The sequence below is a fragment of the Carassius gibelio genome, chromosome B8 (assembly GCF_023724105.1).
Source record: "Carassius gibelio isolate Cgi1373 ecotype wild population from Czech Republic chromosome B8, carGib1.2-hapl.c, whole genome shotgun sequence".
Classification (NCBI taxonomy): domain Eukaryota; kingdom Metazoa; phylum Chordata; class Actinopteri; order Cypriniformes; family Cyprinidae; genus Carassius; species Carassius gibelio.
The window spans coordinates 21,922,316-22,443,525 of record NC_068403.1 but is presented as its reverse complement, the minus strand read 5'-3'; the positions used below and the strand labels follow the sequence as shown (position 1 = coordinate 22,443,525).

Sequence of the window (521,210 nt, the reverse complement as noted above, 5' to 3'; positions counted from 1 at the left end):
AATGAAAATGGAATATACTCTGCCTAAGTAACTAATTTCAACATAAATGGTTATCATTACTATCTTAAGATTAAACATTTATGTTGTGCAGATTCATTAGATTTTGTATTGTTTTTCTAAATCATCATGCAAAGTAAGTCATCTCTTCTCAGCCTTTCCAGATATTTTAGATTAAATATGTTAAACCCGGTTATAAATCTATGAAAATGCTTGTGACTCTTGCTGATACTATTTCTCTTTTGTTACACTGACTTTTTTATGATTTATAATTAAGAAAGTATTTTTCCTGGCACAATTCTGAATGTCACACCAAATTATATAGTGTCACGCTATATGATGAACAGCGCCACTCCACATTTGTCAACGCAAAAAACTGTATTTTATTTGCATTCAATAAATTCAATTCAGTTAACATTAATAAGACAAAAAAAACAAAAACATACTAACATTGTCTTAAAACTTTTAAATGATAAGAAACTCAGAAATATGAGTAAATCAAACGCCATCTAATTTCAATAACATTCAACATGAATAATTTAAAATTAGAGGAGAGTGTGTGTTGTAACAACAATTCTAATTGTTCAACAATAAAAAAACGAATCAATTTATGATTAGTTGAATGTTTTAGATTGCAAAATTCATAGATATTAGTAAAAAAACTTTTTTAATTAGTATCATTTCCCTATGAATTATATAATGAGTCTTGAGACCTCCTCTCTCCTTGCATGGTCAGCATTGCGTCTTTCCCTGTATTTTTTTTTTTTTTTTTGTCCTCTCTTTACCTGAGATTTCTGCCTGACAGACAAAACATTGCATCTTTTAATAGACAAAGCATTGCAAATATGGTAAAACATGGTTAAATTAAGTATAAAATTGAAAATAAATACATTAATTGTACCATCTGAATGTCTCAACAGAAATCGAGACTCATCAGACAAGGCAACATTTTTCCAGTCTTCAACTGTCCAATTTTGGTGAGCTCGTGCAAATTTTAGCCTCTTTTTCCTATTTGTAGTGGAGATGAGTGGTACCCGGGGGGGGGGGGGGGGGGGGGTCTTCTGCTGTTGTAGGCCATCCGCCTCAAGGTTGCTCAAAGTTGCTCTTCTATCAGCTTGAATCAGTCGGCCCATTTTCCTCTGACCTCTAGCATTAACAAGGCATTTTCACCCACGGGACTGCCACATACTGGATGTTTTTCACTTTTCACACCATTCTTTGTAAACCCTAGAAATGGTTGTGCGTGGAAATCCCAGTAATTGAGCAGATTGTGAAATAATCAGACCGGCCCGTCTGGCACCAACAACCATGCCACGCTCAAAATTGCTTAAATCACCTTTCTTTCCCATTCTGACATTCAGTTTGGAGTTCAGGAGATAGTCTTGACCAGGACCACACCCATAAGTACATTGAAGCAACTGCCTTGTGATTGGTTGATTAGATAACTTGCATTAATGAGAAATTGAACAGGTGTACCTAATAATCCTTTGGGTGAGTGTAGATTGTTTACAAGTGTCAAAGGCTTCTATATCTGGTGAATCATTATCATTGAAAAGGGACTCTCTGTGCCATGTCAAATCACGGTCAGTTCAATCTGAAGGAGTTACAAGAAGATGCTCCTTCTTGTTTCCCAATCAGTGTTTTCTGTGACAAAGCAAAATCCAAGTTCAAGGGCAAGACTGAAGAGCTTACAAAGTTTCAAAGTTGGAAACACAAGTAACAAGCCTGGAAAGTTATTGAACCTAGGACACAAAGAAAGAGGCTCTTTATCGCAAGGTGCAGGGCAAGGACCTTTTTGCAATGGAAGCTAAGTATTATCCATCATCCAGAAACAACTTCAACACAGAGTACCAAACCCATGAGCGAGGAAGTGAGAGAGTAGAAAAGGCAGCAGACAACACTGACAGCCTGCAGGCCCAGAAGATAGCAGCACATAACAAGTCATATTGTGTGGTAAATGATTACATTCTTAGGAATGTGATTGAATGCAAAGAGGTTGTCCAGCTAAGATCCAGACTGAACACAGCGCACACTCCTCACAGCTACACCCATCCCGCAAGACACCGAACAGTCGCCCTGGTCTCCTGCCTGCCACCTACACAACCATTTCATCAGTTAAGACCCCCCCACTCTAGTAATATAATATAATAGAAATCAATTGGTTTTGATTGAAGACACTAGGCATTAAAGCTGCGGTAGGGAACTTTTGATGCTCTAGCGGTTAATAAACAGAACTGTTTGCGTCTTGCGGAAGAACATTGAAGCCGGAACTACTTCTCTCTGTTTATGTCTATGAAGAATCACAAAGGTACTGGGTTACTCCGCCGCGGTATCCCCAAAGCAATCTAAAATAGTCCGAATATAAACACTTATTATAGGTGCACCCTAGTGATTCAGGACAAGCCAAAAACACGGTTTGGAAAATGGATTCATGGTGTACTCGCTTATTATATAAATTTTTCTACATTTTGAACACAAACAAAGTTACGGACCGCAGCTCTGATTGGTTGTTTTTTACCGGGAGCGATGGAGTTTCTGCAAGTGGCAATAGGACCACTGGGAGGAGCCAGAGGAGCTTGATTTTTTTCACAGATTATCTGTCTCATATTCTACTGTCAGGACATAATGACAGGTTTAACAAATATGTAAAAAATATTTTTTTACAAAAGTTCCCTACAGCACCTTTAAGTGGCAATGGAAATTAAGAAGTGACCCAACCAGGGTTCTTTTTATTAACTAAAAAAAACATTTTCATTACTTGAAATAAAATAAACATAGGGCTTATTTTATTTCAGCTAGTTTCTACTTTAATTTATCTTTTTCATTTAGTTTAAAGTACTGAAATAACTACAATTAAATAAACTAAAATCTAAATGAAAACTGAAAAGGTAAAAATAAAATCCAAAATTATTAACAGAAACTATAATAGAATATTAAGTATATTAACAACACTAGTCCCAACATTGTAGCTAATATGTTTGCTGTAAAAAATAAATTGTCTCAAATTAACAAAACGGGAAATTGAACAACAGTCTCCTAAACAATTAATTTTACTAATTTTTAGCAAATGTTTTCTAAATCAAACTTTCATGGGACCTTAAGATGACTTTCACAATTATTAAAAATGAGTAAAAAAAAATTAAAAGTAGCTTTAAAGTAAGCTCAAACAGTTAACAATCATGATATAAACTCACATTGACATTGTTTTATTTTAAATTGCAAATTTTGTTTGAACCTGGAAAAGTCATGGAAATTCAAAACAAATCCTAAGAAATAATAAAAATCTCATAATTATGTCAAGCTCTAAATATGAAAAAGGATATTTTAATATTACTGTATGCATAATTTTAGATTATGGTTAGTTGCACTTTATTATTTGCTATTAGTACTGATTCTTAGTCTGATGTCTGTTAATCAATCAGGGTTGCGTTTCCCAAAAGCAACTATTGTCTGTCGTTACTAATAGAGTTCAATGGAGCTAACTATGCATTTGGGAAATGCACACCAGAGCAGGCCTTTTTGCTATTTTTCAGCTTATTAAACCATGACAAATTCTTCCAAGTGTAACGGGGATTATATTTTCAGCATTCCAAGCAGCCTAGTAAAATGTGTGCAATACTATGACTTACTCTGAACTAGGATGGAACGAAGATATACTGAGAATACTGAAATCTGTTCAGTAATGTTTGACAGCTTTACCTGGCTGGACAGGCTTATTACACTCCACCACCTCTGAAGGTCTGGCCACAGACTGACAAGCAGATTCTCCCACCACCAGATCCCTGTTTCCGTCTGCTGCCTCCATCCTCTGGGAACAGTACAGGACTCTCTTTGCTACACCACCTCCACAAGACACACTGCACAATCGGTGCTGAATGAACCTCTCTTTGGGAATCCCAGTCGACAGGACAAACGTCCACCACACAGGGAATGCGTTCTGGGGGTTTGGGTTCAGAGCACAGATTTTGGTTGACCTCAGAATCAGATCCATGATGGGAGCAAATGCACAACACACAGCCGAACATTCGCCAGGCTCAGACACCTGCCATCTACAATACACACAGAAACACACTGTCACTCTCGCACCTGGGGTTGTTGCACTGTCTCCTGCAGTAAGTGATTCCTCTTCCACATGTTCGTGAGCAGCGAGAGAATTCAGACCATGAAGACCAAGAGCTGAGAACCATGATGGAGGAACCCAAAGCAGAAGGAGACAAACACCGGCCCTTCAAACACCACTACAACAAAACCGAAAGATAATGGAAAATACATTTTTCAATAAGTATCTAATACATTTAATATTTGAAGAGTACAAGTATCTTTCTAGTAATCTCAAACATCTTCCAAATAACCAGAAAATATTTCAAGAATGTACAGCGCTCAATGAAAGTATAAGAACACTTTGAAAACACTTCAGATGAGGAGTTGGACTGCCTTTGCAACCTCCAGTGAATGCTTTTCAATAGCAGTCTTTCACCTGACTGGGCCCACACTCTGTCCCGTCCAAGAGAGGAACAAGAAGACGAGTGCATGAGGGCTGATATGGCAGGACAAAACATGACAGGTCTCCTTGATCACAACAGAGAGAAAAAAATCCCCACAATAAAGCTGAATGAGATATTAAGTGACAAAAAAAAAACAATTACAATCAAATACCTACAGTAATAAAAACTAAATTAAAATGATTTGTAAAATGTTTTATGTTATATCAATTTGTTTTAAAATACAATAATATTGCAAAATATTACTAAAATGTAAAATTAAATTTGTTTTTGATTTTAATATATTTTTAAATGTAATTTATTCCTGTGATGTAAAAAGGCAGTACTTTTCAATATGTTACGCCCCAAAACTACTGTATCAACAAAAAACAGAGAATTATGTTGGTCAAGTGTTTTGAGGTCTTTAAAGTGTAAGCATTGCGGTCAGCTCTTTAATAATTTATACTGTCTTCTGAGGCTCATTCTTATTCACCATATCACCATTAGTGAAAGAGCAAGCAGTATTTGAATCCGACTCATTACATTTTATGCGAATCGGTTCTTTCAGTTCAAATAACTGGGAAATGATTCAGTGATTCTTTTACATCATCACGACGCCACTAAATGTATATGTATGAACATATTGTTGTTTATATACCGGTTTTATCTGTTGATGTGGTATCCTAGTCAAAGTTACCAGCATTGTGCCAGTGCAGCCATGGTTCAGCTAATAAAACATAACATCGTTTAGCATCTAAATATAATGTACATTTAAATTAAGACAAAACCCATTAGATCTAAATTATTTTACAGATCCTGTAATTAATAAAAATAAAATAGAGAAATGTTAATCAGAAACATTTTCTGTTGGTCTGTACTGTATATCTAATTTACGTGTATCCATAACCTAGTAGTAGATGCTATGCGAAAACGGCCAGGACCTTTAATTTAGAAATGTTTTTGGGGGGGCTTTTATATTGAAAAGCGGTTTGTCTGTTGTCGCGTGCTTCGCGCCGCTGTATGAGGAGGCGCGTGCGGTCAGTGGGCGGGTAAAAACACACAGCGTTGAGGGAGCGGAGAGGGTATGTCTGTGATGCAGAAAGACTGAAAACAAAGCCATTACCGTCGACTTGTAAAAAGAGCGTATGTTTCTATCTGGCCAATGATTAAATGTTGACTTTGCTCGATTTCGACACATTGTAAGCGGCAGATGAGTTGTGGTCTTATGACGGTTGTACGTAGCATTAGCAGCGGCGCGGCGCGGCGTGGTGCAGACCAAACAGTTAGCCGAGCGTGTTAGCATCTGCTTGTTTTTACTCCCGTCGAATCCAACTCTATCCGAAACTGACAGTAAATACGTGAATATGACGCAATTATATATTTCCACTTGAGCTAAAATGATATAATAACTCGTTTGAGTTTGTGTGACTGTTGGTACGGGCCATTTCACGGTTCTGTGTGTTTTTAGTTCGTCACGACGGTTGATATAACATGACGGTCGCAGCGAATTGAAACCGTTACCGCGGTTATTTTTATTCCGCTCTTAACTAAATTTTCCGTTGTTTAAAACGCATCGTGTTCCCTAACGTTACCTAGACAGCGTTTTTTGGCCGGACCGTACCCTCAGAATAACAAACTATGCGATCTAAGTAACGTTAGACGACTCAATAGTTTTTGAGTCTAAGCCCTTAAAGGAATGGACATTAAAATGCGGTTTGTTACTCCAATATCGTTTCCAGCATTTCTTTTTCACTGTCTTTTATTATTCCGTGAGCTGGCCCTTTAAGATCAGTGAGCTGTTTATATGTTGTTGCAGGCGTGTTTTTTTCTTCTTAATAGAAGAGGGGTTTGGGTGGGTGTGTAAGTGGACACTAGTCCAGACTATGTTTGCATGGCTATATTTAAGTGCTGGACAGATAGGGGGGTGATAGTTTTACATGAGAAGTACAGTGCTGAGAGTTAAATCAGCCACAGGCCTGCTGCACCTGTCACCAAACCCGTAGTGCACAAATGTCTAGGGAATATTTTTTTATAGTCTTGTGTGCGTGTGTAATAATTTGATTCTGTTTCTTCTCTTCCAGATTTTCTATTTTGTACATACATTATTTTGTATATACTGTTTATGATGACTTCAGTGGTCACTGATGCTGCCAGGGGCAATCGAGACAAAGCCCAAACCACACACACCTCACAGCCACAGAAACAGATACAGGTGAGACGTACACACACTCTTCATCAGTAAGTGTGCCATATGCATAAGCCGGAGGACCAGCGTATAATTGTGTGTTCTGAATATGGATTTGTAACCGTGTCATCGTTCTCTAGGCCACAGCCGAACAGATCCGACTCGCCCAGATGATTTACGACAAAAACGATGCAGATTTTGAGGGCAAAGTCCAGCAGGTGAGCAGAAGACAGCAACATTCAGTACTGAGAATGGAATTACAGAAGACAATATCAAATAATACATTTACTGTATAACACGTAATTTTACAGGTTTTGGCAAAATTTGGATGAATAAATCAAAAGTGGGGCTGTATTCATAATCAAATCGCAATATTTTGGTTTAAATTAACTTTAAAACTGTACCTATTTTATATATAATGTGTGATTGAGTATGTGTAGTAGACAAAACTAAAGGTTTATGCATTCAATTGATTACCATCATTTTTAATAATACATTTGTTAAATCATAAAACAATCCATTTAAATTAAAACAGACACAGAATGTAAGAAAAAAAAAAATCTATTGGATGCTTTTGTTAAATCGAATCAATTAAGCCGCTTTCACACTGCACGTCGGACCCGAAATATTTCCGGAACATTGTCGGGTCGCCTTCTGTGTGAAAGCAACCACGTCCCGGAATTGATTACCGAATTGAACCCGTGTCGGGGACCTAGTAACATTGGGGGGTTCGACCTGGGACGAGCGCTGTGTGAACAAAAGCCAGATCTAATTCCGTGTCGAAGTGATGACGCGCGTTATCACGCGACTCTCTTACCGGCTGTTCGATAACCTAATTTCCTTTAAATGAATCAGCAAAAAAAAAAGGTTAAGAATTTGTCTGTACACTTTTCTTTATTTTAAATCAGTTTAATGACTCTTAATGAATACATCAGAGTGGTTCTTCATTAACAGCAGTTGCTTTAATATTTTTTCAGTTAATCAATGTTATTTTTGTTTATTTTAGTTTCCCACAAATCCGTATAATTCCTGTCTGGTAGTCTTGACATCTGATCTAATTAGTCTTATGACTCGTTCTCAATAAATCACGTCTCATTCAATGAATCAAGGTTTTTGTGTTGTGTGCTTCATTCAGATTAATCCGTATAATCTCTGTCTGATGGATACATATTGAGAGCGAGTTTTGTTGTAATAAATTGTAGGCTTCTTGAATAAAATCATCAAAATGTTACAGAAGTACATTTTACCTTAAAATATAATAGAGCAATTTTGAATTTTGTTGTATCTTCAAGAGTTTGATTGCATTTGGTTGTGTTTGCGTCCCAGCTCATGGAGGTTACAGGCAAAAATCAGGACGAGTGTATGGTGGCACTTCATGACTGCAATGGGGACGTCATCAGGGCTATCAACTTCCTGCTGGAGGAGGTCACTGTCAAGGTACATGCTTGCTACCTAGTTGATCCTGTTTGACTCGTTTCTGATTCAGTGTCTTTTGTAATTGCATTAATTATGCAAGAAGAACTAGACTGAGTTGAAATAATGTTATGGAGCTTTTCCAGCTTTGCCAGCCTGCCAAACTAGTTATTAAGCTGCTAGAGGTATTTGAGGATAATATACCCATGATTCTGATTCTGTTGAATTATTCTCATGCTTGCACAGGACTCATGGGAGACAGTTGGCAAGAAGAAAAGTGTTGGAAAAGAAGGGACCGCTCCAGAGAGCAGGGAGAAGAGAGGAGAAAGGGAAGGCAGAGGCCGCGGGGGTCCAAACAGACGTGGCCGAGGGGCTAGCCACAACCAGGAAGGTGCGTCTTTCTGTGCGTTTGTGTGTACATGTCCTAACTTGCATGTATAGATTGTGTTTTTGTCTGAGGCAAGGTGTCCAGTTAGACAGCATAGTAATGTTCTCATGGTGATTGGGATCAAGTGAATAGGCATTCACATTTTTTTATTTTTTAGGGAGGTCGGAAGAGAACGGGTTTGATTCAGCTCCAGGAGAGAGAGGAGGAGACCGTGGGCGCAGAGGAAGAGGGAGAGGTCAGCGCATTATATGCACTCCAAGACATTACTGCTTACTAATACACTGCTGCCTCCAGAAGTGGTTTTTATGTTGGTTATCTGCATAAAAATGAGCAGTCCATTATTAAAAAAAAACACGTGGAAAACTAACACTACTGTTCAAAAGTTTGGGATTGGTAAGAGATTTGTGTGCTTGTGTTTTTGAAAGGTGTCTGTTGTGCTCACCCAAGGCTGCATTTATTTGACCAAACTACAGTAAAACAGTAAATATTGGGAAAAATTAATACAGTTATAAAGTAAATATTTTCTAGGTTAAATATATTTGAAAGCTGTATATTCAGCATCATTACTCCAGTCTTCAGTGTCACATGATCCTTCAGAAATCATTCTAACATGCTGATTTGCTGCTCAAGAAACATTTCTTGTTATCAGTGTTTTTACCCCCGATTGTTTTTTTTTTTTGAATGATTGCTTGATGAATAGAAAGTTTTAAAGAACAATATTCAAAAAATCTTCTTTAACAGTATAATAGTCTTTTCTGACACTTGTTTACATTCTCTCTTTTATTATTATTATTATTAATTCACTATCAAGATTCAATGATCAATTCATCATAAAAAGTGCCCCACATGACTCCAAGGGGTTAATAAACGCCTGAAGCGAAGCGATGCATTTGTGTGTAAAATATCCACATTTAAAACTTCTGCTAACTGTCGTATGTAATCGCGTACACTCTTGTTAGAATACGCTAGTCTCGTGAGAACCCAAGTTTTGTTTACAGCAAAGGAGAACCACGTAAAGAAGTGGATTGTTGTATAAAATTAGTTTAAGAACTGTTAATTGACAGGTTATTTGGGGAACCCAAAATGGTTCTTCTATTGCATTTTATTGGATATTTTTTGAAGCTTGATACAAGTTCTGCTATCTCAGACTGGGCAGGATGGGGCCTGTTCCTGTGCTGCTATTTGTGTCACTCTGAGCAATGTTTGTAGGGCATTAAATGTGACGAATGCGTTTAAAGTAGCTGCAACTCGAGAGGGGAAGCTGGGGAGGGAGGGAGCAAGAATAGGACCGGGAAGAGTCATCAGAAGGGCCTGTCTTCTGTCATATGGCTCTTAAAGAGGACATCACTTCCAGTTTTTAAATGAAGTTTAGTCGATTACAACTACATTTAATTTCATATGCAAGAACTTTGCTAATCGTAATTAAGGATATTTGCACAAAGCTGTCTTAAAGGTTCTGGAGAAAAAAGGTCAGGGAGAGGGAGTGAACTGGTCTAAGTGGCATGTCAAGATTATGAAATCTTGGAAAGGAAACCAATGAAAAGGCACAAGGAGTAGTAAATATTCATTTTTGGCTGAACCTCTCCTTTGTTTTCACTCGTTCTGATTGGTATTTATGCTGGTGTGTCGTCTCAGGTGTAGGAAGCCGAGGAAGAGGCAGAGGAGCTGGAATGAGCAGGTTCTCTCAGGGAATAGGGTAAGTGTTCACGCTTTTTTTCTTTCTAAACCATTCCAAAAAAAGAAGGTTCTTGGTCATTATTCTTACTTGGCCTCCATTGGTTTCTCTTTGACCAGTAGGACGTTTAACCCTGCTGACTGCACCGGCTCTGCTGAGGCAGGGGAGGCTGGAAATGAGACTACTGAAGGAGCAGGTGAGTGCTGTTTATTGATCCAGATCCTGATTTCTTTAATAGAGCAGAATCTGCTTCTCTAATACTTTTTACTTAATCATATCTGAAGCCATTTTCAGTGTAGTATAGATGTCAGATGAGCTGGTTTTCTGTAGTATTGATTTCATTCATGCGGCAGGCTCTGTATGGATGGAAACCCGAAATGCACTGATCCGATTTATGTAGTGCAGGTCATCCTCAAAACAAAAAGCACAGTGCAAAATCACTAACCAGCGATTATGCATTTCTTAATTTAGCCCTCTGCAAAAAAAAAAAGAAATTATTTCTCATGTGTTTTCAGGAGCCTGGAAGGACAGTGTGGATGATTGGGCGGCTGAAGACTGGAATGAAGATGTGAGTGACTTCATGAATGTTAAAATCAGTCTGGAAAACATGATCAAGAGATGTCAGTGTGTAACACTCGCTTCTCTATTTATCAGCTATCTGAGACCAAAGTGTTCACTGCTTCTTATGCGCTTGGCTCCAGGAACCTCGCGCAGCCTGGACAGGGGTGAGTGCTTCCTGTGCTTCAGCACTTTGCAGAACAGAGCTTAAAAATAAAGAAATTCAAAGAAGAATTTATTAATTAAAAGTAATTTCCTTAGAAATTTAACTTTAAAATAAATTTTACTGTGGCTTAAAATTCACAACTATAATAATAGTAAAATGTTTAACAAGTAAAATTGATCATTTGAAAAAAAATTTTTACTTTTAACTTGATTTAACATCAATTTATAATATTTAACTGCATTAACAGTTTGAAAAGTGTTTTTATTTTGTCGTAGTACATTACGTTTTTTCGTTTTTAAGTGGCACACCTAGGATTACAGTGGAATTACTTATCACTCTGTCAGACATATGTTATTACTTGTAAAACTTGTTTATAGTATTTTTAGATTGGTACCTTTCATATGAATTTCTTTCGAAGAGTTGTAAGTAGCTATTGACAACTCCTGATTTGTAAAGTTAGTCAACTATGAAACACATTAGTTACAGCTATATACAGTTCTAGAGAGCACGATGGTGTCATGTAGCTCAAGTCAGTGCGTTTTTTGCTTCATCATAAATGAATATAATTCAGCTATTAGGCTGCTCTACATTTAACAAAAGTGTCGTTCAGCTCATTTCAGTTTTTATCCAATATTGTCAGTATTGCAAGCTAGTGATTAAACTGCTCTGTATTACATCTTCAGCAAGCAGTGAAGAGCATGTTTAGACAGATCTGTCTACCTGAGTGCTCCAAAATATTTGGCATGCATTCAGGTATGATTCCCCTCCCTGCCTTGTTAATGTTTGACTCATGTTTAGCAATTGAAGTCAAAAAACAAACAGCCTTACAACTGCAGAGACAGATTAGCAGGCATATGTAGGTGCACTCCTGGAACATCCTCACTTCATGCTTCCTGTGTTGTGGAAGCAATAGGGCAGAACTTCATCAAAAATGTATTTGATGTTTTGCATCCTAGAGCAAAGACCTCTTGTAGTGGTCTGAAAGTGTATCTCTGTTCCTCAGGATGGATCTGGGCTCTCTGTTGCCTAAGGTGGCTGAGGGCGACTCTGAGCTTGCCGGATTGGAGCCGTCATGCCCTGATACTCTCACCCAGAGCCTGGTGTTCACCAACTCTCAGCAGCACACCACCCGAACACACACACACAGCTACGCATCTGCTGCTGCTGGCACTTATGCACATGCCGCATCGGTGAGAAGCACACACATACTGGCACTGAGTACCTCAGCACTGGACTCTGCACCCAGATTTATAGAGCCAGATTCACTTTCAGTTTCTTATTTTTTTTCTTAATTTTATGAGTACCTTTTATTCAACAAGGTTGCCTTAAATTGCTAAAAAGTGAAATTCCTTTTAACTGATAAAGGTGACAGTGATAATTGACTATTTATAAATCGATTTCTAATAAAAGCTGTCCATTTGAATCTTCTATTTAAAAAAAAAAATAATTGTATATAATGATATTTTTTTCCAAAGCCTTGGTGAGCATAAGAGACTTCATTCCAACACCAAACTTTTACAAAAAAATTGACACAAGCTGTCACTGTCCCTTTAAATGAGCTTTGTGACATTGTAAACCGATAACTTCAAATTAGAGGATAAAGTTAAATATGCAATTTTAGCTAATAAACTACAGAAACTACTAATAAATCATACAGTCTGCATCACTTACTACATAGCATTCCAGTTACTGTATAGTTTTTATGAAATGTCAAAAGTACCTGTACTTGGGTACAAAGATGGCACTTAAGTCTCAAACTTGATAAAACAAATACACTTTTGCTGTTATATAAAATTGGTATCGTGAGTCATATAATTTACTAACACTACAGTTGAGTACTAACAAGTTGGAATCGTGACAACCCTGTTTTCCTTCTAGTCCATGCTGGGATCCAGGCTTCCCCAGAACGATGTACAGAAGATGGAGCCAATCAGCACACCCCGAATCGCCCCTTTGTCCAATCAGTTTTCAGGTGCACTGGGTAATGGCACTGCATCTGTTGAATTTACTGCTCCGGTGCCTGTCGAAACTACCCCTGTGACCCTGAATGAACCCAAGGAGACCCCTGTTACAACATCTCTCTGTAAGTACTATGCATGCACACTGGGGTACGTTTCCCAAAAGCAACTATAGTCACAAGTTCCATCGTTGCCAATAAAATTCCGTTGCGCTAACAACCATAGTTAGCTAACGATGCTTTTGGGGAACGTGAAGTGCACATGCAACTGGAGGTCATTGGCCATTGCATCATGTCTTATAATCAGTGTGGTTTAACACGTCCCCAGCACACACTTTTACATTTTGAACCAGGTTTGACAGAGACTCGTTAGTATATGTCTTTTCTGTCTTTAGTGGACCTGAAGCCTCAGCCTGACCCGTCCCCCATCCTCGGTCGTCTGACCCAACATCAGAATGCAGCACTCCAGTCGGACCTGCCGGCTCAGGCCCGAGACCCTGCTCCACTTCCCCCATACGATGGGCCTTCTCCGACACTGAAACACCTCTGTGAGCCGGTCATCACCACGACAGAGCCGCCACATCCCAGAACCATCAGACCACAGAGACGGAGAGCGCCACCTCCCTCTAAGGTGATAAAATCCCCTATAGCCCCTTTTATTGTTACTCCGTGAGTTCTGTTGTGAATGTATGCAAGCATATTCATATTCACTAAATGCAATAAAAAAATGAGTATTGAATCCAGAATCGAATCGCATTTTGTGTAGTGACAGACACCACAATTTTGGTTGTTTGTTTTAAATCATAAAACACAAAATCGAGAAATTTAAACTGTCAAAACCGCTGTGGGATATGTACAAAAGACATTTAGTAGTTTTGTTAAAATTGTAGGAAATTATTAAAGCGTTATTATAAGTTATTATACTTATTATACTTTTTAAGTTATTAAAATGTAATTAAACCATTAAAAAACTAAATCCAGAAAAATTAAAACCCTGTATAATTGGGGAAAACTAAAACTAGTTTCATAACGACCTGCTTTCCTCAGTTGTATTAGTCTAATTACTTTTTGATCTTAATTTACAAATAAATATGTGTTTGGTTTGCCAGATCCCCTCTTCAGCAGTAGAGATGCCCGGCTCTGCTGACGTGTCCGGGCTGAATGTGCAGTTTGGTGCACTGGATTTTGGATCTGAATCCACTGTGGAGAATCTCAACCAATCAGAAAGTAGATATCAGGAGCCTGCGGCTGCTGCTCAAACCCAGAGCAGCCTGTACTCCAAATCCACTGCCATCAGGTCTGTCTGTCCACCTGGTTGTCTTTCCTTTATACAGCTTTACAAGATCTTTATAGGGATATTTCACCCAAAAATAAAAACTATTTGCTCACGTTGATCCAAATGTTTTCTGAAGAGACATGACTGCGTTATATAATTTAAAAAAGATTTAATTTAGGCCTTTATTCACATATAAACATTAATCAGCGTGCACACGCTTACAAGGCCTACACTTGCAGGCTTGATTAGGTTTGGGTATCGAGAACCGGGGATTTGATAAGACCCGTGCTTTTCAAGATTCCTGCATTCACAATTTAATGGGGTTTTTAAAACATTAAAGAGCAAGAAGGGAAAGAACTTAAGTGCCGTTTCTCGTGCCGTGCACACATCTGGCGCACGAGCACAGAGAATCATGATCCCAGTGCAGTTTTCAGGCCTATGTCCGTTCTCGAACCGTTCTGTGCACTTCCACAACAGAAAAGGACTTCTCTTTTTTACATCTCGCGACCAATGTGCACAAAACTACTGAAATATTCTACTCATAAACGTAGCTGTTTTTATATTTTTGAGTAAATTTTTTTTTTGGAGGAATATATTCCTTTACGTTATGTAAATACATTATTTTGTTTGAAATCAACATTGGCACAAATCCTACTGCTAAAACTCAGGACATTCCACAAACATATAACTTTAATGTATTTCTTATCTTATTTTTCTTGTTTTAGTGAGTCTCTAGGTGGCTTGCCTCAAGCAGTAATGGAGTCCAGTTACCCATCAGCCTCTCTTGTTTTACCGAGCACTACTGCCCCTCCTGTCTTGGCTCCACCCTCAGCTAGCAGAGCGGATTCATCTGCGACCTCCACTCTCAGTGTAAGACCAAAATTCATCACATTTACCATTTCAAAGGGGAAAATGTCCTCATGATCAGTTACTTAGTTGCAGATTTTGCTCATTGTCAAGTTGGCTACTTTGACCAATAGTAAGCAGCTTGCTCTGTAAGTGATATCTGTGTGAGTGGTGCTTCATGCATACTGAAGCTCTTAACGCTGACCCTTTTTCACCTGCACCTTAATTAGGTTAGCTTGGTCCAAACTATCGGGAAAACAGAGCTGAACTGATTTTGTTCAGGGTTCCTGTTTAGAATTTTGATATTTTTCATCTTTGGGTATTCTTGCCAATACTGATTATTTTCTTTTATTATAAATTTATGATTTTTATTTTATTTTTATTTTTTTATTTTTAAATCCTTTTTGTAAATATTTTATGATTCAAGTAAACTGAAACCAAAAGAAATAAAATTGATTTGGAAAAATATATATATTTTTTTTATTTCACCTAGTTGACAAGGCATTTGTCACTTTAATTTAGTGTACCTTGATGTACTAAATAACTAAAACTAATATAAAGATTAAAGGGGTAATATGATGTGATTTCAGTTTGTCCTTTCTCTTTGGAGTGTTCTCCAATCTATTGCTGCATGAAGTAGATCTGTAAAGTTGCAAAGACTAAAGTCTCAGATCCAAAGAGATATTCTTTATCGAAGTTAAGACTCTGCCACGCCCCCTAAAAACAGCTCATTCAAACACGCCCCACATTACTACGTCACTATGTGGAAATATTTGCATAATGCTGCCCAAATATTCACACAAAGAAGGCGTTTCAGTAACCGCAGTTAGTGTTTAAGTCACGTCAGGGAGATGCTGTGTGTATCTACACAAAAGCAAAATCACTTTATTTGGCCTTCAGAAAGTAGATGCATTTAGGAATCTTTAAGGTTACTTACAACAGAACAGCAACAGATTTTATGGACGACCTTTTCGTGAATCTAGGAGAGGAGGTCATTCTGACTTTGTTACAACAATCTGGTGCTTCTGAATCCGCTACTGTAAATGTTTTATTAGTTTAAATATTTGCTATTCACTGTTCATGTGTATGCGAGAGAGAGAGCGAGAGAGGGTCATACAGCAGAGTCAGCTGTCTTAACCGTCTGTGGCTTGTGTACTTCAAACACATTCAATCTTCATCACTGTGTCTGTCACGTGACTCTGTTCCTCTTTCAAGCTTGAACTGATGGTAAATCTAAGGACATTATTAACTGTGCCAATCACAATGCACTTGTTCTCTTGGCCAATCAGAGCAGACTGCACTTGTCAGAAGGAGGGACTTTGTAGAAAACAATGTGTTTGAGAGAGGTGGGCATAGAGGACCTACAATAATGTAAAGTATTTGAAAGATATGTTTTTTAACATTAAAGCATGTCAACATTGTTACACCAAATAATGTTTTTTTTTTTTTTAAAGCCTCATATGACCCCTTTAATAAAACCAATATAAGCATGTATATAAAAAAACAAACTTTAAAATGGAAACAAGAGCTAAATAAAAAAACTTATTCAAAATATTAATAAGAACTATAATGGTATCTCGGTGATCCTAGCATAAAATGATATTTTTCATCCCTATAACTTCATTGGTATGATACAGTCAAATATTAGTTTAGCTAATAGCTGAATCTGTTTATTTTTTCCCCACAGAATGGATTCAGTGAAATGAGGGTGTCCAGCGCACAGGAAGGTAAATGAGTTCTGTTTTAACAGGCTTGCCATTTATACCTGAACTTTCTTTGCTAGGTGAATTTGTAGCATAGGCCACACGTTACATTTTTTGTTGTGCTGTATCTGCAGCTGCTCCGTCCAGCACCCCTCAGCCCGTATCCACCGCCCTGTCCACAGAGAACAGCTTGTCATCTTCCTCCTCTTCAACAGCAGCGCCTGTCCTGAGCACAGCTCTTCCATCACTTAGCAGGTACCACTGACCACAGCTTTCCAATTTCAGTCTCATTACATATTCATGAGAAGCAGACAGTCTCCTTACGGTCTTATCGATGCTTGTTTTCTCTCAGTCACGTGAGCAGCGTTAACTCTCCTGGATCTTCTGCACCCACCAGCTCTTCCCTGAGCGTAAGTGTCCTGTGAGGCTCCTCCCATTTCCAGTTTCTCTTCTCCGCTTCCTCACTTTAGTATTTCACTCTTTGCCTGAGCTTCTCTATTTGAGAGCTTTATAACATGGATAAGTGGGACTGGATCAGGGTTAAGTTGAATTGAAATGCTTCTCTCAGACACAGATGGGTGCTGACTTGAGCATGAGCCTGTCCACGTACTCTGGCTCTGTGTCCAGCTCGACGGTCAACTCCAGCGGCCTGAGCGCTGTAACCCAGAGCCTGGCCGCTAACGGCGCATCCGCTCCCTCTGCTGTCCGTTCTGCACCGCTGCAGACCAACATCACACCCTCCAACACCTCTGGTCAGTCGCAAAAACACCCACTGCGTGATTATAGTGATGCAGCAGAGTTGGACCGATTTTTACTATAACTGTCCATCTGTAAATAGCATTTTCTTGTTTCCAATGATTTATTTTTTTCTATATCTTCAGGTAAAGCTCCTCCTAACCTAGCTCAAGGAGTACCGCCGCTGCTGGCCAGTCAGTATATCATGGGTCCTGGTGGCCTCCTTCCTGCTTATCCGGTTAGTGAATGGATGATCTGCTCTCAGATAGAGGAAGCCAAATTTATAAATATATATACACTCACATTATTATTTAGTTTTTGTACACATTTTTGATCTTTCTATGTCTTCTCCTCCCTAAAGCCAATCTATGGATATGAGGATCTTCAGATGATGCAGTCCCGCCTGCCCATGGTAACCATTTCTTAGTCAACAGCTTGTTTTCACACACTTTTGACAGGCTGCAGATTTTAGGGAATAAAAACACAATTGCTGCTTTTCTTGATTTAAGATATAATATATATTTTTTTTTAACCTCCAAGATCACTGTGCTTGTTTGCGGTACACAATTTGGGCAAAAATGTTTTTTTTTATATCTATATGACTAATAAAATTGTTATTTTTATGTAACATTTACTATTTAGATATTTTGCTGTAAAAAAAAAGTATTTGAAGAAATGTTTCTCTGTTTTTACAGTATAGCTGTAAAATTGTCTATTGATTTTTAAGCCTTAAACTTTTATGGCAGAATCTGCAACGAGCCGTTAAAGCTTCTCTTTGGTTGACCGTGTCTGTTTTGAAAGTACTTTTTTATTATAAGTACGGGAAGATGATGCATGTTCTGTTCCCTAAAGCATATTTATAACTCAAGCGCATGCAGAGATTTGATGCGGAGGAGCTTTTACCGCTATGTTAATATAATATATTGACTAAATGATGTCAGTGTTTATTTTTGGATGACATGTCCCTTAATATTTATTTCTCATATATTAATTGAATTATTTCTGGGTGACATTTCTCTGTAGGATTATTATGGCATGGCTTTCCCTGGTACAGCGCTAGCTGGCAGAGATGGAGGATTAGCAAACAATCCTTACTCCGGTAAGCAGCCATCATTGTTGTTGTTGTTATTAAAGCACAAAGATTGTTACGCTTGTGCAAATAGGACAATCCAGTATCATTCAGTCTAAAAGACTGTTCTGTATTGTCTTGCTTGTACAGGTGAGCCTACCAAATTTGGCCGCAGCGACTCAAACTCCCCAGCCCCTGCCACCAGTCTCTCCTCAGTGCCCCCCTCACAGTCTCAACAAAGTGCTGTCCCCCCTCATAATCAAGGGCCGCAGAACCCAGGTCAAGCCCAGCAGGGTCAGACCCAGGCCTTCCTCAACCCCCCTCTGCCTCCAGGTTATGGCTACACCAGCCTGCCCTACTACCCCGGGGTGCCGGGAATGCCCAGTGCCTTCCAGTACGGCCCCGCTGTCTTCATGCCTCCAGCGTCCACAAAGCAGCACAACATGGGCCCGTCCAGCCAGTACCAACACCAGACCGGATACAGCCAGCACACGTATGGCGCAGGTACATAAAATGCATAGAAAACTTCAGTTGCCATTTGACGATTTTTAAATGCAAAGCTTTGTTTATTTTTTATTTATTTTGTTTAATTTGGACGGCAAAATGTATAATGCAATACAATGATGATTAAAAGATAAACATTCCTAAAAAGCCTTACGGATCAGGTACTGTACCCAGTGGAAAACCCCCCCAAAAGTGAACCGTTCCACACAGTGGAAAAACGCCAATATTTGATTTTGAGTGTCCTGAAGTGTTAATCGTTGGGGCTATAAAATGGACTTTTTTTTATTTGAAATCTCTTCTGTCCTAAGGTTATGATGAGTTGTCCCAGGCTCATGCTGGAGGAGATTATGGGAAAGGAGGATATGGAGGAAGCTCCCAGTCCCAGGCCAAAGCAGTCACCAACAGCTCGGGAAAAGGTAGATTTTGCGCTCACGATTTATGCACAGATGTTGTTGCTTTTAGGGTTGCAACTAGCAATTACTGCTTTGAAGTGGCGTGACTCCTGATTGTTTTCCATGCACAGTGTGGAAATGTAATTGATACATTTTTCATCATCAGCTTTGATTAGTTTGATTCAGTAGGATATGGAGTGCTGTTGAAATAAGTCTTGAAACCTGGAAAGAAGCATTTTTTTTTCCTCTCCTTTGGTGGTGTTTGGTTATAGTATAAGAAGCGTTTTATTACTTTGGGTTGTATTTAGGCTCCAAATTCGTAGGTTTTTAATTTGTGTACTAAATTATAATAGATATTAATCACAGAGCTTATTTTATGCAGTAAACCCAATATGATTTTCCACTGGCTTTTGGGTTTTGTTGAGGGAACTGGGGTCATGCTAACTTCTGGTTTAGCCTCAAGTCATCTCTGCAGTGCTCTGGAAAAGCTTCCTAATCAGACTAATAACTGTAGAGAGCTTGCAGATGTGTTGAATAAAGTCAAATTTAAGATGTCTTCATTTGAACCCTTTTCTTAGTACCAGGACTGTCTGGATCTGCGAGTTCAGAGCTCACTGGAACGGTGTACAGCAAGAGCCAGGTGAGCGTCACGTTTCTGCTCAGTCATCACAATACATCTATGCTATGTATTCATCTCATTTCTCTTCTCTGACCCTTCCAGTCGTTTGACAAGCAGGGTTTCCCCACGGCAGGCGGCCCTGCGTTCAGCCTGCCCTCAGCTCTGGGAGGAACCGGGCCGCTTAACCCCGCAGGTGCCCCCGGATACGCCCCCGCACCCTTCCTTCACATCCTGCCCCATCAGCAGCCCCCCTCACAGTTACTGCACCACCACATGGCTCAAGACACACAGGTACATCACGTCTACAACAATTCACACATCATTCTTAATTACAATAGGTTCCTTATTAGTTAAGGTTTCTCAGCTAAATGTTTGATTGTTAATGATTTGCATATTGAATAATAGGATCTAGCGGGCTTTATAGGGTTAATGCTGAATCTTTTTGTCATCTGCAGGGCCAACGCAGTCAGTCCAACAGCATGCAGAAGAGTCAGGGCAAATCCAACTACAGCAGCTCTCCATACTGGGCTAACTGAACACACCGGGTCTACAGTTACCCACATAAACACCCCAATCTGTGTCCACACTGTCCCGCCTCCAACATGAATGCACACTCGCACAAACACACGCCGTATCAGTTCTCCCCCGTCCCCCTCCTCCAACATCCTCCTCTGCTTTTTTCCTTCTCTGAATTAGGTTTTTCATGTAAGATATTTATGTAAGTATTTATATATACTGTAAATGTTAAGAAGCCGAACAAAAGATGTGGTCGCTCCATTTTATTTTTTTGAAGGACTTTTTTTTTTTTTGATTTACTTTTTAAAAACTGCAGAGATGTAGCAAAAAAATTAAAAGGAAAAGCATTTTGAGGAAAACTACGGAGACACTGCAGTGAGACCTAGAGCACTGATGGTGGAGGAGGGTGAACGTCTCGAGGGGCTTCACAAGCATCGAGCGCACCATTCCTGACTCTTCCTATGGATTGTTCTCCCATACAATGGTTCCGAAATTGATTTCTGTCGCCTGAAAGAAAGGAAAAACAGCCCATACGTTTTATATTTTACTCTTGTTGCCCTCTGAATAAAGGTTCTGAGCTATTCACCATGTTGTGTGTCTTTTATTTGCTGTGCTGCTGGTGACAGTTTTTAGATTCATTAAAATGTTAGTGGAGTTTTTAAGTATCGAATTGCTTGGTTTTACCAAAATTCCATTTTAAGTTACGTTTTACCATTGTTTGTCATTTTATATGAAATGTAGTTTTCTACATTTGAAAATATTTACTTGAAATATGCTGTTTGATTGCAAGTTCGAACTTGAAATAATTTTTGCCATTTTAGTATCCAGAAAAGCTGTTTTCAAATATTTATTTTAAATATAATTTGTGCGTCTTTTAAAAGTTATTTATAATAATCCATGAAAAAAAAGAACAAAGGTAAAATTCTATATTGTTTCGAATTTGCTAATGTATTATAGAATTTTAGAATTTTATTTTTACTTTGTTCTTTTTTTAACTGCTTTTATAATGGGGGTATACTCTTATTTCTGTCCAATTGTTTATTTTATTTTTTTAAAGTCTAATGTAGGACTTTTCATTGTCTAAGTCATTGTTTTGTGTCCTGGGTTGTGAAAAGATCAAACGGGCATCAAGGTTAAACTAAATAAGTACATCTCACCAACATCTCCTTAATGGATTTACAGTTGCTGTTTTTTTTTTCTGTAATTATGACAATGCTGATTATTTGTTATTAGTAGAAAGTGGACGTGTTGATTCATTAAACATATAAGTACATCTTTAAAAAAAAAAAAAGTTTAATCGAAACATGACTACAGATGTGTGTTTCAGCAGAGTGCTGTTAGTGTCCGTCACCGCAGTGCTCGTAATATGGTTCTGAACACTAGAGGGCGCCAGCAGCAGTGTTAGTGTTCTGAAGCGGTGAGCTGTAACCTAGTTTTCACTCTGCTTAATGTTTAGTGTGAGATGGCAACATATTGTAGTAAAATATGTATAACTATGTAAACACAATATGTTCACAAAGTTTAGAAAGGGCACATAATTAAGCGATATGTGTGCAGCGGACTGACTATAATAACAATAAATTAAAGCCTTGTGCTTTCTTACAAAACATTTACTGCATAATAAAAAATTTTACACAAATGTGACCCTGGACCACAAAACCATTGATAATGGTCATCTATTTTTTTTTTTTTTTTTTTTTTTTTTTTACTGAGGTTTATGCATCATCTGAAAGTTGAATAAATAAGCTTTCCATTGATGTAGGGCTATGGTTTGTTAGGATAGGACAGCTTTTGGCTGAGATGCAACTATTTGAACATTTGGAATCTGAGGGTGTGAAAAAAATACAAATCTAAATATAGAGGAAATCACGTTTAAAGTTTCCAAATGAGGGCCTTGGTAATGCATATTGCTAATCGAAATTAAGTTTTGATATTTATGATAGGAAATTTACAAAATATCTTAATGAAACATGATCTTTGCTTAATATCCTCATGATTTTTGGCATGAAAGAAAATGTTATAATTTTGACCCATACAATGTATTTTTGCCTATTGCTACAAATATGCTCTTGCTAGCCTACTTATGACTGGTTTTGTGGTCCAGGGTCACAAATGATCATTTAAGCATTATTTTTAAGCAAATTAATTACATGGAATCCTACCAATAGCTTACAGGCTTATCCTTGAAATAACAGAACTTTGTGAAGAAATAAACCATTGACAGTCATGTCATAGATGTTACTTTACTGGAACACTGTTCTGACCAATCAGAAACCAGGAATGGAACTACATTACACATTTCTGTAAACATACGTTACTTTTTAGATTGTTAGCCAAGAGTTAGTAAATTATTTGATAAATCTTTTTTTTTGAGTAACTGTCCCTTTAAATTCTATATGATTGTTTTAAAAGAGTAGCAGCAATGAATTGATTTTCTTCATCATACAATGACCTTCTGAAGATAATGCAGTCTTCATGGCACACACATCTACATATATAGGGCCGGCCTGCAGTGTTAATTACTCTGATGCAGTGAGGCTTTGCATTAATTGATGTAGTGTTTGCATTAATTTACTTTGCTATAGCATGAGATTGTCTGTCAGCTGAATAGCTGGCTGGCTCCAAATAATAGTTTCTCTGTGTGTGTGTGTGTGTGCGTGCATATAGAGGGAAAATGTTACTAAGAATGAAGTTGTGTGTCATCCATGCTCTGATTTGCTGAGAATAACAATGCTCTCCTGCCAGTGAGATCAGTGAGGGGCTCCCACATTGCCATCAGGGCCACAGAGCCCTTTTTGTGTTGCTGCTGCGTGTTTTCTGGCTGCCTGTCTCTCTCACATATGCAGGTCAATGGGCCCAGCCTGTGTGATGTTTGACTACTGTCTCTTTCATTTCCATCAGCATTTAGCACGTAAAATCCTCCCTGCCAAAAATGTAATTTAGAGAAGCTATCAAGTAATATAGTCTTGCCTGCATCAACCAGTCAAATCATTTTACATGCTGCCGCCCTACTTCTCTTATTGCATTTGGTGAGCAAGTGCACAAATGAATAAATGGGCTTTATGCATTAGCCATTGAACTCTTTGTTAGGTGGTCTGAGGAGCTACATGGTGTCCGACCATGTGAAAATTTTTCAGTGACATTAAAGAGGGCTTATGGGAAGAATTCAATTCTTAGCATTTTCAAATTCGCTGAATTCGCTGCCAGTGTTGACAGGTCTGTGGATTTGCCATGAAGTGGGACACTTTTACACTGTTGCGTGCACTGTTTTTCATGTCATGGGTTAAAGCAACTCCCATAACATGATATTTAGCCACTGTAATGCAAATTTTACCAGGGGAGTCCCACCAAAGATATGTGTATTTTACCCCTCAGAACAATTTTTTTTTACTGTTACAGGACTTTTGAACAGATTTTGAAACACTCATATTCTTGAGAGAAAACTAGGAATCATACTAAACTGATTACCACACACTAATGGTGTGTGTACACCAAAAGCGAATCTTAATATTTCGTAAGTAGATTAGTACACACAAAGTCAATACAAAGACATGGAAAAAAGCAAATGTGCCAGGCGACGTTAATGATGTGAATTGGGTAACGCGTTTGCCTCGAACATGCAATATTATTCACCTCAATTGAATCTTAAGTGCAAGTTGAAATTTTTTTACTCAAATGGAAAATTTGTATGAAGCGTTGTCAAGACAATCAGAAAAGAGATTATTGACACTGATCGATTGCATCAGAAAAACGTATCAAAGAGGCTAAAACTATATTATTTTTGAGCGAAAAACATTGCGTGAGTAATTTAAAGCAAGTAACGCGATGCAAATCATCACTTTGCATTTGGTGGCACACCCCTAAGGCCACATGTACACCTAAACGCTAGTGTATTTTTTCAATTGTTTTCAATCGGAGCGGCAATTTGTTTAAAACGAAGAGGTGACGAGGCACTGAGCTTCTATTTTATGCGTTAATCGTTTTTTTCTCAGCGCTGAGAACTGAAGAATGTTCAACTGTGGTTAAAACACAGCACTAAGCACACTTTTTACTTAATTAACCAATCACAGTGGAGGAGGGGCAGGACTAATACTTCACCAACCGTCACTACCTGCTTGTAGAAGTTAATATTGCTTGTCTCCGAGTATTCATATCTTCACCAGTTGGAAATTCCCAGACTACCACAATATTGTTATGAAAATAATGCTTTTAAACATTTATTTCACAATGGGCCTGCCATGCTACTTTAGCAATATTCCAAATCATAGCAAGCAAAGCAGAAGGGATCACAGCTATCTGTTTTCAGCAAAGTGCCTGGCATTTTTAGCTGGCCATTGTATGTGTGCAAGACTGCAAGTGCACATGAAGTATGCTATTGGGGACAGGGCCTATACACTATATATGTGTACTCAATATGTGCACTATATGTGTGCAGTAGTGTATGAATTGTATCAATTATGTAATTGATAGATCAGTGGCGTGAATGCACTACTTGCAGCACTATTGATACAAAATGGCATAGAATAGTATGCAAACTAGGACACACCTTATGTGTCTAAAATAGTCCCAAAATATCAAGCACACTTGATGACCTCTTACTTGATTGAAGCTATAAGTCTATGCCCGGTAATCTTTATGCAATTTTCTGCTAAATTTGTCAACTGAAACCTGGACACTGGCTCTTGGCAACGTAGATACACCCAGATTGCAAATCAAGGGAAAATCTTGCACAAAAGTTGTATTGTGCATCCCCGCATTGACTTTTGCTTACTTTGTTTTACTGAAACGTTGTTTGAAAATGCAGCTTTATTCTGTCTTCTTAGACCCCCCATTTTTATTTTGACTGGCTCTTTGGGTTCAAGCCTTAATTAGGGAGGTCAGACACCTCAAACCCCCATAATTCGCACCCTGGGTTAATAATTATCCAGTGATTTCCGCACATTACGTTTGTTTACTCAGCTCTGAAAGGCTTAATTGCAGCAGAAGGAATGCACGCTGGTAACTGTTCTCAGAGAGAGACACTTGAAGGGGGGCGACTCGGGCTCGCAGGGTAATGGCTGTCAAGCGGAATTTGCGGCCCCCGGTAGAGAAGCGACGCTCTGAATGGGGTTGTCCGCTACCTCCGTGAGCTGGGTACATGATTGCGCTCTCAAATCTCCGCATGTTCCCTTCTTTATTCCTCCTCCCTCGGTGCTTTAAATTGCAATCCTGCTCTCGCACTCAATGGGTGTTCACGGGGTGTTTTCGCCCCCTTTCATCTCGTTTATAAGGACCGTGAGATATTCTTGTCCCTCGTCTGTTGTCGGATTTGACAGCGGCTCCATTCACGGAGAAATTGGCCGTAATTAGTGCAATTATGCTGATTCGCACTTGTACTGCAAACGGAACAGAGCGCGAGGGATAACCAAAACAAAGATCAATCAATCATGACGTGAATGAGAGCGACGCGTAACGCTCGCCACATAATGATGCCATCAAAAGTATGTCTGGTGACGAGCCGATGCGACTGTGAGAGGAATAATTATAAGCAGCCTTAGACCTAGAAGTCACAAGTTTATGAACAAATGGACTCGAGGTACACAAAAAGCCACACAAGGTGTTTCTTCAAGAACAAGTTGGTTCCAGAAGCACAGAAAAAGTTTTTATTCCTTTAAATGACTGATGCTGATTCAGCTGTCATGCTGATATTCTGTAGACCTAAATGTGTTGTTGCTTTAAATATATAGTTTATGCATATAATATTACTATAAGTGTGCTTCAGCTATGTTGTGTGCTGTTTTAAATGGGTGGATTACATTTGGTGGTCAATGTTTTTGACCACCAAATGCTCGAAAAAAAAAATCATTGTGAAAGTGATTCCAATTATTTTATTCATCTGTGTCGTTATGGTTAAATCTGGTGTGGACTTTCCTATTCTCGTAGAATTATAACGATTATTAATACTTTGTAGTTATCATCTTGGGTACAAATAAATATAGCTAGGCCTATAATGATAACTATTAGCATCTAAACAATAAAATTATTTTCTTTTTTACACACGCACTGCAGTGCTTTTGTCATTTTAAATGCCCTTCTTTAAAAGGGTAATATGATGCGATTTCAAGTTTTCCTTTCTCTTTGGAGTGTTACAAGCTCTTGGTGCATAAAGAAGATCTGTAAAGTTGCAAAGACTAAAGTCTCAAATCCAAATCCAAATCCATTTTTTCAAAGTTACGCGTCAACCATTACCTAAAATGGTTCATTCTAACACGCCCCCAACATGTCTATGTCATGATGTGGGAAGATTTGCATAACGCCTCCCAGATGAAAAAAGGCATAACTTTTATTCTATCTGTTGCCGCCGCCACAATCTTGTGGAGATTCTGTATGTTTCCTTGTGAGAGCGAAACTATAGACCCCTTAATCGCCTACGTCACTGTGACGTCACCGCTCTAGCTGGAGGCAAAACATAAGGCAGAACTCATAGCAGGTGCGCTAAAAGTGTGAGGTTTTGACTTTAAAATGTCTTCTTGTTGGGTTTTTGGCTGACAGAATAGAAGGAACAGCACTTTTGTTTCAAAACTAAAGTTTTACCGGATCCCGGCAGACATTCCTTCACAGAAATCAAGAAGACAATTGTGGTTGAATGTACAGACTGGACGGAGATGATCATAAATAATGCTCATGTTTGCAGTGACTGTACATATTCGGACAGTTCCGAACCTTCTTCTGCATCGATGTTTAATAAATCCCTCCTAAAACGTGCAAGCTTACGCTTGTCAGCATTGCGTCCGCGCCTCTTTTTGATGTTGAATAGAAATTACACCTTCAGTCTTCGTGTGAAGATGTGGGCGGCGTTAAGCAAATCTTCCCACATCATGACATAGAGATGTGGGGGCGTGTTAGAATGAGCCATTTTAGGTAGCTAGTGGTAGACTCCTAACTTTGATAAAAAATATCTCTTTGGATTTGAGATTTCAGTCTTTGCAACTTTACAGATCTTCTTTATGCACCAAGAGCTTGTAACACTCCAAAGAGAAAGGAAAAATTGAAATCGCATCATATGTTTCCTTTAAAGGTACAATTTGTAAGATATTTGCAGTAAAATATACAAAAACCACTAGGCTAGTGTTATATATTTTGTCCAGCTGATTACTAACAATATCTCAAATGTTTTCAACTACTTGTAAATCATGAGAAAATTCCCATTCTGAAATGCAGTCGCTTGTCAATGACGTTAGTTATCCTTTGTTACCGCCTTTACTGACGTAGAAACCACATGACAAAAGTTTCATGGACAAATGCGGAAGAAGGTTTGTGACAAACTTCGACTAGAAAGAGATGCTGATCTCGCTTGTGGTTTACTAGACAGGTGAGTTGTTTTGATTTGTATCTTTACAGAAAATGTATGCTATTATAACGATCCACAAGATCAATATTATGTGGCATACACACCAAACGCGGGGTATTGCATCTCTAAACCCACGCGAGGACCTGTCTGATCGCGTCTTTGCATTGACTTTGTATGTAGCCTAATCTACTCGCGCAAATCGTTGAACTCGCGTTAAATCCATTATTTATCTTTGCCTCTGTTTGATGGCTGTCAGCGATTGGGTAGAAGACAACAAATCCCATCATTCCAGGCTCCTTCTTAGCGTCATCAAAACAAGCTATTGTTATTGTTTTGATAGTGCGCCCTCTTGTGGCAGGTCCTACAACCTGTACCTTTAATTCTCACAGTTCAGATGTTTTTTCTTTTCAGAATTTTGAGTTCACATCTCACAGTTCTGACTGTTTCCCTCAGAATTCTCTGATCATGGAGATAAAACAAATAATGAAATATCTAGTGCTGTTATATTAAAAATAAGCAGTCTATGGCCAATCAAATTTGAGGACGACAACAAACTACGGTTTATGGTACTTGACTGGCTACCACTGTTAATACTGACTACATAATTATATCCAAATATATAAAACAGAACAGTATACTTTGTCAAGCTTATTCTTCACAGAAGGCTCTGGGAATCTCATGGTTGTGTTGAATGTGACAAACGCAGCCTGATCTGTGCTGAAGGAACGCGGTGTGTGTTTAAGACCCTGCGGAGCCCCGGTAACCCCACACGGCTCGTTGTCCGTACTCTCCAGACTCTCTCTGTAGTTATTTGAGGGAGGCGCTAGAGCCATATCTCCACTTTACAAAAAAAGAAAAAAAAAAGGGAAGAAGTAACGGCACTGTTTTGAGATACCAAATCAAGCCAAAGCTGTGCAGACCGACTCTCGCGTCTCTGTCCCCGTGGCGTGTCTCTCTCCGCGGCCGATGCGCTGCAGGCTGAAGCGTTCCGAGGCTCGTATCCCGTTTAGACCCTGCGCTCTCCCTCTGTTCATGTGGAGCTCAAGCGACACTTCTATGAGAAACCCCGCTGAACGGCGAGACGAAGTTTGGTTGTTTTCCTAAACCGGGGGAGCTGCGGAGAGTCAAGGCGAGACAGAGATAGCGAAAGATGGGTTTGAACAGCCTCTCGTGCGTCTTAGGTTGGCTGTGCTTGGTGTTTTTCTCGTCTTCTCCGTGCAAAGCTCGGATTTACACCAACCACTGGGCTGTTCGGATAGCCGGCGGACCTGAGCAAGCGGACCATATCGCTAGTAAATATGGGTATAGAAACCTGGGCCAGGTACGTGAGTCCTGCACAAACATGTTTTTGATGTTATTTCATAGTATTTGAAGTCCAGTGCTCGTTTCCCTCAGTCCAAGTGTGCTATCGCTTTGATTGAACTTCAGGCGTCAAGGCTGAAAGCTTTACACAAGTTTCACAGAGTTGTCTTTTATAGTTCAGACGGATAAATTCACGTTTCCAAGACTTTAATCTTCACTAATCTGCACTAAGACTCGTTTTAAGCGCGAGAATATCCAGTTTTCAGAGTAAAACCCAGTGAACAAACAGCTCTCTGCTGACTCCCAACAACAACAACAGGTGTTTTTGAAACTTGACTGCGTGTTGGTTGGTGAATATATCTGCTGTATTTTATTTTATTTTTTTATAGTTATGAATGTTGGCAAATAACTTTTAGGTGTACTTCTGTATTATAAAGTAATAACTTAGAAACTGAAGTCATGAATTGCATTCTTCAGCAGGATTCATGACATGTAACATTCACTGTAAAATGCTAAAAAACATTACACGGGCTTAAAGGGTTACATCATTCACATTCCCTGTGTTCAAATTAAGTGCTTAGAATACTTGATATTAAAATTACATACAATGCAATTTTTAATTTGTTAACCCAAGCTTTGCAGAACTAAAGACCTGCATTTTAAAACATAAACTGCTTCTGTCTCAGTTTCATATTCCTCCTGGGAGCAAGAAAGAGATTTATAATAATTAAGTTTAATCTTATGTTTTGTTATCCACTTAGTGCTTTGGTGGAAAAAATGCTGGTGCATTTAGCAATGCAACGCTCCACTTCAGCAAGCCTCAGATCTGCCATGTGGCTAGAGATTCAGTGTCTGATTTCACAATGTGCTGTCTTATCGCTCATCTGTGCTTACTGTGCCAGTGAAGAGGTCCTTCCTCAACCCTGAGGTTGTCACCTCCGAAGTCCCTATTCATGAAAGTTGAAGTACATACTCCTGAACTTTGCAACTCATCAGACTCGTGTCCTCCTGTGGGAATCTGCAACAGGATCCAGGAATGTGAGATTGCCTTAGGAGCCAGTTGTAGACCATGTGTTTGTGCAAGATGCTCTTCACGAGCCCAAAAGTTTCCTACATCAAGTTAAATCCAAAGCAGTTGCTTTTAAAATCAATATAAGCCCATTTGATTGACTGTTTACTGGCCAAGCTTATCAATGACTTCAGGAGTCATTGTTTTTTAGGGCAGACCTATGCATCCCCATGGAGTACAGTAGTCTGTGGAGAATGTGTCATGGCGGCCTGGTGTTATTGCACTTGGAAAGTGATACAGCCTCATGAGTAACCAATCTTCCAGTCAATGACATCCTAAATAATAAATGATTTCCCGTTTCAACATGCCTGCGGTGAAAGTTGCTGTCGCTCTTTCCTATGTATTCATAGCAATATTGTTACATATAAGACTTGCATGCCCCGATATGCTTTTTTTAGTTCCTTAGTATAACAGCGTGGTTGGATTCATGTTTTGCAACCTGTTATTTTGTGATTTGCTGGTGCAATGTAGTAATTCTGATACAGTAAATACAGTAAATTTGTGTGTTGTTCCTGTAGATCGGGGATCTGAAGGACTACTACCATTTCTTCCACAGCCGGACGATAAAAAGGTCGGCGCTTTTCAGCAGAGGCACACACAGCTTCATCTCCATGGAGCCAAAGGTCAGGCCATCACTATGACAACCCCACACCTGTTGTTCACTATGGTCCATATGGACTCCTGGTCTTTATCATCAATGACTAGAATGTAATCGAAACAACTGTTGCGCAATGCATGAACAGAAAGTAAACCGTTCTGTTCATGAAAAATGCTTTGTGTGTTCGACAATTACCTAATCAATAATTACAATTATGCAGTCTTTAAATCACAGTATCAATTATAACATTTGGTTGTCTGTCTTATGTGGAACGCAAAAAGAGATATTTGGCAGAATGTTCACGCTGCTTTTTTTCCCCATTCAACTAAACTGAATGGTGACCAGTGGCTGTCAGTCTGTAAAAATTACAAAAAAAAGCACTTTTATAAACTAAAAACTGAGAATGAGAATATTTTTTTCCCACTGTAGCTTAGCCTTCAAATCTCATTCATATTTCGTATTTAGAAATCTGGTATCTCAAGATGTATCTTCTAGTTTGACAGCAGTGATGCCAAAAACTACTGGTCTCTGGTAACCGTTTGCGTGTTTTTTATTCGGTGGAGGACAGAAAATCATACAGGTCTGAAAAGACATTAGGGTGAATAAATAATGACATAATATTAATTCCTGCCTCAGTGAATTATTCTTTAAAAACTGAAATAGCCAGTTCATGGATTTCTTTTAAGCATATAATATAAGTCTGTGAGCTCCATGAATAAAGCCATGTATATTTCATCCTAATATTAAAAGAAAAATTAAGGTATGATATTGTGCATGAGGATGCGTTAATTTAATACTATATCTTATTACAAATTGTCCCATAGTGACATTACCTTCTTTATAATTGAGCATATTTTCCTCCATATTTCTCATTACCAAAAAATTTGTTGCCATCATTCTCACTATTGTATTACTACAGAGAAAGATATTTTAAAATGCACAGTATGTGTACATCATCATAGAGTTTATGGCTTTTAGTTCATGTTGATTTTTATCCATTATTGTGTTCCAGTAGCCATGATTCATTTAATTGGATGAATGTTAAAGAAAATAAATGTCATGAAACAATGTTGGTGTTTGTCTCCTTCTTCCTCAGGTGGAGTGGGTGCAACAGCAGGTGGTGAAGAGGAGAATCAAGCGAGATTATAAACCCTCGTACCCTGGTCCTGTACAGTACAGTACGGCCCAGTCCAGCTCCATTTACTTCAATGATGCTAAATGGAGCAGTATGTGGTACATAGTGAGTATTCTTAATCGACATGCTGTATATCGTTCTTTTGCATTGCCAACATTGAAAAACAAAAAAATTGTTTGCATCATTTCCTACTGCAAAGAAACTTCTGAGCAGTCCTTAAACAACGTCTAACAGTAAATGAATCCTCAAACACATCTTATTCTGAAAGGCAAAAAGTTATGTTTGTTTTCTGTCATGAAAATGTATTTTCTTTCTCCTCCGAAATAACTTATTTTTTGCTGATGTTAGCAAAGCCACCCAGACAAAAGAGTAAATGACTCCATTCAGTTTATTTGTTTTCATATCTCACGAGAGCCGATGGTGTGGTACATCAGCATGGAAGGAATGTGAAGACATCCTTGCACTTTTTTTTTTATTTTTAAATATGTTTTTACACTGTAAACGGCTATCTAGATTTGCCAGAATGTATGAAAGGATACACTTTGGCTGTGGCTAAAAGCTTGAGTCATAGCACACATAGCAATTGTTGTCATCACTTTCTGTCTACGATCGTATTTATAGCTTCAACCGAAGCGGTGAGAGTGAACTAAGCACTTGTTCTTTAATGGGTTGTTCCAGCTCTGTCAATGGTTAATATGGTTTAGATAACATTAATACTTTGACCTGAATGCATCCATTTGGCTCAGGTTTCTCTTGTTGACCTGTGAGTTGTACTTCGGAAGCAAATAAACTTGACTTTCCAGGACGGGGTCTAGTTCCAACTCTAGGCTCAATGAAAGTGTACATTTGGTTCCATGTGACGCATGTAATAACAGTGTCTGAGAAACGACATGAGGAAAGATGCAGTAATTTACGAAGATATGCTTTTAAAATAATGGTAGCTACTTACCACATGCTAGGGATTTTAAAGGCACCAGAAATAGCCAGGATTTTACTCGGGCCTTGTGTTCAGCATTCATGTTGCAGACACATTGAGCTGTGGTAATCGTGGGAGATGTGGGATTGAATCCACATCTGTATCTGTCTTTTTTTATTTTTATTTTTTTATAATAACCAGAAGACCCAAATTTTCTTTGTATTTGCACACATAGACACTAAATGTATTTATGATAATCCTTCAAAATGTACATTTCTCTTCAAAGGTTTTTAACGTTTTTGAAAGAAGTCTCTTATGTTCATCAAAGCTGCATTTATTTAAAAATAACCATTTTCTATTGTAATATATTTTAAAATGTAATTTATTCCTGTCATGCAATGCTGCATTTTCAGCATCATTACTCCAGTCTTCAGACGGTCACATGATCCTCCAGAAAGCATTCTATTATGCTGATTGATTTCCTGCTTACTTTGAAGTTTGGATATTTTGTAACATCATAAATGTCTTTACTGTCACTTTTAATCAATGTAATGCATCCTTAATAAATAAAAGTATTAGTTCTTCACAGTAACAACAAAAAAGTCTTACCAACTGCAAACTTTTGAACAGTAGTGTAAGCATACAGTTTGTTAATCTACACGTCCTCTTTTATCTTTGCAGCACTGTAATGATAACATCCATAACTGTCAGTCTGACATGAATATCGTGGGCGCGTGGAAGAGGGGCTATACGGGGAAGGATGTGGTGGTTACCATTCTGGATGACGGTATTGAGAGGAACCACCCAGATCTAATTCAGAACTATGTAAGTGCATCAGTATGTGTGTGGTTGTGTGTGGTTGTGTGTGTGTGTGTGTGAGACTGTTTTTTAAAACACTCTGCACACTCTGCATTATATAATTATGAGTGGTTACATGTTTAATCAAATTTTGTGTAAAACCAAATTTCCTATTTATGCCAAAATGATTGAATCAGAATCTTGAATTTTTCCCCATTTCCCCAACTTCTTGCACTGCATTCTGGGATACATGTGATTCTGCCTTAGAATTTGGCTGTCAGACTTTAAAGTGATATTTCACCCAAAAAATTAAAACTCATTGTCATTAATTACTCACCCTCATGTCGTTCCAAACCCGTAAGACCTTCGTTCATCTTCAGAACACAAAAGAAGATATTTGATTAAATCTGAGAGTTTCTGACCCTGCATAGACCGCAACACAACTGACATGTTCAAGGCCCAGGAAGGTAGTAAAGACATTGATAAAATCGTTTAACTGTAATTTTATGAAGCTATGAGAACCTCAAGCTACTTTTTGTACGTAAAGACAACAAAAATAGCAACTTATTTTCTTCTCATCCATGTTAGTCTTCAATTCAAGCTCATGACAGTACCACAACTGATGTCACATGGGGACTATTTTAATGAAGTCCGTGCTATGTTTCTCGGCCTTGAACGTTTCAGTTATGTTGCTGTCCATGCATGATCAGAAAACTCTTGGATTTTATCAAAAATATCTTAATTTGTCTTCCAAAGATGAGCAAAGGTCTTACGTGATTGGAACGACATGACACGGTGAGTAAATAATGACAGAGGTTTGGGTAACCTATCCCTTTAAGGTCGAGGTATCAGACATTAATTCAGTACACGGGGAAGGAGACCAGAGACCATATTTTGAATGAATGCCAATGGAGGAGAGGTTTCAGTACGCTCAATGAACAGCTTATCATTCAATAAACTGACAGCATTTCAGCTAATTTTCAACATGTTTGCCATCAAACATTCACTGCCAACCTAAAAACTAGGACTTGAATCCGAGCAAGTGAGTAAAACGAAGACTATTATTATACTGACTGATGTTTTTGTATTTATATAAGTCTTGTCCAAAAAGTAAATGTCCAAATTCACATGCTCACACTATTTTGTTCACTTTTAGCATTTTCTAAGTGTTCTAACTGGCACATTGCCGTAATGGACGGACAGATCCACATTTGACATGTTCTCTTCTCGTGTGTCTTTCTCTTCCTTTGATCTGTATGCAGGATAATGAGGCCAGTTATGATGTGAACGGTAATGATATGGATCCCATGCCCCGATATGATGCCAGTAATGAGAACAAGTAAGAGTGAAGTTCATTACACACGCACGCGCTCAATTCTTTGAGCATAACAGATCATTAAAACCCTGGAAAGGCTTTGTTTATACAGTCCCCTCTGTGGTGTGTGTGTGAATGTGGGTATTTGGCTTATGATCTGTGTGCTAGTAAGAGTGTTTGGCATGTTTTTTTGGTGAAATGTGGGTTTTTGGAGTTTGCTTTCTGTGCGTTTGAGGGTTTCTTAGGTGTATGAGTAAATACAGTGCTTGGCTTGCAATCGGTGTCTGTAGAAGTATGTGTATTAGGCATGTTTGTTTGGCAAAAAAGGGAATTTTGGAATTAGCTTTCTGTGAGAGATTATGCATGTGTGTGGAAATGTTGGCACAAATCAGTGTGTTTGGTGAATGCTGATATTTGGTTTGTTGTGTGTGTGTGTGTGTATATATATGGGTGTGTTTGGTGAGTGGGTGGAGGACCCCATGTGTTTTTGTGGCTGCCACTCTGCCAGTGTGTGTGAGCCTGTGCCAGATGGCTCTGCAGCTTTTTTGGACCGTTCAGACTGAAAGCTTGGCCCGGGCTCTGAGCCTCTGTGCACTTACGTTTCTGCGAGGAGCTCCAGTGCAATGCAATTGTGCAACTGATGAGAGAAAACTGAACCTCATCTGCTTCCTTCATACAGTAAAGCATCCCTGAATGACAGTAATTTACTCCCCTTCATGCCATTCCAGAATTTTTTTTTTTTTTTTTTTTTTTTGTAGAAGGCATAAGGAGAAATCTTTTTTTGAGGATTTGAGGCTGGAATAATTTGTGGATTAGCGCGTACTGAAGACGTGATCTGTTTCAAATGATTCAATTCGATTTGGTGAACTGGTTCGACCGATTCATTAAGAAGATCCGGTTAAATAGAAAGATTTGTTCCCAATCCAGACATCACTAGATGAGACAAAGCCAATTAATCCCACTACAAACGAGGCATTTGTTGCATCCAGTGGGGACATAATTACTGATTATAATGACTTATACTGTCTTTTTACACACTGCGTATCGCGCTGCGTAAATTTAAAAACATGTCTATATTTGTGATCTGAGAATCCACACACAAACCTACTCTACACTGTTCAAAACTCGTGTTTGAATCATCAGTGGCAAATTATTTAAATATAAATAACGTACTTACAAGCTGCAAAGTTCTTGCAAAGTCCAAAACTAGTCCAATCGCGTTTCCAGGAGGTTCCCCGATAAAAATTGCTGTTAAAATATGGAAGCGCGATTAGGCTAGTTTAGGACTAGTTTAGGACTAGTTTTGAGAAGCAACTGGGCAGGATTTGTTGTGAAAACCTGGCAACCCTCATCTGAATGCACGTGCTGGAGATATACTTCTAATTACAGGAGCATCTTTACTGATGAGATGTGCATGAAAATTTTTTGCACAGCCCTATCTCACTGCAGACACTTCATCAGCTTGAGATCATTTTTTTTTTTAGATCTGCCTTTTTAGAGATCAATCATCCCAAAGCGATTATTGGCCGATAGTGATTGGTAGTCGATTAATCTGAGCACCCCTAACTATAAAAAATTGCTTTCAAAATATAAAAAGACGCTATATTTGAAAGCGAATTTTCACAAACTGGTCGCATTTGGTCTTTAAATCAAAACAGAGAAATTATGTATTGTGTAATGTTATTTTAGCAATTTATATACTATAGTTTCTAATAATGTTTTGTATTGGCTTTAATTTTTAAATTTTCATTTTGGTTACATATTAGGAATTTTGTCTTTTATTGAAATGCCATTTTTATATTACTATTAATATTACTACTGCTTCATTTATTATTTGAAATGAGCATTTCTATTTTATTTACTTTTTTCAGCAAATTTTTTATTTCAGATTTTGAAATTCAGTTTTTCATTGTTTTAGTTAAGTATTTACTTTTTTTTTCGCTATTATGGTTTAATATTTTCTTCTAATAGTTCAGTTTTGGTAATAAAATTTAATACAATTTCAGCTTTTAATTCAGCATTTCAATGTTTTTTTTAAGTAATTTTATTTTTAGTTACAAATATTAACCTTGTTTAGTGTAAAATGTTGCTTTTTAAGGACAATACTTATGAGAAAGGCACATTTCTAATCCACCAATTCTCATAACCTTAATGCAGTGGTTCTCAACCTGCGTGCGGCCCGTCACAAATTCAAATGTGGCCCACCATGCTGAATTAATTTTAGTTTTTACATTAACTTAAAAATGTACAAAACCTTTATAAGCTATAGGCCTAATGTTTTTATGTAAAATAATTTTTACATAACAAAACAAGAATATGCTTTAATTGTTTATTGTTTATTAGCAGTGTTAATTGCACTGCTTTAATGTAAAGAAAATGCATATTTTTTTATTAAATTGTATCATATTTATCCCTGAGTCCAACAAGTCTCTATGCACCTTTTCCATTGTCTATAAGATTTTCCCCCTGTATTATTATTTTAGAAAGGTGATAGCACACCTCTCCTCAATCTGTGCATTTTGAGATCTGATCCATGTCCACAGCTCAAATGGTGCAGGACGAGTTATGTGCTGAAATATAATACTTATCCCAAGGAATGAGCAATAGAAGTGTTTTTTGCATTGCCTGTATCAGACACCCATCTGGAGGTTTATGTGAGTGCACGTACACATAAATGTTTTGCTGTCGTGAGCACTATTCCCCCACTTAATTTATACTTTTCAGGAGCCCCATTAGAAGTATTTCCGTGGGAAAGGAAAAGGGGAGTGTTTGACGCTGTCAGTGTTTTCAGGAGGAAGCGTGTGCTGGAGACCGAGAGGGAGTTTTAGGTCTGCATGTATAGACACGCTCTATAGAACACCATACACCTCCTGCTCTGGCTTCTTCTGTCTCTGTCAGCCTTCGAATGCAGACAGTTCAAATGTTCTCACCTCATAAAGGAAGTATAGACAGCTATATGGCAATTAACTCCTTTAAATTGGGCATATCCTGCATTTTTTTGTACCAAGTCTGCTTCTAATGTTAGTTGAGATTATTTGTGATAAACAAAATGTAGTTATTAACGCTTTCCTGCTTCATCTGAGCAGGGAATTAAATAGGCTGATTGTGCTACTGTGTCTTTAAGAGTTGCATATGTAAATGACCTGCTTTATGATTGGCTAACATCTGTACTTGTTATAAATGTATCTAATAAAAGCTTTAAAAAAATCTAATTAAAATAAATACAATTATTCACAATATATTGTGTTTGTGTATAGCTATAATAATAATAATTATTATTACTAATATATATATATTATTATATAAAGTGTAGTGGTGGGCATAGATTAATTTTTTTAATCTAGATTAATCTCACTGTAATCTTGGAATTCATCTAGATTAATCTAGATTAACGGCGATATTTTAATATTAATTCTCCAAGATGACCGCTCTGAGTCTCTCCTGTAGAGCCTGATGAGTTTGGAGAACACCTGACAAGGGATCAGAGATTTTTTTTATTCACAATCTTCCCACATTCTTCAGATTCCCAGCTCCATGTTGGTGCTTCTCCTCTTCAGTTCACCCCACTTGTTTTCTATAGCAGGGGGGGGCAAGTAAATTTGGCATTGGTCCCAAAACATTTGTGCCACTAGATAGTGGGCCAGAACATAGTCAAAAAATAATTTAAATTAATTGATGAAAAATGAAACTAGAATTGCCTGTGACAGACTGTTACTGTGTCTTTTGTAACTGGTAGTGAGCTATTACTCCGTGTTAAATCCTGTAGTAGGACTGTCATTAAAGGGGGGGTGAAATGCTCGTTTTCACTCAATATCATGTTAATCTTGAGTACCTGTAGAGTAGTACTGCATCCTTCATAACTCCAAAAAGTATTTAGTTTTATTATATTCATAAGAGAAAGATAGTCTGTACCGATTTTTCCCGGAAAAACACGAGCGCCTGGAGGCGTGACGTGTGGGCGGAGCTAAAGAATCACGAGCGTCAGTTGCGTTGACAGCGTTTGGAAGCTGTGACAGCTGTGAAGGCTGAAACTGAACGAGAGCAGCGGCAGCAAGGACTCGCTCCGAGCGGGGCTCGAACCCGGGTCTCCGATGGGAGGCGGACGCACTAACAAGGAGGCAGAGATATTTGAAGCAGTTTTACTCACCGCATGTGGTTCCAACACACGATCGTGACCCTTTTTCGTTGGGACTGCATTATCCTTAAGAAATAAACGATGTGCAAATCCGGCGTCAAACTGGACCTTGTTTGTAAAACAAGCATCTTCGAAATGCAGGGAACAAACAAACACACTTGCACAACTCCGTTGATGCTCTGTAAAAATAAACTCCATCCACTGGTCCCTTAATGCTGTTTCTCTTTTGGTAATCTGTGCAGGGTTGTCTTGCCCTGGCAACCAAAAACACACTCCTTTTGTGACATTTCGCTCTCGCTCTGATCAGTGAAGTCTGTTTTGCTCTCAGTGCTCTGCTATACGGGAGCTTGCGCTCTTCCGGCAGAAGTGCCTCAGGACCCATATAAGGAAATTCCGCTCCATCTAACGTCACACAGAGCCATACTCGAAAAAAACTTTCCAAAACTTGTGACAAACCGGAAGTATTTTTTTGGAACAGAAATACTCCTTCAAACGTACAACTTAATTTTTGAAACTTTGTCCATGTTTAGCATGGGAATCCAACTCTTTAACAGTGTAAAAAACTCAGTATGCATGAAATAGCATTTCACCCCCCCTTTAACGTTTAAGCTAGCTTGTGAGAGAAAATGGCACTATCAAAGAGTCTAAAGAGAAACGTTAACAGCGATGTGTTCATCTTACCTAGTTTTGTGAATACAAAGCCGGTGTGTTTTATCTGCAACCAAGTTATCACTGTTTGCAAATAATATAATATTAGGAATGGCGAATTAAAAGCTTTTAAAATAAAAAGTCATCTCAAAATAAACCTATGTTGCAATAAAGACAGAATTAGATTTTTATCTGTTGCTATTTGCTAGAATCCATGATGCTGTGTATCTAAACAAGATGTCCAGGACCTCCAGCAGAAAAATAGGCCGACAACATTAAAGATACAGCAGTATATTTCATTGTACACATGGAGTACTTTTTTTTTTTATCTCTCTGCATTGCTTTAAACCCATCTCATGTGTGCCAAAAAGTAATTTTTTGTTTTGTTTCATCTGTACATAGAACGTCTGTTTGAAGTTTCAGTAGTGTCTTGAGACCCTCCAGCTGTGATACTTGAGCCTTCATACTCCAGCTGTGATACTTGACACGTCGGACCCATCATATTGCCGGAACATTGCCGGGTCGCCTTCTGTGTGAAAGCAACCACCTCCCGGGATTGATTACCGCATTGAACCCGGGTCGGGGACCTAGTAACATTGGCAGATTCAAATCGGGACGCGCGCTGTAAGAACAAAAGCCAGATATAATGCCGTGTCGAAGTGATGACGCGCGTTATCGGCTGTTTTGAAGGAAGATCAACATTCGTGAAGAAAAAATATGTGCAAACTGTAATGAAGCAGAGATCAGTTAGTTCCTCACTTTCTGCGCTGACGCCGAGATTGTTTGCTTGCTTCAGTGAAAGTATAACGTGCCTAATGTTTTCGACTCATACATTACACGTCACGCCCTGATGTCACGTGTCGTTACGGGATCTTCAAGGGTTGTGTGTATTTGCCGGAATGGCAGTGTGAAAGGGGCTTTGGAGAGTCTTTAGCCACACAAACGATCCTCCTCGCCTTGCCTTAAAGGGGTAGTTCACCCAAAAATGTAAATTGCTCACATGATTAACTCAGACTATCCTAGGTGTTACATGAATTTCTTCATTCAAATGAATACAGTCGGAGTGATATAAAAAACATGTCCTGGATTTTGGATTTTGAAGCCCAAACAAGTGCATCAATCCATCATAAAAAGTGCTCCACATGAAAAATATCCATATTTAAAGCTTTCTAAACTGTAATCTGTAAACTGTAATCCACTAATTGTTGTACTGTACATGTGTGCATGTGAGAGTGCCATTTTAGCAGATGATGTAGGCATAGAAAAGGCTCCAGCGATTGGATTATTATTATTAGAAAATGTTTATTATTAGACAAGATTATAATGGTATAACTCATTTTATAGAATTAACTTAGTTACTGAATTTGACTGGAAATATTTTTATATAAGTAAAGAACTTTATTTCTTTAGTCAATTATTAAAGTATTACATGTTTCACTGTATTTGGGATTTTAAGAACAAGTGGAAAATGTTCTGAATGTTTCATTTCATTCAAGTGAAATTAGCAAGCAGTTGAATTTATTTAGCAGTTGAAGTTGAATTAGCTAGCAGACTGAATTTACATTCGTATTAAACGCAGAGCCAGGCGCGAGCTGTCAAAGGTTGCGCACGTGAGTCGAGCCTCATCCATACTGCCAGATGCGCTCATGGAGATTTACGGTGCAGGGATATAACCGAGCATTACGAAACAGGCTGCGTGATTGCGGAAGTGTGAACGACTCGTCCATGATGCGGGATACGCACCGCGTGGGGAAGAGAGGGGCGAGTATGAGAAGCATTCAGAGACACAGGCTGTGGTGTCTGGTCTTCTGAATTGTGAACAGCGAACATGCAATAGGAGGTGCTCTTGATATGCATTGTGACGCACAATGCATTACCTTTTATGTTCGTTGTCTGTCTTTTCAAAGCTTAAGTTACATAACGTTTTTATTTAGTTTTAATTTGCCTAACTATTGACCTGACCCTGTAGACGCCGTAATCCCACTCTGTCTCTCTCCTGCTTTCTGTTTAAAAAAAAAAAATGTTTAATGGTAGCTAGAGCAGAGCTGATTGGGGAGAACGGAGGTGCCCTCACTCTATTGGTTAGTAAGACTGTCACTCAAGGCTGCAGTAATATCGCGTCTAGGGCTGTAGCTATCGAATATTTTAGTAATCGAGTATTCTACCTAAAATTCCATCGATTAATGGGATAAAATTTGTTTTTGCTTAATTATAGTGCAATATTAATTATGCAAGAGAAAATAAGACTCCTGGGTCTCGATTTTTTTTAGACTTTTTAGATTTTTTATTTTATTTATTTTTTAAATGCATAGAATTCAATGCATACATCAAAAATAAGCATTTAATTATTACCCATTGTTTCTGTCTTTACTTGTACTGTGAACAATGACAATAAAGTTGACAGATGAATTAAGTATATTTAAGTGCCATTCAGTTGGGGTTTTAAATAAAGCATTTTCTGAGATGCACATTAAACACATAAAACATTAATTTATCTTTTAATTATTTAAAATTTACTTAACTTTCTGGTAAACAAAGGGGATTTACTATAAAAAATAAAACATGGAAGAAATGTTGTGTGATTAAAACTTTTAAAAAAAGTAAGATTTCTTTTTTTAGTAGTAGGCTATGTACATTCTGCTGAACAACAGTCTTTAACCGGACTTTTATTTTGATGGGTTGGCGTGCCTTTACAGTGTGATGTGACGCTAGTTTTACTCAACTCAAACGGTCAAATGCTCATCAAGTGACTGTCAGAGCAGTTCTGGAGATGTTGTACATGTGTTCACGTCTTATTTAGAGAGATAGCAGACGCTGAATTCACCGCGAGCTTCATGCGCGCTTCAGTGTGTTTAATGAATGAAGACGCGCTTCTGCTCCATTCATTAACAAAGAAACGCAGAACATGCGAGATTCATATTTAAACAGACTATTCCGGCTTAATATTTACAGATATTAGTCCATATCGTGATTTGATGTAAGTGCAATGAGCTATTTTTGATGAATTCATTCAAAATTTGGCAAATTCCTTGCCATTCCGCGTTAAACTGTAAATTCCGTTTTTATGACTGGATTCCGCGATTCCCTCCGCGTTTTCTGCATCGCAGAAATCATAGGGCCCTAGTTGTGGTATGCCAGCTCTATCTTGCAATGGACACACGCCACGACGTTCTCTTTACGTTTGCCCGCGCACTCAAATCAAAACACTGCTGACTCCTTGCAGTATGCGACTTCGGACGCAGAGCTTGTGTCTCCTTTCGCTTTGTGGGTGACGTAAACGCGTTGTCACATTAAAAAAAATCATTGCCAAAGAACCTGATGTGAGATTTAAAATATATTTAAAAGAGGCTTCGAGGCAGAGGAATTTGCCTCGATCATTTTTTGTAATCGAGTTACTCGAGGAATCGTTTCAGCCCTAATCGCGTCCACATCGCAGGCTTTTGCGATGAGCAAATCGGAACGTCTCAAATCGCAATTTCAATTCGATTAATCGCACAGCCCAACCATAAAACTTGGTTCTCGTGTAACTAGCATATTCTCACCGGAGCTTACGCTATGTCTACATCATCCGCTAAAACGCCACTCTATCAAGAATGCGTGTATGACAGTTAGCGGAAGCTAGAGATTTCAGTTCAGAACGTTTTAAATGTGGATATTTTTCTTACACAAACTCATCATTTCGCTTCAGAAGCCCCATCTTCCGGAGCCATGTGATGCACTGTTTATATGATGGATGGATGCACTGAGTCTCAACACCCATTCACTAGACTAGATCAAGGGGCACTTTTCATTTTTGTGTGAACTAGCCCTTTAAGACAAAATAGACACTTCCTCTTCCAGGCAGAATTTTTTCATTTTCTGTTGTTGGGGACTTCTTAATTTTTGCCCTTATGGTGAAAGTGTGGATTTTCAATGCTTTAGCTGCTTGCTTACAGCCAATTTCTATTTTGTGAAGCTCAACAATCTTGTTCATCACATCAGAACTAAATAATTTTTCTCATTGTGATGGATGATCACGGGAATTTGGCCTCTGATCCCTCATATTTATACTCCTGTGAAATAGGAAATCATGGTTGGATAATTACATATTGTGGTGTGGTAAAAATTTAAAAAAAAATTTAAGATTAAAAGGATAAACAATGCAGATATGTTTTCACAGCCTACTTTGCTCAGTTATACCAAGGGTGCTAATAATTCTGACCATGACTTTTTTTGGGGGGGGGGGGGGGGGCAGTTATTGAGTGATTCAGTAAAAGTCTCCCCTGTCTTTTGGCCACTATCCTACACAAGCTGTTGATCTTTTATGTGCTGGAATGTTTTGTGTTGGTTCTTCCGCTGATAGTTTGTGTAATGTGAGTCTTTATTTCCCTGTGGTGGGTTTTGACCGTGAGCTTCACCACCGGGGGTCGTTCTGAGTGACCGAGCAGCTGTACTGTAAATATTGGAAGTTCATATATCTGACAGATGAACATGGGCTTTGCACTAGACTTTCAGTGGAACTGCAGTTTATCGAACCAGTCTGACCTTTAAGCTGCATGTAAAATGTGCAACACAACACCAAGAGTGTCTGGCTGTGGACAGTGTATGTTTTATATGGTAAATGGGTTTATATGATACCTATAATATGAGTATCAGTTGTTTTTAGGGAACGTAAGAAAGGTTTCAATGACTTGTGCGGTTCTGGAAATGCTGAAATACTGGAATGCTCTGTTCAGGTGTGGTTCGTGTTTCTGGTTTTCTCATTGACCTGTATTTTGCCTGCAGATGTGACTTCGTCTCACAGAGGTTTTGACTTGGCATATAGTCAGTTAGACAGGAAAGGACTGTCTGAATGACGTTTAAAATGACCAAACGCTTAGTTTTTATGCCTACGTAATACTTTACACAACTATGTGAAATCTAATGGTACAAGTTCTGCAAGCTCTATTTCATAAAACTTTCTGAAATGTGTCGTTAGGGGTGCGCGATAAATATCGTCCGATAATTAATTCGTATCTCGTCAGTATAGCCGGTTCTCTGATCAGTGATAAATTCCCTTCAGGTGCGTGAATTGCTGTTAGTAAACGGAGCCGTTGTTAACTGACAAGCTGTGCTAATCCACATTCATTATCAGCTTGGATTTGCGCAGCTTGTCAGTTAACAACGACTCCGTGAAGTAACAGCTGCTCTATGTGAATTCACGCAGCTGAAGGGAATTTGCCGCTGTTGTGTACAAATATTTTCATCATGAAAATAGTGAAGCTGCAGGGGCGTTAAAGGGGGGGTGAAATGCTATTTCATGCATACTGAGTTTTTTACACTGTTAAAGAGTTGGATTCCCATGCTAAACATGGACAAAGTTTCAAAAATTAAGTTGTACGTTTGAAGGAGTATTTCTGTTCCAAAAATACTCCTTCCGGTTTGTCACAAGTTTCGGAAAGTTTTTTTTGAGTATGGCTCTGTGTGACGTTAGATGGAGCGGATTTTACTTATATGGGTCCTGAGGGCACGTCAGCCGGAAGAGCGCGCGCTCCCATATAGCAGAGCACTGAGTGAGAGCACAACAGACTTCACTGATCAGAGCGAGAGCGTCGAGAAATGTCACAAAAGGAGTGTGTTTTTGGTTGCCAGGGCAAGACAACCCTGCACAGATTACCAAAGAAAAAACAGCATTAAGGGACCAGTGGATGAGTTTATTTTTACAGAGCATCAACGGAGTTGTGCAAGTGTTTGTGTTTGTTCCCTGCATTTCGAAGATGCTTGTTTTACAAACAAGGCCCAGTTTGACAACGGATTTGCGTATCGTTTATTTCTTAAGGATGATGCAATCCCAACGAAAAAGGGTGAGTAAAACTGCTTAAAATATCTCTGCCTCCTTGTTAGTGCGTCCGCCTCCCATGCCGGAGACCCGGGTTCGAGCCCCGCTCGGAGCGAGTCGTTGCTGCTGCTGCTCTCATTCAGTTTCAGCCTCGGGATCTGATTCTGGATCATAAATAAACGGCTGAATCTGACTGTTAGCCATGGTTTGTTTTGGATGATGGTTTTTTCCTCACGGTAATGTCACAGTTTCCAGATGCTCTCAACGCAAAAGCCTGGTGCTCGTGATTCTTTAGCTCCGCCCACACGTCATGCTTCCAGCCGGTCGTGTTTTTCCCGGAAAAATCGGTACAGACTATCTTTCTCTTATGAATATAATAAAACTAAAGACTTTTTGGAGTTATGAAGGATGCAGTACTACTCTATAGGTACTCAAGATTTACAGGATATTGAGTGAAAACGATAATTTCACCCCCCCTTTAAAATATAAATAGACACCACCAAACAATCAATCTGTGTAGTTTTACATTAATTTTTTTCGGATATTGTGTAATGTCTGATTGAGGTTGATGCATTTTTCACTTTCCCAGTGGGTAAAAATTTTGTTTTCATTTATATTTTGCAAATTGAATGGAAAAACTGCTTGTTCACAATTTGTTTCACAGATAATTTTTTATAATTCCTTAAAACACAGCTGATCATTAACTAGTTTTCCTGACTCACACCCTTAATTTTTAAAGTAACATTATATGGTTTTATAACATTATTATTTTTATTTTTATTTATTTATTTAATTTTTTTGAGCCTTTGGTTTACATGACAGGTATAAACCATGATTTGCTACTTCCTAATGCTAGTCAAAGGCACCGTGGTTAACCAGAAAAATGTAAAATGGCACTTCATGCCCAAAAGGTTGCTGACCCCTGATTTTGATTAAAATCAATGAAAATGTTGGCTCAGAATTTTCTTTTTTCTGAACTCATACAGTACCATTTAAAAGTTTCGGGTCAGCACATTTTTTTTATTTTATTTTTTCACCATGGATGCATTACATATCTGTGTGCTTTTAAAGATTACTTCCAGAATTAAAATTTACTGATAATTTACTCTATTAAATTATCTATTGTCTGATTAATTTAGACCTTCTTATCATCAAAAATGTTCATGTCTTTCTTCAGTCAAAATGAAAGGTTTATGAGGAAAACATTCCAGGATTTTTCTCCTTTATAGTGGACTTCAATGGGGATCAGCGGGTTGAAGGTCTAAATTGCAGTTTCAGGGCAGCTTCAAAGGGCTGAACACGATCCCGGCCAAAGAATATGGGTCTTATCTAGTGGAACAATCTGTCATTTTATAAAAAAAAAAAACGAAAAAAAACAAAAAACCTTTCTATACTTTTAACCACAAATGCTCGTCTTGCACTTTCATGAATGCTTGGATTACGTAATCACGTACACATGACGCAGATGGAAGTACCGACCCAGTGTTTACAATGCAAACGTGCAAAGAAAGTCAAACACCCTTTGAAAAAAAGGTTAAACTGATGTCAGACGATTGTGAAGTTGGAGGAGAAAATTAGATGTTTTCTGCCCTATCCTACCATTTTGAACCAAAGTACACAGACTAAGAAAAAACCATACGTGACGTTTCCAATGTGATTACATAATGCATGAAGAAACACATCGCAGAGCTAGTGCAAGATGAGTATTTGTTGTTAAAGTATATACATTTTATTTTTATTTGAGAAAATGACAGATCATTTCGCACAATAAGACCCTTGTTCCTCGGCTGGGATCATGTAAAAAGTGAAGTGAAAGTGACATGCCATACAGCCAAGTATGGTGACCCATATTCAGAATTCATGCTCTGCATTTAACCCATACAAAGTGCACACACACAGCAGTGAACACACACACACACAAACACTGTGAACACACACCAAGAGCAGTGGGCAGCCATTTATCCTGCGGCGCCCAGGGAGCAGTTGGGGGTTCGGTGCCTTGCTCAAGGGCACTTCAATAGTGGAATTGCTGGCCCAAGACTAAAACTCACAACCTTAGGGTTCGGAGTCAAACTCTCTAACCGCTAGGCCTTGACTTCTCCATGTAGAGCCTTTTAAAGCTGCATAGAAACTGCAATTTGAACCTTCAACCCGTTGACCACCTTTGAAGTCCACTATATGTAGAAAATTCCAGGAATATTTTACTCAAAAAACGTAATTTCTTTGCGACTGAAGAAAAAAAGACATGAACATCTTGGATGACATGGGGGGTGAGTAAATTATCAGGAAATTTCAATTCTGGAAGTGAACTAATCCTTTGAATGTTTCAAAAGTGACAGTAAAGGCAGTTCTTTTGCAGCTTCTGTTCATCAAAGTATGTTGAAAAAGTGACATTTTACCAAAACATTAATCTGCACAACCGTTTTCAACATTATCCATAAGAAATGTTTCTTGAGCAGCAAATCAGCATATTAGCATGATCCCTGAAGGATTTGTTGACACTGAAGACTGGAGGAATGATGCTGAAATTTCATCTTTGCATTTACATTTTATAACATATTCAAATAAGAAAACCGTTATTTCTATAAAAACATTCAAATCTATATAGCCCCAAATCTTTGAACAGTAAAGTAGACTTGAAGTTGCCAGTCTTTTGGATTTTATCGTACATTAATTTTCAATGAAACGTTTCAGTATTGGATAATTGTTGTGATAGTTTTAGTCTGGAGGCATTAGATTGGCACTGGGATCGAGTCCACGGACCACCTGGGAGTTCTTCTGGCCTTTTGACCTTGTAAATGTTTATGGTTGTGACGGCGAGCGAACCCTGGTCTCATCCCGGATCTGCTGCTGCTATGGATCTTTACAATCTTTGTTTCTTTTTCAGTTTATAAATGGCTTAGATTGGAGACGGTGGTTACCATGGTAGCGTGAGTTTTTCTATGCAGCTGTTCACTGCTGGAGGTTCGACAGCTGAATCTCTCTCCATCTGTCTGTCTCTGTCTTTTTTTTTTTGCGGATGATTTGTATTCGATTTATGTGGGTTTAGTTTGGGTCAGGAATCTATCCACGTTGCGTCTGAAGCGGAGGAACCACTCAAATGTTTTCATTCAGTATCTCAAATATTTAGCTGCTGTGTTTTAGCTCTGCTGGCCGTGGAAGCACATGTTTAGTTTCAGCCCAGCTGTTTCTCTCTCTCTCTCTGTTTCCTGTCCACTTCTGCGTTCCTTCTGTAGCGAGTGTGTAATAGGTCAGCAGCAGTGTCTGTGCTTGCGTAAGGGTCTCCAGTCTTGTTTATGCAGTCGGTGAATGTGTGTGTGTGTCAGTACTAACACTATCGTCTGATATGTTGTGTTCAGGCATGGCACGAGGTGCGCTGGTGAAGTAGCAGCGTCTGCCAACAACTCACACTGCACAGTGGGCATCGCTTACAACGCCAAGATTGGGGGTAAGTGTGACTGACTGTCTGATTTAGATCCGCTGCTGTACCTGTGAATCCTGTCTTTTGTTCATATTCATGCACATACAGTGAAAACAGTGCCCCTGTATGCAACCAGTACCTCACAACAGTAAAAAGTCAGAAATAAAACAAATTAGTTATATGAACTCTCGTGACCAAACTGGCTTATATACATGTTCTTGTTAAAGAATTCATACATGGACTCAATTTATTTTTAAATAAAATCTTTCATGGAAAAGGCTTTAGTTCAGAAAGTTAAGAAATCAAAATAAATATTTCAGTTAAGTGTATTTAGACTTTTGTCTGGTAGTAAACACGCTCTTCTATTGTATTGATATTATATATTCTTCTGCATGACTGAAAACCTGCACAGGTGTCTTTTATAGATTATGGAAAATTTTTTGGAAGTCAACAAAATTAATTTAGGTCATTTTAAGTTTTTTACAAGTTGGGAATCGATACACCTAAATTCTGTGTAGCTGTTTATGAATGTAAGGACATATTTTTTATGAGACACATCCAGGTTTTTGGAGGTTTTTAAGGAAATCTCTCATGCATACTCAACAAAACTGCATTTATTTGATCAAAACTACAGTAAAGACAGTAATATTGTGAAATATTGTTGCAATTTAAAGTAACTGTTTCTTTATTTAAATACTTAAATACTTTATACTTAATGTAATTTATTCCTGTGATGCAAAGCTGTATTTTCAGCATCATTCCTCCAGTCTTCAGTGTCAACAGATCCTTAAGAAATCATCCTGATATGCTGATTTGCTGCTCAAGAAACATTGAAAATAGATGTGCAGCTTATTTTTGTAGTAAAAAAAGCACTTTATTCTGGATTCTTTGATTAATAGAACATTTAAAAAACAGCATTTATTTGAAATGTATATATTTTTGTAACATTATGAAAGTCATTACTGTAACTTTTGATCATTTTAATGCAATACAAAAATTCTTACTCTTGAATGGTGGCATATATATATATACACACCCTCTAATACATCCAAGCCTAATTATTCAGGGCTTGCTTAAGATAGATCAGTTGACTAGTAATTTAGACAACAGCCCCCCCCCAGACTAGTTAATCTTGTAAATGTGTAGTTTTGCACATCTGTTGGACTTCACTGGCCATGCATATATTTTCCCTGCTGAGGTTTTCTCTGGGCTTGTCCTGCAGGTGTCCGCATGTTGGACGGAGATGTGACAGACATGGTAGAGGCCAAATCACTGAGTCTACACCCTCAACACATAGATATTTACAGTGCCAGCTGGGGTCCAGATGATGATGGCAAAACCGTGGATGGGCCTGCTTCCCTCGCCAGACAGGCCTTTGAAAACGGCATCAGACAGGTAAGCATCATCTCAGCATGTATGGAAGTTTATATGAAATGTGTGTTACGTTTTTTTTCTGAAACTGAAAGTGTCTTTTTCCATATGATGTGGCATTCATAAATCAGCAAGTGTAATTTTCAGGACATCAGTCACATTTCTCCAGCAGTCTGGTTTCCTTTCCTTCTCACACTCATCACCTGCTACGCCAGTGAACTTTAGAACGGGATTTTAGTAGAGATGTTCCGATACCCTTTTTCTCTTCCCGATACCGATTCCGATACCTGGGCTCAGGGTATCGGCCGATACCGAGTACTGATCCGATACCTGGGTGTGTATCTGTATATACAGCTGTATATACTACTAGCCCTGTGTAAATTGCTAGAATTCTTTTTATGGTGTGCTTCAGACAGATCCCTCAATAAAACATGAACAAATACATGGTGAACTACTGTATTTATTACAGTATTTTTATTATCTAACATGAATTTGACAGTATTATTTATTTTCATATGCAAAAAAGAACTTCAAATGCAGCCAAAAATCTAACACCGCAAACTAAAAAAGGTATTTAAGTTTTACAATATAACTGTATAAAAAAACTGCAACAAATAAGTCTAGGAATATAAAAAAAGATCTATTAATCAGATAATCTCTTTACAACAAAACAAGTAAAAAACAAGCAACCATCTAGGCATAATTATTATTATTATAGAGACGTATTATTATTACTGTAGGCTACAACAGTAGCTTTATATATTGTCAATTTACTCATGTAAACCAAACATTTATTTTAATGGGCTGCCATGAAGATCTTTGAGTGTCTGTGTTTATGATATGACAGTATTCTCAAATGAAACGGTAAATTCTCATGAAGTGACGGTTTATGCGTTCGTGTCCTCATGACACACAGCAGAGACTACAAAACAGCGAGCTCTCGCGCATCTGTGCCAGTCACCCACAGAGATGTAGATTTTGCGGGAGTAATATTTAAATAGTATTTTGCAGTTTAATATTCACAGACACTAGTATATATTCGGCTACTGTCTGGAGCCCTGCGCTTTGACTTACACGGAAGCGACTGAACGCAGCTGCCGGTACTGAATATACTTGAGAGTCTGTAACTACCGGTACTACAGAGACATACTGCTAACCACTGATCTATAATATAGAAGCGGCTTCACTGTCTTTTGGCAGTTTAGAATGTGATGAGTGATCCAGTCATATATAGATCAGGGCTGCTAACGCGTTTTCATTTCTTCTTCGCTGCTCTAAACAGGGGTTGCTTGTGGCAACACAGCACAACTTCCTGTGTTTTCAATGCATTTTGAGCAGCGAAGAAGAACCGTGCAGCAGTTAGGCAAAGCTTGCGGTCATAACTAGGTATTTTTTAAGAAAATGGTATCGGATCGGTATATGGGTTCATGTACTCGCCGATGCCGATGCCAGAATTTGTTGTGGTATCGGAGATATTTCCGATACTAGTATCGGAATCGGAACAACTCTAGATTTTAGTTTGTCTTCCTTGAGTCATGAGTCTCCGTCAGTAATTGGCCTTTATCTTGTGCCAAAGGTGTGTTTGGAGTGGTTTAGGCATGTTTCAGGTATGTGAGACTCATAGACATCAGGTAATACTGGTCTCCTCTCATCAGAAAAGGCTGGAGGATATTAATGCTTGGAAAGTAAATTGTCCTGATGCTGTTAGCTGTCCTGTGTTAAATAAGTGTTTCCGGTCAGTCAGTTAAAAAAGTTTATATTTATTTTTTTGTCGCGTTTATTTGTTTTGTTTTTTTAGAATTGAGACCGATTTCCACTATCGTAATGCATCTGGATGATGTTTGTAAATTATTCTCAATGATTTGCGTTCAATTCTCTTTACTGTAATATGGCAATGAAAACCATCCTGTTTGGAAATGTACTTTTTTAATAGATATATATTTTTAAATTAAGTGAAGTTAATGTAGTTTAACCACCATTGCTGTTAAAACGATAACATTTAAAAGGTATCCATTTAAACTGATTTTATTTCAGTTGGTTGACTAGGCAATATTGTAAGTTTTAAGTTCATTTAAATACTAAAATTACTAAAACTGAAACTGAAATAAATAGAAATATTGCTAAATAGATATATAATAAACGTATAATAATGACTCGGCTACTAACACTTAAGTAAAATTCAAATGAAAACTAAAAATATATTTATTACAAATATATGTATTTGTTCAAATATATGAATTTAAAATACCAGAAATAATTGATATAGAATCTATTTGTTGTTACAGTAATAAGAAGGAAAATGGAGGAAAAAGAATGGGTTTAATATACGTGTTTTTTCTCTTCACAGGGCAGGAAAGGACGGGGCTCAATCTTTGTTTGGGCGTCAGGAAATGGCGGTCGGAGTCGCGATCACTGTTCATGTGATGGCTACACCAACAGCATCTACACGATATCCATCAGCAGCACGGCAGAGAGCGGCCGCAAGCCCTGGTATCTGGAAGAGTGCGCCTCCACCCTCACCACCACCTACAGCAGCGGAGAGAACTACGACCGCAAAATCGTAAGTTACCAAGAAGATGCTAAAACTAGATCTTCAGCACTGAGCAAGCTTGCAAACAGGTCTGCTGCTTAATTGGTTTGAAAACTGTCATAATTTACTCACCCCTAAGTTGTTCCTAACTTGTAAGAGTTTCTTTCTTATTTTAAACACAGAAGATATTTTGGAGAATGTTGGTAACCAAATATTGATGGTGGCCATTGACTTCATACCATTTTCTTCAATATTAGGAAAGTCAATGGCTACTGTCAGCTGTTTGGTTACCAGCATTCTTCAGAACATCTTCTTTTGTGTTTAACAGAAGAAAGAAAGTTTCTTTTGGGGAGGGGGTGGGTTGTAGTCTTAGAATAAGTGCAAGAAAAAATCCAGGCCCCTACATTTCCCCAAATTAGTAGAAAATCTATATTAAAAAAATGAGCTGAAGTTAAACACCGGTTGACTGCACAATATCTTTAAAGTAGAGATGCCTTCACATTATTTTTCCAATTTATTGCTGTTGCATTTTCATTGGTTTCTTTGGCCATGCATGTGTGTTTGATCTGCTTTGCTGGTCACTGTGTCATGAGAGCATCCTAGTGTTAACCTCTGTGGTTTACAGCCCACACACAGTTTTACACACTCCTCTGAGAGTTACAGAGTGACGCTTCTTCCCTGTTTCTCAGCTTGTCTCAGAGCGACGTGCGAAATTCCACACCGGCTTTCAAAGTCTTTTTGCCATACATCTTTACATTCTGAAGCCCAGTGTTACAAACACCAGAACAAAGACATTCTCTTTGTTGTGATCTCCTGCAGTTTTCAGTTAATTCAGCTCAAGAGTACAGTTCACTGAATTTCCAAGTTTTTGCAACATTGTCCATTTACTAGATCACTTATATTTACACAAGTTTATTATGAACCCATCCAGAGTTATTGTCATTAAAGGCAACTATTTCAAAGGTAAATATTAGCAGTGAAAATATTTTAGACAGCTGTAAGGGAAACACATTTTTGGCAAGAATGTTGATTGTGTACTGTTAATATCATAGAAATGTACAGCACAGCATACTCAGAAATCAGCTTTCTATTGGTCAACATGGTGAATTCATGTGAGGAATCTTTCCCTCCCACATGAAACTCTTGTTTGAATATTGAACGACTGGATTATGCTTGCAGAAAAATAGTGAATGTGTCCACACTTAAAAAAAAATAAAATAAATTTATATGATTAAAAACTTGTGCTTTGAGTGAAATCACTGTTGTGTAAACGTACCCTATAACGTTCATGTTGCAAAGGTCCTTGAAGTGCTTGAATGATTATTATTCAGTGTTGACGTAATTTCAACTGAAACAGGAAGTCAGGGCGGGATATATCAAGCAGCTCCGCCCACTTTTTTAAATAGCCAATAGAATTTAATCCATAAAGCATTTTTTATAGAATTCAAATGGGATCCAATATGTTTTGTGGTCTGGACCGACTCGCACATATGATCAGTTCATGTGAAACCATACTTTATTCACCCCTATCGAAAATATATTTACACTGTCTGTACACTATTTCCCCTCACCGTACAGAAAATACAAATTCTGTGAACAAGTGACTGATTTCAGCCTCAGTTTCGGCATCAGGTTGTAGTGTATGGGGGTGGGACGCTTCAGATGCTAGAGAGCATCTGATTGGACAGAAAATCTGATGAGAAGCTGAAGGACAGGGGGATGTCATCAAAATCATTAATCCATTCTGGCGGAAATGAGAGACTGTAAGATTTCAGTCCTTATGTCTTCTAAATGTAAATGTTGTCATTGTTTTGGAGCACACTAAATTATAGATAACCTTCAGACTAACATATTTATACTGAAAACCAAAAAAACTTGATTTTGATTTAATTGGGGCTTTAAAACTTCTGATCTATTTTAAACAAATAAAACATAACTGTCCAATTAGACAAGAAGGGGTGTTGACTTATAGCTCGTTTCCACTTAGCGGTATGATTCGGTAAAGTATGGTGCGGTACGCAATTATTACCGTTTCCACTTTCAGAAGTTGTGAATGGTACCAAAAAAGTTTACTGTACTACTTTTTTGGTACCCTTCCGTTGGTGTACCAGAAAGGTGGAGCTACACTCAGAGCAGAACGTTGATTGATTGGTTGACTAGAATCGTCACTTTTGTGTGATACAAGGGGATTCTCCTTCACTTTTTCTGCTTTGCTTTCCATGAATGTTTAGCTTTTTTACATCAGAGTGCACAAACACAAATATAACTGTGTATTTTATAATTTTAATATTTTCACACAGATAAAAGCCGTTTCTCATCATGCATTCTTGTCTGTTCTTGTGGACTTGTGATGCATCCTCTGTCTCTTAAATGTTCAGCTTGAACCGATATCAGCATGTGCTGTTCAGGTCTCACCTGTGCGCTATATCAGCACCTGGGTGATGACAGAATAAATGCTCATATTCCAATCATGTTCAATTGAGCAAGAGTGAATGGTTTGTCCATCTTTTATTTTCTTTTCTTTTTTCATTAGTGGTGTTGTAATGAATTGGGAAGCCATAATGTGTATCCATCAACAGAATCATATTAGCCGAACCCTGTTTTGTTTTACATGTTATTTATAACAAACCATACTACAGATGCATTTAAGTTGAACCGTGGTCCACGAACCGTTCCACTCCTAAAATTATCCAACCACTGTTTGTTTTTAAATCTGACATTTAGAGCAGAGTAAATCTGAAATCCATCACACAGCTGAAATTAGAGTCTCATTTAGTTGATCCAAATGAATATATTTCCAAGATTTTATTGCATGAATCTCACAATCTTCAAACTGATGCTAACGCAGTATCTGAGTGGATCCATTCCTTGCTACTGAATCACAGATGCATAAAAGTGGTGGTAATTTACTGCTAAGTGTAGCACCATGGCACATTTATAGCACATTTCACTGACAGTAAGTACTCCAGTATGCTGAAGTGCATTTAACAAAAAAAAAAAACTAAAATGTTCTGCAGTATTTCTTTTTGGATTAAGAATAGTGTGTGTGTAATTAAATCAGCAGATGCCACAGTTTGTGGCCCTGTGTGAGACGGGATTAAAATTAATACACTATATAATTAACTACACACTATAAGTAAAGTAATAATTTTCAAAAAAGCAAATTATATATATGTTAACTAAAATGTAACTAATATCAGAAAGAATACAATAAATCAATGCATGTAACTGTCTATCACATACTCGCAATATATGAGAGTGTTGTGTATTATAACAGGAGCGGTCAAGTATGGTTATTTCACATCATGCTACTCATTGGCACTGTCAATACATGTTCACTTAATTCACAGATAAACACATGGAAGCACCATGCACAAGAACAACCTAAATGATTTTTGTCTCTCCTGTTAGATCACGACTGATCTGAGGCAGCGCTGCACAGACAGTCACACTGGAACATCAGCGTCTGCGCCGATGGCGGCAGGGATCATTGCTCTTGCTCTGGAAGCCAAGTAAGTGGAAGCAAACTACTGCATGCTCTCAGTCCTCTAACAGCTGTTTAGTGGAAGTGTCTGCTCCAGGCCACTTCAGTGTAATTAGCAGATTTATCCACTAATCATGAAGGTGTTATGCTATAAACTCCAGTTATTTTTCACTCTCTTACTGACCCTCTGAATTGAAGGGATATTTTTAAGAATGTTGATAACCAAACAGCTGACGTTCGCCATAGTATGTTCCTTTTTGGATGAACTATCCCTTTAATTCAGAGGGTCAGTCCTCATTTATCATCAATCCCTTATTTCAAAAGTGCAAGAAAAATCCAGGCCCCTGTAAAATGCTGGGACTCTAAATGCTTTGTAGCGAGCGGCGTGCTTCCCGTAAGTTTCAACTGTGTCAGATTTCACACAGGAAATTGAGGAAAACCTTGACATATGGCTGCAATGTGATTGTATATTCCCAGCACAATGCAGCGATCCAAACGGAGTTAGATTGTTCCAATATTTCGGGGGGATATTCGGGAACACATGGCATCCATCTCTCTTTGGTTTGATGTTTAATCCCACTGTGCACGGTGAATTATGAGAGTGAATGTTTCAACCAGCCATCCAGGCAATGAGACTTTGTGAACTAAAGCTGATAACTGTGGCCAGTGTGATTGTTTGGCTTATAATAATTGGATTTTACAAAAATCCAGTTTGGAGATATTACTTAGTCACGCACATGGTCACATAGTTGCAAATGTCCAATAATCTTATTTCTGACTCTCTGCTTCAGTCCTTTCTTGACGTGGCGAGACGTGCAACACATAATAGTGAAGACATCTCGTGCTGGCCATCTCAGCGCTCCTGACTGGAAAACCAATGCTGCTGGTTATAACGGTAACAGCCTTTTTAAACTGTTTTTAACAGGCTTTAAATTGCCCAGTCTTGTTTTAACCACTAGATTGGAGGTGATGCTTGTGTGAAAAGCAGCATGCCCAAAATATTAGATGTTACGTTTATTGTATGCTTCAGGGTTTTCCAGTGTAGGGTTGGGCAAAATACAAAAATCTTATATCACAATTTGAGTAATTTTATTTCACATCAATGACATCACAAATAGTTATTTTCAATACCACAAAGAAAGCATATCGTGAAAAAAAAAAAACCTCAAGACAAATAAACAGTCAGTGATAAAATAAGAACAAAGAATCTAATTAGAAGCAATAGGACTTAATACTACAGCAGAACAAGGACACAAATGAAATAGACCTACGTGAAAAACGTAGCAAGAGTTTTTCCCACTTTTGTTGTTTAATTAATGACACAGACAGCTGAAGGTTTATTAGGGTGCTGTCACTTTAAGACTGAATGCACAGATCTAATAAACTGACACGTATGCATTTTCTTTCTTAACTGTTTACGTTCACTTAAGACATAAAGACTGTATTTATGAGGATACTAATCAAAGATGGGCTTTTTGATACATAAGTGGATGTATTTGACCGTTCAAGCCCAAAAAGTCACAAAAATGTCACATGTTCATAACCACAATAAAGATGATCTAAAATCCAAAAGTAATCCAAAGTCCAAAATCTCTACCGGTCATACCTGACTATGCTAAATAACAAATTTTCCAACAGAACCAGGGTTAGGATTAGGATCAGGGTTACGAAGTCATTTTAAACTAAAATTAAAACCATAAAAAACACTAAAAGACACAGCTAAAAATAACTATTGCTCTTAAATGTTTAAGAACTTTTGAACCGCTAATCCTATCTGAATGCTTTAAAAACTGTTGTAAAGCAGAGATTCTCCGGATATCTGCAGATATCGCATTTGTCTTATTTGGATATCCAGAGGCGCCGTAGCGTATGTGATTACGTCATCACATTTTGACAACATTGATTCGTCAGAAGAAACCATATTCAACCAATAAACATAGGTTTTTGGTCTTCTGAACCACCATTTAGGATGTTTCTTTGAATACATTTGATTAAATGCAAAGTGAAAGTAAAGTCTGTCATGTGTGTATGCATTTAAATGAACAAAAAATTAACACATTTGTATGAGAGAGCTCTCTGAAAAAGCACAGAAAAACACATGATTGAGCACTTTGACATAAAACAAACCAAAAACAAGGATGAAACAGTGGTACCTATTGGATAAAGCAATGGGGCGATGTCCCAGTAAAATCTATTCCGATGCAGAGTACAGCCAAAGACTATAGAAATACAAAGACGGTTCCCTCCTGTACTTACAAATGGGAGACACGGCATTTACAATTTACGAATCATTTACACTTTGTATTTTTGGTGCAGAAGACAATTTGTGAATTTTTCACTATTAGCTGCATGGATTGTGTTTGTTGTTGTTCATACTCCGATTGAAAATATATTTATCTGAAAAAAAGTCACTTTTTTTTTTTTTTTTTTACTGTTTTATCATTAAAACCTATAACAGTAATTTGTCTTTAACTTGCCTGGGGAATGATATATGTGGACAACATTTTATTTGGAAGTCTAAAACACCCTGATACAACTTTCTAAAGAAAAAAAAATCCAAACATCAGGAGTAAAAAAAAAACCTTAAGTTGTGTTCTTAAAATTCTGGAAGTTCATACATTCTTAGAGAAAACAAAAATATAAAAATTCTAAAAATGTATATATAATCTAGTTGCCAAGGCATCATTTGTTATTTTCATTCAGTTTAACAATGCCAATGAAACTAAAATAGCACTGATCTGCTGATCATGATTGATGGTCATTTTGGTGTTCATAGTAACTCTAAATCTGTGTGCATATTGTTATTTTTTTGTTGAACAGTTAAGTTGTAAATCTTCTTACAGTCAGTCACCTGTATGGCTTTGGGCTGATGGACGCAGAAGCCATGGTGAAAGAGGCGGAGCGCTGGAAACCGGTTCCCCCGCAGCACATCTGTGTGGAGAATGCTGACAAACAAATCCGGTATATGCAACATCCAACAGCAGGTCACATTTATATTGTTATGCAAGACATAATAAATAAAACCTAATAAATTTGTTTCCGATAGAACCATCCGTCCAGAGCATGTCGTTCGTTCGGTATACAAGGCAACAGGCTGCACGGATAATGCAAACCATCACGTTATTTATCTGGAGCATGTGGTTGTGCGTATAACAATTACGCACCCACGACGAGGAGATCTGTCAATCAACCTAACATCACCATCAGGGACAAAGTCACAGCTGCTCGCCAATAGGTACAACATACACAGACTACACACTTCAGTAAATGGCTATTTTGATAGAATTACTACATTGTGGTTTGTTCTGTCCCCCTGGTGAATTTCAGTGGAAGAATTCACAGATTTCCACTGAATTGGTCCAGTATCTTTAAGTGCATTTTGTGCTGTGATGTAGCATCTGTTTATTGTTACTGCAGACTGTTTGATCACTCAATGGAGGGCTTTAAGAACTGGGAATTCATGACAACTCACTGCTGGGGAGAGAAAGCTGCTGGAGACTGGATACTAGAGATCTATGACTCTCCGTCCCAACTCAGGAGCCAGAAAGCACCAGGTACGTTCTCCAAGCAAAACACACTACCTGTTACTTCAGCTATTCCTTCACCTTCGAAAACACCACATGGTCTTACACAGAGGTGTTTTCCTAAATATATAGAAACTTTTGGGTTGTGCACCGCTATTAACTACCACAGTACCAACATTGACTGCAGTGATTACAATGATTACATTTTTACAGATCCGGTAGTGTGATTAAAGTTAATAAATTTATGTGTGAGATTCCAAGTTGAAACAATTTTTTTGTCAACGATGGCAATCGTCCATTGACAATAATGCAGGCGGAATATCGAAGCTGGATGTTACGTCTGTTTCCCCTGTTGTCAGGTCACATACAAAATATATTGTTTTAACGATGTAATATCTAGTTATAATGGCAAAACCATGTCGCCTTTATGTCATATGCAAGAAAATACATTGTTTTAATGACTCATTTCCTAGTATTTTCTCATAACCCCCCCCCCCCCCCCCCCAAAAAAAAAAAACACAGAGATGCACTGATTGCAATTTTCTTGGCCGATTCCTATTTCTTTTATTTATTTATTTATTTTTGTAGGTGTGACCTGCCAATACTTATTTTTGCCAATTCCTATTTTCTTTCTAAAGAAGCATAATTGACGGCATATACAAACGAAAATCCAGTTTCTTTTTCAGTGCAAGTAAATTTATTTTGCAACATTACAATTCCCCAATCTGGACTAAGTTACAAATGTTTCCTCACTTAAACATCTCTCTATGTGACTGGAAGGAGCTTGAATAAAAATGAACTGAAAATGAGTTACTGTATTTAACAAAACAGATGTCATTTCCCACTATGCTTATAAATGGCCATTTTTCTTCATTAAATGGTTATCTTTCACATCAAATTCTTACATTGTTTCAGTTAATTCAATTTTAATTTGAAACTGTAGAGTTGTTACCATTCTAACGATATCAGTATTAAGTAACTGCATCTTTCCACTGCAGGAAACACAAAAGCTGCATCTGAAGTGGCACAGACTGTTTGATGAAACTGAGGTGCCATAAATGCATTTACACTGCGAAATTGCGAATGCATAAATAATTATAAAAGATTAATGTTTTAAATAAAAAAAAAATTTGAACATGCAAATAAGAAATGTAGTGAAAATGCAATGATACTTTACTTATGAAACCAAACCATCAGTAGGTGGTGACATTAATGGTTTACCGAGTGAGTCGTTTAGTCATTCATTCAACCGATTTATCGAGTCGAGGGAAGTAACTGTCTTTATGAATAGTGTACTGAATCATTGACTCACTCGATTAGTTTAAAAACGTGGATTCATTCAATAACAAAACACGGCTGTGTTGCTGGGAGAAACACAACAGTTCTGCTGTGGCTTTGATTGGAACTATTTTCCTTTGTGAAATTCAGCAAAAACAGTCACTATTGAGTCTAAAATGTTAGTCACTTCTTTAACTTCTTGTTTATCGAACTACTATTGTATAAAATCAGTGTCACATTGTAATCGTGTTAACAGAACAACGTACAGCTGATATTAAGGAATGTAACAGAGCGGTGGCTGATGCACTCAATGATGTGTTGGAGAAACAAAGAGAGATGCAAGTAGAGTTAATTGATTTAGAATCTCGCTCAAGATGGAATAACTGGTAGGCATACGCAGGGATACTGAGGGAACTCAAAACCAAGGCGCTTCGATTACAAACGCCACATTGCAGTTGTTGATATTCGTGGAAACATCTTGGTTGTGTAATGTTGCTTACCTATATCTATATAATATATTATAAAAAATACATTATCAGTCATAAATGTAATAAAAACACAACCGTTCTTGCGTGGAAATATTTGTTGGCCAAGTTTCAGTGCTTCCCTAGTTATTTTTGTTATTGATGTATTATTCAGGCTTATTGTATGATTGGGCAAGTAAAATTCTCTCTCACTTGACGTCAAAACAGACCAGTTCAGAATCGGCCGATCATGCAGAAAAACGACTAATTCCAGACCCCGGCCAGTCGATCAGTGCATCTATAGATTTAATGTGTAGCATCTATATAAAACTAAGGAATTGTATCTGCTGTAATCCTACTTTTGTTTCATCAGTCATTGTTTAGTTTAAGAACTGATACTGGGATACTAGTGAATAACCATTTCCATTTGGCAAGGCTGAGAAATATTAGTTGTATGAATTAGGGTTTAATTTTATTGCACATCATCTGACTTGTGATTCATTCCAGGTAAGCTGAAAGAGTGGTCTCTGGTACTTTATGGCACCTCCGTGCATCCGTACTCGTTCCGCAGTGACAAGCCCCGCTCAGTGGCAGAGCCTCAGCCGGATGACGAGTACAGTGAGGAGTATGTGGGTAAGTACTCTTATTATATTGTGCATCACTGAGTATTGTGATGTTCCATCACTGTGGAAACTGATCAGTTTCTGTTTCCTCACATAAGGCTCATGCCACCCTGAGTGTGGTGAGAACGGCTGTGAGGGTCCAGGGCCCCAGCAGTGCATCACCTGCCTCCACTATTTCCTCAAGTTCAAGAACAACACCAGGTACACAGCTTTACATAAAATCAGTACATCTTAACCATACTCGATTTGTGTGTGTGTGTGTGTTTGTAATTTAAACTACATTTTATAAACTTTTTATATATAACATAATGCCCCTTGTTTTTTTTTGGATGCATTAACTTATAGAAACAAATATTAAAAATGCATCTCATGTTGTAGAACCAATAGAAACAAAAATAAAATATGAAATTTCACACATCCATGCAGATTCTTTGTGCAGAGGTCAGTAGGTGTCTTAAAATATCTGATAGTTAATTCCAAATTTTTATGACATGACAAGGTTAGTTCAGATTGAACTAGAAATTAATTTATTAATTTAATAATGATATTTGTAAGTAATTAAATTGTGTAAAAGAAGTTTTATGCTTAAAATATTCTTAACCTGGAACATATTTAAAAGATGTGTTAAGACATTTTTAATCATTAAATTTGAACTTTGTATGTGAAAATATTTTTTTTGTTAAATATCAACTACTTTTCAAATGTTTCGGGGCAGTACAATTTTTATATTACAATAATACTTTTATTTAGCAAATATGCATTCGATTCATTATAAGTGACTTTTATAATGTTTATAGCATTTTAAATGTTACAAAAGATTTCCTTTTTTCAAAGAAATGCTGTTCTTTTGAATGGTGTTATTGAATTGTATCACTGTTTCCACAAAAATATAAAGCAGCACAACTGTTTTCAACATTGATGATCATAAGAAATCAAATCATCATAAAGCCCAGAGTTCACAAATATCTGTATAATAGAACTATGTTTAATCAGGTCCTGAATTTCAGTGTGTGATTGTGCATAGGCTATATCGTATAGTTTTACTCATTCCAATTGCTTTTGACTTTAAAATGATAGATATTCACACATTTATTCAATAGCCTGTAGAATGTAGGTTAAATGAGTAAATAAGTCCACACAGACTATCAGATCAAATCAGTTATTTGAAAAGAGCGTGCCTGATACAGCTGTACCGTGTCTTCTCTCTTTGACTTTCTCTTAAAACGGTTTCACATCGGTGCATCTCTGCACTAAAGAGCTGCTGCACCCTGCGATACAAGACATTCGATCGTGTTTTAGTACAGTTGACAGAATTGTCACTTGCCTAATAGGTTCATTGTTGCACCTTCACAAAAATGTATTATCTTTTTAAGCCATTTGGTACCCGAGCGCTCCAGAGGCAGTGTGCGGTCACGTCCAAAGCACGCTTGTGTGTATATAAAGCCGCCTTGGGAGTACCAACTTGAGTTTGGTCCCAAGCAAGCTCAGTAGAACCCTGAACGGGCCTCAAACATATCCCCAAGTCCGGCCCTTGTCCAACAGCTTATCAGAATTACCGGCCCGAGTCCAACTGGAGCCAGCGTCTTTTTTTCTCTTTCTCTCTTTTCCATCACACAGCTGCAGTTGTAGCCATTAAAATAGTTCAGTTTAGTTTTTTTAATGGCACAGTGGTTATATTAATTTACGTTTCTTTATTAAAGAGCCACACAGATGGGAAATCAAAAATTACCTGTATTATAGTGTATGATGTAGCTGTCCATCAGTGTAAACAATGTGTAATTAAACCAAAAAGTACACGATTTATAAAGTTATTGGCTTCTAAAGTAAGGAGTCGACTCTGAATCGCTGAAACGAGTCGTTATAGATTTCAAATCTTTGCCCATCTCTATGTACGTCACTAGGAACACTTTGCATAATAATCTCCGCCTACCGTGTTGGGAGAAACAAAACTCTGACCTGCCCCCATCCCCCCCCCCCCCACACACACAGACGCTCTGGTTGGTGTGAGAGCATCATGTCAAGGAGACAGTGTGTTTTTAATTGTAAAGGCAAGTTTGTTTTATTTTCACTGCCAAAGAATGAAGATCAGAAGAACCAATGGCTAAAATTCATTTTTATCACAATAACAGAGCAGTACAACAAATCCCTTTTGTTGTGTTCACAACATTTCACTGATGACTGCTTTTCTAATCTCCGTGAGTACAGCGGGATTTTCAAAGCGTTTGGCCATAAAAGAGGGTTCATTACCAACTTTATTTAGACCAACAAGCATCTCCGAATCACAACGCGAAGTACGATTATGAAGTTATGTGTTTGTTTTCTCCCGAGCATCTTATCAGTTTGTGTGCTGTCTGCAGCCTTTGTCTGCGCTGACCTTCATTTACAAACATGTCATTAAAATGAAGTGTAATAAGTGCTGCTAACAGATATTCTGTGATAAAGTAACGTTAATCGCGCTATTCAGATTCAAACTGAAGCGCGCGGCTTGAATACGCACAAACAGAAGAAAAAGCAGCGAGACTGTTCAAGTTTTTTATTTTACTGTTTGCTTCGCGATGAGAGGAATAAGACATAATTTACCCCAAAAAGATGCTAACGCATTGTTTACCGTGAAGTTGTGTGCGGAACAACCAATCAAAACTATGTTAGTTGACCAATCAGAACACAGTATGCTACTGAAAGGTGGGGTTTAAGGAAACTGAATCATTTGAACAGCTTCGCGCGAACTGTTTGGGGATTTCTGAGAATTGAGGTAATTTTAAAATGATATTTTGACAAAATGACAATGTTTTTTAACCTTGGATGGATTTAAACCTATTGTACAGGACTTATAAACAGTGATAGGAAGCTTAGAATTTTCATCTTACTGGCTCTTTAAGTTAATTTAGAAATATGCTTGGAACATTTATTGTTTGTTAAAGTAGCCCAACGACCAAGTGGCCAGCGGCAGACTTGATCAATTTAGCCTTCACAAATCATCACCACTCGACTAAAATAAAATCTATATATAAAATACTTAAAAAAGCATATCAAAGTGTTAGTTTAAATATTGAACCTATATAAATGTGTCCTATGCATATCCAATCATTTGTACGGAGAGCAGGCGCTAAAGTGCGCTCTGTAGTACTTGGAGTCGCCAGCACAATCACTTGCAATTTTTTGCCGTATAACAGTGGAAACACCAATTAGTTTTGCTCATAAAGTTAAGAGTAATACATCATTCTAGACTGTTAATGGTGCACTTACAATATCAGCATACGTTGTTGGTTTTTTATTTTTTTAGAAAACAAATGGTGCGCTTTCTACTGTCTCGGTCATGAGCAGAAGCGCTTCACAAAAATGAACCGAAACACAGCGAATATACTATTTCCCCTGGCCCCGACACGTTCATCATGGTAATTACTTGCTGGGGTTTTGAAAGCTTTATTGCGTGAGCTTTAACGGGGAACTCTTCCAGCACTCGCTGCTGTTGCTGGACACTTATCAAAGTCGAGCCACTCTTGACAGTTGCGGTAGGTCTTGTTTTGTTTCCACTAGCATGGCAAATCCATTTCATCTCCATAATAATTGATGGATCTCTAAAATAAACAAATAAGGAGGAAGCCTAAACCAAGCCTGATGCCTGGTCTGGTTCTGAGCTTTAACCTGAAAATTTTCCCAAAATCGTAAATAAGTCGGAGCCTGTCGGGCTCGGGCTGAAGTGCAAGGCTCTAAAGCGCAGCTTGTTGCATTGTAAGTGGCAAAAATACACACAAAATGATGTTAAAATGGCCATCCTGGCGGGTATCCTCATAAGCACTGTCTGTTTTTTCTAAAGCGAATGTAAACTGTTGCAAAAGAGTAAAGTTTCCAAAATGAAATTCGAGTTCTTATTCTAACTGAGTTCGATGATAATATTCAGTGATGTGATATGTTTTCTGTGTGGAGTAACATCTGGCGCAGTTGCAGCTGGTACTTATTACTGAAACAAGAATGCAAACAATAGCATTAATAGTCGTTAATTTTAGTTAATCCACTGAGGTCTAAGGGTATTTTTGGGGCCTGGAGAAGTTTTGTCATGCCCTGATATTTGTGCTTTTTTCAGTTGCTTATAAACATCTAAATGGCTAAAGTCTAATCTCACTGTAATCAGCACAAACTGGGCTATAACAATATGTGAGCAGTATGTATATACATGATTGTGTTTTTGAGTAAACAATGTTTATGTGTGGTTAGTAAAAAACTAAAAATGTTTAATCACTTGAATAAGGCAATAAAACACATACAGAACATTGGTTTCCTTTCTAAATTATGTGAAAATCATCTTGTTTACTCAATATAAAACAATATATTGATTTACATTTTCTAAGACACTTTTTGTTGGTAAAAGTCATATGTGAGTAGGCGTCGACTATCATGAATATCATTGTTATTTACACCTGAGAAGACAAAGGCCAGCATAATGAGCTGCATAATGAGCTGCATAATGAGCCTCTCAGTCAGCTGTGTCACTGAGAGGGAGGAGTTACAAGAAAGAATGTGGGGACAAAATAAATGTATATGATTTTATGTTTGTAGTTTATTAAGAATATATATTTAATTATCCCACAAAATAATTTAAAATCTGCTATGATAATTTGAACAGATTTTTATCTTATTGTAAAATAATGGAACATTAGGAGAGCAGCATGAATACATGAGTACATTTCTAAGAGCTTGGTACATTTGTCACTGACCCACATATCTTTGGATTGAAACTCAAACCAGTATTGAATATCCATGTATTCATTTGTCTGGTATGTAACCTTGAATAATGAACTGTGTAATATACAGCCAGGCAGTCATTATTGCAAAATAACCTCTGGGAGTGAAGACCCCAACATGAAGCATTGCATGTATTGCGTAACATAATTAGAGCTTCTAAAGAACTGAGAAAGTTTTTAATGCTTTCACAGAAAGGTTGTATTACTGAAAATATTTTTTTTTGTGTGTGTGTGTGTTATTGTTATTGAAAATAATTTGACTTGTAGTCAAAAGATTAATTTTCTCCTATAAAACACTAAAGCACAGCCGTGTGTCTGTGTGCCCCTGCTAATATCTCATATCTATCCAGACACTCTGTGTGTGTGTGTGTGTGTGTGTGTGTCTGTGTGCACGTGTCATGATAACATTTATAGATTTTGTGTTCTCTGGCATCCCGGTTACACAAGCTGTGCTCAAATCTGGGGCTGATGGCTTTCTCAGACCCTGACTTTTGCCTTTGTTTCCTGGTGAAAGTCTTCCTTCACAGATGTAGATTTTTCTGGTCTCATGTGGCTCTTCCTGTCTGTGTCTGTCTCTCTCCGTTTCTCTTTCCACCTCCGTCCGTCTGTCTCTCAGGATGTGTGTACCTGAGTGTCCGACCGGCTTTTTCCGTGACGATAAGAAGCGCTGTAAGAAGTGCTCTCCGCTGTGCGAGTCTTGCATGGGCAGCCGCAGCGATCAGTGCTCAGCCTGCCGCCCGGGACTGTACCTCGTGGAGGGAGGAAACAACTGCATCAGCTCCTGTCCTGACGGCTTCTACCTGGACCTGGGCAAGTCACACTTCATCTCGCTTCAGAAAACCCCACATACTGATTGTTGTTGAATTTGAGACCTCATGTGGCTGTTCTCTCGCAGACTCCACCATGTGCCGGAAATGCCGAGAGAATTGCAAGAAATGCACGTCTGCAAACATCTGCACAGAATGCCAGACTGGTCTCAGGTAATTCAGCCCATAGCAAGTACGGTATTCCACCTCCTAAAGGTTTTTTTTTGGCCAGTAAGTGAAATGCAGACAGAATCTTGGACTAAAATTACTGATACTTTCCTATATTGGGCTTTCAAAATAAAGCCACGCTGGCTAAATGCTGAATTATCACTGGAAACATCCTGTTACACACGGTGTAGTCGTTGGGTTCAGATGTATGTTGAAATACTGTCTCTAGAGAGCGATTTGGCTTGAGCTTTTCCTACTCCTCTCTGACGTTCGATAAAGAGGTGGAAAAAACAGACAGAGAGAAGAAAAACAGGTCATGGCACAAAATCTGGAGTAATGCGCTGCAGCTGCTCTGTGAATGGCTTTGAAATATTCTCTGAATACACGTAAAGGTTTTTCGCCCACTCATCTGGACTTTTAATCCGTCGTTGTTGATCTTCTTAGACTTGTTTAGACTACAGAAGGTATGAAGGAGAATGGCAAGGCAAAAACGCAGATGAGATGAATTTTTCAGCCTGCAGTTTCTCTCGGTTTAAGGTTGCAATTACAGTCTTTGTTGTTATTCATATGGCTAATCATTCATTGCTGTTTTGGGGAAACTTTATTAGTCTAGATGGTATGAGTTTAGATGGTAGCCCTTTCCTATGGGAAAATGTAATTGTGATTAAAAAACATCTGTACACCAATCATTTTGAGAGGTATTTCCTCAAATATTAAAGCTGCTATTTTAGCAACCATTTATTTTTGAAATGTTGAAACTGGCAACTGAATATGTTCATTTAGTCAAATTAATTAAAATAAAAAAAAATAAAAATTAATAAAAGTCTAACTAAGCCACACTTAAATTCCATAAGGGAAAAAAAAAAAAATCGGTAAAATTATAACTGAATTTTCTTGAGTGTTTACATTTTGACGCCATTTAATTTGCCTGATTGTTCCATTCATTTGCAATTTAAAAGGTTTATTGTTATTATTATATTTTACTCACAAATAGCAGTTTCTACCCAAAATATAATAAAATATTTTTGAGCTTGATTTTTTTTTTTTTTTATTCAAACCTTCCAAATGTCTTCATAAATCAAGGTTCTCCAAGACCTCGGGAATCCTGGTTCTTGAAATGGTGTTTGTAGACGAAATCGAAAATAAAGCCAGTTTACAGTCTTGATTTTTGTTAAGGTTTTATCAAATTTTATTGCTTGTTTTGTCTTATTTAAAGTAATTTTAAGTCATCTTGTCGCCCTCTTGGAGGTTTGCCGAGGCCCCCAGTGGGTCCCAGGTCCCTGGATGAAAGCCAGTGCCTAAATATTTAGTTTTTTTAGCTCCACCTGCTTCCACCATTATTATTATTCTGCACAACCAACAATGATAATGTACATTTTCAGGGGTTTTTACTTTGTAAATTCACAGTTTTTTCCCTTGGTATTCCCTGGCGCCTGTTTTTAATGCACCTCAGTTTTTTCATTGAACCCTATTGAATAATTCCCTCTCCATCTGTCTCTCTCTCTCTCTCTCTCTGTCTTTCTGCTAGTCTACAGGGGAATAAGTGTCAGCTGAGCTGTGAACCTGGCACCTATTATAATGGGCACAGACGAGCATGTGAAAAGTGCCACTCAACTTGTGCCACCTGTGCAGGTAAACACCTGTATTTATGGTACTTTATTTTCCATTTGGGTTTGCATTATGATCTTTTGCTTAAAACCCATTTCTAAAATATAACTTCCAGTAGTTGTTTTCTATATTCTTTTGAAGAGAACACTGTTTGGCTATCCCTTTTTGTATCTTATTTATTCATTTATTTTTATGGTAATGTAAACACACATTTAAGTTTGAAATTTGCATCCAAAAATGAAAAGAGGATATAATCATCCTGGGAACAAAAAAAAAATGCACTGTATAATGTCATTTTGAAGTTCTAGACTTAGCAAGACTGTGAAGTGCCTTCTGAGACTATTACATCAGCATTGTTCTCTCCAGCGTCCAGAAATGGTAGCTAATTACTAAGGCTTTACAGAACAACCAGTGCTTTGCTTCTGAATATAGTTTATCCAGCACAGTTACTGTTGCTAGCTCAGATTCTGTCCCAGATTTTAACCACAGATTTTAAGTCTTTATTGTAACGACTCACTCATAATTGTCAAAGAATCACTGGTCACAAAAAGCTTTTCTGTTCAAGTCACTAGGATGAATTAAAGTTCTTCCTAGATGTGTAATAGTTGGGTAATTAAAGTAATAAACACCATTGTAAATGCCCTTTAGAGTCAACTCTCAATCCAAGGAAGCACATTTTCACCAAATAAGAAAAAAAAGCTCATGTTTTGGTAAAATAAGTCACAATTATGATGCGTTTTGAAATGTAAAGTTATTAAATTTAGGTTAAATTCAAATCTTAAAATTTCCATTTTATTATGACCTTGCATTTGAGTTAGAATGCTAATGCTAATTATTAATGATCATTTATAGGATAATTTATCGAGACATTCTGTTTATTCTTTAATATTATTGTACTCGTTCATTCGGGTGTTTATGTCGGCCGTTAGCATATTTTATGGTCACATTCTTGTCAGTCTTGGTCAGTCTTGGTCAATCTCAAAGATGAATCTAAGAGTAAAAGATGCATACCTGACCTTAGAAAAAAGTGATAGAGTGATGAGACACACAACACACTACAGGCTCTCTGGCTACAGAACCACCCCGATCTTCTTGCAAGATTTCCTTAAGTACTCAGCCCAAGACAAAAATCCCCCGAAATGGAGAAAGGAACTGACAGTTTGAATTTTTATTGATCAAAGTAACACCTTTTAGGACATACAGTAATTTGCATGAAGACAGTGAGACCCTTTACAGTCAAACGACATCAAACACATGAACAGTTGCATTGTTATTAACTCTGATTAAGAACAGTGGTTTCTGTGATCTCTGAAGTGTCCTATGTTTAGATGGAAATTTGGAGAGAGAGGGGGAGAGTGAGTGAGTGAGTGAGTGAGTGAAGGAAGTGGATAGATGAGAAGGACAGTTCTCTCACATCTTCTCTCAGTGAGATGTGGAAACAGATGTCTGTATTTGAAAACACTGTGCGTATTGTCTGTCTCAAAAGATCAAAGCGTCTGAGGCTCTGTAATTCTTACAACGTCATAATTCTGAGATGAAATAATTAATTTAATAAGTTAATAAATCGCCTTGCGTGATTCATTTTAACTCTCTCCTCCCATACATTTTGCGTCTGAAGGGCAAACTCCTACAAATGCATATTGAATAAAGTCCACGCCTTTTCAGCACCAATTCTTCGCTTTATAAAATCCTGACAGTATTATTTTAAGACTGGCGCTGGTGATAGCTGTTATGATATTAACATATTTCTTAATCATTTATGAATTTTTGTCCATTTTGATTTCAGTTTTACCCATCTCTTCTTTTTGTCATACCTTTTGACTTGTCACTTTCAACTTCATCACATAATTGACTTACTTGTGGTCATACTTGTGTTGGGGTATGTCATAGCTTTTGTTATAATTTTGACAATCTATGTTAATTTCAGCTTTATCACATAACCGTGACTTAATGTGTCAATTCTGTCATAATTTTGACTTTTCAGTTATAACTTTATCAAAATTGTGACTCAGTTTTGACTTATACAAACATAAATCAGTATGAGATCTATAGCATATGGCAGAAATGTGCTTCCATATAAACGTCTCAGCTCAGGGAATTAATTCGTTTTAACATTAGCTCCCATCCATAATGATGTGTACCTTTTAAAATTAGTTTCACAACAAGTTATTTGTGTTTTTGTAAACGATACACTCGTGTCAGTGGCTTCCAAGCATTTTCAGAGGAAACCCTTTCCGGAAGAATGTCTCTGTGTGTACATTCCAAAGGTTATTCCAAGTTATTTGTGGTCTGTCTTTTTGGGAACATGATGGTATTCCCTGTGCTCAGGAACTGGCATGGAAGCGTGTAATGTGTGCGCTCTGGGCTATTACTTTGAGGAGTGGCGCTGCGTCTCCAGCTGCAGTGTGGGATATTACTTGGCAGAACAAACAGCAGACAACGGAGATGTCCAGAAGTCCTGTAAAAAGTCAGTATTTCACTACTAAATGTGACATCCGAGAAAGTGTTTACATTTAAAGCTGTAGCGAAGCGTAACGGCTGTGATTGTGCCTGCAGGTGTGATCATAGCTGCTACGCCTGCGCAGGTCCGGGCGAGAGGAACTGCAGCACCTGCGTGAGCGGCTACAACCTGGAAAACGGCGTGTGTGTCATCAGCACCATCTGCAAAGATGGTGAGTACTGTAGAGTCAACCCGGCTAGCTTTGTCTTTAAACCAGTTTCTGATCTGAATCTTAGAAAATATTTAGTTTTTGCATGGGGTTGAATCATGGTCTGTTTGTTTTGTTTCTCTAATGTTGGAAAGATGTGTCCAGATTACATTTCATCCCAAAATAACAAGAAAATTATATTTTGCAAATACTTGATTGGTTTACTTAATGTTTGGGGTCAATGCATATGTTTTTACAAGTCAATTATGCCAATCGTGGCTACATTTATTTGATCAAAAAAGCAGTATAATTAATATTGTAAAAAATAATTACAATTTAAAAGAACAGTTTTCTATTTGAATATATTTTTAAAATCTAAACTTATTACTGAGATGAAAAGCTAAATTTCAGTTCAAGTCTTCATTGTCATATTATACTTCAGAAATGCTGGTTTTCTGCCTTAAGAAAGATTTAATATTGATAATAATAGTAACAATGATGTACAAATTCCTTGTAATATAAAATAAATATAAAAAATGTATGCAAAATATTAATAAATAAAAAAAATAAAAAATAAAAAAAATCTGATTTTGAGGTGAAATGTGTCCAGATATTTCAGGCCGATTTATTCTCTAAATATTAATTTGGGGACCCTTGAGTTCAATATGGACTACATTTTAACAGAAGAGTGCAATGTCTGCTTTTTCTAGCAAATGAAAATAAAGTTACACTGTCAGCCTGTGACACTGTAAAAAAAGGTTTCTTTTGAACGCTTTCTAAATGTTTGTTTTCCTTTTCTTCCCGATGATCTTTCCTTCAAATCTTTTTATCCTGGATTCCAATCACACCTGGATATCCTCCTCCGTCGACCAATCAACTGGATTATAAAAAAATAAACAAACCCAACAAAACAACATTTGCCCGTCATCTCTCACTGTGGCCTGATCTGCATCATTTCCTGTCCGCTGCCCAATCGCGTGCTGTCTCTCTGCTCCTCTCTCCTCTTCCTGCTCTCTGGAAAGCAAATGAAGAATCATGGGCGGAGGGAAGCTTCTGTGTGCTAGTGAAAAAGAACAATCTGTGCCAGAGGAAGGTTCTGCAGCAGCTCTGCTGTAGAACATGTTCTCAAAAGGGCTGAAGGAACTTTTCCGGCCCCACTTGCCACTCACGTTCCGCTAATTTATATTCCAGTTGGGTACCTCGAAAATGGGACTACATCGTGAGGTTTCCCGATGCCAGAACTACAACAAACCTACCTTTATCTCTGTGTGTCTGTATGTGTGTGTGAATGCGAGTGTGTCGACAGAAGCTGTCAGGGTGGTGCGACTGGGATCAGTAATAAACAGCAAATCATACATGTCAGTATTTTGTGACCAAAGCATGGATGCCAAATTTTTTTACCTTTTTCTTCGTTCTGGGTCCAAGAGAAGAATTTGGAGCGACATGCTGAGCGTTGAAGCGGCGGTTCTTTATTTTTCCACAGTTTCACGCATGATGACGACAACAATGATCAAAGCCAGTTTGTGCATATTCTGAAATAAAACGCACTCAGAGAACCTCTGCAAGACCTCTGTGAGCAAAGGGACGAATAAACCATAGCACAGGTTCATCCACTGACCCTCATAACTGCGGTCAAATCAATAGTTGACTCCGGAGTTACAAGGTACAATAAGTACTTCCTGAAGCGATAAGTTTTGTACTAACACTAACGACCTGCCGTTTCGCCGAGCAAATAAGATGAATGCGTCACGTCAGGTGGTCTCACTGTTCAGAAATTCTTCACCTCAGGCTCATATCTCATACCTGTTTTTGTGTGCATGTGTGCGTGACTGTTTTTGTGTTTCATCAACATTGCATAAGTGGAAAAATAGGTTTTCGTCAAACTTAAACATAAATAAGTGATCCCTGAAGAATCGAATAGTTGACTGGGTTGAAGCACAGGTTTTAGTCGTGGTAGCTAAATGAGGTTTGAAACGCGTTTAATTCATTTGATCTCATAAGGCCATCGTTTATTTTTAAAACAAATCCCTAAGCGTGTATTTTTATATCTCGCCATTTCAAAAGACAACTCTACAATATTGAAATTATGCATGTGAAATAAGGAACTTTATTTACAGCCCAGTGTCCATTTCAGCCGCTTTCCTCTGGAACTATTTATATTTTATTGATTCGTCTTGGAAATTAAATGTTAAACTGCTCGACTTTGAAATGGCCATCTAAAATAGTTCTTTATTCCAGGTCCTTGTGAAAGTAACAAGTCTGTGATTCACATACGTAACTGGTGCTATCGACATAATGGAGTTATTAGAGAATGTTTTTGAATTCACATTTCCAACAAATATTTATGAGTTCAAATCGAGTGTCTAGATTTTCGGTTGATCATAATGGCTGTATTTACTGTATGTCCCTATTGCAGTATTTTGGGAAACTGTAAAAATATTTGAGGGGAGTATATTACATTTTAATAAAGGTCAGAAACGAGGTGAAATGTTTAGTTATACTAATAGTACTACACAACACAAATTAGACTTCTACATTCATTAAGGACATGTTTGACCAATCCGCTTTTGCGCAATGTTAAGGGGATTTCTATGTCTTTTATTTATGAATGATGTGGTTTAAGGTGACGTAGCCTTTTATTTATGAAAAAGATTTATAAATGGTTATAGTTCAAGTGAATTGTGTTTTGTGGATGGGATTGTCCAACCACTTCATGCTAATTGTGTTTATTCATGACACAAAAAAAGTTGTAGTATGATTGTACGTTTTCTGCCAACTCAATTCATGCAACGTTACATAACTAATGTTATATAGGATTACGAGAATCAGTCTATGTTCAGATGTGTTACATTTACTCTGTTCTGGCAACGTTTTTTCTTAATGTATATATGTATTTTTATCACTGTTAACCTTAAATATATTTTGCACCCACGTTCAATTGAAATAAGGGGAAAATGGATGATCGAGTTTTCTAAAATTATTTTATATTTCTGTTTTTAGCCAACTGCCATGAACAGTTAGTCTAGATGATGAAGATGTGTTGTAGTTGGGGCCAAGAAAAATGTTTTATCATGTAGAGAAGACTGGACGAAACGAATGGTTTACTGATCTTTTTATTAATGAACTTTAAAATAAAAACAAGACTCAGAGATTAAAAGAGACTACTTTTGTTTACTCGTTTAAAGTCTGGGCTACTTTCTGAGAAGTCAGACTTTGTGGATAATTTGGGTGAAACAATGGCACAGCAGTGACACGACTCATATATAGAGTTCAGAAAGTCCTAGAGCTTTTTTGACTTGGATCCGTATTAGACTTGTGCGGGTTTTCGGTGATGCGATATATCACGGTAATGAATGTGCACAATATTGTTATTGTGGGCACTTCTAAATACCGTGAATAATTATATATTACAAATTATTCAGAATTTGGAATGCATTTTAGGAATACTATTCCCATTTTATTGTAAATTTACATTTAACATTAGGGCTTCATTTTTAACATTAGTTAATTAATTAGGTAACAAACTGCCAATGAACAATTCTTCTGAACATTCATTCATCTTAAGTATTCCAATATTTAATAACACCTTGAGAAAATCTAAAGTTGCTACTATTATTTAATGAGTTAATATGAACTAAAACTTTTATTTTTTAACAAAGATTATTAACTTCTGTAGCAAATGTAGCTATTGCTCACTGTGAATGTTAATGGCGAACTAAAGAGATCTTATTGTAAAGTGATACCTATGGGTCTTTATAGTTCTTTTGCACTTTAATCGGTGCGAAACTTAACTTTATATATTTTTCTGTATTGCTTTATTGTATTTAAATGTTGAGTTATTTTTGTTATAAGAAAAACACTTTTTTAACCTGTTATACTGTATTATGAGCACTTTTTATTAAAACAAAATTTCAATACCGTGATAATACCGTTTACCGTGATTAAAAACATGAGCAATTAATTGCAAGAGGAAATTTCGCTAAATCGCACTCAGAAAATCACACAAAACTAGTGTTTTGGTGGCGAGTTTTACACTGACAAACACCACTCAAATTTTCATCGTAAAAATTTTGTTGTCAAACTGCTCGTTTACTTTGACTTCAAGAAATATTGTTTAGAGTTTAATTCTTCTGGTGAACTGGTGTGAGAGTGATTCAACCTCTCCTTGTTTTCTTTACAAAAGGCCCTTTTGGTTTTAAAGAGAACAATTTAGCATTTGACTGAGAGAAATTCAACTCGAATGCGCAGTGGTCACAATGACTTTAAAAGAGACAATATATAAGCGCAGCCCCTTGTTCTGACCTGTGGCCGTTTCCTTTAGAACGAACATTTCTAAAATATTTGCAGCTCCCACACAACAATTGCTACTTTCCTGCGGTGAATAACATGATAAAGCCATTACTATTGACACATGCTTACGTGTTACAGACCTTGCGATAAATATCAAAGCGATTCTTCAGTGTTTTTGCAGTTTAATGCAAGCAGTTTGAGTGAGAAATCTCATTTAACTGACATTGGCTTTGGAGCCATGTTTGGTCTAGTGATTGACAACTCAATTACGGTCATGTTGGGTCATGAGCGGCTGCTTCAGGACTGTCAGCATTGAGTGAATGGAGTGTATCAGAGCGTAAGCCTGAGGTCATCAGAAAGGTCAGCCAGCTGTAGATGTCCAGCTCACTCTAAAGGAAATCGAACAAATACATTGCTTAGCCTGGGGTTAAAGGTTAGCTCAATGTATTTAGCTTTTCTCACGTTCCCACAGCATCGCTTTGGGATAGTTTTGATCCATTCTGACACCTAGAAAGTGAAAAATATGTTTTGGTCATACTAACAAAGGTGTCAGTTTAACTGTGTATGTGCAATATTTTTTTACTGTGGTCAGTTTTTTGCAACTCACAAAATTAATTATTTTTATTTAGCTTTCAGTTTCTAAGGCCAGCTGATTTTATGAGGGCAATCTTCATAAGCTGTCTTACTTCTTGAGAGTGCTCTGATTTATGAATCCTGCATGTGCATGGCCTTTGAATTGTCTGCAATCATTAACGTCAGCAGGTCAATCCTTCAACCAGGAGCCTTTCCTATTCATGCTAAAGCTCTGAACAGGTAAGCACTTTGGTTTCCCTCTCTTTTTCTATCTATATATGTATTTCTTGGTTTTGTTTAGTTTTTTCTTGTTTGCTTGCTTTTTTGTTATCTTGTTTAAATGTATTTCCTACATGTTTTGTTTGCTTGTTTCCATGTATTTGTTTCATTAGATTGTTGTATTTGCTTGTTTTTTGATTTTGTGTTTATTGTATTTGTTCTGTTTGCTTGTTTCTTTTTTGCTTGTGTGTTTAATCTACTTTGCAATAGTTGTTTTTGTTTGTTTCGTTAGCTTGTTTTATTTGTTTGTTTGCATGTATTTGTTTTTGTTTTGCTTATTTCATTTGCTTGCTTGTTTGTATTTGTGTGGTTTGCTTGATTTGTTAGCATGTTTGATTTTCAAATTTGCTCATTTGTATTTTATTTTTTTATTTTCGATCAGCTTGCTTTTTTTTTTTTTTCTTGTTTTCCCCTACTTTTCTTAAACATGCATTCAGGGAAATGTTAGTTATTTCTGATGCTACCTACATAAATATACTAATATAAGCACTGGATTTATTAAACAAAGCATTTGTTCACCACTGCTAATACAATTTTAGTGTCTACCTACACTAGTAGAAGTGGGATATTCTAGTTAAGCATCTCTGATGTGTTATCTGTAATTTTTTTTATGAGGGGAATATTTAAGTAAACCTGATAAATGTGTAAATGTGTTCCTCATCCTGCTCAAAGTGCACTGGACCTGAGAGTAAAGACTGCATCAGCTGTGAGGTGTGAACAAATCACCACAGAACCACAGTCAAATAAAGTCCCAGTGAGACAAGAGGTGCACTGTGTGGGGACAGATTTCAGTTTTTATTCTTTGGCAGGCTCTTGATAATGGACAATGTGTGATCAGCTGTGTACAAGGGGAGAGACAGTTTCATCTTTGCCACCACACATGCCTCAAATCTACAGACGAGGGGCCTGACAAATGTACTTGCTGTAGAAAAGGTAAACAGTCATGACTGCCTCACAAAATAGAAAAAAATACAAGCTCTTAACATTGTCCTTTCTGTTTGTTTTCACACAGATCGATTTGGAGTGGAGTGGTACCCCTTTGAAGGGGAGTGTCGTGAAACCTGTCCAGAGGGCTATTTATATTCCTCGAAGGGAACATGTGATCCCTGCCCTCCAAACTGCACTGTGTGTACTTCTACAGGCCACTGTCTCCACTGCACCCCCTCTTACTACCCTAAAGAAGGGTACGTGTGCCAAACTGGAGTGTGGACGGGGTCAGTTGCATCATAACTGTTCTTGAATGTTCTCTTTTGCTCGCTTGGCCTTGTCCATTTCTTTTTTGTGATTTTAAGATTCTGGTTACTTTTTTTTGGAATGTGAGTGAGATTTATGAGAAGATTCTTCTGAAAATCAAATTAGTGGTTGAGCTGTAGGCGCAGTGTTGAGAAAACCGTGCCATTGCCAAAATGTTTTTGTATTCGCTTTTTTGCCAGTTTTCACCTTAATTTTCCCAATGGATGAATCTCACAAAACCTGTCAAGAAATTACATACATATTGTATATATGATATATGGTGAATGTGTTTATACATTATGATAGTATATGTTATGCTGCTTGTGTTGTTGTTTGTATTGCTGCTCTATCAGTGAAAATATGGGGGTGGTTAAAAATATTTTAAATGTTTTTGAAAAAGGTATCTTCTGCACACCAAGGCATAAAAATACATAAAAAATTCAGTAAAAACAATATTGCAACATACTGTTTTCTAATTCCTGTGATGTGAAGCTGGTTTTTCAGCATCCTTACTCCAGTTTTCAGTGTCACATTTATTATTTTTTAGCAACGCTGAAACCAATTGTGCGGATTAATATTTTATGGAAGTCGTGAGAATGTTTTTAGGACTTTTTGGTGAATAGAAAGTTTATAAGAAAAGCATTTTTGCATCTTTGCTCAAGAAAAGTATTTAAAAATTAAATCCTACTGACCCCATAATTTTGGCCAGTATTATAAAAAAGACACAGCAATTGTATATAGTGATTAAAAAAAAAAAAAGGAAAAAAAATGTACAGGAAGAAAACACTTTAAAAGGGTATAATGTACTAATGTGACACAAAATGCTAATGGATCTAAAAATACATGCATATATCTTTTGATTTTGCAGTGCTGTTTAACAAAGACATGTTTTCATGAGATTCACCCCACTAGACGGAAGACTTTTCTTTCATTTTGTGTGCTGAGCTAGATCGCTTTAGCCCATGTATGTATATCTGTAAATCTAACTGGATGTTGTTTGGCTTCTCACGACACCCACTGCTGTTTATCTAATCTTTTTCACAAATTGTTATCACGGTCAAAGATGCGCTGAGCATGAGGGAAGAGCTTGTCTGCAGAAGTCAGACTGAAATAGCAGCAGAAATGAGACCGTGGGGGAACAGAAATTCTTATCATTAGTTGCAGACATGTATAAACGGGTCCTGCGCTCTGGCCTCCAGGGCTCCCACACACGCAACCTCTGTCACACGTGCAAATACAGACATTATCTGGTTTTTATCTACATCTGTATTTCCTTTTCCATGTTAGCAAGACTAATTCTTCTGACTCGTGGTGTGACACTTGTATAGATGAAGCAGCTGACTGATCATGAAGACTGTGTAACCTTGTGAGGAGGGCTGTCAGCAATGCCTCACTGGTCAGTATATCATTATTTGGATGGATGTGTGCACAACAAGCATTGCTCATAAAGAACTGAAATGCATCATGTTTTCAGCAACAAAAAAAAAATCATCTTCAGTATAAAAGTCTTGAAAACATCCAATCTAATATTCTGTTTAACATTAGCAGAGAGGACATTTTGAATTAAACCTGGAAATAAATTTTTAGCATTTTAAATATTATTTTAATGCACTATTTTCCATTCTTATGCTATTAACCCTATGAAGCCTAATCTAGCAAATTTTGTTACACAAATGTCTAGGGCCTCTAAATTATCAACTTGATCGAAACTTTACTAAAAACTTGTTGTACACAATCCTCTACATGCCTTCTGTCATCGGACTGATAGTTTACACTTTTTAGGCAAGTAAAGGCATTTTTTAATAATTTTAAAACATTTACTTCTATGCGTGTAGATGTGCACAAATGATAGGGGTTCCAGTATCTCATTCCATCGGTTATTATTCTCAAAATTAGAGTATGTCTGGTGTGTCTCTGAAAATGTGTCAGGTTGTCTGCATCTGCACTTCAAGGCAGCATAATTTGGCATCACGGCTCAGAAAGTCGTGTCCACAGTGATGTGTCAAGATCAAAGTCGTGAAGAAAGACACAGATAAGTGTCTAACACAAGCCCGCAGCTTTTTGGCCCATTTAAATCCGATAAACCGATAAACCGAACAATCTTTCCTTCAACAAAAAAGATTTTAAATACCGTCTGACAGTAGAAACACACAAACCTCGCTTCACCTCAGATCAGATTTGATCGAGCCCTCTGCTGGTCAGTGTAGTATTGCAAGAATAATGCCGTATTCAAACTGAGGAACAATAAAAGAGGTGTCTAAAGCTTTAAAAACGGCGATTTCTCATTTTTAATTTTTATCATCTGGTCATTCGTGCCTGCGTAGATTAATGTCTTTCTCTGCAGCAGCCCAGACAGATAAACAATGGTGTGTCGAACTTTCTCGGCGGTTTTATTTTTTCATTCAGGGCTGAAACGCATTGATAATCAAACCAAAGAAACCTAAATTAGTTGTCTACATTTCTGTATAGAGTTCTTGTTTTGTATTCTGACCTCCAGTAAACCAGACTTGAGTGTGTGAAATGTGTGAGGGAAATACAGCAATGTCGTCCTCTGCTGGTTACCATAAATAAATTAATAAAATCGGCATTTTTAGTCGAAGCTAAGAAATCAGTAGTAATTTCACTACCCACTGAGTGATTTCTGTTTCTATGAAGAGTGTATTAATGGTAAGTATTTTCCCTCAGTGAATCCAGAGCATTGTATATCTTGTTTACTGGACTATTATCAGTCTGTCTCATGTTTTTTGACTTTGTGACTTCATAAGAACAGATGTAAAGTGTAAGAGATGTTGTATTTCTGCAGGCTGAAATTGAGCTGACACAAGATGTGCCCTGAGAGGACTTTGGAGGACAAGTTGTCCACGAGGTGTGCTCGATGTAAGGAAGACTTGTTCCTGTCAGGTGAGATGAGACATGTCTGTCTGCATCATTCACACTTCAGGTTTTGTGTCTGTGCTGTATGTGTGCAACATGCTTTTGAAGGCAACTCTGGAGAAACAGCATAGTATTGGTATTTGTTTTGCTGTCCTTTGATTTCTCTGGTACAGCTGTAGAAAGGCACATGGTTAGATGTCACCTTTTTGGATAATGTTTGAAAGTCAGTTTTTGTATAAATGCATAATTTTTATGATTGCATATCAACATATCACATGTTGCTACATAGAATGAGAGTTAACTGAATAAACATTGAGCCTTTGTGACAACATGCATACATGTTATGTATGCAACATGTAATCTGTCGTTTGCATCTGAGGAGACTCTGAATAGAATCTGGTTTTGACACATGAGCACATACATAGATATTTGTAAACCGAGTTAGAATAGCTTTTAATTTTTATTTTATTTAGCACATTTTTATTTTTAATTCGTTTTTTGTGAGTTCTCACCATATTATTGTTAGTTTTAGGTTTTTAACAGTTTTATTAGTTTCAGTTTTGCAAACATGTTTCACAATAGGCCAAAAAACTCATAAACTAAATTTTAGAGTCTGGAAATTCTGTTCGTTTCAGTTTTATCCCCCGGGCATATTAGTTTTTATTTTTATTTCAGCTAACAGAAAATGTTCTGATTTAGTTTGTTTTAGTCCTGAAATGTATTTTCTTTTTTCCCAGTTGTATTAGTATTTACTTTAAGTTAATGAAAATGATTTAATTTAATATCAGTTTAGATTTTTTTAATATAACGGCATTAACAGCCATTAGCATCCATGCATTAGCTCAGTGGTAAAACAATGAACCCTCCTTTAAGGTGTGTGCACATGCGCACACACACACGTGTGTGTGTGTGTGTGTGCGCATGTGCATGATGACATTTTAGATTTTGTGTGTGCAGGTCAGGGTGAGTGTGAGCAGTGTGATTCCTCCTGAAGGACATGTTCAGGGCATCGGGAAGACCAGTCTGATTCCTGTCGGGAAGGTGAATGATTTCAGTAGTGCCTCCGGTCTACATATTTCTCATATGCAAGTGCAGAAAGATATTATAGATATACTAGTAATCTTTGTCAAATGTCAGGACGCCTTCGGTTCACTCTACCTGCAGGACAGCAAATGTGTTGCTGAGTGTAAAAGGTGAAAAATGTTCTTTCAAAACGCACAAAATGCTACATGTTTAAACGCATGGTCCCGCAGGCTGCGTCCCAGATTGCACTTGTCATTGTCATTTTTAAATATTTGTTTTATTTTATGTTGTATTTATTTTCTTTAATTACATTAAAAAAAAATAACATTCATTCAGTTCATTTTTGGTTCATTCCTCAAAATTGGTGCCTTTTGATTTAATATAACAACCAATTCGTTTGCTATTTAAAAACTTAGCAAATGTATTCTTTCATCAATATTATATTTCATCAGCATTGATGTTGATAAGGGTACGGTTTGTCCCTGTCCCTCACCTATTATTATAATTTATTTCTTTAAATTAGAAGGAATCCCAGTGAAAAGAGAGACTAAAATGCTGCTCATATACAGTATGTGGAAACTATCAATTAGTTCTAGCTCCGGTTCTGTTATAAACTCGCAATTCTAAGAAATGAAGTCAGCATTGTGTGGCATAAACTCGCAATTGTGATTTTTTTTTTTTTTCTCCTTAGAACTGGACTTTATCACTCGCAATTGAAAGTTTAAATCTTACAATTGCGAGGAAAAGTCTGAATTGCGAGTTTGTATCAGGCAATTTTGAGGAAAAAAAGCAACTACTCGCAACTGTGAGAAAAAAGGCAGAATTGCATGATGTAAATATAAAGTCGCAATTACTTTTTTTATTATTTATTTAGTAGCGGAAACGGGCTTCCATAACATTGTGACATTTTTAACTGTGTTGGAAGTGGCCAAATGCTATATTACTACTGTTAATACTAATGGCGCTCTTTTGTCCTTTTTGTCTTTCTTCTAAAATTTGTGAAGCATTTTACCCTCAAAAAGGCCCAAAAGGGACTATACTTTCCTCTGGGTGTATGATCTTAGGTAATAACACAGGAGCGAGAGCATATGGTTGAGGAGCTGCTGTCGGTACAGTCCTGCACTCCTGCCATTGTGCGCTTTAGTAAAGCATGTAATCTGCGTTTGCTGTGGGGTACTGCATCTCTAATTAGTATGCTGTATGTCACTTTGAAAGAAAAGCTCCAGCTAAATGCCAAGTTACTGACATTCCTTCCAATTATGAGATGAAGCACTTTAAAAGGTCAGTGGGTTTGTCCAGAAAGTCTTTTTGCAAGTGGATGGTTTGACATGAAATTTACCCTTTCATCTTTTTCTGCTGCTTTATCTTTTTTTTTTTTTTATTTACATCTATAATGCAATATTAGGGAATCCCCAAAAAAGTATCACAGTTTCTACAAAAAAAAATAAAAAATAATAATATATATACTCAACATAACAAGGATCATATGACACTAAAGACTGGAGTAATGATGCAGTATATTCAGCTTTGCATTACATATATAAATTACATTTAAAAAATAAATATTTTACCTGGGGCATTCTCATTTTTCACAACAGTCAGAAGCTAGGAGTAACACGAGAAACATGTAAATAGCACAATGTTGCCATGGGCAAAGGTCAAAAATATAGCTTAGCAGTAATTGTACAGAAGCATTTTCCACAGTTGACCAATCAGAATCAAGTGTTTCAGAGTGTCGTGTAATATTAATGATAATTGACTTGGTTTTGATGCAACTGATTATTCCAAAATGATGCTTTCCAAAATGACAGCATTGTAAGACACGTCTGTATTTCCCCTGCAGTTCCTCTGTGGACGTCTCCAGCAGATCATGTCAAGAGTGTGACCACACATGTAAGGAATGCTCAGGAAGCAGCCGTTTCTGTCTCAACTGTAGAGATGGATACTCTCTGTTGAGAAAGTTGCAGTACTAGCTCCGTTTAGAATGTTCTTCAATGGGATGAGTGCAGTTCTGTTTATTAACTGCTAGAGCGGTCTTAAATTGTGTTTTCTGAAGATAAAATAAGCTTTTACGGGATTGGAACGACGGGGGGTAAGTTATTCATGACTAAATTTTCATTTTGGAATGGAGTATTCCTTTAATTTTGTTTTGTCACTCCTTTTCTTTAAAAAAGGAAAGTGGATGCATTAAGTCTGTAAATGTTTAAATACTCAGTGTTTCAATAGTACAGCAGTAGTTACTTAGCAATATTAAAAAAATTTAAGTTTGCTGTTAAACAGCTTCATCTTTCTGCTTTGAACGCTTTCAAAAATTGTCCCCATTCACTTCCATTGTAAGTTCTTTTTATCGTAACTTTGAGAAAGTAGTTTTTCATGTTTAAACATTTTAAATCCATGTTAGACAGTCTTTAGTACAATCAGAGTGCAGATGATGTGATTTGTGTACCTCGGCGGGATTTATCTGGTCTGTCATGTGATCGGCAGGCCCTGGTGTGATCTCCTTAACGTCATGTTTTGACAGTTTCAGATGTTTGGAGGAATCTGCTCATCTACGCGTCTAAATGGGGAATATCTCATCCGTGTGGTAAATGTCTCTTTAATACGGTTTTATCAAATCTGTAATATGCTAATCTGACTATATTGTAGTGTTTTTTTAATTATACATTCATTATTTGTGTTTATCTGATTTGCTGATTTGACATTTTTAAGCCATTAGACTACTCTAGACAAATTCCTTATTTGAGATATTTTCTGTTCTTTCTAACGTTTTGTGTTTTGCACAGAATATGTCACATGTGGCCCATGTGACCCATGCTGTAATGAATGTAGAGGTCCGGGACCACACGGCGCCTCACAGAGTAATGACAGCATGCCATCAATGCCTGAACCGGCCATGTAAGGTTCACACAATGCAGTATCTTTCGATAACACTGACTCAAAGCGGGACATGTTACTAAATTATGGTTTATACAGTTTTAAACATTGTACATTTTGAAAATGTGATTTTTTTATTTTTTTTACTTTCAGTGTGAAGCCATTGACTTTTAACCTCTCGTTTCTCAGATGAATGCATTGTTGCACTGAGCTACAGCCTCATCAGCAATGATCCAGTGACTTCAGTTTATCCAGGTCTTTTTGTTTTACCTGTAATATTTGTGCTGGTGAGCTTGTTGCTTGCCATTTTTCTCCTCCTGCATTTTCAGCAGATCACTTTAAAGCACGCCACGGCTCAAATAGAACGGCTACACCAAAATCACCTCTGAGACACCTCAGCGACAGCATGCAGGAAGAGTATTGTCATAAAGACGCAGGCCAAGAGGTACTCTAGGACATTGTGTACATGGGGAGGGACAGGATGGTTGGATGGAGATGAGGAGGTGGAGCTGGAATATGATGATATGTATACTCTCGCATAAAACACAACAAGCCTGTTTATTCTTTGAGATATGCATATCAATACTTTATTTATTATCATTTTGACATGCAGAAACCCACTAATCCTCACCAGTCAACCATTAAAGAAATAGTTCTCCCAAGATATCACAGTTCTGTCATATTTACTCACCGTGATGTTGTTCTAAACCCATATGATTCGATTTCTTCTGTTGAACACAAAAGATGATATTCAGCAAAATGTCCAAGTTGCTCTTTTACATACAATAAATGGTTACCATGAATTTTCATTAAGTATCAATCAAGAATGAATTCAAAAGAGTCATACAGGTTATTGTTTGTATGCTTTCATGGTGCTTTTTTTTTTCTTGACAGACTCTGGTCTCCGTCCACTTCTAATGGAAAAGAGCATCTTTGATGGTGCAAATATAATACTCTTTTGGTAAATAGCTAAATATTAAATACCCCGTATAGCGGTATCATAAGTATTCATGTTTATGTCATGCCTGCTTTATGTTTGTAGAAAAAAAGGAAAATGTCACCCAGAAATGAAAATGTACTCCTCCTCAGGCCATTCAAAATGTAGATGAGTTTGTTTGTTCGCCTAAACATATTTGGTAGAAATTTAATTTTACGTCACTTACTCACCAATGGATCCTCTGCAGTGAATGGGTGCCGTCAGCTGATAAAACTTCACAATAATCCATCAATTAGCATCTAGTAAAACGAAAAAGTGTGTTCTTATAAACAAATATGTTTATTTTAAATATTTATTTGGACTCTCAATCTGACGGCACCCATTCACTGCGGAGGATCCATTGGTGAGCAAGTAATGCTAAATTTCTTCAAATCGGTTTTGATGAAATAACCTCATCTACATCTTTGATGGTCCAAGGGTGATTACATAATCAGCTAATTGTCATTTGGGTGAACTATTCCTTTAAGACCTGTAAATGATTTATAAAGGGGATTGACAGTCCTTTTCAAATGTTTGCTGATTAAACAGTCCGTTATCTTTTAAGGATGATGAATAGGGCCTTATGGCTTCTTGTTGTGTGTTTATCCCAGTTAAGTTTGATTACTTGATTAAATTAACACATGATTAAATCATCACATATATGGTTTTAAACGAGCTGAAGAAAGCTCATGTCACACAGCTCTTCATCAGTTTGTAAAGGTAGGGCCTACTGATACTTGCCTACAAGACAATTCTGCATTCTGCAAGTGAGCGATGCCTAGTGGTGCCATCCCAAAGAGGCACAGCTGGTGGAACGACCGGCCTGTCTCAATCCCAGCAGCTGAATCTGTAGCCATTTTCAAAAAAGTCTCTTTCACCATCACCTGACCAATTAATACTAGCACTTACCCATTCTATTCTATTATAGTGGGGCTCGAAAGTTTAGGCACCCCTTGCAGAATCTGTGAAAATTTTTATAATTTTCAAAAAATAAGAGAGTATACTAAATGCATGTTATTTTTTTATTTAGTACTGTCCTGAGTAAGATATTGTACATTAAAAGATGTTTACATTTAGTCCACAACACAAATTATTAAAATAAATAAAAGTTAAACTGAGAACTGTTCTTCAGGAAAATCCTCCAGCTCCTGCCGATTCTTCAGTTTTCCAGCATCTTTGCATATTTGAACCTTTCACTGACGATCCAAAAGGAAACAAGATGCAGTAAGAGTTGTGGGTTGAAAACTTTTTAACAAGAAGGCCAAATTTTTCTTATTTTGTTGAAATATATATATATATTTTTCCATTTATTACTGGCCTTCGTAAGCAACAAGAAGATACTTGCATGTTTCCTGGAACACAAATCAAGTATAATTTACCTTGATCTTCAAATTCCAAAAGTTTTCACCCCCCAGCTCTTAATGCATCTTTATTTCATTCTGGAGCATCAGTGAATGTTTGAACCATTTTTAATAGTTGTGTTTGAGTCCCTCAAATTTCCTCAGTGTGAAAAGATCCATCTCAAAATCATAGTCACTGCTGGAAAAGGTTCAAATATGCAAAGATGCTGGAAAAGGAGCTGGAGGATTTTTCTGAAGAACACTGCTCAGTTTAACTGTTCGGAACAAACAAGGGACTCATGCACAACCATCACAAAACAAAAAGACAGTCGTGGATCATCAGGTGACCACACACAGTACTAAGAACCAAGGGTTCCCAAACTTTTGAATGGGGTAATTTTAATAATTTCAGCATTTTTTTTTGGCTTGTGGACTAAATTTAAACATTTTATGTACAATATCTTACTCAGTGCTAAATAAAAAATAACATGCATTTAGTGTGATCTCTCTTATTTTTTGAAAATGATCACATTTTCACAGATTCTGCCAGGGGCGCCCAAACTTTCAAAAACCAGAAACACCTTACACCTTGTGCACTGTGCTAGACTAAATGAGACTTGTCAACACTTGTATATTGTTGCTTTGTCATTGGTCTGATTGCTTCAACTTTGGAAGTCACTTGGCTAAAAGCATCTAAATGTAAATGTAAACATGCACTGTAGATCTTCAGACACTGCTGTTGCAAACCAGAATACCAAAGAGAATTATAGGCCAGCCTATATTATACAATGTTTTTTTTTTCTTCTTAACTTCTGGATGAAAGTTTATATACTTAATATTTATTTTATGCATTTAGCACAATAAACTTTAAACCAATTCTTCAAACATAAATGACTTATACACCTGTGTTCAACATTTTGAGTTGAAAAATGTTTAAACATCCCTTTAAATTCAGTGTTCAGGTAGTTCAGCTTCTTAACATTAATTTTATTTGGTCCATTTTTAATAGTTAGGCTATAATCAAAAGATTTTGTTTGTTAAAGTAAAGCCACCAAGTGGCCAATTGCTGACAAGATTATTTATAATGAACAGAGCATTTATTACCACTGATTCAGAACTAGATGTGATTTATTTTCAGTTCTCATTCCCCTTGGCAATTATTTCTGACATGAAAACATAAAAAAAAAAAAAAAAAAAGACAACAGTAAAACATAAGGCATTTTTGTTTAATGCTTACAAGCAGGTGTCAACATTGAAGGAATGCTTGGTTGTGCACTGTATATTTCACATACTTAAGGCACTGCCCTGACCTACAACAAGAAAAAGAAAAAAGAAACCGAAAACATACGCACACAGTACCAAACATCTACAAAAGCACCAGTTCAACAATTAAAGGCCCAGTCTGATGAATATAGGTTGTGAAGATAGCATTAACAAACAGCTTTTAAAGAGTAAAGTTTTACTATTAATTACTATTAATAGTAATAGTACTATTAATTTTACTATTCCTAAATTAAGGTGCGATCCACTGATATATAATAGAGAACGTGTGTGTATATATATATATATAGATAGATAGATAGATAGATCGATCAGTGGTGCGATCACATTTATCGTTCTAAAGCGAATTTTCGCGGGCGAAATCCAAGTCCACGTGATGGGGAATTTCACTTGAGGGCAAACCATTTCCCACACACAGATTAGCCACTCAGACCAGAAAGTGGCGAAAATTTGGTTTAAAACTGATTTCTGTGTAAACATACATCCCTACACTACTAACAATTAATTTATTATTTATGATTTCTTTTGCCCATGAAATTTCGCTAATAACGTCGCGACCGCCCCTGTACAGAAGATTGCTGCAGTTTAACGCTAGACCAGCAGCACGTGTTTCTAGCATCAGTTCAACAAGAACACAACGAGGACAAAGTAAACCTACATGATCTAACCGGACTCTTGAGTGTCTTTACAAATGTAAAACCTGACTCTAAATATATCAGAGTAAAAGAAAATGTTATATTAGATTAAGGTTTAGTAATACATATGTACACATTAGCAAGTGTTTGCTATGCAGAGCTTCTGTACAAATTTAAATATTTAAAAGACCATGTAAATTAATACATTTTATCTTCAGTCACTGTTTGTTCTCCGCCTGCCCAGTTTTGCACTCATATTACAAACAACCTGGGCTTTACTTTAACTCTCTTTATCTCAGCCTTGGACTTCCACCTCTGGGCACGGTTCTCTGAGAACCATAAAAAGCATTCATTTTATCTCAAAGAGGAGGAACGCCAATTTTGACTTGTTTAAACAAAAATGAAATTAAAGTGAAGGTTGAGGAAGAACTCTTCATCTAAAGATTTTATTTCTATTTTTGACACTCCCTGACGCAATCATGGATTCTGGGAAGGGCTCTTTGATCGCAGTGATCATTCACCAGCAAGTAACCTGAATCCTCCTTTTTGCGATAAATATCGAAACAACAGGGCTACGCGGTGATACCGTATGAACAAATACATATTGTGCCTGCACCTGACCAAAGCACCACATGGGGACAGAAATCATTTTAACAAAGAAAACAACAAACTGCATATGTAATAAACAGGCTTTAAATAGGTGATGGTGAAAGAGACCGTTACAGTCGATGACCGTTCAAGATCTGATTGGCTGTTGTCGATACTGACGTCTTGAAGAAATTATGCTCTTTCAGTTTCAAGTGCTCAGGCAGGTCCAGCTTCATCTCGGCCTCCTCAATGTCACTATGAATCGCTGCTATCAGCTCGTCTGTGAGGAAGACACAACCGTGAGTTTGTTACAGAATGAGTGTGTCTGTGTGGGTGAGATCATGTGATGTGGGAGAGAGTTCAGCTCAATGTCTTACCAAGTGATTTGAATCCTCTCTCAGGGCGAATGTAGCCAACCATGGCCACACTCAATATCTGACCATAGAAATCTTCCTTAAAAGTGTGGATCACATGTGTTTCCTGTTAGATAAATGTTTGATATCAGACATGAGACATACAAATCAACTCTAACACTATTAAATAAGACCATTTGATGAATGCAACGATATCAGCTGTTTAGCTTTTAGATGGTTGCACACTAGAAATACAGATATGGACGCACTATGGACTTCTTTGTGTTTTTGTAGTAAGGGTTCCAGCCGATGCTCATCACCATCTTGTGAATATCTCCATTATCCACGCGTGCCCATCCGTAGTAGATTCCTGTGCTAATGTCAGCGGGGAGATTGTCCACAACCGACTCTGGGAAGTTTGCTGGGATGGGAATGGAAAAGAAAACATTAGCTCTACTGGCTTTGTGTTGCTTTCTTTAATCAGAATATATGTGTGTGTGTGTGTGTGTGTTTACATTTGAGACCTGAGCTCTTCAGATGTACAAAAACTTAAAGCAAGAGATAATATACAGCCATTTAGAAGAAGTGCAAGTTCTTGAAAATATACAAAAATGTGATCACGAATACCAGTATCAGTAGAACGATTCAGGCATCACTAGTGTCAATATAAAACATGACACGAGAGACACAGAAGTAGTGTTGCCATGGGCTGTGCTGAAATATCCAATCTGGTGATAAGAGTACAGCAGTTGGCTTCCAGAAGTAAAAACCCCATTCATTATCTCCATAGGGGAACAGATCTAGAACAGTACTGTTCCAGACAGACTATTAGGGTTGCTAATCAATGGTATATATTTTGTTGAAGCTATCAACTGCATTATTAACTGCACATTTCTTGTGGAAAAACTACATTTACAGTGGATTTCTCTGTAGAATAATGGGTAATGAAGTCAGTTTCCCAGCACTCTCAAACTACTTAAATATTTGTACACTTAATATGCATATTTTGCAATAAACCCACAATATATTGTTTATCCCCATCTCTATAAAATGTACATCTTTAAATCTTTTTTTTTTTTAACCGGTCATTTACAATGATTCATTAAAGCGTTTAAGTACAAATCTTTGTACTTTAGCCATTTTGTCAAATTTTCAAGTACCTTTTGCTTCAAATCAAAGTTTGTAATTTTAAGATTCACCTCGTAGCAGGTTAGTATGGTTCACTTCTATAAACTCTCTATGGGAAAAATGAATGGGGAACCAAGGCCACTGAAAAATGGGCGGGCCCTGTTACACGAAGCGTCGTGTCTGGCCAATCAGAATAAAGCAGTTAACAGAAGCATGTAGTAAGACATAGTTATATATTAATTTATCCAGAGCTTCAGTTTAAAGATATCATTCATTACAAGAGTGTGGTGTTTAACTGAATATTAAATTAAAGCGGTTTAATTTCAAGCATGATTCAAACTTCATAATACTTTCCTCGTATGACATCCAAAGGAACTGATCACTTATTGAGTGTAAAGAAAGTCAAATAATTAACAACCTGTTTTAATACTTAAATGATTACTTCGCCCGTGAGGTTAATCAGAATGTAACGTTATCTCAGTCACAGTATAATTTTAATTGGGTCCTTTTATTTAACAAAAGTGAATAATATCTAACGTACTGACACACAGTCATGTCTCTTCCTCTTTCTCTCCCACAGAAAGAAGTTCCAGTAAATGTTCTCAGAACTGGTCTCTGTGGACCAACGCTAGCTATTTCTTTTCTCGGTAGTCTCACCTGTTGGGATGCCCAGGTCTTTGCTTCCACGGCCGAATCCGCGGACCACCTGTCCCCGGCAGAAATACGGTAAACTCCTCATGTCGACGCGTCTCCCGGTGTTTCCCGGACAGTGACCTGCTGATTCTAGACACTTCTCTCGTATCTAATGAGCCCGTTTAAACAGGAAATGGCAGCTTTATAGCGAGGAGCCTTTAGGTTTCGATCCCAGCTGTCGTGACTCTTGGATTGAAACGAAGAGGTGATATAACCGTTCTGTACCGTGACCGGCGGGTCAACTGTGTGTCGAACTCATCATCATCACACAGCAACGGCTCTGGATTTTCCCAACGACCTTCGCTGACGTATTTCCCTTAGCATACATTCAAAATAAAAGTCCTACAATTTTTACTAAAACAAATAGAAAAGCAAATTTAAACCAATCATTCGTATTTTGTGTACAATTTAATAATTCAGCTAGTACGATTTAAGTGAGAAGACAAAAATATAATTCGATTTTTTTGGTCCGTTCGTAAACGATGGAAGGAATAATAAAGTAAAACCCCACAAAGCTTCCCAACTCATGCTGCCTGTCGTCATGTGACAAAAATGTGTATAAAAGGTCAGATGTCGTGATTTTTCAATACATTTATTTACTTTATATTCACGTTCTATTACATTCTATAAAATATTAAATTACCTCACTGTATAAATAGCTTCAGTGTGAATTTAAATGATTAAATAATTGTATGTGAACAGTTTAAAATTGATAAATTATTATGCAAAATCAGTATTTATGACCTCAAATAATAAATAATGTACTTCTGCAATTTCTCAGTGAGTTGCAACTGTCCGAACTGGTTAAATCCATTGTTTTCTATGGGAAAGGCATGGCTTTTAGTCAGTGGCCACAAGGTGTCGCCATTTGTCTTGAGGAGTAGAGAGCGCTGTGCCCTCGATCATTTTGATCCTTTGCGTCTGTGACACCAGACTCTTACACACTCTTTTATAAAGTATTTTATCCTTGCATTAAATTTTAAACTACATTTATTCATTTATCTACTACAAAATTAAAAAACATATTTGCAATCTCAAAACATTTGTTTCTGGAGATGCACAAAACCTGTTATAGCTACATACTTATATTTGAATTAATTAATTAATTCAGTTATATGCAAAAATACGGTTGCAGTTCATTTAGCTTTTTGTTCCAGAGTACTTGGTCCACTTTTAACCAAATTTTGTAAAAAGAAAAAAATATTCTCAGAAGAGATAATGACACAATTGATATCCATCAAAATTAAAATATTGTCACCTGTAAATTATGATTTAACCGATTAAAACCTAAAAAAACCAAACTTTTTTTCTTAACTTCAAAATAAGGCCTATTTCTAATCTCTGTTAGCCATGTTGTATATAACCATATTTTTTTCAAGCTTTAATTAAATAAGACAAAAACATTTTCCTCACAATAAGAATCCTGTAAATGATGTAATTAAGCATTTACACATAACAACAATGATCCAGTATTACATAACACTGTGCTTAACGCTGTAAAAACTATAAATCAATAATACTGTTATCAGCAAGGGCATAAAAAAGGTGGGAAAAAACAAATCAAGTGGATGTAATATGAACAATCTCTTCGTTAAAAAAAATCTAAAGGTTATAGAAAAAAGGAAGAAAAAGAAAAGAACTTCAGAGTATAGTGGAAACAACCCGTATTGTTTTGCTATAACAATTAAAATATTTGAAAAAAAAAAATATTATCGTCGCATGTGACACATTTTATTTAATGTGACAGAAAACACACACACATGCACACACACACACACACACACACACACACACTGAATGACCAGTGACATACATAAAACCAAAGATCCTTATTCTTCAACTGTAATTGTTAGATGAGACTAAATTGGCATACATTTATCAATTAGTGAAAGCAGTTAGTAAAAGAACATAAACATAAACTGATCTTCACTGGTGTTACCCATAAGAAAGCTAACACAAGTGACAATTTTCATGAAAAATGCATTTTACTAAATGTCTGCAGCAAGGTATCATACCACATGTTGTCATCATGGTATACTCACTAAATTAAGTAGTTTCATCCATTTGTGTTCTAGTATTTGACAAAGTAGGTCATACCAGTGACTTCAACTAAAAGCTTCATGAGAAATCAGGAGCTAAATGAGAACATTTCTGATAACTGAAAAAAGACAGTGGACTTATCTTGGGCCATTTTCATAGATCTTTAGGAAATGGGTAGAAGTAGTAGAAATAGTGGTCATCAGCGTGATAATAAAAAAAAATAAATAAAAAATCTAAATAAAAGATTTTTAGTCCAATGGTAACACCACAGTGACACAACTCCAGGGGGGGACCACTACTATCATTATATATTTTAGAAGTTTTAATTGGCATTTTGTTCATATACATCATATATTTAATAGTTATGAATAAATTTTTGTATTTTAAATGGTGGAAAAACCTGTTTTTTGACCTCAAAATAAAACGAGTGTAATATTTCTGTAAAGGCTAGGGACAGAAAAAATTGACATTTCCACTAGCCGGTTCACTCAAAAACTCTGTCATTAATAATCACCCATTCTCATATCGCCTTTCCACACTGCACCAACGAAACTAAAGCAAGTTTCTTAGTACCTCAGAGGAGCAAGCGTCCTGTCAGGGCCGGGTCAATCTGTGAGAGCGACGAACTTCACACATCCACACTCTCCGAGTGTGAGACTCGCTGGCTGTGGCTGCAACACAGCAGTAATGAAGCAGGTAATGCATGCTTAATGAAGCATAAACACATTTAAACACAGCTACACAGGAGAGATTAACAGCTTGTATACTCACATTATACACCCACTCCAACATTATTACACCAGCAGTGCCCCCCATCTCTCCAGCTCTCTCTTAGTTCCCCTCATACACACACACAGACTCCTCAAACACACCTGTGAATAAACCTTCAACTGCTATGACAGTCTCTCACCATCTGTTCGTATCGGCCCCGCTCGCCTCTTACTGCAGCTACAGCACGTCCTCTGTAGATTTCTGTATTGTTTTGACTACATCTCGCCTTGTTTATTCAACAGAGATCATGGAGAGAGCTGGGGAATTGGATCCTGGCAGGTTGCAAGCTGGATTCGAACCTGCATCACCCATGTGAGCACCAGAGCACAACAGAATGTTTTTGTAAAAAAAAAAAAAAAAAAAAAAAAGAGGCGAATAGGGGATTTGTTTCAAGGAACAGATACGATCGTACTTTCCCCAGCTGGTTGATCGCAGTAAATGAAGACAATTGTTTTGTATGGCAAGTTTAAATATGCAAATGAGGTATTATATTTGCATATTTATGTACTGATTTGCATACATTTCCAGAACAGAAAACTGAACATCGGATGAAGCCAAGTTCAAAACCGTTTCATTTTGTGGACACATTAGCGTTGAAGTTTTTTTTCAGGATTTTGGATCTCTCTTTCTTGATGAATATGAAAATACTGTTATATTTTAAGGTATAAAATGTTATAGAAATCACAGATGATTTATGTTGCTGCTAATAGACAGGGCAAATGTTCCTGGTAGACTTGTTTAATGGATAACACTTTAGTTTAGGGATGAATTCTTACTATTAAAGTTATTTATTAGCATACTGTTTATCAAGCACATATTAATGCCTTATTCTGCATGACCATATTGTAGATCCCTTAATCCTACTCCACACCTAAACTTAACTTCTAACTATTAATAAGCAGCAAATTAAACTGAGTTAAAAGTTAGTTAATAGTTAGAATTATTCCCCAAACTATAGTGTGACCGTCTAATCTTTTTGACTACATCTTCTATTGTCTTTTTTAATAGACTGAGAACATGGAGAATGAAAGGACACTGGATCAAGAAAGAAGGCCAGAATCGAACCCGTGTCACCCAAGTGAGCACCACAACTCATGATTACGGCTTTAATGAGACAGTTCTGGAAAAACCAGCCCTGATCAGGACGTAAGCTGTGTAAGTTGTGTGTTTCGTTTGTCTTGCATCATCTGTACATCATGGGTGGTGAATACTGACATTCTGCTCACAAAATACGTCCGTTTATGAACATCTCATGCAATTAAGATACATTGGAGGTCACACACAACTCTCAGGTTGAATACTTGAAGGTAACGTGGAATTCGTGAATATTACCGTTCTTGAAGTACACACGTGAAGAAAGGCATTAAAAGTTGCCCCCTCTCTGTGCAAAGTGTACAAAGTGCGCTAGATGAAAAAGTACGAGTGCCACAGCACAGAGGGGGTACAGAGAGCCAGACTTTTTGATTAATACTCCTCTAAATTAACTGTTTACTCTACAGACTCTTAACATTGCCAGATTATGATAATTTTGTGACAGGCAGAGAGATTGATGTCTGAGAGCTTGTTTTAATTAATGGTTTTGTTTGTCTCTAGAGAATGGATTTTTTTTTTTTGTTCTTCTTCATGGTTGCTTTCGAACACTTTTTTTAAAGAAGCTTTAGAGCGAAGTAATGGGACCCCCGTGTGTGTTTTGAATAGAAGTGAAAAAGTGTCTACAACGATTATTTCGTGTTTGACGGAGAGGCTAATCACACATGCCGTCGTGTTTGCTTTTTTTAACTTTAATGCTGGAGTGTCTATCGCATTTTTATGACTTTTGAAATGATCAGAAACAAAATTTGATTGTTTTTGAACGTGTGTGCGTAGCGCAATTGCTAAAACCTCTTATTTATGTGTTTGTCGTCGAATGTACCATATTCCCTCAAAGTTTTAAGTAACTTTGTTTGAAATGCAGTTAAAGTAACATTATTTCAAATCTTGTTTACGTTCACATAATCATAATGGAGGCTTGTTATGTCATTTCTTTATTAAAAATGCACTTATGTACTCCTATTTTAGGATGAAGACAAGCGTTGTTTATTTTTTAGTCCTATTTTGTTCACTTCAGATTTCGTGGACATTTTGTGGTTTTATATACTTCGGATGCTCAACTAAACACAATAAAAATACCAGCATTCACTGGTGATGAAGGGACGTGAAGATGTTGTCACCTAAATATCTAGAAAAAAATAATTTTTTGTAAGAGTCAGGAAAAATTACAATAGTTTAAAGTTTATTGTGTGGTGAATGACACTCAGAAGTAGCACATTTTACACAGAGAAGCCACAAAAAAAAACGATTTCATTTGTGTATTTAGTTTCGTGTCCTTGTAGGTCATTCCACAGGAACTACTGACAGACACAGATAAATGGAGAGGTTGGTATGAAGGCAGGGAGTTAGGAAGAGAGTGTCTAAAAAAAAAAAGTAAAGCTGACAGGAAAACTGTGTGCATCCATTGCGTTATTACCATCTCTAGGACAGGGTCGTTTTTCACTACAGATACCCTGATGAGAGCTCTGACAATATCTAGTCTTAATACCCCTCTTAGTATCACTCTTCCAAACATGAGCTCTTTAGTAATGATGACACCTAAACGCGGAGCCGTCGTCAGGCAGACGGGGCCCTGTGATGTGGGGGCCCACTATGCATTGGGGCAGAGGGTGAGAGGGGCCACCCTTAAAACTATTTAAATGATAAATCGCCATTAACCGACGAGACTTATGTTTTTGCAAGAGCAAAATATTTTTATTCTGCCTTATAACCTTTCTAAACATGTAATGTTTTGTTTTGTTGTGGTTGTGCGCGCTCTCTCTGCGGGGCCCTCCACAGGTAACGGCTGTTAAACAGTGAATTTCGGCGTCTCCGACCTGCCATCGTTATGTAGAATCGCCTAAGGTCCAAACTCCTGCTCGATAACTCATGCCCCGTGCAAATTCCCATGCAAACACAGTCAATGCAAAACACATTTCCTGCTGTCAACAACATCGCTGGCGAGAATCAATCAACCGTTCATCCATTTACACTCTTTGCATACCCTTATGTCAAAGAAAAAAGCGCTCCGAGACTCCGCAGCTCTTCTGAGGCGATCGTTCCATCGTTCTGAAGAATCCATCAAGCCGGGTTTGATTGATAAGTCTGTCTGCGCTCACAGCAGTACAGCTACAGCAAATGGGGTGGCAAAGCGCGAGCTGACATAATGCAAGTCTGCGCAAGTTTGGGAGACAGACTGAGCGCGTCCGTGGGGGGTAAAAGTTTGATGCGACATGCTACAAGACACACACAGCACTCGTGATGGCACACACAAGCTGCCCCCCTGTCCAACCCCTCCACCAAGACGGAGTTCAGCATGTCTTTGTAAAAGTATTTTAGAGCTTGACACCATTGTGGGTTTTACGTCGAGATTTATTTTCAGCTTTAACGGCGTGTGTTTATCAGTTGTAGTGCAGTTGTTTTTGGAATAAACTTTTGATACATCCAGCTCGTCAAATACTTAAAACATGGATAATTGTAAAAATAAGTCAGGGTGGTTACTGCAGTGCCCCCTTCCATTTTTGGAGTTAGTCATGGCAAAAAAAAAAAGATAATTTATATTTTGCGCAAGCAGTAGGCTATAAAGGCCTGTTTACACCAATAACGATTACTATATTGACTATAACTATTAATAAGTTTGCATAATTCTATGAGAATAGTAGCTCATTTCTGGCGTGGATTAAAGAAAAAACGAACTGTGACATTTTATCTCATAATTCTGACTTTATGAGATAAAGAAAGTCATCGGATTGTGACGCGTTTTTGACTAAGGTGGAAGGTTTTGACCATGGAAACGCAATTTCTGAGCAATTTTGATTTTATTTTTCCCTGGAATTCAGCAGCTAATATAGTTATCGTTATATTTAAATTTTTTTGTGAATCTTCCGTGGAGAAAACATTATTCTCTCTGGTGACTTCTCCAATCATTAAGTCTGATTAAACCCCGGATGATGATAAAATGGATGATAATAGTTAATGTTTAATAGTCAATAGTTAACTTTAATAGTTAACATTATGTGAACGAGCCTTAACCCGATTATCAAAACTAATGACTCACTCGAGCCAGTACATTTAATAAATAGTTTAGATTAGTCTGAAACACCGCCCTGTATAATTTACAAAGCATTAACGCAGAGAGAATTAATTTCTGCAAATTTAGGCAAAGTTTTCACTTTAACTGAAGTACACCCAAATTAATCACTCAATCCAAATCTAATGAGACTGAATTGAATCGGAATCCAGCTGAATCAAAACTATTCACCCTCCCATGAAACTCAAAAAGCTGTTTTTTAATAATAATAATTATTTAAAAATAATGTGGCATTTTAATAATAATGAAAAATGTTAATATTTATCTTTAAGGTTAGGGTTAGGATTAGGGTTTGGCTTAGGGTTACTTGCATGTAATTATGCATAATAGTACATTAAGTACATGTAACATATAACAAGGACACCTTAAAACTAAGTATTGTCTAATGTGACATTTTAATAATAATAATGAAAAAATAATTATTGATCACTGTCTGTCAAGTTCAATTGCATGTTTTACCCTGATTGGCACCACCAAGTCTTCGGATCCGAATAGATTCATCCAGCTAACTTCAGCACTTTATTTTGATTCCTATCAGCAAGACACATCTTAATGACAAAGGTCCTTAAAATAAGGCGATCTTAAGGCCAGCGTAATGGATCTCACACTAGGGGCCAGCTGCACACAAGACAATGCCTGCCCCCCACCTCCGAAAGTGTGGAGAACACCCCCCCACCCTGCATAAAACACATTATTCTTCGGGGTATGTCTAAGCGACACGACCCATTCGCCTGTGGTACCCGAGGGAGGAATATGGTCCCCCTCTTCAATCTGAGTCCCTAGGAGGGCCACCCAGCACCTGCTAACCCAGGGCAGTACTCATCAGAAAAGCATTTAGCGCGCTTGCTAACTCCAGGCCATAATTAGGGTGGGTAATTATTTACAGGCAGCACTGGGCAGAACTGGCCTAGCATAAACAAACAGGCGGCTTGGAGACACACGACAAACATCGTTAGCTCTTCGCTCATTTTCGCCCAAACGGCAAAAACACTAGCAGCATGTAGACTCTCTCCCGGGGAAAAAAATACCCAAAAACTTCTGGTCTGAAAAGCAATCGTTTCCCAAATAGCTAGCACATTTGAGACACACAAGTAGGCTTATTGTAACATCTGTAATGTGCTACACACACACACACACACACACATACACACACACACAAAGAGAGATACAAACCCAGACTCACACGCTCATGAATATGATAACGTGTGAAATGACAGATTTATTTGTGTGTGGCTCCAGGGTTTTATCTCTAGCACAGTTCATCAACTCCTCAGCACGAGGACTGCTAACCAACGCAGCGCCTGCACATGCTAATTACTGGACCATGGTTAGCTTCAAACCTCAGATCTGCTCCCATCATAATATGTGCCCCGCTTTTTGCTTTTATGAGATTTTTATCTATCTGTAAGAATGGGGGAAAAAAAAGAGTAAAGGTTTAAAAGTTTAAATTAGACTGAGACTTTCTGTTGCCTGGAGTGCATGCTACAATGCTAATGATGCTAAATGTCACCAATCTGAATGAGCTCTTTTTGTACACACAAATGTGCTGCTAGCTGTTCATTTACAATCATCAGATTAAAATGAACTTCAATCTTCGTAAAGGTGAATATCTCTCTCTTTTATAAATATTGTAATGAATAGGGATTCAAGCCAACATGCTGTAAACATTTTCTTCAGACAGGAAGGATGACTGTGTACAGGAAAAAAACAAATTGTTGGTTAATCACCCCGTAACGCACTGACGCAATAATCATTTCAAGGATTGGAATAGTTATCAATCGCAGTAGTCCTACATTACGCAGTGTGTGCTGTGTACATAGTGATAGTTTGACTGTAACTAATTAAGCTACGTTGTTTTAGTAGGCCTGGTTGTTTCAAAATCGCTGGCTAATTTTATTTGAGAGTGCAACACTATTCACTAAGCCGTTTCTCTAGAGCATATTTAATTTCACAGGCAGTAAGACGGAGAGAAACGAGAGGGGCTGCGAGTGCTCCAGATGGCTCCAAAGCTCCACAGAGAACTAGGCCTCATTGTTTGATTTTTTTTTCTTAAGTTTTAATTAGCTGCAAGAACAAGAAAGGAAAAACTTGTAGGTTTTCTTTAAAGAGTGGGTGACTGACTGTTGTCAAGTAGAATTTGCGTCTACTGAGTGAAAAGTTAATAAATTAACATGCAGCGAAGATGATCCCGATTGTGTCTTTTAGTTAGGAATACACAGCAGTCCATCAGTATTGGTTGATATTGTACATGCTCATTTACAGTGTTTACATTTAGATTACTTTAGATTTTTAAGCTTAGTGTGCACATTTGCACTTCTGTTTACCATATTTGATGAACTCTATGTATGTGTGCATAGAGGAATGTTTATGTATGAATAAAATCCTAAATTAAATCTGTTCAGAAAGCAGTCATGATGACTTTGGTTCATACCACGCAAATCATAAGGATGACTTGATTATATACTTTCATTGCAGAGTATTAAAAATGAGAGTATTAAAAATGTATTTATTTGTGTTACAAAGATGAACAAAAATTCTTATGGGCTTGGAATGGATTGATGTGAGAGAGAGCATATTAAATTTCATTTTTGGCTGAACTTTTCCTTTAATCTTTAAAAACACTAATAATGCAATGCTAATTCAATCCATTTTTCATACTATAATATTATAATGTTGATGCCCAAAATTCATTTGATGACGATTGGCTTTAATTTTCAGATTATTTTGTCATTTATTTAGACAAAATAGAATTGACCATTGATTGCTTATCAAATGTATTGATTATATTTAATTAGATATGAAAATGTTTAAAGGTAGTATTGGTTTTCCAAAGTGTTCATACATTGATAGAGAAATACTGTCTTAGCTCAGAGTGTTTTAAAGCTTTCTGAAGCACTACGATCTTCCATGGTTATTGTCACACTTGACTGAATAAGTATCATTCTGTCATCTGCACTAACACATACAGTGAACACACACACACACATACACACACACACTTTAATGCACTAATCAAAGCAAGCTTATTTAGTCTTTTGTAAAGCATTTACGGCCTGATCCTAAATGCTGCGCTCGTGGCTTTGTTCTCTTCTCAAACACAATTAGAAGATAATATATAAATATATACATACTGCAAATGACATGCATATGACGGCTTCATTTGAAGCCCGCTCAGGTCATTAGTAACCCAACAGGGCGCTACAGAGCCGCCGGTCCCTTTCTGCCAGTCGACCAGTGGAGATTTATTTGATATTAACTCCCTAATGGCCTAGCTCCTTTTCTGGTAAAATATGCACAAAAGTCCAACGCGAACACTGCCATTCAGTTGAATGCTTATTTATTCACTAAACGAGGATCTAATGTTCAATGTTCCCTGAACGCTAAGGTAGTTCTGGGGGAGGAAGGCTTCCCCCTACAGCTATATACATCATTTATTTTACACATATCCCGGTATCACACACTGGGCAGCGAGGGGAGAAGAACGACTTTATGAAAATCAGAACAGTGAGTGTTACGGGGGACATTAAGAGTTGGAGGGGGAGAGCTGTGAGTGGAAGCAAAAGAGGGGCGAGCGAGAAGATCTGTGGAGAAAGATGATGTCTCTCGCCCACCACCCACAAGCATAGCGGGCAGCGCTCGACACCCCTCTGGTAGGAAGCAGGCTTTCGCTTACCGCATCTATTCAACTCCCAGGCCCTCGCAGCCCGACAAATGGTCGTTACCGTGGAGTTCGGTTTCCACATCCACTTCTTTAAGGCGTTAGGAAGGATGCGTTGTTAAACACACTGTTAATTTAGTCGTAGCACACATGGTCATGAGGCTGGGCTGAGATTGGGTTAAGTTGGCTCTGGTTTTTAATCAATTAAAGTAGCTCTCACCTGTTTTTCACCATCTATACCTAACTCTTTCCATCCACAAATTGGATCACATCCATTTAAAATGTATGACCTATTTATGTTTGGACCTTACTTTCTCAAATAATACCTCAAAATAATTCCCAAATTTTGCTGCTTGGAGTAGTCCCAATGTCATCCATTGAAGCGCCGCAAAAGCTTCAAACACTATTGCTATCACTAATAATTTTTACTGATCATATAATAATTAATAAAAGTTTCAGGTTCACTAAATCACATACAGTACATCCTTACATAAAACAGCCAAATGTAGATTTTTCTTAAATTATAAAACCACAAATAATATCACTTTTCCCTCTTCACCCCATTAAAGCTCCACTCTCTTAATAATAGTACTGCTTGTAATAATAGTAATAAAAGTACTAGGAATAATAATAATATTACTAATATCAATTGTATATATTACATTTTATTAATATATTACAATCTGATGCAATTCATATTAATATTTATTATACATATATAAATATATCATAATTTAATGTGGTACGTCACATATAATCTTATAAGAAACAAAGGTTTTTTTTCTCAAATAATGCCACAAATACTATTAATACTACTTTTCCAAAGCGTTGTTGCTCAGCAGTTCTCATGTCACTTCAAATACTAGTATGTCATTACTAATAACTTTGAATATAATATAATATGAAATAGCATTTTAGTAGTATTGAAAATTATGTTTTTATCCACTTTATCTTCAAATACAAGTTTTATTATAATACTAGTAATATTAACTTTTATTATAATTTACTATGATATAATATTAAATAATTATTATTTAAATAATATGCAATATAATTAATATTAAAAAATATCTTTTTTATCATTATCATCAATGAAATAGATAGAATGAGTGTGAAGAAGGGTTTAATAGACGTACATGACACATGGTGACTGATAACCTGACGGTGTGGAAGACAAAGGTTCACTACGGTGTGTTTAGCTTATAAAGACTAGAGTGGATTTTCGAAGGTCTGTTGGGAATGGATTACAGCAGGTCTGGAAATAGCAGGAATATGTTGATGTAGGTGTGAAATATGCATAGTTAATGAATTGTGGCAGGTAAGGAGTAAGGAAAGGATTGTGGAAGGTAGGAGTAACTGTAGGGAAAGGGCTGTGGTAGGTAAGGGCCACTAACTGTGGGCCCCTGGGTGTGTGTGTGGCGCGGGAGACAGACTCTGCCAACTGCACGATTCACTAGGCTCTCACCAGGGGAGAGAGATAGATCGTTTTAATGCGTATGTGTGAGTGAGAGAGAAGCGAGCAAAAGAGAGGGGGAAAAAATACAAACAGAAAAACCTAAATGTATATTCCATATTAAGTACGAGAATGACTTTTGTACTCAATTGTGTATGTCGGCCTGATCTGCAGGTAGGAAGATGAATGAGTTTGCCTGCATAAATATATAGACCAGAGGCAATGGGAAGGAAGGACAATTATATAAATCTACCTCAAGTGTGCCATCTTGAAGATATCGTCGAAGTGAGTGCATTTATGGACGGATAAAGCCTAATCTTAGGGTTGAACCTTGAAGTATCTCTTATAGAGTTTGACTAGGGATATGTCTGATATAGGCCTAACTGATCCAGACTTCATAAACTTTAAAACGGAGCATTAAAGTGAACTTACGGGAGGACTTCCGTGTCACACTTAACGTGATCATATGTTAATCGCCATCCATAAATCATTGGGTGGCTATGAAGTCCTCTTGCTGGTGCCAAAGACCCATTTCCCAACAGGACCACTCTAATTGATTTAAATGCTTCGTCCTTGCGGCAACGCGACTATGCTCGCTTAGTAAGGGGTCTTTAACGATATTATTATTACTACCGTGATTGCGGGTTTCTCCATTTCCTATTGTACGACTAGAGTCAGAATCTCTCGCCCAAAGCTGAACAAAATAATTATTAGCATCTTGGAACAAACAGACGAGCCCCCCCACCCTCGCCTCGCGGCCCAGAGCCGACCCCCTCCTCGCGCGCTCATCTCCCCGTCTCCGCTTTTGCCACGTTCAACCCTTAATTTATGCAAAATTAATTGATATATCTTTTATAATTGATGTGCTGTAAAATTAATGAGTAATTTATGTAATTAGTCAATTAAGGCTAATTCCAGCATATGTTCAATATGCCCAGAAGGTGCACTTTACAAGTTGTTATTTGTCCAGGAGTTGAATGCAGCGAAAACCGTCTAATTAATTTCCTATGCATATCAGCGTGTTGTCTACTTAACACCGCGCTTTGTGGGAGCAGGTTTAATATTGATCTAAACAACACGGTGAGGAGGAACGCGCGCGCTCCCGCAGCAGCCTCGCAGGGGCCTTCCGGTGCCAAGCGCGCCGCGTGATCCGCGTGTCAAAGGCGCTTCTAAACATTCGGCAGCGGTCTGGCGCTTAAGTTGCATTTCAAAAGACATTAAGCGCGGGACATAATGGCGCTGGGTGTGAAATATGCACGCGCGCGTCTCGTTCGCCGGTGACCCTTTAAACTAGAGAAACACCGGAGCTCTTCAGGAACATAATGAGAAAGATCTGTTGGCTAATTAATTGACACCGTTTTGAATATTCATCGCTAATATAACCACTACGCCTTTAATTATATTGTTGGACATCTCTCTCAGGAAGGTAAATCACTGAAGGCTTAATTAATGTAATGTATTCGCGAGCCGCCGGGAACCGCGTAAAGAGGGCGCCTGGCGGGACCGTGCCGTGACATCTGGCCGCGCAAGAGCGGCGGCGCTTTTGTTGTTCTGTTTACCGGAGAACCTGTTCTCGGGGGTGGCGGTTAAGAAGCGTTTATCCTTGTGAAATACGAGCAAAGTGCAAACAGCTTGACAGGTTGATTCTGACTCCGCTCAGCGCCGGTGAAAAACGGGCGCGCAGACGCGTGCGCTTCTGAACGACCTGTCACTATTATTTCACCTGAAATCACTCAAAAGTTGTGAAATCATATGTAATTGTGGAAGCAATTGTCTATTACTGGGGTCAAGTTCTGACACAAGGTATCCAGTTTATGATGGATCATATTCAGGGAAGAAAAATGATGAATAGATACGTTTATCCTTTTGGGGAAGATGTGGTTGTCCTGGGGTCTTCCCTTTCTCTCCCTCTCATTCTCTGCTGCCTCTCTCCATCTTTCACAACGATCTTTTCATCTTTTATTTTTAGCACAATTTATTTTAGCTTAAGGGGTGAGCAAAAAATGTTGAGCAATAATGAGCTTAAGAAGTTATGTGATCTCTGATCTACAGATCTGTGTCAGAAGACCTTAAAAGTTGGACTTGTGGTTCACAAAACTAAAAGTTAGGCTAAATAAATAAAAAGCCAAATGTATTTCCGAAGCTTCTCATAATATCCTGTATGTTAATATCACGTATTGAATATGTCTTATTTAAAAATATATATAATTGAAATTGAACTGATTTAATAAATAATAGTTAGTGCAATTGTAAGATATAGTCTACTGGAGAAGGTATTGCAAATAAATATTTTCCCCCTAAATGTAAATCCCTGTTGCCTGTTTCATTTGTATTTTAAACATCTAGAACAGAAAATAATGAGAAAACCTCACTGTCAATTGTTTTGTCTCATATATAAAAATTAAATAAATTTTAAATGTAATTTTGTTGACTCTATTTTTCATATTTATAGTTCATAACTATACATTTCCAAATATATTGATAATACAGAAGTGGTATAATGGAAGTTCTTAAAGTTTATCAGCACATGTTAAGCAACTGTGGTGTAATGAGACAGAGGACAGTGCTACTCACACGAACACAAATAACTGTCAGGGTATACAGTCAAATAATGCTAGCAGTAACTAAACAGAATAAAAATCAAACACAAAACAGATTAAAAAACTAACTTTTCATAATATGAATAAATAAATAATTGTGGTCATTTGCACTTGAAATAGAATGTCCTTTTCTTCAGACATATTTATTTAGGTCATACTCTCTTATAGGACTGCTTTATTTACACTATTTTTCATTTTATAAGTTTTACCGTGCATCAAAAATTAAATCACTGTGAACAATACAGGGCAAATATTAACTATATTCCTGTTTGAATAAAGTCTAAACTTCAGAAAAGTTCGATTTTCTGGAATTCGAGACATTTAAAACTATTCCAGTGCACTACAAAAAAAGTGTGCGGATCGTTCACGTTCACGTCATTAGTCTTGCAGTGTGTGTTATCATTATCAGACTCATTAGCGAGCGCGCGGCTCTGTGCTTCTGATTGGTACAGATGAGTAGGACTAAACGCACATGAAGTCAGACCCACCCCCTATTTACCCCTTATTCGTCCTAAAGTCAGTGTCATCATAATAAAACGCAACTAAGCGGGGGGTCTGGACCTCTGCCATTCTTACAAAAGCGTCGCGGATCCTCTGCGAGTCAAAGCCGAGCGCGCGCATCCTCCGAGAGAATTTCCCGCGCTCTGAGAGGAGTAACATTAGACAGGTAACTTTCAAACGGTCCCGTTTTCTTTTACATTCTTGTGGATTTTGAACTTTGTGAGATGTTTTCGTGACTAGCGTCTTATAAAGCAGCTGTAAACATAAAAAACAAACAAACAAGTCAATCAAAATTAGGCTATTAGTGCGCTGAATGACTTTTTAATGTCCACGGACGATATGCTGGCTTGCTTCTGACTGATCCTGAAGAGATTTTTAAAAATGCCTCGGCCAGGCAAGAACTCCTACAGTGACCAGAAGCCTCCATACTCGTACATCTCTCTGACCGCCATGGCTATTCAAAGCTCCTCTGAGAAGATGCTCCCCCTCAGCGACATCTACAAATTCATCATGGACCGTTTCCCGTATTACCGTGAGAACACCCAACGCTGGCAGAACTCGCTCCGGCACAACCTTTCCTTCAACGACTGCTTCATTAAGATCCCCCGGCGGCCCGACCAGCCGGGAAAGGGCAGCTTCTGGGCCCTGCATCCGGACTGTGGAGACATGTTCGAGAACGGCAGCTTCCTGCGCCGCCGCAAGCGCTTCAAGCTCCTCCGGGTGGAGCATTCGGCTTGCAAGAGCGGCCCCGTGCTGCACTCCTACCACTCTCATGCCCAGCATGCCTTGCACCAATCCCACCACCATTCGGGCAAGCTGTCCGTGGGACATCCGGAGTACCTGGGCACCATGGGCCGGCTCTCCCACTTCCAGAGCTACACACTTGGCGGCGGGCAGAGCGGCAGCTTCAAACACCCGTTCGCCATCGAGAGCTTGATTGGCAGAGACTATAAAGGAGTGATGGCCAGTGGGTTGCCCATCGCCTCGGTCATGCATCACCTCGGGTATCCTGTGCCCGCTCAACTGGGCAGCATGGTCAACTCGGTGTGGCCCCATGTGGGCATGCTGTCTGAGCCGGTGTCCTCAGAATACCCACCGTTCAATGTGGCGGTCAAGGGGCTGTACCATCATCACCCAGGAACCCAAAGCATGCCTGCTGTGCCCGTGCCCATCAAACCCACACCAACCCTGGGCGCAGTCCCGTCTTTGACTGGCATGACGCCGGGAGTAACGCAGCTGTGCCCGAGAACAGCAGCACTGATGGAGAGAGACGCAACGGCTCTTGCTGAGGAGAAAAGCGGGTCTCTCCATCCTGCTCTCCTGCAGTCCTGAGCCAAACGCTGAAGCCTGAGACACGAGGGGACATAGAGCATGTTTTGGGGACGGCAGTGGACTGATTTGAGATGCCAGCCTTTTCCGGAAGATGCTTTAAGAACTGTTTTTTTTTTTTTTTTGGCTGTGTGTTAAATTCTGCAGAGTGCAGATTGTCAGAATTGGGCAGTTTTCTGCTTTATGGTATGTGCACATCTTTTAAAAAAACCCTGAACTGTATAAACTGGAAAAAGAAAAACATTGATGTACATTTTGTAAACCCATGAACATTAAGCCTTATAAAAGCTACACAGTCCGTGTGTAATGAATTAAAAACGATGACTTGCATGCTAGTGTGCCACATTCGAAACAGTGGATTGTTGTGCGTCTAGGAGAGAGTCATGAAATAACCCAAAGTGAATTTTTTTGCTAAATTATTGCATTCATGTAACATAGAAAATACCTTTATGTTAAAATGTTGTTATATATCATCATAAATGTTATACATGTAAATAGGTGTAGAATATCATCACTAAACAGCATTTGAATTGCACTTGTGGTATTTGCTAACACAACATTGAAATATTTTACGAAGATGAAACAATCAAATAGACAATTCTCGTGTTTAAAAGCAGCCCTGGTTTAAGTGTGCTGTTTTAAAGTGGCATGTGAGTTAAAAAAAAAAAACAGTATAATTGTGTAAGACTTGTAAATTAAATATTTTTTGAGTAAAATCTCTGTTTGTGTGCAGTGGAATGTCTTTATTTCTTTCTGACTGTCTTTTCTCACTGATTTGTTAATTTGTTTATATTGGAGTAACATTATACCTGTCAGTTCTCGAAGCTGAATTTGCTAATATATACAGTATATGTAAAATTAAAAGCATATATATTTATATATACTATGCATATACTGTATGTGTAAAATTATAGGCAGTTATATGAGAACAATTAATACAAATGAGCATTTTTACGAATAGAAAATAGTTGTTAAATAATCTCTACATTGTGCTTTGACTGAATATTCTACTTTCATTTTTATCTGTTTCCTGACACACAGTGGCTGAACATCCAAAGCGTAAATAGCTTAATAGTTACGCTTTGGCTTCCTCATCTTTTTTGAACATTAAGACAATTGTTGCTCCAAGGCACAGAGACGAAAGACTTGAGTCTATTTGCCAAACTACAAAAAAAACAAAAAAAACATGGCTCTGTCCAGCAGAGCAGCAGTGAGCTAATAATCCAGCCTGTTGTAGACTGCTGCTTTATAAGTTTACTGCTGTTCAGTTCATGTCCAGCCATCAGTTTTTTTATATGTAAGTTTCTAATATAACCAGGAATGTATTTCAAGTGCATTGATGATGCATGCCTGACTTAAAAAAAAAAAAACACATGGAAAAAACATATAAAATGTTCTAGAAAAGTCTTCCGTCATGGATTATATTTACCTGATCTATCATTTAAAGTATGAAAGATGAAACTAAAACTATTTTAGAGAGAAAAAAAAGAGTTCAGTTAAACCAAGTATATTAATTTTCAAGAAGCAAACACATTTGTGTTGTGTAGTTGAAAATGTCTATTCCACTGAAGTGTAATCATGAGGTTGGCTTGTTTTTTTCTCATTTTAATTCCCTGATAAAAGTGACACTTTCGTAACATTTTGCTGATTGCACATGTAGATTTCAGTCAATTTTGTTGATACATGAATAAGGACGACTATAGGATCAATTAAATTATCAACTTAAATATCAGTCTTAAAAAATCAACACATTTAGATTTTTTTTTTTTTTTTTTGTAGTGTGTGTGTGTCTGGGATGCTGTGGTTCACGTGACGCGCCCGTTGAGACAGCCGAATGACTTCAAAAGCAGCCGTCTGATAAAGTTGTTTTGTCCTGCTCGGCTTGACATGAATTTCACCTTTGAAGTTGAGAAGCTGGTCCTCTTCAAAACACAAAAGCTGCCAGTCGGGAGGCCATTGAGAGTGTCACTGTTTAGCATGGCAAAGGCTCTCTTGTACGTCTTGATTTGTGCGCTGCGGCACACGCTCACACCAGGAGTGAGCCGAACCTGCCCTCTGAACAAATAAGATGCACAAGTGGCTGCCTGATGTGAAAACTACACCCACATCGCATCTAGTCAATGAAAAAGATCCATCTCTCTTTCTTGCACTCTCTCTTCATTACTCTCTGGATTCATTACTGTCTGATGGTAGCAATCTCAATTTCTTGGCATCTTAAACGACAAAAAATTTGTCTTTTAACATAAGCAGCTACAGTGTAAATTTCGAACAAAATGTGACATTTTGCATATGTAAGTGCCTGTTGGAAATGAAACATACGGCAAGTGAAAAAAGCAAATATGTGACCATTTCTTATTGCAATTACAATTACGCTGTGACTTTTCAATAAGAAGGATATGCTGATTTCTTTCAGCCCTCGAGCCTTTTAAATATGGATTATCAGGATGAATAGGAATGAGGTCATCGGGAAGTTGCTGGTCTGTGGCTTGTTGAGGGGCAGAATTTGATATGAGATATTATTGTTAATTGCTCTGACTTCAGCAGGGGTGGAGGTGACACATTCATGCCTGTCTTAATGACTGCAAAGACCTCGTCTTCATAATGAAGCGTTTAATTCATGAAGCTTCTTGCCACCATGAGCCCCGGCAACAGCACAGCAACTTAGTGCAACTGTATCATTCTTTATCAATTTTATAATTCTGGCCACTAATTAAGTGTGGATTAGTAATATTATAATAGATACACTGTCTTAATTCTTCATAACACATAATTGAACTGATAGATTCACTGTTTAATCTGTCTTTCTCTTGAAATGTTGATATCAGGGAAGTGTTTGCTGTTACGTATAGCATTAGTATAAAGAGTATGCTCAAATTCTCAAGCGCAAACTCAAATACCAATAGGTTTACATACATTACACTTTTTTGCTTAAAGGTTTGTGGCCAGAAATATATAAAGAAATCAATACTTTAATTCAGCAAGGATGCATGAAATTGATCAAAAGTGATGGTAAAGACATTTCTAATGTTACAAAAGATTTATTTTTCAAATAAATGTTGTTCGTCAAATATTCCTGAGAAAATGTATCACAGTTTTCAAAAATATATGAAGCAGGACACTAATTATTATAAGAAATGTTTCTTAAGGAGTAAATCATCATATTAGAATGATTGAAGACTGGAGAAATGATGCTGAAAATACAGCTTTGATCACAGAAATAAATTACACTTTATTATATTAAATATTTAATTGTATTTTTTTCTTTTTGTGTGCACAAAAGTCATCTTTCAAAAACATTAAAAACTCCTACCAATCCCAGGTCTGTAAACGTACTTGTGTATTTTTCGAGGTGTTTAATTTTGTTAATTATTACAACATTCAATGTTTTTACCTTGAATTATACTGAATTGCTTTAAACTTTCTTGATTTATTTAATCATTTATTTTTGATACTTTTCAGTTTCCTTCATGTATTGAGTTTCTTGTTATTTTAATTTTTTATTTAAATTAAAAGCTTTCAAGTATGAAATATTATAATAAAAACAAACTTTTTCATATTTAATACAAAAAAAACTGAGTGCATAAACTATGTTAGTATTTATTATTTTCTCCTTAAATTTCATCTGTCCCTTAGTTTGAGAACTTATTTCCACTGCAACCAACAATTTTTACACTAATTAAAATATTAATATTAATAAAATATTTTGATCAGTGTTTAAATCTATACAATCTATAGATGCAAGCAACGTGTTAACTGTAATGACAGAGGAAATGACATTCAGATTCAGAAAAAATGACCAAATGACATCTTTCTCTGGCGATGGATGAACATGTATATCCTGGAGATGTTGAAGTTCATCATACAGTAGTGTCTTGCTCCTCAGCTTGTGATTCATGCTGGAGTTCAATGGAAGCACATTGATCTGTTCTTTCAGGGCTGAGCTTCATTACTTGGCGTGTGCCTTCTGCCTTTCCCCTTCAACACACCTCCAGCCATAAGTCAGCAGCTCATAATAAAAAGCTCATCTGCCATGCATTAACAAAAGATGAGTGGAGGTCAGCAGAGCTGTAGTGCTGATCACTAAATCTCTCTTCCTCAGTGATTCACTAAGAACAGACAGCCGTGCTCGGACTGACCCCGAGGGCTAATTGAAATGGTTGGAGGTTGTCCTTTTAACAAGGATTGTTAGATGCAGTCAAGTCCCGTGTTAATGATGCTCAATATAGCAGATTGTCTGTTACTTCCTCTGATTACCTCCATGAATTCTCAAGGCATAGTGTCAGGGTTTCTAAGACCTTTATGAAGTGTTTAAGCTTTTCATAACTTTCAGCTGTCCTAAAAGAACAAGCTGTCGTATTTTTAGTCTAGAGACAGTTTCTTAAGGTGTTTTTGGACACAAAAAAATATTATTCATAATAAATGTTGTAATATTGTTATAATATAATAATAAATAGCAAAACGATATATTAGTAATAAATCAAGTACACTTAACATTTTTTTTTACATTTATTTTAAGGGGATGTTGTTAAGTTAAATAATAATTATTATTAAATATTAATTGATTACATGTAATTTAAGGTTAAGGTTAGCATTCGGCTTAGGTTTACTTGTAATATGCATCATTTACTGTTGATACTATAAGCATGTAACTATGTCACGTTAAAAATAAGGAGTTAGCATAAAAAAAAAAAAAAAATTGAAGTTGTCTTCTCAAAATATGCATGGTTTTACTGTTTTGATTAATCTACAGTACAACTACAGTAAAAAAATGAGGATACTGTATTTGTAGTATTTTTAGTATAGTATTTCACAAAAAAGAGGGTTTTGAACTAGATGCGTGAGGGAGAAAGTAATTGGACCTTTGTTTTAAAACCTATTTTCTGAGATTATAAGCTTTGTGACAACTTGCCCCGGTTGCAGTGTGTTCCTCAGTTTGATGAAATGTTCAGTATGCTTTTATCCAATATACATTTTGTGGATAAACCTGTTCCCAGAAGTGAGATACGAACCACCTTTTTGGGCAGCACCCTAATTTGTAAAAAAAAATGTTCCAGACCTTTATATAACTGAACTCTATATATACAGTATAAAAAACAACAGAAGTCTATGGCATGTCCCCATTTAGATGGCTATGTGAACGTGTGTGTGTGTGTGTGTGTGTGTGACCATGCATGCAGGCTCATTTTTAAGCGAGTGTCTGATGATGAGTGGTGAGATGCACACACTGCTCATCTGGAGTTAATTGGCTGTTGACAGCAGTTAAAGGAAAGGTCCTGCGCTGCCTCCCTGCACATTTATCTTGCTATTAGAGCAGGCACTTGGGTTTTTATTGGACTAATTAGCACTTTCTTTCTATCTGCTTAACACTGGCCTTACAGCGTGCACTCCTGCAACAAGGAGTTCATACACAGCACATCTCTGTTATTATTATGCCAATTAGGCAAACACTTTGGCCTCTGTTGACTGCTCTTCATTCTCCTTCCTGTAAAGTCTCATAGTGCTTGAGAAAGTCAAAACTGAGACCGGAAAGAGCAAACTCGAGCTCGCCCTCTTGTGTTCAGAGATTGTATTGTGTTAATGAAACGAGGAAAACTCTCATACTGATATTAGGACAGATTGTCGCATGGCTTTTAAAGGTGCTGTAGGGAACTTTTGTAAAAACATGTATTTTTTACATATTTATTAAACCTGTCATTATGTCCTGACAGTAGAATATGAGACAGATAATCTGTGAAAAAAATCAAGCTCCTCTGGCTCCTCCCAGTGGTCCTATTGCCATTTGCAGAAAGTCATGCGCTCCCGGTAAAAAATAACCAATCAAAGCTGCGGTCTGTAACTTTGTTTGTGTTCAAAATGTAGAAAAATTAACATAATAAGCGAGTACACCATGAATCCATTTTCCAAACCGTGTTTTTAGCTTGTCCTGAATCACTAGGGTGCACCTATAACAAGTGTTTATATTCGGACTATTTTAGATTGCTTCGGGGATACCGCGGCGGAGTAACCCAGTACCTTTGTGATTCTTCATAGACATAAACAGAGAGAAGTAGTTCTGGCTACGATGTTCTTCCGCAAGACGCAAGCAGTTCTGTTTATTAACCGCTAGAGCGTCAAAAGTTCCCTACCGCAGCTTTAATTTACTACAATTATTTTCTCCAAAATAATCGTTTACCCTTTTTGGTATATTTTCCCCGAAGTGCTTGTTTAGTAATTGTTTGTGTTTTTTTCCACGTTTGTTTTGCTGTTGGTTTACCCGAAAAGTGAAATGCTCATTTTCACTCAATATCCTGTTAATCTTGAGTACCTATAGAGTAGTACTGCATCCTTCGTATCTCCAAAAAGTCTTTAGTTTTATTATATTTATAAGAGAAAAATAGTCTGTGCTGATTTTTTTTTCGGAAAAACACGACCGACTGGAAGCGTGACGTGTGGGCGGAGCTAAAGAATCACGAGCGCGTGTAAGCTTTTGCGTTGAGAGCGATTGGAAGTTGTGACATTACCGTGAGGGAAAAACATCATCCAAAACAAACCATGGCTAAGGCCGGTGACACACTGGATGCGTGGCGCAAGCGTCTCAGCCGCGTGGCGTGTCGGTTTTTAATTCGGCTACCATGTTAACAGGTTAGAGCTTACAGACCGCCTGCGTGAGACGCGCAGAAGATTTTCAAATATTGCACCTGTCAAACATAATCTATTTCGCCGTCAATACTTTTGACGGTGTCCTTTATCAGTAGGCGTAGGTGTAGGTGTGTAAAAAAAAGTATATATTGTTGTAATGAAGACATGAGCCTGGTCTGTCAACGGTCTCCCTCTACAGCAGCAGCGCGCCAGCGCCGCGTCAGGCACACTTCTGGTGTGTAAAGACACAGAATCCGCCACGCTTCTGGGACGCTTCAGACACGCGGCGCTCACGCCACGCAGCCTGTGTGTCACCGGCCTAACAGTCAGATTCAGTGTATATTTATGATCCAGAATCAGATCCAGAGGCTGAAACTGAACGAAAGCAGCAGCAGCAACCAATCGCTCCGAGCGGGGCTCGAACCCGGGTCTATGGGCATGGGAGGCGGACGCACTAACAAGGAGGCAGAGATATTTGAAGCAGTTTTACTCACCGCCTGCGGTTCCAACACACGATCGTGACCCTTTTCATTGGGATTGCATCATCCTTAAGAAATAAACGATATGCAAATCCGTCGTCAAACTGGGCCTTGTTTGTAAAACAAGCATCTTAGAAATGCAGGGAACAAACAAAAACACTTGCACAACTCCGTTGATGCTCTTTAAAAATAAACTCCGTCCACTGGTCCCTTAATGCTGTTTTTTTTTTTTTTGGTAATTTGTGCAGGGTTGTCTTGCCCTCGCAACCAAAAACATACTTATTTTGTGACATTTCGCTCTCGCTCTGATCAGTGGTCTGTTGTGCTCTCAGTGCTCTGCTATACGGGAGCGCGCGCTCTTCCGGCAGACGTGCCCTCAGGACCCATTTAAGGAAATTCCGCTCCATCTAACGTCACACAGACCCATACTCGAAAAAAACTTTCCGAAACTTGTGACAAACCTTGTCCATGTTTAGCATGGGAATCCAACTCTTTAACAGTGTAAAAAACTCAGTATGCATGAAATAGCATTTCACCCCCCCCTTAAATGTTTCTAAGTTTGTAATTGAGTAACCAAAATGATTAGAAATTATTTACTGAAATAAATTAAATGAAATAAATGTAAAATATTAGCTGAAAGGCTAAAAAAACTAAAACTGAAATTAAAACAAATGAAATTAAAAAGTAAAAAATCGAGATAAAAGAAAGAAAATTATAATTAAAATGGCAAAAGTACATACAATTACTCAAATTCAAATGAAAATTAAAACTTGAAAATATAAAAATATAAATACTTTAATTGTTTCTCAAATATAAATATTACTAAAATGACACTGGAGTAAACAACAAAACAACTGTATTTTTTAAAATAATCCAAACAGGCATTCTCTTTTAAATTTGGCCATTTAGAAATTCTATATTATTTCTGTACTTTTTCTGTGTTATCTCTTAAATCCACATTCCGAGAGATTTAAAGTATTATAATATGTCTATTTAAAAGTTTCATAAATGTGAGATGCGTACAGTAAATACTCACAAGTCAATTAAGAACAACACAAGCATCATGATGCTTAATGCTCAGTGATCAGCACGTGTGTAACACTGTGTAACATCTGTGCAGTTCACAAGATCTATTTATTCACAGTTCATTTTTTACTTAATCATTATGGCTGGATGTAGATTGTGTTTAGAAGTCTAATTAAACACTGTCAAACACACAGCTCCGATCATATACAGTAACTGGCATGAAGTTTCAAGCATTGCAAAAATAAAGGAAAATCTGTTTTGAACTGGAACCCCTAGGAGCACATGGTGAAGTAAATATATGGGAAGAAAAATATATTTGTCTTCGCTACTTCTGTGTCAAAACTTTTGTGAGCAAATGCAAAGCTTCTCGGGAGAGTGCAAAGGTTTTGTGTTGGCGAACACAAATTTCTTGGGAGAAATGTAAAAATTGTGTGAAAAAACAAGAATGTAAACATTTTGTTAGTCAACGGAAATTTGAAAAAGAAAAAAAACTTTTTTTTTGAAAAAGCAAAGATTCTCAGGGGGATACAAAAGTGTTGTGAGGGAAATGCAAACGTTTTGTGAGTAAAAACAGTTTATTGGGGATTGCGAAACTTATAACGGAACACATAGATTCTGAGGAGAATGCAAAAGTTTTATGAGCACATGCAAAGTTTATCTGGGCAAAGCAAGACTCGCAAAGTTTCTTGGGGAATGCAGAGTTTGTCATAGCAATGCAAACTTGATTTTCCATCACTCATGTCCCTTTAGGAGCTCCACACTGAACAACCATTTTTACCCAGTCATAAACATGTTTGCAACATCAGTAAACCAGATGCTTTTGGATAATGGCATCAGTACAGTCCTGTGGAAAAAGCCAGCATATGCTGGTTAGGTATGTTTTAAAGCATGACTGCTGGTTTGAGTTGGTTTAAGCTGGTCTTGAGCAGGACTTAGCTGCTCAGGACCAGCACATGACCAGATAAACCAGCAGTCATGCTTCAAAACATAGCTAACCAAGCATATGCTGGCTTTTTCAACAGAGAGCATGGACCTTCCATGGCTCAAAAACACCAACTCTTGCTAATTTAGAACTGCTAACAGAGCATCAGAGCACTAACTTCTTTCATGCTTCACAAAAGAAAAGAAAATCATATAGGGTTGTAATGACATGATGACAGAATTTTCATTTTTAGAACACACATCTCTTTAATGGTAAACTAATACCATATTAAACAAGTGTGAGACATAAGTTGATGAACTATAGACTGTACACATATACGGTTCTAGTATGAAGTTTAGAAAAGCAGTTTGTGATCAATCATCAGAGTGTGATAGCCCTTGTCTTTTAATCCAATAATCCACATTTTTTTTCCCAGTTAAATAAGTGCATCATCTGGTTGCACTTTTCAGTATTAACACAATACACACGCTATTTGTGGCAAATAATAGTGCACAAATAGACAAATTGGGACACACCTATAATAAAAAACAATATATATATTTTATAATATATATATGAAAAACAATATATATATTGTCATGACATTTTACACTGTAATCTATAATCTTTGTTTGAATAAATAACTTTTATCTTGTGCAAGTTATAATGAACTATTAGCATTTATTATGTCAACTTTTGTCCTTGGATGCTGTTTGCTGTTTGGATGATCTGCAGTGGAGATCTGTGAGTTACTCTGTGTGGTCAGTGTGTAGCTTTAATGCTCAGCTCAGGTCAGTCCATCATATATTTCAATGCACAGTGGCCAATCACAGCAGACTTTCTGTCCTAAAGGCCGCCTCTCTCTTTCCTCAGTATGCAGCCTATAGTTCCCTTATCAACTAAAATCCTTGAAATTGATTTCAGAAAAGCTCCTACAATCACAGAGAGCCAGATTGTTCTCAGATCAGATGCACAGAGATAATGAAATATTACTTATTTTTCTTTCACATCACTGGTGCCACTTAAAAAAGATAATTTTGCTTAGAAAACAGTCTGGGCAGGCTCTGTTCTCCGCTTTAGCTTCATGTAGCGGGGTCAGAGGTCCTGCTGAGTCTACTGTCCCCATTAAAGGGTTTTGGTGGGTGGAATTATTCACAATACTGTACTCAGCCTCTTCTCTGGGTATGTTCTGTGTATCTGTTTTTTTTTTTTTTGTAATGGAAGTTTCATGATTTTTGTATGTATTATGTAATAATCATTTATTATTTGCTTTTATTGGTTTTCATCTGATCACATTTTTGCTTACATACATATATATATATATATATATATATATATATATATATATATATATATATATATATATATCAAATATAGGCAGTGACACTGAACACAGTGCTGCAGCACCACCTGGTGTATTGTAATGTAAGTACTTATGCTTTTTTTATTCTAGCTTTTTAGAATTTAAGATAAGGTTTTTTATTTCAGTATCTCGGCAAGGTAGTCTACACGTGGATTATTTAGTTGTTGGCCAGTAGAAAGCGCTTTTGACTCACTGATACTGATCATTAGACAAATAAAAAACGATAGGGTTACAGAATCGATAGTTGTCTCTAATTGGTCCGAAATATAAGAATTTGTATATGTAATTTTTGCTCTGTTTTTTTTTTTTTTTTTTGTTAAATTAAATACCACGTGAGCTTCTCAGTTCTGTAGTAAAGATGTGAGTTATTATTCAACCTGTAGCGGAAGCATCACATTGATAGCGTGATCACACACAATCTGTTACTTTTCTCAGCGCCTCTCAGGATTAACCAATCACGTTCGGTTTTGATTACTGGCTACTTTATGAAATAAGTTTTTAGCGATTTCTAGAGCGAATCTGTACCATTTATACCCATCCTTTGAATCTATGAATATAGCTAAGGGTTATTTTCAGAGTACAAAATTCTCTAGTGAGTCAGAAAACGCCTTGAGATCTGACTGTGTCGCCGCAGCGGATGGTGTTTTCTGAGCTGGGGGCAGACAGTCTGAGTCTGACTCGGATGAAGATTCCCGTGATGTGGTCACAGACTCGCGTCAGCTCGGACGTCACTCGCGACACGCGGATCTTCGTGACAGTCTGCTCTGCCGGTGTGAGGACGCGCCTTCGGCTCCATAATAAGTGTTTCTGTAGATACAGCGGTTCGTGAGCGGCGCGTCTGTGAAATGATCGGTACGACGTTCAACCGATCCCCTGCTCGGTCCGTTCATCAATCAACTGTTAGCTGAAAGATTAAGCAGGCAGAGATTACCAATAAAGTCATGCAGCGGATCAACTTTTGTTTCGAACAGGGATATAATACAAACTGACGTGTAAGTAAGTACTTGATTAATTATTCTTCATAACTGTTACTACTGCAAGGATTTTGTTTAATTGTAGTCAAGTGCTGTTGAACTTCAACTGCATTTCTAAGGAAAGTTTTTGTTTCCTCCTTAGAATGTTATTTAACGAAATCCAATTTATTCTACTTATTTTTATTCAGAACAGTTTATGAAATGCATTTGAATGTAAAATATATAATTGTCATTCTCTTTATTTTAACATGAAGCAAATCATTGTATTCAGATTGTTCCAAATTATTCCCAGTTAATTTACAAGGCAATAAACGGTTTCTCAACTGCATGCCCCTTTTCCCTTCTGCTTTTTAAAGATCATTACTAAGGTCAGGATTTAGAAAAAATAGTGATTTAAGTAGGTTAATTTGCAGAGTTTAGAGCTTCAGATTTACTGAAGTGAAACTGTATCTCCTTTTCAGACAATGTTATTTTAGAAGTAAGTAAGTAAGCTTTATTTCTATAGCACTATATTTCTATAAGTATTAAATAATTATTTAATTTATTTATAGGCTACTATTATATTATTTATTAATTTTGAGGATTATATTTCAGATTTTCTTATTTTATTTTTAGTACAAGTTTTAATAATTTATGTGCTTTTATTTTTATTAGTGTTTTTAATGTTTGTATATAGCTTTTATTTTGTTTTGTTGGTTTTGTTTAGGGGTGCTCCGATCACGATCGGCCGATCGTTATGTGCATCTCGTCAGTAAAGCCGGTTTTCTAATCAGCGGTTAATTCCATCAGGTGTATGATTTCACATAGAGCAGCTGTTACTACACAGAGCCGTTGTTAACTGAGAAGATGCGCCAATAAACGCTGAAAATTAAGTGAATTTGCGCATCTTCTCTATTAACAACGGCTCTGTGTAGTAACAGCTGCTCTATGTGAAATCATACACCTGATGGAATTAACCGCTGATTAGAGAACGTCTCGGTTACGTACGTAACCCTCGTTCCCTGATGGAGGGAACGGAGACGTTATGTCGACCGACAAATGGGGTCTCACTTGGGAGGCCAATCATCTCTGATTTTAAGAGAAAACGCCAATGAAATTGGCAAGTGGATTAACACACCTGAGCCACTCCCCGTGCCAGCGGGTATAAATAGGGCGACAGGTGCATCCACTCATTAGGTTTTACGCTGAGGAGCCGAGAACGTGTCCCGGCAACAGCGAATGGTTCAAGGTTGTGGCATGGGGACATAACGTCTCCGTTCCCTCCATCAGGGAACGAGGGTTACGTACGTAACCGAGACGTTCCCTATCTGTCGGTCACTACGAGTTATGTCGACCGACAAATGGGGTCCTATGGAAAACGCCATAACCTGAACCCCGTCACAACCCTGAGGCGCTGCAATTGTTGACAAGCCTTGGCGTGCCACAAAAGCTACGCTTAAGGTCGTAACCTTCCCAAAGCCCCAGCGCAAATTCACTGACCTTGGTACCGAAGGGGCCAAAGGGTGAGTACATCGCTGCTGGAGAAGGCCATGCTGCTGTTCCGCCCACATAAAGTAAATGGAAGGGATTTCAACCTTCGGTGAAAGACAGCTTCAAATCTTCCCTATTTGTTCTTTCAGCTGGCAAGACAATGGGGAAGCGAGCCTTTAGGAAAGGCCGCTACGGAGACCACATCCTACCTGTAGGGAGGTGACATGTGGATATACCGATATGGACTGACCCAGGGGGCAGTACTACATATGGAAGGGGTCTCTGAGGCAGGTCCTACCTTGGAGTAGGGATGGAACGGCTGCCAGAAGAGACCGACAGAACGGTCTGTCAAGGGAAGACACGGGTTTGCCAAGAGGGAAACCTTACCGTGGAAGAATACACATATGGGATTACCCGTAGGGAACCCAGCCATATGGACACCTAGCCCAGTACAGGGGCTGACCGAACTCCGGGCATGCTAACGCCAGTACTGGGCCTGGCGACAGACTGCTCCGCCAAGTCTGACGCCGAGGGTGCTGGAGGATGCTCGACCAGGGTACGCCAACCGGGGAACTCTACTGGGAGAAGAAGGCGCTCACATCCCCGTGTTAGGGGGAATGGCGCAGCAAGCGAGACACCCAGCCAGCCCTTCCCGCCAATTACCTGTTACCCAACACACGGGAAGAAACTGGCTCTACACGGAGGTTGTAAAACCTCGCAAAAGTGTTAGGTGTCGCCCAGCCCGCAGCTCGACAGATGTCTGCCAGAGAGGCGCCGTGCGCCAATGCATAGGAGGAGGCCACACTCCGTGTGGAGTGGGCCCTCACCCCCAGGGGGCACGGCTCGCCTTGGGAATGGTAAGCCAAGGCGATGGCGTCCACTATCCAGTGGGCCAACCTCTGCTTAGAGACAGCCTTCCCCTTCTGCTGACCTCCAAAGCAGACCAGGAGCTGCTCAGAGCTTCTGAAGCTCTGGGTGCGGTCCACGTATATGCGAAGCGCTCTTACGGGACACAGCAACGACAAGGCTGGATCTGCCTCCTCCAGGGGCAGCGCTTGCAGGTTCACCACCTGGTCTCGGAAGGGAGTGGTGGGAACCTTGGGCACGTATCCAGGCCGGGGTCTCAGGACAACGTGAGAGTAGGCCGGCCCGAACACAAGGCACTCTTCACTTACCGAAAATGCTTGGAGGTCCCCGACCCTCTTGATGGAAGTGAGCGCGATCAGGAGCGCTGTCTTGAGAGACAGGAACTTCAGCTCAACCGAATCCAGCGGCTCAAAGGGACCCCTCTGAAGTCCCGCCAGGACAATAGAGAGGTCCCAGGAGGGAATCAGGGGTGTCCTAGGAGGATGTAACCTTCTGGCACCCCTCAGGAACCTAACGATCAGGTCATGCCTCCCCAGGGACCGGCCGTCCACTGCATCGTGATGTGTTGCAATGGCAGCCACATACACCTTCAGGGTGGAGGGTGACAGCCCACGCTCCAGCCTACCTTGCAGGAAAGAAAGCACGACTCTGACCGGGCATCTCCGGGGGTCTTCTCGGTGAGAAGAACACCAATTCGTGAACAGACTCCACTTCAGAGCATAGGCCTGCCTCGTAGAAGGGGCTCTAGCCTGAGTGATAGTGTCTACCACCGCTGGGGGCAGATCACTTAGGTCTGCCGCGTCCCGTCTAGAAGCCACACGTGGAGGTTCCAGAGATCTGGACGCGGGTGCCAAATGGTGCCAAGCCCCTGAGAGAGAAGGTCTCTCCTCAGGGGGATGCGCCAGGGAGGGGCTGTCACGAGGAGCATGAGTTCCGAAAACCAGGTCCGGGTGGGCCAGTAAGGCGCAACCAACAGGACCTGTTCCTCGTCCTCCCTGACCTTGCACAGTGTCTGTGCGAGCAGGCTCACTGGGGGAAACGCATACTTGCGTAAAGCCCGAGGCCAGCTGTGTGCCAGTGCATCTGTGCCCAGGGGGGCCTGGGACAGGGAATAGTACAGCTGGCAGTGGGAGGACTCGTGGGAAGCAAACAGGTCTACCTGGGCTTCCCCGAATCGACTCCAGATCAGCTGGACCGTCTGGGGATGGAGTCGCCATTCCCCGGGGAAAGTGAGCTGTCGTGAGAGCGCGTCGGCTGCACGATTGAGCTCCCCCGGGATGTGGACAGCGCGCAGCGACTTGAGCCACGTCTGACTCCAGAGGAGGAGATGACGGGCGAGTTGAGACATGCGACGTGATCGTAACCCGCCTTGTCGGTTGATGTACGAAACAGCCGCAGTGTTGTCCGTGCGGACCAACACGTGCTTGTCCAGCACTAGCGGACGAAACCGTCGCAAAGCTAGATGCACTGCCAGCAACTCCAGGCAGTTGATGTGCCAAAGCAGTCGAGGTCCTGTCCAGGACCCTGAGGCTGCCTGCCCGTTGCATGTCGCGCCCCAGCCCGAGTTGGAGGCATCTGTTGTGACAACAACGTGCCGGGACACTTGTTCTAAGGGCACGCCGGCCCGTAGAAAGGCAAGGTCCGACCAAGGGCTGAATAGGCGGCGACACATCAGTGTGATGGTGACACGATGTGTACCGCGGCGCCATGCCCATCTCGGGACTCGGGAGTGTAACCAGTGCTGAAGTGGTCTCATATGAAGCAATCCGAGCGGCGTGACTGCGGCTGCGGATGCCATATGCCCCAGGAGCCTCTGAAAGTGTTTCAGCGGTACCACTGTCCTGCCTCTGAAGGAACTCAGGCAGTTCAGCACTGAGTGGGCACGCTCGCTGGTGAGACGTGCCGTCATACTCACCGAGTCTAACTCCATACCGAGATAAGAGATTCTCTGCACAGGGGAGAGCTTGCTCTTCTCTCGGTTGACCTGAAGCCCCAACTGACTGAGGTGCCGAAGCACGAAGTCCCTGTGATCGCACAACTCTTCTCGGGACCGGGCCATAATGAGCCAGTCGTCGAGATAGTTGAGGATCCTGATGCCCACTTCCCAAAGTGGGGCAAGGGCGCCCTCCGCGACCTTCGTGAAGACACGGGGGGACAGGGAGAGCCCGAAGGGGAGGACCTTGTACTGCCATGCCTGACCCTCGAAAGCAAAGCGCAGGAACGGTCTGTGACGAGGGAGGATAGAGACATGAAAGTACGCGTCTTTCAGGTCGATCGCTGCAAACCAGTCCTGGGGCTGGACGCATTTGATAATGCGTTTCTGCGTCAACATCCTGAACGGGAGCTTGTGTAGGGCCCGATTCAAGACTCGCAGATCCAGGATAGGTCGAAGGCCACCGCTCTTCTTGGGCACGATGAAGTAAGGGCTGTAAAACCCCGTCCTCATCTCGGCTGGAGGGACCGGCTCGATTGCATCCTTCGCCAGGAGGACAGCAATCTCCTCGCGCAAGACAGGGGCGTCCTGGACTGCCACCGAAGTCTCGAGCACGCCATTGAACTTGGGGGGTCGCCGGGCGAATTGAATCGCATAGCCGAGTCGAACCGTCCGGATGAGCCAGCGTGACGGGTTGGGCAGTGCAAGCCACGCTCCCAGATACCGTACAAGTGGCACCAAAGGGACAGTCGACATACCCGCAGTGGTGCAGCGATGGGGAGTCGTGCCGGAAGGCCCAGAAGGCACTGCGTCCTGGGTCATCGCAACCACACTCCTCGTGTTCCTGGAGGAACTGGCCAGAGACGCGTGGAGAGGCGTTGCGTCTCCGAACCGCGACCTCTTGGCCGCTGGCGAAAGGGGGCGTCGTGGGTGAGAGTGAGGAAGCTGTGCGTCGCTCATTGTCAAGCCACGAGCCTTGCAACTCGGAGGAAGGAGAATTTGCTCTTTTATTGAAAATGTGGGTACCACTGGCCGTCCGGCCAGTGGCGGAACAGAACAAAACAGAAACTGAAGATTCTCCGCCCGGCCCTCCTCCGGGGGAAGGAGTGGCGCTGTCTTCGCCATCTCCTGAAGAGCAGTTCTCCGCATCTCCGAGTTGCCCGTGTCAGGGCCGCTTGGTCGACTTCCTCGAGGACTTCGCGGCCGGCGAGCCAGAGAGACCGGGACGGGTGGCGACAGAGGGGTCTGCTGCACTCCCCTTGAGGAGTGAGAGACGCGATCGCAGCGCTGCCATGTTCATACGCCCACAATAGACGCATGAATCATCCACGAGCGCAGCCTCAGCGTGTTGGACGCCCAGACACTGCAGACAACGCTCGTGACCGTCAACCGAAGACAGGAAACGACCGCATCCAGAAGGACACGGACGAAACGGCATCTTGAAAAAGACGCGAATCGTCCGTGATTTGCTCTTTTAGAGAACTGTCTCTTTTAGCCGAAGCGCCCAGGGGAATCGCCGCTCGCAGGGACACCACTGTAACGCGCCGTCACACCGACCAGGAACAGCTCTACCGAAAACAAAGATGAATGGCTTTGTAGTGATCTTCTTCATCGACTACTCGGCTCCGAAGCAAAAATCTAATGAGTGGATGCACCTGTCGCCCTATTTATACCCGCTGGCACGGGGAGTGGCTCAGGTGTGTTAATCCACTTGCCAATTTCATTGGCGTTTTCTCTTAAAATCAGAGATGATTGGCCTCCCAAGTGAGACCCCATTTGTCGGTCGACATAACTCGTAGTGACCGACAGATAGGGAACCGGCTTTACTGACGAGATGCGCATAACGATCTGCCGATCGGAGCACCACTAGTTTTGTTAATTATATTACCTTATTACTTAATTACTTAAACTTATTTTATTTAAAGGTACAGGTTGTAGTACCAGCCACTAGAGGGCACACTATCAAAACAATAACAATCGTGTGGTTTGACTACGCTAAATAGGAGCGTGGAACAGCAAATATAGTTTGACTAAATTATCTAATTAATTGATTACTGTTTAGTCAGATGATAGGACAACGATTACCACTTGTTCAACAAATATATACACTCGTGTACATTCAAACACAATAATTGGGCATACATAGCACATACGAGTTCACCAACGATTTGCGCGAGTATATTAGATTAGACACGATCAGACTATGGATCAGACATGTCCTCGCGCGGGTCTAGAGACGCGATGCCCCGCGTTTGGCATGTATGCCCCATAATACTAATCTTTTTGATCGTTATAATAGCAAACGTTTTCTGTAAAGATGCAAATCAAAACAACTCACCTGTTGAGTAAAACACAAGTGAGATCGGCATCTATTTCTAGTTGAAGTTTGTCGCGAAGCTCTCTCCATCTAGAAAATGCAACTCCGATATTGATCCTCGCTCTTTCTCTCCTCTTGTCCCAAACTCTTCTTGGGTCGTTTGGTTGGCCCGTATGCTTACGTTTACATGAGCTGTCCTTGTCGACAGAACCAGTGGCAGACGGTAAACAGTAATTATGTTTCATAAATAAGTAACACAATCCACCATCAAACATGCAAGAAGAAGTAAATAAGGAACTGCTTGAAGCAAGCTAAACAGTGTCATGGCGCAGTGCAGTCGCCTGTCAATGACGTTAGTTACCCTTTGTTACCGCCTTTACTGACGTAGAACCCACATGACAACAGTGTCGTGGACAAATGCGGAAGTAGTGTCTAGCGTCCAGCAAAGCACTAGATTGCTTCAAGCAGTTCCTTATTTACTTCTTCTTGCATGTTTGATGGTGGATTGTGTTATTGTGCCATTAAAGGAAGAAAATGATGCATTTTCTAGAAACGATCAACAGATGTGCATTTGATCAACACGTCTTCCTCATCCAATCTCATTTCTTATACCTGGCCTCTAAGGCTTTTACGTACACAGAAGCTACCAGGTTTTAGACCAATATAAATGCAAACAGTGCACTCAATATTCAATAGCCTCCCAACTCCATCCACATCTTATCAGATGGCTACAATAATATAAAATTATAAATATGTAAAACCTGTCAGTGTGCTCTGGAAGCACATGAGAAGTTCACACTACTAAGTGCACTACAGAAATGAAAAAAGTATTAAAATGCACCATTTTAGTATTATAGTTTTTTGAACAAGGTACTGTGATGATGCCATGTTTTTTTAACATGTATTATGAGAGTGCCTTAATATTATTTGATAAACCTTAGAATGCCATATAAATACCATTGCACATGAATAAGGATGGACAGTATTGTTATCACACCAGCTATCTAATGATTCTGGTAAACATTAAATGTTTAACGGTTGTTTAATTTTTAATTTTTTGGATTTTAAAACTTAAAATACTTTTTAAAAATGCTAATAATTTAATAATAGTTTAATGTAATATTCTACATATATCATAACAGATACATCCATTTATCTTGCTGTACATTACAGTGGTGTAATGCATACGTTAATTTATCGTATTTAAAACAACTGATTTAATTTGAATAACTAATCATTCAGTCATCGCTCTCACTCCAACCTTCCTGTCAACTCTATGCTATTCATTAAACAAATGCAAGTCAGTCTAAACAACAGCATCTTGAAAGACAGTGCGCCATGTCACTGTTTAGAATGGGGATTTTCTCATGATTTACAAGTAGTTGAAAACATTAGAGATTTTGTTAGTAATCAGCCAGACAAAATATATAACACTAGCCTAGTGGTTTTTGGATATTTTACTGTAAATATCTTACAAACTCTACCTTTAAACTTATTCTAATTTGTTTTATATTAGTTTTATATCAAGTGCTGAAAATAGTTATTAGTAATTTGAGTTAACAATAAAAACAATGGTTTCTTAATGCATGGACAGTATATTTTAGTTTGGTACTTAAAGTAAAAATCAGAATGAGTTGCATTAGTCTCTCCTATCCTGTCCTCTCCTGTCCTCTCCTCTCCTGTCCTCTCCTCTCCAGTCCTGTCCTGTCCTGTCCTGTCCTGTCCTGTCCTGTCCTGTCCTGTCCTGTCCTGTCCTGTCCTCTCCTCTCCTCTCCTCTCCTCTCCTCTCCTCTCCTCTCCTCTCCAGCCCTGTCCTGTCCTCTCCTCTCCTCTCCTCTCCTCTCCTCTCCTCTCCTCTCCAGCCCTGTCCTGTCCTCTCCTCTCCTCTCCTGTCCTGTCCTGTCCTGTCCTGTCCTCTCCTCTCCTCTCCTCTCCTCTCCTCTCCTCTCCAGCCCTGTCCTGTCCTCTCCTCTCCTCTCCAGTCCTCTCCTCTCCTCTCCTCTCCTGTCCTGTCCTGTCTTCTCCTCTCCTCTCCTCTCCTCTCCTCTCCTCTCCTCTCCTCTCCTCTCCAGTCCTGTCCTGTCCTGTCCTGTCCTGTCCTGTCCTGTCTTCTCCTGTCCTCTCCTCTCCTCTCCTCTCCTCTCCAGTCCTGTCCTGTCCTGTCCTGTCCTGTCCTGTCTTCTCCTGTCCTCTCCTCTCCTCTCCTCTCCTCTCCTCTCCTCTCCTCTCCTCTCCTCTCCTCTCCAGTCCTCTCCTCTCCTCTCCTCTCCTCTCCTCTCCTCTCCTCTCCTCTCCTGTCCTGTCCTGTCCTGTCCTGTCCTGTCCTCTCCTCTCCTGTCCTGTCCTGTCCTGTCCTCTCCTGTCCTGTCCAGTCCTCTCCTCTCCTCTCCAGTCCTGTCCTGTCCTGTCCTCTCCTCTCCTCTCCTCTCCTCTCCTCTCCTCTCCTCTCCTCTCCTCTCCTCTCCTCTCCTCTCCTCTCCTCTCCTCTCCTCTCCTCTCCAGTCCTGTCCTGTCCTGTCCTGTCCTGTCCTGTCCTCTCCTCTCCTCTCCTCTCCTCTCCTCTCCTCTCCTCTCCTCTCCTCTCCTGTCCTGTCCTCTCCTCTCCTCTCCTCTCCTCTCCTCTCCTCTCCTCTCCTCTCCTCTCCTCTCCTCTCCAGTCCTTTCCTCTCCTCTCCTCTCCTCTCCTGTCCTGTCCTGTCCTGTCCTCTCCTCTCCTCTCCTCTCCTCTCCTCTCCAGTCCTTTCCTCTCCTGTCCTGTCCTGTCCTGTCCTGTCCTGTCCTGTCCTGTCCTCTCCTCTCCTCTCCAGTCCTCTCCAGTCCTCTCCTCTCCTCTCCTCTCCTCTCCTCTCCTCTCCTCTCCTCTCCTCTCCTCTCCTCTCCTCTCCAGTCCAGTACAGTCCAGTCCTGTCCTCTCCTGTCCTGTAATCTCCTTTCCTGTCCTCTGTCCTGTCCTGTAATCTCCTCTCCTCTCCTCTGTTATGTGAGTGTGTCTCCAACCCCTCTGTACTCATGGGAGCTCTTTGACTCACGTGTCCTTGTTTAAGATCCCAGTGTAGCTCCAGGCCACTCTGTTTGGCTTTGTTATCATCCTTTTGTGTTTACTTTGGTGTGTTCAATCCCTATTGGTTTGATTTGAATAAGCCTGTACTTGAATTTAATTGAACTGTAATCTTTTCCTGTTTGTGTTTCCTCCACATTCTCCAGGTTTCTTTTTTTCAGGGTCCTGAGCGAAGAGCTGTCTAGTTCTGAGCCAACAGTCATTTCAATTGCCAGTGTTGAAGAATATGCATCATTAAATGTGAAGTACTTCGCCTCTGGGCAGTGCCACATGCAGAATGATGTGTTTGCTTCATCCAGTCATGCGCCAATGGAAATGAAAGACTTTATAATGTCACCTGTCTTATTTATGGACCCGTTCCACCTCATGCTCTGGAGACTTTGACCCTAAAAGTGACAGAGAAAGCTGCTTTTGGGGGTGTCCACTTTTTTTTCCTGATTTATTTATTTTCTTCTTAAAAACAAACCACTTTTTCATTTTGTAAAAATGGGCCCTTTTATGTCTCCTTTCAATAATCTGCTGTGCATGCTGTTGGGCATCTCTTTCACTGTCTGGTTTACACTGCTCTTGGTCTTCATCATTGTTCCTGCCATTTTCGGTCTGTCCTTCGGTATTCGCAGCCTCTACATGAAGATGCTGCTCAAGGTGTTTAAGGTGAGTTGAAGGTCATCTTGCTCTCTTTCAGGATGCTGTTGTTTAGACTGTCTTGCATTTGTTTACTGAATAGCATAGAGTTGACAGGAAGGTTGGAGTGAGCGATGACTGAATGATTAGTTATTCAAATTAAATCAGTTGTTTTAAATACGATAAATTAACTTAGGCATCACAACACTGTAATGTACAGTAAGAAAAATGGATGTATCTGTTATGATATTTGTAGAATATTACATTAAACTATTATTAAATGATTAGCATTTTTAAAAAGAATTGTAAGTTTTAAAATCCAAAAGATTAAACATTAAACAACTGTTAAACATTTAATGTTTACCAGAATCATTAGATAGCTGGTGTGATAACAATACTGTTCATCCTTATTCATGTGCAATGGTATTTATATGGCATTCTAAGGTTTATCAAATAATATTAAGGCACTCTCATAATATTATTTGATAAACCTTAGAATGCCATATAAATGAATATTGAATATTGAGTGCACTGTTTGCATTTTTATTGGTCTAAAACCTGTTAGCTTCTGTGTACATAATAGCCTAAGAGGCCAGATATAAGAAATTAGATTGGATGAGGAAGACATGTTGATCAGAGGCACATCTGTTGACCGTTTCTAGAAAAAGCATAATTTTCTTTCTTTAATGGCACTGTTTCTCCCCCATATTATAATCATGGAGTTGAGAGCCAGGAATAGAGGTGGAGTGAAGAGCCGAGGGTCGGCTCCTCTCCAGCTGTGGCTGATTTATTTCACCATGACCTCACATCCGCCTGAAGACGTTATGTAACCATTTGTGCACTCGCACAGCATGAGCAGACATGTATGTGCGACTCTAGTCCTGCTGCCTGAAATTTCTGGAATGAAGTATTTTTCCAACAACAAACAGGAGAATTTTTTTAAATAAAGGAGACATGCTATTTAAACGTTATGTTGTTTGGGTGTTAAACAACATTCAGCTTGGGCAACCTAGTCATGGGGAAGCAATAATAAAGAGGAAGTTTATCTTGTTCCTAAAAATGAGAGTCAAACATAAGTAAAACGCTAAAAAGTGCTATTCCTGACTGCGTGTAGCACCTACGGCTCTGCAGTTTGGATGGAAAGCTTTACTGTACCATAATCTCCTTGGACGAAATTGTGAAAAATATCAAAGAACTGTTATTAAAGATTGGAAGAATTAAAACAAATTAAACAAAAAAATAGGCTCACATTGAGGTATTGAAGTTAAAGCAAAACCTGTGTTAATTTTGCAAGATATCAATAGCAGCCCTTCAGTGTTTTCTGATTCTCAGTGCAGCAAGTTGTTGAGTGCATTGTGTGCTCCACATGCCTGAATTAACATACTGACATTATTCCTTCCTCCCACAGCTTTTCAATAAAGCGCTTGTTGTTCCCTATAGGGGAATATTCAATATGTGTGCTTGTCTGTGTGTGTTTGTGCTACAGTCCACTGCAGTGTGTTTTCAAATCATGAAACAGGCAGTTTTATTTTAAGGTCCATTATGATATAAATCCATTGAGGATGTGTATGAGTTTTATTACATTAGAATTGTAATAGTGTGCTGCAGGGATTAAAATCCTTTCATGATCATTCTTACAATAATAAAACATTACTAGGATGTTGCAGTGGTAATAAGATTGCATTAATTTGAGTTTGTTTTACAGTGGGCCACAGTGAGGATGGAAAGAGGAGCCAAGGAGAAGAACCATCTACTGTACAAGCCTTACAGTCTTAATGGTACGTGTATCAGTGGCTGTGTAAACACTGTGTGCTGTTACACCTGTAGAAAAATGATCTATATTATTCCTGCTGTGTGCTCATCTGCTTGGGGCATTGCTTGTTTTGGTGTTTCCCAAGTGCTCTGTCGATTTCTCTGGATGTTTTTTTTTTCTTTCAGTTGACCTATAAGCAGAAAGATCAGGGAACAATAACTGGCGATGTCTGTTAATTTGGATGCATATTAAAAGTATTTTGATATTGTATTTATTATGTAATCTCAGGCATTATTGCTAAAGAACCTACATCGCTGGAAGAGGAGCTCAAAGAGATTCGGCGAAATGGCAGCAGCCAAGATTTGGATGGCTCCGCCTCCACCACTACAGGCCCCTCCCCTTCCTCATCAGAGTTCGAGATGTCAGACACCTTCTACTTCTGCCGGCGTGGGATTGAAAGCATCGTAGACGACGAGGTTACCAAACGTTTCACGGCAGAGGAGCTTGAGTCGTGGAACCTGCTGACCAGGAGCAACTATAACTTCAATCACATTAGCACCAGACTGACGGTGCTGTGGGGTCTCGGCGTTGTCATCCGTTATGGGTTCCTGCTGCCTCTCAGGTGAGGAAGAAGGAAAATGGAGTCCTAGATTAAACGTAAAACATAAAGTCCCACTTTATGACCAATAACCCATTAATGACTGTTACAATTCTGTACTATTTCGTCTATACAAATAAAATCAGTAATTTTAAATGCTACTAGTGAATGTAGGTGTCACATCATTGTGATGTACAGTATGACATATCGATATTCATTTTGAGATTTGCTGAAGATTACATTTAAATATTTTATAAAATTATTTCACTGATTACTTTAGTGAGCATTTGAAGGTAAAATAAATGTAAAAGTAGGAGTAATGAGCATTGCAATTAAATCCTGAGTTTTAGCAGATATACTTTATCCAATATCAACTGATACCAACATTGTTTTTTGGTAACCACTGATCTATAATAGAGAACTGGATTTCTCATGACGTCATAGTAGTGAAGCCGCCATATTGGTATTCCCATAAATTCTTTTGAATGAATAGGAAATCGTGTAATTTTAATGACTAAACATCACCTAATGAGTCAGCGTTTTTACATCTGAAGAATTAATGCAAATGGTAATTTTGTTTAATGTCGGGCATTTCCTCTCCGTATCAAAAGTTACGTATCGTATTAATTTTCAGTACTAATGAACATGATAAACATCATATGGATAAGATCCTCATCATATACAATTCAAGTGACAAAGTGCTTATGAAATCTGAATAAAGATTTATGCTTTCTGTATATTTGAATTCTCCTTGTAAACTTGATGTTTGTGTAATTGTTGTTTTGTCGTTTTTATCTGTACAGTAGGCCAACTACAAATGTTTAAACAATGATTTCGTTATCAGCCTGCACTTTGAAGCAGTTAATGATTAAAATGCTGGTTAAACTAAAAATTAATATAAATAACATTTTACTTCCATGCAAACTGAAATGGTAGTAAAATGTCATAGAATTTGCGTGATCTTGAAATAGATGTTTCTTCATCAGGACATAAAAAATACACGCATTCAGAGAATAAATACTGACTACATATGGTGCAGACTTAAAGGGATACTCCACCCCAAAATGAAAATTTTGTTATTAATCACTTTATCCCCATGTCGTTCCAAACCCTTAAAAGCTTTGTTCATCTTTGGGACACAATTTAAGATATTTTGGATGAAAACTAATTTACATACACATAACATAAAAACTGATCCCGTGTGACCGATACACTTTAAATCGGGGGATTTTAGGTCAGTGTTTTGGCTGTCAAGAGAGTAAGATGGCCACTTAAACACTTCCAGCGGCTTCACCGCCGAATGACATTTTGGGACACAATGAGCAGTGGTGGTGACGTACTGTATGTGGAAGATTAGAAGAGAAGTATGCTTAAATGAAAAAGAAAAGAAGAAATGAGGCCACTGCTAACAACTAACAAGTGCTAAAATGTATTGTGGTACTACCACAGGTTTGTTTTTGACATAGTAGAACTGAAGTATGCCAGGGTACATTGAAGGGCCTTGACATACAAAGTAACACAACGATATGTAACAAATGTAACAAATTGATGTATGGTTTGTTAGGATAGGACAATATTTGGCAGAGATACAACTATTAGAAAATCTGGAATCTGAGGGTGCAAAACAAAAAAATCAAGATACTGAGAAAATCACCTTTAAAGTTATCCAAATGAAGTTTTTAGCAATGCATTTTACTTATCAAAAATGATATTTTGTTATATTTATGGTAGCAAACTTACAAATTATCTCAATGGAACATGATCTTTATTATATTGTATTATTATTGTAGTATTGACTGATAATTTTGACCCATAAAATGTATTGTTGGCTATTGCTACAAATTGACCCATGCTAGTTATGTCTGGTTTTATGGTATGTGTGGTATAATTGTGGTATAACCTTCTAGGTATTTGTTTTTTCATTGGGGGCATAGTATTCAAGTATTCAAATTAGAAACTGTTGCTTCATGAAGAAAGGAGCAGCAGAGATAACTGCTGTTGCTCTCATTTACATGTCCGTTATAAAACAATCCAGCATACATACAGTACATTGTTCATTGTTGGATACATCTGTAGATTAAATACTCACCCCTTATAATACTTATGGTGACCCCTGTATGTCATATGACAGAGCAGAAAAAAATCAGCTCTTTTAACAGTCAACTTCTAATTAGAGTGTTAAATAAATAATAACTCTTATTTTTGATTGGCTGACATTATAATTTGACATCATTCTCACTGGTCCACCCTGAGACACTTGCTCTGTTCTGGCACAGTCTGAATATAGCGTCTTAAAATACAGGCTAATTCTGACACCCCCTCAGGGCCATATGGAGCTTGTGTAGGATTAATGTCAGTCAGGGCCGTGGCCTTAACCCACATTCTTTAATAGAAACTCCTCACCATCCCGTGTGCACATTTAAGATGAGATAGCTGAGCTCTGTTTAATCAGATGTTCTCACCTGGGTATTGTGGGATTAATTGAATCATGGACAGAAACCTAAAAGCCCAGTGTCATTGCTTACATTTTTCAGCAGCCTACATTGGGTCAGAGCTGTGGTGCGGTGGGGAATGCGTGCTCTTGGAGCTGTGGTGATCATATAGCAATGTAGGTTTATATTTGGCCTGTGACATATTATAGTCTCTCTATTTCATTTCATTTATATCCTGTTCTATCTTTGTATCTCCAGTCAAAGGCTCAAAAGTAAAAATTATATTAAAGGTGCGTTTAGTCATTTATAGCTGACTAAAAAAAATAATAATAATAATAATTTGAAATTGAATGAGGAAATATTAATTGATGAACGTTCATGTGAGATGAATACTCTGAATATTCTATACAGGGTAGGTCATATGTTTCACAAATCCAGAAAAATGCTAACAAAACTTACTGTGCACTTTTAAATTAAAAATAGTTTTAAAGTGTACATTTTGTAACGATTGTTCCAGTGTTTGAGCTGACATGACTTGCTTTTCGTTTATCAGGTTAACATTAGCAATCACAGGAGTGAGCCTATTGGTCGTCTTCACCACCATGATTGGTTTTCTGCCCAATGGGAGGTAAGAAGCTTGGTTAAAAAAAAAAAAAATTTGTGTGTGTTTGTCATTTGTTTTGCTTTTTTAGTGTGCTGAACCAACATATCTGTGAAGCCCTTAATGGATATTAACATGTTGCTGTGTGTGTTTGCAGGGTGAAAAATTTTCTCAGTGAGAAAGTGCACCTGATGTGTTACCGTATCTGTGTGAGAGGACTGACTGCTATCATCACATACCATCACAGGTAAGAAGCGTCACAGCTTACTGGAAATTTCCAAACATCTGAAGCCTTGGCATTTTGGGTCATTGTGCAATCTGAAATTGCTCATTCATAATCACACATAAAAGCTTTCACAATCAGATGCTCACACTCACATTAGCATCCAAAGTCACAGACATAAATGCTCAATTAAAATAATCACAATCAAACACTCGCATTCAAAATCACATGCTCTCAATCACTTTCATGCACACAATCACACAAATACTCTCACAATCAAACATTCACATACAAACCCAATTGCTTGTACACTTTTTTCTACCACATCTTTTCCTTCCCTTCACCTCTCTATTAATGTGCTTGGACACAGAGCTCTGTGAACAGCCAGCCTCTTTTGCTATGATCTTTTGTGTCTTGCCCTACTTGTTCAAGGTGTCAATGGTCGTCTTTTGGACAACTGTCAAGTCAGCAGTCTTCCCCATGATTGTGTCCCTTACAGAACTAGACTGAGAGACCATTTAAAGGCCTTTAAAGGTGTTTTGAGTTAATTAGCTGATTAGAGTGTGGCACCAGGTGTCTTCAATATTTAACCTTTTCACAATATTCTAATTTTCTGAGATACTGAATTTGGGATTTTCCTTAGTTGTCAGTTATAGTCATCAAAATTAAAAGAAATAATCATTTAAAATATATCAGTCTCTGTGTAATGAATGAATATAATAAAAGTTTCACTTTTTGAATGGAATTAGTGAAATCAACTTTTCCAAATTATTCCATTCCTTTTTACTCACAATTTGTACAATGTCCCAATTTTTTTGGAATCGGGTTTGTACATGCACAATCACAAGCATACAATCACAATCAGATGCTCACAATCACACAAAGCTCTAGGAATTCATCAGAAATATCTTAATTTGTGTTCCGAAGATGAATATAAGTCTTACGACAAGAGGGCGAGTAATTCTGGGTAAACTATCCCTTTAACTCTAGTAGGGTCTGTATCAATGGAGCATCGTCACTTTCAGATTCTAATGTTATCTGATAGAGAGAGTGGCATCAGACGTCATAACACCCAATAGGTAACAGTGGCTTGGTTTTTCAGTCAGGTCAGATGAACCATCTCCAACTGATTTTGAACTCCTTCAATGGCATCTTTGTCATTATCTCAGCTTATCATTCCTGCGTCGGCTTAATGTTTTCATGTAGTTCAGGTCACTGTCCTCCTGTGCATTCTCTCTCTATCTAAAGAAAAGATGAAAAGTCTTTCTCTCAGGACCTCTCCCTTGACCAGTCAAACCGGTTCCTTTCACAGGGACAGTCTATGTTTTGTGACAACAAAATAGCGTGAAGAAGACACTACTAAACTGTAGGATGTCAGCACAAACTCTTTCATTAGATTTGGCCTGTTTAGCACAAGCTCACATTGCTCTGCTTCTCCTTCCACTGTATACGCGCCCTGCTCACAGTCTTCTCTCTGTGTCTTTGTCTGGGACAGTGAAAATAAACCCAAGAATGGAGGCATCTGTGTCGCCAACCACACGTCACCCATTGACACCATTATACTGGCCAGTGACGGATGCTATGCAATGGTAAAGTGTGTGTGTGTGTCTGTTTCTCGACTGGAACTGTAGTTGGTGTGTGTGTGAGAGAAGCTCTGAAAGGTTTAATTGCATGTGTGTGTTATAGGTGGGTCAGATCCATGGGGGCCTGATGGGGCTCATTCAGAAGTCTATGGTCAAAGCTTGTCCACACATTTGGTTCGAGCGCTCAGAAGTCAAAGATCGACATCTAGTGGCTAGAAGGTGAGGCAACATCACAGCTTATCTTATTTCTGTGGCTTTTGAACAGAAGTGCTGGATTCCTCTAAAAATATTGCTTGTAACATTATTAGTTCAAATATTTTGCTGAATTGTGTGTTTTTTTTATGACACTCATATGTATTATTGCCATTAATTAAATGAATTTTATTTCAGATTGAGCGATCACGTAAAAGACAAAAGCAAACTACCCATCCTCATATTCCCTGAAGGTGGGTTGAACTCATACTTAGAAATTATTATTAATATGTAATGGAGACTAGAGGAGACCTCCTTCATATCCTTTATTTCATCCATTTCCATTCAAATGTTTGGGGCTTACTTGGTTTGACCTTTTACAGTTTCTCCACTAATTTCTATACGTACAGTATATAAAGTTATGGTAACTAACATGGAACAGGTGTCTTGAACTGGTTTTTAATGCCATATTATGTTTGTTTCATGTGTGTATTATATGGTTTGTCTTCAGGAACCTGCATTAATAATACATCGGTCATGATGTTCAAGAAAGGAAGCTTTGAAATTGGCTCAACTGTGTACCCCGTCGCCATAAAGGTCAGAAATCTCACTTCTCTAATGAATACTCTGGGTAAGGGGTGTCAACAAACCTTGAACATAAGTATGAAATATTGGTGCACAACTTGACTTGTAATGCTCATGCTGTGAGCATAAATAATGCTAAAATGATAAACATTGTAGTCTGAGACCACTAATGGAAATACTGTTTTTTTTATGAATTGCATTATCAGCATAATCATATGAATTAATTGAAATGAATTAAAAAATCTTAGTATGTGTTTGCCCTCTTTTGAAGCTTTCAAGCAGAATGAGTTTTTGTGTCAGTCCTGATGATAATGTTGGATCTGTTTATTGGATATGACCTAAAATATTGCATAAATCTTAAAATAATGAAGAAATATTTGGGGATATCTTGTCAAATTTCTGTTTTACAGATTTCAAGATACTAAAATGTTTAGTAAAAGTTTAAATGAGAGAGAACAATACCAGATTTTTTATGTGGTCTCAGATTTTTGGGTGGATACATGTGGATGAGTACAGTCAAAAACTAAAAAATCCCTTAGATGGAGAGAACTGAGCCATCTCGTGGGACTTGGGGGTGGACTCTTTTGACTTGGTCCAGTAAGCAAGTATCTAGATATCCCAGAACAGCATAGCAACATGCTTAAAACCACCCACAACACCCTGGCATCAAGTCTCTCAAAGTGCAGAAATACTACTACTAAGACCACAGTGTCTTTTTTTGAGTACTTAAAGAGCTTATTTTTTTCTTGCACTGATCATTTACATGTGCAAATACCCTCTGAAACGTGTCTTTTACACTCCAAACCTAATGGACATACTGATTAGTTTTACACTTGTATTAGTAATATTATTAATAATTAGTAATTGTCATTTTTAAGGGGTCAGAAATTGCCTTTTTTATTATTTTGTTCTGTTCTCTGAGGTCGTCTTATTATGTTACCAAGATTTTTACATAATTTAGAAGTAGGCTATTTTAAGAAGTAGGAGATTTAACGTAGAACATTTATTGTGTATAATGCCCAATTACAAGCTTGTTTAAAGTTACTTACAATTGTGTGTTGTGACATTACTGTCAGGTCCAATATAGTCATTTAGTTTCAATCTTTCTGAAAATCCTGCATCAAATTGTTTGTAAACAAATCCAGGGATAAATTGAAGTGAACAAAGGACTAAGTTCTTAATGACGCAGTCTGGAACTTCAGTAAAAAGAAACATTTAGGCCCTAGTACAGCCCAACCCGAAAACAGCTTACGGTTTCCGCTATTAAAGTAGTTCAGTTTTTTTTTTTTTGTAATGGCAAAGTGATTTTATTTTGTTTTGTTTTTATTAAGTCAATAAAAAAAAATTGGAGCTTTTTTTGTCCGTTAAATATGTTTTTTTAAAGTAATGACCAAGCGGACAGCTGCTGACAGTGAGTTGATAATAGCCTGTTTGATACATTTTTCCTTCTCGAATCATCACGACTTGCCTAAAATCAAATCTGTAGAAATAAAACAGTAACAATGTTTAAACGTTAAACCTAGATAAATGTGTGCTGTATACAGTAGATTGTTCATGGGGGTGGAAGCTAATGCGTGCTTTACAGGACATGGAGGTGCCAGCGTGATCACTTGCATTTTTTTCAGTGGAATCAATTTAAAACACACCGTCATTTTTGCTCATAAAGGTAAGAATAATGAATCATTCGGAAACTGTAAAGGGTTTACTTTTATTTGTGTGCACTCACAATATCAACAAAACGTTGTGCTTTTGTAAAATGGAGAAAACAAACATGCTGTGCTTTCTGCATCTCGGCCTTGAACAGGAGCGCTTCACAAAAGTGAATCAAAACTCAGCGAACACATGATAAATATACGCTTTAAATTAACGAGATAAATCGAACAATCAAAAGCAAAATTTTATTATTTTTATTATAGTCATAATCATAATCCGTAAATATGCACTTCTCTCTAACCGATGAGATGCGAGTCAGGATCAGCAACTTCATCCTTGCAACAAAGACTCAGGTCTCGTGTTGTTTCCCCCAGTGCGGCAATTTATTTTCATCACTAATTGATGGATGTCTAATATATAAAATACAGAGAAGCCTATAACAGGCCTGAGGCCTGGTCCGCGTCTAAACTATGACGTGAAAATTGGCCCAAAGCCTGGCCCTAGGGGCGTGAAAAAGTCAGGGCCTGTCAGGCCCGGGCTGAAATGCAGGGCATTGATCTTCTGCAGAGGCAGTGTTTATCCACATTAATATATCATTGAGTGTCACATCCCACAAGCTGTTGTTTTGGCAGACTGCCTTAAATATAAGCTGTTTTTAGTCTTATGGGAAAGTTTTGAGTTTTGAAACTTACATGATTTTTTTTTTTATGGTAAAATGACCTCTTATATCAAAAATAGCGAGGGAGTGCGGATTATTATTTTATTTCAAAATAGCAAGGGAATTTTGGTTTCTCAGTTATGACCCCTTTAACACTGAAGCTGGTAGGCTGAATGGTTTCACTCTTGTTCTGAGCTCTAAAGCTGCTTTCAAAGGTTGAAGTACATCTCTTTCTTTATCAGCTCTTAACTGAAAAATGATGAAGTCATGAATGATGTCCTAATCAGCATTTGTTAGCAGTAACATCTAAACTTCCTTAAAAGAAGATTACTTGAAATGTTAAATTGTAAAAAATATTATTATAATTATAAAATAAAAATAAATAAAGAATTTGTCAGTATTGGGGTGATGGTTGCATTGCATTTAATTTGCATCTGTTCGTGTTTTTCTAGTATGACCCTCGGTTTGGGGATGCCTTCTGGAACAGCAGTAAGTTTGGGATGGTAAATTATCTGCTCAGGATGATGAGTAGCTGGGCCATCGTCTGCAGCGTGTGGTATCTGCCTCCGATGAGCCGTCAGGTAAGGCTCACACACATGCATCCTCTGTGAATACAGTAAAATCTGTGGTATGAATGAGCTGCACTGCCCTTCCCATTTTTGCATTGATGCATTTAATACACAAATAAAGCACAAATGAGCTCGTGTGGGTTTGGAGTTTTGTCCACCCACCACAGATTGGAAATGGACATCTGTGTTTGCATGTGGGCATGCAAATATACAAATAGACCATTGTTTTTTAAGGCATGTAAAAGGCTCCCATCTCAAAAAAAACCCCCAAAATGGTCACCATAGGTAAATCATTGTGCTGGTGTGATCCGCCCCACCTTGAATGATACAGAAGTTCTCTGGAAAATCACTGGAATAATGTTGGAAGTCCTTCCTTTATGTATTTTTAGTTTGTTTTACTACTGTATTTCAGAAAAATAATATCTGTTTCTTCAATTATAAATGAACATGCGGTTAAACTGAAAATGCTGAAAATAAGTATAAAAATTCATTTTAGACACCTAATAAATTTTAAAACCAAAGGTCAAGGTCTTTTGTTAAGGTCTGTTTTGTCTCCTCGCAGGAAGGTGAGGATGCAGTGCAGTTTGCTAACAGAGTAAAGGCAGCCATTGCCAGACAGGGTGGTCTGGTGGACCTGCTGTGGTAAGTCAGCTGTCATATCGGACTCAGCGACTGTGCTTGTACTATTGTATAAAAAAAGAAAGGATCTGTAAAATTTACGGTAAAAAGGCAGCTGTGGTTGCTGGAGCTTTTCCTTAAAAATATGGAAGCAACATTTTAGGATTTACATACTGAATTTACATTTTCACTAAAAACAACAAACACCAATTTTATATGACAATTATATGTTAACTCTTTCCCTGCCATTGACAAAATTTTCTGGCTTTCAGTAGGAGGTATTATTTCACACCTTCTGAAAGACTACTGAATGTCTGGATTAAAACAAGGCGAAGAAGCAGTGAAAAGCATTTGTAAGCTGCATATGTAAAATAACAAGATCATGAAACGTTAAACAACATATATATCAAAACTGCCAAACAATACCGAATGAAAAGAATGATCCAGTAAGTGGTTTAGGACCGTGCAAGCTTTGGATGTGTTGATGGAAGCGATCTATTCCATCTATGTTTTGATCATCATTCTGAATCTGATCCGGACTTGCCTTTTTTTTTTTTTTTACATAATTTTCCAGCTTTGTTTTTCATGAAACTCACCCTTATTCAAGTGTTAATAAAAAAAAGAATGCATGAACCTAAAATAATTTTTTTTTTTAAATGTTTTGCCAGATTGCATGTTTAGATATTTATACATCAAAATATTATGAGGGGAATTAAACTTCTGAAAATTATCAAAAATGCTTGTGGTGGCTGAAAATAAATAAATAAATAAATCTGTCAGGGAAAGAGTTAAGTTACCAGTCTGTGCTGAAATCTGTTTTGTTCCTTCATAATACATTTATAACCACCATAAAACACTGGTGATATAGAGTCAAAGCTCATCACACAAGCTGAAGTATATATTAATATATAGAAGGTGCACAGTGTCATTCATACAAATACAAAACACCAGTATGGTAACACACACAATATTACTTTTACAAGATTAGATGAACCCTAATGTATACTGATAAGTAAAAAAAAAAACATAAAGAGAGAATTAGTTTTTTATAGCATTGCTATATAGCTATATAGCATTATAGCATCTTAATGCTGTTAATTTTACAGTAAAATGCTGTGAAATATGCCATAAGACAGTTTTTTAATGTGTAGAGCATGAGAATTTAATGTTAACCAGTTAACAGGTTTTTTACCATAGCAATTTCCAAGTCTTTTGCCATTAAAATAATGGTCTATTTTTTTTTTTTTACAGTGTAAACATTAATGTTGAGGCCAGTGAAAAGTAATAAAAACACTAATATAAGCTGTAGATTGAGAGATAAGTGACAGCTGTACCAGAAAACAACCAGAAAATGTCTGGTATTAGCTGATCTACCCAAAATCCCTCTAAAACCAGCTCACATGGTTTTGACCAGACTGGGAGACCAGTAAACCAGCGTAGGCATATCAAAGCTGCTTTTCTCAGTAGGTAAATGGCTTTTCGTTTGGTAAAAGAAAATGGATTTGTGTTTTTTTTTTCAGGGACGGTGGGTTGAAACGTGGAAAAGTGAAAGACACTTTCAAAGAGGAGCAACAAAAACTCTACAGCAAGATTTTGGTTGGAACGCAAGAGGACCGCAGTCGTTCTTGAGAAGAGGAAGATTGAATCAGGTGAGGACCTGGATGGAGGCCAAGAGACGATTCTGACACATGGACAACCACGTTATGATTTTGTTTCACATCACGTAGCAAGAACTGTCCTTGTTTAATTGTTCATCTTTTTGAAAGGACCATAGCTTGTCCAGTGTTTGGTCAGATCGTGATCAAAACACAATGAGACATGTTTTGATGCGTAGACCGAAGTCAATGTAGCGTGATTCGGTCTGTAGTGGCCAAGTTACCCTTGAGGAGTCACAAGCAGTTTAATGGTTCCTTTCTCTTTTTTTAATTCGTTATGGTTTCTTTTTCTTTTATTATCATTTGCTCTTAACGTGTCATTAGGACGCAGTAAACTATTAAATTTGATGGCCATGTATGTTTGACGGAAACGCCTCATCAGGCTGCACGTAGGTGTCCGAAGGCATTTCCATCTGTCTGCTACACTTCTGCTGCGTGAACCACTTTAATCCTGGATTTTAACAGGAGAAAACAGCAGAAATATGCATGAAAATCTTGCAGTTTATTTTGAGGACATCAAGTTTATCCTGACCTTTGCAGATTAATAATCTGCATCTATTTTTCTAAATACCTCTGGATAAACAATTAAACCTGTGTGAAGGGTTTGAGAAGAATTTGTTAGATATTAGGTTATTTGTCCATGTCCATTCGGGAGTCAAATCATATGAGTCTTAATGACATTGGTCAAGTGATGGCCAATTGAAAACTCTGTGAAGTGTTGCTCAGGAACTGCACACAGTCAAATTACAACCATTACTTGTGTCCAACAACACTATGCAGCATGTACTGTATATACTGTAAGTAACCAGTGTTTCCTTGGATTATTATTTTTTTTTATATCGATTAACCAACCTAAAACTTGTTAAACAATAACACATTTTTTTCAACGTGTCAGTTACATTTTATTATTATTTAAAAATAAAAATCAATCACAACAAACTCTGAAATTCTCATTTTCAAAAAACTGCAAACAGCACAGTTATGAGTTCTGGGCTCATTTTGAGGTCAAAGATAATATGATACGATTAAATCTGATGATTTTGTCTCTTCAGACCAATGCAAACAAGCTGAATGAGCATTAAAATTCACTCTCTGGTAGTAGATGCCATGTTTTACATGTAAAATGTCAATTGCTTATGTTACAGATGCATCAGTTGCCGTTCATTCAAATGAAAATGTTTATTGCTCTGAATTTTTACACAGAGCCATTAGTCTTAAACTGGATGACAGACCTCAAACTAAAAAATGCATATGTATGCAACTAACTAGCTCTAAAGCGAAAACACTAAAGGGCTCATAATGAAGCAGAATCAAAACATTGTATTTTCACATGCTCTGTAAACAGAATACTGTCTGGAATCACATACTCTCTGAATAGGCACTTATTTTGCATAAGTAATTAATTTGTAACTACTAAAATGTGTTTTACATTGTGTTCTATAGTATGAAAGTGTGTTGTATGAAGGAAATCCAGATTTACTTCATGTATTGTTGTCATTGTCATTTGCACGTCAGTTGCCTTACTGTTCACAAATCCTGTCCCATGGCATTATCTGGATTCTTTTCGCCTACTATTCTGTGAATACTGTGATGTTCTAGTCGAACTGTTTTTCACCTACTATATAGTAAAGAAAGTGTGTACCAAGGGTCTTTCATTTCAAGGCTATGTTTGGTTACAACCACTTACAAACAAGAACAACGTTAGCTTTTTGACTACAAATGTAAGGTTAGTTACTGATGAGACTTAATTTGCAATAACACTCAAGCTGTGTAATTCTTAAAGGGATAGTTCACCCAAAAATAAAAACTGTCATTAATTATTCACCCTCATGTCCTTCCAAACCCATAACACTGTTTCCTAAGTACACGAGACGCAACAAGATTCCGGCGTCAAGCAATTTGTGTGTCCACACCGACACGTGACAATATCACAGAATCAATCAAACCAAAATATCACAGCCAATCAGAAGCGGGCGTGGGCGGGCTCTCTCCAGAAGCACAATCAAATGGATGTTTATAATCTAATTCATAAATATTAAACCTTTTTACCATTTTTAAATGTACATACTAAGTGACTGATACCATCTTTATGGAATACACTTGTTGGTTCGCATTGATTTAATGTACATCTTTGTTTTAATATATTTTTTAGATCTAAGGTAAACTATGTTGTTGTTTTCAGTGTGGCTATAAGGCTACGCAATATGATATTCAAACTCAAACTCATTCAAAACTCTACTTTCATTTAGTTTGTATGCTGTTACTCTGGCTGCGACATCGCGGAAATAAAAAAATGTAAAAATGTGTGCCTATGTCGCAGCTAGACAAAAATTCAGATGATCATGGAAAAGATGCCTTTTATTGCGTGTCTTGTATAGTCTGCGTGACATGGTGTCAGACCTTCGTTCATCTTCAGACCACAAATTATGATATTTTTGATGAATCTAACAGCCATCTGACCATCCATAGACAGCAATGCAACTACTACATGACATCAGTGGTTCAACCATAATTTTATGAAGCTACGAGAATACTATTTTGTCTGCAAAGAGTATAAAAATAACTAAACAAACATTATAGAACAAAATAACACTGTTTTCGCACAAAAAGTATTCTCGTAGCTTAAAATTACAGTTGAACCACTGATGTCACGAAATATTTTATCGATGTCCTTACTACCATCCTGGGCCCTTGAACATTTCAGTTACGTTTAGTGGTCAACCGTTATGTGTTTTTTGACAGCCAATGCTGATATCTTGGAAAGCAGGGGGGGGCGATAGTTGATATAAAGCCGATATGATTTTTAAAATTATTATTATTAAAATTTAAGAAATTTGAAATCATTTGACAATGGATTAAAAAAAATAATGTGTAGAAGGAACATGCTTATACTTTAGATAACAGTATTTTTCACAAATAAATAAATATTTTATACAAATATATTTAAAAAGAAAGTAAACACTTCAACCAACAGGGCACTCAGTATTCTTGGAAGATTTGTGCATTGGGAATCATATTTTTCAAATAAAGCCAGGGTAACCCTCATTGTACATACAGCACACAGTGAAAATATAACATGAATATGACTGGGCAAATGCAAACGCAGCATGAGTTTAAAGCATTCAATTTACACGGACCGACTGTCACACAGACAACACGCGATCATGCTTTATAAAAATGCACACTTCACAAGATCTCACAGCTGGATTTTGCAAGGTTTGTGAAATTAAATGTTCGTTAGTCATTGAAAGACTTGTTTAAATTATATAAATGCATATTTGCTTAATGCTGATGACAAACGATAAAGTATTATAATGTTTGCCTTTCTATTACTAAAAGGCCTAATATAATGTCAGTCATTATAATACTTTCTGTATACATTAATTTCTTTGTTGAACTGTTCGATCTGATTATTAGACAGACTTCTATCCATGTTAGACAGAACTGTTAACGATGATGACAAACGAAGAGTGTGAGCACTGTGTGCGCTCAGGTGCTGCTGCTTTCACAGCATTCAAAACAAAGGTCTGGCATGCCGTCAGAATAAAACTCTCGCCTTGAACACATCGGCCAAGCAGAAAAATTAAAGGCCTATGTCGATATTTGAAAAATGTCCAAAAACAAATATCGACCGATATATCGGCCTTGGTGATATATTGGTTGAACACTAGTTATGTTGATGTCAATGCAGGGTCAGAAAGCTCTCGGATTTCATCAAAAATACCTTCATTTGTGTTCCGAAGGGTGAGTAATTAATGACAACATTTCCATTTTTGGGTGAACAGTCTTTAGTGTACCTTTAATTTAAACCCCTTAAATGGGTGTGTGCAGTCAACTTGCACCAACTTGGATGTTTATTATAAGTATTTTTTTGTAGTGTAGTGTCAGAGCAGCATCGTTTACAGAGCCTGGTCATCAACTCAAGGCATGTACTGTATGATGGAGTTACCCCAATGGTTTTTGATTTAAGAAAGTGTGTATTTAAATATGATTAGACTTCATCTACGTGCTTAAAGGAACACTCCACCGTTTTTTGAAATAGGGCTTATTCACATTATTTCCTACATTTAGATAGGTGGGCAAATGCATTTTTGTGTCAGTGCATGCATTGTTTTAGTTTGACTGGGTCGGCGTTAGCTTAGCTTAGCACAATGACTGGAATCCTTTGTTGCCAGCTAGCATGGCCGGAGTAAAAGTGATCAAAAAAAAAAAAAAAAAAAACCTAATTACTTCTTGTGGCCTGCGTATTCACAACGAGTACAAATAGCGATCCAAATTAACACTAGGCGATTTCCTAGGCAGATATTGACTTGGGACTATATTATGGGGAAGCACAGGCGAAGCACTGCTACTTCGGCGCAGAGAATCACGCAACACATGAAAACATCAACTCTATGTGAATACAGGTATAATATGGGTCGATCTATACATGCGTCATGATTAAAATAATCACTTACTCTGTGGACAGCTGTCCATTTGGTCCATTCGGCGTGGGGCGTTTTTTCCAGTTCACTTTGTCACACCGGAAAAAAAATCGAGTACTGCAGAATGGATCAGCGCCGTGAAATCCTCTGTAGATGTGACACAACTTCGGGCACGCTCATCTTGATCTGACGTGTTGAGCCTGGTCATCAATGGCAAAAACATGTCCCACTCTCTACAGCACAGACACTCTATTTCCGTCGGTTATAGATTGGCATATTCCCCCACATTCACACCACCAGTTCATGTTGGCTCTCATCCTCACGTCCTCAGGCTGTTGAGCGAACGCAACCTCCTCCTCCTGTCGTTCTATTTCCAAAGCACGCAGCTCGTCTTCTGTAAACTCTGGTTCAAATAGGTATGGTTCTGGTTCTTGACTGTCTGAGAAGTCACCCTCTTCGTCTCTCTCAAAATCAGCCATGTTCATCGCCATTCGTGTACTGTAAGGAAAATAGCCAGGCAGCTACTATTCACGCCGGTGTGTTGACGGAAGTCGTGGGATTTCATGTGTTGCGTGATTCTCTGCGCCGAAGTAGCAGTGCTTCGCCTAAGCAGCAGTGCTTCGCCTGTGCTTCCCCATAATATAGTCCCAAGTCAATATCTGCCTAGGAAATCGCCTAGTGTTAATCTGGATCGCTATTTGTACTCGTTGTGAATACGCAGGCCACAGGAAGTAATTAGGTGGTTTTTTTTTTTTTTTTTTGATCACTTTTACTCAGGCCATGCTAGCTGGCAACAAAGGATTCCATTCATTGTGCTAAGCTAAGCTAACGCAGACCCAGTCAAACTAAAACAATGCATGCACTGACACAAAAATGCATTTGCCCACCTATCTAAATGTAGGAAATAATGTGAATAAGCCCTATTTCAAAAAACGGTGGAGTGTTCCTTTAAGATTTGAAATTGAACTGGGCACAAGCAGTGCAGTACTTCACTAATTACAACTTTAAAGACAAGTGAGCCTGTAATAAACAGATCGAATATAATTAAGGTTTAGAACTGAAATAGCATGAATACACACCAGCATGTGAATCAGTTCAGCTGCTGGGCTCAAAACGTGGGAATGACTCTGTACAGTTTTAAACCAGTTACTGAGTGCATATAAATGGCTCTGTGGAAACAGAGAGAGAGGCTGGATAAACATGTCGTCGATCACAATGTATCATATACAGTTGATCAGACCTTCATTTAAGGTCTGATGTAGTTCTCAGCTTTATGAAGGGGTTCAACTAGAGATCAGCATGTGGAGTGAGTCATTAATCATGTAGGACTTCTTCCAGTTCACTGACAGTTCAGCATCCTCCTGGGATCCAGCAGTTCATCTGTAGATAGTATGCATTTACAGTCAAGTCTATACATGTCCTCTTGAAGACTTAAAACTGATCTGTCCATGACAGATTCCTCCCATTGTTTTTAAAAAATGTCTGTTTCACAGAAACATCTACTTTAGCAAAATAAATATTGCATTGAAATTATTTCTTGGTCAAACATCTGTATAGACAAAACAATGGAGCAGTAGAACAGTAGTTTTATTTTAAAACTTCCACTGTTGTTCAAAATGTACAGTAAAAAGCTTTATTCTGTGATCAAAGCTGAATTTTCAGCATCATTACTCCAGTCTTCAGACTCATGATCCTTCAGAAATCATTCTAACATGATGAAACTCAAAATTTCCTAGGATAAAGTTCAAAAGAACAGCATTTATTTGAAATAGAAATATTTTGTAACTTTCTTTAAAAAAAATCTTCTAATAATTTTCAACCGTTTAAAGTGTCCTTGCATTAAATATAAATTATGTATGTGTACATTAACTATTTTTAATGCATGATTCATTTTGTAAGTTGTCAAAAATAGAAATGCATACATCACATCTAGTTGCGCTTTTTTTTGTATTGCAAGTTGCAAAACATCTGCTTCTTGCCTTAATTTTTAATGTAGGTGGGTCCTGATGTCAACAACAAAAGGCATGCAATAAATTATTCTTTTGTTGTTGTTGTTGTTGATTGATTTTTCATTTCATGTCATTGAAAAATGTAAAACATTACAAAATCCTAAAACAAAAAAACACAAAAACAAAAAAACACTTTTTGCTGGCTCTCGGGAGGATGTGTTTGCGTCTATGAAAGACATTGTCTTTGCTACACTAAAAATAAAGGTTCTTAAATGGAATCAATAGTTCCATGAAGAACCTTTAACATCCAGTAAACATTTCTTAACAATGGTCTTTTGAGAACTGTTAACTGAAAGGTTCTTTTGGGAGCATTTGGATGTATGTTTTGACATGATGGGGGTCTATCTGTCATAATGTCACCAGTGATTTGACTGCTGCCACGCTCAGATACAGCACCTTGCCAACACATCCACCCATACATCACTGACTGATATACTGCATTAGTTAAAAATGTTCCAATGCAATACAGTCATATGTACAACCATATGTCATATATGTGAATAAAAGAACTTCAACACAACATTCACTGTCTCAATTTTTCCTGACAGTTACGTTGCTATTATCCGTTAATTTTCCTTGAAGGTTACACCCTGTGCATCACATGTCCCAGGTCATGTGAGAAAAGAGGCCCACCAAGGTACAGTATCTGACTCATCAGGCACAGGACAGATGTGGCCCACCCATAAAAGCCTGTCCTGGGACTGCTGAGGTGGAGCATGCTGTAAAAACAAATGGAAAACTGGACATGGTTATTATACTCTACATTACATTGACGTATGACTGAAGAACTGAGGCTTAGGGACAAGTTGTTCTGCCAGAGTCCTTTCACTTAACATGAATTATAAACATTTATTCAGCCTGTCGCGGCCAGGCTGGAAGTCGGACCTGAGAACCAGAGATTTTCCTTCATGGTGACATTTCATTGAAAAGTGCCAGCTCTTAAGTAACAGCCTTTAGACCAAGAGAGGGATACAATGACTTCAACCTGCAGCCAAAGAGCTGATGGATGGGTCACAACACAAAAAACAGCATGCAGAGTTCACTAGCAAACTGCATGCTCATTGCTTTCATGAGTTAGGATTTAATTTACTGTAGATATTTAGGGGTCTTTAAAAAAAAGCCATAATCAGCCATTGTGTTTGGATCTGTTGAATATCAGTTCTACATCAGATTTGGAGGAACTGAACCCAATTAAGTGTCTGCCAGAGCACACTGAGCATGAGAACATGTGCATCAGTTTAAACAATTACCTTACCTTTACCAGCTCTACATCTTTCAAACTAACTAGATTATCAACTGATCTGTTCATTTATCTTTGGCACTGAGAGAGCACGGAAGCACAACAAACGTCTTTCATCCATTTTTGTTTTTATTTTAGTTTCACAAAATCTTGCCGGCGGGCTTTTTCTTTAATCGCATGATGCAATAAATATTAGATGAGATACTGTAAATACCATTAATAATGTATATGGCATTATTATTAAACAATAATACTTATTGAATTCTAACCTGAGACCCAGCCATTTGTTTTTGTTTGTTGTATTTATTCATTGTAGAGCACATAATAATGTATAACAAAGTCAGTACAATTATAAAATATGAATGTTGTGTATATAAAGCAGAACCGAAACTACATTCATGTATTATTTGTGCCTTTTTTGGTTTTGTTTTTGTAAAAATGTTCCATCTGGATTATTTATTAAATGCCACGATAGGCTAAAATAAAACAGAAGATACTTTGAATAATGTATATAAAAATATTTAACAATTACACATTTTGTAATTTACCAGAAATTCTTTTTTTACATTATTGTCATTTAAGTTTCGGTATAACATACATCCCAAAATGTGTTAATAATAAGTGATAATATATGATATAATGCTAATATATTAATACATAACATTTTAGATTACCAATGTAACAATCTGACTAAAAAGTTGAACTGAGGAATATTTGGTTTGTCTATTTTTTCTATTTTATCTAAGTTTTTGTGAACCCGATGATAATGTTTTCCAGCATGATTGGAGAATGATCCAAAGAGCATCTTGTGCTTTAATGGGTGGAAATCTGCCCTTTTGAACAAAAGAGTTCACATGATCCAGGCCACAAATTTACTCATTGAATTAGAGACCTAAAATCCCCAAAGTCCATAAACATATTTTAATGTGGTCTCAGACTTGTGAACACACATTGACCCATTTGTAAATCAAAATGAACATTACTGAGCAAACAGTTTTTGGTAAGTTATACTCTAAAAAAGTAAGTAATTACCAGCTGCAAATGACATCTTCACTAGTGTTATTAGATGCACTAATAACACTTTTACCAATTTTTATTACCAATTAATTTCTAAATCCTATATCAAACCTGACCAGTAAAATAATACAAAGATAGACATTCCCTTTTAACAACAACAACATTGCCATATTAATGGGCATACAGATGCTCAAATAACTACAGATTTGGAATGTTTCAATTAAATAGTCTTTTCAAAGGAAAAGTAATCTAATGAATTACTTAGCTAATGCCTTACACCCAACACTGTGAGCCAAATAACTTCAGTCTTCTCTGAATTTTCATTTTAAATGTGCATTATTATCATTACATTCATATTGAATATGCATTTGCATGCATGAACAAATAACTACAATACAAGTGTTTTGTTTTAAACCTGAAAACAATTTACGTACGTTTCAAGAGAATATTAAATACAATACTTTTTCAAGGGAAAAGTAATAACCGTAACCTAATGAATTACTCGGTAATGCCAAGTAACACCCAACACCGTGAGCAAAATAACTCCAGTCTTCTCTGAATTTTCTTTTACATTTTAAATGTGCATTATTAGCAATACATTCATACTGACAATGCATTAGCATGCATGACCAAATAACAACAATACAAATCTGGAATGGTATTTCGTTTTAAACTGAAAACAATCTAAGTTTCAAGAGAATATTAAATACAAATACTGCTCTCAGTTTTTCTCTCAAATGTCCATTTTAATGTATTTTATTACCATTACATCAATATTACCAATGCATTTTTTTCAGATGCACAAACAACGACAATACAAATGTTTTAAACATGGAAACAAGAGAATATTAAATAATAATTCAAACTGTATGGCACTATAAATAGCATTATATTGAAAAATTAAGAAATTAAAAATGAAAATAACGTTGTTAAATTGCTATGTTGAAGCATTTCACTGTGTGATTGCGTGGGTGTGTGTGTGAGAGAGAGTACTACACACACTCACACAAACACACACACCTAGGTAGATTTGCGTGGTTTCAGTGTGAGTGACACGGAAACTTTGACGCTGCTCGTTCGTACAGTACAGTAGCTCACAGTACTACATGTGCGGGGCGGAGCTTCGCATGCAACATAACATTGACAGCCCAAGGTTGATTCAGTCTGGCACGACAGGAACTCCGAGGCTACAGATGCGTCGACGCTGGCTTAATTCAGCTTAGAAACCTAGTCCTATTACCATGCAGACAGGAGGAGAAATCCCTCCGTGTTCACCGGCGAGCAACTGAAGACCGTGGAGTGGAGCTCTTTCGTCATGACAGCAGCACTGGAGATGCGCGCGGGGCTCTCGTGCGCTCTGTCTTCAGAGCGAGATAGCTAGACTTTTCTAATCTTATCTGTAAACCTTTTATTATTCCTCCACCAAGGAGCTGCTAGTGGGATTTCCTTCGTCAGATTAGACTTGTCTCCAGCTCGCTTCTTATCATGGAGATGCCGACGGACGTCTTACTAGTGACTGCAAACGTCGGATCACTGTTTGACAATGTAAGTCTCCTCTGTTTAAATCCCTCATCATTTTCCAGCTCAAAATGCGCAGTGTAAAAGAGTCGACGCAGCGAATTATTCTGGCTTTAGTGATTTCACAACTGCTTCTTTCGCAACTGTAACGTACGCGGTTGTTTTACGTTAGTTAACCTGCTGCTGAACGCTACCTGTGTTTCTTAAAAACAGTCGTTACGTGAATAGGCCAAAACACGCTCCTTGAATAGCGGACGCTTTAAACCGCTCCGAAAAGCGCGTTTAATTATTTCAGTCTGTAAATGTCAGCCTATATTATTTTCTAACTCAGCCGTTGTTATATTCTACTTCGCCGTTCATTAGGGACGCCTTCTTACGTCATTCTGCGCTGTTTTATTAAGTAGTCTGCTAGTAAAGTTGTAATTCAAACACACGCTAGATTGACGCCGCTGTTGATATTTCAGCCTTGTGCGTTTCGTAGAAAGTTAAAAGGAGTTCAACTTTTAAAACGCGTCTCCGTTCCGTTACGCTGCGTCTCGCTGTCTTCGAACGCAAGAAGGCGTGCTGCGCGAGCGGCAGTGACGCTTCTCTCTCATCAGTGATGGAGCTGCACCTCCTGGAGCGGTGATAAACCGTGCAGCAGTCAAACACACTTCAGGGATTTTTCACTCCACTGGGCCTTTCTCGCACTCGAGTCCCCCAGCTAGAGTGATCTCGTCTCCCAGTCACGGTGTGCTCTCTGACAGCACCTCCCCAAAGGTCTAAGGACCTATCACACACTGTGCCACCGGCCTCTGTGTGTATTCAAATAAAACAGGAAACTGACAGACAGTTGTGAGGTTTTTCAAAGCGCTCCCGCGAAACTGTGGAGCTGAGCTGCTGCTGCACTATGTAGGGTGCTGCTAGACACCGTCCTGCAGTTATGGGCATCTGAAATTAGACTGGGTAATGCTAGTTTATACTGAAGAGAAAAACAAAAACATGTACAGTATAGCCTACTTGCGAATGGTAGCCTAATGTTGGCAACAGGGTTTTTAGTTACTGGAGCTAAAACCATCAAAAACGGTTTTTGTTATGGGCGTCTAGAATAAGACAGTAAGAGAATGTTAGTCCACTTGGGAGAAAAACAAACATACATGTGCTTGTGAATAGAAGATTAATGTTACTATAAAACCTTCAAAAACTGGTTTACCTAAAAATATGTAAAAAGTTCATTTATTTAGTTTCAATTGTGAGTTAACTAAAATCATAACAAAACTGAATAGGCCTGCTATAAAAAATACAAAAACACAGCCAAATCACTAAACTTTATATATATATATATATATATATATGTTAGAAGTTCATGGCAAGCTGTTTATACATTTTTCAAAATTGCTAGAGCTATTAATTTTTATGTTTCTTGTATTTTTACTAGTATCTTTTTCTGTTTCATTCCTTATTATTTATTATGTAGTCATTTTTATTCTTGTGTAAGTAATGATTAAGTGCTAGTGACTTGTTTCATTAGAGTCCATATACAGTATGTAGACTATTGGAATTTGCATTCTCATGAAACTAGTCAGTGTTAGTTTTCACTAGTCTCTGTTGAATAACTGTCTACATGAGTTGAATTTTAGGGAACCATGATACCTTTAAAACATGAAAACTGCCCACTAACTTAAATGGACAGTGAACATTTTGTTGAAAAAACCTTTATAATGATTATGCTAGCAGCAGGTGACGGTGATATACTGGGAAAACCATACACAGTAGACGGATTTTTTTTCTAATAGTATGTCACACAACAGTTTGAGACTTTTACATTGGATTTAGCTCAGTTTGTTCATCAGTTTTTTTTAACTTGCGTAGGTTGTCCGCTTCTTGTGCTCAAGGCATGCTTGATAACAGAGTACAGGATTGTGCAACATTTCTAAATGTTTGCATTTCCGGATGATAAAACACAAAAAAATTATGCATGTTGACACTGATGGAGGGCACAAGCATTGTCTGAATGCAAGCGAAACTCATACAACACCCTAGAGCACTTTTTTTTTTTCTTTTTTTTTTTTGGACCACTCACATTTTATTCAGAAAATAAAAATCTAGTTAAAATCTTGCTGTGGAGTTAATTCCCCCTCATTCTGTGCATGTTCAGGCCAGATTTTCCAGAGTTGTTGTTTGGTCGTATTTGTTAGAGCACTAGCTTCATTGTGTGTATAGAGAACCGAAGCTACAAGTGGAAATTTGGCCCCGTACCCAGTTTCCTCCGGCCATGTTTGGCTGAGAAAAAGCACATGTCACAGTCCATTGTGACTGTAAACAGATGAATATCTTTTCCCAAAGGACTTCAACCCTTCCTCGCTTCTTTTTTTGAATAGGTCGGTATAAATGCTGTAGAAGACTTCCAAAAATGGTTCTGTTTTTGCTATCCACAAGAAGGACCTGTCAAGCTTTGAAACAGCCTTGAGTTTATAGTGTTTAGCTATGATTCATCATGTTTAATGAGGTGATAACATTTGGGGTGTATCTCACAGAAAATGTTGAAATGTCCTGGCCTGCATTTCCTAAAAGCATAATGAGCCCAGTGCTAATGGTTTCTGTGTACCTCTGAGGCCCGGTGATTCACCCCCAAGTCAAAAATAAAAATAAAAAGAAGAATAATTATATATATATATAATTATAATTAATATATATATTACAATTTCAGTTTCATGGAAATGAAAGCACATTTTTTTGACACTTTTTTTCAGTATATATTACATTTTGTACAGCAAATATTGTCTCAGTGTATACTTAAATGTAATTTTGTAATATAATATTTCAAAATATTTAAATAATATTTTTTACGTACAGTAAAATGATAATGCTACAGTACAAAATAAAAACCCTTCATGTTGCTAAAAATAAGCGTCATTTTGTTAATGCGTAATATAAATCTATAACGTGTTTTGTTGTTTTATTTTATTATTCACACAAAAAATAATCTGCGTATTAGATCTCACAACTATAAAGTTTTCACATTTGGTCTTGAAAATGTATGGCTGCAATTCGTAGGGCACCTAAATAGCTTCTTTCCATAAATGATTTTGTATTTTCTTGTTCTGTCATGGCAAAACAAGTTAAAGACAATACATTTATGACAGCTTTTACTTGAATTGCATTAATTCTGTTTTCGTATTCTTGAGTGAAGTGTGTCTCAGGCCAAAGAGATTTCTGTCAACGCGTTTTTGTAATGCCTCGAATGTTTTTGACAGTGCATGCGTGTTAGATCAAGTCATGCAGTTATAACAGATCGCCCAGGTGCAAGCGTGTCTCATGGGCTCTTTATCAGCGCTTCATCAGAGCTGGTTAAAAATATCGTGTCCCCCGTGACAGTGTCCCCTGTAAGATACAGTGCAGTGCAGTGTTTACCTGCTGTTTAAAAGCATTCCAAGTCAGTTGACTTAGTTCTTGTGTGCTATTTTAAGTCGAATGTTAGCACGGGCTGGAGCTGGAAGCAGGAAATGATGCATTGCAAATTTGGGAAATCCTCTTGAGAGATGAGATGAGATGAGATGAAGGAAGTTTCCATTGACCTCCCCACCCTTCAAATTCACTAGAACTAAGAACACAGAGATAGAAGGCATGTGCGCGACAGTCCATAAAAGGTCTTTACAAGATCAAAGTAACACTGTAAATTGCATAAGATGCAATTCTATTCTAGGCCCTGACAAATTCACTACAAGTCAATGTGATCCTGGGACTCTTTCACTGGCCGTGCAGTCGAATTCTCTTGACCTGGTTTCACCGCTTGCTTGATAGGCTGTGAAGGGAGTGGTCAGTGTTTGCATTTTTAAGTGCTCATAGCATGAAAGAGACACAAAAGAAGCAGAGCAGTACAGCAGTGTTTCAGTTTGCCTGCAGACAGACCGGCAGTGCTCTGCTCTTTATCACAGTTCTACCCTTTACCTTACTGCAGAAGAAGTGAAGTAAATTTCACACTTGTGGTTATAGCAGACCACAGAGGCACACAACTGTGACACTGATAAAGCCGGTCTGTTTTGTAGCAACCAACGTTTTTAGGAAGAGGAGAGAGATATCTTTGAATATGTTGTGTAACATTTAGTCATTTTGTGGTTGATTTTTTTAACTGTTTATTTTATTTTACTAAATGCTATACTTTTCCTTTGAATAGTTATAGTGAAAAGTGTTCATTATTCATGCCCCGCATTATTAATGAATCTGCAGTTTCACACAGAATCGGCAGGTTTTCAGTCGCAAAAATTTCTTATGTATTTATTAAACATTTGGCTATGATACTTTAAACTAGCAATAACGAATGCAGTAACAAAAAAATAATTAATTAATTTCCAAGTTATAAAGTTTTATAGATTTGTACCAAAATAAATGTGGAAAAAGTCCATATTCCGTTTGGAATCCTTGTGAAAAAGAAGTGTGCTAAGTAGTAGTTGTGCACTTGTAGTGTAGTAAAAATAAAAATCTAGTGTTCGTTTTAATGTGGTTTTATTAACAAAGTTCGGGAGAAGCACGATCAGATAATCATCCAATTTAGCACAGGTGCATCTCGTTTAGCTAATCATCTTAAATAGCACGCAAGCATATATATATATATCCAGTCTTCCTACCTCCTGTCCCACGACAGTTTTTTGGCAACCCTCCTCCACCCCAACTCCTCACTTCTAATCTATTTATCCCAAATTAGGGATAGGGGAAGTTATTTGGGTTCGGGCTATGCTCCGGGCCCGGACCCCTCCCCCAGGACAGCACGCCAAAATATGCCTACTATTTGCCTTCAGATTAGATGTAAGGGTGAACTCGTGAAACACACTTAAGTGCACTTTCAAAAAGTTTGAATGTTTTCTCATGGTTTAAAGTGCAAGAAATAATTATTATAAATGAGTAATTAAACATTAGTTCCCCGAATAGCACAAATGTTTGTTTGTATACGGCAGTACCATATTTAAGAAACAATAGAATTACTTATGAAACGTACGTTTAACTAATTTTAGCTGCATTTTATAAAAATTTAAATGGTGATAATACAACATAAGTTTAAATGCATGTTTGCAAAAAAAAAATTGCATTTACACTTCAGTATATAATTTTAAAGTATAATTAATTATAAAGTATAAATATTGTAAAAGCATGTATTTCTTTTCCCCAGGGGACTGCTTGAAAAAGCTGTAAAAGATATCACACATATAGAACATATCATAGAAACTAGTTCTCATTCTCCACCTTACAGCTGAAATATCTAAGCTTGCTGTTTTTTCAGGTCAGTTTTAATTCATTTTGCCGACTCACTCCAATGGCAGGCATTTCAGAAATGCATAACCTACGGTGGCAGGGCACAGATCTTCAGATGCAAATAAACACAAGCACTGCTCCATTCACTGGATACTCCCTCAAACTAATCTCGTATTACATTTTTGAATATCAGCAGAACGTCTGGTCCAGTTTTCATCTCAGTCTGGTCAAGAAACAGAGAGAAAACATTGAAGAAAAAAACTGAAGAAAAAAAGTTATTGCAACTTTTTATCTCATGATTCTGACCTTTTCTGACTTCTCTTCTCAGAATTGTAAGATATAAACTTATCAAGACTTAAAGAGTTATAAAGCCAAATTCTGAGGGAAAAAAAGAGAGCGACAGAATTGGGAGTCAACTAAAACGTCACAATTACCTTGTTTTTTACAATTACCTTGTTGTACCTTGATTTTTTTATTCATCATAGTGGAAACTGCTTCAATATTTTATGTTTGACTTTTTAATAATATCTAAAGTATCGGATGTGACTGTGTTTGAAACCTGTTTCTTCAGATAATGGTATTTCAAACATTTGATCAATGCTTTCCACCACACACATGCACACAGTTTTTCATATATTATTCATTCAGGTTTTTTTATGTTGATTCTTTTCTTTCATATGTTTGTTCATCTTTTCGAACACACATTAGCCTGATTTAAGGATGTAGTTAGACATCTGTTCTGTCATCAGTATATGTTGACTTTATATACTTAGTAATATGTTGGACACTATATACTGTGTAAATCATTTTTTTTTCTCTTGTGTAGTTTGGCACTAGTATAAAAGTAGAAGGATGTACTGTACTTTTATCTCATGGATGGATGACGTTTAGACTCCCCATGATAAATATCACATACAGCTGTTTAATTGTTTTATCATCATTAAAATTCCAACTGTAGAATACAAACTAAATGTGCAAAGTGCAAAACAAACCTCTAGTGTACAGTCTGTGCTGTATAACTATTATTATACTGTGTGCTGTCAATATGTCTGTCTAGTTTAAATAACTTCTTATCCTTTTAAGATGGATGTAATCATGATGGAAGCGCTTGTTATTATTGGGCATATTCAGGATGCCTTTAAACGGTTTGATGCAGACCTACTGTATAGTGGCAAGATAGCCTGTAATGTCACAACTGAAAGCACTCAGAAACCCTTTATCCAGTGAATCTCATCCGCTCTGCAGTTTAAAGCTCACAGCGTGGGTTAATCTGACCATGCTGTTAGTATTATAAAAGTGGCCTAACAGGGAAATCTGGTTGTTGTCTTCAGGTGGGTGATATTGAAGACGACTGGCTGCATGAGTTCTTCATGGTGAGTTTGATGCATTTCACATGTCCTTCATTCAAACACACATCTGATGATGCTCAATGTAGCGTTGTAGAAAAGCTGTTTTTAAACATGCTCTTTACTGTTCTAATGGTCACACAGACATTGTCAGAGATGTCCATCTGTTCAAACCTGCTATATATATACACACACACACCTTTGCAAAGTGAACTTTACTCTGCTAAACGGACACTGTAAACCTAAAGGTGTTTGTCTCATGTATACAACCGGTCTTTTGTGCACCATAAAACCCTGTTATGTTATCTGCTGTTGTCATGTTGTGAGCACACAGAAGTTGAATCACAGATTTGATGATTTTCCTGCAAGATATAATATGTACAGGATCTCTGTAGCCTCTTTTACATTTAATTGCCATCTAAGTTAATTGTATTTGAAGTTCAGCTTGTTCTAAATTGGCATGACACTGTCAAAATACATTGTCCAGGGGCATTTATAGTTTTTCATCAGTACTGAGGCACAGGCCCCCAACAAAAAAAGTGTGCCAATGTTTTGATACACTTTTAAATACTTTATTGGATGTAAACTGATATAAATCATCTTTAGAGTTAATCTCAAGCTGCACACACAGTAAATAACTGCTTCATCAATAGAAGACATTAAAAGCAATATAGAAAACATGATAGAGTTTTGTTTTCTACAGTAGATTGTAGACACATATCCATGTCTAGTTACTGTTTCAGTGTGAGAAACCACTGCAGACAATCCTCTACATGAGTGAACAGTCTGAAAAAATATCAAATTGAACCATGAACAGTTTGAAAGTCATTTCTATAGGAATCAATGCACTTAGGAGTTTCACATCCAGATGACGCTCATGTTTAGGTTGTTCACATTAATTTGCTGCTTTGGGCAGTTGAAAGCGGCTTGGTTTGAATGTGAATTTCATTGCTACAATGTTAACAATGGGCTTTTTTTTTATTTAATTTATCTGAAATATCAATGTCTGTGCTTTTTGTGCTACGTCTTTGAGATTTCTGTACTTGTGATTTGCTTATGGATCCTATTTTTATGCGGATCCATTTTTAAATAACAGACTTTTTGTTAAACTGTGAAAAAAGAGAAAAGAAATTCAGGGTTAAGTGTGTGGTGCAAACTGTTAAGATGAAACTGACATGAACAACGCAGTGTTGACCAGATCTAGCTACCCACAATACTCTAATGGTTAGGAGTGATTATCTTTCTTGCTTCCTTCTACAGACAAGTTTCTGAAGACTGAAAAGGTATCATTGACATCACTGTAAATGTAGAAATGTGGCCATGTGTTGATTCATTTTTCTGATGTCAAAAAATGGGAAATTTTAATAAGTGATGAATTTGAGTTCTGCTAATTACAGTATGTATTTTATTTGAAATCAGTGTACTTATATGATTCTCAGGATATGATCCTTTAATGAATTTCGAGGTGCAACAGTGGATAAACACACTGGAAATAATGGAATTGTCTTATGTAAATCATATCTCCTTAGACGGTGCAAAAGCATAAGCCATGCTTCGTCGCCCTGCACTTTCAGGAAGTTGGTGGAAAGGACTATATGGTGAACATGGGCCACGCAGAGAACTTTTTCCGGTGAGATTTTTGTGAGACATTGCAAATTCTGGCCTACAAACTAGTAACCTTATTAAAACTACTGTACCGTGTCAGTATCTTAAAGAGCAAACCACTGATAACAGTGTTTGTATAACATGAAATTTACATGAATAACATACAGAATGTTTACAAATTACAGTGTTTATTGTTTCTCTATATATGTACAGGTCCTTCTAAAAAGATTAGCATATTGTGATAAAAGTTCATTATTTTCCATAATGTAATGATAAAAATTATACTTTCATATATTTTAGATTCATTACACACCAACTGAAATATTTCAGGTCTTTTATTGTTTAAATACTGATGATTTTGGCATACAGCTCATGAAAACCCAAAATTCCTATCTCAAAAAATTAGCATATCATGAAAAGGTTCTCTAAACGAGCTATTAACCTAATCATCTGAATTAACTAATTAACTCTAAACGCCTGCAAAAGATTTCTGAGGCTTTTAAAAACTCCCAGCCTGGTTAATTACACAAAACCGCAATCATGGGTAAGACTGCCGACCTGACTGCTGTCCAGAAGGTCATCATTGACACCCTCAAGCGAGAGGGTAAGACAAAGAAATAAATTTCTGAACAAATAGGGTGTTCCCAGATTGCTGTATCAAGGCACCTCAGTGGGAAGTTTGTGGGAAGGAAAAAGTGTGGCAAAAAACGCTGCACAACGAGAAGAGGTGACCGGACCCTGAGGAAGATTGTGGAGAAGGACCGATTCCAGACCTTGGGGGAGTCTGGAGTAGAAACATCCAGAGCCACCGTGCACAGGCGTGTGCAGGAAATGGGCTACAGAGAAGCAGCACTGGACTGTTGCTCAGTGGTCCAAAGTACTTTTTTTGGATGAAAGCAAATTTTGCATGTCATTCGGAAATCAAGGTGCCAGAGTCTGGAGGAAGACTGGGGAGAAGGAAATGCCAAAATGCCTGAAGTCCAGTGTCAAGTACCCACAGTCAGTGATGGTCTGGGGTGCCATGTCAGCTGCTGGTGCTGGTCCACTGTATTTTATCAAGGGCAGGGTCAATGCAGCTAGTTATCAGGAGATTTTGGAGCACTTCATGCTTCCATCTGCTGAAAAGCTTTATGAAGATGAAGATTCCGTTTTTACAGCACGACCTGGGACCTGCTCACACTCACAGTGCCAAAACCACTGGTAAATGGTTTACTGACCATGGTATTACTGTGCTCAATTGGCCTGCCAACTCTCCTGACCTGAATCCCCATAGAGAATCTGTGGGATATTGTGAAGGGAAAGTTGAGAAACACAAGACCCAACACTCTGGATGAGCTTAAGGCCGCTATCGAAGCATCCTGGGCCTCCATAACACCTCAGCAGTGCCACAGGCTGATTGCCTCCATGCCACGCTGCATTGAAGCAGTCATTTCTGCAAAAGGATTCCTGACCAAGTATTGAGTGCATAACTGAACATAATTATTTGAAGGTTGACTTTTTTTGTATTAAAAACACTTTTATTTTATTGGAAATATGCTAATTTTTTGAGATAGGAATTTTGGGTTTTCATGAGCTGTATGCCAAAATCATGAGTATTAAAACAATAAAAGACTTGAAATATTTCAGTTGTGTGCAATGAATCTAAAATATATGAAAGTTTAATTTTTATCATTACATTATGGAAAATAATGAATTTTTATCACAATATGCTAATTTTTTTAGAAGGACCTGTATGTCTGTGTATATATGTGTATATATATATATATATATATATATATATGTGTGTGTGTGTGTGTGTGTGTGTGTGTGTGTGTGTGTGTGTGTGTGTGTGTGTGCAAGAATTATATTATTTTTTATCCTTTATCCTTTTTTATAGGACCATAGAGTCCAAACATGAGATGGCTGACTTCGACAGAGTCTGTGTTTATGTAGACAGTAATTTCAAGGATGTTGACAGTTTCACGGTGAGTGATATGGCTGTTTCAGTATCTGGCAAGATGATTTCACTTGGTTACTTAGTGATTTAGCTCATTTGAAACACATCTAACCGTCATGCAGTCAAAGTGTTGACTTCTGCACCAACAGAGCTGTGGTTGCTTTGAATGTCCACTAGGTGGTGCTATACAATCGTTTTGAAATCTACCAGTACACACTTCATTCACCTTCCTGTTATTGTAGTGCAAATTCTAAGTTAAAGAATAGGCCATCCACATAAATTAAAACTTTTTTAAGGTTATTTATTTATTTATTTATTTATTTTTTACTATGTATTTATTTAAATGAATGAGGACATGGACTTTCAATGTCAAAAAAAGAAAGAAAAGACAAAAGAAAGCACAAAAATAGTACCCATGCAAGTTGTGCTCTATTTTTAAAGTCTTCTGAAGCCATGCAATAGTTATGTTTAACAGACTGCAGTTAAATTTGTTTTAAAATATGTATAATTGTTCCAACAGTGAGCTGTTATAGCTGCTGCAATCAGATCATTGTATGAGTGAGATCAATGGATCAGTCCAATTTGTGAACCAATCAAACTCATAATTTCACTACCTTTTAGCTGATTTTAACTGGTCAAAGTGCTACAACAGATCATAAAATATTAAGTTATGCAAAATAAAACATACACTGGGGTCTAATAGTCTGTGAAAGACCATATTGAAAATGAGGATTCAGAATCTAATTTAAACCTGTAAACAGAAAATCTAAAACAACAACAAAAAACTTTCTAAAAGTTAGATATCTCGTTTCTAAACAAAAATACAAAGACCTCTTGAGTAAGTCCATTCTTAGTCAGCTGCTGTCTAACAACAGTGACGGACCAAAGACAGAGCCCTGTGGCACCCCTTTCATTACTCAGAGTAAAATCTGTAAAAAGAGAGAAGTTGCTGGTGTTTGGCAGGGTATTAACCCCCAGCCCACCCAGGTGAGAGGTACTGTGTGTGTGTTTGTACACTATGTGTTACGTCTGTACCTTGATGGACTGGGTTAATGTGCAGGAGTGGCCAGGCAGCGGACCGAGTCAATACGTTTAACTCCAGATTAAAACTATTGATTTGGCCCTCTCATCTGAACATGATAAATAAACTTAAGGTCTGCGTCTGTGAGTGAGTGAGTGTGTATTTGATTTGTTGATGCAGGAGGATCAGTGAGGTTTTTTGTTTTTTGTTTTTTGTATGTGGACCCTTTGCCAAACCAACTTCAGTTTTTGTTAAAAAAAAAAAAAGTACGTAAAAATGTTTCATGTTTCTACATGCCCATTCACATACATACACTAAAATAGAGATCAGTACACTCACAGCTGTACACCTATCTTCATCAATCAGGCCAGTGCAGCATTTAATAAAAAAATATTGACCTAAAAGTGATTTTTTTTATCTAACCACCATTTGTACGATGAGTGTGCCAGACACTCTCTGCATTTACACGCACGCACACACACACACACACACACACACACACACACACACACACACACACACACACACACACACACACACACACACACACACACACACACACACACACACACTCACTCTTCCCAGTCAAGCGATTATTCAGAGCCCTCAGAAAACTAATTACAAATCAATACAGATGATGTGAGACAAATGAGAATGAAGGTGGGTGTTAACACAGACAGTGACTATGTGTGTGTGTGTGTGTGTGTGTTAGAGAGTGTGTGAGTGGGTTCATGCACTGCATTGAGGACCTTCATTATAAAAAGTTGCAAAATTTCAGCAAGATTAGTTTATTTTATGCCATCACAGTAATTTGCTTTAACTATCAAAGAGACAATTTTTTCCCATGCCTCAGTGATATTTTAAATATAATAGGTCCTTGTCAGCAGTATTTAATGATACCTTACTGCAATACAATATATTGGCTATTAGTTCTTTAGCTTCAAACTGTGGAATAATCTAAATCTGGAAGTATGTAATTTGAAGTCAGTTGTCTTTGTTCATACGCTAAAAAAAGGGTCAGTAAGATTTATTAACATTTGAAAGAGTCTGTTTCATTTGATCAAAAATGCATTTTATTTTAATATACTATAAAATGTAATGTATTCTTTTGATGCAAAGCTGAACTTTCTGAAGTCTTCAGTATGATCTTCAGAAATCATTCTAATCATTCTGATTTGCTGCTCAAGAAACATTTCTTATAATTGTCAATGTTAAAAGAAAAGCAATTTTTTGAAATGTAACTTTTTGATGAAAAACAAAACTGCATTGTAATTTTATACTAGAATATAAAATGCTAATTATCCAAACTTTGACCTCTTGTTAAAAAAAGTCAGAATCCAGTCATTTCCCAGTCTCCCTCCCGAGTCATTTCTTGTCTCTCCATAGCCATGGCATTTGGCTAGTGCATGTGCCTGCTGTAATATCCTGTATCTCAAGACTGGTCACCTAGAAAGCATTGTCATATTAAAAAGCATAATTCCTTTCACAAGATTTATATATTTCTCCTGGGATGGGTATTTGGAAGAAAGCATGGCTGTGTGTGTGTGTGTGTGTGTGTTTATGGTGTGGCGTGCTTCATGTCAAAACATCCCTCAACGGCGGGTCATTTTTCTCTGCCATGCATGAGAATAGTGTTGGGCCAACAGCAGGGCTCTGTGTTTAATCCCTGTGTGATTGTTTTAATTTTCTGTCCGTATTGATCTCTGCGGGACTGGATTGATGTGCGCTCACTGGAGCAAGCAGCTAGTACATTAAATCCATTCAGCATGCTGTCAGAAAAGGTTTGTGTGTTTATCGGATTGGCATATCTGGATGTTACCAAAACTAAAAACCATAGGCAAGTCTGTAATGGGATAGTTCAGAAAGATTATTGACTTAATAGTGTCTTGAAAGTCAGGGTTTAAAGATTATGATGTGTGCACATCATCAGCATCTTTCAAAATCAGAACAGCTCTTTAGACATTAGGGATCTCTGTTAACCCCTGCTTGTGCATGACTTTAAGCAGTCAGATCATTAGCCCAGTATCCAATCAGGACATTATTAAAGCTTCAATCAGAAGATCACGTGAAATCATTCATGATTGTTTGTTTGTCTGTTTGACTGATTGATTTATTTGTTTTTAGGCTCTGGGAAGCATGTATTTCATCCACAAGTCTCTGAAAAATATCCAACAATATGACTTCAGTGGTAAGTTTTTAAACTAATATAAGGTGTCATGGTTGATTTTCATTCCAGGTCATACCGTAAAATCAGTATAACGTAATATACAGTCTCAGCCTGATCCCCCTTTTAGGGGTTATTTATAAATAGTCAAAAAATATATAGAATAAAATATTTGTAGAGTGGTCATCTGATCAAGCACTGTAATCTGGATGAGCTGAGATTTATTCAAGAATATATGAAGGCTGAATGATGTAAATAGACAGAATCAGTTTTTATAGAATTCGGATAAATAAACCTATATTTTCTTGACATATTTTAGTATTTTAACATGAAAAATGATGGTACCTTATCTAAATTATCAAGTATCTATACTTATGATTAAAGTACTGTAGTACTGCCTTTAATTTATACTTATGAAAACATAAGTAACAGAAAATGACAGAATTACAGTCTACTGATAAGCACCACTGGATGCGTTAAAGTAATTAGAATTCAAATGTTCAAAATTTAGGTTCATTCATATAATTTAATAAACAGTACTGGTTCTCAAAATTATTTGGCATTTATGTAAATGCTAAATCGAATGTCTGTTTGATGATATGGTCATTTATATACAGAGATTATGTTGTGAAGCGGATTAAAAGTTTCAATATTTCACATGTGAATTATATTTATAAGATACTTGTTTTTTACAAAATCTGTACTTTTAATTTTTTCTAATAAAGTTATGAATTTCAGTGAAATTCACACAAAATCCCACATGTTGAAAACAAAACATTAACTGCCATTAACAGAGAGATCAATTTCCATTCAACACAAAACAAATAAATGTTCTGCTTTGACTCATTAGGTTAGAGTCTCTGATAAAACGGGATTTAACCTCATAAGCTTTTCCACTAGGCTTCATCTGTTCTAGTCACAGCATCTCATGAATAAGCTCTCAAGAAGAGGACTAATAGAAGAGCCATTAAGATCAGCGGACCAATGAATCTGGTCCCTATCAAATCAGTGTCTCATAGATCCGGCGCTCACAGCCTACAGCCACGCGACAGCTCTAACATTAGTATATTGATTTTACATTTGCATGCTTTTCTTACAATATGTCTTGTTTGTTTACCCCTCCTCCTTGTAGAGAAGGAGTTTATAGCTGTATCAGGCCATAACAAGTACATGGTCTCGCTGGAAGAAGTGACTACCATAGAAAAAGAGAAATTCCCTAAGAACTTTTGGCCTGATGTAAGTGTGTGTTTCTTTTTAAACTATTGTACTCAATTTTTATTTAGTTCAGAATCTCTGGTATCACACACTTCTTTTTTTGAATACATTATTAAGGTTTATTTTGCTTGTATTGCTTAAATGTACAATGCACAGAGCATTTGTGTGTTTGCGAACTCTGGTAGCAGAGCAAATAAGTTCCTCTGCACTATTCTTGAAAATTACATTATTACTAAAATACAGTTAATTACGATTCCAAAAAAAAAAGCACTGTTACTCATATTTGGTCTTTAAATCTATATGATTGCATCCTTGGTTTTCATATGCATTTGTGTGTGCATTTAATTACAGTTTAAGTGGTCCAGAAAAGGCTACATGAGGACACGATGGCTGATTAACAACCAGTATGTTTGCGCACACACACACACACTCACACTCACACACACACTTCACCTTTCTATCATGTATGTGTTTTGGGCCTTAAACACTTTGTGTAAGCTGTGTGTTAGTGGAATCGAGTGTCATCAGAAGTGCATTAGTTGCAGACATGTGGCAGCAGCACAATAGAGGAGCACTGGAAGCTGAAGACTGAGTGAACTGTCTGAGAGCCTGTGTACTCCATCCTGTCAGCTAATGTCCTGCATCAGTCACAGAGACTGACAGGATTGATAGACCCCCCCGTCCCCCAAATTAATATGTTATCTCTGTGTGTGTGTGTGTGTGTGTGTACAGGGGTTTAGACCTGGTGAATGTTCACCTGTTTCACGACGCCTCCAATCTCATAGCCTGCAACTCTAGTCCGTCAGTGTATTCTGCAAACCGCAAGGAAGCGCTCAGATACGTCATCAAAAGGTTTGTGCTTTTGAATTATTCCATAAATGCAGAACAAAAAATTTAAATTAGCTGAAAATGTACTCACCTTCGAGCCATCCAAGATGTAGATGACTTTGTTTCTTCGTCAGAACAGATTTTGAGACCTTACATCACTTGCTCACCTGTGGATGCTCTGCAGTGAATGGGTGCCGTCAGAATGAGAGTCCAAACAGATGATAAAAACACCACGATAATACACAAGTAATCCACACCACTCCTGTCCATCATTAACATCTTGTGGAGTGGAAAACTGGATGTTTATAAGAAACAAGATCATATCATTAAGAACCTAACATTAAGAATATGATTAAGTTTGAACTGCCACTTCTGGCCAGAATACAAGTCCATAATTCATAATAATGCTACCTCCATTGAAAAAGTCCATCCTCTGTTGTCCTCTCTCATCAAAATCCACCAACATGATTTTTTACTAACTAACTGTTTTGTCTTGTAAATGATGCTTGATCTGTTTCATATTTCTCACCTGATTCAGACAAATTTTTTCATTGAAGAAAGTAACATTTATAGAGTGAGGACATGGTTTGAAGCAATGGTTTGAAGTTAAAAACATATTAATAGTGGATTTACAAGCCATAGTCATAGCTTGTGGATTATTGTGGTGTTTTTATCAGCTGTTTGGACTCTCATTCTGACGGCACCCATTCACTGCAGAGGATCCACTGGTGAGCAAGTTATGTAATACTACATTTCTCCAAATCTGTTCTGATGAAAATGCAAACTCATCTACATCTTGGATGGTCTGAGCAGATACAATTTTAAGCCAATTTTCACTTTTGAGTGAACTTTTCCTTTAACCACGGACACAGTGGTGGAGAAAATAATATAAAATTATAATTTCATAGTTCACTAGAATTGAGCTCTAGCCAACATTATTTCCAGCTGGAGATGCTCTTACACACAGAAATACATCACAGTTAAATTCTGTGTCTTGTCTTGTCTTGCAGCAGAAAAGACACTGAGTTAAATGAGGTTTTTGGTCCCATTTCTAACTCTTTCTCTTGTCTTGCAGGATATCAGATAGCAGCTCTCTCCCCTTCTTCCTGTTTGGGGATTTCAATTTCCGCCTTGACACATGTAGTCTAGTACAGGTAGGTCTGTCTGATATACTGCATGATATATCTGACCACTGAAGGAATAACACATAAATTATATAAAGATGCATATGGGTATTTGTGTGTGTGCAGAACCTCTGCATGTCGGCCGATATCCAGATGGTAAAAAGAAACAGTAGCAACGAGATCATCTATGAAGAGAAGGACAATGACCACAAGGTGAATATTTATTTTCAAAGTAGTTCATTATATGGATTAAATGCAAGTAAATTAATGTCTTATAATGCACTGCTTTACTGTATTTTTGATCAAATAAATACCTTGTTGTGTATAAGAGACTTACACTCACCAATGTTTGTGTGTGTGTGTGTGTGTATATATATATATACATATTTACAGTATAACAATATAATATTGCAATATAAATAACAGTAATTTTTTTTGTACCTTTTTTTTTATGTTTTATGATTATGTTCTTGCACCAGTCACCAGCAAATATACCATCACATCTGCTTTACTAAGACTTTGTAAACATAAATGTTAAAGGCTCTGACTTTGTGTCCAGGAGATGATTAATATTTTCTTTTTCTGTGCGCTCAGACATATCCAGTGCACTGTCCAGTCAGATTTATGGTTTTTGGAGGGTTGATATTGACTTCTTGCCAGTCCAGAACATGCGAGCTTGCATTTATATCGCTCCTGCAGACGGGTGCTTCATTTTTGTGCCAGCAAAGTCAGAGTTACTCTCTGTTCTTTGCTAGTATTTATATGCCCTGCATTAACATCTGTGTTTCTCTTTCTCTTTTCACCTCTTTGTCTTTCCTGTGTTTATTTTTTCTTTACCCTTGTTTTATTCTATCTCTTTGTCTTTGGTCCCCTTTTTTTAAACACTCTATCACTAGGTCCTCCTTCGTATAGAGCCCAAGATATTTACTTACTTGCACCAGGCCATGTTCAGAGAAAACAACGGAAAAGAGGTCTGAATTTTGTTTTAAGAGATGAGACATAGCGTCTAATCAAAAGAGTCTGTGCTTATGTATTGTTCTGTCTTTCAGCTGCTGAAGTACGATAAGGAGATCTCTGCATTCCATGACGTCATCACAGAGGAGGAGATCCACTTTCCTCCCAGGTGAGCAGCTTGAGGAAGTCTTCTTAAACATTCACAATACACAATATATTCATTAGTGCAAATCAAAGCATAATATTGTTCTCAGCTCCTGAAAGAGATGACCTTTCTGCAAGATAAAACTGTATAATTTTTAACAACATTTTACTAATCCTGAAAAAAATGTATCACAGTTTCCACAAAAATATGAAGAAGTGGAACCATTTTATAGATTGATATTAATAAGAAATATTTCTTAAGCAGCAAATCAGCATTTAATGATGATTTCTGAAGGATTAAGTGACACTGAAGACTAGTAATGATACTTAATATTAAGCTTTGCATCACAGGAATAATTTATAGTTTACAATATATTCAAATAGAAAACAGTTATTGTAAATAATCATTTTTATATGTAACTTTTTTACTTTATTTTTCCATCAAATATCAAGAGATCCCTTATCTTACCAACGCCCAAACGTTTGAAGCAGTGTGTCACATTACTGAATTCAAATTTCTTTAAATAATGTATTGAAACTGCCAGTCCAAAATAGTGTAATTTTCATGTTGTGTATCTTGTTTGAATGTTTTCAGTTATCCATACAGTGAGGACTACACTAAACCTACACAGTACATGAACACGCGATGCCCGGCATGGTGCGACCGCATCCTAATGTCCCACAGCGCCTCAGATATCATCCACCGGGTGAGCTGACATTCATAACTGTATATCTTCTTAGCTATTACAGATCTAAGTGATTGATCAAATGAATTAGCAGCTGATTAATTGTTTGTTGTCTGCAGAGGGAGGAGGGTGAGAGTGGGGTTGTTTATAACACACTGGGCACCGACATCTGCATGGGAGACCACAAGGTGATCAAAATCAAAATCAACAAACAAATGACAAAGATTTATACTTACTATTTGCAATATTAATGTTTATCTTTTATGTCTTCCCTCCAGCCGGTTTTCCTGTTTTTTCCAATGAAGACAATTACACATTGACACAGTACTGGGAGAGTCGGAGGGTGAGGCATGTGATTGTGTTGTTTGCTTTTTTAATTATATATATTTTTTTTTAACAATCTCAGTTTACTAGTTCTAGTTTTGTTCATTTTATATATATATATATATATATATATATATATATATATATATATATATATATATATACACATACACACACACACACTCACCGCTCAAGGGCTCTGTTCTGATCTTCCCCGAGGAGCCGTTAGCAGCCCCTCGACCCTCATTTCCTGTGACTCTGAGGTGAGATGAAGCACCTCAGTGCCGCGTGATTGAAGACGCGTCCCGCCGTCTCTTAAGCGTACGCAAGCAATTCTGTAAAAGCTGCAGTGTTCATTAATTACAGATACACAGGACACAGATCTATCCTGCATCGTTGTCCTCTATTGGCATTTTTAGGGCAATGATTTTGTTTTGCTGCCAGTTTTATGTGTGTTCTATAGGTTTTGCTTGTCTAGGGTTTAGATGGCTTTACGAGTGCTGCTGGTCTGTCATTTAGTCTGCTATTGCTGTTCGATTATAGACATTAATATTCCTAGATACTTAAATCAGAGAATTGGGGTCTAAAAGAGTTAATAAGATTTTTAGTTGTTGTTAATAAGTTATTAAGATTATATATGTGAGACCTTACAATATATATTGTTAAGGTTTTTATTCAGCTAAAATGGAAAACGTACTCTGTTACTAACGTAACCTCGGTTCCCTGAAATACGGGAACGAGTACTGCGTCAAAGACGCATATGGGAAAAACCCCTTTTTTCTCCTGAACTGAAGCCTTATTCAATCACGCAGTGAAACTGCACAGCCATTGGATCGTGCAGTGCTATTAAAACAAACCAATGGCTTGGCAGCAGTGCTGCACGAACCTATGGCAGCGAAGCCCGCCAAAGCCCGCCAATATGGGCGGGGAATCTGGCTATATATTGGCCGCTTCGCCACAGGAATTCAGGTTACTTCGACTGAAGCGACGACTGAGTTGTGCAGCCTTTTTAGCATGGCAAGGAACGCAGTACTCGTTCCCGTATTTCAGGGAACCAAGGTTACGTTAGTAACCAAGTACGTTCCCTTTCAATACTTCACTCGTACTGCGTCGAAGACGCATATGGGAACCCAGTTCAATCACGCCATGCTAAGAAGGGAGGACGACCAACGCAATCAAACTTGATTTGTTAAACCAAGATATGACAATAGCAACTAGGGGCAGAATAAGCTCAATGAGGTTACGTCTGGCCTAGCCTGATCATCCCGTGTTCGTATCGCCTCAGTAGCCAAGGGACCAAGTGCATACGAGTAGAGTTTGAGCCTTGGGCAAGAATGGCCAAGAGCATGCAAATGAGGAACAAGAAAGTACCCTAGCATGAAGCGCCGGGATGTCTAGATTGTAAAATCTAGCAAATGTGGACGGCGAGCTCCAGCCAGCCGCCTCACAAATTTCTGAGATAGTCACACCACTAGACCATGCCCAAGACGAAGACACTGCTCTCGTCGAATGGGCTCTTACTCCAATTGGGCTTTGCAGGCCCAAAGAAGAGTAGGCTAGCTGGATTGCATCAACAATCCACCTTGAAAGTCTTTGCTTAGAGACCGGTAACCCTCTGGTGCGGTTTCCAAAGCATATGAAGAGCTGTTCTGATCGTCTTATTGGCGCAGAACGCTCTATGTAGACTTTTAGAGCCCTCACTGGGCAAAGTAGATTCAGCCCTGGATCCTCCTCTGTGTTTTGTAACGCAGAGAGGGTGACCACTTGTGCTCTAAAGGGTGTGGAGAGCACCTTTGGCACATAGCCATGCCTCGGTTTCAGGACGACCCTCGAGTCGTTAGGCCCAAATTCTAGGCAATTAGGGCTTATCGATAGTGCTTGCAAATCACCCACACGCTTAACAGAGGCTAGTGCCAATAGCAGAGCGGTCTTTAGCGACAGGGCTTTAAGGCCTATGGACTGTAGCGGTTCAAAGGGGGCCCCCTTCAGGGCTCTCAGCACCGTGGGCAGGTCCCAAGAAGGGACGGTGGGAGGGCAAGGCGGATGAAGCCGTCTGGCACCTCTCATAAATCGGACGACTAAGTCGTTTCTGCCCACCGACTGGCCTGCTATAAGGACGTGTGACGCCGCTATAGTTGCTACATAGACCTTAAGCGTGGAGGGGGATCGTCCCTTCTCCAAGAGCTCTTGCAAAAATGACAGTATCACTGATACGTCACAAGAGGTCGGGCTTTCACCATGGTCTGAGCACCATGTGGAGAACACAGACCATTTGGAGGCATAGAGGCATCGTGTAGACGGAGCTCTAGCCTGTGAAATTGTGTCTAGCACACGCTCAGGGAGTCCCGCGGGCTCCCGTCGAGCGACCAAAGGTGCAGAGACCACTTCTCTGGGTGTGGATGCCAAATCGTCCCGTCCGACCTGAGAAAGGAGATCCCGTCACAGGGGAACGGGCCATGGGGCTGCAGTCAGCATCTGCGACAGGTCGGCTATCCAGTGCTGATTTTCCCAGAATGGGGCTACAAGCAGAACCCTGCATCTCTGATCCCTGACCCGCCTGATTACTTGGGGAATCAGAGGGACCGGAGGAAAAGCATAAAGAAGACGGTTGGGCCAGTCCTGGGACAACGCGTCCTTGATCTTGGAAAAACATATTGGGCAATGAGAGTTGTCTTTTGAGGCAAAGAGGTCTATTTCTGCTCTGCCAAAGACCTCCCATATCTTCTGAACCGTCTGTGGGTGGAGTCTCCACTCTTCTGAGGAGACTCCGCTTCTTGACAGCATATCCGCGCCCTTGTTCAGCTTGCCCGGAAGATGCACTGCTCTCAGGGACCCCAAATTGCTTTGGGTCCATTCCAGCAGTCGCGACGTTAGTCTGAAGAGACGCGTCTATGACAGCCCACCTTGGTGATTTATATAAGAGACCACCGTCATGCTGTCCGATCTGACCAGCACGTGGTGGCTCTTTAGGTCTGACAGGAAGCTCTGGCAGGCTCGTTGAACTGCAATCATCTCGAGGCTGTTGATGTGAAGCCTGCTCTCCTCTTTCGACCATTGGCCGAAAGCGGGTTTCCCTTCGCACAGCGCGCCCCAACCCTTGTTGGACGCGTCTGTGGAGATCACTTTCCTTCTGCAAACCATACCAAGTGGAGCACCCCGTTCCATCCATTGCATGTTCCTCCAAGGGGTCAGGGCCGAAATACAGTCCTGACTCACCTTGATATTCAAGCGTCCGTGACGCCATGCATGAGGTGGAACACGTGGTTTCAGCCAATATTGGAGGGGGCGCATACGAAGCAGCCCGAGCTCCAGCACCGGCGATGCCGCCGCCATAAGACCCAGCAGATTCTGGAATGTCTTTAGGGGTAGAGAAGCACCTATTTTGAAAGAGGCCGCAAGTCGCTGTAGAGCTGCAGCGCGCTCCTTCACCATTGTTGCCCTCATCGTCACTGAGTCTAACACTGTTCCCAGAAATGATATCCGTCGGCTGGGGGACAGTGAGCTCTTGACAAAGTTCACCCTGAGCCCCAGGCATTCCAGATGGCTGAGGAGCACAGTTCTGTAACCCAATGCCTCCCCCTCTGACTGAGCTAGAACTAGCCAGTCGTCGAGGTAATTGTGAATGCGGATGCCCTTCTGCCTGAGAGGGGAGAGAGCCGCATCCATGCACTTTGTGAACGTGCGAGGCGCCAGAGACAGCCCAAAGGGGAGGACCTTGTTGTGGCGAGTGGGGCGGGGCCGAGAGGCGTGGGAACGAGGAGTGAGGCCAGGTGTAGTGATTGGAGATGAGCTACACCTGCGCCCCACCGCCAGTATCGAGTCCCACGTAGGAGATGGAAGGATATAAAACTGGAGTGACGACCATGAAGGACGAGAGAGGACCAGGCCTGGGACATATTTTATGTTTTGGATTTTATTTGCGCGCACCAGTCGTCCGCGAGGGGCTGGTGCGCCGTTTTGGTTATTTTTGAATATTAAAATGATGTTTTGATTGTGCGCCGGTTCCCGCCTCCTTCTCCCGGGCTTCGGCACCACTGTAACGATATTACAACTCCATATACTTCGGGAAGAAGGAGGCGGGAACCGGCGCACAAGAGGAAGAGTGGAGCGCCGCGGCTGCTTGCCCTGCCGATGAGTAGGCACGCCCGGCAAGCGCCGACGTCGTACGGCAGGGTTTGGACGGATGGTTGGCCTTGGCTTTCCATCCAATAGCTGCTGGAGGGCAGAGATGCACGGCCACAGACTCGTCCAGCGGCGGCAGCCGTTCGTATCCTCTTTCATCAGCGCCGTCAATTGAGGTGAGGGCGGATGAAGATGAAGTACGCAGGCGCGCTGAGTAGGGGGCGTGCCACGATTTAGTGAGCTCGTCGTGGACCTCCGGGAAGAACGAAGCAGTTCGCTGACGAGGGGCTTGCTGGCGCCCCGGCAGAAACCATTCATCCAGACGGCTACGGGCTGGTTCCTCTGGAGGAGACCAATCCAGACCCAGCTCATCCACTGCCCTGGAGAGAACGCGGATAAGCTCGGCGTCCATCCCGAGTTTCGAGTGGTTTGGTTCAGATAAACATCGAGGGGGCGGGGTCCGGCGAGCCCAAAAGCTCCTCAGCATCTGAAGCGGCTAGAGACATGTTGTCCTCTAGCAGTTCCTCCTCAGTCCCTCCAAACAAAACCAGATCACTCGCGGCAGCAGAGGGACACTGGTCTGGCTGTACAAAGAGGACTGGGGAATCCCCTCTGGGCGAAGAAAACGAGGCACGCGGGGGCTGAGCCGGCGTGAGCTCGCTTTCATCCTGCTGCTTTAATCCTCTTCCCCGCCTTTTCTTCCTCGCCGGCTTGCGGGAGGAAGAAAAAGGGAGGGCGCGAGGAGCGATATCGAAATCGAAATTTGCTCTTTCAATATATCTCACCGGATGGCCGCAGGGAAGCGATGTATCTGCGGTGGGGACCGGCAGTCGCGTTCCAGTGCGAGGCGTGTCAACGGCGAGCAGTTCAGCGGAGATCAGCGGAGATCAGCGGAGATCAGCGAAGCGATGTGACGTCGTCGCTGAAGGAGAAATAATCTGAATTCCTGTGGCAAAGCGGCCAATATATAGCCAGATTCCCCGCCCATATTGGCAGGCTTTGGCGGGCTTCGCTGCCATAGGTTCGTGCAGCACCGCTGCCAAGCCATTGGTTTGTTTTAATAGCACTGCACGATCCAATGGCTGTGCAGTTTCACTGCGTGATTGAATAAGGCTTCAGTTCAGGAGAAAAAAGGGGTTTTTCCCATATGCGTCTTCGACGCAGTACGAGTGAAATATTGAAAGGGAACTTTAATTGCTTTCTTAACATTTTCAGTAAAGTAACATTTAGACCGCTTTTTAATTTAATTACAATAAAATCCAGATGAAACTAACCCTAGTGAATAAATATATTTAATGCTAAATATACTACAAATAAATTTACATATTTATGTGCTTAATAAAAATACACAGCAACTGTACTGTTAGTTTACTACTATTGTGAAACAGAAAGGTTCTTCTAGGTTCTCTATGAAACCATTTAGACAAAAATGTTAGTTAGTTAGTTAGTTAGTTAGTTAGTTTTATTTAGAGTTTGACAAGGCAGGATATTGAAGAACAAAACCCTGAAATGTATCAAACAGAACACATACTCGAAACAACCTTATATACAATTAATAAATAAATTAAACAAAACAGGCTTCAAACAAAAAACAAAACAAACTGTAAATTATTTATAAAACAGTTTTAGAGCACGTGGAATAAAAGAAAGTTCATGTCTTTTTGATTTACTCCTGGGCAAAACAAACTCCCTATGCTGCCGTAATAGGTAGGTAGGTTTGGGAGCCACAGACAGGAAACAATGCAGAGGTGATGAACTGTCCTTGAGTAGTTTTATAAAAGTACGTATAGTGGCCTCGTCGCGCCTCTGACTCAGTAATGGGACAGTAGAAGTTGGAACACCTATTATCCGGCAGCAATGTTTTTGGGCCCTCTCTAGCTCATCAGAGAGACCTTTAGGTAATCCACCCCATACCGGGCTAGCATACTCTAGGACTGGCCGTATAAATGTCAGATATACTTTCATTAAAACATCACTAGGGAGACCAGCGTTTTTAGCAACACAGAGATAGTGTATTCTAGGACGCACCTTCGCTTGTTCTTCTATGGCATCACGAAGCACCTTCATTTTTAAGAGTGTAATACTCATAAATCAAACAAATGAGTTTAAACATCTAATGCCTGTTTTCATATAATTATACTTTATAAGCTCCTAAACACTCTTTCTCTTTTCATCAGGGCTTCCTGCGTTGTTGAAGTGTACCTAGAAGTTATTCTGTGGACATCTCTACGGATCAAGCCAGTACACACACACCGAGACATGAGCAGACCCTAACAACACCCACCCACCGACCGCACGGGACCCCCGAAACCTCCAGCACAACACAGGAAACGTTCCTTTCCAAAAACCATTTTCCCTGGTATCACAATATACGTTTAACTAAGACTTCAAGTATGTTCAGCGTGACTTCAGCGTGAAAACACTTCTCAAAGCTCTCGACTCCTGACTTTTAGGTTTACACTTTGCATAGAGGATGTAAACTTCTGCGGATTACAATGGCAAAGCTTTAAAATTACAACTCCATTGGTGTGCTTTTACAGAACTCATTGTAAGGATGTGAATGCAAGTACAAGTATGCTAAGTATATCCAAACGCAAGCTGCTGCAACGCACAAGCTTTTGTGGCTGTTTGAATCCATAATCCGGAAGCTCTTTGCATTACAGTTCATTCATAGGGTGTAGCAACCATTCTGGTAAAACTTCCTGCATGCATGAGATTCATAAGCGTGCGTTTTTGCATTTTTCACTGGCCTCAGCACTTACGGCTGTCAGCTTCAGTCATTGTCTCTGCGGGGTTGTTAGTCAGACTCTTGGATCAATAGAATATGTACAGGACAGCAAGGGACGAGTTATAAAGCCATTAGCACTTGTGAATTATGGAAATCCCACCCAGAGTGACCTGGCCTGGAAGCCCCCAGACTTTTAATTAGAGCACTAGTGTAATGCGAATGCTAATGTGGAGTGGAGCGCTCCAAGATGATTTTGTTTCTTCAATTGTATCGAATCTTGGGGAACTTGTTTTGTTATAAAGCTCTATAGTTTCTCAATGGTGTTGGTCCAGCGTTAAATCCGTTTAAAGCTAGTCATAATGACCAGTTTTCATATTCTCTGTGGTAATATGGTGGTTTGTAAATTGCTTTAGTCAATGCTTTATGACATTACTTTAAATTGTAAATAGTTATAGTGCTTCTTAACAGTCTACATGAATCACCTTTTAAGTCAATGCAGAGAGTCACAGATGCTTAGAAAGAGAGAAAAATTCACCCAAAATGCCACTTTTGTTATTATGAAATCATTATTTTATGAGCTTCTTACTTGTGCTGAACTCAAAAGAAGATATTCTGAAAAAAGTTGGTAAATAAACAGTTGACGGTTTACAGTAGCCATCGACTTACATTGCGTTTTTTCCATACTATAGAAGTCAATGGCTACCGTCAACTGTTTGGTGACCTACATTGTTCAAAATATCTTCTTTTGTGCTCAACAAAAAACTCAAAAACTCATACAGGTTCAGAACAACCTGATGAGAATGACAGAATTTGCATTTTTGGATGCCCTTTAAGAATGAGACGTTGACACACTTTTATAGTAAAAATGTCCTCAGCAACATGTTCCTCATTTCAAATCCAAATCAAACAATTTATAAACCTCTACAAGTGATAATATCCAGATATGACAGGGCCATGGTTTTGAATTTATTGATTCAGTCGATATAATCTGAACACCCCATGCATAATTTACGCACGAGGGTTAAACCGTACGGCCCACCTGTCAATAATGGACTTGTTGTAGTTGATTCATGGTATGGTCAACATAATTTACTGTTCTCGAGGGCATCGCTTCAAACCCTGGCTCAATAGGAGGCCATGGAGTCGCTCGGCATCAATGTCATTAACATTTGAGATTTTAGAGATCAACACAAACACTACAGTCTTTTGAGATTTATGTGCACTGTTATTAGCATGCTAAGTTAAACGTGTATGTAGCCATTCATGTTTGCACTCGTTTTGGGGAATTATTTTACTTCGCAGTGATGTGAACATTCATAGAACATTTTAAAAGAGTTTTGCTCGTAGCAGTTGTGAAATTAGACACATTGCTTATTTTATGTTAACCTTTTTTAAGTTATTTCTACTTTCTGTCTCTGACTCTCTCCTTTTCTTTTTCATTAAAAAAATGAAACTTGTTTGAGGGATTTTAACAGGATCAGCTGAGAACAGTTGAAAAACATATTCTATATTATTATATAGTGTCTATGCAGATGATGGATGGTGGTGAAAAATTTAAGATAAATGGTGACTGCCGGGCTAAGGGAAACTTGTCGATAAGATCAGGAAATTTGCAATTTGAAATTATAGGTTGTTCATAGGTTTAAACACAGTCATATAACTTACAACAAACAGTCATCTTCATACCGAAAAATTTCAGAAGCTGAAAAAAAGACTCTCTTATGTAATTGACACGCTGTGCCAAATGTTTGTTTATTTCCTCATTTCTTTCCCATTTTGTGACTTGTGACGAACCTTGTTTTTGGTAGATCTGTTGTAACGGATGTGAAATGCAGTAAGATACAGCTGCAGTGCATTTACTTTAGCCGTACCTCACGTGCTGCTGAATGTTGGACCGGCCTGAAACGGTCTAAAGAAAGACCCTCTTACTGTACTGTACCCCTGCAGCACCTATGAATGTTTTTCTTAAATTTCCTAATAAAATGTATATATTCATCAACTAAGAGGTTGTGTTGTTTGTTAGCCTGACAGATGCATTAATACTGTGTGTGTTAAATGAATATTTCATTTGGGTGAAGAAATAGTAACGTCTATTCAAACTCAAATATAGAAATTATTTATTTTAATTGTAAGCCTCTGATGCTCACCAAGGTTTCATTTATTTTGTTAAAAAATACAATAAAAGCAGTAAAAATTTTAAATATTATCACAATTTAAAATAGTTATTTTCTATTTGAATACATTTTGAAATGCAATTTATTCCTGTGATGCAAAGCTGTATTTTCAGCATCATTATCCAGTCTTCAGTGTCACGTCATGATCCTTCAGAAAACCATTCTAATATTCTGATTTGCATATTATACGTATATAGCATTTATTTGAGATATAAAACTCTTGTAAAATTATAAATGTCTTTACTGACATCCTTGCTGAATAAAAGTATGAACTTATTTTAAAAAAATAGAATAACCTACTGGGGTCAAGTAATTGTACTACATAAGAATAATAATTTTATTAAAATAAAAATTGATGATAATGAATCCTGATATATTGAGTTTGCCTTGATATTTTTGACACATTGCAACAGGTGTTAAAATTAGCATCACTGAGAAGATCCATTAATGACTGTTCGGTCACATCGACTTGGTTCACATTAATTGATCAATCCAAACTCATCATCATTATGAGTATATTTAATTGAAGTGTGCCGTTGAGATCCATTGCAGTGTCCATAAAAACACACACACACACACACACCCTCCCACCATCTGCTCTCTGATTCAGATGAAAGGATCTGAGATCTGACTAATGTCTGCCTGTAGACATCTGATCTCAAAGGAGCCATTAGTTAAATGAGATTCATCAAACTGACAAAGACCACTTCATACGGAGCGCCTGCTGATTTGATGAAGAATAATCAGTGTAGGTTTAGCATTCATTGACAGTTCAAACAACCTTTTCAACAGGTTAAGCATGTAACTTCCTATTAATTGTGATAAAGACGATGAAAGCAATGTGAGTTATGGCTTTATTTATTACTGTGAAATGTTATGACATTTATAAACACTATTTTCAAAAGTTTGGGTTTGGTAAGAGTTTTTAAGATTATGTTGAAAGAAATCTCTTATGCTCTCCAAAGCTGCTTTTATTTAATCAATAATACAGTATAATTATTGAGAAAAATTATTACAATTGAAAATAGCTGTTTTCTTTGTTTTTCTTTTCTTTTTTCTCCAAGTTAAGCATTAACTTTTTTTTTTTTTTTTTACTAAAGAAATTGTATGATGCCGAAAATAATTTCAACATAACTGCACAAACTCAAACATTCAAAACAGTATTTTATTGGGCATTTTCATCATAATTCATTTACAGATCATAGATATTATATGCCTTTTAAATGCTAACATTTGACTGTATTTGTATAACTGAATTGATGCTATTATTGGGGGGATATCTATTTACCCTGTCTTCAAGAGTTTTTAAAAATCAATAAATAATATGATCACTTTGCAGTGCTTGTATGGCATAACTGAAAACATGCTGTTTTATTACTTCTGAACCCCTACTTGATTTCTAGACTGAGAGAGCTGCAGGTTAGCTTCACTTAACTCACACAACATGAAATGCTTGTAAATGACAGCTGACTTAATTTGCTAAACGAGACATGCCTGTCTGTGAACTCTGATATTGCTGGCAATCTGAACTGTAAGGACTAACATAAACACATTTCATAATCATCAGTTTTGGAAGAAAGAAAGAAGGAAGAATGTACAAACACAGAGACAAAATGACATAAAGAGAGTGAGAATGCAGTTCATTCACTAATGTATGTATCTGCTTGCATTTACTGAATCTGTTTGTTATTCCTGTAGTTTCATAAACATTTATAATGTAAAACATTGTAAAGTAATGTGTTAGAAAGTAACACTTTCTATGAAGTCTTTAAATAATGCAACTTGAATGTTTCAGAATCTGTTGATTTATATGTTCTTGTAAATGCTGTCACCAGTTTCACTATAATACATTATAAAGGTTCTTTTCAGAGTTTTTTTTTTTTTGTAACACATATTCAATAAAAAGTGTTATTTGTTAAATATTGTAATATTTTACCAAAAGAATCATCATCAATAGTTCAGTATTTTCATTTGTATTACAATGAGCACAATCTATAGAAGGTGGTTTCTCAATTTTTTCAATTTGACAATAAATTTATAGCTTAGAATTTAATTTATTTTGCATAAATGTACTAATATACACTTCCCAAAACATTTTGTGGTTTGTTACCTTTTAAGTTTTAAATGTGCCATTTCATCAACTGATATGTAGGCTAGTTCATTTTTTTACATGACATTTGTTCTAGGTAAAAACATAAAAAATTCAAATTTGACAACATTTTAATATCTTTTTCCTGTGGCAATGGCGTTCAATAGACTTCACAGAAAGTGTTAAGTAATAATTCTATAGTTTTGAATTGGCTCGTGTGTTGTTCTCCTCAGATGTGATGCGGTCCCAGGCGCAGCACTGAGAAAGCTCTGCGGTGTTTGCGCAGTAACTGTCGGATCTTCTCGTCGTCTGTGTCGGGGTCCAGCGGTCGGTTGTACTCCTCGTCCTCCACCTCGTTTTCCGAGCCGTCTCCTCCGCTCTCCCCCCGCGAGGCCTGCGTGGAGCTGGGCTCCGTCGCGCTCTTCTTCCGCCACTTTGTGCGCCGGTTCTGGAACCAAACCTGAGAGGAATCACAATATTGCGTCAGAAACACGCAGCTAGGTGCTGTTTAAACTCATCACAGATCATTAAAAACAAATACATTCTTATAACTAAAGTTTGAAAATGTTAGTATTGTAAACGGAACCTATTTATGTTCAGCTTCCCATCAACTTCAGCAATGTTTTATGCTACACCAACCCTGGTATGTTTTACAGCTATTGAATAATGCACATTTTCAAATCAATTGAAAAACTTTCAATGACTAGTATGTTATCTGACTTTAACTTGTGACTCGGTCATGCCGAGTGAGTATGCCAGTCTGGCTCTCTCTGGTCCTGCCAGGTACTTGGTCTGCTCGAAGGTTTTCTCCAGAGCGAAGATCTGGTGTCCACTGAACGTGGGTCTGGTGTGCTTCTTCTTCCCCACAGTCTCAGTGTGATGCCCGCCGTCTACAGAGAAAACACACGACTGGGTGTCACAGATACACCTGCATCTTCTGACTCAGTTGAAACACCCAGGTGCAAAAACATTTAAGTCTGAGATTTTTCTTTTAAACAAGCAGTTTAATAAGGCTCTTATGAAAATAACATTGGACAAAGGCATTCGGGAAATAACAAATAACCTTTTGATTGCCATTAAAGTGAAATTACATAGGAGCCTGATAAAAATGCTCATTTAAAAGAACAAATCTCAGACGGACTTGGAGGGTTTTGTATCTGAAGTCCTCATTTTATCCCATGTAATTTCTTTTTTTCTATTTTTCAACTTTAAAGCATCAAATTTTAAAATGGATGAAGAACAAATTGGTAAAATGGAAACAAATAAATAAGTAAATAATTGAATTAGCATTTACATAGACATTTACGCTTCCATGTCATGTTAGAAATGCTTTTATAACTGGAACTCATAAATGAAAAAAAAACAATATCTTTAATAAAAATAATAAAAAAACATCTGGGATTATATAGAAGAATTTAAAGTTTTACTTTTAATAGTCAACAAGCTTGGAAAATGTCAATTTGTTTAATTTTATTATGTTATAATTATTTATTATTTTATACACAATTATTTTAGTAATATTTTATTCATATTCTATAAAACTTAAAATAATGAACTGTTCTAAATGGTTGTTTTTTTGCATAAAATTATTGTTTTATTAAATACTTAAATTGTTATATTATACAGTATTATATACACTGTACTGAAAAAAGTAAACTTTTATGTAACTTTACATAATACACCATCAGTTGTATACACATTAATAATATCAGACTGGAGTGATATTCAACCTGACCAACGTTTATCAAGTCAAGCCCTTAAATATAATGTAACTGGAAAACATTTTAATGTTTTTTTTCTCCGGTTTGATATTCTTATTCAAATAATTTACAAAAATATACTAAATAAGTGCGGTGAGTATCACTGTGTCTGTACCTCTTCACATGTAATGCTCCAAATCAAACAGATATTGTTGAGACTTACTGTTGGGACACTGTTGTCTGGCGCCTCTCCACTCGTACCCTCCGTCCACCCAGCAGCCGCTGCCTTTACCCTTCAGACCCGAACATTCGACTCCGGGTTTAGAGAAACTGCTCAGTCCCGATGGAGCATAGTCCCGGTTATAATACACCCCTGGACTGGGCACGGCTGTCCCGAAGCCACTCATGGAGGGGTAGCCGGACAGCAGCGCAGGGGTTCCCGGGCCACCCACCATGGACCGACTCAGGATGTCGCTGATGCCATGCGGCGTGCCGGCCTGGAGCTGAGAGCTGATGTGGGCCGGGCTGAGCTTGTAGAAGGAGTTGGCAATGGAGTACTGGCACACCGGGGCCTTGATGTCTGAGGGAAACTGGTTCAAGCTGTTGTTGAAGAGGAAGGACCCTGAAATATTGGACTCCATGGACACCAGTCTGCACTTCTTCTGCTTCCCAAGACGACGACGATGGCAATTCAAGACTGATTTCTTACTGAGGTCCTGACATCAAGTACTCTGAGGGGTTTAGTACTGTCCACACAACCTGACAACCTCCTGTATTTCCAGTGCTCAGTGTGGTCCTCACATCACCCCGGAAATGTCTCAAAGATCAGGTAAGAGCCCGTATTTTTAACTTACTCTTCTCAACTCTTTAACTAGTCCATAATGGATCTACAAAGTGAACACCAAGCGCCTCTCTCACTTTCACAGACAAATGTCCCACCACTGGCTCTCTGGTTGCAGGTCATAAATAAGATGTACCTTAGATCGCTGTGGCACTTTCTTCATAATGATGGACAGAATTAGAATGGCCTGCGTTGATTGGTTGAGCGCTCGACGTGCCTGGTCGCCTCATTGGTCTGTTCGAAGCAGGACAGCCTTTGATTGGTTGTCAACAGATTAATAGTTTTTTAAAAAGTCTGGGTGAGAATAAGTTGCTTTTTAATGGGGCATATGCCGTGGCTGTGGAGGAGCAGCTAGCAAGCGTAACACAGGGAAATGGGAGTTTGTCATCTTGTGATGGTCGCCGGGAATGTATTACGTTGTCTTCCATTATGATTGCATTTTAGCAGATCTGCTTTGGTGACCATGTCTTACAGGCTTTTTTTCTTTGCCATTTCTTAATACCAGATGCACAAGTGCAAAATCCCCCTTTCTCTTTTTTAATAGCATGATTTTAGCATGAATTTAATTTCATTAGTATAGGTGGCTGTTTTATAAGTACATAACAAGTGCACGAAGGTAATGTAAAGACAGTAGGATGTAATATGTCATGTTAGAAGTGTAAAGGATTGACTCCTTTTTTGAGACCTGACCTTAAACATTGTCCTTGACTTTCTGGACTTAGACTGTTTGATATTCTGTCCAGGACAAGAAGGGTTTTACAATTACTGTTGGGGCTATTGATTATGTCTGGGTTCATGCATGAATTCCTTAATTTCTTGACACAAGCATGGTGTATGTTTTTTTTCTATGAGGTATAAAAAAGGTTTATATGCAAGGGGAAAAAATCATAAAAAGAAAAAAATATATATAATAATAATAATAACAAACATGGTAGTGAAGGTGATATTGTAATTACCATTATTTATATAAATATAAAAAGCTGAAATCTGTTAGTTTTAATGAAAATGTATATATTAGAAACGTATATTTTAGAAAAAATTACACCTTAAGTAAAAATACAATAAAATATAATAATAATAATAAATCTAAAAAAACAACAACAAAAGTTCTTTATACTCACAGTATACTCACCATATTTGATGGTTTCTATAATGCAAGGATTCCCAAACTTTTTAGTCAGCCAAACCCAATTAACTTTTCTTGACATACCGCACTACCCCACTAAAATTGTATATTAATATAATAAAGTATTATTAATTCATAATAATTTATCCACACATGCGCATGTTCATGGTTTTCCAATGTTGTTAAATGGTCACTTGACGTGCAGGAAAACAAAAGATGTATTTTTTTAGAAAGTGTTTTATTTAAATATTATTTATATTTTATATTTTAATAATTTAAGTAATGTTTAGCTTTTCATCAGCTCAAAACCCAAGTTGGGAAAATAATGCATTCAAATTCAATAAAAATGGGAAACCTCTTCTAGCAACGTTTAGGTTTTTATAATGAAAAACATGTCTTGCTGTTTTGTTTCATCACTGCCAGATGCCATATACAAAGATCAGTCCAGTCAATGCTTAAAAAACAACTTCAAATCTGTCATCAGCAGGCAAATCAAGCTGCTGAACTTGCCTCAACCTGAAGTTGGCTTTGTATTTAAGACATTTAATAAAAAGAGATGTAATCGAATCAAGTGAAACCAGCCTCTCTGTTCACTTTGGGGCTTCATATTATAATAATATGTAGTATTACATTAACTTAGGAGCAAAGGGAAGTTTTAGGTCAAACAATTACATTCTTGTTCACACGTGACATATTATATTGATTCATCTGATCACTGGGTTTCGTCATCCCAACACTATCTATCGGGGTTTTCTATGGGTGTTTTTTGTTTTGTAAAGTTGTGGATTTTTGGTGAACCTGCAAAAGCTGTTGCATGTTCCTCAAAGACAAATTTCAATGTAAAGAAGCAAAGTTCTAGCAGAACTTGGATTTGCACATAACTTTTCCATTATTGTGGAGAAATGAGTAAAATAAATGTGTTAAAAGCTGATAATTATACACTTTTTGACATCCTTTGGTGGAGAAGGCAAGGCAAGAATTCAATTTCTATTGAAATCTTTTTTCTGCAGTCACAGTTTCCATGTAAGCTGACACTTGATGACTTTTTTTAAAGTATGCAGTGATAAACCCCTTTCTGCCAAAACGGTATTGTACAGTTTTTGTACGTTTCTTTGCCAGATTATATTTATTTCAGTAAGTGGTTATTATATTTTTTAATATGCAGTTTTGTATAAAAGTATTTTAATGATCGACTGGAAAATAAATAAGTGAAAAACTGTGATAACTCAACATTCGATACATTCATCAAGCTTGGAAGGTCAGAAGCGCAGTGCATTGTGGGTGGTTTTCTGCAGCCTCAGTTTATATATTTAGGGAAATGTCTTCTGGGTATTCCACGTATATTGATATGTAAAAAGTTAAAATACAAAAATAGGTAGTGAGCTTGTCATCTGAATTCTCATCTACAGTCCACAGCAGTTATTGACGTATTAATATATAGTTTGCTGAGCTGATCTGCTGGGTTGACATAAGGTAGATCTCTTTCATTATGTCAGGCCTGTTTCATCATTTACTTGTTCAGTTTCCACAGGTTTCATCGGCCCTTCTGATCATCTGTGAAACACTGCATTGTTCACAGATGAAAGATGAGATGATGTGATAACAATGAAAGCATTTTACAGAACCAAAGCTATACAGAACATTAATTGGTTTCTTATTCATTCATTTCCGTTTTTTTTTTCTTTTCTGGCCAGTGTGTATTAGTGTGTTAAGTGCCCGATTCCTGAATGTAAATGTCTGAAGTTTTAAAAACTAGTCAACAGATGTTGAAAGAAAACAAAAGTGAAGTTCTTTTGAGTTATCATGTAAGATCAGTCATACTCTTCACTTCACATACCTGCCTGAACAGAAAAGAAAACTGGGAGGGGCTCTGGATCTGCAGGAGTTTTTGAAATGACGACTTGCTCTTTATAGGTTTAAGATTTCAGAAAATAAAGAAATGGAAATTGACATGAAAATATTGTGTTTCAGATATTACAGTATAACATTTTGGTAAATGTTTATTTAATAGCTTATAACTACATATTAATACTACATCAAAAAATGATTTAAAAATGATAAAAAGCCACCCGAAAAAATAAGATATTTTATATAATCAAAAATAACTAATCAAATGTGAACATCTGGGAATTAATTTAAACCATTTTAATATTTTACTGTAATAAATGAATTCATACTTTTTACGTATCTTAAATCTTTCACATTTTTACATTATTTTACATTATAATTATTTTCCCTGCATCCCATTTTGATGGGAGGCCTTATATCACAGCATTAGATCCATTTGCATGCTTGAAACCCTCAAACACAGGAGCGGACTGGCCATCTGTGTGATCTGGAGATCACCACCCAACCACTCATCACCGTTTTTCCCCCCCACTAATCTGTTCCACACTCCAGTACTGTAGGTGGCAGCAATGCACCTTTAAGTTGGATGCCAGCTGCACTGGCCGTGGCCGCCAAGTAAAGAGAAGAAGAAGTGGAAGAGTAGGAAGAAACGAACAGCAAAGACGTTAACGTTAGATAAAAGAAACATAGAAACAAACAAACAATATGTATAAAGCGGCCGCGGGTAAAAAACGGAAAGAAAAGGGTGGGGCTGAGAAGGCGAGAGAAAAAAAAATGTGGAATTTAGATACTGAAGCTGCTAAATGTCCCAAACTAACTGAAATATTATCAGCAGCAGCACCTCGCAGTTAAATATTAGCAGCAGTGAAGTGAGCCAGACAGCTATGCAGCAACATGCCACCAGTGATGATGATGAGTGACAGAAAGATGAGCTGGTTCCACAGGCAGATCCAGATCCAAGTATGGAACATGAGAGGAGAAAGAGAGTTATTTTTCTAGGGATGATGTTAGGAAGTGATATTCAGGTTGCTACATTTTTAATGATTACAGTAGTTAAAACAGCTAAACTTCAACATTTTAGCTGTAAAATGTAATATGCAGTAGCTAATATTAAGAAAAATGTGGTGCTTTATACTTTAAAAAATGTTGGTAACTGTGGCGAGTGGGGCGGGTGTAGTGATGGGAGATGAGCTACACCTGCGCCCCACCGCCGGTATCGAGTCCCACGTAGGAGATGGAAGGATATAAAACTCCATATACATCGGGAAGAAGGAGGCGGGAACCGGCGCACAATCAAAACATTTTAATATTCAAAATAAATACAAAACAGCGCACCAGCCCCTCGCGGACGACTGGTGCGCGCAAATAAAAACCAAAACATAAAATAATGTCCCAGGCCTGGTCCTCTCTCGTCCTTCACTATAGTCGCTCCAGTTTTATATCCTTCCATCTCCTACGTGGGACTCGATACCGGCGGTGGGGCGCAGGTGCAGCTCATCTCCAATCACTACACCTGGCCTCACTCCTCGTTCCCACGCCTTTCGGCCCCGCCCCACTCGCCACAGTAACATTACAGTTAATACTTACAAACTTTGAAGATTTTGAATAGAGAAGTGACATTTGTAATGGTGTATTTTCATTTAGATGTGGTATTATTATCTATGCAATAATATTAATTACTGCATAATTTAACATTATAAAGTAATAAATTCATTTTAAGACAGCATGGAATAGATTGTATAATATGCTGTTATAACAGCATATTATATAAACTTTTCCATGCTAGCTTGGAAAAAAACCTGTTTAAAAAAACCTGTTTATTCAGGTTGAACTTAGACCAAGAGCAGAGAGAGACACCCACTCCAGCTCAACATCTAGTCAACATCAGTGCTATTGCTATCATTTGGATGCTATAGTATCATGAGCCACAATTAAAGTCTTGTGACACTCATGCCAGGCGTTATTGTTGTTGTTGTCGGGTTTACAGGCACCGATTGCTTTGGGCCAGGCCTAGTCAAAGTCCAGGGCCATTTTTTTGTCCCAGTCCGTCCCTGCTCAAACATCATATGGATTATACAACAATATATGTTTTAAACCAGTCATAGCACTATATTCGCCATGCACATGCCTTGTCTAATCAGTATCGCAAAGTAATTTTTCTGTAAGCTGTCTATTGTAGATTGATTTAGAAACTAGTTTGCCTCTTTTCAGGACACTGATCTGCAAAACTACAATGATCTCACTAGTTAATCAAAAGCTGCCTGTCTTTGTTGTTCTCCAGCAGGTGCCTTGAAGTATTGCAGTAAATAGCAAAATAGTACATTTTCCAAAGAACTCCTTTAGACCTTTGTTCATTATATAAAAGTTGTAAAAAATCACTGCAATCACCACCTCACTACAAATACCACACACACGCACCCAGGCAGCATCCGGTCCCATTCGCAAAAAGGTCTAACCTGAATGCTTACTCTAAGGAGTAACTATCTCTCTACTTACCTCTCTCCAGCGATCTCCAGAATGTCCAAGTCTTCCTCTTGTGCGTGTGTCCACTACCTCCAGCGTCTTGAACTCCTCACCAACGGATCCCTTCATCACTGCCTCCAGCACCTTTGCCTCACTTTGCACTACCTGCTCTTCTGCTTATGCCTCAATAAAATTTGTTTCTGATACTTTCAGCCTCCTGTCCTGGTATTCCGTAACAGCTGTCCAGTCATGTCAACAATCTGAAACAGATTTTCCTCTAAAGGGTGGAGATTTTGACAGAGGTATGCTAATATGCAAGTCTGTCTACATTTTTTATAGACCGGTAAGAACAACAATGATGAACCAGAGATTAATCCGAGTTGTTTGGTCATAGAGCTTTAAAATAGCCTATTTATACAGTATATTAAAGTGAAAATATATTTATTTTTATATATAAGATTTATAGTAGAGATTTACATATACAATTTACATTTACATTTAAATTTCAAATTTAGATTTCAATCGAATGGGTACCATATTGATATAAAAATGCAAATAAAAAGAAAATATGTTCAATTCTTTGTTATTGACAACTTAAAGTGCATTAAACTTTACATTATATATATATAATGAATTACATCATAAAAACGTAAAATTGTAATAAATATTTTTTTTTCATAACATAAATCAAAATAGAACACAAATATTTCATTTGTTTACCTGCCTGCCAATGTCCGAGAACTGCAAACATGCAAATGTGATGCCTAATTATTAAAATCTTTATTTAAAAATGTATGGGGTACTCATAACTCAAATAAAACGTGTTCATCAGTAGTTGTTTTTGTGTGTGTGAATGTCCACAAAACTGGAAGACTAAGATACTCCACCTAATTTCTCAGGTACATTTCTTAGAAAAAGAAACTCGAACACACAACTTAAAAGACACACTTAATTTGAAACAGGATTGGCATAACATGAATTAAAAACAAAACAAAACTCATCCTGTAATATAATTCGTTGTGTGGACAATCCAGAATCATCAGTCAGTGATTAATTTCCCTCACTCTGCTCCACCTGAGCATAAGCTCATCCCCTTTTTCTTCTTTTAACTTCATTCAGCCAGGGCAACTAGTCAAACAGGCGTTTGTGCTTGCTCTCAGATGTACTTGGAAAAGCGGAAGTAACAATTCAGTTTTAGTTACATTAACCATCTTGAACATCAGGGCCATTACATGAATCAAAGACAAACCAACAATGAGTGAGTATAACACAAAAAGTGTCTGTATATATTGTAATGTTTATTGGTTTGTCAGACTCCCTGTCTGATTAATTTCTATAATTTTAGAGCACGATCGCAAATGTGGCAGTCGATGCCTGGGTCCTATGACTTTCAATAAGGACCTGACAGGCCAATACGTGACCCTCAGACAAAAAGGACAACTCGCGTCCAGAGACACCTCATCCTTTATGAACGGTTTGGCATTTCTCAGCCGCACTGTAGAGGTTGCTGAAAAGCTGTGTATACGTATTGAGAACCGCACCTCATTGTGGGATGGAGCTCTTCATGTGGGTTTCACCAACATCTGCCCACAGAAAAACGGTGTACCACCTGCCTCAGTACCACACCTCAGGGACACACGAGGATACTGTGTTGTGCCAGTACCTGAGGACTTGTGTAGGTGTGGTGTACAGCTTCAGTTCTGGATAAACTATGCAGGCATGGTTATTGTTCAAAAGATAGGTGGGGAGAAATATTACCTCAAAGCAGAAAGACTGAACCTGAATAATCCGCTGTGGGTGTTCATTGATCTGTACGGGAGCACAAGCGCTGTCCGCCTTCTGAGTAAGTGTGAGAAAATAACTTTCAAACTAAATTTCAATTGTTAACTGCTACTTGAATCCATTTAAAATATCAAATCTTTTGTAAAAATGTTGAATGTGCTGTAGGATCAAGGAGGGGCAGTCAAACATCATGCCCGGACCGTCCTGTAGACAGTACATCTGGCATCAACTTGCTAGCGAGAGCGGTTGAGCGACAAACATCAGAGGTACTTTTTTTTTGCAACTCTACCTGCTAGTTGACATTTACTTGACAATGCCAAGCAATTAACCTGTGATTTTTCTTTTTCACAGATGAACACTCACACATTATCACGATCACATTCTCCTCCACCTGTTCCTGCACAACAGAGGCACCGGTTGACTTCAACAAGCAGTATTCTTTCAGATTTAAGCCCAAACTCTTCAATGGTAATACTATTTATGATAATCTAAATATTATTTTATAAATAACATTGATATTGTAGAAAGGCAGCACAAGACATGATTTACTTCTCTTCAACAGGAGGACATGGACTTTATCTCTTTGCTCAGAGAGTTTCAGCACATGCATCTCAGTGGCAGCGAGCACGTTTCAGTATTGGTTTCTCGTAACAAGGTGCTGCAGAGTGCTAAAGATTCTGTTTCCAACTCTAATTTTCCTTGGACCAAAATCCCTCTCGTGACATTTGTTGGTGAGGAAGCCCTTGACTGTGGAGGTCCAAGGAGAGAGTTTTTCAGGTATTCCTCTTACAAACAAGAATAAATATTATTTCACAAGAAGTAAAAGAACAGTTCTCAAACAGTCTCTTTTGTTTGACATCTGTTGTTTCTCCTTTACCTCTGCCTCAGAATCCTGATGATGGAGGTGCAGAGATCGCTGGGCATCTTTGAGGGGCAGCCTGGACACCTTTTCTTCACCTATGACCAGATGGCACTGGAAGAACATAAGTATGAGTTGGCGGGGAAGCTGATTGCGTGGTCGGTGGCTCATGGTGGGCCAGGACTCAAATCTCTTGACCCCTGCCTGTACCAGCTGATGTCCACCCAGGAATGTCAGCTGGTAGACTTTGACTGGCACCTAATACCAGATGCTGACATTCAGGACAAACTACAAAAGGTTTCTGTCCATTCCATTTCCTCAATCCATTGATTTTCGCCCTTCTTCAACTGGAAGATGATTTTATCTTGCTTTTAGATTTCCTCATGCAAAACGAGGGCAGATCTCCAGAGGCTGCAGACAGAGCAGGGTGACTGGATCTGTGAATGTGGTTTCCCTGGAATATACAGACGTGAAACTTCCATTAGAGATGTGCCAAAGATTTACTCCTTTGCAGTTCGGCACTACATATATCTGAGGTATATAAAACTGAAATTAATCATTGATTTGACTATCATTCATTTAAATTAAAAAGTGACTCTATTTTTATAAAGGAACCCTCATTTGACAGTTAGTTCTGCTACTCTGGATGATCTGTGTTGTGTTGCTTAAGTACAAAAATGAACATTTAACAGCCGGTGTTAATTTTTGCAGAACATTAAATATGATTCATCAGTTCACAAAGGGACTGAATGCTTATGGACAGTTCTGGGATATGGTAAGAACTCATTGGGTTGAGTTTCTACCCATCTTTACCAACATGCATGAGCCCCTTTCCAGAGGCACATTTAGAGACCTGTTCCAAATCCACTGGAGTAAATCAGGGACCAAGAAGAGGGAGGCAGAGGAGCAGACTATACACTGCTGGGAACTGGTACTCAAGATGATTGAAGGTAAGTTTCCTAATTATTAAATGAACTGTGAATAATGGTGCATCATTGTGCTTGTAATTGTCAATTGCTTGGGACCTGAGTTTGTAATTTTCCCTGAGCAGATAAAATACCAAAAGCTCCACACAACGAGTTGCATTTTGAGGAGATTTTGGCTTTCATAACTGGAGCGGATGAGGTCCCACCACTTGGGTTTTCCCAGAAGCCCAGCATTCACTTCTATCAACCAGAGCAGCGTGGATGCCGTCTACCGTTTGCCAACACATGCATGATGGGATTGTTCCTGCCCAGGGTTGTAAAAGATGAAGTGCAACTTTACAGGATGATCCTGAGGGCAATTAGGGACTCAGCTGTTTTTGGGAGAACGTAAACATATATAATTAATTATTATAATGTGCACAGTCATATCCGTAATTAATTACATTTATAAGCTTAATTTCATTATTTAAAAAGAAAGCACTTATGCACTTATTACATATAGGCCTAAATGTTTAGCATTCTATGCCAGATATTTTTTATATATATATTTCTACTATAAAAAGACATTATGAATATTTTCATATAGCTGTCAGTCATGTCTTGAATAAAGAAACAATCTGAGTGTTATTTTGGGGAGGAGCAAAGATGGTTTCATACGATGTCAATATTGGTATAATAAAACCATAATAGCCAAACACATCAAAACATATTTTCCTGAATTTCCTTCCTTAATTAACTTTATATATTCCTGGTAACTTTCTTTTAGTTGACTGCATATTAGTCACGTGTTACATTACATTTACGACTGTTTGCAGATCGAAGATAATAGGAATGTAAACCTGTTTAACCTGGCAGACCTACGCAGTAAAACTATGTAGCCTACCATATCGTTTATTGAGCTGTGCTTTGGTTTCGCTTTTTTGTTTTTCAGAGTGGACTAGTTTACAACCTGTTTTTTTTTTTTTTTTTTTTACAACCTTCAATGGCAGAGCCTCAGAGGATGGTTTCTCGACATTCCTATCCACATCAGGCTCAGTAAAGCCAGTCCTACTGTATAGCTCTTGCAATAGGAAAATTACAGGCTGGCAAACTATTTTCTGCTATTTCAAGCGGCTCACGTGATAACGTAAACTAATAAATGAGATATGTCACATGCACATGACTTCTTCGAAATGTCTACACTACAGAGTGATGACATATCGTAAACTTCCAGTAAACTGGTTAGGCTATAGCTCGTTACTACTGTATGCCATGGGATTTATGACATCGATTGATTTAAATTGAATATATATGAAGAGTTTGGTTCCAAAACGCAATAAATCCATTTTGATTAATTTAAATAAAAATGAGTGTGTGTGTGTTTTTAAAGAAAACAGACTGAAAAGATGAAAATAAATTTCACATAGCATATTTAAGTTATAATAACATAGAAAAAAATGTAATCCATGTTTTGATATAAAAAAAATATATATTATAAAATTGTATTACTGTTTTCTCAAATTGCAATAGATCCTTTGAAACAACATGAAAGTAATTTTTCATATTGAAACTGATGAAAATACACAACATAGCCTAGTAAATTGATCCCAGATGACAGCCTTTGAACTTGGTTAATACTAATCTTAGTATTAATCTGGACTAAAAATAGATTCATCAGCGCGTCGCTTTCAAAACGGGTAATAAATTTTCAACGGGTAATAAATTAAATTACAGCAAGAAGATTTCCTCATGAACAAAAACGTGAACAACAATATCACATTAGACCACAGAAATTCCAAAATGACATTTCCGCAACTTCCAAAAGTGCATTCATTCCATGTTACATTCATTTAGTTGACTAGTGCTATGTGCTGTATTAACAAAAACATAAATGGCATTAATAAAAACGCTGACCAGCTACGCAATATCACGTTCATAAGCAAATGCGATTCGCAAATGCGATGAACGCGGTATAATGCAGCTAGTGATCTACGGCTCTGTGTATTAAATGCATCTGAATAATTTCCATCAGAAAGCAAGTGATCTAGATTAACCGGCACTATTAATCACAGAAACGCCTTAACTAATGAGATGCGTATGATAATCACGTGATTTAGTGATATATATAAAGGCTATGTGTGTGTGTGTGTGGGCATGTTTTTGTGACACATCAGGACGCAACTTTGTATAATGACATGGGTATGACACATGGTATTAAAAGGAGAGGGTGACTTATGAGGCCATAACCCATGTCCCCATTTTTCAAAACGTATATAAATCATACAGAATGAGGTTTTTTTTGAGAAAGTAAAAATGCACAAAGCTTCCTGTGAGGGTTAGGGGTAGGGTTGGTGAAGGGCGATAGAATATACAGTTTCTACATTATAAAAACCATTACGCCTACGGGATGTCCCCACTTTTCACAAAAACAAACATGTGTGTGTGTGTGTGTGTGTGTAGGCTAGCCTAACACAAAACGAGTAAAGATTAATTCAGAAATAGGCTACCATAGTAGACATCACATTTTGAAAGAGAATTATAATTCTTTTTCCAAAAGAAAATTCAGAATCCATAAGATTTGCTAACAAATCATTAGCCTAGTAGTCTACTACTGAACTTTTCAGTAAATTTCCAACAGAAGGAAACATCCTTCTTTACAGTTAAGTACTTTGGATCTGCATCCTGTCCAATTCCCAGAATGAGATGAGTCATTTCTAAAACTGTTCACTTACATGGAATATCTTACATGTTTAATTATGGACAGTCATAATTAGTGCAAAAGTTAAAAGTTAAAAAAGTATGAATTGCAAAATTTAAAGGTTCAAAAAGTACAAAATAAGAAAATATTCTGATTGTTTTTTTGCTGCTCACAACTTAATCACTGCAATAATAAAAAGACTTATGCTTAATTAAAAAGGTTAAACAAAATTACTAATTATTTAAAAATGTTTATATTGAGTCTCCTTCAAACAACATGGAATTGCAAATATATATTATATATTAAAACAATCTACTCCTTTGAGTTTTACACTACAGGTATATATTGGCCTATAACTGACATTTTTCTTATTGATTTGCTTTAATTAATAAAAGTTAAAACCAAGTCCAAGGTACTATATATATATAAAATGTAAAGTAACCCTCATTTGACAGTTAGTTCGGGTCCTTTAATCTAGATGATCGGTTGAGCTAATATGCTAATTTGCATTTTGAGGAGATTTTGGCTTTCATAACTGGAGCGGATGAGGTCCCACTACTTGGGTTTTCCCAGAAGCCCCGCATTCACTTCTATCAACCAGAGCAGCGTGGATGCCATCTACCATTTGCCAACACATGCATGATGGGATTGTTCCTGCCCAGGGTTGTAAAAGATGAAGTGCAAATTTACAGGATGATCCTGAGATCAATCAGAGAACATAAATTTAATATACTTTGTCAGAATGGACACTGTCACATCCTTAATAATTACGTATATATTTAGATCTATTTCCTAATTTATTTCATTACTTAATAAGAAAGCACTAATGCACTTTTCTTACAGTTATTTGTATATGATGTATTATATTTGTAGTAATAGTAGTAAATGCCTCTCCTTGAACTGTCACCATATCGTGGTGGAGAGGTTTGAGTACCCGGAAGATCCTGGGAGCAATGTTGTCTGGGGCTATATGCTCCTGGTAGGGTCTCCCAAGGCAAACAGGTCCTTGGTGACGGGCCAGACTAAGAACAGTTCACAAACGCCTTATGTTAACATTCAAATCAAGGACCGTGACGTCGCCTGGCATGGCGCAGCCGGGGCCACCCTGGAGCCAGGCCCGGGGTTGGGGCTCGTATGCGAGTGCCTGGTGGCCGGGCCTTCCCCCATGGGGTCCGGCCGGGCTCAGCCCGAAGGAGTGACGTGGGGCCCCCATCCTGTGGGCTCACCACCTGCAGGAGGGAGCGTAAGGGGCCGGTGTATAGTGGATCGGGCGACAGTCGTAGGCGAGACCCCGACGACCCGATCTCTGGACATGGAATCTGGCTTAAGGGACATGGAATGTCACCTTGTTGGCGGGGAAGGAGGCTGAGCTTGTGCGGGAGGTCGAGAGTTACCGACTAGAGATATTAAGGCTCACCACCGCGCACAGCTTGGGCTCTGGAACCACACTTTTTGAGAGAGGCTGGACTCTCTACTACTCTGGAGTTGCCCATGGTGAGAGGCGGAGGGCTGGAGTGGGTTTGCTTAATGCCCCCCAGCTCAGCCGCCATGTGTTGGAGTTCACCCTGGTGAACGAGAGGGTCGCTTCCCTGCGCCTTCGAGTTGGGGATAGGTCTCTCACTGTCGTTTGTGCCTAGGGGCCGAACGGCAGTGCGGACTACCCGGCCCTCTTGGAGTCTCTGGGAGGGGTGCTGGAAAGTGCTCTGACTGGAGACTCTGTCGTTCTACTGGGGGCTTCAACGCTCACATGGGCAGTGACAGTGACACCTGGAGGGGCGTGATTGGGAGGAACGGCCCCCCTGACCTGAACCTGAGCAGTCTTCTGTTATTGGATTTCTGTGCTAACCACGGTTTGTCCCTAACGAACACCATGTTCAAGCATAAGGGTGTCCATCAGTGCATGTGGCACCAGGACACCCTAGGCCGGAGGTCGATGATTGACTTTGTGGTCGTGTCATCAGACCTTCGCCACATGTCTTGGACACTCGGGTGAAGAGAGGGGCGGAGCTGTCAACTGATCACCACCTGGTGGTGAGTTGGATCCGATGGCGGGGGAGGAAGCTGGACAGACTCGGCAGACCCAAACGTACTGTGAGGGTCTATTGGGAACGTTTGGCCGAGCCCCCTGTCAGAGAGATCTTCAACTCCCACCTCTGGCAGAGCTTCGGCCGGATCCCGAGGGAGTCTGGAGATATTGAGTCCGAGTGGACCATGTTCTCAATCCCACCGACTTGTGTTCCGTTGAGGAAGCAGTGGCTGGGGACTCGGAGGAGCACTCGTCCATCACCTGGGCTGAAGTCATCAAGGTAGTTAAAAAGCTCCTCGGTGGCAATGCACCTGGGGTGGATGTGATCCGCCCCGAGTACCTCAAGTCTCTGGATGTTGTGGGGCTGTCTTGGCTGACACGCCTCTGCAACATCGCATGGCAGTTGGGGACAGTACCTCTGGACTGGCAGACCGGGGTGGTGGTCCCTCTTTTCAAGAAGGGGGACCGGAGAGTGTGTTCCAACTATAAGGGGATCACACTTCTCAGCCTCCCCGGGAAAGTCTATGCCAGGGTACTGGAGAGGAGAATTTGGCTGATAGTGAAACCTCGGATTCAGGAGGAACAGTGTGGTTTTCGTCCTGGTCGTGGAACACTGGACCAGCTCTATACACTTTCTAGGGTGCTGGAGGGTTCATGGGAGTTTGCCCAACCAGTCCACATGTGTTTTGTGGATTTGGAGAAGGCATTCGACCGTGTTCCTCGCGACATCCTGTGGAGGGTGCTCTGGGAGTATGGGGTCGGCGGCCCCCTACTTAGGGCTGTTCGGTCCCTCTACGAGCGGAGCAAGAGCTTGGTTCGCATTGCTGGCAGTAAGTCAGACCTGTTCCCGGTGCATGTTGGACTCCGGCAGGGCTGCCCTTTGTCACCGGTTCTGTTCATAATTTTTATGGACAGAATTTCTAGGCGCAGCCAAGGGCCGGAGAGTGTCTGGATTGGGGACCATAAGATTTCGTCGCTGCTTTTTGCGGATGATGTTGTCCTGTTGGCCTCCTCAGACCAGGACCTTCAGCGTGCACTGGGACGGTTTGCAGCTGAGTGTGAAGCAGCTGGGATGAGAATCAGCACCTCCAAGTCCGAGGCCATGGTTCTCAGTCGGAAAAGGGTGGATTGCCCACTTCAGGTTGGTGGAGAGTTCCTGCCTCAAGTGGAGGAGTTCAGGTATCTTGGGGTCTTGTTCACAAGTGAGGGTAGGATGGAACGTGAGATTGACAGACGGATCGGTGCAGCTTCTGCAGTAATGCGGTCGCTGTACCGGTCTGTCGTGGTGAAGAAGGGGCTGAGCTGTAAGGCACCTATGGTCATGGGCTGTGGGTCATGACCGAAAGGACAAGATCCCGGATACAGGCGGCCGAAATGAGCTTTCTCCGTCGGGTGGCTAGGCGCCCCCTTAGAGAGAGGGTGAGAAGCTCGGTCACTCGGGAGGAGCCCAGAGTAGAGCCGTTGCTCCTCCACATCGAGAGGAGCCAGCTGAGGTGGCTCGGGCATCTATTTCGGATGCCTCCTGGACGCCTTCCCAGGGAGGTGTTCCAGGCACGTCTCACCGGTAGGAGGCCCCAGGGAAGACCTAGGGCACGCTGGAGGGACTATGTCTCCCGGCTGGCCTGGGAACGCCTCGGGGTCCCCCCGGAAGAACTGTAAGAAGTGGCTAGGGAGAGGGAAGTCTGGGCGTCTCTGCTTAGACTGTTGCCCCCGTGACCTGGCCCCGGATAAGCGGAAGATGATGGATGGATGGATGGATAGTGAGAGGTGAGAGGCTGGACTCTCTACTACTCTGGAGTTGCCCATGGTGAGAGGCGGAGGGCTGGAGTGGGTTTGCTTAATGCCCCCCAGCTCAGCCGCCATGTGTTGGAGTTCACCCTGGTGAACGAGAGGGTCGCTTCCCTGCGCCTTCGAGTTGGGGATAGGTCTCTCACTGTCGTTTGTGCCTAGGGGCCGAACGGCAGTGCGGACTACCCGGCCCTCTTGGAGTCTCTGGGAGGGGTGCTGGAAAGTGCTCTGACTGGAGACTCTGTCGTTCTACTGGGGGCTTCAACGCTCACATGGGCAGTGACAGTGACACCTGGAGGGGCGTGATTGGGAGGAACGGCCCCCCTGACCTGAACCTGAGCAGTCTTCTGTTATTGGATTTCTGTGCTAACCACGGTTTGTCCCTAACGAACACCATGTTCAAGCATAAGGGTGTCCATCAGTGCATGTGGCACCAGGACACCCTAGGCCGGAGGTCGATGATTGACTTTGTGGTCGTGTCATCAGACCTTCGCCACATGTCTTGGACACTCGGGTGAAGAGAGGGGCGGAGCTGTCAACTGATCACCACCTGGTGGTGAGTTGGATCCGATGGCGGGGGAGGAAGCTGGACAGACTCGGCAGACCCAAACGTACTGTGAGGGTCTATTGGGAACGTTTGGCCGAGCCCCCTGTCAGAGAGATCTTCAACTCCCACCTCTGGCAGAGCTTCGGCCGGATCCCGAGGGAGTCTGGAGATATTGAGTCCGAGTGGACCATGTTCTCAATCCCACCGACTTGTGTTCCGTTGAGGAAGCAGTGGCTGGGGACTCGGAGGAGCACTCGTCCATCACCTGGGCTGAAGTCATCAAGGTAGTTAAAAAGCTCCTCGGTGGCAATGCACCTGGGGTGGATGTGATCCGCCCCGAGTACCTCAAGTCTCTGGATGTTGTGGGGCTGTCTTGGCTGACACGCCTCTGCAACATCGCATGGCAGTTGGGGACAGTACCTCTGGACTGGCAGACCGGGGTGGTGGTCCCTCTTTTCAAGAAGGGGGACCGGAGAGTGTGTTCCAACTATAAGGGGATCACACTTCTCAGCCTCCCCGGGAAAGTCTATGCCAGGGTACTGGAGAGGAGAATTTGGCCGATAGTGAAACCTCGGATTCAGGAGGAACAGTGTGGTTTTCGTCCTGGTCGTGGAACACTGGACCAGCTCTATACACTTTCTAGGGTGCTGGAGGGTTCATGGGAGTTTGCCCAACCAGTCCACATGTGTTTTGTGGATTTGGAGAAGGCATTCGACCGTGTTCCTCGCGACATCCTGTGGAGGGTGCTCTGGGAGTATGGGGTCGGCGGCCCCCTACTTAGGGCTGTTCGGTCCCTCTACGAGCGGAGCAAGAGCTTGGTTCGCATTGCTGGCAGTAAGTCAGACCTGTTCCCGGTGCATGTTGGACTCCGGCAGGGCTGCCCTTTGTCACCGGTTCTGTTCATAATTTTTATGGACAGAATTTCTAGGCGCAGCCAAGGGCCGGAGAGTGTCTGGATTGGGGACCATAAGATTTCGTCGCTGCTTTTTGCGGATGATGTTGTCCTGTTGGCCTCCTCAGACCAGGACCTTCAGCGTGCACTGGGACGGTTTGCAGCTGAGTGTGAAGCAGCTGGGATGAGAATCAGCACCTCCAAGTCCGAGGCCATGGTTCTCAGTCGGAAAAGGGTGGATTGCCCACTTCAGGTTGGTGGAGAGTTCCTGCCTCAAGTGGAGGAGTTCAGGTATCTTGGGGTCTTGTTCACAAGTGAGGGTAGGATGGAACGTGAGATTGACAGACGGATCGGTGCAGCTTCTGCAGTAATGCGGTCGCTGTACCGGTCTGTCGTGGTGAAGAAGGGGCTGAGCTGTAAGGCACCTATGGTCATGGGCTGTGGGTCATGACCGAAAGGACAAGATCCCGGATACAGGCGGCCGAAATGAGCTTTCTCCGTCGGGTGGCTAGGCGCCCCCTTAGAGAGAGGGTGAGAAGCTCGGTCACTCGGGAGGAGCCCAGAGTAGAGCCGTTGCTCCTCCACATCGAGAGGAGCCAGCTGAGGTGGCTCGGGCATCTATTTCGGATGCCTCCTGGACGCCTTCCCAGGGAGGTGTTCCAGGCACGTCTCACCGGTAGGAGGCCCCAGGGAAGACCTAGGGCACGCTGGAGGGACTATGTCTCCCGGCTGGCCTGGGAACGCCTCGGGGTCCCCCCGGAAGAACTGTAAGAAGTGGCTAGGGAGAGGGAAGTCTGGGCGTCTCTGCTTAGACTGTTGCCCCCGTGACCTGGCCCCGGATAAGCGGAAGATGATGGATGGATGGATGGATAGTAGTAAATATCATTATGTATATTTTAAAGACATGGTTGTATGGTTATAGAATATTTTATAAAATATTTAAAGTAAAACAAAACTAAATGTTCTGTGGAACTGCTAAATATGTATATACAGCCTATACTGTATATCGTCCAGCCTAAAATTGAAATTGGGTAGGAAAAGGTGCACTAGCGACAGGGATGATCACAAGCTTGATAATACTGTCAAGCAAAACTGATTCAAACACATGGGAGAACTTCACAAGGAGTGGACTAAAGCTGGAGTCAGCGCATCAAAAGTCACCACACTCAAGACGTCTTCAGGAAAAGAGCTACAGCTATCACACTCCTAGAACCAAGCCACTGCTGATGAAAAGTAAAATTCAGATGAAAGTAAATTTAGCATTTCATTTGGAAATCAAGGTCTGGAGTCTGGAGGAAGACTGGAGAAGCACAAAATTCAAAGTCCAATGTGAAGTTTTTGAAGTCCAAAGTCAATGCAGCCATCTATTTTGGAGCACTTTAGGCTTCCATCTGCTGACAAGCTTTATGGAGATGCTGATTTCCTTATCCAGCAGGAATTAGCACCTTCCCAAAGTGCCAACATGCCTGACCTGAACCCTTTATGTGAACCTATGGGATGTTTTCAAGAGAAAGATGAGAAACAGTCAATCCGAGCTGAAGACTCGCTTCCATGCCATTCCTTACTGATGCTAGAGTTTGTGCTAAAGGAGCCCCGACCAACAACTGAGTGAATAAATTAACATACTTTTATAACTGTTTATAACAATTCTGTTTAGCTAATCCTTTTTTTATTGATTGATCTTAGGAAATATTCCAATATTTTGAGATACTGGATTTTTGACTTGTAAAACTCTAATAATCAAAAAAAAAAAAAAATTGAAATATTTTACTTAACATGTCAAGTTATAAATAAATAAAAAGTGAGATAAAACAATAGATTTCCCCCCCGCTGAGAACATATATTAAACCAGAGCATTTATAACAGATCTCATGCCAGCCCCTGCAGTTCTAGACTGTTTAAGGATAAGTGTATGCTGATGTTTCAATAAGCCATATTCTCATATGACAATCAGGTTGTAAATTAAAACAATATCCTGTGAATACTGACAAAAAAAAAATACATATGTCTTTCCCCACGTTTATGCTCTGAGCTTCTGTTAGTAATAAACTTAGATGCTCTTCATCTATATGGAACTTATCTAAAGCTTTACAGCTTTTGTGCTTATCTTCTCTTAGCTGCAATAACAGCTTTTATTCTTCAGTAAAGGCTGTAGAGTTTTGAGGCATCATTTAGATATAAGAGCATCAGTGAAGTCTGATTTTGGCAGATGGGGTCTTGGGATCCCAAACCTGTCAGAAAAGGGTGTAGCTGGAATGTTTATTAAAGCTGTGTGTCTACATACTTCTGAGTATTTAATTTATGCGTGGCGATTTAAAAGCTCCTGAGGGAACTGACCCCTCATGATTCACAGTAAAGTTTATTTACCAAGACTGAAAAGCTGCAATCATCTAAGGAGGAACTGCAAACAATAAAGAAGAAAGGCATTATCACTATTAATTATTACACTACTAAACAGTCATTCATTTTATGAGCCCTAATTCTCAGCATCATGGTTTAGTTTCTTTTTGGACTGTTTTTATGTTACCTGCAGTCTGAACTATATTGCTGTGAATAAACAACACTGCAACATACAACTTTAATCCATATCTTATTTATGCTTTACATTAAAGTTTTTTTATTATTATTTTTTTGTGTGTGTTAGTCACTATTTGAGGTATTAGATTTTGCAATGCATTTTGTGCATGAATTCTTGAATAAAACATTTCCATTTCCAGATTTACCCTATTAAATAATTACAAAACATATGAGTGAATGACAGACTGGATGAGCATATTATATCAATAATATAATAACCTTGACTCAAACACTCAAACTGAAAGTGAGCTCTATGAATGTGTCGACTGCTTATCCAGTGGAGACTTTTAAACCCACCAAAACACAAACCAAAATACCAGCAAATATTTTCTACTTTTAGAGCTTGTTGGCTCATTGAAATATGGAAAACGTGAAATTTACACTGAATTTATAGTTAATAGTTTCTTAAATGACAAAAAAAAAAAAAAAAAAAAAAAAAAACAAGGAGCAAACAAAAACAAAAAAGGAAAAGTGAAAGTATTCAACAATAGGCTACAGCCAACAGCATACTGCTAATGGGACACTGTGCGTTCACACGATCAAAAGTGCTCACTGAAACCCCCAACTGCTTTCTTTTGCTTGACCGTTTGTAATCACAAAAACATTTGGTTGACTAAAGAAGTTAAAAAAATCCCAACTGCCGGAATTTTTTTTTTCCTGCCGAGGAATGGAGTCATCCTCAAGGTAACTTTCCAGACTCCGCCCCCAATAGTCCCTCCTCGATCCTCATCCTATGAGGAGAAATGTTTAGCTATAAACCCCAACACGTGCATTTAAAAAGCAACAAATTACCCATCCAACAAGATACAGAAACAAATACTGAAGAAGATACCACGAGCTGGTTGAGAAAACAGGATGACAGAGAAAAAGAAAGGTAAGAAGATGAAATGGGCAAATGGTACTGTTAATATACATTTTTAAAATATCTCTTTAGGAAAAAAAAAATCAAGTTTAAAGATAATTATGTTGGTATATAAAAATTTAACTTAGCAAGTAATGAACTTGTTTTTTGTTTGTTTTAAGAAAGTTAACCAACCAATGAATTTACAGTAATGCAAACCATTACATCGTCAATTAAATGATTTGATAACATTTTATAATATGTGTTAATATGTATTTATGATTCACCGTGCAACGTTGGAGAGTCCGAGCTTCATTATGTCTGTGATGTGATGCACAAGGAAACTCCACGAAACATATTGATGTACTGTATTCAGTGAGCAGCGGCCTCTAGAGGATATAAAGCGAGGACAGGAGTATGGCTACGATCCATGAATCGGTTCGTTCGAACAATCCGTTTTCAAAGAATCAGTTCAACTTATAGAATTAAACATACATTTATTAAATTTATGTTTTTTAATAAGTGTGTAAATTCATGTATCCCAGTTCAGGTGGTTGCAGACATGATTCGTGTTAGTTAGAACATAAATGGAATTTGCACTCACATCAAACAAAAAGTAATTTAAATATTTTGTTTGAGAATCAAACCAACTCTGTTTCATATGTGTGTTTATAAAACTGTCACGTCGTAAATATTCAAGAGTTGTCAATTTTTAATTCAATGAGGATCGACTCGAGAGGCGCTCAGATCAGTCCGATTCTCGAGTCATTTGAACCCAAAGAATGATTCGCGAATCAAACGCACTGGAAAGTCCCGCAGTTGCAAAAGAGACGAGACTTAGGTCTCTGCAGAGCAAAAGTGGGCGTTTATCACCATATGGGTGTTTTGAAACTGCTGGGTGTTTCTGAATCATGCAATCCCAACCCCACCCCTAAACCTAACGTCACTATTACATCAACTAATCAGGTATCATGGTGTAAAAACACCTTGATCTCGTAACTCCCATTACTTTCCTGCAGAGACCTATACTTGCTTAAATGACTCTCTAACGCCCGACTCGTCTTATTTCTCCTCCAGAGGAAGTCAGGTGTGTGTGTCACACCCGGTGGAGCCTGAAAGCGATTTCTTTCCACTCAGACGTGAAGGGTCGTCTGATAACGCTGAGTGACGGCGGGCGTCGGGTTTCCAGGGACGAGTCGTCCTTCTGCCACGGGCTGACGTTCAGCGGGCGACCGGTGAAGCCGGAGGAGAAGCTGCGGCTGCGGGTCGAGCGCTGCGGCGGAGTCTGGCACGGGGCACTGCGGCTCGGATTCGCTCATGTGTGCCCCGAGCAGACACCTCTGCCCCCTCTGGCCATCCCAGACCTGACCAACTCCCCGCTGTACGCCGCGGTCATCGTCCCCGAGCACATCTGTCGCCCCGGCTCAGAGATTGAGTTCATGCTGAAGAAGAACGGCAGTGTGAGGATACGGGGCTCTGATGGCAGAACACACACGGAACAGACCCATCTGAACCCCAAGTGGCCCGTCTGGGCGATGATCGACGTCTACGGGCAGACCACGGCGATCACGATGCTCGGTGAGGCTTCTGTTGTCATATACTGTGCTCCGACTGAATTAAAGGGATAGATCACCCAAAAATGAGAATTCTATCATCGATTACTCACCCTAAAGCTATTCCAAACCTGTATGAGCCCCTTTCTTATGTTGAACACAAAAGAAGATGTTTTGAAGAATATGGGCAACAGTTGACGGCACCCATTGACTTCCTTATCATCTATTCTTCCAGGTTTGAAACAATCTGAGGGCAAGTAAATGATGCCAGAATTTTATTTTTGGATGAACTATCCCTTTAACAAACAAACACACTACACATAATAACAATATAAGTTTTATTTTTGTGGTATGTGTTTTAAGTATTATGTTATATTAAATTATGCTTTATTTTTCAGTAAGAGAAAGAGTCAGGGGTTTTCAAACTTTTTCCCGCCAATATGATGCCTTGAAGTGAAGCCTCTTTTCTAAAATATAAATGCATAATATTATTTAATAACCCATTTATGCAGTGTGCAATATATATATATATATATATATATATATATATATATATATAATCTACCTAAATATATTTTGTTTTATATTGTCGCTGTAAATAAAATTGTTAAAATATTATCTAGAAAACTACTTTTTATTGAATTGTCATAGTATGTGAGATTAACAGAGTAGATTAAAATAATCTTAATTAATCTCATGATTTCTGACCAGTCTTTAGAAAGCATAACATAGTTATAATAATAGTACTGAATTAATGAATAAAATTAAAGATAGAATCATTAATAGTATTATTAATTATTAACAGAGAATAAGATACAAGTAATAATATTGTGAATGTGATTGAAACATTAATAAGTCATGTACAAGAAACAAATTCATTGGTATCTTAAATGTCCCTGTTAACTTTGACAGCTCTAAAAATACATTTAGTAAAATCGTATTTTTTTTCTCCGAGAGATTTAAGGCATCCCAAGTTTGAAGACCCCTGATCTAAGCTACACATTAAGCTACACATGTCATTAGAAATAAAAGCTTGTTTTTTTGACTGGTCCTAACAGTTGATGTGGTCTCTGTTTATAGGCTCCAAAATGAAGCGCTGGATCTTCACCAGTCGCTCCTGTCCTGCTCTCACACACGTCAGACACACTGAAGAGAAAGACACACAGGAGAGGAAGAAACACATGAGTACGCTGGATCAGAGAAACCTGAGAAACCATCATCTTGACACCACAGGTGAGAATCAGACAGGTGCAAGGCAGCTCTGTGATGGCCTAGTTCACATCATTTGACCACCTAAACTCCTCTCTTTCCTTGCTTTAGATCATGACGCTCCAGACTGTGCGGAGTGTGTGGTGTGTTACAGTGATGTGGCAAACTGTTGTCTGAGCTGCGGTCATAAATGCATGTGTACTCCATGTGCCATGAGGGTTCACATGACGTTTGGGACCTGTCCTCTGTGTCGTCAGCCCTTGGGTTCCTTCCATCCCTACGTCCACTAACTTTCGTCCCAGTTCATGAAGTGGCCATACAGTTTGTTGAATGTATATTGAATGTATTTTAAGTTCTTATGTGCTGCTGTAATGTACTAATCTATCATTGCACTGTGCAGATGTTGTATATGTTATTTATTTTTACTCTGTTTTGAATGTCACTTTGGATAAATTCATATTGATTATATATGTCTATATATTTATACATAGGCGGAGATGTTCTAAATCTGTAATGTAAATAATATGATGTAAATATATGTAAATGTGTATATGAATAATGCTTTTTTATTCATTTATTTATTTGTATTTTTTATTAAATACATTTTATGTAAACAGTTTGTTTTGTTTGATTTTTTTATGCTGGTTTTTCACTACTGCACTTTTCCGCCAGGTGTCAGTATTTTACAGGAAAACAAACGCCCAGCAACACACACAAACACACACAAGAACCGTTTGCGAAAGTTTACAGATAGTTATTATTATCCAGATTGTTTTACGAAGTTCATGTTCAACGTTCATCGCATTGCTGCAGTGCTGCAGAGAAAGTCTTAATTGAAACGTGTGAGCTTTCCCCTTTAAAACAGTCCGTTATTTGAAAACAGTCAGGAAGGGTGGAGAAGAGGAATCACGGATTTGGGCGCGAGAAATGCATTGTGTGCTGAGAAGAGAAAGTGCTATATTTGGTTTAGTTTGTTAGTCTCTGGCTTTTTGATGTTGAAATACCATAGATTACTTAAGATTTTAGAGAATATTGAGAAATACAGGGGGAAATGATCTCAGGATTATTCTTATTTTGAAATGGTAGGCCCTAACTTACCTAATACATCTCATTTAAACCAGTCAAAACAGCACAAATAGTTTTCAGATAAAAGTCTACATTTACAAATGTCTGTTTCTGTAGCAGTGTTTTTAAATATTGATTTCAAACATCTAGTTTCTAAAATCAAACATTTTAAAGAACTGAATCTTGCTTATGTAGCTTATGTTCATACTATATCAACTGATAGCCCCACACAAATAACATATTTGGTCTGATCCTAAGGTATCTCAATAAGTACATTTAGAAAATATGATCAATCAAATTAATACAAATGTGAGTTCAGGTTGGAACAGGTTAAATGATTAAATATTAAATGCACAAACGGCTGTGAAATTATGCAAAATACGGACTTATTTTAAGCCTAATGCAGATCTTTGGTGTCGTCCTTTCTTGTATCATTTGTATCTGCAGTGCAGGGCAACATGTCCAATCAGTCGGCAATCAGCATTAAACTATTGTTCCAGTTAAACCCCAGAAACTTATAAGGGTGGGAAAATCATAGAAATAGGGGAGGAGAGAGGTGGAGTGAGTGGGACGTGACCCTTGGTTTCTTGATCACGTTGTCTGACTGTTAAATATTTATTCTGGATGGCAGAACAGAGTCTTAGGAAGGTGAAAAGAAGTGAGAAAGAGGGTTTGCAAAGCCACCGAGTCAATGCAGAGAGACTCAGTACAGAGAGAGGGATAGAGAATGACACACACAGTGAGCTGAAGACTGCCGTTCAGTTTGATGAAGAAAACAGACCTCCTCTTCAACAGCAGACGTGCAGCGCGGTAAGTGTCCCTGGGTCACTATAAAACACTAGCACTAGTGCTTCTGTATGGTCTGTATGTCTTGATGTACAATTCCTTGGAATCACAATGACATGTTTGTTTCTTTGACAGAAAAAAGATGAATTGTGTTGTTTGGTCATTTAAAAAAAAGTGTAAGAAATGCAAGTGTAACCTGCACATTAGTTTTTTTTTTTCATGTTACTGGTTGTCCTAGTTGACTTCAGTAATAACTGATTTGCCATCACAGGTTTACATTTTAATTTGCCAGTTGCAAAATTTGTAATGGCAATTTAGTTAATAATTATCCTATGATATAACAATAATTCTTGAATGGCTCTTTATTTGAATGACAGTCTTTCTGTGACCCATTTAACCATTCAAACGCACGTATTAGTTGTGTTGCTGTCTATGGAGGGTCAGAAAGCTCTCGGATTTCATAAAAAATATCTTAGTATGTGTTCTGAAGATGAACGAAGGTCTTAAGTGTTTGGAACGAAATGAGGGTGAGTACTTAATGACAGAATTTTCATTTTTGGGTGAACTATCCCTTCAAATAGATAACTATTGAGACTATTGAGAGGATGTCTGTTTGTAGTGGTCTCCCAAATCATATTGGGCATTTCTGAGTGCACGCAATCCCATAATGACCCACAATAACAACCAACCAATGAACACTCAACAGCTAGAGAATACCCACAATGCACTAAAAAGTCTTGCCTGAAGAAGGTGCAGCTGAATCATCCATCCATCCATTTTGCAAACCTTAGTTTAATGTAGGTTTATACATGCTAGTTTCCATGACAGAGTTCAAGATAAATATTTTCATTTACATTTAGTCATTTAGAAGCTACATTTATTATAATAATAATAATACGTTTATTTTATATAGCACCTTTCTGCAAACTCAAGGTCACTTTACAACATCAAAACAGATGAACATGACAGCAGAGAAAAAAACTAAACACAGATAAAGATGAAATCCATGGCCTGAATCAGATCATGCAGTCAGAGATCAGAGAAACAAGAAAGGAAAAGAGATGTTTTAAGCTGGGGTTTGAAATCCTGTAATGAAGAACGATCACGGATGTGTTTGGGAACAGAATTCCAAAGTGTGGGGGCAGAGATCATTCCGACAGGAGGGAACACTTCATTAAAAAGTCAACGTCTGATAGATTTGCAAGGCTGTTACATTTTCTAATGATTATTGAACAGCGTGCTTACTTTAAACATTTCTCTCATTCTTGAATCACACATCACCATTTACAAGAAAAACAGGCGGATGTCAAGGCCTTTTCTTTTTGCAGCCATAGACGGTAATTTGAAATGTGCTTTTTAGTTTGATGTCGAGTGCCTCATTTTAGCCGGTCAGCCCACAGTAGTTTAAGTATCCTCTAATTTAATGGACATCAGCGGCCTCGAAACATCATTGCCTGTGGAAAGAGCATGCTGTGTGGCTCAACATAGTGATGTTATTTGATTGACATCTCATGCTCCAGCAGAGGGCACTTCTCCAATTCACTTTTTTGTTACTGATCGTAGACTGAAGGAGGCCCTCGGGTTGGAATCCTGTTCTCTTGTATGCCAAGTAGAGCATGCATGAAGAAATTAGACATAAAGAGAGCATCTATCCTCCAAACAACAATGAACTGATGTATTTGTGGATCAAACAGACCGTCTGTTTGTGCAGGAAGGGAAATGCACTCATTTGTTCTTTTGATTATAACACACAAGTGGGTGTGGGTCCTCAGCCTGCATGGGACTGTCTATTATTTCCAGCTGTGCATGTGTGTGTGTGTGTGTGTGTGAGTATGGGATGGAAACTATTACAGAGCTTTGGACTCGTTAGGCACCGAGAGTTTCATGTATGATCCTGGCTCGTGTATCACACACACACACACACACACACACACACACACACGGACAAAGGCTGAGTCACAGAATCACAGTAAATTGCAAACGCCCTCCCAGCAGAAACAGAACGGGCTGCGATCCTTTCCCTTTCTGCTCATTCCAGGGAACGTCTCCTCACGGTAAATACCCGTCTCGCAGCTCTCCTCTAACTTCATGACTCTCTTTCACTCCGCTGTATGGAGTATGTACTTCTGTTCTTCACTGCTGGTTTTTAAATGTGAAACATCAGCTTTTCTATCTTGCTGTAACATTTGTGGAGATGCATGCTGGAGCTCCGACAGTGAGGATTTACTTGTTTACTTTCAGGGTGTGAAATGTCAGATGCAGGTACTTTGTGTGCAGTGGCTTGTTAAGGTATAAAACATCTTCGATTAATGCTAAAGTTGTCACGGTTGGGTTTGGGAAAACACAAAGAGAGGGTAGATCCAAATGCAGGTAAGGGTTTTTATTTAAACAGAGGGGTAACTACAAAAATAAACAGTCATGAGAGACAAACCAAACAAAAAGGGAACCGGATGAAACGGGGAACTCGGAAGAACGAGAAGGTAGAGGAAGTCTGGGGAAACGAGAGCATGAGACACATAGGGTAAGGACTCCATGAAGACAACAGAGAAAGACAGCTCTATATAGGGAAACTAATGACAGAGTATTGTCAACACCTGTGCGATTCTAATTGGAGTGCAATTACTGTGAAGACACAACCAGACTAGCGGAATTAAAGTGCCTATGGTGAAGTGCCTAAGGGGAAGTGAGCTCATTAGGGAACACCCAGGAAAACAAAGACTGGCAGCGTGACATTACCCCCTCCCTACGGAGCAGCTACCAGATGCTCCACCTAAACCCAGGAAAACCCCAACAGAAAAAGAGGCAGGAGGGAGGTGGAACGGCGGCGGACCAGGGGGAGGGACGGAGGGACAGAAAACAGGGACAGGAGCAACCAGGAGGAATGGAAAGGTGCAACACAAAACAAGGAGTCCAGGAGGGAGGCGGACAGGTGGAGGCTCAGGGGGAGGGAAGGAGGGCCAGACTAAACTAAAAGGAACAGACAGAAACAGAACTCAAAAAACACAAAACATAAGTCCATGAAGGGCATGTTAAGGCGTCCACCAGGACGGAGCAGATGACCACCACATCTTTGTGGTCGAGGCCGGAGTCCACCAGGGCGGAGCGGAAGACCACCACGGCCTTGTGGTCAAAGTCAAAGCCCTCCAGGGCGGAGCGGAAGACCACCACGTCTTTGTGGTCGAGGCCGGAGTCCACCAGGGCGGAGCAGAAAACCACCACGTCCTCATGGTCACCGCCGGAGTCCCCCAGAGCGGAGCGGACGACCACCACGTCCTCGTGGTCACCGCCCGAGTCCCCCAGGGTGGAGCGGACGACCACCACGTCCTCGTGGTCACCGCCTCGGGAACTGTATCAGGCACCGCCTCTGGAACAGCCTCGGGCACCGCCTCGGGAACAGCATCGGGAACTGCATCGGGCACCGCCTCGGGAACCGCATCGGGCACCGCCTCGGGAACTGCATCGGGCACCGCCTCGGGAACAGCATCGGGCACCGCCTCGGGAACAGCATCGGGCACCGCCTCGGGAACAGCATCGGGAACCGCATCGGGCACCGCCTCGGGAACCGCATCGGGCACCGCCTCGGGAACAGCATCGGGCACCGCCTCGGGAACAGCATCGGGCACCGCCTCGGGAACAACATCGGGCACTGCCTCGGGAACAACATCGGGCACCGCCTCGGGAACTGCATCGGGCACCGCCTCGGGAACTGCATCGGGCACCGCCTCGGGAACTGCATCGGGCACCGCCTCGGGAACAGCATCGAGCACCGCCTCGGGAACAGCATCGGGCACCGCCTCGGGAACTGCCTCGGGCACCGCCTCGGGAACTGCCTCGGGCACCGCCTCGGGAACTGCCTCGGGCACCGCCTCGGGAACTGCCTCGGGCACCGCCTCGGGAACTGCCTCGGGCACCGCCTCGGGAACTGCATCGGGCACCGCCTCGGGAACTGCATCGGGCACCGCCTCGGCCTCCGGAGCAGCAACGGGAACCGCATCGGGAACGGCTTCGGTCACCGCCTCGGCCTCCGGAACAGCAGCGGGCACCGCCTCGGCCTCCAGAACAGCAACAGGAACCGCATCGGGAACGGCCTCGGCCACCGCCTCGGCCTCCGGAACAGCAGCGGGTACCGCCTCGGCCTCCAGAACCGCAGCGGGCACCACATCGGGAACAGCATCGGGCATTGCCTCGGCCTCTCGAACCGCATCGAGCACCTTCTCGGGAACAGCCTCGGCCTCGGAAACAGCATCGGGCACCGCCTCGGGAACTGCATCGGGCACCGCCTCGGGAACTGCATCGGGCACCGCCTCGGGAACTGCATCGGGCACCGCCTCGGGAACTGCATCGGGCACCGCCTCGGGAACTGCATCGGGCACCGCCTCGGGAACAGCCTCGGGCACCGCCTCGGGAACAGCCTCGGGCACCGCCTCGGAGACTGCATCGGGCACCGCCTCGGCCTCCGGAACATTAGCGGGCACCGCCTCGGGAACAGCATCGGGCACCGCCTCGGGAACTGCATCGGGCACCGCCTCGGGAACTGCATCGGGCACCGCTTCGGGAACAGCCTCGGCCTCCGGAGCAGCAGTGGGCACCGCATCGGGAACGACCTCGGCCACCGCCCCGGCCTCCGGAACAGCAACGGGAACCGCATCGGGAACGGCTTCGGTCACCGCCTCGGCCTCCGGAACAGCAGCGGGCACCGCCTCGGCCTCCAGAACAGCAACGGGAACCGCATCGGGAACGGCCTCGGCCACCGCCTCGGCCTCCGGAACAGCAGCGGGTACCGCCTCGGCCTCCAGAACCGCAGCGGGCACCACATCGGGAACAGCATCGGGCATTGCCTCGGCCTCTCGAACCGCATCGAGCACCTTTTCGGGAACAGCCTCGGCCTCGGAAACAGCATCGGGCACCGCCTCGGGAACTGCATCGGGCACCGCCTCGGAGACTGCATCGGGCACCGCCTCGGCCTCCGGAACATTAGCGGGCACCGCATCGGGAACGGCCTCGGCCACCGCCTCGGTCTCCGGAACAGCAGCGGGCACCGCATCGGGAACAGCCTCGGCCACCGCCTCCGGAACAGCAGCGGGCATCGCATCGGGAATGGCCTCATGGACGGCAGCCGCCCGCTCGGGAACGTTCTCCGGGTCCTGAGGAACAGTAGCTGCCTGTCTCCTCCTCCGCCCTCTACGATGGAGAGTCGGTGGCGTTGAGTCGGCCATCTTGTGCTGTGGTGCTGGGCTGGCGGCCATCTTGAGCTGTGGCGCTAGGCTGGCGGCCATCTTGGGCTGTGGGGCTGGGCTGGTGGCCATCTTGGGTTGTGGGGCTGAGCTGGCAGCCTTGTCTGGAAACTCTGGTGTGGTTGTTGCATTCCACTGAGCACGATGGTGCAGGTAATTGGTAAACCCCCAAAAGTCCAGGATCTCTAACCCCTTCATCTCCCATTGAGGTAAAGGATCATCCAGGCAATTATTAAACCAATCCTTTAGTGCTGCATCATTGTAACCTAACCCGACTGCCAAAGTCCAAAACAATTGCGCCAGGCCACCCACCTCCCTTCCCTCTTGATGAAGGGTGGTTAAGTTCCGGACTCTCCCCCTCCGTTCCTCCATGGTGGCTGGGGAACCGATTCGAAATCTCACACCGCTGGATCTAGGCATGATGGAGTCCTTCTGTCACGGTTGGGTTTGGGAAAACACAAAGAGAGGGTAGATCCAAATGCAGGTAAGGGTTTTTATTTAAACAGAGGGGTAACTACAAAAATAAACAGTCATGAGAGACAAACCAAACAAAAAGGGAACCGGATGAAACGGGGAACTCGGAAGAACGAGAAGGTAGAGGAAGTCTGGGGAAACGAGAGCATGAGACACATAGGGTAAGGACTCCATGAAGACAACAGAGAAAGACAGCTCTATATAGGGAAACTAATGACAGAGTATTGTCAACACCTGTGCGATTCTAATTGGAGTGCAATTACTGTGAAGACACAACCAGACTAGCGGAATTAAAGTGCCTATGGTGAAGTGCCTAAGGGGAAGTGAGCTCATTAGGGAACACCCAGGAAAACAAAGACTGGCAGCGTGACAAAAGTGGACTAAAAACAGGTCCAAGTCCTCTTTCAGTGACAATGTGAATGCAAAGAGAACATCCAGTGCTCATACAGCTGTCATGATATCATGTGCTGTCAAAGCTAGGGTATGTTGTGAAATGTTGCACCGATAGTAGCTGTTGAGCCTGATCTGCTAGATTCCTGTCGAATAGCGTTTCCCATGTGACTGGTTGATAAACAGCCGTTTATTCATAAAGTATATAGATGCATCAGACAGTAGTATGGGAGCAAATGTATCAGTGTATTTGAGTTCATATGACAAAAAGAAATGTTAAGTATTTATTTATTGACATTTTTTTTTTTTGGAAGCTAAAAACCACTATCAATTCAAGAAAGTCAGTTACAGGATGATAATAGATGCAGGTAGAATCACACATCTTGACATGCGCATGTCAGCAGTTGAGCTGGCTTTTTAAATCGAAAAGATCAAATTAATATACAGTAAATAGATCAATATGTGCCAGAAAACCAGTTCACAGTGGAACCAGTGTAAATTTAACTATTGAACATCATCATTTTCATAAAAAAAGAAAAAACAAATCCTAAACCATATTGGATGGAAAAACTGAAATAAAGTGAGTTACTAAATAAAAAAAAGTAAAAAACCTAAATCAAAGCTGCACTGGAAAATTTAATTTTCTGCCAGGATGTTATCCATTAATATCATAGACATTTCCTTTAACTCTCCAAAAACACAATGCAGTGCAATATACTGGTGAAGCATTTGTTCAAAAATCAATATGGAAAAAACCTTCATATTTATACAGTACAGTGCACCTTTATGGAGTTTTTAGAGTGTAAATAGATTAAAAAAAAACCACACATATCTATAATTTAATATATTCACATTAAGTTCAAATGAAAACTAAAAACATAAAAACAAAGGCACAAAATGAAAATATTAATTATTTACATAAAAGCACAATACAAATTAGCACAGAACTCATTTTTGCCTTTAATTAGGCTGGATGGACAGACTGGACAGAGAATGAAGTGGGAGAGAGCAGGGATTTTAAAAGACCAGAGCTGGGATTTGATCTTTGGCCACAGAAGCACAATCATGTTACATGTCATGTCAGACAACATTTTGGAAATAGACTAGAATCAGATGCATGCGCTGTAGTTGTTTCATTGACAAGCAAGGAGATATCTGAGGCTGCTTGAATCTGATGGGACTTCTTGCTCTTGTGTTTTGTTTCTTGCACATTTTATTCACAGTAGCTCATCTTTGTAACAGAACATTTGAATGTCGTGGTCACAAACTCTGCATCGCTATAAAATCAATTTTTATTGAGTGTTATTTATCAGAGATATAGCAGCATGGTCTGGGTCTTGTCTAGAATAAATATTTACCATTGTGGTGAACCTAGCTTCTTCCTCTTACTCAACACTGAGTCACACCAGTCATGCTGTTATTCAGCAGTGCTGAGCTGTCATTCACAGTATCCCTTGAGCCGCTGGTTACATTTAGATTCAAGGAACATGTTTGTGCTATAATTTAATTTATTTATTTTTTATAATTACTTTGACAAACCATAGCTGTTTCAGACTGTGTTTTCATTAGAGCGATGGATTTCTGCTTGGTTTAAGGCCAGGGTTTACATCCTTTTTGAGGTCAAGTACTCAATTTAGTTGCTCAGAAATGCAGTAATAACAGTAATATTGTGAAATATTTCTATAATTTAAAATAGCTGTTATCTATTTGAATATATTTTAAAATGTCATTTATTTCTGTGACAGCCTTTGGTGTCACATGATTCTTCAGAAATCATTCTAATATGCTGATTGGCTGATCAGAAAACATTTCTTATTATTAGCAGTGTTGAAAACACTTACAGTTTGGTTTGTGGAAACTGGTGAACAGCATTTATTTGAAATATAATTTTGTAAGATTCTAAATGTCTTTGCTCTCATTTTGACCAATCTTTTGGACCCTTTCTAAATAAAAATTAACATTGATTTTTTTTAAATAAAACATTTAAATGGTCGTGTACATGATATTAAACATTGCTAAGCTATTCATATAATCATTATTGATGTACAAAGACATGACCAGCCAGCGACTGTGGAACATTTAGCTAAAACTTAAGCTGAAGTTAATGCATGCATTTTATGCAATATTGAAAATCTTTCACAAAAATGTGTTAAAGATCAAAAACTGGCAACCCTCCGGCAGTAAAGACCCCAGGTTTAAAGAAACCTGTACATTTGATATGCTTTCTCACTCTATATTTGGTTTATCTGTATCTTTAGAACAGAACTGAACCTTGACATAACAGAATAAAAAGAGAAAGATAGAAATAATATAAAGTTTAATGATGTTTCTTTCAGTCCACTAATCATCTTACTGGCAGACTCGCTGCGGGAGACCGACCATTAATAACAGAAGCGAACATGCCTCCTCTCCTAGTTCATCACTCACTCTCGATGATTTATTTCTCTTTTCTCCGTCTCACACGCTCAGTTTTCATAGCAGCGTAAGACCTCTGTTCTGCTCTCCTCTCGTCTGCTCTCACCTCATGCTTTCTCCTGTTTAAACTGTCAGTTGTGAATGTATTTTTCTTCTTTCCTCCTCTGTTTTGCAATAGTCTGGTTGGTGTTTGGCAAAAATGCCTTATTGCACTCTCTCTCTCACAAACACACACACACACACACACACACACACACACACACAAACACACACACACTGTAAGACTATACCATTTAAGACTGGTTTGCCCTACTGAGCCAAACCACTGAATTATTAAGAACGAACTAGCTCCCCAAGATCCAGTGGAAAATAGAGACTTCTGGAAAACAGCACACATGCATAAAAGAGTTCAGGTTATCGAGAAATCCTTCTTTAAAATTCATACATGCCGAGGCAGTTGAAACGTGAATAATTGTGACAAAAAAGGACTTATAAAACATATGTATATGTCAGCTAAAAAACATTATTTATTACTTATTATTATCTCTGGTTGATCATGCAGCATTCTTGCTTGCATAAAACTGAAGTCTTGTCTATCAGATCGTCAGTACTTTGTACTGTACAGTGATAAACTTCAATCACCATCAGCACAGTTCCTAGAACACGTCTGAGTAGTCAATGATAAATCGATTAGGTCAACGGCTGTAAAATATTGGTCATGAGCAACGTTGTTTGATTGTGTTTTATGATTATATTGCTATGTTTATATTCAACTTATTAGTTTCCTAAAATGTTGTATGGTGTATCACAGCTTGTATATTCATGTATAATACAAAAAAATAATAATAGCATTTTTAATATTTATAAGAATTATTTTTCATAATTCAGCAAGGATTAATTTAAAGTTTTAAAAAGTCACAGCAAAGACGTAAAAATGTATCACAATTTTTTAAAGAAATATTAATATTATAAATATTAATATTATTAAAATATTAAGCAACACAATTGTTTTCAATATTGATAATAATATTAATAAATCTTTCTTGTGCAGCAAAGCAGCATATTTGAATTATTTCTGAAGGATCATGTGACACTGAAGACTGGAGTTATTTACAGCTTTGCATCAAATAAATAAATAACATTTTAACATGTATTCAAATAGAAAACTGTTATTTAAAAATGTTAATATTTCACATTATTACTGTCTCTACTGTATTTTTTTTATCAAATAAATGCAACCTAGGTAATCATAAGAGACTTCTTTCAAAAAAAATAAAAATAAAAATAAAAAATCAAACAGACCCCAAACATTTGAACAGTAGAGAATATTAGATATGAACACACCGTAAATCACAGATTTGAAACTTTATTTATTTATTTATTTTTTCACCTACTCTAGTTTTATCGCATGTGAAAGAGTCTTCACAATTCACCTGTTGTGGTCCATAGATGAAAGAAAGTTTGGTTTTGGATCATATGTGAGTAAATGGTTTTTGTGTGAACTCTCCCTTTAAGGATAAACACTTCAGAAGCTTTATGAAATCTCAAAGGCCAGTGGTTTGAGACCCCTGCTCCAAACCGAACACTTTCTTGCCAGATCTCAGAATAGGGCATGTTTCTCAATTCAAGACCTCCGCCTCAGTTTATTTGTCATTGATTTGTTGATAAAGAATTTCTCAAGCCTGAAGTCACTGCTGTCCTCCTCTGCTTGGCCATGTATGGCCAGACACGCATAAGCAGTGGCTCGTAGAAAAACAGCGGGGCGGGAGCGCAGGAAGAACGGTGAAATGAGAGGAGGACCGTCAGGAGGTGGATGTGGTTTAGTCTTTGAATCCACCAGTCTTTAACCCCGTGCTGTGAAATATCACCTTATGGCCACAAAAGGCTGCCTGCCTATTCAAACGCTCTTTAGCAAAGGCAGCCAAAAGTGAGCCAGGCCTCTGCACACAGTCTGTACTTCACCATAGAAACCCTTGTCAACCAGGAAGTCCTGAAGTGGTGGAGCGAGAGAGAGAGAGAGAGAGAGAGAGAGAGAGAGAGAGAGAGAGTGAGAGTGCATGTGTGTCAGTATGTGAGAGGGACTTAACAGAGGTGAAGCAGACAGGAGCATACAGGAAAACAGCGAGAAAGAGAAAGAATTGACCGATTAGGCTGACGGAGAGGCGAAAAACAGCAGGTTGAACCTGAAAGGCTATTTTATACGAAGCAGACCAAGCAGCACTTTGGGAATTGTGTGTTGTCCTGGGAAATCTGTGCGTGGCTGCACTGTCACACACTTACACACCCACACAAACCGGTGAGTTGATCTTCCATCTGACAGCCTGTTAGTGTGAGTTTAACTGTAAAACAGTCAAATGATCATTTACGGCGACTCGTTCATTCATGCAGTTATTCTGTTTGGCAGGGCTGTGTTAAAGCAGTAGCCCACAATACGTCTGAAGTTGATTCCTAACTTTCTTTGAAGGATTAAGGGTCTTTGGTGGGATTTGGGAAGTTTTCAAAGCAGCGGAAAAGAGCAGAAATGCTGCAGAAAAGCCCAAATCTGGAGTCACATATGCTGTTCTGCTTTCATATTTCTACGTGTGTTTAAAACACGTTGGTTTTGAGTGGCTGGATCTTCATTGAAACAGTTAGTTGTTGTTTTGGCTGTACTGAATTTGCCTGTTTAGAGTGGTGTGATTTGTTTGACGTTTGATTATTATAGCCTGGCCTCAAATTAATTTGGTTCAGAGGGTGTTACTTTATGATTTAAGATCCACAGGACAAAAACAAATATTCTAACTGATGATTTAATGTTTTAATTGTATTTATAAGATGTACAAAATAAAAAAAGGTATAATTATGTAATTAAAATTATGATTTAAACAAGTCAACAAAGTGACTGTTGTTGGCACACTTTGTAGACAAGAAAAAATTTAAATAAAAAAAAATGCCTTCACAAAAAAGAGGTCAGAGATGGAGAGAAAGAGTGAAGGGAGGCTACTAAAGTCAGTTTAACATTGTAAACGCTCATTCAAAGCTCCAGCAAGCCAGCAGGTAAATCATCATATAGAATATTTAGTAGTTTGTCCCATTTTAATTCTTGTTATTAAGTATATTTCCCATTATAATCACTTGTCTTGATACTAGTAATCTATAACACATCTTGTTTGATTAAAACCAATTTAATAGTAGGTTATAAATAGTTAAAAATAATATTAATGTTCTAAATTAGTTGTTTGTTAGCATATTATATAGGTTTATGCTATAAGATATTAAATTAAATGTATAATACTTACAGAGGAGAGTGGGTAAGATAAGCCATTTGTTTTTTACTTATCTGGTCCTCAAAATAAGTTAAATTGATGCAGAAGTACAATGAAAGTATCTGTCCTATCCCGTCCTATCCTAATTAAAGTATTCCTATAATTTTAAATGTTAAAAATGTAGTTATGACAAATGTTCTAAAAATATAGCTTCTTATAAAAAAAAGTGTTAACGCTCTTCTGTGTCAGCCGTGCCACAAGGATATGTTTTCTACATGTATTTACACTTTGATTTGAAAGAAAACGAAACATCTGTGTGTGTGCGTGTCACTGTATTTTCTAAATGCATCTTGTTATGAAAGATTAATCTATGCATGCTTCGTTTTTTTTTCTTTTAATTTACCATTTTAAATAAAAATGGCATAACCTGATCTTCTGGTATAACAACTCATAAAAACCTCTCTTCTTTAATCATTTAGTCTGCGTAAACCACCCCTTTCCTTACCACTGACAGCCAGGTCCCATTCAGAGCTCCATTTAAAGGTGCAGTGTGTAATATTTAAGAGAATCTAAATAAAATAAATTCAATATAATACTCACAACTATGTTTTCAGAGGTGTGTAAAAACCTGACGTAATGAACCATTATATTTTTATTACATCAGAATGGGCAAATTTGCATTCCCCTTACATGGAAGTCGCTATTTTGAGAGGGCGTTTCAGCACTTTGTTCATCTTGTGAATAAAACACTGACACGATGAGTTAAGTCATAATAACATATCAGTTTAGTGAATAATTAGGTAAATATAAATCTTTAATTACCTTTCTAAAGAAACCTCATTGCTTGACTGGCTACTTTCTGCTGTCTCAGACTACGACATCTTTGGCCCGTGTCGGCCACCATACAGTAGTTTTTCTATGTGCAATTCGCAACCTCACCACTAGATGCCGCTAAAATGTACTGCACCTGTAAAATGCAGCTCTAATCAACATCTGATGCATAGACGCGAGTCCACACCCTACATTTTTGTATTATATGAAAAACCGCAACACCATGTCACAATATAGAAGGAACGATCTATCGCTACTTTCGTTAAATCGCAAATTTAAGTGAGCGTTAGATGATGTCAATGCTAATCGTACAGTAAAAAATAAGAAATTAACTAAAAAAATGTAATATCCATTATCGGCCGATACCGATAAATGTAAGACATCTTACATAACCTACACACTGTGGTTCCAGTATACTGTGTATGTCTTAGATATGCAACATGATATGATATCAAGATGTCAAGCTAATATCAATACTGAAATAAATATGTATGATGTGACAAGTGGTCAAACACATTTCCATGGTTAGGTTTAGGGTTAGAAGTTTACCCATAGTATTTTTCTTGTCAGTGACTGATGGCTTAATCTAATTGAATATGACCTGCATTTTTACACATCTGTCTGGGTGTTTCCCACCTTTGTAAGGTTAAAGAGAGCAGACTTTAGTGTCAGCCCTCAGCAGCACACACTGATCTCTCTGAGAATATTCTCACATGCTACATGCGTGCGTGAGTGTGTGCACGACTGCTTTAGTCCTCATTACATAAGTATGACATATTATGGCGGCCCTCATGGTATGAAGCATTTCCCAATCTCTGATCTACATATACATATGTATTCTATCAGGAAAACAAATTCCTCGTATGTGTAAACATACCTGGCAATAAAGCTCATTCTGATTCTGATTCATAAGAGTTCAACAAAGGTTCTTTACAGAGAGATGTCGTGCTGATTAGAATAGTCTTCAACAGGTCCATACAGGTGTTTCATGAACTCCACGCTTTGTAGGGTGTTGTTGATTTTGGAAGGTCCGTGTGGAGGAGCCCATTTTGGCTCATAGTTATCAAACTGTTTGTGGGATCCATCCCAACTGAGTCGAACGATGGACGACCATACATGGTGATCAGATGGACCTGCTGCTGATTAATGTGTGTATCATGTAATAACGGGAGATTGTAAACAGACGCATGGCAGAGCCTTGTATGGTGTCTGCTCACATCCATCAAAAGGTACAGAGTAACAGACCTGTAAAAGAGTAAGCAGTGAAACAGATTAGATGGATTTTGAAGGATTAAATGGCCTTTACTTTGTTCTGCTGTTCTTGTTATTTTTCATTTTAAAGTACTTTATTTTATTCCGCTATTACTTGTGTGCAGAGACAGCTATAAGGATGCCATTTGTTGGATGAATTCCCTGAAAAGTGTAAGTTATGAAATCCTTCTCACAATATTGGTGATAGTTATAGTTTATAGTTTATAGTGTGATGTCCAGGTGTTTGTTCTCCATCTGTGGCGTGGGCGGTCTCGGTTTGGTTCAGCAGGGATTGTTTGCTTGGACATATCTGTATCATCTAAACATTGCTGTTTGTTTGAGCATCCGACCAGGGGTGCATTTCCTATGGTTGCGAGTTCCGTCATTGCCAATAGAGTTTAATGGAACTTGTGACTTAACAGTGCTTTTGGGAAAGACACCCCAGCCTGGCACAGCAACAGCTTGACCATGGGAGTGAGTTTGGGGCGGGGCTACCTGTTTGTTCATCCAGTAGCGGAAGGGGGGAGTATTTAGGAAACTAGTTTGAAAACAGTCATTATTTTCATTTGTAAATATCAAATATTTGTCATTGTAATTTTCTCTCTATGTCTCTGTGTTTTTAAAGCCCAAAGTATACTTTAGTTTCGAAACAGCTAAATGTATAGCTTTTAATTTGATAGCCTGTGTGAACACAGCTGGTTGATGTGGGGGATTCTGAAGGACTTGTTATATGTTTGCTTTGATTATTAGTAGGGACTGTTTGTATGGATGTATCTGTATTATCTAAGCATTGCTGTTTGTTTGAACATCTGACCAGTGAGTTTGGGGCGGGGCTACCTATTTGTTCAACCAGTGACAGAAGGGGGAGTTTTCAGGAAACCAGTTTGAAAACAGCCATTATTTTTGCACACACACATACACGCGCGCACACACACGCACGCACGCACACACACACACACACACACACACACACACACACACACACACACACACACACACACACACACACACACACACACACACACACACACACACACACATATATATACACACACATACAAGTATGTAGCCCAATTTGAATGCAGATGAACGCAGAGCCTTTCAAACTATAATTTGATAGTGTGCATGAACACAGGTACTTGACACGTGCACTAGAAATATAAAAAAGATTTGTCCAGTGTCTGTGCTTTTTCTTTCCAGAAGTTATGACCAATAAAATATCTTTGAACCTTTTTAAAGTTGCAGGTCTCTCTTAATGCCCTTACTCAAGCACTTGTCTGTTGTTGCGTCTTCATTGGCATGTTTAGTTGTTGTTCTTTCTCATCTGTTTCTTTTTCGAGTGTGTAACAACAGGCCAGGCCAGTGATGCCACCTTGTTGTAGACAAACTAATTAGGGTAAAAAAAGGGTCAAGATGCGCTTGCTAGTTAAGCGTAAACAGAGTTAGAACAATTTTGACAATTGGGACCAAAGTCTTAGCAGCTTGGCTGTGTACACTTTGACCTAAATGGTGGTGGATGTCACACAGTGTGCCATTGTTTTTACCAGAGATCTCACTGGGATCATATTGCCCAGTCAGACAAGAAAAAAAATGTAAAAGTCTGTAAAAATCATACAGTGTGACCCTCGAGTAAGTGATATGATCTAGACATGATGTCAGATCTCTTGTTTTAATCTTGCCTCATAGGCCTACTATGCTTTGTCTATATACTAACTTTTATCTCTTAAAACACACACACACACCACGCACATGTACATGCACACACACACGCACACACACAACATCTCTTTATGATTTAACAGCACAGAAACAGAAAAGCTCTCTCAGCCATTTACCTTCATTTGATAAACAAAGTGGCACAAGATTAATGTGACTCATTCAGATGTTATCAGACAATGGAGAGGATTGCTGATCAACTATGCATGAGGATTAATACAAAACATTCTATTTTGCATTGATGACATTCAGTATGTAATACACAATTCATGTGTAATTCCAATACAATTCATTGATCATTCAGAAACAATCATATTTGTCTATTTAATATACAGTAGTCAAAACTATATTGATACTTAAGCTACATGTAAAGTGTATGGATTTCATTGCATTACATATCAAATATCATGCAAAATACAATCTGCAAATGGCTTTTAATCTACTGCACTAGTGTTTGCTTATATAATGCAAAGACATTGATGGATATTTAAGTATGTCCTAAGTGTCCGCCCCTGAATATGTGCACAAAAAACTAATTATGTAATGGATGTGAATCTAGTGTAAACATATAAACTGAATTGAGAGGAACAGTTAATTACTCATCTTGAAAGTATATTATACTGTATCTGCTGATATATTTATATAAACCACATGATGGAACGATCATCTTTTCCAGAGCAACAAACAAACGGCCCACGCTCAGGACATTTTCTAAATGCCTTCGTGAAAATGAATGGAGATGCAGGATAGAGTTCATCTCATCACTCACTGGGGGATAGTGTGCAAATGCTCTTATTAGACAGTTGGGATTCACCAGTATGGTCAAAAATGTGGTGAATTTGAGACACAGTTCTCAGCAAAGGTCTGCACATGGTATACAGTGAGTCTGTTAATGATTGAATTGACACTTTCACAGGCTTCTAAGAAGTTATAAATGTCTGCATATTCTGTGTGACTCTCACTTTGGTGTCTTTCCAATAATAATAAAAAAAGGTAATTGTTTGGCTATAGTCACCACACCACCTGAGATTTGAGGTGAAAATGTGACTAGAGAGAGACTATGATTTCTGGAATCTTATCTAGATTAGTTGAGTCATGAATCAAATTAGTAATTTGTGTGTGTATTACCCACATATTTCAGTCATTTTTTTAATTGGAGGGTTTATCACGCTAAAAAATTAACTTATTATTGTTACAAAGGTCAACCAGACCAATTTTTTTAAGTCAGCATTTTCAAGTAAGAAAATCTCAACATCTGTAAAAGATTTTAAGAAGATTTAAGAAGCAAAATTATGCGATATTATATATTTAAAAAATAATCTACACAAGTGCGAACTCAATCTAATGTTTGAAAATACTTAATGGCTTTTTTAAAAGCAGATATACATGTTTGGATATTTTAACTGGAAAACAAAATAAAAGCACATGTTATCTTTTATCAGGATCAGACTCTTTGTTGACCCCTCAAATCTGAAGTATTCTTGGGTAGCTTTAAACACACAGGCCTTGGTCAGGGTAAACAATTGATTTTTTATTACGTATTTATCTTATCAAATGCAATCATGTATACGTGTTCATGTGAGTGCTAAAACAAGCTGTCACTTCACAGCTGTCACGAGCGCTGTTGCTCGAGCAGTTATTATCTTTGAGGAATGATGTGTATCCTACAGTATATTCAGTTCGCACTCCCTAAAAACTCATAATGTCTTGATAACAGACAAATTGACGTATTCAAACACTAACAGTTAAAACATGCCAATTTGTGGCCAAAGAGCTTTTGCAATAACACGTCATACCCAGCATGAAACATGTGACCCGGTATTATGTAAGAGCTGTTCACTTTTGTTTGATTTGTAGTGCACTTCTTCCCTACTGAAGTCACTGGATCTGCTGAGAGGATGGGTGGAGCTCATTCACTAATGTTCCATAGGTCACTCAATCATACCCAAGACTCGGACTTCGTAACTGGTGACGCTGCCCTAAAACAACTCGTTCAACAAGAAATGTCATCATTTACTCATCCTCCTGCTGTTCCTAACCTACAGTATATGGGTTTCTTCAAGGACACAGACATGCAGTTACAATTAATGGCGACTGAAGTTTTCAAAGTTTCCAAAAGCACTCAAAAGCATCGTAAATGTGGCCTATGTAACTCATGTGCTGTATTCCAAGTCAAACTAGGCTATAGTTTTATATGTTATGCACTGATAATCTTGCCCTCAGTGAGCTGTTAACTTTGAGCTGATCCAATTTAAAAGAATGATTTGAGCTTGTGATCGAATCTTATTTATCATGAAACCTTACAGTATATATAACGCATGAGCCATATGAACTACTTTTATGGATTTTTATGGTCATTTTGGAGCTTGACAGACCCCATTCTCATTCACTTTTATAATATTGAAAAAAGTGACCAGGATGTTTGTCAAAAGTCACTTTTTACATTTCACAGAAGAAATAAATAATAACTAATTTTGGAATGGCAAGCTGGTGAGTATATGATGACATAAGCCTTGTTTCTATGTGAACTATCCATATAAAGTTCCCTGTGGGAAACATGATTTCACTTTACTAAATGTCTTGGATTCCCACAGAGTTTGAGCATGTGGATAGTTTTCAGTGCTATTTAAAAAGAATATAAAAGAAAGGCCATAAAAGAAAGGCATAATACTGTGATTCGGCTGGTAAATTGTTATCTCTATATAAAACCACCTGACGGCGGATGGAAACATCAGTGGATGTGAAACAGGAAAAGTTTCAGCGATGATGTCATTGGGAGTATGCCCTAAAAAAAAAAAATGGTAACATCCAAGTTAACTGGTTTTTAAGTCATTGCAATATTTCACATTCAATCTTCAAATTAATGTAGAAACAACATAAAGATATTTTTTTATATTTGTTTAATGGCATCTTTTTTATGACTGAAGGCGAGTTTCACTGATACTAATACTTTTTTTAAAAGAGTTTACAGCCATTAAACTTTACAGTATAATTGAGAACTACCTATTTTAACATTTATTTTTAAAAGTAACAACTTCTTATTGAAGTAAACTTGAAAAAAGATCTTCACATAAACACAAAATAATACATCATATTTACCTGCGCCCTTCAGCAAGTAGCGAATATACAGACATTTTATAAAGTTATCAAACACTAAATTCTAAATTAAATGTAGATGAATCTTTAAAGCTGAGCTGCCACTGCTAAATGCTCAGTATGAACCCAAATGTGTTGTTATTACACAACATAGAATAATCAATATAACACTGTATTTCAGGGCTATTGCTGGTTGTGGGATTAAATAGATCCTATTATTGATGAAACCAATAAGAATGCAATTATACAATGGAGTTTGTGGTTTACAGGGTTTTATTAGAAACAATCTGGCGAAAGCAACACTCGTCTGCATAGAGCATCACTGCAGCCTGATGTATCTTCAACATATGCAAGTGATTTGACTGCAGTAATTAACTTACTGACCCCTGCAGTTTACCAGACATTCATTAAGCAGAATTTGTGTCCTAATCAAACCAGTTACTCATCACAGATGGTATGCGTGTTCACTGCTTGGAGCTAAAGGCCGTAATGCTTAGTAATGTTGCCGGAACTCTTAGTGGCTCATAAAAAGCAGAACCCTGATTAAATGTTAATGATTTTTCATTTAGGTCTTACAGATTTCCTGCATGTCTGTTCCTATAAAATAAGATGAAACACAGATAAGGACTGAATTAAGAGCAGAGGAACAGTGTTTTGACATTTAGGTTGCACTTTTCCCATGAAGCAGGCCAAAGAGCAATGCTTTTTTCTACCTATGTGTAGTAACAGCCTAAAAGACGTATTTAATTAGAATATAATGTTGTTCCAAATCTGTTCATTCTATTGCAGAACAAAAAAGAAGATATTTTGAAGAGTGCTTCAGCTGTTTTTGTTTATACAATTGCAGTCAAAACATAACAGAACGCCATTGAATTTAATTTGGTGGACAAGAAAAAGTCCAGGTTTGGAATGACTTGAGGGTGAATACATTGTTGGGTGAACTATTCCTTCAAATAGACATTCAAAGACTGTTTAAAGTGTATTGTATAGTACAGGCTTTCAAAAATCAAAAGCACCATTCTGAATGGCTGATGTACATTATTTCCTGGAAGTCAGGATGCAAAGGTGTTTCTGTGGTTCTAGGATCCACTTTCCTGTGCATTGCAATATGTCAGCGCTTTATGAGTGGATGATTATTGCGGTTTTATCTGTTTTAAATGGATAAAGGTTTTTGAATGCCAAAACTTTGTTTTAGATCATCCCCAGTAAATACTCTGCAGGTGACAAACACATGGCGCAATGTGGAGCTCAAAGACATTTCCAGATATTGGGGAACAGGCCAGCCGTCCCATCTTGTGCCAGTGACCTCAGAGTTGTGGGATGCGTGTCTGATGTCATTGCCAAGTTCACAGAGTCCTCCGCAGGGACATTCCTCATCCCACTCGTCCACATCATCCCAATAGCTCCCCTTTTATCATACTGGCTCTTCAAGCAAATACATTTCAGAATTGTGTGTTGTATACAAACATACATCGGTAGAACTGTTTCTTGAGCAGCAAATCAGCATATTAGACTGTTTTCTGAAGGATCATGTGATACTGAAGACTGCAATCTAGTAGATATAGACCTATATAACGTCAAATGTAGTTTATGTATACACCCTCCAGCACAGTTCTGTATGTCCCAGATGAAGATAAATGGACAAATCAGGTCTGCTAGCCTGCTGTCAGAAGAATGCAACATTTATGCATTGCAGATGCTTGTTGTTTGAGTTTTGTAATCTGCAAAAATTGCTTGGAGCGCTCAAAACAAACAGCAGTAATGCTGAATGTGTTCTGAGGAAGAATCTGAGCGTATTTCACCAACGGCTCTCTGAGGGAGACGTGACCGTATTAGGTTGTGTTTCAGGAGTCCTGAGAGAATGTGCTCTCTCTTTCTCTCTCACACACTGCTCATTTAGGTAATAATGGTCTGAGGAGCCAACAGCATTGCAGTCCAGTCTACAGTTTCTTCATTCGCTCGTCAAGGCATAAATGTTTTGATTTAGAGATCTTTTGTTTCAGAATGCACCTTTAAGACGGTGGTCTCAAACTGAGTAGTCAGTTGATTGACTGAAAATGAGTCAGGTCACTGGTCTTTAGGAAGCTCTGTGTAATTAGTATGGGTTTGGGTTTACCTGAACCTAACAGGATGGTTTTCTCAGGGGGGACTTAAATTAGACAGGTTCTTTTGTCCAAAAACAACTAGGCTATACCAGTGCTTCTCAAGCAGGGAAAAACTTTGATTTAAATATACACCATTCAGAAATTTGGGATCAGTTTGTTTATTTATTTGTTAATTTAAGAAACCAGTACTTTATTCAGCAAAAATTAATTAAATTGATCAAACGTGAATAGTGCTGTCAATTTTTTTTTAAGTTACATTTATATTTTATGTATATTTATTATTATTTTGGACCTTTCGGATTATTCACGATTAATCGTTTGACAGTAAAGACGATTATAATGTTAGAAAGATATCTATTTCAAATAAATTCTGTTCTTCGAACTGTCTATTTATCAGTGAAACCTGAACAAAAATCATGGTTTATAACACTGATAATAATAAGAAAATAATTGAGCAGCAAATTAGAATGATTTCTAAAAGATTATGTGACACTAATGACTGGAAAATTCAGCTTTGCCATTACATATGAACAGCTCAATTTGGAGAGTCTCTAAAGTCTCTAAATTTAGAGACTTTTGTTCAGCAAGGATGCATTAAAGGGTTAGTTCACCAAACTACAAGTGACAGTAAATCTATTTCAAATGTGAATGTTTCAAATAGACATAAGAAACATATATTGAAATAAAAAAGTACCAAACTTTTGAACGGTATGTATATTGCTTTAAGAGTTGTAGAGTGCAAACTGTCTGAATGTCAAACTAGTCAAACTAGTCAAACTCACTAATGCCCACCATGACCCATCCCTGATTTTGAGTGCTTCAGGATTTAGTCCTCTGACAGGTTCATACAGATGTATAATTACACACACACCCACATACACACGGCTCTCTTTGTCTCCTCCATACAGTACATGTGGAGACAGACAGTACAATAAATCAACTCTCCTTTACTCTTAGTTGTACTATTTCCGAACTGGCTATTGAGTATTATGGGTCTTTCTTTTATTTTGATTAAGTGACTTGTGATATATGACTTCGCAAAGCATGTCAGTCTGCAACAAAGGGATTTCATAATTATAAATTAAAAAACAGGCAAAAGGTTGGTCGTCTTTTTCTTTTTTGTGAAACATATGAATGAATGGCCTTAGTGTTTAATTGAATGCACTGAAATCGTTACCCTTTTACAAACTGAATTCAGTTGACTGCTGAAGAGCAGGAACATGAATGATTTGTTTGTAGCACGCTGACATGTCAAATACAGCTGTGATCCTTGCGTGTGTCACATGACGTCATGAAAAAGAAATAGGATATTTGTGGTTTGCTATTTTGTTTTTATGCTAAATTATGTGGATTTTGAAATGTTTTTGTAATGTTTTGTACACACCCTCACATGCCAAACACACTTTCCTCTTATCGTGTAACACAAAAGATGTTGTTTAGCAGAATGCCCTGGCAGTTAGTACACATACAATGAAAGTGAATGTGGATGGATTCAACCAAACTCCAATGACAAAAAGCACCAGCTTTAGAAAAGTAAAACTTTTTGACTTTTGCTAATGTAACGCTGAGTCAGGGGCGTTATGATCCATAAGCAGCTTTATTTCAATAATCAACAGAGTAAACAGAAACAGATCAATCAGGGGCGTCAGATACAACGTAGACAAATCAGAATCATAAACCTTGACAGAGCGTAGAATCAGGGCTGGTGGCTGGCAGGCAGAGACGAGAGAACAAGGCAGTGGTCGGTAAGGCAGGCGGCAAAGAATCAGAGTCCAATAAGCAGTCCAGGTCATACACGGGAGATCAAACAATGGGAAAACGCTCGGTAATGTCTGCATGGGCAAAACAAGACTTTGCGTTTGAGAGAACAGGGCGAGTTCATTAAATAGGGGATGGAGATGAGCGACACCTGTGCAGGTAATCAGCCCCAGGTATGGGGTGTTATGGGAAATGGAGTTTTGAAAGAGGTTAATACTCGGGCGACGGTTCCCTCTGGTGGTGATCGGAGGGAGCCACAGAGGCTGTGTTTGTGACAGAGCCCTCCCCCTGCGAGCGGCTCCTGACGCGATGAGGTGATCGTCGCCGGGGTCTTCCTCGGGGTCTAGGAGCGGGTCTGTCTGGGTGATCTCGATGGAAGTCCGTGATGAGAGTGGGGTCCAGTATGTCATCAGCATTGACCCAGGACCTTTCCTCCGGACCGTACCCCTCCCAATCGACCAGATACTGTAGGAATCGGCCCCGGCGACGTGAATTCAGGATTTCGTGTACCTGATAGGCCTCCTGGCCATCGATGATGAGGGGAGGCGCTCTCTGGTCACCAGCCTCCTCTAGGTTCTCCGCTCCTCTCGGTCCACCAGCGGGCTTGAGCAAGGAAACATGAAAAGTGGGTGAGATACGGTAATGAGATGGGAAAGATAGTCTAAATGATACTGGGGTGATTTGACGGAGGATTTTGAAAGGGCCCACATACCTGGGACTAAGTTTCTTGGATGGTAGTCTGAGGCGAAGATCCCGTGTGGACAGCCAGACCCATTGTCCGGGCTGGTAATCCGGATGAGCTCTGCGGTGTCGATTGGCCTGATTTCTGGTCCGACGAACTGCTCGGAGAAGGTGAACATGAGCGCTGTCCCAGGTCTCCTCACAGCGTCTCAGCCAAGCATCAACTGCAGGTAATTCGGATGGTTCGCCAGACCATGGGAAGAGAGGAGGTTGAAATCCTAGGATGCACTGGAAGGGAGTCATGCCAGTGGAAGGTTTTTGAAGGGAATTTTGTGCGTACTCGGCCCAGAGAAGGAAGCGGCTCCAATCATTTTGATTCTGGTTGCAGTAGGATCGAAGGAAACGGGAGAGTTCTTGGTTCAGACGTTCGACCTGTCCTTTGGATTGTGGGTGGTAACCTGATGTGAGACTAACATTGATGCCCAACTGTTGGCAGAATGCCGACCATACTCTGGAGGTAAATTGGGGACCCCTATCGGAGACAATGTCCTCCGGGAGGCCATAGAACCGGAACACATTCTCACAAAGTGCCTCTGCTGTTTCGAAGGCAGTCGGGAGTTTGGGTAATGGGATGAAGCGGCAGGCTTTGGAGAAGCGGTCGATCACAGATAGAATTGTGGTTTTGCCCTGCGAGAGAGGCAGATCAGTAACAAAGTCGATGGCTATGTGGGACCAAGGACGTTGAGGAACGGGTAACGGGTGAAGAAGACCAGCGGGTAATTGATGGGATGATTTGTTGGTGTTGCAAGTGATACAGTTTCTAACGTAATTGATGGTGTCTGCTTGCATTGAGGGCCACCAGAAGCGGTTAGATAGGAGCTGGATGGTGGCGGTTATACCGGGGTGTCCTGAGCTTGGGGTAGAGTGGACCTGATGTAGTACTCGTTGTCTCAGTGTTTGAGGGACGAATGTGCGATTCTGGGGAGTCTCAGGAGGTGGAGGTTCGATGCGTTGGGCCTCAATGATCTCAGTCATAATGTCCCATTGGATGGGTCCAAGAACGATCGTGGGAGGAATGATGGGTTCGTGGTCTGGAGTTTGGTTGTTGGTTTCGTAGAGACGAGAGAGTGCATCTGCTTTGGTATTCTGGGAACCCGGACGATAAGTGACTTGAAAATTAAATCTTGTGAAGAAGAGCGACCACCTGGCTTGTCTGTGATTCAAGCGTTTGGCTGACCGGAGGTATTCAAGGTTGCGGTGATCCGTAAGGACTGTGAAGGTGTGTTTAGCCCCCTCTAGCCAGTGCCTCCATTCCTCGAATGCTGCTTTCATAGCGAGGAGCTCGCGATCTCCAACATCATAATTCCTCTCGGCTGCGTTTAGTTTCCGAGAATAAAAGGCACATGGGTATAATTTCGGTGGATCTCCCTGACGTTGTGAGAGTACAGCCCCGAGACCTGAACTTGAAGCGTCTACTTCCACAATGAATTCCTGCTCTGGATCAGGATGATGTAAGATGGGCGCTGTGGTGAATCTATCCTTGAGGGCCTGGAAGGCGTTGAGGGTGGCGGAGGACCAGTGGAGACGCTGAGAGCCCTTCTTAACCATAGAAGTCATTGGTGCTGCGATGGAGCTGAAGTCGCGGATGAACCTTCTATAGAAGTTAGCGAAACCCAGGAAGCGTTGTAGTTCTTTGAGAGTCTGGGGTAGGGGCCAGTTGACTACAGCGCGAACCTTCCCCTCCTCCATGGCTACTCCTCCAGCGCTGATTACATAACCCAGGAAGGAGATAGTCTGCTTGTGGAATTCACATTTCTCCAGTTTAGCATACAGTTAGTGCTGGATTAGGCGTTGGAGGACGGCTTTGACCTGTTTCACATGTTCTGTATACGTTTTGGAGTAGATGAGGATATCGTCTATGTAGACTATGACCCAACGATTCAACATATCCCTGAATACGTCGTTCACAAAGGCTTGGAACACGGAAGGACTGTTGGAAAGGCCGAACGGCATGACCTGGTATTCGTAGTGCCCAGTGGTGGTTGAAAAGGCCGTCTTCCACTCATCCCCTTCTCGAATTCGGATCAGGTTGTAGGCGCTTCGGAGGTCCAACTTCGTGAAGTACTTTGCTCGGCGTAGTTGCTCTAGAGCCGCTGGGACGAGTGGCAAGGGATATCGGTACTTCACCGTAACGTCGTTGAGGCCGCGGTAATCTATACAAGGGCGGAGTCCTCCGTCCTTCTTCTTCACGAAGAAGAATCCTGCAGAAGCTGGTGAAGTTGAAGGTCGAATGAATCCCTTGGCTAATTCCTCCTCGATATACTCCTTCATGGCTGCGGCTTCGGGTTGAGATAACGGAAACACTCTGCCCTTGGGTGGTTGAGCGCCTGGCATCAGCTCAATGGCGCAATCGCCTGGTCGATGAGGAGGTAGTTGCGCAGCCTTGGTTTTACTGAAAGCCTCCTGGAGATCGTCATACTCTTGAGGCAGTTGAGAGGCCGATGAGGAAGTATGAGTGATCGTGGGTCGGGTGCAGGAATGGAGACAATGTTGTTTGCAGTAATCTGACCATTGTGATATCTGTTTCTTGGACCAGGAGATGATTGGATTGTGTTTTTCCAGCCAGGGCAGTCCCAAGATGATGGGGTTATGAGGAGATTGGAAGCTGTAGAGGTGGATCTTTTCAGAATGGAGGGCCCCGACGGTGAGTTCTAACTCCTCTGTGATGGTTTGGATGCGACCGGAGCCCAGCGGTCGCCCATCTAGAGCTGCCACTGCCAAGTGAGAGGTACATGGAATACAAGGGATGTTATGAGTCTCCATGAAAGTGGTATCAATAAAATTTCCCGCAGCTCCGGAATCAATCAATGCCCTCACCTCGATGCTAATTCCCTTAACATATAACATGACTGGTATTTCTAACATAGAAGAAGATCTAGAAGGATAACTCACCGCAGCTGAATGTCGCGGCGGTCGAGTGGGGCATGAAGCCCGTAGATGTCCAGCCAAGCCACAGTATAAACACAAGTTGTGCTGTCGCCTGCGTGACTTTTCCTCCTCGCTTAATCGGGTAACTCCGATTTGCATGGGTTCTGGATCCGGGCTTGAGCTGTTGACTGGGGTGAGTGATGAAGTTCGGTATCGGGGCCGACGTGCCCGAATCAGATTGTCTACCTTGATGGACAGATCGATGAGTTGTTCGAGGGTTTTGCCCTCATCTCGGCAGGCTAGTTCGGTCTGCAGCTCAGCATCCAGTCCCCTCCTGAAGTGCAGGCGTAAAGGGTCGTCTGGCCAGCCAGTTTGTGCAGCTAGGGTGCGGAATGAGAGAGCATAATCTGCGGCCGATCTTCCTCCTTGACGGAGTGCGATAAGCTGTTCGCCAACCTCCTTTCCTCCCGCGGGATGTTCGAAAACCTCTCTGAATCGGAGCAGAAATGCTGAAAAGGTGGTGAAAACTGATCGATCACCGTTCCAGATGGCTGTGGCCCACTCTAGTGCTCTCCCCGTGAGCAAAGAGCACACAAACGAAATTCGGCTGTCCTCTGTGGGATATAACGAGGGCTGCTGGTTAACAAACATCGAACATTGTAATAGGAACCCCTTGCATCTGGCAGGTGATCCATCGAACTTTTCTGGGAACGCCAAGCGCGGGCTTACTGAAGCGGGAGGTGTGGCCACGGCGGCGGCCATTTGCTGTGGTTGAGGTGCTGCTGGAATATTTCCCTCCGGGGTTTGCAGGCGGAGTGATTGGAGGGTTCGGATCATTTCTTCGGTGAGAGAGGTGAGTCGATTCAGCTGCTGCTGATGGGCTGTCAGCGCCGCGGCTTGAGCGGATACTTCTGCCGTGATCTGGAAAAAAGCCGCTGGATCAATATCTGGCAAAGTCTTCTGTAACGCTGAGTCAGGGGCGTTATGATCCATAAGCAGCTTTATTTCAATAATCAACAGAGTAAACAGAAACAGATCAATCAGGGGCGTCAGATACAACGTAGACAAATCAGAATCATAAACCTTGACAGAGCGTAGAATCAGGGCTGGCGGCTGGCAGGCAGAGACGAGAGAACAAGGCAGTGGTCGGTAAGGCAGGCGGCAAAGAATCAGAGTCCAATAAGCAGTCCAGGTCATACACGGGAGATCAAACAATGGGAAAACGCTCGGTAATGTCTGCATGGGCAAAACAAGACTTTGCGTTTGAGAGAACAGGGCGAGTTCATTAAATAGGGGATGGAGATGAGCGACACCTGTGCAGGTAATCAGCCCCAGGTATGGGGTGTTATGGGAAATGGAGTTTTGAAAGAGGTTAATACTCGGGCGACGGTTCCCTCTGGTGGTGATCGGAGGGAGCCACAGAGGCTGTGTTTGTGACAGCTAATCTATGTCTAAGTCATATATTAGCTTTTGTGAGGGACAGACAACATTTTTTGTCAGAGAAAATCTGAATTCACTTGAAAAATATTTGTGTTCCCACAGAAACTTTGCATTTACATGCAAAACTTTTGCATTCACCCAAACAACTGTTCACTTGTAAAACTTCCCAGAAAAACTTTTGTGTTCTCCTTAAAACACTTTGTGTTTAGTCACAAAACTTCTCCATTTCCCAGAGAAACTTTCCCTCAGAATTTTTGCATTCACTTTCATATAATTTGTTGGCTTGCAAAACTTTTGTGTTCTGCAGAGTAATTTTGTTTATTTGCAAATCTTCTGCGTTGCACAGTGAAAATCTTCATTCACTTGCAAAGGTTTTGTGTTCCCTGAAGAAACTTTGCATTTGAAATGACACGTGGGCAAATAACTGACAGAAATGTAATTTTTGAGAGAATTATTCCTTTCATGTTTAGTCCTATTTCACTTCTGTCCCAGCGTTGCACTCCAGCCTAAATACACACGTATTCTCATGAGATAACGTTGCGCACTCTCATTAACAGATACAGTTCAAATCCATATGTGTTAATAAGCAGTGCCACTCATGCACATAAACACCCACGCTGTGGGACCCTCACATACTGAGAGATCATTGTGAAGCACACATACATAAACACACACTCAATTGTTTTCTGTTATGCAATGGAACTCATTCAAGACTGGTGAGTCATCTGGGGCAAGAGAATGAGAGAAGAGAATAACCCAACATATAATCCCCTGTGTGAAAAGCCCAGTGTTCATAGCAGTGGATACAGCATTCAGGAAACTGACGGCAGTCATTATGGTCTCCAGTTCATAGTTAATCATCTCACATGGAAAACACTCTAGGAGTGCTTGCTTCATGGTTGCTCTCTCAGAGCGGGAAACACTGATGTCAAATGGAAAGTTAAAGTCATATGAAACATTTTATGTTGGACAGTTCCCCGGTTGCCATGATGACTGAGTTTTTTTGTGGTTTTTAAACTTTTGTTTTGTAGAGCTATAGGAAAATGTTCGTATGTTTTCCTTGTTTAATCATTTTTTTGGTTCAGTTATATCTAAGGATGATTACAGAAGATATGATTGGTCATCTGTGCTGGTTTTCACACACTTATGACTTGTTGGAAAGTTTGACCGGTGGTCATTGTTTAGTTTTTCAATGCCATGGCAACAAAGCAGTCTTGTGATTTTTTTTGTAGCTGTAGTTGCACTTTCTGGCCTTGCACATTTCATTTTTTATCAAAAAAAGTGTTGAAGCAATCAGAAATGAACTCTGACAAGCCCACTCCACAGATTGAGGTTAAATCATGGTAGAGTACGTTGTTACAGCCACTGAGACCATCCAAGACATGGCCATGGCAATGAGAGAGCAAAACATGCAAAGAACTATGAGATAATGAGAAAAGACCAAACGAAATTGGGAAATACATTTTTTTTTTTTTTTTAGAAATTAAGTTGCATTTGCTTTAAAAGAAATAAATGAAATGGAAATGTATTGTGAAATATTATTGCAATAAAAAAGTATTCTATTTTAAAATACTTTGAAATGTAATGTATTCCTTTAATTTAAAGCTGTATTTTCAGCATCATTACTCCAGTCTTCAGTGTCACATGATCCTTCAGAAATCATTTCTAATATGCTGATTTATAATCAATGTTGAAAACAGTTGTGCTTTCATATTTTTGGGACCTGTGATACATACTTCAGGATTCTTTGATAAATAAAAAGTTAAGCGAACTTAATATCATTGCTTTTTTTTTTATCAATTAGTGTTCTTAAAGATATTGTCACTTAATTTAGCAGTGTGCCATGTTTCAGTCACTTTTTCATTTTTTTTCCTTCTATAGTCGACAGAAAAATACATATATTTAAACGTATTAAACAAATATATACATGAGAAGAGCTTTGTAAGAAATTGAGCTGTAATACAAATATGGAGGCAAAAATGACTGTGATGTCATCAATATGCTAATTATCACATGATGCCATCTGTTGACTTTTTTTGTGCAGGATTTAGTGCTTTCCATTGAAAGTACAGTAGATGTCAAGTGTGGTAGTAGTGATAGAAATAAAAAAGAAAGAAATAACAGTCATTTAAAATGCTGTTTCTTTCAGGCAGTGCGTCTGAGATCTGACTGATTCCTGACCAGGATCCCTGCAGATGACATGCAGTCTCAGGTAAGAGCATCTGAGGAAGTGCAAAGCTTGCTCTCTGTGTTTCTCAATCTGCTAACCCCATGTTGATGTGTGGTGCTTTGCACTTGCACTAACTTATGATCCTTGGCAGCTCCTGGGCCGTTCAGCATCACCTTGAAAGACGCCCTGGAAGCACAGAAAAAAAGAAACGTTACAATCAGCCCTTCACACAATGACAGGAGGAGAGAAAGAGAGAGCTATTTATGGACTAGACTTGGATTTCCATGAAAAAGCCCCAGTCCCTGTTCCCCCAGCTCACAAAGCATCTCCATGATTTAACAAGATACAGTTTCACCATCTGTGAGAACACAGGGATCTTCCCATGACCCCTAGAGTTCACATGGAGAGAGGGAGCATTATTCAGGTCACAGAGAGAGCAGCAAGTGAGGGATGGTGGGGTTCGAGTCAAGAAGAAGAGGAAAGGAGGCCAGGAGGACGTTTCACAATGATGCTAACTTAACCTGTTATTCACGGTGAACTCTTCATGACCCTGTTGGCTGAGAGTCACACCTTAGAGAGTTTGAATGAGGGAGCTCAGTAAAACAGGGCCCTGTAATGAGGTAGTAGTTTCTTCTCTTGTGACCCCTCAAACTACGCCACAAAGAGTCTCTCTCTGTAAGAAGCTGGAACATCCACAATCTAAAACGGACGAGGATGGACAGTTTGTATTTGATACTTTGAGTGAATAACATAATGGAGCTGACCAGAGAGCAGATTTATTATTGCTAAGGTTGCTTCCCGAAGCCCTTTCAAAAAAAGTCAGTGGCAAAAATATAAAACATAATATAATAATGCGTTTTAATATTTATCAATAGCAACGTTTACCAACACCAGAATTGAAATTTTCATTTAGCCAAAGAAATCAGATCTCAGTAGCTAGACTTGGTTTATTGGGAGAACTGAACTCTCTATTCTGTTCAGATGAAAAATTAAACCGGTCATAATAAAGTTATTCAGGAATGAGCTGCGTTTTGGTATGCCATCCCAACTAAATCTACATATTACTATTTTAGCAGTTTTTGTTCACTGCGAAGTGTATCCTTATAAAAAAAAATGTAAAATAGTTTTTATTTGTAATTTATTGTAATAAAGCTGAAATAAAATGTAATATAAAAATTAGATGAAATTAGTACTGCGAATCGATTAATCACATCCAAAATGAAAGTTTTTGTTCACATATTTGAGTGTGTACTGTGTTTATTTATTATGTATATAGAACACACACTGTTACAACTGGGTATTTGCTAACGTAGGAATAAAGCATTCGAGGAGGGTCTTGATCAAATGAGGAGTTTACTGAACCTCGAAGGAGATAACAGACAATATACAACACATTAACATCATTAGGTTAACAAACATCATTAATCACGGACGAGGAAGAACTGGACGGACAGGGTATTTGAGCACACAGGAGGTGATGAGGGGAACTGGAGACAGGTGAGGATCAATCAATTAACTAAACAAGAACAGGAAAAAGACCAAATAAGGAAACAGACAGTCCATGAACGTAACACACACACACACACACACACACAGTTTATATTTTGAAAATATTAACATGTGTATATATATTAATATATTTTATAATATGTATAAATATATTTAATATATAAACATAAAATGTTTTTCTTAAATATATACATGCATGTGTTTGTATTTATATATTTATATATACATAATAAATATACACAGTATATACTCATATATTATGTTAACAAAAACTTTTCTTTTGGATGTGATAAATCGCAATTAATCATTTGACTGCACTAGATGAAATGAAATCAATAACAAGTGAAAATAGAAATATTGCTTTGGCAACGAAAATATAAATGAAATAAGTTGAAGTACTAAAATTAATATATTTAAAACTGAAATGTAAAAATATAAATACAATTGTATTTATAATACAAAAAGAAAAAGAAAAAGAAAAAGAAAAGTTATATATATATTTATTCATTGCTGCTTTGGCCAAATTTGGATGGATTCTGACATTTCAGTGCATCACTAATCTTGTGAAAAAGAGCTATGCTTTAGCAAAAAAAAAAAGTACTTAAGGTATTTAGTACTAAAAGTACTAAATAAATATTTTTCTCTAGGGTAATGGAATAAACCTTAGTTACAGTATAAAACAACTGGGGCTAACTGCTAAAACTAATCTAAACCTTCACTTCCTGTTCTTGAGAACAAGACTGAATGTCTTAGGCATGTTTTCTTTGGAAACTGTGATTCAGCTCAGTGGGTAGCACCGTCACCTCACAGCAGTCCCAGCTGAGCCAGTGGAGTTTGCACGATCTCCTCATCTCTGTGTGGCTTTCCCCCGAAATCCAAAGACATAGGTGACTTGGACACTATAAACAGCCTGGGCCCTGTTGTTTAGGGTGTCTCCCACCTGGCTGTGTCCCAAAACACTGGGATGGTTTCCAGCCCCACGACCCTGTGGAGTATAAAGCAGTATGGAAAATGGTTGAATAGATAGATGGAAACAGTGATTCGAGGTAATACAATATAAAACCTGTGTTTTTCTCTCAGAGAAGAGTGGCGGTGCATGACCATCTCAATGGCTCGCGGATCATTTTCTCGGACGAGGCTCTTCCGGGCAGTGGATCCAGACAGCACTTCATGGCTCCGGATATGACCCAGGAAGTAGTCGTAATCTCTCCTGGTCTTCCTACACCACCCTCAAGTCCTTTCCACATTAGCTCAGCCCCTGCGTCTTCACAGCACAAGGCAAGAGCACAGCCGTAACACATTACTACTGCAGACGTTATTCCACATGTGTGTGGATGACTTTATTAATCATATGCACTGGGGTCCAGAAGTCTAAAACCACACTGAAAATCTAGGATTCAAAATGTAATCTTAACCAGGACACACAGTAAACTGATAAAACAATGTTTAAGAAAAAAATGTTAGGTTCTGCAGCTTTCTATGTCACTATATATATAAAGGATGAATGAACAACACTGCTTTGACTTGGACAGGACTGAATGTGTGCAGAGTAGACACTTAACTTATATTGTTCTGCCCCCTTGTGGCGATATTTACAAAAAAAAATATATAGTTTGCCAATCCTGTTTACAGAAACTTTAATTTTTTTTTTAATTATTTGTAATATTTAAATATAGTGTCCCCAAGTGAAGTATTTAACACTTAATCTACTTTGAATGCGGTTGCATTAGATATCACTCCAACTGGCATGTTTTTGGTACATTTTGTTGTTGTTGTATAACTGATATGTGCTATATACAGTATAACTAACGTTTCCTATTTACCTTATACTCTTTAAGGTCACTATAAGGTCACTCTTTAATTCACTATTAGAATATGATTGTCATATGACTGTGCACTTATGTTTCCAGCAGGTCGCAGAGGTCAATGGAGGTGGATTAACAAGACAGAGTTTCGGATCCTACTATGGGCCGACTCAGACAAATGGTAACTTTTGATAAGTTTTGATGTCACTCGACTAAATTATCATAAGAATTCCTATGTGTATCTTATCTGTGATTATACGTGTATTTAACTATAGGCGTCTCTGCTTGAACTGGAGGAAAATGTAACATTTGAAATTAGAATTGCAAATATTATATGTTCATATATTATATTAATATTTCATGCAATTTGGTCTATGTTAAATTGTCATCTCTCTGTCTTTCAGTTGGATTATCCAATGGTGGGCCACGGACCGGAGGTTCTGCCACGTTGTCCAGGACGTCCAGTACCGGAGAGGAACGCTTAATCAAGTTCTCTGGAATAGGTCCTGTAGATGAGACAGGGATGCCAATCGCATCCCGATCTGTGAGTCTCACTCAACCACTGCAACCACTGCAGTCCCAGAATGCATTGCTGTGTCACACCTTCAGACAGTTAGAAATAACAATGAAACCCATAACTAGTGTTTCTTTTAAATGTAAATTAGCCATGAATACACAGTGTGCTGGTTATCAGCAGAATATTATAGTCAATATAGTCAATATAGTCAATATAGTATATATATATATATACACACTTTATATGCAGTGTATATATTGTATTATTTATTTATCCATTAATATAAGCTATTTTGGCAAGTTTAACTATAACAAAAAATAACAAAAATCAGAAATAAAATTGAATAAATACTGTATATACAATACTAATAAAAATGACTAAAACAACAAAATTACTTAACTAAAATAGCAAAAAATATAACATTAAATACAAAAAGAAAGAAAGAAATTAAACAATTTCTCAAAAAATATTGATAAAAATATGAGAATATCTCAAAACGTATGTATTTGAGAGGAACGATTTGGTAAGGTATATATTAAGAACGTCTCTTGTGTTGATTTTAAACTTTTTTTTTTATTCTGCTGAGATATTTTACTTGTCAACAAGACAAAAATATTGATTACAAATATTTAGTACACCATTTATGCCAGCATGTTTTGTTTTGATTTCAAACAATGCATTTTTCTCTTTCCCAACCCTTTCATCAGAGCGTAAACAAACCCAAGGACTGGTATAGGAGCATGTTTAGACAAATCCACAAGAAACCAGAGGGTATGTGCTCTCCTCCTATCTCTCTCTCGGAAACAATGAGGAAATTCCTCTCCATTATTGTCTGTCACATTCTGCACTGATCCAGAAAGAATAAAGCCAAACTCTGGCTCAGAAATTTTAGCCCTCATTTCGTGAACATTGTTTAACCTTTCAGCACATGTGGAGCTCAATGAGAAAGTGCACAAATGACCCTTTGAAAGTGGAACCAGATAGGCTTTGCTGAGCATGATGGGATTCAGGATACCGAACTGTGCCTTTGCCTCAGAGTTAGAAGATTTCAAAGTCATAAAAATGTAAAGAGCCCAAACTATTATTGTAAACATTGAAACTGGTTTTAGCTGGTTTAGACGCGTGTAGGTTTGTTGTAACACAAACTCCTGCTTTATCACTAACTGCTGTTACCAAACTTCACAGTATCCCTCTGGGATATTTGGCCAGAGTCCTGCGCTTGATTCACGTACAGAAGTTTCCAGTGTAATAACTGGAACAGCAGCTGATGTCGTTGAGTAATTATGAACAACATAAAGCTGCGTTACACATCTTGCTCAGTGTGTTTTCATAGACACCTGGTTTAACTCAGACTTACTGAGAAAGAAGGAAGTTAATAGCTGGCTGTCATGTGATCATCTTACATGGTATGGTCTTTAAATAGTATAGTAAGTGGAGTCATTAAAAATGAAACTTTTATCCAAAGAGACTTACAGTACAATTATTACGCAGTCATTCCTTCTCCCATGATTTTAATGGTGATATAGTTTATGACTGCTCTGTGTTAACCAGAAAAAGCTCTTATTATGATTAAGGACTAAATCACATCAGCTCCTAGATATTGGTGTGGTTTTAGATAACTATACAGATGCAGCCAAACATCTGAGGTTCAGTACAGTTTAATGTATATTTTTAGTTTTAGTTTTATGCATATTTTTATATAGTTTAGTTGTTAATTAATTATAGGTATTTATTAATACTACAATTCTGTCAGGTTGCTTTTTATTTATTTGCTTGTTTTTTTTACTATTTTTTTATTTTTATGGCCAATAACTGATACATTATTATATAATCTACACTCCTCTTCAAATGTTTGGATTTGATATTTAAATTTTTTTTGATAGAAGTCTCTTCTGCTCACTGAAGCTGAATTGATTCAATACAGTATAAAAACACAGACATTGTGAAATACTATTACTATTTTAAAAAATGGTTTTGTATTTAAATATATTTTCAAATGTAATTTGTTCCAGCATCATTACTCAGTGCCATATGATTCCTCAGAAACATTTCTTGTTATTATCAGTTTTGAAGACAGTTTCTTAAAAAGTTTAGTGTGGCTTAATATTTTTATGGAAACTGATACATTTTTCTGGATTTTTTATTGTGTGGTAACCGTTTTAGACAGCTATACACTATTTTGTATAAATATAAAAAAAAATATTCAAACATTCTAAACATCTAATATTTGCCCGTAGTTGATATGGTAGCAATATATCATGCATGCCTGATTAGTTAGTAAAGCTAATATAGGGTCATTTCTTGTAATTTAACTTGTATTTTTTACTCCTGCAGAGTCTGAGCTTGACTGGAGAGAAAGTGAGTAGCTGAATAGTTCACATGAAATCATTAGACTTTTTCTGGGCTCTATATTCTGTGATTCGCAGTCATACAGAAGCCTGAATTGTGCTGCAATTACTGTGTGTGTTTTACACTTGAAATTGTTAAAGCTTGGTATTTGATGTATAGAGATAAAGAAATTATTCTCAGCTTGAATAATAGTGTAAAGTATCTATACGCTCATTAAAATGTCTTTTTTCAATGGCAACAGGGAAGCTGTCATCATCTCCTCCTCCAGATTCTGTCCAGCGGGACTGGCGCTCAGACCCCTTCACCCTCACCCCTCACGGAGCCCTACCCGACTGGTGAGAGAGAGAGAGAGAGAGAGAGAGAGAGAGAGAGAGACAGAGAGAGAGAGAGAGAGAGAGAGAGAGAGAGTTACACAGACACTGGGCAGGTTAGGATCTGTTTCTGCAAGAAACAACGATTGCGTAGTAAAGTGGCCTGTGTGTGTGTGTGTGTGTGTGTGTTACAGGGCTGATCTGGGCGACACAGGGAAGCACCCAGAACCCAAAAGTATTTTTGACTTTGAGCCTGGAAAGGGAGCAGAAGAGGATCGTAGTCGGGTAAGAGACTTTAACCATCACCTCTCCATGCAGCTTAACTAGAAATATTGGAAACTAGAAAAAGACTGGTGCACGGGGTTTGTGTATTATAATATGAAGCTGAGCTGAAAGGCATTCAAATGGCACGCTGTTTTACAAAACACTTTTTTATGTTGCCAGTTGTCTAGAGTTGTCTGTTGAAAGCTTTTGTTGCTGTCTATTGGCATTTTGTAAGTGGGTTGGTTAGTTTGTCACTTTGACTAATGCTTATACTTAGGTTAGGGTTCATGCAAGGTGCTTTAATTTTGAGTTTTGAATTAGGACTCCTGCTTTTTTATTATTTTTATTAACTATTGAGTGAAGAGAAGATGCTTGGAAAACATCTCTGTTCCTTTAGCACCTTTAAGGTACATATATTACATATTTTAAGGTGCATATTTCTGTTTGTGCACATTCGTATGTTAATTAGTGGAAATTGTGCTGGGAAAAGCTTGTGTCTGCGTAGCAGTTATAGTATCGATTTTGTCGAGATTCTGAGAAACTGGCTCGACTTGAAACTCTTCTCTAAAAGTCTCTAAAAGAGGTTTAAAACTACAAGACATTTTAAGCTTTATGTTCTTTATAAATATATGCATTTGAAGTGAATATTCAGACTGAATAACTAACTGGCCATGAAAAGGTGTGGGAACATACTCTTGTATAATGATGCTGTTAGGTGCGATCTACACCCGATTAAGATCAGATGTCCTTTTAAGAACGAGGTGTTTTAGTCTCAAAGCTTTAAAGGGATAGTGGACTGGTGGAATGCCAACACACGGTAACAAAAAGACTTTCAACAGACACTATAATGCTTTGGACAACTGGCAAGTAAAAGAAAAAGTGTGTTAGAACTGCAAAAACATGCCATCTGGATGCTTTTTGGCAACTTTTCCCTCTAAAAATCACATGATACACAGACCCGGTCCCCGGTGCCAGTCCATCTGACTCAAATCATAGCTTTGGTGAGAAAACTTTATTCCTGAAATGTGCTTATTGTGAGACCTGAGCAGTCACATTAGAACGAGATTCACACGTCAGTGCGTTTGACTTATGAAGAGGTGGAGTGAGCACTTTGCTTTCTGGTTTCTACTTGTACACGTTAGTTTGGACTTGACCATCTGGAAATAGGAACAAAAGCTCTGTGACAACAGATTCTGCCGAAAAGGTGTTCAGTTTTATTAGAAATATTAATAATACAGCTCAAATAATCAGAGACATGGTTATGGTAAGGGGCATCTGTATGTCCATATACTGCTGTGCTGGATGTTTATGCTTTCTGTAAAGGTTAATAATCACTTATATCCTCAGTAATTATGAATCAGAATGATTTTCTACTTGGTACTGACATTACAAAGATGTGTTATTGGAGGGCCACGAGAGAATATGAATTAGGATGTTTGTCAGGACCCCTGATTGTTTCTGACTGACATTATGTTTGGCTCAGTGTGAATATGAGAATGAAAGAATCTGTCGTTTTGTCTCCAGTTGTGGAGCTGTGCGAAGGAAGGCAGTCTTGTGATACGTATTAAACCTGTTAACCGCTTGTGTGATTTAAAAGCACCGTAGTTTGAAGAGCTGTCAATAGCTGTTTCTACTTTCATTCTGTTTTCCCTTAATGTGACAGCTGTCACTAAAGACATATCAGAAAGAAGACGTCACTTATCTTATCTTAGTTAGGTAACGGTTCTGGATGTCTGACTTGGCTTCAATAAGATTATTATCTGCCAAGATATGTGAGAGTGAGGAGCTTTTCACATGATCCTACCTGTCTGGAGCGCTTGTAAAACAGCAAATTGTTGAAGTCTGCTCTTTACCTAACAATTAAATCAGGCCAAACACATCAGGTTTATAGTTACATGGCTCCTAAGTTCTTACCTGTGTCTTGTACTTGTAGGTTTTATAAATTTTAATATCACTAAGTGCGTTTACATGCACATTCATAAACTGATTATGCTTAATAAGATGACAACGAGTGTGGTCATGTAAACGGATTAAACCGTTTTCCTTTGGTCATAATCAGCTTATTAAACCAACTGGCACATAGATGCTTACTGTATGTTTTCATATGCTACCACCAGGAAATAACCAGATATTTAATACAAAATTAAAAACGCAGTTTACATGCATTGCCAGATTATTGATTTGCATGTAAACCAATAAATCTAGTAATTTTAATAAACTGATTTTTGGCATAGTTATCAGTGTATTAGGAATGTGCATCTTCATAACTGAGGCTGATACGATGCATTGCTAATGTTACGATGCATTAAAGATATTGTACATATGAAGCAGCTACCAGTGCAATGCAATATGCAATGCGATCCGATTTCGATTTGATCCAACACAATGCGATTCAATTTGCGATTCAGAAATACAATATGGTTATGAATGTGGCTTAATGATGCTGTACTATTGTTGTTTTTCAGTCTCTGAGATCTGGGTCACAGCTGCCTTCATATCACAGCCCAGTGAAACCTCACTCCCAGTCTCCGTCCATTGAGGTGAGTGTCTGACATCCATCTGCACATCTCACTTTCTGACAATCTGTATGTTTCTTTATTTTCCGAATTCTGGACTTTTCTTTTTTATATAATTGCAGTAGCCTACTATTAAAAGTGCATTTGTTTCAGTTTACAATCCAACCCGATCTCACGGCAATTCGTACATTTTTCACAAGGTGGCTTATTCGTACGAATTCGTACGACCACACTCGTACAAATTCATACAATTGTTGCCAAATCGTACGTATTTTACGATTTGCACAATTCGTATAAATTTGTACGAATGATCTACACCTAACCCCGCCCCTAAACCTAACTTTCACTGGGGTCGTATAAAATCGTACGAGTGAGGTCGTACAAATTCGTACGAATAAGCCACCTCGTAAAATATGTACGAATTGGTCATGAGATGGCGTTGGTACAATCACATCATTAACTGAGTAAAAGTCTGTTCAGGTTAAGCCTTCAGTCTGAAGAAGATATTGTAATATATTTACGTAATCAGCATAATCTGAATAAATGAATTCAGATTCTTTTCCCGCTCCGCTCCTATGAAAATACTTTATCACCATTCATTATGCTGTGTTTAAAGAATCTTCAAACTTTCAAAGTTTAGTTTACTTGAAATTGCATGAAGTCCCTGATTGCGTTTGGAGCCGTGAAACCGCACCCACACATCATTTCCAGTGTGTCACCTGGCTGTCATGCTGTTGTGCAGGCGACGCTTGTGTCAGAGCTGAACCGCTTTGAGGCAGAGCTGGACTCAGACATCCGTGGTCTGGAGAGGAGACTGTCCCAGAAGCAGCAGCAGCGGCGAGGCAGGGGTGAGGTACTGACCCTCCCATCTACACATTACACTCACAGTCAAACCCACTGTGACACACCTCCCTGAAACCACACTTGGATCTTTATTCTAACTTTATGATCCAAAAATTAACATTTTAAATAACTATACTGCTTTGCAAGTCTTCCTGTCAATCCAGTTGAAATTCCAGTTTGATTTATTGTGTTTTGTGGCCTGTTCATTTCAAACACATACTCAGAATACTTCAGTTCTGAATTTTGCCCAGCAAATACTAAACAAATACTTTCTTTGAAGTTTTAGAGAGCGAGGGTCAAAGGAAAACAGAGACACAGCAGTTAGATAAGGCAGAGTTTTTTTGTGAAGTATTTGGCGTACTGTATCAGTCGCTCTTTTAAATCTTTTGGACTTCTAGCTAGACTTTAGTCATCCATTAAGGCCTCACTGATTTCTTTAAAATTCCCACACCCTTCAGACAAGGTATTAATCTTAAGCTCTCTTTTGTTGTGCCAAAAAAAGTCCAATGTTATCTTCCTGTCAGTGTGCTTCAGGTTGCTGGATGTTGACAGCTGTGCATGCTGATCCTCTCTGTCACTTCCTGTCATACCGAACAGCCAAAGTCTGCAGCCGCCCACTGCTGAGCTCTCGTTTGAGTCACGCCAACCTGCGCAGTGTCTGCTCTTTATATCCCAGCTCTGTTTATTTGATCCATCTCTCTTTTTGTGATTCTTAAAGGGACAGTTCACCCAAAAATGACCAGTTGCCCTTTATTTCTATAAAATACCAAGGCATTTATTTGATCAAAAATATTCATTCATCCATTCATTGATTAATTAAAAGCTCAAAAAATAGCATTTATTTGAAATATAAATCTTTTGTAATATTATGCCTTTACTGTCTCTTTTGACTGATTTAATGCATCCTTTTTTCGATAAAAGTATTAATTTCTTTCTCAGCTCACTATTCATTTCAAATCTCAGCTTTGCCATCATTAGAATAAATAACATTTTTAAGTATATATTTAATTAGAAAACGGTTATTTTTATAATATATATATATATACTATATAATATATAACATTATATAATATAATTATCAAAGTATATTATATAATAATATAATATACTTTGATAATGATTTAATGTGAGCATATGAAACTTAATTTCAAACTTTAATTTTTATGTCAAACTTTCAAATCTTTTTTCAAACTTTCATTTTGTTCTTTGAAAACAAAATAAGTTCTTATTGCTCTGCTCAATGCTACAGAAATGAAAGGACACTAAATCAGTCACAGCTCCAACAGACTCATACTTTTGATTCATATTCACAAATCTATACTGCTGTTCACTTAAAATCAAACTATCCCTTTAATCTAAAATGAGCTTTTGGCTCAAGGAATTCTGCACCTTTAATTGATTAAGGCTTTATGGCTCTCCCTGTGCTTGTGAATTCTAAACTGTGGAAATCTTAGTTGATTACATCAGCAGTTCCATCTGATTCACATTTACAATGGGAGCTCAATGAAGGAGTTTAGGACCCAGGGGAGCTGTGCAGCTCTCAGTGCAGGAACGGTCACCGCCTCTTGAGATTGCATTCGAGCTGCTCCCAAATGCTCCTGTTTAACTGGTCTTTGAGAGAGTTCATGTGTGTTAGAGCTGAATGAAATTCTGATTTCTATTTACAGGGAGCTAAAACCAACTCAGCAACCAGAAGAACAGAAGAGAACAGACAAGAAAACAGGTAAGCCTACAGTAGTTTACTTAATTATACTTTGAGAACAAATTCTCCTCTAAAAGTTAGCCAAATATGACAAAACTTAGTAAATATACTTTTTAATTTTAATTTTAATTTTTATAAAATGCACTTTAGCGTCAGTTATAGTCTAAAGAAAATTAATTTAATTAATTGTATATATGTTACATAGTTAAGAATGGCTTTTATGTAATTTGTATGGAAGTTATATAATATAATATAATATAATATAATATAATATAATATTTATCCAGCATAATAATCTCTGTATTTGTTTGTTCTTAATTTATATATATATATCATAATATTAAGTTCCTTCATATGAAGCAGGAGGGGCAAAGTAGTTTCTTTAGAGTGTTTTGCAGAAATAACATCTAATAATAAAACGGTGTAATCAATGATGATGACATGTGACACATGCAGTAGAGTCTCTGTTGTTTTCACTTATTAAGGTCATATGACATGCCCGGCCTGTCTCCTCGTCTGATTGGTTAATTGTTGACTCTTTGGCCGGCGGCCCACATACCCGACCCCATGCTGAGCTCTTTTTGCCTGTACATGTGTTTGTGTATTTGTCAGAGTGTGTGTGTGTGTGTGTTTATATCTAAGCGTGTGTGGTCAAATTGAGGATGGCTCTTTACTCACTTGCTTGACCTCATTCATCGTGTTAATAAAGAGGTACAGTATTGGTTCAGTTCTCAGACACTTTGGATGCGTGTGTGTCTGTGGTTTTCTGTCTGCATCGCTGCTTTTCAAGCAGTTATCCCTCTCTTTATGTGCTTTGACACAGCAGCGCTATAAAAGACAAACTTTGTTTTTTTACTTCAGATATTCATGCCCATTCTGACACCTTAAGCTTCAGTATTTGCTCACCAGGGGCCTGTATCTCACTGGATCCGACACATTCTTGAGTTCTGGCTCTGTTTTTCTGTGACATGTCGATGGTTTCTGCCCCCTTCAGCCCCCCGCTGACTCTCTCCCCACCCTCCAAATGCCATAAATGCCCCTGCTGCTACAAAAAGGATACAGAGTGAGGACAGTTTTATAGCTTCCCTCTTTCTGGGACGATTAATAACCCTGAGGCTGGAAACCTGTTAACATAGTAACTGCTTGTTGGGTTCAAGAATCGGTTTGCTGCCTTTTTATCACACATTGCAGTTTTTATGTATAAATATTGTTAAAATAGGGCATTTTTACTACATAAATCATAATGTTTAGGCTTAAAACAAACTTGTGGGATGGAAAGAAAGAGTATTTGGACTAGATTTGTCACATGATCATTTTGTTTTTCTTTCCCAGCTATCCCACAATCCCCTGCTCTGCTGTAAAGGAGGGCACAGCAGTGAACTTCATGCCTGCTGATGGTAAGATATAGTCATCTTCTTATCCCCTCCTCGCCTGTGGTTCCTGTTTCCTTGTACTTTTTGCCACTCTTCTCCTCTCCTCTCATTCCCCCCAATTAATACAAAGTAAACACATTTCTGTGAAACGAGAAAAACAAATGAAGTACATCATTGTTCAGCAGAACAGGAAGTGTGTAACAAGCAGCAGGATGGAGGTCTTGATTGCGATTAGATTTATCCAATTGTTTTTCCTGGAGATAAATGGAGAAAGACTGTGCCATTGTAAACACAATAACGTGTGCAGAGCTGGAGGCCCAGTGAACCAGTATTGAGCCCAAGAACTAAAGATACAACAGAAATTAATTTGATTATTTCTTAAAATCCCTCAATAATATACAAAAGTTTGTGGTTGGTAAGATTTTATTTAAAAAAGGCTGCGTTTATTTGTTCAAATATACAATGAAAATATTATAATATTGTGAAACATTACTGCAAATTAAAGTAATGTGGATATATTTTCAAATGTAATTCATTCAAGCTAATATGCTGCTTAATATTTTACACATAAATAAAAAAACATTTCAGGATTATTTGACAATTTGATAGAACCGATTCTGCTTTTGATTTTGATATATTATGGGCCGATATCTGATTTCCTCTACAGATCACATAATGTCATCAGACATGGATTTCCCACTTAAGAAAGAAGAGAGAAAGGTACAGTATTTGATCATTTTTCTATGCTCTGAGGTTTGAATGGAAAGTAAATATTTCAATTATATATAATTAAACTATTGTTTTGAAAGAACTTATGTTTGTTTACACAGATGAAAGCAGCGCGAGCCAAATTTAATTTCCAAGCACAGTCACCAAAGTAAGTAGAATCAAATGACACAACACAGATTTCATTATTCCTCATCATTTGCAGAATTGGGATCAGTATAGGAAGGATTCGGGAAAGTCTGATACAACACAAAAAGCATTGCAAATGCATGTATGCCTGTTTCCTCCATTGTGACTTCTTTCAATTACCCTTTTATATCACCATCCTTTTTATTATAGTTATAACAATATAAAATTAGAATTGTGTAATGTAAACTTATAAATGTAAGAAAACAATTTTATATTTCACAATTCTGAGAAAAGAAGTCAGAATTGAGAGAAAAAAGTCAGAATTGTAAAATATAAACTTGCAACTGCAAGAAAAAAGTCGGAATAGTAATTTTTTTTATCTTGAAATTCTGACTTTAACTGGCAATTGCTAGTTTACAGTATATCACGCAATTCTAAGAAAAACAACAGAATTGCGAGTTTATACTGTGTAATTCTGACTTTATAACTCACAATTCGGAGAAAAAAAAGTCAGAATTGCAAGAAGTAAACTCTCAATTTCTAAAAAAAAAAAAAAAAAAGTCAGAATCATGAGATGAAAAGTTGCAATTACTTTGTTTTATTTTTTATTCAGTGGTGGAGCTTCCGTATTAATGCCACTGCAATAAAATATAAGTTATTATTACTTTTTGAACCTCTCATCCAAAGGGAGCTGACCTTACAAAAAGGTGATATAGTGTACATACACCGGCAAGTGGATGCCAACTGGTATGAAGGAGAGCATCATGGGAGAGTGGGGATCTTTCCCACCAGTTATGTGGAGGTATATCCATATGCATGCAAAAAATAAATAAATAAAAACACACCACACCATATTCTTTTCATTTACACTAATTCCTATGTTTTTTGTTTTTTTTTCAGGTTATTCCTCCAACAGAGAAGCCCACGCCAATAAAGTCTCCCACCGTCCAGGTGCTGGAGTACGGAGAGGCTGTAGCCCTGTTCAACTTCAATGCAGACCTGCCTGTGGAACTGTCCTTCAGAAAGGTGCCAGATACAATTCACATCTGTACCATATACTACAATGAAATGATTATGTACAGTTGATTTTCATAAGATGTTAGATTCCAAACTAATCTTCTTGATTCTTAATTGAGCTGAGATGGAAGCCTTTTTAATTTGTTGCTGGTTTGAAATTAATATACTTCTTGTGACCTCTTTCATTGACTTAAATGGTGTGCCTGTGTCCACGGTTTGAAGGATTACACTGATCAGTGAAGTAGAGGCCTTCTTTTAGTTTTTCGCTTAAGGGGTAAAAAGTAGTTCGAAATTCCTTAGCAGCGGTTTTACTGTTAGTGAACATCCCAGACAGCGCCGAGAGCGGCGTTTAGATGAATATGTAAATATGTGCTGCATTCTTTCTTCACAGTAACAATATAAAACACAACAAAAATGACAGGAGTGAGAAAACAGCAGTGTTCTGTGTTCATGTTTTCACTCGGATGTCTGACCTCGACGGACTGAACAGAAAAAAAGTACCAGAGCCCCAGAGCCACACCTACTATTTACTGATTACATAATCACCACAGACAGACCAATGGTAGTTTGAAGGTTTTTACTAGTTTGGGCAAATTTTTCCGGAAGGTTTGACTTTGACAAGCCTTTAGTTCTCTTATTGTGCTTCAATAGTGAACAATTTGCCATTTATTTCAAATTATTTGTTCTCGAAAATAATTACAGGTCACCACCTGCTGGAGAAATGATATAACAGAGTCACCAAATCAATTAGGCAATGAATGAATCTTAGTGAGTCTTTCAATCTGAAGGATTTCAAGTCACTGAAATAAATCAAAAGCACATTGCTAGATGTTAAAAGGATAGTTTGTCCAAAATTACTGTCATCATATATTCACCATTATGTCATTGCAAACCAATATGTTTTTTTTTTCTTTCTGTGGACACAGAAGATGGTATTTTGAAGAGAGTTTTACATTCAGGTTACATGGACTTTCAGTATAAAACAAAATAGACATTAAAAACAGAATTAAATTAAAATAAGACAATACAACTAAAAAAAAATCAAGATATTATTTAAACTCACCCCCCTCAAGAACAGCCTTTTTGAAGTATTGCCTCATTATTAAAAAACCCTGCATATGAAATAACCTAATTTAAAAAAAGTTCAACTAGAAAAGTTATTTCATTAATAAAACCTTGTTATATATAAATATTAGTGTATAAAATGTTACATTCTTAAGGGGTCATTAACTGACAAACCAAAATGCCTTTGATGTTTGGTCATAATAGGTCATTGTAAAAATCATCATGTAAGTTTCAGAACTCAAAACTTTCTTGTTAGTCTGAAAACAGTTTATTTCTGCTAAAACAACAGCTTGTGAAATGTGACATTCAATTATGTAATAGTGTTGATAAATACCACCTTCACAGAAAGAGATCAGCACCTGCTTAAACATCACTGCCTGTTTAGCCCCGTCCACCGATTCTACATCACTGCCTGTTTAGTCCTGCCCAATGATTCTACCTCACTACCTGTTGATCTCCTCCCAATAATTCTATATCACAGCTGTTTCTCTCCACCCAATGATTCTACATCACTGCCTGGTTATCTCCACCCACCGATTCTACATCACTGCTTGTTTAGCCCCACCCCTTGTTTTACATCACTGCCTTTTTATCTCCACCCAATGATTCTACATCACTGCCTGTTTATCTTCACCCAATGATTCTACATCACTGCCTGTATATCTCCAACCAATGATTCTACATCTCTGCATGTTTATCTCCACCCACCGATTCTACATCACTGCCTGTTTTTCTCCAACCAATGATTCTACATCTCTGCCTGTTTATCTCCACCCACTGATTCTACATCACTGCTTGTTTAGCCCCACCCCTTGTTTTACATCAGTGCCTTTTTATCTCCGCCCAACGATTCTACATCACTGCCTGTTTTAGCCATGACAAAACCGATTCTACATCATTGCCTATTTATCTCCACCCAATGATTCAACACCACTCCTGTTTATCTCCACCCAATGATTCAACACCACTCCTGTTTATCTCCACCCAATGATTCTATATCACTCCTGTTTATCTCCACCCAATGATTCTACATCACTGCCTGTTTATCTCCACCTACTGATTCTACATCACTGCCTGTTTATCTCCACCCAATGATTCTACATCACTGCCTGTTTATCTCCACCTAATGATTCTACATCACTGCCTGTTTATCTCCACCTAATGATTCTACATCTCTGCCTGTTTATCTCCACCCACCGATTCTACATCACTGGCTGTTTATCTCCACCCACCGATTCTACATCACTGCCTGTTTATCTCCACCCAACGATTCTACATCACAGACTGGTTATCTCCACCCAATGATTCTTCATCTCTGCCTGCTTATCTCCACCCACCGATTCTACATCACTGCCTGTTTATCTCCACCCACCGATTCTACATCTCTGCCTGTTTATCTCCACCCACCGATTCTACATCTCTGCCTGTTTATCTCCACTCACCGATTCTAAATCACTGCCTGTTTATCTCCACCCACCAATTCTACATCTCTGCCTGTTTATCTCCACCCACCGATTCTACATCTCTGCCTGTTTATCTCCACTCACCGATTCTAAATCACTGCCTGTTTATCTCCACCCAATGATTCTACATCTCTGCCTGTTTATCTCCACCCACCGATTCTACACCATTGCCTGTTTATCTCCACCCAATGATTCAACACCACTCCTGTTTATCTCCACCCAATGATTCTACATCACTGCCTGTTTATCTCCAACCAATGATTCTACATCTCTGCCTGTTTATCTCCACCCACCGATTCTACATCACTGCCTGTTTATCTACACCCAAAGATTCTACATCTCTGCCTGTTTATCTCCACCCACCAATTCTTCATCACTGCCTGCTTATCTCCACCCAAAAATTCTACATCACTGCCTGTTTATTACATTTACATTTATTCATTTTAATGAATTTAATCCAAAGCGATTTACAATTGCTATACATGTCAGAGGTTGCACACCTCTGGAGCAACTAGGGGTTAAGTGTCTTGTTCAGGGTCACATTGACAGTGGACTCACAGTGGAATCGAACCCGGGTCTCTCACACCAAAGGCATGTGTCTTATCCACTGCGCCAACACCACGCTCTTTTTGGTTTATCTCCACCCAACGATTCTACATTCTGTTTAGTCCGACCACTGATTCATGCATGTATAGTGCTTACGAGAGAGGTGAATGCAAGTTTATGCAGAAATCATAAAGATGCTCTGAAGACAACAAGATGCTGTGCAGTGCCAAGTTGTGGAAAAAAAGTGTTTGCGTTGGCTTCCTTCTGATCCCAACGTTAGGAAAGAATAAACTTTATCTTTACTCAAGATACAGACTGCGTCATTTAGAACGTAGTCCTTTGTTCACAGTTTACTGCAGATTCGTTTACAAACAAGGCATAATTTGATGCAGGATTTTCAGGAAGATTGGAACTAGACAATGAAAATAGACAATGCTGTGGTGACTATATTGGATCTGACAGTAATGTCCACAAGTGTAAATAACTGTTTTATTACGTGATCAAAATTGCATGGTCTGTTAAACAGATCATTTGATATGTACTGAGTATTTATGTGTTAACAGCATCCATTTGTGAAGGATGTAGGCTGTCAAACATACATAATAATTTCAGTGGGTGTTTACTTAATCAGCCACACCTATTCAAACAGAACGTCTGATGAGGGTCGTTAAAAACAGGACAGAAAATAGACTATTATTTCGAAGTCATGATGTTTTTTAAATGTTACAATTTTGATAACATTATAAGTAGACCTCAGAGAACAGAACAAAATTAAAGCACAGGCAGTTCAAGACCCATTTAAATCCTTATTCTTAATGGACCACTTGAAAAAGTCATGGGGCCTTCGAATATTGTTGCAGACAGAAGGGGGCCTTAGACTCATGAAGCTTCAAAACCACTGCTTTAAGGCTTGAGTTTAGTAATTAGGGCAATGAATCTTAATCATTTCATGCTCAGACATGTACGTAAATCAGCTGTTTTTGGAATCAACTCTCAGCCCTAACTAGTACAAATATGTAGGATAATGGTTGCCTGGAACATTTACAGACTATTACAGCAAATTTTACAGCTTAACATCATTATACACAAATATTCGACCACGGAATGCTGTAATTGACCAATCAGAAGCAAGTATTCCAGAGAACTGTGATATTTGACACCAAACAGCTTTCTTGTCTCTTGTCTTTGTCTCAGGGCGAGGTGATCTCTATCACCAGGCGTGTTGATGATCAGTGGCTGGAGGGGCGTATCGCCGGCACCAGCCGCAGTGGAATCTTTCCCATCAGCTATGTCCAGGTCAACAAAATGCCCCGCACTAAAAGCAGCGATGACTTTCCATCTTCTCCCACTCTTACCCCAGAGCCCCTCAGCCCTGGTCGACCACAGCACTCCCCTCTGTCTCCCTTGTCACGCTCCCCCGAACCCCAGCTTTCACCTCACAAACACTCCCCTCTGTCACACGCAAAACAGCCTTCAAACCACTTCCTGTTTTCACCCACAAACAACCGGACCGGATCTCTGCACGCTCACAGCCCACTGGAAAAGGACACCCGATCACCCATGTCTCCCTCCAATCATGTGCTGACATCTCCACAGGGCCCGGGACTCCCAGCCAACACCAACTCGCACCCTCCGTACATTACACAGGTTTGTGTAGACTAACAACACTACCTACTGTATCTATGTATGTGTATGGCCTATTAATCAGATTAAGATATAATCTAAATAAATAAAACTATAACAATCATGTTTAGGATGGGACCAGAACGCAGTCTCCACAGCCCAGTGCAGAGGTTAAAATTCCTTCTACATCACAGTCTCCTGTGAACAAGGGTTATTCACGACAACCGTGAGTATACAGTACATTGCTCGTTAATGTCGACCTAATTCAGGCAGACATAAAAATATCATTTATTCATTTTATGACTGCTTAGGAGTAGTTAAGTAAACTAAATCGTCTTGTGAAAGTCATAAGGTTTACAACATGAAAGAATGTGACAATATGACAATGTTTATTTTTGTGTGAACTGCCCCTTTAAGAATGTAGAAAATACAAACCCGATTCCAAAAAAGTTGGGACACTGTACAAATTTTGAGTAAAAAAAGGAATGGAATAATTTACAAATCTCATGAACTTATATTTTATTCACAATAGAATATAGATAACATATCAAATGTTGAAAGTGAGACATTTTTAAATGTCATGCAAAATATGGGCTCATTTTGGATTTCATGAGAGCTACACATTCCAAAATAGTAGGGACAGGTAGCAATAAGAGGCCGGAAAAGTTCTATATATAAATATATATATAAGGAACAGCTGGAGGATCAATTTGCAATTTAATAAGTCAATTGGCAACATGATTGGGTAAAAAAAGAGCTTCTCAGAGTGGCAGTGTCTCTCAGAAGTCAAGATGGGCAGAGGATCACCAATTCCCCCAATGCTGCAGCGAAAAATAGTGGAGCAATATCAGAAAGGAGTTTCTCAAAGAAACATTGCAAAGAGTTTGAAGTTATCATCATCTACAGTGCATAATAACATCCAAAGGTAAGGGTCAAGGCCAGAAAACCATACTGGATGCCCGTGATCTTCGGGCACTTAGACGGCACTGCATCACATACAGGAATGATTCTATAATGGAAATCACAACATGGGATCAGGAATACTTCCAGAAAACATTGTCGGTGAACACAATTCACCAAGCCATTCACCGTTGCCAGCTAAAACTCTATAGGTCAAAAAAGAAGCCATATCTAAACATGATCCAGAAGCGCAGGCTTTTTCTCTGGGCCAAGGCTCATTTAAAATGGACTATGATAAAGTGGAAAACTGTTCTGTGGTCAGACAAATCAAAATTTGAAGTTCTTTTTGGAAAACTGGGATACCATGTCATCCGGACTAAAGAGGACAAGGACAACCCAAGTTGTTGTCAGCGCTCAGTTCAGAAGCCTGCATCTCTGATGGTATGGGGTTGCATGAGTGTGTGTGGCATGGGCAGCTTACACATCTGGAAAGGCACCATCAATGCTGAAAGGTATATCCAAGTTCTAGAACAACATATGCTCCCATCCAGACATCGTCTCTTTCAGGAAAGACCTTGCATTTTCCAACATGACAATGCCAGACCACATACTGCATCAATAACAACATCATGGCTGCGTAGAAGAAGGAACCGGGTACTGAAATGATCTTTCATCCATAGAAAACATTTGTCACATCATAAAGAGGAAGATGTGACAAAGAAGACCTAAGACAGTTGAGTAACTAGATGCCTGTATTAGACAAGAATGGGACAACATTCCTATTCCTAAACTTGAGCAACTTGTCTCGTCAGTCTCCAGACGTTTGCAGACTATTATAAAAAGAAGAGGGCATGCCACACAGTTGGGACATGGCCTTGTCCCAACATATTTGAGATGCCATGAAATTTTAAATCAACTTATTTTTTCCTTAAAATTATTAATGTTCACAGTTTAAACATTTGATATGTCATCTATGTTGTATTCTGAATAAAATATTAAAATTTGAAACATCCACATCATTGCATTCTGTTTCTAATCACAATTTGTACAGTGTCCCAACTTTTTTGGAATCGGGTTTGTTCATATATCTAGGGTTGATCCAGTTACATTTTTTCACTCTTGACCATTTGTTATTCTTTTTCATTCACTCTCTCTCTCTCTTGGCATTCAGGTATAAAGCAGTTTACAACTATAAACCCCAGAACAGAGACGAGCTGGAACTGAGAGAAGGAGACATCGTTCAGGTCATAGAGAAGTGTGATGACGGCTGGTTTGTAGGTAATGGCCCTTTATGTTAGCTTCACTTTACTGTACAGCTCATTCTGGCCAAAAACTTATACAGGATAGGTCTGTTTGACTTTGTAAAGAGATCAACCACTGGAATGACTGATATATTGGTATATTGATTATCACCTCGTATTATAATTTCACATTTGGTAATTATATTTTAATTATATTGTTGCAATGGCTAATGTGACTTTTATATGTTAAACTTATATATATACATACATATATATATATATATATATATATATATATATATATATATATATATATATATATATATATATATATATATATATATATATGTAAATATTTTCAGAATATAATGAATGTGTGTATTTACATAATAAACAGAGTTCACACGCATATATTATGTAAACAAAAACTTTTATTTTGGATGCGATTAGCAGCACAAATTTTTTCATGGTTCTTTGAATAGGAAGTTCAAAAGAGCAGCATTTATTTGAATTAAAATCCTTTTGTAACATTAGAAATGTATTTACTGTCACTTTTGTTAATTTAATGAATACAATTTAATGAATAAAAGTAATATTTGATAACATAATATAATATAAGAAAGCTGAAAGATTTAATAGGTTTTAAGTGTGTTCTCAGTGCAAAGCCCTTCTCTGTGCTGCCCTCTGTCGGCCAGTTCTCACATTACAGGACAGTCAGTTGCCATAATCTTTTGTCACACGTTTTTTTGCTTCACTGACGTTATATTCTTCTTTTCCTGCCAGGTACGTCTGAGAGGACCCAAGCTTTTGGAACATTTCCTGGCAACTATGTGGCACCAGTTTGAGAGCTTCCACCAGTTCTTGTTCACTGACACTACAGGCTCAGCCACCAATCAATGCAAAATACAGTCTGTCTGTACTGCCACTGTACACTGCACACAAAACCCCTGCCCTCCTCACCAACACAAATATAAAACCAGAAAAACTCCTTCACATCCTCCACCAAGCATGTGCACTCCTCACCTTACTGCATCTCTCGCAGACGTTGGACACAGTTGGGTTTGACCAGTCACGCACGATGAAGCCACACTGAATTATACTATTGACTTTATCTAAGATGACTTACTCGATTTTAACATCTTTGTAAAGTTTACCTCCATTTTGGTTTCAGATTTGTAGCAACATTGCCAGCACTACATATCCCGAGGATCTGGATGTAAGACATGGTTAAAACCGTCCGTTTTTTTTCTCTTCTTTTTCTGTTTTTCAGACGCTCATCACAGTTGTCATTTATCTGTTGTGTTGGCTTAGCTGATCGCCACATCATATACTGTAATAATCACAGCCGCAGTCTTTGCAATCATTATCAAGTGTCTGTAAGCGCTTAATGCACCTGTTGCCAAGTGTTTAATCTTTCTGTATTAGGTTCATGTTAATTGTGTAACAAACCCAGCGTTTAACATTATCTTCAGCTTTAGGTTTCAAACTCTTTTGTATGATGAAAAGTCTCCTGCTCGGTGAAAAAATCAGTTAAGGTTTGATATGTTGTGGTGGGTTCCAGCCAGACTAGATTAAACATGGTTTTTGACTTTATAAATTTTAGAGAATTTATCTTAACCTAAGTGTATGCTTACAACAAGAACTTAAAATATTACATATCAATCATGAGCTATTCTGAATTTACAAGTTAGAACTGACACCTTAAAATGAAGTCAGCTTGTGTTTATGATGTCGAAGCACATGTGCACAGGTTTTAAGACAGGAGCCGGAGGACTGTTCACTAATGGTTTATGTTGGCTATAAAAATGGTTGTAGAAGATGCAGGCGTTCACTGAATTCCATTATTAACTCGTTTTGTTTTCTGTTTTTAATTATCTGGGAACTGAAGTAGCTGATTGCATTTGGTTGTACAGATTGCCGAATCGTTATCACACAGTTATCAAATAATGGAAAAAAGATAATATATTTTTATTGACACACCGTATGTATTGCAGTATGTAAGGTACTCACAGATTTTGATAATGATCAAATAAATAATGAAAAACATTGGTTTGCTTGTTACTTTCATTATTTGAATCATTCAGTGTCATATAGCCCATAATGCTTAATTTTCCAAATCACAGAAGCAGAACAATATGTATGTATGTATGTATGTGTGTGTGTGTGTGTGTGTGTATATATACATATATATATATATATATATATATATATATATATATATATATATATATATATATTAGTGTGAACTGCATGGGACAGTTTTTGGTAGATTTGTAATATTTTATTTAATATAATAGAGTTTTTTAAAATTTTCTAATAATAATATTATTTGAATTGATCAATATTTTATATTTATTTGCTGCATATATTTTGATCAAAACAGTCAAGCCAGCAGTTCTCAGAATTTTCTTACAATTTACAATTACTTCAGTCACATGATCCTTCAGAAATCATTCTAATATGATGACCTGGTGCTCAAGATTATTATCATCAATGTTAAAAATCAGCTGTGCTGCATTATATTTTTGTAAAAATTGGGATTTTTTTTTCTTTTCGATTCTTTGATGAATACAAAAATCAAAAGAACACATTTTATTTTAAATAGAAATAATTTTCAACATTATAAAAAGCTGTACTGTGGCTTTTGATCAATTTCCACATAAAAGTATTGGTTTATTTAGTTTTAAGGCGATTTTAGAATCTTAAATTTAAACTGCAGAATTAATCAGATTTTCTCATTATTTATCCCCGCCAGCAGATGGCGCATTGGCACAACATGTTATAAACATTTGCTTTTAAAATCATATTTCTCTTTCATCCCACCCCCCTCGACACGCCCCGCGTGCCACCCTCGCGTGCCACCCCCAGACTTTATTTTGACAGCAACACGTGGCATGCGATGCTCCATCATCTCTACAGCGGAAACATTCTCGGGGGGAAAAGTTCGAAAAAAACTGGGCGGTGTGGGAGTTTGGTCACAAGGAGCGCACAGCCTAAAAACTGACACGCTGAAAGTGTTTCAATCAAGTCAAGTGCGTTTGGAAGTGGACAGAGTTTGTGAGTTCTCCGCGCTCGCACTGAACGCGTGCGTGCTTTTGACGTCATCCGCACAGGTGCCAAAGGCAGAGTTGTGATTAAGTTACTCCTAGACGCGCGCCAGCCATTTACCAGGTAAGTGCTTATTTTCCTTAATATTCTAACTAAATATGTACAGTAACCGGGTCGTGTTTGTTTAGAAGGGATGTACTCGTCCTGTGGGTTTGTGTACTTCAGGTGAGGCGTGAGAAACATGGCATCAGTTCAACATCCTTCAGTCTTTCACTGTTACTCCTGCACTGTATCTCTTTTACTGCATCCGGATGCTTTACTGAAAAGCCTGACTATCCTACGCAGAAATTAGAGAAAAACGGAATGTTTCAGTGATGAAAAGGATCTAATGTGTCATTGGAATCAACACAACAGCTGTGACACTGCAGCTTGATTCAGAGGAGTAGTGAGTCTGTAGTTCTCCATCAATCAAAGCTCCTCTTTTCTTTCTTTCTTTCTTTCTTTCTTTCTTTCTTTCTTTCTTTCTTTCTTTCTTTCTTTGAAAGGGCTAAAAGAGTTAAACGTGTTGGAGGTGGAGGTCCTAATAGAGAGTGGGCAACCTTGGGACACACTTACACTTTAAAAATGTGTTCAGAATATAACGAGATGTTTTAAAACATACTACGTTAGAATAAAATCTGAATGGGTAAGAGACCAGATGAAGACAGACCAGAATACAGTGTAATGTACATTTAGAGATTCAGTAACTGGAGACACTTGATTTTGTGTGCTTATGATGATGCTCAAAAACATTGCCTAGGAAGGGCAGATCACTTGGTTTTAAGATGCATACTTCTGCTGGATAGTTGTCTGTAATAAATAGACTGTGATTCATAAGTGCATGCACGCAGTTGTTTTTGATATTTTGAGGGTATTCAATGGATTTTCTTGTATGCTGGTTGGGGTTTTGCTCTGGGAGAGACTGGAACGTTTTGGATTCGGTTATGCAGAATAATGTGAAAAGTTACAGATCCAGGCGTCAACACGGTCCAAACCCACACGGCCAGCCTCAGAAAGGAAGAAATGTCTGACTTAACAGATGTCACATTAAAAATCACCAGTTGCTCCTGTACTTTTGCTGTAGCAGAGCTCTCTGTTGGTTTAGAGTGAGCAGAACACAGTTTTGAGGCTGGGCACTGAATGTGAATGATGACTGAGCAGTACTTTTGAATTGATGGGAAAAAGCCAGACGTGTTTCTGTCCTCGCGTGTCTATGCATTGACCAAACCCATCGAGAGAGCTTTTGTGCCTCTCTATTGTCTCCACCTGTGCAATTCTTCTCATCTCTCGATTTTGGCTTCTCACACACAGTTACTCTGCTTTACCCAGCATCCATCACTCCTAAACACACATACTTATCATTCATGTTTTGTTTTTGTTATGCTTTTTTTTTGTTATATTTATTGGCACTGTAAACAATAGTGTGAATAAGCAAATATTAACAAATTCTTAACAATAGCGGGGTTGTCAAACTTGAAACTTTTTTTTTTTTTTTTTGAAATAAAGCTGAAATAAATAGAAATGGAAAAAAACTAAATGATGACGATGATAATTTGATAGAAAAAAATAATTATGTTAGAAATGTCGCTTTGGCAACAAACTGAAAAAGCATAAGTGTTAAAGCACTAATATTACTAATGGGAAATAAAACTTGAAATCTGAAAACCAAACATTGATAGTAATATAAAAAAAATAAAAATAAAATGTAAATATAAAAACAAGCTAATTCAAAATATCAATAAAAAATATATGAGAACATAAATAATACTAAAATAACACTAACACTGGTTAGTGCAAAATAAAATTAAGACTACAGAGAAAATTTTACACAAAAACTCTTGTGTAGAGGATGTTTTTACCCAGAAATTACCATTGAGCAAGTTTCAAAAACTAAAATATTTTTTTCTTGTAAAATGAACTTTATTTACAACCTATTTACAAAAAATTAAATAATAGTAAATAAATAAAAAAAGAAAAGAAAATGACACAAGAATTCATTTTATTTATATACATTTGATTTGTTGAGCCTGTCTTAGACTTACCTTCTGATCCATTTATGGTATGTTTAGATGTCACTGATGTGCTAAAAACAGAAAAGTTTTTACTTAATGTTTTTCGTGTACAGATTACAACGTTGAAAATAAAATCTGTCTACACAGATCTGGGGAAATGGCTTAAAACGCTGTATTATTCATGCCAGGCCTGTAGTTGGCAATTGTCACTTTGTAAAGAAATACTGTGCAAACACATAATATGCATATACCTGCACTATTTATGCAAAATAATTTTTTTTGTGGTTTACATTTTAGTGGATGAACACACGACCGATTTTCAAAAAGTTGCATTTTCAGTCCCCCAAAAAGACATTACAGTGTAAATAAACTGCCAAAATGCATTTTAGTTGAAAACCGTATCGTGTAAACATCTCCTGAGACTCCTCCTCTCTCTATTCAGATCGGCCCAGAGTGCTAATCGACTGTGGAAGACATAACATCCACAGACATGTCTTATAATTGCGCATGTCTCTGCACTAAAACCATGTCAGCGGTACAATAAATCAGCCGCGTACAGAGACCACCAAGGCAAGTAGTGCAGTACCATTTCTGGTTTTGATAGTCAACTGAACCACAAAATAACATCCCATACAAAGCAACAATTCAATGCCGTTATTTCATAGTGGGCACCAAACTAGAGTTTCTGCTTCGAAAACCACTGTTTTTGGACTCTTTCAGCATGTGCAAAGATTCTAGTCTCTCTTTGGTTTAGCAAGAATTTGCACCACATGCTCAAATGCACAGGAAACTGCCTGCTCTGATATGATCTGTCGTCAGCTGTTGATGATGAAAGAGACTGAGTGTCTCTCTCAATTCATAATTGTGTGGACATCTTTTCTTTTATCTGCAGAAATAGTTCTCAGGCGAAAGAGTCCACAGGAGGTCACGGACATACGTTTTGTTCTGAAGTTAAATAATCTGGATGATACAAAAGTGCATTCACACGTATGCATGAAGCTTTCAAAGAATTTGGCAACAGTCTGTAGGATTTACATTTTATATAATCACAAATAATAAATTCCAAATGTGAAAAAATACCATCTACTTTCCCTTTAAACAAACAGGTCAAAGAGGTAAATACTCTCATTGACTGAGCATCATCTTGCTGTATTTGCAAGTGCATCAGACTTGAACTTTCGAAGGTGAGACACTTCTTTGCATTTGCATTTTAACTTAACTGTGAAGTTAGGTGTGACTGCATCTTTAAAATGGGTTATTAGCATATTACACGCCCTAACCGTCTCCATATAAGGGCAGCATATAGTGTGTCCTACATAAAGATGCATTCTCTCACTGAATGATGGATGATGTAGAGTGGTTGTGTTTCTTTCAGTTGTTTGTGCGCACAATGTGGTATCTTGTTGCTGGATTTCTGTCTCTTACCACATTTCCTGTGTGCTCTCTCTCTGTTTTGTAGCAGTTGAAGGCTGTCTGTGTTCTTATTTAAAGGCTGTAAACAGGATAGTATGGTAGTTGTAATGATGGCATATGTCTGTCTGCACCACAGTTTCTCTGTTCAGGGCAAAATCTACTCCATGTTTTCTGTAATTGAGGCCTAAAACGTATGCCCAGTTGCAGCCATACTTTACCAAAAACTGGGTCTTCTCTAACCACTTCCTTTGCAAAAAGTCACGACAGTGTTTAACCACTGCTTATCATTGCTGTTGAGTCAGTTCAGATGAGTCACTTCTGAATTCATGGCTGTGTTTGCAAATATAGAAAAGTGCAGTCCTGTTTCTATAACCGTGTCTGGAAAGCTCAGTATAGAAGCCTGCACACTGGCTCTGGATTGAAACTTCATCGGTGTTGTGGTGAGCTCGTAACATTTTTCTAAGAGGTTTTAATTGATAACCCTACATATTAAACATTAAAATAAAATGTAAATTTGATTTAAACTTTTTACTTGATTTAAAAGGTAATTTTTAATGTCATTTTAATTTGATTTAAACATAATTTTATATGTAACCTTTTAATGCAATTTGATTTAAATTTAATCTTTAATTTTAATTCATTTTCATTTTGTTTCAACATTTAAAATTTTACTTCGTTTATTTGTATTGTTTAATATTTGATTTAAATTGATAATTTAACTTCTTTTAATTTGAATTAAGTTTAATTTCAAATGTTATTTTTAGTGCAATTGAGTCTTTGGTTTAAATTGAACATTTAACTTAAACCAAGTTACATATATGTGAATCAAAGTACATTTAACATAATGCAATTTAAAATTTAAATGAAATGTTCCGGCATTTTATGCATCCAATGTATTTTTCTGTTCCATTTGAAAATCAAGAAATTTTACTAAAATGTTGCTGTCGTGACAGGTCCACATTATGCTATGGCTTGTAAACCAAAAGACCACCACAGGAGCTTATTAACTAATAATTGTCCTTTTTTTTCCTAAGCTTTTTGTGGCCCGTGGGTAAGAACGTATCATACTTGTCAGAACGTAGAGCTTGTGAATACCTCCTGCTCTTGAGTCATGATCATAATATCTGTTTCTATGACAGCAAAACATATCAAACATAATACCTGAGGAGTGAAACGTCTTATGTAACTAGCGTCATAAAGATATAAATACCAAATATCGAAAACTAACAGCAATTAGCCGCCACTGGAATGCAGAATTGTAATGAATCATTCGGTGAAATTTTCAAATACCAACACATTGTCCATTATTCAGACTGAGCTCATGTCTTCTATTGTTCATCTCCACCCAGCACCCTTTGTGTTACTTTCTTCTGGTTGTACTGCGTGTAGTTTGATGTTGTGGGATGGAAGGTATCAGTGTTGACTCCCTATCATTGAATGTGATAAGAATGTGGGGAATGTTTTTATTCTAGCGTGTTTTAACCAGAACGGGGAGGTGTTGTGTAGCTTTGGCGTGAGTGTGGTGCTGTGCTGTCTGGGTGTGTGTTGGGAAGGTGTGACACTGTTAAGCTCACTCATGGGAGTGGATCATGGGAGAAAAAGCACTGTATGTTCGGTAGGTTTGGGGTGTGCAGCTACACTATAGACTCAGTGTATTGAGTTATTACTTTACGGCTCATACTTTGAATCCTTGTAATTGTAATATTTGGTACTAAATCTTTTCTAAGTCTGTAGCGTGATTTTAAACTCAGAACACACCCTGGTCACATTATATGTGGCTAGGGTTTGTGCAAAAAATTGAATGCGATTTTCATGTGCATTTCGTCGGTAGAGGCGCCCCTGTGATTAGTAGCATATCTAAGTATATAAGTTTTGTTTTGAAAACCTGGCAACCCTGATCTGAATGCACGTGCTGGATACTATTAATCACAGGAGCGCCTTTACTGACAAAATTGCATGAAAAATTGCATAGCAATAGCAATGCCAATGTTCATGAACTGAAGTGTGGTGTACCTTAAGTCAGATAGATTTGGATAAAAGCCTCTGATTGTCTTTTTGAGTTTGATTTTAAAGTCACATATGAGTCATGGTGTTGGGAGGGGAATGTGCGGTTTCAGTTGTCAAAACATTTCACAGTTTTTAATACCAATTTCACTGCCATAGCAAAGACTGATATTACTAAAGACTATGGCTGGCTGATGATGTGGCCAAAAACGTTATCGCAATAATATCAGTCGATAGTTATCTCAATAAATTGTAAATATTTTAAAACCTCTGGTTTCTACAAGTTTCACTTAAAACCTGAAAAATAAAATTTATGTGACCTACAAATGTCACGACTTTCACTTTTCACTTTCATAACCCCAGTTAAAATCAATTAAAAATCAATTAAAATCAAATAAAAATTCTATGTACCAAATTCTCTGAAACATCTTTGGAGACAGCTTATGGTAGAGAAATGAACATTCAATTCATGGGCAACAGCTCTGGTGGTCATTCCTGCAGTCAGCATGCCAATTGAGCGCTCCCTCAAAACTTGTGACGTCTGTGACATTGTGCTGTGTGATAAAACCACATTTTAGAGTGGCCTTTTATTGTGCCCAGCCTAAGACACACCTGTGCAATAATCATGCTGTCTAATCTGCATCTTGATATGCCACACCTGTTTGAGGGGGATCGATTATCTCGGCAAAGGAGAAGTGCTCACTAAAACAGATTTAGACAGATTTGTGAACTAGATTTGATAGAAATAGGCTTTTTGTGTACATAGGAAAAGTCTTAGATATTTGAGTTCACCTCATTAAAAATGGGGGCAAAAACAAAAGTGCGTTTTATAATTTTGTTCAGTGTAAATATCACACATTTCTGCCACAGTACCATGGTGTAAATGATGACAATTTGTAGAATGAAAATGGCACAAAATCATATTGAACATTAATCAAGCTCTTTTTATTGTTATCGTTTCAAAGAATTACATTGTGATAATTATCTTTTTATTGTTTCATAGCTATGCCCTACTCGAAGACTCCCTTATTATGCTAAATTCTGAATTAATCCTGAATTTAACTGCTGAAATTGGACTGAGAAGCAGGTTTGTAATTAAAAACATTTGATTGAAAAACAATTAATATAAAAAAAAAGTTCTTAAATTATCATGTTACAGCAGTGAGTTTTTTTTATTTTTTATCGTCAGTATTTTCCAGTATTAGCCTACTAGAATAAGAAACTGTCCACTTCCTGAGATGGTCTGATTTTTTTTCTCCGTTAAAGGCCAAAATTCATGGAAACTGCTCTCAGAGCCCATAAAATAAACCAAGTTAGTATAAAGGCTAGAGTCAAGTATGTACATGGGTGAAATGAATCTGTGTGCATAATACTCGATTCCTCCGTACTTCAGGAAAACTGAGAGATGGAAAAATCCTGGCTATTTTAGAGCTGTTGGATGACTTTGAGGTGTGTGTGAGTGTATGCTAATATTCCAGGCCACATCATGTTTTGATCATGTCATGTAGTATTGTTGTACCAGAAATTCTTCATTCACATCTTCCATCAGATTTGTTTAGATCTAACCCAAAACAACACCAGCAAGTTTAGGAATATAGACTCACACAGGCACACAAATACTAAAACCTTCGCTATATTCAAAGCTGCTTTGTAACTGCTTCCGATATAATAACTTTCCCACAGATCTGATTCTGAACACTGGAATTCGCATAGTTTCCCAGCTTTTTAGCCCATGATGAGTCACTCAAGGTGTTTACTGTGTGAAAATAAAATAATTATTCAATTTTACCTCAAGGTAAACACATAAAGAATGCACTGCATTCGCCTCGACTAAACACAAGAGTAACTTAACCTACTTGTTTAAACTGGATGTGTTTTGATTTGGGAAATCTTTTTGTTAATAGCATGAGGTGAGAAGTGACACTTTATGCAAAACAGGAGAAGATCCTTCAGTTTGAACCTGGAATGCTTTCTGATTTCTATAGGCTGTGGAGATATTTGAGTGGCTGCAGGAACAGTAATTACTGCACAACCAGACGTTCTGACATTTCTCAGAGCACTTGCTTGCAGTGAATATCTAGGGTTTCAGTATCCTCATTAGCATGCTATTTCAGTCAGATAGCTTCCTGGCTGACCTTACTGTCTGGTCACTCAGTTTTTTACGCTGAAGGAAACAGAATGGGTTTTCTGTAAGCATCTCAGAGAAGCATCTGAAAAGAATGATTGGTGCCAGTGTTGGAAAGAATGAAAAAGCTTGATAGAGCTACTTTACATTCAGGGCAATATTGTACTACAAACAGGAGTAGGTCTGTCGATTAAGCTAAAATATTGTTCAGCTTGACAAATCTCTCAGAATTGATCAAAAACCTGTTGGAGTCTCATTATATCACAAAATGTAGAGGAAAAATAGCATAAAAAAGATAACTAGGCTTTGTGGCATAATTTTCATGACAGTTATGCAAAATGAACAACATTTTGCATCCGTTTCTCATTAATGCAATGCAATGCAAAGATAAATGCATGTGTATATAATTAAATAAATACATAAGTAGGTTGAAAATCTATGTAGGTTGAAAATTTATGTAAAGTGATATATAGCAAATCTCAGCTGTTTGATTATATCATCACAAAATGTAAACTATATTGCCCAGCTCTAATCTGCTAAATGACAAATGCAAAAAAAACAACAAAAAAACTAAACAAATTATTCTGCACACAATTTGATTAAAATTTGATTGATTGTTTTCTGTACAAAGTTTGATTCAAATCAGTTAACTGATTCAATTTAGTATGTTTTTAATTCAGTTAGCCTACATTATTATTCCTTCATCCTGTGTTTGTCGACAGCTTTAATTACTCTGAATGAGAAATTCAGAATGCAAAAGGCCAAACGTATTATTAAATAGACTTTAAATCCTTTCATTTATGTAAAACACACACGCTTCTCTTTTGCTTTCAGTGTGAAAAGTGTGTACCTTTTCACTATCCTGAAACTTACTTTGTAGTGATAGGTGCTAAAACCTTACGTTTGGCATGTCAGGTTTCACTGGCTCTGTAGGCTTTTCTCAGAAATCCTCTGACCTTCTCAAATTTAAACTGAGTGCCAATGTACCATACGAAAAAGGCAGTTTTATGCGTTCTCTCTCTCACACCCTCACTTGGATGTGAAACGGTTGTACTATGCAAATGTTTTTTGACAGTCTCTCAGCCCTGGCCAATTCTTACTCAGAATATTTTGGGTATATGAGTGTAAAATGGGGACATTGGTTGATAGTTGGTTGGGGCTTGAGAATAAATTTGATTTAGGGCGGCACTAAAATTACAACCATTGCAATTTAGGTCAAAATGCAATTTAACTTTAGTATGAAAAGCAAAATGGGATGAAAAGAGTAGCAGTAACAGATCTGATAACAACCAAATGTCTGTTATGTTACGATTATTCTTTAAGTAGGCCTGACTACCTTAAAATGGTGAAAGCTAAATATTTTTTATAAACTTTAACTTTGCTTACATTGACTTTTTGCAATGACTGAAACAGTTTTTATGTATTTTTTTTTATCCAGAATAATGCAGCTCTAGTTTAGGTTTTCATTTGAATTTTCATATTCATTCTAGAACTTATTCCAGTGCATCACTGATTCAACACCCGTTCCATTCAGATCCTGGATTACTGGCTTTTCATCAGAATCTAGTTCCTGTAATCGTTTACATGCCATTCTTACAGTTCTGAGGTATTTTGATTTGTTCTTGTATTATATCAACACTATGCCTCATTTTAAATAATGTCCTGAGACTGTTCACTGTGAAAACATGCAACATGAGGGGAAAGTTGTCCAGTTTAAACCAGTAATACCAGTCCCTGATGGCTCTAACCTGTGAGCTGTGTCATGGACTGATGCTGACCGAAACCAAAAGCTAATAGCTGCATGTCAGGTGTGTTGTTAGGAAACAATCCCCCCGAGCGGACACAGATTCCTTTCAATTGGTTCATAAGAACACCAAGAAGATCAGCTTATCCAGTGTTACTGTGCAGTTAGCATTGCATAGCCATTATTATGTATCTAAATGTGTAAAACCATGTTGACCGGTTTGCCAGTTTTCCGTTCTAACATCTCCTTAAGTTTCCCCTACGCTGAAGCAAAAGAAACTTGAGCTAATGGTGGCAAACGCCAACAAATGTCAACATGGAAACATGGGCTCCCCCAAACCTGCCTTTTATTTTTGAGATGCAAATACTTTAACTTTTCCAGTCAGTTGAACAATGTCTATTTTTATGCAGACCCTCCCTGCCTTTCCTTCCCTTGCTTTATATATATATAAAAAAAAAAAAATTCAGAACCATGTTCATATTATTATTGTTTGTTGTGGGTTAGTGCTTAAATCTTGTCCTGTTGATTAATTAAAATGACTGTCTTGTCCAGTTAAGATTGGTTTGCATGCCATTTGGTAAAAGCTGGCAGAACATTTCCGTTTAATACTGTAAATCTGCTTTGAAACAACCTCTATTGTATACATTTGATTTTTAAATATAAAATTTGATTACCTACTGTTCTGCATTTCTTTGTTTACATACTATATTTTTTGATGATGTTGGGTCAGCTCAGAAATGCACAGTGGTTTAGAAATTTGTAATCTGTAGGATTTAAAAAAAAAAGAATAACATTTACACAAAGGTTGACCAAAAATGCAGTAAAAACAATAATATTGTTAATTTAAATATTATTGCAGTAAAACAAAAGTATTCTCTTTTAATATATTTTAAAATGTAATTTAGTCCTGTGATGCAGATCTGTATTTTCAGCATCATTACTTCAGTCTTCAGTGTCACATGATCCTTCAGAAATCATTCTGATCTGCTGATTTGCTGCTAAAAAAAATTACATTATTATTAATGTTAAAATGGTAATGCTGCCTTAAATATCTTAATTATCACTTTTAATCAATTGAATCCACCCTTGCATAATAAAAGTATTAATTTCTTCCGAAATGTTTTCTTTTCTCTGCTTGTTTATTTAGTTATTAAAATTCCATAGTGAAGTGCAGTTAAGATATAACTGAAATTGATAGCTTCTGTTCTGGAATCTGATTGGTTAAAACAGCATTCCAACGGTCCTAAAACACATAATATACAGCTGTGCTGATTCACTATGAATATACCATCCTAATGGATTGGTTTTATCAAGTAACAAAATGGAACAAGTCATTTAACGACATTGACTCACATTTTTTAGTGCTTAATTACCATATTCAGATCAATATTCAGATCATATTCAGCAGAATTTCTCCTTCATTCAGAGCAAAAGACACTGAAGTGCAGTGATTCTGTGTGAATCTAGTAGTTCTTTTCTGTTCGGCTGATGCTAATGAGAGCAGCCGGGATCCTCGCTAACATGTTGGATTAATTGAGTTTCAGAGGGGACGGAAATGTGGCTGCCGCCTCCTCTGTGATTACATAAAAAACTCAACAACAGTGCAGAGCAGCCAAAGTCTCTAGAGGCCGCAGTAATTAAGAGAGATCCTGAACAGAGGCATCGTTAAGGCTGCTAATTGCCTGGAGACCTAATGGTGGGATAGATTTGCATTCCCTCGGACTCAAACTCAAACCAAGAATGCAGCGACATCCGTAGCCACAACTGCTGGGTCACGCTGGGTAGGAGAGACATGAGAGCGTGCGGGTTTATGTTTGTCCCGTGTATGGAGCCAATTTCAGGCTTTCACACACTTTCTCTTGTTGATCGCAAATTCAGGACAGCGTGACACAGACGCTGACCTATCTACAGTCTTTACAAGGGGCAGATTTCTTAAATTCTTTCTTTAATTACATCATTATCAGGGGTGTATCAGCCATGCAGCCTTTTATAAAAACACAGTTGGTTCTGTATGTGCAGTAAGGCTGAGTGAATGGTGTCAGCTGGTTATGCTAAGATTATGCTAAAATGTTTGTATTTGTGCTATTTTTAGTCATGAATGATTTGCATGTGAGAGGGAGTAAAAATGCAAGTGAGGTGTTTTTCAAATGTTTCAGGAAGTAGTTATACTGTCTTTCAGATTGTGACCAAGTACTATTCGATTTAAGGATATTAATATGATAAAATATTTTCATGACTGATATAAAAATTCTCATACCATTTCATCTAAATTTAAAATTACATTATAATAAATACATACTGTACAAATCAATTTAAGCATAACGTAATAATTAACCGCATGAATATAACAGTGTTATAAACGGTATGAAAAAAGTATTTATATTGGAATTAATTAATATTACAATTCTTTTTAAGCATAGCTTTATAATGTACATTTATTTATTAAAATAATATTTTGTCTAATTTTGTTTTTAAATGAACCAAAATGAGTTTAGATGAAATTCAAATTAGGCAAAACAATGAAAAAATAATATTTAGTGATATTTGCTAAACGTTATATCTACAGTATCAATGTTATAAAATTGTTTGCTATTGGGTTAGCTTTTAATGGGAAATATAGTCTAAATGTTATAATAAGAAATAAGCTTGAATAATTAAATATTAAATATAAAATAATAAATAGTTTTTTCAATAAAAAGATTGTGTAGTTTGTGACTGAAAATAGCTCTGAAAATGAGTCTTTTGATTGGGTGTAAACAGTGGCTTTTTCCCTTCATTGTTGCATAAGTACATTGAAACTATCAAAGGTCAAATCAGGGTAAGCAGACCGACAGGGACAGATAAAGGCTGTAAAACACAGTTCAGTAACGAAGGGAAAGCAAACTGTCCACACCCCAAAACAGTAGTTTTACATCGTATTTCTAAGCTGAGATATTTACAGTCGCTATAAAAATCATCACAGATCACATACCAGAGCCAGAGCCCATGTGCTGACTGACATCTAAGCCGGTTCTCATACGCCACTTGATCCTGCACGCGAACAGTTTTTGTTTTTGAAGTTTCCACCAGAGAGTCCAGGCATGTTTTAACTGTCACGTAAATAGTTCATCAGTTTCTTAGTGGGATCTTGTACAAGACTGCTGCAGACCAAGGCTTCACTTGTGTCTTCTGTATCTTTAAAAAATACAGTACACCCCCCAAAAAGATAAAAGATAAAAGTCTGTTATCATTTAAGCACATATATAATTGATTCAGGCCGCAGATCACTGTCTGCGCTCCCACTGGTAGCCAATGCATTTGCATCTCCTGTTGAATAATGTACCTGTCGCTCTTTTCCATGCGGTTGCAATGAATGATGACTGGAGCTTTTCAGCTTCTAAATGCCTTCGGAAGCCAACAAAATTGTCTATATCCACAAAGCTATTAGTAAGCTATATATTTCAAAAGGCCTGGAACATAACACACAAGTCATATGGATCACTTGTATAAAATTTTTGAGGTTTTTGCATCTCTTATGATGCTTGCAATTTTCAGTGTCCATTTATTGTTATTACATGTTAAAGAGCGACCAGCACAGTCTTGGTTGCACACATAATTAATCTATTTATGTTCCACAGTTGAATAAAAAAATTTGTGCATATTTGGAACAACATGAGGATATATATTTATTATTATTATTATTGTTATTATATTTTTTTGACGTTAGTTCTTGGTAAATCTTGTCTGAAAAACAAGATGTCTTGACTACTATATCTTGTGGTGGTCTTGATCGTGGTTCTGCTTGGTTTTTTTGTGGAGCAGATGTGTCCATAAACCTTAGGGTCTTGTACAGTTGCAGATATCTTAAAATATTTGTTTTATGTTTTAATACATATTTTTGATTTGATTTCTGTGAATTAGTTATTCAAATAAATTTAAATAATCTGTTTAAATTACTAATTCCAAACTGGATTCCAGGTTTTTTTTTATTTTGATGATTTATTTATTTATTTTTTGTCAAAATGGTGGCTCCTTTGTTGAAGAAAACAATCCTTTTAGTAATTTATTTCACTAATTTTCACATATTAGATGATATACATACATTTACTGGAACATAAACAAGGGAAAGAGGGTGAAGAAAAGATGGAAAGGGGGAAAAAAACTAATTATACATACCTCCTAACTTATTATTATTATTATTATTATTGCTACTACTATTAATATTATTACTTATCACCTTCCTCATCCTCCAAGGTTTGTTATTAATGCTATTATTATCATCATTATTATTGTCAACATTATTACTATTATTGTTTTCTACCATTCTTATGTTGTACTTTTCTACATGTTGCTTTGTTATATACCCCCCCCCCACACACACACACACACTGACTGTAAATAGTGTATCTGTTTGAATAAAAAAAAAAAAACAAAAAAAACTTTTTTTGTTAAGAAACTCAAACTGAATCTGAAGTGGTTTGTTGCTCTCCTAATGGGTGCTACAGCTTCAGAAACACACTCCAGGAATGTCAGTCATGTGGCACCTCTCTATGATGCCCGGTTGCTGCAGTGTCTGTGGATTTGAGCTGCAGTCATGTGGAATAGGATGAAAGGTGTTCTGAAGAGCAGGTGAAGGCAATTTACCTTTCAACAGCAGCCAGTGGTTCAGAAATGTGGAAACTATGAGACACATCTGTGGCATTTCAGCCTGATGTCAAATTAAACTTGAACGACGCTCTCTCCATCTGTGGGTTTTTTGCTTCTTCTCACACTCCTCTTTTTTTCCTCTCGCAGCACTTCTGAGAGCATTGGGCAGCAGCCTGTGGTCACATGATGCCATTTACTGTGAACCTGATTGGCCCGTCCCCCTGGGGGTTCAGAATTTCTGGAGGGCGAGACTTCAAGAAGGCCATAACAGTTTCCAAGGTTTGTTTTCATCCCCGTTCACAAAAGTACCAGTCCAAGACATGGTTAATCTCCTTGTTTTTTGCATCAGTGATTAAAGCAATGATGCCTTATACCTAACTTTTCTCATTAAACACTGTGTTGCACTCTGTCTCCCTGACTACTTCAACCAAACAAGACCTGTAGAGTTAAAGTGGAAGCTCCTGCTTATTGTATTGCATTGCAGATGATCAAGCTATTTAATTTCTTTTTTTTTTTACCTCTTTTTCCTTGCAGGTATTCTCCATTCTCTTTTTAGAATAATAGAAAATATGAATATGAACTTAGGCAACCATGGGTAAAAACCAAGCATAACCATGGATCTAACAAGAAAGAAAATATCTCAAACTCATCCAAACAATTATCGCCAACAATATGTAAACATCCGGGAAAGCTTTCCATCATACACCCCAATAAACTTTACAAAATAAATCCTGTGCTTGGTGGAAAGAAACATTGAAAATATATCGGGACCAAATTATCTACACTCCACACCAGAATAATCCGATTCCATACATGAAGATCCTTCTTGAACTCCATTAGGACTCTTTAATTTTCAGGTGACCCTTTTTAAAACCAGTGAAACCAGTTTTAGAATTTTTTATCAAAAATAAAGAAATAAACATCTTATAAAGGTCTATATCTTTCATTGTTTTTCTTTTTTACACCATGGATAATGCTGTGGTAACAGGTATGGCGTTAAACTATAAACAAACAAAACAAAAATGAGTCTGGGGGGTATTCCAGAAAGCAGGTTATGTGACATACCCGGGTATGTTTAAGAGTAAGTAAGCGGATAACCTCAAATTTCGGTTCCAAAAACGGAGGTAACTTTCAGGGTATGTTAGTAGTCATAGCAACTCACTCTCTAAACTTAACCTGCTCCAGAGCAGGTTATGTTCCAGGGTTAGATCACTTCAGCGAGCCTTCAGTGGGCGTGACAGAACATTATATAATATTACAAAACATTATATAATATTACAATATGTAATATAGCCTATTTTATATATATACATATATATATATATATATATATATATATATATATATGATATGTTAATGAGGAGGCGCTAATATAAGTAATAAGTTAATATATTATTCTAATATGATTATTTCTTTTATTGGGATATATAAGAGTTATCTATAAATTATGTATTAAGACGTATGCATAAATTATAAAACACAATGACAAGGTCATGTTTAACTTATATATATTTATATATTTTATTTATTACATGTAATATCTCACACATGGAGTGGTATTTTCTATAATGTCTAAATTCTAAATCAAAATACATATCTGATATGACTTAATGTATAATTAGCATAAAACAAACAATATAATTTACATTCTCAAGGATTAAAGATTAAATGGAAATAAAAATAAAAATGATTGCACATCCATCAATTAGTTGGCGATATGCACTAAGAATGTAAACAACTAATGAACAAAAGAAGAAGAAAGAAACAGCTTGGCGCGCTTTTTCTTAGCGTCCGTTTCTATAGTGACTCGTCGATTCGTCACTCTGTTGAGAATGTCTTGAGTCTTAACCAGGAACATACTCTGAGTTGAATGAACTTACTCCCGTTAGCGTTTTTGGAACCACATACCTCGAGTAAGCAAGGTTTGGGGTTAATCAACCGAGAGTTCAGGGTTTAGTTCACGGTAAGTTAACCCTGCTTTCTGGAATACACCCCTGGTCTCTCAGAACAGTAATCAATTGCTTTTTTTTAAAGTTCAAGCTTTCAGCACTCAGACAGTTGTGGAAGACCTGTTTTTCAGCTGAGAAGTTCAGAATCTGCTATACTTCTGCCACCTAGTCTGGAACCCATTTATTTTTGTTTTTCATGGGCTTTGGGACAATTTTCAAATTGAACCAAAACAGTTTGTCTCAAGTAAAAAACTAAAGTTTATATCATGCAAACAAATTCCATGTTGTGATCCAGATATACACCATAGTGTTTCTAATTAAAGGCAGCTAATGGAACTTTTCCTTTCAGATCCTGGTCACATCTGCTTTGTAACCCAGAATTCCATTGCATTTAAACATAAACCACTTTAGAACACTGAAATTTTCAAATTTATGGCTCTCATTATACTTATTGTTTCCCATTACCACACCGTTTCAAATGCATTATTAAAGAGACAGTTCACTAATAAAATGAAAATCGTAATTTACTCATTCCCATGTTGTTCCAAGCCCATAAGACTAATTTATCCTTGAAACACAGTTGAAGCTAATCGTAATGAAACCTGAGAGATTTCGGTCTCTTCATTGAAAGGTTATGCAGCCAAAACTTTGATGCTTTAAAGAGCACCTATTATGGCATTTAAAATGTTCCAAATATTGTTTTAGAAGTCCTCAACAACAGTTTTGCATGCATGCAATGACAAAAAAGACTTTAGTTTTCTTATAATATGCATTTATTTTTAGCTGTTTTGACAGCGATTCTCAAATGATTAGTTTAGTGATTCACTTTTCAAAACCACGCCTTTACGTGACATTAGCGAGTATAGCCCAGAGTTCATATTGTAAAAGCACAATCAGTCTTTGTTTGCGTTAACTTGATGCATAAACATAACGTTTTTACAAAAAACAAAAAAAAAGCAGTAACGTTACTACGAGGTATTACTCTATTCTTAAGGAAAACTACGAAAACAACGACAAACAATTCACATATCTCAATACAGTTGTCATTAAAGACCTAGAAGCTAAACGGTGCTTACACAACAAACCAAACAATTATTAAGCATGCTACATAAAACATAAAAGCTACAATTATTAATAGCACTTACAGGTTGTGATACGGAGGAGGAAGCTGATGCAAATACACTTGGAATTGAACCTTCCTTCAATATTAGCCGGCTCGCGAATCCAAGTTTGATTGCATTTAAGTTGGTAAAGCAATTGTCTTCAAAATGGCGTGAACAAAACACAAGGCTTGGACTATACTTCTGTGGTACAGTAGTATATATGAATTGTAGCCACTTAGTCTTCAAATGCTCATCCTTGGGCAGATGAAAAAAGTTTGCTTTTGAGTTGCACTTCAGAACACAGCGTCTCGTCGCCATGATGTTTTCTAGTTTTCACTGGCGTCTTGGAGCGCAATAAGTGGGCGTATCGTATTCAAATAACTTGACAAGTTGACGTCATCTAGTCAGAGAAAAAGCTTCGGTCTTCTAACGATTCATAAAAATGACTTGGAGTCGACTCTTACTTTTGAAAGACAATAACTTTATATACGGTGCACATATTTTAAACTTTGCAGGATGTTTTTGTTCACTTAGATCTATGTTACACACTAAATGAAAGGTATATTTCAAAATTCCATGATAGGTGCTCTTTAAAAAGTTCATAAAGACATTGTGAAAGGACTCCAGAACTAATTGCTTTATTTTTATGAAAACATTTGATTAATTATTTTATTCTCACACAAACATTAGTCAGCGCACATATATTTAGTTCATCAAATAGTAAATGCGAGCTCAAATGTGCTTGATGCATTTTTCATGTTCGTTCGAACTACCCTTTAGGGACTTCACTGTCTCAGACTTCTATGTTTGTGTTGTTTCCTCAACAGCTAAAATGTGAGGAAAATTAGTGCTTTTGAGAGAGGTTGTAAGACAAACAAAATAGAACAGCATGGGGTGTTTTTTTAACAGGGCTCCAAAGGGCCACATGGAGAGACAGGCCAGAGTGTAGTAGCAGGAGTTTGCCATTTGCACAAATCTTCCAGATTCTCCTTGATTCCTCTAGCTTTACGTATATGGTTTGACACTGTTGCGCAAGAAAAAACTCAGAAACTATCTACCTAGATATTCCTATAAAAATACCTGACGGCACTGAGAGTGACTGTATGATTCAAATACTGGAGTGAAGTATGTGGGTGTGAAGTGCTCATCTGTCTCTCAGATCTTCACCACTGTCACAGGGGTGGAAGGGGAAGGATAGTCACACTCCACATTAAGCGAGCCGTACTCTGATTACATGAGACACGCTCCAATGTGGGCCTCTGTAGCAACAGTTAATTGGGACTCGAGTAGGTCCTCAGACATGGCACCTCTGCCCCTTCGCTTTCAGCTAACATCAACAACAACAACAACAACAGCTGACTGACTGGCAGTCTGCAGGGCATCTCTGTGCCAGTCAGTTTGTGTGTTTGGAATCGAGTTGAGGTGTTGCTTTCCTCCTTTCCTGCTAATGAGGTTGTGACCTTATTGACTGTTGAGTCTTGAGGGGATGTGAATCTTTGCTCAACTAACAGCAGCCCCTGTCTAGTTGTTTTTAAGATTTCTGCCAACTTTAACACGAAGTAATCCATTGGTGGGTTGATGTTGTAAGAAAAGTCTGTGGTGTTATTAAAACATTGCTCTGTTTGACACAGCAACATTGACTCAACCAAATTTGGGGCAGGACTTTTTAACCAAATGACAGATGAGAAAGTGTTCAGAAAACCTGTTTAGAACCCGTCTAACAGTGGCAGTTAAATCCACACACTGTAAAACAAGTCGGAATATAAATGGAGTAAATATAGGCTATAAACATTTAATAATAATTCAACAGACCATATCTATGTTAGCTACTTGCATAATGTTTCTGTGCAGTTTAAATGAGCAGGACTGGTTGTACAGTGTTCCATTCATCACAGAAAACAAAACTGTATCTTGAAGTAGTTTAAACAAAATGTAGTAATTTGTGTTGTTTTTAAAATTCATTAAACAATACTTGTGTTGACTCAAATTTAATTGGTTTTCTTCTTAATGGTGCACAGACTGTACGAGGCTGAGTTCTGATTGGTTGAATGTTTTTGTCCAAAGGTGAATGCTGGCAGTAAGGCAGCGACGGCCTGTCTTCAGCCTGGTGACATCATCATGGAGATTAATGGACTCGAAACTGGCGAGATGCTCAACGTAGAGGCACAAAACAAAATCAAGAGCTGCACGACTCAGCTGCAACTTCTCGTAGAAAGGTGAGGATGCCTCCGTTTTCTTTGTCTAGTCTACATTGTTTGTTTTTCAGAGATGGATGCAAGTGCATTAGTACTGGTCTAAAGTTTCAATGATGGTCATGAAATACAAGAATTGTGACTTTCTATTTTTACAAATTTCACCAAAATTAAAAACAACTTAAATTTTAAATTAAGTCAGTTCACGTTGTGTCCCTCTAGGCAACCATTTTTGCAAAACCATTTTCTATCTACTAATGGGGAAATGCTGAAATCCCCAAAACTACTTGACAAACTCATATTTGAATAACATATTTCAAGCAAACAATAACATCTGACATATACATTTTCTATTAAATATAGTTTCTTATACTCAAACAAATATATGTATTTCAGGTTGGTAAAGCCAATGCTTCTGTTCATTCCTGAGTGCAGGTCTTGAGACACTAACTGTTTCTATGGCATCCAGAGATTCTCATGATACTTGTGATTACACAATGACTTTACCAAGTGACCCTTCACCGAGAGTTTGATTGACAGATGATCTGACTAATCATAATGCAGAATCTGCCATTTTGTCTGACAAACAAACTAGACAGGAGAGTAGATTAATGTCAGTGGACTTTAACTTGCGTGGGGACATGTGAAGTGTAAGAGACGCATTGCTTGTCAGACATGGCAAAAGTAACTAAAGAAGGTGGGTCTTTGCAAAGGTCATTTGGCAATTGTCTTGGTATGTATAATGTCTGTGTTGAAATTCAGTAACTGCTAAATGTTTAAGGGAGCTAGAAATTTGATCCATGTGAAGTGAAAGTTGAAAAAAACGTGAAGTAGGGTTGTGTATTGATTCAGATGTCCCGATTCGATTACGATTCACACGCTCTCGATTTTTTATAACATTCAGTGAATATAGTTTTAATACAAATGGCATTAAAAAATAAATAAATGTTGAAACAATAATAGGGCCATATAAAATGTTCAGTGGGCAGCCATATTGCTGCAGCGCACAGGGAGCAGTTAATGCCGCTTTGGTCAAGGGTCTCACCTCAGTCATGGTATTGAAGTCATGTTGGAAGAGAGCGCTGTACGTTCACTCCCCCCACCTACAATCCTTGCAAGAGACTCAAACCTGCAACCTTCTTGCTACAAGTCCGACTCTCTATAAATTAGGCCACGACTGCCCCTCTGTAGTTGTGCTGCTCCTACAGTAGGCTTTTTTAATGAAAGAACTCCCTCTAAAAGACCTTGAGGTCTAATGAACCCCAAATCAGTCCAATTATCCAGGATTTAGTTGATTTAGATCAGTTAGTCAAGTACCTGTCCAGTCATCTAACTGGCTAGTTGAAGCCCGTTTTTATGTCAGCACAAGTAAACACCCTGTCCTGGCCAGAACGGTATCTTTGCTCTCTCACACACATGCACTTTGAGTCCTGTGTCCGTGTGAGTACATTTTTCCCTTCTGACCTCATGTCTCTGACCAGGCCAAAAACAACACTAGGCCCACAATGGCACTCTAGCTCTGTGTATCTACGTGTGTCTGTACTGTAGCCCACAGTATTGGAGGAAGAAGGAGAATGTCTTCCATTTTTTAAATTCATATTAGACTAAGACTTATTTAGGTATCCTGCTGTCTACCTGAACCTTTGTTTTCAGGACAATCCTTCTACAAATAGTAGTGCCTACAGTATGTAATAGAGGATTGACGCTGACTTGACTAATTCAGCTTGAAGAATTGTTGGCATTAATGAGACTTTCTTTAAGCTGTTGTGTAAAGTGTTTCATCTTACAAAACGGTAGCAGCCAGATAGTTTATCAAACCTGGGGCCAGTTGCATTAACCTATCCTGTTTGTTAAGAATTTGTCTAAAGGACTAGTGTGACAAACTATTAGTTAGGAATAATTAGGTTTTTTTTTCAAAGTAGACCAGTCTACCTTTTTGTAACTCACTTTAAGAAATTGACCAAACTTAAAGAATCGGTGTTTTGAACAGTTTCGCTAGAGTTAGATTTTCCAGTGCTATATTTAAGAGAAAGACCGTGGAGTGTGTTTGATATATCAGTTTTCTCTGCAGTAAATGCACATGTGCAAATCAGTATGATATTGAAAACTGCTATCTAGTGTTTAGTAATACTACAACAGTATTGCTGGAAAACTTTTTTTATTGCAAATGCTACTGTACACTGTTTGAAAGTTTGAAAATGTAGTTATTGTTGCTAATATTGATTAGTTACTCCCCAACGCTGATCATGAAGTCTTTCAGACTTTTATTGTCCCCAGTAACTCTTGGCTTTGCGTCGAGCATTTATGGCTCCTGTGGGAACTTTCCAGCTTCTGAAAAGCCTTTGATGTGCATCTCATGTGGTTTTATAGTTATTCCTGTTCTTTTCTCATTGTATTTCTAAAAATCTGTAGCATTCTCATATGTGACCCTGGACCACAAAACTTAAGGTGTAAGTTAAAATTTTTCAAAATTGAGATTTATACATCACCTGAATAAATAAGCTTTCCATTGATGTATGGTTTGTTAGGATAGGACAATATTTGGCTGAGATACAACTATTTGGAAATCTGGAATCTGGGGGTGCAAAAAATTCTAAATAATGAGAAAATCACCTTTAAATTTGTCCAAATGAAGTTCTTAGCAATGTATATTACTAATCAAAATCTAAGTTTTAATATATTTACAGTAGGAAATTTACTAAATATCTTCATGGAACATGATATTTACTTAATATCCTACTGATTTTTGGGATAAAATAAAAATCGATAATTTTGACCCATACAACGTTTTTTTGGGGCTATTGCTACAAATATACTCCAGCAACTTAAGACTGGTTTTCTGCTCCAGGGTCACATATAGACCTTGTAAAGATTTAATCTCTAGTGAGTTGAAAATATGGCTGGAATGCCACAGTTCATGTGGTGCATTGAGACGCTCTCATGCAACATCTTCCAAAGAATGAAAGTGTACTGTCATAGGACGAGAAGTCACTCTGGAAATCATGTTGTAATAAGGAAGAAGTTGCAGGGAATTCATGCATTTGCCTTCAAAAGTGAAGAACTTCTCAAAGGAGCATTAGAAGACAAACTACTGCAGTCCTCCTCTGAAATATCACACTAAACCCTCTTGGCAGATGACCTTATTGACGACTAAATGAGGCATACAGCACAATGACGTCAGTTTAGAATAGTTTCACTTTTAAATAGCATTTCCTCAAGTTTTTTTGAGTGAGGTACATTGAGTATTGACCAGAGTGAAAGCCATTTGATCTTATCTGGCAGCTCAACAGTATTGTTTGACAGAGCGATAAGGCTCGTATCACTATATGTATCTGTAGTGTAGATGTGCATCAACAAGTAGAAAGTCTCCTATGCTATTTTTAACACATTATGTCCATGATGTGACCATGGATACTAGTTTAGATGGACCCTGTTGATTTTAACTGAAGCTGGTTTTTTTTTTGTTCAGTCATGCTTCACATACAGTATAAGCTCAGTACGACAACTTCAGTCATGTTTATAATGTATCACTACAACTATCACTTGTTTATTACTTTACAGTGTTACACAAAAATAAATAATCATCAATAATGATTTGGTTTTAAAATAAATAGATAAATATAAATCGATGTTTCTTCACGTCATTTCAGATCTCTGTGTCGAGCACTGGCTGTTGTCAGACTCCTTGGCTTGTGCAAACAAAAATCTTACTGGATTATTATAATTAATAGCAAAATCAATGTTTGGAAATGTAAACCGATATTTCCTACTGACACTCTACAGCAAAAGATAGAAATAACTTACTTAAAACCATTTTTTTGTTTGTTAGTGAAAAAAATACTATTGGCCTAAGACTTTACAGTAGTGTGTGTGTTGTACTAAATATATAATGCCATAGTTGAGCCCAAACAATACTGGGTGGATTCTAGGGGTGACCCCAAATAGTCGACGATTCGATGCTTCGATTCGAGGAGCCTGATTCGACTACCAATCTCACAGTTGAATATTCGCAGGCTGTTATGATTCGGTCTATATGGGGGAGCTCAAATGTTTGATTTCACATAAAACTTGCGGTTTTCTCCCAATAAGTTAATATGCAGCCTATTATGAAAAAGCTGTGAATACGAATCTGAAAAGAAAGAAGCTTCAAATAAATATTTTAAAGTGTGTGAATAAATCCAACCACTCCTTTAGATTTATGTTTCACTTTCCATAATCCGTGACCAACAGAGGAGCATCTTGGCGGCAGGGATTTAAAACTTTACCAAGACTCAAACTGACACAGACAGAGACTGGATTTTTCGAACAGGTAGGGTACAAGTGATTTCAAAACATTTCAGCCGGTTTATATATATATCGTGGATATATTATTTACCTGATATAAAATGCATTTGGTTGAGTAAAGTGCTTCTTTGTAGTATTACGATTATTACCTCTTCAGCGTGCAGCACGAGCAGGACAAACAGCAAAGCAAAATATTAATAACTATGACTGGACTGTCACACCCATACCATTATAATGAAAACACCATTATAATAAGCGCTGTGAATTTTTAGAGTTTAGCTGCCTTGTTTCACTGCATTGTTTTGTGAAGAACGTGTCCACAAAATGAGTTTATTCAGAGAATGAAAAATCCGCATCCACAAAATGCATGTTCAAGTCCTCATATTAACATTGTTGTATAAATAACAAAGCATATTCTACATGGAATTATGAGTTTAATCCCATTGATTAAAAACTTGCTATCAAATGCTCACTCTACTGGTCATCTTCAGCACGCGCAGCTCAAAACAGACATGCAGAACATTAATAAATACTGTCATATAGGCTAACTTTAGGGTTTCGCTGACGTTTAGTGTTAACTATATTTTAATCAAAACATAAAAACATTATTTACCCCGTTTCTATCTGCAAAACATTTGTTACATATTTTCCCTGTGTGTTAACATCAGTAATTATGGCTGTCGAATGTCTGACTTGACTCAATGTTTTTTGTCCCACCCCCAAACATATGATTCGGCTATCAGTCGAATATCAGCAAGATTAGAAAATTCTGATTTAGGGCTGTAGCTATCGAATATTTTAAAATATCATAAAATGTTTTTGCTTAATTAAAGTGCAATATTATGTATGCAAGAGAAAATAAGACTCCTGGGTCTCTTAAAATGAACAACTAAGTTTCCTTTTTTAGAAAAACTAATATTTTTATTTTTTTAAATGCATAGAAGGCAATGCATACATTAAAAATAAACATTTAATTATTACCCATTGTTTCTTTGTCTGTAATGAAGTGCATCTAAGTGCCATTCAGTTGGGGTTTTAAATAAAGCATTTTCTGAGATGAACATTAAACATTAAACACATAAAACATTAATTTAATTTATCTTTTAATTATTGAAAATTAAGCAAACTTAACTTTTTGGTAAACAAAAGGGATTTAATATAAAAAATAAAACATGGAAGAAATGTTGTGTGATTAAACATTAAAAAAATATATGTTTTTTTTATTTTAGTAGTAGGCTATGTACGTTCTGCTGAACAATAGTAATACATCTCTGGCAAATACTTGTTTTTAAAATAAACCGGACTTTTATTTTGACGGGTTGACGTACCTTTACAGTTCTGTGTAAGTGATGTGACGCTAGTTTTACTCAAATCAAACGGTCAAATGCTCATGAAGTGACTGTCAGAGCAGTTCTGGAGATGTTGTTCATGTGTTCACGTGTGATTTGGTGTAAGAGCAATGACCTGTTTTTGATTAATTCATTCAAAATTTGGCAAATTGAAAAAATCATTGCGAAAGAACCTGACGTGAGATTTAAAAGAGGCTCCGAGGCAGTGGAATCATTTTTTGTAATCGAGTTACTCGAGGAATCATTTCAGCCCTATTCTGATTCGACTATGAAAATCCTTAGTTGGGGACACCCCTAGTGGATTCTAGACCCTAAAATCACGTCAGTACTTGTGCAAAAAGCATCAAGTGTCGAAAGCCATTGAACAACTGCTAATTTTCTCATTTATGCCCACTCTGCTATAGCTCCATGTACAGGCAACTTGTTCTCACCTTAAAGGGGGGGTGAAATGCTATTTCATGCATACTGAGTTTTTTACACTGTTAAAGAGTTGGATTCCCATGCTAAACATGGACAAAGTTTCAAAAATTAAGTTGTACGTTTGAAGGAATATTTCTGTTCCAAAAATACCTCTTCCGGTTTGTCACAAGTTTCGGAAAGTTTTTTTCGAGTATGGCTCTGTGTGACGTTAGATGGAGCGGAATTTCCTTATATGTGTCCTGAGGGCACGTCTGCTGGAAGAGCGCACGCTCCCGTATAGCAGAGCACTGAGTGAGAGCACAACAGACTTCACTGATCAGAGCGATTCACTGATCAGAGCGATTCACTGATCAGAGCGAGAGCGTCACGAAAAGTCACAAAAGAAGTGTGCTTTGGTTGCCAGGGCAAGACAACCCTGCACAGATTAAAGAGAAACAGCATTTAGGGACCAGTGGATGGAGTTTATTTTTACAGAGCATCAACGGAGTTTTACAAACAAGGCCCAGTTTGACGCCGGATTTGCACATAGTTTATTTCTTAAGGATAATGCAGTCCCAACGAAAAAGGGTCACGATCGTGTGTTGGAACCACATGCGGTGAGTAAAACTGCTTCAAATATCTCTGTGTTGTTAACTTAGCTATCGGCGCGTAAGCACATCAAGTAAACAACATGCGATGTTGTCATCAAACTGCACTTTCCACATGTACAGCTTAAAAAAAAAACCACATATAGTGGAACTTAGTCATTTTCCAAAACCGCTAAGCAAATATATACAGTTTCAGTACATACCACATAGAGACGTTGTTGCTGCTGCTGCTCTTGTTAAATTTCAGCCTCGGGATCTGATTCTGGATCATAAATAAACGGCTGAATCTGACTGTTAGCCATGTTTTGTTTTGGATGATGTTTTTTCCTCACGGTAATGTCACAGCTTCCAAACGTTCTCAACGCAAAAGCCTACTCACGCTCGTGATTCCGGTCGTGTTTTTCCGGGAAAAATCGGTACAGACTATCTTTCTCTTATGAATTTAATAAAACTAAAGACTTTTTGGAGTTATGAAGGATGCAGTACTACTCTATAGGTGCTCAAGATTAACAGGATATTGAGTGAAAACGAGCATTTCACCCCCCCCCCCCCCTTTTAAATTGAAAAATTTAGTTATTCCCATATTGTAATTCTGTGATAACTTATTTACATTATGTGATAGATTTTTTTTATGTTGTATACATTATGGGATTTATATTTAAATTTTTATCTACACAGTCGAATGGAATGCAAAAACTACCGACATTTGTAACTGCTTTATGCTGACTATACCCCTCTCAAATAGTAGCATTTCTTAATTTGCCATTTTAAATACCATCACTGCAAGCATCAAAATGTTTCTGCATTTAGACTCATCCAAAGCTCATCTCAAGACCTCCTCAGCTTTGAGCCTGAGACGGAAAGATGAAGGGGGGAAACTGAATGTACTATACAGGAAGAAAGTATAAATCAAAGGGAGTATGACGTTGGGATGAAATGGAGTGAAACAAAGTAAGAGAGATAAAACGATTGTGAGCAGAAACTGAAAAAGGTAGAGGGAGTGTGAAAAGAATGTGTCCTCCTGGGCTGTTCATGGCTTGTTTTTACTAGCATTGATGGGAGGATGCTCCGCTTAAGCCTCGCAGTAAAACATCTCATTAACGCCAGTGAAAAAGAGCTTGTTTGGAAAGACTCATCCAGTTCTCAGGCCTGAATCAACTCTCTGATTGTTTAAAGCGCTTTTAATGAAGTGTGTGTTTCAAACATCTACACTGAATTTAGTTTGAAGCGGAAATAGTTCAACAAATAAACCAGATTACATTTATGGCCAGAGTAAACCTGTTGCCTTAATTGGTGAGCGTTCTCTTTTTCTGCACAAATGAACTACTACAAGCACAGTGGGTGTTTATATAAAAGAATATCAAATTAATAATATGATAATGGTTTCCCAAAGAGATCTTGGCTTCCTGAGGAATAAAGGAAAGCCTTCCTAGGGTTGACTTGAGGTATGGTGAAGCCGTAGAGCACCAGCTCTGAATCAGGCCCTTGTGTGGCATTCCTTCCTCATGAAGCTATAAAGAGCTTTCTGTAAGCATATGCCAGGGATTAATTCTAAGATAAATAAACGCTTTCAGACTTGTGCTGCTTCCTGGTCAGGGGTTCTGCTAATGTATTTAAACAAGACTGTGTTGTCTTTTCTCTGTCAGATTTCATCAATTTACATTAACGCTCGGGCAGCCTTCTGCATTTCGTTAAATGTATCACAATCCGCAGTTCCAGCGTAGGAAATAAATGGCAGTATTGAGGGGATTCCAGTCCAGATCTTTCTGCTTGTTCAGTCTGTCAGATTGACTTGGTTGCTGAAAAGTTTAAGGATAATATGAGAATAAAAAAAAAAAAAGTTTTAAGTTTATCCGTGCTACTTTATGAAAGCAACATACTCTATCTGAGCTTCTAAAACATGCTTGCGTCTCCTGGTTTATGCCAGATTTGTCTAATTTATAAAGCCATGCTTAAAGAATGTGCCCAGATTAATGTTGCAGTAAAGTTACAGGAAGATGGATATGATAATATGCATACTCCTAAAATAAAATGTCTTGTGCTAATGTTTGACTTTTTCCACACAGACCTGCTCCTCCCTCTCCGGACCAGACCAATGGAATCACAGAGCAACTGGTCGGCCGCTTCCAGGTCAGTAAAAAATCTCTCTCTCTCTCTCTCACTTTCTTTCTGTCTCTCTCTCTCACTCTCTGTCTATCGTATATGTTTTGTCTTGTTTTCCATTACAAAAATCTAATCATGCTACATTTATTTGAGAATTAAAATCACTTAAGATATTAAGTCTAGTTTTGTGAAGAAAAAAGGAAAGAAAATCTAAATGTTTTTTTTCTTAAAATATCTGATGATGGAGAAAGCAAAATAATCTTGTCCTCCCTTTAAGAATTAATTTACATTTCTTACCCAGTATTTTGTCTTGTTTTAAGCAAATACTAACAAAACTTATACAATAAGGTTATAAACTTATATAACATAAGTATATAAACAATACTTGATACCTAATATGTAACATTGATAATAGTCAATGTGTCTTGAGCAGCAAATCAGAATATTTGAATGATTTGTTAAGGTAATGATTCCCAAAATTCAGCTTTAACATCACAGGAATAAATGACATAAAAAAAAAAAAAAAAAAAAAAAAAAAATATATATATATATAGGGGTGGTGTTGGCGCAGTGGATAAGACTCATGCCTATATATATATATATATATATATATATATATATATAAACAAAAATGGTTTTTTTAAATTGATAATAACACCTCCCAATATTTCAGTTTTGCGGTATTTATGATAAATAAATGCAGCCTTAACAAACTTCTTTCAAATATATTAAAAAGTCTTATTATTAAAGGAACATATTCTCATTTATGAAATGTTGCTGGAAGAAGCAACAAAAGCGCAGTCCATCGCTGTTGCAAGCCTGTGGTGAGTGTGCTGCTCTTCTGAACCACTGGCCCAAGCCGAAGTGATCAGTTCTCTTCTCTGATTTGCAGTCGAGGATGCCTGGTAACCATTAAGAGAAGATGAACCACTATCTGCTTATCAATGATTTATAGTTTGTCAAGTTGGGCTCAAAAGACACTTGAGTCTGCAATTCCCACTTTTTCAATTCTGCACAACAATAATGCTGCATGTCCATATCCATGACATTTGAAAGGAACTTGGGAGTGTTATAAATCAGACAGAGTTCCTGCCTTTTTAAATGCTGAAGAGATGGCTGACGGGTCTCTGTTGTAACAGATACTATGATCGAAAGGATTGTGAGCCCCACAGGTCTCGTAGTCCTTCCAGACAACCATGTGAGAACTTGTGATTAAGGCACAAATTTGGAAAGTTGAAAAGTTAAAAGATTGACATGTACATCTAATGAGAGATTTTGTGTGGCAGGAGAATATATAATATTATACTTATTTATTATTTTATTTTAAAGCTACCTGAAAAACTATGTGCAAGTGCACCAAGCGCAAAACTAGCATTAAAAGCAAAGGATGCTCAAACCAAATGTTGATATAATTTAGTTAATATAAGTTAATTGACAAAGAAAATCTATTTATGACATTTATTTTTGACAGGATCCTAATTTTACACCTTTTTTAAATAAGTGCCTTGAACAGTACTTTGTAAGTAGGTTTCTTGAAGCATCTTGGAGACGTGGCCACAGATCTTCAGGATTGAGTCTGTCTCAGTTGGTTCTGTTTCTTCATGTCATTCCAGACAGACTGATAATGATGAGATCAGATCTCTGTGTGGAGCACTGGCTGCTGTCAAATCTCACTGCATTATTACAATTAATGGCACAATAAATATTTGGAAATGTAAACTGATATGTACTACTGACACACTACAGCAAAAGATAGAAATAACTGAAAACTATGTTTAGCTGGTGAAAATACTAGTGCTCTTATAATTTGGAAAATGATTAATAAACATAAAATACAATATTTTTTGTTGTGAGGCTAGTGAAAAGACTACTACATAGAGTTGCTGTTATTGATGTTTTTTTCCTCTGGTTGTGCAGGAGGCTGTACAGGTGAGTCGAGATGAGAACCAGAACTACAGAGAGTACACCATCTCCAGCCCAGCCTCTCTGTCACCTGACCCATACTCACCCGAGCCACCATCCAGCCCCGACCGCAAAGGGGGCAGAATCACACCCACCAGTAAGAGGTATGATTTTGCAACTTTACTACTGAGGTTTACTACTGTTTTTAGCTTGGACATTCTGCAGTCATATAAAGGTTGAGGAATTTTCATTTTTGGGTGAACATAGGTCCAACAAGTAGGTGAAGTTGCAGACAGTTCAGTTTTACATGCAACTGACAAAGGGAACGTTGATTAGAGCTGATGTTATTCTGCAGGATGCATGTTAAGATGCCTCAGGAGTCCTCTCGATGTTCATAACGTTCATTGTAAAGAACTTTTTCTTTGTTATACAAAGTTTCTTATAGGGTTCCTATGTGCGCACACACATTGTTTTTTTTTTTTTTTTTTGGTTTACGGGGACTCTCCATAAGCATAATAATTTTTATACTGTATAAACCATATTTTCTATCACCCTACACAACTCCAGTTTTAACCTACCCCATACAGAAAACATTAGCATTTTTAGATTTTCAAAAGAAATCATTCTGAATTAAACCTTTTGACCCATAAATCACCTTTACATGCCATTTATACAAATTTGTGTCCGCATAAACCACATAAACCATGCATGAGCACACACACTATCAGATGCAAACTCCTCTTTATTGTTCTCCTCAGATTTAACAGTGTAAGCATCTCTACCATCTGATTGAGTGCAGCACATTCCACATATCACTGCTGGTGAAGCTCATTTGATTAGATTTAGTGATGGATTACAACTTGATTCATAAATGATGGATTAATCAGGCAGAACTTGCCACATGCCTGCATTACAGCACAGCATGATGCTGACAAAATGACTTGTTTCTTTTAATATCTTTGTTGTACATTTGTATTAACATGCTATGATTTATTTTTGAAGATATGGTATTTGATTATATCATTAAAAGGCTACAGTTAAAGAGAAAACCTCTTTGTCATTTTCTCACCCTATTGTTTTAAAAATGACAAGAAGTGATCTATGTGACTAGTGAACTATATCCTGTAAGATGATCTCATACATTAGTGGAAAGCCTGATATTGTGTGCTACTGTTCAAACTTTTACGATCTGTAAGATTGGATAAAAAATAAAAAAAAAAGATTGAGAAGTCTTTTATGCTAAAAGAGGCTTCATTTATTGGTTCAAAACAGTCATATTTTGATATACTGTTAGAATTTAAAATAAATACTAAAATATTCTATTTAAATAATTTTTAAAAGTGTAATTTATTCCTGTGATGCAAAGCTGCATTTTAAGCATCATTACTCCAGTCTTCAGTGTCACATGATCCTTCAGAAATCATTCTTATATACTGATTTGATGCTTAAGAAACATTTCATTTGTTGAAAATAGTTGTGCTACTTCACATTTCTGTGGAAACTGTAATACATTTTAAAACTGTTTAAAATTGTCTTAACTGTCACTTTTGATCAATTGAATGCATCTATGGTAAAACAAAGTGCTATTTTTTTCACTCTCAAAAAAAACAACAACAATGGAATGGAAGTATATATGAATGGAAGTATATTGTAAAATAGTAATTGTAGAGCTTAGAGCCTGTGGCTCATAATTTATTACTTTTTTAGTTTCACATTCTTATGTTTACTTCTGTTGAGTTTCTTGGTCCATTTCTACTTCCCATCTGAAAAGATAAATAAGATCCCTCAAACTGAATGGCTCAATTTCATTTAACTGCAACCCATTTCATGTCAACTGTACAGTAGTTTACTTCAAACCTGGCTTGAATTCACCACCAGTTCAGAAATGTCCCATGATCTGCACCTATTAAAGCTTAATTTTTCTTTATTTTTCAGCCTCCGGCTCCATTCCTGGTCTTCAGAGGAGAAGAGCGTACAGAGTCACAGACTGTCCCGACCCCTCTCTCAGGTAGAGTCGCTCTCTCAACTCTTTTAATATAAACCTGAAGAAAAAATAACCGATCTGAACCTCCATTAAATGATTTGACGGGATATTTTGTCTTGATGAATGACCTATTGAAACAGAAGTCAGGGCGGCAGAGAGCTTGTTCTTGTTTTAAATAGCAAGTAGCCTTCACACAAATGAGATCTGGAGATTGCAGGATGCCTTTTGTAGTGAAAAAAAGAGAAAAGAACGGGGGTTCTACTTGTCCCGTGTTCAGTAAGTCATGTAAAAGACAATAACACTGTCTTAACCAAGCACAATGTGACTAGATATAACCATTTTTGTTTGAACCAGCCATTACACAACAACAACATCATGTTGTATTTCGTAATTTTGACCCAGAGAGGATTTTGTTTCCAAAAAGGCTAGTTAATATTATCAAAGTGTCTATTTACCCTTATAGTGCAATAGCCCACCTTGTTGGCATAGGCCATTTACACTAACTCCACCCACCAAAGTGTGATTGGGGTAGTCAACACTACAAAACACGAGTGATAACAGCTGCAGTGGCATAGATGGTAAAGCGTGTGCCATAGCCATTATTGACGCAATCGACCCAGGTTCCAATCAGCCTTTTGTCGAAAAATTTTTTCCTCCCTTTTCAAATCTCATATCACATCAGTAAGGCATTTTTCAATAAAAATGAAGGAAATAATCAAAAATGTGAAAAATTAAGTATGGAGTAGGTGTAGGGAGGGGTTTATTGTCCCAGTAAGTTGGCATCCATTTAATAATTTGAATTAAAATTATAATTTACACTCAATACGTTATTACTGCATACTGTTTTATAATGTACTACAATACTGAGGTGTAGTTAATTGCCACTATTTGCAATAAGTAGTATAAATAGCAGAAAGTCCTGTTTTTTAATAGTGTTAATAGAAACTATAGCTATTTACACTTCGTGAAAGTAGCCACTGCCTAATATTATTGCAGTGGACTTAAGTCTAAAGGTTATAACGACTTCCCAAAAAATCTGTCATTTTTCTACTTAGTTTTTTTTCCCCCACCTCGTTGCACATGAGGTAAGAAATAATCAAAAAACATTTTTTTTAATTAGCACAAGTATACAATTCTTTTTGAAACTGATAGATTGTAGAACATTGCCCAAATTGTCCACAATTAATGGGGTTTTCACTCAAAAAATTAGGTACAACCATTAATCAGTTAAAACTAAACCAAAACCAAGTGAAGTTAGAGAAATGAGATCTGGTAAGTCTCAGTGATGTTAGTTCTGCCTAATGCATCTGAGGAGCTTCCATGTGTGTTCATATTCCATGTACATGCTACATTGAGTCTTCTCACGCAACAGGATTGCTTTGCTCTGCTCCTGAGATGTGGCTCATAAATCCCTTTAGTCTCAGCCTATATATGACTTCATGGAAAAAAACAGGTTTTCAGTGGCACAAATGAACTGCGATGCCTCTTCGCAACAAGCTCCAGGATTGTGCTCTCAGGAAATGAGATTATGATTTCCATCCATTAATACCATCGCAATAAAAGGGTTTGCATTTCAAATATTTTCGCAGCGGGCGGTGGGTACATAAACTTTGAAAAGGTCACCTCGCCGTGCTGACGCTCCACCTGGAAGTGGTTCATTTAAAACCTCATTGAAAAAGTGTGGTTGACCTTTCATGTAGCTTCTTTTAACCTTTATTATGATCATTATAGTGTGCTGCCTACGAGATCTTCATTATTATATGAGTTATGTACTTACTAGTTCTGCTCTGCTGTTCCCTGCTGACTCTGTAGCATCTTGTGGGATAAAAAAAATGTAAGAACAGACAATAATCTGAGGATGTGCTCCAGATTCTGTCCCAAAAGCTAAAATTGAAAAGATGAAGTTGTGGGAAAGTTATTGCGAGATATGTGTGCTATTTAGTAATGGTCTCAGTCCCACAAAGGTCTCTACAAGGCAGATGTCAGAGCCGGAAAAAACAGACCAGACCTTTGATGACAGAAGACATTCCAGTCATTTTATCAGTGCTGTGGATGTTAAAATAACACACATTCATGACACAGCTTATTAAACTCAATAACATCCCAATTCCCCTGTCAGAAATGCTCGGTCCTTTCAAAGACCAACGTTTGAAGGCTTCTAAACGAATCTCTTGAGAGGTTTGGGAGAAGTCCGTGATGATAGTTCCACTGAGCACTTGCCTTTGTCAGCAAAAGATCTCAATATAGATGTAATATGCTGTGATAATGTCCATGCAAGACTAGATTGGGAGAAAGATTGAGAGGAATAGGTGTAAAATTTAGGTATTGGGTAGGATTAGGGATGTAGAACATGGTCATGCAGAATATGTGCTTCATAAAAAAGGCCAGTAGAATTGGTTAGAATTGGTCCCTGTCAGTGTTGGGGGTAACGCATTACAAGTAACACGAGTTACGTAATCAGATTACTTTTTTCAAGTAATCAAACTTCAAGTTAGTGAAGTAACACATTGCTTTTTAATTTAAAAGAGAATATCTGAGTTGTGTTTTCAAAAAAGAAACGCCAGTTTATTGTGTGCGCTGTGTGAACATGATGTAGTTCTAGACTAAGTGTGAATGTGCATTAATGTGTGCATCCCACTCACAAGAAAACAAACAAAAAGAAAACAGATATAGTATTCATCAAAATGAATTAAAAGTGAAATGTTAAATAATACAAATGTATCTAATCCCATTTCATTAACCAGTGTCTTTGCTGCTGACCTTTGAAGATCCAGTTCAACCATACTAATAAGCAAAATGACTTTATATAAACTAACAATTGTGCTTCATTGTTTTTTTTTTATTGCTGAAGTGTTGAACCCTCTTCTCCTGTGTTTTACTGTACAGACGTGAATTTACTTTTACTTCAGCCCGAGGTTTATTCATTACACTTTTTGGTGTAAAAGGGCTTTTACATATACTATAAATACTGTAGAACTTTGTATATATATATATATATAAATCAAGCCCTGCTCATATTTAAAAGTAACACAAAGTAACACAAAAGTAACAATGCATTACTTTCCATAAAAAGTAACTAAAAGTAGTTAGTTACTTTTTTTTTAGGAAGTAACGCAATATTGTAATGCATTACTTTTTAAAAGTAACTTTCCCCAACACTGGTCCCTTTACTAAAGTGTTACCACTTTTCTTTAGATGTTTATAAACACAGCATTTGAAATGAATCTTATTCTTATTAACTCTATACTGTAAAAGCATAATGATAACAGTGTGTACTCAAGTCCGTACAAAACATGGAAAGAATATTTTCTGTGACTAGACTAGAAAATATGGTCTAGGACTTGTGATTCTAGTCTTTGTCACTGAGTCCTGTTTGATCCTGACTGTAGTATTTAAAACTATTTTTTTTTTTTGGTCTTTTTTTTATGTTTTGTTTTTTGGTCTTGTTTATCTTTTGGCTTGTGTTTTTGCTTTATTATTTTGTCTCATTTTATTTTTGTTCCTTATGGTTTAGTCTTATTTTTTGTCTTGTTTTTATTACTTGTTGTTTTTATCTTTTGTTTATTATATTGTTTGCTTTTTGTTTTGTTTCTTGTTTGCCTTTTTTGTTTTTTGTTGTTGTTATTTTTAGGCTTTTGGTGTTTTTGTTTAATTCTTTTGACTAGGTTTTTTTCTGTTGTGTTTTTGGGCTTGTATTGTTTTTGTTTTTTTTGCGTTGTTTGTGTTGCCCTGTTTTTTTTTTTTAATTAAGAGTAACTTTAATTGCAGTGTGGGTAAAACATTGATTTGTAATCAAATCGCTTTCCTTTTTAGTTTGTGCTTTTTTCAGTGTGATATTGTCTTTTTGTTCTATTTTTCATGAATATGGGCTGTTTGTCTCAGAGTTCAGACCAGACTATGCTCTGACAAAATAATTGCAATATGATTTTTGTTGGCCCTATTGTACAGCCCTAATTATACATTCTCTCACAGACATCCCACCAGTGTACATGTGCGTACAAGGAGAGTGTGGTGTAGACGGAGCCATAGCCGTCATGTTCTAGACACCTTACTTGCATGCCCCTTTTGAAGTATGAAATATCTCAGCCATTATTTTGACCCGCAGACATCCAGCTTTGGGCCTCCCAATAAATCTGAGGCAACCATCCAGTAAACCCTGTTAATTTACTGCCGACACCAATCCAGTCCAAATTAGGGTCGTCACCTTCTGTTCTCAGTCTCTCTCTGCACAATCAAAACATTTTTCTCATTCTTTATTCTTTCTCGGGCTCTCTCTACTAACATGTATGTTACGGGTTTCAGCAGCATCTGTTTTTTAGATTGTTTCGCTACAGTGTACGGTTTTAGTGCAGGGATGAAAGGCTGGAGTTAGCCATGCCAAACAATGGATTAGATATATAAGGGAAAGTTATGGATTAAATGATGCTGAAAGGCAGGAACAAGGAAGCAGCCAATGAGGTGTAGCAGTAGGGTTGATTTGCTGCCACGTCTGTGGTCTGAAACAAACATGCACATAAACAGTCGGCCTGCTCTTTACTGTCAGTGGCCTCATAGTCTTTTATGTTCATCTGTTGTGAGGGTCTGTTATGGAGGACTCTGGTATAGTTGTGGTATTTTGTAGATCCCTGAAGGCACTTCGGTGCCAGAGAGGGTTAGGATCTTTCCCTCACATATTTCTGCTGGAATTTTAAGATCTGTTCGAGCTGTCTCCTCGTTTTTCATCCTCAAACTGGAATCCCTTCAGTCCTGCTCCTTCCTCTCTTCTTCAGGGAACGCTTGCATTCTTTTACTCTTAGTTGTCTCCAGCACTTAACATAGAGATTCTTGGCATGATGTCATCTTAAGGATGTGCATGTGTATGTGTGGTGCCCTTTCTGACAGCCTCCGCACATTATTTTCGAATTGTGTGGCATGATTGCTTGAATGATTGCTCTTTTTGTGTGTGGTTTAGCTTTAGAAATTAATGGAAAGCACAATGTGCTCTCAAAAATGAGTTTGCTTTTCTCTGTACTTACAAGTACATGCATGTTCCCAGAACTCATCAGGTGTTGTTTGGATGGACGTAAACCACTGCGCCTGACTCTTTGAGACCATAGCTTGACAAGCTAAAATGTACAGTTCTGCTACAGTACAATAAAACACATTTATATTAAAATAAGAATCATAGTAGTTTATTTATTTAACATTTATATTAAAATTAGAGCCGTAGTAATCAGCTGTATTTGAGGGGGTACAGTACATGCATGAAAATTAAATTATTTATTTGGAAACAGTTTTTAAATTTAAAATAAAATGCTAAAATCTGACAGTGTTGGTTATACTACTATTCATTGTTTTACAATTATAAACAAACATAAACACATCATAAAATTATAAAGTCTATTGATGGATTTCATTTATGTAGCCACTAATAAAAATGTCTAAAAGTACTGAAAGAATGGTAACTGAACCGTTAAGTAATTGAAATCCTCAGGATTAGGGATGCCTAATATATCATGCCATTTAACAATATTGACCCTTTTTACATTTCCGGTATTCTAAGACGCAAAAGTCATCATAGTTGTGTACTTCTATCATGGTGAACAGGAACAACAAATGTAACTTAAATTTCCCATACACCTCTATTAGCAAATGAAAGAAAATCCAAGGAAACATTTCCATGACTTTACAAAAGAGGAAAGATTATCAAGAGATTGTGTTGGTCAGAGATTTATCATTTAATGCCAAGGTAAAAAAAAAAAGAGCGTGGTGTTATAAATTAACTTTGTGTTTAGAAAATGCCTCATCACAGTCTGTAAAAAGGGCACATTAGAGATTTGTAATTTCTTTGTATCAGCTAATATTGAGAATATATATTTTTCCTTTCGTATATATATATATATATATATATATATATATATATATATATATATATATATATATATATATATATATATATATATAATACAAAAGGAAAAATATATATTCTCAATATTAGCTGATACAAAGAAATTACAAATCTCTAATGTGCCCTTTTCTCTACTTTTAGTTAGTTGCTCCACAACACCGTCTGTCACGTTCATACCTGTATATACACACATCTATACGCCCATTGTGCCTGGTGCAGGAGGACTTTTTCCTTGAATGGTCCTCTGTGATCTTTGTAAAGTTTAGTTTAGGTAGAGGTATAGTCTCCAGAGAGTGAGCTAAGAGAGGAAAAGATACTAGGCATATCCATTAGTCCTGCTTCAGGGGGTGTAGGGTATCCTGGGAAAAGTGGCGTGTACAATAAGGGCTCTGATGCAGAGCATTCGAGGTGTGTGGTGTTGGTTTTCTCGCCCTTCTGAGGCACAGGCCCGTCCTTGTATGGCTGAGCCTGGTGGAGATGGGCTGAGGAGGGCTTATTCATCCCGCCCGCTGTCTCTGATTTTCACTCTCTCTCTCTTTTGACTTTCTACACTGCTTGGTTTGGTCAGACCCTCCACTCCTCCCTCCTCGTGTCCTGGCAGCCATACAGGCACAGAGACGGCCATTGTACCAGTCTCCTCTCCTCCTCATCTCTCTCTGTTGCTCTCTTTCCCTCTTCACCTTCTCCATCGTTCTGTGACAGGGTGATAGACGATGAGAAAGTGACATGTGTGAGACACATAGGAGAAGGGTTGTAAGGATGGAGGAAGTCTGATCATGTTTCTGTTGAAAGACTGCACAAAGTGCTTTTGAATCCACTTCCTGTGCTGGCCGATTTTTTTTTTCCAGGAGCTTGAATATAATAGCTACAGCACTCTTAGGCCCATTTTGTGTATTTATTTTGGCAACCGTATCGCCAGGTTACAGTGTTCATGTTACCCACATGAGCAGAGCGGCGCTGTGCAGCTGTAGTGTAGGTCTGAGTTTTGAACTGAATGTTGAAAGTGCTCTATAAATCAAACTTAATCTTTTTTTTAAATAAGCTTTAAATGCAAGTGAAGTACATACTGTTAAAAAAAATATGAAAGTGACAGTCACACAAAGGGCTTTTTCTATTCAGTAAACCTGCCTGAATCTATATCAATAAATCAAAGCACATATATTAAACCTGCATTGCATATTTAAAGGTGCAGTGTGTAGATTTTAGCGGCACCTAGAGATCAGGTTACGAATTGCATCCAACGTCTCAGTCCCCAGTTCACCTCTCCTTTTAGGGTGTACTCACACTAGCCAGTTTGAACCGTGCCCGAGTGCGTTTGACCACCAAAGCGCGGTTCGTTTGACTAGTGTGAGTGCTCCGAGCCGTGCGCGGCTCGATTGGCCGGCCCTGGCCCGCTTGGAAGAGGTGGGCCAGGGCACGGTTCAGTTGGACTCGGGCGCGGTTCGCATGCAGTGTGAGCGCTAACCGTGCCGGGGCACGGAAAAGGACGCGTTGCGTCACGGTTTTGCGACGCTCCAAAACCAACATGGCAGGGAAAGGGTCGCTTTGGTCTACGGCAGAGGTGCAAAACGCATAAAAAACTAAAAACTGCAAAGTCCTTGCTGCACTTCAGCTGGTACCTTGCAAACCCCCTCATACGAGCAGCACGATTACGTGAAAATTTTCGCGCCACTAAGGCGACACATCTGTTTAACAACAGGCTGTGGACCAAACAACACAAAATTATCCACAAAGAAAACAGAGCGATGCACTCCATTGTGTTCAGAGAGCGCCGCTCTTCCTGTTTATCCCGAAACCGTCGCACCATAATGACGTAAGCGTGCTCCGGCACGAATGCTGAAACCCTATATGTGAGTGCAGGCCAGAGGGGGAGTGGGGAGGGGGGACAATCGTACTCGGGCCCGGTTCATGCCAACCGTGCCTAGTGTGAGTACAACCTTAGAGAAGCTACGGTGGCCGATACAGGTCTAAGATGTCATAGTCTGAGACAGCAGAGAGTAGCCATCAATGAATTGTCTTTACAAAGGTAAATTTAGGAGTTAAATGTACTTAATTATTCAGTAAATCGATATGTTATTTTGAATATTATTTTTACTTGGTTATCATTGTGTCAGTGTTTTATTCGCTAGAACAACATAGTGTTGAAATGCGCTCTGTTTGTATTTTTTTTAAGGGCTACTATAGAAACATGGTGGTGACTTCCATGTAAGGGGACCCGCGGTGTACGTAGATATTAATTGCTCATTCTAAGGTAATAAAAACATAGCGGTTCATTATGTAAGGTCTTCATACACCTCTGAAAACATTGTTTTCTGTCAGTAGATCCTCCTAAATATTACACAATGCACCTTTAATTGAATGGTAGCATTTGTGAACCAACCAAAGGATTTACGATTTGATATATCGTAAATCCTTAGAAAATTGACTAATGATGCATTTCATTGTTTTTCGTACGTGGAATCAAAGACTAGAAATACAAAGATGTTTCACTCCCATACTTATGATTGGAAGAAACTCCAACACACAATATGGCAAAATAGTCATGCCTTCTAAATGAAAGAGCCAATTGCTGATTGGTAAAGTCATTGCATCACTGCAGCAGCTGTTAGAAGCTCTGGTTACCAAAGAAACCTGAGGCTGGACCTGCCAATTCACATGCACAGTCTTAAGAGTGATATGATTGCACATGTTAATTGACTGGTCTAGCCTAAAAAAATACGCTTTTTAAACGATAATTGAGCAAAAGAAACAACATTCATGGGGCAGTTAATTTCAGAATGCTGATTTGAAATATGTAATTTTATTGCAAGTTCAGTGAACAGTTTTGAATTTCAGGATTCCCCCATTAATTAAGATAGGACTTTTGTCCGATATTTTGTTGGTTACCTGACACGGGCAAAATGCAATCAAGGATTTTTCAGTTGAATTGTGGAATCATGACAGCCCTAATTGAAAGTTTAGGGTTCATGTACTGTAAACACAACTCATAGAATCTGAAATCAGATTAGATTAATTCTAAATGATCAAATTTAGTGCATGCTCACATACCAAATATGAATGCTTGTAACAAGCCTGCTGTTGTAGTAATGCTGATGTTTTGTAAATGGTGAAAAGGCTTATTTTACTTCTAAACAGTGAAGTGATTTAGTTTAGCTTACTAGGTTTTGAAAGTTTGGTCAACTTTTGCAACTTATATAACATTTTGGGGTTAACCTTAAATCATACTGTAACTGTGAGAACAAGCAGAGCAGACAGTTGTACTTAAGGTCATCAAGTTTACTTTCTAGTATAGAATTAGAGGAAGTGTCACAAACCTTGTAAACACTGACAAATCTAGTGACTAGTTGTCATTTGGACCACATTTTACCGTATTTGTGTAAAATATAAAGCAAAGGATCAATAAATTGTTGGCTGGTATGTCAAGTACTTTGGACCTTCACTCCTCAGCCTAACACTTTTCCTCATCTTCCTCGAGCTGTCATTTGGGAATATTGATGTTTACTGCACACACACATTGAGGAGGAAAACAGTGGGAGGAGAGAAGCGTGTTCAGTCCATTAGGATATGCCCATGCTGATTGTGCTGCTCTTGGGAGAGGGATGTGCAGCCAAACCGAAGAGTGGCTTTGGCAACGGATCACTCCCTCCTCCATTGCTATTAGTGCACGATCGCCAAGCTGGGTTGCCTGTGACGACCGTTTTGTGGTTGCTGAGGGTTGCCATAGTGGCTGGCCTCATCCTGTGAAAGGGCTGTAGGGTTCAGATATAAATAAGCAATACAGCAAGCTGGTACCTGTGCATGAACTGCAGTTTAGTAAGATGCTTTCAAACTACTTTCCAAGCTGCAAGCTAATTTAATGTGGTTAAAAACTGATGAAGCTATGTTCAGAAATAGAACCAATGTAATCTACTGGATAAAGAACTTGACTAAAGTGGTCTAATCTTGGTATCCGTTTAAATACATATGCATCAGGGATATTCTTAAGATCAGAGCCAGTACTTGCAATCTTAAAAATAAAGGGTCTTGTATTGTCATTGTTCTGTAAAGAACCTTTAACATCCATGGAATCATTAGGTTCTTTACACTCTTAAAAATAAAGCTTGCAAAAGGGAGTTGTCACAGCGATGCCATAGAAAAACCATTTTTGGCTGCCCAAAGAACCTTTCTTACTTTTACTTAAGGGGTTCCACACCAAAACTGAAAGTGTAATTTAAATTCTTTTTGGGTTATCAGGAGAAAATGCCTTATAACGTGTCAGTGCAACTTTGTTCATTATTGAAGTGAACTTTTGAATGTTTGGTGATTAGATTAACTGTTTATGTCTGCTGTCTTGAACTAAACCGCCTTTAGTGTAAAGAACATTTTAATATCTAAAGAAACTTTTTTCACTGTAAAGAACCTTTAGTCTTCCATGGATGTTTCGGGTTCTTCATGGGACCATATATGCCAATAATATTTAGAAGGGGGACTTTATCTGCATGCTTGTTGCGGAGTGAGGGGAACTAAAGTAAGTGTTTATAGTCTTTAATGTCTGCGAATGCTTTGTTTTATTTAGTATTTTACATTATTTTTAAATAAAATGTCACTTCTACATTGATGACATGCTCATTTAGTTTGATCTCTCTTTTCTTCCCCCCTCTCTCAATGAGTTGAGATGGGTGGAGCGGCCCTGCTCTTATAAATGTGGGTTCTCCTCTGTTTAGTGCTCGGTGATGGCAGATCATCCGCCGTGCTTGCGTGTGAGTTCACTCACTCGGGGGTGTGGCTCTCTTGCGGTCTCTGCCTCAGAACACAAATAAAGGCTTGGCCTGCAGCACATGGCCCATCAGTTGCTGTTCCAGCCTCAAAACAAGTCTCTTTCCCGTCAGCTTCCTCTCTTTCTTAGACTGCTCCTCGAGGAAGATTTAAGATTTGCTCTTTCGGGGCACAGACTAAAATCATTGTCTTGCCGTCCCACCTCTCTTCCATTTTCTCACTTCTTGGCAAGTGTGTTAGATATTATTAGTTGGTTGCTATTGATAATTATAGAGGTTTATCTCCATATCGCAGTCACCGTACCATTCCATGGCAACTGATCTTAAAAGACCCAAACCTGCCAGGGTTTATAAGGTAACTTTTGCCTGTACAGATATGGAGCCTGTTGATTTTTATTGCCTTTTTACTGAATATCCCTGAATGGTGTGTAACATCGTCAATGTCAAGGTAACCAAGAATCTAGTTCTTGCTCACATCAGACTTGAAATATTATTCAATCAAATATTTTAAGAGGCACATCTCCAAATTTTTTTTATTAAAATCACTGACATTCGCTTGGGTTGTTTAAGTCCTCTTTCTTCTTTTTCTGGGAAGACATCAGGCCTCACCTTAAGGCACTTTTTTAAATCGTGTGTCATTTATAAAGCCAAAAGTATATGATGGTTTACAGACAGTCTGCATTACATAATTTCTTGCGTAAGAACAGTCTAAAATGTTGCCACAGAACATACAGTACGTGTCCATACAGACAACACTTGGCCCACTAGATAGTGTGCACATCCAACACATCCATCTACACTTTGAAAGTCTTGTGCACTGAACTACATTAGAAAATAAAAACTGGCTTTGAAAGTTTTCACTCATAAATGGAAAATAATGATAATAATAATACAAAAAATTCTTATAAATAAAACAAAGAATATTTGAGAACATTTTATGCCTTTTTAAATGTGTTTTTTTATTTATTTATTTTTTTATTTATTTTTTTTTTACGGTGGGAACCCTTAAAACTTAGAAAATAAGGTATATTTTCCCACAGTGAAGTTGTAATTTTGTCTAATTATGAAAAAAGAGATGTCTGAAAAATGTTTCAAATGTCATTTCCACCATAGTATAAATTGCACTTATTCCACTTGAGAGGATGGGATGACCAAACACATTTCACCAGAGATTGTGAAAAGTGTTTTTTTTTTTTATATATATAAAAAATAAATAAATAAAAATCATAAAAGTGAACTTGTAATGGACAAGCAGTTGTCTCAGGGAGTGACCAACAAGAACAGGCCATCTTCAGTAAGAGTGACAATAAAGTGATTATAATGACAATAGACATCATTAATAACGCTTAATCAGAATTGAAGAAAACAAGGAAAAATGTTCAGTGTTTAAAAAAAAAAAAAAAAAGGATTTGTGACGTTAACCCATACAGGCCCAGTTATACTGAGTCCAGAGAACAGGAGACACGGTTCATCCAGGTGGCTCCTATCAAGCAGTGGTTTATAAAGCTCACTAATTACTCCATAAACTCCATCTTCTCTGTCAGGCAGCAGGGCTGTTTAGATGGAGCTGATTATCTCTATTAGCATGAGTGATACAGAGCCTCTCTCAGCCGCCAGGCCAGACTTCCAGCTTTAATTCAATGACTTGATGTTTTTCTTCAGTCTTTTCTTTCCTCCTCATCCTTCATGCTGTAGTAGACCACACATCAGATCATGCCTCTGTTTGGACGCATGCCCTCTTTTCTCTGGGATAATGGTGAATTAGCATTTATATCATACAGAATGTGTATCATTTCAACCTTCAGGACCATTCAGGTCCCTCTGTTCTGAATGTACACACTTTAATGTACATGTCATGACACTAAACTGACATTTAACAAGCTTCAAGCTTCTATCACTTGCTTGTGAAGCATTTCATACATGAGTCTAAAACAAGAAAAATGGCTGGAAAAAAGATTAACTTCTCATTTGAGAGGACAGTCACAAACATGTTATGTAGTGGTGACTGTGGCGACTGTTTTTGTCCCTCAGTTTACCACTTTGTGGGTCTAGATTCAAATGTGAGATGGGGGTTTGGGGCTGTAATAATCTTCATGATGAGGTTCACAGCTTTAACAAGGTCTTAATGAATAGCAGATGCCTAATGAGTTTGAATCCCAGCTACAGTTGGACCGCTTTCACACTCTTCATTAGAACAGAAGTGTGTGCTCGTATTGTCCAGCATGCTATGCACTCGGAGGCTACTTTATTAGGTAGCGCTGGTTACGACCACCGTGTGCACATGAACAACCTGAATTCCTTGTGGCATTCTCAGAGGAGTTGCCTTTGCCTTTGGCATTGCTCTCCTGGCGATTTTCCGTTAACAGTTTCTGCCCACACAAACGCAAACGTCCCGGTTCACCTCGTTTACAGCAGGACGCTTTAGTCTGCTGGCAGTATTTATTTCTGAATGTGTAGACTGTAAAACAAGCTTCACATTACGGAAAAACTTAGCTTACGGAGTGGTCTGTGTTTGGAGCGTTTTGAACCCTGCGCTTCATTTAACACCTAATGTTCAACATGGTATCTGTCACATTTTACTCTGGTTAAAATTGGTCCAGGTCTGCACTTTGCTTGAACCAAAACCCCTTAACCTTTTTGACTCCAAGGGCCCTCAGTCCAAGACTATATATTTAAAGAACTCCAATGATATTTCTGGTACTTCTGCTTTAATGACAAAGCTATTCATTTACAACTTTGTTTTTTATTTATTTACAGAAACCAGGAGACCCATTATTTTAATTAAATAAAATCCTTGCCGATAATAAAATTCCACATAACATATAATATACATATAATATACATAATTCCAATAAATTCATTTTTTCTTTTTTATCTTCATGAATTTTTCTAGCTATTTGTGATTTTAAAATGTTTTTTTGCTTCCAAATGGCGGTTTTCTACCCCCGAAAATGTAGAGATTTACAGTGACTGGAGCTAAAAAGTGGCCCTGCACTTTTTGGCACAGAGCGGCCCACCACACCATAAAACCATTGGTCTCAAACTCAATTCCTGGAGGGCCACAGTTCTGCAGAGTTTTGCTCCTCCAACCCTAATCAAACACACCTGATCCAGCTAATCAGGGTCTTCAGGGGCCTGTTTCATTAAAGAGGTCCACCAAATAAGTGTTTGTCTACACATGCTGAACGTCTGCATCTGATGTACTTTTAGTAAATGTGCGTGTCTACATCACACTCACATGCAAATCATACACATCTGAATGAGATCACAGTCACATGTTTTGTATCTGCCTGTTGATGATGGTCTAAATTAGTTCAAGGAGACAGCAGGGTGTATGGACTCATACTGCATCCTATTTTTGAATTTTCTGGAAAGCCTACTTTTTCCATTCTATGCCACTGGTCCAATTTATTTGGCATTTATCATCTAGCTTAGTGGCTCTCAATATTTTGAAAGTGACTAGAGATTTGATCTATTTTTTACTAATGTATATTTTATAAAAACATATCACATGCTTAATAAAACTCTGTTACATCAGGATGATCTGAGGACACGTGCATATATAATACATTTCAAGAAGAGGTGGATCGATGAAATTACCAGGAAATCTCAAAGCTCCCATTTTCCCGTCTGTTTTGACCAGTGATTTATGAAGAGATTTTTTCCCTGCTAATCATTGTCAGTAGAGGATACCCACAGCAAGCACTGATTAATAAACACTGAAATCCTCTTTATATCAGGATCTGTTTCTCCATTCATCTTGTGGTGATCTTTCCCGGAGGTAAACGAATGTTACTTGCAGCCGGTGGTGATGTCATGCTCTCAAAGGCCTTGTTTTCCTCATTTGAATGTTTTTCAGATCAGTGTGATGCAGCTTAGGGTTAAAGATCTGTAGGTTCAACCCCCCCCCCACAGGTTCTTAAGAGCTTTTGAAACGCCCACCATGCATTGCTTCAATCAAACCATTCAGTATTTCAAATTGAAAAATGCTGACTACATCTACAAAGCATGATCACAGCAAGAGATCTTCACTTCTTAGACAGATCTCTTTACATCTTCACAAAGCTCTGCTGAAGGTTTGGCTGCAGTGAGTGCATTGGACCCTGGTGCCCAAACTCACAGTGCTCAGTGTTCCACTGCGTCCTCTGATACATAGTCATGCCATATGCACCACACCAAAATGAATCATGCGGTGGGAAGCCCCAAACTGAATTGTTATGGCTTGCGTGTGGGAGGGAGTCACCATGCTCATGAGTGTGTCGCAAGGGTGGTAAATCAAAATCCCTGGAACCATGAGTGTGGTTTTTTGACATTATTATCCTAAACAAACGCATGGCATGTCAATATATAACAAACACTAATATGGTGAGTAGCTTTGGGTAATGAAACAATCACATTTTTGAATGGAAATAGCAGAGACTGTATAAAAAGGGGGAGATGGACCACTCACAGAAAAATGAATGAGAACTTGAAAAGCTCAATATAGCATCTGCATGTAAGTCAGTTCCAGCTTTCAGCTACAAAAAGATTCTGTCCTTTTGTTCCCTATAATTCTCAGGCACATTAGCTGGAACAGCCTGAAATGATTTATGAAATAAATAGACAAATGAAATACCAAAAAATGAATAATGAATTCAGTTTGAAAATGCAATGTAAATCAGAGGTGTTCTGAAATGAGGCATTTTTTTTTTTAAATCAAATATAAATACATGTCCCTGTCATATTTTCTTTGTTAAACATTACTTATCAGAAAGAGAGAGATAAATTCTATGCTATTTTATTATTATTTTTTTATGCTATTTTTATTTTACATTAACAATGTAATCTATATTTTATTTATGAAATCCAAGTATCAATCTCAAGTTTAAGCTTTTTACATTTATTCCAAAATAACTCAAGGCAGTCACAATTATTAAATTATTATTATTATTATTATTATTATTAATAATAATAATAACAATAACAATAATTATAATAATAATAATAATAATAATAATAATGATAATAATTATAATTTTTATAACTTATATTCAGTATTAACTTCTATTCGGGTGTTGTTTTTAATATTCATCCTTCTTACTATTGATCATTTATCAAAGTTTATCACAGACACAGAGATTTACTGTAAATTCTCCCCAGCTGATTACTCACTAAAAACATACAGTAGGTCATGTTTTCAGGGTAAACTCTTATTTTGATTTAACCAAACAGTGTTTTTACTTTTTTTATATATACTTTCCCAGTACCTCCATTATATTGTTCATTCAGACTGATTCCTGAATGCACACAAATGCATGGGTTTATCGCACAGACCGGTCACAGCCGATCATAACCAGTCATATTGCAATGGAGAAATTGGCTCCCCTCTTGTGACTTTCCCCCATTCATTCTCAATTACACCCCCCCCCCCCCCACCCGGTAAAGTAGGGCGTCTGTTAAAACTCAGTGGGCTCAGGGGAGGAAAGTCAGACACCAACTCCTGCTATAACTTTACCTGGTGTTGCTGGTTCTTTAGAAAAATAAGTGATTTATACACTTTATAAAATCTGTTATTTTTTCACACTACAATTTTTTTACTCCAATTTTTAAAGGAGACACTGCCTCCTTTGCTGCCCCTGATGTGAATACTGTTAAATTTCTGTATTTATCAAAATTGCATTATATAAAAAAAAAAAATGTAACTTTCATGCCTACATGTTCTTTAAATTAACAAGAAGAAATTGGTATGGCAACCATAGTTTTCATCAAAACACTTAAGTTACCACAGAGATTTTTAGGTATATGGCTATTTTTGTACATTTAAGACATTGATTACTGTGGTAACATGGTATTAGACATTTAGGAAAAAACAAAACAAAATGTAAAATCACACAAATTGCCGTTCTTCACCTAAGGAAAAAAAAACCCGCAAAGGCTTATAGGTTCCCATTGTTCTCTACATGATTTTTGGAAAGTTTTAATTTGTACAATTATTTTTTTCATGACCTTATTAATATTCATGAGCTAATCATCACCATTTTGAGTCATCACAAGCAGCCAATCTGTGCGTTCAGCACTTTTAAATCCAAAGTGGTCTTGTTGATAGCGTTTGTGTATGTGAAGTGCTGTCCCAGGATGTTTAGAGGTCTTGATTACGGTACAGATGAAAGCTAATCAGCCGTAGTGACCTGTGCCAGCCAGAGGAAAGACTGGAGTATGTGTGTGTTTGGGCGTTGAGGAAAAGCATGTGATTGCACATTAACTTTTCTTTCCTTTCCTTCTCATAATCTCAGTCCAACACAAACACAGCTTACACACACACACACACACACACACACACACACACACAGAGAGAGGGCAAGAAGGGAATGCATCCCTTCCCCAGTAAAACAACACTTCAACACTATAAATGGTCAAGCACAAAAGTGATTGACCTGTTTGGATTTACACTGCGTTTCATTGGTCACCGGACAGTCAAGGTCGATTTCAAGTCAATTAATGGAATAGCAGAAGCCATTTACGGTCTCTTCCTTTAGCCCCCATGTCTGAGACTGTTTGTTTCTCCCATTATGCTCTTGTTTGGGTTCGACAGCATTCCTGGCGAGCTTGTCTAGATCTTAACTGTGTGCTGTTGATGGGTACTGCGTCTAGAAGTTTTGCCAGCTCAATGAGTTAGTGCTGCAGGCCCTGAGCGGCTCATTTGTGTCTAACACTGTTTGGGGGGTAATCTTGTCATCTACATCTACCTAAGGCCTGGAATTTTTTTTCAAGTTTTTCAGCTTTCCTCCATCAGTCAATGATGGCGGACAAGTGTGAAGTGTCCCATCACTGGATTTTGACCGCGTTCCCTGGACCTTGACATGGACTGTTTTTGTAACCATTTAGCAATATATTTGAGGTTCACTGTTTTAGGGTGTTTTCACACTTGATTCAGTTGCTCGATCCAAACCGAAGCTTGATTGCACCCTCTCCCCAGTGCTACGTACAGGATTTGTATGTTTTAAAGTTAAAAACATCAGTCAGCTGTGACATGTGATGATGCCATTATATCAGATTCAGTGACAGAACTTTGGATTTCAAATTGTATTTTGGCCGACAGCCTAAACATGCAGAACACAACATTGGAAATTATTTCTTTTATTGTGAGAAGTGCAGTAATAATTTGTTCATTGTGAAGTTGTGGTGAGACAGATTCGACTGTTGATTTGTTAGTTTGGTTTTATATACGATTGTGTTTGTATAAATTGTGCTCTTTAATACCTTTTACAGTTCATTTTTTTCATCATTTAAGCTTTATTTTACATTTGTCACTTGGATTTGTTTGTGATTTTCGAACCTCTAAGTAACTTGTTTCACTACATACATGAACGGTATCTAAAAATGCATGTTGTTAACAAGTGTGCTAAATATTTTTTTAAACTTTTATTTTATTAAACTTAAATGTATAATTTGGCAGATGCCAGAATGGGGAGAGAAACGGTGTACACTGAAGAAGAGCCATGTCTAGGCATCAGAGTGAACGGTCTTAAAACCTTCCACATATGTTGTGGCAACATGGTACAAACCCATTCATAACAGCTTGACAACAGCACAGTAACACCCTGGCAACTCATCCAGAATCATGGTGATGTGTTTTGCCATGGGAATCTGAACGCAACTTAATTTTTTTTTTTTTTTCTTGAGTTTTAAATCGTTTGTCCATTTCCTTGTGGCAGTCCTACATCAACACACTGGACTAGTTTACCCTTGGCCTATGCCGGTTTTTGATGGAGAAAGAAGCCCTTGGCACTGTCCATGGCCAGAGATTTGTGCCTGGGTGTGTGTGAGGGGAAACTCCCTTTCTAAATGCCAGGCTTGTCAGTTTGTGTTAAGAAGGGCAACATTGATTTGCTTGATTTCAAGTAGACTGAATCATTTGATTTAGGGTAGATTTGGTCAATTGAATATGGTTAACCTAATGGCTCACAGATGACGGATTGGAAATTATGTAACAAGGAAGAAACAAACAGATAGGGTTGATGGGCAATAACACTGAGAGTTAAGACGTGATGTTAGAATATGAACTCATTTAACATGTTTCTGTGATCTCGGCAGTTGCACTAGATGTGGTTCAAGTCCCAACTTCAATGCAAATCTGTTTTATTATCTACCTGGTAAAGAGTGTAAGTTTAATCATTGAAAATACATAAATAAATAAATACACCTGTTTGCTTGCTGTGTCTCCTTGGACCAATTAAGACTTATGAGCATTGAAATGAATGAAGTCACTAGAAAATGGTTACAATGATAAAATCCTGAGTAGAAATCAAAACAATGTGAAACTATGGATATACAAACGCAAGAACTTGTTAACCTTTCCATGAAGTTCTTTTGAAAGCCTGGATGCCATCACTGCCATCCAGCACAAGTTTAGACTACAGGAAACTTTTGTTTGGATCGAGGGAAAAGTGCACTTTCCTTCTTACAAGTTATCCAAATAAACTGATCCATATTTTGCAATAGAAAAAAGTTGAGAGCGATGAGTGCATTACTCATAAAAACCATAACCGTGTCAAAGGATGTCAGCATTGTGCTCTCCTTCATAAGACTGAGGTTTAGTGTGTGTATGTCTCTCCCTAGTGGCCGGATGCTTAATATACACCTCTCTGCCTGCATTCTTCCCTCCTTCCCTCACTTGTAAAAGAAGTAAGGGAAACACAGTTTGGCATATTAACACATGCAGAAAGGGCTCATCATATACAACTGGCTGGCAATGTTTTCATTGTTATATAAACCTGGTATTTTTTTATGCAGTTTTTAAAAAAATTTCCTTGTTGGAAAAACTAATTTGGTTAATAATCACTACATAGATTAAAATAAACACATTTAAAGACATATAAAAAAGACACATCTTTTATTTTGTGCAATCATCTTTAATGAATTTTATTTTTTATTAACATAATTAGAGGAAATATTTCTCGAAAGTACAGTAGAAAAAAGTCGTACCAGGTCAAAATTGCATTGAGGAAGAAAAAAAAAAAAAAAACATTTTAGTTACATTACAAATGCAATAAACACATTTCCCCCCTCGCTTAACAACAAATTAAAGTTTAATGGTATACAGAACAAAAAAAGAAAAATATAAAACATACATTATAGTGGCATTCATTATAAACAATATTAATTACAAATATTTCATTACACAAATTGTTTCACAGAAATATAATGCTCTTTTTCTGACTGCATATGGAAATCCAAATAAATAGATTTTTTTTCTATCCCTCTGTTTTTTTTATTTATTTTTTTCATTTCAAATATAACGTTCCCCATGACTAAACAAGAGCTGACAGAAAGTGGCACAGCTTGCCCCACTCCATGTGTTTAGGAAACTTTTGTTTATTAATTTGTAGAGTTGAGTTGCTCTAGTGTTTACTGGCCACATTTTTCCAGCAGTGAAACTGATCATCACAGCAGCTGATAATTGCTTCAAGTGGGCGGAAATGCTCTTGGCTGCACTTTTGTGAAATTTGATTGATTGGAGCCAAAAAGCCCCAGATGGAAGTTGTCGTTAGGAGCTGGCCTGGGAACAGACTCCTCTATTTAGTTCGGCTGGTGTCAGAAGTGCTGCCCAGGACACCATTCATCAGCATTAGGGCCAAACATCTGTTAGCATGCCTTCTCCATCACTCTCATCTCTTTCCCAGCAGCTCCAGCAGATATGCACGGCCATCAGGAACTCCCAAGACCGGCACGAAACACTCTCCGCACAGCTGCTGCTCATGTAAATGTAGAATGAATGTGAAATCGATTGTATTCGGGCTCTCTGTGGCCAAGAATCCAGCTGAGATCACAGTCAAAGATAATCCGGACACTCCGAGCAGCTGAGATGATGACAGGTCTGCATACTTCCAGCTTTAGTTAGAATTAGGAATCATTTTTTCATCTAGTTTCGTACTGATGTATGAGGAAAGCCATGAGGTGCTGGGAGTGTGTCTCATAGTCTAAGCATCTGACAATCACTTCTTCCTCCCGGTTGTCTTTGTCCACATGTATTATTTTTGGAAGTAATTTAAAAGTGTATAAGAACATGTTACATGAGGGAACCAATGGGGAATTTGTCTGTACAAAGTCTCTCAGATCTGAATGTATTTCTGTGTGTATTTATATATACATTAATAAATAAATGCGTTAGCAGCGCAAAAGGTTGTGGGTTCGATTCCCAGGGAACACACATACTGGAAAAAATAAAAAAATAAAGATTTATAGCCTGAATGCACTAAGTCGCTTTGGATAAAGGTGTCTGCTAAATGCATACATGTAAATATAATGTAAATATAAACTGTATTCTTATATATGTTATGTAAACAAAAACTTTTATCACGATTAATCGTTTGACAGCACTAGTCAAATCTATTGGTTACACATGTTGCATCGATTAGAGAGGGGGAAAAAACAGTTAAGTTGCATTTACACACAATGTGAATGCTAGAAACATGTATTTTGATCCCTCCCAAAAATCATTTAAATTTAATGGTATAACAGAAATGAAAAGTGTCAAAGTATTCTCTCGGATATGTCACAATACAGAAGAAAAGTTCTGTCATGCTTGGCTCTCATCACAATTTTAAAAGCCTTCCCTGATGTTCAAACTGTCCTTCTGTTCTGGTGTGAGCTGTTGATTTTCAGTGGAATATAGATCTGGATTGATTGCTGGCCACTTAAAAATAGACTAGCATTGTATTTTCAACCCCTCATGTTTCTTTATTAGATCATTTGTCCTGCTGAATGATCTTCTCTTGATGAAATCCACTTTCTGATGCTGGTTACACATTGCACTCCAAATATCTTGGTAATATCCATTATTAAAATGAAAGGGTGGGAGTATTTCTGGCCTTTGGACTGTGCTCACACACACACAAGGTTGCTCAACCCCAGACATCTCTAAGCAACTGCAGGTGTCTCAGCGTGGGGTATGAGACTGTGGGAAGATCCTGGGATTTTTCAGACATCTGCGCAGACACACACACACACACACACACACACTTAGGGTTGATGCAGCTAACACTACAGACTGCATTATTCTCTCTCTTTGAAACTGATGTGTTGTGTTTTGTGTGTTCTGTAGGAGATCTCTTCTGTGGATTTCCGCAGTAACTCCGTGTCCAGTCGGACTCCAACTCCACCTGGACGATACTCCCCACACAGCCCCATCGAACGAGAGGTGCCTATTTCTCCTCGACGCAGGTATATATACACTTGTCTTGAATAGATGCTGCTGCATTTTTAATCGAATGACAGATTAAATTAATTTCTAATAAAATGAATTGCATATCTATGTCAGGTAAGCAAACTACATGTATTTTTATTCTCAAAATGGAAACAATTCACATTATTTGATTTGACATTATTGATGCAGGCCAGTAAATAATAGAATAAACATTACAAAAAGTGGTTCTAGAGAACAGACAGACATAAACTTATTTCTGGTGACATGATTAATTGCTTGTTTTTTTTTTTTAATGCATTTTTTAATAAGTGACACAGAATTAATGCATGTAACCCTACATTTTATTTTTTTGCTTCCACTGATAGATTTCTACATGAACATTTCTGTACAGCTGTGAGATTCTGTAAAGTGATGTCATTTAGATTCTGTTCTTTGAGCAGTTCTCAGAACAGATTTATTTTGGCTCTTTATGTCAGATGTCTAAATGAGTCATTTCATGGCATTCTTTTCTTTTTCCTTTTCATGTTGTCTTGATTTCTAGAAAAGGATTATATCATTTCTGCTCCTATTATCTGCACCCTTCTTCCCTCTTCTACACACCCATGACCCCACCTCCTTCTTGCTCATCCAATAAGAAAATGTCCAAAATGACCAGCCACGCCTCTTTTTCAGCTGTCAACCAATACGAGGCAGGCTAAACTCGCACCTTTCAGACTGAAACGCTTAACTTACTTATGTCTCGTCAAGACTCGACAGAGTGGTGTGTGTGTGTGTGTGCTGTAGTGTGTATGTGTGTGTGTGTGCAGTTGTCACCGTAGGCTCTGTTGTTGTTGTTCCAACAAGAGTTGAACTAGTTGGATAGGAATTTGTCTTTGTTTGCTCTTGAGGTAAGTCCAAACTTTTCAGGCATCTTCCTCGAACTTACCAAGCAATGACAAGCTAGTTATGGGGGGAGAGGAAATATTGTAATGTGAGCCCTGCACTGCGCTCTGTTCTCAGCGCTGTAATGTAATGATGCTGTGTCGACTGTTTTCACGGCTCCATCTGAAGCTTGTTTAGCAACATTGTAATCATAGTTAAGCTGTGAGGGGGGTTGAAGATGGATGGAAAGTTCTTTCTATGCATGTTTCGATAATTTATATAGACTTCACCTCAGTAAATGGCACATTTACAGTATACGGAGGGATAAACATGCATATCCATTACAGCAGGAGGGGACAACCAGGTCCTTTGACAAGGGGCCCAATATGCTCCCCTGTTTGATATCCTACTCTTTGGTCTCGTTGGAGGCGACGCACCCATAAAAATGTTGTTCTGGGTCCCGTGAATCGAGGACGACAGCCCTGTGGGGGAACTGAGAGGTGCTGGAGAGTTTTGAGGGGAAACGCAAACTCTGTCTGGTTTCAATTTGAAGCTTGTCTCATTGAACAGCCTTTGTGCAGATAGTGAACATACCATTTATTTGGAGATTTATAGTGGCTTTAAATGCTTTTTTTTCAGTAATGGCTATTCCAAATGCTTCTTACTTTTTTATTTTCCTGTTTTGGACGAGTTACAGAAATGCACTTTTTGTCCGGCACACACTCAAACAGTCGTGTCAGCTGTGATATGACATGCATGCTGTCATGTGGGTTTCTGGTGACAACCACACCCAGAAACTCAATCAAACCCTCAATCTCTGATTGTGTCGTTCTCCACCCTATGTTTTACACTGCAGATCAGCTCGAGAGTTCTGTTTGATAGTTTTGGCTATCAGTTAATAATTTCTTAGTGCATGTCGTGGTCTTTGTACACAGCAGAAGTCCTGATGGCATGTGTTTTGGCAACAAACCACACCAGCAAGCTATCACAAGGCCACTGCGCCAGAAAGGATCTGGTAATATGTTCCTCATGCCTTCATTTAGGAATAAAATAATTATTGTTGGTTTGTCAGTTCTGAACAAGTATGCTCACTCAAAAAGAAAAGGCCTCACCTCACTGTGATCTACATTTAAATGCACTGCATGTCATTTGTTATACATCCAATCATGTACAGTAAGAGTCTGTCTTCGTTTATTAAAAGTTATAAGAGCAGGTTAAAATGTTAATTACTCTCATATGCCTGTATTTTCCCCTCAGGCTGTATGGCAATGGCCCAATAGGTGTAAAGCAGTAATAGGATGCTTGTGTGAGAGAAAGCTCTGTGTTTATGACTGTGCATAAAAATGCAGCTGTTAACCTCCCGCTGGACGGCTACTGTAACTGCACTCTAATCAGCTCATTAACCTTATTAAAGTTTCTCAAAACCCCGCTCTCTTCAATCGTTTCTTTTCCATACAAGTACTGTCTGCTAATTGTTGTGTTCAGACAGAGTAGGGCTAACCAGAGGAGCGAGGGGAACAACAACGGAGAGAAAAAATGGAAAATACTAATATTCCATATGATAGAAAATCACAATTTTTGAGATTTACCAGGCCGGGATGACTCAAATCCACATTTTAGGTTATTCACTTAAGTTAGTACAGAGCTCTTGGCTATCTAGTAATGTAGAAAGGCTTAGTCTACAGCTATTTGAAATCTATTTTTAATGTAGAGTGCCTCTTTATACTCAAAATAGCATAGCAGACATACTCCATAATGACATTAGAAGTTGCCATGAGAGCATAATGCCATTCAAACATCTCATTTCACAAAGTATTTTTTAGTTTTGCCTTAAAGGCATTTGTAATCATATCTCTCTTTTTTGCTATAAAACCAGGACTGATATTACACCAATGTGGGTATATGTTTTTAATAAAATTAATTAAAATTAAATTAAAATTTCCCTCTCTTTCAGTTCGGACTTTGCCATGCAGAGGTTTGACAGAGACTCCGAGGTGTACAAGATGATTCAGGAGAACAAAGAATCCCGTGCGGCTCCTCGCCAGTCCAACACCTTCAAGATGCTGCAGGAGGTGCTGGAGGCTGATGAGAAAGGTGAGACGTTAAACGTCCATTAGAAACTGCTACAGGTGAAGGTGTGCTGTGGACAGATGATGAGGGTGGGGGTGGAAGCAAAAGGATGTTGCTCCAGGCGCTGAAGGTTTTATTTGTTTTCACAGAGGCCACCATCCAGTTTCCAAGCAAGTTGTCTCCAAGCCCCTCCAAGACCACGTCCCCGGTTTCTAGTGGGCAGAAATACCACACCTGTGAAAAATGCGGCTCCAGTATTGTGTAAGAAAAAACGCCCGAATCCCTGTCTCTGCACAGGCATGCTGGGATTGCATAAGAAGTTAATGAGCCGGTAACTTGATGAAAGTGTTGTTTAGCCTTTAAGGAAGAGTTGTCGTCTCATCTCTTGCATTCATTTAAGTTGATGATTGAGTACTATTGAGATGAAATCATCTCAGTGGGTATTCATTCGTATTCTATTACCCTGTGAGAATTACACATCAACACCTTCATTAGGTGAGATAAACACTTAGGGGTGTGTCTGTTGTGACAAATCCTTCACCAAACCAGCTGTTTCAAAACCTAGTCAACTGTCTACCTAGACAGCATTTTAAGGAACGTTAGATGCTCTCCAACAAGAGAATTGCTCAGAAAGGTAACACCTTTTGACCACTACCTAATTTGTTGTACTAGTACTTAAGTAAAGTGTCTTACGATGACCTTGGTGGGGGAAAAAATAGTAGTTGACCTACAATTTGTGTGCTCTGTTTCTGTGCTCAAGAACAACTATGTTGTTAGCTTAGCAGCATGCTAACATAATTTTTTATTGATTATAATGTTTTGTGATTTAAGTTCCCGATGAACAGTTGCTTCATTGTTATGGAAGCCATTTTCCGCCTCTGAATAAGAAATAAAAAAGGTAATTGTGACTTCTGTCAGTTCTGACTTTCTTTTTCACAACTATGAGTTTACATCTCACAATTCTTACTTTTTTCTCAGAATTGTATGATATAAACTTGCAATTGCGGAATAAAACTTTTAAAGACTTTTTTTTCCTCAAATTTGAGTTTGTATCTCGCATTTCTGATGACTTTTTCTCAGAAAAAAAAGTCAGAACTGTGAATTTACAATCTTGCAATTCTGATTTTATAACTCACAATTGTAAGTTCATATCTCATACTTCTGAGAAAAAAATCTATTTTTTTTCAGTGACGGAAATGGACTTCCATACCAATGCAGCTAGGAATCTGTTTACTTTTTTATTCCACATCGTTAAGGCTAGATGGTATACAGATTCACACATCAAAATATTTTAATTTTTGTCTCTATGTACAGCAATAATTACTGTTTTTGCATTTTTGTCAGGGATAGGTGCTGACGTTAATAAAACACAACCTAACAGGTAGAAAATGTAATTTATTAGTTTCAGTTTTAGCTTCATCCCTTGTAGCCACAATCATTTTACACTTTTAGGCAAGTCTACTGTGAGTTTGGCTACAGTAGGACATTATAGTAAATCAATAAATTAAGTCCATAGCAGCTAAAATGGTTTGCTACTTTTTCTTAAAACCACACTATATAAATGGAAAAGTATAATTTTGGGCTTTAGGAGAACATTTTTAACAGTAGTCAGTTGTTAGCTTAGCAGAATGCTAACATCATTCATAACTGGAGTCAGTTATGTTTCTGTTCTTCCATGCATTGTGTGCTGAGTGCTATCTTTGTAGCATGCAAAGCTGCTACCTGAATAAAGCATTCCAGATCAGTCACTGCAGATTGTTGCAGTTAGGATGCTGCCTTAAGGCTGAAATACACAACCTGCAGAGATCTGAAAACGTTAGGCATCATATACAGTACTTGTCACCTTTGTAAGTGGTAACAGAGAAAACTGAGCATCGTACATTAAACTTTACACTAAGCTTTTAAGTTGATCCTGAACATAACTCCACAGCTTAAGCAGAGACACAGGACCGGTTCTACAGGGGTTCTAGAGGGTGCTAAACACAGTCAAATGGAATCAATAGCACCCTCAGTTAAAAAAAATAAAATAGTAGTGTATTCCAGCCTTTAGAAGATAGAGTAGCTCACTAGGTCATGAAACAGCTGTTGTGTCCAGTGACATTAACAGTTTCAATTCTCCTTCCTCTGTCAGCACTCAGGCCGTGAGGATCACAGACGATCGCTTCCGTCACCCAGCGTGCTACACCTGTACAGAATGCGGGCTCAACCTAAAGATGCGCGGCCACTTCTGGGTGGAGGACAAAATGTACTGCGAGAAACATGCCAGAGAAAGATACCAGGGCCCCGGCAATAACTATCGATCCGTTGTGTCCCCAAACCACTGAGACGCCCAAGCAGCCGCCCTCCTGACGCCACCTCCAACTCCTCTGATTGGCTGCGAGCATAGAGAGGAGAAGATGCTGATGTCATTGCTACGTTGTCCAATGTGAGCCAAATTGAGTGTTAGGCGTAATGTCACTTGCAGCTTTGGGACCTGCCGCAATTGTGTCCTCTTCTCCAGTTATTATATACCCCTTGAATAGAGACTATAAGCTTTGATCTAATGGATTTGGAAGGGGGCGTCTCTGTTAGAGCGTGGTATTTCTATACAGTTGAATTTCTACATTTACCAGCCTGTTCCACATGTTGTTTTATGCTTTGAAAACTGCTTGTTTTTCAATAGACATTTAACTTGGGTTTACCTTAAATAGGTTTTTTTTTTTTGCAAAATTTTGTAGCGCTTTTCCATTCCGAGACTCGAATGGTGAGATGGATCAAGTGGGCATCATCAGTGCTAATGCACACAGGACTGGTTTCCTTGGTGTGTTTGTGTGTAAATAGTCGCAAACAACTTGACTGATTTCAGTTTGCAGTTGTTAATGAAGGGTTTAATGATTACTTGGAAGTGATTCTTAGTTTGATGTATATTTCTCCCTTTATAAAAAGACATTATCCACAACAATTCCTCCATCCAAACAGAAGCACACATTTAGACCTCTGCATAGTTTATTTGCCATATGCTTTGTATTAAATAAGGGATATCTAAGAAATGATGCTATTTGTGTGTAAATATGTTTATTTTCACCTTAAACCGTATGCGGACTGAGTGGAGGGTTTGCACGCACTTGTTCGTGTTCAGGGTTGCATGTTTCATTTTGACTGTATTGTGTGTTTTCGGGTGAGAGATGTTTTGATCATGCTCAGATACACTGTTTGCTTTGAATGCAAGAGAAAGGAGTATCAGAGCAAACGATGTGAAACATTTGTGGATTAAATTGGGCAAATGGATCATGAATCCTCACATTGTGTTTGTAGGGTTGCCTCTCTTTACCTTTTCCGTTTCAAATAAAAAAAGCTTTCTGATTATCAGTGGATATTTGGATGAATTGCTTTTGTCTGTTTTGCTGTATTATGGTATTTTGGTTAAGTTGTTTGATTCTTATAAAAGCGTTTTTATAGTAAAGGTGCGTCATTTACTCACCCTGAAGCTCTTTCTTCTGTTAAACACAAAAAGAGAATTAACCAAACAGTTGATGACTTCCACAGTGTGTGTGTATAAATATATATATATATATATATATATTTTTTTTTTTCCCCCACAAGAAGTTCAGTATAAGTAAATGACAGAAATGTCATTTTTGGGTTGACACTAAATGCCGATGATCTACAGTGGTGATAAAAATAAATTAAAAAAGGCAGTAGGCCTACAACATCAGTTACCTGATGATCCACTGTTATTATAAGTTTAGTGAAATTTCTGCAATGCAAATAACTTGTAGTAGCATATTAGAAAAGCAACAGACCCAGCTGTCATCAAATGCACATTTAAATCGAGAAATTATTCACATCATTTTTTTATAGTGTACCAGGGATTATGGATCCATTTGAATCTATTATGTTGCCCTGTGTTGAAGAGGAAGTGCCCCCGAAATGGGTGTCTCAACAAGAAAATGACCCTAAACGCCTGAGTAAGTGAGCAACATGGTTTCAGACTAAAAGGATTGAGGTAATTGAGTGGCCAGCTCAATCCCTTGGCCTCAACCCCATTAAAAACTTGTGGAGTGACATTAAAAATGCAGTTTCTGAAGCAAACCCTCAGACTTATGCAATATAGATGTACAACAGTTGTAAAAAAAAAAAAACATGACTATGCTAATAAATATTGCTAAGTATTTTTTGACTGTGTGAATATACATTTTCTTTGCTTCCTGTCAAAGAACAATGCAGACTTGAGAATGCTTTCATTTGGAATTACATGTGTTATGTTTTCATTACATATGATGATATGGAACTTCATAACACACTGCTATTTATTTGAACAGGACTTTGTCAACCCATGTTTTTTTTTTTCTTTCTGATATCAGATCATGGTTTTTAATTATTTTTAATGATACATTTGTGTAATCAAGAGAAAAAGTAGTTATTGGTCTGGACCAAACGACATTCCATATTTAATTTTGCTAGATGATTTATTACACACTCAATAAAAATGTGCAATTGGCTTGTATAAAGTGTTTTGTATGAAAGTTTGGGCTTAGCTTTTGTTGTATTTACACCGTACTGACCAGCGGGGGGCGTTTCGAGGGCTTGAAAAAGTGAATCATTTTGCGAAGAAATTAATTCAGAATAAGTTGTTAATTCGACGAGATCAAAAGAAGTGGCAACATTATAGCAGACAAATGATAATAATAATTTACTCGCTAGAGAGAGCACTAGAAAACAGACGGCGAGCTCACTTTTCTTGACGGGTAACGTTAAACGGATAGCACCGTACACCGCGGTGGCGGATCGGTAGATAAATCTGGCAAAGTTCTTTGAAGTGATTCTAACTTTTACAATCAAGGCTACCGCTTTGTTGGTAGACCACAAAACCAATGATTTCAGTCAACATTTCTCTCTTCTTGTATGGCCTTTACTCTTCTGCCTAAACAAACCGATTTTTTTTTTCTTTCATATTCCACCTGGAAAGCTGATTTTTATTTATTAATTTATGTTGGCATATTGTAGGAACCATTTTAAAATGGTAAATGTTTTATTTTGTATTTTTTTGCAGCTGTACACAGGTTGCAGAGGTTTTTATATGTTCAAAAGAGAGGAAATTTGTTCAACAAAACAGCACCCACTGTGTGAAGACAATATTTATTTTTGTGATTTTCTTTTTGACCGCTAGGTGGCATTAGAGATGATTTCGTCCGATTAGTATGGTTGCCTGCAGTGTTGCCAGTTTAGCAATTTTTGTGCTAGATTTAGCAACTTTTCAGACTACCCTAACAATTTAGCTATTTTAAAAAAGTATTTTTGGCAACTTTCAGAAACTTTTGTAAAGTGACTCAAATAATAAAAAGGCACATATTTTCATCTAAATTACACAAAAAGAGGAAACCATTGAACAGCTAGCCAACCAAGCAGCACATCAACCTGGAGAGGCCTGGAGAAAGTACAAACAAACAGTACAAACATCAAATGTGCATTACGTGTCTAGTTCCAATTGGTCAATATAAGCTTATATAATTGTTGTTCAGTTAGGAACACTGTAAGAAAAATATATATATGGAAACCTGAAAAGGTACCAGTCATGTTCTGCCAGGATGTTATCCATTAAGTTATAACTTCAAAACACAAAATGCAATGTGAAATTTAAAACAGGTAAAACACCTGTAAAAAATAAATATGGATCGTTCCTTCATATTAATTGTTTTCTATTTTAACAGACTTTTGTGTTGCACACTAACTATGTACACTGCTTAAATGTAAAAATGCTGTTTTGGGTCATGATTGTGCAATGACGTCATCACGCAATGACATCAAAATGGTAATTTAGCAACGAATCAATCTGCCTTTAGCAACTTCCCCTGGTAATGAGTTGGCAACACTGGTTGGCTGGTTCTCAGTCAATCAGCACCAGCTATCTGCAAACAATGAACCAGGCCATTGGGACGTCATTAGGAAAGCAAGCTAAATTTGTCTTGCAATGCATGTTTAGTAGTTTAGTACTGTAGTTTAGTAGTGCTGATGCCAGTTTAGACTTTTTTTTCGCTGGTAAAGAAATATGTATGACATCCAAGTAATACAATGGAAACAAGTCAAACATGAGGGCAATCATTCTTAGCCTTGTGAATCATTTTATTTACAGCAATGGAGTTTTTAAATCAGTCTATTCAGTTCATTTAAGACTTACTCTCTCATAAAACTAGGCTACCCAGCATAAATAACCGGTGCCGATGCAATTTACATTGTTTGTCGGAGATGAATGACCTGCCTGTGCTGTTTGATATTTTTGGACACAGGTTTCTCCCAGCAATCAGTTAAGGTCACGGGTTGTTATCTCTGGTGTTTTGTTCATGCGTGTGAGGTCATGCTTGTTTCCAGACATCGCTGTAATCAATCTTTCCCCCAAAAGCCCATTAAACGGAATCAGCGGTTAACACTAAAGACAGGAACTGTGCTCCGGTGAACGGGGAAATGGGAGCAATCAGACATTTGTTAGAGTGATTTCCTAATGGGACACGCTGACGGAATGGCTGATGTACATTCAAGTGGTCCGCACTTAACTCCTGCTCTCTAACCTCATTGTTGAGGCCCGACATTTTATGAGGTGTGTCAAATATTGGCCCACTTGAACATACCTGGTCTTTGTGGTGTTTTATGTCACTTTAGAAATAGCTTAACACGAAAATGTTAATTCAGATGAAAGTTATTCAATCATCTTATGGGGGTTCTACAACTTTTTTTTCTGGTGGTTGATTTAATTTAAACTAACAGATTTTCGATTTTAAAATTTTTGTTATATGAAGGTAACAGACATGTTTTATGAACTTTATTTCTTTATGTATGTATGTATGTAGGTGCATTTTTTTGGAAGTTTCTGCCACAGGATAAAAAAAATAACTATATCTTACAAATCAAACATTTTTTCTCGCAATTCTGAAAAAAAAAAAAAAAAAAGTTTACATCTCGCAATATTTTTTTTTTTTCAGTCTTGCAATTCGGAATTTACATCTTGCAAATCTGAGTCGTCTTCTCAGAATTGCAAGTTTACTGTAATTATGACTTTATATATTGAAAAAAAAATAAAAATAAATTATTGCATGTATTATTATTTTTCAAAAAATTCTGAGCTTAACTGTCACAATTCCACATTTTCTTTTGTTTGCAAGTTTACTGTGTCTTGTCAATCTGACTTTATATCCTGAAAAAAGTAAAACTTGTAATAACATGAACTCTGAAAAGATTTTGGGGAATTTTCTTTTTTTTAATTATTATTTTTTTAAAAGAAAGAAAGAAAAACTGTTCTCCTGTATATTGATAGTGCTCATTGTTAAAGAAACGTGATAGAAATGCTTGCCTCTGAAACATGACCAACATCAACAGACGGACACCACAAGGTGGCGCTGTACATAAACACAGGCCTGCTGAACTTCATATCTGAGTCACTTGACTTCAGATCAAGTAGATATCCTTTAATCACGCGCCAACACTGCTTTGAAATGAACTCACAAAGTGTTCTTTATATATTTGTTGGCTGTGTTTTTGTTTTTGTGCCTTTCATACATTTGGTTGTGTTTTTCAACCAGTATTAAATCTCCCTGTGGATCAGAGGCAGATAGTGACCTCATCAGAGTGATAGCGCCAGAGGAAATGACGTCAGCCAGCGGGGGTCATTACCTTCAGCCCTGAGACGAGCTGCCTCACACACGGTGTCTGTAAGATAAGTCACTAGTATTATAAGACCCGTAGTAATATATCATATTTGATATCACATTACTATGTGTGTGTGTGTGTGTGTATGTGTGTATATACTTACATAAAGAAAGAAATGTAAAACTAATGTATATTAACATTTATTATTTATTATTTCTCATATCTGCATTGTAAATAAATAAATCATATTTATACAATACAAAAGTCTGGCAAAGTATGGAAGAGTATGTGTAAAACAAAAAAGCGCACCGCAGTATGTACACAAAAGTATGTGTTCATAATCATGAACTCAGATCAAGATCCTGATCAAGTCTAAATTCTGAGGAAAACACAGTCACTATTATCTTTTTGTTTCATTTTGTTTTAATCCTGTGACAGAAACACGCTTGCACAATTTAAATAATAATAATAAAAAAAAAAACATTAGTTGCATATACATAAAAAAATAAAGTTACAGTATAATAATGAAAAAATCAGTCAACCACAAATAATTTGTTCCCCCTGCTGACTTAAAATTTTAAGTTTAGTCAACACAATGTTATATTATATTTTATATTTATAAAAAAAATATTTTAGTGGACTACAAAAATTAAGGCAGTGGGGTAACAGATTATTTTAAGTTGATTTTTTTTTTTAGAAAATTAATATAAATTGTAGTATTATTACAAAATATTTCTTTGAAATCTTGGCCCCAATTTGTTATTATAGTGTACATGTGTGTGTGCAATAAAAATAGCATATTTACAATAAATGCTGAATAGAAAAAAAAATGTTTTTGAATAATTAATCAAAAATAATAGTATTTTTAGGGCTGCATGCATAGTATCTTGTATAGATATTGTATAGTGTCTGTCTCTCTCTAAAGCCTAATAACTATCTGTGTCATTTTCCTCCTTGTATTTGCCTATGTATTACTTTCACTCTCACTGAAGACTGAGGCCTACTTCTGCGTTTCTATTCCCTCTTCTTTATTGCACCTGGAATGGACTCCAGATGTTGTTCGGGGAGAGAGAGATACTGCTTGCTCGGCGATATGAGCTAGAAAAGAAAAGCAATGGGGGAATAGGAGGGAGTTCGCGAAAGTGAGCGCGAGAATGTTGGAAGGACATAAAAGTTTGTCTGGATGACATTAAGCACAATTTCATGTAATGTGCAGTTTGGGACGTGACATTTTAAATGGAAACTGCGTACCAGATGAGGAGGGTTTGGGGGTCTTGGAGGTGGGGAGGGAACGTGCTCAAAACGTCATTTAAAGTGCAGGATAAACAGACCTTATTTGGAGGCGCCGCGGTGCACGTTTGCCTGTTTCCGGAAGCAATTGGAATGGCCTTTCTTGCAGGCCCTTATTCCGCAGCGCCGAAGCGAGTACAGCAATAACAAACGTGGGTTTGCACGATTTTAGCCAGAACACAGTCCCCCTTTGTGCAAGCGGGCAGCGCTCACACGTCTGAACCTGTGGCACGGGACATGAACGTCAACCTCAATTAAAAACCTCCATCCGTTTACTCCAAAGTATTTTCAAAACGTGGCCTACCATTTCCTATTTCTCTGCTTCTTGTATATCATAAGGTGTCGGTTTTAAAATTAAAAGTTGCCATTTTAAAATAAAACAACACGGTATTTTAGCTCTGCTGGAAGTAAACGTCGACTTCCAGTACAGTATGAGCATCAAAGACCCGAGGAAATTAAGTATCACGTGTGTTGGGAATTTCACAGCATGCCCCATAAACATCTCAGAGGTCCGTATCTGGTTCCCTTTCCTCCTTTCCCGAGCTCTTTTTCAAACTTTTGAACATTTCTGCTGATGGGAGCATTTTCTTTCCTCCATAGTAAATGCCTGATAAGAAGATTTGAGTAGCAACTGAACAGACACACATTGTTGTTATAATAATGACAAACGGAATTGGCAAGAACTCTGGGACCTTCAAAATAAGCCTTAATCCTTCAGATTCCGTCTCTGTGGTTTTCTTTTGGTTCGTCTGAAGGTTAACCTCAGCCAGTCTGTGTATACTACATGCATGACACATGGCCATCTTCCACACATTTTGTCTTAGTGGGATCCGAGTGTTGAAATGTAATTGCCTGCCACACACTTTTTGGCTCAGCTTTGGAGATCACAGTTTGTTAAACAACTGGAACATCTAAACCCATTTTTATTAATTCATAATCCAGAAGCAGAGTAGACAGTAATTGGTAAGAGAGGATATAGTTTTGAAAAAAGTTCAATCATGGTTCTAAAAAGGGAGCATTAGTTTGTGCGGTTCAGTATGCTATTACATGTTTACAATACTGTAATAACATAGTAATAGGTAATGTGTAAGGCTCTGCTATAGTGTGGTCTTCATTTCCTCAGCCGTGCATTCATGTTGACACAGCTGTAAGTATAAGTCAAATACTGGTTTCGCTGGAGAAATGCTTACAATATGTGAAGATTGTGAAACCGTCCTACAACTGCTTACTTAAGTCAGCAATTCTGTTGTATTTGTTCTGTCTGAACCAAGAGAAACAAACTAAGAGGCGACTGTATATCTATCATTCTTGATGATCTGTTTCCTGGATGTATTACGTTTCTCCTCTTTGGTTCTCAGACCCCATGCGCTCTGTACACATCGCAGCCAAAGCCTCATTCAGGCTCCTATGGTCCAGTCGCACGCAAAGATCCAAGGAGGCACCGACAGCCGCAAGGACTGACCAGCTGGGTCATAGTGCCTGATATGTAGAGAGCATTATGACATGACTAATGCCAAGTCCAAACACATATCTATTAGTAATATAAAGAGAGAAAGAGTTTTTAAAGAAAAATACCAAATGCTGCCATTCCTGAGGGAGAGGGATTCTTACAGTATTCCTCACATGTTGGTCATATAATTAAAACCTTTTCAAAGATGCTTTAGTTTTACACTAGTTATCCATTTTCATCTGCTCTACCCCAGTGCTATTAAAAGTAGACCAAAATTCACGTTCAAAATGTAATTAAAGGAAACTAACGTGACTCGATTAATATTTTAATAATTGAATCTTTTTGCACTTTAAAGAACATTTCATGAACTTTAAGCCATTAATGTCAATTATGAACCTTGTTTTTAAGAGTTAGTTGTCTAATACACCTGGCATTGTATATTACAAGTGTTGTTAGCAATTTGACAAATGTTTATGCTTTGGATCGCCTAGTGTCTGCTAAATGGATAAATGTAAATGTACACATCTTTCTGAAAATATTGAGAAACAGATTTAAGAAATACCTTATTGTGATTGTTTTTATGGATGTATTTTTATGAATTAAAATACTTTAAAAATAATATTTATTCCTGTGATGCAAAGTTGAATTTTCATCAGCTATTACTTCAGACTTCGTGGTCCATATATCCATGTATATCAACTTTTACTATTACTTATCTTTTTAATTTGACCTTGAGTGCATAAATAGCAAAAATGCTAAAATAAACAATACTTTATTAAATATTATGTAAATAGCTTTTGTATGAATGTTTTCCACAAATGCAAATACACTGTTCATTTTATTACTATAATTAATTTGAGTAGCATGATCTGGATACTGTAATGTAAAATCTTAGTGTTACCATAAATAGACTGATATCGGTGGCATTAAATTGGCTGCGCTAGGACCGCGCGGCTCCGGGAGAGGAATGTGCGCACTGAGGCTGGAGCTGAGAGTGAGTGTGACAGGATGGCAGAGGAAAAGCGCCAGAGTCCTGGAATTAAGATCGGGACCGTTATTCAAAGTCAGATTTCGACTGACACCACACGGACCCCGGAGCGCACCGGAGCCGCAGCGCGTCACGTTTGCTGATGCGCGACTGAGACTTTTTGACAAGTCAACTAGTATTCTTCTGTGAAATACACCAGGAAAAAGTATGGAAAACAGCTGCTTTGAGGAATCGTAATTGCGGTGCGCTCAAAAGCACACGAGTTACAACTGCACTTTCGTTTAAAAAGGAGACAGAGTGACATTTCTGCACGTCGCTCGTTTGCGCTCGTCACATGCGTAACGTTTTTTGTTTGTTTGTTTAAGTGCTCCTTCGATTTTATTTGGGATATGGAGGAAAGAAAATGCATGATGGAAATATGACATGATGGATATATTTTACTGCCTCAGTGACAGGAGTCCTGTCATGTTTTAACAGAAGTGCGAGTGTTGCAGTCTAACGTGGTGATCTCTCCATTCACACTCGGAAAGGAATAACTGTGTTTCTCAGTATTGATATTTAAAAGTTATTATCAGCCAGAAAAGCTTGTGCCCTGATGTCATGGGCTGACCTGGGACCGGGCAGTTGAAAGTGTGGGGGACAATGTCGGGACCCTGCGTCCGCATCCCGTTTTGGGTTCGTGTGTTTGCCCTGCTGCTGCTTCACAGAGTCTCTGCAGGGTGTCCGGAGCTCCTTTCCAGCGGCTGCAGCTGCGCAGAGGACCGCGGTAAAGCGCACAGCGCGCCCGGAGCGCGGAGGAAAGTGAGCTGCGTTGGGAAGGAGCTGACTGAAACGCCCGAAGTCAGTCTGATCCCCAACAGGACCGTGTCACTGTGAGTATTTCATTCATTTACTCTCTTGAGCAACACTTTGTCAATGGTACAGCATAGCCTACGTAATTCATGAAAACAACAAATTGGCTGCTCGACTACAATTATATGACCAAGTCAATATATTTATATTAAGCTCATGCTTGTGTTACACTTGTGACCCAAATCTTCACCACATAGTTTGTGCAGGAAATTAAACCCGTGTTTGTAGTGGGATCTGGAATGTAAAAATTCTCAAAATCACTAGTTTCAAGTAATTGATTTCAAACAAATCTGTGAAGACGCAGGACTATAGCAAATGAGATTGCGGGAATTATTGATAGCACAACGATTTACAGTGATATGGCGTTGATTATGTATATCTAGCATCTACCGTAAAAACAGCAAATGTGGCAGCAACACTGGGCATAAAGATGTAAACTGGCATACAAGACAAAGTTCTGACCATTTTATAGTGACTACAAGATCTTAATAGACAGCGGCTTTGAGCAGCTGTCAAAATGTAACTCTATACAGGGAGTCCAGGGGCAACTGTAACAGGTTTTACATTTCTCTTCACAACTCAGTGATTAATACAAATATATGTACCTTCTTTTGAAATAAGAAACATTTACATGTTACCGGGAACACATGATAGGATTAAAACTGATAGCATGAATGCACTGTAAGTCGCTTTGGATAAAAGCGTCTGCTAAATGCGTCATTTTAATTTTAACTTTAATTTAATTTACAGTCAAATGAATATTCTTACATTAAGAAAGACTTAGATTAGTATTTGTTGGTAGGGGACAGGTGTTGCCCTTATTAAAATGAAATATAGTCTAAAAACAAATGATTAAGCAACTGTACTGTCAAATCAGTTCTATTGCACTGATTCTTTAAAATGCCAATAATGTTTGTTTAAAGGACAACCGATCATTTGATTAAATAATAACAATTTTCCATTCATTCATATGCTATTTCATAACTAGTTTTACAGTTAGCCAAGCTCACAGCCGTATTACAATATTTTGTGGTAACTTGTGTACCAAGAACAGAGAATCTGTTTTTATGTGTTGTTACAACTTTTTACCAACATCAGCATTTAAAGTAAAGACGTTTAGAGTAAAGCCATTTGGGTTGAATTCAAAGGCATTGGAGCAGTAGACACAGAAAGAAAAAATATGGCTGTATTGAATATCTCACAAGAAGGACGAACACACACTACTTAGACACATTGTTTACATGCTGTACTACAAACTCTGCTCCTTTAGATTAATTTTCCTTCACTAAAAGATGAGAGATGAGGTGAGAATTATGATCAGACTGAAGCACTGAAGAGGAGCTTGTTGCAGAACTCAACGCTGATGTATTGTCAAAGGCCTGTCATTTTACACATGCCTTTCATCCAAAAGCAAAGGAGATGTGCTTCCTGAATGCATCCCTCCCACCTCTTTCCACACACACACACACACACACACACCCCTCACCCCCGCCCCAAGATCTGTGCACTTTAATGGCCGACCGTCTCCTTCCTTTCCCAGTGCTATAATATTCCAGTCTGTTCATAATGGACCATATTCGTGTTGTCTGTGCAGGAAGGAAGCTAAACCCACTCCAAAGTTTGGCTGTATCTAGTTATGACCTATTGTGTTATTACCTGTTAGTCTTGATGACTATTATAGTACTTGAGAGCAGGTCTGTGGGTGTTTGGGCGCCCGTACGAAATACTTGTCGGACAAAGTATGCACTTAATCCCAGTGTGAGACAAGGGAGATCAGTCTAAAGCTACGTGTATTTGTTTTGGTGAGGGGAGCGCCATTTTTTGTCTGTTTCTTGACATGGACGCCCGTGCAGCCGTCCAACATCTTTGGAAGTATCCAGGCTGAAAATTGGTGTGGAAAAGCAAGAATTAATCACTCTCCGACTCAGAACTCCTGCCTTCCAATGATGCCCTTCTGCTCCCCTTCCCAGCGGGAGCAGAATTCGCCTGCACATGGCTGTCGTAAAAACATAAACATTAAAAGCACTCGAAACGCTGCGAACAAGCCCAGGAGAGGAGTATGCAGCCAGAGGATTGGTCCCCTCGGAGGAGGAGGCCCAGGGTAGCCAGGACTCCATTTAAAGAGGCTAGTGGCTCTGCTTAATAATCGCTCACATCTGCTCAACACATTGCCTCTGCGAAACCAGAGGAAATGGACTGAAAAAAAGATAGGAAGGGGGCAAAAGTAGGCTGGGTGGCAGATGACGGAGGCGGTTGGAGACAAGCTCACATGAGCCTTTTGCACCTCTTAACATCGTTTATTTGTTTTCCGAACATGTGGAAAGCACACCGTGTGGCACTTTTATGAGGCTTTGTGTGTTAGAAGTAGAGTATTCATAGTCTCCTGCCCCCCCGAAGGGAAAATGAGCAACGGTTAATGAAAATGCTGTGCTCAGCACTAGTTTAGTTGTGTGTTTTTCAGGGTAAGTCGATCCGACTGTTTCTCAGGATTTTCTTTTGACCTTTCTACATGCAGAGTGTTGCGTTAATGCTGTTGTTTTCGCGGACATTCCTTGGGATTGTCCAGACAGCATCCCAGGTGCGCTCTGGGATACATCATCTGTCTTTTTCCCCGCTCATGCCTCTAGCTGCTCTCTAACTCACCAGGACTAAATGTTGGTATAAAATAGTTCTAGTAGAGGAGATCGGTGCCAAAGCCCTATGAGGAAATTCAGTTCACTCTGTGGCCATCTTGGCAACATTATCTGCTTGAATGGGAATACCCCCAAAACTGCTTGTTAAGATTTAATATTTCTAATCAGAGATGAAATCTGACAGTAATGTTGTCACACATTTAGTAAATCACGCAAAAAATTGAATTGTTCTATTTCTACTCTGTCATAAAAAAATTCCTGTCGAGGACCCCGAGGCAATTCTTTTGACTGATCTGTTAATGGGTATTTTATTCAGTGCCTAATAGGATGCATTTGCACTGATTTTCACAGATTTGTGGATGAGCAGCTTACATTTTTAAAAATGTGACCCATATTCTGTATCTTCAAATACACTTTACACTTGGCAAAACAACTCAAGGTGGTTGTACTGACCCAGAAATGCATACATCTGAGCTGATGTCATTTGCCATCGTCACTTTTTCAGTGACAATCGACTTGCATTAACAGGTGTATCTGAAATGTCCACTTACATGGCAGAATCAATCCCATATTCAATTCATATCAGATTCATTTCCACACATGAATGATACCTGAAACCGATCTGAGAACATCGGTATCCATGTGTTTTTTCTTGCTTACATGTTCGTGAGTCATATCTGATGTATGCCACATGGAAGGAAAAAATGGAATTGGGTCACTTGAACCATGTAATGTAAATACAGCCAGAGTGCTAAAAGGAGGATGCATTTTTTTGTAGGCCAAAACCTGGAAACAAGTTAGCATTTTAGAACTTAATTAGCACAATTTTAATTGTCTTGCAATACTGCATTACTCCATAAAAAAGTAACTTATTGCATTACTTAATTTTTATAGAAAGTATTGCATTACGTTGCTTTTGCATTACTTTTTGTCCCCTGGGCTGGGCTTCCTTATTTATTTTTAATAAAAGAAAACCTGTAAAGGCCCTTTCACACCAAAAGTGGAATGCATAAGCCTCAGGCTAAAGGAAGTGCTTCAGCACACTTCACTCCCAGTTTCTCTCAACACGAGGACAGGTGAGGCGTCAGTGAATACATAGGAAAACAATATTAGTAACTCAGATATTTCAGATATTATTATACTCAGATATTTTCATTGTGTTCATAATAATCACACAAACTATTTAAACTCAAACTCTCTGGATTTTCTTTTTAAATATAGACTGCAAAAGTTGTCAGGTGTTGTTGAAGTCATGTGACTTTGATGTAGTTAGTTTGTAGCCTTCTTTTAGCTCTTTACTTCTGGTGCTTGTGTTAAGCGTTCTAAATTCATCAAAGTTTTGTTAATTTTTGAAGACTGTCACAATGAACAAAACATGTAAGAGTCATAAACTTTTGTTCATCACAGAGCTTATTTTCTGCAATAATCCAAAATAAAAAAAAAACCTTTTGGTTTTCTTTTAAGGGATCCAGGGTATACCAACAAACATATATCATCACTGCAGCACCATATTAGAAATACGACAGAGTGATTTCATGATGTACTGTATGTCATCTGAACAATGCCATTAAATTAATTTTTCTATGAGTTGTTTGTGTCCTTCACCTTATACAGTCTCATTCATTGCTGTGTCAGACAAAGAAAGGCTACTAGGGATAATGCAATCAGTGTTTTGGTCGTCACACAACAGAATATTCAGTACTGTATACCATATGCATTTTTGTTTCAGAGTAATGTGACACTGAGAAACTCATTGATACAATCATTTTAGTTCTAACCATAAATAAGTAATCATGTGTTCTGTGATCTGAGCGACTCCAGCTAAACGGACAGGTCTTAAGAGGTCAGAATGTGATTTCTGGGGTCAGTCATTTTGGTAAAGGTTATCTCTTGGACCAGCTGCAGGCCTGCAACACAACATCTGGCATTCCTCAGCTGATTAGGTTAGATAAGCAGATGGCATCCCTTCATCTGATTGGTGGAGATGGAGAAGGTGGGGAGTGACCTCAATAATTACCCAGAATCATATTCTCCTTCCTTATTGTTCATCCACTGAACGTAGCCTGAATAAGTCAGTGAATAATAGTGGTGCAGATAACACACATAAATCCAAATCCAGCTTTAGCGATATAAACTATCATTTAAATGTTTGGGATAAGTAATGCTTTTTTAAAGAAGTGTTTTATGCTCATGCAGGCTGCATTTTTTAAATCCAAAATACATTAAAGCAGGAATATAGTGAAATATAACTGCAATTTAATAGAACAATTTACTATTTTAATATATTTTAAACTGTAATTTATTCCTGTGATCCAAATCTGAATTTTCATCAGCCATTGCTTCAGTCTTCAGTGTCACTTAAATCCAGCAAGGATATATTAAATTGCTAAAAAGTGAAAGTAATGCCTTTAATTGTTTCAAATGATTTTGATTTTGAATTAAACGCTGGTCTTTTGACATTTTTATTCATCAAAGAATCCTGAGAAATGTATCTCAATTAAAAAAATAAAAAATAAATTAAGCAGCGCAACTGCTTCCAACAATGATCCTGAATGAGTATATTAGAATAAATCCTTAAGGATCATGTGACACTGAAGACTGGAGACTACAACAAATGCTAATAAGAAGACGTAAGTGGTATCAGGACACAACATGAGCTGGATTGAAACTTAGCACCCCACCGCTCAATGTGTTGGAGCACGTGTGCTAACCGCTAAGCCATGGCTCTAACCGATTCTTTACTCCCCAAGCTTCGCCTTTTTCAAAATATATTCAAAACTGTAAATCACCCGAAGTGCTCTGTTAGGAGCAGGAGAGATGCGGTTTGTTCATTGGCTGCTTCTAGTTGTGTGTCAAGCAGCTCGGCAGAGGATTTGTGGCAACACCTCCGTATTAGAGTTTAACTGCTTTGACCTCTGCGGGTAACTGATCGCTCTTTGTGCATGTGCGCGTTTGTGTTGTTTGATGGCGTTCCACACGTCAGCCTTTTCCAGGTTTCCATTGCATCCCAAATTACTCATAAATCCTGTCTGCATTAGCGTATACTGTTGGCATATACAAGTCATTTGGTGCTACTTAGTGGTATAAAGCCCAATATATGTACCATAAACGGCCATTTTTCCACTTTCTCCCCCTCTCTGTGCAAACGCACCCTCTCTTTCCTCTCGCTCTCTTTCTCCACCCCTCTATCATGAGTTCATCCATACACAGTGAGTCTGAACCTAAATATTTAGCTGTCCTGGTAGGAAACTGCCATGCCTAAACTCTTTCCAGATGTGGGGGAGAGCAGTGCGCTGTTTAGAGCTAATTATGTGCGGCTGCACAGTGACTGAGTTGATAGAGGGGGAGGGAGACCGAGAGAGAGAGGAAGAAGGGAGAGAGAGGAGGTAAAGAAGTGGAAAGTGTGAAATAGAGGAAAGGCAGAAGACAAGAGAATGATATGGAGTCGAGGTGGGGGGGGGGCAGTAATTTTAGTTGAATGTTTGTTTATCTGTTGAGCAGGAATGAGATGGGAAAGAGTGAGAGAGTGGAATGAGAGTCTGGGTGTTGCTTCATGAGAGTGCACAAGTATTTATCAGATTATATAAATGTGTATAAATGTGTTTTTCTATTGTAATGTATTTTAAAATGCAATTTATTGCGGTGATGGAAAAGCGGCTTTTTCAGAAACATTAAGTCTTCAGTATCACTTGAGCCTTCAGAAATCATTCTGAAATACTTATGAATTATTACTGGTGCTCAGTAATTAATAATGGATCTTACTTACCTTTTGAATGTTTGTGTATAATACTTTCCACAAAATATGAAGCCACACAACTGTTGTAAACATTGATAATACTAACAAATGATTCTTGAGCAGCAAATCATTATGTAATAAATAATACAATCCTCTTTGTAGATTAAAAAGATGTTCTTGATGTTACATTATAGTTTCTTGTGATTCTGTAATGTCAAATAAAAATGTATTCTATGTAAGTTTGTCATATTCCTGTTTTTTTCTTTTTTTTCAAAATGTAATGGTTTCCTTTGAGACATGATTCACATTTTGCTAATGTCACCCAGGCCGTACGAAGTGAAGTGAAGTGACATAAAGCCAAGTATGGTGACTCATACCCGGAATTCGTGCTCTGCATTTAACCCATCCAAAGTGCACACACACAGCAGTGAACACACACACACCGTGAACACACACCCAGAGCAGTGGGCAGCCATTTGCCATTTATGCTACGGTGCCTGGGGAGCAGTTGGGGGTTTGGTGCCTTGTTCAAGGGCACCTCAGTCTTGGCATTGAGGGCTGAGAGAGAGAGCGCTGTACATACACTCCCCTACATTTCCTGCCAGGCCAAGACCCAAACTAACAACCTTTGGATTACAAGTCTGAATCTCTAACCATTAGGCCACAACATTCCCTGGAAGTTTATGGATACAATTAACCGGTCACACTTTAGTTTGGGGCCCAATTCTTACTATATATAATTCTCACTATTAATGATTAACATAATTTGCTGCTGTGACGAGTCAGCTGCCTCCTCCCTGATTATCATCGGCACACAGGGCCGCGGGAAGTAATTTTGAACAGGGGGTGCTGTGAATTTTTTTTTTTTTTGACAAAAAACCTATGAGCCTATAGGCCTATTTAAAATACATTTTAAAAATAAATACATTGAGATTTACTACTTTATTGTCATATACACTTCAGTGAACAGGGTCTGAAACACATAGACATCAGTTCTCAGATATGCGCAATGCCTTATTAATCTGAAGCAGAAGCAGAATCAGAAATAATAGTTTAATAATCGAAAGAAAACGAAATAATTACTTTCATTAAAATTTCAGATAGCCTATACATACATGCAACTTATTTAGATACAACAAATAATATTACAACAAAATATAATATTAATCAAACTTCACAATAACGCTAAAACAATGCAATCGATTTGGTCAGCTGGCTTGAGTCACTGCACGTTTATGTCACACGCAACTCTATTAACTCCAAAATCTTTTTACGCACACCACAAGGAAATAATCTCTGACTATTTAAGCAATTTGTTTATTGAACAGTTCTCCACATCCATTACGCAAAGAACACACGCACAGTATAAAGCTTTCTGTCTCCATCTCCAACCTTTTTACACAAACCACAAGGAAATAATCGCCGACTATTTAAACGTTATTTAACAGTTCTCCACAACCTTTACGCAAAGAACACACGAACGAAATAATACTCTCCATCCCCACCACCTTCCAAAAATACTATAGTATACTACTTACAATTGCTTGGCTAGTCAAAGCTGATCCCACACTTGTTGCCAAAAAAATAAATGTTACAAGCGCGGCAGCACAATGCTCTTACCTGAGCTACATGCAGGCGGGGTGCCCTGGTTACAGGTGTACAAATGTCGAGGTGCGCTGTATTATATACAGATGGATGTATTCTGCGTGGAACGAGCGGGAAACCTCGTTACTCGGCGACCAAACCTGCCTGCCCGACGTTGACAACGTAACTTCCGAACCTGTGTTGATTAGGCCTCAAAATATGAAATTAAAATCCAAAATATACGTAATAGACTGCGTGTGTCAAAATCATTTTCTAAAATATTCATAAGGAATTTATAAATTGTGCAAAATATTTTAATAGGCCTACATTTTTTTTTATCTCCCTCTCGTCACTAGGGGGTGCTGCAGCACCCCCAGCACCCCCACTTCCCGCGGCCATGTCGGCACACCATCCTAAATCTTCACAAGGCTCCCCACAGGAGTGGGTGTGTGAGAGAGGGTGGATCAGCACTGGATCAGTCAGGGTTGGCGGCGTGTGATGGGGCACACCTGATGTTCATGGAGCCTCATCACCGCCGCGGTTTTAAAGCCCAACGTGCCTCTCCTCGGGAGACCAGTCTCTTCTCTGTGCATGCACATTGGTGTCCTCGTGGGTCCAGGAAGGGTGCGGCGAGGGATTCCCACGCCACCAGAGATGTGAGCCGCCGGACCCGTGATCTGGAATGTGATGAGTCAGTTGTCACGAGTCACACTGGTGTCCTCATGGGTCGAGGTAGGGATGCGTTGAGGGATTCCCGTGCCACCAGAGATGTGAGCGCCGCGGGCCCACGAGCAGGATGTGGCCGCTAGAAGGAGCCGCCGCCGGTCCAAAGAGGGGAGCGTGTGCGGCCACCGGACACCGCCCCTTACCTGGACCCTTCCTCCATGAACACTGCCCAGCCCTCACGAACCCCGCAGCATGACGCGGACACCAGATCCCCTTTTTGTTTTGGACACTCTGCCCCTTTGGCTACGTTAATTCCCTCCTTTTGTTTTATTTTCTGTTAATTAAGGGATCTAAAATATGGTCAGAATAAGTTCTTAATTTGTGCATTTAACAGTGAGAATTGGTCCCTAAAATAAAGTGTTACCAATAATCCAATAGTCTCAGCCTCAGACGTCACTCCCACAGACTACCCACACCATGTTCACTGAACATCTGATGCATATTGCACACTAAACTGAATATACTTTAGCTTTTTATCAGCTGCACATTCTCTCACATCTATAAAGGAAGATCAAGTAAAGTACCTCTCCGATAATAAAGGTAATATACTGTAGGTAAATATAATGCAGGTAAATATGAAAGTGACGTAGCAGCCATTTAGTCTTGTATTCAGATCACCCAAATTGCTGGTGGACACTAAAAGGTGGAGAGACGTACTCCAATGGGATGTGTAGTTTAGTACTTACATATAAATAATCCCATGTAAATAATCTGTGTTTATTTTTTAAGAAAGGTCAAAAGGATAACGTCTCAGATGTGTTTCATTTAAATTGTTGTGACATTATCTGATTTATTTGATAAAATAGCCAACAGAGCCTTTTAGTGTTATAACAGACTTATAAAACCACAATCGATTCTAATGCTAACTGTGGTATTGGGGGGAGGGGAATGCTCATTCTAAGGTGTATTTGATTGGTCAAATTAGAGTACAAGCCCCTGCAAACAAGATGAGTCCTGAATATTTTTGGTCTATTTTCCTGTAAAAGGCCTGTACATATTTAACATTTACTACTGAAAGGATTGTCCACCCCCCAGTAGTACACTCGCATGTAATTATTTTTCTAGTAGTACACTCGCATGTAATTGTTTAAATTTTTCCTTAATAGTACACTAGAATGTAGGGATAGGTTTTGTTTACATTTTATCGATACCAATACCAAAAAAGGTGCTGTCATGACTGGCATTTTAGTGAATGGACGCTTCGGGTGGACGCGCTCTGAATAAACACATATTAGCACTCAAATAAAATTTTTCACCTGCAAGCCTTAAGCACATGTAAATAATGTACTTTGGGTTGGTGCAGTGGATAAGACACATGCGTTTGGTGTGACCCCTGTTTCACACCGCAAGCGTGAGCGGCGCGTGAGCAGCGCATATTTTTTTCGGCATCAATGTTAATCAATGAGTGCATTCACACCGGGACCAGGAGCAGCCCGTGAGCATCAAGCAGGAGCGTCGCGTGAACAGCAGTGAAGCGGGAGTTTCGGCGTCCGGTCTATTTTTGCTGTGGTGCTCACGCTCAGTTAAAGTGAAAACACACTTTTGATGGAAAAATAAATATGATTTCACACAAAACTTGTTCAAAATGCACAGAATAAGCATGTCAAGAGTTTTAACAACAACGACAATGTCTAGTGTTTTAACAATTATGCCAGAAAAGAAAATTAAGTATAACAAATATGTATTTACCCATTTAAACTTTTTAATTATTCATTTTGGGTGAAAGTATGGTGTATTGTTATAAAAACAAATGTTGAAAGAATTATACCCATTGTTTGAAATGGTTCTACTGTCTGCCAAACACACTTTGCAGCCGCTGCTGTGATGCTGTACTTATACGCTTCCAGTGTGAATACTGGCAAGAGTCTGCTGCTGCAGTGACGATGTAGTTGCGCGGACGCGCTGCTCGCGCACCGCTCACGCTGGCAGTGTGAAACGGGTGAGAGACCCTAGTTCGAATCCACTGTGAGTCACCAATGTGTCTCTGAGCAAGACACTTAACCCCTAGTTGCTCCAGAGGTGTGTGACCTCTGACATATATAGCAATTGTAAGTTGCTTAGGATAAAAGCATCAGGTAAATGTACTTTTGTGATTGCAAATAAGTGCACTGTCTCATGAGTGTAACTCAACCACTGAATTTACATTTGATGTGAATGTGTATCACGAGTTCCATTTGGAGCTAGAGCCATGAGACATAATACAGATCATTGCTTGAGATAGATTTTGTGTTTTGTAAGTCACTTCACTATTAAACTAATGCATATACTGTATTGCATCTGACACTGGTGTCACTTAGTTTTGTCACCCTTGCAACAATTACTAACTGCATGCACGCACACACACACACACACACAGCAAGTGTGCTGGATATAACACGCACGTCGAGCAATCATCAGCCACATATTTCAGTGAAGGGAAATGAGAAGCAGTAGATCTAATTCATCATTAACATTGAAATGCAAATACATCCACATTAGATCAACGAGAATGGACACAGACTAAGGCAAAACTAAGAGTATTTGTAGGGGGGCAAGCAAAAGAACTAATGAGTTAATAAAACACAGGTGAACAAAATGCCAATTATGAGGCAAAGTAAAACTAGGTCACATGGGAACAGACTTACAGAAATGTGACAGTTCACCCCCTCCCAGAAAGGCACATCCCCGCACCGTAACACCGTAACATATTCCAACTGAGGAGGGAGGGTGGGGGCTCAGAATGAGGGTGTGGAACAGAAGAGGGCCAGAAACAAAAAGAGTCCAAAAAGAAAGTCCGTGGTGGAGTGGAGGGTGGGAGGAGCCAAGGGGAGGCCAGGAGCAGCGGCCAAGGCAGAGCAAAAGGTTCAGGCGACCAAGGCGGAGGCAGGGGTCCGGAGCCTGACAGAGCTGGAGGGATGAGGGAGTCTGGTGGAGCTGGTGAGATGACGGGCCATTGTGGAGACAAGGGAGCTAAAACCCAAGGCTAAGCCGATGGGTCAAATAATAGTGGTGGAGTCCAGGGCTCAGAGGATGGAGGCGGGACAGTGGATCCTCATGCCAAGGCGCAGCTGGAGACTGGAAGTCCTGAGGTGGATCAGAGCGCCCAGATGTCGCTGACTGAGGGTGAGCTGAGGGACTGACAGGCACTGGCAGGCACCAGCGGAGATAGGGCTGAGGAACTGGCTGGTTTAAGAGATGTGGGAGAGGTAGGCTGGGAGGGCACACAGGAGGACTTTAACTGGGCGTAACCAGCGGAGACACAGGAGATTCAGGGCTGGGCGGAACCAGCAGAGACACAGGAGAACTGGGTAATGCCTCCCCAACCAGTCTATTAAATCCATCAGGAAAATGTCCACAAGTTCCTAATAGTACTTCCCAGAAACTGGCTGCAGCTCACCCTCAGCTGCGGGAGTGTTGGTGGGGCTTCCCTCCAAGCCCTCAATCTCCACCACAAAAAATTCCCTCGGAATGGACGATGTTGCCGGCTCATGCATTTGGTTAGACGGTCCAAAAGGGTCAGGCTCTGGGGTGATGATAAGTTTATAATCGGTGATGTGCGCTGGCTCACATGTCATGGCAGGCTCAAGCTCTTCATCTGTGATGGGCTCTGGCAATAGCTCCGTGCAGGATGACGGCTTGCTGGTCTCTGGTTTGGGAGTGGGACTGGAGATGTCCTCACCAGCGGGGCAGATGAAGATGTATAGTCCATTATTCTCCAGCACCCACTCCACACATGCGGCGAAGATGTCCGCTCTGCTCCAGGCATAAAAGGGCAACACTGGAATTGTCCATGATGACAGATGGATTAGGAAAAAAGGGAAAAAAAACTGTAGTAGGTTTGTTTTTACTGTTATGGGTTGGTGAGGTACAAACGCACAAGGACGAAGGAGATCAAGCATGTAATGTAATTGTTTTGGGGGGCAGCTGTGGCCTAATGGTTAGAGAGGCGGACTAGTTACCAGAAGGTCGCCAGTTTGAGTCTCGGTGCTGGCAGGAGTTGTAGGTGGGAGTTAGTGAATGAACAGCGCTCTATTCCACCCTCAATACCCATGGCTGAAGTGCCCTTGAGCAAGGCACTGAACCCACAGTTGCTCCCCGGGTGCTGGATCTATAGCTGCCCACTGCTCTGGGTGTGTTCATGGTGTGTTCACTTCTCACTGCTGTGTGTGTGTGCACTTCGATGGGTTAAATGCAGAGCACCAATTACGAGTATGGGTAACCATACTTGGCAAATGTCACGACTTTCACTTTCACTTTTTTCTAGCAGTACACTAGCATGTAATGTAATTGTTTTTTTTCTAGAAGTACACTAGCATGTTATTGTTATTTTTCTAGTAGTACAATAGTATGTAACTGTTTTTTTTCTAGTAGTAAACTAGCATGTAATGTAATTGTTTTTTTTTTTCTAGCAGGACACTAGCTTGTAATGTAATGGTTATTTTTCTAATAGTACACTAGTATGTAATAGTTTTTTTTCTATAAGTACACTAGCATGTGATTGTTTTTTTTTCTAGCAGTACACTAGCATATAATATTTTTTTAGTAGTACACTAGCATGTAATTGTTTTTTTTTCTAGTATTAATACACTAGCATGTAATTTTTTTCTAGTAGTACACTAGCATATAATTGTTTTTATCCTAGTAGTACACAAGCATGTAATGTAATTGTTTTTTTTCTAGAAGTACAGTAGTATGTTATTGTTATTTTTCTAGAAGTACAATAGTATATAACTGTTTTTTTCTAGCAGTACACTAGCATGTATTGTAATTGTTTTTTTTTTCTAGCAGTACACTAGCATGTAATTTAATTGTTATTTTTCTAGTAGTACACTAGTATGTAATTGTTTTTTTCTAGTACTAAACTAGTGTGTAATTATTTTTTTCTAGTAGTAAACTACCATGTAATGTAATAGCTTTTTTTCTAGTAGTACAGTAGTATGTAATAGTTTTTTTCTATAAGTACACTAGCATATGATTTTTTTTTTCTAGCAGTACACTAGCATATAATATTTTTTAGTAGTACACTAGCATATACAGTAATTGTTTTTGTGTTTTTATCCTAATAGTGCACAAGCATGCAATGTAACAATGTTTTATTTTCTTATTATTGACGTTATTATTGATAATTGCTTATTATTAATAAGTAATATTAATATTAATGCTGCCAAATTATTAATCGCATCCAAACAGTATATATTTTTTAAATGTTTACATTTATACATTTAAATATAACTATTCTTATATTTTATATTATATATAAATATTTAATATATAAAACATTTTCTTAAATATATACATGCATGTGTGTACGCAGAATGTACATGTAATATATACTGTATGTGTGTATTTATATATACATAATAAATATAAACAGTATACACACATATATTATGTCAACAAAAACTTTTATTTTGGATGCGATTAATGACGATTAATTGTTTGACAGCACTAATTAGTGTTTATTCCACAGATCAGTGTTGGTTCGATGATCAAGGCCATCTTTTTTCAGTAACAATGGGCGTAAGTTTTATTGACACAGTTGTGTTTTGCTGGTTGTTCGGTATGATCATTTCTTTAAATTTAGCTGACAGTAATCTCTCCTACACAGCCAAAGTGCACACACTGTGTTGCTCTCCATCTTTAACTGTAAAACTGTACTAATGTTTTGACAGTTACACACCATATAGCGATTTCTTGACTCAGTGTTGATCCACTGACGCAACAGTCGTAAAATCAATGTTTCTTCAATGTTGTATCAGCATTCTCTCGCTTAGAATTGAGGCGCTAGTGTGCTTGGGTGTTTTCAAAGGCTGTAAGAATGTGGGTGTGAGCTGAATCGGCTGTCGTATATGTGTGTGTGAGTGTTTAGCAAGCTGTTTTGGGATGCCAACGATTCCAGCTTCATTGGTGACCCCCTACAGACAGCTGCAGCGAGTATGTGTGCCTCTGTCCGTCTGTGTCTAGTTTTCCAGTACTGACATGATGAGCTTTGGGAAACAGGAACTTTATTGTGTTGTGCAGTCATAACTGAGCATCTGTATTGATGTATGCTCTTGATTCTTCTTGAGGTCAGAGTGTGACGAGAGGGGAGCATGTTTTGAGAAACCTTCCTGACAGACATCCGGGGAATTGTGTGGAGGGGCGTCCTCGAAGCGGCGGCATTCCAGGAGGGTTTATTTTTGTGGGAAACGGCGACAAGAGTAGAGGAGGGAAAGGGAGGGAATGACTGCACGTGTTCTGAGAAGAGGCGGCGGTCCGCAATAAATCAAAAAAGCAAACAAAGTCCCAGACACAGGATACCGTGAGCCTAACCCATCACACCTGCTCCTGCCACACACGCTTTGACCTCCGACCTCCATCCCTAACATCTAGGTAGAAGTCGCTGCTCTTTCTGAGGAAGAACTTTCTCAGTTGGATCATTAAGCAGTTGTGTGTGCTGTGTTTATTTTTGTGACCACTTCGGATGGGAATTTGCGGACGAAAAATCCCCCAGCAGTGTCGTGTTCAGCTGAGAGCGAGCGAGCGAGAGAGAGATGCTCCTCCCGGCGCACAGCGGGAATCTCTGTTTGGATAGTTTTTCCTTTCACTCTACTTGTCTTAACTGACTCCAAGAATGGTTGAACTCTCGCTCTCTATCTCTCTCTTCCTCCTTCCCTGTCCACAGACTCTCGTTCTGATCTCATTTCTTTCTTTAGTCATCTGTGTATATCTCAGTCTTCAGCTGTTCCCCTCTATTGGGGGCTTGTATCTCACAGATGTGTGCTCATGTATTGGCGTTGCAGTTTGGATTTTGATTCATCTCATTGACTCAGATCTTTTGAGTCCATTCACCATTCACAGATTTGTTGGCCCTTTCTGCAGGTGTCAATGTTATTACAGAAGAAATGAATAAAATGTGCTTTGCTAGAATCAAATAAATCATTCACTCGGCCATTTGATCACAAACAAGACATATCAGACTTGTAAAACATTAGTACACTTAAGCATACTTTTAAGAAGTGTACTTTTTATGGAAATAATATACATAGGTGTGAACTGATATTTTAGATCAGTTTTGGGCTCTGTGTCTCACCCGGTTGCCCGTTGATGGCAACATTGTTCCTAAGAGTGCTTTTTGACCAACTTAATTTGGACTTACAGTATATATAATTTCATAATTCTATTACAGTGTACTACCGAATGTAGTGACAAGCATGAATAATAAACTAAAATACACTTTAATGTCATTTCTATTTAAACTTGTATATCATGTATTTAAATATATTTGTAATTGCACATTTGTAATGAAGTTGCAATTTATTACATTTAAAATCTGTATATTAACTTTTAATGTATTATCAAATAACACTCTTTGGTTAAAATTGATCATCTTTAAAGCTTGTCACGAGATTACCAAATATAATGATTTAAGTAATGTTTTTAAGTACACTTAGGTGACCCCTACTGTATCTTTTATTAATAATATAATCTCTACAAGTATGTTTAAAAATATATATATACTTTTAAGATTGACATACACTACAAGTACACATTAAACACATTAAAAATGCTAGAAAATGTCTGGTATTGGCAACATTTCTACCTTTGTTGGATTATGGAGATATACTATATATGAATGCCCCAACACATTACATTAAAAACTTCATATAGTTTTCCATAGTGCCTTACGTTTTATTACTGGTCGTAGCTATCAAATTGGTAATTGGTTTAATTGGTATAGTTTTATTTATAAGTCGATTTGAAGTCTTAATCCAAATTGTTTGTCTTTTAACTTCTCGAAATTCCAACGGCGGCTACAAACTCCACTCAATGATTTGATGCATCTCAAAGTTTCTAGGGTTCGAACAGAGATAGGGAAAAAAAGCCTCCTCTTGTAATTACCTACAGGATACCCTAAAGCTCACCATGTTACAGTCACTAAATGAATTTAAGATACTTTTAACAAATTACATGTTTAATCCTTTATCCTTAAATCCTTAATGTTTAATACGTGTTTTTTATGTTTTTGTTGTATATTGTACAACTGTATACCTTTACTATTTGTTGCTGCCTTCTTGGCCAGGTCACTCTTGTAAAAAAGATTTTAATCTCAATGAGTTTTAACCTGGTTAAATAAAAGAACTGAACTCAAAAAGGGTGAATCGTTCAGTTCATTCATGAACAAGATTGCTCCTCATCTCTTTCGGACTCAAATCACCAACTGGTTCTTTAATTATTGAGTAAGTCAGTTTATTAGATCTTGTTGTTGAATGCCATTGGTTAATGCCATAGTCACTTTTGATTGCAGGAGAGCAGTTTGTTCACACGTGTCAAGAGACTGATAATTTAAGAAAAGTTTGTTCACTTCATCAATTGGTTCCAAGAAACAGATTTGTTTGCAAACAAATTTCAATTCAATTAAATTCAAGTTTATTTTTTGCTTTTTTTACGGTACCAATCATTGCAAAGCAACTTTACAGAAAATTAAGTTTCTACAGTATTTAGTAGGTTTGAAGTCTACAACATTATAGCAAAATTTGGTAGTTCTGTATGTTGTTTCAGGGTTAGCATCCTCTGAGGTCCTCTGAGGGGGTGACATCATCTCTTCTCAGGTGTTCTGGATACAGACTGAAGCTTGTGTAAAGCCTAGTTACCAGGGATGTCAATAATTGTCGTAGCTGCTGTTCCAACCAATTTATTAGTTTATTAGTTATAAACCAATTTATTAGTTATTAGTTAATTAGTTTAAAGCAAGCTAAAGAATAATAATGGACATTTGATCAGATATAACTGCAGTCCAAAATTATGAGATGCATTATTCGAATGCTTGGCGAAAGAGATGTGTTTTTAATCTAGATTTAAACAGAGAGAGTTTCTCTGAATGCCAAACATTATCAGGAAGGCTATTCCATAGTTTGGGAACCAAATGTGAAAAGGCTCTACTTCCTTTAGTGGACTTTGCTATCCTAGGTACTACCAAAAGTCCAGAGTTTTGTGAAGAATACTGTTTTTGTAATATGGGGATATAGTTTTCAAAAGACAAGTTGCTGTCTAATATAAAACCCAGAATATTGACTGTAGAGGAAGTAACCGTACAATCAGTCTAGTTGCAAATTGTAATCTATGAAATTCTGTGTACTGTTTTTTGGTCAAATAAGTCATATCTCTGTCTTATCCAAATTTAATAGGAGAAAATTATTGGTCATTCAATCGTTTACATTTTTTTTAATACACTCTGTTAGCTTAGATACTTTTGAAGTTTCATCTGGTCTCGTTGAGAAATACAGTATAGTTGAGTATCATCAGCATGACAGTGGAAAATAATCCTGTATTTTCTAATAATATTACCAAGGCAGAGGACCTAAGACAGATCCTTGTGGAACTCCATACTTTACTGGTGATAAATGAGATGACTCCCCATTTAAATAAACAGAATGGTAGCAATCTGACAAGTAGGATCTAAATCATCTTAGAGCCTGCCCTTGAATACCTGTATAGTTTTGTAATCAATCTGAGTATGTCATGATCTATGGTGTCGAACACAGCACTAAGATCAAGTAAAACTAGCAATGAGATGGAGCCTTGATCTGACGCAAGAAGCAAGTCATTTGTAATTTTAACAAGTGCAGTTTCTGTGCTATGATGGGTTCTGAAACCTGACTTAAATTCTCCATACAGGTCATTTTTTTGAAGGAAGGAGAACAATTAAGCAAACACAACTTAAAAAAAAAAAAAAAAAAAAAATTGGTAAGATTTTAAATGGGCCTATGATTTGCCAGTTCACTAGGATCTAATTGTGTTTTCTTAATAAGGGGCTTAATAACCACCAGCTTGTATGGTTTTGGGAAGTGACCTAAAGATAATGACGAGTTAATAATATTGAGAAGCGGTTCTTCTGCTACAGGTAACAACTCTTTCAGTAATTTAGTTGGTACAGGATCTAATGAACATGTTATCGGTTTAGATGCAGTGATACATTTATTTAATTCTTCCTGTCCTATAGTTGTAAAGCACTGCAGTTTATCTTTGGGTTCGATGGATGAAACTGAATCTACATTTATTATTGTATTTCTGATGTTATTTATTTTATCAGTGAGGAAGTCATTACAATTAAACACTGAGGGAATATTTTAATTGGGTGTCATTTGGTTATTTTTTAATTTAGCCACTGTGCTAAATAAAAACCTTGAATTTTTTGGGTTATTTTGTTCGTAGATATGCTCGGCCATGTCTATAGCTGTCTATAGCTGGACATATTGTTTTTCCACGCTATTCTAAAAACCTCCAAGTTATTTTTTCTCCATTTGAACTCAAGGCAATGAGTATCTTTCTTGAGAGAGTGGGTATTACTGTTATACCATGGCACAGTTCGTACAAAACACCACTGTTACTATACACAGAACTGTAAGTGTGAATGTGCATGCGATTTACTTAATCAGTCATTCTGGTAGCAACAGTAAAATTGTATCATCTTTCTTAAAGCACAATGGTTTGAGAGAACGTTTTGTGGCTATGTATTGTGTGGTGCTTCAAATTCTTTGTATCTATAAATGACAATTTAAATGCAATACTGAAGTTTTTTTCTTACAGCACCAATGATATCTGAACGGCAGTACATAAAAATTGGAACAGTGCCTGAAATGATCATTTTAGATTATCACAAGTAACAATTGTAACAAAAACTATTAAGAAGGGCATGAAAATGGCAGCTTGAGTCACCTTAAACCTTAAAGTTTGAATTATTGCACATTTGTATTGAAGATTGCATATTTTTTGCTTCACATAAGGCTTCACAACGGTTAGGGTAAAACGTGTGGACAGAAAAAAAAATGTTTATTACAATGTCCTGTTGCTTTTACATCATATTTAATCCATAGCATTCCTTTTAGCACACATATCTTTTCTCTTACATTGTTATTCAAGTCTAATGCACAAAAAACACCACAGAGCAGCAATTGTTTGTTGTCCTCCACTTGACCAGTCGCCTGTACATAATCATAAGCAAAGGTCCAGATCCTTTGTGTTAACAATGAGATCATCCAGGATCCAAACTATCTTGTTATCTAAATGATCTTGTTATCTGGGTCAAACCATGAACACACACTAACACACAAACACCACACAGACCAGTTCCCAAGAGTACAGCACTTTTTCATCTGCGATATGACTATGATGGTGGCCTTGCGTGGTTAACATTGTTTAGAAATAATTGTGCATTCCAAAGACAGCGATTAACATTCACTTTACAGTACTACTGAAGTAGCTAGTAGCATTTCTAATAGCCTGTTGGTCAACCGATCCACACATGTTGCTCTATTTACAAATGCACTTTATCTTTTTATGGTTACTTATGGTCATATTTTGTACTCTGCATGGACTGGGTTTATGCACATATGTATTTTCTGTTATAGTGTGTGTGTGTGTGTGTTTGTGTGTACGAGAAGGGCGTTCGTGGCTTCAGTTCCCAAAAATAGTGCATCATCTTCTTCTCCATAATTAGAGAGTGTTTATAAAACCCAGATTTTAATTTTAGGCTGTGGAAAAGCCCAACATATGCACACAAACACACACACATACATGCACCCACTTGCTCTCTCTCTCTAACACACACACACACACACACAGACACACGTGTCCCAAACACAGTCTGTAATTTTGAAGTAAGCAGCAGCTTGTGGACCGCTGGATTTTCTGGCCATCAAGGGTCACTCTTAAACACACACTCACTCTCACAAACAGATATTTAACGTCGCCGTTCTGTTTGCAATTGCCCGCAGTATTGAAAGTGAAGACTGTTTTCCCTTCTTTGATTGTGAGATATCTTAGATCTTTATTGGAGTGGCAAATGAAAGGCAAAACTGGTTAATATTATTCATTTAACCATTATTTTAGTAAAAGTAATGTAATGCATTACTTGAAAAAAGTCATTTAATTACATAACTTTTGTTGCTTTCAGTTTGTTAAATCATCTTAGTTTTACCCCTTTCTCTCAGTGTTGTGTGTAATTAGTTACTAAGTAATTAGTTACTGTAATTTAATTACTTCTCCCTTGAAAAAGTAAAGTAAGGGATTACTCTTATTTTTTTTTCAGCAATTTATTTAAAGTTACTTCTTATGTAACCGAACTCAATACTGTGTATGGACTGTAGAACATTTATATACAATACAATAGTGGATTTAACATCAAAATTTAAAGTCTAACCTTAAAATGCTTGCCTTTTAAGTACTCTTCTTACTTTAATTAAAAAGAATATTCGTAACACTTTAGTGTCCAATTCTCACTATTAACTAATTGGTTATTAACATGAATATTACTTGGATATTGGCTGTTTAATAGTACTTTAAAAACATGAATGTCTTTTTTTGCAAGACTTTATTCTAAATCCTTAATCCTTACCCAATTCTTAAACTTAACCACTACTTTACTAAGTATTAATAAGCAGTAATTAGGAGTGTATTGAGTTAATAGTTAGTTAATAGTGAGAATTGGACCCTAATCTAAAGTGTGACAAGAATATAGGTATTTATCATTTATTTGATAGAATTAAAAGAACCATTTTATGTCCATAATGTATTAAATTGTCAAGGTTGATGCAGGATTTAGAAAGCAATTAAAAATTTTTTTTTTGAGAGAGTCATTTGTACAGTAATCTAATGACACTGTTGAAGATGTAACTAGTAACCAGTAATTAATTACTTTTTTAGAGTAATTTACCCAACACTGCTCTCTCTATATATAACAAGAATGAATGCAAACGTCTCCTAAATTCATGTTCCCATAATTACTTTATCATAACTTATTATACATGTTTGTATTTTTAATATTTATTATATTTATAATAAATATTTATTATTTATTTGTACAGTTTTAAATATTTTTGTTTGTGATGTTGCATAATTAATTTTTATGAGCAAAGCTGATGCATTTTTATATTGTCACCTATTATTTGTATGCCTCTGATGTCTGATGTGCTGTTTGCATAGCGACGAGGACAGTAAAATGCATTATGTGTCCATATCTGAGAAGGATTTCTGATCATCTTATTATTCTGCATTACTCAATCAGCAAACAGTTGCTGTACAGTTACATGCATCCACTTAACCGCCGACAGACTCAGAGGTGGATGGGGTGGACTTGGCAAAATCTGTGTCTTTCTCTTTCTTTGTCTCTTTCTCTCTCTCTTCCTGCAGGCTGGCTGCACAAAGCCATGCATTCACATCTCAAGATGCATTTAAGCACTAAGTGCTCATTGTGCTCAAGGCTTTCGGACAAACTGCATGTGTGTGTATGTGTGTGTGTGTGTGTGTGTGTGTGTATGAGACAAGGTTATTATCATAATAAAACTAAACCTAATATGAAAACTAATGATTCAACAAAGTGAATAAAATATTTAAGCCTGCCAATCAATTCAAATATTTATGTGCAATTATTGGGTTCAGCTATTTGTGAGAATGACACTCACAGCAAGAATATGTTATGTGCAAATTTAAAAAACAGATGTCAAAACTGCCCCACATATACAGTATCACTGAAATAAGTGAGAAAAATGCCAAATTACGTTTAAATGATCATAAATAAATAAAATAAATGACATTTTTAATTGCTTGTGCTAATCCATTTTTGACAGTCCTTATAGCAATACAATATCTGAAAAGAAACTAAATTGTGTAGTTGAGAAAAAAAATAAAATAAAATAAACAACCAGAAGAAATCATTATTTTCAAAGTCATTCTATCTTCACTTGGCGGAATAGTAGATGATTCAGCATGTGATGAAGTATTATGTTGATTCATAACCCATTTTGATTTTGTCTTTTGTGTACTTCTGACACAAATTAAGATGCTAATTAATGAGTAATTAAAGATATAGATGTGCTGCCAAGATTCTCAAACATCTGAGGGCCATCTTTACATCTTACCTATAACTAAACTGACAATACAAACTAAAACTAACTGCAATAAAAAGTACATTTAAATAAGCATGAAAATAAAAATGAATTACAAAATGTAGAAGTAAAAATATGTGTATATTGGCATCGATTTTCACAAATACATTTCTAGTAAATTTCACAAATGATTACAAAGAAGTGTCAAGCAAAATTAAGGTAAAAAAGGTAAAAGACAAATAGAATTTTCTCGTAAAACTAACTCTAATAACCTTGTTTTTAAAGTTTACATTCACTTTGTTGCATAACTGTAAAAGTGCATCTCGGCATGATGTAGGATGTGTATCAAGCTTTTAGCAGGATGTTGTTGGAAACTTCTTCCTATTCTGAGTGTTATAGTGAATTGTTAGCTGTTTACATTGACTTGAGCAACTACACACACATATACGCACATAGACACATATATTTGACCTTCCACATTGAGGACGGATCCAAGGCCCTCAGGCGCACATCAGGTACTTTTCTTGAGTGGCTTTTTGCTGCAAAGTGCTTCTCCAGACAGCCAGCCTCCAGCAGCACTCAAGCCCCAGCGTGGCTGAGGGGGACTGGGCTGGACGCTGGAGCGGGATGGGGGTCGGCTGGAGCTTCGGAGGCAGTGAACTGTCAGGCAGCAGCCGGGGTACTTGAAGAACTCGAGAGAGAATAGCTGCCATTTAACAAAGAGCAGATCGGGCCAGATTCACAAACACACACACAGTCTCATGCTGACACACACTCTACCGGACTTTACACGTTAGAATGAGAGTGAAAGACATGTGTGTGAATAAGCAGACACAAACACAATGAAAAAACACATTCATCTAAACACATTTATATACACAAAGAGGCATGTCTGCATACACACTGACAAAAACGTCTACACACACACACACACACACACACTCCTGGCTGCTCCTGCTGTTAAGTCTGTGTAATTGGGCTCTTAGGCTTCATTAGTGGCAAATCTGAAGGGACCCCTCTCTCTCTCTCTCTCTCTCTCTCTCTCTCTCTCTCTCTCTCTGTCTCTTTCTCTCTCGCTCTTTCTCTTGTATGGATTTTCCCTGTTCTGGCTCTGTCTCTTTTCTCACCTCCTCTTGTTTTCTAAGAAGTTGTCTGAATTCTCCAGCAAGCATTTGAATCATTTTCATGTCTTTGAAAGTTATAACATAAAGTTCATAAAGTTGACTTTGATCAATACGCAGGCGTTAAGGCCCGTTCAACCATGAATGATATCTACGTTAGCGTCCATGCCAATAAATAATAATGCTCAGTTTATTATAGGTTTACGCTGCAGTTATGTCATCTACACTGCCTTTAATGCTCAAGCTCTTTAAAGCAGGATGGATTCTGATTGGCTTGTCAGTGATTTTATCATTCATCAGCTAAAAAAAAAAACAGGTTATGAAAATGATTCCAATGATATAATATCGGTGTGCTGTTATTGTTGTTGTTTTGGTGGATTATTCTTTTAAATTTAGAATGATTTTTAAAACCATTTCTTTATTACTATCTTTATTGTTATCGTTATCGTCATTGGTGTGAACAGGTGTGACCAAATGGAATTGAAAAAACATTTATTCTAGCAATATCTAATTAATAAACAGATCATTCTTAATTAGTTCGTTAATAATATCTAATTAATAAACAGATCATTCTTAATTAGTTAAACTGGGTTTATATAACAATTAATTTTGTTGTAAAACAAAAAAAGAAAATTGTTGATTGAAATAAAGCTGAAATTAAAATATGAATAATAGATGAAAAACAACAGAAATTGGAAATGTTGCCCTGGCAACTAATTGAAATAATTGTAATTTAAAGCCCTGAAATTACGAAATAAAATCTGAAACTGAAATACAAATAAATTAAACTTAAATGCTGATATAAAAAAATAAAAAAAATGGATAAAATGGTCAAAAGCACACAGATAAATAGTAAACTAAAATTACAATGAAAAATGAAAATATACAAATCAAAACTAATTCAAAATATAAATAAAAACTGTAATAGGATATAAAAAGTACTACAATAATACATGCAAATCGATTCAACAAAATGTATGATACATATACAGTGCTAGTATGAATTGATAGTAATAGCCAATAGATAAAGAGAAAATTTGCAAAACTGCATTTTTTTTTTTTTTACCCTTGCTGGCTTCAAGGGACCACATTCTTCACTATTTTCCCTCCTTTCTCCTCACCCTTAGAATTATAGTGTTTTTGCTACTGTACTGTAAGACTTGCTCAGTAGATTACTGCAAAGATACAGATTATAAAACAGATAGTTCTGACGCTGAAATCAAACCGAATGAGTCACATTTGCAGTTATTATAAAAGAGCCTGTGACCACATCAGAATCATTTACTGTGGTTATTTACAATAAATGTAGCTATTTATTGAGCATTGGTGTGATTTGTCACATTGCTGTTTTTTAAAAGCCACAAGAAGCCTTTCCTTCCAGCGATTTGATCACAATTAAGAAGGTTTTAGGTCCCCTTATGGATTCAATAATTAATGACACAAAGAATATTTTCTGTTTGGTAGTTCTAATAACATTGAACTGTTAATTACAAAGTTGGTATATGATGTCCACAGTCTTTGACAGTTGCTGTATAAAGCTGTTTTGATCTGAGAGCATTACGGCAGGAGGACGTAAGGGAGACAGAAGGTTCTTTGAGGTTAAGGGTATTTCAACATGCCACATTTGTGAGACAGAGTACTTTCTTTTTCTGATAACCTCCACTTCAGTGTGGGGCCTGTGATAAGACACACACACACACACACACACACACACACACACTTTGTGTAGTGCAGAGACTAGTGGCCCCACTTGAGCTTAGAAACCCTCAGTCAGACAAGAGAGACTCTCTCTCTTTCTCTATCCGCGCTCATCTGTCTGCAGCGCTTCATCACTCCTCAGCCCTCCTTTCCCCTTTCTTCTGATGCTGCATAATCGTATATAATTTGCACATTCATTCTAATGTACAGAGCATGGTCTTGGAGATCAGTATTAGCTATCTTCATTGTCATCATATGGCAAGGGAAAATGAAACTGAAACCTTATTTTATATTGGACTTAATCCGCAAATGTTTGTATAGTTTGCATAATAATGGATGTATTTGTAATTAGCCTTATGTATGTATGTCACAAATTGTGGAGCAAAATTTTTTTTACAACACTTAATCTATGATGTTGAGATAGTAGAACATTTGTGTCAAATTAAACATGGTGTCTCCACTAAGGTCTACAGCGGAAGTTAGTAATGTGCTGAATAGGCGTCCTGGGCGAAGTGGAGGTCTTTAATGGGAGCTTGTTGGCTAAACTCAGCGCAGTATTATTAAATTGAAATCCCACTGTGTGACTCCCATCCAGACTGCGGTTCTTCTGTTTGGCTCCAGAAGGAGAGAAAATGAAGTCATATTATGAGCCGGTCTCAGAATGACGCTGAATTATGGTTCAACTCAACTCCTGTACTGAGAATCACAGAGACCTCAGAAGAGCTTTCGCGTAAACTAATAAAAGCATGACGAACGCCGAGCTTGCTGCTGATGTCCCTAATTATTGTCCGGTGGCGAAGAATCTTGGTTAATTTAGTTGGTTACTTTTCATATGGAAGAAATAGAGGACATTACAGATCTCTTGTGAAAAAGAAGGGCACTTAACTGTGTTGAGGATGCACATGAAGTGTACTTCAAATCTTATAAGTATATATTTTTAAAAGCTGTACTTGCAGATTATATAACTTCAATGAAATCAAAGATCACTTGAGTGCAAGTAAAGAGAGACACTTTAATGAGTTTCTTAACATGCTCCTATTAACACTTTTACTTAAATCGTTGATTTAATCGTCATCATGCATTAAAGAAATAAACAGTTATATTAAAAGGCATCTCAAATACTTTATTATATCGTTTGAACTGTAAATTTATTAAATTTTACATTTAAAATCAATATATTTTAAATGCATTCAATTACAACTTCATCATTAAAGCCGTGTAGCTGCAACACTTTAAATACATATCAGTACATTCCACAGTAAACTTGAATTGTATATAAAAGACAGTTATATAAAGTAGTTCTAAAATTATATATAAAGATCATTTATGTCCTACTAACTTTTATTTTGAGCCTGTCCTCAAACAAAAAACGACCATATAGGTCGTTTGTGCAAGCATTCATTACGACCTATATTTACGTTTTAAAGTTAAGCGCCCTCTAGCGGGCGTAAAAATAATGACAGTATCGTGTTGCGTCTGTCGTCATGAATTGCCGTATAACGTCATTACCAATCAAAATGCACGTTTATTTAAATGCAATGTGTGGGCGTTTTACACCGATCTCACAGTATTTCTACATATTTTACTACTGTAGGTGGCTTATTCGTTCGAATGCCCACACCTAACCCCACCCCTAAACCTAACCCTCACAGAAATCATGCTAAATTATGATTTATTGAGCATATATATTTTCGTGCATGTCTGTTCCCTGGGATCGAACTCATGATAGCGTGATTACATATCAAGGTATAACGCAATAATCTACTAACTGAGCTACATGAAACGCAAACCAGAGGGCAAATAAAAGACTACAAAACATTAATATGAAAACAACCTTTTGCCGATAGGGGCGCAATTGTAGTATACACTCTGATGGGTCGTATTTCAGGGATTTGGCCAAACGACCTATACAAGCGTATTGGTTGGAGGACAGGTTGTTTACTTTTTAAAGATTTATTTTTTGCCTTTATTACGATAGGACTGTGTAGACTAGACAGGAAGTGAGGTGGGATCAGGAAAGGTCCTTTAGCTTGGATTCAAACTCAGGACGCCCATAACACAATGGCATTATAAGTTGGCACACTGCCCACTAGGCTATCACATCAACAACTAACTTAGTTTTAACCATAATACTTTTTTATTTAATTGCAATTAACCAAATCCAAAAATATTACAATGCAATTAAATTCACACTTATACGAATATATATATATTTGTTTTAGAAGTATGCTAAAATTTACTTTTTTCGTGAGTGGTAACGTTGTGCCAAATGACCTCTTCTTGTATGTCATCTATTGTTCATAATGTCTCAAAATAAGTTGTTTTCCTAAGTATGAGTGTCAGAAATGAACGCCACTTAGCTGTCCGAGGCATAAACTGACATGGGTTGTTGTTTGGTCTCAGAGGCCTTGCGGTTTGAGGGGACAAATTGAGCCAAACCGCTCCAGCAAGTGCCACAGAACAGAGAGGAACTGTTGTCACTGAGGAAACACTCGTCCTTGCCAGACTGTGTCACATTGCACTGCCACACCACAGCAGCAGCGTGTAATCTCCAGTTATAGGTACATTTTAGTAGTATTCGAGCGTGCCTGTCAAACTCATCTGGATTCTCGGTTTCACTCATAATGACACTTGACATGACTCACATGGCCTCTCATAATGTATGAAGGGACGCATGAAGATGCTTTTGTCCCTGATGCAGTAATTACTATTATAATTAATAAGGCACGCTGAGTAGGATCAGTGCTCTGATGACTGATGTTGTATGTCTTTCATGTCACTGCTGATTTTGTTTTTAAGCTTGACACATTCAATTAAGGAGCTTTAGACGGTGGTCTGGTTTACGTAGATTAGCTGTTTCTCTGAGGTCTGCTGTTTGAAAGACAGAACCGCTACTGAAAGCGACCAGTTAATGTATGTCTGCTTTTTGTCCCATTCCTCTCCCCCATTTTGTCTTACTTTAATGAGTCATTTCTTTCTATTTGAATTCATTTATATTGTTCACTTTTAATAGTAGCAACATAGTCAACATACTCTCAACATTACTCTATTTCAGTTGCAATAGTTTTTGTTTTTTTTGTGCAGCTCCACATAAAAATTATCATTCTGTCATAACCCTCATGTGGAACTAAACCCATATTATTTTATGTTTTTTACTACTCAACAAAAGTGAGTTATTTTGTTATTATTTTCTCATAAGGTAATAAGATCTAGGGCTGTCAAGCTCAAAAATGGACCATGAAATATTGGACTCCATTGTATTTTATGAAAATAAATAAATAAATAAATAAATAAATAAATACATTTTCATAGTGACACAAGTTTTAGTTTTGGGTGAACCAACCATTTTTATTTCTTTATTATTATTATTATTATTATTATTGTGTGTGTGTGTGTGTGTGTGTGTGTGTGTGTTAAAACTACCACAATTACAGGAGAAGGTCATGTCCTCAGATTCAGAAATAATTATTTTATATTTCAAACCTCTTGATGCCAATAATGGTTTCTATTAAATCATCTGCTCCCGGTGACATTAAAATGCTTCATTTTATAGTAAATATCTTTATTACTGTTGTAAAATAGAAAGGTTACAGTTACAGTACAAATATAATCTATGTTACAGTTACAGTTGCACTGGTTACAGTAATAAAATATATAAAATGAAGATTATAGGGTCACTTCTAGTCTTTTTTCATGATCACTACTGTGAATTAGGAACAATCACAGCTTTATAAAAATCTGTATCTGTGTTTTTAGCTTGTAAATACATTATTACAAAATAACATGAAAGCAGCTCTATCTAAACTAAATAGAGTTTTTTTTTAAGTAGCATTAGTTTGTTTTGTTTTTTTACTACTTAATTTCCCCTTTCTCTTTCTCTCTTTTTATATACAATTCTCATCCTTTAACTGGATTCCTGTCCTGTTGTCCTTGCTAACTTGAATCTTTCTCTTGTTGTTTTGTCCTTATCTCTTCCCCTCATTCTGTCGTCCACCTGCTCTTGCTCTCTGCCCTGTCCATCACACAGCAGAACAGGAAGTGCTCTGGGGTTGACCTCTGACCTCCGTCAGCCAAGCTCTGTATAAACAGCTCATTTTCTTCACTTCCTGTTTAGCTGAACAGGAGCACCGCCTGTTTTAGTTTGTTTACAGAGCGGGCCGCTTCAAGTTCTGGTGTGCGTGTGTGTACGCAGCATGTTTTTCAGTGTGTATTTTCGTATGTGGGTGTCAGTGTGTTCTGATGCCTGCCTGCTGTTCTACAGAGAACAATGCAATTTGTTTCCTTCTATAAGATCCTATGGAAGTCCGTTTCCACAAAGTAAAACAAATAAATAATATATATTTTTTTACAAGTAATTTGGACTTCAAATCTCCCAACTGTGGCATTATGTCTTACAATTGCAGCTTTATATTTCACAATTGTAAATTTCTATCATAATTTCAACTTATTAACTCACAATATGACTTCATGTCTCAGGGTCGCAACATAACTCACTGTAAGATGTTGTATTTTACAAGTGCAACTTTTTATCACTCATCTCATAACTGCAGAGTTTATTACTCATAGTATGACTTAATATTTCACAAATAGCTACCATCTTTATAGCGCACAATCGTGAATTCATACCTCACAATATAACTTTATATCTTACATGTGCAACATAATATCTCACAATTGCAACTTCATATCTCACAACTGCAACTATGTCTCATAATTACAGATATAACTCACAATTTGATTTCATATCATACAGATGCAATTATATCTCAATTACAGCTTTAGAATTCACAATATTACTAATTATCTCACAATTCAAACTTCTCACAATTATGACTTCATATCTCAGAGTTGTGGCTATATCTCAGTAACGGCTTTATAATTCAACTTCGTATCTCACAGATGTGACTTTAAAATTCATATTCATACATTATTATATGAATTAATTTATCACAAGTGCGACTTTATATACATTTTTTGTCATTTTGAAATTATGCAAACAGTGTTGGGGAGTAACTAGTTACACATTACAGAATTACGTTATTTAATTACAAAATAAATGTAGCTGTAATCTTTTACAATTATTGAGAAAAAATGTGTAATCAAATTAGTTACTTATGACAATGTTAGGGATTAAAAACTGGGTTACATCTGAATATTTTCCACACACATACATACAGATTTGATTGCTTTCAGATTGCTAATTTAGATAAGTAATCAAAAAGTAATCAAATGTAATCAGTTATGTTACTTTAAATAAAGTAATTACACTATTTATTACATTGTAAAGTTTAGTTTGAATGCATGTAAAAATGTAGCCATATACTGTATATATCATATAATGCTGTATTTATGCTCTGACATAAACATACACACTCACGCAAGCCAAGACCTTATGTGACACCTAACCTAAATGGTCCTGACTCATTACTATCTATAGCTCTATAGTCTCTGGGTTCAATTAACCGGTTTGTGTTTTTGCCAGTGATATCCCTCAGTCTCTCTCTGTATTAAATTATGCAGTAGATCTGTCTGGTTTTCAGCTTTTATCTTGTGTCTGGCTTCAGTTAGCTGACGGTTCTTGTGCCCAACCAGAGCATCAGGCGGGGTAGATCAGGGTCAAAGAGCTATTTGAAGATCTGTTCGGCTGGCCGTGTCCCAGTACTATGTGTCCTGATCCTCCCTACATCCTGCAACAGTAGGATGACTGCAGTGGGTTTGTGGTTTGGAGTAGTCACCCTCAGTAATGACCTGACAAAGGCAAGATGTCATTTTCATTCATTTTGAGCCAAAACACAGAGAATCACTTTTGGGGGACTTGTGTTGGTTCTGAAATGTCCTCTTTAATTTTCTTTAATTAGATGGCAGGATGTAGTTTAGCTGTGTGTTTGTCCACACATGTGCACATATGCGGGAAGTCATTAGAGGGGTGGCTAGCGTTAGCATTAGTCATACAAAAAACAGCTGTCAAAATCAGTTGATATGCTTTGGGTGTAGCACAGTACGGTTTTACGCAGTAAATACAGTTTTTGTGAACAAAGCACAATCTGTGCTTCTCTACAAAGGTCCAAAGACCATAGAAATACAAAGACCTTCACTCCTATACTTATGAATTTCGGGGCAAAAAGAAGTTCGAAAAGGCTGAGCGACAGTGTACTGTTAACAAACTTTCCAACACCCCCGTGCTGCTGGAGGCGGGGTGAAGATTAATGTAAACATGACCTGCGATGCCCGCGCATATCCCTTAAATAAAACTGATGAAATGAAGAAGTGTAGGCAATCTAGGTGTGAGAAGGGGCCCAATGGTCAGAATATTATAGACAAAAGAATAACGATTAGCAGCAGTTCAGAGTCAAGTATCATGTTTGCAATCCAAAAGAACCATTCCATAATCAGTCCTTTATGGGAAGTGTGAATGGCTCATAGTCTGAAAAATTGAGCATGATGTGAAAAAAAAAAAAAAAAAATGGAATCAGTTTGTTGCTTTATTTTATTAGTGTTCATTTATTTTATTAAACTAGATAAATAATTTTGATAAAAACATGTATTTGATACTTGCTACCTTATAACTTTACTCTTTCCTTTCATTCTTTTCATGGTTTTTGTCTCGGATGTTTCTCCGCTTCACTGTTTGCATAACTCTGGGTCATTGACACTAAGCTTTGTTGCTATTTCTTTCTAGGAATGACATACTGTCTCTACATCTTTAAAGTCTGTCTACGAGCGATTGTACAGGTGTGGATATATTTGTGCAGCTCACCTATTCGACACTCCAGTGTATTCAGCAGATGAATGACCTCCGCAGAATGAGGAACGAACTGAGAAAAAAAATTGCGCGTCAAAGAAGGTGGAGTTTCAGAACACACCCACCGATTGCGTAGCCGCCACGGACCAATAGAAACTCAAAGGTGTTTAGGAGCCAAAGCAAACTCCCCCAGAAAGTTCGCTCTGGTGAGCTGTTTAGAACTTCCAAAACGAACTTAGTTTTGACCTGATTTAGTTCGAAATGACGTCATATCAGTTCGTTCTTTGATTTGAGTTTACCGGGGCCTTTAAGCATTTTCGAACTACAACTTTTTTGATGGATTTAAGATGAGTTTTCACGGTCTCAAAGGTATAGTTCATCGGAAAAATTATATTCTGTCATTAATTCCTCACTCTGCGTCGTGGTACAGTAATAAATGGTTGTGAAGACTGACCTAAAGAGAATACATTTTTGTTTTCTTTGTGTAAGAAAAGTATACTCGTAACTTGATAACATTTAAGGTTTAACTACTGATGTCACATTGGCTACTTTATCGAAGTCCTTACTACCTTTCTGAGCCTTGAATGTGTCATCAAAAATATCTCAATTTGTGTTTGGAACGACATGAGGGTGAGTAATTAATTACAGATTTTTTTGGGGTGAACTACCCCTTTAACGTAGTTCTGACAAAATGTGTTTAGGGCTCGACATTTAGCCTTGTGCTTTTCCTTAGGACCAGAAAATTAGTCATTCACTTTTCCAAGTAAAAATGTTACTTGTTTAGAAAGAGAAATGGCGTAAATGTAATCTAGTCTTAGGCAATATTTTCATGCTCTATCAGCTCTTACTTATATTTGCATGTTTGTGAGATTGATTTCTTGGTCGTTTTTTGATATTGCAAAAGCAAATTTTTCCTAGCTATAGGTTTTCTTAACTGAACAACGAGTAAGTGGCGGCATGTGACTGTCTTAATGAGTCAGTCACTGAGTCATTTATTCATCCGATTTGTTGAAACTGTTGATTCATTCACAAATGAAGCAAACGACTTCATGAATGGGGCATTGAATCAATGACCAGATTTGTTACTAAATTCTGTAATGTAATTGTTCTGTAATGAAACACTGCTCTGCTCTGGAATGAGAGGCTTTCTGCTGTGATCTTTGTTTGGAATTATTTTTGTCAGTCAATATTCTGTCTGAAATGTCACCAAGTCGCTTAATATTAACTACTTGTTTATTGAACTATTTTATAAAATTAATGTCACATTTCCAATTGCGCTGGCGTTTGGGAATAGTCTGATTCTGAAGGTTGTTGGGGTTTTCTTTCTTTCTTTTCCCCCCCGCAATTTTACTGTATTGTGAGTTCATGAATTTACATTACACACAAATTTAAAGCATTTTATTTGTTATTTAAGGTGTATATGTTCATGCATGCATTCCTTGGGAATCAAACCGATGACGTTAATATTGCTAGCTTGAAGCAATATTGGATTTTAAATAAAAGGTGTATTTGCACTGAAAAAAAAGGACTGAATATTTTGATTAAATCTGCTCATTAACTTTTGTGACAAGGCAGGAGGAAAGACTAACCAGCTGCTGGTTTGCAAATAAAAGCAGACACACTTTCTCTCAACATAGTTTACACACACACACACACACACACACATTCTTTAATCCTGATTGGTAACACACTTCCTGCCAATAAGTGGATATTCAGCCAGTTACGCCCTGTTGGGCTGTGACAGTGAAGCAGACCAAAGTGTAACATGAGTCACAAACGCACACTTTAGAAAGTACCAGGAATTACATGCAGTTTTACATGGATACTTACAGCTCTAAAGTCTGATCGGAAAAAGCCGGGTTTGGACTTAAAGATGTTTAAAGTCCTTTATGCTTGTTGCAAGTCAGATTGTATAATATGAGCTCAGTGACATCTTGGGTAGCAGCAGACTGTCTTTTAGACTAAAGATAGACATCTGTGATTTCTGGGTGATGTTGACTTTGCATTTTCTATCAACATTCAGATTACTCTGAGGTGGATATGGGTGAACATAAGAGGGAATGTATGCACTGATGTGATACTGTGATCCTATTGTGAAGGGAACAATTAATAATCATTATTTTACAAAACGTGGTACCAAATTTCAGTAGTCAATATCAGTACTAGTAAAATTCTAAGATTCTGAGTATGTTTTTGTGACATATCAGGACACAACTCTGTATAATGACATGGGTATGACAGATGTATTACAGGGTGAGGGTGACTTATGAGGACATAACCCATATCCCCATTTTTCAAAACACTTATAAACCATACAGAATGAGTTTTTTTGAGAAAGTAAAAATGCACAAAATTTCCTGTGAGGGTTAGGTTTAGGTGTAGGGTTGGTGTAGGGCCATAGAATATACAGTTTCTACAGTATAAAAACCATTACGCCTATGGGATGTCGCCACTTTTCACAAAAACAAACATGTGTCTCTCTCTCTGTGTGTGTGTGTGTGTGTATTCAGTATTTGAACTATGTGAAAAATGTATATTTTTTTAATTATTAATGCTATAAATCATTATAAGTAAATAATAGAATAAAACATTATAATGTAGGCCTACCCTTCAAATATTATTCAATAATTTAAATATTGAATTTTTAAAGATAAAAAATAAATAAAAGTTGCCAATAAAAATATTCATAAACTTATTTAAATCTATTTTGTTCCAACATTTTAATGATTTATAATTTATATTTTAAGATTATTTTTTACTTTTCAAAATATTTTCAAAGTATATTGGTTTTTTTTTCACATTTTATTTTATTCTACAACTTCTGGGTTTAAATTAGTAAACCTGTTTTCCTCCTGAGATTTTCCCATACAACCATCCAAAGCCCTCTCTCTCTTCCTCTTCTCTTTCCTCTCTTCCTTTTGATAAGACTCTCTCTGGTCTCAGGCCCATTAGCCAATGGCGAAAGAGATAATTGTCATGGAAAGAGCCGAGCATTCGTTTGATGTGGACCTCGACTTCCTTTTGATGTAAAAATGTATCCACTGTGATTATCAAGATTATGGCTTCCTCCCCCTCCTCTTCCTCATTCCCTCGCCCTATCCATCCCTCCATTAAGCCGTGAAGATTAATTGAAAACAGCCTGGTCTGATGGCTGAAGTTGATGCCGCTGTCTTCGTGGCTGTCGGCTCGCTGAACTCGTGTTTGGGCAGCATCCTTTCTCACACAATCTCTCTCCTCCTTTCTTCTGCTGCTGAAACACCACATCTCAATAGAAACTCAGAGTACATCTATGGGAACTTTTTTAGCAAAACAAACATTTTTTAGAAAATTATGCATTATATATCAAAAGTGGCATTAAAAGATATATATATTACTGGGTATATGTATATACAGTAGTCTGGGCTGTATTTTCTTTCACCTTGTGTAGTTTTGTTCATTACTTCTTTCAAGAAGGAGGGGTTTTTATATAGCCTATCATGTGGACATCTGTCTAATTAATGTGTTTCTGCCAAGTAACAGATGATTTTGTAATGAACTTTTGTAATGAAACTTTATAGGGGTGTAAAAAGTACCCCAAAATTCTGAAAGTACAGTTATTGAGCGAAGATTTTACTAAATTAAAAGTAGAAATATCTGGACAAAAACTACTTGAGTAAAACTAAACAAGTACAATTTTTAATTTTAATTCATGATCATGATCAAGTAACCTAGTAAAAATAACAATAGAGAGGTTGTTTCATCATTTCTTTTTTTTGTTAACAACTGTTTATTGAATTTTCTTTTGTTTACAACAGCAGAAAACAAAAAGCAACTGAGCAAATGTAGAACCCATCCCAACCCATCCCACCCCCTGGTAGACTAAAGAGTAGAGAAGAAAAATAATAAATAAATACATAAAGTAAAATAAACAATAATATAAATAAATTAAGTAATATTAATACATAAAATATAATAAAATAATTCTTACAAAGATTTTAGAAAAGATGATACGACATTAAAAGATGAATGCCATAAATTAACAGTTTTCACATTAGATCCATGTATACGAGAAGTTGAGAGTTCCATTGAGATAATATCTAACAAATAAACCGCCCAGGTTCTTCTGTCCATTGTGTGAGGAGGATTCCAACGATTGACTAGCAACTTTTTTGCTGCAGTGAGAGCAGCTAACAGTAAACATCTTTGTTGGACAGACAAGGTGAGGTCCCAAAAATCATTCATGAAAAAATGACGTGGAGACAAACATATCTCAGTACCCAACAAATAAGAAAGGTCCTGTGAGAGCTGAATCCAAAAAGGAGAGAGAGAGGGGCACTCCCAAAAAAAATGCAAAAATGTGCCTAAAAGTCCTTGCGGACAGAGAACACACTTAGGAGAAGACGACAGATTCATATGATAACGTTTCAGTGGGGTCAAGTAAACCCTATGCAGCAATGTCCAATGAATAATTTGGTGGTTTGGGTTTTTAGAAGACAGTTTAAACATTCCCCATATCTGATCTGAGAATAAAACCTGCACATCCTCATTAAGATCCTTAGCCCAAACAGTTGTAATAGATAGAGGTTTGTAAGAATGCTCAAGAAGAAAAAGATAGATGACTGAAGCAGAGGAAGGAGATTCCTCAGAGGGAAGGATTAGTTTGCGCAAAGGGTGAATAGGCAATTGAGAGTTCCAGGGCACCCCATATGCCCGCAGGGCTGACCTAATGCGCAAATACATAAAAAAGGAAGTGCCTGGCAGATTATATTGAGTTTTGAGATTCTGAAAGGATTGTAAACCACTATCATCATAAATATCTCCCAGAGTATTTACTTTGTGATGAGTCCATTGCGGACAATGGAATGGAGTGTTGCCTGACAAAAGATTATTATTGTGAAAAATTGGAGTATGCTTATGCCAAATTTCAACTAATTGTAAACGTCTTTCAACATCCCTCCATGTAGAAAGGAGATGGGTTACAATGGGACCAAACCTAGATTTACACTGCCTAAGCGGAACCCCAGAAAAAACAAGATCCTTCAATTTATATGGATAGACAATAGATTCCTCAATTGCTCTCCAAGATTCAGAAGCATCAGGGTCAAACCAAACTGATAAAGGGCGGAGGGAAAAGGCTTGGGCATACAATCTAAAATTAGGGAAAGAAAGACCTCCATGTAATCTACTTCGTTGTAAAGTAGTCAGTTTAATACGAGGACGTTTCCCATCCCATATATACCGTGAAACACATGCATCAAGTTTGTTCCAGTAACCAACTGGTGGAGCAAGAGGAATCATAGAAGAGAAGAAATTAATACGTGGGAGAACATTCATTTTAATCACCGATATACGAGCCTGAAAAGAAGTAAGAAGACGAGACCAATTTTCTAAATCTGAGGATATTTTGCCTAGAATACTACTATAGTTTTTTGAAATAATTTCTTGCAGGGAAGGAAAAATATCTATCCCCAGGTACTTAAAGTTTGGAACTACTGGAATAGATACAGAAAGGGAAATGGGATCAAATTTAGAATTGAGGGGAAGTAGACATGACTTACTCCAATTAATTTTAAACCCAGAGAGAGATCCAAAATGGTCAAATAAATTCAATACATGGGGAATAGAATGTGACGGCTTCTCCAGAAACAATAAGATATCATCTGCGAATAAAGAAATATGATGATGAGTATTCCTTATACTTATGGGAGAAATAGTTTCAGATAGTCGGACCGCTTGTGCTAAGGGTTCCAAAGATAAGGCGAATAAAAGAGGAGAAAGCGGGCAACCCTGACGAGTACCTCGATGTATAAAGAATGGGTTAGAGCAGACAGAACCTGTGAGAACAGAGGCTGCTGGATTGGCGTACAGAACTTTAATCATGTTTATGAAACTTGATCCTAGACCCAGATGCTGTAGAACCGCCCATAAATAGTTCCATTCTAGCTGGTCAAAAGCTTTCATTGCATCTAGAGATAATACTGCACAAGGGGAGGACGAACTATTAGTTGAATTAATAATATGATATAACCTGCGTAAATTATCTGATGCTGAGCGAGATTTAATGAACCCTGTTTGATCATGGTGAACTAGTCTGTTCATATATTTCTCTAAACGACGAGATAGTACCTTGGCATATAATTTAACATCAGTCCCTATCAAAGAGAGAGGTCGGTAACTAGAACAGGAAGTCGGATCCTTATCTTTTTTTAACAAGAGAGAAATCACAGCTATATTAATAGACGGGTGAAATGAACCTTGAGTAACTGAAAAATTTATCATATCTAACAAGAGGGAGCCTAAATCCGACCAAAAAGTAATATACAATTCGACAGGAATACCATCTAAACCTGGGGATTTCCCCTTGTTCATAGATCGAATTGCTGACTCCAGCTCTTGAAGGGTAATCGGTTCAGCCAGGTAATCAGAGTCTGAATCTGACAGCCTAGGTAAATCAAGGTTGGACAGAAAAGATGCAAAAGTGTCAGGGTCACCAACAGCAGAAGAAGTATAGAGGTTAGAGTAAAAAGAATGAAAAGAAATATTAATGTCTTTTGGATCTGTCACAATGAGCCCGGATTGGGATTTCACTGCTGAGATATTAGCAAACTTTTCACTGTTACGTATTCTTAAAGCTAAAAGGTGGCTAGGTCTACTTCCTTGAAAATAATAATTCTGCCTGCATCTTTGAATCAGGAATTCTGCCCTGGATCGCAGTAATGAATTAAGCTCGGATCTAACCGCCATGATTTTGCTGAGTGTATTGTGTGAGAAACAACGCTGATTGTCTCTAGTCAGATTCTGGAGCTGTGATTCCAATTCAACTATCTTTTTATGTCTGTTTTTCTGAAGGAAAGAGGCATATGAAATTGAGTTATTCCTTATAAATCCTTTAACTGCATTCCAAAGTGTTCGTGGATCATCCACTGAGCCTTGATTAATTTCAATAAACTCAGCAAAATTATTTCTGAATTGACTACAGAAGTTTTCATCTTGTAACAATTTAGGGTTAAATCGCCATCTAGTCGCACGAGACGGTCGAGGGATCAAAGATAATCTGCACAAATTTCCATCATGATCAGACAAAGATAAGGAACAGATATCGGCATCACAAACAGCTGAAGATAAAGAAGTAGAAATGAAAATATAGTCAATTCGTGAATAGGATTTATGAGTAGCAGAAAAGAAAGTGAAAGACTTAGCAGAAGGATTTAGTAAACGCCAAGTATCCACCAATGAAGACGAGGTTACACATTGCCTAAGTTTGTCAGAACACAAGGCTTGAGAGTGTGATTCCTTTGGTCCAGATCTATCTAGGATATGCGACATTACAGAATTGGTGTCTGCACCTAATACAATTTCAAAATCTGAAAATTTTAAAAGATAGGAAGACAAAACAGAGAAAAAAGTAGGTTCAGGAGTACAAGGGGCATAAACTGAAATAAATACAATATTCCTATTCTCCACTATTGTTTTTATGTGTGTTATTCTACCGTCTGGATCACAACCTTTATCTAAAATAGTAATATTTAACGTCCTCCGCACCAATATTAGAACACCCTTGGTTTTAGCATCCGAAGATGAATGAGATACTACTTCATAAAACTTATTATTACACCTGTGTACATCCTCCTCTTTCAAATGGGATTCTTGAACTAACACTATATCAATCTTTCTCCTTCGCAAAAAATCCAGAAAACCTGTACGTTTGTGTGGGCCATTTAGGCCATTAATATTACAACTTAGAATATTAAGGTCAGTCATAGGTATCAAACAGCATTACTACAAAATAAGACAACATACAAATTTGAAAACAAAACCAGTTGAGTCTACCATCAAACCACCCCCCATCCCCACCCTTCCCATCAGTTTTCAAAAATATATTAACATGTTTCCATGAACTATGGCAGACCAAACCAAGAACGAACCTTGATCTGCCACCACCCCTTAATATGATCCGTGGCGTCAACAAAAACCTGCACATTACAGAAGCACCAACATTGGCCCCAAAGTCACATTTTGACTAGATAGTATCTTTAGTGAAAAAAAAAAAAAAAAAAAAAAAAAAATATATATAAATAAGTAAATAAATAAAATAATAATAATAAAAAATAAAAATAATAAAAAATAAATTAATTCATTAATTGAAACAAGCAAGAAGAAATACAACGAACATAAATATTATACCACCGTGATCAGTAAGCGATACTGTATGTTCAATGAAACTATATAGTAACTATAAGTTCAGAAGTAAATATTAGAGTAAACAGTGAAAGACACGGTCGCCTGAGAGCATCTCTTCTCCGATTAGATAGCAAGCGCCCAGCTGGAGTTCAGTGAGAATTGGAGGATGAATGAGATCTGAAAAACACTCTTGCTTCTTCTGGGGAATATAACAATTTAGGTTCACCCTGATTGAGAATGACCTTCAGCGTTGCAGGATAGAGAAGAAAATTCTGGATGCCTGCCTCTCTCATTTCCTTTCTTACTGGCGCGAATGCACTTCTTCTTTTTGCGGTGGCCGGCGAAAAATCTGGAAAGAAAGACAGCGTTGCTCCGTCGGATGTTTTCACCGGGGCATGAAGTCTGGCGGCCCGCAAAATGAGCTCCCTATCCGTATACCGCAACAATTTAAAGATAAAAACCCGTGGTTTAGCGCGATCTGAGGAGAGCCTTGTGTACACGCGATGCGCTCGTTCCACTTCAATCTCTTTGCCTGTCAGAGACGGGAGCCACGCCGGCAGCGATCTCTTCAAAAAGCCCAAAGGGTCGTCCTTTTCGGACCCTTCAGGTAATCCAACCAGACGCAGATTGCAGCGCCTGTTGCGATCCTGTAAATCAACAACCTGTTGCTCGAGCGCTGCTACTCGCCTATCGTGATCCGCGACAACTTTCTTTTGTTCTCTCATCTCCCCTGTAAGAAGATCCATTTTGGAGCATAGCGATTGAACAACTGACATGTGAGAAGCGAACTCGTTCCGCATCGCTGACAACTCAGATCTTAGAATCTCCTCAAAGTGCGCAACAGTATTCGCCATCTTATCCACCATATCATCTGTGGTCGGTGCCGGTGGTTTACATTTCTTCTTAATCGGAGAAGCCGACGGAGACATCTCTTGCTGCTTCCGATTGCCAGACATTTAAGAAAAGTGTTGTTAATGAAATAAGCTTAAAATAAAACGAAAAAATCTGCAAAAAGGGGCCAAACGTATGGGACTCTACTCAAGTGCGACTAGGTTCATGAGCACGTCACGTGACTCTCGGTTGTTTCATCATTTCTAATAATCTTTTCAATGCAAGGTGATTAATAAAATGTTTTATCAGATATAAAAAGGTTTGGTTAAAGGTGAAAAACAAAACATAATGCAATGGCACAGGCCAAAAACATCTAGTCAAGTGTGTACAACAACAGTTCAAATGCATCACAGTGGACCACTCAAAATGCTCCGTGTTTTACTTACATTCTTTACACCATTATGCCATGCCATATGACTTACTTTCCTCAGATGAACCCAAACAATGAGTTTCAGAAAAAAAAAATATATATTTTGAAGCCAGAAATTTCTGTGATGAAAGTTATGATTGAAGCTGAATTGCATGCACTTGAAGGATGAAAAACAAACATCACTGGTTCTTGCATGTCAAGCATGCATGTTTGAGCTTTTGTTTACCACATTTCATGTGCATAAGTTGGAAGGAAATAAAATGCTTTAAGTTGAAATACAGTTTAAAAAAATAAAAAGTACTGTTTTTTTTTTTCTTCAGAAATGTAAATCAATTAAAAGTACAATGTGTCGGTTTACGGCGGCCACGGCGGCACATATACTAAAATTGGATCGATACAGAGAAGATTAGCATGGCCCCTGCGAAAGGATGACACGCAAATCCGTGAAGCGCTCCATCTTTTTGGGGAAGTCGTGGCCTAATGGTTAGAGGGTTGGACTCCCAATCGAAGGGTTGTGGGTTCTAGTCTTGGGCCAGACGGAATTGTGGTTGGGGGGAGTGCATGTACAGTTCTCTCTCCACCTTCAATAACACGACTTAGGTGCCCTTGAGCAAGGCATTGAACCCCCAACTGCTCCCCGGGCGCCGCAGCATAAATGGCTGCCCACTGCTCCGGGTGTGTGCTCACAGTGTGTGTGTGTGTTCACTGCTCTGTGTGTGTGCATTTCGGATGGGTTAAATGCAGAGCACAAATTCTGAGTATGGGTCACCATACTTGGCTGAATGTCACTTCACTCACTTTACATGGAAAAATAACACTTAAGTACAATAAAAAAAGTACCATTACTCCAGCATTTTACACTCCATTTATGTCAATAACAAAAGATTTGGGAAGCATTTTCTCATAAAACTTGATAAGCCAATTGATTTTGATGTCTCAAATGTTCAATGTATAATTGCATTTACTACTATTTTTCCTAAATCTTTGCTGACCACAGCCCTGTTAAATGGATCTGTGGTTGATTTTGAGTATGGATCAGTTAAGAGCCTCTAGTTTAATGCACTGACTAAACTATATTTTAATAAAACATATATCTCATGAAATAAGTCATGAATAAAACTATACAAGACAAACGGAAATACAACCCAGATCATAACTTATTTTTTCAGGGTTCTTCGATGAATAGAAAGTTCAAATGAACACTGTTTGCACTTGCACATTGCTCAAACTTGCATATGTCACGATCTCTAGCTGGAGTTCTCACGACCTCCCCTAGAGGGCATCCCATCCTGTACCCTTTACCACTCACCCCGGACTCTATTTCCCATAATCCTCTGCCTGGACACTGTTACAATCACCTGTTGTTCATCAGATCTCATTATCAGTTCACATTAGAAGGACTTTAAGGATGTATTCACATCCTTATATATATATATATATATATATATATATATTATTATTATTTTTTTTTTTTTTGGTCATCCATTCATGGGACAGAAATTCTCAAGCAGGAAGCTCGAAAACAGGCTAATCATAGAGATTTTTCGTAATGCAATTGGTATCACTTCACTGATTTTCTGTTATCAGCTACAAAGGCAATATAAAGACACTTATGAACATCAAATGAGACAATGTCATCTATACAATGTTGTAACAAGAATTTTGTGAAGATGAAGAAGTGCTATAAGACGGTTCTGGCGGATCTCTTATGTTTGCCTACCATGGCATCCTGACAATGGCACTGTGCAGAAGATGGATTAGGTATAAGGAGAGCAAAAGTGAAACTTAAAAGATTGCAGGCTTTCGTAAGTGTCAGTTAACTCTGCAATCTGCAAAAAAAGTAGCGCACACACTCTCTGACTTTGCTGATGATTGAATGTTTAGCCTCCCGTTGTCTTGCCTTCTGTGTTTCCTGATTATTGTGTTTTGATCCTGGACTATTTCCTTGTTTTTGATCATTTGCTGCCTGCCCTGACCATTGGTTGTGTATCTGGATTACTCTTTTTGCCTTGTCTCTGCTGTCACTTTTTGCTGTTTCTGGACCCTGCCTGTTTTGACCTTGCTGCAAATGGATCCCCACTCCGTTGTCATGCGTCTTACATTACAGAATCATTAGAAAATGTATTAGCAATGTTGGCTCAATTCATAAACTCATTAAAAGTATTTCAACTCAAAATAATGACAAAGGCCATACATTCAATTATGTAGTCAATATAAATTTTGTATTACCAGTTACAAATATTAAAAAAACATATTCTTCACCCAAATGGACAATAATACTAATTCAATACCATTATGTTTAAGCAGTAAATCATTCATTTAATTAAAAAATAAGAAATATCTATATATCTTCCCTTATATCTTATGTTTTTGATTCTTCATGATAGAAATGAAAGCGTTGAAGTGAACCATAGGTTTCTTCTACAGTCAGACTACTATTTCTTTGTTGTATAGAGCAGAATGTCATGCAGTGGTCATGGTTTTGTAGGCAGCAAATGAAAAATATGTGTGAGTGTTGGCGAATGTGTGTGTCTGAGATGCCTGGGCATATAAGCACGCTTGTGTCAGGGTGTTTACTGTACATGCGTGTTTTTGTTGGACATGCATGTGTGTGTTTTGGTTTAGCATGTTTGTTGGCAAGGGCCTCTATGACAGTGTGTGTGAGTGAGGCCTGTTTTCACTGGATGCACGAGTGGATTTCATTTTAAATGGCTGTCTGTGAATGTGTGATTTGAGATTTCATCTTTGCTTTTGCATTTCTTTACAGAAATCTCAGCAACAATCGCATCCGCGTCCTGAAAAATGGTTCCTTCGCTGGCTTGTACTCCCTCGAGAAGCTGTAAGTAAATCTCTTTCTTGTCTTCATCATCTTCATCCCCACTGCAAGGCTTAGTGGTTTCTTTGATGGGTGTCTAGGGTTGGGCTTTTTGATTCATTTGTGGAGTCAAATGCTAAAACATTAAAATTTGTAAACGATTACTCAAATAACATGTAAAATCACTAATAATGGATTTAGAATAAGGTAACTACATAAAAACACAAGCATGGCATCAGCAATATGTTTTTATAGATTTTAATGCTTTTATTCAGGAAGGATGCAAGGAATACATTTATCAAAACTGACATTAAAGACAAGTTGCAAATTATGTCTGTCAAGTAAATGCTGTTTTTATTCATCAGAGAATCCTGAAAAAATATATAAAAGTTGTTACAAAAATATTAAGTAGCACAACTGTTTTCAGCATTGATAATAATAAGAAAGACTAAAGACTGGAGCAATGGCGGCTGAAAATTCACATTTTATTTTATAGTTAAATATAAAAGCTATTTTAAATCACAATAAAATCTCCCAATATACTGTTTTCCTGTATTTTTGACAAAGTAAATCTAGCCTTGGTGAGTGAAAATATTTTTTCAATCTTACTGACGCCAAACCTTTGAACAATAGTGTACAAAAAAGTACAACCACAAAGCCTATCACTATTTAAATCTTTCATATGCATGTTCATCTAAACCTTAAAGCAGTATTTTGGGTTATTTTTAAACCAATATATTCTTAATACAGTATATGTTTCAAATAAAATTAAGCATATTTATATTATATGTGACAGAATCTGTTAAGTCTGTACTGTATATGGCAAATTATATCCAGTGTTTCATCTCATATCTCACTGACTTTCACTTGTTTTTGCTCGTAAAGTATTGATTGCGTGAATTTCAGCAAATCATCACTGATGCATAAACAAAAGTACATCTGATCAGAAAAGTAGTCCCACTTCGAAAACAAAGTTAGAGATTGACAGATCAAGTTTTTTCGTTCATCTTTTAACCAAATATTTGCATGCTTCAGCTTTAAATACAATGAACAAGTTCAAATATGGTCAAAATCAACAGCATTTTACATTATTCTGAAAGTAATTGAAAATATTTTTTTCTGATTTCATACTGAATACTGAAGTTAACGCTGGCAGGGAGTTGTGTGCTGTTTTCCGTGAGTGTGATGCTACAGTAGGGAGGGGGAGTCGGTACACAAGACTATCACAGAAAGAGTCTCATTACACCTCCATATATCACTCTGTGAAGAACTGCTCAGATAATAGAGGAGGAGGAGAGGAGGCTGCCTGGGACTGAAGGAGGAAGAAATATGTTGTGCTGCTGATTGACCTGCAGTATCGGTGTATAAAACTGACAGCTGCAACAGGTCATTATTTTCTATTTAAAGCGGTTTTGTAGCTCTACTTGAAGCCTTCGTGTTAACTTGGAACTATGGCTAAAAAAACATAATACCAAAGTATTTTTAGTGGACTAAGACTTATTTTCTAATCGTAAATTGTGTTTGTTATGAGTGTATGTGGCAACACGTGTTAAATGCGTGTGTGTGTTAGGTCATTATTGTGTGCACGTTGGTGCGCTCGTGCTCATGTGTGCACGTGTGCAGTGATTAGCCGTGTGTGTGTAAGACAGGGCTGCTCTCTGTGTGTAGGTGTTTGTTTGGGGTAAAAGGATCTGATTTGCTTGTTTTTGCAAGTGCAGACAAGACCCCTGGGGAGTTGCGGAAGTCAAAGGTCAGAGAAACTGGAGCTGTGCCCGCAAACAGGCACTCGTACCTGGGACTGTAGTTAAACTAGGCTATAGAATGGGGGGGGGGGGGGGGGGGGGGCGCTGTTTGGGTAGATATAAAACTGTAGATGTTAACTCTTTATTAGTACCACATAAATTATTTTTCAACTTGTATTAACTGAGAAAAAAACCCACAATGTTTTATTAAGAAAAGGATAAGAAACGAGTTGTATTTTGCTTTTTTTTAAGCATTATGACATTAAATGTTTATCAAAAACTCTTTTTTTTGTGTCGCATACAAAAGTTTTTTTTTTTTGCTACATTTTTGGTTAGTAAATTAGATGTTGTTGTTCCTAGATCATAAATTCCTAAGATTTACTGAGACTTTGACTTTTTTTAAAAGATTATATTAACATGACAATTTTGTACTGTTACAGCAATTACAGCGATTAATCGTTTGACAGCACTAGTAAATAAAACGGTAACACTTAAGAATAGGTAACACTTGTTAACTTTTAACTAAGGCAATTTAATTAAGAATAAATTATTAATTTGCTGCTTATTAATAGTTAGTAAGGTAGTTGTTAGGTTTAGGTATTGGGTAAGATTAGGGATGTAGAATAAGGTCAATGTATAATATTTGTATCCACAAAACTGAAAACGCGTTCCTTATCCAGTAGGTCTGTAAAAAAAAAATGACACAAAAATGGTATGGCAACGGATGTTAAAGGAAAATAAAAGGAAGCCCAAAATATCCTTGGCCACTACAGTTCTAATGCTACATTCCAATCGACGTCAGATGTGAGATATTCTGTCCTCATATATATCACTGACTTCACTCTGTAAAGACATTCAATTGCCAGGCAGATGACTCAAGCATTTGCTTTTGGACATGTGTCTCCAAGCAATGTTATGCAGCGACAGCATTTATTCCTCAGGTGTGTGATTATGAACGAATAATCAGTTACTGGGTTTTACTCGCCTGTCTTTGAATCATCTTATCACATGTTAGTGTGACATCACACAACAATAATCACATTTCTGAATGAGAAAAACTGGAAGTTGTTTTCCAAATCTGATTTCAACAGAATTTTATTGTACTTTTCCAGGTGGTAAATTCTTACTTTTAGAGTCGATTTGAATGCATTATGATAATAGAGGAGACAAAAGAAGATAAATATATCATGTCATAATCCACTGTGAGAAAAAGTGTGCATAATAGTATTGAATATGCTCTTTGTCATGTGCTAAAAATCTTAACCTTCCTTTTGCATTAGGGGTCCCAGAAATGTTTTACATAAAATAAAAAAATAAAATAAAAAGTTTTTAGTAAAGAAAAAAAAGTTTTGATGTTGAAAAAAAATATGAAGTTGTCAAATAATGTTTATATTCAATGGGTCAAAACTGACCCAAGAAAGTTTATGCAGTCTTTTTAATGTTGTTGGAGGTTTATTAAGCATATATATATATATATATATATATATATATTCAATTATATATATATAAATTCAAAAAGTATAATATTAATGAAATAATAGGCCACTTAAGTGTACTTAAAAGAGAAAACTTTCATGTCTATCTTTCTTAACACACTTAAGTACACATTTAAAAGTGTTTACATAGGTACACTTTAAATCAGTGCTTCCATAATCTTTTGTCATGCTAGAAAATAAGTACACTTATTTTGATGTGTTGGTTAACATATTAAAGCACTGAATTGAACTGTAGCGTGTTTTTCACTATTACATTTAAAATATATTTACTTGCATGAATAATATGTATGTACATGCATATGCATGTAAATATATTTTAAATATACTTACTGGTAACCTCATCATTACAAAGGTATATTTACAAATGTATTTAAATACATGACATGACATCAAAGCATATTTTAGTTTACCATAAATATTAGTCAATACATTCAACAGTACACTTTAATCACATTTCACAGACATATGTGACCCTGGACCAAAACAAAAAGTCACTGGGGTATATTTTTAGCATTATTAAATTTTAAGCTATTAAATATATATTTTTAAAAAACGTGTATGTTTTATAATTATTGATATTTCTTTTATGCCAAAAATCATTAGGATATTAAAGATCATGTTCCATGAAGTAGTTTTGCAAATTTCCTACCATAAATATTTCCAAAATAAATTTTTGAGTGGTAATATGCATTGCTTAGAATTCATTTGGACAACTTCAAAGGTGATTTTCAAAGTATTTAGATTTTTTTTTGTCTAGATTTTAAAATAGTTGTATCTCAGCCAAATACTCAGATCAGGTCAGATCTTAATAAACCATACATCAATGGAAAGCTTAATGTTTCTCCTTTCAGATGGTGTATTAATATCAGTTTTGAAAAATTGACACTTAAGACTGGTTTTGTGGTCCAGGGTAAGGTTTATATAAGTTCTATATGTGACTCTCTAGTACTCTAAAGCTCAGCTAATTGCATTTATTAAAACATTTTAATCTACAATACTTTTTAAACAACCAGATACATTTTAGAAAACTTTACATTCAGTTCGCACTTAAGTATGTTCCTTATTTCCGTAATAAGTACTCTTTCTTTATCACAAGGGCTGTAAAGTTCGAAGTACTAAATCAGTTTATTCTGCTCATGAGAACCTGATTATAGTCGATTGTATAATTCATCATAACAAACAAATTTCCCAGCATGCCCTGGGCCTCAGCCTCCTGCGGAGTGACAGGTCTGTGTGATGTGTGTACGTGTACTCCTCTATTGTTTATTCTTGTTTTAATACAACGGTTCAGTGTGTGTGCGCACATATCCCTGTTCATTGTTTCCAGCTTGTATGTGTGTGTGTGTGTGTGTGTGTGTGTTTAACGTAACATGCTGCTGAAGTTTATCTTATCTGTGCGGTCTGTACAGCAGTCATCTCAGGACAAGTTCATATTTTCACTCTCTCTATAGCCCAAAAACGGCTGCCTGTGTCACATTCATGTCTAGGAGTGTTATTATATTAATATCAATCACAGATCTGACTGCTGAAATATCTACTGCAATGTTCTTTTTTTCCCTCTCCCTCAATTCAAAGAGGTGTGTTATCAGTGCAGCAGTATTTCACTGAAGTGATGTCAAAGCATTCTTTATCATGACACATATGTTATCGATATGACACGAAAGAAAACTGCAGCACTCTGTCTTTTTGTCTGGCTGTGCTTTTCTCATCCCATGTGCTGTGTGCTGTGCAACCTATTATGGAAATCTCTCTCAAACGGTTCTGGCGTCGCTTCAAGGCTCTAAATATTCTCTAAACAGCCGTCACCCCCTTCTCTCGCTTTTTCTCTGTATACAGTATGTATATACTCTTTAAGCTGGGCGTTCCTGTGAAATCACACATAGCAGAGTGAAATAATGGAAGAGAATCCTCCAGATTATTTCATTTAATTTGGAAGCGTCAAACTCATTTTAGGTCACAGGCCAGATTTGATTTGTTAAACCTCAGTGAACCGATGGAGAGCACATGCACAAATGCATTCGCCATAGAGCGTATGACATCCTGTATCAACTGTTGTTTTAATATTGTATAAAACATTGTATATGCTAAAACAACAGGGAAGCACAAGGAATATGTCAGCAAATACTCTGGAGACACAAGGATGTGTGACAAACAACAGGTTTATTAATGAAGGAGTCCCCACGGGATGCATACTGTTAGCAGGCAAGACTCAAGGGCTTAGCTTATCAAGGTAATGTCCTGTTTCTTCCCACTGATGAGCCAAGGGAAACAACGGAGCTTAGGAGCGTTTGATAATATAGATGTGATCCTGGTTGGAGCATGCTGGCCAGCAAACATACAGGCAGTCCGAAAAGTCAGCATTGAAGCTACGAGACCAGACAGAGACACAGAGGGAGAATGCAGGGATAAAGGGAGCTTGACTGGCAGAGACAGGTGGCAGTGATTCGTAGGCAGGTGAGAGTGACCTGCTTCATGTGACGGGTTGGTGAGGCTGAATCCCTGATAGAATCATTTCTCTCATATCCCTTTAAATACCTTTATATGGAATTGATCATTCTAAATAGGATTTTGCCTATTCAGATTTTTTTATTTATTGGATTTTTGAATTTTCAGCATCATTACTCCAGTCTTCAGTGTCACATGACCTTGCAGAAATCATTCTACTGTTAGAATGATTAGAATTAGAAGGATCTGTTTTGCTGCTCAAGAAACATTTCTGGTTATTATCATATATTATTATGTAGTACACAGTACATTATGTTGAAAATAGTTGAGCTGCTTAATATTTTTGTGGAAATGCTGACACATTTTTTTTTTCATAATCCATTCCTGAATGGAAACGAATTCAATATAAATGAATTTAAACAAATTGAAAAGAACAACACTTATTTTAAATAGTACTAACATAAAAGTATTTGATGTCACTTTTAAACAAATGTAATGCATTCTTATGGAATAACAGTATTGATTTATTTAAAAAAACAAAACAAATTAAATGCATTCTTGATGAACAAAAGTATTAGAAAAAAAATCTGACTGACTGCAGACTTTTAAACAGTTGTAAACAAATGCAAAGCTCCTTCCCAATTTTTTTCCCTGTAAAACCATTCATTTGGAACATGTCACAGTTATGACATATTAGCACAGCACCAACCATATTTATATATCAATGCTGCACCTCGATTAACATTATAACTGAACTTGAGGTAAAATAACAGTAATGAAAAGAGATTTATTATTGTTGTTACTGAGTCTCCTTCATCATAACGTGGCATCCTGACCTTTCAGTGCACATCCCTCAGGTCTGACACAACTAGCATGTTCTCTCTGGAGTTTTCACACTCTTAGACATTATGAAACTGATTCCCTTTAGTATATGTGCCTCTATAAGGCCTGCAGTATTACTGTAGTGCCAGAGGGCAGGAGAAGAGGCTGGCGTTGGTTCTCTGGTAGCTCCTCACACAGTCCTCCCTTTCATTAAAGCAGACCTCCTCAAAGAAAAGAAGTCCTTCATAGCTCGCCAAACCACCCAACGAGAGCGATGTTTAGCCATGTTTGTTTTATACCCTTATAGAACACAGCGGGCTGCTGTAGGATGTTGTGAAGGCCACATGTTAGTGTGCGTTTGTGTAAGTGTGTCTTAGTGTTGTCTTGGCTTTCTTTCACATACTCACAAGCATGTTATATGAAAAGAGCAATTTTCACCTGAACCCACATACACACACTCAGCCAAAACCACGTTTTTTCCCTTGCTCTACTAAATTACATTTTCCACCCAGTGCCGTCCCTTAAAACGGCACACAGCCACATAGACACGTACACACTCACACACACACATCCTGTAATGAGGCTGGCCCCTGCTAACGAGCGGCGACCCTAAAGAGTGTGTGAACAGATCACAGCGGCCTGTCCAGCACTGATTTGAGCACAGCTAATGAGAATAATGAGAGAGAGAGAATGAAGATTTACAAGCTGATAGAGTGAACAGGATAAGGAAAAAGTAGGAGCAAAATGTACTTTCATAAAGAGAGGAGTGAAGGAGAGAGAGACCTTGACCCTTTAGTGTCTATTTTGTCTTTTATAATGTAGAAGAAATATCCGATAGATGGATGGATGGATGGATGGATTAGACAGACAGACTGATACGCTACAACAGATAGCAAGACAGACAGTTACGATATGATACAATACAATACAATACAATACAATATAATAAATAGACAGATATGATATGACACAATACGATAGATAGACAAACAGAGAGACAGACATGATATGATACAATACAATATGATAAACACAGACAGAGATACAGATACAATACAATAAGATACAGTAGATAGCTGGACAGACGGACAGACAAACAATACAATACAATGTGATGTGATAAGATACGATACAATACGATAGCTTTTCAGACAGACAGACAAACAATACAATACAATGTGATGTGATGTGATAAGATACAATACAATACAATACAATGCGATAGCTTGTCAGACAGACAGAAAGACGCTTGTTTACTGAGAATGTCCCAACCATCTCCTTTTAATTTAATGTAGGTTCGTGTTTGGAATTAAGATTATGCTGTGTTTGGAATTAAGATTAACATTGTTTCCAATGTAGGTAAGGATATGAGCTTATCCAGAGTGTGTATGTGTGTGTGCTGGTCACTGCTAAGCTCATGGCCCTCTCATAAAATCTGAAGGGTAGTGGCAGTGGCAGTGAATTTAACCATCTTTCCCTAATAAACATAGCTAGAGAAGGACAGATGTGGATTCAATCAGCTTTTTATGTGATTAAAAGTCCAACAATCCTTCATTGATTAACTCGAGAATAATACTTTAAACAAGAAATAAATAAAACAGATCTCAGTGAGACAAAAATACATCTTAAGCATATATAATATGGTTATTTCTGTCTGTGATGTGTTTTAGTCCAACCTTGATCACAATCAATTTTTATTAATCTGACCTGCCCTTGTGATAAAAGTGCATTTAAAACACTTGTAGAGTTCTTCAGATCTTGAAAACAGAATTAAAAAGTACTTGCAGGTAATATAATCTATCTATATCTATCTATCTATCTATTTGGGGGTGGAACGGTTAAACTTTTTCAATGTTCAGTTTGTTTCAAGGTTATAGAAATCTAACTACAAGCAAAAGCACAAATACATACAATAGAGTAGTGTTGTCACGGTACAAAAATTTCAGTATTCGGTACCGATACCAGTGAAAATTCACAATTCTCTGTACCAATTTCGGTACCAAAGCAAAACACAAAAATATGCTAATAAACAAACAAAAAAAAAAGCTTTTCATTACTAAAAATAAAACTAATGTAATTCTTTATACTTATTTACAATTGTGTTTAAAGTTTTTCTACAAGTAATACAATTATGAAAAATAGTAAATAAGTTTCACCCAAATTTAATTTGTCTCTTAATTAATGAAATGTAAACATTTTATTTTTTTTGGCAAATTAAGGGGATTTGCTATTAAAATTAAAACATGGTAGAAATATTGTGTGATTTATTTCTTTAAAAATAATTTTTTATTCATTTTTTCAACCGTAGTAGCAGTATCACATACATTGTACTAAATATTTGTAATATTTCTAGCACAATGCCTTTATGTAAAAATGAACTTTTATTTTAACGGGCTCCCGTGAATACCTTTAAATTGACACTGGTTTTACTTAAATGAAACGGTAAAATGCTTGTGAAGTGACTCAGAACTGGTGATGCTGATGTTGTTTATGTATTTATGTCTTCATTGAGACGGCAGATGCTGAAATTACTGCAAGCGTCACACGCTTCAGTCTATGAAGTAAACAAACCCGCATGTCTCTACCATTAATTCATTCACACAGAGATGCGCAGAACATGCAGCATTCATATTTCAACCAACTTTTGTGGCTTATAATTAAGATACCATTAACATACAGATACTGGTCCATATGGAGATTTGATTTGATTAATTTATGGTAACTTTGACAAATTCCGTGACTGTCCATATTAAAATGTAAGTTTCATTTTCATGACTGGATTTAGAGATTCCGTCCACGTTTTCTGCCTCGCGGAAATCATAGTGCTGTATGCGTCAAGAAGCGGGTTGACCGGGTACTTGGTACCACCTGGTACCATGACGTTTTCATTTTCTTATTACCGACTTGGTACTGAAGTACCGGGTCTTTTGACAACACTACAACAGAGTAAAGATGCAAATAAAATAAACAGATTTTTTTTTTTCTAGCATTAATTTTAAGGTACAGAAATTGAATGTAAAACAGCATCACATATTTCACTGTATAAATTAAAGATTGTTCTTTATTAAAGTTATAAAACCTTTTTAATCAAGAGCTGTGAGTGATTTCTTTGTTGTTGCTGTTCGATTAGTATAAAGACTGTCACTTTAAGAAAATGCAGTGATACAGTAGGCCTACGTTCAGCCAGCGATGTCTCCTGTAGAATACTTACCAAAACTAGCATTTTTACCTTTTTTTTTTTTTGTGTGAATTTGTCCATTTAAACACAATACTTCAGAGGAGCTTATATTTGCGCGCGTTCTGAGATGAGGCGTGGGTTTGCACACTTCGGATGAGCGCATGCACAAATCTTCTCACTCTGCGTGCGATCTTGTGTCCTCTGGCTCTAAAATGTTTAAACTGACAAAGTTTAAATGAGTTTAGTTTAAATACATATTGACGTGTGCTGTTCAGGTCTCATCTGTGCGCATGCGCTATTAGCACCCGGGTGATGACGGAATAAATGACTGCTCATATTCCAGCATAAGGCATTCACATTGATCAAGAGTGCATGGTTTGTCCACGTTTTTTTTATGTCTGGGAATCCAGAATGCGCATGCATCAACAGAAACATATATTACCTGAACCCTGTTTGTTTTACGTGTTACTTATAGCAAACCATATTACAGATGCTTTGTCAGATTTAAGTTGAACTGTGGTAAATGGCCACTTCAGCTTTCTTAAAGAATACCCCTTTTCATTAATGAGCCATGAAATACAGTTTCACATTTTTACATTGTTTCTTTAGGTTAACTTATAGGGTTTTTTTGATTATAAAAAGGTCCAGTATTTGTAAAAATGATAAATTATCGCTTTCTCTGAAACAATCTCTTCTGCACTACTTTCAATAAGTGGCTAACCAGCCTGCAAAAAATGATTGTTTCTTGAACTCTCACCTCATTGGTTGAACCGTTGCTGTGTCAGACTGGGATGAACTGAACAAAGTGCCACACTTTTTACACTTTTCAGTAAATTCATGTCCCTGTATATCAAACTGAAATGAAAGAATGATTCTTGAAACTGAGAAGCTGTAATATAATAATACAAGTTTGACTAGACATGGTTTGACCGGACTAGATTACATCCGTCTCACAGTTTACACAAATACTCCTCAAAACTCCTCCGCAGCACAACAGAAGTCCAAGTTCTTCTTCCAGAGTTCATTTTGAGTTCTTGTTGAGATGTTGAGCCAATGAACATGCCTAACAGCAGGGACTGAATATTCAGTTGCTGGAGCTGTCTCAGGCTTCATATCCAGTAGTAACGTGGTGAATAAAGTGTTAAAAGAATGGGACAAAGCAGGACCAGAGGAGTGTGTGAGGAAGAAGGGGGCAGACCGCTGGAGTTGATAGACTCCAGATGTGACTATTAGATAAACTCAAGGCAAGGGGTGTGTTTGTGAGTGTGTGTATGTGTGCTAGTGTGGGTGTGTTTGTGTTGCTAGCGGGACCCGATAACGTCTGGGCTTTTCACAAAACGGAAAAGCAGGATGGAGTGACAGAGTGTGCATTCACACTGAGAAATCGCTGAAAGAGCAGATGAGGTATAGTTTTAAGAGGACATTTTTACCGTGTCTGTGAAATGCACAGCTGAACTGAATTTACAACTTTCTATATTTGTTCCCTGTGTTTCCTTCTTTCACGTCCACAAGAAACCCTTTTCATTTTGCCTTCCTACAGCCCAGACTGACTGGATCTCAAAGTCCACCCACATGCAGCAGTGTTCACACATAGCCTGTCATTGTCCTGTGTTCATTAACTCTTCATAAGCTCTTTGCTGTGTGACAGCTGTTTCTTTGTACTGTTGCTGGCTTAGTGACAATGCTTCAGTGCTCTACTCTTAAAGTACTGTGTGCCGACCCAATGTGCAGGACTTTTGATTAATAATTGTGTTTTTTTCCAACATATTAATAGTTGGACTTCTGCACATTGCTTCAAAATTTCAGCAGTTTTGTTCAAGAGTTAGGTTGCATAAGTAAAAATCTAGTTAATTTTCTCCATAGAGGAACTGAGGGAAAACATTTGAACAGGATGAAAATGATAATTTTTTTTGTTTAAACTTTTTTTTCATGAACTATTGCTCTTCAGAAGATACTTGCGTGTTTCCAAGAAGACAAAATAAGTTACATTTACCCATGTCTTCACATTCAGAAAATTTTCATTGCCAACTCTTAATGTATCACATCTCAATGGAGCATCAGTAACTGTTTGAACCTTTTATGTAACTGTTGCGTATGAGTTCCTCAACTGTCATCAGTGTGGCATCAAAAGATGGCTCTCAAAATCATACAGGGTTCACATATGCAAAAGATACTGGAAAAGCAAAGAATTTGCAGGATACAGAGGATTTTGTGAAAGAACAGTGGGCAGTGTAACTGTTCAGAACAAGCAAGAAACAACCATCACAAAAACAGTGTTGGATCATAGATAATGATACAGTATTAGGAATTAAGCATATCACTCCCATGAAGCACTGCAAATGAATGGGGATGAAAACAGGATGAAGATGAAGATGTAAGTATTTCTTCTTTTGTTTAAACACTGTATTTTTTTCCATTGCCCTTTAGAAGCAGCAGAAGATATTTACATGTTTCCCTGAAGCCAAATAAGCACAATAACAACCGTGTCTCCTTCTGGTGCATCAGTGACCATTTGAGCCTTTTGCAATTGTTACGTATGAGTCCCTCAGTTGTCCTAGTGTGAAAAGATGGATCTCAAAATTATAAAGTCCATGCTGGTAAGGGATCTGGAGGATTTTTCTAAAGAAAGTGTGCAGTTTAACTATTCAGGACAAACAAGGGACTCATGAACAACCATCACAAAAAACACAAAGCAGTCATATATATATATATATATATATATATATATATATATATATATATATATATATATATATATATATATATATATATACACACACAAATATATATATATATATATATATATATATATATATATATATATATATATATATATATATACACACACAAATATATATATATATATATATATATATATATATATATATATATATATATATATATATACACACAACTGTTTTGTGTTTCTTATATAAACATCATTCTGGTCAGTCTGTGGCTAACAGAGGAAATACACATGCATAGATCATTTGATAAAGATTTGAATTAAAACTGGATTGTTGCATTAGTTTTCGTCTACATTTGGGTCCTTTCAAATGACTTGACAGCAAACCTCCTTCCAAAGTCCAACTGAAGCAACATCCCAAAAGCATAAATGGTCATTTTTTTAATACATGTACCTAATTTATTTCTGGAAGTGCACAGGCTCCAAGCACAAGGCTGAGCAATTTTCCACAATTCCGGTCTCAACGTTTATTTTGGCGTAGAACTGTCCTTCTGACATTGAACAAATATATAATCAACATTAACCACAGAAATGCAACTCTTCAAAAGTGCACTTCTTCATGAGTTTACTGAAAAAAAAAAAAAAAATCTGAAGGAAATGGTCTGGACTTCACATTACATGTGTATTTATTTCTAGCTCTTAAAATATGCTAGACATTTCAGTCTAAACTGGCCAGTCTTGAACTAGATATGAATACATTGGTTCCATTTATCTGATTATTAAAATGGTGACATTGACGTATTACACATATACTCAGATTATATTCTTTATGTGTGAATTGGGTTTCAAATGGATGATCATTTGCTATAATTTTGGTACAAATGAAAGTGAAATGTTGCCTTTGACTGGATAGATGAGATAGAGGAAAACTATTCCAATTATCTGAGGAAGGAGAGGAAAAGCAGGAAATGAGTTGGAAAAATAAGAAACAGGCAGATCCAGATTTCCTGTTTGGGTAGGAGTGGGTCAATGTAAATTTCAAGGCAGCGTTATAAGGACTCCATTGTTTAACATGTCCGATGTGTATGCTAGTGGCCATTACACAGGGTCACGTCCGCTCCCCCCACTCAGGACTCCGGCGCTACGGGAAAAAAACAATGTTTAAAAAAATAAAAAATAAGAGAGAAAGGAAACCGTAAAAATAAACGAGAAACAACTTCTGTGCAGGGACAGGAAATGACATACAGAACCAAAATGGCTTCTGCTATATGCACCTAAATCTACGAAGCAACACACCTCACCATATTCCTTCCTATATTAATATACCAAATTGCTATATTTTTTGTTAGCAACTGTTTATTTAAATTTTCTTCTGGGAACAGTGGTATAAAACAAAAAAAGCAACTGCAAATTTAGAACCCATCCCAACCCGTCCCAACCCCTGGTAGACTTCAAAATAAATAACATAAACAATAATAATACAAATAAAGTAATATAAATACATACATAACAATAAAATAATTTTTTTACAAAGATTTGAGAAAAGATGACACTACATTAAAAGCTAGAAACACCATCAATTTACAGTTTTTACATTAGATTATCATTGTTGTTGTTGTTTTGGTGGCTTAATGTGAGGAATATTTGACACCACATGTTAGAAAAAAAAAAAAAAAAAACTTTCCACTGAGGAAATATTTATTTATTTATTTATTTACTTATTTATTAAAGAGGGGGTTGAAATGCTATTTCATGCATACAGAGTTTTTTACACTGTTAAAGAGTTGGATTCCCATGCTAAACATGGACAAAGTTGAAAAAATTAAGTTGTACGTTTGAAGTTTGGAACAAAAATACCTCTTCCGGTTTGTCCCAAGTTTCGTAAAGTTTTTTTCGAGTATGGCTCTGTGTGACATTAGATGAAGCGGAATTTCCTTATATGGGTCCTGAGGCACTTCTGCCGGAAGACCGCGCGCGCCCGTAGAGCAGAGCAGAGACAATCACTGACCAGAGCGAGAGCGAAATATCACCAAAGCACAGCAGACCAAAAAAAAATAACAGCATTAAGGGACCAGTGGATGGAGTTTATTTTTACAGAGCATCAACAAGTTGTGCAAGTGTTTTTGTTTGTTTCCTGCATTTCGAAGATGCTTGTTTTACAAACAAGGCCCAGTTTGACAACGGATTTGCACATAGTTTATTTCTTAAGGATGATGCAGTCCCAACGAAAAAGGGTCACGATCGTGTGTTGGAACCGCATGCGGTGAGTAAAACTGCTTCAAATATCTCTGTGTTGTTAACTTAGCTATCGGCGCGTAAGCACATCAAGTAAACAACATGCGATGTCGGCATCAAACTGCACTTCCCACATGTACACCTAAAAAAAATAAAAAAAAACGACATAAAGTGGAACTTAATCATAGCAAATATATACAGTTTCAATACATACTACATAGAGACGTCCTGCTGTAGTCATTGCTGCTGCTGCTCTTGTTCAATTTCAGTTGCTGGATCTGATTCTGGATCATAAATATACGCTGAATCTGACTGTTAGCCATGGTTTGTTTTGGATGATGTTTTTTTTCCTCAAGGTAATGTCACAGCTTCCAGACGCTCTCAACGCAAAAGCCTACTCGCGTTCGTGATTCTTTAGCTCCGCCCACACGTCATGCCTCCAGCCGGTTGTATTTTTCCGGGAAAAAACGGTACAGACTTTCTCTTATAAATATAATAAAACTAAAGACTTTTTGGAGTTATGAAGGATGCAGTACTACTCTATAGGTACTCAAGATTAACAGGATATTGAGTGAAAATGAGCATTTCATCCCCCTTTTAAGTCAGAGTATCATTCTAGCAATTTGCCTTAAGCCATGTGTTATGTTGCAGTTTCTTTTTAAAATTACAGTTTACAGTCACTTGCCAATGGCAATTTTCAATTACATTAAATCTCATTTGCGAAATTCTAAATAGAGCACACCGAGTTTAACAATCTGGATCCAAAAGTAAAACATACAGTTAAATTATTTTTTAGCAACTGATTCATAATTATTTCAAGACCGATCAACCTTGAGCTCTGAGGTTAAATTTAGCCACAAATTAGTGTAATTTTAACTTTAAAAAATCTACAAACAAGTCAATCCTGTCATAGAAGTCACCATTACCATGTGAATAAAAGCAGCTACTTATACTTTTGTAAAATTTGATTTTGCATATTTTGAAATAAACTTGCAGTGCTTAATGGGACGATCAGTTCATTCCTTTAGAAAAAAAAATGCATGGTCTTGTCTCTTTTTCCCTTTAATTTATATACGTTTTAGGTATATATATTATAACTCATTATTAACTCATTATTATAACTCAACGCATCACAGCTGGTAGGAGAGTGTCCCATATAATCCCCATATCTCCATCAAGAGTTGAAATACTACAAAATGCTGTCTCAGGTCAGTGATTGAAGTGTGTCATAGCTTTCCCGTCTAAACATCTGCAAGTTTGTATACCTATTGTCATTTTCTTACATCAAGGTCTTACTAAGAAAATCATAAACTATGTGCTGGGGAAATTATTCAGCAGACTTTGGCTTGGATTGTGAGTGATTTAAAGACATGGATCAAAAATCATTCTTTATAAATCCTTTTGTGAAGTTCACGAAAGTTTGTGGATCCCAACTGAGCGTAACTGCTCCAGAGTTTTAAAGACCCTGTGAAAGCACTTAATGAGTGCAGTTTTCTGTCTTGTGTGAACACATTTCTTGTTAAAACAGGAAGTTGGGCCTGGATGTATCCAATAGCTTTTGCCTTTTTTTTATACAAAGCCAGTAACATTTAGTTTACGAAAAGGTATATGCTCAATAAATCATAATTTAGCATTATTTCTGTGAGGGTTAGGTTTAGGAGTGGGGCTAGGTGTGGGCATTCGAACGAATAAGCCACCTACAGTAGTAAAATATGTAGAAATACTGTGAGATCGGTGTAAAACGCCCACGCATTGCATTTAAATAAACGTGCGTTTTGATTAGTAATGACGTTAAACGTCAATTCATGACGACAGATGCAACGCAATACTGCCATTATTTTTAAACCCGCTAGAGGGCACTTAACTTTAAAACGTAACTATAGGTCGTAATAAATGCTTGCACAAACGACCTATATGGTCGTTTTTTGTTGGAGGACAGAATCATTTTTGTCCCACGTAAGTTGGAATTAACTACATATTTATATGTAATTTCATGATTACTTCGACTGTCTTTGAAATATGATCATTTATGGTAAATAAAATATACTTCAGTATAACTTATATTGGATATATTAAATATATTTTAATATATTTGTAATTACACATTTGTAGTGATGAATTTGTATTACTGTATATATTAAAATTAGGGCTGTCAAAAATAGCGCGTTAACGACGTTAATTAGTTGTTTGTCGTTAATTACGTCAAATTTTTTAACGCATTTCACGCATGCGCAGTGTGACAACTTATTTAGGTCAGGAAAGTCTCGTCGATCTCTGAATTCTCAAGATAGTAAAAAACAGCGGCGAGCGCTGCGACGAAAACACAGAAGAAGCTTAAGGTTTTACCCCAGTTACTCTCAAATACATTCATGCCAAGCTCGATAAACAGAGACGACTTTGGTAGTTGATACGCTGGAGCTTCTTCCTGTTATAGATCCTAAACTATTGTGGCAGAGCAAATGAACACCTCCTAAAAACAAGAGTGCCCAGAGTGCAGAGGGTGCATGTTTGTGTTTCTGAGTTCATTCTTTCGAGTTTCTCTATGCATAATTTCATAGATATGTGGCTATATTTAACCACAGGTTCACCTAAAACCCTTACACTATCTGTAGTTAAATGGCATGGTTTGATATAGTGCTCAGGTAAATTTGATTAAGTAAATGTTAAACTTTTGAAATTCTGAAAAAAAAAGAACCACATATTGATGAATCAATACATGAAAATTATGTATCTGTGTCCTGTTATTTATCTTTTGGTACGCATTTCAGAAAAAAAAAATGGTTAGGATTCAGGTGTAATTGCAAATAGTGATTAATCATGATTAATCCACTGAAAATTATGATTAATTTGATTAAAGATTTTAATCATTTGACAGCCCTTATTAAAATATATTACGTTTAAAGATACAGGTTGTAGGACATGCCACTAGAGGGTGCACTACCAAAACAATAACAATCGCGTGGTTTGATGATGCTAAGAAGGAGCATGGAATGATGGGATTTGTTGTCTTCTAACACAATACGGCACAACACTCCTCCGCCGCCTGGTGGACGGCGAAGGCTCCCTGCCCCACTCGTCACAAGACACAATTACGAAAGTGTAATAAGTGACGTTTATTTCAGCATTGCATTACCTGTTGGACGGCGAGGGCTCCTCCGCATTCGGGCAGCCATCAGGAGTCCCCCGTTCCCTGCTCCTCTAAACTTGCTTTAATTGTAAGTATATAAATATGCTAATAGATCATTTTGTCAACTTTATGAATATATTGCCATACTGACAAACAGATTAAGAGCCATAAAACTCCAGATTTCATGGGTCTTTAATCACTCCAACCGTGCTGACATTGTGGTTCTGCAGTGTGTGTGTGTGTGTGTGTGTGTGCGTGTGTGTGCTCCAGACTTTAGGAAGAGAACTCTCCTCGTTCCACATTCCCCATTCCCCATCTGAGTGATAAGAGAGTGTCTGTGAGCCGTTGTGTTGATCTTCACACACAGAGAGCACACTTTGCTCTGACCTTTACTCTAGCAGTGTGTGTGTGAGGAAACACTGGGTAGAGTCTCTCTTTTCATCACAGTGCTAATGAGGGTTAGGACACGCTAGCCAGGAAACAACCATTGTTCCCCATCCAAGAGCACTGCTATTGGCACACACACACATTTGTGAGGAGGTTCATTCAACAATTCACATTCATAGACTCAAATACTCTACAACATGCCCTATTTATCCTGCTGTCGCACTCTTTTGTAGTCACAGGAATTCAAACACGTGTATTTAATAGCGCATAACTTTCTCCTGCGGTCACTTTCTCACCTTCTTCCCCCCCCCGCTTCTCCCTGTATATTGGCTCTGATAGCTATTAATGTGTCAATCATGCAGAACTCAGTAGGCCATACAGATGTGACAGGCCAGTGCTTTACTGCATTCTGTCATGCCGGTGTTAATGTCTTGGTTCCCTGCAAATACATACAGCAGATCTGTTATCAAGCTGTGTAATGTTCATGTTTATATTCAGCACATGATATCATGCTCTGGCGTTGTTTGCTGTAGTTTCAGCACTGATAGAGCTTCATGGATGAAGGACATTAGGAAAGAGAGGATGATTGATTGGTGGATTGCTTGTTTTGGTTCAATATTAGCCACATAATCAATTCAGCATGTGTTCATTTGCTAAGAAAGATAACTCCATTTTTTAACAATTTTCCAAAATTATGTTTTTCACTGTGCATTCTAATTAACTGCAATTGGGTTATTTTGATTAGGTTAAAACAACAACAACAACAATAAAGCTAACACAATAAAACACAATAAAAACATGCTAACATTATTTAAAAAAACATGATTTTTGCAAAAGTTATCTGTTTTTGCAAATAAACTCTACACATTTAGTAAAAAGGCGGTAACACTTTATAATAACTGCATGCTATTAATCATTAGTTAAGTATTAGGAAACAGTTAATTAATCATTTATAAATCATTAATAAACATTTATAAGCAGTTTATAAATACAAATATAAATGCTTTATACCTGATTTAAAAGCATATCTATAATGTGTTTAATAATTGTTTTTTCATACTTTATTCATGATCAATTTATCATTTCTAAATTAAGTATAGCATTATTTACACACCAGTTATTAAGGAGTTGTCAGTGGTTCATAAGATCACTTAGAAATTGTAAGTAAATGATTAATAAATTATTTAAATGTGCATTCATACATCTTTTTATTCAGACATATAGTAATAGTTACTTATAGTGTTAATAAATGGTTTATTAACATGTATTTCTGCTGTAATTCAGGGTTAATTCAGGTAGTTATAAAACATATGTAGTTGTTAGTTAATTATTTTTGTGAGCTCATCTAAAGTGAGGACTATTTATGCCTTGTAAATATTTATATGTGCTGTATCACTGTGCTGTGTTTGTTTCTGTTTTTTTGTTTAGAAGATAACTGAGCCTTTAACTATCCTTTATAAATGCTTTACAAGGCATAACTATAACTATATTAGTCCTCACTTTAGATGAGCTCACATAAATAGTTAACTGACCACTATTAAATGCTTTATAACTACCTGAATTTACTACATTTCTTGTGATCTTATTAATCACTGGCAACTCCTAAATAACTAGTTTGTAAATAATGCTATACTTAATTGAGAAATGATAAATTGATCATGAATAAAGTATGAAAATACAATTATAAAACACATTATAGATATGCTTTTAAATCAAGAAAAAAGCATTTATATCTGTATTTAAAAACTGCTTATTACTGTATATTAATCCTTTATAAATTATGAATTACCTGTTTACTAATGCTTAATTAATGATTAATAGTGTGCAGTTATTATAAAGTGTTACCAAAAAGGCTACAACCTAAATTATAATAATACATAAACATAAAAATAGTATATGCATATAATGTGTATATATAAAATGTTACATATTATCAGTGATGGGAATAACGGCGTTATAAATAACGGCGTTAATAACGGCATTACTTTTTCCAGTAACGAGTAATCTAATTGATTACTCTTCTCATCTTAATAACGCCGTTACCGTTACTGCCAAAAAATGCGGCGCGTTACTATAACTGATGATGAAGCTGTTTTTTTTTTTTTTCATCAGACCAACTAGATCTCTGAGCGAGAGGCAAATACTTTTTTTTACTGTTCTTCCTTGGTTAGTGGGCAGAGCACGAGACAAGCGCATAAATGCTGACGATTGGCTGAGGTAGAGTAAAATTTCATTGTAAGCCAATCAGAGGTAGAGTTGGGCGGGTGTTCGAAAGCACGCATAGTAGTGATGGGAATTCGGCTCTTTTGACTCAGCTCACTGAAAAGAACCGGCTCTTTGGCTCACAAACGGCTCTTTAAATGACTTTGACTATAATATTTCAATTTTTATTACATAATTATTTAATTTCTATAGGCTAAATTTGAAAAAATAGAGTCGGCTCTTCAGATATGCGAGCCAGCTCCCGAAGTTCAACTAAAAGAGCCGGCTCTTAGAGTCGGCTCATTCGCGAATCGCGAACGACTCCTCAAAAGCTCATTCGCGAACGAGTCGATCCATCATCACTAACGCTCATGAATTGCGAACAACCCATCATAACGCATAGTCGGACAGGACAGGACACACAAGGAACAACACAAGCCAGTCAGTCAACGAGAGACAGGTATGGCAAGGAGCCCAAATAATCCAAAAGTAGCCTTCTCTAAATGGAAGTATATACATTACTTTTTCCTTCAAGAAATTAAAGAAACAATAAAAGGAAATATCAAAAGCTCCCAAAAATCTATCGTGTTATTTGCATTGATCCACTATATAAACATAATATCTACATACATGGCATTTGATTGGAGGCTAGTCTCACTTTGTCCCACAGCAACATTTTTTTTCTTAGATGTGTGTACAATGTTTCATGTTTCTGTTAATAATGTATTGTATTAAGTGTCCATTTCATTATAATATTCAGATTTATCATAAATAATTGAACATGCACATGTATTTTAAGTTCCTTTAAAGAGGGGTAGAGGTGGGGTCACATTTGAGCATTTAAAATTAAATTTTACTTGAAAGTAACGCAATAGTTACTTTCTTAAGTAACTAGTTACTTTTAAAATTTGTAACTGAGTAACTAATTTAGTTACTTTTTGGAAGAAGTAACTAGTAACTGTAACTAATTACTTTTTAAAAGTAACTTGCCCAACACTGCATATTATAATTATATTGTTAAGTTTGCATTAGAATATACAATACTTTATAATACATACAAAGTGAAATTTATTTTATTTTAAAGCTAATTCTAATTATATGTATATTCTAATAAAATTATTGTTATCACATATACAGGTATTATTTCTAATAATATTAAAATTAATGACATGATACATTTTTTTTACTACAGAAATAATTATGTATTTTATATTCAAAAGTAGCTTATTATATTAAGCATACAACACACATACAACATAGAAAATGATATGTATTTGATATACATTTTAATTATTGTACATATGTAATATACACACAAACACACACAAATACTTAATAAATTACAAAATATTAATGTTTAAAATATATTTTTATTTAAATGTTAACATATGTATAAAGCACTATATTTCATAATAATTTATAATAATACTGTCTAAACTTAATAATGTAATGTAATCAGAATTAATGAATACATCTCAGAACAGTGATGGGGAATGCAGGGAATAAGTATTGTATGTTTTGATTTAAAGTTGAGCCATTATGAAACTTGAGTCGACCCTCATCATCCTAAAAAATCCCTCATGGCCAATAAAAAAGCATGCAAGAGTTTCAGAGGTCAGTTTGTCAGTGTTAAGTGTATGAATCCCTGTTTTGATGACCGAATATGCTGATAAGTGCTTTAACACATGGACAAAAGCAAACACAGAGATCCGGGCCAGGACAGAGGCGGCATGAAACATTACCTGCAAAGCTTGTACTGGAAATGAATATTTAGGGTTTGTCTAGTGAAGGTGTAACTTCACTGTGGGAAGAATCACTTTAAAAGCCTCCAGTGTTTAAAGAGAGCATCTCCACTTTCTCATGTGATGTGTGTCTGTTTTCTCTGCTCGGGGGATCTGCCTTTATTTTGAGCCCAAGGACCAGGTGTGGTTTGAGGTATGGTTTAAAAAATGCAGGGATTCTCTTTCTTTCTCAAACAGAGACATGACAAAGTGAACTATGTTGAAGGCAGGGAAAGGGTCTTGTGGTCAAAGGCGTATAAAATGTGTTTCATATTTTATTTAATGTTATTTTATGCTGACATGAACTGGTTGTTTTTGGACTCCAGCAATGGTCTGCATATACAAACATGCAACTTTCTTTTCTTTCAAAGCACATGTACATACGTATTCATCTGTTTTAGTATATTAAGTGCAGTAAACGAAGGCAAAAATAGCTTTTATTGCTCAAATATAGAAAAAAGGGTTGCTTTTTAAATTAAGACAGAAAGTGTAATCCATGGGAAATCTACACAAAGATATCAGTTAGAGTAAACGTAAGTCGATCTGCTCAAAAGTCTCTGTGTTTGTCTGTTTCTCAGGGATCTCAGGAATAACTTGATCAGCACCATCATGCCCGGAGCCTTTCTGGGTCTCACAGCTCTACGAAAACTGTAAGTACACCTTAAAATCATAATCAGTTATTATAACAGGACACCAGTTACACACTTTAGCAATAATGTGGCTATAATCGCATTAACTTTCACTTACAAAACTGTTATGGGCCTTTCACACAGAATGAGATTTTCCATTCCAGCGCACTACTTTTCCAAGAGTGTCAGGTTAAAAGAATTTCCAGAACCATTAACCAATCAGAAAACCCATTGTGCACTGCTCTTGAAAAAAAAAAGAAAATATTTTTTAGATCTTGTGTTTTTAGATGCAAATACATGTTCTGTGTGAATGGCCCCTTAAAAAGATTTTTTGATTTTTTTCATAGAGTAATCAAATTCATAGAGTGTGATTTGGTGCAAATGTAATACTGGACTGGGACATTGAAATAAAACTTATTTAAAATATATTTATACTAGTGCTGTCAAATGATTAATCAAATCCAAAATAAAAGATTTTGTTTATTTATATATGCATAATAAATATACACAGTACACATATATTTATGTTTATTTTGGATGTGATTAATCATGATTAATTGTTTAACAGCACTAGTAAGTACATAACTAAAAGTAGCGAGTAACTTAACTGCAATTTTCAGCAGTGTGACAGTAGATCAGTTGTTCATAATGCAAAGTAATTTTTCCTGTAAATCAAGACAAATATTTCCAACATGTACAGTTGCTTCAAAACATGTGGACAGTTAATCTGCAATTGAAGCGCGAATGTGTTTTCATTAACAAGATTTATTTTTTACGGGACAAATGTACTTTTTAAGCAGAAAGAAGTGGATTTGGTTTCACTTAACAATTCATTTAAATAAAATCATGAATTGATAGTGGAGCATGTTGTAGTACCTGTTGTAGTACTTTTTCTACTCTTCCTCACATTGAAACAAATTGAGTAAAATTGAAAAAAGTTAAAAGTTTTGTAAATTAAATCAATCAATCAGTCATACCATTCAAAATGTAGAATAAATGTTTTTAATGTGCTTGAAAGAAGTATGCATCCATAATAATAGGAAATGTTTTCTGAGCAGCAAATCAACATATTAGAATGATTTCTGAAGGTTCATGTGACACTGAAGACTGGAGGAATGATGCTGAAAATACAGTTTTGTATCACATGAATAAAAACAGTTATTTAAAATTGTAATAATATTTTGCAATATTACTGTTTTTACTGTATTTTTCATCAAATAAATATAGCCTTGATGAGTATAACATATATTCATAGCCTGTGGTGTATAGCTGGGGCATAGTACTATGACTGTAATTGAACTAATATAAGTAGTTTGAAACGCTACAGTTTCAAAGTTGAATCATTGATCACTGTATAATGATTGCTTCATGATGATTTCCAAAGTTTGCTAAAACTGGAACACAGAACAAGAGTGCATCTGAATCATTGTAATCTGTACAGTGACCTGTCCAGTAACCGAATTGGCTGCCTGACCTCCGAAGTGTTCCAGGGACTCACCAACCTCACAAAATTGTAAGTCATTATTTCTGAAACAAATATTTGTTGGAATACAAAAACAGAGAAAATCAGAATCACTCCTGAAAGTGTTTCTGTGCTGTCCAGCAGAATAACATATGTTCGCTAATGATACACAGAGCATCTGTTGCAAATTATGCCTTTTATAATGTTCTTGTCAATATTTGAGAATTGCAAAATGTTTCATTTGTGTTCTTATATTATAGAAACATCTCTGGAAACATCTTTTCCTCTCTGGATCCATATTTGTTTATGGAGTTACACTCTTTAAAGCTGGTGTGAGTAAAGTGAAAGTTCTCATGGTGCACATGCTCATTTTTTTTGTATAGAATTAGATATTCCTGGAGTTTCTAGCATGCCAAATTGTCAGTGATTTTTTCATAATTTTATAATGCACACAATTAAGATTGTCTATAAGTCTATAAGTCACAACTATATTTCCAAAAAATGGTTTAACTGCTATTAAATGAAGCCTATTTTTTATCAAGTATGACAGGATAATCATGTAATGCAGCATTGATGAATATTAAGAGTCTTGATTAACTCTGTAACATGACAAAAAGTAGACCTTAAAAGTATTTCAACCTGAAGTCACACTTAAAATGTGTAAATGTCTTTGTATGAAATGACAAGTACAGTTTCTTAACTCATTCCATTGAGATTTAGGAATGTGTTTAATTACATAAATGAATGGACAGTCTTCTTCTGAACAACAAGCTTCATCTAATTGTGTGCTCTTTAGGAACTTTCATTCTGAGTTGCTGTCATGTGACTGCGGTCTGCGCTGGGTGCCAGGCTTTTTCCACAGCAGTTCTGCTCGGCTCGGGGACGAAACACTGTGTGCGTATCCCAGAAGACTTCAGAACAAACCCCTGCGTCTCCTGAGAGAGACTGACCTCAGCTGTGGTGAGCCAAATCACTCTCAATTTTAAACAATATCATGTTGAATTATTTGCAGACAATATGCACATCTGAATGGAATTTATGGCAACATATTTACTTATAAACATATGCTTTCTATGTATTTGAGTGTATAGGAGACTGGGACTAGTTGCCCCATTTTTTTACTTAATGAATATTTTGCAGGTTAGTTTTACAGGGAAAATGGAGAGGGCAAACCATTGTTTTGGACAGATTTTATTATTATTATTATTATCATAAAGAGGATTTTATTAGATCCAAACTTATATTTAATATAGTCCTATATTCAGCTATATCTTTGTTTTTAAAAGAATAAATGCATAAAAATATGTGAAAATTTAAATACGACCATTTAAATTTTACTGTGGAGGACATAAATTATTATTATCACATTATTTATTGTAATTTTAACGATGATTCTTTATGGTTATTATTATTATTATAAGGGATTTATTGGATTTTTGACTCAATCCCTTATTATGATGTAGCCCTTGTGGCCACTTCCTGAAACAAAAGCATTCAGTATTGAAACCTGCACAATTTATCAGTGACAACAACTTAGTCTTTGATCAGTTTTGGTATTTTGGCTGAATTGCAGTGTTGCTCAATCCTTACGTTTCAGCCAGCGGAGATCAAGTATATTTGCTTAAAAATTCCCTTTTTCTCTGACTTTTGCCACAGGGGTCTGATTGAATTTCTCAGTGACTTTCTGTTAAACCTCATCTCATCTTTCTGGTAGACATTTTTCCAAGTCTTGGGCCTCAAACCGGGGCTCCTGTTACTCTCTTAATATCAGCTCATTTCGCCATCTCTTCCTCTGCTGCCCTTCAACATATTTATGTTGGCTAGAAGCACATAGCTGTGACCGACTAGGAAAGATCCCTCTGTGGGTTTGCAGTTGTGAATACATATCCTCAGTTCTTGACAAGGGACTGATTCATCCAGCATGTTTCACAAGCAAAGCTGATTTTGATTAATGATTATAATGATAATGATTACCCGGCAATAAAACACACAAACAGTACAAAGCTACCTTTTTTTTCCTTCTCAGGATTCTTTGATGAATTTGAAAGTTTAAAAGAACAGCATCAATTTCAAATAGACATATTTTGTAACATACTGCCACTTTTGATCAGTTTAATACATCCTTCTGGAATAAAATCTAACTTTTAAACTGTAATCATTTTTTTTATCATCATCTTTTCAATGGTTTTGTTACTCAGAGGGTCCGCTGGAGCTGCACACGCTGTCTCTGTTACCCTCACTGCGACAGGTTGTGTTTAAAGGGGACAGGCTGCCTTTCCATTGCACTGCTTCACTGGTGGACAAAGTCACTGCTCTTCACTGGCGACACAATGGACAGCCTGTCACCACTGACACTACCAGTGGAGTTCATCTGGAAGAGAGTGTACAACATGACTGCACCTTCATCACCAGGTAACACACACAGAGACTAACCATCATTTAGTTATATACAGTACAGACCAAAAGTTTGGACACACCTTCTCATTCAAAGAGTTTTCTTTATTTTCATGACTATGACAATTGTAGATTCACACTGAAGGCATCAAAACTATGAATTAACACATGTGGAATTAAATACATAACAAAAAGTGTGAAACAACTGAAAATATGTCATATTCTAGGTTCTTCAAAGTAGCCACCTTTAGCTTTGATGACTGCTTTGCACACTCTTGGCATTCTCTTGATGAGCTTCAAGAGGTAGTCACCTGAAATGGTCTTCCAACAGTCTTGAAGGAGTTCCCCGAGAGATGCTTAGCACTTGTTGGCCCTTTTGCCTTCTGTCTGCGGTCCAGCTCACCCCTAAACGATCTGGATTGGGTTCAGGTCCGGTGACTGTGGAGGCCAGGTCATCTGGCGCAGCACCCCATCACTCTCCTTCTTGCTCAAATAGCCCTTGATGCCTTCAGTGTGACTCTACAATTGTCATAGTCATGAAAATAAAGAAAACTCTTTGAATGAGAAGGTGTGTCCAAACTTTGGCTCTGTACTGTATATATATATATAAAACAAAATAAATTGGATTAAATGGGGAGAAATACTAAAAATGAGCCATGGCACTGACCTGAAAGGACAGAAAGAACAGGATAACATAACTGAATCAGAAAAATCACACTTCTACAATACGTTTTATAACTGGTACAGCATTCTGTTAATTTTTAGTGAGCTGATCCTGTCAAACGTCCACATCGAGGCGAGTGGTGAGTGGGAGTGTGTGGTGTCCACGGGCCGTGGGAACGCCTCGCGTAGTGTGGAGATAGTGGTACTGGAGAACAGCGCCTCCTTCTGTCCGGAGCAGAGAGTGACTAACAACAGAGGGGAGTTCAGGTAAGCGGCTTCTCCTACAGCTTTACCTGTGGCTTAATAATGCTTATCTAAAAAGGCTGGCATTATAACATCTGTTTAACCTCTTCGGCTTCAGGTGGCCTAAAACTCTGGCGGGCATCACCTCCTACCAGTACTGTCTGCAGCTGCGCTACCCCTCCTTAACTATAGGGGGCGGTGTGGAGCAGAAGAAGGCTTCGCGAAACTGTGACCGCTCTGGACGCTGGGAGGAGGGAGACTACTCTCAGTGCCTCTATACTAATGACATCACACGGGTCCTGCATACCTTCATACTGGTAAGAGACATTCTAGCTAGAGTCCGTTTTTTTTTTCTTCAAGTGTGACGCAAATTACTAATATGTAAGGCATTTGTGAAAAAGCCCTTGTGAAAAAGAACACTTTAGCATTTCTTTTTAAAAGAGTATTTATTACTGAAATAATATACTTTACAAGAATGCACTTAAGTGCAATGTTGATGCTGTTAATTTTACATCTGATATTATTACAAAATGCACATTTTAAAAGTTTGTTAGGAAACATGCTATTATTATGGTGTCAGCAAATACATTTTTTAAAAGTACTTATAAGATTTGAAATACACCACAAGTGAACATTTAATACTACAGTGTAAAGCACACTTTTTTTTTTGTTGACAGTTGAAAATAACTGTTCTGTACTGTATTTTATTCCTGTGATCCAAAGCAAAATGTTTAGCTTCATTACTCCTGTCTTCAGTGTCACATGATCCTTCAGAAATCCTTCTAATATTTTATTTGTATTTTATATTCATTGTTAATTCCGTCTTTCTAACTCAGATGCCCATCAACGCCTCCAACGCAGTGACTCTGGCACACCAGGTGCGATCATACACTCTGGAGGCCGCCGGTTTCACAGACACGGTGGATGTTCTTTATGTGGCTCAGATGATGCACAAATTCATGGACTATGTGACAGAACTGCATGAGGTCTGTAGAACACTGTATACTGTATACCGTAGAATAGTATTGCAGTGCATTACTGTTCTTTCATAAATGTGCTCTCCTTCATCCCAGCTGTCGGAGTTGCTGGTGGAAATGGGCAGTAACCTGATGCAGGTAGATGATCAGATTCTGGCTCGAGCCCAGAGAGAGGAAAGAGCCTGCAGTTCAGTCGTTTACACACTAGAGACTCTCGCCTGGCCTCAACTGCACTCTCACGCACAGGACTTCTCCAAAGTATGCTTTTAATCACATTATTGCACATATGTATTATACTTTTATTCAGCTAGGGTGCATATAGTTGATCAAAAATCTTAATTAAGAAAGATTGCTATTTTAAATAAATGCTGTTCTTCTATACGCTCTATTAATCAAAGAATCCTAATAAAGTATGTATCATGCTTTTCACAAAAATATGAAGCAGCACAACTATCTTCAATGTTAATAATAATGAGAAATGATATCTGAGCTCCAAATCAGCATATTTCCACTCTTTTTTAGAGTTCTCGTAACATTGTGATGGAGGCTCACCTGATTCGTCCTGCTCATTTTACTGGCATGAGCTGCACAGTCTATCAGAGACGAGAGGGGGCAGCGGGGAGCCAGGGGCATGATGGGATTGAATCGTCCCCTGAGCAGCAACTGCGATTTCGCTGCACCACAGGAACACACAACACCTCGCTGAACACTTTTCATCTGAAGGTTTGTCATGTTTTGTGTGCAAGTGTACATTTTGTGCTAAGTATACTATAAACACATTTATGTACTTAATTGAAATTGTACTCTTACTGTAGTATACTAAACTGGTATAGTTAAAGTCTGCTAAATTGGAACAACTCATTTGGTAATGCACTTGAATTGTGTGGAAGTAGTGCTGAAGTCCCACTAAAGATATACTGAAGTACAATTGAAATGTGCTGAAGTTGAATTATTGCAAGAATACTTCAGGTACACTTCGAATATCTTGCATTTAGAGGCAAGATTATCTAAAGATCAGACAATCCTCATCAGTTCTGATATTAAAACACATTTTTAGGCTTAATGTTAAGAAATGTGCATTGTGCATAAGTAGTACTCCAAATGAAGTTTAATTATTATTTTTATATCAGTAAGTCCCAAGCATTTATTTTATGAAATAAATATATTTTAAATATATTTCATGTTTTTACTAGGGCAGTTTAGGGCCTGAACTCATTACATTCATTTCGCACTCAAGTATAAGTATATTGTATCCATAATAAGTACTCCTTTTAAAAATACGCTTAAGTGTTTTTTTCACAAAGGGAAGCTTTTTGTGTTACGGAGGGAAAAATTTGTTTTTGTCTTAGCAAAATGTTTTAAATTGTCATAATCATTGGCATCATATTGCTACTACTGCTGTTTTATACATATAAAAACAAGCAATTTAGCCATGGTAAAATCACTGAAATGTACAGCATTTGGTTGGCCCTTATTTGATCTTGTGTCTTTCTATCTAGAATGCAGTGGCTCTTGCTTCAGTGTCTCTCCCGGCGTCTCTATTTCCACCTAACGCTCCTCCTGACTGTAAGCTGCAGTTTGTGGCATTCCGCAATGGAAGATTCTTCCCATTTACCAGCAATTTCACAGGACATTCAGACCTTGCCCGGAGACGTGGTGTCAACACTCCAGTTATCTACGTTGGCCTTGGTGGGTTGCCTTCAGCTCGAACATTCAAGGAATTGAAAACATTCATTAAATTTTTACACTGCTCTGAGTAGCTGGTTGTATACTGATGTAGTACATGCATTTCGGGAGAAGACCAACATGATTCATCCTTGGACTCATCCATTGATTCTTAGAAATAAAAATTTACCTGAGCACAGATGTTAATTTTACTGCTTTCTCTCTCTCCTTCTTTTTCAGATGGTTGTAACATGTGGAATCAGTCCGATCCCATTATCGTGTCACTACGACACACATCACCTGGAAACGACCCTGTTGCTGCCCACTGGAGCTTGCAGGCGCTGGAGCATCATGGGAGTTGGAGTCTGGATGGCTGTCTGCTGGCCCATAGTGATGCTTCCACCTCTACACTTCGCTGCTCAGTGCTGAGCAATTACGCTGTACTTCAGGTAAAACCTTTATAAAATACAGATATGATATGACCTGCTTTGGGTATTGTAATTTTGATGCCTCTAAATGGATGTTTTTTCAAGGACAACATCTCACATATCCTTCATGGAGGATTCCAAAATACATTGCGCTGAGCTCTGTAGAAAACTACATCCAAGATGTCCAACAATGCAAGAGAAATGTCAATTGTATATTTCACATTTTAATATGATATTTCAGTCAGACATCAAAAATGTTAAATCACAAAATCAAAAAAAAATGGATGCTAACACCACACACCATTGGTTTCAATCAAGAGTCCAGTCTTCTGCACAAATCACTAAATGAGTGATATGTTGGGTTGCTTATTATGTCGTCAAGTATAAGGTTTTATGACCGTTATGATGTTGCCTTGAAATGTAGGAAACATCAAGGCAGCTTGATAGGTTTTGGAACCGAGCCATACAATGAAATGGAATGTCTAATATATCAGTGTTATTGGTTATTATTTATCCATTCTGCTGGGTAGTTGCTAACCAAGTGCAAAGTAGACAACTCGATTAATAGCCCAGTTTTGGTTGGTTTTATCTAGTTAATAAGATAACCTTCCCTGTCTACACTTAGAAGAGTATACTGTATAGTCAGTCCTTTACTTGAGAAGGATAGGTCTCCTCTTAAATTGATATTTTATGCAACATTTTTTTTTTCATCATGACAAAGGAATGTAAATGTTCAGCTAGGTCCAACACTGTTTTTGTTATTGAGGTAATTTGGTAATAGATGGGCTATCTTGGGCATTGGTTGAAACTTCTTGGCACTGAAGAACCTATAATTCACAGTACTGGCATCAGAGAAATTTGGTTAAATGTTTCATTCCATTTGTTTCTATTGATATCAGCAGTAGAAACCTTTTTCACTTTTAACTGTATAATAAATAAAAAAGCAAATGTATAGAATACAAAAAGATTAGAAAAGGTAGTGTTCGTTTTTTTTTAAAGAATAAAATTAAAATAGAATGTGTTAGAGGGTCAAATAAAGTTGGAAGAGGTGTTTTTAGCTGATTCGTGAAGATGGCTAAGGACTCAGCTGCTGGGATTGAGTTGGCAGGTCATTCCACCAGGAGGGAACATTTAATTTACAAGTCTGTGAAACTGATTCGCCTCTTTGGGATGCACAATAAAGCGACGTTCATTTTGTAGAACACAAGCTTCTAGAGGGCACATAAGTCTTAAGTAATTAATTTAGGTAAAGGGGTCCAAGAGCTTGAACAAGGAGTTGTGAAGCATGTAGAAGATGGCATCTAAACCAAAAAAGTGGTATTTCTTACACTTATTCTTTATAGGTTAGGTGTCCTAGAATTACAGCTCGGCTATACAGTCATATGTTTAATTTTTTAAAGATTCTCTCCATTTTCCCTGTCAATGTTTCAGGAGATGCCAGATTTCCCAGGTTCACTTTTGATTCCAGTGGAAGTGCTCCATCCAGTGATCTACACCTGTACTGCAGTGCTGCTCCTCTGTCTCTTCACCATCATCATCACCTATATATTGCATCACAGGTATTTGTCTCACTTTGTTAAAACGTGACAATTCTGAGATTGAAAACATACACTACATTGCCAAATGTATGTCAATACACCCCAGAATTTAAAAAATCAAAAACTAAAAGCAAAAACAAACAAATGCAAACTGTAGCTACAAGGTAATACAGTTATGTCATTGCATCATTTGTTATTACTCTTGAATAGCCAAACATGTTAACTTAGAAGTGGACATCCATATGAAATTTGCTTTTCTTTTTCTGCAATCAGCTCTATCAGAATCACAAGGAAGAGTTGGCACACCCTCCTGAACACTAGTTTCCACATCGCAATGACGTCGGCAGTATTTGCTGGAGGCATCACTCTGACAGGCTACCCAGTTGTATGCCAGGCAGTAAGTCCCCATTTCTCTTACAGGAATAATAATGATTTATTTTATTAAAATGAAAATTAAACTTTTATTTTTTATTTACTCCACTTTAATTTGTTTCATACCTGAATGACTTGCTTTCTTCTGTTAAACACAAAAAATATTTTGAAGAATGTTCCCAACCAAAAAGTTGCTGGTAGCCATTGACTTGCATAGAATGGAAAAAAAAAAAATACAGTGGAAGACAATGGCTACCATCAACTGTCTGGTTACCCACATTCTTTAAAATATCTTCTTTTCTTGTTTTACAGAAGAAAGCAAGTCATAAAGGTTTAGAAAATCTTGAGGGTGAATAAATGAATTAGTTTTAAACAATTTTCGTTCTTTCTTTCGTTCTGTCTTTCTTTCTTTCTTAATTTATTTTAGCGAACTATCCCTTTAAGCACCTTTCAAAGCTTTTAAAGGTTATTTCACAAGCAAACAATGCGTTAAAGTACAAAACAAATGCAAAACAGTAAAGAAAAATAATAATAAAGACGAAATCCATAAACTTTTATTTAGCATTCTACTAAAAAAAATACATCAGCTACAGATTAAAATACTATCTGATATTTTCTTTTCTATGCACTAATGTATATTTACTCTACATGTGTTAATTGTTTTACTCATGTATTTATGTTTGTGTCAGGTGGGGATTGTTCTTCACTACTCTTCTCTGTCCACTTTGTTATGGATCGGAGTTAGTGCCAGAGTCATCTATAAAGAAGCCTTATTAACGACTCCACAGCAACTAGAAGGAGAGTCTGCTGTACAACAAACCCAGCGGCCCATGCTCAGGTCAGTTGAGTCATAATGGATTGCTGCAACCGTTAGATGATTAATAACAGGTGTTTTTCGAAATGTATCTTTCTCACTCTTAGATACCTGATTCTTTTTCTATAATATGGCCCCAGTGCCCATAAAACCCTCACAGAACAAAAAGTATTTGTAATTCAATCAATAGGCATATCTGGACTGTATTTGTTTTACATAGGGAAATTAGATAAAACAGGTTGGCATTTTTTATTGCCGTCCAAATGAGAGATGTGATTGTTTTTGTCCAAACAACTAAGTAATCATTCTAGGCAGGATTGAAACACCGCTGCAGTCAGAAGTTTCACTTATCCTTCGATTAGCAATGTAACAGTTTAGCATACTAGCTTAGCATAATGATAATTGGTTTAAAAAAGCTCTTTTATATTACTGTGCACACTATATTTTTGAGGAAGGCGGAAATGATTCAGTGGGGGATGGGATCTGAAACTGGTTTCGTCACACAACAGAATCCCTTGTCCTTGCATCTGAATATGTGCGTTTTATAAGACAGGTCATGGAAATATCCCTTTTACATTCAGAGTTCATTCTTCAGAGACAATACCGTTTGAAAGTCTATAAGTTGTAATGGTGTGAACATCACATTTGATGACGACATCAAAAGTTTCTTGTCATCATTTTAAAAGGAAGCGTTTGCAGTATTCAGAGCTTTTGCAGTTTCAGAGCGGCTGTCACATTTCTCAAATCAGTCTGAAACATTGACATTTTTATGGGCAGATGTCTTATTGAATTAGCACTTCCTGAGTAGAAACTATTGATAGGCATGTACAGGAGCAAAATGGGCTTTTGAGAGAAACTGAATGGACCACCATGATGTAAAAACTAATCAAAGACCTCCATTGTCCAGATAAAAGCTGATTCCCATCTGCTGTTATGGAGAGTCAGACATAGGAAAAAGAGAGCAAATGGGGGCAATGGAAAAAGATTAAAGTGGACAGAGAAGTTGTAAATCAAACGAGGGATAGGACTAGTTAAGGCTAACTTTCACATGTCCTTAGAGACATGTATGCAAATATATTCATTCCCTCTAGTCTGTGTTCTCTGTTTTTACCCTAGACCTCCGTGCTCTCCACATCCCCTGGGGAGGTCTGGCCAGATCCCACGCCTGCCTCCTGGGATAAATCCTGTTATGTTTCCCCTCTCTCCTACACTGTCTGGAGCCCAGACATGGCTCTTCATTGACAGACAGTGACACAGAACTGCCTAATGTATAGACCACACAAATTTCTTTATGCCAAGCAAAAGGCAAAGGCCAGAGAGAACATCTGTAGCAAATATAACAGACAGTAGCATTACACAACATTTTTGAGAATTTTTTTTGTATCTCTTCTTTTAATGTATTGACAACACAACATTAAAAGGCTAGGCTATCCATTATTTCTATCTTTGCAGAACTTTTTAATATCTTTAAAATGTTAACATGGTTAGCACTTGACCACTAACAGTTTTCTTTCCTCTATCTCTGTTTCCCTCAATAGATTTTATTTGATAGCTGGCGGGGTCCCACTCATCATATGTGGTATCACTGCAGCTGTAAACATCAATAACTATGGAGACAACATTCCTTAGTGAGTACGGAGTTTTAAAACATTTTAAAACTGAGTTAGGAAAACTAGTTTGCTCTTGTCTAGCTTTAAATGTTTATATGATCAACAACCTACATAATGCTAACATTAAATCACTGATTTTTGATATATAGGTCAAAGAACATTCCACAGGTTTACCTGTCATTACTTTAGCAACAAAAGCAAATTTTCTATTTATATTTACAGTAGATATCATTATACAGTTTCATTTATATGTATTTGGGATCATTATGATTTTTTATGTTTTTAATGGAGTCTCTTGTGCTCATCAAGGCTGTATTTATTTGATTAAAAAAAAACAGAAAAAAAAACAGTCATATTGTGAAATATAATTTCAATTTCTAATATTGGTATGCTGCTTTAATATGCCTCAAAATATAATTTATTTCTGTAATGCTGAATTTTCGGCATCATTACTCCAGTCTTCAGTGTTACATAATCCTTCAGAAATCATTTAAAAAGTAGTGTATATACATACACATACACATACACATACTGTACACATACATACTTTTTTTATATACAAAAAAATATTTTCTATTGCATATGTATTTTAGTAAATATGTTGACATGCATTCTGACTTTTTGAAACATAATGAGTGATAAGCAAAACATGAATTTCATGAGACAAATTTGGGAAAGATAAACCCAAATTTAATTTCAGTGTTTGACATTTACGAGGCAGTACTGCAAATCATACAGTTATTAGGCATTTTTTCACAATGATATTGTTGTTAGAAATGGTATGGTGTTTTTGTCACATTACAGTCTTACTGGCGACACTTAATATAAAATAAAATTATCTGAGCTCATACTTTGAGTTTTTATTAGCTTCCGTTCTTTCACTAACTGTCTGATACTTGTTGCAGATTTATTACACAAGCTGGGCTGCTCCCTTACAGGCTTTTTAAAAATTGTCCGTTTTGTACAGAGTTTGCATTGTTTCTTGTCCTATTACCGCCTTTGCCCTCTCTGACATTTTTCACTGCTCTTGACCTTTCGGCAGCTGCTGGTTGGTGTGGCAGTCCAGTTTCGGAGCTTTCTACATTCCAGCTGGATTGATCATTCTTGTGACCTGGATCTACTTCCTGTGCACTGCTTTCTGCCTGAGGCGCCGAAATTTCCAAGAGTCCAAAGATCCTCCTTGTTCCACCTCCGAGCCTTTAACCTTGCCTGAGAGCCAACCAGCAATCAGTGGCAGCACCAGCCTGCTCTCGACGGACTCTGTGGCGGGCCCGGTGCATGCTGGGATGACGGTGGAGGACCAGTACTCATTGAAGGTCCAGTGTTTGGCGCTGGTGGCAACGCAGTTTGTGTTTGTGGGGCTGTGGTGCTGCGGCGCTATGGCCGTTTGGCATGTAGATAGAGAGCGGAAACTCTTCAGCTGCCTGTATGGAGGAATGGCTACCGGATTAGGGATCTTCTTGGTGCTCCATCACTGTTTCAAGCGTTTGGATGTCCAGGCAGCATGGCTAAATTGTTGCCCCGGGTACCATCGCTCCCAACCCATGCCAGCTTATTCCCACCCTTGCACTGCCACCGTAGGCGTCCAGAGTGCCTCGGAAAGGGGCTCCCAATTTTTTATAGGATGCCATCTGCCGACGGACACCAACAATTTATCTTCTTCTGCCAGGTCATCTTCTACTCAAAGTGGAACGACGAGCATTGCCGCCGGGCCTTGCAAACTCACCAACCTCCATCAAGTGACACAGGACAATGTGAATAACGCTGCCCGAGTTCCAACGGGAACCAATACCAACACAAGCACGAGCACGGAGAACAACAAGCCGGCCAACAATCTGCCACCCAGTCTACTGCCCATCCAGCAGCCTCAAAGAAGGAAGGCTTGCAGTAGAACAAGGGGTGGCAATGCCCAATACCATCACAGAGGGGATGGGAGAGGGCATTACCGCCTCAAAGCACTTAGAGCAGGTGGAGGAGGTAGCATGGGTGCTTTGGGACCTTCCGGGACAGAGCAATCAAACATCCACCATCTACACAAACACGCTTCCAGTGAGAATGGAAGTCTAAGGAATAGCCATTCAGAGGGTCAGAACGGCCTTCTGACCAATGGGCGGCACAGAGGGGAGGGACTAGCGACGAGCCCTTCGGAAGGTAGCGATGGAGGTAGCAGTGGAAGTAGAAAACCTTTTCCCCTGTTGCCTTCAGTGGCAAACAGGTCCACCACACAGCAGAACGCCCAACGGCGCAGTGCTAGCAAAGACAATCTTAAACTGGCAATCACGGCTGAGAGAGAGTCCAAGCGGAGCTCGTTCCCTCTGAACATGGCATCAAATGTCACTGCGACAGCCTCGTTGACGACAGTTTCAGCACCAAATGGAACACTAAAGGGATCCGTGGTGGAATTGGACACTAGTGGAACTGACCAATCACAGGGTTCGGTTGGTATGAAAAGCAGGGTATGGAAGAGCGAGACCACTGTATAATAGTTGAAAGACTTTGAAGGTTTCTTGAAGGTGTGACCTGTATGCCAGGAGCCAAAGCATGGATTTCTTTCTCCACAACCCTGCTGAAAAATATACCTTAAACCAGTCTAAGATGGTTTGAGGGCTCAGTTGCTCTCTGGGCTGGTTTTGGAAACTTATCAGCCAAGCTAAACATCCGTTTGGCTTGGCTGCGAGACCGGCTAAACCAGCTAAGACCAGGAAACCAGCCTCGAAGTGTTGTAGAACTTAAGACTAGACGACTGCCTTCATATTTTGATGGTTTTTCTTTGGATTCTGATCTCAAGTACTACATGAGTTACTAATACTGCGGATACATTTGTAGTCTGTGCACACTCATACATACTGTACCTGGAAACCTTGCTGCATTCAAGATCCTCTTCAGGTCATTGTCTTAACTCAGACTCAGACACAAGACAGATTTCAGAGTCCTGTTTCCTCCAGTTTCAAGTATCACAACACTGGAGCTTAGGCTGGTTCAATCAGGGTTTTTTTCTGAACAGGAAAGAGACTTCTTTTGTAATGAACCACATATGCTTGTACGTTTTGAAGGTGTTTGAACCGTCCAACATGCTAAGAGCTAATGCTAAGCATGCTAATAAGGAGAAGTTGTGTGAGGCTGTTTTATACGGAAAAAAACAAGGGGTGTGTATGCAAAATCTGACTCCTTTAAAGACAGTGGTGGAGGAGTTGTTTTGACAAAATATGCAAAATAATTTTGATTACTTGTGTTTTCCTGTAATACCACTTAACCTAACAAACTGTTTGAGCATACGCCAATGGATCTGAACCTAAAGTTTAACCATTTAGCTGTGTTGATCTTTGTTTCCGACTATGCATATTGATCAGGATGGAGGACTGTCTGCTTGTTACCTAAGTTTTCTTGTTCAGTCCCTTTGTGTTTTTGTATTTGTGTTCATATGTTTTTATTTACACTATTTCATTTGCATGTCTGTAAGAATGTACATTGTGTTATGTATGTATTGTTTGACCATTACAGTGTTAATTCAACTCTCTGGCACTAATAAGCAGCTTTTGACATCAGTCCCACACAAATGTAGAAAACGAAGACTTGCCATTGATGCATCCGTCCCCAACATTTCCATCCATCGTTAACTGCTGCTGGGAATGTCGTTTGTATTTTCCTGATGTCGTTCAGCAGAAAGTGAACTATTGCATGCAGTTTTTAGCGAATAGGAACCATTTGGAAAAATGTTGCTTAACAATGCCCTCTATTGGGCCATTCCTGCCATTGTTTAAATGCACTGATAATGAATGCTGTTGATGGACAAATGATATCAACAAAGTGACAGCTGCTTCGGATGTCACTCCAGATTTACCAAGGGATTGATAATGAAGGGCAAGTGTTTGTCCATACATGTTCTGTTGTAGTTCCATGTGTAACATGGGCTTTTTTAGCACTTGGTTCAGGTTATGAAGAGAGCATTTGGCATATTCTTATAAATAATAATAAGATATTTATATTATACATATCAGTATTAATATTGATGTAATTGTAATTGTCATTTTGCAATATTATGATATCAGTATTTTACAGAGGATCGGCCTAATCAGTTTTATAAACTCTGTTTTAGTCTAAAAGCACAATAGCAATCAAAGCTAGATCTCCTATGCTTTTTTCTTCAGATTATTACCATACATAGAGTAAGTTTTGTTTATTAAAGAGCACTGTTCTTCCCACAAATGGTAAGCAAGAAGAACTACTAATAAACCTGGAATTGTTAGTACTCCTTAAGCTTATGCAAAGTTCTGAGGAACAAATAATTTGGGATAACAAATAACTATTTTCAATAGGTCTTTTGTTTTTCAAGAGTGTCAAAATGTATTGTTCTCATGAAAGCAAAGACTGGACAATCCCAACCAAAAGCAAAAGGGGAATTCAGATCTTTGCACTGACTATTTTTTTCCAAGGCCCACAAGCTATCAGATACTGACTGTAGTGCCATTATTTTTAGATCACATTTAGATCACAAGCTTTGCCTGTTTTTAGCTTTAGCTACACTTTGATTAAAATAAAATTATTTTAAAGTGTGTTCAGGGATATTTGCATGCCAAAGAAGCTGGAGCTTATTTGATATTGTGTAGCCTCCCATTTGTCTTTTGCCCCTTCAAGCCAGAAATCTCCCTAAACATTGTTAAACATTCAAAGACCAAATTTTGCTAAAGAACTTAAGTCCTTCCCTTTCCCAAATCAAAAACCATATAACATCATGATGACCAGTGTGATTCATGTAAGTTAAAATATCAGTTATGAAGGCTTATAATCACCATCATGTCAATACAGATTGCATATTCTATATAAATTTGGTTGTATACAATTTCAGGAGTCCTTGGTGAAAAGTGTCATTTGAAACTACAACAACAAAGAATGTAGTCCAATACTACATGGAATTTGTGGCCTGCTCAAAGTCTGCAATGTGTATGTAATACTTTTTTTTTTTTTTTTTTAAAGATTGACATTTGAAATGGCTTATTTGAGCATAATGGTTTCACGTGACATTGTGATATTTTTCCTGAACAATTTCTTTGCCTCTGGGTAGGCCTAGGGCTTCTGATGGTCAGTATGAATTCAGTGTTATCCTAAATAATGTTTTGATTGCCATCTCAGAGTTTAAAAGGGAGATTTCAATAACAACATGAATATTTATATTTTTTGTCACTCACTTCAATATGAAAATGATAGCAACATTTTTTGTATCGATTTCAGTAATATATTTCCAATAAATGTTAAGATTGTGCCTTATCAATGACCTGATGCAAAAAAATAAAGGTTTGGAAAAATGCCATAAAATCAAAGTTACTTCACTAGTATTTTTATTTGTCCTAGATGTGATTTTATGAGAAAAACCTAAGTCCACGTTTTGCATTGGGCAATTACGTAACTTCTGTTCCTATATAATATGTAAATCTACATCCGCCACAAGAAATAAAGCCTATCAAAAGCGAGCCTTGGATTATTGACACATGCGTTATCCTATCAGAGAGCGGTACTCTAGGGAGTGGGCGGGACAAACACTGAAACGCTCACTCAAAACAAAGAAATGAATGAACATCGCGCTAGCTACTGGTACACTGACCTCGGCTCGGTGGCGCAGTGGAGGCGGTTTACAACCAAATAGACGAATACAGTGATTTACAGATAGCTGGAAACCGAGCCAGTCTGATGACTAATCGGCTTCAAAACTACTAATAATTACTCATACTGTTTTTTTTTTTTTTTTGGTCCTGCTGTATGGCCTGTTATCTGAGCTCTACAGTGATACACTTGACCTTAATAAAGTCTGAGGAAGTAAATTGAGGAAACGAAAATGAGGAAATTCTTCATCAAAGATATTCTGAGAATAGTTTTTAAAATCCCCATCAAGGAAACCTAACTGTGACTACAAATGCACGAATATTTAATAAGGTAATCGCCGAGTCAGTTTTCTGATTTGTTGTCTGTTGCTCACCAATTGGCCGATACATTTTAGCAACCACGTCGAATACTGTGTACACCTTTAGCATCTTAATTCGCGGTTAAATTATGACTACAGGTTAAAAGCGGCGGGAACGTATTGGTGGCCTAATAGGCATTTACCCGTGAATTAAAACCGTTACCACAGGGTTGTAAGTATATGTTACTATCAAAAGCTCTGCTTTAAATATTGTAACGCAAGAATGAAGCGATACCTGCATCACCTGAGCGCTGGGTACACCGTGTACGTAATGGGTGAGGGGCGGGGCTTATGAGATCTCCCAAGCAGTACACTCAGGAGCTAGAGCGACGCACGGCAGACATCCAGCGGGCTAGACCGAGAGAACGAATATACTTTTCGTCCTGGTTGCTTTCACTGAGAATGTCTTTGGGTGACCAGCAGTGGTATCCCACTAGCGTTCAGGTAACGGTACTCAAAGCGCGAAACCTGCGGATTAAGGGCAAGAATGGCACGAACGACGCCTATGCCATCATGCAGGTGGGCAAGGACAAGTTTTCCACCTCGGTAGCGGAGAAATGCGTCTCGCCCGAATGGAAGGAGGAGGCGACCTTCGATCTGCCGCTGAACTATCAGGGGGACGCGGAGCGGTGCACGCTCTACATCATCGCCATGCACAGAGCCCTGGTGGGGCTGGACAAGTTTTTGGGACAGGCTGTCATCAACTTAGTGGATCTCCACGCCAACAGATCACGCAAAAAAACCGAGTGAGTGTCATTTTGTTCTATGGGGAGATGGAGTTGTGTCATAAAAAAATATTATATTATGACTCTAAAGTGATAAGCTCCCAAACAGTTAATCATAGTATGTTTTGGTGTATTTTGCATGGACTGGTTTCAGTACTCCGCCCGTGTGAAACAATATTGAGCAAACAAAAGTATGCTTCTCCTGGGAGTTCCTAATATAATAACTATTTCCTTCATAAAACGGGTGATGGTGTTTAGTAAAAACAGAGGGGTTAAAATATAAAGGAGTTATTTTTAACTAAGCTGTTCCAAGTTTAAAGTTATGTTTGGGTGCAGTCTCCTTTAGTTGTTTGTTTTACTTTAAGTTTTACTTTTTTGGGAAAAAAGAGAGAGTTTTTCCCACTCGGTATATTAAGGATGAATAGGGGCAGAAAGAATGAGCCAGATATGGATTGTAAATATTTACAAATTTCACACTTCAGTGGATGAATGAATGAACATATCAGGATGGTTCCAAACGTATTTTTTCATTGAATTCACAAATACTAATGTTTTTGCTTTTCTTGACCTTATAACAAATTCTAAAAACAAAAAATATAATTTTCAATATCCGTGACATAGTAGTTGTGATTAAGGAAATGAAAATTGTGATAAGATTTATTTTAATAAATAATCTAACGGCAGGGAAAGTCATGAAATGGTTTGTCCCATGTGTAAATAATCAGTGGCAGAAATATACACTAGTCAACATTTGAAGTGGATCAAAATCTTTCATCAAAGTTGTCCTAAAACATAAAACCAAAATGCATTCTTGTCTTAGGACAACTTAACTTTTTGATCCACTTCAAATGTTGACTACAGTGTGTGTGTGTGTACATATATGCATATATATGTATAATATTTTCCCATGGAATAGTTTTTCTCTCTGATTGAATATACTTTATTTATGTTGAATGTCATGAATGTATTATGATTTTTTCTGAACATGATTGACTCCATCAGCCATCAATACAGCTACAGCAGATAAATGTATACTTTGTTTCTGTAATGCAGTTGCATTATTCCCAGTGCTCTCTTTTCATATTAATATTGTGTTGTATGGTGTTCTTTGATCTCCTTCCAAGAACAAACTACACATGTCTACTGGACTGCTTTAGAGGCATCTGTCTAGCCTGCTTAGAGCTGTCATGAGGACTTCATTCATTCATTCATTCATTTAGTTAGTTATTGTTTTATTGCATAAAAGTTGTTTATTTATTTATAAAGAAAAATCATTCTCCCTAACCCTGATTAATACTGTTATGTGCGAATGTTAGATCTAGACTTTAAATCATAAAATCTATTTCCATGGAAAACTTCTAAATAGGCATACATTTTGGTAGGAAACCACACAAACTTTGTACAGGTTTATTTTTTTTATTTTATTTTTTTAGTGTTGGGCTATAGTGTTAAAGAGAAATTAAATGAAAATGTGATGTTTATTTGCTTACCCTCAGGCCATCAGAGATCTTGGTGATTTTGTTTCTTCAGTAGAAAACAAACCAAGATTTGTAACTGAAACCGTTGCAGTCTGTCAGTCTTACAATGTAAGTGGATGGGAATCACGGCTTAAACATACAATAAAACAAAAACATACACAAACAAAACCAAATTACCCCTGCAGCTCGTGATATTACATTGATGTGTAAAGACACAAAATGATCAGTCTGTGCAAGAATTTGAACAGTATTTATTTGGGCTGCACGGTTAATCACATGTGATTGTCATACGTGTCTCGTCAGTAAAGCTGGTTCTGTGATTAGCGGTTAATGTCCATCACCTGCTTTCAAATGGAGCCGCACTTACTACACTATGTCTCTGTATATGAAGTGCCGCTTCAGTTGAAAGCAGGTGATGGATTTTTAGTACTAATCACAGAACCAGCTTTACTGATGAGACACATATGACAATCGCATGCGTTTAATCGTGCAGCCCTAGTATTGTTTTTTTTTTTACCTCTGATTCCCGCAATGTCTGAACTGTTTGAACTCTACTGAGCACATTCTCTAATGCGTTTTCTCAGCAGCAGGAGCATGAGGCGTCGGCGTCTTCTTGCTTTTTTTTTTTTTTTTAATTTGGATTTTGTTTTAGCTGTGATTCCCATCCACTTACATTGTAAAACTGACAGACTGCAACAGTTTGAGCTAAAAATCTCAGTTTGTGTTCTACTGAAGAAAGTAACCTACATCTCTGATGCCCTGAGGATACGCAGATAAACATCACATTTTCATTTTTGGGGGAACTATCCCTTTAATTTAGAAGTTGCTTGAGCTTAATTTTTCTGAAGCTCTTTGGGAATGAGTGCTGCTCATATTCAAAAACAGAAGGTGTGTGAGTTTTACTTGATTTGCATATCAGGCCGGCTTGCTGTTTTGTCCAGTCGACTTTCTGTTCTGGCCTTTGAGAGAGAGGAAGGAAAGTGTAAAAGCTGTGTTTTTGCTTTGGGGGCATTTTACGGTTTGGTAGCTGTGGCCTTCAGTGTTCGAAGTTCTGCCGTTTGTCCTTGTTGTGTGGCATTACTGCTTCATATTGTTGGGTTAGTTTGATTCATTGATCCATCAGGGTCTACGTGTTTGGACTTTTTATTGTTCCACTCATACTCATTCTGATTGGGCTAGTGGATCACACACACGACTTGACCATGTTTGGTTTACTTGTTTTGCATTTGAATGCTTTGAAAAGCCCCCTCAAGAGCAGAAATAGTTCAGTATAAAATAACGTGTTGTTTTATTAGAATTATCGTTGTTGTTGTTGTTGTTGTTTTTACTATTATTACTTGAATCACAAGACCCATCATGGTCATGTGATTTAAAAAATGCCGGCATTGATGAGCGTGAGTTTAACTTCATGCATTTTTTTTTCTTAATCTAGGATTAATACTATCATAATTAGGCTGAGATAAAAATATGTGTCCCATGAGCCCTTTTAAGTCATTATAGTTTTATTTATAACCACTGCAGAACAATTATTAATATCAGGAGCAACTGGTTATTAACTTCATCAGATGATCCTTTACTTTTTCTCGTGTCAGTTCATGTTTTTTTTTTTTTCTCGGATGTGTTTTTCTGACTAACTTCTGAGTAAAACGGTCCAGCACAATCTCACATAACCAGTCTAACTGTATTACAAATAATGATGTCTTTACATTCCTCTCCACCCATCCCAGCCCAGTGTAACAAAACTTTACTAGTCACTAACTGACAGGCATGAGTGACACCCAAGGTTTGGCTAATGGTGTTTCCTTAACCTATAAGAATAATATGTGTGTGTGTGTGTGAGAGAGAGAGCGAGAGATAGAAAGAGAAAGAGTACACCATGTTCCTTTCCTTTGGTAGATCGGGTTTATGCAGTTTAGTATCTGAAATCGCAGTAAACACTGAAGATTAGGGCTGCACGATTAGTCGCCACAAGCTACGCAATATGGCGTTCATAACCGAATGCGATTCATCTGCGAACTACTGCTCTGTATATTAAATGCCGCTCCATTTGAAAGCAGGTGATGGATATTTAGTACTAATCACAGAACCAGCTTTACTAAAGACACATGCATGACAATCACATGCGATTAATCGTGCAGCCCTACTGAAGATACAAGTCAACTCACCTTTATTTATTTTGTGTTTTTTAAAAGTGCTTTTAACAGTACAGATTGAGTTAAAGCAGCTTCACAGTATTTAATAGAATATTAGAAAATAGTGTGTCAGTTAAAGGCAGTTCATCATTGAATTCAGTTCATACACAGTCAAATTAAAACCAAAAGCATATTATGTCCTCTAGCAAAGAAAAGGTGTTCAAAATAATTGTTTAAATGAAGCTTGTTTTCACTACCGAATGAAAAATCAAAACGGTAATCGTGATTTTTTTTTTTTAACGGACAATTCAGAATTTATATCTTGCAATTCTTAAAAAAAAAAAAAATAGAATTTGTGAAAAAATAGAATTGTGAGATATAAAATCTCAAATTATACATTATTATTTTTCAAAGCTTATAGCTTTGCAGTGTATAAGAGTGAGTAAATTATGACAGAAATTTGTAACAACTGTGAAAAATCCAATGTTCAATATAATAATGCATTAACGTATTATGTTAAGATATTATATATAATTGTTTTTTTTTGTGTGTTTGTACTCCAATGAAAATGAGGGCTGCTCTTTATTCAAATACAGAGCCTATTATTTGCCTTTTAGTTTGACTTCCTATTAGAGAGAAAGCGATATGTAATACCTGTCTATTTGCCTTGGGTTTGCCCCAGTTTTCATGGTTGTCATTTCAAGCAGGTGTGTACTGTGCCGAGACTCATGTAATTGTGAAGTATGTTAATGGTTATGTGACGTGACTTTAAACCTATTTGCATACACTCAAAGAAAGTAAAAGTGGAATGCAGAGCTTCATTATATAATGGTATAATGTAAATAATGAATGGGATTAATGCAAACACTTAATATGAGTGATTATTTCAAGCAGGTGTTTTTGGATGCAGGTCTTTGCTGAAGTATCGCTGAATGTCTTAGTTTATTGTCTCCCATAGGTCTGATCAGACTATCAGTAATGTGTTAGTGCTTGTGTGTCCTGAAGGTTTTGTTCTTTCTTTTCCTGCCGTTTCTGTCTGTCTTTGTGATCCAAACTAAATTTCTCAAATATGCATACAAAGAATTATACATAATGTATATTTGCCGTTTTATTTTCATGAAGATTGATATCTTTGGTGCTAATAGGTATGTGAATTTTGAATTGTGCTTGAGAGGCTTAAAGCCAAAAATGCAAATTTGCTGAAAATGTACTCCCCTTCAGGCCATCCAGTATGTAGATGAGTTTGTTTTTCCTATAGAACATATTTGAAGAAATTTTGTTACATCATTTGCTCACCAATGGATCCTCTGCAGTGAATGGGTGCCGTCAGAATGAGAGTCCAAACAGCTGATAAAAAACATCACAATAATCCACAAGTAACCACTTAAGGTCTTGTTTGACTTTAAGCTGTCACTTTTGGTCAACATTTGAGTCAGTAATCCATGATAATGTTTCCTCCAGTGAAAAAGTCCATCCCCTGTTGTCCTCTCACGTCAGAATCCACTGACATATTTGTTTAGAACTGTTTTCATGTAAGCAGCCCTTGATTTGTGCTGATTTTTCTCCTGATTCAGACAATAAGACTTTTTCACTGGAGAAAGGTCTTATTTTTAAAGGTTTGAAATTGTGTCGTTATCTGGATTATTATGTTTTTATCAGCTGTTTGGACTCTTATTCTGACGGCACCCATTCAGTGCAGAGGAGCAAATGTGAAGATGCTGTATTGCTAATTTTCTCCAAATCTGAGAGTAGGTACATTTTAAGCAAATTAGCATTTTTGTGTGAACTGTTACTTTAAAAAGTGCCTAGGTATCAGATAATACTGACAGTCTGATGTGTTGGTACTGGAATCATTATAATATTGTGCGCTGCAAGCAGTTTGTAATGTTTTGCACATAAAACAAAAGGCATTTCTCTGTCTTTGTCGTTCTTTCTCCCTCTCATATACGTTGACACGAGGGATTGGATTTTGCCTCCTTTTTCTTGGAGCTTGCTGGTGTCGTGTTACTGTCCTACTTCAGGGTAATGGTGATATGGCAGCTTTGACACTGAGCTGGGCGCCAGCTGATCACGGTCTAATAGAGTATTAATAGAAATACTATATTATCCTAAGTCTGTCACGTTTTTGCACCTCTCCAGTTTTTGACTCTCTGATATCAATTACGGAACCCATATTTTTTCGTATTAGTCCAGGTCCATGTGGACTAAGGTGTGGTTAATTTCTTTACCTCTGTGGATCAGTTTTCTAATTATTTAGCTGTGCCTTTATCTAGGCTGTCTTTGACCTCTAAATCCCTTTATTAAATCAATTGTTATCCCATAAATAAACGAGAAGATGAAACTTACTGCACCAGTTTGTTTTGCAGTCTTAGAGTGGCTGGGTGCGTGGTTTAGTGTTTCTCTGTAAACCTGGTTTTGTGTACCTGATACAAAACAAAGGAATCGGTGAGAACTCATGGTTCCTTTTAACCCCTGTTCTCAATTCACACCCAGGTTAGGCTAGTTTAATTAAAATAATAATACTAATTTAAATTTAAACCATCATTAAGTCATTAAGTATTAAGAGGAATCTTTGAGTTTTTTTTTCTTCTCACAATTGAAATTTCTCACAAGTTTGCATCTCAACCTCTAATTTATTTTCTTTCTTTTTTCTTCTGCCAGTGCATTAAAAAAGTACCAGTTAATTGTGACTTTTTAAATCACAATAATTCATTATAAACTTGTTAGTTAATTTTTTTTATATTCAACTCTGTTTGATTGTTGATTATTATACCTAAATATGAATTACATTTGGACTCTGTTGTTAATTTTAATATTTAATAGTAATGTATGGTTTCATGTATTGAAACTGAATTCTGACCCCTAGTAACCTTGCTGATAATAGATAAGTGTTTATTTCTGAGGAATAGCAGGCTGTTCCTGATGGTTCCCTTCTCTGACGGCTTTAATGATTGCAGCTGATGTCGGATTAAGAGCAGCACTTGTTTAAGTTTGTTTTTCTCTGTGTGAAGAGATGAAGCCTCAAGCGTTGGCATGTGTGAGGGTGTTAGCGTAGCTCAGAGGAATGCGTAGGATGAAGCCCATTCATCAAGATTTTAAACGTCGCCTCTGCTAACTGAGAACTCTCAGGCATGACCATTTGAATCGATTCCTGAGAGCTGGGAGAGAATGATGGATTAAAGATATTACTGCATGTCAATGTGACTATAAAATAGCTTTTAGGTGACCTATTAAACGATTTAGGTCAAATTGTAGTTTTAGATGAGATGTTCTGTACGGAGTTTGCCAGGCGTCTGTGGTTCTAAGAAACTTCAGAGCAGAAGATAATGTAAAGAGACCTGAGATATCTTGAAATAACTTTCCTTATCTATTCCCTTGAGCTTCGATTGCTGATAGTCTTCCTCCACCTTGAAACTACAGATTTAAGTTTCCTGCTGTAAGGTCCACTAACAGACTGATAGTCTGTGTTTCCTGGCCTTGGGCTTCCCAGTCTCTCCCATTTTGATGTGGTTCCAAGCATCCTAATAACAGTTTTTTATTATTTTTTTATTATTATTATTTTATTTTTTTAACTACAGTTAGTGCTGGTCTTTTAGAAACTGCACTTTAAGATTGAAAATTCCCACATTCTGGGAATTATTAATTTATAACATTTCATTTTTGAGTGAACTATATTCGGAAATGCAACAAAATAAATGCTGTCTTAAAAGCCATTCACTTATTCATTAGGTTAAATAATATAATATTTAAATCTAAGCTAAGTTTTGTTTTATTCTGCAAGTTCTAAATGGCAAGAATTATTATTTTTTTACCAAATTAGATAAAAAAAAAAAAAGAAAGAAAATTAATTCATTAATAAAAACCTTTGGAACAGATTTTACTCAGAAATTGTTACATACATATTATTGTGTTATATTTCATTAAATGTAAATGTTTTTCTTCACTTTTTCTTTACAAAGATAAAATTGTCATTCTTTACAAATAATAAAAAAACCACAACATTGCAACATGCTGGAAATTATGCAGCTATAATATAACTCCATGAATGTATAAACACACTTTGGTTGGAAAATAATTGCATATAGTGCACAACCAAAGGGGGAAAATGCTTTCATGAGTTTTTCATTAAAATTGTAGTAGAAGTCTGTCCAAAAGTTTCATCTGTGGGGGTCCAAACAGAAATGCTTGGAATTCTTCTGCAGCCGCTTGCTCTGATCACATTCCACGTTTAATCAGATTGGTCTGTGGGAGCCGCTGTACACTACCCATGATCCCTGTGTTCAGGAGTCTATTATGACAACAGTATGTTCATGATCACACACTGAACTCCAGAACTCTCCCAACCTGCCGCTCTGCTGAACAAGAGGGGACGAGCAAACGCTGCTTCATCAGTAGGCAGGTTTCTGTGTTTTATATCATTTACTGCTACAGGGTTCAGTTCCCGAGTGGAATTCCAGCCTTTCTATTCATACAGTAATTTAGTTTTGAACCTGCTGCTATTTGAAACATTGAATGAAACTGATGTCTTTTTTTTATCCGTTTTTAACAAGAGCAAACTATTGTGAAACTACAAAAGGCATCATACCCTTTACCCCTTTAATCACACATTTGGGGGAAAGTTAGATTTATGTATTACATGACTCTCTAAGAATATTTAGATCTAAACTGACAATGGCAGCATTGTGTTTTTTTTTATATATATTCTCACATAATAATCTGTCTATTTACTTGTTTGGGAAGTAGCCATGCAATAATCTACAACCAGCCAATGATTACAGGGGTATTCTACATTTTTTTTTTTTATGGTCCACAAAAATTATTTAGTATACTTTTTTATACTGTACAGTTTTATAATGTATTTATTAATATTTTGAATTGACTGTTTTATATTTTCAGTATTTATTTTCAGTTTAGTGTGTGTTTTAGTAATTGTATTTTGCGCTTTCATCTTTATTATTTTTTTATATTCCTATTTAGCTTTATTTACCGTAGTTAGTTTCCAAAGCAACATTAATTTTTTTAAAGATAGTTTTAAAGTATTAAATCCTCATCTAATATTTATATTTTATTTAATTTTATCTTAATTTCAATAAAACAGTTTGGCATAAATTAATATTAAAATAATTGTGTTGAAAGTAAGGCTTTGAATATTAATTAATTAAATAAGCATAAAATAGGTGATTCTCCTTAACAAAAACAGTCATGCAATCTAATGAGAAGGTTTGGTTCTCCTTGCAGCTGGTACAAGCTTGTGGATAAGAACGGGAAACAGGAGAAGGACCGAGGGGAAGTTCTTTTGGACATTCAGTTCATGCGGAATAACCTGACAGCCAGCATGTTTGACCTCTCCATGGCAGACAAACCTCGCTCTGGCATTGGCAAACTCAAGGATAAAATTCGTGGTAAGAAGAAGGAAGGCCTGTCAGATTCTGCCTCTGCGATCGTGCCCTCTTCAGTGGGAATGGACAGTGAAGAGGAAGGAGAGGGCGGTTCAGACAATCCAAAGAAGAAATCAAAATTCAAATCCTTGTTTGGACCAAAGACAAACCTCCACAGGAATGTGTCCCAGTCGATGTCAACCCTGGGCACCCTGCCTGAGAAGAACAGTTCACTCAGCAGCAGCAGATCATCTGGCCTTAATGTGGACTCTCCTGATGGTAAGGTCATAGGTCATCTTGTTGTAGTACAAATATACCCTACAAAAATTCTCTCTCTCTCTCTCTCTCTCTCTCTCTCTCTCTCTCTCTCTCTCTCTCTCTCTCTCTCTCTCTCTATATATATATATATATATATATATATATATATAGATATCTTTTTTTTTTTTTTTTTTTGGGCTGTCAGTTTAACACATTATTTATGAAAACACCGCACTGGCTCCACCCCCAGACCTGTACATCATCTTACATTTCATACAGTTCACTGCTGACAAATATGATGCAGAGCAGCCACTGCATAGATTAAGCCCTAAAATTCAATATATTGGGGCAAAAAATGCCACGTATGAGTTTTTGTCTCATTTTTACTGTATATCATATGATAAGGGATATCACACGAGCAGCGAGAGCAAAATCACACGAGTGCTGTTTTTGTCGCGAATATAGCGAGTTAAAATGTGATTTTATACAATAGTTCAGAAAATAAGAAGTTATTATTAATTATATTTTATTATATTTTAAACAATATTTTCTGTTTTTGTTCAGTTTTGCCAACAAAAATAGGCTATTACCTATAAAGCCACATCAGAACTGGCTGTCTCCGAGGAACACCGCAGTGTTTTCTATAATTTCTATAATTGATTATATATAATTATTCATTTTTAAGTGCATTTTTTTTTACGTTTGTACAGATTTTTGATAAGTAGTACTAGTTATTGCTCTAAAGGGTCTGCTATGACAAGTTTGAATACATTTTTTGCTTATGTATAAAAAGTGTAAGAAGTAGCTGTAGTTAATATTCACCTTGACACATCAAAAAGTCAACAAACAAAAGTCCCTTAAAATCCTTTTTTTATTATTATTTTTTTTTTATATAAAACTTAGGTTAGTGCCTTAGGTTTCAGACAGTGTTCAAATATATTTTGGCCCTAATCTACATTGCAGTTTTAACACATATTGTCCTCTTCTCTTGCAGTGAAAAAGAAGTTTAAAATACTTGGACACAAGCGCACCGAGAGCTCCGATAGCAAAGTGTCTCTTGGCCCGTTTTCTCTTCTGAGCCGCTCTAAGCAAAACATCCAGGAGCAGAATAACCTCTGTATCAACGGCAGCCATGTTTATGAAGAGGAGCAAGAACCTAAAGCTAATTTTGGCTCCACACTCAGTCTGAACAGCTCAGGAAAGGGTTCAGTAGAGGATGTTCGTAAATACCACCAACGAAACACATCCGACATCTCCATCGACTCACTGAAAGGCCTGAGTATCCCCTCATACAAACCTGAAGTGCAAGACAAAGCTTCTCTTGTCCCACAGCGCCCTCTAGAGGACAGGAGTCATGTAGAGGTGGAGGAGAAGGGTAAGAAACACGGAGGAAGAAGCCTGCAAGAGGTGCTGGACCGACAGGAAGAACAAGAGCAGAGGAGGCAACAGGAACGAGAGAGAAAACAAGAGGAAGAGAGGAAAAGCAGACTTGAAGAGCAGGAGAGGAAGCGCAAGGAAGAGGAAGAGCTGCAGAGGAAGCGGCGTGAGGAGGAGACGCAGCGAGCTGAGGAGCAGCTGCACCAGGAGGAGACCAGAGTGACCGAACGACTCTCTTCTCTCTTTGGCATTGGAAAGAAGAAGGAGGAGAAGAGAGAGGAAGCTTTGAATGAACCCAAACATCTGGATGTGCCAGCCTCTACAAAACCATTCGAAGACATTCCCCTCACCCCTGATACTCCGTCTTCTATCCCAGAAGAGAGGTCCACGGACCCACGGAGGAGTGTCAGGGCCACCCTAACCCCCACGCCACCCGCTAGTGCTTTCCCCAACCGCACCCCAAAAGTGTCCGCGGTCAAGCCAAGGTGAGTGCTCTTGTGCTTGAATAACTTCCTCTATACAAGATTGTATGCTGTTTAGGGCTGGAAGATTTTTTTGCATATTTACTTTATTATTAGCACAGATTTTGCTAGTAATGTTGTGATTGATTTTTATCCACATTTGATTGACAAATACATTTCCTGTAGAGTGTTGTAGACTTGTTTTACTAGAGTACTGCATGGGTTTTGTTTGGTATCCGTAGGGCTGGGCGATATATCTAACGATATGATCATGCGCATCTAGTCAGTAAATCTGGTTCCGTGATTAGCGCTAAATTGCCATCACCTGCTTTTAAATGGAGTGACACTTAATAAACAGAACCATAGATTACTGACAAGCCACGCAATATCACGTTCATTATCGAAGATGAATCGCCTTCGATAATGAACGCGATATTGCGTAGCTTGTCAGTGATCTACGGCGCTGTCTATTAAGTGCCACTCCATTTAAAAGCAGGTGATGGCAATTTAGCGCTAATCACGGAACCAGATTTACTGACTAAATGTGCATGATCATATTGTTAGATATATCGCCCAGCCCTAGTAATTGCCCAACCACGCTATCTATCAGAACACCTGAGCTGTTTATCCAAAGCAACATTAAATTAATAATTCATCCCATAATGAAAATTTGCTGTTAATTTTAGGGGAGTTTGTTCTACAGTAGAACAGTAAAGAAGATTTTTAGCTGAAACTGTGGTCCTTGGTGATTCATAAAATGCAAGTCAGTGGCTGCCGTCAATTTGAGAGTTAAAAAAAGCAGGAAATGCAAAATGAATACCTGGTGCTCCTGATCATATTTAGTTCTTATGAAGTGTAGCAATCAGTCTGTTCAAGGAACTTATTTACTACATTACCTGTAATCTGTAACTTTAATTTAATTCTGTAGCCAAATTGTTTAAAAACACAAAGGCTGCAATCCAAACCACATCCACATTAAAAAAAAAATCTAAAAACTGATATCAGCAAGGAAGTTTTGGAGCGCTACTGCCAAGCCTGGCCATTATGTGGGTCATTATGGCACGCAGAAGTGACGTGTATAAAGTAATATGAACAACGAATATTATTTGAGATTCAAAATTAGTCATGGCTATTTAACCCTCAGTGCATCTGTGTCTGTTGATTCAGTCCTTGTAATAACAAATTCGGAAGCAAAAAAAAAAAAAAAAGGCATAAGAGCTGGTAAGTTTGATTTCATTAAAATAAATATGAGTAGATAAATAATTTGTTTCATAACTGTGCATTATATTGGTGCCTATAAAATTATTATATATATTTGACCTTTTATTCAAGAAAATAAAAAAAAAACAACAACAACTATTATTACTGAAGACTATTGTCTTCAGTTATGTATATATTGGTTATTTCAACCAGCTCTAATGCTTCCCCAGGGAAATATCTGAGCAATGAGCTATCCTTGAAATCCAAGTTTGTTGCTTTACTTTTAAGCATTGTAATTTGTAGCATTCTTATTCAGGATAACGCTAAAGAACTAAAGTAGAGGTTTGTTAGCTGCATTGTATTCAGCATAATTCATGCTGAGGCCGCATGCTAAATGATAAGTCAGGCTGCTCTGTAATGCAGTCAGCATCTGGCCACCTGAGAGCTGAGGAATACCCAGGCTGAAACTTGACTCCTCTCACCTCTGTCTGCTCCACTGCTCTTAAAGGGGAACTCCTTTATTTAGACAAAGCCTCCTTGGAAAAGTTGTTCCAGCAGATAGTTAATAACAGAAGAGCTTAAATAAATTGCGAACACTTACAGGTCAGAAGAATAAATGCACAAAAATTGCTACATTTTCCACACTGAGGTCATTACGGAAAGTGTTGCACATTCAAATCTCCATTAGCTATTAGTATTTTCGTTCTCATCTCTCAGCTCAACTGTATCCCATTGTGAAAATGTGTGTGTGGGATGGGGTGGAGTGGGTGTCTGTCAGGATGGGATGAGATCATTGTTTTTCTACTAGACATGGGAGTTCAGGTATCGCTTACTTTTATATCCTTGGGTGAAAGTGGAACATGTTGAATCACAGTAATTTTAGTCTGTCTTTAATGTTAAATTGGTCTGGCCATCATTTATTCACTTTTCTAACAGCAGTTTATACCTCTTTGATTCGTAAGGGAACTTACAAATTAACTGCTCTTCTTTCAGTCTTTAGTTGAGTGTTCATAAAGTGAACGAAAATAGGCAAAGTAGACAGATTATGCAGAATTTCACCTGATCCACATTCTTCAAATACATATTAGATATAGCCTATTATATAATTACTTTAGTTTTTTGTTTTTTTCTTTTCATAAAGTGTACTCTGGATATGTTTTATTGTATTGAATGGTTTGCATTTTTGACCTCATGCAACTTACTTAACTTGTTTGGCCGAAGGCATATGATTGGTTAATGGAGGAAGGAATGTGGACTGGATCGTTAAGTGCTGATCTTCTGGTTTAGTAAAACAAGTTGTAAAAGATGATGATCTTGTAGTCTTCCAGACAGTGACTAAGCAACATTGTCTTAGGAAACAAGTTGTTGGATCACCTTTTTTTGTACTGGGAGTTTTGGAACTGAGGATTTTAGGAACTTCTGTCTTATGATTAAATAATATGGTGAGTAACTTATTTTCCAAAAGCTGAGAATAAAAAGAGACAGGAATATGTTTTAGTTGTGTTTGTGTGCATAGAAGTTAAGGGTACATTTTCTTCTATCAAGCTGTGTTTAAAGACTTTTTTTAACAGCCTCTTTTTTTTGTCACAAGATTTTAAGAAATTCTTAAAGTAACCAAGCAAAATTATGACCTTTTTGATGTAGTTTAATAGCAATAAAGATATTGTTTCTATTATGCGATGAATGCTCAGTTGTACATATAAAGTTTGAAGGTCAGGCATTAAGTTAAGATAATATATTTTTAGGCAGGGGAGTCATGTGCTGTTTGTGTTAAATGGGTTTTAGTTGCATGTAATGCCCAGCAGAAGTATATTTGAAAACATATTGGATTGTAAGCTCTGTTTTAGCCGTAAGTTGATAATTTTATGTTTTTGCTCTTTGGCAGATTGGCTCTGAGTGTACTGCCTGAAACCGATAATAGCCATTTCCAATCCCCCTCAGACTCTATATACACACAGACCACTTCTCACCTTTCCCCATCCCTCTCTACTGATCCGTTTAAGTCTTTTGATATGTTTTCTGATCTTCATTTTTCTCTGGCACCTGCTAAACCTCCGAGAACTTTCAGTGAGTCCAGCATGGAAAACCTCTCAGCTTCCAAATCTGACAAGAAGCGAAAGGCTCCTCTTCCCCCTGGTCATCTAGGGGGCTCATCTAAGTCTGAAGACAATCCTGATAATGGGGGACAAGTGCATACCCAAAACTCCAAAGATAGGCCTGTTCTTCCTCTCCCAGACTATGAAACCCTCTTTCCTAAGAAGAGGCATGGGGTGATGGGTCAAACACGTTGGGACCATCTTGTTGCAGAGGTAAACCAAAGAAACTGGGATTTCTCAGAAGAAATGAGTGTAGATGGACATGAGAGGCTGATGCCAAATAAATCTGCAATCTTAAAAAACAGAACCTCTGTGAACCTTAACCAGCACCCAAATAATCATGAGGCAACTCTCTCTGCCCCCGCAAGACACAAAGAGGCACTCCTTCCACCCAGAGCTCCTGTGACCCCAGAACCATCGGTCGAGACTAATGTCCAATATGGTCATATCAAAGAGTCTTTATATGCCACTGTCAATAAGCCTAGACACTCTGCTTCCAAGAACTTGGAAAACAATCCACCTCCAGCTGTCCATAGTAGACATGTACCTCAGGAGATTGAAAGGAAGTCTCTGACTCCGGATGCCCTTAACCATCAACTCTCCCAGTCAAAAGAGAAGCCTACACCAGCTGCCAGATCCATACAAAGTATTAATTCAACGATTGATGGTGTGGTTCAAGAGATGCCTGTTGTCAAACCCAGACAAGAGTCATTAGTAAAGGACCCAGTCAGACAAGTCCAACCAGACAAGCAGGCAACCAATCAACCCCTGACATCAGAAAACAACAAAACTGAGAAACAGCACAAGGGCCAAAATAGAAGCATTTCCACAGATGGGTTTGTTGATGTAGACCTCCTCAAAGCTGCTGAAAGTCCAGAAGAACTGCATTTGGGGAAACCGGCTTATGAATTTGAGGGGAGGGGAATGATTGCTCTTGACCCATTTCCAAGTGATAACCTGCTATCTAAAGATCCCTGGGCTTTACCAGAGCAGACCACCAATGAAGATGACCTGTTCCCTAGGGGCCCAAAGCAAATGGGAAATCTTGAAGATCATACTTCCACCTTTGATAAGAAAGATAAGTCTGCAAACAAAGGAACAAATGATCCATTCACAAAGTCTTCCGAGAAAAGCAAATCACCGAAATCAGAGAGTGGTAACCAATCACCCAGCTTCACTGAACAAGCCAGAGCCTCATTTAAAAGAAATTTTTCGCTTAGAAAGAAAAATTCATCTCGCCAATACACAACTACTGTAAAAGCTGGTACAGAGAATACAAGTTTGGCTAGATCAGTTTCTCAGTCTTCACAAGATGCAGAAGATGTTGAGCTGACTGTAACCAGTGTTGCTCCACCAAGCAGAACTGATTCCACTGTAGTAACATCTGAATCCCCTATAGGGGGCAAGGCGACTTTTCGCGCTTGGGTCCCATCATCAGAGGCTCAGACAGTTGCTCTGCAGAATGGTAGTGGAAGTGCGGGTTCTAATTCAAGAAGGTGAGAAACATTCTCCCGATCCCTACTAACCACTCCTTGAACTCATCTAATAGTCTGTCACCTCTGTTGTGTTAAACCCATCGGCTTTCAAATCAACAGCTGCTGTTTACCCTGAAACTACCTGAATTCATCTCTGGTCTTGCTAGTTTAAAGGGATACTCCACCGTGTTTTCATATTAAACTATGTTTTTCCCTTAACTAAGACGAGTTGATACATACCTCTCTCTTCTCAGTGCGTGCACTCAATCGCTTTTGGCGCGCAGTGACACTTTGAAAGCACTTAGCTTAGCCCATTCATTCAATATGGGCCAAGCAGAGAAGCTACCAAACACCTCCACGTTTTCCCTATTTAAATACAGTTACTCGCGTAGTGTAACTCGACCTAGGACGGTAACACAAAACAAAATGTTGCGCTTTTCTAACCATGTAAAATGGATAACTATATTGTATGGCGGAATACCATGGCAAGTCCTTGTAAGCACTTCATCTTGGCGAAGTGAAAAATCCACTCACCGGCCCCCGCTCCGTCTAGTGAAGATATTACTGCGATGGTGTTCCGCCACACAATATAGTTATCCATTTTACACGCTTAGAAAAGCGCAACGTTTTGTTTTGAGTTACCGTCCTAGGTCGAGTTACACTACGTGAATAACTGTATTTAAATAGGGAAAACATGGAGGTGTCTGGTAGCATCTCTGCTTGGCCCATATTGAATGAATGGGCTAAGCTAAGTGCTTTCAAAGTGTCACCACGCAACAAAGCGATTGAGTGCACGCACTGAGACGAGAGAGGTATGTATCTTAGGTAAGGGAAAAACAGTTTAATATGAAAACACGGTGGAGTATCCCTTTAAATGGAATAACATTTGTTTGTTTGGTTGCTTTATGGTTGGTTACTCCTTCATGGGATCTTGAGGGTCGGGTTTGTAGGCTTGGGGTTTTGCTACTGATTGCTGGTCTTGGTTGTTCAAAATGTCATGGTCTTGAAGGACTTGTGTAAATGGAACAAAGGCAGTATCTCAAATAATACAGGGGTTTTGTAATTGTTGGCCATATTAGATTGTCTTCACAATTTTCAAAAACTGGTTCCATATGAGAGTCTGTTGATGTGGGATTTAATGACATACATATTATAATTTATATACATTTAATGTAAACACGACTAGTTCCATGTTCAAGACATGAGTGGTAGGCATGAGTTTGAGTTTTTTTCCAGAGATCATGTTGTTTTGTGGGATATTTGCATTATACATGATTCTTGATTGCTTTGCCACAGGTGCTTGTGTTTGGGTTTTACATGTTATTTCTCTGCTGTACTGTTATTGATCTTTTGGTTTTGCTTTGGAATTACACATTGGGTGAGTTTGGAATGGTTCATTAACTCATGCTGGTGGAATGACCTCAATTCGAACAGCTTAGTCTTTACTTATTTTCAAAAATACATCTAAAGACTCATCTTTTTCGCCAGCACTTAACCAATACTAGCACTTACCTTTTCTTTTCTTGTCTATCATATTCTTAAAAAAAAAAAAAAAAAACTAGCTACGTGTCCTGTGCTAGACTAACTGAGACTTGTCATGGCACTTGTATACTGTTGTTGTTGTTCTCTTGTTGGTCTGATTGCTTCTATTGTTCTCATTTGTAAGTCGCTATGGATAAAATAATCTACTAAATGATTAATGTAAATGTAAATGTGATGCCTAGAACTGCTTACTGCTTATCAGAGAGAGTACAAAATATGCAACATTTAAAAAAATAATTTAAAACACACTTCATAATATTTTACATTTGTTTTATGACATTGATTTTATCACTACATCACGTTTACATCAGCAAGAGGCGTCTAGTCATCAATCAGGTAAAATACATTGGTTTGACATATTTTTTCACCTTAAAATGCCCTTTGGCCCTCATGTGTCAATGTAAGCTCTCATAGTCAAACACATTATATTGTGGAATGCAGTATACTATGCATTTTGCTCTGGTTGTATACTGTACCTTTTTCCAAATGTAGATCCAGAAATTTGCATACACAGTACTGAATTTCTAGTATGAGTTGAATAATAAGGTATGCCTTTCCAAACATACCCATGTCTCCTTAATCGAATACTATCTTCAAGGGCCCTTGTTCACTTCATTCGAGCATTTTCTAATGGTTTGTTTTATTGTTAAAAGTGTGCAGTTCATCCTCCTTTTGGATTAAGGAACATACTATTGCCAGCAGTCAAGTGTTATGTTCATTGCAGTAATATGCACATCTCTTGCCTTTCTCAGGCCTCACCCAGTGAAACCCATGAGCACCGAGAGCCAGTCTTCCAGTGTTATCGCTGTGGGGAAAGACCCAAAGACTATCACCATCAAGGAAATGGCTGAGATGTCAAAGGTACAGTATTTTCCTACTTATTTCCTAAAGTTTTTTTTTTTTTTTTTTTTTGCACATTGAAGAGTTGAAAGTAAATTTACGAAGTAACGCATTTGTAGGCATAATTTATGTCAACTCCAATTTTTTAAAAGCTAGTACTGACTAATATTGGATATAAGTCATGCATGCTTATTTCCTCCTATTTTTATTTTTAGATTAGATTTAGCAAGACACTTTCCAAGGCGTTTAATATTTTTAAAATATGGTAATAATCTATTAATGCTGAAAAATGGATATTCATGTTACATTGTATTTTAGTTTACTTTTACTCTTTTATTTTCTACTTATGTAGACAAAATGGTACAGGATTTTAATATTGGCTCATCCATAGTTCATCCAAAGATCATGAAAAGCATCCATTAAGTGTATCCAGACTTCTCATAGGTACTGTACATGAGTTGACAACTTTTTTTTCTCTCTTCCTTCATTTCACTGCATATTATCCAGAATGTAGATAGCGGCCCGTACACTCAGCTCACACAGGAGGAACTGATCACACTGGTGGTAAAGCAACAGGCCGAACTCTCCAAAAAAGATGCCAGGATCATGGAGTTAGAGGACTATATTGATAACCTGCTAGTTCGCGTCATGGAGGAGAAGCCAGCCATCCTGTTTTCACTTCAATCCAAGTGTTAGGGTTTAATCCTAACATCTGAATAACTGTGATCGCTATACTGAGACGCTTCAATATTGTAGGACTTGGCCGATGTAGCCAAAAGGATTGTAAACGCAATATCACATCTCATAATCAGTTGATTTGCTTGACTATATAACGCATGTAAAGTTGCTGTGCACACAACTGGATGCTGGGATATTGTTTTTTGTTTTGTTGGATCATGCTACAATCTCCTCCTGAGAAGCTTCCCATCATATTTATTGATAATCTCGTCAATTTTTGTGCATCTTTCCATTTAAGAGAAGGCTTTTTAATGCATTATTTATTGCAGTCTTAAGCTTGTATTTGAAGATTTCCCTTCCTCCTAAAGCGATTTGTGTTTAGATCCTGACTGCTGCCTTGAGTCTTGATCAGAACGCTTCATTAGTGTTAATGCAGCCTTGTGTCTTTTGCGGCTCAAATCAAGGGAATGATCCTCTTACTTTTTAGAAATGACAACAATAAGCACTTTTTACTTGTACCGGGTGTTTCATTTATTAAAGATAGTGTTTTTTATATTAAGTAATTCTCTAAAATACCCTGTAGAATTACCTCTAATGAAGAAATCTTTGCCTGTTACGCACACTTCTGCATATGTAAAGCTCTGCTGGTGTTCCAACACTGGAATTCTTTGATATTTCCCTGGTCAATATTGACTACATGTTTCTTTTTGCCAGCTCTTGAATCAGGCAAAATATTTCAAGCTACATGTCAAACTGCATGTTTGTTTTATATTGTAGCGGTTTAGACCAAGGATTATTAAGCGTTCTTTGAAGCACAATGTACATACTGGGACTTTCTGCAGTTCTGTGACGGACTAGCAATAACTTTTTCGCAGGATTTAGTTTCCTGAACGGCAGGTAATGCAGTACTTTCATCAAACCGGGATCTTTTGCAACGTATCATGTAGCCTGTTGAGGTCAGTGTTTGTCTGTTGTAAAACCAAAGATCTGTGATGTAAACCTGAAGTCTTACCTGACAGTACTCAAAACCTTCTCATGGTTTTAATCAGTGAGTAAACCGTTTTGTTTAACCATTTTAATGCCTATGGCGAGAGAATAAGTCCCTATGACAAGGATGGAGGAATTAACTGTATGTCTTGTTGAATCTGTTGTCAGTCTCAGTTTTCTGTGTTGCGGTTACATATTCAGTCATGAGAACCTTCAGAAGAGCTTCGGCTGTGTTCATTCAAGCATTGTCAATCAGTTTGAGTGAGTTTCACTGTCATTAGGTTCTGCAGACTCTAAACACTCCTTTATATCTGGATTTGAATGAAAAGCCTTATTAATTATTGCTGATGCTATGCATATATGCACAAGATATATTTTCTAGACCTGTGCCTTCTCTATGACATTAAGACATGAATATATTGGTTTGTTCCTTTACTTCAATACTCACAGAAATGTAATTTTGTTTATGCCTCAATTCATTTAATAAACTTGGCCGAACCCATATACAGTAGCATGTGATCTTTTTTGTTTGTGATTTTTTTTGTTGTTGTTAATATAATGTTAAAAAAGTCGTAGTTCATGCACAAGGCTTCATGGCAATTCTATTGTAATGTGCATTAATAGGGATAGTTCTAAATTCTGTCGTCATTTATTATGTTCCAAAAACCTGTAGTTGAGTTTTGTCCAGTAGATGGCAGTGGGATCCAGCACACTATGCTCACTATTGGCAGCTCAAGAGGATGTCATGGCCTTCATCATTATATGTGCGCTGTGTTGAAATGGTACATGGCTGCTATTTTAATTGTCTTTTATATGCAAACAGTATGAGCCTCGTGTCATTCACAACAATTATCAAAATATCTTTAGCTAATTATATTGCCTTATTCAATGATTAAAGGCTATGCTGTCTACAGTATCTACAGTTGGCTAATTAGTAGCTTGAAACGAGATAATTAGTGGACATGAAAAACTGAGATTGACAGATTTGTGTCCTCAGTAAATCCAAATTCAGTCAAAGTGGAGTTTAATGCATGCACAATTAATGAGCAGATAATATAAAAATGCATGATTCCTAGTTTCGTGCTGACATATTTTTGACGTGTGAATATACTGTGCATGTGCAGTGCTGTTATATTTTGTGTATAATTAAAAATTGTGTAAAACCAAAGTAATTGGGGATTATTATTATTATTATTATTATTTAAATTGCAATCTTTCTTGTAGAGCATGTTGCATTCAACGATTTACTTCGATACACGGAATGCCCAGGAAGCTGAAAATTTTACATTTGGCCTTATTTGTATAATGAATTTCTGTGATTTGGTTTTAATATTCAATTCATTTCTTCCTAAAACAACTTCCTGTAGCCTACTGTAGCTTTCAGTTTTCCAGCACAGTAGGAAGCAGCTTTGAGGGTAATAACCCATGAGGATGAATACACATGAGAGCAGCAAACGTGGAGCACTGCTGCTGACCACCTCTGTCAGATACAATGAAAAAAGCACACTTAATAGAAAACAATCCACACACAAAAGAGCTGCTTTCATTCCATGCTGTTATTTCAACTCACAATCAGGAATATTCTGACTTATCTGCTCTAATCTGTTGTCTATCAGCATTCACACATTTTCAGTCAACAATTGCTTAACAATGCTTTTCTTTCAGTTGAATTCATTCAGAGATCTATTTATTTTTTTATCTTTATCTTGCTAAATAGGAAGGGGTCTTCGACAGGAGGTCTGCTATAGTGCAGGGAGTCCACTAATTATTGTTTCTTAGAAAAATAATTCACTTTAAAAGATAAATAATTCACTCTTAAAGTGAATGTGAAGTTATTCTGTAATTCTGTTCTTGCTAAACCAGCAAGATCAAACAGTCAAGACTGCTGTTATGAATACAGTTATTGTGGTGTGTTTGTGTTTTTTTTTTACAATTCAATGAACAGGAAATTAATAATCCGTAACTTACATTTTAGACACATTATTACTAGACTATTTTGCTCCACTAAGGACAATAGTTCCAAATTAATCAAGTAATGGTTGCATTTCGCAGTAATGGTTTCATTCCTGAATTAATTGTGTCTGCGCACATTGGTTGAGTGAATAATTCAATGAATGACTCATGTAGACAGTCACATATTTTGTAGCTAAATGAAAGCAACACAATCTTTCCGCAATTCATAGCTACATTATTATCCATTTTGGCAAATTGGTGGGTAATTTGTATGAATTTGCATGATCTGCTAATGCCCCATCTCCTTATTGTTACAGTAGGTTTAACCTAAGCTCATGTTTTTTCTTTTTCTAAAAATTCACATCAATCACATCATACAAAATAAGCATCTTGTAAATTAGTTACCTTTTCTCATGAGATTGGGGTGAATTAATTCATTTTTGAATGAACTGGTTGAATTAAAGGTGCAATAGGAGATATTGGAAAATGCTAACATCAGCCTGATAGCACTGAAAATGAGCGTCCCACCCTCCCTGTAATCGCTGTCCAAAGCCACACCACCTGAATGCATTTATGCTCACAGACCAGAATACCAGAGACAACATTACTACAATAGGCTACATCAGTGGTTCCCAATTCCAGTCTATGTTCCAAAGTGAAGTAAAGCCTTTAAAAGTACTACAATACCAGAAAGGAAAACCAGGTTGTTGATGTTTGTCTGCCATTCTAGCTCTGTCTGCACAGCGTGCGTGAATGTGCTAATGATGCATTCTGTCTGAGCGAACAGGGTGCGCAGAGGAATGCAGATACATATGTTGACAGGCAGGTAAGCTATGACGGAGTGTTTTGATTGGATGTACATTTCTTGGTTCTACACCTTCCACAGAATTTATAAATACAGATTAATACATTTAAACCACTTAATGATTGCTATCCGGATGTGAAGAGACTTTCAACCAGTATAACAAAAAATGTTTCTGAAGACAATCACCTGTTGCACCTTTAGTGATTCAGCGACTCACTTTTCACCACCTATTGGCGATGTAACCTATAGAAAGAGATACTGAAAACCCCCCAGCGCTAATACACTATTATACAGAGACAAGAGGTGTGTTAGAAACACTGCCTGTAAATGCTGCTCAACCTGTTGAATGTGAGGACTGAAAACAATTTTTGAATAATGAATTTGACACAAATGGAAATTATTTCTTTGCAGTACACGTCATTAACCAGTGTTATTTCAATATCATTTAGATACTATTATAATATTTTGTATTAGTTTCTTTTTATAAAATGTTTTACTTAAATGTAATTTTTTATTATAATAATAATAATACATTACATTTATATAGCCGTTTTCTGCTGTTCTAAGCACTCAAAGCGTTCTACATAGTGAGGGTGATTCTCCTCGTCCACCAATATTATTTTAATGTCTTTTATATATATATATATATATATATATATATATATATATATATATATATATATATATATATATATATATACATATATATATTTTAATTTTATTTCTAATTATTTTAGTACATCAAGTCAAACTAAAAGAAAATGAGAAGAACTGGCAACTAGCTGAAGTATATATTTATTTCATCTTCAAGTTTGTATGGTTTTTGTTTGAGTTACAATAACCCTGTTATGAACTCATTTTTATTCAGTGTGTAACGGGGTCTCTGCTCCGTCACTTGGCCTAAAAGAAAGTTCGAAGACCCATAAAGACATCCATCTCCATATAATAAACCTTGTAGCCTGGCAGTCCCCTTAACATTAGAAAGAAAAGATAGTTGATCAATCAAGTCATTTTCAGTCCAGGTGTAATACTGCCCTGGCAGTGTGTCTGCGGACTGAGCAGCATATTCTATTATGTTTGCACAATAGATCTGAGACTTTGAGCTTAACCTGGGTCTACAGCCTGCAGCTTGAGGAAAGTGTGTTAGTTACTCATTTGTTGGGTGCAGCTCGTTTGTCTTTCACATTTCTGTCATCCTCCTTGTGAATCACTGGCCTATTATCGAAGCTGTGTTTGTGTAGTTGCTGTCTTTGATGTATTAGGATGGCAGACCGTTGAAAACATGACTATCCATCATAGAAAGAGATTTAGTGGAGAGGGGGGAGAAAGAGAAAAACTCAAACGATGTACTGAGTTGGTCACCATAGAAACGCTTCCTCCTTTTTCATTGGTTTGTGTTTTGTTGATGTAGCTCATTTTCATTTTGGACTGTTGTGTTGAGGATATTAACATGCCAAGACCATTTCAAAGGTTACTGACTGAAGTCGCTTCATCTATTCATCAGGTTATTTTTCTATTGTCCATATGCATTGATGTTTCTTTGAATTAGCGAACATACTGGTGGAATCTTTAGCACTTTAAATTAAAGTTAGCGGTAATATGATGCCGTTAACTAGATTTTAGTGGTATTTGTTTATGCAAATATTTATTTTCATGCGTTGACATGTGAAATAATTATATATTATTTTATATAAAGTGTGTATAAAGTAGGGATGCACCGATCATGATTTATAATGGCCGATTCCGATACCGATTTTTTACAAGCAAACTGGCCGATTCCAATAACGATTTCCGTTTTTTTTTTTTTTTCGTTTTAGTTACAATTATTTTAGTACATCAAGTCAAACTAAAAGAAAACGAGAAGAACTGGAAACTAGCTGACGTGTATATATATATATATATATATATATATATATATATATATATATATATATATATATTTCATCTTCAAGTTTGTATGGTTTTTGTTTGAGTTACAATAACCCTGTTATGAACTCATTTTTATTCAGTGTGTAACGGGGTCTCCACTTGGCCTAAAAGAAAGTTCGAAGACCCATAAAGACATCAGTCAGGTGTAATACTGCTATGGCAGTGTGTCTGCGGACTGAGCAGCATATTCTATTATGTTTGCAGAATTGCAGCTGTTCGCTTCCTGCTATCTGTGCCTCAGACATGAAGCTCTGCATTTCCAGTACTGATCGGCTGCCTGTGTCCTGCGCACAGATTTCGAAATACTCTTCCACACAAATGACATAGCGAACGATTACAATGTAGTCTGTGCATGCGAGCGCACTTCCGGAAAAATCGGCCCGAAAAAAGACCAAAAACCGGCCGTTTGTCGATCGCGTATTTTAAGCAAAAAACGTCCGGTTCCGATTTATGGCCGGTCAACCGGTGCATCCCTAGTATATAGATGTACTTAAAGGGATAGTTCACCCAAAAATGTCTGTCATTAATTACTCACCCTCATGTCTTTCCAAACCGTAAGACCTTTCTGATATTTCTGATAATTTCCAAAAGCCCTCTTACCCATAGACAGCAGGAACCCTACAATGTTTTCATTTTTGGGTGAAGTATCCCTTTAAGTCCTACTTATGTTGGTCGAAAACACTCTTAATCTCGCTATTTGCATTTAATATCAATTTTAATATATTACATTTACATATGATTGTAAATTACATGCACTTGTTTTCAAAACATGACATTCTGTGCTTCACTTCATTTACAGCACTATTAGCACAAACAGTAATATCTGGAGGTTTGTACAGATCATTAAACCAATGTTTGAGCAATAATCCTTGGTTTGGTCTTGGAAAACATAATGTTACAGAGATATTCACACTGTACGCATTTACCTGAACAACAAGAAGTTGAAATGGTTTTGTTTACCAAGTAATATATCTTTGTGTATAAAACATCCGCCAGTCCAGACACTGTTTATTAATGCAACATTATGAAACGTTACATGAATTTATACAAAATTGTACAGCTATAATCACACGAATGAGACTTTCTGTCACATGACACATTTTGGCACTTTCAGAACAGAGAATATACTGGATTTTTGGTTCAATAATGAACAAATTCAACTACAAAACAACATCCAGAGTCATATTATTGGCTGTAAAATAAAAATAATGTTTTGCCTGTGCAGACAAAACATTTTTTTGTATATAATGACATTATAGGCCTGAAAAGTTTAGAAAATATTTAATTAGTAAAGGTTTTGATATCTCATACAGTATTTCTAGGCCATGTGCTCTTTTTGAATATTTTCTCTGTTTGATGTTAATATATATTCAGTGACATCTTGTATAAACACATGCAATTAAAAAAAAAATTAATCCTAAAGTCTGAAAGGCATTAAAATAAGCTGCAATTCACTTTTAAAGCTAAAGCATTTGCTTTCTGAAAGCTAGGTATCTGTATGTTTCTGTTGCAGTATTTTAGCGACCGTTTCTCTGTAATGTGACCAACATGCATTTTCCTTCCTAGAAAATCCATATCCAAATCACAGACAGCATGGTGAAATCTTGTGGCTAAATCCAACAGCTTTCTCACATGGCTTGTACATCCAAGAAATACCATCTGTGTCCATCTAAAACGAGATGCATGTGGGAGAACCTTACAGATGGTAGAGTTCCAGCCAGGACCAATGTGAACACTTTCTCTTTTCCAAAAGTATGTGACCCAAGTGTTCTTCTAGCCTCAGTAGTCTTTGAACTAACTAGATGCCCTCTTTTTCTGTCAGAGAACCACACTAGCAGTGGCGCAGTTGTGTGCAGGAATCCCGATGGCAATCCGTCGATGGCAGGTGAACATCTTGCGCAATTCCGCCCTGAAACGATCGTGCAGCCATGCATATAAAAACGGGTTACAACAAGAGGAACTCATTCCACACAAATGACACAATAGCTGGATCAGCAGGAAGTAGCGCTTGTCGATCAGGTCTATATCAATATCCCGGAGAACATTGAAGACACTTATCGGCAGCCAGCAGATCCCAAAAGCAGCGACGACTAAAGACACCAGACGAAACGTCTTGCGTTTCCGAGCCCGCTGGGCTTCCGCTTGGCTCTGGGTGCGATGACCTGGCACCACACAATTGCGAAGCTTCACTGAAATACACAAGTAGGAGATGCAAAGTGCGGACAGAGGAAGAACATAGGTGATGAAGAGTGTGCTGTAAGCATAGGCTAGACGCTCTTTCTCCTGCCCCATCCAGAACTCCTCGCAGATGGTGAAACCTTCCTCCTTGAACTCCACATGGTACGTGTGGGCCACAGCCGGAGCCACCAGACCACACGACAGAATCCAGATCCCTGACAGAAGATATGTGCAGGCCAGAACTGAGATGCGCTTCTTCAGCGGATGAACCGTAGCATAGTATCTAGAAGTTAAAATGACAGCTTTAGGCAACAAGTTACAGTAGTGATCACACACCTGTATCAAGTAAATGTTGAGACAATTATAATCTTTGGGTGGAGTATCCCTTTAAAATGCGTTTTGACTGAAAACTTGTCAAGGTGATACGTACATACAGTATTAATGAAGAACAAATCTTAAAATGAGGAACTGCTTGAAAAGAAAACATTAATTGTAATAAATATAGTTCCGCTAAAATGTCATTGATTACAAGTCTTAGAATTTAGTCTCGATTTCATAAGGAATCGATCCTTCAGTTCTGAGGGAATCAAGCACTGAAAAGAGCCATTTAGTTCGGTAGCGGCGCTAACATGCTATTTGATCTTTCCCAAATGCTAATGAGTAACAAAGAGATCTGTTTACAAAGCGCAACTGAATGTCAAAAAGTAAAAGGTCTTCTTGATCTTATAAAAGTTAAATTTGAGTCTTTTAAAAACATGTTGATCACGTCAAGCCTAGCACATGTTTACAAAACTGTAACGAAGGCCATGGAAACCAAAATCACATTCTGTGTGAACAAGCCCATACAGTTTTAAGCCAGTTTAGTTTAAAGGATTTGATTGGTCAAGGTTTATGTACTGTCTTGCTTAAAATTATTCTCTATCGGACTGATTTATTATTAGAATTGACACTATCATTTGAAATTGGTCATCTTTTTAAGCACAAAATGTACAAACCTAAAGATGGTATAGAAAACATAGTTTCATATTAAACTATTTATAGGAAAGTGCTTCAAGCTAGGATTTTAAAAGAAGCTCTTGTATGTCATTGACCTTGGAGATGCCAGATGACTAGTGGCCCCAATTTGAGTTTGAGAACTATGTGTTAAGATATAAAGACAACGTTAAGCTGAAGCAAATGCAAAATGTTGCATGCTGATTTTGTTGAGATATAATCAGTGGGCTATAAGAAATTGGATCAAAACAAGACCTGTAAATGAACTCTTTTCATTCGCTTTAAGGTGAGAGAAACCTTTGGGATCTTTTGATGCAAAAGCTTGCTCATCAATTGATGCACATTTCCTTGCCTCCGATCCAGCCTAGATGAATGGGTCTGCATCCAAACACCTACGATAATATCAAAAGCTTTTAAAGACAGTATTCATGTAGGCTCCATCACGTGTAAAAGCACAGGAGATGAACCACAAGATGATGTACAGGAGATGTCGGCCTTTACTGTAAGGTAAATGGATTCTTAATGCACCTATTATAAACCAGCAATTTTTCATTTTCTTTGACTATAGCTCAGCACCATCATCCATCACTGACTCACATGCCTACGCAAGGAGGGAAGTGTGAAGGTTAAAGGCTGTACGAAGCCACAAAGTTAAACAGAGAAGATCCACTTTGAATTTCTTTTCAGATTTGGGGATTAGAAGTCCTGGTTTATTTTTGATGTCCTTGGTATTTTACATATGGCAGTATGTTGACATTACTTTAGCCTTCCAGCTTTCTGTAGAATGTATCATTATACAATTGTGTAACATAATAGCATTGCTTTTTTGTGTAACATAAGAACTTACAGGCTCGTCTGGCCCCCAGAAAAAGAGCCGTTTATATTACTCTTGATTATGATTTCACTTTGTTATCTATTTTAAAGGTGGCATATCATGGGAATGTACATTTTTCCGTGTTTAAGTGCCATAATCGGTTCCCCAGTGCACGTACTAACCCAGAAAATGTGAAAAGAATGAACCAGTTATTTTGTTTTTGGTACGCCTTTCTCTGCAAGCTTATGAAAAGCAAGCTGCTCAGATTTCACTCCCCCGTGATGTAGAAAAGGGAATTTATTATAATATTACCTCCCCTTAATCTGCAAGTTTCCACCCATGGCGACACCATGTTTTAGCAGGTAATGGCGAAAAATTGAGCAATACATGCTAACAGTTACCGTTCTGTTTTATGCTGCACAGATGAGCACAGAAAACTATTTAGAGTCCCAGTCTCAGAGGACACAACAGAGCAGTGGATTTATAAATTTATTTACTGTATAAATCTACACAGATCTAATATAAACATGCAATTTCTTTCCCAGTGGTTTACCTTCACAGACATGACAGACCATTTTTGTAACTCAGGTGTGTTTTTTAACATAAACTGTTTGACAGTTTGAGTGGAATAAGAGATGAAAAAGAACTCAGTTTAGTACTGTGTGACAGCTGCTTTCTGTGCGTGCGCTCAGAAAACCCTATATATAGGGTATATATCAAAAGTGTAAACTGATATGGCTTTAAAATGCATGATTTCAACACAATAAGCATGGTAATTCAAATCAAATAGATGTTTTTAGCAGAGTATCTGAGGAAGGAGCTGTTAAGGACAGCTAAAACATAAAGGCATGGTGAAAAGTTTGAAATCTGTTCAAACAAAAATCTGTTAAAGAAATGTTCAAGCTAAATACTATACAGCAGTGGCAAGTTTGAAGGAAGTCGAATTGCTAGTAGATCAGAACAAATTTTTCATTTTAAACATTTAAAGAAATAATGATTCCAGTCATCATATTATCACCTATGCGAAGTGAATGACACGAGGCAGTAACTTCTATATCCCACATAGATTTTTGTTGCGCTACACTGTACATGTAAGGATATGTTTACAAAAACCTGTTACACAGACAAATTTAAACACTATATACTCATACTAACACTATATGTACACTATATACACTATACGTACACTAAAAACACTATACTTAGGCTATATGTACACTATATACACTATACTTACACTATATGTGACACTATAGATCACTATATACTTAAACATACATATACTCTACTATTCAAAATTTGGGGTTAATAAGATTGTTTTTGTTTTTTTTCAAAGAAATGAATACCTTTATTCAGCAAGGATGCATTAACTTTTTTTATATAAAAAAAGGTGACCTTGCAAATGTTACAAAATATATTTTTATTTCAAATAAATGCTTTTAAAATATTTGAGAATAAAAAAGTTATTTATTTAAATTGTAATAATGTTTCACATCACATTTTTGTAAAGAAATGAATATAAGAGACTTTTTGAAACTACGTGATGAATCCACTGAATCAATCTGTTACGTAACCATGCTTCACAAAAGCCCCAAAATGCTAATAAAACTCTGATGCAATGATGAATTGGTCACACTGTCAAGAGACACAACGCTCGCATGCATCACTCACCTGTCCACCCCAATAGCTGTCAGTGTGAAAACCGACACGTACACAGTCACAGGCTGAATGAGGAACACCAGGTAGCACATGAATCTTCCAAAAACCCACCCGCGAGGGTTAAAAGCATATGCCAGGGTAAAGGGCACGCAGGTAGCACACATCAGCATGTCAGAAAACGCCAAGTTACCGATGAAGAAGTTGGTCACGTTGTGCATTTTTTTGGTGTGGCAGATGACGTAAAGCAGCAGATAGTTCCCGAAAACTCCAACCAGGACCACGAGAGCGTAGCACGGGATGATGAGGGGTTTAAAGGACTGAAGGAGCTCCACACCAACAAACTGGGGATTATGTTTAGTCGTGTTCGTCGACTGCAGGACGACTTCATAGATTTGGCCCCTGCTGGAATTCTCCATGGTGAAGTTTTCCAGGCAAGATGAGGGCACTTGAGTGCTGAGCCATTCGCCACTACTGCCATCCATGCTCACGGCTGGTATACTGCTCGTAGAGACCTAAACAGTAGCTGTTTTGGCATAATAACAAGGAAAGAGATACACTTTGGTTAGCTTTCTTCATAACTCAACTCATTAGCTGAATTTTAAACCATGAACAGATGTTTGAAGAAGAAGCGAGCCAGTTGAGTGCGTCCTGTGGAGGCGTGTGCTACCAAACATGCAGTTGGCAATATATAGGTGCTAGGTTGTCTTGAAAGTTCAGCTGGCTCATATAATGAAGTGACTTTTTCAAACTCTAATGAGCACAGCTACAATTTCCTTCAAAGATCCTGTTCTCTATACCGAACCACTTTCTGCACAGCAGTACTTCTGAACATTAGTGATGCAGGAGTCACATCGAAAAGCTCTTCATTACAGCCTTGACTTACTTTAGATGGCTGGTTTCCGTAGCAGGTTATTCATAAAAGAATCAGCAGGACTTGAGATCTGCATGTTCCTTTCTGTGTATGCTCTGTCAATTCAAACAGCAGTAAACAGAAACTTGTAAGGACACTAATGAAAGCCAGCATGATTTGAGTCAAAGATGCGTCTCGGCTGCAGTCAGACATGACCGTTGCTGTTGAGCCTCATTCACTCACGTCCTCTAATTAAGTAAGAAAAGTGTTCATAGATTTAGAATAAATGCTCTTTGGTCTTTACTCTAAAAAAACTACAGTGATTGTGTTTTCTGTTTTTGGTCTCTTTACCAATCAGTCAGGTGTTGCAAAAGCAGTAGCAACTGCTTAATTTATTTTGTCATCATCCTTATTATCAATCGGAGTTTTTCTTTTTTTTTTTTTTTTGACATTTAAAAATACTTATTGTCAGGTATCAGTTGTGGTCCTTGATTTTTACATGCATCAGATAAATGAAGCACCAATTTCTCTTCACAGATTGTTTTTAAATTGTTTTTATGGACAACGCGGTTCTAAAGATGGCCATAAGTTCAGTTCAGTTGACTTTATATAAACAGAAGGATGAGCTGAATGCCAGAGACAACTTATTTAATTAGCTCAAATCTTCCTTAAGCACATTCAAAGACCAGACTGAATAAACATCCCCAGGGTGTCGACTAGGTTAGATGAATGATAAATTAACAAGCCCTCACTGGATGAGAAATTAAATATTTACAATGCATTTTCAATATCTGAATTTAATTAAATGTGATCATCACAGTAACTTGAAGTGACAGTTTAAGTTTTCTAAAGACAGTTTTAATATGCTAGTTTTACACTCTTTCTTCTTATCTTGCGACTTGTTTGACAGTGTTGAAAAACGTTACCATGGAGGTTTTCTTTTTTTAAACCACTGTAGCAAAACTGGAGATTGCTTTGAAAGGCTTATTTTCAGTAATTAATTTAATGTTTTGTAAAGCACAAGGTCCACCATTTTGCATCATTACTTATAACTGTCCACATAGGTCTCTGCATGGCATTTTTGTTCTTTTTGCAAAAATAAATAAAACCTTTGCTTTATGCCTTGATTGTTTTTCTGAGAAGACTAAAAATAAATGAATTTAATTGTGAGATATGCATTATGAGAGACAGAGTTAACAAAAAATATAATTGTGAAAAATGTAACTATATCATCCAGCTCTTTATTGTAACTTGTTGCTTTATGCAACACTTCGAATAAAGTCCAAGAAGTCCTTTCTAATAAATAAGGAGAAACCACCAACAAAGATTCAATACTGGCCTTGAGCTAAGAGAAACTAAGGGTTTAAATACACAGGGAATGTAATAGGGGAGGGGGGTGGGAACTAATTAATCAAAAACTATGGAAAGTAACCTGAAAGAACATGGTGGAGCTGGAGCATCGGAGGACAAAAGCAGAGCTAGGAGGAAGGAGGAGCCAGACAGAGCCCGAAGGATAGAGGGACAAGGCAAAGCTGGAGGAATGGAATTCCCTGGCAGAGCCAGTGGGATGAGGGAGCCCAGTGGAGCTGATCGGTTGAAGGGCATAGGTGGAGTCTGGGGTTCAGAAGCAGGAGGCAGAGGATCCTCAAGCCTAGATGGAGCAGGTGACTGGAAGGCCTGAAGCAGACTGAGGATGAGCCAAGAGACTATAGGTATGTTGAACTTGAAACAGCACTGTGCAGACCAATCGGCGAGAATAGTGCTTGCAGGACATGCAGTGAATCTGGCCAACCATGAAATAGCAGTGTTGTCATTAGAGCTCCTGCAAGCACTCTGGAGAAACTGTGCCGGCTGAGTCAGCCAGGTGCTCTCCGGGGGTGTTATCGAGGTACTTTGATGCCACACATGACAGTGACGTGGCGTCAGTACCATCTCAAGACGGACAAAATTTATAACTGGCATGCACTGCTTCAAGTCAGATGCTGATTGGTCTGCGCACCGACTGCTGCCTCTCAAAACAATGCATTCTGGTTGGAAAATTTGTCAGACTTTGATTGTTGCTGCAGCAAAACAAGACCACCAGCCTAGATCAGCCACTGCAGTTGCTCAAACTCAGCTGCGAAAGCCTTGATGATGACACACCTTATTCTCATTGGTCAGATTCTGTGATGACAAGGACTGCATGTGTTGCATGCTTATTCTAACATTTCGGTTCCAATAATGCTCACAAATCTGTGTTTTTATAACAGTAAACTTTTTGTTTACTGTAGTCGCGCTGTTATATTGAGTCAACAATGATAAAAGCCAATTTACCCCCACTTTATTGGGATTTATAGTATACTGTATGTATTTGTTGAACTTTATTCTTGTACAGATGGCGCTGTATTAAGCAGTATATAAAAAGTGTTTCTGTTGCTCACGAAAACATGTCTGAAATATCTGTGTATTTGACAAATATTGCATTTAATTCACTTTATCTGTTATAGAGTATGGAAACAACACGCGAGTGTCACTACCGGGAGCAAAGAGTGTCTAACTAAACGCTTCCACTTTCACTTCCACACTCAATTCCGGTGGCTGGCTAGTGAAGTTCATCTTTAACAAGTTTACTGACTGGAGCCATCAGAGATGAGGAATAGACAGATTCCTGAAGAGGAGGTGGGAGAGGGAGGCTGGGTGGGGGTTCGGGGCTGGTGAAACCAATGGAGAAGAGAAACAGGGGATCAAACTCTTCGAGAATATTATAAAAAAGGCTCATAAACCAGCAAAAGCTCACTCGCAGTAACCGGAATGTGGGTGGGTCTACATTCCTTGCTCTTGTATTCTACTATAACTCCCTCTGGCACATGAAGTGTTGCTGGCTCACACACCTGGTCAGATGTGTTGTGAGGCTCTGGGGCGATGATAAGTTCAGGAACTTCCTTTTTGTGCTGGCTCGTGACTCGAGGAAGGCTCTGGCTCGCCGTCCGTCAGGGGCTCTAGCAGGGAAGGGCGAGCCACAGCTCACCAATACTCACTCCACATACTGTAGGCAGTGAAGCTCCCTTAATGACTGTACTGCTTAGCCTAGTCCTTGGCAAGTCTGACAGTGAAAAGTATACAGGCAGCTGTCTGGGTAATGTGTAAGGTATGCAAGATTTAAAAAATCCCTTGTGTTGTCCTTGATGAATCAATTCCCCTGCTTGAGCAAAAAGAGTTGCACACTGGGAAAGTCCATAAAAACAGTGTGAAGAAAAACAATTCTGCAAATAATTTAGCTGTATTTGGTCCAGTATTCTGTAATTGTGTTACTGTATAATAAAGCACACGAGGAAGGAATCGAGTCCAAGAGGAGAAACCACCCAATACAATTCAAACAACAAACAATACTAAGCCATGAGCCGAGGGAAACTGAGGGCTTAAATACATGGGGAACACAATCAGGGAGAAAAAGAACAGGTGTGGGAACTAACTCATCAAAAAGTATGCAAACTAGGAAATTCAGGCAGGTGAACAGGAACAGCCAGAAAACATCTCAATTATGTATTTGTTTATTACAGTTATGCAGCTTTTCCCTATACAAGTTAATTGATGGACTGGAGTCACATGGATTATTTTGAGGTTTTTAATCGACTGTTTGGACCAATCCAGAGGATCAATCTGTTTTGATGAAGAAATAATTGTCTAGACATACTGGATATACCCGATCATTTTTGGGCAAACTATTCCTTTGAGCTATTTTAGACCTAATATCATGATGTGTGTTGAATGTTGGAAAAACTCTCGTTGTGGACTCTCTTTTTTTTGTTTTCTATGTACATGCTTGCTTTTGAATTGCACCCAAACTAAACAGCTTTTTATATTTATGTAATAAGTAAACACGCATTATGAGGTATGTGTTATTGTCAGCCTCCAGAATACTGTGAGTTTCTTTAAACCGGGTGATAGAGTCCCCTTCCTCTGGGTGCTTTAATTATGCTCAGCCGGTAAAAACACAGACTAATGGAACTATTGAGGTGCTTTTTAGTGCTTACGTTAGAGCGAGAGCCCAGGTGAACAGAACTGAATCAGTGTCCCTGCGGTTAGCCGTAGAATGCTGTCAAAAAGATTTTTATGTATAAAATAACTCAAAACAAGCCAAAAATAGCTGAAACAACCTAAATAAAACTAGGACTGGGCCATATACCTAAAGTTTTATATCGAAATATTTTCCAAATTTTGATTATATATAATCGATATGTATCTTTATATTTTTCATTTACTCTAAACGCATAAAAAAAAAAAACAAAAAAAAAAAACATGATTTTATAAAAACACCTATTAGTTCAAAGCACATTTTCAAAATGTTTAGTGCAAAAACAAAGTTCAAAATTTCGACCACATGCAACTTCTACTGACCACTTGCTTCTTTTAATTAAAATTTGCACATACAAATGTAACTGTATGGATAAAAATAGTGTAAAATGGTTAACAGACATTTCTTTACAGCAATATAATTCACATACTCGATTTTACACAGTGCAGCCTTAGCTAAGAACGTAGGTCTGTCAATGGTTTCTGGTTTAAGAGATGCTCTGTGGCATGACCATATGCTCCCACCGGCACTAAAACGCTTTCAGATCGGGAACTAGTTGATGGAACACATAAGCACTTCTTTGCTAGTTAACAGGAGTGAAATTGCCTATTGGTGCTGTCTCTGATATTCACTATCAATATTTTATATTTTTACTCAATTTTATATTGATTATGCAATTATTTCAATGGTATCTCTAAAATTCAATATATTACCTTTCCCTAAATATAACTGCAATTAAAAAGAGAATGAAACAAAACACACACACACAAAATTTATTAGGAAACTTGTTCCTAATTTTGCTGATAGTAACTGTCAAAATCACAATAAACTGTGACCAATCACTGCAGCTAGAAGCTGTTCACATCAAGGTTGTTAGATGCTCTTTGAAGAGAGAGCACTTTAAAACAAGAAATCTGAGGCCCTATTAAATATCTTTATTAAAATAGGGCTATAACATAAAAAAAAATCACAACGAGAACATTTCATCAAGGTGTGATGCCTTCATTTTGCACTAGCATGTAACAGTGTTATAGCAATATTTTAATAACATTTATATATCTTAGGTAATTAGTATTTTGCACACACACACACACACACACACACACACACACACACACACACACACACACACACACACACACACACACACACACACATTTTAAGTTTAAGTTTTTTTTCTATCTTTTGCTGGAATGTGTCTGTAGGAAATATCAGTTTACATTTACAAACATTTCTTTTGCCATTATTTGAAATAATCCATTGGGATTTTTGAATGCACAAGGAGTCTCCACACAGAGATCTGATCTCACCATCATCCAGTCTGTCTGGAATAACATGAAGGAACAGAACAAACTGAGACAGACTCAATCCTGATGAACTGTGGCAATGTCTCCAAGACGCTTTAATTAAGACACAGCTATAGCCTAAAGCTAAAAAAATCTGAGTTTGAGCCTCAGTACAATATGTCATTTCTACACAAAATCTATTGAATATAACTGCCCAAAATCCACAGACTACTTCATACTTTAGCCAACTAGTGTTGACTACTGTTGAGTCCAGACTGGAAAGAAAGGTACTTAACAAGAAGGCCATTTTGCATGATTTCATACAATGTGAATAAAATGAAAACATACAAGTTTGAGGGGAAAAAATAACCCTGAAGTTCCAACCATAAATATAACTTGCCACTGGGATGCATGAAAATTAAGTGAATTATTGGGTAGCTTGTATGAATTTATGTGATCTCATGCATACAAATTAGCCACCAAATTGTGTAAAATAGTTATGAAATGCCATGAGATTGTTATGGAAAATCTGCATAAGTCACAGTGTATTCCAGTCTTAAAGGTGTCATGAACTGATAAACTAAAATTCTCTTGATCTTTTGACATATAAGAGGTCATTAAAAACATCCTGTAGGTTTCAGGGGAATATATATGTCAAACATACACAACTGTTAGCCAATCATAGCAGTGGGCGTTTACTTCAGAGCCTACAATCCGACACAGAGCGTTCTGATGAGGGGGTTCAAAACATGACAAAACGTCTTGATAACATTATAAGTGGACCTCAGAGAACAGTACAAAATAAAAAAACAAAGGCAGTTTACAACTCCTTTAAAATGCTTACAAAGAAGCCCAGGAAGAAAGCGCTGTAGATCTGAAGTGTATATTGGGTGAATCCATTCCTACACATCAGTACATTAACTGGATTTCTCAGAGAATGTATTACTTGTTTCATATCAAGCACTGTGATGCTGCTATACACTGAAGTCAAATGTAAAAGACAACCTACCGTCAAAAATGAGCAAGTGATATGGTTTGAAATGACATAAGCGTGTGAATTTTGTGTGAACTCTTCTTGTAACCTCTATAACATAGTTCTGACAGAGCTGTTAAAACTTTCTGTGAAAACACTTTTCTTCCTAAAGTGACACCTTTCCTATAGCCTCACACATCTGCTGCACAACAGCTGCAGGAAGTGAGATGTGTGGCCATGATCAAATATATTACAGCATGCATTATTCATGCAACAGTTCTCTTTCTCAGAATAACTTTTGTTTTACCTTTAAATCCAAATTAAAATGATGAATCAATCTAGCGTCAGAAAATACCCTTTGTCAAGCTGAACACATTCAGATCTATTTCAACAGCACCTACAGTATTTGCCGTGAATCAGTCTTAAGGCTTTGCCTAAGAAGGGGGGAGATTAAAAACAAGAATTATTTTGTTAACCAATATGAAGTTGATTAAATGGCGTTACAATATTTTGACTTTACTCAACAAAGTGACATGTTTGGCATGCATATATTAATCAGATGAACAAAAATCTTTGCAATGCCATTTCCCATCAAAACAGAATGCATAAGACATGTTTTCCCCCAAATGTCTATGTGCAGTAATGCCTTAACTCAGCCTGCTTATCTCCTATGGAAGGTGAGTAGAAACAGCAAAGATTAATCTCTAGAAGTCACTTAATTCAGCTGTCGATTTTTTTGCCATTGTGTTTAATCATTTCAATTTCTTTACAAGCCACCTGCTCTCAAATACTCTCATTAAAACATATTGTCAATCCAGGTCGGAAATCTACAATCCTTGCCCTGCCAGGTGTAAAGCTTTTCATTTGATTCATGTTCACAGGCGAACTATAGCTCTCTGACACACACTCTTTCTCTCTCATAAACACACTTAATAATGATTTTTTATCTTCTTCAGCAAATTTAAAGTCGTAACTTACAATATAGGCCTAATAGACACTTTATTAATGAAACTTTGATAATTAATAACTACATAGTCATGTGGATTTTATTGGAATGTTGGAGTAGCCAATTTAATAATATGCACGCGGGGTGTCAAAAAAAAAAAAAAAAAAAAAAAAAAAAAAATTCAGATTCGGATTTCCACAAAAACACAAAGTCAAAACACAAATGCTGATTCAATGTATGAATCAATGTAGCAATCAAAGTGTGTGAGCCATATACTTTTATCAGTCGATGGGGAACTGAATCCATTCAGTTGCAGGCTTGAACTAGTTAATCCAAAAATTAATTTGTATTAAAATCTTGTAATTACTTATCTCTAAGTGATGAGATTGCAGTACTCCACTTCTGAATAAAATGGGCTACATTCGTATAATATAATATTCACATACTAAAGTATTGTATTGCAAATATTAACTAAACGTCTAATTACAATATTACTCATGTTTTGTTTTTGTGGATGCGTCTTAATTTTTGTCTAATCCACTACTTTAAACTGACTATAAACAGTCACAGAATCTTGAGAAATACATGAGAGAACTGAATTATTCTGAGCAATAAGACTATAAAATGAGATGACTCACCTTTCAAACAGGGATGAGGTTAGTAGACTCCTCGTGGATGCGCAGTTTCTCAATCTGAGGACTCGCGCGCGTTCGTTTATAATGAGATGCGCTACCGGACCTGAGTGAGAGCACCAGACTAGTGTTTCCCGCTGGAGAGGCGGGGTCAAGTGTGTGTGTGTGTGTGTGGGAGAGAGAGAGAGAGAGATAGAGAGTGAGAGAGAGAGAGAGAGAGAGATAGAGAGAGCTTTTGGGTAGAGTTAATGTCACAAGGGTGCCAGAGAATGTTTAATGTGTGCACTATCAGTGAGCCAGGAATGTTTCAGTATAGTCCATTTTGTATATGCTTATGAATCATCATCATGTAGTGTTTTCATATATATTCGTGTTTATTTTTCATATATTCATATATATTCATGTATAAATCTAAACTCTGTCTTAACTCTCTCATATTTTCCCTACAAGAAATAGTTGAAATTAATTCTTGGAAATGAATTACAGCAGTTCATGACCTCAGCTGTCAATATCCAAAGAGGACAAAAATACAGGTGCTTCTCAATAAATTAGAATGTCGTGGAAAAGTTCATTTATTTCAGTAATTATTAATTTCAGTAATTAGTATTTCAACTCAAATAGTGAGACTCGTGTTTTAATTAAATTAACAGATTGCACACAGATTGAAGTAGGTTAAGTCTTTGGTTCTTTTAATTGTGATTATTTTGGCTCACATTTAACAAAAAGCCACCAATACACTATCTCAACAAAATAGAATACATCATCATAAAAAAAAAAAAAGAAAACTTTCAGTGAATTTTTGGCCTTCTGTAAAGTATGTTCATTTACTGTACATGTACTTAATACTTGGTAGGGGCACCTTTTGCTTTAATTACTGCCTCAGTTTGGTGTCGCATGGAGTTGATCAGTTTGTGGCACGGCTGAGGTGGTGTGGAAGCCCAGGTTTCTTTGACAGTGGCCTTCAGCTCATCTGCATTTGTTAGTCTCTTTTTTCTCATTTGTTTCTCATTTTCCTCTTGACAAAACTGGGGTTCAGGTCTGGTGAGTTTTTTGGCCATCAAGCACACCAACACCATGGTCTTTTAACCAACTTTTGGTGCTTTTAGCAGAGTGGGCAAGTGCCAAATCATGGTAAATCATTCTTGGTAAACGGGTGCAGTGACTTTGGTTTTCCACACTTTTCCCTTCCACTCAACTTTCTGTTAACATGCTTGGATACAGCACTCTGTGAACAGCCAACTTCTTTGGCAAATAATATTGCAGTGAAGGGTGTCATTGATTGTCTTCTGGACAACTGTCAGATCAGCAGTCTTCCCCATGATTGCGTAGCCTAGTGACCCAGACTGGGAGACCATTTTGAAGGCTCAGGCAACCTTTTTATGTGTTTTTAGTTGATTAGCAGATTGGCATGTCATCATATTCTAATTTGTTGAGGTGGGTTTTTGTTAAATGTGAGCCACAAATCATCACAATTATAAGAACCAAAGACTTAAAGGGTTAGTTCACCGAAAAATTAATATTATGTCGTTAATAACTCACCCTCATGTTCCAAACGTTCCAAAACCCGTAAGACATCCGTTCATCTTCGGAAAACACAGTTTAATATATTTTAGATTTAATCTGAGAGCTTTCTGTCCCTCCATTAAAAAATGTATGTCCTGTATAATGTCCATGTCCAGAAAGGTAATAAAAACATCATCAAGTAGTCCATGTGACATCAGAAGGTCAGTTAAAATTTATTGAAGCATCGAAAAGTACATTTTGGTCCAAAAATAACAAAAACTATGACTTTATTCAGCATTATCCTCTCTTCCGTGTCTGTTGTGAGTGCGTTCACAACACTGCAGTTTAGTGATATCCGGTTCGCGAATGAATGATTCGATTTAACCAGTTCTTCTTGAACCAGTTAACCAAATCGAACTGAATCGCTTGAAATGGTTCGCGTCTCCAATAAGCATTAATCCACAAATTACTGAAGCTAATAAGATGAACGAAGGTCTTACGGGTTTGGAACGACATGAGGGTGAGTCATTAATGACATAATTTTAACTTTTCGGTGAACTAACTCTCTAAACTACTTCAGCCTGTGTGCACTGAATTTATTTAAAGGGGGGTTGAAATGCTATTTCATGCATACTGAGTTTTTATACTGTTAAAGAGTTGGATTCCCATGCTAAACATGGACAAAGTTTCAAAAATTAAGTTGTACGTTTGAAGGAGTATTTTTGTTCCAAAGATACCTCTTCTGGTTTGTCACAAGTTTCGGAAAGTTTTTTTCGAGTATGGGTCTGTGTGACGTTAGATGGAGCGGAATTTCCTTATATGGGTCCTAAGGTCACTTCTCCCATATAGCAGAGCAGAGGAGGAGAGACATTCACTGATCAGAGCGAGAGACCGAAATGCCACAAAAGAAGTATGTTTTTGGTTGCCAGGGCAAGACAACCCTGCACAAAAAAAAAACAGCATTAAGGGACCAGTGGATGGAGTTTAATTTTAAAGAGCATCAACGGAGTTGTGCAAGTGTTTTTGTTTGTTCCCTGCATTTCGAAGATGCTTGTTTTACAAACAAGGCCCAGTTTGACGACGGATTTGCATATAGTTTATTTCTTAAGGATAATGCAGTCCCAACGAAAAAGGGTCACGATCGTGTGTTGGAACCGCAGGCGGTGAGTAAAACTGCTTCAAATATCTCTGTGTTGTTAACTTAGCTATCAGCGCGTAAGCACATCAAGTAAACAACATGCGATGTTGTCATCAAACTGCACTTTCCACATGTACAGCTTAAAAAAAAAAAACACATATAGTGGAACTTAGTCATTTTCCAAAACCGCTAAGCAAATATATACAGTTTCAATACATACCACATAGAGACGTCGTTGCTGATGCTGCTCTTGTTAAATTTCAGCCTCTGGATAAAAATACGCTGAATCTGACTGTTAGCCATGGTTTGTTTTGGATGATGTTTTTTTCCTCACGGTAATGTCACAGCTTCCAAACGCTCTCAACGCAAAAGCCTACTCGCGCTCGTGATTCTTTAGCTCCGCCCACACTTCATGCCTCCAGACGCTTGTGTTTTTCCGGGAAAAATTGGTACAGACTATCTTTCTCTTATAAATATAATAAAACTAAAGACTTTTTGGAGTTATGAAGGATGCAGTACTACTCTATAGGTACTCAAGATTAACAGGATATTGAGTGAAAACAAGCATTTCACCCCCCTTTTATACACGAGTTTCACAATTTGAGTTGAATTACTGAAATAAATTAACTTTTTCACGACATTCTAATTCATTGAGATGCACCTGTACAAACACCATAAAAATATGGTCAAGTCTCCTGAAATAGTATTATGCTTTATGTGAAGGACAGACACATGTAGGCTACTGTAATTTATTTTTTTACATTTTGTTTTTGATGTCCGTATCCAGATTCCAGAAGGCTGATCTTGTTGTAATGTAATATGGTCATGTCAATTTGAGTCTGCTTAATATAATTTTAATTTAAGGGCCTTTTGACCCATTTTGATTATACAGTTCTGCATATTCTAAAATTACAGGCTCCTTTTCGTTTGTCAGTCAGTCAGAATACTGACTGGTTAATGATTTCAATATAATGCGTTATTATACTGTACCGTATGTTGGGTGGTATATTTAACATCAATGTTATTTAAGCAGTATAAAAGCTGTGCTGTAAAGCTCAAGCAGTGTTGCTATGAACAGTTACCAGTCCATCTAAAGATTTGATGTTCTGTGCTTCTGGTCTCCTGTAGTCAAGGTTAAGTATGTTTATCTGATGGTTTATTGGATGCAAACACACGCAGTGCTCTACTCTTTGACCACATCTCTCCCAAGCTGAGTTGCAGTTGAGAGACTCAGATGTGAGCTGAACTCGATGCTCAAAGAATAATTTAGATGAATACGATATATTTTCTTTGATCTTTGCACTTGATCTTTTGTATCGTTCGTTTACTGCAATATTTGACTCTGGCAATTCTATTGTCCTCTTTGAGTTACCAGTTAACAAGGACAAAATTTAATCAGTAAGACCAGGAAGGGAAAAGAGTGGAAAAAAAAAAATTTATTTAGCTCAAAATGACATATCTCTACAGATTATTGTAGTGCAGACTGGTGTTGAGGGATCAAGGTTTGGCTGAAGTATTCATTCTTAAGATATTATGAACATTTTTGGAGTTTGTGGTCAGTTTTGAAGGCCTTGGGATTGGAACGTAAAGCAGCTTTCACTTTGTGATTAAATACTGATGCGCTGTAGACTTTCACCTGATGAATGTGGGAGGCAATCCAGTCAATCACAGCATACGAAAATCCTCTGCTGACAGAATTATTTTGACACCATAAACACACAGTCTGCTAACTTGGAAGGACTTGGTTGCTTGCCATGCAAGATAAAAATGACTATTGATTAGAACAATTACTCTCAAAGTGATTTACACAAAGGATGGATGGACAAAGACCTTGTTATGGAGGATGGTAACTGTGGTGACAAGATTATTGTGGTTTGTAAAACTGCCCTTGCATGAGAGATCAGTGGTAGTTCAACTTGCACTGGTGTTCAGTTGTATGGTTTATGTAACAGAAAAAAACAGAACAAATATACTTTATCTAATCGCTATAATCACTGCATGCATTTGTGAATGACTTTCTGTGCATTTGTGGATTGCTGCACACATTTGTGGATTTTGAAACATTTCTAGCATCAAGACGTGCTGACATGTCCACAAACAGATAGACTGTCTGTGTGTTTAGTTCCCGTTAGATAACTGCTCGTATACATAATTTAAACAGCTCGACTGAAAAACTCTGTTGACTGTTGTATGCTGGAAATTTAACCTAGGCTATATACAAACTCAAATGTTTATCATGAGGTTGAGTCCAGTTATTAGTCACTTATTGATTCTTTTCTTTCCATCTTGAATAACATGACACTTTCTTAACATGTCTGTATCCAGTATAGTGCTCTTCCCATAGCCAGGATTTAAAGAGCTGCTTCTCTGGCATTTTCAAAAGCAAGCAAAATAATTCTGTAGCTTGGTTTGACACAAAGTCTAATGGTATAAAGAAACCAATTTTAAACATCTTCTACTGTTCAAATTTTAATGGCCCTTATATTTCCTATTTGAGCCAATACAGATGAGCAAAGCTATTTCATGACAAGACTGCCCTGAATGTAAAGCAAAACATGATGGCTATTAGCGATAATGTGCTATGATTGGTCAACTAAATGTGGCTGTTATCTGATTGGCTTGAGTAGACGATGGGTGGAGTCTACCTATTTGTGGATTTGTCAGCACCTCTTTGCTAGATACAGTATGTTTCAAAATCCACAAATGCGTGCAGTGATCCACAAATGCACAGAAATCCATACAATCAAATGTTTGTATGATATAAAGATATTTGTAAATGTTTTTTATTAGTAAATTCCATTTTATATATTTGTGAATTTAGTTAATGTTTTAGAAAATTGCTTTGTCAGTATGTATATTTTTTTGGAAATCTCTTTTCATTTATTTGTGGATCATAAACTTTTTATTTTTTTTTATTTTTTATTTTTTTTAATTATTATGCAAGAAAGCGATTTCCATATCTTTAGAGGTGTTTTTGTATTATTCAACGCAAATGAATTTGCCATAAAAAAAAGTTCTCTTTTTTTTTTATATTAATGCTAAATAATTCTAAAATAACATTGGCATACACTATCAGACAGTCTAAATATATTTTTTATTCAGGCTATGAATGGATTTACAATGTGCAGACACCCAGAAACACAAATGCATGGACATAAAATGCCCACACATTCAAAGAAAATATTTAATAAATTTGTCTCTTGGGCAACATGTACAAATAACATTTTAATCGTGACTGTACTGTTATTAATTATAATTCTGGAAAAACAGAATACACAATGTTACAACTCATAAAGAAATAAATGATTCTGCAAAACGGGGAATTAATTATTCCACATAAACACATAGATATAGAAAAAATGCAGATATGTTCTGATGTGTGAGTGCTGAGACAGCTGTGGATAAATATTCATGGCCCTTCCACTAAATCCTGACTCAACAAACAGTCAGAGCTCACAGTTTGATGCCCTGCGTTTGTGTTCAGGCACTTCAGCAGTGGGAATTCACAGAATTTCTCAGCGTAAGGTTGAGTTACAAGATCAGCTTATGCAAGTCAGGCAATGTCAGATTTTTACTCTCTAGATAGATAGACGGATGGATGAAGGGACAGACGGATGGGCAGATAGATATATAGATATATAGATAGATAGATAGATAGATAGATAGATAGATAGATAGATAGATAGATAGATAGGGAGGAGTGCAAGGCATCTATTAAGGCATTCATGTTAATCTCTGTCAAATTATTATGCAAAATGTTATACTGTTATTCCTCTTTGAAATTACTAGTTAAATTGATTTCACATATACAGTATTTATAGTTTTATTTGATTAAAATACAGTAATACTACAACAAAAAAGAGGATAAAAAATGAAGGTAGCAGAGATATAGATTTGAGGAACATTTATGAGAAACAATAATCAGGAAACATGGACAGCAAGACATTGGAAGGCTAAACATTCAATCACCAGCAAAGTCAAAGAGTGTGTGTGCTGCTTTTAAATCCCTTCTAATGTGAGACATCTGTGAACTGATGATGAGATCTGATGAAAGACAGGTGATTGCAACTGATGATACGTCCAGGCAGAGGATTATGGGAAATTGAGTGAGTGGTAAAGGGTACAGGATGGGTTGCCCTCTAGATGGGTTCATGGGAACTCTAGCAAGAGATATTGACAATTTGTATTTATTTATTTATTTTTATTATTACACGATTCTTTAATAGTTCAGAAAAAAGGTCTTTATTGTCACTTTTGATCAATTTAATTCATCCTTACTAAAATAAAAAATTCTAATATAAGTAAAAAAAAAATTAAATGGTAGTATTTGAATGGCATTACAATATAATTATTTTATGAGTCAAGGCTTTTAACGCATTTCAAAATGATTTCTTCCACTTTGCTTCCAGCGATTATTTTATCTTTGGGGAATTACACGGTACATTTGAAGGGCCATTAATATGCAAGAAATAGAGTCTGTGTGTAATTATGGGTAAACTTAAATTGGTCATACACGAAAGTGTTTCACTAACAAAAAGCAGTATTTTCTATCCCTGTTACTGGAGTCACAATCAACAGAACACATTTTGGATTCATACAAAAGTTTTACTATCTGAAAAAAAAAAAATCCATGTTGCTCTTTTCCATACTACGAAAGTGTATAGTGACTAAGCTATCAAGTAAGATTTGAAAATCAAGATGAATATTCAGTCAATAATGACATGACTTCAGAAGATATGGAATATAGCAGATAAGTCATATAAACTACTACCCATCCAATTTAATTGAAAAAGTGCACCATGAACATTGATCAAATCTTTAAAATCATTTGTTTTTCAGTACTGTAAGAACATCATACTGCCTAGGAACGACATGATGGTGACTACCCCCACGTCTATAGGGATAGTAAAACAAGACTACACAGAGAATAATAAAACTGGGTTATGGTGATAGAGAAAAGGAAGGAAACATTAAAACCTAATTGAACAACAAAACAAAAATAAAAATTATTTCCCTAACTAAAAACAAAGCCCAAACTATCCAGCCAAAATAAATAGGCAAGACACCCCTACTCTCCACATTCTTAGAACATAATGTTTAAAACAAACAAACATGATCAACAGGTTTTACACTTCAGTTGAGTTTAACAAATTTGATCAGATCATCGGCTGGAAGAGGGATCCAGGAGCTATCAAACCGAACACGGCTGAACCAACAATGAGCTCCTCGCTGAATGCCAGTGGCGTCCTTATGAAGATCACGCCTCATCTGACCACCAATGTCATTCATACACCGCCTACTTGGAAAACCTATCAGAGACCAGAAAGAACGAGGAGGAGGAGAAAGAACTCAACACAACACAGCAGATACCAAGGACACCGATTATAACAGTGAGTATATGATGAAAGTTTTTTTTTTTTTTTTTATAAAATACCTTTTTAGTAGAAGAAATAGCAGACAGGAAAGACAGCACAACCCCATTATCAAAGCTCCTGTGTTCAAATGCCATCAGTCTGACCTTCTAATTACAACTGACAATGATAAATGGCATTAAAATATCTAACCTTTGTGTTATCTGAACACCCCTCTCTACTTGGAAGCACAGATGCACATTAAAACATACTCCATTTGGAAACAGTAATTCGCAAAGCTTCAGACACACTGAGTCATATTGCTTATGTGGGTGTCGCAGGATCGAGTTCAGCCTGCAACATTCAAAATTCCAGTTGTTTTCACTACATGCTGTGTCTTTTGAATAAAGTAAAGAAAACAATGTCAACTTCAGCACATCAAATGCCTCGAGCCAACTTTCTCAACTCTTTTTGTGAACTCAGCTTGTTTTCCCCTTAGGTCTGTCTCTCATGCAGAAAATACCCTCCAATCCCATCATTGACAAAAGCTACCTGTAGTTCTCACTAGACAAAGCAGGCAACCGCTGTGCTTTTTCTATCTGGACACCAGTAACCTCTGCCTCCTTCTCAGCGTTCACTGTCCAGATAGATGGCTTCTGAGATTTCCGGTAATGAATGCCTCTGGTACAGAGGTCAGATATATATATATATATATATACCGTATACATCCCAAAATCTTTTGAGAGGAACAGTGTGACACAAATGAAGTTCATGAGCACATGTGAAGGTTAGCAAAAGGTGTTGTTTTTAATTAATATCTTGAATGTCCCATGGGAGAGTTTTTTAATTATTTTAAATTATTTTTTAAATAAATTTCTGTATAAATGAATATATTTCAGTCTTGACTTCAGAAAGGCTATTTTCATATTTCTACTGTCATTTGCTAGAATATAGGGAGGAAACAAAATGGTTGTGTCAGTTGATGAAGAGAGAGAGAAAGAATACAAACAAATAAAAACTAACCCCAAAGGGCAGCGACAGGAAGGGTTAATGGTAGACATAGGAGGTAATTGGTATTGACTCATCAAAATTTTCGGATAAAAAAATATTATGCATGTTTTATGTCTCTTTCCATGTGAAATGTCCAGTGAGTGGTGTGGCGGAGCTGAAAACTCCAATATCAAAAATTGTAATTATTAATATTGTCTCCGGCCATTTTCGTTTACCAAATGAGGAAAAAGGAAATGAGGTAATCTAATAAAAGGAGGAATTAAACTGAAGGAGGAGAGGAGTAGGTGTCGGAAGAAACGTGGAGTGTTGTTGTTAGTGCGCTGTGGAGATGAGAACCGGAAAGCCTCAACGGAAGCCGAACGCCATCTAAAAATATACCCAACAAACGAATTTGTGGTAATATAGTTAAACGCTATTAGGAAGTACCCAATAAATGAACTGCTGGCTGGTAGTTGGACGGGAAAAATTAAGGGAGAAGGAAGGTGTCTACACTTACCTGTGTGGCGGTGACGTAATCCTCGGAGGGAGAGCGCTGTGCCTTTGCTGGAGTGGATGCTAGAGAGTGGACCGCTCTCCATGACGATGTCTTCAGCGCAGAGCGTTTAAAAAGTCCCGATCGAGCTGTTAACGACCGTCTGGATCCTGGCTGTTTTCGTTTACCACCAACACAAGTTCACCAATTACTGAAGGCGGCTTGTTGGATACGTGGCTGGTCTTATCCCAAAACGCTCACACCATTCATCTCTGCACTTTCCACACCCACATTTAACCCAGTTCCTCTCAAACTGCAGTGAGTAAAATATAAATATATATATGATGTTATCTTTATTTTATTTGTATTCTCTTTACTGAACCTCGACTCATAATTTAAAGGTTTATTTTATTTTTCTGTTCTTGTCACTGATAATTGAAAGTGGTGTTTTTCTGTTCTTGTGAGAAATACAGTTGTCTAAATGGAATCCTATGACGTTTGTGCTTTATTTCTTGGAATGTGAGTTTATATATGTAACTGGTGGTATTTATGCTATCTGGGATATTTGTTTTCTTAAACATTTGACAGGGTTACTCCTGTCTGGCGCCCGAATTTAAGTTTAACCTAAAGAGAAAATCATTGGTTTGAGTTTCTTAAATTATTATCGGGTCACCACCGTTACAGAGTGGCGCCCGAACAGGGACATGAAACATAAAACTTGAAACATGAAATTTGTAGTCTGAAAACTTGAATACATTACTGTATCTTTTGAACTGTTTTGTTTTGGGTTTCTTTTTCTCTTGTGATTATCAACATTTTTGCTCGTAGAACTGTTTTGTTGTTAGAGTGGACATTTCACACTTTATGATAGTTTTTTTTTTTTTGTGAATTGAACTTCGATATAACCAGCAGACTATTGAAAACGTTTGGGCCAAAGTGTGTGTGTGTTTAAAAAAAAAAAAAAAAAAAAAAAAATCTGTTAAGTACTCTGTAGTTGTTATTTTTGTGCACATTTGACCAAAATATTTTGACACCGGTTGTATAGTATTTTCTTTTCTGAATTTTGCAAGTGTACCCACCCTGTAGTTTGTTTTGGTTCCTTATGTTGCCCAAAGAAACTGAAACGGGCTGAATAGTGTTCTCATTTTTTATTTTTTACATTTCACAATTGACCATTGCATTCCCACACTCACACATACATTCCAATCATGGCCCATACCCCTCAGTCACCATCCACTTTTGTGGCAATTGATCCTCCAGATATTGCAACCCCCAACTGGCCCCTGATGCAACCAACTCTGCAGCAACCCAGACAACCGCCTCCTGTTCCCACTTTCTGCTCCACTCCTACACAGTTAAACCCTCTTACTCCAAGAACCCATGTACGATTTTCCCCTCCACCACCACCAGGAGAAGGGGCTCCTCGTCCACCGACTAGTGACATGCAGTTGTGCACTTCCCCGGAACTTACACCTCCTTCAGAAACACAGCACGACTTGCCTGGATTTCTCCCGACCCCTGGCAGAGGAATGTATCAATTATCGGAGCAAGTACAAGGGAACTGGGATATCCTTTTTAACTGCCTCAAACAGCAGGACACAGTTTTGAAAGTACTCACCCAGGAACTTGCAACTACCACTTCACAGCATGATGCCAAGATTGAAACCTTGACTGCTAAGATTAAAACCAACCACCAGCAAATTCAGGCCTCAATCACTGATAAAAAACGACATGATGAAGAGGACACTGATCAGCTGACAAAAGCCATGAAGGTGATGGTGACAGGAGAACTGCAGAAAAGTGAGCACACCGTTATCTCTGAAGTCCGGTTTATGGTGGAACAATTGCAACTAGAGGTGCAGAAAGACATCCAGGAAATGCAGCACAGTACTCAAAAGGATCGTGGCCAACTCTTCCAGGAAATCAGTCAATGTAGCTTCCAATTGAATACCTTAAGCGACTCCTTGAAAGAGCTGAAATCAGAAATAAGCAGTTACTTCAAATTTCCTGGGAAAACAGTGACTGACTTTCCCTCAAGGACACGAAAATCACCTCATCATTCCACTGCTGCAGAAGTTGAAACGTCAACACCCCACACATTCGTGTCCGCACATCCACCTCCTTTGCACCCAATAACTGTGGTCAAGAGTGATCATTTGAAACTAACCTTCCCCACCTTTGGCAGATCTTCAGATGATAGTGACCCTCTGTTATATTTAACTAGATGTCATGACTTTCTGGCATTACACCCCTTAGAGGATACAGACATCCTGGCAACTTTTCGCACTGTCCTTTATGGAACAGCACGGGACTGGTGGGAGGTGGCCAGATCCTCTGTTCGGACCTGGAATGAGTTTGAATCCGCATTTCTTGCAGCGTTTCTTTCAGAGGATTATGAAGACGAGCTAGCTGAGCGTGTCCGCACCCGAATTCAAGGGGAAAAGGAGTCCATTAGAGATTTCGCTTTCACTTACAGAGCTCTATGCAAGCGCTGGAAACCTTCCCTGACAGAGTATGAGTTAGTCAAATTGATAATAAAAAACATCAAACCATACCTTGCCAGTCAACTTCGCAGCAGAGTAAGTACAGTGGATGAACTGGTAAAACTTGGGAATCAATTAGAAAAAGACTATGTTCATCAGCTACATTATGAAGGGCGGACAATGACTTCACTTATACCACAAAAACCTACCTCTAACCGCCAAGGTGAAAGACCCACTGTCCAATGCTGGAGATGTAAAGGTCAGCATCCGCCTGGAAACTGTCCACAATACTCCACTTTACCTCACACATCGCCTCAAAGTCCTTTTCAACCTGCAGGAAACAAGCGAAATTTCCTAGCACAAAAAACAGGAGGCGCACCATCAAATAACGCCCTGTCTGTTACACCTCCATCCCAACCATCTGTTGTAACTGCATCTTTTACTTCTAAACATGAGTCTATACCTCAACAGTTGGTCGTCCCGATTGCCATTGGCAGATGGACAGGAAAGGCTATAGTTGACACCGGGGCAAGCTATACTCTTTTACACGAAAGTTTATGGACGGAGCTTGGGTTCTCTGATTCTCTCCGGACTTGGGCTCTTGGTCCACTCTACTTGGCAAATGGTGAGACCGCTATACCGGTAGGATGGACAAACATCGAAATAACTCTCCATAACCAAGTTTTTTTTTACCGGTAGCCATCCTGTCTACCAAAGCTCTAGCATACTCTGTGGTTTTAGGATTGGATTTTATATTTACCAGTGGTCTCCAGATTAATGTTGCTGATGGGAACTATTCTTTCAAGTCACTTCCTAACCAGAATTATCCTTTTCAGCCTGGACAAGCTAGTACTCCCATTAGATGTATCCAGCATCTGAAAAAGAAAGCACAACATATAAATTCAGAGCAAACTCTCACATTGTTCAGTTCTGTTCCTCCACAGCAAATGTCACAGGTGGTGTCTCAATCCCCAGATAATCTGGATGAGAAAACTTTATTGAAAACCCTGGTAGACTCTGCACACTTACCACCCGAGGAAAAGAGCCACCTGCTCCACCTCTTGGAGAACAATCCACAAGTTTGTACCCTCCAGCTCGGAAGAACAACAGTCCTCCAACATTGTCTTTATACTGTCCATCCTGTAACCATCAAACAGCGTCCATACAGATTAACACCAGAGAAACAAGATATGGTAAAAGAACAAGTTAAAGACATGTTGAAGAATGGTATCATCGAACCATCACACTCTGCTTGGGCCTCCCCTATTGTCCTGGTCCCAAAGAAGGATGGTAGCCAGAGATTCTGTGTGGACTATAGGAGGGTCAATGCTATCACTGAGCGAGATGCCTATCCTCTGCCTAATATCACAGAGATCTTGGAATCCCTCTCCGGTGCAGGTATTTTCTCCAGCATTGATCTCAACAGTGGGTACTGGCAGGTGACCATGGAACCTGAGAGCAAGTCCAAGACTGCATTCATCGCCCCATCTGGTTTATATCAATTTAATGTCATGCCGTTTGGGCTGAAAAATGCTCCAGCGACATTTCAGCGGTTAATGGAGACTGTCCTAGGTGAGCTGCGAGGAAGAATTTGTTTTGTGTATATCGACGATATAATAATTTATTCACCCTCTGTCACCCAACACTTCAAGGATCTTCAGACGGTCTTTGACCGACTGCACACAGCTGGTTTAACCATAAACCTAAAAAAGAGTAAATTCTGCCTTCATGAGTTAACCTTTCTGGGACATGTGGTAAACACAAAAGGCATCTCGGCTGACCCCAGCAAAATAGAGGCTATTCGCTCCTACCCTGTTCCCAAGAACGTTAAAGAAGTTCAACGATTTCTCGGCTTGGCAGGGTGGTACCATCGGTTTGTGCCAAATTTCTCTCTGATCGCTGAACCTATAAATGCTTTGAAGAAAAAGGGACGCCAGTTCCAGTGGTCACCCCAGTGTCAACAATCATTTGAGAAATTGAAGACCTGTCTTACCACACCCCCCATCCTGGGTCATCCAGACCTACAACTTCCTTTTGTTGTCTACACTGATGCCAGTGACTCAGGACTTGGTGCTGTGTTGACACAAAGAAAAATGCATGATTTGGAAGAAGTCATAGCCTATGGGAGCCGAACGCTAACCAAAGCAGAGATTAATTATTCAGCTACAGAGAAAGAGTGTCTGGCAATAGTATGGGCGCTAGAAAAATGGCAATATTACCTTGAACCAAAACTCTTCACAGTAGTCACAGATCATTCAGCTCTACAGTGGGTCATGAATTCCACAAAAACCACGGGACGTCTCATCCGTTGGGCACTCCGACTGCAAAAATTCAACTTTGTGGTGGAGTATCGGAAGGGAAAACTCAATGAAGCACCAGATGCGTTATCCCGAATGTATTCTGTACCTGGATGCCATTTATACTCCAATCAGAAGGAAGACTTTGCATTTCCAATTTCAGCAGTAGACATCTGGGAAGAGCAGCACAAAGACCCAGTAATTACCAAATTATTTCAGTCACTAGCAGACAATGATTCCTCTATCCAAGACCAATATGAAGTAGTTGAAGACAAGCTGTACCATCGAACTCATCTGACTGATGAGCAAACGTATTACAGAATCTATGTCCCAGCCACCCTTGTCCAAAATCTACTACATCATTACCATGCACATCCCTTAAGTGGTCATCTAGGAATTTACAAAACTTACCAGAGAGTGCGTCAGGTCGCTTTCTGGCCCTCCATGTGGACATCTGTAAAACAGTATGTAAAAAGATGCATGAAATGCCAGACCTTGAAAAATGAGAACCGCAAACCTGCTGGGAAAATTCAACAGACCACCACCAGTCATCCAAACGAGATGTTGGGAGTAGATATCATGGGTCCACTGCCTCGCAGCTCCCACCAACACGAATATCTACTAGTGTTCGTGGATTATTATTCCCGATGGGTAGAACTGTTCCCTTTGCGAAAGGCAAATTCTCAAACTGTTGCTTCACACCTCAGAGAAGAAATATTCACTCGATGGGGGGTACCTGATTTCATCCTGTCTGATCGAGGCACACAGTTCACATCAGCTGTCTTTCAGGACATCTGTGCCAAATGGAAAGTCACCCAGAAGATGACTACAGCATACCACCCTCAGACAAACCTAACTGAACGAGTGAATAGAACATTAAAACAGATGATTTCAGCATATGTGGATGACAATCATAAAAAATGGGACCAACACCTACCTGAACTACGGTTCGCCATTAATTCAGCGGTACAGGAAACCATCGGTATGTCTCCAGCAGAGCTTCACCTAGGGAGAAAATTACAGGGGCCAATGGACAAGCTGCTACATGGGCAAAATCTTGCTCCAACTGCTCCATCTTACAATGTCACAGAACATCTGTCCCAGTTGCAAGCTAGAGCCAAAGAATGCACCAAGAAAGCCTCAGTAAGACAGCTCCGAAGCTACAACAAGAACCGAAGAGATGTCCTCTACAAAGAAAAAGATCGTGTCTGGGTGAGAAACTTCCCTCAATCAAGTGCCCTTCACCATTTTTGTGCTAAACTCGCCCACAAATGGAAAGGTCCCTACAGAGTAATAAAACAGCTGGGACCACTGAATTATCGTGTGGCATTGGAAGACACTGGTGAGGATGTGCGTACCGTTCATGTATGTAACTTGAAGCCATGTTTTCCTACCGCTGATGAGTTAAACCATCTGGAAAAAGTGAATCTCTTGGAAATATTCCACGAATCCCCGGACGAAGATGAAGAGTTCTTTGGGTTCTGAAAATGCTAATTTTTTTTTTTTTTTACAACCTGGGGTTGTTTATTTCCAGGGGGGAGGAGTGTGGCGGAGCTGAAAACTCCAATATCAAAAATTGTAATTATTAATATTGTCTCCGCCCATTTTCGTTTACCAAATGAGGAAAAAGGAAATGAGGTAATCTAATAAAAGGAGGAATTAAACTGAAGGAGGAGAGGAGTAGGTGTCGGAAGAAACGTGGAGTGTTGTTGTTAGTGCGCTGCGGAGATGAGAACCGGAAAGCCTCAACGGAAGCCGAACGCCATCTAAAAATATACCCAACAAACGAATTTGTGGTAATATAGTTAAACGCTATTAGGAAGTACCCAATAAATGAACTGCTGGCTGGTAGTTGGACGGGAAAAATTAAGGGAGAAGGAAGGTGTCTACACTTACCTGTGTGGCGGTGACGTAATCCTCGGAGGGAGAGCGCTGTGCCTTTGCTGGAGTGGATGCTAGAGAGTGGACCGCTCTCCATGACGATGTCTTCAGCGCAGAGCGTTTAAAAAGTCCCGATCGAGCTGTTAACGACCGTCTGGATCCTGGCTGTTTTCGTTTACCACCAACACAAGTTCACCAATTACTGAAGGCGGCTTGTTGGATACGTGGCTGGTCTTATCCCAAAACGCTCACACCATTCATCTCTGCACTTTCCACACCCACATTTAACCCAGTTCCTCTCAAACTGCAGTGAGTAAAATATAAATATATATATGATGTTATCTTTATTTTATTTGTATTCTCTTTACTGAACCTCGACTCATAATTTAAAGGTTTATTTTATTTTTCTGTTCTTGTCACTGATAATTGAAAGTGGTGTTTTTCTGTTCTTGTGAGAAATACAGTTGTCTAAATGGAATCCTATGACGTTTGTGCTTTATTTCTTGGAATGTGAGTTTATATATGTAACTGGTGGTATTTATGCTATCTGGGATATTTGTTTTCTTAAACATTTGACAGGGTTACTCCTGTCTGGCGCCCGAATTTAAGTTTAACCTAAAGAGAAAATCATTGGTTTGAGTTTCTTAAATTATTATCGGGTCACCACCGTTACAGTGGTATCCGAAAGAAATGAATGTGAATAAGGCTTGCCTGTTATTTGTGTAACGGCAGTTCAGAAATGAAATATCTGGTGAATTGTGCTAAAAGGTTAATGCTCTATCATTAAAAATAATGTACAACCTATAGTAAACCCTCTCCTAAACCTTACCAATAGTGTTATCAAAGCAATCATGAGAAAAAAATGTTGTTGCTGAAGCAACAGTAACATTTTAGCTAGCTTCTACAAGTCCTTAAGGTTCATTTTTAATCATGACTTCTGCTTTACTGCATTGCAAATGTAAAGCTGCACCATGGGTGTACTTAACAGCAAGTTTACTACACCCGGAAAGCCACACAAATGGAGGTGGTTGTACGATGCAAATGTCAAAATGTGTGTTTACAAATCATTCATATTTCATAAATGTTTTGAGGTAGTAAAACAATGTTGTGGGAGAAACTGAAACTAAAAACTGAAATTGTATAATATTGTATAGGTACAATTTAAAAGTTTACGCAAGTTTACACGTGATGATTTGCAAGTAGTTTATCGGTACAAACATTAAAATTATAGTTTTTGAACTGAAACATCCTTCCAATTAGCAAACGTTTGCATTACATTGAATTACATTTAGCTTTTAACCAAAGCACCTTACAAATGAGGACATTGGAAGCAATCAAAGCCAACAAAAAGCAATGATATGCAAGTGTTATGACAAGTCTCAGTTAAAGTAGTACACATAGCAAGTTTTTTAAATTATATAATACATAAAAAGAAAACAGACAGAATAGAAAAAGCCAGAAATAGCGCAAGCTAGAGTTAGAAGCTGTTTTTTTGCTTTTAAATAAATGTATAATAAATTAAAAAGAAAACAAATAGAATAGAAAAAAGAATAGAGAAGCTGCTGTTGTGTTTTTTTAAAGAAAACAAGCAGTTAGTAAAAGACTAGAGCACAATTCTAAAAGGGGCATTGTTTTATTTATTTATTTATTTATTTTAAGAATAATATTAGAATAGATAATGCTTAGAGTTAGAGTGTCAAATAAAGATGGAAGAGATGTGTTTTCAGCCAATTTGTGGAGATGGCTAAGGGCTGCTCTGATTGAGTTGGCAGGTCATTCCACCAGGAGGGAACATTAAATGTAAATGTCTGTGAAATCGATTTTGTGCCTGTTTGCGATGCACAATAAAGTGATGTTCACTTTCAGAATGCAAGCTTCTAGAGGCACATAAGTCTGAAGTAATGAATTTAGGTAAAGGGTTGAAGAGCCAGTGGTGGTTTTGTCTGAAAACATTAATGCCTTGAATTTTAATGCGAGCAGCTTTTGGTAGCCAGTGAAAATTGATAAACAGAGGTGTGATGTGCATTATTTGTGGCTTATTAAAAATAAATCTTGCTGCCGCGTGCTGGATTAATTGTAAATGTTTGATAGAAATGGCTGGAAGACCTGCCAAGAGAGCATTGCAATAGTCCAGCCTGGACAGAACAAGGAATTATAAAGCATGTCCTGAAAGAAAGGGCCTGATTTTCTTGATGTTACATAACGCACATCTGTAAGACTGGATAGTTTTAGCAATGTGGTCTGAGAAAGTCAGCTGGATGTTGAATTTGTGAATTTGTGATGAAATGATGGGTTTGCTAGAACCACAAGCAGTTATGTGTTATTTATTTCCTTGTTCTCTTGTAGGTTGCAGGGGAGATGAGGATCACCTGTTCCAATTAGGAAGCGGGAGATTAAGTATTCTGGTTGCCAGAATGAGAGAGAGGTGGAGAAGTGACATCATCTCCACCTGCTGTTGGATTGCCTCATTGATTGGATCTGTCAGTTGCGGTTTTTCTTGGACTTTTTCAAGTTGTGGTTTAATGTTGTGGTATATTATGTAAATTCACTAGAATTAAATAATACATTTGGGTGTTATTCTGAGATTTTTCGTGGATGCTTCCTTTGTTTGTTGCAGTCACGAGCCGACAGTAACATCAAGGCTGAGTTGAAGTTGATGGTCCTTTATCCAGCAAGAAATGACTGCACGGCAAGCTGAGATGTGAGCAACTATCATCAGATCATCAGGATAGAATGAGAGGTAGTGTTGAGTGTCATCAACATAACCATGGTATGAAAAGCCATGTTTCTGAATGACAGAACCTAATGATGCCATGCAGACAGAGAAGAGAAGTGGTCCAAGAACTGAGCCCGGAGGCACCCCAGTAGTTAGATGTTGCGACTTGGACACCTTACCTCTCCAAGATACTTTGAAGGATCTATCTGATGAGGTAAGACTCAAACCACTGGAGTGCAGCTCATGAAATACCCTTTGCCAGTAGGTTTGACATGAGTTCTAGTGGTTAACCATGCCAAAAGCACTTGATATGATATCAATTATTTATCATTGTTATTTTTGATTAAATGCTTTATATACTATTTTATTTCATTCAAATGATTCATGATAAGTCATAATATTGAGCAATTGTCAATATATTCCTTTGATGAGATTCTCATGTTTGATCATCAGTGCCTTGACATGACCCTTGCCTTCATGTTTCACTATTGCTCACTATCTGAAAATGTTCTGGGCTTGTCTTAAAGCTATCAGTTCCTTGACTCTTATGCAATCATATGGAGCAGAGGATTGTAGTCAAATCAATGCATATTCTTCTTCTTGTAATGTGTTGTTGCTATGTTGCAGCATGCCCTCTACAATATGGTCACATCAGGCTAATCATATTGCAGCAGGTCGAGATAAATTAATAATAAGTGGAATGCATAATTATTAAGGAAAGGCTTTTGAATTTTTGTGGAAATTGTGGATCTATAATTAATTGATCTAAAGTAGCCTCTGGCACTCATTTAACTACACAGATATGGATTCAAATTGAATAGCATACTGTACATGATGAAGCTCTTTTTGAAACTGTGTGTCCAAGGAAACATTAAAATGGAAATTGCACAAAAAAATGCAAAACTAGCTGGACTAGCAGAAAACAGCTGGAAATTAAATGGGGAAAAAAAGCTATTCTTCCAAGGTAGGAACTAGAACTTGGATTGGGAAAAGCAGTAATAAACCTGACTGTGTGAATATTATGCAGCTAGTTATCTTTCTGTCTTGGATTTGTCTTTTTGAATGAATTTTTAAATATTGCATATGCTGCATGAGTTATCAGTCAATCTTTGTTACTCTGGCAAAATCAAATATGGATTTTGGCTGGATAATCTTGAATTCCAATTTACGGGCACAGCTATAGAGTAAAAAAGCTCAAATGAAGTGAAGGCTAATCCATCTCTGATGTTCTCTCGGAAGAAACTCTCTCTTGTGGTGTTGCCTCGAGATATAGCGCATTAGACCTTTTTACAAAACGAATCATTAGCTCTCAGAGTGGGTTGACGGGTTTGAAGAGTCTCTTGTTGGAAATACATAGTTTAGATACCACTAGAATAGCATGATTTCTTTATGCGTGTATATGGAAGGAACAAATTCTATTCTTCCAGAGGCTTTCTCTTTTAATATTCACATAGATAATGCAGAAAACAAACAAAAGAAATGATAACGGTTCTAAACACTTTTGACCTGATTCAGCATGTGCATGGACCCACACACAAAGGTGGACTAACTCTAGATTTAATCATCTAGTAGGGGTCTAAACATTTCATCTATTTTTACCAAGGACATAGCACTATCTAATCATTCCTGTATTTTCTTTGATATATTGATCTCTGCTATCACCGAATCTAGATCTGTCTCTGTCAGAAGGAGATGCATAAACGAGAACACAAGTTTACTATTTATGGAGGCTATATCTTTAATACCAAGCATTTGCAGACTCTGTTGATCTTCTCCTTGATTCCTTCAGCACAAAAGTTAAGAATGTTATTGCTCCAATAATAGTCAGTAAGAAAACAAACAGACAGAAATCAGTAGGAGAAGATCAACAGCAGTTCAGACTTTGAAAGACAATGCAGAAAAGCTGAGTGGATGTGAAGGAAGACAAAACTTGAAATTCACTATAGCATTTATAAAGACAGTCTTCATGCTTTTAATGTGAAACTAGTCACAGCTAGACAGAATTTCTTCTCAGTCCTTATAAACAGTAACTTAAACAACACTCGTACACTTTGCCACTGTTGAGAGACTGACAAACAACCCAAGTCAGATTCCCAGTGAAATGCTCTCAGACAGCAAATGCAATGAGTTTGCTTCCTTATTTTCTGAGAAGATCATCAATATCAGGAAGGCGATTGGCAAATCCTCAAGCAATGCAGAGGTCAGACAGATTTGGCCACAATATCAAAAAGATACTATGTCTACTTTTGAAGCAATCGATAGCAAAATTTTGGAAGAAATAGTGCAGCACCTAAAATCATCAACCTGCTATCTTGACACACTTCCCACATATTTTTTTAAAAGTGTGCTTAATTGTTTAGAAACAAATCTCTTAGAAATGGTGAACACCTCACTTCTTTCTGGGACATTTCCAAACTCCCTGAAACCTGCAGTTGTTAAGCCCCTCCTGAAAAAGAGCAAAAAGAGCAAAAAGAGCAAAATTATAGAAAAGGTCGTTGTTAATCAACTGAACAAATACTTAAACTCAAATGGATACCTGGACAATTTTCAATCAGGTTTCCGACCACATCACAGCACAGAGACAGCACCCATTGAGATAATAAATGATATTCGCTTAAATCCTCACTCTGGCAAAATATCAGTGCTGGTATTACTAGATCTCAGTGCTTCATTTCACACTGCTGATAATAACGTACTACTAGAGAGACTGGAAAACTGGGTTGGGCTTTCTGGGATGGAACTCAAATGGTTCAGGTCATACTTAGAAGACAGAGGCTATTATGTGAGTCTAGGAGAGCATAAGTATAAGTGGATGTCCATGACATGTGGAGTCCCACAAGGCTCAATTCTTGCACCACTTTCGTTTAGCTTGTATATGCTCCCACTAAGTCAAATAATGAGGAAAAAAAACAACAACTTGCCTATCACAGCTATGCTGATGATACCCAGATTTACCTAGCCTTATCTCCAAATGACTACAGCCCCGTTGACTCCCTCTGCCAATGTACTGGGGAAATTAGTAGTTGGTTGTGCACATCTAAAAAAAGTTGGGACAAGGCCACTTTGTGGTAGTGTTGTCACGGTACCAAATTTCCAGTATTTGGTACCGTTCCTAGTGAAACGCCACAGTTCTCAGTACTAATTTCAGTACCAAAGCAAAACATATGCTAATAAAAAAAAAATAAATAAATAAAAAACCTTTTATCACTAAAAATTAAAACCAATGCCATCCTTTATACTTATTAACAATTGTGTTTAAAGTTTTTCTACAAGTAATATTATTATGGAAAACAGTAAACAAGGTTCACCCAAATTTAATTTGTCTTTTAAGTAATGAAATTTAAACACATCTTATTTTTTGGTAAATAAAGGGCATTTGCTATTAAAATTAAAACATGAAGGGAATATTGTGTGATTTATTTCTTTAAAAAATAAAGTTTTATTCAGTTTTTCAACAGTAGTAGCAGTATCACATACATTCTACTAAATAATAGTAATATTTCTAGCACAATGCCTTTATGTAATAATTAACCTTTATTTTGCAAACCTCTACTCACACCTTGGCAATTAATCGCCATTGGGTAGTACAGCACTGTCAGTAAAGCGACAGTGAGTAGTGCGGCCTTCACACAGAGTTTACAGAGCGTCAAATACAGGTGTACTGTGCTTCCATAGAGATGAACTGAAAAGTGCAGATCGCTTGGAGAGAGAACTCTGAAGCGCTCAGACAGTGTTCAGCAAGTGAAAAGGTGCTAATCTTATAATAGCCTTGAACACACACATTGGCTAGTAAAATCTAAGAATTTATTAGCCAATGGCTAACAGTAGACATAAGTTAGTCGCCCATAGTAAAATTTTGTCGCAGATGTGAGTGATTTACTCACAATGTAGAGGGTTGTTTTGACGAGTTGCCGTGAATACCTTTACATTGACACTGGTTTTATTCAAATGAAACGTTAAAATGCTTGTGAAGTGACTCAGAACAGTTCTGGTGATGTTTAAGTATTTATGTCCTTATTGAGATGGCAGATGCTGAAATTACTGCAAGCGACACGTTAATTCATTCACACAGAGACGCGCAGAACATGCAGGATTCAAATTTTAACCAACTTTTGCAGCTTAACATTTACAGATACTGGTCCATATGGAGATTTGATTTGATTAATGTATGCTAACTTTTACAAATTCTGTGACTGTCCATATTAAAATGTAAGTTTCTTTTTTTCATGACTGGATTTTGAGATTCCGTACGTGTTTTCTTCTTCGAGGAAATCATAGTGCTGTATGCATCAAGGACCGGGTACTCGGTACCACCGGTACTAAAAGAAATCTGGTACCCTTGACATTTTTTATTTTCTTTTTAGTAAAGACTTGGTACCGAAAGTACCTGGGGCCTCATGTACAAAGACTTGTGTTGAATTCATACTAAAACATTGCTTATGGACAAAGCTGTAAATGTGCGTAGCCTACGCACAAAAAAAACAGATGTATGAATCTCTGCGTACGAAGGATTCCACGCATATTCTCTTTGTACATCCCAATTAACGTAAAATTGAGCGCACATGCACGAGCACAACGCCCCACCCTGTCTTCTCCCCTAATTAAATCAATTTAAATATGGTAATGAGCCCACCATGGCAAAAGATAGCAGTAAGAAAATGGCTAAAGCAAACGGCAAGAAACTAAACTTTACGGAAAGTGAATTGGAGGTGCTACTATCGGAGGTAGAGACTAGAAAAAATATTTTATTTGGAACTTTGTCCTCCGGAATTAATAACAAACGGAAAAATATGAGTGGGAGAGTTTGGCTGAAGCCGTCAATGCGGTGGGATCTAAAAGTCGCACTGTAAATGACCTTACAAAGAAATGGTCTGATATAAAGGTGCACGTTAAACGGAGAACTGCTGCGATAACATTAGGAAAACTGGCTATCGCTGCAAATAGCATTTTAATGTTTGGCTGGTCAACTGCATCATATGGGAACCTTATATACCTGGTAGACATGCCGATGATCCTGTCCCATACTGCTGGCATTGCCCGGCTCAAAGACGACTGGCTTATTCCTGAGCGGTCTGCCAGTTCCCATTGGGAAGAACCAGTTGCCAGGAATCCAAGTGTTGTCAGCACCTGCAAGGGAACTGGTATTGCATGGCTCCTCATTGTCTCTCTCTCTAGATTCGGACCCAACTCAGCACAGAGCTCCAAGAGGATAGCCCTTGGAAATCTAAAACGTTTGATAAGCCAGTCATTATCCTTGGCCAGAAAATCAATGTGGTCCCTAAAAACTCGTTCTCGTCGGATTCTGCCATTAGCAATGTCCTCTAATAAGGCCAAAGCTGCCATTGCCATAGACTAAGGGTTGTATCAATTTGTATACTGCTATGCTTTTATATGTTCTTATTTAAGATATATATTTCAATATATGTCAATTATTTTATAAATTGCAAATTAATTGCAATGCTTCCCCCACAGATGGTGGTGCGATAGACTTGTAGAACAATTTTTTTTGTAATGTTTGCAACTTCACTTCATTGCCTGTAAGAGTAGATCATGGGCATCCAGTATGGTTTTCCAGCCTTCACCCTTACGCACAGAGATTGTTCCAGATTCTCTGCAATTTTGGAGGATATTATGCACTGTAGATGATGATAACTTCAAACTCTTTGCAATTTCTTTCTCTGAGAAACTCCTTTCTGATATTGCTCCACAATTTTTCATAGCAGCATTGGGGGAATTGGTGATCCTCTGCCAATCTTGACTTCTGACAGACAGTGCCACTCTGAGAGGCTCTTATTATACCCAATCATGTTGCCAATTGACCTAATAAGTTGCAAATTGGTCCTCCAGCTGTTCCTTATATGTAGATTCAACTTTTCCAGCCTCTTATTGCTACCTGTGCCAACTTTTTTGGAATGTGTAGCTCTCATGAAATCCAAAATGAGCCAATATTTGGCATGACATTTCAAAATGTCTAACTTTAAACATTTGATTTGTTATCTATATTCTATTGTGAGTAAAATATAAGTTTATGAGATTTGTAAATTATTCCATTCCTTTTTTACTCACAATTTGTACAGTGGCCCAACTTTTTTGGAATCATGTTTGTTTGTGTGTGTGTATATATATATATATATATATATATATATATATGTTCACTTAACCCTCTGATATCTAAGGTTATTTTGGGGGCCTGGAGAAGTTTTGTAATGCCCTGACATTTGTGATTTTTTCCGTTTCTTATAAACATAACCAACTGTTGGTGCATTCCAAACAGGATATATTGCCCTCAGAAGGGCCGCCATATTGGAGAGTTGTTCCATTCCAAAGTGCTCAATACTGCCTACTTCAAAAGACCCTTCGGAATGAAGGATTTTGAAGGGTACAACTGGTAGACATTTCGGGCTCCCCTAATCCTTTGTGCAGATTCTTTGCATGTTGACTGTGCCTCTGTGTGGGCATGTGATGATGACACAGAAGGGCACTTCAAGAAACAGTTGTTTGGTCCCAAACTAGTTATGGGAAGTTCAGATGATTTTACTGACTCAGACCTTTGAGTCTTGTTCAGGTAAATGAACAAACCTTTTTTTGAGTCATTTCGTTCATTTATTTCATTTTTATCAAAATATAATTTACATGTTACTTCCCTAACAGGTCTACTAGTACGTACTCAAACTTTTATCACACTACAAACAATAAAAAACTATAATGCTATAAGAAACAGAAAAGATTAATTCATTGTTTACCTGGGTCTTCATTCTATGATTAGCTCACCTCACCTCTTATCTGACAAGTCATAGGGTTTGAGTCATTCTTTTATCACACGACAGCCCCATAAGCTTTAACCATAGACTGTATAAAAGGCTTTAACCTATTGTTCGTTCTTTTGTCATGTGACATAACTGTAATGAGCAAGGTTTGGTTTCTCTCGTTTTGGGGTGTCTTTTTCCTCCCCTATTGTTTATTCCTCATTGGGTTCAGCTGTCTCCTGTTACTGCTGGCGTACGTGCAGCTGTGCATGCACCTGTTCTGTGTTTTCGCGCTGAATGCGTTGCCTACTTCTCCCTGTTCTTTGTTCTAGTCTGTGTCCGGGAATTGTTTGAGTGTGACGTGCTGCTCACTCTCTCACTTAATGCAGCTTGTATATGTGTGTGTTAGCAATGTTTTATCAGTATCTGAGTTCCAGTTCCAGTCCCTGACTCAGTCCCGTGCTCGACCGTGTCTCTGCTGTCCTGATCTGCCGTGCCGGGTCCTCTGTCTACAGGCGAGATTGCTGCTATCTGCCAGCCTGTACTACCTACGACAGCTTGATTCATTCCAGTTGGACCGCCCTTCGGTAGCCAATCGGTGACTCGGGAAACAACCGTATCATTCTAAGTTCTCCAGCTGCAGCATTTCCTCTTTACCATGCCTGGCAGTCTGTTTATCTTTTGGCCTGAATAAAGTGTGTAAACTTCCTTCACCTCTGGGTAATCTCAGGTCTCCTTGACAGAATTCCCAGACCAGATATGCACCCGGCAAAGGATGCAATGATTCACTCGGCGGTTGAGAACCTCGCTGGCCAGGTGTCAGATTTATCTCACCTCTTTCAATTTCTCTGCCATGAGTTTTCCGATTCCCCGCCTCCCAGCCAAGTCTTAGAACCGAGAGTGAACAACCCACCAAGATGTGCTGGTGAGCCCACTGAGTGCAAGGCCTTCCTAACTCAATGTGAAGTTGTCTTTTCTCTCCAACCTACTACTTATGCAACCGACCGTGCGAAGGCTGCATTTGTTGTCTCTCTGCTAAAAGCACGAGACTGGGCCAAGGCAGTCTGGGAGGCAGAGGCTATATAATGCCAGTCCTTCAGTTTGTTTCGGGAGGAGATGGTAAAGGTCTTTGACCGCTCAGTAAGCGCTCGCAAAGCATCCCACCAGCTCACGGTCTTGCGTCAGGGAGGGCGCTCCGTTTCGGATTTCTCCATAGAGTTCCGTACTCTTTCAGCCTCTTGTGGATGGAACGATCCCGCTATAACGGCACGTTTTTTGGAAGGATTATGCCCCGAGATCAAGGAGGAGATCTATGCGGCGAGAGGTTCCCGTAGTTTTTGATGAACTGGTTGAGTCGGCTATCTGTTTGGAGAAGCATGCTGACCTTCAGCGTCATCCCAGCGGTACCCAGCAAGCCCTGTCTCAACCTCTGCCTGGGCCAGCCACTGTATCATTCAAGGCCACCCAGTTTCCTCTTGTTATGCCCAATGTCTTGTGTCTGCTGTGTCTCCTGTCTCTTCTGTCTCTGTGATGCAGGAGGAGCCTGGTGATTTGTCAGGAGTGCCGGAGGAGTATCAGGATCTGTGGGAGGTTTTCAGTCGTTCCCAGGCTGCGACTCTTCCTCCTCACCGTCCTTATGACTGCAGTTTAGAACTATTTCCTGGTACCACTCCCGCGGTCGTTTATACGCTCTGTCTGCCCCTGAGCGTGAGGCTCTTGAGAAGTATTTATCTGAGGGTCTAGCCACTGGTACTATCATTCCGTCCACCTCTCACGCGCCAGCTGTCTTTCAAGCCTTAGTCAATGACGTTCTGAGAGACATGCTCAACATTTTTGTTTTCGTATACTTAGAAGACATCCTCATTTCTCCATCCCTGGCGGTGGATGTTCAGCACATTCGTTGTCTCCTGCAATGCCTACTAGAGAACAAGCTTTTTGTTAAGGCTGAGAAATTAGTGTTTCATGCCCAATCATTGTCTTTTCTAGGTTCGGTAATCATTGCTGACGGCATCAGCATGGATCCGAATAAGATACATGCAGTGTTAGAGTGGACCGTCCCAGACTCTCATATTGCTCTCCAGCGTTTTCTGGGATTCGAAAATTTTAGTCACATTGCTGTGCCTCTAACCATGCTCACCTCATCTAAGAGACATTTTGAATGGACTGAGGATGCCCAGTGCGCTTTTATTAGACTGAAGGAGCTGTTCACTTCAGCACCTATTTTCATCACGCCTGATCCAACGAGGCAATTCATTGTCGAGGTTGATGCCTCGGATATCACCGTGGGCACTGTCCTTTCCCAGCGCTCTGGTTAGAGGGTTCCTTTGTTCCATTCATTGTATGGACAGATCATAGGAACCTCGAATATATCCGGTTGGCTAAACGAATGAATGCACGAAAGGCTCGATGGGCACTTTTTTTGGACGTTTTGATTTCACCATTTCTTACAGACCCAGGTCTAAGAATGCTAAACCTGATGCTCTTTCTCGACAGTTCGGATCCGTTGGAGATGCCTCTTCCTCTGAACCTATCCCACTGGAGGGGTGCGTGGTAGACAAGTCAAGGCCGCTCTTACCTGCTCAGTTTTGATCATACAGATAAGAGCAATACATCAATCGAATCTGTAAAGGGTCTACTTTTTTGCATACAGACATAATGACAACAAAATATTGTACACTTATAAAATAATAATAACACAGAAGGTGTGCTGTCTGCAGCCTTTGTCTGCGCTGATCTTCATTTAGACACGCGTCATTAAAATGAACTGTAACTCGAATATGAATAGACATGAGAGAGATATCTAAAGAAAGCCTGACATGTCTAGTTTTGAATTAAACAAGTGCTGCCGAAAACAAATATTCTGTGATAAAGTAATCCTTATGGAAACAACGCAATGTCAGTTTTTCACCTTTCCCTTTATTATCATCTAATGCGACCACGCCCCCGCGTTAAGCGCGCTTTTCAGATTCTAATGTTTCACTGAAGAACACGGCTTGAATACGCCCACACAACAGAAGACAACGCAGCGAGACTGTTCTTCTAGTTTTTTTATTTTAATGTTTGCTTCGCGATGAGAGGAATAAGACATAATTCACCCCAAAAAGATGTGATGTGGTTGAGGATTTGAGATTTGGATTTCCACGAGTAAGTTTCTTTTTATTTATTTATATACTTGTACTAGTTTTCACATAACGTGTAAACATTTTACTAGTTATACTTTTTCCAAACTATAAATCACGACTAAATGTATAATCAAGTGAAATATTACGAAGTTTCAATAACAATATATAATACTATACCATTCAAAAGCTTGATGTAAATAATATAAATGTAACAAATAAATGTAACTGTAACAAATGTAACACAATGCTGTTCTTTCAATTTATCCCCCCCAAAAAACCTGAAAAAAATATTCTCAGCTCTTTTCAACATTAATAATAATAATAATAATAATAATAATAACAATAAAAGTTTTATATATAAAATATAAATATATTCTAAATAAACTACAAACATAAACTTACAGATTTATTTTGTCCTCACATTCTTTCTTGTAACTCCTGGCTCTCAGTGACACACAGCTGACTGAGAGCTCATTATGCAGCTCATTATGTGGGCCTTTGTTTTCTCAGGTGTAAATCACAATGATATTCATGATAGTTGACGCCTACTCGCATTTGACTTTTACCAACAAAAAGTGTCTTAGAAAATGTAAATCAATATATTGTTTTCTGTGAGTAAACAAGGTGATTTTCACATAATTTAGAAAGAAAAATTTTAAGCTACAAGCTCCAGTTCTCAAAAGTCCTGGGAACCAAGTGATTTGCACGGTCTCCCCACAGACATCGTCTCAGACAGGGGACCGCAATTTGATTCACGATTCTGGAGGAGAATTTTGCAGATTGATTGGTGCGAATGCCAGTTTATCTTCTGGGTTTTATGCCCAGATAAGTGGATAAGCAGAACGTCCTAACCAGATCCTAGGGCGAATGCTCCATACGATAGCTTTTCGCAGTCCAGCATCGTGGTCGAGCAACTTCCCTGAGTCGAGTACGCCCATAATTCTCTTCCCTCGTCAGACACTGGGTTAGCCCCGTTCCAGTCCTCGTTATGGTATCAGCTCCCTCTCTTTTCTTCTCAGGAGAGTGAGACTTCTGTTCCCTCAGTCCCAGCATTTATCTGTCGTTGCCAGTGTACCTGGAGAGCTGTTAGGTCTGCTCTATCTCGAAATAGAGAGTGAACTCGTCACGCTGCCAATCATCACCGCGTTAAGGCACCTAGATATATCTGTGGTTAAAGTATGGTTGTCCACCAGGGATATACCATTACAGGCCGAGTCACATAAACTGGCCATATGCTTCATTGGGCCTTTCCCCATAATCAAGGTTCTAAGTCCACGGGCCGCCAGACTCAGATTGCCTCCTAATTTGAGGCACGTCCACTCGGTTTTCCATGTTTCATGTATTAATCTGGTCATTCACGCTATCACCCGCCCTGCCCACTGTCCCACTCTTGTTGAGAGTTCTCCTGTTTTCAGGGTCAAGAGATTGATGGACATGGTCTTTTTCCTCCCCTATTGTTTATTCCTCATTGGGTTAAGCTGTCCCATTACCACTAGCGTGCGTGCAGCTGTGCACGCACCTTTTCTGTGTTTTAACGCTGATTGTGCTGCCTACTTCTCCCTGTTCTTTGGAGATGGAGGCCAGCCCAACACCACAGCTCAAGATGGCCGCCAGCTCAGCACCACGAGGCAAGATGGACGCCAGGCCAGCGCCACAGCACAAGATGGACGTCAGCCCAGAGCCACTGTGCAGAATGGCCGCTGGCCCAGCACCACTGCCCATGATGGCCGCAGGTCCAGCGACACTGCACAAGATGGCTGTCAGCCCGGCGCCACGAGGCAAGATGGACGCCAGCACAGCGCCACAGCACAAAGTGGTCACCAGCCCAGCGCCACAGTGCAAGATGGCCGCCAGCTCAGCGCCAACACCCAAGATGGCTGCTGAGGCGTTTTTGGATTATTTCTCCATGCTGGGCTTTCTGCCTCGACCACAAGGATGTGGTGGTCTTCTGCTCCGCCCTGGGGGGCTTCCGCCCTGACCACACGGTTGTGGTGTTCTTCTGCTCCGCCCTGGGGGGCGTCCGTCCCAACCACACGGTTATGGTGGTCTTCTGCTCCGTCCTGGGGGGCTTCCGCCTTGACTACATGGTTGTGGTGGTCTTCTGCTCCGTCCTGGGGGGCTTCCGCCCTGACCACATGGTTGTGGTGGTCTTCTGCTCCTCCCTGGTGGGCGTGACGTGATGTCCTTCTTTGGACTTGTGTTTTTGTGTTTATCTTTTTTTTTTTTTGTTCTTCTGTCTGTGTCTTTCTGTTTCCTGCTAACTTAATAACAGTTTGTTTATTATTATTATTATTATATAGTCTCTTTCCGACTCAGACTGCATAGGTTAAAGCTTATGGGTCTGTCAAGTGATGAACGAACGACTCAAAACACCCTAAGACTCAAGATATGAACTAATCCATTCTCTTTCTGGCTCAAGACTGCATTGGTTATGCTTATGGGTCTGTGAAGTGATGAACGAACGACACAAAAAACCCTAAGACTCAAGAAATGAACTAATCCATTCTCTTTCTGGCTCAAATTGCACTGACCGAAACAGGTGAAGTACTAGACTAACTCCAGTGCAGAGCCTATAGAATTTTGCGCATGTACAAATAAACGAATCACTCGCTGAGACGAGCCACATTAAAGATTTGTTCAAAATGAACAAATTATTCAAGAATGACCCATCACTATCCCCTATACCCTTTAATCCTTCGAAGCTCTCACTTCAGAGGGTAAACCCTTTGAAGGGATTAGGGAATAGGGATGAGCCCTTCCGAATGGAACACAGGTAATTTAGGTGAGATACTTCACACGATGGACATTTTGACAACTGTGTGTGCATTTGATGATTAACGCAAAAAAAAAAAAAAGAACTGATTGCAGAATTGGGATCAAACCTTCCTTCACTAGTTGCAAGCTAATCGATAGTGAATTGTGATTGGATGGTAATTTTGTTCTACAACAAGCTTAATTACCTTTTGATTAGGCTGTTCTTGCTTGACAGAACACTTATACTACTCGCTCTGATCACCCAGTCATAAAGACATTTTTAAAAATGGGTCAAAATAAGTCGGGACACTAAAAATAGGCTGAAACACATGACTGTCCTAGGAAAAACGGGACGTCTGGTCATCCTAGTTATGTCACTGTAGGTGGTTTTATTCAAAGAACACAGATGGAGAAATGTGAAAGAGAGAACTGATAAAAGATTCCTACTCCAAGCCCCCCCACCCCCCGCCCCTTTAATGGTACTTTAAGATAAATAACCAATTATTTAACTGAAATGTTAAAAGCTTTCTCAGATCACAGCTTGTTAGGATAGTGTATGACTTCCTTTCTTCTGTGGAGCACACAATGCATTAAGAAAACTTTTGAACAATATGAAGATGTCCAATTTTTTTCACATTGTTGACATACAGTATCATTTTTTCGATTTAGCACTACCCTAGATTAAAAATATGAGTGCGTGCTAAGAAGCATTTGAAAAGCTCACTTGTAATCTCAGAGGACAGTCGCTATTAAAAGCACCCTTAAATCTCTGTCTCATAAGGTCTAAAAAGTAACTTTTTTATGTAAAAATAATAATAATAATAATAATAATAATAAAAAACACTTCCATAGATTTTTTTATTATTAGTAAAAAAATAAATAAATAATAATAATAATACAATCTTTGTGCAAAGTGTCCAACTTTAAAAGAGCCCAATAGAGTGTATTGTTCATCTTGGATATTCATCTATATTTTTTATTGTCAGCTTTCTTACAGAAGGTATATTATACAGTCAAACATTTGCCACAAGTGATTACATCTCCAATCAAGCTGCCATTAAGGTGAGGCTGCATGCTGCTAACAAGTCTCGCTTGATTGTTGGCAAACAAAATTATAATGTTAAAAATAACAACACTTATTGCTTACACAGCTGGCAACATCGGATTGGTGAGAAGGGGCGGTATTTGGGCCTAATATGTTTATGCTGAGCATAGTCATAATTTGATGACAATATCCTTTCCAATTGAGAATCTAGTGCTGGATGGAATACCATTTCATACCGAATACAGGTGTTTATTTTTCTTATGATGTGATTTAAAAAAAAAAAAAAATACTGCTAAACCGGTGTCATTTAAATAAGGTACGGAATGTGTTTGAGAGGGGTCTCTTTTCACTGCTGCACTGTGGCACGGACACAGTTGTATGTTTTACTAAGCGTGAAAGTTCCGAAACCGAAGCTCTAGAATTAGTAGAATGTGATGACACTGAAGAACTCGTCCATGATATCCACTGACTGCCACACATATCCACCACCCGCTACCATCAGCTCCAGTGCCTCACAAACACGAGCGTGACTTCAGTGCTAGATTTAGCAACAATATTAATAATATCAATTACAATAATACTAAACATTAAGGGGGGGGGGGGGGTGAAATGCTATTTCATGCATACTGAGTTTTTTACACTGTTAAAGAGTTCGATTCCCATGCTACACATGGACAAAGTTTCAAAAATTAAGTTGTACGTTTGAAGGAGTATTTTTGTTCCAAAAATACCTCTTCCGGTTTGTCACAAGTTTCGGAAAGTTTTTTTCGAGTATGGGTCTGTGTGGTGTTAGATTGAGCGGAATTTCCTTATATGGGTCCTAAAGGCACTTTTGCCGGAAGAGCGCGCGCTCCCGTATAGCAGCGCACTGAGAGCACAAACATTCACTGATCAGAGCGAGAGCGAATTGTCACAAAAGAAGTGTGTTTTTGGTTGCCAGGGCAAGACAACCCTGCACAGATTACCAAAAAAAAAAAAAAAAAAACAGCATTAAGGGACCAATGGATGGAGTTTATTTTTACAGAGCATCAACAAAGTTGTGCAAGTGTTTTTGTTTGTTTCCTGCATTTCGAAGATGCTTGTTTTACAAACAAGGCCCAGTTTGACGCCGGGTTTGCACATCGTTTATTTCTTAAGGATAATGCAGTCCCAACGAAAAAGGGTCACGATCGTGTGTTGGAACTGCAGGCGGTGAGTAAAACTGCTTCAAATATCTCTGTGTTAACTTAGCTATCAGCGCATAAGCACATCAAGTAAACAACATGCGATGTCGGCATCAAACTGCACTTTCCACATGTACACTTTAAAAAAACAAAAAAAAACAACAAAAAAAGACGACATAAAGTGGAACTTAGTCATTTTCCAAAACCACTAAGCAAATATATACAGTTTCAATACATACAGTATTGTTCAAAATAATAGCAGTACAATGTGACTAACCAGAATAATCAAGGTTTTTAGTATATTTTTTATTGCTATGTGGCAAACAAGTTACCAGTAGGTTCAGTAGATTGTCAGAAAACAAACAAGACCCAGCATTCATGATATGCACGCTCTTAAGGCTGTGCAATTGGGCAATTAGTTGAAAGGGGTGTGTTCAAAAAAATAGCAGTGTCTACCTTTGACTGTACAAACTCAAAACTATTTTGTACAAACATTTTTTTTTTTCTGGGATTTAGCAATCCTGTGAATCACTAAACTAATATTTAGTTGTATGACCACAGTTTTTTAAAACTGCTTGACATCTGTGTGGCATGGAGTCAACCAACTTGTGGCACCTCTCAGCTGTTATTCCACTCCATGTTTCTTTAACAACATTCCACAATTCATTCACATTTCTTGGTTTTGCTTCAGAAACAGCATTTTTGATATCACCCCACAAGTTCTCAATTGGATTAAGGTCTGGAGATTGGGCTGGCCACTCCATAACATTAATTTTGTTGGTTTGGAACCAAGACTTTGCCCGTTTACTAGTGTGTTTTGGGTCATTGTCTTGTTGAAACAACCATTTCAAGGGCATGTCCTCTTCAGCATAGGGCAACATGACCTCTTCAAGTATTTTAACATATGCAAACTGATCCATGATCCCTGGTATGTGATAAATAGGCCCAACACCATAGTAAGAGAAACATGCCCATATCATGATGCTTGCACCTCCATGCTTCACTGTCTTCACTGTGTACTGTGGCTTGAATTCAGAGTTTGGGGGTCGTCTCACAAACTGCCTGTGGCCCTTGGACCCAAAAAGAACAATTTTACTCTCATCAGTCCACAAAATGTTCCTCCATTTCTCTTTAGGCCAGTTGATGTGTTCTTTGGCAAATTGTAACCTCTTCTGCACATGCCTTTTTTTTAACAGAGGGACTTTGCGGGGGATTCTTGAAAATAGATTAGCTTCACACAGACGTCTTCTAACTGTCACAGTACTTACAGGTAACTCCAGACTGTCTTTGATCATCCTGGAGGTGATCATTGGCTGAGCCTTTGTCATTCTGGTTATTCTTCTATCCATTTTGATGGTTGTCTTCCGTTTTCTTCCACGTCTCTCTGGTTTTGCTCTCCATTTTAAGGCATTGGAGATCATTTTAGCTGAACAGCCTATCATTTTTTGCACCTCTTTATAGGTTTTCCCCTCTCTAATCAACTTTTTAATCAAAGTACGCTGTTCTTCTGAACAATGTCTTGAACGACCCATTTTCCTCAGCTTTCAAATGCATGTTCAACAAGTGTTGGCTTCATCCTTAAATAGGGGCCACCTGATTCACACCTGTTTCTTCACAAAATTGATGACCTCAGTGATTGAATGCCACACTGCTATTTTTTTGAACACACCCCTTTCAACTAATTCAACTAATTGCCCAATTGCACAGCCTTAAGAGCGTGCATATCATGAATGCTGGGTCTCATTTGTTTTCTGAGAATCTACTGAACCTACTGGTAACTTGTTTGCCACGTAGCAATAAAAAAATATACGAAAAACCTTGATTATTCTGGTTAGTCACATTGTACTGCTATTATTTTGAACAATACTGTACCACATAGAGACGTCGTTGCTGATGCTGCTCTTGTTAAATTTCAGCCTCTGGATCTGATTCTGGATCATAAATATACGGCTGAATCTGACTGTTTGCCATGGTTTGTTTCAGATGATGTTTTTTCCTCACGGTAATGTCACAGTTTCTAGCGCTCTCAACCCAAAAGCTTACTCACGCTCGTGATTCTTTAGCTCCGCCCACACGTCATGCCTCCAGGCGCTCGTGTTTTTCCAGAAAAAATCGGTACAGACAATCTTTCTCTTATAAATATAATAAAACTAAAGACTTTTTGGAGTTATGAAGGATGCAGTACTACTCTATAGGTACTCAAGATTAACAGGATATTGAGTGAAAACGAGCATTTCACCCCCCCTTTAATCTAAAGTATTACTGTCTCTAAGCAGACATGGAACTGATTTGTCCAAGCATACACATTTATACACGTGTGTATGAAATTATCAATACATTAAAACATAAAAAAAAAAAAACATTATACAAAGATAAAACCGCATAAATGGTTAATATTATAAATAATACATGAGTTAGAATTGGTAAATATCCATCTCGAATAGCTAATTTAAAAGTCTAATATGGTCAGTGGGCACAACTGAGTTTCTGAAATGATTCAGAATACCTACAGTATTATGTATCAGCTACTAGAGGGAAAGATATTATGTTCTAAATATGGATTAGGTCAGATATTATATTTTGAACTTGCTTTAGTGCAGTCTTCCCAATGTATTGGGCCTCATGTATTAAACAGGAGCAGAATTCATTTCTATGCAATTAGTTCATAAAATCGTCCTTACTTAAATTCCTAAAAACTACTATTTACATACAAATGATTTTACACAATTTCCTGCCTGCATAGTTTCATGAATGAGACTCATTGCCTGGATGGAGGACATTATTCCTGCTATTATTTTTAAAATGCATTCTTAATCTTAGTCTAATAATTTATTTAACTTATACTTCAGTACCATTTTTGTCTTTTGCAGCATAAACAACATTGATTAATTAGTAAGTTAGCGGGTTGGCATATATTCTATTCTTACACAATAACTTTTCCAGATTCCACTTTTTCAGTCCTGTCTAGAGTCAAGAGGGCTAATTAATTCGTCCACCCAGTGCCAGGAACATTCGGAACGGCTTGCCTCGCAGTTTAATCAAAACAGTACAAACCCACGGTAAGAATCAGCTTCCCTGCTGTTTTCTGCTAATGAATGTCCCGTCGTCGTCAATTATGTAGGAGTTTGAAAAGGAGTAAATTCATCTCAGATGCGGCAATGTTTGGAAAAGAGCATTAATTAATACCATTCTGGAATCATTCGCAAGAACATAATTGTAATGGATTATTTTATGAGGTGACTGGAATATGTCTGTGAGGACGTTAGCTTAGCTTCGGTCCTCATGGCTTTTCTGAGGATTTAAGTATCTGACTCATTAATCCTTACTGCTAACAAAATGCGCAAATGTTTTCCATGACAGGCGATGATAAGGATGAAGGATGATTTCATTTGGCAAAATTACTTTATTTAGGTTTAGGCTAGAATGTTAATAAATATGTAGATGACTGTTTTGAGCTAATTCATGCTGTAAATTGCTTTGTCTGACATCAAGCCCCACTATAATCCATCCAGAGATTCGTTTTTAACACCTATGTGGTAGAAAAATGCCATGTTTACCCAAAGTGCACTGATAGATGAGTGTTTCTCTGAGTATGTTTTCCCATTTTTTTCTGTTTGACTTTGAAGTATGTGGTCAATTTTACCAAATTCATCTGTTTGATATGCTACACACCTACACAGGAAACTCGTGTGCAAAGACCACCACGTTAAATTCTCCTCTCAGCATGAGTTCAAACTGAATTTGTACAGCATCGCACCTTTCATCGGTGAACCATGAATACACACTGAGAGTATGGAGTTAATGCGTAAGTACACTGGGAAATGTGACCTAGAACATACAATCTGCCTGGAAGATCAAAGGAATCAAAATAGTTTTGATTTTTTTTAAAGATAGAAGCTTATTTAATCATAATATAATGGGTCTGTCATTGAACAATTCAAAGACTGAAATCTGTTTAATCTCGCTGACCTTCATTGCTGATAAAGCTAGCACCAAGTTTAGTGGCCTGACATTTGGATGTAAGAGACAATATTCAGCTATCGGCCTTTAAACTATTCTGTGATTCAGTGATGCAATCCAGCCTCATTTACAGTATTCTGTCAGAGGTTTGTCCTAGGGAGGTCTGACTCACAGAAAATGTGTTTTTATGCACATCACGAATGTCCCTAATGCTGCTTTGCTGTTATGATTTGTTCTGTCTAGTTTTTACAAAAGGAATACTTTTAATGTTCTCCTAGTACAATAAGAATTTCCCTTGAGCACTGTTGTGAAACGTCTAGAATCAAAGTGAAATATCATTTGAACGGAGCCCCTTTATGTAATGTTTTGATGAAACTTTGGGGGTAAGAGTTGTTTTTCTTGGATTTGTGTGCAACCCTAGCCCCTTTCAGAGATGCAGTTTAACCCCTGTAGGGTTTGATAGGCAGGTGTCATTGTTTTCTTCTAGTCTTTAATAGCTAGTTTCTGCTTCACCGACTACCTCAATCAGAACTCCCTCTGTATAGATTTCTTCTTCACAAATCAATATCCAACAATTTACCTCCTTGTTTTAGCTTCAAAGCCAATATAGCTGCGTGTAGCTGAGTTTCTTTCCAGCATGTATTTCTAAAGACAAAGGTTGTGGCAGGACAACTGTGGTTCGTAATGAAGCCATTTGATCACCTCCAACATGCTGCTCCAATTATATTTTGTCTATAGGATGATGGTTGGGAAGCTACTGGTGATATTATACAAATCTGACATAGAGAGGAAAATGATGGGCAAATTGGGGGACATGTTGAGAACAAGCTCAAGTCCATTTAGGTCCAGGCACTTGGTGTACTAGATAATCAGTTAAAGCTTTGACGTTTTGGCTGTCACTGTCAGGTGAGGACAGTGAGATTTGAGGCTGTTGAGTCCAGATCACACAGCCCAATTAATGAATTGTTTTTCATATGAGCTTCCTTTCAAGATAAGTTTAGCAAAAATGGCTTTTTCAAACAAATTCAAACCTATACTATGGTAATGTACAGAATGCTTGAGAATTTGTACATATTACTACAGCTAAATAATAAAGTTAGTATGGTTATAGATGCTTATGCACAACAATTTTTTTATATAAAAATTTGTTTCCTTTTTATATTTAAATTGTGGCAACTGGGGAAAAATATTTAAAATACCTGCAGACCACTTTTAAAACTTAAAAAGAATATACACCTATAACGTTTATACACACGCGGTTAGATTTGTTGGTACCCATGGTAAATATGATCAAAGGTGGCTGTGAAAATAAATCTGCATTTTTTTATCCTTTTGATCTTTTATTTACAAGCTTTTCATTGAAGAATTTGGAATTTAAAATGGTGTGGTGGGGTGGGGGGGCTGGGGTTCGATATCATTGTGAAACAAATGTCTTTCTCTGACACACACTGGAAACAATTAACATTACTCTTTTATTCAATACTTTTTGAAATCTCCATTTGCCAAAATAACCGCTCTGAGTTTTCTCCTATAATGTCTGATGAAGTTAGAGAATACATGACAAGATCAGAGACAATTCCTTCATCCAGAATCACTCCAGACCCTTCAGATTCCCAGCTCCATGATGGTGCCATAGCAGAAGCTTGGTTTTGTGCTCAGTGACCCATTTGTGTGTTGTTTTAAAGGTTTGTATTTGGATTATTGTCTGGTTGGAATACCCAAACATGCCTCACTATAAGGTCATAACACAGTCAGTCTCTTTTTGTTGGTATACTAAAGAATCAAAGATGCCATGTATCTAAACAAGATGACCAGGACCGCCAGCAGAAATATAGGCCCACAACATTAAACATACAGCTGTATATTTCGTTGTACACATGGGGTACTTTTTATCACTGTGTTCACCAAACATATCTTGAATGTTTGTTGCTAAAAAGCCAATTTTTACTTTACTTTTACTATTTAGCTACTCAAACTCTCCTCCTCATTGTGCATTAGGACAATACAGACACATGCCCTCTTCCAGGCAGATTGTAACATTTTCTGTTGATTGGAAATTTTTAATTACTGCCCTGATGGTGGGAATGGGAAGTTTCACTGCTCTAGCTCTAAGTCAATTTCTAATTTGTGAAGCTGCACAAATTCTTATAAAATTATTTAATAAAATTAAGTGCACTTTTTTCAGTGCTTGAAGTGGAAAAAAGAAAAAGCCAGTACCCCCTCCCCACATCTTATTTATTTACTTATTAGTTTGTTTATTATTATTTTTTATTTTTATGTCAAATAACTACTTTTTAATTTCATGATTTACAATGTAGGCTATATATAATGTCACAGTCAATCAATAATTAAACAAACATTTATAATACAAATAACCACAAGTCAAGCTGCGATTCCAAACAGGACCACAGGGAAACACTGGAAGCAAGTGCCGGCAGGGCTGCCGGGAGTGTGGGTCTGCGACGCAGCGTCTCATTCCTTCAAGGAACCAGGGTTCCCTTTCAGTCGGTCACTTTCGACGTTACGAATGGGATTTTGCCCGAGAGCCCAATCACCTTTGAGTGGTACAAAACAAGCCAATGGTACACAAAGTACCTTGGTCTGCGGAATTTGCATCGCGAGCTCCGCCCCGCAGAGCGGGTATATAAGGAGCAACGCGAGCAACTCGCATTCAAGCTTTCGCTTCGGAGCCGAGCACATCGCTTGCTGCAATCACCGGAGTGTTTACAAGCAAGAGCTGATGTTGGTGTGACGGCGCGATTCAGGGGTTCGTCTGGGTTTCCTGCGACAGCTCCTGCGTTCCCCTGAGCGCTTCAACACCTCTAAAAGAGACAAATTTCTCTCATAAAAGAGATACGGGCCGATTTGCAACTTTTTAAAGATGTAATTTCGCCCGTGTGTTTCTGGGTGCGGTCGATATATCGCTCCTCGTGACGGTCACGATCGTTGTGTCACGTGTCTGGGCTTCCAGCATGCTGAGACTGAGTTCGTGGATGGCTCATGTTCTCATTGCGGGGACATGACCATCTCGGCGTTGAGATCGAGACTCGATTACCTTAAAAGGTATAGAGTCCCCTCTGCCACACCCCGTTCTAGCTCTTCTTCTCGTAAGAGTGCTACTTCGGCTGGTGGCCAGGGTGATCTGAGGGTTACCGTGTGGGCTTTCCCGACGAGCGAACCTCCTCGGGCCACACCCCCCTCACATACGCCGCAGCCGGTTGAGTTCCCGGATGAGTTTGCTGGACCCTCTCAGGCTCCTGACATCTCATTCGGGGCTCACGAAGAGGACCGTATGTCGATCGCCGCATCACAAGGCGGGCTTGAGTCCTCGGGAGATGAGGGTTCGGCTACGTTGCCTCCCTCGGGAGTGCCAGCGTTGTCCGAGTCCGATCCTGAGCTGACGGCCGTGCTTTCCTGGGCAGCGGAGAGCATTGGGCTTGAGTGGAATCCTCCACCCTGTCCCGAGCGCTCGAGGCTGGATGATTGGTTCCTGGGGGCTGCTCATGCGGATCACCAGCACCCCCCTCTGGTTCCTTTCTTCCCGGAAGTGCACCAGGAAGTAAATAGTTCATGGAAGGCACCTTTAACTGCCCGAAACCGTTTTTGGTTCTTCCTCCACCTTCACTGCCCTCGATGGCGGGGCGGCCAAGGGGTATGCTGGGATTCAGGCCCTCCAAAGCCTGTAAGTTCTCATCCACGCTTGTGGCCAAGGCTTACAGAGCTGCGGGCCAGACCGCTTCTGCCCTGCATGCCATGGCCTCACTTCAGGTCTATCAGGCCAAGCTACTCCGGCAGCTGCACGAGGGCGGTGCTGACCCAGGGGTTTTGCAGGAGCTCCTTGGGTCAGGTAATGTCCACTTTGGTGGTCCAGGAGCGCCACCTATGGCTGAACCTGGCAGTCATGAGGGAGTCTGATCGGGCTCAGCTCCTCAACTCCCCAGTCTCCCAGGATGGCCTCTTCGGCGACGCAGTAGAGAGCTTTGCCCATCCGCATGTCGCAACTCGCTCGCCATCTCCTCCTGTGGAGTCACAAGCATCTGAGGTCCCTTCGTGCCATCCACATTCCGGGCAGGCTCAATCGCGCAGCCGATGAGCTCTCACGACAGCAGTCTCGCCCCGGGGAATGGAGACTCCACCCCCAGTCGGTTCAGCTGATTTGGGAACACTTCGGAGATGCTCAGGTAGACCTGTTTGCCTCTCCAGAAAATTCCCACTGCCAGTTGTTTTACTCCCTGACCGAGGGCACCCTCGGCACGGATGCCCTGGCACACAGCTGGCCAAGTATGCGTTTCCCCCAGTGAGCCTTCTTGCACAGACGTTGTGCAAGATCAGGGAGGACGAGGAGCAGGTCCTCATGGTTGCGCCTTTTTGGCCCGGCCGGACCTGGTTATGTCCAGCTGGAATATGCTACCCAGTGTATTCTGAGTGAGCTATAGGCCCTCACTCGTGCTGGCCTCATGACAGGGTGCTATCACTCACATGGGTCACTGGAAGACAGCCATGTGGCGTTTTGTAAGGGACCCCATTCGTAACGTCGAAAGTGACCGACTGAAAGGGAACGTCTTGGTTACGTATGTAACCCTCGTTCCCTGAAGGAGGGAACAGAGACGTTACGTCCCCTTGCCACATCGCTGTTCCGCTGAACAGCCGGGTCACTGGCTCGGCTCCTCAGCGAAGACTTGAATGCGAGTTGCTCGCGTTGCTCCTTATATACCCGCTCTGCGGGGCGGAGCTCGCGATGCAAATTCCGCAGACCAAGGTACTTTGTGTACCATTGGCTCGTTTTGTACCACTCGAAGGTGATTGGGATCTTGGGCGAGATCCCATTCGTAACGTCTCCGTTCCCTCCTTCAGGGAACGAGGGTTACATACGTAACCAAGACGTTACATTCGTAACCTTGAGACGTTCCTTTTCAGGAACTCGAGCTGCGTTGAGCACTTTGGGGAACGAAGTGTGTATCCGAAGAGCACAGCTAAGGTGAGAGAACAGAAGAGCCTGGAGTGGCTCGAATTTCAAGGTCATAAAATCAGACAAATGTAGAGGACGTGGACCACCCCTCAGCGTTGCAGATGTCCAAGAGGGACACACCTGCTGAGAAGGCCTTAGAGGCCGCCATACCCCGAGTAGAGTGAGCCTTGGCTCCCAAAAGAAGGGGAAGACCAGAGGACTCATAGGAGATGTTGATAGCCTCGACTATCCAACGAATTAGTGTCTGCTTGGTGGCAGGAGAACCCTTTTTAGAAGGACCATAGCAAACAAGCAAGTGGTCGGATTTTCTCCACAGGGCAGCTCTGTGGACGTATGCACTGGACGCATACAATTTAGCTTCTCCTGGTCTGGCTCCTGAAAGGGAGGAGGACAGAAGGCCTGCAGTACGATAGGTTGTAGGTGTAACAGAGGGAAACTTCGGAACTTAACCCGCTCGAGGGTATAAGAATGCTTTGGCCATACCAGGGGCAAAGTCTAGGTAAGTAGGGGCCACCGAAAGGGCCTGAAGATCTCCAAATTTCTTTAGTGAGGTGATTGCCAGTAACAGGGCAGTTTTAAGTGTCAAATGTCTATCTGAGATACCTTGAATTGGCTCGAATGGAGCTTTACAAAGAGCCTTTAAAACCACAACCAAATCCCAGGGGGGAACACGGGATAGTACTGGAGGTCTGAGCCTCAGCGCACCGTGGAGGAAACGTGTAACTAGGGGGTGTCTACCCACTGACTGATCATTGAAAGGCACATGGTAAGCAGCTATGGCCGCAACGTACACCTTTAAAGCTCCAATATGTAGGAAGTTTGTAATAAAATTTCCGAAAATAACTTGCACAGTGTGATTATATTTCCTCCAGTTGTGTACTTACAATATATCAAAAGTCTCCAAAGATTTTTTATTTCAGAGAAATTACAATTTTAAATAACTGGCCGTCCCGGTAAAGAAATGTCGCCTCTCAGTGACGCAATGTCCGCTCTATACTTTTTTTCCGGTGTAGACCATGTGATGTTCCACCACACCGGAATATCACATGGTCAAATGCGGAAGTGGTGGTTATGTTATAGCCGCACGTATGGTTTGGTTGTCGTTGTTATGGATCACGATTACTCTTTGGCGAGTATTGAAGTGCCAGTAAAACGTAAGCGTCCATATTCGGATACACGCAGACTGTGTGACAAACGGAGGAATACAACCAGGATAAATATCAGCCAGGCGTTTATGAGATGGAGAGAGCTGCGCTAAAATCTTGAACTTGACAGAGACTCTGCTCTCGCGAGTGTATTGATAGACAGATAAGCAAATCAATTATTTATTTTGTTATTGTACAAGTAACGTAATAGTTACAGTAAAGATGGTCCAGGTCTCATCTGGATTTGATAATTCCAGTGAGGATGTATCTGTGTTTCCCTGCAACACATGCAACTGTCAATAATAGCACTTATAAACAAAGTTATATTGCTCTTTGTACTAAGGTAAGGATTTTTATCACGTGTGGTAAACGAGATTATGGCAGTACAATTAAATACAATCAGATATGTGTTGTTAAAAATGTATTTAGTCATTACTTGCAAATGTTCTTTCAAATTTACTTTTAGAACGATTGGTTTGAGCACGTTAAACAACACGTCATTAACCATAAACACGTAACACTGCACGACATTAACCCAACAAATAATTTAACAAATAGCTGTAAATTGTAACGGGATAATATAGTATAACATTTCACATTCCTTGCAGTTCATTAATTATGATGACATAAAATAATACGATACAGGTAATACAAAAATGAATAAATTACCTAATCCTTGATCATGATTCGTTTATCCAATTTAGATACATTGCTATGGTGAAAACGCATGAAAAAAGACATCTCCTATCGTCACCTGCTTCATAGCGTCATCAAGCTTCGCCTTTGTTATTGTTGGAAATGCGCCCTCTTGTGGTCAATTTCAAAAATCGCATACTGGAGCTTTAAGGTGGAGTGGGTTAACCCCGCAGAGAGCCTAGCTTGTAAAAACCCCAGTACTGTACCAACTGGGCAGTTAACAGGGTCAAGCTGGTGGTCTCTGCACCATGAAGTGAAGATTTTCCAGGGCGTACAGTTTCCTCATAGAGGGAGCTATGGATTGGAGGAGGGTCTCAACAGCCTCAGCTGAGAGACCGGATTCTATGAGCCGTGCCCCCTCAGGGGCCACACCCACAGTTTCCACAGCTCCGGGCGAGGATGAATTATCGTGCCCTGCGCCTGTGAGAGTAGGTCTGTCCTGATCGGTATCTCCCACGGAGAGCCGTCAAGGAGCGAGACTAGATCTGCGAACCATTCTTGGCCCGGCCAGAACGGGGCTACTAATAACAGATGGACCCCGTCCCGGCGTACTCTCGCCAGAACTCCTGGGAGCAGAGCGATAGGGGGAAATGCGTACAGACGAAGCCTCGGCCTAGTCTGTACCATACCGTCCAGTCCCAGAGGAGCTGGATGAACTAGAGAGAACCAGTGGGGCCAGAAGGATCTGGTGTACCAGCTTGTACAAGGGGCGTAAACGGAGACCACTGATGTGTTGTCGGTGCGCACCAACACATGGTGACCTCTCAGGTCTGGGAGGAAATGTTTCAATGCTCGATAGACTGCTAGCATCTCTAGGCAATTGGCAGGGTGGCCACTAATTACCGCACCCCAACCGGTGAGGGACACGTCTGTCGCTAGCATTAGACGGCGACAAAGAGCTCCCAGCAACGGGCCCTGATTCAAGAACCAAGGTTTCTTTCACATGTCTAAGGCACAAAGGTATCGCCGTGTGACCTTGATAACTCGAAGTGGATTTCCCCTCAGGGAAAAGCCCTTGGACTTGAGCCACCAATGTAGGGGTCTCATGTACAGCAGGCCAAAAGGTATCACATTGGACGCAGCTGCCATCAGACCTAACAATCTCTGAAATTGTTTGACATTGAGTGACTGGCCTTCTTTGACTCTCTCGACTGATGTGAGGATCGACTCGATCCGAGCAGGAGACAGACGTGCCTGCATCGTGGTCGAATTCCACACTACGCCTAGATAGGTGGTTCTCTGAACTGGAGAAAGTGCACTCTTCTTGGCGTTTATTCTCAAACCCAGCTCCCCCATTTGTGCGCGAACAACATCTCGATGTCGAACCGCCATCTGCTCTGATTGAGCTAGAATCAACCAATTGTCGATATAATTTAGAATGCGGATGCCCTGCATATGGAGGAATAACAGAGCCGCATCTACACATTTCGTGAAAGTGCGGGGTGAGAGTGTGAGGCCAAAGGGAAGTACTCGATATTGATAAGCTTTGCCCCCGAAAGCGAACCTCAGAAACTTCCTGTGTTGTGGAAGGATGGATATGTGGAAGTATGCGTCTTTGAGATCTATTGTGACAAACAAGGCTTCGGATCTGATTTGAGCTACAACCTGCTTGACAGTGAGCATTTTGAACTTCAGTGGCATAACTGAGCATAACTGAGCAACCCCCCATTCTTCTTTGGAACTATGAAATACCGGCTGTAAAACCCGGATTGCCTGTCTAGAGGAAGGACCACCTCGATGGCCTCCTTCCTTAATAGGGTATTTACTTCTTGTTCTATAACCAGAGCCTGACGGGGGCCGACTAATGTCGGTGTAATCCCGTTGAACTTCGGTGGTGGATGACCGAACTGAATGCAGTAGCCTTTTTCTATTGTACGCAGGACCCAATGAGATACATTTGGCAGTAGTTTCCACGCTACTAAATAATCTACTAAGGGAATCAGTCTCTCGAGACTGACCTCTGGTGTAAGAGGCCCCCGAAGGGGCGGCGAGCATCCCAGCTCTGCTACGCTCGCGGGCGGAAATAACTGGGAGCAGCGCTTGCTGGAGGCCGCTGCACCCTTAAACTCTGGCAGGGTTGGCAGACCGACCTCCTGAGGTCACTGAGGTGGGGCCGGAACTGTGTAATGAGGTGGACCGCGCTCTACCCCAGTAGGGGCTACCCTCTGGATCCTTGCGTCAGGACCTTTTCGTCGAGGACTTCCGGGCTTCAATAACAGATCTTAAATTGGGCTTAGCCCTGGAAGTTCCCTGACTCAGAGCGTCGCTGAGGCCCTCGGTCCCGTCGTGGCGGAGCACGAGCGGCGACACTCTGTCTCTGTGCTTCCCGGTATGAGGAGCCGGTATGTGGCGTGGTGATCTCCCACCCAGATGCACCACGAGAGCGATGAGGGAGGAAATCCTGGAATGCCGGCGCCTGTTTGCGTGCCTCCTGGAACCTGTCGACGACAGTATTGACTGTGTCGCCAAACAGGCCAGAGGGCTGAAGCGGGGCATCCAAGAGGCAGACCCTGTCTCGTTCTTTTATCTCTGACAGGGTCAGCCACAAATGCCTCTCCGCGGCCACTAAGGTTGCCATAGACCACCCAATTGCGCGAGCGGTCTCTTTAGTGGTGCGGAGGGAAAGATCAGCGGTCTTTCTAAGCTCTTTGATATCTTCAGACTTGATCCCCTCTCCCTCATCGATATCTCCCAGCAGGTCGGCCTGATAAGCTGGTAAGACTGCCATGGTGTGAAGACAAGCCCCAGCCTGACCTGCTGCCACACAACCTTTGCCCACCAGCGATGATGTAACTCTGAGAGGCTTGGTGGGCAACGTTGGAGCCTTTAGAGACAATGCCGAGCCGGGCGACAGATAGCCTGCGAGCGTCTGTTCGACCCGTGGCATCGCTCTATAACCCCGCTCTCGCAGCCCCATCAGCTCGATATCTCATCGTGGAGATCGGGAAAATAAGGTAGGCTCCTACGTGGAGGTGGTTGCCTCAGCCACAGAAAGCGTTCATCTAGTTTGCTTCTCTGCGGCTCAGATTGTTTTTCAGCAGGCCATTCGATTTTTTTTATTTAGCTGCTGTGCGTGTAACCACCTCCAAAAGCTCCTCATACTGGGGCGACAGGGGTGGCGAATCCCCAGCAACAGTCTCCACATCGACCTCCTCGGAGGAAGAAAGGTGAAGAGCTGATCCCTCACCCTGGGGGAAAGAAACCGACGAGCGTGCTTCCGAACCCAGGGTTTGGGCGCCGGATCTGGCAGATGAGGAAGGAGATAAGGACTGGCCCGTCTCCATTCCCTCTGACAGATCCACCTGTAATAATAATAATTTTTTTTCTTTTATTCCAAGGACAATGCATATTAACATGACAAGTCAAAATATGCCAGAGTTAGCCAAGAGGCTAGTTTTCATCTGAAGTCCTAGGCCAGATGTACAACAGGCAACCTGAAAATACAATGCAGATACAACAATTTAATCAAACATAACAGAATATAACAAATATAACAGACCCTACAGTTTCCGAAAGTAACAGGAAAAAAAAAGAAAAAGAAACACAGAAAAAATAAAAAATAAAAAATAAAAAATAAATTAATGTTGACAAATTTGCATACTAAAAAGCCAAGTTTTAAAAGAAGAGCGAAATTCATTATAACTATTTATTTCTCTAACTGACGTTGGGATGTCATTCCATTCTTTCGAAGCTTTAATCGAGAAGGCAGACTGACTAAAAGCAGTTTTCCTGAAATTAATATCACAGTCCCTTCTAAAAGTTCCTCTAGTGAGACGACTGTTTTCTGATCTTAAACTCAGAAACTCACTAAGAGGAGGTGGGGCCAGGTCATTGAGAATTTTATAAGCTAAACAGCCATTTGAAAACTTAACCAAGTTTTCCCAACTCAACAGATTATATTTTAATAAAATCTTACAGTGATGAAAATGACGTGGTTTCTTATCAAAAATTTTTAACGTTTGTTTATATAAAGTCTGTATTGGGAGCAAGGCGGAATGGTTGGCCTGAGACCAAGTAGTCAAACAATAATTCATATGCGAAAATATCATAGAGTGCATAAACATTTTGGCAGCTTGGGTAGACATTGAATTCCTAATATATCGGAAATTAGATAAATTAAATTTTATTCTCTTAACAGTATTTGAGATCTGAGAATTAAACTTAAGTTTGGAGTCAATGATAATACCAAGATATCTAAATTCTGAGACAATTTGAATTTTTCCACCATTAATAGAAATATCCGGATCAACTGCAGAGTTGGTGGTTTTACTAAAAAACATACCAACTGTTTTGGAAAGATTTAACTGCAGGCTACAGTGATTTAACCATTCACTAATTTTAACCATAGCCTTCGTAAGTTTGGCTGCCACTGCTGCTTTTGATGTTCCATGTATATATAAAACAGTGTCATCTGCATACATTTGAACTCTCACTTCTGGGCACGCACTTGGCAAGTCATTAATATACATGCAAAACAAAAGGGGGCCCAATATAGACCCTTGAGGCACTCCAGTGGACAACTGAAGAGGTTCAGAAAGATAGCTGCCAATACGTACAGTTTGTGATCGTTTAAAAAGATAAGATGCTACCCACTTTAGAGCATTATCTGAAAAATTAAAATGAGATAGTTTAGACAATAAAATATTGTGATTAACAGTGTCAAAGGCTTTCCTAAGATCTAAAAAAATAGCTCCAACAACCTTGTTCCTATCAAGCAATGATTTAATATTTTCGATAAAAAAACAGTTTGCTGTCTCAGTGGAGTGATTTGTCCTAAATCCAAATTGTAATGGATGAAGGGAGAAAGCTGAATTATTCAAGTGATTCCTAATCTGTTGAGACACCCATTTTTCTAGAACCTTGGATATTACTGGCAAAATACTAATTGGTCTATAATTGGAAATAATTTGTCTGTCTCCTGATTTCAATAGAGGGGAAACAATAGATAATTTCCAGGCATTTGGGAATTCCCCCAGAGAAATCGATTGATTAATAATTTTTGTGATGGGGATAAGCAAGGACGAACCTAATTCTTTCAACATTGTATTATCCATACCAAAGACATCTTTCGCTTTAGAAGTATTAAGTGAACTGATTAAGGATTCTATGTTTCTTTCAGAAGCGCTGGAAAACACAAGGCTGTGCTCTGATGACAAGATAGGGCACTTACTAAAATCTACGTGTGAGAAACCCTGTGCAATAGATGCAACAGAGTCTACAAAATAGTTGTTAAAAGCTGTAGCAACCACAGTTGGATCAGAAATACTTTTTCCATCCAGCACAAGATCAACAGGTTTTCTGTCTTTATGTTCCTGCCCCAGTAATTTTTTTAACTGATCCCAAATCATTTTTGAATTGCCCCCTGCATTATTTATAATGGTTAGAAAATAGTCAGCCCTTGACTTTCTTAACTGAGATGTCACTTTATTCCTCAACATTGCAAAACGGTGTTTATCAGTACTTAATTTTGAGTTATTAGCCTTTTTTTTTGCAAGATCACGTTCTTTCATCAAATTAAGAATGTCAGCATTAATCCATGGGAGACTATTCTTATAATTTCTGTTTCTAAATTTTTGGGTAAACTCCTTAATAAAATACTGTAGTCTACTTGTAAGCACTGTACTACCATCATGTACATCTTTCCCAGCTAGCAAATCACTCCAGTTAAACCTGTTTATTTTATCTATAAACTGATCCCGTACTTTGTTGGGTATTCTATATACTTCTTTCTCCTTAACAGTTGAAACACAAAACCTTCTGCTAGTTAACTTTCTTGTCACCAGAACTAAATTATGGTCCGATAATCCAGTGATCATATTAAAGGATTTTGTAATTCTTTCTGGTTTATTGCAAAAGATTAAATCAATCTGCGTTTCAGTATTATGAGTTTTTCTTGTTGGACCCTTTACTACCTGTGTTAAATCAAAATTATCACATATTTGTTTAAGATTTTTCCTGGCTACTCTGTCTTCCCAATTAACATTAAAATCCCCCATAATTAATACCTCTTTTTCAAAGTTGCATCTAAGAAGCATACTACGAAAATTTTCATAAAAATCTACCTTGGCAGAGGGAGGGCGATAAATTACAATCAAACTAAAAAACATTTGTGGCGATACTATAATTTTCAATCCAATACATTCCAAGTCACTATTTAAGTTAATTTCCTCGCATTGAATACTATTTTTTATATACACCAAAACACCACCACCTTTAGACCTCACTCTATCATTTCTATAAATTTGATAACCTGGTATGGTGATGGCTGCATAAGGTGAGTTCTCATGAAGCCAAGTTTCGGACAGACATAAGAAATCCAAATTAGAGTCCATTAACAAATGTCGTACTTGTTCATTTTTAGACATGAGACTACGTACATTCAGATGACCACCAAATAAGCCCCTCGGTTTTATGCTGGGGTCCCATAATAATTTAGAATTATTCACAGTTCTAAAGACGTTCCATTTTCTATTTTTCACTACTGCTCGGTTTGTCGTCAACTTACTGATTTGTTTTGTAGAATTCCCGATCGTAGCTAAGCTACCCGTACCAGCATTTCCTTCAGTAAAATGAGATTGAGACTGTAACAATTTTTGAATTGTCAAGTCACCGCCTGCATCATCACACCCACACGGCGATCTCCGTTGAACAGCAGGAACGCCATCAGGGCCAACAACATCTCCCTGGTTCCCCTCCAGCACACTCCGCGAACCTCCGCAGAACACACCACTCCTCCGGAACAAACCGCACTCCCCATCCAACGCAGACACACCAACCGCCGCCACAACGCCAACCACCGACAGATCCACATCGCCCACCGAAGAAACAGAAGCCGGTATGTCAGTCGGTTGCTCCAAAGCATAGCAATGTGATGATGAACATACCTGTAGGTTTCCAATGTTGCTCCTACTATAGATGGATGATACATGTGGCCCCGTCCGCGTTGGTGGGCTAACTGGACCAGGGCATTGATGAATGTCACCAGATAATAATAGACAAATTGAGATAATGAAAGCGAGGCTTTGTTGTTGGTGTAATACAGCTTTGTACATTCGTCCTCTTGTTTTACTGAAGAGATGTGGATGAATAAAGGTAATAGCGAACGCATGTCTCCCGAAACCAAAGTGATTATTCACACGGCTCGCCATCAAATGAGTTGTACAGGATAATTTTAAATCCTCATAAGGAAAAAAACTATTATTAAGACTTTGTCCAGTAAAAATAGAGCTGAAATTACTTAAAATCAGCACATAAACAAGGAGTGCAACAGCTATCCCCGACCGACTGTGAACCCCACGAGTGCAGCAGCCGTTCTGCCTCGGCAGAAGCGGGGCCAGCACCGCGGGGAACGCTGGTGAAGGCTCCCTCCTCGAAGAGAGCTCTCCGGGATCGAAGCGTCCGCATTGGCAATCGTTCACAATCACAATCTTTTAGTCAAGAGCAGTGCGTGATTTTCTGTCTTTCTTTGTTGCTTGATTAACATCGATGACTTGGACAATGGCAATTAAATTAGGCTGCTGTCCCTGTAAAACCGAATGCAGAGCTGCAATGGATGCAGTGTACTAATACACATTCTTCCTATTATTTACATTCCCTTAAGACATAATCAACTGTGGTTACGTGAATACTCATCAAAACGGACAAGTCAACATCCTTTTGTGTGTAATTCTCCATTCATGCGACAAAAGAGAATACTAGCATGCTGTGAGACGCGCTTTCTGTGTGTGTATGCTTCAATGTCTGCGCTCAGAAAATCTGACCGAATTGAGTTCTGTTTTGTGTCGTCAGATATATCCATGTCTGCTCTTCTCTTACTTCCACATACTGACATTTTTGAACGTTTTATAAGACATGAAGCAAATGTATGTTAGCTTCAAGCGGCGTATTGCTGACACTGCCGTCAGTCTAGGTGGGAATGGTTTCACCAACCAGCTCCCGCCTTTTTCCCGCCCATCTGGGAGTGACATGCGGTGACACGCTGCCAAGATTGCAATGGCTCACTCCACACACTTTGAGCTTCAAAAACGATCTTCAGAAAATTACGAGTGACGTCATGGACACTGCGTCCATGTTTTTCTCAATGTCAAGGAAGGATCCTCGGAAGCAAGAATTTTGAGGATGCTACATCATCGACATCCGTTGAAGGACTGTTCCAATGTCGAAGATCCTCAGAATTTCAACCAAGGAGTCCTTCATTCGGAAAAAAATATCCCATATACAGGAAAGGATGCATATGTGTAGCCTTCGTGCTCTTCATGCTCTTAAATCACCCACAATCCTATGCACCAGCTTTGCTATCTTGTTCAAAAAATTCAACCGAATTCAATTTGGACCTGTCATTTAACAATTGTTAGCTTGGTTGCCGTCACTGGCATTTCTTTTATAAATAACTAGTTAAGTTGTCCAAAGTAATTTAATGTCAACACATTAATCACAGCATTATTCATAGCTTTCTCATTTTTTTTAACAAGGACCAAGGAACAAATAGAGGCCTTCATACGTCTCCGTGTAGAAAACAAGCAGCTGTTTACCGGGGGGAGAGAAATCGCGGCGAACAGATATCGGTGAGAAGCAAATTATTTAAAAAAAGCGGACGTTTTCACTGACGTAATGACGTGCACTTGCTAGCCTGTTCCATTTGCGTGTTCTTTGAATGCTAAAGAGGAGCCTTGCCTAGCCTCTGAAGGAAGTGACTTTGAAGGACCAGTCCTGCCAAAGAAATATCCTTGACATTGAGAAACGCCTTCTGTCTCTGGTTAGCTTATGTCCTGCTGGTTCATATGTACACATCTAACCTCTGAACCATGCAGCAGATTCGTTCTGAATGAATCTCTTCCAAAATCATCCTTCCCTAACATTTTTTTCATTGATGAAAATGTCAATAGATTATTGTTTTAATTCGTTAACGTCTTGTCATCGGTAAAAATAAATTTAATTGACGAAAAATATGATAAATTATTTGTCAACAAAATTAACACTGATTGGTAGTTTAGGGTTAGGCATGGGGGAGGGGTTAGGATTAGGGGTAGGGTAAGGATTAGCCAATTATTTAGCGATTTCAATGAGGTGGGTAATAATTTGGCAGTCGAAAATGGTAACAACACCTGTACTGCGTACCGGCCCATTTGAAGCACTGACTTTTTCACAAGGTATAGGCGCAATTCCTAAAAGGTTGAAAACTCTTGTACTTGACCCCCCCTTCCTCAAATCTTGCCCTGGAGGTCCAATGCACTGCAGTGTTTAGCTCCAACCCTGATCAAAGTCACCTGTCTGGAATTCTCTAATGATCCCAAAGACATTAATTGGCATGGATTAGCATGCTCAGGTGTGTTTGATTAGGGTTAGAGCTAAACTCTGCAGGAAAGTGGATCTCGAGGTCCAGATTTGAGGATCCCTGTACTAGACAATCAGTGATTGCATGTGGTGATAATAATGAATATAATGTAAATTAAATTTAGTATTTTTATATTGATTCAGAGTTGGCATCATCCGAGTTCCTCACAAGGGGGTAGGGATTATTTTTTCTCAGGTTTCAGCCAGGTCATCTCACGTCTTTATAAGAGGATGGATCCAATCTACAGGGCATCCTGAGGTAGAAACTAAAAGGTAAATAGAAAATAATTAGCGTACCTGCTGTGCATGACATTTCAAGCAAAGAACGACCATGTGAATTTGTCAGTTATAACTGGACTACAAGGTTATGAGATTCACTATGTGAATGCAGATGTGTCTTTAAACAGAGAGAGTGTTTCTAAACCCGAAACAATATCAGAAAGGCCATTTCAGAATCTAGGAGCAAAATATGAAATCTCGCTACACCCTTTAGACAGTGATGGATTGTAATGTGGTAGAAGACTTGTTAAGTACACAAGAGCTAAACAATGTAGGGCCTATTTTGTGCCCAATACTTAATCAGTAAAGATTATAAAATTGGGGGTATATGATCATATTTCCTTGAACTTTAAGAACTCTAGCATTTAGGATTAACTGTAGCTTGTTTATTGAAGATGCAGGACAACCACCTAGCAGTCAATTACAATAAATCATGAATGCAAAAATATGAATGCATGAACTAGCTTCTTTGCAACATGGTCTGTAGCTTGGTGATGAATAACAATAAGCCCTCATTAGCAACTAATTGTGTTGTTAATAAAAACACACATAGCAAAATGTCAGTGTTATTTTCATGTCATGTTAGTTGACTTTCTGGCACTATATTAGTCACTGCCTTTACTCCTCACTGTGGTTACAGGTGTTATTGTGATGTTCACTCTTTGAGTGGTTTCTGCAAGCTTCTGTTTAAATAGGACAACCACACCTGCTATCCTTACCTTTGGTGATTGAAGGGAACAATAATAGTTCTGAATGTATTTTGTCTATGATTTGAGGGTTTTTGCTGCTTAGATTTTAAAGTTCACAAATTGTTGTGCATCTGATCTAGTTACTTCGGAGAGATACAAAGCGATTCATATTCTGCCATATTCTGTGTTTTTGTGTACTTGAGTTGAAGGGTCGAGCTGGTGCAAATCTCTAATGTGTCTGCACTATGACAGTCATTAATTTTCTTCATTGTTAACCATGTCAATGAGCACCTGTGAAATGGATGCACAGGAGCATAATAGATCCCCTCAGCAGCGCCGCTAGCACACCTCTAATTACAGGACTCATCTAGAGAGAGGTAGTGAGATGGGAAAATCAGAAGCTATTATGCCTCACATCTCACTATTATTTAGCTGATCAGGTTTATCTGAAATATGAAAACAAAAATCCTCTTTAACAGTCAGAAATTAGGAAAAAGATGAAAGTGAAATTACAAATATTCATTTTATTCTCACAACACTATACCATTTATGCTAAAATTTCTTTTTTTTTTCTATTTCAATATTAAATACTAAATTACATTAATGCTATTAAATGAAACACTATGAACTTAACATGACATCATATTAAGTTATGTCATATTTAGGTAATTACAGGCCTGCAAATACCACTTTTTTCTTCTAATATTTAAACTTAACCAGAAATGCTACATTATTTTGCGTTTAAAATAATAACTATTTTATTATTCTAATGAGATCCCACTCATTTGCCTGTAGTTGCTATAATACTTTTTTTTTATTTTTATTATATATATATATATAAAATAATAATATAAAATAATAATATAATCTATTCCAGAAATGAAATTGAACCTCTTACTCAATTTGTACTGTGATGTGCGGGGTATGGTTGGTTTAATTTAGGACTGAATTTTCTGGAGCATAGCTTTCTTGGAATAAATAACAATCAAGATAGGAGGTGTCATAAAGTTGGTAGTCATGTTCACTACCTTAAAATTACAAACCTTGATGTGGAACAGAAGATTGGAGCCATTTTTCAGCACAGCTTCTGATTGTGCATTAGTAGAGTCGACTCAGAAGAAGATTGAGGAAATTAAAATGCTTTCCATAATGGCTTTGTAAAAGTGTTGTAGCTGTGCAATGCAGAGTTTCTGGATATGACTGGATATGTACAATATATGTGCTGCTGTGCTTCATGATAGAAGTTATTTTTTCTGCTCCACAGGAGATTGTTGTGTCAGAATTTGTAAGTATAACTATATAAATATACATTATGTATAGAAAAATAAATAATATACTAACTTTTTAACACAGCTCTTGGATATAGTGAAAAAAAAAATACACTGTATTTGACCCACATGCAGAGAGTTTAATTTTGTAAAGGGCATGTAAATTATACAGCCAATGAGAGAGAGAAAGGGTTCTTTCACAGATTAAAAGTCCAATCAGATAAAAAAAAAAAAAATCAAATAATCTAAAATATGTAGTTACAATTCAGACAACGCATAAGACATATGAAAACACTTGAACATCCCATTTCCAATTTGTCTGGAAGCTAAGAAACCACTGAGCATCGGAACCCTCTAAAATCACCATATGGATTATTTTAAATCAGTGTGTTTGATTAAAGCAATCTAGAAGCTCCCTAATTGCGGAAGTATTCCAAGTGCTCTTATTTTCTTAGTTAGCCAGCTGTGCAATTTGACTGGTGAGCAGTTGTTGCACATGTGAAGACTGAACTCTCATGGAAGCTCTTCGCCAGTGTAAAGACTTACCTTAAATAGCTATAAAAGAACTGCCAGCCATTATGCATGTCATTACAAGTGAGTCAGATCCGACAGCTTATTGAATATTTGAACAAAATGAGTTTTTAAAGATAACAGAGCCAGCAAACATTTCTTCTAGTAGACTTCACTTGCTTCACTCACTGTATGTCTGTTCTACTTCCTTTAGTGTCACAGATTTATCTGTCTAATAAACACACAATGAGAAAATAGCAGTTAAGGAAGCAGCTGATCACCAAATTTGGAAGAAAAATCTCTTCATTCGCAAAAAAAAAAAAAAAAAAAAAAAAATTGTGTTCGCTTGAGGTGGTTTTTGATTTGTGTGAAAAAAGGGTTTATGTGAATAACAGGAAATGGATACGCATTTGCCTAGTAAATTCCATCATGCGCATCAAAAAAGTAACGTGACTTTGCACTATGGGATGGCAAAACCTGTCTAACCAGTGGACCGATCTTATTCCACAGCATCTGATATGTTATGATCATTTTGAATTGCCCGAGCAAAGTCTGTCTGTGATGAGTGGGGCAGGGCCCAGAGACGTGGGAACAGGAGCGAGGCCGGTGGAGTGATTGGTAAATGAGCGACACCTGCTCGACCCACCTGTCTCGAGTCCCACGAAGGAGATGGAGGGATATAAAACCGGAGTGACGACAGTGACGGACGAGAGAGGACCAGGCCTGGACTGACTTTAGTTTGTGTTTGCTTTTTATTTGTGTGCGTCAGTCTTCCGTGAGGAGCTGACGCGCTGTTTTGTCTTTATCTTGATTATTAAAGTTTTCATTTTGATTGTCCGCCGGTTCCCGCCTCCTCCTTCCCAAAGTTATGGAGTTTTTATTGTTACACTGTCATCAAAGTATTTCTGTATAATTGCCTCCCAGAACTGTAACACTACTGCGTTCCCAAACAGCAGGCATCCACCTCCGAAAATAAGCATTTATTTTATTTCGTCTGCTCACTCTACGGTTCAAGTAGTTTATTATTTTTGAAAATTATTATATTCAGTGACTTTTCTTAGAGATATAGTGCCAGTTTACCAGGAAGTGATGATTTTGTTCTCTTTGACTATAGTTGGATGGAAACAGTGCTTATTCACAAATGTTTATGCAATATTTAAAATTTGCGCATAAGTTCAATTCGCAACTATGGATGGAAACCCGGCTAGTGTGGTTTTCAATTAGAATTACACCTTCGCTTTCTACTATAAAGCTTATTTTTATTATTATTGTAATTATTTGCTGTATTGCTATATTTCATGTTCGGCAGTGGTGGACAGTAATGAAGTAGCTTTATTTAGTTACTTTAAGTACATTTTTCAAGTATCTGTAGGCTACTTTACTGGAGTAGGTGTACTTTGAGTAACTTTTACTTCACTACATTCGAAAGCATAAGATCGTACTTTTTACTTCACTACATTTCATAAAATTAGTTACTCCTTATAATATATCACTTGCTCCATCAAGCATAAGTGTTGTCTGATTCAGGAACGACCTGATTCTTTTCAGTGAACCTTATAAATCGGTTCACAAATCGCACCAACGATTCATTCATGAATTAGAATGATTCGATTGCAGCTGTTCTCGAGTTGACAACTCACTGATTTAAATGAGAGTCCGCTTTAAATTAGTGAGAGTCTCCAGTGAACTGAATTCACAAGTAAGAACTGGGAGATATTGTGAGCACGCACGCAACTGATGCTAATGTCAAATTTTAGGATGAATTATTGCATGTAAAAATCATATTTAGGTTAAAAATGTTAGTTGTTTGTGAATTTAATCTGCTGTAAAGGGTGATATATTCAAGCGCACTTAAATGCTTGAATGCAAACACATTAACATCAGTGTTTCTATGTTTTAGGTAAAAAAAAACTAAAGCAAAAACAAAAAATTTTTTTTTTAAATAACACAGATTAAACTCATGTACGTTCAAATTCTCTGCTGCCGTAACATTGACAGTTTTTACACATTTAGCTAACCCTAACCCTAACCCTACATGACATCTGTTTTATATTGTTTATCAACAGGATTAACTAGTTGAGTAGACAGATATGAATGTTTATTCATAACCATACTGAAAATAATTAAATATTGTTAGCTGATGCTACAGTAACTGTCTAGCTTACAAGCTTGCTGGTGCTAAATTGAGGTAATTTTTAGATATAAAATCCATTTTTTTTTATTCAGCCACCTAGACGGATTACATCTCAGGGAAAATAAAGGATATGATGTTCAGAACGTTTACTACAGTAGTTTTCAAAGTGGGAAGTAATGCCCTAGAGGGGCATTTGGCCAGGGGTGTTTTTACACCATAGACAAGGTTTGAGAAAAAAAAAATATTTTCCTTAAAATGTTCTTCCTAACTTCAGGCCTTATTCTCATGTCATGAGTAATTGTGATGTTTTTCAAAACAACTTTAAAACACTTTTATCTTACTGGTGAAGATCAGATGGTCAACTCTGTTTTCGCTCAGGTACATCGCAATGTAAACTTCACATTGGCAATACTACATCATTCTCATTAATGTATTCCATATCAACAACAAAAATATATCTAGTGGTTATTTTGAGGGTAAATCCCAGGTATTTTGAGCAGGATTATAAAATAGGATTATATAAAAAAAAAAAATGTACTAATATAAAATTTAATTAAGTAGCCTGTATAAAAATTGCTAAATAATTATATCTATCATTACTTTTTTACTTAAGTACATAAAATGAAAAAGGAGAACTTTTACTGGAGTAATATTTTATTAGATGTATCTGTACTTTTATTCAAGTACTTGATATGTGTACTTCATCCACCACTGATGTTCAGATATTCATACAACAAAATACTCCTGTAGCAGTAAAAGTTTTGTGTTATTTACTATTTTGGTGAGGAAAGAATTGAGTCAAAATGTATAACAAAATCTAACATTTTGAAGCTATTTATTTGGTGACGCAACCAGTCAGAATCAAGGAACTATCCATTTTATAAATATAAATTGCAAATATTTGTTTATATTTTGTTAGGTATTTTGCTACTGATCAAATCATGGCATGAACCACATAATGTTTATGGAGCATCAAATCAGCATATGTGATTTCTGAACAATAATTTGCCACCGCAGAAATACATTATACTTTTAAATATAATAAAATAAATAAAACATTCTTACACAAAGCTGTCATATGTTCCAAAAGACTTGGGGACTGTTTTTTTTTTTTTTAAGCTTGAAAGACACAGTCCACAGTTATTAAAATTGAATGGCAAAGAGCCATCAGCACAATATTCAAAATAACTCCCTTTGTATTCCATGAAGAGAGAAACTCATATAGGTTTGAAACGACATAGGGGTGTGTAAATGATGACAGAATATTTAATTTGGGGCAAACTATCACTGTTATATCAAAGAAAGGTTTTTCACACTAATATTTCTCACTGTTGAATCATCTTAGGAATAAAGTTCTGCACTTGCAATTCCACTGAATAATTCATTATGTTTTCACAATGCTCTTACAATACCTGGGAAATCTTGACAGATCTGTGAAAATCACTGATGAAGATTCTGAGCAATCAATGCTCATCCAGAGTAGAGGTCAGTTCAAAACAGCAACCGAATCTCATCAAAGTGGTACAAAAAAGCTGCTAAGCTTCTCTCGAACAATGAATGAGACACTTTGTGTTTTTACTCAATGTGGTTTTAAACCACTCAAGACAAGAGCATATTACCTCTCCACTTTCTCCTCTTCTCGAGACATGAAAACAAAGGTTGAAATGTGTAGATATTTCTGCCTGGTTTTCAAAGAGCCCACTTCCATGATAGTAGAGTGTTTCTCTGATCTTCTAAGCACCTGACCATGTCGCTCTGAACTCATATCTTAGCCTGGAGAAAAAAATTATTGACATGCCTGAAGGTCAAAGTAGTGGCCCCTACATCGTTTTCCATCACTTTCATTTTGCTGACCATCTTATCGATTTAATATCCGTCCATTTCAAACTTATTATAGATGAAGAAAAAAACTTAACATATTAAAAAAAGCAGAGGAAATGTTCATATTTCAAGTTGCTGAATTTAACACCAGTTTTTGTTAACATAACAATGAAGTCATGCATGATGCAAGTATTATTTTTTTATTTTTTATTATTATTTTTTTTTCGCTCACTGCTAAAAGTCAAATAGCATGCAATTGTGATTTTTTTTTAACATTACAGCAGCGTTAAGGGAGTAACTAGTAATTCGTAATTTAGTTACACAATAAATGTAACTGTAACCCGTTGCAGTTACTGAGAAAAGTGTGTAAATAATTTACAATTACTTATGAAAATGTTAATAATTACAGAGAAGGTTACATCTGAATATTTTCACAGACACACACTTAAAGGGTTATTTCACCCAAATGCTGCAGAATTTTAATATCTGGGTGAACTAACCCTTTAACTAATTTCTTTCCCAGATGACACTGCTCTAAAATATAAAAATATGAGACCCCAATGTTTAAGGAGTTTAGGACACATAATAGGACCCATGCTTATTGGATTTATTTCGAATTTGGGTTTATGAATATGTATTTTTAAGATGAATTATTTTTTTTTCATTGTTAGATGCCAGTGTTGCCTGTCATATATGCAAAGATTTGATTTCAAAACAGTATCATAGCTATTTAACTATGCCTTATTATGGTTTTAAAGCTGTAATTAACTTAACTGGTAAAAAATAGGTGCTGGAGTCTGATTTTGTAGTGGCTGTGCTTTAAAATTTTTATTATTATATTCTAAAATGAATAACAGTTGAAAACATGAATTTGAAATTAAGGAAATAAATCAAAAAGTAATCAAATATAATCAGTAACATAATTAAGGCGATTGAAATAGTTGCACTTCTGCTATTATTACATTTTAAATAGGGTAACTTTTATTCTGTAACCTTACATTTTAAAAGTAACCTTCCCAATGCTGCTTTACAGAAACATTTTATAAAAGAAAAATTGTTAAAGGGATAGCACCCCAAAATGTAAATTCTGTCATAATTTACTCACGCTCATGTCATTCTAAACTTTTGTCCATTTTTGAAACACAAATGAAGATATTTTAAATAAATAAAGAGACAGATTTCTGTCCCTCCACTGACATTCCATGTATTAAAAACTTTGATGCTTAAAAAAAGTTTATAAAGACTGCTTTCATAAAAACTTAATCAACTGACTTTATGACCTTTTTTATGTGTGTTGTCTGGAAACCAGTATTTAGTTTTATTTTTTATTCTAGTACACTTCCATGATAGTAGAGTGTTTCTCT

The 521,210-nt window shown here is 38.1% G+C and overlaps 14 protein-coding genes, 1 long non-coding RNA gene and 1 other non-coding gene across 38 annotated transcripts; 13 read left to right on the top strand and 3 right to left on the bottom strand.

Moving 5' to 3' along the window:
• The first annotated feature begins 5,447 nt into the window (after positions 1–5,447).
• On the top strand, positions 5,448–21,068 carry LOC127963620 (ubiquitin-associated protein 2-like). Of its 3 annotated transcripts, none has more exons than XM_052563625.1 (27): positions 5,448–5,560; positions 6,560–6,690; positions 6,804–6,881; positions 7,990–8,100; positions 8,323–8,467; positions 8,622–8,699; positions 10,100–10,160; positions 10,262–10,335; positions 10,655–10,707; positions 10,794–10,864; positions 11,867–12,053; positions 12,742–12,946; positions 13,216–13,451; positions 13,930–14,117; positions 14,822–14,966; positions 16,630–16,669; positions 16,780–16,900; positions 16,998–17,055; positions 17,214–17,397; positions 17,527–17,618; positions 17,742–17,792; positions 18,404–18,479; positions 18,600–18,953; positions 19,262–19,369; positions 19,924–19,985; positions 20,067–20,255; positions 20,420–21,068. In XM_052563625.1, exons 2-27 carry the CDS (start codon positions 6,601–6,603, stop codon positions 20,498–20,500), a joined length of 3,138 nt encoding a protein of 1,045 aa, XP_052419585.1. In that variant the 5' UTR covers positions 5,448–5,560; positions 6,560–6,600; the 3' UTR covers positions 20,501–21,068. The 3 variants fall into 3 exon arrangements, with proteins under 3 accessions (XP_052419585.1, XP_052419583.1, XP_052419584.1); XM_052563623.1 differs by having other exon boundaries at positions 10,259–10,335; XM_052563624.1 differs by having other exon boundaries at positions 5,511–5,621; positions 10,259–10,335.
• Positions 21,069–28,526: 7,458 nt separating this feature from the next.
• LOC127963319 (proprotein convertase subtilisin/kexin type 5) lies at positions 28,527–75,347 on the top strand. Of its 2 annotated transcripts, none has more exons than XM_052563168.1 (21): positions 28,527–29,131; positions 30,700–30,804; positions 31,876–32,019; positions 33,512–33,655; positions 34,891–34,967; positions 48,883–48,971; positions 50,167–50,339; positions 52,663–52,875; positions 56,257–56,357; positions 57,121–57,224; positions 59,173–59,290; positions 59,376–59,564; positions 59,747–59,883; positions 62,103–62,228; positions 62,317–62,419; positions 67,577–67,770; positions 67,856–67,940; positions 69,463–69,566; positions 71,871–72,009; positions 72,099–72,214; positions 73,213–75,347. In XM_052563168.1, the coding sequence occupies exons 1-21, from the start codon at positions 28,961–28,963 to the stop codon at positions 73,326–73,328; spliced, it is 2,748 nt and encodes a 915-aa protein (XP_052419128.1). In that variant the 5' UTR covers positions 28,527–28,960; the 3' UTR covers positions 73,329–75,347. The 2 variants fall into 2 exon arrangements, with proteins under 2 accessions (XP_052419128.1, XP_052419129.1); XM_052563169.1 differs by having other exon boundaries at positions 28,634–29,131; positions 73,222–75,347.
• Positions 75,348–78,376: 3,029 nt separating this feature from the next.
• On the top strand, positions 78,377–86,139 carry LOC127963321 (uncharacterized). Of its 4 annotated transcripts, none has more exons than XR_008154780.1 (7): positions 78,377–78,516; positions 79,894–79,961; positions 81,369–81,466; positions 82,397–82,480; positions 84,306–84,355; positions 84,984–85,046; positions 85,246–86,139. It is a non-coding gene; the product is annotated as an uncharacterized LOC127963321 (long non-coding RNA). The 4 variants fall into 4 exon arrangements; XR_008154778.1 differs by having other exon boundaries at positions 84,306–85,046; positions 85,246–85,357; positions 85,526–86,139; XR_008154779.1 differs by having other exon boundaries at positions 84,306–85,046; positions 85,246–85,357; positions 85,490–86,139.
• Positions 86,140–88,859: 2,720 nt separating this feature from the next.
• LOC127963320 (riboflavin kinase) lies at positions 88,860–92,624 on the bottom strand. The gene is made up of 4 exons (XM_052563170.1): positions 92,295–92,624; positions 90,779–90,930; positions 90,534–90,636; positions 88,860–90,436 (listed from the first exon to the last, which is right to left on the bottom strand). The coding sequence occupies exons 1-4, from the start codon at positions 92,374–92,376 to the stop codon at positions 90,288–90,290; spliced, it is 486 nt and encodes a 161-aa protein (XP_052419130.1). The 5' UTR covers positions 92,377–92,624; the 3' UTR covers positions 88,860–90,287.
• A 14,731-nt stretch (positions 92,625–107,355) lies between these two features.
• Positions 107,356–109,561, top strand: LOC127964022 (forkhead box protein B2-like). Its single transcript, XM_052564162.1, has one exon. It carries the CDS (start codon positions 107,894–107,896, stop codon positions 108,842–108,844), a length of 951 nt encoding a protein of 316 aa, XP_052420122.1. The 5' UTR covers positions 107,356–107,893; the 3' UTR covers positions 108,845–109,561.
• A 10,238-nt stretch (positions 109,562–119,799) lies between these two features.
• LOC127963806 (glycerol-3-phosphate acyltransferase 4) lies at positions 119,800–145,432 on the top strand. 6 transcript variants are annotated; one of them, XM_052563870.1, is made up of 13 exons: positions 119,800–120,241; positions 130,015–130,522; positions 132,198–132,270; positions 132,534–132,867; positions 135,829–135,903; positions 136,034–136,123; positions 137,595–137,688; positions 137,786–137,901; positions 138,073–138,128; positions 138,386–138,471; positions 141,223–141,351; positions 141,902–141,981; positions 143,478–145,432. In XM_052563870.1, exons 2-13 carry the CDS (start codon positions 130,355–130,357, stop codon positions 143,584–143,586), a joined length of 1,410 nt encoding a protein of 469 aa, XP_052419830.1. In that variant the 5' UTR covers positions 119,800–120,241; positions 130,015–130,354; the 3' UTR covers positions 143,587–145,432. The 6 variants fall into 6 exon arrangements, with proteins under 6 accessions (XP_052419830.1, XP_052419831.1, XP_052419832.1 ...); XM_052563871.1 differs by having other exon boundaries at positions 119,800–120,245; XM_052563872.1 differs by having other exon boundaries at positions 119,802–120,241; positions 130,489–130,522.
• A 7,937-nt stretch (positions 145,433–153,369) lies between these two features.
• LOC127963507 (inositol polyphosphate-5-phosphatase A) lies at positions 153,370–181,245 on the top strand. The gene is made up of 16 exons (XM_052563446.1): positions 153,370–153,847; positions 160,381–160,422; positions 161,925–162,025; positions 163,877–163,964; positions 167,082–167,145; positions 168,254–168,357; positions 168,688–168,740; positions 169,069–169,188; positions 170,240–170,318; positions 170,415–170,501; positions 171,185–171,259; positions 171,338–171,411; positions 171,982–172,093; positions 172,192–172,260; positions 172,351–172,415; positions 178,696–181,245. Exons 1-15 carry the CDS (start codon positions 153,788–153,790, stop codon positions 172,390–172,392), a joined length of 1,170 nt encoding a protein of 389 aa, XP_052419406.1. The 5' UTR covers positions 153,370–153,787; the 3' UTR covers positions 172,393–172,415; positions 178,696–181,245.
• Positions 181,246–183,737: 2,492 nt separating this feature from the next.
• On the bottom strand, positions 183,738–186,739 carry LOC127964028 (homeobox protein Nkx-6.3-like). The gene is made up of 3 exons (XM_052564165.1): positions 185,433–186,739; positions 184,230–184,399; positions 183,738–183,969 (listed from the first exon to the last, which is right to left on the bottom strand). Exons 1-3 carry the CDS (start codon positions 185,848–185,850, stop codon positions 183,739–183,741), a joined length of 819 nt encoding a protein of 272 aa, XP_052420125.1. The 5' UTR covers positions 185,851–186,739; the 3' UTR covers position 183,738.
• Positions 186,740–192,288: 5,549 nt separating this feature from the next.
• On the top strand, positions 192,289–195,921 carry LOC127964005 (uncharacterized). Its single transcript, XM_052564142.1, has 8 exons — positions 192,289–193,330; positions 193,435–193,535; positions 193,621–193,737; positions 193,832–194,046; positions 194,158–194,425; positions 194,504–194,664; positions 194,840–195,078; positions 195,180–195,921. The coding sequence occupies exons 1-8, from the start codon at positions 192,871–192,873 to the stop codon at positions 195,443–195,445; spliced, it is 1,827 nt and encodes a 608-aa protein (XP_052420102.1). The 5' UTR covers positions 192,289–192,870; the 3' UTR covers positions 195,446–195,921.
• A 10,394-nt stretch (positions 195,922–206,315) lies between these two features.
• LOC127963030 (E3 ubiquitin-protein ligase NEURL3) lies at positions 206,316–209,778 on the top strand. Its single transcript, XM_052562693.1, has 4 exons — positions 206,316–206,435; positions 207,480–207,980; positions 209,036–209,188; positions 209,276–209,778. Exons 1-4 carry the CDS (start codon positions 206,417–206,419, stop codon positions 209,452–209,454), a joined length of 852 nt encoding a protein of 283 aa, XP_052418653.1. The 5' UTR covers positions 206,316–206,416; the 3' UTR covers positions 209,455–209,778.
• Positions 209,779–210,858: 1,080 nt separating this feature from the next.
• Positions 210,859–264,694, top strand: LOC127963516 (vinexin). 8 transcript variants are annotated; one of them, XM_052563463.1, is made up of 22 exons: positions 220,813–221,824; positions 240,729–240,791; positions 243,339–243,536; positions 244,169–244,244; positions 244,468–244,607; positions 245,288–245,351; positions 246,915–246,938; positions 247,171–247,264; positions 247,435–247,525; positions 249,970–250,044; positions 250,763–250,873; positions 252,531–252,586; positions 253,898–253,962; positions 254,606–254,658; positions 254,769–254,815; positions 255,481–255,595; positions 255,694–255,819; positions 260,079–260,180; positions 260,481–260,531; positions 260,639–260,733; positions 262,579–262,685; positions 263,820–264,694. In XM_052563463.1, the coding sequence occupies exons 2-22, from the start codon at positions 240,780–240,782 to the stop codon at positions 263,825–263,827; spliced, it is 1,710 nt and encodes a 569-aa protein (XP_052419423.1). In that variant the 5' UTR covers positions 220,813–221,824; positions 240,729–240,779; the 3' UTR covers positions 263,828–264,694. The 8 variants fall into 8 exon arrangements, with proteins under 8 accessions (XP_052419419.1, XP_052419418.1, XP_052419424.1 ...); XM_052563462.1 differs by having other exon boundaries at positions 220,815–221,824; positions 263,432–264,694; XM_052563459.1 differs by lacking the exon at positions 220,813–221,824 and adding an exon at positions 210,859–211,039 and having other exon boundaries at positions 260,079–260,531; positions 263,432–264,694.
• Positions 264,695–265,518: 824 nt separating this feature from the next.
• Positions 265,519–325,637, top strand: LOC127963926 (PDZ and LIM domain protein 2-like). Of its 3 annotated transcripts, none has more exons than XM_052564026.1 (10): positions 265,519–265,819; positions 279,807–279,938; positions 284,776–284,927; positions 293,610–293,673; positions 295,564–295,712; positions 297,484–297,556; positions 319,257–319,375; positions 322,174–322,313; positions 322,439–322,550; positions 324,421–325,637. In XM_052564026.1, the coding sequence occupies exons 2-10, from the start codon at positions 279,843–279,845 to the stop codon at positions 324,611–324,613; spliced, it is 1,098 nt and encodes a 365-aa protein (XP_052419986.1). In that variant the 5' UTR covers positions 265,519–265,819; positions 279,807–279,842; the 3' UTR covers positions 324,614–325,637. The 3 variants fall into 3 exon arrangements, with proteins under 3 accessions (XP_052419986.1, XP_052419985.1, XP_052419984.1); XM_052564025.1 differs by lacking the exon at positions 265,519–265,819 and adding an exon at positions 265,901–265,921; XM_052564024.1 differs by lacking the exon at positions 265,519–265,819 and adding an exon at positions 269,449–269,600.
• An 8,000-nt stretch (positions 325,638–333,637) lies between these two features.
• Positions 333,638–419,023, top strand: LOC127963773 (adhesion G protein-coupled receptor A2). Its single transcript, XM_052563851.1, has 19 exons — positions 333,638–334,509; positions 378,762–378,833; positions 401,489–401,560; positions 402,981–403,052; positions 403,262–403,333; positions 403,798–403,961; positions 405,200–405,413; positions 406,161–406,325; positions 406,420–406,618; positions 407,138–407,287; positions 407,375–407,536; positions 407,801–408,001; positions 408,778–408,967; positions 409,184–409,392; positions 410,803–410,930; positions 411,183–411,306; positions 411,971–412,119; positions 413,634–413,723; positions 414,748–419,023. The coding sequence occupies exons 1-19, from the start codon at positions 334,280–334,282 to the stop codon at positions 416,186–416,188; spliced, it is 4,104 nt and encodes a 1,367-aa protein (XP_052419811.1). The 5' UTR covers positions 333,638–334,279; the 3' UTR covers positions 416,189–419,023.
• LOC127964273 (U6 spliceosomal RNA) lies at positions 376,354–376,457 on the top strand. Its single transcript, XR_008155014.1, has one exon. It is a non-coding gene; the product is annotated as a U6 spliceosomal RNA (small nuclear RNA).
• Positions 419,024–419,314: 291 nt separating the features above from the next.
• On the top strand, positions 419,315–440,792 carry LOC127962883 (rab11 family-interacting protein 2). Of its 2 annotated transcripts, XM_052562480.1 has the most exons (6): positions 419,315–420,407; positions 429,235–429,653; positions 430,627–431,494; positions 434,556–436,262; positions 438,536–438,644; positions 439,131–440,792. In XM_052562480.1, the coding sequence occupies exons 1-6, from the start codon at positions 419,953–419,955 to the stop codon at positions 439,317–439,319; spliced, it is 3,747 nt and encodes a 1,248-aa protein (XP_052418440.1). In that variant the 5' UTR covers positions 419,315–419,952; the 3' UTR covers positions 439,320–440,792. The 2 variants fall into 2 exon arrangements, with proteins under 2 accessions (XP_052418440.1, XP_052418441.1); XM_052562481.1 differs by lacking the exon at positions 434,556–436,262 and having other exon boundaries at positions 419,326–420,407.
• A 4,998-nt stretch (positions 440,793–445,790) lies between these two features.
• On the bottom strand, positions 445,791–459,417 carry prlhr2a (prolactin releasing hormone receptor 2a). 2 transcript variants are annotated; one of them, XM_052564027.1, is made up of 3 exons: positions 459,367–459,417; positions 450,632–451,142; positions 445,791–447,436 (listed from the first exon to the last, which is right to left on the bottom strand). In XM_052564027.1, the coding sequence occupies exons 2-3, from the start codon at positions 451,099–451,101 to the stop codon at positions 446,794–446,796; spliced, it is 1,113 nt and encodes a 370-aa protein (XP_052419987.1). In that variant the 5' UTR covers positions 451,102–451,142; positions 459,367–459,417; the 3' UTR covers positions 445,791–446,793. The 2 variants fall into 2 exon arrangements, with proteins under 2 accessions (XP_052419987.1, XP_052419988.1); XM_052564028.1 differs by lacking the exon at positions 459,367–459,417 and adding an exon at positions 451,503–451,586.
• Positions 459,418–521,210: the final 61,793 nt, after the last annotated feature.

Excerpts from the sequence above, each read along its gene's own strand:
- LOC127963620 (XM_052563623.1), top strand. The coding sequence starts at position 6,601 with ATGATGACTTCAGTGGTCACTGATGCTGCCAGGGGCAATCGAGACAAA. Across the intron at positions 12,054-12,741 it reads CTTATGCACATGCCGCATCG|TCCATGCTGGGATCCAGGCT; the intron begins GTGAGAAGCACA and ends TTTTCCTTCTAG. Across the intron at positions 18,954-19,261 it reads CCAGCACACGTATGGCGCAG|GTTATGATGAGTTGTCCCAG; the intron begins GTACATAAAATG and ends TTCTGTCCTAAG.
- LOC127963516 (XM_052563459.1), top strand. Across the intron at positions 247,526-249,969 it reads CAGAAGAGGATCGTAGTCGG|TCTCTGAGATCTGGGTCACA; the intron begins GTAAGAGACTTT and ends GTTGTTTTTCAG. Across the intron at positions 250,874-252,530 it reads AGCGGCGAGGCAGGGGTGAG|GGAGCTAAAACCAACTCAGC; the intron begins GTACTGACCCTC and ends TTCTATTTACAG.
- prlhr2a (XM_052564027.1), bottom strand. The coding sequence starts at position 451,101 with ATGGATGGCAGTAGTGGCGAATGGCTCAGCACTCAAGTGCCCTCATCT. Across the intron at positions 447,437-450,631 it reads ACAGCTATTGGGGTGGACAG|ATACTATGCTACGGTTCATC; the intron begins GTGAGTGATGCA and ends TTTAACTTCTAG.
- LOC127963773 (XM_052563851.1), top strand. The coding sequence starts at position 334,280 with ATGTCGGGACCCTGCGTCCGCATCCCGTTTTGGGTTCGTGTGTTTGCC. Across the intron at positions 406,326-406,419 it reads AACAACAGAGGGGAGTTCAG|GTGGCCTAAAACTCTGGCGG; the intron begins GTAAGCGGCTTC and ends CTTCGGCTTCAG. Across the intron at positions 407,537-407,800 it reads ACGCACAGGACTTCTCCAAA|AGTTCTCGTAACATTGTGAT; the intron begins GTATGCTTTTAA and ends ACTCTTTTTTAG.
- LOC127964022 (XM_052564162.1), top strand. The coding sequence starts at position 107,894 with ATGCCTCGGCCAGGCAAGAACTCCTACAGTGACCAGAAGCCTCCATAC.
- LOC127962883 (XM_052562480.1), top strand. The coding sequence starts at position 419,953 with ATGAGATCTCCCAAGCAGTACACTCAGGAGCTAGAGCGACGCACGGCA. Across the intron at positions 429,654-430,626 it reads TAATGTGGACTCTCCTGATG|TGAAAAAGAAGTTTAAAATA; the intron begins GTAAGGTCATAG and ends CTTCTCTTGCAG. Across the intron at positions 438,645-439,130 it reads AAATGGCTGAGATGTCAAAG|AATGTAGATAGCGGCCCGTA; the intron begins GTACAGTATTTT and ends CATATTATCCAG.
- LOC127963926 (XM_052564026.1), top strand. The coding sequence starts at position 279,843 with ATGATGCCATTTACTGTGAACCTGATTGGCCCGTCCCCCTGGGGGTTC. Across the intron at positions 295,713-297,483 it reads ATCACACCCACCAGTAAGAG|CCTCCGGCTCCATTCCTGGT; the intron begins GTATGATTTTGC and ends TTTATTTTTCAG. Across the intron at positions 319,376-322,173 it reads CCTATTTCTCCTCGACGCAG|TTCGGACTTTGCCATGCAGA; the intron begins GTATATATACAC and ends CCTCTCTTTCAG.
- LOC127964005 (XM_052564142.1), top strand. The coding sequence starts at position 192,871 with ATGACTTTCAATAAGGACCTGACAGGCCAATACGTGACCCTCAGACAA. Across the intron at positions 193,331-193,434 it reads AAGCGCTGTCCGCCTTCTGA|GATCAAGGAGGGGCAGTCAA; the intron begins GTAAGTGTGAGA and ends AATGTGCTGTAG. Across the intron at positions 195,079-195,179 it reads GGTACTCAAGATGATTGAAG|ATAAAATACCAAAAGCTCCA; the intron begins GTAAGTTTCCTA and ends TTCCCTGAGCAG.
- LOC127963030 (XM_052562693.1), top strand. Across the intron at positions 207,981-209,035 it reads CACGGCGATCACGATGCTCG|GCTCCAAAATGAAGCGCTGG; the intron begins GTGAGGCTTCTG and ends CTCTGTTTATAG. Across the intron at positions 209,189-209,275 it reads CCATCATCTTGACACCACAG|ATCATGACGCTCCAGACTGT; the intron begins GTGAGAATCAGA and ends TCCTTGCTTTAG.
- LOC127964028 (XM_052564165.1), bottom strand. The coding sequence starts at position 185,850 with ATGGAGTCCAATATTTCAGGGTCCTTCCTCTTCAACAACAGCTTGAAC. Across the intron at positions 184,400-185,432 it reads CAGACAACAGTGTCCCAACA|ACGGCGGGCATCACACTGAG; the intron begins GTAAGTCTCAAC and ends TTTTCTCTGTAG. Across the intron at positions 183,970-184,229 it reads TGACCGAGTCACAAGTTAAA|GTTTGGTTCCAGAACCGGCG; the intron begins GTCAGATAACAT and ends GATTCCTCTCAG.
- LOC127963319 (XM_052563168.1), top strand. The coding sequence starts at position 28,961 with ATGGGTTTGAACAGCCTCTCGTGCGTCTTAGGTTGGCTGTGCTTGGTG. Across the intron at positions 29,132-30,699 it reads GGTATAGAAACCTGGGCCAG|ATCGGGGATCTGAAGGACTA; the intron begins GTACGTGAGTCC and ends TTGTTCCTGTAG. Across the intron at positions 62,229-62,316 it reads GTACAGTGAGGAGTATGTGG|GCTCATGCCACCCTGAGTGT; the intron begins GTAAGTACTCTT and ends TCCTCACATAAG.
- LOC127963320 (XM_052563170.1), bottom strand. The coding sequence starts at position 92,376 with ATGAGGAGTTTACCGTATTTCTGCCGGGGACAGGTGGTCCGCGGATTC. Across the intron at positions 90,931-92,294 it reads AGACCTGGGCATCCCAACAG|CAAACTTCCCAGAGTCGGTT; the intron begins GTGAGACTACCG and ends TTCCCATCCCAG. Across the intron at positions 90,437-90,533 it reads GAGAGGATTCAAATCACTTG|ACGAGCTGATAGCAGCGATT; the intron begins GTAAGACATTGA and ends TCTTCCTCACAG.
- LOC127963806 (XM_052563870.1), top strand. The coding sequence starts at position 130,355 with ATGGGCCCTTTTATGTCTCCTTTCAATAATCTGCTGTGCATGCTGTTG. Across the intron at positions 138,129-138,385 it reads CATCCTCATATTCCCTGAAG|GAACCTGCATTAATAATACA; the intron begins GTGGGTTGAACT and ends GTTTGTCTTCAG. Across the intron at positions 141,982-143,477 it reads GGTCTGGTGGACCTGCTGTG|GGACGGTGGGTTGAAACGTG; the intron begins GTAAGTCAGCTG and ends TTTTTTTTTCAG.
- LOC127963507 (XM_052563446.1), top strand. The coding sequence starts at position 153,788 with ATGGAGATGCCGACGGACGTCTTACTAGTGACTGCAAACGTCGGATCA. Across the intron at positions 162,026-163,876 it reads CACGCAGAGAACTTTTTCCG|GACCATAGAGTCCAAACATG; the intron begins GTGAGATTTTTG and ends CCTTTTTTATAG. Across the intron at positions 172,094-172,191 it reads CCTCAGATATCATCCACCGG|AGGGAGGAGGGTGAGAGTGG; the intron begins GTGAGCTGACAT and ends TGTTGTCTGCAG.